Source organism: Dunckerocampus dactyliophorus, chromosome 12 (assembly GCF_027744805.1).
Source record: "Dunckerocampus dactyliophorus isolate RoL2022-P2 chromosome 12, RoL_Ddac_1.1, whole genome shotgun sequence".
Lineage (NCBI taxonomy): Eukaryota > Metazoa > Chordata > Actinopteri > Syngnathiformes > Syngnathidae > Dunckerocampus > Dunckerocampus dactyliophorus.
The window spans coordinates 25,200,106-25,704,504 of NC_072830.1; the positions used below are offsets into that span (position 1 = coordinate 25,200,106).

At 41.0% G+C, this 504,399-nt stretch overlaps 20 protein-coding genes, 2 long non-coding RNA genes and 1 other non-coding gene across 38 annotated transcripts; 10 read left to right on the plus strand and 13 right to left on the minus strand.

The window, feature by feature from the left end:
• Positions 1 to 6,850: 6,850 nt before the first annotated feature.
• Positions 6,851 to 94,912, minus strand: LOC129191139 (cytoplasmic dynein 2 heavy chain 1). 3 transcript variants are annotated; one of them, XM_054794200.1, is made up of 96 exons: positions 94,692 to 94,912; positions 93,013 to 93,198; positions 92,622 to 92,937; positions 91,550 to 91,668; positions 91,207 to 91,351; positions 90,649 to 90,794; positions 90,483 to 90,569; positions 90,262 to 90,396; positions 89,920 to 90,033; positions 89,726 to 89,837; positions 89,526 to 89,650; positions 88,581 to 88,756; positions 88,301 to 88,496; positions 88,120 to 88,215; positions 87,320 to 87,481; positions 87,092 to 87,190; positions 86,693 to 86,832; positions 86,374 to 86,602; positions 85,654 to 85,781; positions 85,162 to 85,277; positions 84,917 to 85,044; positions 84,378 to 84,527; positions 84,063 to 84,268; positions 83,774 to 83,929; positions 83,580 to 83,694; positions 83,250 to 83,420; positions 82,256 to 82,414; positions 80,216 to 80,289; positions 79,958 to 80,107; positions 79,352 to 79,484; positions 79,148 to 79,265; positions 78,956 to 79,068; positions 78,765 to 78,878; positions 78,509 to 78,659; positions 75,876 to 76,081; positions 72,874 to 73,056; positions 71,609 to 71,791; positions 71,080 to 71,303; positions 70,805 to 70,920; positions 69,955 to 70,154; positions 69,648 to 69,779; positions 69,375 to 69,507; positions 67,744 to 67,951; positions 67,168 to 67,297; positions 66,145 to 66,300; positions 65,806 to 66,065; positions 64,922 to 65,168; positions 64,078 to 64,229; positions 63,803 to 63,947; positions 62,765 to 62,867; positions 62,494 to 62,658; positions 60,742 to 60,866; positions 59,427 to 59,675; positions 59,204 to 59,312; positions 59,002 to 59,115; positions 58,513 to 58,655; positions 58,227 to 58,296; positions 57,692 to 57,852; positions 57,390 to 57,527; positions 56,406 to 56,519; positions 56,126 to 56,286; positions 55,705 to 55,828; positions 55,466 to 55,587; positions 55,158 to 55,244; positions 53,405 to 53,531; positions 52,593 to 52,734; positions 51,468 to 51,577; positions 51,150 to 51,170; positions 50,703 to 50,801; positions 50,077 to 50,200; positions 49,226 to 49,389; positions 49,030 to 49,149; positions 47,257 to 47,391; positions 45,677 to 45,820; positions 39,769 to 39,858; positions 38,866 to 38,931; positions 38,729 to 38,779; positions 38,597 to 38,650; positions 37,708 to 37,839; positions 36,289 to 36,361; positions 31,712 to 31,872; positions 31,183 to 31,308; positions 27,140 to 27,250; positions 24,324 to 24,393; positions 24,054 to 24,139; positions 21,642 to 21,717; positions 21,317 to 21,537; positions 20,534 to 20,638; positions 17,071 to 17,187; positions 16,729 to 16,836; positions 15,512 to 15,613; positions 13,057 to 13,146; positions 9,980 to 10,089; positions 9,832 to 9,913; positions 8,222 to 8,338; positions 6,851 to 7,297 (listed from the first exon to the last, which is right to left on the minus strand). In XM_054794200.1, the coding sequence occupies exons 2-96, from the start codon at positions 93,193 to 93,195 to the stop codon at positions 7,136 to 7,138; spliced, it is 12,918 nt and encodes a 4,305-aa protein (XP_054650175.1). In that variant the 5' UTR covers positions 93,196 to 93,198; positions 94,692 to 94,912; the 3' UTR covers positions 6,851 to 7,135. The 3 variants fall into 3 exon arrangements, 2 of the variants coding, with proteins under 2 accessions (XP_054650175.1, XP_054650176.1); XR_008573149.1 differs by lacking the exon at positions 6,851 to 7,297 and adding an exon at positions 8,435 to 8,557 and having other exon boundaries at positions 8,230 to 8,338; XM_054794201.1 differs by lacking the exon at positions 51,150 to 51,170.
• On the plus strand, positions 93,319 to 102,970 carry LOC129191140 (CD276 antigen). Of its 2 annotated transcripts, XM_054794203.1 has the most exons (10): positions 93,319 to 93,471; positions 93,744 to 93,940; positions 95,288 to 95,307; positions 96,662 to 96,690; positions 97,005 to 97,063; positions 99,460 to 99,762; positions 99,833 to 100,111; positions 101,409 to 101,528; positions 101,638 to 101,653; positions 101,958 to 102,969. In XM_054794203.1, exons 3-10 carry the CDS (start codon positions 95,302 to 95,304, stop codon positions 101,977 to 101,979), a joined length of 834 nt encoding a protein of 277 aa, XP_054650178.1. In that variant the 5' UTR covers positions 93,319 to 93,471; positions 93,744 to 93,940; positions 95,288 to 95,301; the 3' UTR covers positions 101,980 to 102,969. The 2 variants fall into 2 exon arrangements, with proteins under 2 accessions (XP_054650178.1, XP_054650177.1); XM_054794202.1 differs by lacking the exons at positions 93,319 to 93,471; positions 93,744 to 93,940 and adding an exon at positions 93,969 to 95,052 and having other exon boundaries at positions 101,958 to 102,970.
• An 11,481-nt stretch (positions 102,971 to 114,451) lies between these two features.
• On the minus strand, positions 114,452 to 121,363 carry LOC129191273 (uncharacterized). The gene is made up of 4 exons (XR_008573171.1): positions 121,311 to 121,363; positions 121,114 to 121,235; positions 116,307 to 116,486; positions 114,452 to 115,192 (listed from the first exon to the last, which is right to left on the minus strand). It is a non-coding gene; the product is annotated as an uncharacterized LOC129191273 (long non-coding RNA).
• A 43,668-nt stretch (positions 121,364 to 165,031) lies between these two features.
• On the minus strand, positions 165,032 to 211,468 carry LOC129191272 (uncharacterized). 2 transcript variants are annotated; one of them, XR_008573170.1, is made up of 5 exons: positions 211,340 to 211,468; positions 211,170 to 211,269; positions 197,559 to 197,770; positions 196,690 to 196,798; positions 165,032 to 165,613 (listed from the first exon to the last, which is right to left on the minus strand). It is a non-coding gene; the product is annotated as an uncharacterized LOC129191272 (long non-coding RNA). The 2 variants fall into 2 exon arrangements; XR_008573169.1 differs by lacking the exon at positions 197,559 to 197,770.
• fzd4 (frizzled class receptor 4) lies at positions 177,323 to 185,112 on the plus strand. Its single transcript, XM_054794478.1, has 6 exons — positions 177,323 to 177,862; positions 179,941 to 180,078; positions 180,241 to 180,627; positions 183,244 to 183,389; positions 183,828 to 184,075; positions 184,159 to 185,112. The coding sequence occupies exons 1-6, from the start codon at positions 177,599 to 177,601 to the stop codon at positions 184,575 to 184,577; spliced, it is 1,602 nt and encodes a 533-aa protein (XP_054650453.1). The 5' UTR covers positions 177,323 to 177,598; the 3' UTR covers positions 184,578 to 185,112.
• A 598-nt stretch (positions 211,469 to 212,066) lies between the features above and the next one.
• Positions 212,067 to 221,879, minus strand: rab38a (RAB38a, member RAS oncogene family). The gene is made up of 3 exons (XM_054794480.1): positions 221,059 to 221,879; positions 217,329 to 217,609; positions 212,067 to 213,262 (listed from the first exon to the last, which is right to left on the minus strand). Exons 1-3 carry the CDS (start codon positions 221,258 to 221,260, stop codon positions 213,107 to 213,109), a joined length of 639 nt encoding a protein of 212 aa, XP_054650455.1. The 5' UTR covers positions 221,261 to 221,879; the 3' UTR covers positions 212,067 to 213,106.
• Positions 221,880 to 222,588: 709 nt separating this feature from the next.
• ctsc (cathepsin C) lies at positions 222,589 to 235,733 on the minus strand. The gene is made up of 8 exons (XM_054794479.1): positions 235,352 to 235,733; positions 234,598 to 234,743; positions 232,060 to 232,214; positions 230,163 to 230,318; positions 229,547 to 229,665; positions 226,686 to 226,817; positions 224,227 to 224,459; positions 222,589 to 223,330 (listed from the first exon to the last, which is right to left on the minus strand). Exons 1-8 carry the CDS (start codon positions 235,572 to 235,574, stop codon positions 223,064 to 223,066), a joined length of 1,431 nt encoding a protein of 476 aa, XP_054650454.1. The 5' UTR covers positions 235,575 to 235,733; the 3' UTR covers positions 222,589 to 223,063.
• Positions 235,734 to 241,603: 5,870 nt separating this feature from the next.
• grm5b (glutamate receptor, metabotropic 5b) lies at positions 241,604 to 316,831 on the minus strand. Of its 6 annotated transcripts, XM_054794471.1 has the most exons (20): positions 316,671 to 316,831; positions 316,238 to 316,473; positions 311,562 to 311,679; positions 298,670 to 299,138; positions 298,052 to 298,486; positions 297,863 to 297,977; positions 290,574 to 290,648; positions 290,228 to 290,402; positions 268,565 to 268,800; positions 266,065 to 266,186; positions 265,477 to 265,601; positions 263,193 to 263,361; positions 261,126 to 261,252; positions 257,599 to 257,716; positions 257,266 to 257,452; positions 256,877 to 257,035; positions 255,731 to 255,856; positions 255,050 to 255,232; positions 252,919 to 253,085; positions 241,739 to 248,633 (listed from the first exon to the last, which is right to left on the minus strand). In XM_054794471.1, exons 4-20 carry the CDS (start codon positions 298,820 to 298,822, stop codon positions 247,568 to 247,570), a joined length of 3,738 nt encoding a protein of 1,245 aa, XP_054650446.1. In that variant the 5' UTR covers positions 298,823 to 299,138; positions 311,562 to 311,679; positions 316,238 to 316,473; positions 316,671 to 316,831; the 3' UTR covers positions 241,739 to 247,567. The 6 variants fall into 6 exon arrangements, 5 of the variants coding, with proteins under 5 accessions (XP_054650446.1, XP_054650448.1, XP_054650445.1 ...); XR_008573168.1 differs by lacking the exons at positions 311,562 to 311,679; positions 316,238 to 316,473; positions 316,671 to 316,831 and adding exons at positions 241,604 to 241,650; positions 304,991 to 305,195 and having other exon boundaries at positions 241,740 to 248,633; XM_054794473.1 differs by lacking the exons at positions 316,238 to 316,473; positions 316,671 to 316,831 and having other exon boundaries at positions 311,562 to 311,686.
• tyr (tyrosinase) lies at positions 314,066 to 322,010 on the plus strand. Of its 2 annotated transcripts, XM_054794476.1 has the most exons (6): positions 314,066 to 314,171; positions 314,319 to 315,192; positions 316,264 to 316,480; positions 319,587 to 319,734; positions 319,813 to 319,994; positions 320,068 to 322,007. In XM_054794476.1, the coding sequence occupies exons 2-6, from the start codon at positions 314,365 to 314,367 to the stop codon at positions 320,313 to 320,315; spliced, it is 1,623 nt and encodes a 540-aa protein (XP_054650451.1). In that variant the 5' UTR covers positions 314,066 to 314,171; positions 314,319 to 314,364; the 3' UTR covers positions 320,316 to 322,007. The 2 variants fall into 2 exon arrangements, with proteins under 2 accessions (XP_054650451.1, XP_054650452.1); XM_054794477.1 differs by lacking the exon at positions 314,066 to 314,171 and having other exon boundaries at positions 314,353 to 315,192; positions 320,068 to 322,010.
• On the minus strand, positions 320,627 to 347,405 carry LOC129191266 (NADPH oxidase 4). The gene is made up of 18 exons (XM_054794475.1): positions 347,279 to 347,405; positions 346,996 to 347,091; positions 342,656 to 342,766; positions 340,416 to 340,500; positions 337,883 to 337,980; positions 337,162 to 337,189; positions 337,019 to 337,091; positions 334,586 to 334,666; positions 333,114 to 333,273; positions 330,982 to 331,146; positions 330,816 to 330,878; positions 329,192 to 329,252; positions 328,318 to 328,399; positions 326,815 to 326,934; positions 326,604 to 326,712; positions 325,011 to 325,079; positions 322,883 to 322,983; positions 320,627 to 322,807 (listed from the first exon to the last, which is right to left on the minus strand). Exons 1-18 carry the CDS (start codon positions 347,336 to 347,338, stop codon positions 322,687 to 322,689), a joined length of 1,683 nt encoding a protein of 560 aa, XP_054650450.1. The 5' UTR covers positions 347,339 to 347,405; the 3' UTR covers positions 320,627 to 322,686.
• On the minus strand, positions 324,724 to 324,795 carry trnad-guc (transfer RNA aspartic acid (anticodon GUC)). Its single transcript has one exon. It is a non-coding gene; the product is annotated as a tRNA-Asp (tRNA).
• Positions 347,406 to 352,067: 4,662 nt separating the features above from the next.
• naalad2 (N-acetylated alpha-linked acidic dipeptidase 2) lies at positions 352,068 to 364,654 on the plus strand. The gene is made up of 20 exons (XM_054794463.1): positions 352,068 to 352,269; positions 352,733 to 352,841; positions 353,001 to 353,187; positions 353,829 to 353,930; positions 354,017 to 354,142; positions 355,118 to 355,198; positions 355,328 to 355,433; positions 355,505 to 355,598; positions 355,702 to 355,797; positions 356,258 to 356,343; positions 357,883 to 358,002; positions 358,076 to 358,158; positions 359,149 to 359,212; positions 359,315 to 359,382; positions 359,893 to 359,984; positions 360,723 to 360,813; positions 362,687 to 362,951; positions 363,031 to 363,112; positions 363,233 to 363,325; positions 364,249 to 364,654. The coding sequence occupies exons 1-20, from the start codon at positions 352,185 to 352,187 to the stop codon at positions 364,436 to 364,438; spliced, it is 2,220 nt and encodes a 739-aa protein (XP_054650438.1). The 5' UTR covers positions 352,068 to 352,184; the 3' UTR covers positions 364,439 to 364,654.
• Positions 364,655 to 366,803: 2,149 nt separating this feature from the next.
• numa1 (nuclear mitotic apparatus protein 1) lies at positions 366,804 to 386,382 on the minus strand. Of its 3 annotated transcripts, none has more exons than XM_054794460.1 (27): positions 383,620 to 386,382; positions 381,686 to 381,757; positions 381,517 to 381,602; positions 381,328 to 381,398; positions 380,953 to 381,041; positions 380,761 to 380,835; positions 380,570 to 380,663; positions 380,308 to 380,467; positions 378,693 to 378,832; positions 378,389 to 378,500; positions 378,134 to 378,251; positions 377,557 to 377,697; positions 377,280 to 377,393; positions 376,176 to 377,153; positions 375,672 to 375,812; positions 375,395 to 375,508; positions 374,291 to 375,268; positions 373,831 to 374,040; positions 372,033 to 372,208; positions 371,810 to 371,947; positions 371,563 to 371,668; positions 371,265 to 371,463; positions 371,038 to 371,174; positions 369,233 to 369,526; positions 369,005 to 369,106; positions 368,310 to 368,621; positions 366,805 to 367,375 (listed from the first exon to the last, which is right to left on the minus strand). In XM_054794460.1, the coding sequence occupies exons 1-27, from the start codon at positions 383,707 to 383,709 to the stop codon at positions 367,346 to 367,348; spliced, it is 5,277 nt and encodes a 1,758-aa protein (XP_054650435.1). In that variant the 5' UTR covers positions 383,710 to 386,382; the 3' UTR covers positions 366,805 to 367,345. The 3 variants fall into 3 exon arrangements, with proteins under 3 accessions (XP_054650437.1, XP_054650435.1, XP_054650436.1); XM_054794461.1 differs by having other exon boundaries at positions 366,807 to 367,375; positions 381,898 to 386,382; XM_054794462.1 differs by lacking the exon at positions 369,233 to 369,526 and having other exon boundaries at positions 366,804 to 367,375.
• Positions 382,298 to 386,823, plus strand: lrrc51 (leucine rich repeat containing 51). Its single transcript, XM_054794465.1, has 5 exons — positions 382,298 to 382,510; positions 382,586 to 382,653; positions 382,978 to 383,183; positions 384,776 to 384,924; positions 385,499 to 386,823. The coding sequence occupies exons 2-5, from the start codon at positions 382,596 to 382,598 to the stop codon at positions 385,626 to 385,628; spliced, it is 543 nt and encodes a 180-aa protein (XP_054650440.1). The 5' UTR covers positions 382,298 to 382,510; positions 382,586 to 382,595; the 3' UTR covers positions 385,629 to 386,823.
• Positions 386,521 to 391,494, minus strand: lamtor1 (late endosomal/lysosomal adaptor, MAPK and MTOR activator 1). Its single transcript, XM_054794466.1, has 5 exons — positions 391,267 to 391,494; positions 390,539 to 390,681; positions 390,373 to 390,450; positions 387,870 to 387,993; positions 386,521 to 387,720 (listed from the first exon to the last, which is right to left on the minus strand). The coding sequence occupies exons 1-5, from the start codon at positions 391,306 to 391,308 to the stop codon at positions 387,628 to 387,630; spliced, it is 480 nt and encodes a 159-aa protein (XP_054650441.1). The 5' UTR covers positions 391,309 to 391,494; the 3' UTR covers positions 386,521 to 387,627.
• Positions 391,495 to 391,706: 212 nt separating this feature from the next.
• LOC129191456 (osteocalcin 2-like) lies at positions 391,707 to 393,017 on the plus strand. 2 transcript variants are annotated; one of them, XM_054794826.1, is made up of 2 exons: positions 391,707 to 392,023; positions 392,308 to 393,017. In XM_054794826.1, the coding sequence occupies exons 1-2, from the start codon at positions 391,973 to 391,975 to the stop codon at positions 392,800 to 392,802; spliced, it is 546 nt and encodes a 181-aa protein (XP_054650801.1). In that variant the 5' UTR covers positions 391,707 to 391,972; the 3' UTR covers positions 392,803 to 393,017. The 2 variants fall into 2 exon arrangements, with proteins under 2 accessions (XP_054650801.1, XP_054650802.1); XM_054794827.1 differs by having other exon boundaries at positions 391,707 to 391,927.
• A 5,139-nt stretch (positions 393,018 to 398,156) lies between these two features.
• On the plus strand, positions 398,157 to 403,154 carry sfrp2l (secreted frizzled-related protein 2 like). Its single transcript, XM_054794443.1, has 3 exons — positions 398,157 to 398,824; positions 400,572 to 400,652; positions 400,762 to 403,154. Exons 1-3 carry the CDS (start codon positions 398,305 to 398,307, stop codon positions 401,154 to 401,156), a joined length of 996 nt encoding a protein of 331 aa, XP_054650418.1. The 5' UTR covers positions 398,157 to 398,304; the 3' UTR covers positions 401,157 to 403,154.
• Positions 403,155 to 404,964: 1,810 nt separating this feature from the next.
• On the plus strand, positions 404,965 to 407,508 carry tomt (transmembrane O-methyltransferase). The gene is made up of 4 exons (XM_054794444.1): positions 404,965 to 405,226; positions 405,355 to 405,551; positions 405,649 to 405,771; positions 407,311 to 407,508. Exons 1-4 carry the CDS (start codon positions 404,965 to 404,967, stop codon positions 407,506 to 407,508), a joined length of 780 nt encoding a protein of 259 aa, XP_054650419.1.
• A 1,478-nt stretch (positions 407,509 to 408,986) lies between these two features.
• anapc15 (anaphase promoting complex subunit 15) lies at positions 408,987 to 411,798 on the minus strand. Of its 2 annotated transcripts, XM_054794617.1 has the most exons (4): positions 411,402 to 411,795; positions 411,141 to 411,200; positions 409,202 to 409,345; positions 408,987 to 409,054 (listed from the first exon to the last, which is right to left on the minus strand). In XM_054794617.1, the coding sequence occupies exons 1-4, from the start codon at positions 411,519 to 411,521 to the stop codon at positions 409,007 to 409,009; spliced, it is 372 nt and encodes a 123-aa protein (XP_054650592.1). In that variant the 5' UTR covers positions 411,522 to 411,795; the 3' UTR covers positions 408,987 to 409,006. The 2 variants fall into 2 exon arrangements, with proteins under 2 accessions (XP_054650592.1, XP_054650593.1); XM_054794618.1 differs by lacking the exon at positions 411,141 to 411,200 and having other exon boundaries at positions 411,402 to 411,798.
• Positions 411,799 to 412,631: 833 nt separating this feature from the next.
• Positions 412,632 to 418,506, plus strand: folr (folate receptor). The gene is made up of 5 exons (XM_054794616.1): positions 412,632 to 412,816; positions 413,554 to 413,689; positions 413,816 to 414,004; positions 416,139 to 416,274; positions 418,211 to 418,506. The coding sequence occupies exons 2-5, from the start codon at positions 413,558 to 413,560 to the stop codon at positions 418,480 to 418,482; spliced, it is 729 nt and encodes a 242-aa protein (XP_054650591.1). The 5' UTR covers positions 412,632 to 412,816; positions 413,554 to 413,557; the 3' UTR covers positions 418,483 to 418,506.
• A 1,323-nt stretch (positions 418,507 to 419,829) lies between these two features.
• inppl1a (inositol polyphosphate phosphatase-like 1a) lies at positions 419,830 to 447,548 on the plus strand. Of its 2 annotated transcripts, none has more exons than XM_054794614.1 (28): positions 419,830 to 419,974; positions 420,102 to 420,349; positions 429,160 to 429,223; positions 430,082 to 430,229; positions 430,306 to 430,387; positions 432,901 to 433,047; positions 433,240 to 433,330; positions 433,877 to 433,966; positions 434,653 to 434,751; positions 435,949 to 436,099; positions 436,240 to 436,346; positions 436,531 to 436,633; positions 436,779 to 436,975; positions 437,104 to 437,221; positions 437,538 to 437,634; positions 437,768 to 437,906; positions 437,993 to 438,092; positions 438,608 to 438,696; positions 438,800 to 438,881; positions 439,006 to 439,095; positions 439,242 to 439,355; positions 439,710 to 439,886; positions 439,964 to 440,119; positions 440,197 to 440,281; positions 441,844 to 441,930; positions 442,044 to 442,791; positions 443,407 to 443,540; positions 445,990 to 447,548. In XM_054794614.1, exons 2-28 carry the CDS (start codon positions 420,168 to 420,170, stop codon positions 446,084 to 446,086), a joined length of 3,774 nt encoding a protein of 1,257 aa, XP_054650589.1. In that variant the 5' UTR covers positions 419,830 to 419,974; positions 420,102 to 420,167; the 3' UTR covers positions 446,087 to 447,548. The 2 variants fall into 2 exon arrangements, with proteins under 2 accessions (XP_054650589.1, XP_054650590.1); XM_054794615.1 differs by having other exon boundaries at positions 419,845 to 419,997.
• A 562-nt stretch (positions 447,549 to 448,110) lies between these two features.
• phox2a (paired like homeobox 2A) lies at positions 448,111 to 451,061 on the minus strand. Its single transcript, XM_054794402.1, has 3 exons — positions 450,674 to 451,061; positions 449,595 to 449,782; positions 448,111 to 449,492 (listed from the first exon to the last, which is right to left on the minus strand). The coding sequence occupies exons 1-3, from the start codon at positions 450,894 to 450,896 to the stop codon at positions 449,004 to 449,006; spliced, it is 900 nt and encodes a 299-aa protein (XP_054650377.1). The 5' UTR covers positions 450,897 to 451,061; the 3' UTR covers positions 448,111 to 449,003.
• An 11,502-nt stretch (positions 451,062 to 462,563) lies between these two features.
• Positions 462,564 to 500,016, minus strand: clpb (ClpB family mitochondrial disaggregase). Its single transcript, XM_054794401.1, has 16 exons — positions 499,368 to 500,016; positions 497,875 to 497,926; positions 494,982 to 495,068; positions 486,646 to 486,749; positions 483,783 to 483,911; positions 479,842 to 479,939; positions 478,503 to 478,617; positions 472,018 to 472,095; positions 469,013 to 469,068; positions 467,996 to 468,040; positions 466,781 to 466,942; positions 466,552 to 466,708; positions 466,212 to 466,285; positions 466,014 to 466,133; positions 464,127 to 464,231; positions 462,564 to 463,407 (listed from the first exon to the last, which is right to left on the minus strand). The coding sequence occupies exons 1-16, from the start codon at positions 499,822 to 499,824 to the stop codon at positions 463,210 to 463,212; spliced, it is 2,037 nt and encodes a 678-aa protein (XP_054650376.1). The 5' UTR covers positions 499,825 to 500,016; the 3' UTR covers positions 462,564 to 463,209.
• Between the last annotated feature and the right edge of the window lie 4,383 nt (positions 500,017 to 504,399).

Here is a 504,399-nt window from a genome sequence, read left to right on the forward strand (position 1 = left end):
TTAACTGTATTTACATCAGACAGAATTCCCCAACGCCATTGCTGAGAATCTGCTTCAAAAAGTGATGGAGAACAGAAACGGAAGAAGGAGAAGCGAGAGAGATCACAAGAAGGGAAACGTGCACAGAACAGAAGGGCACTGATGAGAGAGGAGCTCTTCCTGTTAGCAAGCGCCACAGAAGCCCAAAGAAGTGCGACGGATACACAAGAGTACGTGAAACCCCCCTCAAGTATCATGGGCCTCTAGAGAGGATCTCACTACAAAGTGGTGAGTGACCTTGTGATCATCTGTCAGCCACTCTGAATCTACTGGAGGGATCATGTTCCTTCAGAGCAGACACACACACACACACACACACACACACACACACACACACAGAATTGTACATTGACTGGTCACAGCATTAGGTACACCTGCAAATGGGGGGTGTTGGGCAGGGGAAATCTACCTTAAGGAGAATAATAATCAGCTTTGACTTGGGGTCTTAGATTACAGTGGTGTTGACCTGTGAACTGCACAGTGTTCTCTCGCTCCATCGCGGTTCACGTTTCGCGGACTCGCTGTTTCACCAGAGTTTTTTGTGCAATTTTTGTGTTTTTTATTTGTTTTACAGTGTATGAACACGCATTGTGTTCTGTCTCCTGATTGGCTAAGTGAGAGCCCGCGCACTGTGTTCTGCGTCCTTACTGGCTGAGGGAGAACCCGCCCATTGTCTTCTGCGTCCTGATTGTTTCCTGTTGTCTGATCTCTCGCATACACCTTGCAGAGACTCTGAACTCCGTGTGTTTGCACATTTTCCCCCCGACAAAACCCACAATATCGACGAAACATTCTGCACCCAACAGACAGAGGAAGATGCTAACCATTGCACAAAAAGTTGGACTTCTGGTCATGCTGGAGGAAGGTAGACGTTAGCGTTTTAACTGGAGTTTTAACTGGAGTGGGGAAGAAGGACAAAGTAAGAAGGCAAAAACGTACCATTTCCACGCAGAATGGGAAAACTTTTATTCACTCTATCGTGTTGGACGTGCCATGGCTGACTACACGCAGTGTTAAGGTAATGTAATCTAATGTCTCATCGATGTAACCTTACTGATGCCGAGTGACAGGGATACAAATCGAGGCAATATTTGAGAGGACAAACACTAAACCAAACAACTTTTTTTCCAAAAGAAGACCACACTTGGTATTCTCTTTAAAAATGGTAGAGCTTTTTGCTGTGAAATGTAAATTAATGAGAAGACTAATGAAACAGTGCTGTGCAGGAACAAATTGTTTGTGTGAATTTATTCTGCTAGATTTACTCGATGGGCGGAGGTCAGTGCTCGATCCCTTCAATGAATCCAGCAGGACAGCAGGTCGATGGGAAGTTAGCAGTTAGCCCCTGCTGCCACTCGTGAAGCCCATTATGTTGTCCTGTTGTTTTATGCTCTTTATGCTTTTATGCTCTCAGGGCAATGTCCGGAACTTTCCAAGCAATCCTTTCAACATTCCCACACCGTTTTGAGGGTATCAAACCCAAAATGTTCAGAAACATGTCCCGGGTACATTGTACTCTCAGGACAATGGCCTGGAAGAATGAGAATATTCACAGACTTGTATTTTACGCTCTTCTCTTCCTCCTCATTGTGGACAGTGGAAGCTTATCCTCTCATCACCCTCCCCTCGTAACCTAACATGACCTCTTTAGGACTCCTGGGTGGTAATTGGGGGAATGGCGCAGTGAAAGGTCACAATCACACATTATCACCAGCAGGCAAAGAGGGCAGGGCTGTCATGACAGGGCACCAATGAGAGGACACCACCCACTTCTGGATCTAACTTGAGGCAGAACATATTCTGTGATGCTGGTTGACTTGTAATTGTAAAACAATCGCGCCATAGGAAACAAAGCCTCATGGTGTCATGATGCTTTGTGGTTTGTGATTGACTTTTGTATGAGGTCAAGCAGAGTTGTCTGCTGGAACTCCATAATATTGGCTTGCATCACATCTTCATATCCAGACTAAATGGTTAACATTTGGGTGATGTTGGACGGGACAAATTAACAGTCAAATCTGGCCTGGTGAAGACCACTGCAATAGACCAAGGTCATTATTTCATGTCCACTTTGCCAGAACTTCAATCACAAAATGAAGCCAGATGAAAGGTTTTGGATAGAAGAAAACACGTTCTAAAAATAAATGGTGGTCGCGACTAAAGGAGAACAAAACTGTGTAACTTTATGTTCAAATATGGGTTGAGGAGGATATATATTTTCACTTTGTCTGACATTACTTGATATGATTATAATATAAAGACAAAGTGGTGACCGCAGCATTTCTGAATCATTTTACATGCAGAAACCTAAATTCTCTCCGTCACCGTAGCAAAGCAGACTGGATGCCTCGTAACAAGCAAGATGTGGTGTCTAACAAGCTACAATCACCGTACCTTTTCCTTTTACCATTCCTGTTCATCTGGATTTATTTCAACTTAATGTGTTATTTATCTCATATACTATTTTATGCAACCGTTGTATTGTTAGATATCATACAGTCTAAAATCTCCATGTCATGCTGTGTCCGCATGGTAACGTTTCTGGGAATTGTTTATTTTTGGGGGCAGGTTGAAAAGAATTTGCTTCCACGCTGTACCAGATTAGTAAATAGTTGCATCCAGACGGGAACGGATCACTGGATTTTCCCACACTGCAAGCCACTTTCAGGAATACAGTTTCAGGGCACCCAGAACGCCGTTTCCGTGTGGATGAGAGGCTGAAACGATAAAATACTTTACCGTTTTGACCTGAAAACGTTTCCGTCTGGATAGCCCCTCGGTCTAATAACTTCTCATAGGGGCCTTCAGGACACATCCACACTCACATAGCAGAATCACAGTTGTGCAACATTTAGTGAAACAAAAAATAGATGCACTGTTCTCACTCACGCCAGCTAAACTTTCACACAAACTTAACTTTCACTTTCCATGCATACAAGCATAACTTTCACTTTCTAGTGGGGTGCGGCAACAGGGCTCTTCCCCGAGCTTCCTCTTTGATGACAGAGTCTCGCACTGTAACCAAATATATTGATCTTCATTCAAAATTGTGTGACCATTGACTACTTCTCTGATGGTCCTAAGAACCTGGAAAAGAAGGCTAAAGAGAAGAACTTGCCATTACAGTATTAAATAATAACAGCAATGATCAAACAAAGTCATGGAAAACGGGAGGCATGGTAAAAAGGTGGGTGGTGGGACAGAAATATATGTACATATCCTAAGAAAATAGAGAAATGTAAAAAATCCTACGAAAGTAGAGTAAAACGAGGAAGTGGTGTCATTTATTACCTGTGTAGTTAAAGCCTGATAGAACAGACTCCCTATAAACACTGTTAAATATAATCAGCAGGCTGCACGGGGTGACTGCTGTTTCGCAATCACACACACACACACACACGCACACACACACACAGATGGTGCCATTACTGCCTACAAGTGTTGCAAATCTGTGGCTGAAGACTCAACTACTAATGCACTGTTCCTCTTTGAGGAAATGATGCGTAAAAATCACTGTACACTAGAAAGTATAATTAGAGGTGGAAAGTATGTACGGATATTTTGGATTTTTTTCTTTAATAGACAGATAGATCACCTGCTTCATTACATTAGTTGCCCTAACCTTCTCCATTCATCTGATCTTGCCTCCCATCTCCAGTCGTCTGTGTCATCCCTATTTTTCCACTTCTCTACAATTTCCTCGCACAGGTTTGACATCGTCTTCCTCCCTGTCTCTCTGCCTCCATCACACTTGCTCCGTGACCCAAAGGGTCATGCACCACCACACAAAATCCAATTCTATCCCCCCCTTTTTTTTCCAAACCAGTCATTCCGTAACATTCCCATTCATTCCACGCTGCAGTGCACACACAATACCCACTCCTTCTCCACTGAACAAGCCTGCACACATCTCGTCACAATCATCTGCACAACTGTAAACAATCAGATGAGTCCAACGAAAAAAGATATAGTTCGGCCATTTATCAAAATATGATTCTTACGTTATCGGTCCATACATGTGTACACACGAACACACAAGAACACACACCCTGCAGTGTAGCTCTGTGGTCATCCATCACATCAATGACTCCACTCAACCTCAGCTCAGAGCTAAACACACAAAGGTTATAGGGACGAACTTAGCGCTACTAGATGTGTGTATGTGTGTGTCAGTGAGTGAACATCAGACTTTACTTTAAAAAACAGTGAAGCGTTTCATGCCGCGATAGTCTGTTTCAGCACCAGCGAAAGCAGCAGAGCGAGCCCTGAGGTGTATTGTTTACAGCTCAACAGTGCGCTCTGATAGGCCAGTGTCACCGCAGTGCAGAAACACACCAACACGCAAACAAGTGCATCTGCGTGCTTTTACTTTCAGGTTCTACAACGTAAAGCCATTTCAATCCAATCAAAACGATGGCAAGGAGAGTGCTGAGAGATAGACAAGGGTATTTGCACGACGGCCAGAATAAAAACAGCAAATGTTATTCTTTGCATTGACAATATGAGCTCCATTTATACCCAAAAACCCTGAAAACAATACCATATGCATGCCATGCCAGGAGTTGGCGACGGCATTTTGGGGGATTAGAAATGGATGTACTGTGTGTCGTTTTTTCAAAAAGGTGAGTACACCCATCACTTCAGTATGTGGTTATTACAGTATGTCTTCTCAAGGGACAATACAATAGAAAATAAACTTGGATATACTTTAGAATAGTCAATGTACAGCTTGCATAGCAGTATTGATTTACTGTCCACTAGGCCTGTCTTAGAATAGTTGACTATTCCATTCAAAGGAGGAGTGTGACTGACCATACCTGTAAATCTCGCAGTCGAATCCTCTGAAAATTTCATGTGCTCAAGTTCGTACCATTTTGGCTACATGGGGGTGCCCACGGTTGCTGCTGAGCATACATTTTTACATAGAATGTCTTTGTTTTTGTTATAAATAGCCTATTTTGATACAAATGTAGCCTCATAGGTGTTAAACAAGATTTGAAAATGACGTGAATGTTTAACAGAAGACCTACAGTATACTTACGTGAGATGGCGGCGCGTACACACAGCAAAGCCCAGTGTATCTTCCAGATTTGCAGTTTTGTAGGTATTATTTTGCTCATTTCGGGTCTGGTTTAACATCTTAAACTTGATAAGAGCTTGTGGATATTGAATTTCGCAGTACCGGAGTCTACACACACCACGCAGCTGGGCGAAAGTGTTCACAACAATGTAAAAAAAAGGCGAGGGAGCCCCGGAGGAAAACGAGCAAAGATCAAGCTAACACAGCAGACCTTACCAAGCATTTTCCTCGCTAATGTGCGGTCTTTAGTGAATAAAATGGATGAGTTATGACTCCACATCACCCACAGCAAGAGGCTTTTAGACTGCAATGTCATCATTTTCACCGAAACGCGACTAAACAGCAGAGCATCGCACAATGCTACTGAGCTAGGCGACTGCCAGAACAGCGACTGAAACTGGCAAGACCAGAGGCGGTAGACTGTGCATCTACAGTATGTGAACTGCTTTCTGTGTCACCAAATAAATAAAGGTACTGTTGTCACACACCATGTATAATTGTTTATCTGAGTGTTTTAGCCATTTTCTTTGAGGTGGAAAAAGTCGCATATGAGGGATCGCCGTTAGCGGTGCTCTTTAAAAAAGAAAAAAACTGACTACTATTATGTGGGACTGTTTCAATGCAGTATTGTCATTGTGATCACTATCATAGTTCATCATTTCATGACTACTATTATGTGTGATTGTCATTGACAGCATTGTCATTGTGGTTGTTGATATTGTTTTGTCCTTTGTCCTTATGTCCTTGTTTGTCTTTATAGTTGTCACAGACATTTATTTGCTGATGTCGTTCTGTATGTTACTGTTGTTCTGTTCTTGTTGTCACAATTGTTGTTGTTGCTGCTGTTGTCCTTGTCTCTTTTTTTTGTCCCCCTCTTATCCCCCCCCGCTGTTTTCTTTTCTCTTCTTCTCTGTCCCCTCCTGCTCCGGTCCGGTCGCTCCAAATTTGCTTAATAACAAGCATCAAAGTCAAATAAATTCTGCATAACAGGGGAATTGTATATCACACTTCTCCCTGGCAGAGTAAATCTGTTGAGCACTTGACAGCATTTAGATGTACAATTCTATCTGCTTTAAAGGCTGGACAGGACAGGGGTAGAAAAAAAAAATAATAAAAAAAAATAAAGAAAAAAAAGAAAAAAAATCACTATTAGTCGACTATAGAAAAAATCTATCAAATCAGATTTGACTATAAAAATTCTTAGTCATAGACAGCCCATCTATCTACTTCAAATAACTCAACACACAGCCACTATTGTCTAAATAACTGACAACCAAATTGAGTATCACGAGTAGTGTCAAGGTATGGTGCCGCATGAGCGCGTCAGTTCACTGGGGGAAACATGAATTCCAACATGCACTGGGTTAGCGGACATTCTGAAATACTGTTGTGCGTGGGAAGCCGGGCCACACGGCAGTTTTCCAACATGACAACGAGCCCAAACACACCTCCGAGATGACAAGTGAGGAAGCTGAAAGCTTGACTGCTTTTCAAGCTGTACACTGACTATTCTAAGTTATATCCGAGTGTCATTTGTGTGATGTCCCTTGAGAAGTCATTACAAATGGCTGCTGAAATGTGAGGGTTGTACTCACGTTTGTGAGATTCTGTAAGTAATGCGACTCCAGTGTAGAAAATGTTCACTTTGCTGGACAAGTCACGTAAGCACAAACAGAGCTGTAGACCACTTTTGTCATTTTAACATAATCACACATGACCGAACTGAAAAATGACCGTCGAAGTACAAGTTCTCTGTTTTCAGCAATTACACTGTCATTTCCCAAATATGTTTTTCATATATTAAAATATACACAAACACTCACACACACACATAACTCATTTTACAATGTGTTTCAAAAAACAACAACTTTCAGTTGAAAGCATCTTTTTCCAGTAAAATACACAATAAGACACACGTTTACAGTACAAACAGTAGAATATCATCTTTATTTGTGAAAAGAATAAATACAATGAGAAAATAAACTCTCCAACGTACATGTAGTTCAAGGAGCCGTGTCATTGTTGTTTAAGAAAGAGGGCGGCGCCAGTCTGTATCCACTGGCTGGGGTTGCTTCTGCAGGGCACACTGATGTGCGTGACTACTTTCACCCTCTCAGAGCTGCGATACAGAGGAAGCCAGATGTTCTCCTCAGAAGCAGCCTGGTCAGCAGTAGAATTCTAAGAGTGAGCATGAAACACAGATGATGACTGACATCTTTCTAGGTTGGAACACAAACACGGAGAGAGTGCAGATCTGTGCCAGGGTTGAAACATCTGTCATCTGCCAAGTCAATGAGTCAGCTTCTAACATCCTGGACCTTTGTAGCAAAAAGCAGCCAATCCAGAATTTATTTTGGAACCCAAGAAGCAAAGTTTAAGAAGGTCCAAAATAAGCACAACACATTTTTGATAAGACATAAACCTGCTAAATTAAAACAGTGACTTCACTAATCTTACACTGTTAGACACAATGTGTCTTTAGTCAAACATAGAACAATTAAGTTAATGCTGGATCAACTGCTGAAACAAAATCTGATTGTGTAAAATAGGCTGACATTGTCTATTTTGTATATTTTATTCTTCATTTACTCTTCATTTTATTTCATCTTTAATGAACTTGCACATTATCTCTGCCTTGCCTTGACTTTGGCTGCATCGTCTTTTGCATAATCCCTTTCATTTCTTGTATACAATATCTGCAACGTTTGGTAGCAAATGCTAACGACCCTAATGTTGACATTATCACCGACAGTAAACTTGAATATTTAAAAAATAATTGCTGCCACTGCAACGCAGCAGCAGCGGTCCGCCTCCCATGCAGCCCACCACCACAGCTTAAAAAAAATCCTCGTGGAAACACTGCATTCTATGTTATGTTGCGTTCCTGCATGTGCGTTTGCATGGAATCTTGCTGTGTCCTGGCCCACCTCTTCCAATCGTGCCAAAGGAGGGGGAAGTGTGCCTTGCTTGAGCGCGGATCAGTGCGCTCACGCTAGCCCAGCGCGCCGTGCTTTAGGTGTGAAGTGGGCCCAAGCGCGATACGATTAGACTAATCTAGAGTATTCAATGTGTTGCTGATGTACAGCGCTTTGGCACACATACCTGTGGAACCCAGGCCATGTAGCAGAGTGGCACAGCTGACACACTGGGAGAGTCATGCTGGTTTTCACAAAGATGGACACCGTCAAAACTACAACCTTCCAGCTGTAGACCTCCCACCTAAATAAATGAGAGATCCATGGAGAAAAACGTGGAAATAAATACACATCTGTCACGACAGGGCACCTTTGTTGTGTTTGGTAGTTATCAGGCTACCTGACAACTAACACTGCAGACTGGTTCTAGCTGGAAGTGATAGTGCAGAAGGGACTGTACCATCTTTATTCTGGAACATCTCATGATCAAAAGAACACCTTGCTTTCACACTTTCGCACTTGGCTGGGGTAAAAGAAAAGTAAAAAAAACAGGAAGAGAAGGAAGGAAGTTGTATGGAACATTGGGAAAAGGGGGAATTTGAAGAAAGATAGAAAAAGAATACAAAGAAGGAAGCAGATAAAAGTCTCAAACTGAGGTGAAAAGATCCACACGCACATGAACACACGTGTTATTTTCACAGTTCATGTTTGTGTGAATGCATTCAGTCCACTGACTCAGAGATTTTCCACAGCAGCCCAGACAATAGAAGGAACTCTGGCGTCAAGCCAGACGTACAAAGACAACTACTAAATCACCATAATCTGGCTGAGAGAAATAAGGGGAAGAGAGACAAATCTAGACAAAGCTACATTGTATGCGCATGTGTGTGTGTCTCAGCAAAAGAGCACATCGCTTTGCAACAATTATCTCCTCACTGTCTTCCTCTGTCAGCTTTAGGAATGCTCCCCTTGCCTCTATGCCGCCGCAGCTTCGTTTTAGGCACCCACATTCCTCCTATCTCAGCCTGTACACTTAAATCGAGTGGCGTCATTAAAAAAAAATGCCTAAAAACATGGAGATAATCAGTGCTGTCAACGTGATCAAACCCAGTGGAACGCTCAATGTTATTTGAGGCAACAGCCATTTAGTCACTTGGTAAAGAACTTACTTTGCACTAAGTCACCTTAGCATGATCAGAACTACATATGAACTTATCAAATGACATATCAATCAAGCTGAAATAGGTGGCTTATATAACGGGCAATAGAATCCATATGCAATAAATATGGCCTACGATTTCAATTCAACACATTCGACGAATACCAGGATGAGCAATTTACCATCAACATAACATAATACAAACTAGATAAATGCAAGAAAATATGTTTACTACTGTGCCACAATCATGTATCTACATAAAGTAAGAACTCTCAGAATGATGCAAAGTAGTTGTACACTACTGAAAACTGCATACATCAAAAATGAGCATTATCTTTGCAAAGGAAGAACTGTTGGTACAGCTCTGGTCAGGTTGTGAAGATACCACCAATGAAGAGTCTGTTTAACTACAGACAACAATTCCCCTAATACTTGCTACCTTCTGACATCAAAATGCGCCTTGTGTTGGAATATATTTTATTTAACTGGTCGATAGGGTTTTTCAGGATTTAATTAATTCATGAAACATAAATCATGAGAGTGATATTTTACAATACAATAAATAATTGTAATAATTGTCTTGTAATGCCATTCATTTATGTCAATTGTGTGTGTGTGTGGGTCTGCTGTCACTGTACCTTGACTTGAAGCTTAGCTCCAACAATGGGACTCCTCCACGATGATGCAAACACCAAACTATCCATAGAACAACCCAAAGATCTAAAAGCACAAGCAGAGGTTATCAACTATCTTCTTCTTTGTAGAACAAGGTCACACAAATCCCACCTGGCTGTCTCCTGTCTTAGAGCATTGAGGAAGGTATCTGGGTGGAAGAGCTCTGACAGATCCAGGGTGTCCGAGAGAAGAGCTTGTTTGCCTGCACGTTCCACCCAACCCTGTGTAGACACACGGAAACGGAAAAGGCGAAGAAATTACAAATAAAGTTCATAAATGAGCTACGGACACTAAAAATGAAGTACACAATACAGGTGCAAAACATGTTTTATGTTTTATGTTGAGGAAACCAGTATGCCAGTTTCCACTTGAAGGTTTGGCTATTAATTTAACCCCATCATTTGTGCATCCTTGAATCAAAATGCACTTTTTGAGCAGCACTTTATCAAAGATTCTGCCTGTAATTTAGATATCATTCGAATGGGCAGCTGTTCCTAATGTTGTAGCCACTGAGTGTACAATCATGCAAAACAAGACTGAGGCTTGACTGTCTTATACCTTACCAACAGTGTTTATCTACTGCTGCTTCCCCAATCTCTTTCCCTGTATCACTACCAAAAATGCATGTAAAAAGGCAACTATTTACATGCCTTACAATATAATCACGCATATACATTTTCTACTTACAACCTCCATAAGATCCAACAGTTGGTAAGGTGTAAGTGAGTCAAGCCTCAGTCTTGTTTTGCATGAATGTACAATATTCAACTTTTGATCAGGAGTGTATGTACAGTATACACCGCTCGTTTCTTTTCCAAGTGATGTTGCTGAATTGGCGCAGTCCATTTTTAGACCCATAGCCAAACTTATGATGATTGATATAAACAGCTTTTACCCACAGGCCATCAGGCTTCTCCACGAAGCACTCACACACGCCGCACGCAACACACGCACACACTCATAGCACTTTATTTTTTATTTATTTATTTGTATTATTTATTTGTATTAATGTCTCTTCTGTTGTTGTTGCTTAACTTATTGGTATATATGTTTATGTTTCTTATGTTCTTATTCTTTCTTGTGTTTTCTTTCTTTTCTTGGGAGAATGAACAGAATAAGATTTTCATTGCATGGTATAACTGCTGTTTTACCATGCACATGACAATAAAACTCTCTTGAATCTTGAATGATAAAGGTCTATAACTTTTAAGCTTTTATCCTTGGGCGATGACCTTACGATTGCAGTTCTGATCGGTTCTAGCCCATCTTATTCTTCTACTCTAACCATTAGATGGTATATTTAGAGGTCAGTAGAGCAAAAAACTGAAAAAGTATCACAGAACAAGCTAACATTTGATATGAATGTTTTTTTAAAATTGATTATAGATGTAAATTCAATTCAATACAGGAATAAAGATAAATGGAGATGAGCAATTTGACAAAAATGCATCAAATGTATATACACTCACATAAATGCACACTCATACGTATGCTAACACACCAGTAGTTGCAAATGTAAGCACACAGCACACACACACACTGACAAATGTGATAAAAAAACAAATCATGTTAGATGTTCATGATACATCTGCAGTAGCCAGTGTGTGCCTTGAGACACTTTATGTGCTCATAAGATGATCTTGTGCATAGAGGGTGGACCCAAACAGCAGCAAGTTATGGCTTCCTTCACCTTTTGTAACACTGATGAGCTAACATGGCATGCTGCTATCATTTAGTTGAGAGGAGCATACTGTAAATAGATATTTAGGGCCGGCGCTACTTCAATACAGACACACAAGGCCAGCTGGAGTGCAAGGAGGTTAGCAGACAGCAGAGAAGAAACAATGATGCCAAGCTCTCTCTCTCATACTCAAAATTGAACATGCAGGCAGACGAGAGAGCGGACAGATAGACACAGACAGAAGGCTCAGCCTCACACGGATAATGAAATGCATGGCATTCGCATGGACATAAATATTTCTGAACACACGCAAGAGTGTGTGTGTGTCTACTCTAGGCTGCCCGAACATATTGAGGTAGGCGTATATTCTGACACGATCGTGAGGAGACAGAGCCAGACCCCTTATTTCCTGGCATCAGCCTAGGGCGGGCACGTCTTTTATATGAAACCCTGCTTGCAGCTTTTGAAAAACGCAATTGTAAAATGCCCACAACTGGTTTAGTCAACATATCATCTCAATTTGTTAACTCGAGCCTGACTATCACTTTAACAAAATATACTGCAGGGCCTTTATGCTGGCACAAGTCACATTCAACAAGAATATCTAAATGATTTTGAAATATTTACATCCATATTTGGACTAACATTCTCATCAACATCGGGTTAGTGAATTTTGTGCACAAATATACTTACACTACAACAATATAAACAATAGTTTGGATTCATTTGTGATTATTTAATATTATTGCTCAATCAAGATTTTTCTTGTGTATTTATTTAATCATATGTATTTATTTCTCTTATTCAATATCTAATTTATTTGTATTTATTTACTTTTTTATGTATTTCTTTTTTTAAAATAAGGATTTATTAATTACATATTATTTTATTTTCTTCATTTTCCCTTTCTTCATCACTGCGTTAGGTACCGATCTATAGTGACACAGTCTATATTCTTTTCAATCACTTGCACGCACCTGGGCCTCACTTTTTGTCTGTCGACAGCGTCCATAAAAATTACATGCACATGCGTCATGGGTATCAATGACACCATCCAGCCCCCCATCCCAGCACCATAGATCATGTAGATTGTAGTCTTGCGGGAAACACTGCATCATGTGATGTTCCTTACTGTAACTTGATAAGCATGTTTGAAACAAATGAACCAGGGGTCACCAACATGGTGCCCGTGGGCACCAAGTAGCCCCCCCACGACCACGGGGCACCCGCAAGCCTGCTTTTCATTCAGGTTTTCAGTTAATAATGTGAGAACACTGGAAATAAATGCATTCTAAAATACAAAATGTGACTTGTGGATACCAGCATTTTGTTAATGTTCTGGTAAAACCAGCATATCCGGTTTGTTTGGGTTGAAATAAGCTATGAAAATAAATGTTACAAAAATGAGTAGCTCTTGGCCATTTTTTGTAAAAGTTGCTCTCACAAGAAAAATCATTGGCGACCGCTGAGTGAGTATAAACAATAGGCCAACTGTACTGCATGTTACCTGTAAGGCAAGCGCACGCATGACTACAGCTCCCAAGTACTGCATTGGCTCTTCCGGTCCCTCCCACATATTTTGCCATGTCAAAGGACACTGTAAGAAAGGGGAAAACAAGTAAGTTATTTAAACATGTTTCCAACTGCCACAGCAATAAATATAAAAGAAGGCTACATGCTTCAGCTGTTGTGTGGCCAAATGATACACATCTTTTGCTCACTTTTGCTGTCAGTGCAGAAAACTACATAGCGCAGCACGAAATCTAATTCACTCGGCTGCATTAAAGCCATCCCTCAGGGTAAAGTAGCTCATGTCTACCCAAAAAGTTGGTTGGATTAGTCCCTTGGCTGTGTTTTACATAAAAAGTGAAGCAGATTTGAAAAGTCAGTACATTGTGGTGTGTGCAATTTCCGGCATGTATAGTGTGATGGACTAGCAGAAAAGATAATGGAGGATGGGAGGGCTGGCTGTGCATACAAAAGTACAGACTGAGCACCTGACCTTTATTGGGCTTCAGAAAATGCCTTTCACATCTTACCTCCAAATTTACAGTCATGGTTGTGATCTATGTATAATCCTAACAAACTAAAACTGAAACTAAAGCTTATGTGGCGCTATGGCACAGCAGGTAGACTAACCAGCTTCAGGCGACAATGGGTGGGTGGACGCTCATGTTCTTAATTGTCATCACTTGTTCATGAGGGAACAATTATGAAGCAGCAGATCACACATCTTAAAGAGTATCGCACCCAAATCCACAGTCAATAATGACTAAATAAGTCATAACATAAAACAGAGAAATAAATCATATTAAGGTCTGTTTTTCCTGTACTTAAGTAAAATACATCAGTGGCCTGACAGAAGCAGCAACTCATCGCTTGAGAATCATAAGTGGAGGATCATGTTTATGCTGAATATTCATATGCTATCGGGATACCTGGCCATTACACCGACAGCAGGGGTGTCCAAACAGGGTTGCATACAGAAAAATATGCAGTGAGCCACTTTGATACATTTTCTAATAAATAACTTTGTAATGCAGTATGATACAGTATATAACACTATAATTTATCTTATTAATACGACACACTCAGCTCACGAGACGAGACTTTACCCAATACTGGGTACAAGATTTTTAACATATTATAACTTTGCATGTGTGACCTAAGCATGATGCTTTTTACTGTTGAACTTCCTTCCACAAACTGAAACAAAAACTACACATGATTAAAGTTAAAATAAAGCCAGCAGTTGTAGCTGCTACTACTAATCATTTAAGTTTATTTTTCAGTTTGCGCTAAAAGAACTACAGTTCCCAGGATGCTTAGAGTGCGGAGCCAGGAAGTAGTGAATTTCCAAAATAGATGCCAGTATCACATGTTTTGATAGAAGTCATATGCAGCGACGGTGTTTTGATCTGACAAATCTTAAGTAAGTTTGATCAAATGTAGAATTACTACAGCTTCTGCTTGGACATAAGCATCGCGGCAGCTTCAATGGAAAAAAAGCAGACACACGTGGCAAGCAAACAAGTGACATTGGGAACACTGACGTAGGTAGGATTGCAAGGTTTAAGGTTTAAGTGCAAAGCACTTAATGTGCGGTTCCAATCCTGCTTTGCACACTGCCACTTCCATATTGCGTGTATTATCATTCACAGTAGCAATGCCATAGCTCACAGTCTGATGGACTTATTGCTGCCTTGTACCCGCGAGACAGCTTTGCTCTTAAACAAGACATTAACCATTTTAATCTCACGAGATCACGTGGCACGGGCCTGTTAGGGAATACATGAAGTTGTGATGGATTCTTTACAGCCTTTCCAAAAAAGCAGTGGGGACCCCCAGTAGATATACGTATAGCAGGTGTCCTCATTTTCTTTTATCCAATTTTCTTTGCAGACATTGTGAGGGCCAGTAGTGTTAAAAAAAAATAATGATAAAAATAGTACATGCTACCATACACCCTGATTGGAATTTGAAGTCTGGTCCGCTTAGCTCCCACTGAGCTATCCAGCGACTTACAGAGCCGCTTGAAAGTGCTGCATGTATCTCTGTGAGACGGAATGGTTTCATTATTTGGCTGATGTTTGGCAGCCTATTGAGGACTCCTGAGGTATAGGGTGTTGTTTTACCATTAATAATGCTTTGTCGGTGCTTTTTGTCTGAGCATGAGAAGGCATTAATGGGTTGATGTGTGTAATTTCAAACTTCCATTTACCCAACCATTTTCTCTAAACCCTATCCTGTTCAGGGTCACAGGGAACCTGGAAACCCAGCTGACTTTATTTAAGAGGCGGTGTACACACTGAACTGATCACCAGTCAACAACTGGGCTAATTTTATTCTTTACACAGCTTGTCAGAATCTGTGTCAAATTAAATGATGCTTTAAATGATAACATTTTAAAATCATTTCACTCATACATTTTAAGCCCATACGTCTTTTTGAGCTCTACTTACCTCTTGATTGAGCAAGGCGGTTGCCAGTTTTTGGACCTTAGGAGTGAGAAGTTCAGTGCCTCGAATCACCTTGCTGAGGGCAGCTAGAGACTGGTGGATGCTCTGTGACAACAATGGCAGTTTAATGTACATACTGGACCACCTATTCAAATGTAATTAAAGCAAATTATGACAAGTCTTGTGATTCTAAAATGCACAGGTATGGTGGTAGTCAGTAATGTATGTCATAACTAGTGATCGACCGAAAATGGGCCGGGACAATTATCTGTGCCGATATTCAGCATTTTGACACATGTCGGCATCTGCCTTTTCTTTTAATCCGACGGACGACCAAAAGCGGAACTAACGCGGTGCAATGTTCTACAAGCCTACACGGATAAATTAAAGCGCTGCACCCAAACAATGCAGCCAGCATTTCTACTGTTCCAAGACTCGAAGGTGCTTACCTTTGTGAAATAAGGGTGGCATAGCGTCCTTTTTTGCCTCAGTGATACCAACAAAATATCCATCTAACTCATTAACAACGACTGGGAAATAAACTCGTATGTACTGCAAAGAGTGAAGACTTGCCACTTTGGAGCCAGCTGTGCTAGCAGGTAGCGCTAAATCTGACAAGCTCCCACCATGTACGCCGGTAGAGTAAATCTACAGTTGATTGCAAAAAAAAACACAACAGACAAGATGTCGTCTGTCAAGTCATCTTTGTTTCTTTGAATTCAAAAGTAATTCAATTAAACAGGATCAACTCATTAAATCGTCACATTGGGACACCAATAACGTCCTACTTCTGTACCTGAAGGATCATGGGAAATACGTTTTAATACAATGATATAGTACAATGTTTTAATTTATGCTTTTACTCAGTATATTTCACACAATATGTTTGCACACGTTGCATAACTGCACGAACCCTAACGGCACACTACAGCCAAATAAATGTCTGGTCATACTACTACACATACACTACTACACACGACTATACATAGTACTCTGATGAATTGTACTGCTTGGAATAAGCAAATTCATTTGAGTTAAAGCAAGTTAAAAGTTCAAGATTGTATTTTTCAGAATGTTTTTTTCACTTTTACACCAAATAAATATCGGCTCTAAATATTGGTGGTTGTCGGTCTCCTTAACTACAAAAAATCAGTGCTGGTGTTGGTATTGGTATCGGTCAATCTCTAGTCACAACCCACCTTTTTGCATTTAGTACATACCTGAACCAATCGAATGGCATTGAACTGCTCGAGGACAATAAAGGACTGTACTGGTGACCCATGATGATCTGTAGGTGGTGTGACCTTCTGTTGGATCAGTGCAGAACCCTGAAAAACAGAGGGTGGGCAAACAGAAACAGTTATATTGGGCATGGGGTAATGCATTGCACACCAGTAAAAGGCAGCATCTGTAAAACCCATTAATAGAAAATAAAAAGAATAATTTACAAGAGTTAGTTATTCTAAGAAGTAAATTTCCAATTTGTATTTGTAAAAACATTTGCTAAGACTTTAAGACTATGACTGTGCTGTACTGTTCTCTAAAATGAACAAAGGATGAACCTTGTTGAGTTTTTTCCACAAGTTGAGGATGGGTGATAGTCCATTCGACCAGAGCTCCCTGTCAAACTTGGACCCTGTTGCTACTGAGCGGCTTATGACACGAAGTTGGGAAATCACCTGTCAACCAATCACAAACAATACATACAGTATGTTAGTTATTAGTCCCAAATATTACTCTTTTTTAAGTAAATAATGGAGACATTCTGATGCAAATGTGTTTCATGACACAAGCGGTACAGAATGCTTCTAAAATGATATTGCATTAATATTAATGCGTTGTTCCTTATATAAGGAGAGGTTAAGAAGTGTAACAGAAAAAGAAACCTTCTTATGGCCAAATTCATTCACTGAGCATGTTTGATTAAGACAGATGACTGGAAAATACCAGAACAATACAAATGATACAGAGCATAGCTTCAAGTTTGCGGGCAGAAAATAGCCAAACCATGTATATAACTTGGAGGACATCCTTCCACAACTCATCAAACATGCTTACATGCTTGAGAGGACCGTAAAGAGAGGGCCGTACAGTACCTTCACAAAAAATCAAGATGTGTGTTAATGTGAATGTGTATGTGAGGAAGACAAGAGTGTGTGATGAATGGCTTGCATTAATTAGGTTGAGGCAAACTCCTTAAAAACACCTGCTTTATCTTCACTGCTTGTGTGTGTCCCTATATCGCTGCGTGCATGTGTGTGCACATGTGCCTGTTTGCACTAAGTCCTTCATTTGTCCCTCAAATTTCTCTCTGAATAGACAATACTACGGATGCTCCGATTAGTGTTTTATGCTGCTGATTCCAATACCAATCATCCAGGAGTGAAATGGGCCGATACAGATCACATAGATTAAGCGTACATTTTTACAATTACTATTGGCTATAGGATATGAAAAAGGGAACCATAAAATCACCTTCCTTTAGACAAAAACATATTTGACTTACTTTTACAAGAGAACATATTATCACTGGTGAAACTTACAGACGATGAGATGCCTCCTTTAAGGAGACTTTGGATGTGAGAGTACATCGTTTGATGGCGTGCTAGCAGGACGTGCTAGCGGAGCATCCCTAGAAAGTACCTAACATGACTTGATCTTAGGAATTTGTCTAATCAATTAATCAAAAATAAGTTTACTTTCATTATTACCATCAAATGAGTCATCTGGCACATTTTTATGATATGGGATGTAACCTGTCCATCTTCCTACATAGTTCAATAATAATAAACATCTTTCATTGTAATTCATTCATTTTTGTTGTAAAGAGCCAAAGAACATTTGCGTGCATGAACGTAAATGTTTCTGTGATGTTCTCTATGCCTATTCAACTTTTACCTTTTGATCCACAATGCTGCTGAACATTGCATTACTTACGAAAAAGTCATTATCTTTATTGTGGCGACTGTTTAACAGCAAGATGACACAGTGACAACATCAAAGCTTGACTGATTCAGACACAACAGACGTGAATGATTGAATGATTGAATGATGGAATTACTCTGCAAACTGCAAACGTTCTGTCTCTCTGCAAGGGGACTTTGATCTAATAGCAAGGTAGAAAAAAAAACAGACGGCTGCTTGTTTTGAGCCTGCTGGTGGTTTGTTGTTGCTGTGCTGCATTGCTGCACTGCATCATTCCAAGAGGGCTTCCTAATGCTGTTGATGAAGCGCTTTAATTTGACCTTTTAAACTGTCCAGGTGTGCCTAATGTCGTGGCCAGAGTGTGTATATTGGAAGCCTTTCTGTTAAAACAAAACGATTCTGGAAGAAATGGCACTGATCTCAGAAATGAGTAATTAGTGCAGAGACAAACAGGAGGATAATCAAACGAGTGCCGTCAGCAGCAGAATATCTTGCAAAAGTACTGCTCCCTGTCACATGAGACAGTTTACTTTCTTCTGTCGTCTGATAGGTTACCATATGATTATAAATGTAGAAAGCACCGATCAAACATTTTAATTTGAGGTATGAGCTGGTGTGGTTTGTTGCACGTTGATTTTAATGCAAAAAATATTCAAAAAGATCCAAAAATATCAAGGCATAGTGATAAAATACAGAAGAGCTTCAAAGCACACATCATTGCAATTGATGCGGTTATTAGTGAACCTTTACTTCGGTGGTCCCGCTGTGGGTCACATTCAACTGGCACCATGACCAAAAACTATTACCCAATACTGTATTTACCCAATAACATACAACATCTTTTAACATAAAAATACTGCTGGGAATAGGTTCCCAAAATGGCAACTGGAACTGACAGTCAGCTATGTAGCCTATCTATGATGTCATCAGCGGTTGACAAAAAATGTCCACATCAAGAATCACGTCTTCACTGGAGGTAAAAATATCCTTAAATATTCATTTATCCCTGTCGCTCATCATTTATACGCACTTAACTTGATCATACAAGCTCTGCTTTTGGCCACGCTGAATTAAGTAAGTGTAAAACTCTGATATGTTTGGATTGTATTCATCATTTATATTGTGCTTGTAAATATTTGAATGTGTTGCAAATAAACATTAGCACATCAAAAATAAAAAATATTCGGCTGAACGGCCCGTTACCATATATACTGTAATTTCCCGGTGTACAAGCCACACCCACCAAATTTAGAGAGAAAATCTGATTTACATGATTAGTGGTAGTTCTCAAATATAGGAGATGTCACAAGCTTGGAAAAAAAATCATACATAAGCCGCACCGCTGTATAAGCCGCAGGATTTAAGGTTTAGAAAAAAAGTAGCGGCTTATACACCAGAAATTACGGTACTTTGAGTTTGGAGACAATGGAAAAATTGGGAGAAATTAAGTTTGGACAAGTGTAAGTGTTATATTACATATTTGACCTTGCTGTCACCATGACCTTTGACCACAACCTCACACTTCCAGCTGTAAAACACCACAATGGCAAAAAACGTACACAATGTTTTGTGCAGATTTGTGAGTGTGGCAGATGGAAACCAACTACTGAAGGCAAGGCAACAAAATATGTTTGAATAGAATGACACGTAGCTAAGAAAGGTCAACTGGAAACATCCAAAGTGCAGTCTTAAAGAATAAATACTGCATGATTGAACTAACCTGAATGGCAGTTTTGCTGACTCTAGCTTATTTATTCAATTTTATTTATTCAGCAGCTGCTGGAATTTATGCAAATAGAATAAAAATTGTATCCCGAATGTATCACGATGGACTATGAGACCATCACACATAGAGTGCCGCTTGGAAGTTGTGGTTGTTCCATTACTACCTCAATCGCAAACACCTTGATGACTTTCATGTATTATTACTGGGAGGAAATGTGATGAAAAGGAATGTGATAACAACAAAAAAATTAAATTCCTGAGTGGGCCCAAGTGAATTTCAGTGCATAAGTGAGCATGCTGTTTATTTGAGGGGTTGCTTTAGCAATCCGGCAATAATGTGTGCGGGCCTTGTGTCTCTGTGTGTTTGTTTTGCACCTGGGAGCTGATGATTCTCTGTGAGGTTCTTTCTATGTTAGCGGGCAGTCCAAAGAATACAGGCCTGTCATCCTCTGGGAGATCCTCTATGACACCACGGTAATCCTGGGAGTGGACAAACATAAAAGTATCCCCACAAGAAACAAAGAAAGAGAAGATGTCATGGTTGTGATGTGATATTGTTAACATTTTTAAGCAAGACGTGAAACTGATTTGTTATGTGGGAGAACAGACTGCTTGACTGAAATGATCCTTGATTGCTATTTCATAACTTGACACAGGTCCATCAACAATATGTACTTAGCAATAAAAAAATGCCTCACGGAGTGTAAGATGAACTCCCACTTAAAAGTAGTTGTTACTTTCCTTGCATATTGAAAATTCACAGAACAGATTTCCACATTGGCTTTCTATTTTTTAGCCAAATGGGGAGCCAATTTTAAGTGGTGAACACAACACACATTTGCAAAACCACCAAGAAGTTTGACTCATTGATACGTAAGCCTGGGTGGCCACTGGCATTTCATTTCATTGAAATGCTTTTTGCTTCGCCCATGCAGCAGAGTTCATTTAAGATACACAGACACTAAATTGCAGATTTTGCTTCCAGAAGCGAAGATTGAAGTGCTCCTTTTTAAATATTTCTCTGTAGCAAAAGTTATTTTTGGAATACCTAAAGGAGATGTTACATAACATTACAGCTTTACATAGAGCACACACCCATGCTGGAAACTGTAAATTAAAATGTGCGTGTGTGTGTGTTGTGTAATCCTCTCAACCTACCAAAATGCAGCAAGAATTTGGAAGGCTGATCTGAGATGGAAGAAAGCGTGTCCCTTTGCTCTTTCCCTGCCCGGCTGAGAGGGAGGAAAAGAGTCGTGCGGAGAAGAACTGCTCCAGGTAGGAGCGTAAGATGCGGAGGTCAGATGGGTTGTCGATGCGGCCGCCATAGATGGCACTTTCCAACAGACCATGGACAAATTCCCACTGAAAAGGTTTACCATCTGCAAGATACCAGAAGAAACAAGAGCAAAGCTATGATTTTGCTAAACTATCATACATACTGTAAGTGAACTCTGTTGTGAGTTAGTCAGCATCTGCCTCTTACCTTCAAATAGCCTATCAATGATGTCAAAACCAGCACGCAGGTCCGATAAGGAAAACTCATAGAACTTAGTCCAACCCTAAAAGCAGAGGTGGGTAAATAAATTAGGGGTGTCAAATTAAAGCATTAATTGTGATTAATTAACTAGTGTTAATCAAATTTCAATATCTAACTTTACTGTTTCTGTATGCAAGTTATCTTTTCATAAAATCCATTTTTCCACACACACTCTTCTTGTGCTTGAGTTGTTGAGAGTGGAAAACAATGGACAGTCACACCCTGAAGTAGACATTGATTGGCTGTCACTGTGTTTGGGCCCATTGTAGTTGGGAGGGCAAGGTGAGGAGCTGTGAGTAGCGGACAGGAGACATGAGGAGCATGTGAGTTGCCGGTTCAATGAATGGGAAATTTATATTGCAAAAATGCCCCAATGACACCATTGATAAAGGTAGAGTGACATGCCTTCTTTGGAAGAAGGAGTTTGCTTACCAGAGAAGCAGCTTAAGTGTAGCCTACTAAATCAACGCAAAGCAGCCAGTTGCAAGTGCAGCCACAGCTAACGCTAGCAGCGAAGACGTGAGCAATTCAGCGAGCCACAGCAAAGCTCTAGAGGAGAACACCCCCACGTAAGAGTAAGTCTGCGACCGACAAGCTGATGAATGTTCTTGCCCAGTGGATAGCGATGAACTGCCAGTCGATAAACATTGTCAAAGATGTAAAAGAAGATTAAACTGGATTGCTGCTATAAGACAAGATCACTGGACCTCAGCTGGCAACCACAACTCTTAGGGGGTGACTGGACACTTTATTGATGATGATGAACAATGTTATTTTCGATGTGCTAACCTACAACACTGACTGATAGGTCTGTTTTATTTATTTTATATTGTCTGAAGCAGACCCCACGACCTTAGTAAGGACAAGCAGCAGAGAAAATGAATGAATGAATGACTGAAGCAGTGGAAAAGCAACAAGTTCAGTATTCAATATTTGTATTGCTCAGAAAAGTTTTTTTTTTTTTACTGTTTTTTGTGTTAACATCAGCACTTTATATGGACCTGCTGTTTTATTTTATTTGTAGTTTAGCTGGAGATTGACAAACAAACGCAGCAATAGCCCCCGCAGTGGTTGAAACAAAAGATTGCAGGGAGCACGTGGGACTAGTCTGAATACAGCAGAATGTAAATGGCTCGGACTGCATCTGTTCAAGTCGACTAAAACCAATACATTACTTTAGAAAGACGCTCTTTTTGTTCTACAGTCCCCCCTCGCCACTTGCGGTTCGAATTTCACAGCTTCACTCTAAACACGGTTTTTCAAAATAAATTAATAAATTATTGCTGTTTCATGGTTGACTACAGCCTATTATTAGTGAAAAAGTATGCAGATTTAATCAAATTTTACACATTCTTGGCTTAGTTAAGCATTTTCAAGCATAATAATGGCTAAGTGACCTAAAATACAAATATAAGGCATTCAAAAGACGTGATATGTAGTATATCTGTGACTCGTTGTGTTGATATGCATTTACTTAAAATTGTGTTTAGTTATTTACAAAAGTATTTTTTTTGTGTGTGTGTATTTTTTTTATCATTGCGCCTGAAAGGTTTCCTCGGCCCAGTTCGGCCCCGCCCAAGGGCCAGTACTTGGCCCCGGCCCGGTGGTTGGGGACCCCTGTTATAGACCACCAAAGTCTGGGGTTGCCATGTCAATGTCAGTCATTATTCTCTTTGAGGCCAACTTTCAACACAAAGTTTCTGAGAAAAGAGTCTTCTTCAACTCATTAAGTCACTTATCAGCACTTAGTCGCCAAATTAACCTCTGTTCAATTTTGTCACACATTCTCGACCAAGGACACTAGAAATGAATAGGACCGTCAACTCGTCAACGCGGGTTTGGGCGGCATGATGGTGAGCAGAATCCAGAAACAGTGCATTGTAAACATGTCCTCGGAAGACGGCTCAGCGATTCATTGCTCTAATAGACGGTCCATTTTTCCAAGTTCCCCAAAAGCAAAGACAGGTATGTGTCATAAAAATGATGATTTATAACACTGGTTGTTGCAAATAAACACGACAGTGGCCAAGAAGTGTCCCACACAATATAGCTTTAAGCTCTTTTTTTTCTTTGGGTGATTCGTTGAATTAATGACAAGTCAGTGATGATGATGGCTTAGGTTATAGTCTGTCAAATGTATTAACAATGAAATTACCGAATTAATGTTGTTTAAATACTTCCCATCAATTGTGAATAACCACCTGTATGGATACTGTATGGATATGACAAACATAATCGTGTGTTTATGTTTGCAGGTCATTTTGAAAAGTGTGCCTACTAGAAGTGTATTTGACTGACAAAATTGGAGGGACTATGACCATTTAAGTAGTTAATGGGATGTGTGTGTGAGTTTATTACCTGTGGTATGTAGTTGCGTCTCTCTTGACAGACAGCATGAAACCAGGCCAGACAGAAGAGAGACTGGGCACGGGCCAGTTGTCCTCCTAAACAAAAGCAATCGGCTCCCCAGTTAACATCCTCAATAGTGTTATCACAGTCTCCTGAGATCTTTTTTTTTAAATGTGAAATGCAAAACACATCGAACATAAATGCAATGAACTCCCATAAATCTGTAATCAAGCTCAAAAAGTGTGACTTAAAACTAAAATACTAAATGAGAAGCGAGACCTTTACTGATATGCTCTGGAGACCAGGATTCGTAAGTCCTCAACAGGTTCCTCTTCAGCCCGGGAGGATCCTAGAAAATATACACATGTATAAAAATAAAGAAAATTCAGGAACATTTGTTTGTGCTTCATAAAATATGCATAATGCATTATTAATAGCATGGTGTCACATATGCATAGATAACGTCCAATTGACAATAACAACAGAATTAAAGCTGCTGTATGTCACGGATAGGTGACTGCCTCGGACGTACTACAAGCATTATATCCTGCCTTCTTCCTGCTTTGAGCACATAAACTATTCCCCACAACACACAAGTTGCTTTTTTGACAGCTAACGATACCGATTTGACAAAGTTTAGCTACTACTGTTAGCTATCATCGAATGTATAGCCTATTGTAACAACAGCATGACTAAAATCTGTTTGTCGCTTCTGCTTTTTTGTGTGTATGCACTCCGGACATGTTGAATACCAGACAGCCGCGAGTCATCTTATTTGGGCCAAATGACAATGTACGCCAATTTATATGCAGTTTAATTCATAATTGGGAAAAATGGAGAAATTGTTTGTACAATCTGTTCTTTTAAACCACCATTGGGAGCATATGCTAGTTAGTGGACTTACTTTTTTTTTTTTGTTGAAAAAAAAATGTAATATTGACCCAGTGACATGCGGCAGCTTTAAATAAAATAGAAAAATTCGAATCACATGGCCGTAGATGACCACAATGTACCCAAATAGCCACTGTCTAGTTTTCAGATTCCTTTAAAAATGCAAAAGGGACAAAAGGGAACGCTAGAGTGCAGTTGAGCCACCTAGTGGGAAAACTTACGAATTACAGTTTCATCAAAACTTTAAAACAATAAAATAAAATACAAAATAAAATGTATTAAACACCTTCAGATTGGCCCATATTTAGATCTCTATTAGTGCTGTTAGAAACACCAAATGTGGCCTGTGTGGTACAATTTCCTAAACACAGTCAACTGGGCATCTTTAAGCTCATTATTAACAATTAAGTGTCTTGCTGAAATGTATTCAATCCAGAAAAAAAGGGATGAGATAAAAATAGATTTCCTTATGTACTGTATGTGTGTCAGGTTAGAAAAAAAGAAAGATTGACTGAGTCACAGAGGAGTTTAAACTGCATGCATGGTTGCTGAAGGAGCTAACCCCTTGAGCAGGCTCCCATCAGAAGCACATCAAGCAGTCAAGCATGCCTCACTAACACACAATGCATGCCTTCACACCCAGCGGTCCCTCGCCACTTCGCTGTTTGAACATCGCGCCCTCACTCTCGTGCGGTTCTTCACAAATTAATTAATAAATAAATGACTACCTTTTCATGGTTGACTACGACCTATTGTTAGTCAAAAAATGTGTATATTAAGCAAATTTAACGTATTCTTGGCCTAAATTAAGCACTTTCCAGGATGAAAATAATAAAATTAACTAAAATACGAATACAGTCTAAGGGATTGAAGGATGTTGATGAACTGTAGTCCACACTGGCCACAGGTGTCACTAGTAACACACACACCAGACTTGAGCGCTGTCAACAACAATTATTGCAGGTTTGAATTATTTCACAACAGGCGCAATAATAATAACGATAATAATCATCAAAAAAGTGGTGTGTCATCTCCGGATGATGAGATCCTACCCCAAGTGGAGGAGTTTAAGTACCTCGGGGTCTGAGGAAAGGATGGAACGTGAGATCAACAGGCAAATTGGTGCGGCGTCTGCAGTGATGCGGACTCTACATTGGTCTGTTGTGGTGAAGACAGAGCTGAGCCCAAAGGCAAAGCTCTCAGTTTACCGGTCGATCTACGTTCTTACCCTCACCTTTGGTCATGAGCTTTGGGTAGTGACCAAAAGGACAAGATCGCGGGTACAAGCGGCCAAAATGAGTTTTCTCCGTAGGGTGGCTGGGCTCTCCTTTAGAGATAAGGTGAGAAGCACTGTCATGCGGGAGCAACTCGGAGTAGAACCGCTACTCCTCCGCATTGAGAGGAGCCAGATGAGGTTGTTTGGGCGTCTGGTCAGGATGCCTCCCGGACGCCTCCTTGGAGAGGTGTTCAGGGCAAGTCCGACCGGTAGGAGGCCTCTGGGAAGACCCGGGACACGTTGGAGAGACTATGTTTCCCAACTGCCCTGGCAACCCCTCTGGATCCGCCGGGAGGAGCTGGACGAAGCGGCCGGGGAGAGGAAAGTCTGGGCCTCCCTGCTTAGGCTGCTGTCCCCGCAACTCGATCTCAGATAAGCGGTAGAAGATGGATGGATGGATAATCATCATAATGATAATAATAACACAGGGTTATGTTGTGACCGTACTCCAGCTAAAACTCAACTCTGGATCCCCGACATCACTTCCTGTCCACACTTCCGGAAGACATTTATTGAAACACACAAGAGCGTAAGTCTTATTTATGTCTCTCTGATTTTATCTACTATATTGTGTAAAGTGAGTGTAAAGGTGACTATAGGGTTGTTATTCTGTCTAAAGGGCTCTAATAATATTAAAAAAACGTTTTTAGAAGCTTTCTATGCTGTACATACCAACATATTCTATTGATAAATAAGGAATTCTTATTTATTAATAAGTTCATTTATCGCAGTTGGGTCTGGAACCAATGAACTGTGATAAACGAGGGACGACTGTACGGCCAATTATTCTGCATGCAGCTACAAATTTGCTTGTTTTTCCTATAACACATCTCATTTACTCATTTATGAGAATTAAGCAATGACAAAAATGGCTAGACTGAAATAAGAGCATCATATAGAGTTTGAAGAAGTACATTCCTAAGTATACCTCATAAGTGATCTTCAGGCTGGACTGCAGCAATATGGGAGGGAATCTCGGGTGAACCTCTGATGTCATCCAGAAACGAAAGCCTTCTTTAGGACGAAGCGCGTTTAGCTCCTGTGAAAGGGGTTGGCACACATTCAGTCACATATGGTGTGCATGGTCCAGAACAACAGATCTACAAAAATGCTCATTTATTTTATAGTGCAAAAAATGTGTATTAGCATGTTGTGGCCACACAGTCAGGAGATCTGGAAGATCTGGGTTCAAGTCTTCGTTGGGCATCTCTGTGAGGAGTTTGCATGTTCTCCCCGTGCGTGCGTGGGTTTTCTCCGGGTACTCCAGTTTCCTCCCACATGTCCAAAAACATGCATGTTAGGTTAACTGGCGATCCTAAATTGTCCATAGGTATGAATGTGAGTGTGAATGATTGTTTGTCTATATGTGCCCTGCGATTGGCTGGCGACCAGTTCAGGGTCTACCCAGCCTCTACCCCAAAGTCAGCTGGGATAGGCTCCAGCATATCCCAGCAACCCTAGTGAGGATTAAGCAGCATAGAAAATGAATGAATGAAAATGTATATTGAAGTGTATAGCATAGTAGCTTCTTCCTTATTTCATTTGATCTGATCATAACATTGTCTTATATTGTTGTTACTCTTTTTTTTTGTATTTTGTTTCAGTTTAAAGGTATCACTTCACCTCAATCTACAGCTTTCTCTTTTCGTGCGCTCATTCCCTCATCTCGCTCTTGTTCTCAAACACTCAGGGTTAAAAAAAAGCATAGTGGCACATCACATCAGGGTACTTCATGTACACGCACACACACACGTACACACACACACACACACATGATCAACATGTTTCTGCCTTATCTGAAACGCCCAATTCATTGTCATTGATGCACATGACGAGAGAAATACAAAAACAGGAACTGTCACCATCCATCGTCTTTGTACAGTGCACCAGTACCACTAGCAGCAAAACAGCCTCATAGCATGATGATGACAGTTGGTGCAGTGCTCTTAAGTTTGAAAGCCTCACTGTAACTCTTCAAGACATACTTCATGTTATTATGGCCAAATAGAGCAAAAAGAACTTGCCCATCTCAAACATATGCAGCTGTTTTCCCATCTGGAAAAAAAACTAAACACTGAGATGCAGAGCCTTCATTCTGATAGTCAGCACTCACTGAGACGCTTGATCAGCAAAGTAAATACAAACGTAACGGCGCAAAATGGTGTACGTTCACAGAAAGTGCGGTTTGCTACATCATAAAACAAATGCTGCTCGTCAATACAGTTGAAAAACCAGCATTTCAACAAATGCTCCAAACGTTTGATAGACAGTACTAATTAATTTGTGCACAGCATTAACATTTGTGAACAAGGACGAGGTGAAAGGAAGAATGGAAAATACACGTCTATCTGTACAGCGTCGGAGAAAGTCCTACACATACAGTCAAGGGACCACCCTTGTTTCTTCAGTTTCTTGTTCATTTGAATGCCTGATACAACTACAGGTGCCTTTGTTTGGACAAATACAACAATGACAAAAAAATAGCTCATAAGAGTTACATTTATTTGGCAGTACAATGCTATAGCTATTCATGCAAGAACTTGTGATTTTGGTTATTTTCAAGAAAACCATGGAAGCGGCTAGACATCAGCTCTTAAACAAAGCTCTTGTGAGCTACATTTGTTGTCATCATTATATCTATTATTTAGTTGTACCAGGCATTAAAATGGATCAATAAACTGAAAAAACAAGGGTGATCTAATCATTTTTTCTATGACTGTAGTATAAGTCTCAATCTGCGTCACACGGCAGGTTCAAGGACCACCAAATTAAGTGGCCGCAAAGCCCAAAGAAGACACATTATTCGTGAAAGCATAAGTTTACTGCAAAATTTGAGGGCTTCTAACATCGTCAGGGCATCCCGTCAACAAACAAATGGCAGGCTCACCCAGATGAGAGTACACACTGATTAGTCACAGCACCATGTAAGAAGACCAGCTCTCATTTAGCACACAATATAAATGAGCTTGAAAAATCTTCAAGACTCAACGCTTTCGATGCACAACGTCATTATCAAACGTATTTATTTGTTCACCTAACGCACACAGAACAATGAACAACTTCATGCTGTGGCTGTTCACATAAGCGCATTACGTAAATCTCAATGTTCGGTGCTAATGTGGTGTGATGGTATCTGGGATGTAAATTGAAAAACTTGAGAGAAATAGTAAATGAACGTAATGAGAAAAATTAGAGTCAAGGCTTTATATCATACTGCAAGAACAGTATAAGCACTGGCTTGAAGGGATATTGCTAACGCTGTGGTGCACAATTGTGCGCGCATGCACAGGCCCGCGCACGCACACACACTTGAACATGTACTCTGGTCAATCACAGCCAACACCTGTGCCTCCCGGAGAGTTTTGACCTGCCATTGTGGCATTACCAAACAGAACCCAGGGAAAGCAGAAGGAACAAATAAAACAAAAGGAGGACGAAACCCTCATGTAAAAAAAAAAAAACATGTACACCGCAGTAAACAAACAGGTGACACAGAGGTTAACACAGACAGCGCTTCATGCAGAGCCAGCATTAAATACTTATGCACAGTGGAAAACAACAAAATAACACCAGGGCACAGGCACACAATCAACAACACAGTGAAGTATTCTCCTGCAAGGAAAAGGTTAAAATATGTATATGCACACCAGAAGGGTAGAAACTAATTTTAGATATGGAAATTTGGGCAACAACAAGAATATACACTGTGCGTGAAGCAGTGTGTGCAGTAATGTAAAAATGAAAATGAAGCAGAAATTGCAAACATCATTGAAAGGACCCTGAACCAAAGCCCACTTCTCCTCATTCTCCCCATACTCCTCATGCAACTGGAAATGAGCAGGAGGTGATGTGCAGGGGGAACAAGAGTACAGTCGTCTATCGCCACATCGCACTTTGCAGTTTCACTTTATTGTATTGTTTTTCAAAATAAATAAATTAATAAATAATTGCTGCTTTGTGGTTGAATACTGCCTATTATTAGTCAAAGAATATGCATATTTAAGCATAAAAATGGCTAAACCAACTAAAATACAAATATGAGGCATTCAGAAGACATTCAAAGCGGTGATATGTGGTATTCTACAATGGTCATTAGACATCAGTAATAAAGTAATTCATGTAAATGAAGGATATGTGACAATTCCATCCATCCATCTTCTATGCCGCTGATCCCCACAAGGGTCGCGGGTATGCTGGAGCCTATCCCAGCTGACTTCGGGCGAGAGGCGGGGTACACCCTGGAGTGGTCGCCAGCCAATCGCAGTGCACATACAGACAACCATTCACACTCACATTCATACAGTTCTCCAATTAACCTAACATGCATGTTTTTGGAATGTGAGAGGAAACCGGAGTACCCGGACAAAACCCACGTACGCACGCGGAGAACATGCAAACTCCACACAGAGAAGCCCAACGAAGATTCGAACACAGATCTTCCTGATGGCCTGACTGTGTGGCCAACATGTAAACCACTAGACCACTGTACAGCCCATTGGTATCATTATTTATTTGTTTTAATTTTATTATAATTCTAATTATTATATACTAAAAATATGGAAATTCCTTATTTGTCACACTGTCACAATGCAACAAATTAGCATCGCTTTTAGGTTAGTTAGATTTAAGTAGTTTCACATATTTAAAATACTAAAACTGATCAAACAATTACTTATAAATAATGAGATCTTTTTACATTATTGCTGTTGACAGAAAGCCGTAACATTTTTTTGAATGGCTACATAAAATACTTTGGGTTTTATTTCTACAGTAGATTCATACAAGCTTTTTTATGGGTGTTGAAAACATTTTTCCAGAAGTTGTCCAAAAATGGCTGGTATTCTTTCAGAGTTTAAATTAAAAAAAAAAAAAACAACCTAGCACTAACACTTTACGTAACCACAACGGCAAATACTGTATGAATAAAATCTCACTCATACACAAACACAGCAGACAACATAGAATACCTACTTTTTCGAGGAGTGGGAGCCACGCTGTGACAAGATGAAGGTTCTTTAAGCAAAGCCACTCTCCATTTCGGGAACATTCTCTGAGTGTAGCCAAGGCCACGTCGGCCTGTCCCTGACCCATCGAGATCTGAGCAGACAGAGAGGCACACTCAGGCAGTGTACCAAATTAAGGCAATGAAAGAGAAAATTGGATTCTATTATGTATTTTAATCTTATCTGTGGTTAATTGACAGATAATGTGATTTTTTTTTTCCATGTTCAGTCTCCTCTGTAAGTAAAAGCATGAAATACTTGAAGAACCAAATTCTAATGCAAGGAAAATTCACTGCTAATTTGAGTTGACATACCACAAATTGACTTGCTGGAATATTCAACACTTGTAATTACAATTCTGTGCAGACGCATAGTACGACAACAGCCAAATTTGGAAGTCTAGCCAGTTACAAGCAGAAGTTGATAAGATCCACCAATATGATCGGTCTACAGTCTGCTATTAGTTCACAAGTCCTGTTTTAATGACTGCTGTCTACCTCGTGATACTGGTCCCGACCCACAGTGTCTGTGGCAAGTTCTGTGAGCTCCTGGGAAGGGTCGGCTCCTGGTGAGGTGATGATCAGCACGGGTTCCCACTCAAGTGTCTCAGAGTATAGACGCCGCAAGTTCAGAGGAGGCGGGGAGAGCTCCTTCATACCTGAAGGCAAAATGAAAGAAAAGAAAGTCAAGTCAGGAAAATTCATTTACATAGTTCCAATTCACAAGAAAAAGTTATTTCAAGGCACTTTACACACTGAACAGGTGTAGCATCATACTCATACTGTATATTAAACAAAACCAACGGAACTCCCATGTACAAACAATTTGGCAGCAGAGGCAAGGAATAACTCTGAGGAAGAACCCTGGAACAGAACAGAGCCTGTGACAGAAAATGTGTCGTTTTATTTCATGTAAATTTAAGACATAATGAATGTTTATCCGTGTAGGCTCAGGTGCATTGAGAGGGGACAAATGAATGTTGAAAATGCAAAAAACGTGCTTGAGGCAAATGTAAATAAGAAGCCGCAAGAGAAAGATGGGGAAAAGTGATTCAGCAGTGATAAATGTGGCAGTGGATCATCAACTCAAAGGCGAGGGAGGGTGGTCTACATTTGACAGTGTGAGAGAGGAGAGCAGAGGTGATACGATAATGGAGAAAGGGAAAAGTGTCTGATAAGAGATAGTGAGATAAGTTAGAGGCCTGATTCATTATGCAAACTGAGCAATGCCGCAAGCAGATGAGTCAACCTTGTGGCACAAGAATACCTTGTCAGCCCCCTGGTGTTGAGGCTCTTTGTCACAAACCATGTGTGTGTCTGTGTTTGTGTGTGTTGTTTCCCACTGAGCATGGGGCTCTAATTCTGCTGTAATTTACTGAATCGCAAATCAGATATGAGTGAATAGAGGCACACAAGCTGTGATACAGGAATCTATTAGAAATTCAGCTGTGAGTTCATTGACGCAAGTATCAGCCAAATACTCCAGTGGATGCATATACACTGTGTGCACAATTATTAGGCAAGTAAGTATTTGGACCATATTCAAATTTTTATGCATATTTTCCAACCCAAAGCTTAATAAACTTGACTGCCTATTGGGTTTAAGCATACCAGGTGATGCGCATGTGCGTACTGAGGGAGGGTGTGGCCTCAGGAGATAAACACCCTTTATTATGTGTGCACAATTATTAGGCAGCTTCTTTTCCTCTGGCAAGATGGGCCAGAAAAGACATTTAACAGACTTTGAAAAGTCAAGAACTGTAAACATCTTTCATCGGGATGCAGCACTCTTGAAGTTGCCGAAATTGCCAAGATATTAGGACGTGACCACTAAACCACCATTAAATGTTTTGTGACCTCCATTAAATGTTTTGTTGCAAATGCACAAAAGGGTCGCAAGAAACGTGTCGAGAGAAAAACATGCAAATATTTGAGTAAAATCAAACGTGATGCTCCCAGGAACCCATTATCCTCCAGTGCTGTCATATTCCAGACTGCAATCTACCTGTAGTGTCCAGAACGTAGGCCTACATGGTGCTCGGTGCTCAGAGACATGGCCAAGGCAAGAAAGGCTGAAACCCAACCACCACTGAACAAGACACACACGTTGAAAGGCTATGACTTGGCCAAGAAATATCTGAAGACACATTTTTCAAAAGTTTTATGGACTGATGAGATGAGAGTGACTCTTGATGGAACAGAGGGACGGGCTCGTGGCTGCCATGATTTTTATGCAGGACAATGTTCCATCTCATGCATCCAAGTACTCCACTCACGGCTAGCTAATAAAGGTCTTAAAAAATAATGATATGACCTCCTTGCTCACCTGACCTAAACCTACTTGTGGGCCCTTAAACATAAGATTTTCAGTGCAGAAAAAAGGTACACCTCTAAACCTCCAGTGTCCGGGAGGCTTTGGTTGCTGCTGCACAAAAAGTTGATGGTCAAATGATCAAGAAACTGACAGACTCCATAGATGGAAGGCTTTTCCATGTTATTGAAGAGAAGGGTGGCTATATTGGTGACTGATTTATTATTGGAAATGTCAGAAATATTTATTTGTAAAGTTTGTGTTGTTTGTTTATCATTCTGACTTAAAAAAAATGAAAAAGTAGTGAGATGGGAATGTTTTTGTTTTTCTTTGAGTTGCCTAGTAATTCTGCACACTATCAATCCATCCATCCATTTTCTATACCGATTCTCCTCTTTAGGGTCACGGGGGTATGCTGGAGCCTATCCCAGCTGACTTCAGGGTACAGCCTGGACTGGTCGCCAGCCAATCGTAGGGCACATATAGACAAACAACCATTCACACTCACATTCATACCTATGGACAATTTAGAGTCGCCAATTAACCTAACATGCATGTTTTTGGAATGTGGGAGGAAACCGGAGTACCCGGAGAAAACCCACGTACACACGGGGAGAACATGCAAACTCCACACAGAAATTCCCAAGGGAGAATCGAACCCAGGTCTTTCTGATCTCCAGGCTGTTACTGTGTTGGCCAACATGCTAACCACTAGACCACCGTGCGGCCCTTCTGCACACTAATAGTTGCCTAATAATTGTGCACACAGAGATATTCTCAACAAAAGCCAAAACTTCACTTTCACTTCCTTAAATATTTAAGTTTTAGGTTTATTAACATTTTGGATTGAGCAAGAGCACTGTTATTGTTAAATAATAAAACTAATAATAAATAATGCAAATTGCCTAATAATTGTGCACATAGTGTACACACACACACACGCGCAATCAAATGTTCACTTCCTGTAAACAAGAAGACTCGACAAATCTAACAACAAACATTCACCCAAAGTATGGCATGTATGTTATTTGTCACACCAAACACTGGCGCTGATGTCGTCATGCAATAAATGATCTGATGCTGGATGCAATGTGGCTGCGAGAACCCTCACAGTTGCAGCAATATTCCCCTTCACTGGGTTCTGTGTAAAAGGCAAAAGTGGATAAATAAGAGATCTTTTGCTGAATCACCATGGCGACACAAAGAAAAACAGTCATCTGACCACGTGACTTGTGGTATGAGACTGCAACGACTGGGGTCTTTTACACAGCATGCGCTTGCACAGAGATGCACGTCACTACCTTTGACACTGTCAGCTAATCAGTATTCTTGCTGCAAACTGGCATCCATGCGGTGAATTGCAACATTCACCTTGATTTTTGGAACATGCAGTCACGGCAAAAAAAGGCTCCATGGTTTAAAAGCTTAGTGGAGGAAATTGCTCAAGCATACAAGCATGTACAGTACCTGACTTTCTCAGCATAAGACATCATGAAAAAAACCTACGCTATAAGAATAGAAAGATTTGCATTTGATCTATGTCCAACTGGATGGACGTTCGAGCTAAAAAATAAGACATCTCAAAGAGATAATTTTGTGTGTGTGTATGTGTTATGCGAGGCATGACTGTGTGTGAGCAGTGGCCAGCCCTAGACTGAGGGGATTCGGGGAGATTAGTTGTAAGAGGATTACAGACCATGCCTCATTAGCATACCGATTTACTGCCAAAGACACAAATACACACACTGCTATGTTCTATGTTCCTGTTTTTTTATCAGCCTATCTGTCACTCCATTATATATAGACACTATCCAAATACTGACTGCAACTTCAGCGGTGTAATGACTTGTTCAAGTAGTTTGGGGACTTTGCTCACAGTGCCACAACATTTGGTACTGCACAATCCAGTAAGATCCAATGTATGATCTGTATTTTGTGCTCATTTTGGGCTACACTGTTAAAGATGTAAGACAATGTCCATGAAAGACAATGTCATCAAGGGAATGTACTGAGATACTGCGAGTAAAATGAAGCATTCCATTGTCAAACAATGAAGACAATCTGAGGCAAACCCACAACTCAACAGCAGCTCTGAACCTCAGAGAGACACTAAGCAGCCAAACAAACACTCTGAAAAACACAAGGATAAAATGGCATCTCTTGCCCATGTTTTCACATATTTGATATATGGTTCTGAAAGCTGGTGCAGTTGGAAGTGTGTCAGACAGATTATCTTAATTCTAAATTTCACACAGGGCATGTGTTTCAAGAAGAGAGGAGTAAATTAGAGCACAGTGAATGTGCTAAAAATCCATATGATTTAATGAGGTGGCATCGCCTGCAGAGAGATGGGCTCATAAGCAGAGAACAAATAGAATATCAACATACAGGCTCGAGAGTTTTGCCTGTTGTCAGTTTGAAGTTTCTGTTTTAAAGCTGCAATACCTGAATTTCATGGGCAATAGTTGTGAGTGGACAGAAAGGTAGTCTGCTTTAGCCTGCTTTGGACTGTAATGCTATTCCTGAGTTAACTGACAAAATTATTGTTGCAATTTCTACCGACCTATTTATGTCATAGTGCCCCCGGTATAAGAAAGCTCAACTAAAGATTCATCAAAATATATTCATTCATTCATCTTCTACCCTTTATCGTACTCAGGGTCACGGGTAAGCTGGGTCAGCCTATCCCAGCTGACTTTGGGTAAAACCCGAGGTACCCCCTGGACAGGGGAAATAAAAAATATGATGATATTAAAGCACTTACCCAAGGCCTGCGAGGCAAAGGCTGTCATAGCACTCTGAAGTCGATCTGGTCTGACTGCCTGAACCAATAACAGCTGGAGGGAAGATGATAAAATGATAAACAGAGGATCAGAAACAACAATACAGTCGATCCTTGCACGTTCTTGGTTCAGCATTCACGGCGCCAAAAATTATTATTGTAAAATAAAAAAAAATCCCTTTTTTATTTTTATTTTTTTTCCTCTGTAAATAAGTTTGTTCTGCAGAAATGTATAAACGTGTGAGTCATATTTAGGGCTTAAACCGGGATTGTGTTGTGAGTGAACAATGGCATTTGAAGAGAGCTGAATTTAATCTATTAATTACAACAGTCACCTTTATTGCAAATGTTGATCCAAAATCATATGAGCTCATCAACGTCAGGCTACCAGGAGGGTTCGGAGGGGGTCAGCGAGCCATGTGTAAAAAAAGAACGTAAGAACGTAACCAGTACAAAAAGCAAGGCTCTACTTAAATCATATAGTAGTCAATAGGCAGCATTTAAAAAATGTACAAATTATGCATTGTTTTTTACCATTAATGACACTGAATGCCATTTTATTAGACTCAAATCAATACAGATTGGGATTTGGTACTGTTCGCCATGTTATTCACATTATATGTTGCACTGTCCAAATTCCAGACTTTGTACTGTAATGTAATAGAATCGATCTGCCTCATCCCGCCTGCTGCTACATTATGCAACTTTTTTAAATTATATTTTATTATAAGCGTGTATGCCAACAAAACGTAACTCTTTGATGTACTGCATTACACTTACTGACATATTGCATTTTGTTTAAACCCTAGTTACTTAGGTGGTGCAAGACCCTTGCTCCCTCGTGTACGAAGCAGGTGCACCTCTCTACCTGACTACTCCGTTTAAAGGGTTAAATCTCCACCGCTGAGGGATGAGACCTCTAAGTCACGGGCGAGGGGAGCTCACCCAGGAATTCACTGCTTTAGTTGTGCAGAGGTGGCTCCGCTGCATCCGGACCACGCACAGCCAGAGTAGCCGCTTTTGGCTAGACGTGACACCGGACCCTCTGCTTTATGACTGCTGCCCCTCTAAGTGGTTTGTTGCTATTGGAAAGGACCTGGCATATTGTCACTTGACAATATGCACAATGCATGTATTCAAGTTTATTCTAAATAGTTAATTTTGACATCACAGTAGGATTGTTCAGGAAATAACCCTCAGGTAACACACCTTAGGAGTTGGCAATGGCTCATACTATAATACATACGTAGTCATCCATGCACCAAATGTTAAGTCATCTGGCACACAGGAGAAGGCAATTTAACTTTTTTTGTTTGAGTAGGCGTCTAATTTATGCAGCTAATGCATGTAGGTTGTGCCACTGTATTTTGAAATGAACATTGGATTTGATGGATAGCTGACCTGCTGAAAAGGAGTCATTTTCTTGGCAATGGTGGCTGGAATTTCCTGTTCACAATGTGAGCTCCGTGCGAAGGACATCCAAAGGTCTGAGTCATTCAAACACAGGGACTGATAGAGGGCTGCAAATGTAGCCTGAGGAAGATGGATGGCAGATGTTAACAAGTGCAAAAGAAAAGTTATAATGTGAGCTGTGAGCTCAAAAAAATGTGATTGTATATAATATTTCAATTTGTCACACAAAAGTAGATATGTATCATCTTCAAATATGTCACACAAAGTCATTTTTAATTTGTGTTGAGTAAGGGTGTCACAAGAGCTCATGTCACAAGATCTCGTGAGATTAAGGCCTGGAATGATAGTAAATGAATTAATTAATTACACAATAAATGAAAATGAACTCCATAATTGTGCTGGCCTCAATATATTGCCATTTGCATTTGCTCATCTCTCGCTTCCAAACAGGTAGGAAGAGCGTTCACTCTGTGCATTGGCTTCAGCACTTTGGCGTATTTTATTCTTCTGGCTCAGCTCTCTCTTCACCACGACGGTCCGGCACAGTGATCGCAATACTGCAGACGCCACGCCGCTCCGCCTATCCACCTCACGCTCCAACCTTCCCTCACTTGTGAACAAGACCCCGAGATACTTGAACTCTTCCACCTGGGGAATGACCTTATTCCCAACCCGGAGGGAGCAGTCCACCCTTTCCCGACTGAGTACGACGGCCTCGGATTTGGGGGTCTCATCCCAGAAGCTAGATTGCAATATATTGTCATACATTTTTTCATATATTATGTTAAATTTCCGTCTTGTCTCTAGACCCAATCTCGTGTATCGTCTCGTATTGTGACCTGAGTGTCTCGTGACACCCCTAGTGTTTAGTGTTTACTTTGTAAACTGCTACTGATCGGTGTCTCTCCTGATCAATCCAGGATGGGAAATCCTGAGAGTGCCAAAAGGGAAAGAAAAGGTTATTGGAACAGTCTATTGTTTTCTACTAATTGCAGAAAAAAACTCTTACCTCTTGTTTAAACATTTCCCCAACAATGGAGCCAATGAAGACATCCCATTCCTAAAGCAAATGTATTAGTGTTGTGACATTTGACAAATAAGTTACTAAAGTAAAGTAAGTTTTGTATTGATAATGTGCATACTCACATTCTCCTTAAAGAGCTCAGGATACATGCCCTTGGCAAAGTGCATTGCAAACATTAACTGGTCAGCCTGGCAGATACACAGAATAGATTATGCATGTTGAATTTTACCATGAAAAATGACCATTCTACCAGGAAAAGCTCTACTACTTGAGTCAAACTTGCATTTATTGGGAAATGCATGCCATGTCCCATGGATGTACCTTTTGAATTTTTACCAGATTTTATTCCAATCATTGAGGAACAGACTGGAGCATTGAGGGAACCAGTGATATTGTAAAGAGCTGTATCGCTATGTAATCTACGTAAGGCACTTGATAGTTACACAATCAAATAAGATGCAATACAAGAGTTGTCTCAAAAATGCTGTCTTTACAAAGATAATGCTCATTTTTGATTGACACTGACGTATCAACACTGACATAGTCGACTATACTGCATGATACTGATGGGTATTTCTTATATTTTAAATTGAGAGTTAAATAATTCTGTTATATAATCCTTTGGGGGGATATAATTAAGATTGTACAGCTGGACAAAATATTGTGGCCAGTAGGTGAATTTTCTTGCATATTTGTTTGTCCATGTCAGCCAATAGCAAATGAGTTAATAAATGTGATAAGCGACAGTCTCTCTTCCTGATATCCAGTCATCGTGAGGCATACAGCCATGCAGCTAAAAATACCAGCACATGAAAAGAAACTAATTCAGCCATTCACAGCGTGAGCACAGTGATGTGAACAGTGCTAGTCAATAATGCTTGTGTGTCTTTTAGATGTACATTACTTTACCACTTGTTCAATGATAATAATGGGTAAGTTGTGTTCGTACATAAATTCCATTTCCATTCAGATGAACAGCCATATCTGGAATCCACCGCTGAAGTGCAACTGTACAGATGTATTACCTTAAAAAGTGAGCGGCAGACGTACTCATATACCATATTCTTCAAGCTGGCTTCCAAAGCAGCTATCCTGGCTTCAGTATTCTCTACTTCCTGCAACAAACAATAGGCACGTTGGAAAATAGGAATCACTTTAAAAGAATAAAGTGTGGACATTTTGAAATTTTAGATGTAAATTTGTCTGTAAATGAAAGGTTTTTCTATACACACTGGAAAAATCATACTATTCATTATTAAGTATTACTGCAACTTAATATGCACAATGATTCATGTTAAATACAGTTCACTAGTAGGGTTGTGAACAATAAACCGATGCAACCGGATATCCGGTTTGACAAACGAACGATCCTGCTGCGCCGGTAGCAGCATCCTGTATTGAGGAGACATGTTTTCTCCGGGTACTCTGGTTTCCTCCCATGTTCCAAAAACATGCATGTTAGGTTAATTGACGACTCTAAATTGTCCATAGGTATGAATGTGAGTGTGAATGTTTGCTTGTCTATACATATATGCCCTGCGATTGGCTGGCGACCAGTCCAGGGTGTATCCAGCCTCTCGCCCGAAGTCAGCTGGGATAGGCTCCAGCATACCTGCGACCCTAGTGAGGATAAGCAGCATAGAAGATGGATGGATGGATGGATGGATGGATGGATTGTGGAGACATGCACCGGGTATCACGAGAGAAGCAATCAGCTGACAGTGTGTCTTTTAAACAACGCAAGAGCCCGGGCTGCCGGCGGAAGGACTGCCACGCTTGCTCCATAGCTTGCCATGACTGAAGACAAGAATGGACAGAAATAGTAGCGGGCACGCTAGTCACAGCAAAAAAAAAAAAGCTTGGAACGAAAAATATTGGCGCAAAACTTCACAAGCCAGACTAAGTATGGTAACTTTATTTGTTTGTAACTTCTTTACTTTGAAATGTTGCACCTTTGTTACCTACATGGAGTGTTGAAAACACTATCTTCAGTCTGAAATGTTGCACGCTTACTATTGTTATGATATTCTGAGTATGGGACTGTTTACTTTCCATGCTGACACAGCATTTTCATTGCACCCATGTGACAAATAGTTCTATTTACTTATCTGTGCTTGGACACATTTTTGCCACATTTGAAGAGATGTGTCATTATTTTCAGAGGCTTTGCACTATTTATTTATTTTGTATTATTGATTGGACTGTTTTTTCATTGTTATATTTTATATAGATACACAGTATACAATGAAACTTAGTTTGGTGGCTCCACTTCAGTTTCTAGAAACATTAAGACATGTTGAAACTTAAATGTTTCAAATATACGATGTATAAGAATATAGATGTAAAATATAGAATGTAAAATATTGATCCCATCAAACAAACAGATGTTCATTCAGCAAGTCTTTTGGGATGTGTCTAAGCAATAAATACATTTGGCATGTTGACTTTATTTTTGCCAGTCTCTTACAGCATGGGATATGATGTGCTTTTACACATTTGAAAATACTGTCAGAATAACACTTTCATGTAATTGGCATCTTTATTTTATCATGTAAGATTCATGTCTACATCACCAAACATTAAGCGTAGAATCAAATGGAATTGTATCGTTTGTACACTGCAGCAGATCGGATCGAATCGTTATGTTTTTAAAATATATCATTTTTGTAAATCATATTGTAACCTGTGTATTTAGATTTGAATTGAATCGTCTATGACAAAGAGATTTATTTCCCTATTCGCTAGCATGATGGAAACAATCAACTGTTTTTCTATCAGAGGTTTAAATTCTCTTTCATGTCCCATAAACCATCTGTTGCGCATGGAAAATAAAAATGTCAACACAGAAAACAGCCGATAGTACAAAAGAGAGAATTTGTCTACAAACCAAAGAAGTATTTTAGTATTCTGACCACAACAGCTGAAACACACACACACAAACACAGACACCCACGTGCGTGTAGTGACCAGTTGTTGCCTGCTGATGTTCTTGGATGAGAGCACTGTGTCAAGCAACACACAGTGGACTTGGACAAATTTGTGCGATATGTTTAACCCAATGATGATGGTGTTTTGTGGTTATCACAGTAGGTTTAGAGTTCAGATGGAGGTTAGTCATTATCTATAATGATTCCTAACGGGCCATACTGCAATCTAAACTCACTAGTAGAGAAGAAAGAACATCTAAATTAAGTCTGACTGAGATATCTATAACATCTGACTATAACCTTCATTGCTGTAAAAAATCATCACAATGCATAAAGATCAGCCTAATAATGTGTTGTCATACACCTATAGTGTTGTGAAATGACACATATGATTGCATCATATATCCCTGTAACAGTGATGTAATTTCATATACTGTACAGTAAATGAATATAATATTACAGGTGGTCCTTGGGTTACGGCGTTTCGTGGTGATGAACACACTTCTAGAAATTAATTAAAATCTTAATTTTGGTCTGTAAATACTTGACTTGCTGTATGTATAAACTACTTGCAGCATGTGTAGGAAATGAAAATGTGCTGCATGTTGCAAGCATGCAATATGCCTCTTCCCGCGCGCCGCAGATAAACACAGTGTACCTCATTCGCAGCTACACGGAGTGGTTAACCGCTTATTAATTGACTTTTTTCACTTCATTATGTTTATCAAGTGTAAAGCAGGCTCTTCTGGTGGAACTGCGCCAAAGAAAAGGAAAAGCCTTCACTGTGGAAGTGAAAATGAACATCATAAAAAGCTCCCGAGAGAGGAGAGACACCCACCAATATTGGCTGCACATTTGGCCTTAACCATTCGACTGTTGCAACCATGATACAAGATACTGCAGGCCTGTCATGATAACAAATTTTGCTGGACGATAATTGTCCTACAAATTTGCGGACAAGTGTTTGTGATGATATTCTGCCACGAACGAGCGGTCCGCCCGGGGAAATACTTCCCCACAAAAATGTTCCTTCTCGTCACATTGACCTGTTTGATAGAGAACGAGAAGAGGAAATCAAACACACATGCACATGTCAATATATTGAGGTTGGCAAAATGATCGATCATTTATCATGCAGTTAATTGAGTTATTGATTATCGTGACAGGTCTAATTGAAGATAAGGATTATATCTTAAGCATGTTGAACTGCTCCTATGTAAGCAACAGTAACAACTAAGCAGCACAGTGGTCTTATTAGCTGGAAAACCAGAATCTCCCAGTGAGCCTTATTATGATTCAGGAGAAAGCTAAAATATTGTTCTCTGTGTTCTCCTGCCTCTTCTATTTCCTCCTCCCAGTAAGCCACAGAAATAAAAAGGAATTGTTCTCTCTTTCTGTTAATGTTTCATTTAATTCTTGTATTAAATATTTTTATCATTATATTGTATATGTCCTTTGTCTTCGGCTTTATCTACAAAATTCTGAAATACAGTACTTTATAACGTGTAGTAAAATATTCTGTAATAATGTACAATGTAGAACCATATAAGGACTTTTGTAACATTTGTGGTCAACCTACTGAAGACAGTTGCATGACAATGAGTTGTGATGATTGCATGTGTGCCTGAAATTTCCTTATCATGTTTATAATTGTAATTAGAAAACAAGTATCATAATTACAATGGTTGGCGCTGAGTTATAGGGGGCAGTTTCATAAAAATATGTTAAGAATACATCTGAATAAAGATTTCAGTGTTTGTGTTCATATTAATATATATATGTATATATATATATATATATATATATATATATATATATATATATATATATATATATATATATATTAACAAACATCTTTTGATTGGCACAGACATACAGTACACTTCACAAAAATATATACAGTAGAGCTACTGGTCTTTGGGGTAAAATTTCAGGATGAACCTAAAATGCACCATAACCTTTACAGGTGAATGCACATGTCTTTTCAGTGTTTCAGTACTTTTTGCACAACTTGCAGTTCTCTACAAAGGAGCTGAAGGGCTAAATTGACCACACGTGTGATCCATGAATGGATAAATATCCAGGTTCAATTAGAATTGATATTGAAACTGTTCTGCTCATCATGCTGTTCACATTTTGACATGATGAGGGCAAGACGACCCCTAGCAGTTAATTGACAGTACCTCGCCATTCTTCAAACAGGATGTTCTCAGAGGGATGTGACCTCTGTGCTTGAGAGTGTCACAGTGTCATCAGCAGGTTGCAATAGAGATAAAGAGAGACTGGAAGAGTCACAGAAAGGCATAGAAGCGGCCACATCCAACGATGATGACCACTTCATTGTGAACAGTGCCCTGTGGAACCGGATAATGGATGCCACTCAAATCCAGGCACATTTAAAGGAAGTGAGAACCACCCAAGTGTCACATCAAACCGTTTACATCAGCGTGGTCTAAGCGCGAGATGACCTGCAGGGGTACCTGACCACCCCACTAGGCAGGGACATCATCATGGGCCTGGGCGCATGTACGGTAGAAGAGGGACCTCAGTGCTGTTTTCTGATGAAAGCCGATTCACACTGAGCAGAAACGATGGCCGCCAACGATGTTGGAGACGCCAAAGTGAGCGCTATGCATCTGCCAATGTTGTCACCAGACAATCCTTTGGTGGTTGTGGTGGTGGTGGCGGTGGCGGTGTTACAGTGTGGGAAAGTGTGTCTATTCAATACAGAACTGCCCTTCATTTTGTGAATGGTACAGTGACAAGCCCATACTACTGGACTACAGTCGCTCCCTCATTCTACCAAGGTTTTTCAAAAATCTATTATTTAATTAATGATCACTGTTTTGCGGTTCAATACGGCCTACAATTAGTTAAAACATATGCATATGTCAAAAAATTGGGCGTACTCTTGGCCCAAATTCAGCATTTTCAATCCTAAAAATGGATAAATGAACAAAAATACAAATATAAAACATTTAAAAGATGTTATATGTAGTGCATTATCTGTGACGTTGTGTGCGCCTTTGCTCGACCTGGGAAGCGACGTGTGTGACATCAGCTAGATACTGTAAAGTTGCTGAGTGTTGCTGAGCACGGTTAGCAGTATGGAGAGTGCCAGTGACTGGCGTGAGTTGTGGCTGACAGCAACTCCTGTGTGAATGTTCACTGCGCCATTGCAGTAGTATTCTACTACACTGGCCACCAGGTGTCAGGAACGTTGCATTCATGAGACAATAGCCACCAAGAATCCTGTCAATGCTAACATGTGAGTTGAGTCTACGTAATGTCTTATGTTTAAGACGTCTTACTTTTCTATTATTATGTCAACTATATTGGGTAATACAAGTGCAAAAGTGACTATAGGAGTGTTATTTCATAGAGGGCTCTAATAATGCAAAAAAAAAAAACATATTTAGAAGGTCTTAAACAGGTTTTCTATGCTCTAACTATGAAAATATTTCATTTATAAATAAGAAATCCTGCTTCACGGAAATTCCTTTATTGCAGTCGGGTCTGGAACCAATTGACCACTATACACGAGGGACGACTGTAACATCATTGATCCAGTCATTGTGCCCCTGCATGAAGAACACAGGCCTAATTTCATCCTCACGGATGACAATGCACCAGCTCAGCGAGATTGCATTGTTGGGATTTGGGTAACTCAAATGCAGTGGCCTGTACTTTCTCCAGACATGAATCCCATAGAAAAGCTATGGGATCAGCTGAGTCACCATGTCGAGGCTTGTAACTCTTCGGAGATGAGGAAATCACCATTGCGTGCTTTTACTGAAATGCCCTACTTTCATGATATCATCACTTTAAACGTTTTACATTTTCCATAAATTCCCCTTGAAAGCCAAATATACCTTACTTTTTGCGACTTGTGTATACTGTAAACTACTACCGCTGTATAAACGTATGTTTATTCCCACAAAGTACTTACATTTCCAAGTTAGTAAGTTATTTTGAAGGCTTTGAGTGAAGTGAAAAACTGAGTCACCTTCTTAGCCTGAAGAGCCCTTTGGAAGAGGCGCAGAAATGAAGCAAGGCTGAAGCGGTACATGTTGTTGATCTTCGACAGGTCTGTGATGACAAAGTACATCTTGCTGGCACTCTCTGCAAGAGGGAGGTAGGCATCACGCTCCTGAAATCCAAAACACAAGGAGGCGGGAATGAAAAGATGGACGTGCATAAATTGGGAAGTAGAACAGGAAGTGGTTGTTTTGATCAAGACAAAGGGAGAGAGAAAAGTGCAATTAGAAATGGACAGAAGCGGGTGAAGACAGAAATTGTGAGACCAAAAAATTAGCTGGAAAAAGAAAACTGAGGGGGGAAATATAAAATAGTACAGTACTGGTAAAACACTGCTCCCTAGAGGATGACAATGAAATTAAACTGGGCAGTGAGACGTTTGAAAACGCAAGTCATAGCAGAGCGGTAATTTTACAATTAAAAAAATTAATGATTATTGATTAATTAAAAATGTTGAATTAAATAATAATAATAAATAATAAATACATATATTTTGAGTCATCTTCCATTCAAAGTATGGTTATGAATTTCACTATATGTAAAACACTCATCACAGCAGGGGTCTACTGGGACAAAATTCGGGCCTGGACCCATTACAAGCCTCCATTGTTTATAAAATAAAATAAAATATTAAAAAGTCCAGGATTGGGATCGCACCTGCACCTTCTGCCTTAAAAAGAGTTAGCATGTACCATTATACCAACAGAAACTGACAGAAGAGTGGATGAATGTTCGATTATATTCTGTAATTGGTCACAGAGCCTCGGACTAATGGCCGTCAATCGGCCCATTATTGCTCGCCCCACCAGGAAAACTCCCGCTACTCCCAATGGCCACTCCGCCCCTGCATCACAGCCTAATCTGTCTCCATTGTCCTCTTCCTTAAGTATTGTAAAAACACGGTCATTGCTCATAGTTATTGTCATCATGGTTCATTTGTATCCCTATTTGCCAGATTTCATGACTATCTTAAAATGAATGTAAGTATGGTGTTGTGTGTCTACCTATTATTACTACATGAAAATACCCACAGTTTTGCTTTAGTGTGTAATGTATTTCATATGCAACTATGCTGCTGTCGTCGTTTCTCCTATCGTGGGTCACAAGAGTTGTTTGCACCAACGTACTACACAGGAATCAAACTTGTACTGGCCACAGAAAGTCCAGTATTAATTTGATCGTCAACCAAATGAGTTTGACTGAAAAACAAGCTTAAAGGAAAAAAGTGCCACATAATTGCAAGAAAGAGATGCCCCATAAGATTGTTTGTGCATTCCTAATGTACCCAAAGGCCAGACATAAAAGAGGAAAGACGAATAGTGCCTAATAATCTGTGAGAAATTCTACATGTGGGAAGGAATCCAGGGAGTAAACAATTGGCCCCATTTCTCAGAGATGTTTGACTACATTTGCAACAACCACTGTTCTGCCGAGGTCTACTGTTGACCAAGGTGACAGCGAGGATATGTCAAGTTAACTACCGGACCTTGCTGGTGGTGCTGATGAGGAGATTGACCATTAATTTTATTTTTACAGCGTGTGAAGTACCTGGTCCAGGGATGCTTGCAGCCGGTGTGATTCAAGTAGTGACTCCTGGATGAGGGCACTGCTTGCTTTGGCCTGGTTCAGACTGTCTATCAGGTCCCTGTTCTCTAAAATATTCCCCTGTGATGTGGCCAGGGTCTGACAAGGGGGAAAAGACACAGCGACAAGATCTATTATAGCAAGTGCTGCCGTCTTGTAACAGTCTGATGTGAGACATTAACAGATTTATCAAACCACCCCTGGAACATATTTTCTGAAACTGGCTGAAAATAAAATGCACTTGCAAACACATTCAGATAAAACAGATGAAAAAGCAGTGAAGCATGGAAATGTTAAGTTGACCATAATAAATCTCAAGAATGTTTTCTCGTACCGCTGAGGGTCTGTCTGTGTGTGTATTTCCTGTTTGTGTATTTCCTGCGCAAACACAATTACTAGGTGTCCTCACAAAAAATACAGAAAATCTATGTGTATTCGATCATGAAAGTATTGATGTGAGCCACATCTGTTTGTCATTTCATCATTATACTGTCATTACCACGTTTGCAGGGAGGCAATTAACTGCTTGTTTCTGCATGAGTGACTATGGACTGACAGAAGGCATTTAAAAAACTGTACTATAAAAAGAAAATACAATCTGGGTGGATACAAGTACTATGTAATATGAGAGTTTCATTTTTTGAATTAAACTACTGAAATAAATTAGCTTTCAAAAAGATTGTAATTCTTTGAGATGCGCCTGTTTCAGCCAAATGTGAGAAAATAAAGGACTACATTACAGAATACAGGACTTCATTCATTCTACATGCCATCCGTCTGTACACTACCTCACCTGTCGGTAACATATAATCCTGTATTATTCATGTTACTGCCCATCTACCTCATTATTGCACTGCATTGTCTTCTCTCTCTTTCTATTTGTATACAGAGTAAATTGACTTTGTATTTGCTTCTATTTTTATTCAAATCCTTGTCCATTTGTAAATATGCTAATCTTCTCATATCTGATATTATTTCTATTCTGTTGTATTGCTATTTATATGTAAATATGTACCTCTTTTTAATTTTAATAAATACTTTTTTTTTTCCCTATTCCAGTGTTTTTTTCCTTATGCCGTTGAGCTACTACAACCAAGCAACTTCCCTCGTGGATCAATAAAGTCTAACAAAGTAATTTAAGCACACTGAATCTTGTTGAACTATATGAGCATGTCACCATGTATAAGAAGCTTAGCTTAAAACATATTTAATCCACTTTACACCAGTCTAGGTAAGTCTATAGGGTAACAGTTAAAACTAAAGTTTTTAGTTCAAAGTTTCTGTTAATTTGTGGCCAAAGGTTTTGGGAGTGACTTAAATTATGCGTTTCAATAAGTCTGCTGCCTGTGTGTTTGCTACATACTGAAAAAACAAAGCAGGTACCAACTACGTATCACAGTCTTCATTATATAAGCATATTCAATTCCACATAATTGACAAAATTCAGATGATGAAGTGATGATAAATTATTTTACTGGGATGTCTGGCCAAGAACTGAAAATAGAGAAACTGATGAACTGGTTCTGGTAATTCACCCATCTGGTCCTCTTCCAGGAAGAGGTCTAGGTCATCTCAAATATTTTTGATGAACGTTATTTGTAGACATGAAGGAATTAAGATTCAAGAAGAACTAGGATGTCTAGTTCAATTTCTGTCTCTTTAATTAATCAAAAAAGATGTGATGTCTTTACACTACTGTACGGGCAACAAGCTCTGTGTTTCAAAGGGAAAGTGTACCTCCAACAATGACTCCTCCAGTAGTGCAAGCTGTATTTTCTTGTCTTCTTCTTGTTGTAGTAGTCTTGTTTTCTCGGTCTCTAATTCTGGTTTCTCATGTTGGATGGTCAATGCCAGAAGCTATAAACACACAAATGTGCAACACCATTTGAGCAACAAAAAGTGCATAGGTTGAAGACAGTAGCAATTTTATCACCTGTCCTCGCAGGCCTGCCCTTGTGGTAGTAAAGTTGATCTCTGTAACCACAGAGACCGCATCAGGGGGGATGAAGGGAGCAGGATTGCGTGTTGCCAAGAAGAGCCGGAAGTCCTCATTGTAATCAATAACCTTGTCTCCAATCTGTACAACGTATCTGGGGCCTGCGTGCATATGCATGCATTTGTGTGATTAAAAAACAGAAAAGGAAAGAAAAAGCAGCAGAGTCTCAGACAGGCTTAAAAGTGACTTTAAATCCCAACTCAGACCTTTTCTTTACTTTGCCTGCTGTACTTTGCCTTTATAATGGCTGCAATGCAGCAATCATTGGTAATGGTAAGGGTAATGGTAATGGTGGTAATGGTTTAGCTTAGTCATGACTTTCTTCTGGCATACTCAACACCACCAGACACCACACTCTGCATTACAAGTACTTACACAGCCCCTCATAGTGAATGGCATTCAAAGGATACACTTCCCTACAGCAGCATATATGCACGTACAGTATGTACATTTGGAGTGAATGTGTGTCCAAAGGTGTGACACACTTTTAGCAGAGTGCCCCGAGCACTATGTATTATTTAAAAAGAACACTTTCAATTAAGTCCAAACAGGTAGGGATTTTACACAAAACATCATTAAAAGCAGGACATACATTCGGGCCACTTAAAGAGAGCATGGAGTACAAGTAAATTGACCATTACACTCATTAGCCTTAATGGTTTATAATCAGTAAGCAACACTTATTAATATAGGAATTGATATGATGTGGGTTACTTCAAAGATAATTCAAACATATATAAATAATCATCCTGCTTTTTCCATCTGACAGTGTTTTTGTGCATGTGTACCTTGTGCGATGAGGTCTCTCCTCAAAAGTGGGTAGAGCACAGGTTCCACTCCATCCATCTCTTGAATGATGAGAGTTTTTCCAAATCTGACTGCTAGCTCCAGGGCTGTCATGAAGTTACTGTCCTATATAGACACACAATTGTCTTGTATTGTGAAAATGTGTATTGAAGGATGGCATAAAACTGCACAACACAAGCATAACCACTAAACCTACAGCAAGTCAATATAAAGCAGACTAAAAGTCAAAAAATATTTCAAGTGGTGATCCTGCTCTATTCCAATTCCGTAGGTGGTTGTAATGCATTTATTCATTCAGTCATTATCTTTCCACCACTCATCCCTTTAGGGTCACAAGTGAGCTGGAAACTATAAAGTCATGCATTCATTTTTACAGTTGCAATAAAAAAATGATCAACCCCCTTTTACTGTCAAAAAGTACAAACTTTCAGTTGGTGGCCAACGTAAAAAAATTGTTTATAACGTTAGATTTGTTTAAATGTTTGTTGCAAACTAAAAGAAAATGAATTTATACCTGAATAACTTTTTTTATTTGTTTTGCAGTTTACTGTCAATTCTGTTGGCATTTGTCGTTGATGTTGTCACTAGTACTCTAAGATGCATTTACCTGTTGGTTGATGACCTCAAGTCGGTTTTGTTTGAGGTGTGTGCAGAGCCACTCAGTGGCTCGAGAGGAAGGGTCAATAAGGAAAGGACATGCAACACTCTGAGCAGAAAAAAACACACATGTTCATTGTTAAGTCATTTTGAAGGTGTCTTGTAGTCTATTTGCATCTGGATTGCTGTCGTAGGGAGAGAAGAAACAATGCAAGTGAAAATGAGTAAAGGTGTCCTACGTCTTACAGTTGGGCAGCATTGATCATATGCACGGCAGGGGAACAAATCTCATGAAAGTGCTTTAATGCTAGGCGGTTTCCATTTTATGGTATTTCTCTCGTAATACTGTGAGTAATAATGTGCACAGGCTACAAATAATTCTAGACGTTACATGTGCACAGCTTAAGCACAAACTAGTAACAAACACAAACACACTAAGGTAGGAGTAACTCCTTACCCGCAACTTAAGTTCATTGATCTAAAAGGTAGAGATGGAGAAACAAAAAACAAACACAGATGTAATATGCACTTTATGAATGACAACAAATTCAACAATATCATGTACGTACGTAGGTCATATACAGTGTTTATATTGTTCAATACTTTGTATAAAGACATTCCAAAACGGAAGGGAGGAAAGAGGTGAAAATGGGTGATGGACTGAAGAATAGAAGACAAGAAGAATGAAACATCTACAGTAATATTTGTGAGCCAAGTGCTTAATCGTGAACGCGGTCGTCAAGTCAAAAATACAAAACAAAAATGAATTCCGAACCTGTAGTATGACAATAGCATTCTCCATGGAGAGGTCATCAGACGGCAGCCCTTGACTCTTCCAGATCAACTGCTCACTCTCCAAGGACAGGAATGACCTGAAGTCAAACTCTAATACAAGTAAACACACATAAATTACAATAGTGATTAATTTCAGGCCACATAATATTGCTGAACATCGCCTACTCCCTTATTACTTGTATATACAGTATATGGACTAAAGCATAGAGACATAGATCTACTGTATTCACTGATTTTATATTGTTTTCAGTGCATGTATTGCAGTAAAGTCACCATGTACCCAGTGTTGCCAACTTTGTCGCTAAATGTGGCAACATTCCAAACCCTCTTGGCATTTTCTCAAAAGCGACTATAGCGACAAATCTAGAGACTTTTTCTGGCATTGTTGGAGAGTTTTCTGGTATTTGGGGACTTAGAAGTGAAAGCACCTATTGTTCTACAGTTTCTGTTCTCACTGGGTAGCAGTGGGTGCTGCTGAGATGTCAGCCCTGCCCCAAAGCAGTCACTTGCGGTCAGTGCACTGTCAGCTCCCGCGGCACACTGACAGCATAGTGGAGCTCGACGCATCCTTGAATCACCTGTGCGCAAGGGGTGATGCCACCGGGGTGGATCTCGCCCTGTTTTACAGGGCAGATCTAAAACGTAAATGTTTCTTAATCGTCTTTAAATTACTACTCAGTACACTCAAGCCTCGTTCAAACTTGGTCACTTACCTGGCAGTGTGTCAGAACGTGTGGTGGAAGAATGATGTGTGATGATATATATTCGGCGCTGGCCGAGATAAAATATTAAAAATATTTTATTTTGATGCAGTGATGGCCAATTTTAAATTAACAAAGAATCAAGTTTACCTGCAGTTCTCAACATAATTAAGGTGTTATTACTCACCTCTTTGTCTCTCCTACGAGATTATACTTTTTTCCTACAGTATCTGTTACAACATCATATGCAAATAATGTGCAAATTAGCTGATGGCGTCACCTAGCAACTTCTAGGACAGTCGATTGCTACTTGTCTTACTGAGGAGCTGGCAACAGTGCATCCACCCAGATACCTTTGTCCATTAGGTGTTTAAAAGATTGTTTAGTGCAAAAAGGATATTTACTCTGCAGTCCTGACTGAGACATCCAAGTTTCCAGACAATGCCTTCGACGATCTTCAGAAGCTGCAGACAAATAGGTGATGAAAGCTGCAGCAAGCATTGCTCTCATGGGGAGTGTATCCAACTCATTCTTTATCTCAGACATCTAATAGAGAAATAAAGATAAACAATGGCTGTGAGAACCAAAGCCTAGGTGATTCTAAACCATCTATCATCCATCAATCTAACCTCTTTTATGATATCCCATATAAGGCCGAGGTAGCTAAGGTCAAAGGTAAAATTGTTATGTTTCTTCTCAGAACTCTACACCTACTTTAATGGTAATCTAACGCTCACATCAATACAGTCAAAGAGCATACAAATATTTTATCTAAGAATACTTACAATATGTCTGAATTTCTCATAACCTTCACTGCTGCATGCGCATTTCCAATTTTCTCTCAAGTACAGTAAGGCAATTATAAAGCCTTAACATAATATAAAGCTAACCAAAACTGCCACGCAGTGTGAAAACAGTCGAGACATTACGTGAGTGTGAACTTACTTGTATGTCAGTGTCAGGGTAAGATAAATCTGAGAAGACGGTGAACTCATTCACTGGGAGCGTGAGGCAGCGAGAGTGTTTGTGTGTCAAAATGGGATTGAGTGTTTTAATTAAGGCACAGACAGATGCTGTAGAAAACAGTGTTAAACAGCCAAAGATGTGTCCTAAGACATCCAGAGCCATTGTCTTGTCAGCACAAAGTCTTTTACATTTCAATTTTACTCTGAAGTGGCCATAATACCAATAAAAGCATCAATGCTTTTTACACAACCTGTGCATTCCACCGCTTATGTTCACCGTCCAGTTGGGAAATCAGTTGTTCGGCAGCATTGATTGTGTCCTGAGCTTTTGTCACCTCAGCCTCCAGCTTAGCTGCCTCTGCAGTGTAACACTGAAACCTAACAGAAAAGTAGGAAAGACATCAACTATAAGAGCTACGTCAAATAATATAATCTTGTTTGTCTACACCAGGTGATGTTAGCTGAGTGGTCTTGTGGCCTCTATCCTTTCCAACATCACAGTGAAAATAAAGGTGGGGTAATATGACACAATGACAGATGTCTCTTATTGAAAAGGTCATGTTAAGGATCATACAGAAAAGTAAAAGGAGAGAGTTAGGTCTTATTGTCATCCACAGTATGTTATTGACCTTTAATCTGATGAATGGAGGAATTTGTAATCATCACGGTCCAGTACATTTTAAGAGGGTAAGTGGTCTGCCCTTCAAGCTTTGTGCACTGGGGCACAGTCATGTTGGAACAGAAAAGGGTCTTCTCCAAATTGTTTTTTTGTTCCCACAACGTTGGATGTATAAGATTGTCCAAAATGTGTTAGGTACTATATAAACAAAGACTTTTACACATCATCCTGCAGAAACCTTTGGCCGTGTTATATGGTTTATCACACCTGAGTTCAATTTCTCTAGTCACACCCAGGCCTGATTACTGCCATACCTGTTCTCAATCAAGAAATCACTTAAATAGGACCTGCCTGACAAAGTCAAGTAGACCAAAAGATCTTCAAAAGCTAGACATCATCCGAGATGTAAAGAAATTCAGAAACAAATGATGATGTGATAAATGGAACCATGAATTCGGCCATCTGTCCGTGACCTCAAGCAGAAACCAACTTGGGTTCTGCAGCAGAACAATGATCCAAAACACACCAGCAAGTTCACCTCTGAATGACTGAAGAAAAACTAAATGAAGGCTTTGGAGTGGCCTAGTCAAAGTCCTGACCTGAATCCTACTGAGATGCTGCAGCATGACCTTAAAAAGGCGCTTTATGCTGGAAAACCCTCCAATGTGGCTGAATTACAACAATTCTGCAAAGATGAGTGGGCCAAAATTCCTCCACAGCGCTGTAAGAGACTAATTGCAAGTTATCACAAAGGCTTGATTGCAGTTGTTGCTGTTAAGGGTGGCCCAACCAGTTATTAGGTTTCGGGGCAATCACTTTTTCACACAGGGCCATGTAGATTTGGATGTTTTTTCTCCCTTAATAATAAAAGGTTTCATTTAAAAACTTCATTTTGTGTTCAGTTGTGTTGTCATTGACGAATATTTAAATTTGTTAGATGATCTGAAACATTTAAGTGTGACACACATGCAAAAAAAAAAAAAAAGAAATCAGGATGGGGGCAAACACTTTTTCATACCACTGTATATCAAAATGGTATTTTAAACAATAAAAAAAAAAAAAAAATAAATAAAATAAAATCATTAAAATAAATGATCCCAGCATGCCCCCCCAACCCTAATGAGGAGAAGCGGCATATAAAATGGATGGATGGATGGATTAATTATTAAGAACTACTTAAGGAATGAAAACTTCACAATTCACACATTGCTCCGTTTATGATCGGTCAACGTTTCAACGGTCAACTAGTTTCAGACAAACATCACCTCAAAGGACTGAAGTATCAACAGTATGAATATTTTGATTTGAGAATTGATTTAGAACATGAAGAACTGGTATCGGAATTATCAATATTTCAGTATCAATCTGGGTTTCAGGGTTCATACTTCTCTTTGAGCTCATTAACTTTGGCTCCAACTGAGTTGAGTTGGTTCTCAAGCTTATTCTTCCTGCTCTCCGTTTTCCTCAGGTTGCTGGATACACAAAAAATAATACCATCAACAACAACAACAAGGGCTCACCGCCGGGAATGCAAGTCATTTGACATGACATAATAGTAAAAACAATCTAACCACATTAAGTTAATAACAACAAAGAACAATCCAACGCTATTAGTTTAGCACTAGGTTTAATTACGTCAGTATAAAATGGCCGTGGTCTCAATGTCTATCAAGTAGTGTGTGCATGATCTTACTCCATTAGTCCGGCCTGCTCTCGCTCCAGAGGCTCTATCCTCTGTAGTACATGGGAGTACTGGACATTGGCTTTAACCCAGGCAGCAAGGGGGGCAGCTGCTGCACTTGCACGTTTTGCATTCTGGCCATGACAGAAGAATGACAAGTCAGAAAAAGCTTTATCAGAACACTATCAATTGAATAGCATCATACATATGATATGTAGGTATTCCAAAGTGTGTTAATATGGCTAAATGACCTTAGGGTCAAAAGATGCTCTGTTCCTGTTAAGCAGCTCTTCCACACTGTGTCGAATCTCAGGGGTAATGTTTCTGGCCTCGAATGTGGCTATTTCCTCCCTCACACCACGCTTAGCCAGGAAGCTAAGGAGGCAGAAGGGAAAATAAACCAATGAGAAATGAGGATTGAATGTGCATGGAAGGTTATGAACAGCTAAATCCATGCAGCTCATGCTAATATTTGGCAAAGCCATATAGCCATACGCTATAAACCATGCAGGACAGTGGCACAGTGGTTAGCACTGTGAAAGAAAAAAAAAAAACTCCACCTGAGACATTTCTTTTATAAACCAACAAGTGTAACACCTTTATTACTTTTTAATTAGTCCCAGGAGTGTGTGTTTCCTTAAGGAGATTCCTCACACTTCTACATCAGCGTACCTCTTCATGCTGACCCAGGAGGTGTCAAAGGTGCCCATCAGTCTCAGGACCCCCTCCAAGATGTCTCTAATGACATCAGGTGGCATGCGGAGTGAACGGATCTCGGACAGAGCTTCAGGCCTGATGTTTCCAACAGCATGCTTCGCCTCATCCACCAAAGGCTGAAGAGGAGGAAGAAAAGAAAATCAAAAGCATGTACGGTACGTGTGACTAAGCCACTGTGGGAGGCACCTGTTGGTATGAATATTTCTGCAGACACAAATCAAGCAAAGAATCTTACCTTTACTTCCTTCAGTTCATCATCAATTTTGGCCTTTCTTTCTTCAATCTTGGATACTTCTTGAGCCATCCTCGATTGGATCTTTTCCATCTCTGCCTTCTGGTCACTGGCATTCTGGAGAGGCAAAAAAAAGCATCCGTAATTCATTTTGATGGATTAAAAAAGACATACTACAGTAGTTGGGTACAAATCAAAGCTTCATAAACCACCACATAAAATCTGAAATTGTCAAAATGAGATGTCATTTAGTTCTACTGACAATAACTAAGACAAACAACAGTAATTGTACCTCAACTATGTCTTCCCATCTGCTATCCTCTTGTTTTTTTCCTTGTATTCGCTCCTGAAACCTCATTTTTTCTTTACACTCACTGCTCCATGTATGCTACCCTTTTGGCCAAACATATAAAAAAAATTACTATTGATCCCAAAACTGCTACGTTTGCCCCCACCCTTTCAATCCATTTATGGTTTACTTTTTAGAGGGACATTTTCCTTGTCGCTGTCGCCAAAGTTCATGCTCATGTAGTTTCAGTTGTTTTACTTTAATGTATTAGGGCCATGATTCTATATACAGTACCTGCCTTGAAATAACTTCTGTTGAAATGGTGTTATATAGATAAAACTGACTTGACTTGCTGGCTAACAGGTCAAAGGGATCAATCTACTGTTTCTTTTTTCCCTTCCTTTTTCCCAGACAAATGATCATTCACAGTGAAATAATACATACAAATCTCGATATGTGCAGAGAGAATATGAGTGATGGGATGAAACAAAACAAACAAAAGTTAATTTGTGTTCCATAAATGTGTGTCCATAGCTGGAAACAGGGAACACTGCTGGGAAATGCAGAATATTTGCAGAAGAGACAAAAGGAGGAGAAGCACTAAGTTGCAGAGGACAATGAAGGACATGACCACCATTGTGCCTGCCACGAAGTGTAATATTTGCACACGGTGATGCAAATCCAATCAAATCACATACCTGCATGGAGTTGGTGATTTCCTGCAGGGCAGAATCAGCCTCTTGTTGTTTAGTCTTCAGCAGCATGCTCTGCTCTGCAGCCCGCCTCTTCAGCTCATCAACCAAAGCCTTGGCTTCGTTAAGCTTCGACACACCAGCCTGTAAACACAAGTCATGGTTACTTCTGATTTGTATATTTAAAACAGACATTATATCTTGTGATAGTATACTAATTGTATCCAGAGAAAGCAATAATAATCCAGTCATTTTTACATTATCTATAAATATACTCACACTGTAGGTGCACAAATACTGTATCATACCTGCAGATGTTGTTGTCTCGTTGTGAGCTGCATCTGCTTCCGGCCATATATGGCATTGTAAAGGTGTAGAAAGGCCATGTACTGGCTGGGTGTGGCACCATGTTCTCTACATGACTCATGAACCATCAGGAACAGACGGCTTACGTCTTCCTGTCCAGAACCTGCAAAGGCACAAAACGACAACGGAAGAAAGAATCTTTATTAAATCTGCCAATTTTAATAATGAAGTGTAAATAGTGTTTTACCAGTGAAAGCTTTTTTTGTTCCATAAAAAAGTTATTTCAATCATACAATGTACTTGATGAATGCAACATTTTCGACAGAGGTGTCAGGTCTATGTTTCCTGAACAATCAGAACATTACAATTGCCATTAATATCCCTAAAGTCACAAGAAAGTATCAACAATCAATTAAGATTTGGAAAATTGTCAGTTATTAGGGGTTTAATTCACAAGTTATACTCAATAATTATAGATAACATGTGAAGTGGAACCAGAAAGAAAATGTATACAGCAAGCAAATTAAGTTCTGGTACTTGTCTTCTTTTTGGCTTCATTCTTCTCCCCTTCACCGAGACTCGTCTTTGCAAACAGCAGTTCGGGAATCTGGAAATAACACAATTTTACACAAACCTGATTCATTAAAATTATAGGTGAAATGGGTTTCACAGAGAAACTTTCAGTTACCTCTCTGTTTATTAAGAGTGAATTTATATACATACACACACGCACAAACACATATAAGTAGGTAGATGTCAATGTTAATTTTCATCATAAAAATCTATATTATCTATATTAAAATCTATATTATTATCCTCTGACCTTCTTCATGCTACTTTCAGACCATCCTTCCATCCACTGGACAGAACACTTGCGGTAAAAAGCTGGATTGCTCTCACAACTGATAGTGAAGTTGGGGTTAGAGCAGTCCATTATTAGAACAATGTGGAGGTTCTGCTGGATCCCTGGGAGAGATTCAACACAGAAAGATGAGCAGGAATGTACACACAAAATATACTCTTGTTTCTTCATGCTACAATGTCCCGTTTAGCTTTTAGCTCCCTGGCAGACCTGAGTAGCAAGGGTTAGCTGGATGCTCTTGAGTGGTTTGACTTTAACAATAATAGAGACATTGATTAAATTCCCTGGCAGCAGCCTCAAGCTCAGTGACACAGCAGTACCTCTTTGGCACACCTGTTTCCAGGAGAAGAGGAGCAATGGAGACAGATACAGAACAATGACACAGCAGAACAGCGAGATCGCCCAAACAAGAAGGCAGAGCTTTATAGAGAAATGCTATATGCAGCATACTGAAGGAGAAGTAGTTGTAGAGTGGTCCAATGAATCCATCCTGGGAAGCAGAATCCTTGAGGGAAGAGAGAAGAGGCTCCAGCTCCTCTGGGGTGTACAGCCCAGGAACCTCACCTAATAACACATTCAACACATCATTTGAAATGCAAACTTTTGCAAACTCCTCCAAGTCAGATCATACTTTATAAAAATGAATTAGTACCAGATGAGAGCAGGCTGTTGATCATCTCCAGGAAAGCTGTGTGGACAAACTGATAATCCTCCAACAGGAAAACAACCTGCTGCCCTTCTATTCCTGCCAACTGCATCACCTACCCATACACAGTACACACATACTGTAGATGTGAAGCACAGACTACACACAAAATGTGAACCAACTCATGTCAACATCAAATGTCAAAATTGAGTGAATGAAATACACTTACCGTCTTGAGATCATTCTTGAAATTTTTAAGGGAATAACCCCTGGAGATCTTTGGGGTAAATAAGGGATATGCGTGCATGTGCGACACCAGGAATGTGGCTGTGTGCCGCCCAACTCCACTCCGACCTGCCAAAAGCAGAGAGCCACCTGGTCGGCTCAGCACGCGATCCAGCCTCGACACAAAGTCGCACACTTCCCAAAAGAGAAGGAGGTCCAGCTCTCTGTTATCGCGACTGTACAGCACTAGTCCCTGGGGAGGGGGAGATGTAAACAAGTGTAGTAGGGCCCAAACTCTGTCATTGTCTAACACACACACACACAAACTAAGAAACAAAAAAAAAAGGGAAAACCAAAAAAACTAAACATTCATTCATTATTCATTGGTTTGTCGTTTATTCTGGTCAGAGTGACATGTGTGCTGGAGCCTATCACAGCGGATTTTTGGCAAGACGCAGGGTACACCTTGGACTGGTCACCAGTCAATCACAGGGTACAAACAACCATTAACACTCGCGTTCATACCTGCGGATGATTTAGAGTTTCCAGTAAGCTACTATAAATGTTTTTAGACTGTGAGAAGAAACTGGAATAACTTAAGAAACCCAATAATTCTGAATTATGAATTGTAATTCATGATTAATAGAGAATTGGCTATGTAGCTACTAGGGTGTCAGAAGACACTCAGTTCACAAGTCAAGACTATACACAAGATTGGTTAAACAAGAAAGAGACAAGAAGAAATTTTAACACTTTTACTTTTACGAGTACAATTAAAAGCTATATGACAATATATTGCAATCTAGTAATGTAATTCTTACTCCGTTACACTATTCTGCACTCTGTGCGTATGCTAGCAGCCCCACCTCCACCCACCGAGACAAAGTGGCTGAATGACTGACAAAAAGGCTCACTCTGTTCATGCCGTTGTTCTATGGAACAAACGCGCCAAGCTGCCTGTTTGGAGGCGAGAGACAAGGAAAACCGACACGCGTGCACATGGCAATGTATTAAGGCCGGCAAAATTGTCAACTTCATTTTCATTTTTGTGTGATTCAGGAATTTATTATCGTCGAGACCCCAAGAGTTTTTTTCTGAGCGAGAAATCTTGTCATGTTTTAATCTCGCGAGATCTTGTGACACTCCTAGTAGCCATCCTTAAATTAAAATGTAATCTATTGTGGATTTATGAGGAATGGAAAAAGATGGTAAATTCCCTTTACACACAGAGGCAATGGTGTTGTAAAAGTGGAGGGCTGTGATATGAAATTATGCAAAGCAACAACAACAAAAAACAAACCCATCATATTGTTGTGTACCTTCTGAATGACTTGCTTGAGGTCAGCAGAATGCAGACGTCCCAGTTGTTTACCGTGAGGAGGTAGAGACTGGCCTGGAGTCATTACAACTCCATCAGACACACCCCACGTCACATAGAAACCATCTGCACATGGGGGCGGGCGAGGTTTCCAAATGCGTGGACAGTCAATGAAAAGCAAGACAAAATATACTCAACAACAAAACCGATAAAGAAGTAATCACTTGGAACTGTCAAGATAACAAATTTGCTGGACAATTGTCCTACTAATTATTGTCGACATTATTTTGAGACCATTTTTGAATTAATGTAATGATAATATATGCGTAGTAAGTACATCGTATCAAAAGCAAAAAAAAAAACATTTCTCAAGAGTATTTAATATTGCAATTGGAATGTCAAGAGCTTTTAAATAAAATAAATTAAACGGAAAAATTATGTAAAACAATAGTTCCCCAAAGTGTATTGATTAGAAAAAAATAAATTGGTACAAAATCGAAATGTAATGTCTATAATGGACACTAACCATCGTTCTTATTTCGAATCAGTGTCACTTTTGTTGTTGTCCGAATATTGTCAAAAAAATAGAAAAATAACCCGGATATACTCTGAAGTTCAAATTGTGTGACAATGCAGATGTCAGCTCATTTGCATAGGGTCAAAGGACATTCGATCGTGTAGCACACGACACACACAGCTAGCGAGTGCACACACTCACTAGCGCCCTGCCTCTCCTCACTGGGACAAAAAGACTGAATGACTGACAGGAGGGTTCACTCACTCCCTTCAATCCGATATAAAACCAACGTGCCCAGGTGTTGAGACAGGTGCACAGAGTGAACCATCTTCTCAACCAGCCTATTCGATAGAGAGGGAGGAAGAAAACAACTATGCATGTACATGTCAATATATCCAGCCGGGAAAATTATCGAATTAGTTTTTATTTATGCGGTTAATTGATTTATTGATTTTTGCTGCAGGCCTAGCATTACTAATTATTATTACTCAAAATTAAGGAGAAATTATATTAAGTCGATGTGCAAGCTTGATTCTGTACTCTTTGAAATCACTTATTGGTGTCACCATCCACTTTCATCCGCTTATCCAAGGTCAGGTCCCAAGGGCAGCAGTCTAAGCAGCAGTGATGTTGATAGGTTTTCAATGTAGTGAGTCCCCGGGACCCACAGGTGGTGAATTGAGTGGATCCCCATTGAAAAAAAATGTATTTCTTTCTATTTTTTTATATTCTTTTTTTTCTGTAAAGCGTTAACCTCCTTTGATGGCGGTATGGTATGATATGGTTATAATTAACAGATATTTAATTATGTTCAAAATGTATCTGAAATTAAACAAATAAAATTCCAAATCTGAAAAGTTAACAGATACAATGCAATACGCAGCCACTGTTGAGGTACTATCGCTCGGCTGATCAGTAGTACTGGAAGCAGAAACTACAAATGCAATAGTCTGTTGATCAACAATAGGTTTTATCTTTTTCTTCTGTGGCATTTTTGCATTCTCCTTTCCCTGCTTACCCGAGAAAACGGGATCTCATTGGAAGCGGCATGTATGCGCAGACGCCTTCTGAGCATGACAAAATGGTGACTGCCATTCAAAGTATTTTCCATCACCACTGTCAATACTTGATCCATACTGGAAATTACTTGTCATCTCCAACTATTTGAGCCTAAAAATATGTGTTTATGTGTAGGTATAAAATGATGTAAGCACATGAGAGAAAGCGATAACCTACCAGTCATGCTGTCAAGAGCGTCAGAGCTCCAGTCCCCACGGATGATGGAGGAGAGCATGTTATCAAAAGCATGAAGATCTTTGGAGGAAACTAGACGGTCTCTGAAGAGCCTCCGGGCCTCGTGTGCTACCACCTCGAGCACACTATCAGTCACATCTGATTGAGCTGAAAAAAATAACATAAATGACAACATGAGTCTAATAAATGAAAACATGAGTCTAGCCAAATGAGTGGCTAACAGTTAAAAAGAGTTGACGGTGTGTATGTTTACCTGCAGTGAGGTCATATCGCAACAAGCTGAGGACCCATTCCGTCAGGATACACGGTGTAAAAAGATAGTGACTGTAGTCATCCACTGTAAACTTGGCTTTCACCTGCATGATAATACAGTGTATCATGACACAAACTTGTAATTGGCAATTTAAGCAACCAAAAAGCCTAAAAATATACTACATTTGTTTAAAAAGGGGTAGGGAACCTGTGGCTCTCAGACATTTTCTAACACGACAAAACGTATGTATTTTATTGTATTTTTTCGCTGGCATTTTAAAGTAAAACATTACAGAAATCACAGTGTTAAAAACTTTCTAGTGCATTTTAATCCATCCAACAATTTTCTATTGCAATGTGGGTGGCAAGAGCCAATGCCAGCTGTCCTTCCAGTATTTTCAGAGTCAGACACCAAAACGTGATTATTACTGGACAATGCAGCAGCCTACCCGGGTCATTGAGAGGTCAAGAAGTAAACTTTTCTCCTTTAATCAAATAGTCAGCTAGCTAATTCTGCAGAGCCAACCCTTTTGACAAAGAAGATGAATAAAAGAAAGAAAGATATGGAGTAAGGTGCAAAACCATGACGCACCAGAAGTTGCATTAATGGTAATAAGTATTTTATTTACTATTGGTTAGAATTAGTATAACAGTGGGTATGCTGAAGCCTATCCTAGCTGACTTTGGGCGAGAGGCGGGGTACACCCTGGTCTCGTCGCCAGTCAATCATAAACTACAGATGCCAAATGCTACAAATGCATGTGTTAAACTAAAACAAACCTTATATAGCACATTAACACAAGAATATTAATAAGGCACATGCTAACACAGCATGAGATGTATATAAGTAGGTAGGAGCTGTGGTTGCCATGACAATGGTCGGGATGTTGTTCCGCTTATTGCAAGGCAGCGCACCATAATGTTCCAGTTCTTGAAAAGGTCAGTGTGTGTTTTCCTATTCTGAATGTTGACTCATTAGAGAGGCAAGGTTGTTGCTGCAAATATAGATGTTAACATAAATGCCTGTCCAATTCGGTACCTGTTCATAAAGCTGCACCAGCGAACCAGCCAGCTGGTGTGTTTTCCCTGTGCTGGCCCAGGATGCTTGGCTGCCCAAACTGTGTTGGAGAATTGGCTGCAGATAGGCTGAGTAGATAGTCTGCAGCTGTTCCCGGTCTGGATAGCTAAGGGCAGAGGCACCAAAAACAGTTGGCGAGCAAGAGTAAAGGGGGGAAAAAAGCATGAATGGCAGAGGTGAAGAAAAAAATAAAATACAAAGGTGAAATGACTGGTGCATTGTAGTATAATGCTTACTCTATGGTGCAGATGCGGACTATTGATGAAAAGCGCGATGTGAGAGAATGGCTGCCAACAGCACCACCTGTTGACATTGAGGCTACCACCTGAATGTTCTCCAGGCTCACCCACTCCAGATTTTCATCATAGAACCCTTTATATGTTAAGACCTGGAGAGGGGTCAGAGGGATAAACATAAACCATAAAACATAAACCATTACAATACAATAGTGTAGGCATTTAATTAATTTATGAGCTGCTGATTTTAATGGAATAAGCGTTCATATTTCTAACTTGTGAGTTGAGATTGACTGTCATTTTGAATTTCAGAGTAAATATTGCTTTGTCGCTTTGTGAATAAGATAACAGCGATAGGTATAACAGTCGATTCAAACATCTGTTGAATTAATTGATTCTTAATCCAATTAAAGCAATTGAGAAAAAAATGTAATGCACTAATTGGCTCCAACCAGCAGAGGCGCTGTTGATTTAGCCTCAACTAGGTTTGTGGTCAAAAGAAGAACATAATATTAGCGAAATGACTTTACATCCATAGATACCTCAATTATGGCAACTCCTCTGGGCATCATTATTCCACTAAATACAAAACTGGCATTAAAATAGGAGTTCAAAACAAAACTTAAAAATCTATATTTTAAAAATAGCAGTTATCAGTGGATTTTACCATAGTTGACCAAGTAAATTTTGTCAATCCCTATAAATTTACTCTATCCCTTGAAGTCCCATTTAAACAGCTTATCACACCTAGTACAACCATAGTAAACAGCCTAAAGGTGAATGAATTCTTGTGCTGTGTGTTTGCTTGCTATTTTGCGTGACTTATTCTTTATACACAGTGTACCTGTTGCAGAAAGGCTGTGAGGTTGCTGGTCCCCCATTTGTCAGGTTTTGGTAGGTTGATGTCTTTTAGGTAGAGAACCAAGTTTTCACAGTCCTTGGGTCTGAAGACTCGACCAGTGTTGGAGCTGAGTAACAGGCAGGTCTGACTGAGCTTCTGGAGGACGTGGCGGGATGACGTCTGGGCGCTACAGTGGACCACAGCCACTTGGGTGGAGCGCAGCCGCGAGAAGGCAAAGCGCAAGAGCATTCTAGACGGTAAAGAAAGCATATCAACTTTTAAATGTTTCTTAGATGATTGCTGACACGTATGCTACTACTTTTGAATTTGGCAGGGCAGCAAGAGAGAGAAGGACATCCGAGATGCAGTTTAAATGAAAAGAGGGTCTATTTTGATATAGATCTTTCAAAACAAAAAGGAAGCATTTTTGTGAAAAATGCCACTGAATATCAATGTACATTTATCTGGTCTTCGTTCAATAGAAAAATAAACTGACAAACAAAGTGCCTCACAAGATTTAAAGACCTTCACACCAAGCTCAGGCAAAACGTTAGGGTCTGTACGCTGAACTTTTCTAAAACTGACATTTTTGCTAGATCATCTTCACATAAACAGGTCCTAAAATCAAGAACTTCTTTAGACAACATTTTTGATTGACAATGTCAAATAAAGCTTGTTTAGTGTGTTTATGGTTTCAATTAAAGCCACATTTTATAAAAATAGTGAAACAATTACACCCAAGGCAATAAATGTGCCGTACTGTCCTGCATTATTTTCTTTGTAAAGTCAGGAGTTGGATTCAGCTCTTGTATTGGATCTCCTTGCATTACAAGGGTGAACCTAATGAGGTGTCCATTCAGTGTTTTTTTTTCCATGTGTGCAATTACCCTTTCCCACAGCCTTCTGGTCCCACCACCATGAATGGTTGTCTGTGCTGAGCTGTGAGCCAAGGGGAGAAGCAATGCAGTGCCCTCTGCATGTCTGGAGTTTCAATAACAGGCAATGAATGTGAATGAGAGAGATGCTCCAGTGTGAGTCTATCAGGGCGCTGGAATGTATAAGTTGCAAGATGGCCACTGTCAGGGTCAAAGTAGGTATCCAGTGGCTTTCTGGTGTTTGGCGGGCTTTCTCTAGCCCAGCTCAGCAACTAGATAAATACACACACAGCAAATTAAACACATTTTCATCTCCAATATCCATAGATATAGAAAAACACACGTGCTCACCTCTTTGGCAAAATCTTGTCTTGTTTTAAGATTGAGATTTCCTCCTAACCCTCTAAGGAGGCCGACAATGAACTGACCTCGCTCTGTCACAGCATTGAGGTGAGACAGGCCATTGAATACTGTGCCCACCAGACTGGTTTCCACCACAAAGTCATTCTCATGGAAGAAAAGAACAACAGAAGAATTTTACACAATTTCCAAGGTCGGATTAAATGGCTGTCAAAACCAATTTTCAAGAACATTACAAACACATCACCTCCAACACATTGCAAAACCATGCAATTATAGTGCATAACTACATAAAAAAATGTACTTCATCGCAATAAATCAAAGCAAGAAGAAAATTATTAATATTACTAAAGGGATATGTATGACATATATGAACATGTTTTTGTTTGTATTATAGCATCTAACATTCAAACTGCTCATTCTAATTATTTTGAAAGAAAGTGTCTTATTTTAAGCTCTTCATCCAAAACCTATAAGAACTTCACAAACAAAACATTCAAGTTGTCCGTGAAGCGGAGAACAAGACACAATATTGTATATGAGTGGTAATTAATTAAAATGGCCATGTATTCAGTGAGACAGCTAATTTGCCAACTGTTTTTCACGCTCTTAAATGTCACCAAAAATAACACGCAATAAACATACTTGGACACAAACTGTCAATGTCTCAGAAAATCTGCATATATTTTTCTGTATTTAACATTTGCCTTTATTAACATAATTCAAGTTTTGATCAATACAGTCAGACAAGAATGAATGTAACAATATGTTTATTATTGTGGTTGTAATTTGCACTGGTATAGAACTGGACTGCATCATACTAAGAGGTGATGACCCTTGAGGAGGATTTTTCAGTGGAATGGGGAGGGGGTCAGTGGAGTGTGTGTCGTGTATTTTTGTTAAAAAAAATTGTAAAACTAGAATAAAAAAGATCTTTGAAAGAAAGAAGACTGTACAGGTGTCGGCACTGAAGTGTCAGGTGAGTATGTGCTGCAGAAGCAAGACAAAGGTTACCTGTTTGACGACCCAGTCCAGGGCTCGTTGGAAATAATCCCCCAGCCAGTTTTCTAAATTAGAGCGAGACTGCTCTGGTTGATTACACAGCCATGATTTCACCAAGGCAGCCACATCTATGTCCTCATCGCTACAGAACCAAAGGGAATATCAGGAAGGTTATTCCATTTTTTAATGGAAGAAAGTGCAAAAGAAAAAGGAAAAAAGGTGTATTACGGCCACAAAAGGCTAATAGAATCAATAAAAAAAAAAATTGAATTACAAGAATCAAGTCATAATTACAATAACAAAGTTGCAATATTACAATAGAAAAGTTATAATTTTCAAAGAAAGAAGTATATATTATGATAATCGTTTTAAGATTATGAGCATAAAGTTGTAATAGTGTGAGCATAATAGCCGTTTGTTGTATTTGGGTTTGTGTTGCAATATGGACAGTCAGTAGTTATAATTATGATTTCATTATTGCATCACTGCGGTTTTCTCACAATATGACTTCAATCTCAGAGTTCAACTACCTTATTTTCAGCATGGCCCAAAAAAACCCGCACAAAATATTGTTCACCACGCACTGACCTGAGAAAGATCATGCCCATGCGAGATATTGTAGCTGGAGAAGCACAGCTCAGGTCGTGAGTCTCAAACAGGAAGTTGACATTAGGTCCAAACTGAATGCGTTCTCCACTAGGCATGGTTAACAGGCGATTATCATCCAGTACAGAGTTCAGACTCTCAATCCACTCTGGATCAATGTCACCATCACACACAATCCAGGAGCTCACATCTAGCAAAGGAAATTGCATTGCAATGAGAAATGTATAGTATCTCACAAAAGTGAGAAAACCCCTCATATTTCAACAACTTTTATGACTTTAGAGATTCTCAAGGGACAGTACCATACAAATTAAACTGGATATATTAGTAGTCAGTGTACAGCTTGTATAGCACTATAAATTTACTAACCACTGAAAATGACCCAATGACCCACGCAGCCATTTTTATCTAAATAACTAAAAACACAAGTGACTACCAAGTGTGTTGCCTACAGTCAATCATGGTGGCAGTAGCCTCATAGTCTGGGGTTGCATGAGTACTGCTGGACCTGGAGGGCTGCAGTTCATTTATGGAAACATGAATTCTAACACGTACGGTGACATTCTGAAGGAGAGCATAATCCTCGTCCTTTGCAAATGTATGCAGTTCTCCAACATGATAATGACACAAATCAAACCTCCAAGATGAAATGCGCCTTGCTGATGAAGCTGAAGGTGATGCAGTGGCTAAGTACGAGGTGTGTCAGAAAAGTTCCAGGACTGCTGATGTTGAGGGGCATCGTCCACATCACGTTTTTGCCAGATGAACAACCAGCACGTCTACAAAGAAATCCTTCTGTGTTTGCATCGTTCGTTGAGCAAGAAGAGGGCAGAGTTGTGACAGGACAACTCGTGGCTGCTTTACCATGACAAAGTGTAGCCGACATGCCGACAGCTCTGAGCAGCCGACAGTTTCTGGCTGTGAGGAACATCACCGTGCTGGAGCAACCTCACTACTGACCTGACCTTGCTCTGTGTGATTGCTTCCGCTTTCCCAAGCTCAAGGGGGTCATCGAGTGGATGCATTTTGAAAACGTGGATGACATCAAGATTGCCGTGGTGACGAAGCTGCGGAGGATTGCGGAAGAACCCTTCCAGGAGAATAAAGAAATGTATTTTTTGTGACTTACTGACATAAGATAACTTTTCCGACACAACTTGTATACCTCCAGACCTGAACCGAAATGAGCACCTGTGAGGCATCCTCAAGAGGAAGGTGGAGACGTGTAAGTTGTCTAAGATCCAGCAGCTCTGTGATGTCATCATGGAGGAGTGGAAGAGGATTCTAGTAACAAACTGTGTCGATCTGGTGAATTTCATGCCCAAGAGGACAAAGGCAGTGCTAGCTAACAATGGTGGTCAGACTTTGGACACAATTTGGACATGTTCACTGTGAGCTGTACTCACATATGTTGCCAGCTATTTAGACTAGTAGCTGTGTGTTGACTTATTTTCTAAAAAGCTTTCCAAGCTGTAGACTAGTCTAAGTTACATGCGAATTTCAAGTTATATTTCTATAGTATTGGCCCTTGAGAAGATATAATAAAATGGTTGCTGAAATGTTAAGGGTATACTCCAACATATCAAATGCAAGCATTCAGAACACTTTTTTACCCTGGGATTCTTTAACCACATTTCTAGCGCTGTGTGTCAGGACACCATCAGCCCACTCTCTGGTGTCCATGTCAATGTGTCCCAGGAGTTGTTGTTTGGGCATTGCTTTGGGATTCATTGTGTACAGCTTTACCTACCAAAAGAAAAAAACAACAAAAATAAACTAACTGAAATGTGTCAAGACAGTTTGGCATATTGACTAAGATGAATGACTACCTCCAAATGAGAACCTGTGGGTTTCAAAGTGGGGAAAGAAGAGTATTAATCACTCACCACTCTGCCTGTCTTATTGAGAGCAGCCCGGAGCATCCTCCACAGAGTAGACTTCCCTGCTCCACTTGGCCCCACGACCACTACACCCATACGCTGTCTGAGTTGCTCATTCAGCTCCAGTGCCTTCTTCAGCTACACACACGTACACACACTTATTTATCACTTCATTTTAGCGCCACTAATCCATCAAGGTATCCCGCTGACCAGAATTATATAAGTTCAGAACTTTACTACTTTCTACATTCGGGAGTATGTTTGAATCAGTTCTAAAAGGGGCATGAGCACGGGTCTACAAACCCACACAAACCTGAGTAGGTATAGGCTCCAGTCGATTCTCTTTGTAGACTTGTTCCAGGGCCTGCGTGAGGGTCATGTCCTCAACATCAGTGAAATTTACCCCAGAGAAGACATCTCTCAGCAAGGCATCAAAGCGTGAGCTATCAGCAAACGTCAGCTTGGACATGGTGTTAAGTCGCAATGCCTGAACCACAAGATTGCTCTCTTGAACTGCATACACATAAGAAACATTTTCATCCAATGTCAAGTTTCTGGATGAACACGTACAAACACAACAATTGAAGAAGTAGTCCGTTTGAATACTTGGCCAGACTACACACTGAGCCAAGCACATGAGAGGCTTGGGGACCCATCGCCACACAGGCGGGGCTAGCAGTGTTTGTTTGTGTGGACAAGTGTGTGTGAGGCAGATAAAGAGTGGGTGGTAGACCACAAGGAATTAGGATTTCAGCAAGAGAGAAAGGATGCAAGCGGCAGAGAGAAAAAGATAGAAAGAGTATAGCAAAGCGGTGACAAATTATAGCCTGAGGTTACTCCGAAAAAGTTTTAAGAGTTTGGGTCAATTGATGTTTGGAGGGCAAAGACAATACAGACAGAGAAGCAGTGCTCAATAGAACCATTTGCACACTCATGCATAACCCCTGCTGTCCTCCAAGAGACTGTTTGCTTCTCAGGCAGTAAATTAGACCACTCTGCTTCCATTGTGCCCTCTCACATTAGTCAGATATATTCTCCACTGCTGATAATTTTGTAATTAGCAGTTTTTGTAGCGACAAATGTGGCTCCAGGTCACCTTTGTATTAAAATCACAGATGTAATGCAATGTTTCAGATATTAAAACTATTCATCGGGAGTCTCACTCTTGTCCTTGTCATGGCTTCTCCTCTGTTGCTGCAGCAAACCACCACAGGCCTTTAGCACTGTCTTCAAAGCACGCAAACCCCAGTCGTAGTGCTGCTGTGGGGTCAACAGCTCCCTAGACATAAAAAGCAAAATGCTTACCCATTCTGAAGTGACTGCAGCGCTGGGTTCAGTGGAAACATAAGTTTCTCACAGAATCAATAGACTACAATGCTATTACAGGTCATTTAAAAATACAACAAACACTAACAGCACAACTGAGAACAGGTTGTACCTGGCCAGGTTAAAGACTGCGACCAGTTTTCCGCCCAGTATTTCTCCATTTTTAAAGCCCTCAGAGTACAAAATGACTTCAGCAATAAGTTCATTGTCAGGTCTGCTCATGGCCACAGGCCTGAAAAGCTGCTTTAGGTTGTCTGGAAGCTTCTGTCGGCCTCCGTATCCTTTTCCAGCTGGATTCAGTGTGATGAACACTCCAGAGTTTGGGTCTAATTCCACCTGGGATAGGGAGAAAACAATTATAATGTTTCTTGGCAATATAATATATTTTGTAGTATCTTAAAGGATGGTTCATTGCTTAAAATCCCAAGAAATTATTGAACGTAAGACGAATTACAAGCCATGTAAGGGAAAAAGTAGCCTAACAACAGACCTGCACAGTATTTGTTAAAGTACAAGGCCATAAAAAGCCATTGAATAAGAGAAAGCGAATCATTTAGCAACAAGGGCAATACGATGCATAATGGACTAAGCATTTGTATTTGCAACACTAAATGGGATTGCATTTGTTCTTATTCACTGACCTCTCTCCCCATAAGCTCGCATGTGGGCTTGTGATGTTTAAGAGAGTCTTGAATGGCTTGAATCTGCATGGAAACTGCAGACAACACTGCCTCCTCCAAACGATTGAACTCATCGAAGCAGCCCCATGCGCCGCACTTCACGAGGCCCACAAAAATCCGTCCCATTGATTTCACATCAATGCCCTGGGGAAGAAAGGCAACAAAAGAAAATAGCCAATTATTTGCTCTTCCTTTTGAAGTCATACATCCACTTTAAATGGGTTTATAGGCAAAAACTCTAGGATACTTTGTCAAATATACATATACGGGCACATTTGATCTATGCTTTATACCCATCCCTGCAGAGCATATTTGATGTGCAGTGGCCCCCAGCACATTTGCAATTCAGCATTCACAAACCTGCAAATTTGCAGATTGATAAAAAAGGATGTGAAGATGTGTTTCCCAACTTTTTTAGGTCAAAACCCAAATTACAAAGTTTTAGAACACCTCAATTTCTCTGATGGAAAAATCAACATTTTTAATTATTAAGATTGTCTCTCTCTCTCTCTTTCATTGTTAATTGCCTTTTTCCTTGCCATTTTTATAGCAACACATTACTTTCTGCCGTATAATACTGTTCACGAGGGTATAGTACCACAGTGTTTTCCAAATAGTGCTTTTTCTGCAGACAGAGGAGGTAGTAGTTGCTCAAGAAAAGATGGAACGCCTGCAGGAATTAATAGCACCAACTGTAAAGGCTTGCTCAACCTCCATTTCTGCAGAACAGCTTTAAAATGCTGACTCATTTTGTGGTCGCTGGAAAAGGCCTTTTTGTATAATTCTGAAATATACATTTTTTCAGGTTTTTTTAACCTCTCGCTGTTCACCACCTCTTCACTGGACTTCAACTACTTGAATAGCAATAAATAACTGGAAAAATTAGGGTGTTCTAAAGCCTTTGACCGGTGGTGTATTTCCTCTTCGGAATGCAAATCTTTGTAAAGTCCATTGTGTATTGTCATAATATCAACCTATGCTGTATATTTAACTACTGTAGTTGTAAAACACAGGAATAAACTACTGTACAAGAAATATGAAATCAAAAAGCCCTTTGCAAAGAAATTGTGTGCCTGATTGATGATGCAAACAATAGCGTTTAGGTGTGATAATCGGCCACGCATGACGAATTTGGATGATTCAGTTTGGGAAACCCTGGTTTAAGATGCAGGATTTTTAGGTATGGACGTTTACGACTCCCCACACGGTCTAAGAGCATGTTTTACCTCATCACAGTTGAATACCAACACTTGCCGTCCAAACAGGCCCCCCAGCGCTTTGACAGACTCAGTCTTGCCTGTTCCAGCTGGCCCATAGGGGTTTCCCCCAAGCCCCATCTTCATAGCCTGAGTCAAAGTCAGGTAGCATTTATCAGTGAGTGGAGTATGCACCAGCTTTGCTGCATTACCCTGAGAAACAGGAGAGTGGAAAGAAAAACGTGAGAGATGAATAGACAAAGAGCGACAGGAGGATTATACGATGTGAATAGCGTGAACGCGTGGAGGAATACAAAACACAGAATAAAAGAAAATATTAATTATATGACCGGAGGGTGGGTTTTAACATATTTCCACGTGCATTCATTTTACACATTCTTAAATAAACAGCTCCACCAAATGCTTTTACATTGTTTGCACATGCAGTATTAGAAATCTGTATTCATCATCAGTGTTTTCCATACATTCATCTATCTGTAGCGACCCGCGACAAATAAATTAGAACCTCCACAAATGCATTTGGCGCCACCTGCTCGCCCTCACCTATAAACACATTATAATAGGAACAAGACTGTAGGTGGCAGTACGCATCGTAACGCGGCTCCTTAACACAACTCATACGCACCCCGTCTAACAGGAGTGATCAGTGTTGTCAACTTAGTGACTCTGTCGATATATTTAGCAAGTACTCAGTCCCCTCTGAAAGTGAATAGCAACACATCAAGCAACTTTTTCCTCATCTTATTAAAGACGTTTGGAGACAGACATTAGAGCACATACGCTCTTCTCAACGAGCAGTGGGGTGGTGCTCCCCCATCTCAAAGCACTCACAGGCGGTTCAGTCTCGTTTGTGACATAAAAAACAACAAAAGAACAGAACAGAAGGAAAGTTCATTTGTATTTCTAATAGGGCTGTCAAAAATAGCGCGTTAACAGCGGTGACTCATTTATTTCATTAATTCCGTTTACATTTTTAGAGTAATTGATTGCACATAATGTCAAGCCACGCCTCTGTTATTACGGCAGACGGAAGCACAGTGTAGTGTCCCCACACAGTCACACAGAGTGTGGCGCTCTTTTATAACTTTATTCTGACCCCAACACATCAATAGCAGTGTAATTCCAACAAAATATATTTTGTCTCCTACTCACAAACACGAGTCCTTCTCAGAACAACACTTCCTGGTTGTCATTAAACAACCGCGAGATGCATTCACAGAGACTCTGAAAATCACAATAATATCTAGATTGTGCGTGTATGTGTGGTCTAAATAAGCAGAAAGACAAAGAAAAACAATAAGTGGATTATCACTCACTAACGTAACTCTGACTGCAGAAGTACAATTTGATGCATTTAAGTATGCTCGGAAATCCCAGAAAACACATCTACACTCCAAACGTGTGTATCAAATGTTGTGCTGCTATTAAAGAAACTAGTGACTAATGACTTTTCAGACTAGCTGGAGTTAAATTTTAAGTTCATTTGGAGCCGTTAACACATACAAATATAACTGTGTCCTGTCATTTATCTTTTTGTTCATTCAATAAAGTAAAGTAAAAACAGGCATATTTCACACATAGTTGCAAATGGTGGTTAATCATAATTAATTAATTAACTGGGATTAATTTGATTAACATATTTGGTTTGGTTTTCGTTTGGTTTAGTTTAGCTTTTTAATCATTTGACAGCCCTAATTTCTAAACACAACTTTTTTTTTTGCTTTTCATGTTTTATTACTCATGTTGTGTCTCGCACAACCGTATTCCAAACGTATTCCTTCTACAGAGTCTATTACAAATTATACCGCTGTAATCATGGATGAACCTTCTGTTGATGCCACTGCACAATGAAAAGCATTTTCAAAAATAACTTTTCATCATGCACCGCCAAAAATGTAAGGAAATACGGTACATTGTGTTTACTACGCGATACCATGAGTATGATTATGCAGCTGTTCTTTCCAAACTAAATGGTGCTCAGCGTGATGTAAAACTTCCCAGCAAATGTTTGGATGGATGGAATGAATAAAGAAATGAATGAAAGTGAGCATGGCAGCAATCAATAGAGTATCAATGAATGCATTTATTCGCATTTCTTTATTTGCCTAATGGTAATAAATTGGGCCATCTGAAAATGAAACGTAGGTTTGGGACATGGTTTAATTAAAGGGAACCTATTACAATTTGGTACAAATCCATCATCTTTTTCATTGATACGTCAAAGGACTTAAATTTCAGGCATACTTGTACAGTGGAAAAGTCTTAGGCCACCATTAGATGCATTAATACTGTAATGACCACATGAAACCAGAATGTGACTTAGTAGAGGCAGACCTCTACTGAGGCTGAAATAAAACTGAAAAAACGCATTGTGGAGAGTAATTTTGTTTGTTCATCCATCTGTTATTTAATTAGCAGCGTACTTCCTGGTTCACGGAGGATAAGAAACAGACAGGGGGTCTCATTCTGAGGGGTGGACCATCCATTTGATGCCATAGTGACTCAAACTAATAATAATTAACTGTAATTAATTAGCCCATTTATCCAAAATGTAATGAATCATCTTTAATCTACAAGGTTTGGAGGTTGGTTTTATATTTTTAGTGTAATCCTGCTAATTGTGTCTGTCCATTTACTGCGGCAAAATGATTGCTGTGAAAAAGTTCATTAAAACAACACAATGATCGGTGGCCTAAAACTTTTGTACAGTACTTCACAGAAGCTGGGTATCTATGAAGGTGCGCATTTCGATCCTGATCCAAATTAGGAGAGCCTTGGCGGAAGACTGCTCTCCATTGAAAGGTAGAAATCTATAAAATGATTCAAATGAGTCAGATTAGATGACTTTACACCACTTTAGCACAATGATTACGTTTTGGAATTGAGTGTGATCCTCACAGATCTACTGCTCAAGGAGAAGCTTCCCTCTGAATGTGTCCAGGAGGTGAATTGTTTCAAGAAAGACATTAGCACATGAGTAAGAGAAAGAATAACAAGTTATAGTTACCCACCTGGTACTCGTACGTATAGCTGAACTGTGCATCTACCATATGAATGTGGCAGCACTTGTCTGGGCCCATGTAAAAACGGAGCTGCTTCTGCCAGGCCCAAGCATCAAGGCTGCTGACTCCTGCCTGTTTCAGCTGCTTCACTACACTGATGTTGTGAATAATGTCCAGAATCAAGGCCTTCAATTTCAGCTGCAGAATGCCAGTGTCTACACAAAACCAAATGAAGAAAATAATGTGATAAATTATGAATGAAATGTAACGCATAAGCAAAGTAAACAATATGGAAACGATAATATCAACTGAACAAAAAACTGTCAAAAAGCTTTGCAGTTACCAGTAGACTTAATTCAATTCAACAGACTGAATAGTGTTTTAACAAGAATATTGTTTATTGAAAAAATTGCTGTATAAATTAGTGAGAAAAACAATCAGGATCAATGTCAATGTTAACTTCTTCAGGCATGCAAGTTATTTACACCAGGGGTCCCCAACCACCAGGCGGGAAATTTTCAGGCAATAAATTTGTGAATAACTACATTGAATTTTAGGTAAATGCACACCGCGGACTGGCCTGTAGGCCGTGCTGTACCTTGTGCCAGAAAAAGCAGAGATACAGTAAGGTCTCATTTTGCCATGTCTAAAATCATTCCTGATTATATGGTTCCAAAAACATAGGCATACAAGTGTGGTGTAACCAAGTTACATTGTGCTGGCGTGCCTTTATTTTGAAGACCAGACTTTACCAAATACAGTAAGTGTTGCAGAGTTGGCCCGAGGATTGCCAAACGGACCAGGAGGTTGCGGTTGTTGCAATCAGTCGTGAATAAAGAAAGCTGGCATGTGGAATAATACGCCTTGCCGTCTGCTTGAACCCACATACTGTATAAGAAATACGACAACAGGCGCAGTTGTAACCATTCACGCTCTTGCATTGAAAATGCGTTGGCCGAATGTTGAGAAAAACATCTGTCTTTTTCCTTTCTGTTGATTTTATTTTTTGTTATATGAAATATAACAATAGTTTTTAGATGCAGTTACTACCTTTAGACACCAAAAAAGAACATTTCATTTTTATTTTCTGTATTTTAAAATTAAAGTCAAATGAACCAATGATTTTTGGTTTTCAATTCCCATTCATGAAGACAATTCAATGACCAAAAGTTACACAGACCCAACAGTCACTTTTACTTAAATTAGCAAATGGGTTTGGCGGAGGAGGAGGAGCGAGCCATATGTCAAAAATATATATATATTTTTTTATGTTTATGGGTTGCAATTTTTTTTGCAAATCATTGATGGCCCTAGACATAACCCCACGAAAAGTGGGGACCCACTGTACAGCATCTTGTGCCATCTTAAATTATATAGAGAAAAATATTGAAAAACACATGTGAATATTGTTAGCATAAAAAAAAAGAGAGCTGGGCTGAAAGGCAAAGATCTCAATTTACCAGTTGATCTAAGTTCCTACACTCTCACCTTTGGTCAAGAGCTTTGGTTAGTGACCAAAAGGACAAGATCGCAGGTACAAGCAGCTGAAATGAGTATTCTCTGTAGGGTGTCTCTCCCTTAGAGATAAGGTGAGAAGCACTGTCATCCAGGAAAACCGCTGCTCCTCCGAACTGAGAGGAGCCAGATAAGGAGGCTCGGGCATCTGGTCAGGATGCCTCCCAGGCACATCCTACTGGTAGGAGGCCTTGGGGAAGACTAAGGACACGTTGAAGAGACTATGTCTCTCAACTGGCCTGGCAATGCCTCTCGATCCGCCGGCAGGAGCTGGATAAAGTAGCCGGGAGAGGAAAGTCTGGGCTTCCCTGCTTAGGCTGCTGCCCCTGCGGCCCGACCTCGGGTAAGCGGAAGAAGATGGATCGATCGATCGAAATATGCTACTCTGATAAAGCAAAACAACGCCCTTAACTGGACCCTAAGATGTATAAAAGTATATGTCAATACTGTAGTTGCGTAGGTTGAATTAAACCAGGTAGCAGGAGATAACTTGATCAGGTCAGATAAAAATCCTATTTGTGGCTTTATCTAATAAAAACAGTAAACAGTTTTACAATGAGATTATGTTCTCAGCTAATGATCCTGTCAATTTTAAGCCTTCAATACACATGCTCCTCAATTTGCAAATCATAATCTCTCCCTGCAAACAACCACGGTTACTAAAAGTAAGATGTTAAGTAGGTTCATGTTAATGTGTTGTTTGTAGCAAGTAAATATGGACTGCACAAACACACGAGCGGCAAATGGAGCAGGGACTGTGAAATGCAAATCAGATGGTATATAATGTGAGAAATGTGGTTGGTTCAAATTCATATTTAACTGAAGGTACAGGGGGATGTTGAACAAGTTTGTGTCAGAAAATAACTCAAAAAGCAAGAAGTTCTATGATATCGATAGACCGACCGGAAAATAAGACTTTATGTTACTTAGAAAACAGTCTGAAATACATGGGTCATCTTATATTTGGGGTCTACAGATTTATACATGCAAACCAACAGGTGGCACCAAGCGACTATAAGAGTCATCAAACAACTGTGGAGCAGCTATAAAATATGATTAAAAGAGGTCGTTTTATATGCAGGTCAACATGGTAATCATCCACCGCAAAGCATATAGAACTACCATACCTGTATTTGTGTGGTCGTCAGAGGCGGTGTCAACTGTAGTGTAATGTTCCAGTTTGGCATTGAGTTCTAACTCCAGCTGCTGCAGATTCTGTTCCTTAAGAGCTCTTTCCACATCTTCCGTAAACTGGATTTGCTCGGCGAGGCACAAAATCTAAAATAAAATGCATACTTTTTACGACAAAGTGTACAGAATAGAGTTAAAAATGAAACAAAAATAGAAACATCTGAATAAAAAAAAAAGTGTGTGTATGCGTACTTGTGATGGATAACGGGAGGGGTCCACTTCCCCTTGTTTCCCTGCTGTCACACATTCATACAGCATTTGCTTCAAAGTCCCCTTCATCTCATTAGACAGGTCATTCAACCACACCTAGAAAGGCCATTTATTCAGAACCACTGCGTAGCACACTTATTTGATATAAATAGCAGCCATCGTAGCTGGCTTACCTCCACAAGGCTGGAGATAAGAACAGTATTTCTGAGCGGTACCATCTCTCCCTCCAAGGAACAGATGGCCACAATGTGCTGGCACTGCTCATCAAACACAACACTATGGATGCCTGTTCAGATAATATACATTGATTAGCAAGGACTGAATGGTACCCACTACTAACATTTTTGAGAATAACGTTATGTGACCAGCAAAGAGTTTCTTGAGGTGTGACTGGATGACAGTAGGGTTTGTGGCCTGACCAAGAATCTCCAACAGATCATCATCGCCTATGAAATAAAATCTTGGGAAAGCAGAGCGCTTCTCCTATAACAGTCACACATAAACATGGGAAATAAAAGGTTATCTGTGTGTAAGGATGTGGTATGTTTGTGTTCTTGGTGTGTCTGTACCTCTAGGAACTCATTGAGTGACTTTTGGCAGCGTTGTAACTGGTCCATTATGGTGACCAAGGAGTTTCTGATGCCAGCTCTTGAGCACAGAGAAATGATTCGGTTGTCCCTCTGAATGTCTGACATGATAGCCCTGTAGTATACAGAATGTTTTTCTCATGAATTGTTATAGCACATATCTCACCATTGAAACAATTGACACTACAGGGACCAGGGTGTTTGGACACCTGGTAAATACACCTACAGGAAGTGAAAATGGAAAAATTATAGTCAGCTTCCACTTTTTTTTGTGTGAGGTCAACAGTCACTGATCTTGGACCTGACGGAGGGCCTGCTAGCTCCCAACAGTCTAATCCAGTTCATTCCAGCTATTTTACTTGAAAGCATGCATTTCTGGACCTTGTTTTGTGCAGGGGGTACAGTCATGTTGGAACAGAATAGGGCCTTCACAAAACGCAGCATAGAATTGTCCAAAAAGATGAACAACCAAGTCTAACAGTGATCTAACAGGGTACAGCCCAAACACATATTGATAAATTAATAATTAAATGTAATTAATAATTAAATCTGCCATCCTCTCACAAAGCCTCAGACGCTCCACGTCACCTAAAGTCTTCATCAACCCGTTTGAAGCGGGCCTCCTCTCGGGGCAATGCTCCCCGTCCAAAGATAGGCTCCAAATAAACCCATCGCCTCTGGATGGCATTCAGACTCAGCAGGTATTCATCTAAGTCTGACAGACGAACTTCCCACAGGCTGACCTGTACATAAAGACGTACAAATAATGATCATATACTGTATACACATTATTACTATTGCTTGTTGATGTTTATCCAAACAAAAAACAACAATCCACACTTTCACCTGACCTTGTCGTGGAAGTTGCGGTAATAGGGAGAGTCCTTCAGAGACTGCAGCAGACAGCGGTTATCTCCTACCTGAATGGACACAGAGTGGTGATAAAGCTGACATAGACTGCACTCTAAAGATTTCATCTACAGTAATGGTGTCTGTTGATAGCTACGTGTGTAGCAATTACGTTTAATCTAGATTAAAAGTCATGTAAATGATGTGCCTGGACTAAAGTATTACAGTATAGTACAAACAAACTGCTGTGCATACAGACTGCAGTTTTCTAACCAGCAAAAACAGTATCATCATGCTTTCAGGCAGTAAGTCACTGCTCAATAAATATACTACACTCCTACAACCAGTGGCCTTTAAATGATATCTGGGTGTATAAATCTCCCTGCCATCTCACAAAGGGATTTTTCAAAAGGGGGTAAAGCAGATTTAAATAAAGTGGAACAATAGCTCAGTCTGCTCACAGGTATTCATAAGGACATCCGGTAATAAGGATTTTTTTGGTCAAAATCATTTCAAGGGTGCTTAAGCTTTGCATTTTAAATGTCACATAGAAACAAAACAACAAGAAATGCAGGATTGTAGATGACCTCTATGTATTCCGGCTCACATCTCCTGTATGTCTTGTATGTTTCAAAGAATAATGTATGCAAGACAGTGCATGAACACACAATAATAGCTCTACCTAGTGGGGCGTTGATAAATATAGTCTCATAAATCATTCAATGCTTTAACAAAAACATGTTTTCAATTAAAAGAGAGAAGGCCATGTTGGAATACTGAGCACCGTTATAAATAGAGTACACAAAATGTAAACATGCACACACTGCATGAATTCCGGTTTATAAGCAGCACCCACTAAATTTAGAGGAAAAAACAGATTTATACAAATATGAACCGCACCGGACTATAAGCCGCACATGTCCACGTCATAAAATGGCATATATATGTAGCACGCAAGAGTCAGTGAGGACGAGGCAACTCTTTATTTGACAGGAGCCAATCATAAGCTATGAAAAAACTCACAACGTGCTTGTGAACCCATTAGAAATTGCACGAGATCTTTACTCAATATTACAGTCTGACTCACGGTGTCATTTTACAAAGAAAGCTAAGCTCATCACATAGTAACTTAACACACAAAATGTTTACCTAAGAAATATACAAACAAGTAGCAATGCAAGTTTAAAATGAAAAAAACTCCTATTTTAACATTTTCCCATAATGCACTTTGTCTGGACAAGCGTACAAAGAATTGAATGGTGCTGCAATGCTGCCTTTGTCCATCAGAGGGAGCCAGAGGGAAGCTGACATCATTTCAGCACTCCGGCAGACACCAATGAATGCTTTGCTCGGACGCAATGCATTATGGGAAAATGTTAAAATAGTTATTTCTTTCATTTTAATCTTGTATTGGTACTTGTTTGTATATTTCATAGGTATACCTTTGGAGTGTTGGGTTGCTGTGTGATGAGTTTACCGTTCCTCGTAAAATGACACCGTGAGTCAGATTGTTACATTGAATAATGACCTCTTGCGATTTCCAGGGGGCGACAAGCTTGTCGTGCGTGCATGATTACCTTGTGATTTGCACCTACCAAAGCAAGAGCTATCATTTCCTCACTGACCTCGGAGCGGCACAGTATTTAAACAATTAGTAGTAGTTCTGAAGTAAAGGAGATGTCATGAGATTAGAATTTATAAATTAGACACAGGGGTCAAAGTTTAAGAAAAAAAATGGTGGTTTATACACCGTAAATATAAAGAATATATATAATCCCATCCCAGAAGATATCAATTTCAATATGACATACTGTATTTGGTGTACCAACCGGTACCTTGCTGAGCCCCTCAGTATAAATTTTTTATTCTCTCCCTGTTCCATTGTCCTTTCAAAACGCCCTCCATAACCAACAAAAACACACACAAAAGGCTGGGTAGTCACATTTAATGTGAATGTGGAATGAATTAAAGTCTTCCTTGCGGCCAAACACTATCTTGTCCTGATAGCATTTTTTGCATATTTGGTTGTGCCTCTACCTGGCTGACGATATCCTTCCAGTCCTTAATGATGGTCAGAGTGCTGCCACTGATACCACTGTACTCTGTGAGGTTGAAGGTAGCTGCAGCTCCCCACAAATCCAACTCCCTCAGGGCTTCTCTGATTGTCACCTCTGCCTGGGCGCGGCTGTTCAGATCCTACATACACAAAATACACACTTTTATCCAAGCATGAGGATGGGTTCTCTTACTTGACTCCACTTTATGACAGCTTGAACTTATTACCATAATGTAAACATGAACACCTCCTCATTTGATTTGATTAGAGTATTTTTTTTTCTTTCGTATTTCAAAGACCTCCCTGAAATTTTGTTTACTATCGTCAATACAAAGGGGTACATCAGGGAGAGGGGAGAAGGACTATTAACGAGAGAAAATTATTCAAAACATTTGCTCTTGCAGTGAATCAGTGTGATTTTTTTTTTTCCACTTACCTGTTTGACTTTTGAAAGGAGATGCAAAAATGCATGGAATTAATTGATTTACCACTATTCATTTTGATGCAGTGCAGTCCAAGAGCAAGCTACTATACACCTACAATTAAAAAAAAAACTCTCTGACAGAATCAAAACTAAGAATTATCATTTTTGTTAGGCAATTTTTTTTGACACAGCTCTTGCGATTAAATTACATTGTGTGGGTGTACCTAATGGCCAATAGCTGTTGTTTACAAACATCTTATACAGTATGATGTAGGAAATGAGGATGGAAGGATGGGGGTCAAACTTCTTCAGTGCTGGATGGGTGTAAATCTTTTCATTTTCCTGTTGCATCTGCCCTCTAGTGTCGCTTAACCCTTACTGCAATAATAATGGTCATTTTAAAAAAGTGTGTGTGTGTGTGTGTGTGTGTGTGTGTGTTTTGTCTTTCTATCTGGACATTTTGGTCAATCCACACAAGGAAAATGCTAGGATGAGCTCCTGTCCCCCTAATTACACAATGTAGATATGTCTGTATGTGTGCACGTGTGTACCTTAAGCTCTAAGGCCTTTGCTATAATGTTATCCGCCACTCCGAGGAGGTCATTAAAGGTGAGCCTTTCTAAAGTCATCCCTCTTGGAAGACCAAGCAAACGGAACATATCCAACCAATGGTCCTGGGACAGGTGTTCCCCACGCACATACTTCAGCACCGGAACGATATTCTGAACACATAGATGGAAAGTTGTTAAAGTGTTGTTTTTATTTAAACACATCACAAAGAAAGCAGCCCTGATAGCTAAATATGTTGAAACTAAAACTCTAGTTGAACTGAAGACATTCCCATCAGCAATCTACACTCTACAACAATCTACATTGTGTACCTTGTATTTATCCACTTCTTCTTGCAATTTAACAGAAATGGCTGTAGGTTGATCCAGCTTCCGAAGTTTGTCCTGCCATGTAAAAAGAAATTCCTCAAACAAATATGTCTTGCTCCTGTAAAACAGAAAAAAAACATTCAAAGAAAGGGTCAAAAGTTGGAATCGATTGTTCATGTTGGAGCTGCTGCCTGTACCTAAATGAGATCCAGTCCTCCTGAGCCTTCTCTGTGAAACCTTGGTGCCACTCCTCGTACAGACCCCACATCTGGCTGTATTCCTCCATGTCTTGTTTCGTCTCTTCTGCAAGGGGGAAAGTAGACACCTCTAGGTCGAAGTAGGCACAATCGTCCCTGAGGAGAGATGAAGAAAGGTGAGAAGTGGAGGACTTACATGCATAGAATTGCAAGATCTGAATCCATGCATCCTCTTGCACAAAAGCATTTTAATTATGCTAACTATATAAACTCCAAAATAACTCCTTACATTAGTTTATTGCGCACTAACTCCAGCTCCTGGAACTCTTGCTGTTTATCCCGGATAGTCTGAAGACTGGCAAGGAGGGCAGCATGATCATCAGTTTCAAGCATTTCATCTTTGGGCTTCAGTTGGTCCCAGCGGGCCTTAAAACGCTCCAAATCTGCCCTGTAGGCATTGATGCGATCAGTGGTATGACTCCGCATCACCTCCACCTTAGGATACGGTACATTGGAAATATTAAAGACAGATAACTACCGGTAGATATACTGCAGGTAGTTGCACTAAATGTGTGCCGTGAAGTTTTGTGCACATATGTCATACCTGATCTTTGATCATGAGCTGATGGCTCTCCATGACAAGCTCTAGCTTATCCCATTTGGCCCTCAGGGGGGACAAGGAGTCCAGGCCCGCACCAGATACTACACGCAGCAAACGATTCTTCTCCTCCATCGACTTGAACTGAGGTAGGATCTAATCATATATACCCATACAGTTGTCACTTTCCATGCGATGCAGAATATTTCAGTGTATTCAAATAGAAAATAAATGGTGCTGTTCGGATCCATGAGTGCACTGGAGCCAGCTGCAGTAGCACTACAGCTGCACACGAAATAGTCCAACCCTCATTGTAAATGTATTTATTTTGAAAATGTACACACTTCCAAATAGATTTTAAAAAATCAGACTGTTTGTAATAATAAATGTGTTGACCAATTTACATGGTTTTTGTTTAGTTAGTTTATTGCAACTATTGCAGTTTCTGAAGTTTGCATATAAACGTAATAATTGACAATGAGGGTTGAATAGTTTTGAGTGCAACTGTATATTTTGTTGTAAGTTCTTGAGTATGTGGCTAATACCTCAGGTTTGCGGGCAACTATCTGGTTATATTTGCCACTGGATGCACTAATTTCTTCAATATTTTCCGGTCGTGTGGACAACGTCTCCATGGACTCAGACACAAAACTGTCTATGGCCTGCGTGTGGCCTTAAAGGAGGCAGAGCAAAAGGGATGTCATCAAACAACATGAATGATGCATACTGTTCAGTTACCCAGGGACCAAGTTCTTAATTAAGAAGTAACAATTGTTGTTATTGTGGTTACCTTGTATGGACTTTCTGAGCGACATGAGCAGCAGGTCAAAGAGCCTCTGGATCAGGCCATCAATGGCAGTTTTTAGTGGCTCACAGTTCACTGTGATACAGTCCACCTTCTCCTGGCTGACAAAAACAGAAAGATACATTCTTTGCGTTAGTTTTGAAGCAGAAATAATTTCTTATTCTTGTTCGATAACTGCAGAGTTTTATTCAGGATTGTTACTGTAGTAATATGTTCATGAGTATGGTGTTAACTGTTGACAGGAATTGCTACCCAGTAGTGGTGTTGCAATGCTTTAAACGTTATGATAAATGTTTTTTAAATATACTTGAAACTGCACAATAATGAAATATTGTTATAGAGATGTTACACTAAATTATATTGTTATAAACATGTTCATTTTTGTGTTTATAGGTGTTGCCTTTTCTGCTTAGAGCCATATTACTGAATTTAATTCAAGATTGTACTTTTAATACCGTTTGTACGTGTCATATGTACCTTGGCAGGCGTTCTAATTCTTTTCCTCTGGCTTTCAAAGCCTTGAAATTTCTCTCCCAATCCTGCACAGAGGTCAGGTGTTTCTCCACAAACTTCTCTAAATCCACCTGGCCCAGCACCACCCACTCCTACAACACACAACACAAACAATGGCACAAAGAAACTGTGATGTGCATACTTCCTCATTTTAAATGTAACTGGATCAGAAGTCAAATCACTGACATTTCAACAAGGACAAAGATAACTCACAAAAAAGAACCCCAAGAGAGTGGGATTTCCCTTTCAAAGATATTCCTGTGTTTCTCACTTGGGAAAGCGAAACATGCTAATAACATCAGAAAAAACAGAAGTATGACATTTGAAAGAAAACAGCACTCCGTCTCTATGCCAATGAAGTGCTTTAAAGAACAAAATAATGTAATCATGAGTTTAAGAAAAAGTACAGTTCTCAAAGCAAACTTCTGCCAAGGCAGCTCAAACTCTACATATCAGATACTGTAATGTGAAAAACATTGCATTGATAAGATTCATCCTTGCAATATATGTACAGTATGTATGTAAAATCCTCGCAAAACTTTTGTATGCCATGAAACGCTCAAGGGCATTTTTAATCCCATTGACATCATGTTTACTAGAGGTTATTATCGTGTAATGGGTCATTTCAATGTGCTTACTTTTCTGCATATATAGGCCTGTTATGGTAATCAATAAACCTGGTACCTTGTACTTGTGTAGGATAGTCTGCAGGCGGCTGAAAAGATCTTCTCCCTTGCTGAAGATGGTGAGGAATCCAGAAGCATTCCTGTCAATCATAGCACTGAAGATAACCTGATCCCCTGGTGCGCTGACACCTTTGAACTGGTTCGGGATCGAGATGAACCTCTTCATCTCCCTGTAATAGCGTGCTCGCACCTCTTCGAATGAAGGTTGGAACTGCAATCGGCCTTGTCTACTTAGTGGAAGGACACAGGGTACATCTCTTTTGTGAAATTCACACAATCAGACAACAAAGTAACACAAATGAAGGATTTGCACTAACTTGAAAGTGAGATCAATGTGTATTTCAGGTAGGTTCTTGTTCAGAGCTTCCAGTCCAGTCTGGTACTGGTGTTCAAGAGCCTTGTAGAGCTGGTGATTCCAGTGCTGACGCCATGCCCGCATGTCATCAGAACTAAAGCCCTGATTTCAAAGAAGTTTGTGTATCATGAGTGAGTCTTCAGAATGTTAATTAATCCATTATTAGTATACATCCAATAGAGAGATACATTGATGTGATGGTAAAGGACATCAATATATTGGTTGCTACTTAATTTGTTTAATTTTCTGTTAGATGAATGAAGGTTGTTCATATCCAAGTATATGCTAGTACTGCGTCTCATAGCACCAGCGCACACACTTATGAGGATTTTTCTGTTTTCTCCCCAGTGGCGATCAATACCTGAGCCTCCAGAGTGGAGAAGCCAGTACGGAGCTCCTGGAGGCCTTCTTTCCACCGCTGCTGATGTCTCAACAAGTCAACATTCATCAGTGTCACAACCTGTGGAAACACACTCAAAAAATGAGAAATGAAGCAAGTCTGGAATCATTTACAGTATTCTACATACAGTATATGTACAATAACAGTTATAATCTTTTCCTTCCAGTACCAATGTGATAGATCTACAACCTTGTCAATAAAATCTGTGTGCCATTTGCGTAGCTTCCTGTTCTCCGTGGATAGTTTTTCAGTGGCAGACTGCAGCTTGGAGATGTACACCTCCAACTCTTTAGGATTGTCCCAGGTGATGTGAAGTTTACCGCCTGAGTCCTTTGACTGAGAGCGTGGGTTCTGAAGCAAAGAAGAGATTTTATCAAATAAAAGAAGAATACATGCATGATGCAAGAAACACTTAAAAGCGCACCCTTACTTGCTACATATAGTGACCATGTCGCTGTATTGTCAACACACATCTCTTCTATGTATGAGGTGTGATATGAAACGGAACCGGTGCTTGAAAGCTGGCACTGACATTGTCAAATGCAATGAGCGTCAGTAGAACCGCTCAGTAATTAAAGGTGCAGACAAGTCCGAACATCTATGTGCGTTGATCTGACAAATCTTTAAGTAAAGTAGATCAAATGTACAATGACTACAGCTTCTGCTTGGACATCAACAAGTAGCTAGCAGCTGTTTAACTTCCAATAATGCCTCGCACCCTACCACTTCTATACTGTCTTATCCTTCATAGTAGAAATGCCATAGTTCAGTCTGATTGGCTTCTGGATGCTCCGGTTCTCACAAGCTTTTCTTGTATGAGAAATCTTGTCATGTTTTAATCGTGTGTGACCTCGTCACCCCTAAATTCCATAGTTGCTTGAAAGAAAATTTACAAATGAAAAGGAGCAAAATGTGCACATTAGGTCCTTAATGCTTTTTCAACATGCCAGAAATCGTCATTCAGACTGGCTTTCAACCATGCACAGTACCTTGATGACTTGCTCAAAGGCCAATGCAAGAGTGAGCATCATTGGTCTTTGAGAAGGAATCATCTGCTGGTCAATGGTGTTGTAGAAATTTGCCACCTACGACATTGCACAACTATGTTACATTGTGAACATGAGACAGATTCAGTGATGCAGAAGGCAAAATACCCAGAATAAATGTCACCTGTTTGAGAACAATGGCCTGCCTGTGGAATTTATCTGCAGTACTGGCAGCCAGCTGGATCTTGGCAGGAATAGCAAAGCCTAGAGCAGAGAGCTGCCTGACCTCCCTTAGCAGACTGACCAATCTGTCGGAATAATGGATCTTCAGCCTGCCATCCACATGGTCCAATTCCATCACTCGATTACTTGCCTGGAGACTAAAGCAAGAAATAATATAACTATTTTATATCACAGAAGTATAGAAGATATACTTGCAGTGTTAATAAGTAAAGTGTGCACACCTGAGTCCTGACTTTGGATCAGCCAAACCAGATAAGACATCTCTGGACCAGTCATCAAACTGATCCTGTTCATAAGCCCTCAGAATCTCCAGTAGGTCATCACAGAAATGCACGAACCCTTTGAAACCTGACAGATCCGACAGCAAAGCCTCAGAAATGCGGACACAGTCTTCTACCTGAAAACAAATGAAACATTTTTAAAAAGTCAATCTCAAGCAATATGAAATTTTAAAAACACAGTAGAAAAAGTCAATAAATACCGTAGCTTTCTTGAGTTAGTGACCTTTTGCGCAAGAGTGATTCTGATACACTAAAAGAGTAAATAATTAGTAGGACACACACAGAGGATTCCATTCCACTTGGAATCTTTTTTCTGCATTTTTTAAAATAGTTATCTTAATTGTGTGTCTTTTTAAAAATAAAAAAATCACTTGCGGTCCAAATACTTGTGGACGTAACTGGATATCAAATATATATGAGCAATGTAGCAAACAACAGCTTTCTTAGATAATCTCCTACAGTCGCCAGCTGCATGGTCTACAAAAACAAATAACTATTAATTAACTATTAATTACTTAACTAATAATTGCCTTCACAAAATGGCAGTAGCTACATTTGAAGTATCATGTGTGGTCAGTGTCCAGCAGCTTTATCTACTGTAATTCTTAATTCTGTAATTCTCAATTAATGCTGTTGCCGCTGTGTTGTACAATACACTTCACAAATGACCATGTTGAGAGCCTACCGAAGGGAGATCAATTTTACGTTCCACTTTGTCATGCACTTAAGTTGTTGTGTAGTAAAAACTCATAAAACTCCAGAAATAACAGCCTTTCTCCAGTCATCTCCTTCTTCCAGTTAATGCCCTGACCTCTGTGAGATTTATATAAATAATGCCACGAGTATGACTGAGACTATTGAGAGTGTGTGCTCAAAAAAAGCTACCTTATGGATAATGTGCTGCACCCAGACAATTTTGTTGACCACGTCAGAGAGGTTTCTGCCAATGAGTGGCCCAGACTTCTCTCCTGGACTTCCATGGCAGCGACTTTCAAAATCTGTCTTCAAGCCTAGAATTAGAAGTATCAAATTTCAGGTAACACAAAGAAATTATGAGATTTGGAAGATGCTGTACTTTTGTATACCTTTGTTGTAATCCAGGACTCTGGCCAGTAGAGTGTCTCTCTCTGACTGCAGCTCATTCCTAACAGCGGGGCGCCTGATTAACTCTTTGTGCTTTTGAAACACCTGCAACAGCTAGGAAAAACAAACATGCAAATGTCGTGAGCGCACGTCAACAACAAACCACCACAACTGTAACCACAGCTTTTAAAAATACCTGTTGAGGGTTGTCTTGTACATCAGCAATGTAGCTCTTTAGTCTTCCTGCCACCTCCCGCTCTGATGGAGCCATCATGCGCTCAAACTGAGCCACTGCCGCCCTCCAAAGAGGCTACAAGGATGGGTGCAATAATCAACAGAAAAAGGTCAACTGAATAAAGTAGGAACCGCATTAACAAAACACTTCAACATGCAACAAAAATCCACCTTTACAAAGAGCATTACGCAGTTGAGTGGTGATGTAGTGGATCATCAAATTGATTGCAGTTAAATATGACAATTAAGGAACTAACTTTCAGGTTACACAAGCTGACATGTACATGCACAGTCCTCAACTAACCTCAGTGTAAGGGTTGTAGTGGAGAGGGTTGAGGCCAGAGAATGGTTCAAAAACACAATCAGAAGTCAGAGCCTGCTGCTTTCCTGCTGGTAACAAACGCAGTAGCTTCTCATGGAAAATCCGCAGCGACAACACCTGAAGAATATAGTAAAACAGTAGGGCAGTCCATGGATGGATGGATGGATGATAGATGAATAGATAGAGAGAGATGAATACCTTACCTCGTCCAATCGTTTTCCTAGGCAGTGCAAGGTTTGTGGGCAGTGTTTATTTCCCTTCCAGGCATGAGGTGCGTGTCTCTTCCACACCTGACAATTTCATTGAAGTATGCTACTGAAGTAATATTTTGTACATAGATTTCCTTTTAAATGTTTTGGTCTATCATACCTGTCCAGTCAGATTCTCACAAGCTGCAACCCACTGCTCACAGATAGTAACACCTGTCTTCAAGCTCTCCCTCACAGACACAAATGGCTGCTCAAAGATTTTGAGATCACTCAGCTTCTTTTGGACGTAACGGCCAAGGGATCCACCTTGTAAAAGGAAAAATAAACCTAAGAGAAATATCCCATTCCGCGTTCTCAGTTCTTTACTATCACACGGTTTTATTATGTTTAATTAATCTTCTGCCATTCCAGGCATTCGCAACCAAGCATTCTAATATCATTCACTGTCTGAGAGTCCTTCCATCCATTTTCTATGCTGCTGTTCTCGTTAGGGTCATGGGTGAGATGGACTATGTCCTAGCTGACTTTGGGTGAGGGACAGGGTACACCTCAGAACGGTCATCAGTCAATTGCAGGGCACACGTAAACAAACAGACATTCACAATCACATTCACACCAATGGACAACTAAAGAGTCTCCAATTAACCCAACATGAATGTTTTTGGAACTGAGGCAGTGCAACATTGTTTAGGTATATGTTCACGTCAGTAAAACTCACCAATAACATCCATCAGTCGGACCATGCGTGTCTCTGGATAAGGTTGATAATCGAGCTGCCGCCAGACACCATCTAAAGTGTCTCTGCTTTGCTCCACCAGATCCAGAACATCAGACATAGACAGGCCATCAAGACCACAATACTCCTAGTGAGAACACAAAGACATGGTTATCATCACTCTTAGAGATAACACAAGTTTACAGAAGCTACAGTAGGTGGATTTCTAACGACCAATTCATATTGTTTACATCTCCTATAAGGAAAACCCTGTGCACGTACAGCAAATGCTGCACTAAACATAGCAGTTCACTTCAAACCAATACAAATTATTTTTGATTCATACCTTCTCTATAAGATTAAATTGCTCAGTAAAATATGTAGCTCTTTCTTTCACATCGGTCTTCTTGGCAGATTCACAGATGTCTGCCCAGTATAGGAACTCATCGCTAGGGGTAAGAATACCTGTGTGAAGAGGTGAGATATATTGCGTCAAAAAATACTGTATGAGTTTGTTTGATAATTGCATCGGGGATCTGACAATTATAGGTTCTATAGATTCTAACAATGTGGGCACTGTAGTATTAGATTTGAAAGTCATTCAAACATGGCATAGCTTTATCTTAGACAATGTCATCAGCCTGGATTATAATGTACCAAAGACAAATGGTGATATAAAAATGCCTGAAAAGAAGGTTAAAGATAATCTAGCTTCTGCGCACTTGCCATTTGTAGTTAATTCATTCATTGTCTTCCACTTACACTGTGCAGAGTCACAGGTGAGCTGGAGCCTATCCCAGCTGGCAGGCTCAAAGAATGAATGTATTAACAACACAGTTATATGTGATTTCAGTGATCCTTGTTCAATTTAGTGTTTACTATAAGCTATGGGGTATTAAAGAGATAGTTCGGATTTTTTGGCATGAAGTTGTATGACATCCCCATCAGCAGTGTAGCATAACAACAGTGACTTTCCCCCCACTTTGTTCCGTGAGCAGAGTTCTGGTCAGATTTCGGTGAGGAGGAACGTATTTCCGGTTAGTTGCTGGGGTCACTTGAGAAAAGCGTTTGGCTTCTCAGAACAATATGCTTTCAAAAGTGTCAAAAAAAGTTTTTAAAAAGTCAGACTTCTCAGTCGCTCTGCGTTGTTTCTTCTCCGTTTGTATCACTACGTGATCTCGCCTGTCCATTGTTGTGTGTGTTCCACAGCAGAGGAAGACTGCTGCGACACTCACACAACAATGAACAGGCCAGAGCACGTAGTGATACAAACAACCAGAACTCCGCTCACGGAACAAAGTGGGGGTAAGTCACTTTTCATACGCTACACTGCTGATGGGGATGTCCTACAACATCATGTCAAAAAATCCAAACTATCCCTTTAATGTGATTTATTGTGTGTGGGTGTGTGCACAAACCCAAAACATCATCTTCCGAGTTGCCTTTCTTCAAGGCAGAAAGCTGTGCTCCAGACTGGCGAATCACTGAACCCAGACCTAGCTCCAGCTCATTCAAAAGACCTGCGAGCTTCGGATCAAAAGCCGACTGCCAGCGTTCATCCTTGAGCAGCACAGGCGCAAAGACCTGTCTCACAGCCTGGTATAGAGTGTTGATCGGGGACTCCAGCATGGACGACACAAGGATGCTCTGATGGATGTTCTCTTCTGTGATCACTGTAGGGTACAGCTTGAAGAACACCAACACTTTGTTTCTGCTGCCTTCCAATGCTTCAATCTGGTGAGGGAAGAGGAGTTAAGCATAGTTTTTGAAGTGTTGTTGGTATGTCTGCTCCTGAGGAATGCCGAATACCTTATTTGACAGCTGCAGATTGTTTTCATGTCTGCTGATGGACAAGATAAATTCATTTCCATCGTCCAGGAAGTTGTTGAGCTCTGGGCTGTCATTCAAGACGGACGGCGCATTGAGCTCATAGAAGTTTCCCGTTGTGGTAAGAATAAACTTCTTACGAGCATCATTTCCTTGCTGGGACATTTGCTGTAAAGAACAAACTCACATTGTGTTAGAAAGCCCATAATTTACCATGTTTTGTGTTGTTTATGCTTCACTGGTAATGTTTAGATTTGGGCGTTGTTTCTTTCCCACTGTGTTCGGCCGTCAGTGAACGCACCGCAGTAGTGTGATGTTGCATCAGGTAAAACGTCTTTTTTATGACTTCTCCGACGCTGTACAGGCAGATGTACCTTTCCTCTCCTTCCTTGCGCCTCATCCTTGTTTTCCCAAGTTAATGCTGTGCGTGAATGCATAAAGGTGAGGTTTAATTCAGTTGTTAGATCTGTGTGAGCTCTATTGTACACTTTTGTTCTGTGTAACTCTTGTGTTCATTAATGCTAACATTAGCATTCAAGCTAACTGTATAGCGATTTATTACATTAATAAGCATCATATTGACTTAATTTCCTTATTGAGTTCTGTATTTGATGTGCCTTTGGCTAATCAGTATGTTTATGTGTAATATTAGTTACATTCATTTACTGTTTATTTATTCAGTGACATTTTGTATTCTTTGTATATTGTTACAGTACCACAGCATAAAGCCTTATAAAGACCACAGTTTACCAGTGCTTGCTGCCGCTTATTGACCAAATCCACCAAACAGAGGACAACTTGCCGTGTTCTTTGACTTGAACACACATCTATACCTTTGACCGCTCCAAACCAGTGCATCCTTGGAGACATCTCAACACCCTGAGAACCCTCTCCGTTTCACATTGCAGAAGTATGTCAAACTACAATAAAATATGTGACACTGTCACACAATCGATAACATACAATAATGCCTTTTTAAGGGTAATGTGTCAAAGGGATTAATGTGATTGATGCTTGCATTGGTTTTGTACAGAAATATACTGTAGGGACAATTATTAGGCACGTATTTTCTTCCTATTGTTCAATTTTACAACTCGTGGTGCAGCTATATGAGAGGATATTCAAATATTTTGCCCAAATATTATGCATAGCTCTCAGTAGAGTGTAGTAGATAACAGTAAAAGTAGTAGTGGTATACATGGTTACATAATGTGGCTTGTCGGCTTGACAACACAACTCGCAACATCATGTTAAAATGTTTCGATGTATTTGTTAACATTTAGCCAAAGATTTGTTATGTCTTTACGTGTGAGTTACAATGTTTGCAAGCGTGCACTACGCTAATTGCATAGCTTGTTAAGCTGTTCCCTTAACCTCGTTTGTTTTGCGACACTTGATCACGTCTGATCGCTGAAACCAATGTTAATCAATAAAAGCCTGTCATTAAAACTAACCAAGAGGTCGTTTACTACATACTTTCTGATGGAAAAACACATAATACGGGAAAACTCAAGACAAAAACATGATGTGCAAACAAATATAATGTATGGATATATGTGGTAACTCTGAAAATACACTAGATGCGCAAAATGCAGCATGTTAGCAATGTTTTACTGCAGCTTAACAGTGACTTCAGAAGCTAGCTAGCATTAGCACGCTACCTCTGAGAACGGATGTTCCTCACGTAGATTAGTTTGCTTGGAGGACGTAGATTAGCTTGCTTGGAGGACGTTGTTTTGTGAAGAACACAGCACTTTGCCGACGCTCAGGTGGACAGTCCTCTTAGTCCTCTTCCACAATATTTAAGTCATACAGTCAACGGGTGGATGCATTGCAAACTGTTGCCGTTCGTTTCCAAGATTACGCCTGCGTGGTTGCCACGTAACAACGTCAAGGGTGTCACGTGACTACAGTGGCAGGAAAAACCTACGCATTCAACGTAGCAGTTTTTTTTTCTGTACTTTGCTGTTGAATCACTACTCTTTCTTAACATGCTTTTACATCTTCATAAATATAACCCAGGTAACAATGTGGATTAATTCGTATTTTTAAGGATGTGTTGCTTTCCTTTCCACGTGGCGCTAATATAGTAGAATGTAGCTTGCATTATTTTATTTATGTTGCGCCTATAACCAGGACACAAAAACTTGTATTCTGCAATTCATTTCATGTCATCTGATTAGCTTTTTTGTAATTACTGTACGGCGTACTGTTCGCCCCAAAGAGGAAGTTATTTTCATTGCACTCTCTCTTACAGAGCCAGCGAGCAGCATGATGGTAAGTGTCCTTTTAGTCCTTTGTTTTCCACTGTCTCATTTCTATTATGTTTCAATTATCTTGTAACAAATACGTGTCAATTACGTTTTACGTGTTCACTTGGAGGACATTCTGACATTTTCTTCCAATTCGTCTACGGCTCGTATACAGCACACATTGACACACGTAAGTTTTCTATTGGAAGGAGTTGATGGATATGTACATGATTTTTGTATGACTTCAACGACAAAGAAGTTGCACTCGCTGCGTCTCTGCTGCGTGGTCCTCGCCGCTTCCAGGCGTCCCGTTGTCCCCTCCTGGTTCGCCCCGCAGCGGCTCCGCGGCTCGTGCGGTTGCGAGGCGAGGAGAAGCTGGAGCAGCATCAGCAGGGGTGGTGGTGCGGTCCATTTTTAAACTGAACTGTGTTCACTTGTCTTGAAGAGAATTATAAAATCTAACAATTATTAACATATACTGGACATGCAAGTCATTTGATCATCTGCCTCAACCTACTCGCTTGCAAGTGTAGTTAATAGTCGGCATGTGTAATATGTACAGTAAACATGATGTAGCTTCATAATTCATTATTATTGTGTAAGGTATTTGTTTTTTTCACTGTCAATGCCTTGACTGGGTTTTCTTAATCTTTGTCGACACATCCCATATTGCACCGGCTTCAGCATGTGGCCACACCGCACTGTTAGTTTCTGAAACGGAACTAAAATGTTGTTCCCATGTTTACAGCACGTGAACACAATGTTCAACATCTCTTCCAAGAAAGAGTCCGGTGCGAGTCAGGAAGATAGTGACGTTCAACATTCCTGTGGTTTTGTTTGCCCTGCAACTTTGCACAGGCTCTCGGGAATTCCCTCACATTTGTCAAATGGCTGCTGTAATTTAGTACAGTACAATGCAAAACTTTAATTATCTTGATTACGCCGGACTCAAAAAAACTAAACCGATTTCCACCAAACTTTGTAGAGGGTTGGCACATGGAAGGAAGATGGTTAAATGTTAGTGAGGCTCTGGATAAAGGTGCTAACACAGGAATGTATTATTTCAGTTTGAGTCAATGGAATGGTACACCCCCATAATCATAATGGCATCCCCAGGTGTTTGTCATCCTTCATGAACCAGGCAATAGCCGGCTAACTGACAAATATGAACAGTTCAGCCTTGGTGGAGGTCTGTGCGCTACTCCGTGATGACGTCACGATGATCCAATGACGTCATTAGTGATTGAAACATAGGTTAAATAACAAGTATATGTAGTCATCTTATTTTACAGTACAGAACAGTATTTTTAGTCCACTCAGCAAAACCCTCATTCAGGTGTGAAAAAGTGCTTTATTGATTCATTTTGTTCATTCAACAGGTATTGAGTTGGGGAGCACCATATTTTACGTAAGTACTTCAAGTACCCTGCTTCAAATGATAAGTAGTACATTTGGGTGTACAGTATTTGCAATGTGGAAAGGTGCTGATCCAAGTAGGACTCCAGCAGTTGATGACATCCAATACAAGCCACAATGTAGCAATGTAGTGTCCTGTGCTGCTGGTTTACGGGTGGCACTCAGTGGTTAGCATTCATTCTAATGGTCAAACGTGACAGAATACTGCACTGAGAAACCCAAACTAAAAATACTTGCTTGTAGCTATTTCTTCATATCGCTGTCTCGTGTGCTCATATTTAGCAGATTATCATTCTCTCTCGTTAGAAACCCAAGTCTTCTCCAGCAACTATTGACTGTCATTCTGACTGTGACTCTGCCTTCAGGTGAGTGGCTCCTTCCTTTTACATCAGTATGATGTCCTGATTGAGTGTTTATATTATATTTCATGTAATATTGTCCCTTTTGTTCACATGCAACTCCACATTCAGCACACATTAATATTACTTCAAATTCGGGATGTACCGATCCGATCGTCAGGATTGGGATTAGCTGCCGATCCCCGGTATTTTAAAGATGATATCGGCTTAAGGATGATATCGGCTTCCGCCACGAGATCGGGCCGATCCGGTTTCAGTATAACGTTTGTAACTCTGGGCCACAGTCCAACATGGTAGTTGCAGTAATGCGCCTCAAAGCTGGTTGCCAATCGACTCCCGCCACCCGCAAGAAGAAGAAAACAGAAAACACAACACCACCATGCAGACATGTCCACGGTGTACCCTGGTGAAGTCAGTTTCATGTTGGACTGCTGTGTCATGGTACGGGGAGCTCGCATGGGAAGTACCACTGTAACCGCTGGTTGTTTATACTAGGGGCCATCAATAAATTACTACTGCGCTGGACTGCTGTGTCATGGTACGGGGAGCTCGCATGGGAAGTACCGCTGTAACCGCTGGTTGTTTATACTAGGGGCCATCAATAAATTACTACTGCGCTGGACTGCTGTGTCATGCTACGGGGAGCTCGCATGGGAAGTACCGCTGTAACCGCTGGTTGTTTATACTAGGGGCAATCAATAAATTACTACTGCGTTGAAGAGTTTGTTAAAAAAAACGTGTCATATATTCTAAATCACACCACGAATGAAGTCAGAAGACTTCATTGACCCTTCCAATATTGTTGAAGGTATCAAAAATACTTGGAAAGTTGTGTGGGGGAATTTTTTCCCGGTCATGTGGGTTCGTTCATTGGCACGCAAGGTGTGGCCATGAAATCCACTGATAGTGTGACTCATCCTTGTAGTTAAAATGTCTGTTACTCTAACCCAGGGGTGGGCAAACTTTTTGACTCATGAGCCACACTGAGTTAAGAAAACCGACTGGGGGGCCAGACTACAGTATATATTTGATACATGAACACTAGTTCTAGTTGAAGCTTACAATTCCAACAGTTCACCTGGAATTATTTGTCTTATTTTATCTGTAAAAGTGTCATACAATCTGCTATATGAGTTTGAGTCCCTTGTGTTCAGGAGCACTTTAAACATCAGACCACATCAAATAAGGAAATGTCATTTTACAGTGTTTTTTTACTGAGTAAGACACCCGGAGTGTACATGAATAAAGGATGTGTTATATGCAATACGAACTACGAACGATAAAACCTGGACTATTAAAAAGTATGTGAACGTCCCTCCTTTTTTACGTCCCAGAAAGTGCAGTGCGTAGTTAAAGTTGTGCGTCACTTGTGTTAGTTTGGCACCATGGGTGAGGTAGTTGTCTGGATGGCTGCATGTGGAAAGCTACTTTGACTTTTGTATGTTAAAACTTTAAATTAAATACTTTGGAAGCAACCGGCGGGCCCGATGTGGCCCCCGGGCCGTAGTGTGCCCACCCCTGCTCTAACCACTACATTGGAGGTGACCTCGACTTAGGAACACTAATTGGAAACATTTGGACATTTTAAACATGTATAATGTCAAAAGCAAACAATAGTTTACCAGGATGAGGATGTAGTGGTGTGGAAATGAAAAGGATGATGCAATGTCAGCAAAGAAGAGGCTTTCTAACCATTGTACATGTTCAAAAGCTACATGAACTAAGACAAAGGAGGACAATGACTGCACGCTAGAGGAACTCAGAGCAGACATAAAGCGGAAAAAGTACCAACAGCCGTGAGAGGAGAGTGTATGAATCATGAAGGGCTGCTAAAAAACTATGAACAGAAAAAAAGCGGATCTTAACACCCCCTCACTGCTGAAAAGAGAAGTACAGTACTCAGTGGTCTCTCCTCTCTTGATTTGAAACAAATTGTCAGATGTATAAACACATTTAATTTTTGTTCTTTCTAATGTTGCCATAGTTTTTTGCAATAACTGAAGTAAAAATATTTTTTTTTAATCTCATTTTGATGGCACGTTGGCTTGTAATTAGAAGAATAACATGCAGTTGCATTAAAAATGGCATTTCTTTTCAAAAAGTACAAGTAAAAGACTGTAATAGATGTGCAGAGCAGTGGCTGAATTGTTCCTTTTGTTGTTTTATTGCAAGCAACTGCTAGTTTCATAAATTAAATAAATCATTTTGAGTGCAACTGTATGTGTTATTGTGACTCATCAATATCCGGAATGGATATTATGGCTGGACAAGCCTGGACACCTAATTATAACGCCATGTTCAGTGTCTGTATACATTATTGATTATGGCATAAAGATGACAACATGTTTTAGTGCTGATCACGAATCCAGAATGCTAATGGACTGAACTCCTTGTGCTTCCAGAAAGTGCTGCTCAGACTGAGCTCAGGGGGGAGATTGGTCAGAATGTGACTATTTCTTGCCCTGTGGAAAGACAAAACACAATCAAATTCTTCTACCTTCAGAAGGATGAAGTTTTTGTAAATGGCTTCTATACTTCAAGAACGATACCAAAGGAGAAATGGCCAAACACCAGAGTGGTACACGGCAAAGCAACAGTGCAAATGTTACATTTAAAGGCGTCACACGACGGAGACTACGAGTGCCACATCCAGTACAACGGCAGTGAAAATGTTTCTTCCATCGTCATACACCTCAGTGTCACAGGTACAAATACGATATTCATTTCCCAGCTTTATCTCTCTCACCACGCACTGCTCTTTTTATCACCTTGCAGCCAAGTATAGCAAACCAAACGTCACCATGTCCTGCGATGACAACATCTGCCTGGTGACGTGTGCCTCGCATGGAGGTTACCCGCGCGCCGAACTGATGTGGAATGGCGTTGGTGACGGCAGCAGCCCAGCGTGGAAGGTTCTGAATGTCAGTGAAGAGAGCGATCCGGACACCATGCTGTACAACACTTCCAGCACTTCATCCTTCAACTGCTCCTATGGGGCGAAAAGGCTGATCAATTGTTCTGTGGGTGGTGTCGCATCTGATATGTTACCTGTCTGTGAGTACGACATTCCATCCATCCGTCATCTATACCAGCGGTTCTCAACTGGACCCACCATCACCCCTCAATGACATGCAGCAGCCCAAATTGCCGAAACTGTTCACCTCAAACATCTTAAACATTTTATATTTGATAGGACTATTTGAGAATCGGAGCAACTGGACTTACAACATCTTGAAGAAAGAGCCCAGTTGCTCTCATTCAACTCGGACACCGTAACGATTCGTTTGTTTTGTATCATGATTCGTGGTCGCCGATACGATTCAAGGATGATATCGGTTCATTTAGAACGATTTATATAACTATATAACTGTTGAATTCAGCCTTTATGCCGTTATATAATGACAAATGAGCACAAAATAGCATAAAGACGATGGCCACACTGTTTGAGTGGCGATCTTCTTGGTAAATAAAGTATTTTATACAAAGCAGTGCAATTTAAATGTTGCCAGTCATAAGTAAAACACAAATAGTTGACAGCTGTAATGGTGATGGAAGCTGGGGACCCCTGCAGCCTGGACACTGTTTTTTCTGTTTTAAGTTGAACAGGACAGATTTCTACGTGATGGAGATATGTGTATTATTTTATTCTGTTAATTTTGTTATCTTGAGCTAAAAAAAATAATTACAGTTTATGTCCCATGTATTCATATTACAGTGTTCCCTCGTTTATTGCGGGGGGATAAGGTTCCCAAAACGGGGCACAATAAGTGAAATCCACAAAGTAGCCAACTTAATTTTTTTTTGCATGATTATATATGTTTTAAGGCTGTAAAACCCCTCATCATACACTCAGACAGGCATTAACCTTTTCTCACATTTCTCTCTTGTTTAACCACTCGAAGTTCAAAGCTTTGTTTGAATTTTAACGCTCATTCATTGCTTTGTTTGTCGCGATATTATGACTGGAAGAAAATCACATCTTTCTTGAACATTTCAATTTCATCAGACTAAAATGACATTATTTGTCCTAATGATATTACAACCCTATTCTCGTAAAATCACATTTTCTCATTAGATTACAACTTCTTTCTCTTAATATTTTGGCTTTATTTTTGTAAAATTACTGCTTATAATTCTTCCATTCCCCCCCCCCCCCCCCCCCCTCCCAGTTAAATTATATTTGTAGAATTTCTGCAGGCCAATGAAAAAAAAAAAACAGCCACAGGCCGCAAATGCCCCCCCCCCTCCAGTTCTGTGATGCTGAACATGATAAGCAGGTCGTACATGCATGAACGTCATTTCCCCAAATACTGTACTTGTCTCTCTCATATACAATGTGATCTATCCCAAGGTGTTCCAAAGGATCCTCCTGACATTTACATTCTCATCGTGATTGGAATCTGCTCACTGCTGGGCCTTATTGCGTTGATTCCATTGTTGCTGAGATGGAAACACAAAAAAGAACAGACAAGTAAGGAGGCATTAAACATACGTTAGTGACAATGATAAGCCATTTCTGAACCCGACTACGAGCATGGCTGACGCCAGTATGGTAATTCATTTTCTTTTTCAATTTACAGGAGCTGGGGACCCAAAGTAAGTTAATATTTCTGTCAACATTTATGAAACACTCATTCCATTATGGTGGGTGGTGGACTCAATTACCAACTTCTCTTGGAGGAATACTCAGTCATTTTGTTTAAATGGCTACTGCATTCCACCATTCACATTCTGTGAAAGTAAATGATCAAATTACTATAACCAGCTTTGGAAATTGCAAACTAATACAGTTCCATAGAGCACAATGACCATAAATCTGTAACGAAAACGGAACGTTATATTCAATTTCAAATCTTATATTCAAACACAGTCATCACTGACCACTTCCTTCCCCATTCAGAGAAGCCATTCCCCTCAATTAAAGCCAATGGACGAAGATGGTACATCTGCGAGCGGCGGCAACGTAAGCCACGTCCATCAAGACTCCAAAGTGATTCATGTTGGTGTTCTATAATCCTATCGTCAAAGTCAGTAGTTCTTTCAACTGTATTGTATTGCATATTGCAGTATTTGTCTTATTTTGCACAAACTGTGTTTATTTGTGAAATGAATGCATAATGTCTTCATGTCTTCAAAAGCAGATGTCAATATCTGAATCAGTTGATATCAGTATTGGTAATGAAGTGCTGGACAATATCGGATATCGGAAAGGAAGCCAATATGGAACATCTCTCGTTTAGACTTCCTTGATAGTTGTGTTCTAAGAGTTCATTTCAATCTAAAAAGTGAAGTACTGACAAAGCAAGTTTGCTTTTCTCATGAGTTATGTAAGGAATGATAAAGAAACACAAGTGGCATTATTATGATCACATGCAACGCCGCAAGCTACACCTGCACTCATACACATAACACCCTTCAAATGTGGGCATTAATATCTTTCAAATAAGCTCAGCTTTTATATTGCATCTCACGGGTATCTGTGTACCTAATGAAGAGTCCTGTGATGCGCTGTGTGCAAATATTACACGTTTCACTACTGGAAAGGGTGCTGCCTTTAAACATAAAGCTGTACAAAACACTGTTCTCAGATGATGTTGCTATCTTTATGCTGGTGCTGTCCTGTATGTTTGAGTAACGCTGTTCATTAAAGATGGTATGATACGCTGCATTTGTCTTTTGACAAGACTTTAATTATTCGTATGAGTGAACGGAAACAAGAAACTACTGGGGTGAATTGTCAAATGTCAAAAACATTGAGACAAAGTAAACTATACGCAGAGCCTGCCCGACCCAAAGTGGTGCACTCGCAGAGATTTGACTGTACTTTATACGGTATTTACTGTACATACGCTTGCAATAGAAATTGAATGGCTGTGTTTTTACCGTTATCTTTCTTTTGTAAAGTAATGTGTTACCCAATTCACAAATAAATACAAAACAAATCTGAAATAAATACCCTTACCACATCATTTATGCAAAGATACGTACAAAAATGTTTGTTATCATTTGTAGTAATATTGTTGGGCATTGGTTGACATTTGAATCAGACTGAACCTTTTCGTCTTAATAAATTGGGCTCTCGAGTTATTCCACAGCAAACTCATCCAAGCATGCCCTTTGGAATTGTCCTAATGATCTTGGTAAAATGTATTGATAGTTTAAGTGTGAAATAAGAGGTCAATCTGTGATTTGGTGATTCATTTTAAGAAGTGTGTTCTAATACGTTTGAAGTGGGAAGACTAGTACCTGGAGAAAACCCACGCATGCAAACATGCAAACGCCACACAGAGATGTCCAACAGAGATTTGAAACCAGATTTTCCAGATCTTCTGTATGTGGGACCAACATGCTAACGACTAGCCTACCATGCTGCCTATTTTGGCATTCACTTGCTGTTTTTTTTTTATTTCAAAATGTAAATATACTCTGAGTTCCACCTCATAAATGTGAATATTTTTAAATTTCCTTAGTTGTCCATGAAAGTAGACCGATTATCTTTGGAAAACAGTGATTGACATGTTTGCCTCTTTTCTGATATGTTGCGAACCAAACCGCTAACTGGTTGTGTTTGGTTCATATTGATTTGGTCTGTCAAAGGGCACAGGTGTCAAACTCAAGGCCCGCAGCCCATACTCAGCCTGCAGTATCATTTTATGTGGCTTGTGAAAGCCTATAAATAATGCACATAAAAAAGACACTTACATCATAAGTAATTAATAACTATCTTATATGTAATTTATTGCATTAATTACGTTAAATTTTGTTTATGTAATTAACGCATGAGACCCCGATCAAGCAGGCCTCTGGTATGAAGGCAGACACAATCACAGTGGAGCGTCCCCACACAGTCACACAGTCTGGCGCGCTTTTTGAACTTCATTCTAACCTGAACACAAGAGCAGTACAATATAAAAAAAAAAACAATATACTGTAAGAATCTCCACCTCACACACTAGTCCTAGTCACTAGTCCTGCCAACGACACTTCCTCATTCTCATTACATGAACGCGAGATGCATTCAGGGACACTCGGAACATCTTAAAACAACTGTGTGTGTGTGTTTAAATAAACAGGAAGGAAAAGATAACTTGAAGTGGCTATTCTTATCACTTCGTAACTCTCCATTCGGATGTACAATTTGCTACGTTTAAGTATGCTGGCAAATACTGGACACTGAAAACAAGTAAATTTACCTCAACTTACGTGCTGTCTTTGAACGCAACCCATCATTGCTCATAATAACACGATTTAAAGTGAGTCAAACGTTTTGCTATTAAAGTGACTAGTGTTAGATTTTTAGACTTGTGGTACCTTTTCGCTTGATTGACATATTGTCATTTATCTTTGTGTTAATTAAACATGGTAAAAATGGGCATATTTCAGACATAGTGGCTAATGGTGATTTATCATGATTAATTAGTGTAGAAACTCTGATTAATCTGATTAAAAATGTCAATCATATATGATTGTTTTTTATCATATACTAAAATTTTAATATAAGTATGATTAAAAATTTTAATCAAATTAATCACGGTTTCTAAATTAATTAATCGCCATTAGCCACTATGCCAATATGTCTGAAATATGCCCTATATGTATAGTATATATATACAGGGTGTCCCAAAAAAATGTATACACACTAGGTGTTTATTATAATTCGTAAAAATTTCAAAATGTAATAGAATTTACAAACCTCATTTTCTTGTCACCGTCTGGTCCAGACACTGCGTTCACAACGTGAAGCAATGGAATCTCGCACATTAAGGCACAATTCCCTTGGTATTTGTGTGTATTCACGTTCAATGGCAGCTCTCATAGCGTAGACTTTGTCTTTTAGGTGTCCCCATAACAAAAAAAAAAGTCCAGTGGTGTGAGGTCTGGTGAACGCGGAGGGTATTCAATGAAAGCCCTCCGTCCAATCCACCTGTTTTGCAAGATCTCATCAAGGAAGGCTCTAACATCGCGATGGTAGTGTGGGGGTGCCCCATCTTGCTGAAAATAAAACTCCTCATCTTCAAAGTCTCCAAAGTCTCGAACCCTAACCCTATGGTTTCACAGTTACAGGTGGCCCTCTGAGGATAACCATATTAATCAAAAGAACAAGCTTTAGATTAATTGACTAAGAAAATAATCTTTAGTTGCAGCCCTTCTCCAGAAAAGCAGTTCTCTCCGTGGGTATGGGAGTCCCCAACCAGGTTAGATTCCCTCACTGTGGCTCACAGTGTATACAGTATACAGGGCTGGTATCACCTGCATTATCTTCTATGACCACTAGATGTAGCAATGGCACCGATAAATGATCCGATGATCATTCCGTTTCAAAGAACACAGCCATTCTTGCAGCAAAAGCAATCCTGCAAAGCAACATTTCATCAGACAATGGAAGTTTTTATTTGTACATTGAACACATGATGATAGATGCCAAATATCAGTTTGTGGTACGTGTCAGAGCAGGTGCGGTGCCCTGTTATACTGAGCAAGATGGAGAGTGTTGACGGTGTATTTCAATGATGGACTTAATTGAGGTAACATAGGTAACATAGGTAACATAGCTTAACTTCGTTCCTCCTCCCTCTCTACAGGACATTTGTCGTCCTTTCCATGCTGTGTTTACATTGGGCAGAGGAGCTGCACCAGGTTGGCTGCACTTCAGGAATGTAACCCTGAGGTCCCAACCACCACCTTCCCTCTTTTCTCCCCACATCTGTCCCTGTCCATGTCTTCTCCCCCACCTTATATGGTCTAATTTCCCTTTTCCTAATTTCCCCCTCTGTTTCTTCTTATGTCATTTCCTTTGGGATCCTCTCCTCCGTCTAATTATCCGGTCCTCCGCTCCAACAGCTCCCCCAAACACCCACAAAAAGTCTCCCTCTCCTCCTCTTCACATTTTTTTGAGGCTGCAGTCCCTATCTACCTCACCTTTCTGGGTTCCTTCCTTAAAATTCAACCAAACTCCCTTACGCCCCCCACTTCCCTGTCATCATTCCTCTGTCGTCTAACCCAAACAAACCAGTTGGACTTTCCTCTGCGGTGGCTGTAAAAGAGAAACACACAGCATGTCGGGCTGGGTTGAAACATAAACATGAGTCTGTTAAAGAGGATATGAGACATAAGCGATCGAGCAATTTGGACTTTGGAACGTGTAAAAGTACCACTCACCATATACAAAGTTTTGAATAAAACTTACATTGATTTCAGGGAGAAAAACTAATTTTCTTAACGGCTCAGTGTTATAAAATGTAAAAATAGTTTCATTACAGTGACAATGAAGAATATACTGTATAGGTACGGTTCTGTAAATTATGAGAAAACGTTCCACTGGCACAGCACAGCCCGTGTAATATCCTGTTGAAGCATTTCTCAGCAAGCAGTGTGTGACCTCTGTCACACTATTCTGATGGGATCCATACCAGAGGATTTATAAACAGATTATAATCGTTTTTGCGCAGGGAGCCAGAGCACAAGGCATCCATTCAAAGCAATTACAGTGGACTTGATCACCATGCTGGAAATTCTAGTTTGTGTTCTGAAAATAATGCTAGGCAACAGGATATTGTGGTGAACTCTCAAAAATCACATTTTCATCTAATGTCCTGAAACTTGACCAATTTCATCGATATCATTCTTAACTTTAAGTTAGTTGTTTGTAAGAACACTGTACCGATTGTCAAGCGAGGTGGTGGTGGCATCATGCTCTGCTTCTGTCTGTTTTCTGGCCACTGGGCATGCACTGCAAAAACAGCCATACTTGAAAGAAGCCCAAATTATATAAAAAAAAGACAACTTTTCTTATTTCAAGCAAACAATTCTGCCAATGGGGTAGGCACAATTTCCTTGGCTAGAATTCTTATAACTAGAATATTTTTCTTGTGACTTTTAAAAGGAGTGTTGAAAATGCCTGCTCAAAAAAATAAGCCTTCACAAATCGCTCGGCATTATATTTGTCTCCCACCGTATCCCTGCGCACTGTAACCTGTGCATTCATGTGTACAGTATGTGTTCAAGTTCTAAAAATGCAATGTAAAAAGAAAAACAAAAAAAATGGAAAAATTAGCAGTAAGTTTACAAGAATATAGACAAAATAGTAAGAGAAAATGTTGTAATCTAACGAGAAAAGGGTCAGAATTGTACGAGAATAATGTTGTAATCTTATGAGGAAAAATAATGTAATTGTAGTAGCAGAAAGTTGAAATATTAACCAAAAAAAAGATTTTTTTTTAAATCGTAATATGAAAACAAACAAAACAAAATGTCTTTTTTTGAAAATTAGGTTGGTGAAAAAGTTACATTACATCATCCATCCATTTTCTATACCGCTTCATCCTCATTAGGGTCACGGGGGCATGCTGGAGCCTATCCCAGCTGACTTCGGGCGACAGGCGGGGTACACCCTGGACTGGTCGCATATAGACAAACAACCATTCACACTCACATTCATACCTATGGGCAATTTAGAGTCGCCAATTAACCTCACCTGCATGTTTTTGGGAATGTGGGAGGAAGCCGGAGTACCCGGAGTACCAGGGGAGAATCGAACCCAGGTTTTCCCGATCTCCAGGCTGTTCCTGTATTGGCCAACGTGCTAACCACTAGACCACTGTGCGGCCCTACATTACATCAATAAAGTCAAAATATTATGGGAATAACGTCGCATTACGAGAAAAAAATGTCACAATTTTACAAGAATAAATAGTATGAGGAAAAATAATGTTTTAGTAGCCTAGAGTTGAAATATTAAACAGTTTTTTTCTAATTTGTAAAGCTGTGCTTGGAGAAACAAACAAAACATAATAAAGCTGTAATAAAAACAAAAAATTAGATTGGCGAAAAGTTATAATATTATGTGAATTAAGTCATATTATGAGAAGAAAATTTCCGAAGATTATTTAAGAAGAAAGTTTAAATATTTAGAAAAAATAGGAATCAGAAGAGCCAAGATCAAAGTTCATACTAATAATACGCTTTTTCAACAAAGCAGAGATGATTTTTTTTCTTGACATATTCCTACATAACTTCTTAGCATATCAACAAAATATCAAAGTGGCCCCCGCGTCCTTTCATTCTTCATTATGTGGCCTCGGTGGAAAAGGTTTGGACACACCTGCTCTACACACACATGCTTGGCAGTGCCCTAAAGGGACATTAGGTACCTAATTTTGTGGTGATTCTTGAAAGTCAGTTGGACTTCTGGGGGCAACTTCTGGGACTGCTTGTTAGAAAAAAATAATAGCACAGGCAACACAGTAGGAATGCATATTTTGCCAACTCGTAGAAGAAGTAGTAGAAGCGTTACATCATGGGGTGTCCTCATTATTTTTTTTTTTTGATGACTATACGGTCATGGATGTGCTGCTGGGCCCATTGACCGCAAGGTTTTTCTTTACGACTGGAGTGTTCCTGACTAAATTAGCCTTTGTTTAATTGCTCAGTGGGGGGATTTTTAACAATTTTGGAGCGCGATTTGACAGATTTCTGGATAAAGACGGTTTATGAAGCTGCTGTGTGTACAAGTAACACTATTTCTCCGGGGACTACTTAACATAGCCATTTTAGGTCAGGAATGTTGTTGTTGCACCTCACAGCTCCATGTAAACTGTACACGGACCATTATCTGGCTAAAGAGGAAGTATCAGTGTGTCAACACTAGTGGACTAGTGGACCAATAGTGGACTAACTTTGAAGGCAATGTTGCACTAAACTGTTGGTGTACACGCTATGGGTGGTCCCGTGTTGATCATCATCAGCGAACTTGAGGGAGACAAATGTATGTTGGCTTCATGCCCAATGGAGCCATTAGCGCCTTTACGTAATGCTGATGCACCAAATGAGTTGTTGGCCAAGGCCTTTTTTAACTTAACTGTGACCCAATATCTTAAGTGTGTGTGTGAGAGAGAAATCTGAGCAGGCATCGACAATATTAATAGAACTGCTTAAGATTTGACCTTTACTTCTCAACATACAAAACACCCTCACACATGCACGCATCCTTCCATGCATTCATTTGTGCGCCCACTGCCAGGAAAACATTAAGACAGGTGATCAGACTGAAACAGACTGTGTCCCCTGGGAGGATCGTGTGAGGGAAGCCCGTGGGAGGAAGGAGCATGAGGGGGCGGGCAACGAGACGTCCACTTGGCTGCAGTTTGTTGGCAGCTTCATGTTTCCGCAGAGGATCAACATCAAAGGCCATCACAATTTGAATGCTATGTCGTGATAGAGCGCAAGTGACCCATATCTGCAATCCGCAACAACGTTGTATAGGCTGTGTAAGCTCGTCTATACTGTCCCCATGTACAGTGGGCTGTTTGTATGATTAGACAACAAAAACCTTGCAAAAGTGCTTTTTTTTTTCATATTTCTTGCAAAAGTGCTTTTTTTTTCATATTTCGTGTAACAATGACAACATTGTCAGTGTAATCCCTGTTCAGATTCTGAAATGCAGCAGTATACTGTACATGCCACGCCAGTAGTTGGCAATGTCACTTTGGAAGGAAACACTACCCTCATGCACACTAATGGCTTTCCTTCACAGGTTTGATCCAAAACCATATTTTGAATAACCCATATACAGACATGCTGATATGTTTAACTCTCACCTTTTTTAGTGCATACATGTACCTCTGCTGAATGAGGAAGTTTTCAAAAACTTCCACTTTCTGACATGTCCTTTTCTAACCACAGACACGGACAGTGACTAATGTAGACTTCTGGAATAAAAGTCTGACACAGCAAAGCAGCTTTATACGGAGCCCCTGCATAAAGGGGACATGGACATGGAGAAAAAAAAAATTGATGGGTACAAAAAAAAAAAAAAAAAGGACAAATGTTTGCGAGAGCTTGCAAAACTTTTGCGAGATAACATAAAACATTTGCGAGAGGAACGCAAAAGTTTTGCGAGAGAACGTAAAACTATTTACATTAACACTCAGTCCATCAGAATTCTGCAACTACTAGAAAGACCGTAGCAGTCATTTTGACTGTGGGCTCGGTTGAAACCCTTTTTATGCTTTCCGCATCCCTGAGGTCCGTGCGGCTCCGTGTGGACAAATGACGGAATTTTCGCACCCACGCCCCCTCGAGGGGCCCTTTTCATGAGGGAAATCCCCGCCCTGCACACCTACAAATTTTTCTACCTACGTGGACGGAGACATGCGGAAAAATGGCAGACGAGCAGGAGATCCTCGCAGCTGAAGCACAGAAATACTGGCAGTTATATGAGGCAGCCTACCCTGATGCACGGTAGTTTAAGCATAAAGAAACATTGAAACAACTTGTGTTTTAAGTCAAGTTGTTTGGTTTTTGTCTTTGTAAGCACATTCTCCTGCCGGGGTACAAGTCCCTGTGGTGGGAGGAATGACGAGCTGCGATTGCAGCACTCCTATTCAAAGTCCGAGTGGACCACCTTCTCTTCCTTTTCTGTCGCAGCAGCAAATAAATACAACACAATTCCTCTTCAAGAAGCAGACACGCGAGCGTCGCCATGTTGGAAGCCAATTAAACAATGGCAAACTTCCTCCGCTCCAGTTTAGTACCATGGTAGACGCGTGTTTTCGATACACTGCCCCCTGCAGTTTGGGAGCAGACGCTGCAAGCAGTATAAAGTCACACACGGTCTCTCGAGCTGATTTCCGAGAGGCTCATTCGAGCGGAAAGTATAACCCTGCCTTTAGGTTTGCTTATACGGGATGCCATCGATGATGATGCAACGATGATTCCACACCATCAAGGATGATGCAATGCTTATTCCACGTCAAAGTCATCAAAGGTGTATACAACAGGTGCTGCCATAAAGGAATGAATGGTAGAGAAGGGGAGAAGGGAAAGGAGGGATCCAGGGTGGATCCTGACAGGTAGGTAATAAGGAGTCCTCCTATAGGCCACATACCTTGAAAATTAGCAGATGGGATGTCAGCAAGTGTGGGATTCTATGTTTCCAGTCGCCTTTGTTTTGCTAGGGGGCATGTCTGAAATGATTTCTGAATCACTGCCTGAGCGAGATGAAGCTTCATCCAAACAGACATCATCACTCTCTGAACCTGCTCCTTCCTCATCAAGGCTCCTCGCTTTGGAGTGGCCTAGTCAAAGTCCTGACCTGAATCCTATTGAGATGCTGTGGCATGCCTTTAAAAAGGCGCTTCATGCTGGAAAACCCTCTAATGTGGCTGAATTACAACAATTCTGCAAAGATGAGTGGCCAAAATTCCTCCACAGCGCTGTAAGAGACTCATTGCAAGTTATCACAAACGCTTGAGTGCAGTTGTTGCTGCGAAGGGGGGCCCAACCAGTTATTAGGTTTTTCACACAGGGACATGTAGGTTTTTTCTCCCTTAATAATAAAAAGTTTCGTTTAAAAACTGCATTTTGTGTTCAGTTGTGTTGTGTGTGATGATCTGAAACATTTAAGTGTGGCAAAAAATAAGAAATCTGGAAGGGGGGGGGAAACACTTTTTCACATCACTGTAGCATCTGCTTTGATTCCGTGTTTGAGTTTTTGTGACACTTTGCTGTTGGAGTAATTAAGTATAAATTGTTTGTCTTTGAATAGTAATAAAGACATTGTATTTTTGTGGTGTAGTAAGCCAGAGCTGAAGGAAGAGAACACAAGTGTACAGGATGTATGTTCCTGTCAGTGCCTGGGCCCACAAGCTCGAAGTGGACGCAATTAGAAAAGTGAAACTGAGAAAAGATCGAGGAAGAATGGCTGACGTGCTTCCCAAGCTGGGAATAACCGATGCTACGAGTGTACTGCATGTCTCTACCATCAGTTGAGGCTGATACATGCAGATAGGTCTGTGCATGTTTTCCACATTTACTTATCAAAACTGTTGTCTGAATTCGTAAATGTAGATACAGTAAGTATGTGCGTGTGTAATGGGAGACACCTTAGAGATGGTTAGAAGGTCATTCATGCACTGCTCACGTAGCTTTGATCATTTTCTTCTCACCTCTGAAATAGACCAGAGAGGACAACACAAACCTTCGCACCGTGTGCAAGACGTGTGTGTGTGTGTGTGTGTGTGTGTGTGTGTGTGTATTTAAGCAGGGGAGGGGAGAGGGCTGAAGGAGTGTTTGCCTTACATGCTGATAGGGAATCCACACTTGTTTGTAGTGCACAAGCATGTGTTTGCATGACTACACTAATGTGTTTGCACCCGTACTTTTGCTTGCCAGAGCTCTCATTGGACAATTGGACGTGTCTATTCGCATACGATGTGCATGACACGCGTGTGTGCAGTTGTGAGTGTCCAGAGCTGGAATAATGATTTAAATTCTTATGTCATCTAAATTTAAGTTGTCTTAGTGTAGTGGTGTCCGTTGTGCAGCCCTGAGGTCATTCGTGGCCCGCAGCTTGTTTTTTATTGGCCCACAGCACAAATAAAATTAAACCAAAAAAACCCAGCAAAAAAGAAAGGCAAAATGTAATGAAAAAAAAGCTCAAATGTTGATACTAAAAACTAATCATAAAACAAAGCTTTGTCTTTAAATAAATACAATACAAATATAAAAAAAAAATAAGAATACGTAAAATTTGCTTAAATATGCATTTTTTTGGACAAAGCCCGTAGTCAAACATGAAACAGCTCATCATTTATACATTTTTGAAAAACAGTGAGCGAGATGCAGCAATGTTTGAACCGCAATGGCACAACTGTATGGAATTAAAAAAAAAATTACAATTAATGGGTAGTTAATTTTTTTGGATTAATCATTCATGAAAATGTAGCCAAATGCAAAGTCTTAGCACAAACATTAAATAGACAACCTTAGATGTGCACAGCACGGGTGCTTTTTTAATACTTATTTTTACTTTGTTTTGGACCAAATTACTTCACAGGCAGTCATCCCAAAAATGTCATATTAAAGAGATTTGTGCCGATGTCGCTCTTTAGTCAGTTTTCAGTTAATAGCGCTTCCTGTCAGTAAGCCATAGCTTCTTTTCTGCAGATAAAGAAAGTGGATTTTATTTCAAAAAAAATGTTTTTTCGAGCTAGTACTTGATTCAAAGAAGAATTGAAAGCTTTTCTTTTTTTTATGTTATGGGGGAACAATTATACTACCAAAGTGAAATATAGCTCAGTCTACAGTACATTACTTTCACATGTGCACTCCATCAGTGTCTACTTGATGGACTATGTTATATTCCCATTCAAAACATCAGTTGTGGTGTCCAACACAGACTGTATACAGGTGGTGAGTAAGTCAGTCCCACACACTTCGGATCAAACACTCACAGTTAAAAAGATATGATTTCATACTCTTTTTCAGTTAGAAATTTGATACCTTCCAAGAAACTGAAGCTACTAAAGTACATGATGTATTGTCATAACCTGCATATACTGTAACAAAAATAAATGATAACACAGCTGGCATTCATTATTCATCAAGACAACTGCCAAAAAAGGAGATGCTTAATCCTAATTAAATGACATTGTCTGATTGATGATTCCCACCGGGGGGGTGTGTATCCCGCGTGAGTGGAAAGATGCATTTATGTATATCCAAATTCCAAAAGCAGCAACTAAAACCGTTCAATAGGGCTTGCAGTGGAAATCCCGCAAAATGTTTTATTGCGTTCATTTTGAAGGAAAGTAACATTTGATTTCTTCTGTGGTAACTGAAATAGCAGGAGGATCGTTTACAATCATTTATTTTAACTTGAATATGAAAGGCCAACAATGCAGGAGCATTTCCAAATAAATGCACGATACAGGTGGTCCTCTGTTTGCGACTACAGTCTTACGATGTTTTGTGACTGTGATCCCATAAATGGATTGAAAAGTGAATTCCCTCGATAACTTCCCTCTAGAACTAGTTTCAGCGTACGTGGCAGAATACAATTTGTGCCGGCTACACTCGATGAAGGACAACATCGCTTATTAGTTCGCTTTTTGCATTTCATTATGTTTCCCTAGCGGCAGTGCGCCAAAGAAAAGGAAAGCAATCACCATGGAAGTGAAAATTAACCGAAAAAGCTACCAGTGGATAAATACCGCTCTTTTGGTGTCAACCGATCGACTGTCACGACCAGCATTAAGAAGAAAAAAGATTATTGAATGCCAAAGAATGTGAGAGGCGTCATGGATTCTGTGTGCTGTTACATGGAGATCTGGGAGATGGCTAGCCTGGGACAGAAAGGTCTGCAAGTGATCATCATCTGCAGATTATAAACCAATAAACTTATTGATTGTATTTATTATTTTTATTACTGTATTTTACATGTTCTTCACAGGTTGTCTGTACAGTGTGAGTGATTTAGGATTTAATTTAGGTATAACTTAGGTATAAATTCCTACTTACACTAAAACTTGACTTACTGTATATCACAGTGTAGGAATAGAACTCATTCGTAACCCAAAGAACACCTGTAAGTAAGATTTAAATTACTATTTTTGGAAAGTGAGGGTGCACTCACGGTTTGGAAAAAAGACTTGGTAGATACGTAAGGCAAAAAAGGTTGGCGAATACTGTAGGGATTCATCTTGTAAATATAATGAAAACAATATACTGTATCTAAAAAATCAAATCAGTAGATTAGGCAAAAAAAACCTCCTTCTGCACATCCAGTAAAAAGGTCAGAAAAAGTTCCATTCCACACCCATCCTGATACGAGAGACTCATTTTTCTTTTGGCCGTCCTCTACACAGATCCAGTAACAATGGACGTTCCAATAACTGTGGCTACATATAGCAGGAAACCAAAATGAAATGATCCAGGCTGTCGATCAAATTGTGATGTGTATGCAATGAAACATCACTATATGGTTTAGGAAAACCATTCATAAAACACGTAAGAGAAGAACAAGTTTTCATCACACCGGTACTCTTATGAGCACACTTTTGCTCATTGTTTGAACCAAACATGCTCTTTGTGTGTGTGTTAACCTTGACTTGATTGGTCCTTTTGGAGCTATTAAAAGAGAAAAAAATGGTGCTTACTTGAATTAATGCCCAGAAAAAAGGAGTGCTTTTGTTTCAGAGCTTTCCACAGAGACCTTGTTTGGTTGCATTTCAAATGGCTTAGAGGCCCACAGGCACCATCACTTCATTATGGAGGTATTGCAGCATCCTAGGCAGGGGGGAAGGGATGCAACACATGCTTGCTTGGGTGTCCCAGAGGTCTTAGTGGGAGAAAACACTGGAAGCAGAATAGACGTGAAATATGAGACAAAATAGTGGAGAAAGAAGTACATTCAGAGAAGAACGGCACCTGTGCGCTCAAGCTGTCTGAGACCGCCGGAGAGAGGAGAACGTTCACACTCGTGAGACAGGGTGTAGATCGAAATCATACATATAGCAGTGGTTCTCAATTATTTACTGTTGCCGACATTGAAGAAAATTTTGAGTTGCCCCACCCCTCCACTTTATTTTTATAGTTTTTATTTTGTAAAGACACTTTTGTGCTCATTTTTTTAAAGCCCTATTGTAAATTATATTGTAGTAATCCCTCGTTTATAGCAGTTCATTGGTTCCAGTCCGTGATAAGTGAATTTTAGGATGGAATATTTTCATAGTTAGAGCATAGAAAACCTGTTTATGACCTTCCGACCTACCTACGGTTTTTAACATTGTTAGAGCCCTCTAGACCTGAAATAACACCCCTATAGTCACCTTTACTGTATTATCAAATATAGTATAATAGTATAGTAATATAGTATAGTAGTATAATATAGTATAACATAATAACAGTAAATAAGCCATTTAAGACATATATTAGACTCATGGTCATATGCGTTGCTGCAAATGTCTTTTTGCGGGGGATGGACGGTAAGTGACATCGGGGTTCAGAGTTAAGCTTCAGCTAGGCCTGGTTGCAAAAGTAGCCCGTGTTTTTATTGGGGATTTTTATTAGGAATTATTGTGCCTGGCGGCTGTGTCTAGCCAAACATTACAATAAGATTACTGACACCTAGTGATCAGTGTAGAATACTACATATCAAAGTCTATGAAAGCCTTACATTTGTATTTTAGTTCATTTAGCCACTTTTATGCTTGAAAATGCTTAATTTGGCCAAAAAATGCGTATAATTTGCTTAAATATTTGCTTAAACATTGGTGAGTAGCTTCATCCAAATCTTGCTTGGTAAACCGCATCTTTCAATGACATATAGGATGGACATATGCGTCCTGACCCTTCAGAATGCAGTAGATAGGATACACATCACATTTATATCTACATACAAACGAGTCGCATTTGAAAAAAAATCAGATACAGGTCAGATATGAATGAGAATAAAAAAATCTGAATTGACCTGCAGTGTGAGTTCTCCTGGTGAAGCAGTCTCAAGTTGTCCTGCCACAACTCGCACCGAAAGACGCAAACCTCACAAGATCTCCTCGTAGATGCGTTGGTTGATCGTCTGGCCCTCAAAGACGGTAGATGTCAACTTATAAATGATGTGACGCCTTGGAGGATGCTGGATCACATTCGTCTGAAAGGGTGACATTTTGTTTTCCCTTTCTTGCAGTTCCATGTTTTCCATTTATCTGTGTGTCACTGAATGGTCCATCCATTCCCAAACATTCTGTATTGCTTGGTTGAGGGGAACTTAGGGAAACTACAATATGATCAGCATACCTTTCCACTAAATCTTATTTTTTACGTGATGATGCGGCCAAACTCTCCACTGGGCTGGAATGGTCTCAAGTGGGCCATTATCGTTTTCTCTTTTACCTCACTTGTCTGCAGTTGGATGTCTGTTGTTAATGGCAATTAAGTGCAAAAGCATGAAATGGACTCATCGCACTTTCATCTCGTATCTCATCTCTATTCTGCACACACCCGAGCTATTGATTCTGTAATGTCAGCAGGGGAAAAAAGATGCATGTACATTGGGATCCATCAAAAACACATCAAACAAACTAGTAGCAAGACTGGCTGGGGAAGAACACAAGGAGAAGGAACAAAGACGAGCCTTCTCTTTATAAAGACCAACAAACAGCCTTCAGCAAAGCAGCTGTTGTACTTGAAACATCGTATTGCAACTTCATTCACAGATAATGATATGGTAGGTTGTTTTGTTTAAAAAATGTCCAGTAATAAATCCCTAATAGTGCATCGGCATCACACATCGTTAGAACAGCTAAAACATTAAGAGATGATCTGGGCGAAAAAACACATTTGAGTAGTTGAGTCAGAGAAGGCATATTTAGACACAGACTCTCATTTCCTCCTGATGAGCAACAATGGGTTTGTGTGGCTCGACTCGGTTTCACACTCAAAGCAGCCTGAAGCACTGCAAAGCCTCAAATGACCAGCACACAAGTGGGCCAGGAAAAATTCACCTCAAAAACACTTCAACTGCCAAGATACATTGTAACTTGTTCAACGATATTACAGGCAGCTGCCAAAAAATATTCATAAGCGTAAAGTGGCTGTGTTGAATTTGGTAGAAATCAAAGCCTTGCAAAAAAAAAAAAAAGGGGGGTGGGGGGGGGGGTCCCCCAAGAAATGAGTACCGGAAAGTAGGGGTGTCACGAGACGAGACGATGCGATGACTTTGGGTCAATGAGAACAAGATGTGACAAGATTTTAATACACCGTGCCCCGTCTGCCGCCCGAAGTCAGCTGGGATAGGCTCCAGCATACCCCCGTGACCCTAATAAGGAGAAGCGGTATAGAAAATGGATGGATGTTATGTGGCCTGCACTACTCCATTCTTGAGAATGTTTCCAACTTTGGCCTGTTCCCGGCTGCCTTTCCAAGGGACGCCTAACGTAATTATTCCGTGCACTCACTACATTGTCTGTGTTTTAAAGGGGGCTGTGTGGAGAATGCATTGGTTCTGCAGATCCCAATCAATTGGTTTTGATAAACCTGTCAAACAACATTCCTTTTTTTTTGCTTTCCAATATATAATGGTAATGGTCGACTAGGGGTCTAGTTCTCTAGTACACAGTACTAGTACTCTAAACACACAGATCATTTACGTTGACCACGACAAAGATGGCACCTCCCAGTATTTTCTAAGCACCCATTTCCTTAATTTGGGGGGGATCCTTACATATGAAACCAATCTCATCCAATCTTATCTACCTCTGCAAAGGTCTGAAAGTCAGCCACTGTCCCCTTGTGCTCTGCCAGACTGACAGCAAGCAATCAAGCTCAGTCTAACACTATTTTTCTTTTAACACCAAAGCAGGTGTGCAGTGTAACCTGTTGTGTTTTTTTTTTGTTTTTAAAATGTGAAAAATAAAAGACTAAAGGACCTGATGTAATTTAGTAGTTTGGACAGCAATTTTCCAAACTTTATTTATATTTGAGAGAACTACCTCATGTGCACTTTAAACAGGTCTCTATTGTTTCACGCGTATTGTTCACCGGTGACGGTGATGCTGGAAGCAGACCATTTCCGCCCTTGCTGTCATCATGGAAATATTACTGTGGTTGAGATGGCTGTTGTTATGTCCATTGTTCTCTCATCCCTCCCCCAGTTGCCTAACCCCTCTGTCCTATTTTCTCTATCTACCCTCTGTCCCTCTATGCTGTGTCGCACAACGCAACTGCTCGAGACAGACGGCCACCCCACAGAGCCTGTGTTCTTCTCTGGATGGAGTTTTTCAAGTGCTTGCTCATGTGGGTTGTTTCTCCGTCAGTTGGTTCCTCTTAAATGTATGAGGAGCATTGTTCGAGACCCGCCCCATGTGTAAGGTGCCTTGAAATAACTTTTTAAAATAAAATTGACTTGACTGATGTTAAATTTACCCCCCAAAAATGCTTTTTTTTTCTAAACAAATCATAAATTTGTTGTTAATATTGATATACATAAAAATACAGAATGACAACTGAAAAGGAAATGCCACAGAAGTCTAGCATTCTGTGAGACGTAATAAAATGCAGCTTGCCCCTTTAAAGACTAAATATCTGATGTTGTATTACAGCAGTGGTTCTTAATCATTTTCTGTCATGCCACCCCCAGAAATGTTTTCACCATTACTATTGAGAAACTGATAATATCTATTTATTTATCTGTACTGTACAGACTGAACACAAAACTGAAAGCAGAAAAACACACAATGGAGAGCTTCACCGTGAAGCATACAAGCGTATTCCTGAGTCACATTGCGTGTTGAGTATGATAAATTTGCACTGAAAGTACTCCCAGCCTCTCACGCCCCCCCCGCTATTTGAGAAGCACTGTTTCACAGGAATAATATCTTGTTTGGGCAATCTCTTTGCAGGTTCCGACAGCAATCATATTTTATAATCACATCATACCATTTGCATTGTATCTTCCCTAGCTGCTACCTTCTTTCATGGATTGCAGTGAACTGAATAATGAGGTCTACAATGAAAAGGACAACTGCACTAGATCTGAAGCTTTCAGCTCAAGATGATGTACGACTTTGTGGTGACAGTTTGAGAGTTTAATTCATAAAAAACCCAACTTACTGTACTGTAGCTGCATTTTAGTTGTGCCTCGGGCAAATTGCAGAGACAGCCAAAACTCCTAGTGTTATATATAGCACATGGATTATTCATGCCAGAATGACATTACAAAAAGCTAAACCCACAATAACAAAGTCAGACCTCCAAATTCTGTGATGCCGATGGACCTCCAACTTGTTCCAATTTCAAAACAGATAAATTGATGAAGATGGCACAAGCAGCAAGTGAATAAATATCCAAATTGAATTGGTTCCAACCGCAAGTAGGATGTTTTGCCAGATTCTTCTAAGATGTTTTGATAATAACATTATTCCTAAAAGTTGAGGGTTTTTTAAACCAAATAGGGAATACAGTATTCCCTCCTTTATGGCGGTTAGTTGGTTGCAGACCCTGCCTTGATAAGTGAATTTCCGCAAAGTAGGATTCCTTATGTATAAATATTGTCTTAGTTACGGCGTAGAAAACCTGTTTACAATCTTTTAAATACATTTTTTAACATTATCAGAGCCCTCTGGACGTGAAATAACACTCATCTAGTCACCTTTATATTCATATTACCAAATTTTAGCCTGTGTTATGATTATTATCATCATTATTATTATTATACTATTAGAAGTATGCCTGTTGTGAAATAATTTAAACATTAACAGCAATTAAAGGCTGTTGTTCTGGAGCTCACGTCTGGTATGTGTCTCACCGAGCAATCACTGACACCTTGTGACCAATTTAGAATACTATAGTCAGAAGTTGAATGGCGGTGTACTTCAGTTCATTATGTATACTTTTTGACTAATAATAGCCCATGGGAAACCACGAAACGGTGATCGTTTTTTAATTAATCCATTTTTGAAAACCGCGATAGAGAGGGAGGGATGTTCAAACCGCTATGTACTGTAGAGCCGAAATTCAAAATAGTTAACAGGCTGATCTCAGCATTGGAATAACAATCGGTCTCTCGTGTTGTGTTGTCGCCACTCCTTAATAGCGAATAAATTGCTTTGGAAGCATAGCAGACCCCTCAGTGTGTTCAACCCCCCCGTCTGTCCAAAGTGGCCTTCCCCCTTGGCCTTCTACGATTACCCCCTCCTCCCTGACTCCCCTGCCTGGGCAACTTCTTTGCCCTCTTGTATCCGGCCTTTTAGCGTGACAATCCATTATTTTGACGGCTCTCAGTGAAAGAAAGAGTGAAAGAGGCAGAAAGACGGGGGCTACTTTGACTTTCAGACTACGACCCTTTTTTTTTTTTTTTTTAAAGCAGTCCCCCAATATCCCCATCATTTCTATACGTAGTTCATTTTCTAGCTTTTGAATGTTTTCTTTATAAAAACCCCTCCCACAAAAACAATGTGGTAAAAATGTGTGTCTTTGTGCTAAAGTTCAATGTGCAGATATAAAGATCACCAAGAGTTGCAAAAATGCATGAACTAGGGATGCTCCGATCGGGGTGTTATGCTACCGATTCCGATACCGATCGCCCATGAGTGAGATCGGCCAATGACATGGATTAACTGTATATTTTTAAATTTACAGTATTTATGTGGTATTGGCCAGGGACAATTCCAAGGACATGGACCAATTATACATTTTTCAATTCATTTATAATGAGTGCTATGGGCCAAAGCGGAAAAGTCAGGACAATTCCAATTTAGATAAAAATATATTTTACTTACTTTTTGAAGACAACTGCTGATGGGAGGATGAGACGCCTTCTTTAAGGCAACGATGGCAAACTTCCACTGCTGAGAACGGTTGCTCTCATCCGATGAATTCAATTATTTTTTGGGCCGTCTGACTGTCACACACATACGGGTGAGTGGCTGCGTTAGCTGTCGTTTGACGTGTGCTGCCGTGAGCCTCCAAAACTCACCATCCTCTGTCAAGTGTTGTTCTTTGACTGCCGTATTAAAGGTTTTTACCCCTGCAAGACAGTTAGATAGACAGCCATATGTTAGCAGTCAGGTTCCACACGGCAGACATGATTGCTTTTGTTTTGAGGGAAAGTGTGAGGACGACACTGCCCAAGATGTTAATTAGGGTAAACTAACTAAGCAGTGACAAAGGCAGTGACAAAACTATAAATTCATGTTTGTAAATTCTATTACATCCTGAAAACTGAACAAATTATAATAAACAACAAGCTAACAATTATTTAAAGTGTATTTTTGGGATAGACAGCTAGATAGCTAGCTAGCTAGCTAGCTAGATAGATAGATAGATAGATAGATAGATAGATAGATAGGATCGCCTATGTCCCCAATGATGGTCCAGGTCCCAAATACAACGGCCGCCATTGCTAATAATACTGGGCAGGGGCAGAAAAACCTGCGCACATTTCATTTGTTGTACAAAAAAATTAAGAAAACTACGAAAGAGTATACATTAAGGACTTCCTTTATGTTGATCCATTCGTTGTTCGGAAGTCCTAACCAGATGCTCGCTTCCCCTCAGACTGTGTCAAACATGAACTCACCAAGCAGTATAGTTCGAGACAGATGGCACAGTTGAATGTTGCTATACAATCAATGCTAAGGCAAACTGTCACTTGAAGAGAGGGAGAAACGAGGGGAATGCGTGCACCCCCCACCCTTCTCACCATGCCTTTCTCCCTGGTGGTGTGTCATGTTTCGTTGGGATAATAGGTGTCACGGTGAGACCCCTTTGGTCTATGCGCTCTGGGGGACTCCAGTGTCACATACACACTAATGCAACGGCATGCACACACACCTTCAACCATGTGAGCACAAGCAGCTCATTCTGTGGATCATGGGAACCACAGATGATCCTCCACTGCTCTCATCTTTCTGTTCCGATCCTCGCATCTATCCTTCGCTGTTCCATGGCGCTTCTCTTTCTCTATTTGGTCAAGTGCCAGATGGAAGGAACCCTTCCCTTGCTTGATCAAACAAGTCATCGTCCATTGAGGTCTGTATGGTGCAAGTTTGTTTGTTGCTGTTTCAAACCAAGTCCAGATGTCAAATTTAATACAGGCCTCATTGGGTTACCACAAAGCAACAGCAGCAATAAATCTACATAGAGCCACATAGTCTTCTGAATGACATTATGATACACGTGTGTCTTTGGACGATCACCAAGGAGCTGTCACAGAGTCGACAAAGTTATTCACTTCCCGTCTAAATTTGTAACCAGACATTAGATGGTAATATTGAACCTACTTTTCTGAACAGTCTAAGCCCTATCCATTTACTTGTCCTCTTTCTCCTCCTTTCTGACATGACAGGAAAAAGCCATCATAGCCACGAGGCATAACGAGCAGGAGGCAGCAAGATGGAGGGATGAAGCGGGGGCAGATATCCCTGCAGGTAAATACACCCTAGCAGGTCTTACAATCCTCCAAGGGGATGAACATACTGTAGCAAGTGTGTGGGTAACAGAGAGATTCATCAAGTGCTTCTGTTTCCCTTTAGGTAGTTGATATGTTGTGCTGTACGTGCAGGGGTGGCTTTTTCTTGTAATTTTATGACTACACCTTTATTCTTTTTGGTTTTTTCTCATAGTCCAACTTTTGAACAAAATATAATTTTTTCCTTCATATTTCAGTCTTGCTCCCTCCGGGTTGGGAATGAGGTCCTGCCCCAGGTGGAGGAGTTCAAGTATTGTGAAGTATTGTCAAGTATTGTATGCGTGAGGTCTATAGGCGGATCCGCGCAGCGTCTGCAGTAATGCGGTCGCTGTACCGGACCGTCGTGGTGAGGATAGAGCTGAGCCGGAAGACAAAGCTCTCAATTTACCGGTTGATCTATGTTCCCACCCGCATCTGTGGTCATGAGCTTTGGGTTGTGACCAAATGAACGAGTTTCCTCCGTACGGTAGCGAGAATCACCCTAAGAGGTAGGGTAGGAGCTCGGTCATCTAGGAGGAGCTCAGAGTAGAGCCGCTGTTTCTTCACATCGAGAGGAGCCAGTTGAGGTGGCTCGGGCATCCAGTCCGGATGCCTCCCGGACGCCTCCCTGGTGAGGTGTTCCGGGCATGCCCAGCCGGGAGAAGGCGCATGGTGGTGTTGCGTTCTCTTCTTCTTGTGGGTGGCGGGAGTCAAGTGGCAACCAACTTTGAGGCGCATTACCGCACCTACCATGTTGTTACGAACATTATACGAGTTATACAAACGTTATACTGCAACCAGATCGGCCCGATCTCGTCGCAGAAGCCGATATTATCCGATCTTCAAAATACAGCGGATTGGCAGGTGATCCCGGTCCTGAGGATCGGATCGGAACATCCCTGCCGCAAACGTTGTTTACGTTTTCAGTGAAATAAGGTGAGATGCATGATTTTGTAGAAATGTTTGCATTGGCTGACATCCCATGAGTAACGTTAGCAAAGCTGCATCCACTTCTGAATTACTGGTCCAAATTGTCCAACAATGTCTTGCATCAACAAAGTGTATATGCAAGTGAGCTGACGTCTGCATTGACACACAAAGTGAACTTCTGAGTATTTCTGGGTTATTTTCCCACACGGACACACACACACACAAGCACACACACACACAAACAGTCATGAGTCATGTCACATTCACAGACAGTTGGAAAGCACATACCTTTAACACTTTTGTGGTAAGTTTCATGGTTATCACTATTTTTTTTTTTTTGCATAATCTTGCCAATAAATTCATAGCGATGAAAACATCTATCTCACTATCTCACTAGAAGATAAATACATTTTACAGCACTTTGGCTCCCACTACACTAACAAACACCGTCTGCGTTACAACAGCTTATCTTGTAAAATGTATTTATGGCAGAAGACATCCAGTAGGATTTTGTCATTGTCATCACCCTGAGTAATAAATATGTTTGTACCATCTGGAGACACGCACAAGCACTGTACGGTATGAGTGTGCCGCATCCATTAGTACAAGTGATGGTAAACTCTACTCCTTTTACTGACTCGAGTTTTTGTGAGTCACTCACTAAAGTCAATCAAGTACCCGATTCACTCGAGTCGGGTGTCACGGCACACAGCAAAAAATAAATGAATACTCACACAGAGACTGCCAGAGACATGGACCTGCACCAAGCAAACATCTCATCGAGATGGTTGGCCCATTACAGCGACACGTTTGGATGTGGCAGATCTGCTTGTTAAACAAAAGCAAGAAAATGGATCAAACTTAATAAAGCACCTTTCTGCAAAACAGGCTGGTTTCACCGCGGGAATCCACAGTATTATTCCACAATATCAACAAATTCTGATTGTGCAATGATGTTTTAATGGCCAAATACAATCAAAAGTATTTTTCTGCCTTACCTGTGAAAGGTGATCCCATGAGATCTTGTTCGGACTGTAAACCGGTTGGTACAATTCCATGCAGAACATGAATTATAGTTACACAATTAATGACATGTTGCCTGGCTTCCTTTTTAAGTTTGCTAGCGGCAGCAGGGTAAGTAAACAAGTTAACAGAGACGAACGCCCGTGAGTCCTGGTTCTCAGTAAAAGAACTCGAGTTTTGAATGACTAGGTCAATGACTCAGCCATCTCAGCCGCAAGTCATTTAATCCAACGAGTGACATGGCATTTCACACCAAGCCACAAAGCCATCATTTTGACTCTTGCGCAGATTTAAAATGCAACTTTGATGTTAATTTTGAAGCGAACAGCAAGTTATCATTACACTGTGGAGAAAAGAATGGGACAGTCATATATATCAAAACACCTGGACGAACCGCATCTACAGTCACTGCATTGTTGAACACTCAGCGGACACCATTTGAGGTGGAAACCATATAATTTACTGCTCTTTGTGGGTTGTTTGAGCACAGTGGAGTTACACAGAGTCCCTCGCCATCTGTGATTGCATTTTTGTAACTCATCTTCATAGACGGCACAAGGCATTGTTTTGTTTTTTAAACCTCTTAACAATTTAACATCTGCATGCAACCTCGACACCACCGTGTTATTAGGCTACAGTCAGCATATGTAAGGGCCTTTTTTGTTGTCAGTGTTATATTTGTCCGAACAAAGGTACCTTTAGTTGTATCAGGCATTAAAATGAATGAGAAACTGAAGAAATAAAGGTGGTCTAATCATTTTTTCCATGACTGAATATATGTGCAAATCTTTTATTCTGTTTAAATTTAGTGGGTGCGGCTAATATACCAGTGTGCCCTAAAGTCCGGAAATTAGTTTTTGGACAAAATGTGTATTCTTTTCATTTTTTTAAGTACCGGTTCGGACACCGTTTAAGCACTGGCACCGTTTCAAAACCGATTTGGCAGCAGTATTGGATAATATGTAAACAGTACCCAACCCTATTTTTAAGGCTTTTGGCCTTTAACTTTTGATCGGCATGCAGTTTTCAAACAATTACAGACTCTCTATTTTTGATCTCTTGCTTCTGTTTCTTGTTTTTGCATTTTGATGCTCTACTTATGATCTAGTTACAATCCACTGTCTCAAAATCCAAAGACCAATTTTTATCCAGTCTTTTGATTTTGTAAACATCACACCAGGCGGCTGACTCGGACATCACAGAAGTCTGTCTCGCTTTGCCGCAGCTACGTCTCTGATGTGTCAATCTGTGTAAAACGTTACTCCTGACTGTGTTTGTTGTAGAGCTGACAATTCTAGATGTGAAAATATGTATGACAACACAGATGAATTATCACAAGCTAGGGACAGTTAAAATTATATCAGTGCTGAGATACTTTTAGATTAAACAACAACATATTGTGTATTTTCACTTGCTCCGCCTCCCTCCCCTTCACTTTTTAAGCCAATTTATCCCCTCAAATAGGTATTATGTAAAATAACATGTAGCACAGTGAGGAGGCTGACTGCGGGGCTCTTATTTCCACCATTCCAACCCTTCTGCTGTCATGCTCTCTCAGAGTATTGGCCCAGATGAGACCAGTGGAGGTCACCTGCTGACCCCTGAACCCTCTGTTGACCACAACGTCATAGTATGTCGCCATGGTGAGGACAAGGGATTAGTCTCTACAGAAAGAGTAGCTATTCTTGTCTTTTTTTTTGTTTCTCATGGGTCTTCAAAGGAGTATTTGAGTTAGGAGACAAAACTGTGAGTTATTAGGGACAGGAATGTTTGTGCATTTGCATCTGTGGAGGGTGGGTAGCTTAGAAAGGATAACCTCTGACCCTAGGTTTCATAAATACAGCTCACTGACACACGCACACACAGCTAGCTCTGTAATGTTATCTTTTTATTAGGACGTATACTCCCACGTTCATTCACTGAATTCTTGTCATGGCCTACACACTGCATTCATTTCCACTTACTTCAAATTGTACTTCAACATTACCACTACAGCATATTTTCACACCTAAAAGTTGCTGATTTGTATCACAACGGCTTGCTTTTTGACCCCTAAAGGGAGGCAAATGTCCAAAATAAGCCTGATTTATGTGTGACAGATTTATGCCCCCTGAGGCACGTACAGTTAAACGAGATGGAGAACATTCACTTGGGAGATGTCATCATTTGTTTCAGGGAGGACGGACAGAGTCTTCATACTTTCCAGTATTTATCATGAACGCTGATCTGGTCTGGTTTAAATCTACTTTTTACAAATAGATTATAAATTAAAAACTACTAAGATGACAAGTAAAGAATGTAGTCTATAGCAAAGCTGCTGTGTGTCAGCGTATGTCTGCTGGTGGTGTCACTTAACCCAAGCTGGCAGAACAATCCGTCACCGGGGTCAGAGTTCAGCTCCAAGGTGTCTAAAATATGGGCCATAAATCACCTTCACCCCAGTTCCATTCACAAACACTCCCCATGGGTCCATGCATTCACTTAACAAGACAGAACTGCAAGCGGAGGCTGACTGTGTTTTGCAGTGTCAGATTTTTTTCCACAACACACACACGCACGCCCCCCCCACCCCACACACACACACACACGCACATTAAAGTGGCTTTCAGTAAATATGATAAAAATAAGAGATTGATTTTCTTTTAGTTTTTGGGCTACAGCAATACCTCATTTGTCGCAGTTAATTGGTTAAGTGAATTTCAGTGACGCAGTATTGCTTATTTATAAATGGAATATTTTCATAGTTACAGCACAGACCTTCTAAATACGGTTTTAACATTATTAGAGCCCTCTAGACGTGTAGTCACCTTCACGCCCGTATTTCCCAATATAGTAGACATAAGAGTAAATAACCCATTTAAGACATAGTAAATAAGACTTGTGCTCATGTGTTGCTATAAATGTGAGAGTGAGTGGTGGACAGAAAGTGACGTTGGGGGTAAAAAAAAAAATTATTTGTGACTGTTGTGAGCTCATTCAAAACTGCAATAAAAGCCTGTTCCGGCGATCAAGTCTGGTGCTTGTGTCTCACCAAACATTACCGTAACATTACCGACACCTAGTGACCAGTAAGGAACATCTTTGAATGTGTCTATGAATGCCTTACGTTTGTATTTTATTTCCTTTAGCCCTTTTTATGCTTACGTACATAATACGTATTCAACCAGCATGATATATTCATTAATATATTTTTGAAAAACCGTGATAGAGTAAAGCCGCAAAATTCGATCTGCAAAGTGGAGAGTGAAGACAAGCGTATCACCCTGCATCTAAAATCACAGATATGCCAATCGTGCTGATATTGGATCGATATCAGTATTGACCGACACTCAAGGCTGCAATGTCCGTACCATATTGGATGTGAAAAAGTTGTATCGGGACACCCCTAGTTAAAAATGTAGGTTGAAACACTTAAAGGTTTTATGATGGCAAAAGTCTGGCTTTTGAAATATTTAAGTTTGAGAGTGGGACCAGGTCACAGATGAAGTTGTTAGTCAAAGGTTTCATTGTACTTGTTTAGTGTTGCAATGACAGCGATCTGTGCAAAGCACAGGAGAAAGGATGAAATGTTGAGTAAAGCACATTTAGGGAAAAATAAGCATGTGGTGTGTAGCCCTAAAGAAACCCAACACATGCTGTGTACTCTTACCTCCTGGGAAACCTAGATGGCAAAACAAGAGGAAAGAGGAAGACGAAAAGGAGAAAGAAAAAAAAATACACACAAAGCCGGAGGTCAGAAGGTTATAGTTGGCCACTGGCATGAGTCAAAGGTTAAAACCCGCCTGCATCCTGTCAACAAATAGCAGCAGCAGCCATGTTATCTGTCTATCAACAAGTGGTGCATGCTGTGAAGGCTATTTGTGTTGCTCAGAATTCTCTCAGAGTGATTTTATCGCCTTTTCTTCTTGCAGTGGTCTGGATGTTTTAAAAGCACATGTGAATAAAACAACAGCAACCGTTGTTCTTTCTATTACGTAAAACAGCGAGGAACAGATACTGTAGACTGACTTTGTTCAACATATCCACAGAACACGCAGACCTATGGGGGCCAAAATACATCATTTAGTGTTTATGACTATTTAAGGCACTTGACGACGAATAAACGAATGATTTGGTCAGTAGTTTGGAATGAAAGCGTCTATTTAGGTTGAACGTGCTAATTATGTGGGTCAGTTTTATTTTAAGAGAATAATAGTCTTTAGTTGCAAAACATTATTTTGTATCCTCAGGCATTCTTTTTAGCAAATCAAAATCAACAAGCAACATGGAGAGTTTGAAAAGCGAAATAAACTTCACTTATAAAACAAACTGAAAATGTTGCGAAAAAGAAAGGACAAACTGGAGGTAGATGAATTCATACATTTTCGACAAACTGGAAATTAAATGCTGAAACTGTTTAACAAAAGCATGCCGGTTTGTATTTTCTATTAGTTTTTATTAGTGTAAAAAAGGAAAAAGGGACCCGCTTTGCAAGTTCGCCTGAAGGAGGACCAAGTTCACTTTCTGGTCCACTTCAGGTGTGATGGGGTTTCAGTACTCAGTGTTCTGTTCACACTTCACACTAACAAATAAAGACGATTGCCTGAAATTGTGCCTACACTACACTGTCGTGGTTATCGTACAATATATCGTACAATATTGCGCATAACAGACTGTTGTATCTGTGGTACGTTGCCTCTTGTTGGATAAAGATGTGGACAGACTACACCCAGCATCACACGCCAGCATCAAATCACGCAATATTTAGTTTACACACTCCTACAGTGTCCCGTCAGTAAAGTTAAACGTGAGGGTAAACGTTCATTTATCCATTTCTTTCATCATTTAGAATGGTTTAGTATTGTTTTCTGCATGTAAAACTGATTATTCTGTGTAAAATGTATTTTTGTTCAGAGTTTTGGTCTGTAACAAATAACAGCATTTACACTATTCCTTATGGGAAAATTAGTTTTGGTTTTCGTACGTTTTGGTTTTTGGCTGACCTTTTGGAACAAATGAACAACAAAAACCAAGGTACCACTTTGTTTCGATGAATAAAATGCAAATTAGTGGTGATGGTTACAGTAACATGATGGTTAAGTTGTGGCAGTGGTATTGCTTTATTGAATCACAATAAACTTGTGCTAATGTTTCTGTGTTTAATTTATTCAAGGATGTAATGGGCCACCGTACTTAGCATCACGTTCAAGGTAACACAAGCAAAAATGCTTATTATTTATTCTGTAAATTCATAAATCTCGGTCCATTAAGCACACATAATGTCAACCTTGGTCTGTTTTACTTTGGATGGCTGCGTGAAAACACCCTAAGAACACATCAAATAACGTATTGCAAATTTAGAGAATACACTGCAATGTCGACGTGCAGGAAACAAGCTGTACAAGGATAGTCAAGCCCAGGCGCATCCTACTTACAAATGCAGGAGCTTTTCACATCAGCATGCGTAATAGCATTGAGCTGACAAAAAAGGGCTCGGCAGGAAGGCTGTAGGTGTCCCCTGTTGACAGGCGCACTCGATAGTCTGGAAATTACAGTAATTGAGATGCCCATAAAAATGTTACGTTCTGTGTTGTCACTCTGCTGCCGCCTGTCTGCCTTGTCCTTGCAGTGCACTGCAGTCCTGCAGAGGGCGGAGATACCTGCACACACCTGCACCCAATTCATCGTCTACCTTCATAAGCATGGCAGCCAGAGAGACTCTTTTCTAGATTGTAACCTTCCTACTTCACACGCCCACCGCTCTGCCTGGCTCCGTGTTAGCTATTACCTTGCTTCCCACTTTCTGGCTTTTAGTATATCTTGTTGTGAGTACACATCCTGCTAGCTTTTTCTGCAGTGTCTTCCATCTGCTAAGGTTAGTGTTTGCCAGCCTGGTTTGTCTTGCGGCTGTGTTTTTTGTTGTATGATCTGTGCCACGTTTTAGCCTGTTTTCAGTCGTGATTTTTGTTGCATTTTTGGGTATTTTCTTCCTTGGCTGTACTTTTCCCTGTGTTGAGGACACATTTTTTTAGAATAAAGATTTTTTTAGTTGTACCATCTCCCTGCATCATGGGTTCCTACAAAAGCCCCCCCCCCCACACACACACACACATATGCAATAAAAGTGATTCTAATTATTAAATATGATTCAGATTCCTACATTTTTTGGATGTTGGAAACGTGTCCTGTTTCTTTTTTTCCAAGTGCTCTGACCATTTGTTTTGTGGAGTTCTATGCACAAATGCCAAAAATGGTCCTATCTTGCAATGTTAAAGAATCCTTACAAAAATTACAAAAATCCTTACAAATTTTGTCAGTTTTCAATATCTCATTTCTGACAATTCCTGAAAATTGCATCCAAATCCATTCAGAGCTTTTCAAATTATTTGGAACACAAACAGACAAACGCCAGCAAAAACATAACCTCTGCGCTGCGCTTGGCGGAAGTAATAAATAGAATATTTTTGTAGTTATAGCATGGAAAACCTGTTTATGACTTTGTAAATATGGGTTTTAACATTATTAGAGCCCTGTGGACTATTATTCTTTGTTTACATCACATTGCGCAGGCAATGGGATCACTGCAAGGACATAACAGACGGCTGCCGCTAGCATAGCAAGCTACCGAGCTAACTAGTTAGCCTCTCCAATTTACTTATTCTAAACTTAAGTCTTTCAAACGGAGTAGGAAAGACCAATTCCACACGAAATGAGAGGAGAACCCTTTTTTCAGTTGGTCTCAGCCATGGCATGTCCGTTGCAGCCATGGCATGTCGGCTCAGCTCTGCCGGATCAGTAGCCAATCACCAGGCAATGTGAAATCTAATGTAATCCAACGTCATGTCTCATAACATTACCAGAATACTACATATAACTTGTCTTTCAATATTGCTAGACTAATAATAATAAGCCATAGTCAATCACTGAACAGCAATCGTTTATTAATTATTTATTGAAAACCGCGATGTAGTGAGGGGCCGATATTCGAACAGCGATAAAGCGAGGGACAACAGTATGCGTGTATGTACATATTGACTTGATTGAATGACATGTGTTTTCTACTGATACAATTGATTATTTGGGACAAAGAAATTCTTATAAAAATAACTTCAAAAATTTTTTTTTTTGCCCAAAAATCTGCCAATTTGTGAGGACGTGAATGCTGAATGATGAATATGCAGGCATTGCAAAAGTGACATTCTAAGTTTAATATCAAAATGAAATCCAAAACCCCATTAGAGTTGTAAGTAACACCAGTGGTGCAGGAACATATATTCTCCAATACACATTAAGTGCATTCATCAAGAAGCAAGTCAAGCTGGAGTTCATATGAGACACAGCTTAAGCGCGAGCCAGAGATGACAGAAATTAAGGCGGCGGTCTGCTTTTATTGGAATGTTATCTGGAAACCACAAATGTTCTCCCGACTTTACAGAGGAAAATTTATCCCACACATATTTTACAGTAGAGTGTAGCACAGCTCATAAACAGGAAGAACAGTGAAGCAGATGACAGATCACAAAAAAAAGTAGCCTCGACTTTGACTTTTGACCTCGACATGAGTCAGCGTGTGCAGAGCCAAACAAGTAGGAATTCCCCTCCCTGTAAACGGCGCTCAGGTCACAGAAGAAGAGTGAAGAGCCATTGTCAAAGCAGTCCTGTCTTATATGGGATGGCATAGAAGCAACATCACAACAACATATTTAAGCCACTGTATACCTCACACTTGTGTTACTGTATGATAATGGACCAGAGGTTACTTTTTAAGGCCAGCGTGCTGCAACACAGTGGAAGGGTGGTTACCACAGCTACTTGACAGCAAGACAGTTCTGCTTTCACAGCTTGTGTGCTCTCCCTGTGCTTGTGTGGATTCTCAGCAGTACAAAACAAAACATGTTAGGTTCACTGAAGACTTTAAATTATTCATGGAGCTGACTATTCCCACCCCAGATAGACAGAATTTTACCAAATATACATTCTAAATAGCCATAAATTTGTTAAAGTTATGAATATACTACTCGGCAGTGTGACTAGAGGGTTGCAGGTTCAAGCTATGCTTTGGACCATAACATGCCGCACAGTCGGGGGCTTTCAAACTAGCACCATTTGGTAAGTTTTAATCGTTTTCTCGTTTGGTGCAGTTGGTCTGGTCTACCCAACACAGTAACCGAACTCGGGTGTAGACCAAATCAACAGGTCCCAGACGACCCAAGTTCCAAACAAACTTGGCGTGGTTCATCGTGGTGTGAGAGCAGTTTGCCCTCAATTCGCTCCAACTGATTAATGAACCCCTTTCTACCCAGATTATTTCCTCATCGTTTCAGAGTTGCTGTTCAAGATTCAAGAGTTTTATGGTCATACGCACAGTGAAACAGGTAGTTGCTGTGTGGGTTCCGACAATGACATTTTTTAAATTTTGTACAGTGACAATATTGGAGGTAAGGTTGGGCGACATTGACCTTAGCATGTATCACGATATTTTTGGGACATATCGCAATATGACGATATAATAACATTTAGCTGAGTTTTGTATGAAAAGCTACAAGCCTTAACCCATATCATTAAATACACTTGTCTCAAATTGTAAAGCACATTTATTGATTTATTGGTAACAAACTGTGCAATACGGCAAGTGAATTTTGTGTCTACCAAACTATATCAGTGCAAAGTATTCAGAATTCAGGTATACAGTTCAGTAGAAACTGCAAATTGCAAAACAGTAATACAAGTAAATATTGTCCTTTTCCATCCATCCATCCATCCATCCATTTTCCTCCACTTATCCGGGTCGCGGGGGCAGCAGTCTCAGTAGGGTCCTTTTCCACTGAGTATAAAAGAATCATTTCTTTGGCTGAATAATAAATATGACACTGCATCAGTCAGTTCATGCCACCGTTTACTTTTCTTGTCGTAAGGAAGGCCATGAGCCAAAGTGTTCTGTATTTTTGACTAGTTAAGTGTTCGCTAGCTGACTCTGTCTCATGCTTCATGACACCTCCATGTGTTTGCACTTGACATGGTAGGACAAATTTGCCGTGTTCCTACCTTTGCCGTCACCGCTGTTTTGCAAGTTTTGCATATTATGGTCTCTTGCGTGGTCTCACGAAACAAAACCACTTCCATATTGCAGCAGTACCTCCCCGTCTTCGCTTCTCCTCCGCCTTCAGCCTTGCTTTCAGCCATGCTCAAATACAGTGCTCCGTGGCGTGCAGTCGCAGGAAATACACATCAACTATCATTTATTCCAGTAAAAGTCATTTTCTTATTATTGGAAGAATTTATACCGGTATACCGGTGTATATAAAAAAATTATTGCCCATCATCATAGCAAACACAGCACCTTCTGTTACATCTCGATTATGGACTATACCATCCCTTTCCACTGAAAGGCTAAGGGTCAAGTTTGTTTTCATACCACCTTCTGTTCCTTCTTTTTAGCTCACCCCTAATTCCTTATTTGGTCAGTCCCTGGGGGACAGGTGTGCCATTCCTGTATTCATCCACCGAGGGACAGGTGTGGCATGCACTACCCTTGCAGTGAACTCCTTACCTGTGAAATAGTTTTTGTGACCCACCTTCCTATGGCTCCAAACCCACCTGGGAGGGAGCTTGCTAAATGTGACGTAAATGTGGGAAGGAGGTGGAAAATGAATGAGGAAAATATCAAGAATGAGAAAAGACAGTTGGGGGCTTTTGGGCAGACCCAACACAAGAGAGTCACACATCTCCCGGGGTGAATGTACTGAGTGGGAGAGTGAATAACATGGCTAAGAGTCAGAGCAAGTTAGACAGACATTTGATATGCCACAGGCCACCAGTTTGCTTTGTTCCTCCCCTCCAGCAGCTGACAGACAGGACAATAGCACCGGGGCCGCTGCTCCCTTCCCTCTCGGTCGCTACTCCCCTCCTTTTCTCTGCATTCTCCCCCATCTCTCAATCTCCACCTCCATTCATCTCCACATCACACCCCGGCATACACTGGAAGTTTTATATAAAGCCAACAAAAGCTCATTAACATATGTTTTGGCAATGTCGTGCTTGGATGACTCGTACCCAAGAGTTCCCACTCCAATCACAGAACCTGCAGGGGACACAGTCCCCAATTGTGAACCATGTGGGGGGGGGAAGCAGTATACGGACTGTATAGTCAAAATATTGTCTGGCGAATGAAAACATGAGAAGTGCATGTATTTCATCACACTATTGTATGTCTCAGTGCTTTTCCAGCTGGTCTGTATTTTTCAGTTGACACTTAACTACTTTGGCATAACTACTTAACAAGTAGTTATGCCAAAGTAGTGGGAGTGTCATACTGTATAGGCATGTATTTGTATAATTCTTGCTATCGTGCAAGAGAGCCAAAGTCATGCTGACAGTTTTACACTCAAGTTGGCTTTGCCACTGAAAGGTAAAAGATGAATAGCTAAGCAGTACAGTTTGTGTTCAGTTTGTAATGGTATGCAATTTTTTGTGTCTCCATTGTCAAAAGGGTGGAGCATGAAACTGCAGTGCATTTATAGGTCAACAGAGAATTAGCACTTATGCTCAACAGGAGGAATGAAGTGGAAAGAGCACAACATACTTCTTTACTGAAGTAAAGCGTGTCTTCTTGTCATAGCCAAACAAATATCATTTCCAAGCTGGTTGGTCTCTTGTTGTTGGTTGTTATTCATTGGTGGTTACACTGTGTTGTGCTGCTATGCTTGAGGTAGCTGACACTGCTATCCCCATCCTATTTGCAAGTCCTTCAGTGGAAACTGATCAACACCAATTGGTGAAAACGTGGCTATTAAATACTTTTAAAGCTTATTTGTTGACTGAGAAACAAAAGGGACTCCCTAAAGCCCTGATCACATGACACATCATCTGTAAAAGTTATCAGTCCACATGGAGTCATATCAGGAAATATGCCTGTCAACACAAAAACCCTCAAAACAACTGATTACTATGTAGTACATATGTTAAGTCTGTGTGTCACGCTGTAATCCCACTACAGAAATAATCACAAAGGGGAGAAGAAGACATGGAGCATGTGCTGTGTGCAAACTCCAAACTGCATGAAGGTCATTTTTCATATTGTACCATGGAAGAAAGTGGCCAGTGAGAAACTCCACATACTTTGCTGAGGTCATTTTCACACCTCCAATGACCATAAAGGGCCCACCAGCTCTCTCCCAATGATTCTGATCCAAAACATGACCCAGCCATTTGTCTGGCAGAAACTTTTCTTATTAAGCCTTTATCAGCACAATCCCGGCTGTCATCTGAATCAGCCACAAATTTCTTCACCGTACAAAAGTTTTTTGTGAATTATCGAATGTTTCCATGCCTTGTCCAAGGCATTGCAATATTTGACCCTTTTTTGTCAGCAGAGAGATCCTTTTTCTTTTCCATATTGCTTGAAATCTGTGGCGTGCTTAATAACGTGGAACATCAATTTTAAGTAGTTTTCCTTTGATCGGGCTCACCTGGCAAACTAACTATGACAGTTGCCCGAGATTGATATCAGTAACCCCAAGAGCCCCAAGACACAATGCCATCCACAGGTTTCATTGAAAAACAAAACATTTTATGTTTATGATACTAAAATCGTATTTGCATAATAATTTGGAACACAGTGTGTGTATATATGTAATGTGTTTTAAAATTTTGGAAATAATCCTCAAGCTCCAAATCCGGTTTGGGTAATTACATTCCCTGGCTATGAGTACAGCACGGCCCTTAAAAGCAACTGCTTTTTGTAGGTAGTTCTGTCTGTAATGATTGCAAGAGTACTCCAGCACAGTTTAAACATCAGGGATGCAGCTGCTGTTGCATCATTGCTGCAAAATAAACGATACATGGGCAGGTCCCACTCAAGGTGAAGCATGAAAAGTAGTGCAATTGATCATCTACTCTGAAAGCAGTTGCCTGTTTTTGGGGCAGTCTTTCAAATACATTATTGGGACAAATGTTATTAAAAAAGTTATAAAATTGTGCATGCTGTAATGGAATACCTCAAACTATTGAACAGGGAATAATAGTGTGTAGGCAGTGGAAGGCAAAGTATCGATGGGCCCCCTTCCTCCAAAACACTCATGAGAGCTATCCATTGTCCAGCCAACATCCTCTTTGTGTGTGTGTGCGCGTGTGTGTGTGTTTGTGCGCAACAGGATGTCCCTAACATCACTGAAAAGCAACTTTACCTTTCTCCACACCCATTCCTGTGTATTGTTTCCACCAGAGAGGCGGGGAGGAGAGAAAATGAGTGTGCGAGAATAAGCAAGAAAAATGATGTGACATCGTAAACGATGCAGCCACAAAGGAGACAAAGATGGAGAGCACATGGGAGTTACTGTTTTTGCTGCAGAATGAGGGATAATTTATCGGAAAAGAGTCAGGCGCGGAAGGAGAGACAACGAACGAGAGCGAAAGGGGGGAAAACCTCTAATGGATGATGATGGGTGAAACAGAGCCAGTAAAAAGAGAACATCTGACCTGACTGCCCTTCACACAGCATAGAAAGAGTGGACAATAACAGACACAAAGGCTAACTGGGAGTTGGGAAAAACTAGAAGGCTTGAACACTTTACCTTCCTTCTTTCCATGTACAACACAGCTCAGGATGTTATTGTTAGTTGGGTGGAAGCCAGCTGCATGTCAGCAACATATATTTATTAAGTTTTACTGAATAGGCAGAGTGTAATGCTTAGGAGCCAGGGCTACATGCCAACATGCATATTGATTGTACACGGTGGCCAACTAGCACTAAAACCACTTTGACATTAAGTGTAGTCTCACATATATGAAAAGAAAGGATTAAGCACATATCATACTATTGCCTCGTGCAGGCTAATTGGTACCATAATTTCCGGTGTATAAGCCGCTACTTTTTTCTTAAATTTTGAACTCTGCGGCTTATACAGCGTTGTGGCTAATTTATGGCTAAATTCTAATCTCGTGACATCCCCTTTACTTCAGAACTACTACTAATTGTTTAAGTACTGTGCCGCTCACGAGTTAGTGAGGAAGTGGTAGCTCTTAACACTCAAAAGGTATAGGTACCTGAGAAATGTACAAACATGTATATGTACAAAAAAAAAACAACTCTTTTACAGTTTTCTCATAACGCATTGCGTCTGACCAACGCATTCATTGGTGCCTGCCAAGGCCCTGCAATGACGTCAGCCTCACTTTGGGCTCTGGGCTCCTCTCGCTCCCTCTGGTGGAGAAGAGGCAGCATTGCAGCGCCATCCATCCATTCATCTATCCATCCTTTTTCTATACTGCTTGTCCTCCAATTAAATGCTTTGTTCAGACAAAATGCATTATGGGAAAACTTTTTTTTTTTAATTAACTCATATTGGTGTATGTTTGTATATTTATTAGGTATATATTTTGAGCGCTAAGTTGCTGTGTGATGAGTTCAGTGTTCTTTCTTAGATGACACCGTGAGTCAGACTGTGTATATTGAGCAATGATCGCCTGCAATTTCCATTGGGTTGACAAACAAAAAAATAGCTCATGATTGGCTCCTGCCTCATGGACTTGTACGCACCACAATATGCCATTTTATGACATGAACATGTGCAGTTTATACATGTATAAATCTGTTTTTTCTTCTAAATTTAGTGGGTGAGGCGAGCTGTATAGCGTATACACTAATTAACAGTAAGTGCAGACATGATTAAACAAATGCTTTGTTGCGGCTGATCCAGGGGCAAACAGTGACGTGATCTCCCTCTGCTTGCTTTGCACTTGCTAGTGGATTGCTAATTTCCTGGCCCGTTCCCTCTGTTTAACTGGTTGCATGTCATTTTAATTGTACTGGACTGCAAATAATTAACTTTGAACGTTTGATTGGGCTGGTGAATAAGGTGCATTTGAGTGTCTTTTTAAACAAATTATGTACATTGAGAAAATGCTTCTTCTGCTTCGAATGGACAGTTTGGCTGGGGTATTACATTGTAATTTGACCATGTTTCATCAGTTGCGCATGTGTGTGTGTGTGTGCTTAATCCATATATAATGAAGGGCATGTAGGATATTTCTTGGACTTGAGCCTTGATGACAGAGGTGCATTTCCATTACATTAAAGAGTCGGGTCTCTTGTTCTCTTCCCTTCTCCTGCTTTTCCTTTACTCCCTCTTCACTACATTTTTGTACTCTTTAAGACTTTTTTTAAGCAAGCCTCTCCTCAAACCTCCAATTGTTGTCTCGTTAGCCCCTCCCGTGCTGACAGCAGCAATGAAGTGGTCTAACAGCAGACATCTGAAAAATGCACTTGTACAATTATTAGAACAGCATGTAGACACAGATAAGTTCTGTATCAGAGGAAATAACACAGTAACATGTGCTTAGAGTTTCAACACTTGGCACTTAAGCGCACCTAGTGAGAGATGTAACAGCTAGGATTTTGTCTGTGTGTGCCGAAGGGAGAGAGAGCAACACCTGAGTACATCAAAACAAAATGAGATAACGCATACACTTGGCTTGAAATGATGATGAATTCTTTTGCTCTGATGTCAAAACAGACAAACAATACATCAAGGGCCCATCATGTCATTATACTACTATCCAAAATGTCTGTACGTTTTGCAACAATATGCAGCACAGTACTACATCAAGTAAGTGCCAGTTTAAAATGTGTTTCAAATAATGACGCAAACATGCAACCGTTAACGCTTGCTAAGACAGTACAGTCGTCCCTCGCCACTTCTCGGTTCCACTCTTGCGGTTTCACTCTATTGCGTTTCTTCAAAAATATATTACTAAATCATGCTGTTTCATGGTTGAATATGGCCTATTATTAGTGAAAACATGCATATTTAATCAGATAGTTAAGAATTGTCATGCATAACAATGTCATCATTCTGTTGCGGTTATTCAAAAATTCATTAATAAATGACCTCTGTTTTGGGACTACAGCGTATTAGTCAAAAAATGTGCATATTAAGCAACTTTTACGTATTCTTGGCCTACTGTAAATGAACCATTTTCAAGCATACAAATGATGAAATTAACTAAAATACAACTGGGGATTAAAGGTGGTTTTGCTGGTCGATAATTGTCCTACAAATTATTGTCGATGAATCAATGTTATTGACAACATTTTTTTTCATGAATTATATGGCATAATAATGAGAGTACATCGTATCAAAAGCAATAAACTTGCATTTATCAACAGTATTTAGAGAATGTCAATTATTTCAATCAAGTATATTAGAATGTCAATATGACAACATAATAAAAATAAAAATAAAATGGACTGTCTCTGTTAGGAAAAGAAACACTCCAATAAAAAACAGGCACAATAATCAAAATCCCTAAAAAAAACACGGGCTGCTGTTGCGGCCGTAATCCACTCTAAACTAAAACTCAACTCTGAACCCCCAAACCACTTCCTGTCCCTCCCTTCAGGAACACATTTATATCAACATACATGAGCACAAGTCTATGTGTCCGCTATATTGGGTAATATGAGTGTAAAGGTGATATGGGGTGTTAGTTAATGTCTAGATGGCTCTAATAATGTAAAAAAAAAAGAAGAAAAAACGTATTTAGATGCTCTAGCTACAAAAATATTCTCCATATAAATAAGGAAACCTACTTCACGGTCAGGTCTGGAACCAATTACATGCAATAAACAAGGCATTACTGTACTGCAAAACATAAGTGAAAAGTAGGCATCTTAAAAAGGACAGGTGCATGCACAAGTAGAAAATTTGAATGAAACTGAGCCTGAGGATATCATGCACAGCCTTTCAGGAAGAGCCATTGTCCGTCATGGAAGTTAATATCATCAAACATGCCACAACAACAGAATCAGGGACATCCCAGAGGAAGTCCATGAGTGGGTATGTGTTGACACTTCATCACAAGTAATAAGCTCAGCTCACTTGAATCGGATGCTGATTCAGGAAAAAAAATCTTGGATCACTGAGGTTTCACTGAAGATAACAATGGTCTGCTTTTTGTAGACTTCCAGGATAAAAAAAGAATAGAATATTGGACATTGTTAAAAAGAGGATTCTTTTTTCCTTTGAGTTTTCTCGTAATTACGGTAACATGCATGCCAGGCTCGCAGTGGAGATGTACCATTATAGAGAAACACAACGGGCTTATGCACCAACTGGTCTTGCAGTGCAACCGTCCAAACGACAATTTATCTCTGCTTGTTTTGTTCAAGCGTTGTTTAAACGCCCCCTAACTAAGGGCCTTTTTGACTGTTATGTTAATGCAAATGCATGAAATGTGACATCTGCATGTAACCCAGCACAGTAGTGAACACAGCATGAAACATGGGAGACAGTGGGCAGCTTTCCAGCACCAGAGGAGCAGTTGGGAACCTAGAGCCCTTCACAGACCACATTCCTAGCCACTCCTCCACAGCTGCTCAGGGGAAAATGGTTAAATGAGCATATACATATATATTTTTAGTTGGTAATGCATTATAAACCATTATAAACCAACTGTTTACTCCTAATGCTTACCTTATGTCTCACATTTCTTTCAACTCATTCATTCAGCCGGTGTGCATCATATACGTCATCTTCCATTGTCCATAAAATCACGATAAGCCTGTTTGCCAGCAGGCAACTACTTGTTAGGGTGGCACCTATGTAATTATCACTCTTCCGATTGTACCCCGCTGTTGTTCCAGTAAATTGTTCAACTACAGCGAGGGGTCTTGCTGATTTGTTGACAAGGATAAGTACAAAGAGGATTCAATGAGTCAAACAAGACTTCACACAATTGAACATACAATGGGATTCAATCCCACACATGCAGAGAACAATGGATCACCCGTCTTAACCCTCATCTTTTTTGGGTAATTCCTCCACAAAAGAGGCACAAAAACATTTCAATTTATGTATACACCTCACTGAAATGTGATCTGAACATCACATTATTATTATTTTTGGTGGTAAAGGTGTTAACATAGTTCAGTTTTAAAGGTAAATGAGATGCACATATGTATCATTTTAGCTATAACTATAAGAAAAGAGACCACAAAATGTATTCTCATAGCCTTGAGGTAAAACACTTGCTTTCAAGTGTAATGAAAGTGAGCTAAGGAGCCACACTAAGTATCATAAAAAGCTTTGAGGTATGCAAAATGCTTCCATCAATGACAATTGAAACAGAGCAGAAGCAAGTCTTTTTTAATTGCCTGAAGCATTCTGTCCCCGCTCAAAGGCTTCAGAGGGCCATAGACAGCATTTCAATCAACACTCTTATTCACTCTTTTCAACCTTCCTCTCCTGCAATCAGTACGGCTGCCTTTCTCTGGCTCGCCCTCTTCGTTCCATGCCACTCTCTTAACTAGCTCTCTAATTCTTTGGCTTTTGGGCCTTTATTCCGTTCAGCCACTCCTGTGAAACCAGCTAACTAATTCCTATCCAGACAAATTGCCAATCAGCTGTGGACAAAGAGAAGAGGAGAAAAGAGGCTGGTCCTCAAAAGAGCCAGTCGCTGTTTTGCTAAACGCTCGCTCAGAGGAGGGGGAGCAGCACTAGCGGAGAAGAAGAGTGTGTGTTTAAATGTGTGCGATTGTCTGTGTGTGCATGGGTTGTGTATAATACTGTGGGGGTATTTGTAAGTGTAAGCAGGGGTGTGTATGTGTGTTCATTAAGACGATGTGTGTCCTCATCGCTCCCTCCTGCCAGGGTTCACCTCTTTCTCTAAGCAGAGGTCAACAACCTTGCCATCCAATCACATTCTCCTGTCAGGGCGCTGTCGCCAACAGCAACAGGTGGTCCAGCCAATTGGTATCCCGCAGAGCGGAAAAGTAGTGCGAGACAGAGATGGTGGGATGGAGTCACTGGAGCAGATCGGGTGATATGTGCATAGCAAACAAAGCTTAATTGTTTGACATTATCAAATCATTTGATAATGAAATCATTTCATAGCCACTGGTCCTGTCCTTCAAGTGTTTAAACTCATTGACCCACATTATTAATTTACACAAATGACAACAGTATGCAACAATAGAGAAAAACCTGGTATGTATTACAAAGTATAACACAGTATTAACTTTACAGCAATGAAGTGTTTCTCTGAAGTGCTTGAGAACACCGGAACCAATAATACATGAATCTACAGAACTAACTCTTTCAGAGATGCATTAATTCATTGATGAATCGATTACCCAATTAATAGACAACTGTTTTGGTGTTCAAGTGATCCATCCATCCATCACCACTGGTGTCCACCAAAGGGTTCTGGGATTACCGCCATGGCTGGCACCAACCACCTTACGGCCACAGCTCCGAGGCACGGAACATCGCCCACTCAAACTCAATGTCTGCCACCTCCCTCAGAACATGGCCGAAGCTCTCCCGGACATGGGAGTTGAAACTCCTTCTGACACCAGACACTTTCTGACCGGCTCCTTCTGACCGGCATCCTCCCCCACCATCAGCCCCAACTCACCACCAGGTGGTGATCGGTTGACAGCCCCGGCCCTCTCTTCACCCGGGTGCCAAAACATGTGGCCGCAAGTCCGACAACACAACCACACAGTCGATCATCGAACTGCGGCCCAGGGTGTCCTGGTTCCAGGTGCACATATGAACACCCTTTGGCTTATGAGCACAGAAGTCCAATAACAAAACACCACTCTGGTTCAGATAAGGGGGGCTGTTCCTCCCAATCACACCACTCCAGGTCTCACTGTCGCTGCCAACGTGAGCGTTGAAGTCCCCCAGCAGAACAAGAGAATCCCCAGAGGGACCACTCTCCCGTACTCCCTATAAGGACTCCAAAAAGGGCGGGTATTCTGAACTGCTGTTTGGCGCATAAGCACAAACAACAGTCAGGACCCGTCCCCCCACCCAAAGGCAAAGGGAAACTACCCTCTCGTTCACCGGGTTAGAAGCCAATGTACAGGCCCTGAGCCCGGGGGGCAACAAGAATTGCAACCCATGTCCACTCTCACTGCTGGCAACGCCAGAGTGGAATAAAGACCAACCCCTCTCAAGAGGACTGGTTCCAGAGCCCTTGGTGTGCGTTGAGGTGAGTCCGACTATATATATCCGCAACTTCTCCACCTGACCCACCAGCTCAGGCTCCTCCCCCACCAAAGAGGTGACATTCCACGTGCCAAGAGCTAGCTTCTACAACCGAGGATCGGACCGCCAAGGCCGATCCTTGGCGGCCCTTTGGCCGACACCCAGCTCACTCTGCACCCTACCTCTTTGGCCCCTCCCACGAGTGGTGAGCTCATGGGAGGGGGGGACCCATATTACCTCTTCGGGCTGCACCCAGCCGGACCCCCATGCGTGCAGGCATGGCCACCATATGCTCGCCATCGTGCCCCACCTCCAGCCCTGGCTCAAGGGGGGGGCCCCGGTGACCTGCGTCCGGGTGAGGGAAATCTTGGTCCAAAGTTTTGTCTCTTCATTGGGGTCTGTTGAGCCGCTTTTTGTCTGGTCCCTCCCCCAGGACCTGTCTGTTATGGGTGACCCTACTAGGGGCGTAAAAGCCCCCGATAACTTAGCTCCTAGGATCATTGGGACACGCAAATTCCTTGACCACGATAAGGTGGTGGCTCAGGAAGGAGATTCAAGTAATAATTTTTTTTAATTCAGAAATGTAAAGATCCTCTGATTTCAGCCTCTCAATCGAGACACCACTCTTCAGATGAATCGACTAAAAAAAGAGTCATTAGTTGCAGCCCTAAACTATTTAACTATATGGCTAGGTCGTACCCCATGACATCTAAAGAGACAAATTAGAATAAAACTTTTACTATTGAATTGACTGCATGCGCCAACGGAATAGCCTGCAGGCAGAGGAGAGATTCTAAAATTCTAAAAATAGCCCACTAAGGTACTACTTCTGTTAGAAATTCCAAAAAGGTTCCAGTAAGAAAAAACTATTATAAGACTCATGACTTGACTTGTGCTAGGTCTGTGATGGATGGGATGCCAGAACTGGCATGGAGATGCCATTATTCACAGATTTCACTCAAAATGCCAGAACTACTCTTCAAACTTTGATATTCTTAGTGCAAGATTAGACTCGTATCACAGCCCACAGATACCAGCTGACTCCGGAAAGGTTTTGTGAGCTAAAAGTGAGTTTGTTTCTTCTGTTGCGAGAACATTCCATCACACAGCCATAATTGCTCTGACTCAGCTGGCTACCTGGAGATCAACTCGCGTCCAATTATAATCATGTTGAGCTCATATGACTGTGAAATAAGTGAAATAAATGACATCGTGTTGAAACGGCGGCAAAGAAAATTGAGTTTTAATAATATCATGGAATCACCTCCGAGGAGTGGCACTTAGAAAGTGTCTGATGTCATACTCTATCCTATTCACAGCCCCAAGGGGGCATATTTGAATGGTGTCTGGGAATTGCAATGACATCCTGTGACGTATTAACCAGTTACACAACCCAACTAGGAGATAAACAAAATACTGTCTCGAAAAAGCTGGAGGGTTGGGCACAATTGTGGGAACAGTTTTTGAACCTACTAATGGGTTAGAAGCCACGGCAGACAAGGGCAAGGATAGAAACGTTGATGAGGCTAGTGGAAGAAGGCAGTGACAAGTTTAATAGCCCTTGCCTGTCTGTTATTGATCAGAGCGGACTCTTTTTCTCTCCGTCTTAGCTTCTCCCTCAGTCAAGCTGTCCCTTGCTCTGGCCACTAATTAAACAGTGAACAGGCCCATAAAAAGCAGGAGGGTTTACAAAAGAGGAAGGATAAAAGCTGCATTAGTCTAGGCTGAGTGCTCCTGCCTCGTTAGACAGAGAGGGAGAGGAGCAGCTTGGACATCTGTCTGATCATTAACTCACTTAGCTTGACACGATTGTAAAATTTGTCACCCCTCCTCTCGTTTTTTCGTATCTACTTGTGTGCTCATTCACAATTACAGAGCTCTCTTATCTACTCATCCGTCCTTTCTGTTTATTTTACTTACGAGCGCTGTCTGTCTTCTTCACGTAACAGTTCTTATCAGCTTAGTTTCGGCTCACATACACAAAAGGACCAAGACACAAAGGGACATGTATCTCTCCCGGCTTATTCTGTACAGACACAAAAAGGCTGCAGGGAGAAGCCAGATAAGCTACTACCATGATAGAATATCTAACCGAACAGCATCCACAGAGGTGGGAAGTATCAACAAGCATCAAGCATCAACCATCTTCTACCTGTGTATGTGTTTTTGGCATTTTGACCAAGGAGCATGAGGAGAATAAAAATTTGAAATTTTTCACCAGAAACAGAAAAATATCCCAAATGAACTTTTTTTTTTCCAGACTACTTCAAACCAGTGATTTGCAGAATGGTGACATGTGACTACTAGCTCATGGATCAGTGACATTCTCTTGGATGAAATGTTGTGCCCCGTTACCAACAGTCCCCCACCGATGGTTACATTGCTCGCCCCAAAGGGACTTGTATTCCCTAAAATGGGACCAATAAAATGAAAGTAAAGGAATGAGATTAGTGTGAAGTACGTCATGCGGTGAAGGCCCAGGACAGATGATGAAATGATAAAGCTGCAAGCCAACAAGGCTAAAGGCAAGCCAAGTTTTCACACTGACATCAACAGTGAGGCAGGTGCAAATATTTCCTCTTTATCTACTCACGCTAGTATGAGTAGGAGTGGGCATTTGATTACATTGCCTTGATAGACAATTGGGGAAAATGAAATCAGGTTGATAATTTCTGGCAGAAAATGAAGTGTATCGTTCTACATGGGGCGGCAGTCGCTCAGGGGGTAGAGCAGGTCATCCAGGAACCAGAAGGTTGGTGGTTCGATCCTCACTCCCTCTGCCCAGTCTCTGTTGTTGTGTCCCTGGACAAGAGACTTCACCCACCCTGCCTCCTCCTGCTGCCCACACTGGTGTATGAATGTTTGGTGGTGGTCGGAGAGGCCGTATGTGCGAATTGGCAGCCACGTTTCCGTCATTCTGATTGACCTTATTGATCACGTCTGCAAAATAACCTACGATGAAGCCAAAGAAAGTTGCAAGTCCCAGCATTTTGATAAAAAAAGGGGAGAAATGCTATTAAATTCAAGAAATACCTCATAGCAAAACACAAAGGTGTCATCCGTGTGGATCTCTCCTCATCCCCTCACATTTGCCTCATAGCTGTCTTTGTCAACATTCAGGTCTTCAGTCAAGGCATTTATTCCTTTAATTTGTTGTTATATATATTTACATACATTTTGAATTGTTTTCTGCATGTAAAACTATAATAGTTCCATATTAATCCACTGACTGCCTGCCATGTTCAGAGCAGAGAGCCCCATACTGCCAGAGTTTTGGGCATTTTTGCTGAACTTTTGTTCAAGACCCACTGAATATTTGAGTTTTAGGACTAAATAAACACTGAAACTATCTAAAGAAACTTTAGACTCTCTTCTTTCATCAGAAAAAAAAGTTTGTTTCTAGCCTTCTTGGGTCTTTAGATATTGGGGGTAGAACATAGGGAAGTTTCAGCAAAAACACCTGATTTTGACCACAAAACAGAGAAAAAAAGCTTTTTCTGCAGAGAAGCAAATTCAAGCAGAGTGACGGTGGGGTCTGCTGGATGTGGGGATGAATCCCTGATGCTGACCAGACGGCAGCCACTCATCAGAAGAATCAGGGTCGGGTTCTGAGTCACCCGACTCTGAACTGCTTCCGGTGTCAGGCTCGGGTGTCTCAGCAACGCTAACCACCAGCTTGTTGCTTCGGCTGCCATTGTCAACTGCATTTGTGTCTACGTCACCTACATCAGCCATGTCACCTCTATCTTTTGCGATCACGTCACTACTAAAGGCAGATCCACCGCCAGACAAGCTCTGTGACAGTGTTAGCTGCCTGTATTTTTTGTCTCCGCTCGATTTCTGCATGCGTTTCGTCATTTTCCTCTCTCAACCCACAATCCGTCTTCTTCATAGACAATCTGTCGCTGCTGGTTGGAGGAAAAGAGAACTGTTGCCCCCTACTGGGACAGAAATACATTGCCTACAAGTCTGAAATTCACACTCAAGATGAATAAGACTTTGATCCGTAGCTCCCGTGAAAAAAAGGCAAAAGACGTCAATAGACGTCGTTGGCAGTCAACGTTACTTTATGAAAAGACGTCAATCGACGTCTTTGGCATTGAAAGAGTTACATGTGTTTTGTGTTAACACGTTTGGGTGCCTGCGAATGGATTTGCATGACTTCTTATGGGAAAATTGTTTTGGTTGGTGTACATTTTGGGTTTCGTCGGACCTTCTGGAACAGACTGTGTTTGCAGCGGAGCAATTTGAAGTCTTTCTAAACTGTATCGTACAAGGCCTTACATTGTTCAGCATTCAACGTATAACAGCTCACTCAGATAACACATGGACTCGGAAAAACACCCTGCCAGACACATATTCACATAAAGGCTGTACAAACATTGCTCACTCTCAGCAGGTCTGAACCAAGATCAACAGTGAATGTGACATGAGAATGTGTGTGGCTATTTGAGGTGGTATCCAATTTAATGGTGTGCAGGGACAAACCTATACGGTTAGTGCACGACTTCCTCAACAAATCTGTCAAAATATGTACCACTTTATGTGAAAGCCATAAAATAAGACCATTTCCCCAATAAGTTAAATAGTGTGACACTCAGATTGCAACCTAATAAAAGTTTGTGTCACTGATGTAGTCATCTCTCGCTTTGCTGCCTCCTCTCCACACACACACACACACACACACACACACACACACACACACACACACACACACACACACACACACACACACACACACACACACACAAAGAGTTTCTCTCTGTAAAAACCATGTGAAGTTGATTACCAGGTTTATGAAGGACAAATGTGACAAGACTGAATGAGCCTGGATCGGGGGGTTGTGGTTGCTGCAACTTTGCCCAGGACAAAGGAAGCCAAACCCTTCTGTTCCAATGCATACACACCAACACATAGACACAATGACACACATGCTGTGTAACTGTAACATACTGCACGCGTGCTCACTCACACACACACACACAGGGGGAAAATAAGCAGGGTGACAGCGATGGGATTTTTCTCATTTTTCTCACAGCAAAGCCTCTGTGCTTGGTTCTACATGACCCCCAAGCATACTAAACATATGCATGCGATATACCATGAAACACATTTGAATGCCTTCAGCTTTACATTGATTCGTCTGAAATTAAGTTAAATGCGTACTGGGCTTTCATAAGTGGTTGCTTTACCATGTGTGTATGCAAGTTTGCAAATGGTTCAGTGTGCGTGTGTGTGACTGTGTGTGTGTGTGTGTGTGACTGTGTGTGTGTGTGTGTGTGTGTGTGTGTTAGGGGAAATGAGCTAATTTGTCTGTGTATCCAAACCATGTCTATATACTCTGCTGCTGCTGCCATAATGAGGACCACATTTTGTATTATATTGCTTCCACATGTGATACAGCGAGGAGGGCAGCTGGTAGAATACAAACTGTGCTTATTCACTGTACCGTCAAAGGACTTTTTCCACTTTCATTAATTGCACTGTATATTCATGACTCTTGTGAATAATATGGAGAGAATTTGAAAAACTTAAAAGGCTGGACAGATGGTACTGGGAGGAGTGTACAGTATAGTGCCTCCCTAATGCAAGCAGATTTAAAAGAAGTAAGAAGAATAAAGACTTTAAAAAATATAAACACAGTGGGTGGCACTTACATTGCTGGGAATTATGGTACTCTGTCTTATTTTTCTTTGTTTTTATCAGGTTAGTCATGATAAAAGGCATGCAATTCATTTTTCCTATTTACTAAAGCCAATTATGTGTTTAATGGGGCCTGAAAGGAGCCTCAGACAGGTATTTCTTTTGGCATCCTCAATTACAGCCAATTCTCACATCAACTATAAATAATGGTGCTATTTGACTTGTGGGTCTTAAAAATCAAACCCGCAGAGCACAATCTGGAAGAAAGCACTGCCTGTGGAGTTCATGTGGAGCCAAATAATACCACAAGTACCATCCTACCACACAAATTCATGTCATGGGACAAGAATGTTGACACCTTCCAAGCCCCGAGCAAAGCCAATTGTTAAATAATGTAAGGAAAGTTAATCTCACTCCTCAGGTACTTACTGAAAGACTAAAGTCTCGAGTATGTGGTTCCTTGCACTTGCAATAAACACACGGCTCAGACAAATTGGTCTCCACCTAAGAGCGGGTACGGGACAAATAACAGTGGAAAATTATTATTGTTGCCATTTAAAGATGGAAAAGAGGAGGAGGAAAATGTGCAAGCTATTTGGAGATACGAGAGGTCTCACGGGCTCCACTGGGAAGGCTGTGACACATGAATTGGTTGCAACTCGACACTGGCGTCTGTCCGAAGTCTTATCGGTCATGTAATCAAATGACAAAGAGAGGATTTGAATGGAAAATTGTGTTCTTAGCGAAGCATGTTGTGTCAAGAGCTGTGTTTTTATAAATCCCCTTGGGTGTATAGTGCATGAATTTGAGGTTGAGAGACAATCATGTTGTTGGGAGACCTGAATAGAATATTATATCTACTGTTTAGTACATTCAGAAAATATTATGAGAACATCCTTGGGAGAACAGGGTTGTGTGTGTGAGCTTGTTAGTTTCCTTCATGGTGAGCAAAAAATGGTAATTAAAGGAAGAAAGGCAAAGTTATTGCAGCTGGAACTAATCGATGCATTACAGCAGTCATTTATATTGCAAATGTTGATCAGAAATCAGAGGAGCAGGCATTGCGGAGATGGGCTGTCCACCCTCTGAACGAGTCGTTTACAGACAGGAAATAATGTACTAAAAGCTGACAATCACGGCCTTGATGGTCTGTCCGCAGATCAAGGATTTTTTGGTGGTGCACGGAACGCTACGAGACTGAACAAGGAAACGGAAACTGGCGAAATGCAACAAAACACATACCTGGAGAGCAGTGAAGCATACAAGCATATTCAAGGGTCAAAATGGCTGTGTACGGAAAATGCCTTGCATCAGGTAAACAACTCAGGTAAAAAACAGTGCAGCCCAAGCCTTTACCTAACAGGAGTCATAGCTAGCAATAGTGCCAATGAGACGCCCAAGCCTGGAGGCTCACTTCTGTTGTTTCCGTCTCAATCTCCTATCTCTTCTGTCTCCTGTTTCCTCCACTTTGCCTTCCCGGTGAAATACGTAAACGGAAAAAGACAAATGGATAAAATGAAAGATTGGACCTCTGACAACACAGCTTTAATGACCACGGCGCAATCACCAATATTCAGCGACTGGGTACCAGAAGATGAAAAAATATAATTTTAAAGGGTTTACCCTATGATGAGTTGAAGAGGAGTTAATGACATACAGGAGGGGGCACAGCGGAAAGGAGAGAAGAAAAATGGGGTGTGGGTCATTAAAGCACTCTAATGACGTGCTGATTGATGAGAAGCCCCAACCCTGACCCCACATTATTGCACAGCCTGAGAACCAGCACGAAGTTCTCCAAGTGTGTGTTGAGTCTGAACTGATTACAGAACTTGGGCATTTAGAGTGCATTCTTCCATTCCGATAAAACAACTCCTGAGCAACACAGCTGGCTGTCATGTTACAGACGAGACGGAGCAGTAATTCTGCTGTTTTTGTGCTTACCAACTTAGCTTGTGGCTGAGGGCTGAAAAGTGTACAAAAAAAGACAACAACAAGGGCTGAAAGATGCAATAAGTGGGCATGTGAGAGGCATGCTTATAACGGCTCAAAATTGACTGACGACCGATTGGTCGGCGGGTTGGTGATGACATTATGACAAAAAGACAAGACAACACAACCAGAGTCTTTCAAATAGTATGAGTATGATGACACCATGTCCAAAAGCAGATATATTCTACATCAGGCTAGAATCTGAAGACTCATTGTCAGACTATCGTAATCTTTTTTTGTTCATCTTTGCTACCAATCACACGCACACAGGCACACACATACACAGACACAGACGCACAGACTAAAATACAGAAGCAGCCAAACATTTTAAGTCAAATAAGGACCAGATGAAGCAGCCCTGAGATACAGCTGAAACACATGTTGACACACAGAAGCACAAGCTCAAGCCTTTGATTCAGCTGCAGCTGCGACCACAACTCAATTCTCTCCTCGTTTTTATAATCCTCATCTCTCATTCATGCAACCACAGCAGGGACAGCAACACCACTCCTTCGTTATGGGGCTGTAAACTACAGAAATATGTTTGCGCCTTGGTAACACACATTTAAACACTCTGTTTTTCCACACACCCTTGTTTTTTTCACCTCCAGCCTCTTTTTAATTTTTCTTCTCAGTGTTTCCCACAGGACTGCAATGCATCTGTGGTGTTGGGGTGGAGCCAGATTATGTCATCATCTAATTTGCATAATAGGCCATGACGCAAACATTTAACATAATCTCATGTTTTTAAGCCTTATTTAAGAACAGAACATGAAGTTACAGTCGTCCCTTGCCACTTCGTGGTTCGATTTTCACGGCTTTGCTCTATCACAGTTTTTCAAAAATATATTTATGAATAAATCATGCTGTTTGATGGTTGAATATGGCCTGTTCGTCAAACAAAAGTATAATGAAGACATTTTTAAAGCATAAAATACAAATATAAGGCATTCAGAAGACAAATTCAATGATATGTAGCATTCTACACTGGTCTCCAGGTGTCAGTAATGTTCAGTGAGACACAAACGCCAAACATGACCACTGGAACAACAGCCTTTTATTGCAGGTTTGAATTATCTCACAACAGGCACCATAATCCCTAATAAAAATCCCAAATAAAAACACAGGCTACTGTACGAGTGTTATTTCATGTCTAGACGTCTCTAATAATGTTAAAAAACCTATTTCAAAGGTCGTTAACAGGTTTTTTGTACTCTAACAGTGAAAATACTCCATTAATAAATAAGGAATCCTACTTCAGGGGAAATTCACTTTAAACAGTCTGGTCTGGAACCAATAAACTGTGATAAACGAGGGATTACTGTATTGCCTCATGGGTGTTTGTTTCCTTTAGTGTGTGTACACCTTATAACATAACAATGATTAAAAAAATCAGCCATGATGTTTCATGGGCTCCATGTAAGTGTGTGCTGATTTAAAGATAACATGGACATCACTGTACACCTAATATCGCACTATATTGGTGAACCCTCATGGGTGTTTGTTTCCTTTAGTGTGTGTACACCTTATAACATAACAATGATAAAAAAAAATCAGCCATGATGTTTCATGGGCTCCATGTAAGTGTGTGCTGATTTAAAGATAACATGGACATCACTGTACACCTAATATCGCACTATATTGATGAACTGATGCGTTATACTGCGAGGCCAAGTCCGTTATGGTATGTGCTAACAAGTTACAATGCTATCTACTGTACGGAGATGTAACGACAAGCTACACAGACAGCTCCATTATAATGCGTTTGTGAGTGAGGGTGAACAGCTAGTGGCAATAAAAAAAGCAGTGCCAAATCCATCTGTGGCAGGCTGCCACAAATACTGTAGATGAATGTATGAGAAACACTGCTTCTTTTCAACATACAAACAACGTCGGCGTTGTTGACAGAAGCATTGATTGACGCTGCAAAGACATGTGAGAAATGTTCAAATAAAGACGACCTGACCCATTTGACTAATTTTTATTACAGTCAATATCCAACCTCAAACCATGCCAGGTCATTAAACACATAAATATCAAGGCCAACTGTGTGTGGCAGCATTAGTAGCAGTATAAATATCACACTAAAGTAAAAGCTATTTAGTTTTTAGCTGAATCACGTAGGTAGTCTGCGTTTTCTCCACTCTTCATGGCCTTTCTCATCCGCGTTGTGCACATTTCTCTGACAGACTTGTTAAAGTCCAGCCAGGTCCTTTTTAACAGGCTCAACCTCTCGGTCTATCAATATCATATGTCTCTACTTTATGAGGGCCTTCCCTTGACGTGCTCTATTTCATGTTTAAGACATCATTTGTCCTGCTGCTTTTTGGAAGCGTATCCACTCAGCTGCAACACCTCAATTAGGAGGCATCTGCATTTGGACATCGGACCGTTGCTCATCTTCAACCTTTTTTTTTTTGGAGTAGCTGCATCTTCCATATTTAGGAATCAGCCAGTCATTGCATTACCTTGAGATGAAATCTACTCATTTTAGACATTACTACTATTCTTCCACTGGCCTGAGACTTGAGTTTCTTTGGTTTTTCTTTGGTTTTTCATCATGTCAGACCTTTCAGAATGGTCGTGCTATACCATCATTGCCTGTCTTTTCAGTTAAGTGCCGAGAAAATAATTGTTTCATTAGTGTTTTTAGGGACAAATGAATATCAAAGACTGGGTGCTTGAAAGTCATCTTTTGGAAACATGAAAAATTGGAAATTGGCCATGGAAAAGTACAGGTATATCTGAGTACTGAACATGTTTATCTGTGGCTGCAAAAATGAATATTTACTGTTTGATTTTATGAGTAAGTACAACACTTCAAAGGCAAATAGGCCTATTTAGATTTTTATTTGTAATCTTTGCGTTTCGCATCATTGGTGTCACTGCATCCAAGTTATTAGTTAAGGTCATTCTACTTCCTTGTTTGGTTTGGTGAAAGCAACTCAAAAGTAGCACAGATGCAGTGTAAATAATTACAATTCACAGATAAAATGACTGTAATAAATGTATTTATATTCCAATGACTAACTATTTTAAGGTGGACAAAGTAAGTTAACAGACACAGACGTGTGCACACAACTCTGCCATTGCATCCAATCTCTTGCATCTGCTTAAGAAAAGTCTTTTCCAAAGCTCAGAGAAACCACAGACTAATTTGAGAGTACAACGTTGTGGCTGTTTCCACATTAACACAAACATGCGCACATGCACAAGAGGAAAAAAAAAATGTGCTCAGTGTCTCTGTCACACAGACAACACAGGCAAGAATGACATTGCCTGACACAATCAAGGAGGACTTTTTTTTTATCATATTGAGAGAATGTACCTGTCTAGCTTCTCTAACCTCTAAACAGCCAAACACCGCCAGAGCCATGTGTGTGGATATTGCCAGCAAAATGACATCAGATGGTTGAAACTGAAATGTAAGAGCATGGATGATAATCATAGGGTTTTCATCAAATGCGACTACTCAAGCCAAACATCTTTCCACACAGGGCTGCACATGCTCTGGCAAGGAAGGGGCTAGTTTGTCCACTGAGCGCTGAGCATGTGTGTAGTGTATCACCGCATGGGTGGTTACAGTATACTCTACTGACAAAGGATCTGCGTACAAAATGGAACGGTAAGAAGGCTAAGCAAAATAATTGAACTCATCGGACAAGATGATCAGCCTTTCTCAGCAGTGGAAGACACCAGGAAGACACCAGTGCTCTCTCATTTACCCGGAAGTCCCGCTAGAGCTCCACCAATGTACACTCACATCCAAAGAAGTTGTCTCATCGTCTGTAAGTTTCACAAATGATATGTTCACTTGAAAAAGTAAGTAAAATATGTTTTTGTCTAAATTAATGTGATTTTATGTTTTTTTCATATCATTTAGCCAGTAGCAGAGGTGCAGCCAGGAATTCTGGGTTCCAATGGAAAAAAAAAATCACATTTCCCCCCTCCCTCTTATTCATTAATCACTAATTTGATTAGTAAAAACCTATTTTTTGGCCCCCGTGGCAGTCAAGGGACCTCGGAATCGATCTGACTTTTCCCTTTTATACGGCACCCCTGGCCAATAGCACTCATCAGAAATAAAATGAAAAATCTATAACCAACCTATGTAATCGGTATCGGCTGATTTCAGTCCTGGATGATTGTTATCGGAATCAGCAGCATAAAACCCTGATCGGAGCATCCCTACATGCAACCTATGACTTTGACTGCTGAGGGTGCACAGAAGCCAGGCTAGCTGAATAAGTAACTGAGTACTGCTAGTATGAGCTTTAACTCCAGTACATCCATACACTTATCATCAAATCCATGTTGTGTTAACATGTACCAAACAAGGTCACATGAATTACATTCATGAAACATTGAAAATCATTTTTTATGTACTATCTTGATATGTTTTGGGTGAAGAAAAGTGTGATTTGGAGCCAAGGAGGGCTCACACCTTTAAATCTATGAAGAAAGAATGTCATAAGTACCTCACAATAGTAGAAAGAAATGCCAACTATACTGTTTAACACATACTGTACATTTGAAAATGCAAGTGACATGTTACCTGCACACACACACAAAAAATCTTTTCAAATGCAGCTAACTGGCCAATAATAGACTTCATGAACAAATACAGTCATATAAATACCTCTCTTACAGCCTTTTGTACCTTAACTGACATCCAGACACAATACTGCAAGGCAGTATTGTAACAGTCCAACTAAGTAACTTGGTCAATCACCTACCTATCTGACATGAGCAGCATGTGCTAAGGAAGAACACATTATTTTGGCACAGCTCCATATAACAACCAAACTGCATTCTTTTGCCTTTGCACAGACTGTGGCCTGCCAGAGGGATTATTTGAAAAAACACCTTTTAGCTTTATGGGCACGTGGCTCAAGGACATTAAAATTTCTATGGAGATTTGTTAGTAAAAGAAAACCTTATTATACACATTTACAGTGCATTACATTCAGTCCCTGGCTATGGAGCCTACATTTTATGTTTCAAATATGAAATGGTCATGTGATTGTGAGTCCAGTCGAAGATACGAGTGCAGAGGGATTAGTGAGCTCTGACAAATGGCTTTATACCCTTTAACATATACCAGTGGAAAACACATTTGTTCATATTAATCTGAAGAATACTCAACCACTTTACCTGTAATATGATCAGTGTTAAGGGAGAGGTCTAAAAAAAACCTCCAAAAAACAAATACAGAAAGTAATAAGGAAAGTCAAAGGACAAAGAAGGTTCTTTCTATTTTTTGTCCATACCATACCAGCTGGTAGTACAGTCAATTTTTTTTTCTCTGTGGGTGTAGAAAAAGTAGGGGGTTCCTCTCTCGCCACTAATCACACTTAATGATTCAAATCGGCCTAAGACATACCTTTGAAATCAAATCTACTTACAAACAAAAAAGACACACACATACTGTAATGCCTTCGCTTTGGCACAAACGGACACACATTCAAACTTGAGTTGACAATAGCATAGAGTGTTGAGGAGAGTGCAACTAGTGTGACCGCCCCGTGGATGTTTCCAATCCATCAACAGGCCTCTAACGAGCCCTGCAGTGCCACAGCTAATTGCCTCTAATGACCTCAGAGGCTCGCTCGCACACTCACTCACACACACCCGCACACACCAATGTGATTCACACATGCTTGCTGACACATGGAAAAGTAAAAATCAGTTGAGCCAACTTGTGACTGGGGTTCTAAGTGTGCGTGTGTGTGTTTCTGTTTGCAATCTATGGCAACATCAGGCTCCTATAGTGGCATTTCCTCAAACCTTTTTGCAGAAATAGATATCCCCTTTGTCTCTCACACACACACACACACACACACACACACACTCACTCACACACACAGAAACAATAGCCTCTCCAGGGTCCAGTTAAAAATATCGCTTAATTGTTAATTTTTCATAAAATTTCGGTGTAAGCGGATGTACAGTCGCCACTTGTTTATCGCAGTTAATTGGTTCCACACTCAACCGCGCTAAGTGATTCAACATTACTGAATGGAATATTTTCGCCGTTAGAGCATAGAAAACCTGTTTATGACTTTCTAAATAGGTTTTTTTTTCCCCATTATTAGAGCCCTTTAGACATGAAATAACACCCCTATAGTCACCTTTACACTCATTATTCTTTGTTTACACTACATTGAGAAACACTTATGCCTGGGGTGTCCAAAGTTTTTCCAGCGAGGGCCACATTCTGAAAAATGAAAGGATGCAAGGGCCACTTGCCACTAAAAAATTGCATCTCCACTTTGTGATATAGGTGAAAAAGCCTGTAATTAGTATCAACTTTGGTCTTTGCTTTTTTTCCCCCCATTTTTGACACGTATTTTGACACACGAGATGGCTGCCGCTTTAAGCATTAGCATTCTACCGGCTACCTACAGTAGTTAGCCTGCAATTTATTTATTCTAAACTTAAGAAATTGTTTCAAACAGAGTGGAGAAGAAGGACAAAGAAGCTAAAAACTTACCACTTCCACACGGAATGGGAGGAGAACTTGTCATTCCGTTATGTCGGACATGCCATGGCTGACTACATGCAGGGTTAAGGTAAAGTAATCTAAGATAACGTCCCTTCAGTGTAACATTACTAACACCTAGTGACGAGAACACTACATATGACTTCTCTTTCAATATTTTTTTACGAATAAAAGGCCATAGTCAATCATGAAACAGCAATCATTTAATAAAAATGTTTGAAAACCCGCGATAGAGAGCGGGAGAGATGTTACAACCGCAAAGGGACGACGACTGTCGACTGGTTTCCAAAAGTAACATTAACACACATTTTATCTTATCTTAATTTCCATGTACAGTATAAGCCATCACAGAAGTGAACACAACAAGAATACAACATTAGCGACATTATGGAGCTGTGGGCAGCTTTTGAGAACTTAAGGAACAGTTGAGCGTAGTTAGGTGCCTTCTGCAGATTCACCACCCACCCCCCCATATGCCAGTTGGGGGAATCAAGCATCAATCAATCAGCCGTCACAGGCCACGTTCTTAGCTACTCGACTATAGCTGCTCTCATGTTTCAGTTACCTCTACAGTAGAATGAAACTGACAAAACAAATAGAGCTTGCCCCTATAAAAGACAAAATGTTTTAATCCTCACAACACACGCTTTCCTTAGAAAAACAAAAAAATAACTGACAAAAAGTAAGAGGTGCACGCTTGTCAGTGTGTCCAGAAACAAAGATTTTCTTTATTCTAAGCTATCTTTACTACCTACTCATTGGTTTATACTGTCTCTCCTGGGTGCCTGTACAACACAGAGGGCCCACGCAGAGAGCTGCACAACTTTGGCATCTACATCTAATCGCTTCATTATGGATAGTCATGCTTGTGAACACCAGAACACAATGCTGTGCTTCTTAAAACCAGTCCCGAGATTAAATATAAGCCCTCTGATAGTCATATGGGATGTATTTTCATTTGTATGCTTGAAACCGCATGGTTAATCCTCCTAATAAAAGGAGGATGGGAGTGGATTTCACCTACAGTAGTCACCACAAAAACAGAAAACCAGACCCTTGGCTTTTTGTAGACTTACGAGAGCTTCAAGTGTTGACGGTTTCCCACTACACCACATGGAAGAAATGTTCAGAGTTGAGAGGAGCATTTTCCACGTTAGACCTCCAGAGTGTGTATTACCAGATGCAGTTACACGAAGGCTGCCGTAGTATAGCTACATTCTTTACACACGATGGCTTTTAACGCTCCAAGAGACTTCATCTGTGCCAAGCTGTTTCCAACGGATGATGTCAACTGTCATCAAAGGTCACATAGGGGGTACCTTGATGACATTATCACCTCACGTGCAGCAACTGAGGAACATAACAAAAGACTGACAGCTGTGCTCCGGCGTATACAGGATGCTGGGCTCCAGCTGGATCACTCCAAATGCAACTTCAGACAGACAGAACTGTCTTTCCTGTGGCACACAGTTTCAGAAAATACACAGCCTGACGCCTCACGTATGACAGCTGTGTCTCAAGCACCTCCACCTACAGACCTGCCCAAACTGAGGTCATTCCTAGAGATGACGTCTTGGTGCTACAAATTCATACCAGACTATTCTGCTGTTTTGGAGCACCTGAAAACACTCCTGCTCGGAAGGGATACATTCACATTCACAACGAGCATCAAGACTGTTAAGCCCTGCGCAATCCAGAACTGCCCACTGTTGCATCTGACTACGGACTAGGAGCTGTCCTAACACTGGGACATGGCTCCAAAAAAAACTTACTTTTGCATCACGCACACTCACGCAGGCAGAGAGAAAATACTAGTCAAAAAGGAGGCGCTGCGGTGTGTGTGGGCAACAGACAAGCGGCCAACATACTTGTGGGGGAGACATGTCACACTAAGGACGGGTCACAGCCCTCTCACCACACTTCTTGCTTCAAAAGGCAAAGGATGAGCAGATAGCGAGACATCAAGACTGTTGTCATTAAGCTACAACATTCAGTACAAACCAGGTAGAGAGAATGTAAAAGGAACGTTGTAAACCGGGGGTATCCAATGTGTGGCTCAGGGGTCATTTTCGGCCCACAGCTTGTTATTTACTGGCCTTCGGCTCATCCTAAAAATAAAAAATAAAATTTGTTAATGACATATATATTAGATATTACACTAATTTGCTTTTCCAGCTATAATACAAGGCTTACAATACAGTATGTTGACCTAGGCTGGATTGGTTTTACAATCTTTAATGTACAAAATGTATTAAAGTGGCCCCCCACATCCGTCAGATTTTCTGTATGCTATATCTGTTTTATTTTTGGAGAATTGTATTAATTGGAGAATTACCTACCAGCAGTTTTTCATGCTTAAATTTGAAAAACTGCAAAAAAAAAAAAAAAAGAAAAAGTTAAGCAGTTTTATGTTTTGCATTTTGTTCCCTTACTACTCCAAAAATGAACCTAAGAGTGACCTTAAACCCTAGGTACGTACCGAACCGTGATTATTAGTTATTAATATCATCATTTCAGCCTTTTCTCAAATTATGCATTTTACTCTATTTTTCCACATTTTTGCTGCCTTTTTTGGTTTGTTATTTCTACAATGTGCTGTGGGCCAAAAACAAACGCTGCTCTTTGGACACCCCTGTTTTCAGAGCTCTTTATCAGGGTTGAGAGTAGGACTGCAACTAACTATTATTTTAATAACCGATTAATCGTTTGATTATTTTTTCAATTAATCGATAAATAGAATTTTAAAAAACACACATTTTTAATTTCCGCCTCTTTATTCAGAAATAGAAGATTTGAACTGACAGAACAAAAAAGTGCACAAATGGTTGCGGCTTGAGTATTCTGTTAAAATAATGTTAAATACTAAAAAATCTACTAAAAAAGTGTTTGACAAATAGCTTCAGTAAAACAATAAATGCACACAAAAATACAATCATGATTTTTTTTTTTAGTCGATTACTCTGAAGCTTGTTGTTTCAATGCACCAAATTAATATGAAGCAAACACATACAGTTAGTCAGAAAAGAGGCAAAAATACCTATCACTGTTTTCAACAACAACTCCTGTCAACTATTTAGCTTGTTAGCTTCCTTTGTAGCAAGCAAACAATGGTAACTAAATAGAGAAGGGGAGTGTTATTGCAGCTGGGACTAATGCAAATGTAGATGACAAATCGGCGGAGAAGGTGTTTGCGGAGGTGGGCTGCCCACCCTCTGAACAAATCGTATTCAGACAGGAAATAATATTCTACAAGCCAACCACTCACAGCCTTAACGCTCCGCATCGCCGCAGTGTGAAGGATTTTTTTGGAGGTGCACGTCACGCTATGGCCAGTGACTGGATTCGAAAATGAAAGCGTTGAAATGCAACAACGTGTACCTGGAGAGCAGCTAAGAGTGCGAGCGTATTGAAGGGCCAAAATGCATGCCGTGTACAAAAAACACGGTCAACAAGACAAGTTGCTCTCAGAGTGAGAGGAAAGCAGACCAAGAGCAAAGCTTCCGCAGACCAAAATCAAGGGGCTACAACTGCGTTCTTCAAATGTGGATCATATGTTCGGGTGAAGAATCTTACCTCACATGTGTCTCTCATTCTTACATTCTGAAAAGAGCTAAATGCTCTTGATAATGTTCTGACATCAGTGGGAAAAGATAATTGTTCTTTTTGTTTGGGGAGTATGTGGTGTCTCAGTCTGGACAGTAGGGGCACTATGCACAAGTACTACGGAGACCAAAGAGAAATAAGACACAGATAACAAAGTAGAGTCTGGTGGATATGAGAGCGCTATGGACGCCATGTTACTTCTGTGTGTGCCAGCTACAAAATAAAGTGAGTGAGAAGAAATACAAGACTGCTTCTTGAGAATACCACAAATATACACGTCTGGTGCACCAGGGAGAACACGTCATATATTGCCCTTCCCCTACAGACAAATGAGAAATGAAAGGAAAAACCAACATAATATGCCTGGAGCTGCCAGAACAAGTTCAGTCTACTTTGGAGTAGAATCTGCAAGTCTGAAATATTACTAGATGGATGGACTCCCTCCTTGCAAAAAATATTGCCTTTTTTGGTGTCGGTGGTGAAGGAAAGCAGTCTCAAACAAACTCTTTGTGATCTTCTGGGTTGAGATTTGGTGGTCTGCTCTGCTAAGTTTTACACCGAACATCAAGTGTTCAGTGGATCCAGAGTTGTGATGTACAGTCATGGAAAAAATGATTAGACCACCGTTGTTTCTTCAGTTTCTTTTCATTTGAATGCCTGATACAACTAAAGGTACCTTTTGTTTGGACAAATATGACAAAGACAACAAAAATAGCTCAGAAGAGTTAATATTTTTGGCAGTACAATGCTATAGCTATTCAGGTAAGAACTTAAATGATTTTGGTTATTATGAAGAAAACCATGGAAGTTGCTAGATATCAGCTCTTAAATTACACTCTTATGAGCTATATTAGTTATCATCATTATATTTATCCAAACAAATCTACCTTTAGTTGTACCAGCCATTAAAACAGATCAATAAGCTGAAGAAACAAGGGTGCTCTAATCATTTTTTCCATCACTGTAGGTGGATGGAAAGACTGCTTTCCTGGAAGAAACCACCTTTAACTTACTGCTGGACAATTCTGCAAATGTCAACTTTCTTGCTTCGTACTGACCTCACGAACCTCTACACAAAGGATACAGTGTGTACTTTTCTCACACACCGTGGATGAATATGTTGTGTGTGTCATTTGAAACTACACAAAGCGGATAACATCACTTATTAATTAACATCGCTTATTAATTAACTCTTTGCTGTTCATTATGTCTCCCAAGAGTAAGGCAGGCTATTCTGCTGGATATGCACCGAGGAAGTGAAAATGAACATCGTAGATCTGAAAGAGGAGAAACACCCACCAATATTGGCAGTACTTTGGGTATTAAACATCCGTCTATAACGATCATCATTAAGGATAAAGATTGTATGTAAAAGCATGTAAAAGGATCTTCTCCTATGAAAGCGACCGTAATAACTAAGCAGCACGGCTGTCTTATTCTTGTTATGTTCTTCTGCCGCGTCTCGGAGTACAACAAAGAGTCAAGGCAAGGAGGAGTTCTCGTTTTTTATTATTACGGTTTAGTCTTTTTATTATTAGGCTTGCCAAATCAAGTAGTTACGGTGACAAGAAATTTTACTAAATTTAAAAACAAACTGGACTACTATTGTTTCTACTATTCTTCACATTATTAAATTATCTAATACATTTTCAATGTAGTCAACTAGAAGAGAGTGTATTTGGAATACAGAAAGTGAACAAATGTATCGCAATTGACGTAAAACAGATGGGGGTAGGATGCTTTGCTTCTTCTTACTCCTTTTGGACATGTGGAAATGTGAATTGTAATATGTGATGTAGTCCAATGTAATGTGTATTTGTGTGCATGTTACCATTACCATCATTTCGGTACAAGATCCGACACCAAAACTCGACTTACGTCACAGTGTAGGAACGGAACTCACCTGTACTTAGCCCACACAGCATCGACTGCAAATAAATGCCTTAACCCAGGTAAATAAAACTCAAGTAAAATTCTTCACTACAACCAAGTCTTAACCCTGGAACTGCTATTTACAAATGTATGAAAAGGCAACTAAAGTCACATTTTTTCAAACTGGGGTATTTAAATTACAATGGGCTCTCACAAAAGACCGACACACATCACCTTATGCTGTGTGTCGACAACTGTAGACTACCTGCCACATGACAGACAGACAAAATTGCCTTGCTAACTACACTGTGGTCTGTGGTAGCAGTAGTACTCAGTAAGACAAACAAATACACCACACCACATCCTCCACCACACACAGAGTGCACTGTGTGTACAACATAATACATAACCATAAATCTTGCATGTTGGTAACGCTGTGTAAACTAAAGTCAAATGGTGTACAAGTTTCAGCTTAGGTTTGCAGACTTGTGTTCAGTCAGAACATTTACAGCCAGTAATACACTCTCTGCAGTGAGGGGGAAAGAAGGGAAAATAAGAGCTGTTCATTGTTTAAAAAAACAAACCGTTCCAATAAATTCATCCCCAATCTCCATATGCCGCTCCTTTCTTCTTGCGCCGAACAGTTTTTATGTGCTGAAACTACTCTGCAGGCCCCTGACAGGGCAATAAAACACATTGCCAGGTACATACACTTCCACTGTGCCTTGGAGAGGAAAAGTGGGCCACTGGGAGAAAAAAGGGACCAAGAGAAAATATGAAAAAACAAAATACAGTCAGAAGGAATGTAAAAACAGGGGCAGATGAGTAAGAAAGAAGGAATGAGACAAATGCAGATACAGAGTTGAGAGGTAGGGATGGAGAGGGCAACACAGAAATGGTTGCGTGGCCACTAGACCTTTGCTACACAGTTAGTGAGGACATACTGAAAATGACTAGACTATGCAGTAACCTTCGTAACTAAGTGCTAACCTTAACACGTCATCATCAAGTTAAGAATAACACACTTCGCATTGCAGCATGTCCAATTGTGCTGTCCAGTCCAAACACCGCCTACAAAAAATGTCCTCTTCCCCAAGGTCCACATCTTCAGCCTCACCAAGACAAATACACAAGAATGCACACAGGCTTAGTTCCATTCTTGGCCATCTCTCAAGGATTTAACATTTTTTAAGAATCCAGCTGCTCTGTAAATCATATGTCTGGTGTTCTCCTTTGAGAAAACAAAAGCTGGAGACCAACATGAAGAGACCCAGTGTTCCGTAAAATACTCCTCTGCTCGTGTGTCTTACAGTAGATGCTTTGGACAGTGTTAGTAGAAATAGGTTGTAGCAGTATTAAACCTAACAAAATCAATAATGTGACTTTACACATTCTTTAGTCTGCAAACACTCAATGAACTCGATATAGTCATCCCTCGTCATATTGCGGTTTTGAATTTCACGACTTTTCAAAACTATATGAATTAAGAAATCATGCTGTTTTGTCTGACTATGCCCTATTTGTCAAAAATATGCATATTTAAGCAAATGTTACGTATTAAGCATTTTCAAGCATAAAAATGGCTAAATATAAAGCATTAAAAAGACACATTCAAATTGTAATATGTAAGATTCTACACTGGTCACTAGGTATCAGTAATGTTACTCTAATGTTCGGTGAAAAATACAAGTGGGCAACAGGCTTTTATTGAATGTTTGAATTATACATTCATCATCATCATAACAAAGGTTAAAGGTTGCGGCCATAACCCATGCCAAGCTAAAACTCAACTCTGAACCCCCAACGCTACTTGCTGTCCTCAACACATTTACTTTGACACAAAAGTTTTATTGATGTCTTCTTCTTTTCTCTGATTGTATCTACTATACTGGGTAATACAAGTGCAAAGGTGACAAAAAGGGTGTTATGTCATGATTAAGGGACTCAAATAATGTTTAAAAAAACATATTTAGAAGGTCATAAACAGGTTTTCTATACTCTATGAAATTATTCCATTTATGAATAAGGAATCCTACTTTGCGGAAATTCACTTATTATGGCTGGGTCTGAAACCAATTAATTGCGATAAACAAAGGATTATTGTAAATGTATCAGGTCTCCAAATAGCAATTTTCAAAACCAAAGAATTACAAAGTGTTAACCACCAGTTATAGCCGTTTTTTTGCATTCCATTGCAGGTATGCATGGAAATATTTAGAGCACCTTAAGATTTGTGGTTGGAAGGCTTGGCAAAGGTGCAGTGTATGCCTGCTGTGAAGTACCAGTCGCAGGTTCGTCTGAAAAGATAAAAAAAGAATGATTGCAAGATATTCTAGTAGGAGTCAAGTGCACGTTGACTATAAAAGATCCATCATTGCACATTCCACAGAACCTCCTTAGTGTGTCATACATACTGTTGTATAAATGAAAAAACAGAAGAATGATTTATTTTCACTCCATAGCAAGAACAAGAACTTTACGCTCGTGAAAACTTTCAGTTTTGTATCACATGCACTGGAATAGCTTAAAAATATCATATGCCCTCCATAACCTTAATGCGCCAGCATGCAAATACTGTGCAATCCTCACAGTTAACATTACCTTTATGCACCTCCATACAAAAAGAGGAGGAGCGGTTATCTGCCATTATGTTGAAATGTTGTTATTCTTGTGCCTTTGCCATTTTGAGAGGAAGATGATAATCATTAGGGCCCTATGAAATCACTTTTATTTTTCCCAAAATTCTGTTTTTTCCTGTTAAATTTTTTTTCAATTTCGTTTTCTACCTTTTGCACTTATTTTACCACCATTGAGTGTGTGCTTTTGGGGTTAGTGAATAAAACCTCCATTAACAAAATGCAGAAATCCTTACGTTTATTGATGTAATACATCACTGGCCAATTTTGTCCAGTAATTCAGAAAGGGATGTAGCCTGCCTACCTTTCTAATGGGATGTCAGCACCTGGACATATTTCTACAAAATCTTCAACAAACTGTAGTGCCCGTGATTGTGATTATGGAAGAATTGCGTTATTAATGTACGATATTTTTTATGATACTCTTATTTTGTTTACACAATGAGACGAGATGTGGCAAACAGCGCTCTTATTTTGAAGGCCGGAGTGTGTGTTGACAATGTCCTTTGACGGTTAAGAATAAACGTGCCTCTCGTCTTTCACTCAGACCTTGCATGACGTCAGCAGGCATTATAAAACGCTCGCTTACATTAAAGCGGTAAAACACAACACGGTAAAAACACACTCTTCCAGCCTCAGTCGCACACACACACACACAGCCGTACTAGCATGTTTGTAATGAGATTTCGCCACAATTGAGCGGTCCGCCGGGGAAATACTTCCCCCCCGCAAACATTCCTTATGTTTACAATGACAGCATTTCATTCACATGGTGTCAATTACCACGAGAATCCGCGTTTAACAATAAATTCCATTTTTATTGGCCAATTCCGCGATTCCGTCTGTGGAAACGTGGAAATCATAAGGCCCTAAATCATGCATGAAGCCAAACCCTAATTATATTAAGTGCAAAGCACATACAGTGCTTTCAATGAGGAGGGAGCAGTCACAGGTTGATCTGACATGATAAGAAATGATTGCAGGAAATTCTAGTCAGCGTTAATTTTAACTGCACCATGACTGTAAAAAAAATCCTCATTACGCATAACACACATTATTTATAACACATTCCAAAGCAACTAATTAATTTCAAGACTGAAAAAGTTATTTCCCTCCAGATGCATAAAATGCCTTAAATTTGAGTTGTGTCGTTAATTCAATTAGCTATGGGTCACACAACCATTCTGCATCTTGAACCCCAAAGAAAACCCAGGGCTCTACCTTAAGCTGCAGTCAGACAGACAAGGACAAGTCTAATTGTGGCTTGCGGTTTGGCTGAGCATTCGAACGGAAAAGCAGCTTGTTCACGTCTCAGTCTGGGTGTCAGCAAGGTCCGTTTGTCTGCCAGTCTGTTCACGTAGGTGAATCAAGCGAGACAATGACTCAACACACACAAATTGTGTCTGTCAGCCACTGCTTGTGGTACGTCGAGGAGGCACAACACAAAAATGACAGATATGGCACGAAGGGCAAAGCGCAATCAGATTGAGGGGACGTGGTATGGTGACAATGTTACGGCGGAGTAAGATGTTTGTACACAGCCATCTCAGTCACAAACGACACATCATGCTTGCTATGCTTGATGACATCTGACTGTGAACCCACATGGACACAGAGTAGCAAATCTATCAGCAAAACCACATTCATTAAACTTAAACGGGACATATTTTGTAAAACTGATTTAATTGCTAGTACAGTATATACAAATTTGGGCCCATAGAGTGCCTTGCCCAACCAAGAACCAACTGAAAGATCTTTTATTGGATGGACTTTAGGGACCTGACTCGGAGGTTTGATACAAAAGCCAAACAATATTATTGGTCATGCTGTGTAATAAAAACGTACATTCAGCAATACTTTGATTGCATTATTTTGAATGCTTTGAAGGTATTTTGATGCTATTTTCCTTCAACCATATTCAATTCCACAAATTCACGTTTGCAACTAAAGCTCATAATTATTAAAAAAGAAAAAAGAAAAAGATAGGTACCGAATGAGATTGGCTCGGAAGCCAAAAAACGTAGATCGGGACATCCCTAATACACAATGTACGTGTAAACTTGCGACACACGCAAGGGTCATGCACTCCTCCTCTGCTTTGCCCTTGCGACTGGGCTGCGTGCAAGGTTTTCCTGCGTACACGCAGAAAATAATTCATATTCCAGTTTTCGTCCTACAAGCTTTGCGTGCTGTCTGTTGGTTTGAAAATGCATGCGGGCGACTTGCGTGTGTCTTGCAGTTTTCCCCATTTTTGCACGTAGCCAGCACGTAGAAGCACTTACATCGAGGATGCAAGGCCCGCTTAAGTAAACTTTTTCAAATTTGTCATCATTTAGAAATGAGATCCCATGTTATAGTGAATCAAGATGGCAATTTTTTTATCCACACATTCTGTAGTGCTATGATATAAAGCAGTGTTTGTTGATCCACGTCCATTCTCTTGGAGGTTTATTCTTGGCTTGATGTATTCAATGAGCGGTAAGAAAACAGGAATCTGACTGTTGAAAGAAAAATGTGTGTTTGTGTGCATATGAGAGCAGCAGCAAGATAAAGTGCGGGGACAGTGTCAGCATGTGGTTGACTTATCATGCCTTTAAAAAGGCAAACACTGGCTGTCTACACTATGTATGTAAAATAACCAGAAAATACTGAAGAATAGCAAATAAAAATGGAATAAAATGCGATATGTGTTTGTCCTGTGTGCATGCATTCAACAGTTGGATGTCTGTGGTTGCTGGACTCCATGCCAGCCGACTCTATGCCATCAGAAACTGAAATATGAGCATATTGCTCTGAAGATATGCTTGTGTGTGTGTGTGTGTGTGTGTGTGTGTGTGTGTGCGTGTGTGTGTGTGTGTAGGTTCGTAATCCCACGGCAGGGACAGTGTTTACTTTTTCTCTGGAGACATGAGTTCTATTTAAGGGAGTGGAGCAACAAGACGAGGAAGAGACAGGTGCCAAGGAAGTTAGCACAAACGTCTATGAATAACAAACTGAAGGAGAAAGGGATGATGGTGTGTTCAATGGAAAGCAGCTCAATAGCAGAGCATCATTAAACAAGACAAGATGACAAATTCATTCAAAGTATATTGCTATGATTTTTTTGTCATTCAAATATACTGTAGCACCAAAATATGCTCATCTCGACTCATTACATGTCGGATTTTTGTCACTTTCCATGAGATCACATACAACATAAATAGGCGTCATGTAAACTCTATGTAACTCATGAGCGCACACAAGAAAGTTTGGCCCGTGCATTATTATGTTTCTGACGAATGCACCACACGATGGTGGATGTTGTTTGACCCCATAAGTCAGAATGACTTGAAATTTCACCACAAAATTTGGTACACACCGTTAAGGGATTGACAAGCGCATTTAAAAATAGGGTTGGGTTTCGCTCACATACAGTATTTATTATGCAATATCAGTGCCAAATCGGAACATCTGAAACTGGTCCCTGTACTGGATGAACTATCCAAATATATCTGCTGCGTTCCTAACACAATTTAAGTAACTAAAGCCAGATCACTTTCTTATACCAGTCAGGACTTAAAATGAGTTTATAGTATGTGCATATGTTCACACCAGCAAGCTCAGCTTTCCCATCTGATGGCATTGTTCCAAACCGCACACAAGACCACGCATACACACACACACACACACGCACACACGCAAGTTAATGCTGTTCCCAGAAGCTGTCGATCAAGCGGCATTCCCGTGGGTCAATTACGCATTCATTTTAAATCATTCCAGGAAATGATTTAACGTTTAATACCTTGGCTTTATAACATCAACATCATTAATATGGAGCAATATGGAAACTACCAGAAAATGGAAAGTCATTCTGACATGAAATAGTTGCCTCTTCAACGTTTACATGATACTGTATATCCTTTCAGATGAAGTCTGAGTAATGACAGCAAAAGACAAGGAAAAGCCAAGGAAAAGCCAATCAGTAGCTGTCAACAGAAATCCAATTGCCTTACCCCTTTTGTTGACCTTTGTGCTCATGTATCCTGCACATTTGTTTTTAGCATCCATGAAGTTGTGCCGTTGTGACATTTCAAGAATCACAGGAAATAGCCATCAGCTGGTGGCGCAGATGTGCAAAGGAAGTCATATAAATTCATGTTCTTTTTCTTTTGCAGGCCAAATTCTCACCCACACAACCAATCAGCATGGGAATCCTCCCTCCCCCCCCGTTTTTGGAGTGAGCATATCCGTCCACTTCCCAAATGGGCTGCTACCACCTGCTCATCAGATTTCTGAGAAAATCTCATCCGCCCTAGGCTGTAGGAGCGGAGTCTGGAGTTACAGACGAGCAGGGTTATGAGGGTTAACTCTCCAACAAGAGGCCCATTTAGAGCCATGGACAGGAATCATCTATCAGCACTCTGCTGTCTGACACCACACAGAGTTGCCTTGGGCCAAAGCTACTGCTCCAAAAAGTACCCAGAATTAGAATGAATAGACTGCATGTATCCTTTTGTATGGTACAATATCTATGATTTTCCTTGTGGTGATTTAGTACTTAAATCACATACCCATAATGTTGTCCATGGTTCCGAGAGATAAATGTATGATAATTTGTAATTGATTGTGTTGGTATCATCTAAATTGACAGAGACAAATTGTGGAATGCTTCTGTCTGATTTACAGAGTTCGTACTGAGAGAGAACCAAGCTTCTGCTAATACAGCTTACATCTTACATTATGATTATACTGTCTTGCTTGTTGCACAAACTATTTAATTCCGAGATAATGTCACCTAAGTTTGGGAAATTATCTTCCCCTATATTATATTTTGTATAGCAGTATCGGTTTACTGTCCTTTCAAAATAACTTAACACATAATCAACATTATCTACAGAGTACACCTCACAGTGAACATATTCAAATAGTGTCCGAGATGTCAGCATTTTGCGTGAAGACCAGTGTGTCCTCCGTGCTGACATCACAGATCTGGTGGATATTAAGACACCTTCTGCTTGTGGATGCCCCCACAGGTGTTCAATTGGGTCATGTCTGAAGACATACTTAGCCACTCCATCACTTTCAGCTTCTTCACCGAGGCACTTGTCATCTTGGAGGTGTGTTTGGGCCGGCTACAATGTTGGTAAAGTGCCATGCAGGCCAGTTTCCCAAAGGAGGGAGATCATGTTACTGCAGAATGTCACAGTACATGTTGGAATTCATGTTTCCTTCAATGAACCACAGCTCCTCGGTTGCAGCAGCAATCCTGCCGCAATACTACCACCACCATGCTTGACTGTCGGCTTGTCCCGGCGCTGTTAGGCTGTAGCGTTTTTGTATCCTTGTTAAAACATATTCCTCCTCATCATCCTCCGTGAACCAAAGATTCATTTACAGTATTCCAGGCGCCCAACAGCCGCATAACTTCTGCCTTCATTCAGCATGTATGATCGCTAGCTGCTAGCAATCATACAACATGAAACAGGCAGTCCTGCACGAAAGAGATTGACAATGATCTACACCCAATCATAACGCACAACACACAGGCGGGTTCTCTCTTAGCCAATTAGGCCTTGTGGCTCTATACTTACTGAGACAAACTGGACATGTCTTCAACTCTGACATGAGTGTACAGCACCCTCTACTGGTAGCAGTAGTAAATACAATAACAGACACATGCAACAGAGCACCGATAAATAGCTCTAATACACCACAAGGACGCAGAACACAATGCGTGTTCATATGCTGTTAAAAAAATGTGCAAAATTGCACTTTTAAAAATCCGCAAAAGAACGAATCCGCGATAGGTGAACCGCAATATAGCGAGGCAACACTGTATATGCTTTCGTCCCCTATCAAAACACGAGGACCGACAAAAACTTCAACACTGCAAATTAATGAAAGTAACAGTGCATGAAACACACACTCAGCAGAACTCTTGCAGTTACACACACTCACACCATTCCAAGAAGTTGGCAGCCCTATTAATACCACACTTGAAGGACTGGGCCTTCAGCCATTCGATGCTATCTGGTGTCTGATACACACTTGTGTCTCTTTCTTTCCTTGGGGAGTTGCCAAACTGAAAAACTAGAGTGGTAACATCCCTACATCGAGAACAAATTGGCCTTAAAAGGGGCTATGGTAACCCTCAAATGTTTACATGTTGCTCCCAAAAACGTAGGGTGGCTAAAACCAGGGATTTACAGTGACATATCATGGTCATATCATGACATATGCTGAGACATCATGATATGACGATGGTTTGAACTCCAAAGTTTTAATGTAACTTTAAAGTCATATATAGCCAGAAAATTTTGATTGAGGTCCAAATTGTACAAAAAAATAAATCACATGACATTATACGAAAGTGTGGCCTAGATCATTTGGAAACATAAACTATTTTTGCTTGGCCAACGGCAGTGGAAAGCAGCTTTCCAGGACTCCAAAACAAATGAAGCACACAGACCTCAAACTGCATGATGTCCATAGTGCTGACATGTTGTCCACTCGGGTGCTCTAAATGTTTACCCATTCCCTTCATTAATAACAGGACCTGATGTTAGAACAGATGATTAGTAGAGAATTGCATGCCGTACATGTGAACCTACCATCAGTGGATTCACTCTAATTGCTTCCATCAGTGGCCAAAAGTGCCCATCGGAAAATCCAAAACCTTTCTTCTTCCCACATGAAGTGTTTGACACACTTTGACAGTATATTTACAGAGTGCAGGGTGCATATTCATTGGCCATTGCATGCAGTCACTATCAATTACCAAGTCAACATAATGATAATATTTATGATGTATTGCAACTAGCCAAGTGTCGTCAGCCTGATGTCCTCCATCATATGATTGCTGGTTTGGTTTGTTTGTGCTCAGAAGCAGCATGGTCATAAAATACACTCCCTGCGGGTACCAAAACAAACACAGAATATTTTATAAAAAGGCAAAGCAAACATAGCCTTTACAAAAAATTTTAAAAATCACTCTCCAGCAAAGTTAGTGCCTCCTCCTGACTAGGGTTGGCTGGTTGGTGAACAATTACGGTTCATATTCCTCATTTTGATTCAGGTTCCTAACGATTCTCAATTCTGATTCTTGTAAGAGTTAAGGTCATAAAAGTTTGCAAGGTTTAAATGAGGGCACAAACCAGTCGTTTTAGATGAAATGTCTGAACTTCACCATGATTATTTTAATTATATGAACTTTTTTTTAAAATTAACTTTAGTATGAATTTGTCACAGGGCTATTATCAAGTAGATATAAATAGCTATACTAAAAGTAAATGTCAAATCGAACAGCTATAAATATCAAACGATTGAACTTGAATATAAATGTTTATGAAGTTTCTTTCCACGGGAGTACACTTTCAGAACAGATCGTAATTTTTGAAAATCTCATTAAAAAAAAATTACACATATTCTGGTCGTGTAAGAGACTGATGCTGCAGGGACTTAAACATGCTCATGAGCTCCCTCTAACCTGGGTGCAGAATATCAAACTTCTAAAACGTGCAATGAAAAAGTGTATAGGCTAAAGTCGCCTGGATATTTGAGTTGACCAACTGTATTAGCGCCAGTACAATTTGTTTGCTGCCTCAGCGTTATCTTATATATTATAATATTGTTTTTAGGGATGCGCCGATCGATCGGCCACCGATCAATATTGACCATAAAAAACTTGTGATTGGCGTATGCTGATAAACGCCTCACAAAGCCTATCACAACATTCGGTGTGCAGCGGCAAATCCTGCATGTCTGCTTTGTCACGTAGGGTTGCCAACAAAATGGCACGTCTCGTATTGAGCTTGACACAGGCTACACCAGGGGTCACCAACGTGGTGCCCGCGGGCACCAGGTAGCCCCCCACGACCACATGAGGTGCCCGCAAGCCTGCTTTTCATTCAGGTTTTCAGTTAATAATGAAAGAACAGTAGAAAGAAATGCATTCTGAAATACAAAATGTGAGTTGTGGACTCCAGCATTTAGTTAATATTCTGGTAAAACAAGCATTCGCTTTGTTTGGGTTTAAAATAAGCTCTGAAAATAAATGTTACAAAAATGAGTAGCTCTTGGCCATTTTCATTTTTCCAAAGTAGCTCTCACAAGGAAAAACGTTGGTGACCCCTGGGCTACACCAATCGATGCCAGCATGTTTGATCACTCCCTTACCAAATCTATTGCTGATCGACTATTCTCATATCTTTGTTTACACGCTTTGCCTGTCTGTCACTGGCTATACTTTAAATTGGTGGCAGTTAGCTGGCGAGCTAGAGTTATCCGCGTAGCTTCTGGGGCCCGTTGCACAAATCTAAGATAAGGGATCAACCCGGGATATCTTGGTTATCCAACAGCACTGTTAGCATGTTGGACACACAGTCAGGAGAGCTGGAAGTTCTTTCTCTGTTCCCTTCCTAATTTCTTTTTTTCCCCATGTTTGTCACACTTAAATGTTTCAGATCATCAAAGAAATTTAAATGTGTATGTATTTAATTTAAATGTGTCAAATAGTACAAAAATTGTTTCATGCAAATAAAGGCAAAAAAGACAAGCTGCCCAAACGTTCATTTTCTGAATAATTACCTATTTGCTAGGGGCCCTTGGAATTGTCCCTGGCCAATACCACCCACCATAAATAACTTGAAAAATGTTCAGTTAATCCATGCGATCAGTGTCGGTATCTGTATCGGCCGATCTCACACTCGATCGGAATTGGCAGCATAAAACCCTGATCGGAGCATCCCTAATTGTTTTACTTACCTGATTCTGACGGGTTAGAGGAAGGCCCGCGCGACGCGTCAAAGACAGGGCACTCCTTTATTTCTACACCATGAATCTGGAGGTGTTTAATCATGTTGGTCGTGTACCCTCCGTTTACATGATATAATTATGTTGCAATTGTTGCACTGAAAAATTACAAAAAACATATACAATTTTAACAATCCCAGGACAATCATCATGTTAGTCCCAGTTCCTATTGATGCTCTAGACTCGATGACCCGCCCAACTCCTGACCGACCACACAGCCCATTAATATGTCTTTGCACGTTTTAATGAGAAAGCCTGATGATCATTAGCTCATTGCTTTTATTGCTGTTAGCGCTGTTGTGATCATTAAGTACTCTGTGTAATAGTTATTAGCCTGTCATTCCAACACGTTGTCTGCTACTCTCTGCTATTCACACTCAACTGTAAAAGTAAACACTGAGGGCGACTGACTGATAATGTGCTGTTATTCTTTACCTAACACGAAAAACGTCCCTGGAATTGTTTTTTTGGTGGGTTGAAAAAAACTTTACGTCCACACTTTGTCGGATTAGTAAATAGCTGCATCCAGACAGAAACGTAAATCACTGGGTGAAAACAATGTAATACATAAGATACATCTTCTTGTGGTAAAACTATTGAAGAAGAAAGAACGCATGCGCATAAAGTCCATTGTCTTCCGCGTTCCAAGTAATTCCACTCTGTTGTCTAGACTGACAATAAAGTGGAATGACTTCTGCGAGGCATTTTGGAGTATAAGACAAAAAAATATCAGAAGAATGTCGACTGGGGTGAGTCGTGCCAGTCGAACTATTTGGGTTTTTTTTGTCGGCTTGTTACTTCTAGCTACGTGACGGCGACGAGGCGGCGACGGCCTCATTTTCAGAAAGCAACGGTTTGCTTGTCTACACGGCAACCACGAGCCGGCGAATTCAGATTTTCTCACTCTGCAAGCTGTTTTGAAAAAATACTGTTTCAGGGCACGCAGCATGCCGTTTCCATGTGGATGAAAGGCTGAAATGATAAAATACTTTTGAAAATGTTTCCGTGTGGACAGCCCCTTATATTTTTTCTGCTGCCCTCCTTGTTTTTGGTGTTGTTCCACTGCATTAACATTTGTTTTACTCATTTGTAGCTAAGGTCCACAGTGTCCTGCTTTTAAAAAAGTTCCTCTCATTCACATTGCCATAAATCCGCAATTATTTTTCTTTTATGTGCATGTGCATATACGTGCATGCTCTCTCCCTCTCACATTTTTTTCTCTCTCTCTCTCTCTCTCTCTCTCACACACGCACACACACATACAAACCACGCCCATGATAACCATCAGCTCCAGGGGCACCACAATCTATTGTTTCAGCTCAGTGCTAATTACTTAGTTGACCCTGGTTCAGTTGAGGGTAGGATGGTGTGTGGTGTGAGTGTGTGTGTGTGAGTGTGTGTGTGTGTGTGTGTGCATGCATGCTGGGGGAAGGGGTGACCTGGTAGAGAGGTCATTGCTGCTGTCAATCAATTGTCACAGTGGATTCCTCAAAACATAACACCATTAATCCAGTGGCACAATGAACCAAGGCTGCTGCTGGGGGTTTTCCAACTTTGAACAAAATGTGGCTATAAGAAAGATACATTTCTATAAATAGCAAACAGTATGAACACATCCATCCATTTTCTATGCCGCTAGTCCTCATTAGGGCTGCAGGGGTATGCTAGAGCCTATCCCAGCTGACTTCGGGCGAGAGGCGGGGTACACCCTGGACTGGTTGACTGGACAGGGATGAACACATCTCACTTTGCAATTTGAAAACCAGATTTCCGTGTCAATGTCTTTATGAAGTCCTGTATATTCAATATTCAAGGCGAACTGTTACTTCTTATTAAAAGGTCCACCCTTATATTTCCACAGGCAAAGTTCATACAGTTTTACCTTTGGATGCAATAGTATTAGCAGGGTTTTCAGCTCTCATTTCACTCTGTTGCGTATGTTTCCACCTGGAAGATACATCAACTGACTCAGAACAGTACAAATCCCTCAGACAAAAACACAAAAGAAAGGTTATTTGCTTTGCATTCATGCAGTTTCTCCTCGGAGTTCCCTCACAGGACAGTGAAGCCTACACAGCCCTCTTCACTGCTAATTTAATGCTGTAAAGGTGAAGACCTCTCCCAGGGTGCCACGAGCAAACAATACCTGTCCACTATGGGGATTCACTGAAATGCAAAACAGATTTGCAGGACTTCAGCATCACTTAAGAGCCTACTTTCAATTACAATGTCATGGCCATTTCGAGGTGACTGGCCTATAGAGAAAGGGAGCTCAACCTATATGGTGAAGTCCTAAAGTCCCCACTGTTATGCACAATTCCGTTAAATTCCAGCTTTCTGTTCACATTTTCTGTCAAAAAATAGTTAGGGTTGGTAAAATGAGGAGGTACAGTATCAGGTGTCAAATGTTAGAATAAGTAGAGGAAAAGAGAAAGCCGGGGAAAGAAGGTGTCTGCCTCTATTTTTTGGACTCGACCCCGCCCCCTCCCAGCCCGGGGTTGGTCAGAATATGCAAAGTAGTGTGCCTGGATTGGTTGGTTCTGCAGTAGATGGACTTAATAGTCTGTCCCCACACAGACTCAATAAAGTTCGAAGCCCGCCGCTTGCAGCTTGGAGGTGCGAAAGCCGACTGCTGGATCTGCGTCTTCACTAACGGAGTCTAACGGGAACTACGGAGAAGAAATGTGGGATTTGTTTTGGCTTGCTGAGGCATGTGCAGCACCGCTTTTCCTGGATATATGAATCTATTAATTGCCCCAAATAGGATAAAGTGAGTGGTCACTTTAGGATAGTTTGGACAATTTCCGAGGGAGATACGTTACTGCAAGATACAAAAAAGGCAGTTGTGGAGTGGCCATGCAGGGGTTGATGGTGTCGCTTATTGGGACAGCCCTGCTACTTCTGTCCGGGATTCTCGCGCCGCGGAATGTGGTGCACGGCTTCGGCGATGAGGTGGAGGAGATGACCTGCGATCCGATACGGATCAGCATGTGCCAGGGTCTGGGCTACAACGTAACCAAGATGCCCAACTTGGTCGGCAACGTGCTCCAGTCGGACGCCGAGCTGCAGCTGACCACTTTCACGCCGCTCATACAGTACGGCTGCTCCAGCCAGCTCAAGGTACTGCACACATGGGACCCGGTTCGAGTGTGTATTTATAAACCCACCGCAGCAGAACAGTTTGTGAGAACACCGTGGCTGTTACGCACGCACGCACACATTCAGGGATAGCGACTCAAATAGCCATCGCTGGGTCCAGACAGTCTGCTGTGTGTGTGTCTATGTGTGTGTGTGTGTGTGTGCGTGTGTGTAGAGGAAAAAAAGGAGCACATGACAGCAAAGAGCTACCAGCAATAGTTTGACTATTTAGGCTGATGGCAGCATGAGGAGGAACTACTGTTTATGACAGTGTGATGGGCAATGTTGTCATGCCAATCTAAATCAAAACGCCCCCTCTGTCTTCATGCCCCACATTGCAACAGCTGACTCTCTACTGCTGCTATTTTATACTGTGTGCGTGGATATTAATTAGAACAGGGGTGTTGAAACTTTTTCCACCAAGGGCAGCATACAGAGAAATTGAAGGAACCCTGAGCCATTTGATACACTTTGTGCATTAAGGATACTACAACTAATCCAATGCACAGGGTTCCCAAAGTCTGCACACATAGGTAATCATGCATGTAGTACACAATTATTTAAAGCAGTTAATTTTTATTTAAAAATACAGTGTCTACAAAGTCTCTTTACAATCTAAGACATTTATTACAAAAGTAAATGTCCAATCAGTAGAAATTTTGGCAAAATAAGTAGATAGTTTTTTCACCGCATCTAAGACACCTCAATATGGACACCATTGTACAAAATATATCAAGGCAGTACTCAATTTATTGCCATCTTAGGTTTAGCATTGCCCCATCAATGATGGCAATGGCCATTCTTGCCGATTAGTATCTAGATTTAGTAGCCCTGCATCCAACCATCCATCCATCGATCCATCCTTGGTCAATACATGATATCTTTAAGATAACCCCAGAGAAAGAAGATCAGGGAGTGATATCTGGTGAACGAGGTGGCCAAGAGGTTGGGCCATCTATTTTATTGAACAGAACCAATGTCGTCAACAGAGTACCTAAAAAAACACAAAACATTTTGATAGCCACTGATGCCAGACAAATGCAGTTTGTTTACCACTTGCATGCAATCTTGGCCATTGTCCTGTCTCCAGCAGTGGGAGGTTTTTACAAATGTGCTCTACTGGCTTGGTATGGACAGGTGTTTGGATGTAAGGCAAAAATGGTTTGAACACACTACAGTAAAAGTTCTTCAGAAGACATTTGTGCTCTGTGTGCAGGGCAGACAGAACAGGAACCAAAAACTACACTGTCCTGTGCTGCTCCAGCTCAAAATTGCCCTGTAAGATTAGCCAACACCCGCTCCTAGACACACACACACACACACACACACACAAGCAGAAGAGGGAGGAAAGGTGAAAGGGAAACCATATCGCCTAACATTTGCTCTAATGGGAGGCTTCCTGGCAAGTAACCAGAGCAGCTTCAGGCGCCGAAAGTGGCAGTGCTCAGTTTACCAATGGTCAGGGAAAACACCCCAGACGTTTGTCTTATGCCGTCACTGTATCCAAACTATGAAATATGTGGAATCACAAAGGCATACATGGTTAATTTGACATGGCAACATGCTGATTTCACAAAAAATGATTCAAACTGCAGCAAATAGCAAGATGATGACACCAAACATCTTCTCCCACATCATGACCGCCTGAAATGATCAAATGTAACTTAATTCTTGAAAATGACTTGTGTCTGTGACCCAGACATGCCAATAGACATAAAATTGAGCCTTGAATTAAAGGGATTATGGAGCATTACATGGCACATGCCCCTTGTGTTTACTCCGCAGGTTGTTTTTTGGAGACAGAGTTGTTGGCTGCAGTCTTGATTCAAGTTGGGGGTTTTTTTCAGTTTGAAGTGAAAATAGAGATGCAACAAGCAGAGGTGATGCAACTGACTAAAATGATGTAATGGAGTACAGAGTAGATATAAAAACATACCTCAGTTTATGGCACTTGGCATTTTGCCTTCTACATCACAGTGAGAGCTGTTATAGATTAGTTGTATGAGAATGTTTGAAAGTAATCCCATCTAATCCTATAATAAACCTATCTTTTTCTTTAGTTCTTCCTGTGCTCGGTATATGTGCCAATGTGCACAGATAAGGTGCCCATTCCCATCGGCCCATGCGGTAGCATGTGTTTGTCTGTCAAGAGAAAATGCCTCCCGGTTCTTCACGAGTTTGGCTTCATCTGGCCAGAGGTGAGTCAACAGCCATCACATGTACAGTAACCTAGACGTGAATGATTGAAGGATGTGGACAAAGAAATATCTGTTTGCATATTTGATGGCAGATTTGTCAGAATATTGCTCATTTTTCTCTTTCTTCTTAACAGTTGATGATTTTCCATGTTCCCTTTGCAGGTGCTCAACTGCAGCCTCTTCCCGCCACAGAATGACCACAACCACATGTGCATGGAGGGCCCAGTGGACGAAGATCCACCCTATTATCCCATCCGTCATCCTCCCCACCAGGAGGAGTGTCAGGCTCTGGGATCTGCACCCAACCAGTACACTTGGCTGAAGCAGACCGATAGCTGTGCTCTCCAATGCGGCTACGACAGTGGACTGTACAGACGAGGGGCCAAAGTGTTCACAGATGCCTGGATGGCGGTGTGGGCAGTGCTGTGCTTCCTTTCAACCACTTTGACGGTCCTGACCTTTCTGTTGGATTCACAACGATTCTCCTACCCTGAGAGGCCCATCATATTCCTGTCCATGTGCTGCAATTTGTACAGTGTTGCCTACCTGGTAAGTACACCCTGATTGATTTCTGTTAGACGTTTTTACTGTGTATGTTTATGTGGCCTGCATATATGAATGAACGTACATGTGGACGCAATATGAGGATGTCGCTGTGTCATGGGTAGTGGACGAGCCTTGACGGTTACATTTGCCTTATTAAGGCTGAACGGGTCAGGGCTCCAGACTTTTTTTATTTTTTTTTTACTAGGAGCGCAGTGGCCCCTAACTTAAAATTTCAAGAGCGCAAGCAGAAAACTTAGGGGCGCACACTGAAATTGACTTGCAAAGTAAATGTAAATATTCACATTCCCTCTCATTTTCACTGTATTACTGATAAATACTTGAACAATAAATGGCAACTGTCTTCTCTACCCAACCTATTTCTGTCCCTAGCTTGTGGAAGACCTCACTGGTGGTATCTTATACATTATGACTCCAATACCACCCTCTTTTCACAAACATCAGCCCGCCGCCTTCTTCTTTGAGAGTTAATATCGGTTGGCAAACTAGCTTGTTTGTGCGTTACTAACAACTACTGGGCTGAAGTGAGGAGCACAAGTTTGTCAGCAACAAAAATATTCAATAATAATAAAATTAAATTGCCAAATTAACTGGTAGGGTTGCCAATTTCTGCAAAAATAAATAAGACACAGGGACACCTTGTTGGCAGGGCCAACCAACTTTGATTTTTTTTGCCTTTAACTGTGTGAAACAAATGTTGTGCTATTTGACACAAATCTGATTTTAATTTGATACCTGTATTAGGGTAATACTAATACATGGGAAATTAATTGTTGTTATTGTTGTCCTGCTTAAACAGGACAGTATAAAACAGTATAACCCAAGTGTCCAGGTTTATGATAGTGCAGGTGTATCCAACTTCCAGCACTATTAAAGTTACTTTGACAAAAAGGAAGGAGAGGTGAACCAAATGTGTATTATGTGACTGGCAACATTTAAATTGTACTTTTATTTACAAAGCAGATCTCCACTCAAATAGTGTGGTCATTGTCTTTGTGGTATTTTGTGGTCATTTCTCATTAAATATCAGCATCATGTCTGAATTGAATATTAAGTTGAAGCAAATATTCTTTGGTAAGCTTCTCAAAATCAGCTGGCCAGTTACTGGTAACAAGCTACTTGTTGGGAGACCACGTGATAGCATCAATATCTTAAAGCTGGACACATGACATTTTTATTAAACAACAGACACACAACTAGTGATTTGAAGACAAGACATAATTATTATAACGGTAACAAGAGAGCAAGGTTATCAAGTGACACTGTAAAAAAGTAAGTTAGCACGTACCTCATGAATTGCATAGTATAACTGCTGTTTTACCATGCACATGACAATAAAACTCTCTTGAATCTTGAATCTCATGAATCTTGAATGTGACAGCAATTGTAGCTTGCCCGTGGGACAAAAGCAAGCTCCGCACATACCACGTAGCTTGTTTGTTTTAAAGACAAAATGCCACTGTGGTAAAATAAAGAGTCACATTTGGAGTCTGCATAGCAGAGGCTAGGCTGATAAAACCGCCAGAGAGACAGTGGAGCCGGGCAAAATGTGTAAAAAAAAAAAAAAAAAAAAAAAAAAAAAGATGGCAGAAAAGTAACTGCAATGAGATTCAAAGGTGAGCGATCACACACGCTGGCATCGATAGGATTAGACCAGGGGTGCTCACACTTTTTTAGCCTGCGAGGTACTTTTAAAATGGCCAAGTCCCAAAGAGCTACCTCCTACTATAAATATAGAAAATATATTTATAAATGTGTATAAATATATTTACTATATTTACAAATGTAAGTATTTATGTATGTTGTACATGTATAAACACATATATACAAAATCTAACCAGTAAACTTTGAAACTATTACACTAAATATTAACAATTAGTATTTCACATTCACAGTTTCAAAGTTTACAGGTAATCAAAGTAATTTATCATTCAAGAATTCACAAGTCAATTCATTTTGGCAATAAAGATAATTACACATAATTCCTCAATAATTCCACAGGCGCAAGTGTAGAAAACACGCATTTCTATAGTGGAGTTAAGCCATCAAACAATTTCACTTTTTTTCTACATAACTAGCTACTACAAATGGACGGATAACTTTAGTTATAAAGTTGGTTTATCCGTAAACAGAAAAATCAAAATTAAAGTTGCCTCTCTGTGTGTAGCTTGAGACGTTTGTTCACCACTTTTCATCACTTTGCCGTGGGGGAGCAGCAGTGAATTAGGAGAGCAGCTTATTGTCAGCTGACCGATGTTATATGACATCTACAAAGTGACGTTTATGCGATCGATCCACGCTACCTTCGCCGTCAACCGGTAACTCGCCATCGACGTAATGGGCACCCCTGGTTTAGACTGTGATAAGCTGTCGTCAATTGACTCCATATTTTAAAGACTATTTTTCATTAATAATAAGGGACAAGGTCAACTCAATACGGGATGCGTACTTTTATCTTCCACTAGTAGATGAAAATTTTACTCACAATGTCTCATATTTTAGTCGCAAAATGAGACCATGTGGTCTGGAGCCCTGAGGGTACCATAGATTGTTTTTAATAGTTTGAATTAAAATGTTTTTTTTTTTTTACTTGTTTTACAGGTCCGTTTGACTCTGGGAAGGGAACGTGTGTCGTGTGACCTGGATGCCACAGAAGTGCCTATTCTAGTGCAGGAAGGACTAAAGAGCACCGGCTGTGCCATCGTCTTCCTTCTGCTCTACTTCTTTGGAATGGCCTCCTCTCTCTGGTTAGTGTGTGCACATGAACACAAAGACACATATACCATATCTTGTGGAACAACTGGAACATGAGACTCGCATCCTGTTGTGTTTAAAATCTTGCCATCCTGTCCCATGGCCCCCCTGTACTAGACGGATTAATTCACACGTATAAAGGCAACCTTTGGAATAAGGACACTTTCTAAAACTTGTGCTGCTGTTGAAAAACACAGCTGGAAGTCTTCCTTTTCATTTTGCCCTTGATTTCCCCTTTCCAGGAAAAGCAAGCCCAAAGGACTTCATTCTGGCCTTAAATATGACACCGCCATCTGTTGTGTAACTCTTGACTATCCACCACCATGAAGAGCAAAATATAATGGCCAAAGCTGTATTTGCAGTGGAAAAATCATAAAAAACAAAGCATTGTTTGTCTCTTCCTTGACTCATTTTGTCCATCTTCCCTGCAGGTGGGTGATCCTGACCCTGACATGGTTCTTGGCTGCAGGACTGAAGTGGGGCCATGAGGCTATTGAAATGCACAGCTCCTACTTCCACATAGCAGCTTGGGCTATCCCGGCGGTTAAAACCATTGTCATTCTCATCATGAGATTGGTAGATGCTGATGATCTTACTGGCCTTTGTTATGTTGGAAACCTGCAGCAAGAGGCGCTCACGGGCTTTGTGGTGGCACCACTAGCCACTTACCTTCTTATAGGTAATTAAAAACACATATCCAATGTTAAGTTTCATGACATATGCACGTAATGATGATTACATTTGTTCTATTTTGAACTGTAGGCACCCTCTTTATCTGTGCTGGCCTAGTAGCGCTTTTCAAGATCCGCTCCAATTTGCAAAAGGATGGGGCCAAAACAGACAAGCTGGAGCGTTTAATGGTGAAAATCGGAGTGTTTTCCGTTCTGTACACCGTACCAGCCTCCACTGTGATTGGCTGTTACCTTTACCAGCTTTCCAACTGGGGGGAATTCAAGGCCACCACGCAAGACTCATACGTTGCATCAGAGATGCTTCGAATCTTCATGTCACTACTTGTGGGCCTCACCTCGGGCATGTGGATCTGGTCAGCAAAGACCCTCCACACGTGGCAACGCTGCTCTGCCCGCCTACTTAAGGACAGCAGGACAGGTCGAGGCGGCCAGAGAGGACCGGGCAAAGGTTGGATTAAACCAGGGAGAGGCAACGAGACAGTGGTGTGAGGAGAAAGAATGGACAAGACTGTACTTGGTTCTTTATCTCACAGACGTTCACCCCGACAAAAGGAGGATGTAACACACAAACCACTGGATGTGAAAGGCACTGTAAAATGTTTATGAGTCCACAAGCATGTCTAGCGCTATGTCTCCAACAGTGGCATTTGCTTGGAGTTAAGTGTTGGAGTTAAGGAGAAAAGGGTGGACCGGTTCAAACACTAGTAGCCACAGTAGCCCCTTGACCTCTGTTAAGACTTTTATAGCACAGAGACAGGGAGAAAGAGGAAAATTGAAGGTGGAAGAGAGACAGCAGGCAGCATTGAAGCATTAACGTGAAGTTTAGATGAAAAAATAAGCTGTGTTGTGCCACGTCTACCTCTGGCTGACTCTTCTCCTCAGCAGCAGAGACTCAACCTGCTGTGTACAATAAGCCCTCTACCGTAAAGGCCTGTGAAGGCTATTAAGTCCATGTACAGATGTTATTCAGATACAGCCTGAGGTTCCCCAAAGATCCCTGTGGCTTTTTTTTTTTTTTATAAAACAGAATGGGAATTTTACAAGTCAATGACATACCTGACCAAAAGTAACCAACCTGTGTCAAAATGGCCTTATTTTTTCAGACTTGTTTACATTTTAGCAACATTTTTTATGCAGTTAAAAAAAAAATACACCCACCTTTTGTTGAATATTAAGAGCAGATTTTAATGCTCTCAAATTTGAGGGGAAATCAGCTTCCGGTTGTAATAAAGCACTATAATTAGACAACGTGTGAAGTGGTAGGCTTGCCACATCACTTAAAACAGCAGACAGATTCATGAAACGACTGAACAGCACAGAAATTCACTTTCCAATAAGATGCTGCAATAATATCTGGTAGTAATGAGTCTATCAGAGACTATGTGTGAAGGCAGTATAAGTTGATAAGCGATGAGTTGAGTTGTGCATGGATTTAGAGGCTTAGATGTCATTTGTAAAAGCGGGCTTAACCTTTTTTTCCCAATCAAAAGAAAAATGTGCCTGTGCGGTGGATATTAGTCATGGAATCTGCACTGGACTGTTCTTTATGTAGCAATGTCATTATGAAGAGCAATCATTCGTTAGTCATTAGGTAGATCTACCCAGCAGATACAACAACAGTAGCTGCCAAAAAGGAAAACAACCATATTTTGGTGTTTTAATAGAATACAAATAATTGTTTGCTAAAACAAAACAGAAGGAAAGTAGCTGAGAGTATATCTGTACCTTATTGATTATTTGGAAGCAGGTAGGACTCTGGGTGATGATGGTCATTTATCTTTTTGAAGCCAAGCTTATTGTCAGTGATGTGTGCTGCCTCCTTGGAAACCATGGACAGTATATGGTCATGAGTTACTATGCAGTCCAGGAAATTAAAGCTGGCTTTTCTAAACGTTAGATAGAATCCAATGTTATTAGACAATCACTTGCCAAGAGACACAACTGGCGACACGACGTAACAGATGCACACACATGCCTTCATGCAACTATCCATTTCAACATAAAGAAGAGGAATGAGATAAACTTCCCACAGATCATCAGTGATCTCTGTATGGGGGAATCAAATCCAGTTCGACTGTTCAGTGCCATGCCAAAAATCAAAGTTTCATAAAGGTAGCACATGAACACAGTGTGTTTAGCTGTGTGTCAGTACGGCATCATGGCCATCATCGACAGATTAAGCCATTCCCTGAAGGAAACACTTTGATTTACACATCAAACAGTTCACAATTATCTCACTCACCATGTCTTATTGCTCTATTTAACAAATGTGTACATGCTTAGTGTGTTTGCCTGACAATCTAGCAAAGTGCTTGCGTTTCAGTGAGTCTTTGAATGTATAATAACTGTAAGACCTTGTACACGCGAGAGTGAAACCTGTGGGGTCTTCCACTGCACAAGCATTTGGCCCCTCGATGTGTCATGTGAAACCAGATAGTGCCTCCCATGTCTGTCAAATGTATTTTTAGGTAAATGTGTAGAAGTGTAATTTTACATGCTCGGGTTGCGTCTCCGCCTAACATGGGAAATGAGACCTTGTTGTAGATATTTCTAAATATTCTGGTGAACTTGAGAGGCCTGGAGCAGCCAGTGGTTCTCAAAGAAGCATACCTTGGCACCCTGATTACATTTCCAAAGTCAAACAAACATTACACTGAGCTAAAGTGAATTAAGTTAAGCTTTGACCACCATCTGTCTGAGCTAATGCAGTTTCCCTTTTCTCATAACGTTTGGCGCCCACCTCCTGTATGACCGCACTTTGCCCCCCATGACATTTTAAACAATATCAGAGTTACTTAGACACGGGCCACCGAAATGGGCTGGTAATAAGATATGTAAATGTTGAGATGCCCAGATATGAATCAATGTTGGGATTAGTTCACCAGTGCTGAAATTTGCCTCGAATATTAAAATGTCTTGCGTGTACTATAGGAAAAATGCTAATTTATCCTTGTAAAAAGTGACAGATTTTTTAAAACGTGTTATTTAAAATACACTTTTGTATCAGAAGACAAATTAAAAAAAAAGCTTTGGTTACCAATTGGTCATTGAAATGTGTGTGTGTGTTTGCAAACTGGCATGCAGTTAATAATCATGACTTAATAATCTTGTTTGATTATGTCATGTTTTAGCCACGAGAGTCATTAGACTGAATGGGCATGAAAAAAGGAGCACCGGCTTGGATGAAGCGCTCCTATTCATGCTACATTTTAAACAATGCTGCCACCTTTTGACTGATGAGGAGATAACAGATTCAAACCCTACTTTCTCCATGCATCGATGCAAAAGTCATTTTTTGCCACTTTAATTTAGCGCAGTTTAGTTTAGCAGTATCAATAATCAACTGATACTGACATGATGGCACTGTAGGCAATGACCAGCTATAGTCACCTAGCTACCTTACTAGCTCCGAGTGTGTGTGCGTGTGTGCGTGTGTGTTGGCAAGGGATTTCAACTATCTGGGTCTGCAGCTCGAATTGCCTTCCTGTAATTTACTGTGAGTGAATGAGTGTTTGTTTAAGAACTCCCTCAAATGCCTGAGGTAAGAGGAAAGTGACAGCATCTACTGCTCTATTGTTTCCAGATGTGGTTCCACTCTTACACTCCACCAACCCAGGGGCGCCGCCAGGAATTCTGGGCCCCATGAAAACAACAACAAAAAAAAAACACCTTAACCCCCCCCTCCAACTCTGAAGGTGTGCAAATGTCCTGCCTTTTATTGTTCAATACTACCAGTATAATATTTAATGCTAGTGAGTTGTCCATGCATATAGTATGCAATTCACTATTTGATGCAAGAGAACATAACGAATGTGCTAAAGACCATCTCTTACAATGTCACTGTAATTTAAATGGTAAAATTCCTAAATGTTTTTAACAACTATGAAAGACTTAACGAAATAATATACAGTACATTAACTTTTAAATCTGCCAACAAGAAAATAAAGTGGAATAATTATGTGGGAAAATAATTTTGCGTTCAAAAGTTCTGTTATCACAAAGATATTTTTTTTCTTTTTTTGTAATTCCCACAGACTCCCTGCAGTGATAATAATAAGTGACATGTCATCGAACACAGTGTTGCTCACCTTCTTCACTCGGACAGGACAGTTATGGGGAGACTGCTGACTCATTTGTTGTTAAATCTAGAAAATGGGGGAGGGACAACTGATTCAATAATACATGCTAAACAGTTACCTGCGCTGATTAAATGTTGGTTAAAAGGAATGAGATGTAAGCGAACACAATATGCTAACACTCTACTAGCTTATTTCTAACAGGATAATCTCCACAACACACAGACTGGCTAGGCTACAAAATAAAACAGGTCACATATTGACACCCTTTTCGTTTGCCTTTCTTCTCTCACATTTTTCTCTTTACTTTTTTCACTCCCAGACATTATTTTAGCAGGCACTGGTAGCATTGTTTCACTCTGCTCTGCCGCACCTGCCTACTGACAGGCAACACGCTGTAGCTACTAAGCAACAAGGCAGTAGCGGACCAAACCATTTAATGTGGGGGTGCTCAGTCACTATGGACGTTTGCTTTTGATCAATGTGGATGTTTAACTGTTACTACCAAATACACGAGATTGTTTTGTGCTGTGACTATATTTCAAAAAATCACAACCAGATAGCAAAATTACCAATTTAATGGACCCCTATCAGTCATGGGACCTTGGAATTATCCTAAGTTTTCTTGGCTTTAAAGTACCCTTGCAAGCAAATGTTTCAAGCAAGCATGTTCACACAACCATACACTATCTTAACATGAGTTACTGCTATTAATATTAATACTAAATTCTTTCTCTCAACCAACAGCTAGCTACAACAACAACACAATTAGGTGACATTTGGACAAGGCAAAACACAACACAAGTACAACCAAGCACAGAATGATCACATTACATTTCGATATAAAGATTTTCTGTACATATAAATTAAGGAAGACTTACCCTTAATGATAATAAGTTCCACAGAGAAGCCCCAAATAGGCAACAGGGAAATTGAAAACAAGATGTAGAGCCCGCTAATGGAGGTCGATCACATAAATAATAGTGAACTAATGACGTAAAAAAAAAGGAAACAGTTTATCAAAAATGATGACTTAAAAAATAAGGAAACAGTGCCAGTGTATCAAAAGAAAAAAAAAACGAATAGCTTAAAAAGTGTAAACACACAAATTAGCTGAGGCGCAGGTGCTTTGACCGGAAGTAGAACACAAGAGACGTTGGGGCAAGCATTTCAAAGTAAAATCAATACAGCTACAACAAAAATTTGCTGTGAAACAAGAAAGTAAAGAAATAAAGGAGGCTCAAACTCAAAATACGCACGCGCGCTCACAATAATAGCGTTGTGCAATCGAATCACCGTGAAGGTGGAGACGTCACCGTGCAAGTCCCCAGACACACCACGAGATGTCACCCTTTACCCAGGACAATGTGTCTTCTCGCAATTCACAGTTATATCAGAGTCACATGGTGTTAAATAAAATTACCACCAATTCTGATCTCCCCGAATTGATTAACAATGTTATATTATGTTGTATTATTATATTATGTTAATGTAATAAAAAAAAACTAACCACAAACAAACAAACCACATTATTGTACCATGGCTTTTTAACCATCCCTCCATTTTCTGCACTGCTTGTCTTCATTAGAGTCACAAGTGAGCGGGAGCCTATCACAGCTGACTTCAGGCGAGCGGTGGGATACACACTGGACAGGTCGCCAGCCAATCAGTACACATACAAAGAACCATTCACACTCCCATTCTTACCTATTCTAGTTTCCAATTAACCTAAAATGCATGTGTTAGGGATGTGGAGGAAACCAGAGTACCCAGAGAAAACCCCCACAAGCACAGTGGGAACATGCACACTGTACACCAGGGGTATCAAAACTTTTTTCTCCGAGGGCCACATACTGAAAAATGAAAGGATGCAATGGCCACTTAGACGTTTTGTAAACCAACACATGTAGATAAAGTATGCTAAGAAGTTATATATATATTATAAGAAAAAACTGCATCTCTGCTTTGTCATATTGGTGAAAAAGCATATTAGTATGAACTGTTCTCATTGCTCTTTGTTCTTATTTTTACTTTAATATTTCAACTCTATGCTACTAAAATAATATTTTTCCTTGTAATATTACGAGTTGAATCTCCTAAAATTGGGACTTTTTTTATCTTAATATTTTGACTTTATTCTGGTAAAATTACAGCTGTTTATTCCATTTCTTCTGTTGTTTTTTTTTATTATTTTAACTTTCTCCTTTTAAATTGTCTTGTCATAATTATGAATATTCCCATAATATTCTGACTTCATTCTTGTAACATTATTTTCGCAACCCAGTTTTCCAAAACTTACAACTTTGTTGTTTTGTTTGTTTTTCATAACATTATGACATTTTTCTATGAGACAAACATGCAAACCGCTTCTCCACCGTGCTGTCCATTGCTTTCTATTGTTGTCCATACATACATTATATAATATACTGATAAACAATTGATATTGATTAAATTTATTCATATTCATTTATTCAACAGACCAGTCATTCTTCTAAAAAAGTCATAACCTCTTTGTGATCATTCCAACTCATAGTTTGAGTATGTTGAATTCTGCTGCGGTGTTTTGGATGACAGATGTCACAGTTGGTGTCACTAAATGAGAATTTGAAAGTACTCCTGCCTTTGTCACAGGTGGTACAACAACAAACCAGCCACCCGGCAACAATAAAATAACAATGACGGGTTTTTGCTACACACTGTGACGTCACCCTGACCATTTAGTCATTAACAAGCATGTCCTTTGGGTGATTGTTTATGTTTGGAACGATGACCACCAGCAAATTAAATCTTAGCCTGTGACCTAGTAAAGTTAGAGTGACCTTGACATTTGAGCACAAAATATGTTTATCCTTGAGTCCACGGGAATGCAATGAAATTGAAATGCCCGCTCTGTTGCAGAAGAAATGAGCAAGCGGGAGGTCATGCAGCCCTTCACTATTCACGCGTTAAATTTCATTCTTATTCGATAAATGATGTATCTTCTTGGAGCACAGACGACAGATGTACAATAAAATAATCCCACAAGCAAATCCCAATTTTCTCATCTCACTCTCTGTAAATGTCAAACTACTCCTTGTAAAATGTCTACACGCCAAGCATGCCCTTATGAAGGCAGTTGATGTGTGCTGTATATTGCACAAAAGTATAAGCAGTCTCCGTCTATCTGTCTGTGTTTGCATCCGAATTGCCACCTTATTTTCACCTGTATCTATGAAAGTGAGGTGCATGTTTTAGTTTACTTATGCTTCAGCGACTTCATCCAGTTTGAAGTTTTATTGGACACTAGAATACAAATGAGAACCTTATCTAAGCCTATAATCCAGGACAGTCTGCAGGTTGCTTGTTAGCACTGTCACCCCAAAGGCATGTGTCATGCACACACTATGCATTCAAATATTAAACCATAAAAAAAAAACAAGAGTTGAGGGAAGGTTCATTCAAGCATGTTTAGAGGAGTTTGGTGGGGAGTAACTTATACAGAATACTGACCTCAACTCCATAAAGACAAATACAACTAGCTGTCAGTAAACAACAACAGTAGCAAGCAGTGTTGAACGGGCACTCGCGTCTCCACGTGAATCAAGGTTTATGCAAGTCGATCCCCATATGGGCTGCAGGACTCACTATAAGTAATTAAAAAAGGGCAATATGGATCTCTTCAGGGTGTCATCTTTATCACACACACCAGATTTCTGTTTTTACAGAAGTCTGACCTTCTTGATTGAGTTATTCGGTTTTGTGGCGCTAACTCATCAAAGGCTCCACCTACATTATAAGGAACAACCTACAATCTTTCATAATTTATCATCGCCCATCTGTCTAGAATCTGTGATTTTGATTTGGGCTTCCTAAGAGGAGTTCAAAGTACAACCCCTGGTTTTCACCTAATATGGTCCAAATTAAAACAGCAAACTTCCTGTTTGTTTTTACACATGGCTTAGTCAGACTTAGTTTTGGGCATCCTGTCATAGTAGATGTCGCCACCAAATTTAGTCATGGGCCGTGAAACTGGTGGAAGGGACTTATTTTTTCTAAATTCATCGGGAGTCGCTTTTCGGGTTGCTTAAATCTCTCATTTCTCACTGGGCCTGGTGCACTCGCAAAATCTGGTGAGTTCTAAGGCCCTCGAAAGTCTGAGGAAACTTGAAGAACCTAAATATGAGCTTGTCTACAGTACGCAAAAAATCCTGTGACAGTAATTGTGAATCGAACTACTGCATGTACAAATTGACATTGTCAAAGGCAACACACAAGTGGCAAGTGAAATATAGGTTTTGGACTGGGGACACTGGTTAGACCTATTTTTAACCTATGACACACATCCAACAGGTCATTTTTAGAAAGTATGTCACAAAAACTGCCTGAGGACAAACAGAAGAATTAATGGCAACCTTAAGCTCTCCTCGACAGCTTTAAAGACTGTTCATTTTTATGAACAAGTAGACTTGAGCAGGTTTCGCACGGAAGCGGAAGCAATGAACAGGTTTTGCTTCACGTAAGTCTTTCAATAATGAAGCATGCCAGTATGTATATTTTTATGTTCGGACATATGAATAAAAGAAATGCTAAGTCATAGTATAGTACAGTAATAGTAAGAGGGAATTAAACGCAGTATAAAAACATTTAAAGCCCTTGTAAATAGTTGAATTAATTAAAAATTAAATAATACAAAAAATGCATTATACATGCACCAATTAATAATTATTCTACTTTTAAATTTGCTTAAAATAAAGCTTACATTGAAAGAAATGTATCTTACTGTTACACTTGCAGATACTGGTGGCATGAATGCTTATTAATATGCAAACGATGCTGCAGGGGAAAGGATATTTTGGTGACAAATCACCTGAAGAAACCATAAAGAAAAGCCCCTTTCAACTCAATGAGCAAAACACATATGATGGAGCAAATATTAACACGGTGTCATGTCTGACGATGAAAGGTAAAGCTTATTCACTGACATCTGTTTAAATACACATTTCCAGTTATCAAATATGAATAGAAGAAATGCCATCAAATGTATTTATCACCCATCTTCTATGCCGCTTGTCATTTATTGATCATCATTTTGACATTTTAAAACTGTGATAATTACAGAAAGATTGTATGTCATTTGAAGTAATCATTTCCAGCCTCATGTGAGAACACAGACACAAACTCATGCATGCAAGGCAAGATGACAGACTGGGGATGAGAGTGGTGGGGGCCGAACGTTGTAAAGCAGGTGATTGATGAGGCAGCTCATTTTTCATTTGTGAGGTCATGATCACATCTATTATCTCTAATGACACAAATATTGGCACACACAAAACCCCACGATGGTACACTAGCTTGTGTGTGTTGGTGAGCGGCACACGATGGCTTGCCTTCACCCCAATACGGGGATCCAAGTGACCTTGCACAGCATCATCAGCATAGATGGGTGGTTGTGATTGAGTGGCTGTGACAGAGGTGTGTGTATGGGTGTTTGTGTGTGTCCAATACAAACCTTTTCAGGTTTGCCCTGTGCTGGCGTAACAGTTCAAAATAATCACCTATAAAGCCATAGTAATGACAATGCAAGCTCTTAATTGGCTTTTATGAGTCACCCATCCTATTTTTGTTTTCATCTGTACGCCGTTTAAATGTAATGTCTAGTTTCAAATGGGGTGTTGTTGTGATATAATAATATATGTTTATTATTGTGATTGCACTTTGCAATAGTGTAGCACACAATGTGTTATTTTGTATTGACTGTCATGAGCGCCATCATTGAGTGCATTATTTATTTCGACCAGAAGAGGGCCATATTTAAAAAAATGTTCTGGCCCATTATGCTCACTTGACATTAGTTACCACGTTTTGAATACTGGACTTCTATTTGGTATGACTTTCAATCATAGCATTCCACAAACATAGAATGCAGTGTTTTAAACCACGCTGTTTTAGTATAGCAGCAAAATGGCATTTAACATAAATAGGGTGCATCACAGCAGCATTTCAAGTAAATTAAAAGTGCAAACAAAAATAAGATGCATCACAGCAGAATGGTTTACATTATTTGGGTGACACAGATGTGTAGTCACAGGAGGTAGCTGAGGCAGAGCCTACAAAAAACGCCAAATTCTGATAAGATAAAATTAACATGAATAGTTGTATTCCATTGAACTGTATTATAAATGTATTTTCTGTATGATTCCAATCATTTAAAAAAATACTGTTAAGTAAAAACCGCCAAATTTATTTCCTGATCAAATACAGGAAAGAAACCTAAGATGAGGCTGCTGAAGTCAGCTGAAGTACTCGCTTAATCCTAAAGGGATGGGGGCGTACGTGAGCTGGACGGTGCTTGTCACTGCCGTTTTTCCATAGAGAGGAAAAAACAGTGCTTTTTGACAGCAGTTGCACTAACAGAAGAGCAGCAAGTCAAATGCAAGATATTTTTATGCTCTGCTGAATAAATGAATGAATTTGACTGCCAAGACTTGCATATCCAAGCTCACCGGAGGGTGATCAGACTTTTACAACAAAGTATCTGAACATTTCCTGGAGAAGGATAGGGTGCATGTACTTCATATACAAATAAAAAGGTTAGAACACAAATGTTTTTCAGTTAATAAAAAATGTATTCAATGCAGCAGTTTTCAAAGTGTGAGACAGCTTGAGAAAAATAAAGAGCAACATACATTTCAAACTTGCAAGATGTGTTTCAGAGAAAAATTATTAGATTTTTAGTTTCCAAATTGAGTGAGTAAACAGAGTCTGGATTTCACAGAAAACGCCTGAAAATACACGCCAGAAAATCTGTTTTTTGGGCATTTATTATGTTCTGCCATGCTTTGAAAACCTGTGATTTAATGTAACGGCAAGAAAGCAACTCATTGATGAGTGTCTTGAAGAAGGTAAGTTAAAACACTTACAGCTAGATGTTTTTGCCTCTCCATAAAGTCGTGTCCTGTGATTGTAATGCTCTATACGCTAACTTAATATTATTACTTTCCGACACATTCTCGCAGTGTGTGAAACAGAGGCCGAGCATCACCACAGTGTGGTGCAGTGACTCTAGGGGAGAATGAGAATAAAGGTGCTGTCACATTTCAGTGATGTAGCTGTCAGAGGGGAGATGGCATTGAGCTCCAAGGCAATAACACATTATGAAAAAGTCCTGGTATGATGACTCACTGTGGGCCACTTACTGGTTTGTTCTGTTGGCTCTGATGGGGTCCGCAGACCATTGTCCAGATGTCAGTCTGTCATCACACACCCATAAAGCAAGCATTTATTACTCACTGGTGTTGCATACAATTCTACCTTAAGCATTTCAATTATTGTCCATTGTGGTCACTCAAGCACCATTTAGCATCCCACTTTTTGTTGGGGGGGGATTTGAAATAATGATAATCAGGTCACACTTTACTAGTGAGGACAAGCGGCATAGAAGATGGATGGATGGATGGATGGATGGAGGTCACGCTTTACAATGAGGTACACAAAAATACAGTAGTTACTGAGGGACTAATGAAGAACTAATGAAGAACTAATGAGGAACTAATGAGGAACTAATGACTAAGGCACATGAATTGAGACTAGTTACTGAAGAACTAATGATGAACTAATGAGTAGCGGTTAGGTTGAGGGTTACGTAGGTTCATTCCTCATTAACTACTGTAATTTTGTGTACCTTGTTGTAAAGTGTTACCAACCATCATGCTGTCGATGCTGAGAAAAGCAGTTTGTAACAAAATGTGGAGCTGTGTGCATATTCCTATTCAACTAGAAATGACATGTGATCGCTGACAGACGTCTCCGAAGACTATCACACAGGTAAGTACTGTATATCAGAATATATTACAGCAATCCCCGGATACCATGCAAATATGCCTCCGACAGGCTTAAGAGCAATCTGATTGGGTGCTTTGTAAGTTTCTGGTGGTTTGCTGTCTCATTTATTTTCTGTGCATTACATCGCCTTTGATGTTCTTGGAGGAAAAAATCTGATATTTCACAACCCAATAAATGTTTAGGATGATAAAACGTCACACATGTCATAAACGAGACACACATGAGACTCAATCTACTAAGCCATGGTGCTGCTTATAACACAAACATATTTCCCCAACACACAGTAGTATTAATGCGTATGCTCGGTCAGAAATCATACAACCATCTGAAGCTGTGCACGGAGGATGGGGTACTCTTGAAGACGACAAAGTTTTACCGTGGTAATAGCACCCTCATTCACTTACTGTAGGTGGGTTGTCTTTTTTTACAGCAGATGTCACATTCAGTGGACTACAGTGTTTATTCTCGTTTATCGCAGGGCATAGGTTCCCAAAATAGCCCCCAAATAAGTGAAAACCGCAAAGTAGCCAACTTTATTTGTTTACAGTTATTATATCTATGTTTTAAGGATGTAAAACCCCTCACGATACACTTTTCTCAGACAGGCATTAACATTTTCTCACATTTAAACACTCAAGTTTCAAATTTCGTCAGAATTTTAATGATCAGTGTACTAGGTTGGAGACAATAAATTAGTGACTCACTCGTATTCACTTCGTCCTGGCGTCGTTTGGCTGTAGCGTTTTTGTATCCTTGTTGTTCGTGTCGTCGTCCTCCAAAAATCCACGAAACAGCAAGTCTGCGAAAGGTGAACTGCAATGTAAACAAGGGGACACAGTATTTATATAAAGCTACAAAATTATTTGGCAAAAATCTTTCACTGTGCTATTTTGATCTACGCAAGTGAATTGAATTATTAATAAAATAGAAGAATTCATATAATAAAAACAAATATGCTGCATGCTTTAGAATGCAGTGTCCCACAGCACATTCTAAAAATATAGTTTAAACAAGGAAAAATGGAAAAGTCAGCAGTAATTTACAAGAGTAAAGTCAAAATATTGAGAAAAAACAATTTGTAATCTAACGAGAAAAATGTTTAATTTTACAAGAATAAAAAAATAACGTAATTTTGGTAGCATAAATTAAGGTTCATAAATCTTAATATTATATACGAGAAGAAAATTTAAAAGAAGAAATAGTTGGAACATTTTAAAAAACAAAAGAGCAGAAATTTTTTTTTTAAATGTCAAAGTGGCCCTTGCATCCTTTTATTGTCCAGTATGTGGCCCTCAGTAGAAAACCTCTGCTTTAGAAGTTGCTCCAATTTTTTTTGTTGCGTTTTAAACATAGAATTGTCCAAAAAAAAAATCTTGGCAAGAGGAATATATGATTCCGAGGGCGCTAAGGAGTCTGAGTGATTTATTGCTTAAGTCTCAATAATTTGCTCATTTACTGCAAGTTTACTCGTAATGAAGAACAAAGTGACGTTTGTAGGGGAGAGACAGACGTAATGATTTCCTGTGGCTGACAAAAGCTCCATAACACACATTGAGAAGACACTCATGATCACCTGAGGGTCTTCTCCTTTCTCATTATTCTCCTGTCTTACTTCCATTCCTTCTCTCCGCACCTGCAGCAACACCCCCACATCCACTTCTTCCGCATTTGCAACCCACACATGTAACTCATGTCCTCTCGAGCCACCTCTTCTTCATCCTTGTCCAGCCTTGCCTTTTTGTTGTGCAGCGCTTAAGGACAAAATCCGTCTTCCAGTACTCAGACCTACGTATATGGAATACAGCTGTTAACATCATTAAAGCCCTCTTTACATGAACTAACACCCCCACAGTCACCTTTACACTCGTATTACTCAATACAGTAGACATAATCAGAAAAAATAAGCCATTTAACACATAAATAAAACTCGTTCTCATGAGTGTTGCAATAAATATGTTCCAGACGTGTGGACAGGAAGTGCCATCGGGGGTTCAGAGTTTTAGCTGGATTGCAGCCGCAATAGTAGCCTTTGTTGTTATTATTATTATTATTATTATTATTATTATTATTATTGTGTTTATTACGTTATTGTTGTGCCTGTTGTGAGATAATTCAAACCTGCAATAAAATCCTGATCAAGTCTTGTGCTTGTATGTTTCACCTACTGACACCTAGTGACCAGTGTAGAATACTGCATATATAATATATAACACTGCACAACAATTTGAATGCATCTTCTTGAATGCCTTATATTTGTATTTAAGGTCATTTTGCCATTTTTGTGCTTGATAATGTTTAATTGAGGCAAAAATACATAAAATTTGTATAAACCGACATACTTTTTTTTAATTCATAGGCCATATTCAACCACGAAACAGCCTGATTTATGAACTAATATATTTTTAAAGAGTGAAGAGGGAAGCCACGAAATTCAAACTGCAGTGTGGTGAGGGACGACTGCACTAGCGTCACACATTGATTTTGCAGCTGGAAACATTTCATATACAGTATAAACCAGAAGTTTATATACACAATGTAGACGGACACTTAAAACATTTTATTCTGAAATTAAATCTGACTAAACTTTTCCTGTTTTAGGTCAGTTAGGATTACCAAAATTATTTCTATTTGCTAAATACTGCAATTATGAGACACACTATTTTAGATTGTTTTTTTTTAAATTACTTTCTTTAAGGTCAAAGGTTTGCATTCATTTCGTTAGTATTTGGTAGCGTTGCCTTTAGACTGTATGACTTGGGTCAAGCATTTTGAGTATCCTTTCTTAAGCTTTTATAAATCAGGAATCTTACTTTGTAGAAATTCACTTATCACGATTGGGTCTGAAACCTACTAATGGCGATAAAGGAGGGATTACTGTACTGGTAAATACTGTGTTTCATTTGCCAACTATAACCCAAAGCTAAGATGTACGCTGTACCTTCTTTGGACATACTAAACAACTTAGCATATCTTGACCTACAGCGGAATGGTGTTAGCATGTATAATAAACCTAAAGGAAAAATATCCATCATTTTTTTCCTCTATGCGGTCTACGCGGTATGGACACCCCATGCGACATTCCATGTCGGCAGTGCTGTAGCGTGGGTTGCCAGGGCCCAGGAAAAGTCAAGTATTTGCACCCTCTCCTCCTGGGTCCACCAGTCCAGTGTCAAACTGTTTTGTCCCTTCAGGACACCATAGTTCTTGCTTGTGTTATGTATGTGGAAGCAAGCCATGCATAAAGTGTATGTGCTGAAGACGCCTCATCGTATTTTGTACATGTCTATTACTTAGGTGCCAACTGCTACTATGTCAACCATACAGACAAGACAAGAAACTGCAAGAAATGAGAGTCAATTGCATCTGCGTTCATAGGATTGATACGCGGGAAAAACTGGAAACAACGCCCAACCCAGTTTGGATCTCAACTTCAATGATAGAAAATGTTTAATATGGTCGCCACTCTCACTGCATCTGTTCAAAGCTAAATGAGTGATGAATTGTCTAAGAACTCTAATCAATGTGGCTCAGTTGGTCAAAGCGTGGTTCTAATAATGTCAATTTCACGGGTTCCACATCAGTGCAGGCAGTTACAGTAAATACCACTGAGTCCAATACTGTACATGTACAGTAAATCTCATTGGTGTGCACAACTACAAAAAACAACATTAAATGCCATTCAAATCATAGGGCCTTGATGGAAAAATCCTCCTTTTTGACAAAAACAGTGTTTCAGCGTTTAAAGCAGTGTGACAGCGACAGGTGATAATAAAAGGACCAATCTAGCAAAGGAAAACAAATGATGCCTTATTTTGTTTTGGCAACAATATAGTGCATCTTCCCCTTTCAAATAATGGCATTGTTGGGATACATAATGAGATGCTGCCCTTCTTCAGAGGCCTACGCTGAGCATCAGCATAATGTGAATGTCTAGTGCACTCATATATAATTTATGAACATGGCCATGATCTTATGAAGGGCCATATAGTGACAGCTCTTCAGCAATTTCTGGCTGTTCAAGGGCAGATTTCGCTTTGATATTTCATGACAATGAATATGTGTTGTGTGACTGTATGGTGTTTGCAAGGGACAGTTGCAGAAGGAGGCAGCGCACACATGAAGCTGTGCAGAACGAGAGCATCTGCCAGCCTCTGGCACTCCATCAAAAGCAACAAGACGAGGACAGAGACAGAGAAAGACATGAAAGTGAGATGGGATGGGGAGGGGGGTTATGTTACAAGGCATATGGCCAGTGTGAGCAGGCAGATGTTCTCTGTGGAGAGGAGAGGTGAGTGTGCACACGTCCTGTTGCGTCAGCTATGCATTACCCGCCAAGACCCCCCAAGGGAACCAATAGACAAATGTGTAATGTGGGTGTACAGGCATGATGGGGCATTTGAAGGCTCATCATCTATTCCTTTCCTTTGATACTCTCCATACTAATGCACCCTAATCACCAGCTCCTCAGTTGACAGGGAACTGGTTATACTCTTGACATTTTGGAGTGTTGTGGCCACACATTTCTATCCTCTGACCGCCAATGTGTCTTTTTATCGAAATGAGCCATCATTTCCTAGTGAATTTTGCACAAAACAACTTTTTTCTTGATAATGTAAGAGAATTCCATTCATGCACTGCAATTACTATGAATACAGTAGAACCGAAAGTCTAGCAAATTTGTACACTTTCAAATTTTAGCCATTCAGTGTGAACACTGTGCAACTTCATTCATGGACAGCTATTACGCCCATACTGACATCCAAAAGGAACTAGGGATGTCTGATATTGGCATAAAAGTGAGACATCTGTTCATACCGGTATCAGATATCCTACCGATAATGATTGTGAGTGATGATGTCGTGCTCCACACAGCAAAAGCTTGCTCGCTCAGTTTGTCCGCGGTTATGAGTTATTTTCAAATTTCGCCTCCGAATTCTAAATATATAATTTCCAATGAGTGTAAAGCGCCGCGAGGAGGGAGTAAGGCATCTTCTTTTATTACTTCTAGTCGAATATCACACCTCAGGAAGAATCACTCTGAGCCACACGCAGCTGGCATACCTGCAGTAAAATAGTGTGTGATTAAATGAGCACAGTTTATAATAATCACTAATTGTATTAGTTTCATACTTTATACTTTACTTTGTTCTTTTAGCTTTCCAAAGCCAGCCATTTGTGAATGTATTAAGATGAACCTGTCTGAGTTGTTGATAGTAGGAGAACATGTTAGTTGACTACTGGTCATGATTTTTTTAATGATTATTTTGCTGAGACAAAATGTTGAAAACAAATACGGTACTTTTTCCTACAACTTACTTGCGTTGCATATTGCAGTATTTGTCTTATTTTGCACAAATGGTGTTTATTTGTGAAATGCATCCAGTGGCATCACAGTAAAAGCAGCGCAATGTGTTCATTACACAAGATGTGACCTGACATTTGTTTGAGGGAAGAGCTTCTGTTAATATCGGTACTGGTTGATATCAGCAAGTGCCGGACATTATCGGTTTATGGTATATCAGTAAAAAGCTAATACAATAGATACAATTCCGATTTCAATTTCTTTTACAGTAGTCCTTCATTTATCGCGGTTAACTGGTCGGCGTACAGGAAGTGACGTTTTATCAGGGATTTTTATTGGGGATTATTGTGCCTGTTGTGAGATAATTCAAAGCTGCAATAAAAGCTTGTTGTCCCAGCCATCAAATCACTAAACATTACAGTAACATTACAACATTATGACGAGTCTACATATCAGTACTACATATCAATAATACATTCACGGTGTCTTTGAATGCGTCTTCTGAATGCCTTATGTATGTATTTGAGTTCATTTAGCCATTTTTATGCTTGAAAATGCTTAAGTTATGCATCCTTTCGATATGCATCCTTTTTTTACTTATAATACGCCATATTCAACCACAAAACAGATTGATCGATATATTTTTTGAAAAACTATCAAAGAGTGAAGCCGCAAAGTTCAAACCGTGAAGTAGCGAGGGACGACGGTACGCGTCTATGATTGTGCAGAATGACTAACTTAAGACAACATTTTTTATTGTTGTGACATCTCAACATTAGCATTGAATAACTTCTTTTTACACTTGTAGGACCTAATGTTAAAACATTACTTGAAACATTGCCAGTATTGTTAATAAAGGTTTTATGATGGAGACAGTTGGAACAGATGAACAATGATGTTTTTATGATGTTTCTTCTAAAAACAAGCAAGTTGCCCCTAAAAGTTGAGTCGGGGTTCAGGCAAAGGAATGACGCAGCCCTTTCATTATAGTATAGCGTGTGTGTGCGTGTGTGTGTGTTTTTATCTACTTTCTTGTGGTAAATGTGGATAAATGAGTAGAGTGTGAGATATCAGGTGCACATATATGTTAGAAATCTCCTCCAGCGTTCGCTCTCTTAGGGATACAGATCATTGCTACCAATGCTATAAATCATGCTGCTGCTGCTGTATGTGTGTATGTGTGTGTGTGTGTGTGTGTGTGTGTGTGTTAGAGAGAGAGTGAGATCAGATGAAGGTGCAGAACAAAGCAGAGGTGGAAGCAGAGATGGTAAAGGTGAGACAAGCAAAGCTTCCGTTCTGTGTTTCTAAAGTGTTCGTTACTGGAATATTAACACATTCCCGTTTTTATACTTATTATTCAGGACTATGGGCACATTACATTGCACAATAGATGCAATTTTGTAGTAGCAAATGAAAAGCTTCCAATTAACAAAGAATGATCTTAATTGAAGAAATAATCTTTATTTAGGCATGTGAATAAGAGGATTTCTTTTGGATTTTTACCCTACTTATGCAAGCGTATTTCCACCTCAGGCTGTCTGCACTTCTAATGCAGGCCATGCTGTGTGCAAGATGGGTTTCATGAATTATTGGGCTCATTTGGTCAATTTCACAACATCAGCTGATCACTAAGCTAAGTATATTTGCAGTGCAGTGCACGTATTTACTCTAGAAAGCGCTGCCTTTTCTCTCAAGCCTGTTCTTTGTAGTGTGTGTCAGATGACTGGTTAGAAATGTAAACCTGGCGTCAGACTGTTATTACAGAACGGACCTTGGAACGAGATTTAGATGTTTTGACTCCTGCGGGTCACATTCTTTGACCTTTGCATGTGACGTGTTGCATTGATCATATGGCCGTAATCTGCTCTGTATGCTTCTGGTGATTAATCTCAGCCCTTTTGCACAAGATGGCTGCCGACAGCATTAGACGCAGACTTTGGAATTAAACCGGTGTTCCACGGGAAATGTACTGCCACTGTGATTGTGTTGCTTATTCTATTGTGTATGAATCTGAGTTTAAAAAAACATATTTGCCCAAGCCTAATTGAGTTAAGCATTCTCAGGGTTTTCATTCTTGCTGTAAAGATGAGATGAGTCCTGCGTGTGCAGACGACTTAAATCTGCGGGTACACAGATTGTTTTTAACGTTAACATAGTTTGTCTGTGCATGAACCTACAAGTGACAATAAAAAAAATGTCATTTATACACTTTTGTCAGACTCAAACTGACCTGTGAGAGGCAGCAATGAGCTGTAGGACTCCCAGAAAACAAAAAGAAGAAGAAGCCTTGTGATTTCTATTCTATAATCAAAATTCAATTAAATAAACATCTTAACAAGTTGGTACTCTCCTCCTTTTCTGAAGTCATTTCAGTTGGAGCTTGCTGCCGTTGCCTGCCTTTGTTTCTGCTTCCATATTCTCCAGTAAGATCATTTGGCTATTATGGCGTTCTAACTGAAAATCACTGAGTGGCTCGGACATCTTCAAGATTTCTACTTACTTCAGGAAATAGTGAACCTGTACTGAACATTTCCAATCCTGAGAAGATCGGGAAGGGTAAAATCATTCTTAGCACACCTCGCACCAGAGGATAATCTGTCAAGGTAATCTTTTGGAGCCATCAGGCTTTGCTGACTTTGGTCGTAGGGGGGATTCGGGTTTAAAATCATCCAGATTATCTTTATGTGTGAACCCCGCGAGAGCAAGGTGGACTATTTGGTGCATGGAACAGACTATTTGGATTTACATTATTTCCTATGGAAAAGAATTGCTTCAGCTTTCATCTGACCTTCTGGATCACATTCATGACGAAAACCGCAGTTCCGCTGTACTTCAGTAATAAATATTATACATAATAATTCTTTAAAAAATTCAGCAATATTAAATAAAATCCACAACAAAATGTCATCATTACCACAGCAAAACCAGCAGTACAGAACAACACAATGTGCAAAAAAAAAAAAAAAATGACGTGCCTGTGTTGTAATGCTGATGTTCACAATTCCTCTTTTTGTGAATGCACCTTGCTCGACGTGACCGTGATTGGTGGGTAATGACAACGTTTTGTGTTGTTGTGGAACGCCCCGGTGAAACGTGTACGTAATGTTGGCAATTAAGTTTAAAAAGCGCGTCCTGTCTGTCAGGATGCTACGTTACAGAGGTGGGAGAAAGTCAGTGTTTTGCTGGTCTCATGTAAGCCTCAAGTCTTTAATCCCGAGTCTCGAGTCAAATCTCAAGTAAAAACATGCAAGTCCAAGTCAAGTCCAGATAGGCTTGAAATTTGTGAGTCCTGACAAGTCACAAGCACTGTTTAGTGTTTACCAAGTAAAAAAACATTTTAGCAATGTAACAGTTTCTTAAATTTGACAAATACAATGAATGCATTTAGAATTTTTAGATTTTTTTTAACAAGACACAGAAAAATAGTGCTGACACAGCATTGATTCATTCATTCGTTGCTGTTTGGCTGGAAGGAATGCCATGATTGTACTGCTTAATAGTGATGCCTGTGGAGTACATTTCAACTTACTATAATCCTAAATTGACGAACATGGCTTACACCTTATAAATGAATATAAGTTGAGGGGGGCATGGGTTGATTTAGAGGTGATTGTTTTGTTTTTGAACAATAGACACAGACTTGCAAGGAAGCAGAGAGACAACACAGAGAGAGAGAGAAAGAGATATAGGATTCTGGGACAGCCGAGATCTTACAGAACAGACGACATCCTCTGTTGCCATGACAACTGCCTCCATGCAAGCAATCGCTGGGTCCCATGCTTTGCTCACTACTCACCCACACAGACAAACACACACAGAATTGAGAGACATGTGCACAAACTCCCACACTGCCTGGCAACTCACCTCTCATCCACCCACTCCCCTCCTCTATCGCTACATCTTCCCATGCATGCATGCATGTATGTATGGTACATTTATGCAACTCTGCTAATGTTTTATTGTTTGTACGTGTACAATTTGACTGTTTATGTTTTGTCTCTGGACATCTACAATTGGGCAGATGTCTGCTGAAGAAGGCCCACTGCGAAAGACTGAACCACAAATCCATGATAATCACAAATTCTTGCATGCTTCAGTTTGCTTGTGCAATCACAGATGCACACTGGAAATTAATTGACTTTAAGGACTATAACAAACAGCACAAGGTCACATGAATATGCAAATTCTCTTCACACAATGTTGTGTACACACTCACAGTTTTCACACAGGGGAATTATTCCATGTCGCCTTTGGCCTGCCAAGCCAGAGAGTCAGCAAACTTTGTGTGTGCACACACACATGCAGACACGCACAGCCATGACCCACAGGACCCACAGCTCAGGGACGATACAAGCAGCGTCCAAATAGAAATAGTCTTATCAGGAAAAAGACAAACTAATATAAAACTGAGAGGTATAAATCACGCGAATATTTTCCTTTCCAACATAATTTGGGAGATAATTTCATTTCAATGTGACACAAGATGGCCAACAGAGGACATCGCAGAGCCATAAAAACAAAATGAAAAACAGCATTAGGTGGCAGCAGCATAAATATTGGTGTGTCATGGTGTCCTTAAAAAGCGCAATGTTGGAACTAATCACTGATGTGTGGTGAGGTTCACTGACTGCTTTGGAGGTTTTTTAAATGTTAATATAGGTTGCTCATGAAGAGGACAACAAGAAAAAGAAGATAATAACACAGTTTTGTTAAAAAATTTGGTTTGGAAACACTTCATGTTTCCATTAATTTTTTTAGAAACTGAAAAACATTTGTGGTTTTACCTTCTATTTACATATGAAGTACATGCACCCTATCCTTCTCCAGAACAAGTACAAGTCTGATTACATTCTGTTGAGCTTGGATATATAATCGTCCATTTTGCCAGTCAGATTTATTCAGCTTGAGATGTTGCTGGGTTTTCCTCTCTATAGAAGGACGGCAGCGACAAGCACCTTTATGGTGAGGACGAGTACCGTGCGCCTCAGCGTATGATATTTGTATTATATTGTCCGCTTAGCAATAAATAATGATGTCACAATTACAATAAACACATTACACACGCTGTAGAAAGTCATGGTGTATAATAAATGTTTCTGCAAACATTACTGACAAACAGACATCGCCTTCAGCGCCGCACTCAGATGACAGGCTCAGCTCGCCCTCGAAGCCTAGAGGAGAGACTTGTCGCATCCTCATCTTAGGTTTCTGTCCTGTATTTGATCAAGAAATGTGCAAATTCAGTGATTTTTCCTTAATAAAATACTATTTATTTTCTGTTATCATCATTCGTTTTTTCCATTTTTCATGATGCAGAGCCTCATCTGCCTCCCCTGACTGCACGGGACTGGAGCACATGTGCAAAAGTCACATCACAAACACACCGCAAGTATTGCAGCAAAACACTGAAAGACAATTTTGATTCACAAGTATCTTCCAGTACATTTTCTGATTTACTTTAAGCCAGAAGGGGTTTTCAATTCTGTAATAAATGTCCTCTCGCAGACACATGACATGATTATACTATACACACAATATAATGAAATTGGAATAGCCTGCAGTGCTAAAACATTTTATTTTCATCACCACGCTTTTCTTGATAGCAGTGTAAGAAGTAGACAGATGCCTCTACGTGTACTCTAGAGGCACCAACATCTCTCAACTTCCTTAGTGTGTGTTGACGTTGCTGATCATTGAGCCGCACGTCGTCTGTTCAAATGGAAGGAGATGTCACAAAAGATTCAAGCCGTGTCACAGTTTAGAGTGCCAACTTATGATTCAGAGAATTTTGCCAAGTTTTTGTAAAATATGGCGAGATCTACTTGCAAAATAAGCAGGGCACATATAAACAAACAACCATTCACACTCACATTCATACCTATGGACAATTTAGAGTGCCAATTAACCTAACATGCATGTTTTTGGACATGTGGGACGAAACCGGAGTACCCGGAGAAAACCCACACATGCAAACTCCACACAGAGACGCCCAAGCGGAGATTCCAACACAGATCTTCCCGATCTCCTGACTGTGTGGCCAACATGCTAACCACTCGGCCACCGTGAGGTGGCAAATACAACAAAATGCTTTTTTTCTGGACTTGCAAAACACAAAATTCTGGACTTTCTTACGAAACAATCTGAGAGAGAACATCAACGACACGAGGAGAGCAAGGCCAAAACAGGGAGGTTTTTAAACCTTGAACTGATGCTTGATGAGGTTTATACATTTGTTGATGATGTTTGTTATATTGTTATTTCTATTTCATATGTATATTTGCTACATTTTGTATGTTTATAACTGTTGTTACAGTGCAGGTTGTAAGCTAGGCTATAAAACACTGAAATAATGTAGACATGTATGCACTTTACCCTATGGAAGGAAACATTTATTGTAAACCATTTGATTATCTCATCTGCCCACATAATAAGAATGAAGTGTTGTCCCATTTCTTAGTGGCTTCTTGCCCTTGGCCGTGGGTTTTAAGGGGTAGGGAAAGGGGAAAGACAAGGGGTAAGATGAAGGGGAAGGGCTAAGGGGTAGAATTGGGATTCAGCCTAAAATGTTCTGCCTCACTGTCATGTGTATAAGATGTGGACATATGGGGGAACAGAGCTGCCCTTCAGGAGGCTTGGGGGCCCAGAATTTGGTGCTACACTCCTGGCCTTAGCTATTTTCATTCATGCAGACGCTCCCTGGACTCCAGCTATTGATTCTCTTTTAGTGTGTGTTTAATTCCCAGCCAGAGTACGCCTGCCACTGCCGCCACTTCCCACTGACTTTATCGACCATATCATACTACATCTAAGCTCAGTGTCTGTATTTTCTCATTGCCTCTTACGTACTGCATGCCTCACCGCATTTTATAGCTAACAGCTACAGTGTCGCTACAGTCTTTATTGCTCAACTCTTGTTTTCCATTGGAGTGGCTTTAACCGTCAGTCTGGCAGGCTTGGACTTCCAAGACGATGCATTCCCTTGTCTTGTTTTGAAAACCAATAATAAAAGACCCGTGGCCTTCAGCGAGTCCTCTTTTCTAAACAAACGACAGCCACACGTAACAGTGCTTTGCGTGAAGTGCTGTAGATGTGGGTTTCATAGCTGTATACGACTATGCGTGTGTGTGTGTGTGTGTGTGTGTGTGTGTAAGGCTTTAAGTTATCATGAAATCACATGCAGCTTAGCACTGAGAGGTCTTGTGATTGAAATCCCGTGTTCTGGCTCCTGTACTTTGTCCCTCACTCTCCCTTTTTTGTAATGTCGTTTCTTGCATGCAAGACAGAACTACAAGTGTCTTCTTGCAGAGGAGACCAGAGAGATGAATCTGTCAAATCCTCTGGTCATGTCTGTGCCTTTCTGCATGTGTACGTTTGTGTGTACAAAGAAGAGGCTTTGGCTTTTGACGTGCAGCTGAAGAAAATTCCAACTTAATTGAAATCTGTTCTGTCCCACCTCCCGGTCTTGGTCTTGTTGCTTCTTTATTAGTTAGTTCAGTGGTGTTCAAAGTGTGAAGCGCAGCAGCGTGAAAAAAAACAATGATTTGAGCTCTTTTTCTAAACCTGCCAAGCTAACCTTACGCTCTGGTAACAAGGAAAGCAGCACTGTGCGCCTGCACCGCGTGCTCAGAAATTTGATTCATTTTTGGGAGTTTTTCCACGGGGCTGTTTTGGTTAAAGGTGATTATAAGAAGCCTACATTAAAAGTGTGAGAAAATGTTGGCTGTTTTTTTTTTAAACCTATGAGACTAAAGAGTAACCTTTTGAACAAAATGTAATTAGTGAGTTAAGCGGCGTTTATACTTGCACGCTTTTTGCCTCCGCATTGTCTGGCAATTTTCAGCGGCAATGTGTGTTATTTATTACTGACCCCTAGTGACCAACGTAGAATACTACATCTCACATCTTTGTATTTTCTGAACAGAATATTCTGTATAAAATATTTTAAAATATTTTAGGATGTCTGGAACAAATTAATTGGATTTACATGATTTCTCATGGAAAAAATGACCTCGGTTTTTGTACGTTCCAGTTTTCGGCGCACCTTTTGGAGTAAATTAATAACGAAAACTGAGGCACCACTGCACATGTAATGGTTAATCAGTAATTGGATAGGGAATTGTTGCAAAACCAGTGGGAAGTGTGCCTCCCCTGGGGGCAAGTGGAACAGTGCCCTACTATACCCAGTAGATGGCACTGCAGCGCAAACAGCTTGCTGTGTATTGCGGTTGGCAGCGGCTTTGTAAAGCACACTGTAGCCAACTACAGGACTGGAGTGCAACCATAAGTAAGCAGACATGTTCAAGATTGTTGGGCCCCAGCAGAGGTCACGCTCCACACTAAAAATGCTACTTCGGTTTAATGTCATTTCACAGCTGATAGCCAGATCCACGGTTGACCTGACATGACCTCTGGCCTTACTTGCACTCCATAGCAAATGTTGCGGTGATATTTCGAAGTTGTGTAGTGTGAACTGGTGGCTGAGTGGAGGACGCGTCAGCTCCAAAAGACGTTGGCAAAATAAGATCACACAAGATTTTCAGTGAGCTACGAGGGTCTGCAGCTGTGTGTTCTCTGACAGACACGGAGTCCTCTGGTGAGGAGTCACACGGCGAGTCAGAGGCAGGTCATTGGGAGGGAGGACAATCAACAACTCTTATGTTGCCATCAAAACTCTCTCTGAGTGTAACTGGATTTGCTGACCCTGTAAATAAGGGGTTTTAACTTTATTAGAGCCCTCTATACCCAAACTAACATCCCTACAGTCATCTTTACACTCATATTAACCAATACAGTAGACATAATAAGAGTAAAAAAAGCCATTTAGGACATAAATAAGACTTGTGCTTCTATGTGTTACTATGAATATGTTTCCTAGGGGAGCGGAGTGAATGGCGGACAGGAAGTGACACCAGGGGTTTCAGAGTTGAGTTTCATTTTACCATGGGGTACAGCTGCAACAGTAGCCAGTATTTTTATTTTTATTCTGGATTACTGTGCCTGTCATGAGATAAGTCAAACCTGCAATAAAAGCCTGTTGTTCCGGAGATCATGTCTGGTGTGTGTGTGTGTGTGTGTGTGTGTGTGTGTGTGTCTCACTGAACATTATAGTAACATTACTGACACCTAGTGACTAGTGTAGAATACCCATGAACACAAATTTATTGATGGATAGCCCTTTGGGATGAACCATCTTGTTTTCAAGGGGGTCCAACAGGAAGCATAAAATATACAATACAACACAAAATCACAATCACAAGCAGCATTCACAGGCTCTTAGAATACTACATATTATTCACAGCGTCTTTGAATGCATCTTCTGAATGCCTTACAGTATGCTTTAATGCCATACAGTACAGGCCAAAAGTTTGGAGACACACAATACAACCCCATGGTCTCAAGCCCATTAATAAGGCAAGAAATTCCACTAAGTAACCCTGACAAGGCACACCTGAGAAGTGCAAACCATTTCAGGTGACTACCTCATGAAGCAGACTTAGAGAACACCAAAGGTTTGCAGCTCTATCAAATAAAAAAAATATCAAAAGACATAAAATATATCTAAAATGTATGATATAGTTAGCTTTTTCACACTTTTTTTGCTAAGTACATAATTCCACGTGCTCACCCAGTTTTGAGAATCTACAATGTAAATAGTCATGAAAATAACAAAAACACACTGAATGAGAAGGTGCATCAAAACGTTTACCCTGTACTGTATTTGAATTAATTTAGTTATTTTTTTATGCTCGAAAATTATTAATAGATGCAAAAACCACGTAACATTTGCTTCAGTATGCACATTTTGGACTAATAATAGGCCGTCTTCGACCACAAGTTGTATGACATCCCTATCAGCAGTATAGTCCATTAACAGAGACTCACCCCCCACTTGGTCTCCTAAATCCAGTTCTGGCCGGATTTCGGTGACGAAGAACGTAGTTCCAGGTAGTCGCTGGGCTTTCACGAATAAAGACTTTAGCTTCTGAAAACAATTTGCGTTCAAAAGAGTAATACATTTGCATCACAAAAATGTCTGCTCGAAAAAAACAGACCTGACAAATCGCTCCGCGTTATATTTGTCTCCCGGCGTATCCCTGCGCACTGTAGCCTGTCCTTTCTTGCGTATGTGACGAAGACGCTCTCATCTACTTCCGCGACGGAGTGCCGCGGCCATCTTGTTTTTTTCCACAGCGGAAGCGGAAGTCACATCCACATAAAAAAAAAATCCGAACTATCCCTTTAAATGTCAGGTAATAGAAATGGACAAGAGAAGAAAGAAAGAAGAAAGAAAAGGAATTGACTCATGAAATAATGTTATTATATATGCTAAACACTGATGGAAGTAAACTGTTGTGTTGTAATTAAATGACGTTTTAGTGTACACAAACATTTGTGCACTACCATCTAAATTATTTCCAAACTGTTATTTTAAGGTCTAACTCAGGGGTGTCCAAAGTGTAGACTTGGGAACATTTGCAGCCGTGGTTTATTTTTTATTGGCCCGCGGCATATTGTAGAAATAAAATTAAACAAAAACAGCAGAAACTGGGAAAATAGAACAAGCATACACAATATGAAGAGTTTTCTTAAAAACATCTTTACAAAAAATTAATAATAAAAAAAAGAAGGTGGCTTCCAGTATGCTTTGATTTTTCAGTATGTGGCGCTTGGTGGAAAAGGTGTGGGCACCCCTGGTCTAACTATTACATATTGTTGCTTTAATTCTGGGTTTACATGACCCACAGAAAACAATCAGTCAGAAAGGAAAGTTGTGGTTTATTCATGTTGATAACAGGACACATTAGAACATAATATGTACATATTTGTATGGATAGATAGATTAATTCAGCACATAATTACAAATATTACAAGGTACGAACATTCCAAATATAGTATAAAACCAGTGGATAAAGATTAAAATACTTTCTCACTCTTGATAAATGCAAATGTATTTTTCATCAATTTTGTGTTAAAGTTAAGTTAAAGTTTATCCTGAGTATAAAACCGTTATAAATGTTGCCCTGTAATGATAACATATCTCTAATTGCATTTATAAATAAAATATTTGATCTTGAAATATTAAAAAGGGCACTGTAATAATAAAGCCAGCAGTAATATGCAAAGTTATATCAGCCATGTAACTGTAGAGTTATTGGCTAATTACAAAGGACTGAAGGAACACTGTCTGCTTTGCATTGAAGGTGGACAGAAAAGAGGCGGGATAATAAAATGGAGTGGGCGAGAGACTGAGTATGACGAGTGACAGCCAACATGGTTTGAAGATTTGGACCTTTAGCAGAGATATTCTCTGATATGCTCCATGTGTTCATTAAGTAACTGCGTCTCCATGGTTACACACGTGGGAGTGCTAAAGATGTGAGTGACCTTGTCTTTGACAGGTACATCGATCCTTCTTTCTCTAGCTTTCCTTCCATCCCTCCATTTCCTCTGCTCTCGCCCTCCTTCAAACAATCCCAGCTGTCAGAGAGGAGGGAAAACATCCATCCATCCATTTTCTATACCTCTGGTCCTCATTAGGGTCACGTGAACGGTGGAGCCTATCCCTGCTGACTTCGGGGGAGAGGCGGGGTACAACCTGGACACATTTAGGCAAACAACCACACACACTCACATTCACACTTATGAACAATTTGGAGTCTACAATTAGCCTATCATGCATGTTTTTGGGAAGTGGGAGGAAGCTGGAGTACCCGGAGAAAACCAGGAAGGAAAACATTCTCCCTCCAAACAACATTTGTGCAGCACACAGAGCAACTTTGCATGTAATCGCCTGCTAATGGACGGCCACATACACGCCATTACTGCGACCTGAAGCAAGAGGAGCACGTCCCGCCTTTGTCCGTCTCTAAATGGGGGGTGATGGTGTCTGGGACCTCTGATTGCAGCATGTCATTCTCACTGGAAATGATGTGTTTCACCAGGCAGTTAGCAGCTTCATCGATGTTGATGTTCTCCTAAGCATGGAGACAAGAGCAAACGGAGGGAAAGGACAGTAAGTAAGCAATAAAATAGGAATGCATTTGCTGTAATGTCAACACAATCATCCAAAAATGGAACCTCTCAAGTGGAACACCCCTGAGGTCATAAAATGTGGAACTGGACCAACATTTTTCACAAAAGTCGGCGTTTGAACCGCAGTCAATGCAATCGTGCAAGACGTCAGTTCAGTCAAACTGTTGTTTGGTGTGTGTGTGTGTGTGTCTCACTGAACATTATAGTACCATTCCTGACACCTCGTGACTAGTGTAGAATACCTATGAACACAAATATATTGATGGATAGCCCCTTGGGATGAACCATCTCGCTTTCAAGGGGGTCCAACATGAAATATAAAATATACAATACAATACAACACAACAACACAATCACAAACAGCATACACAGGCTAAGTTAATCACAAGATTTAAAAAAAGACCTTGGGATCGGAATAGTATCGGTATCGGCAAATTCAGGTATCAGGATCGGATTGGAAATTTAAAAATGTGGATCGGTGCATAACTAACCTGTCCGGCATTGTAAGGTGCATTTAGCAGATGTTCTAAACCAAGCTTAAGTGAGTGCCGGTACCTTAAAAAAGAAATAAAGTACTCAATAACACACATGTAAGGTTAACTCAGTGGTTCTCAATTATTTCCTGCCATTATTGGAGAGAAATGTTTTCACGCCCCCCCCCCCCCCCCCCCCCTTTTGACATATTATTGAGCAACTGATAATATTTATTTATTCATATGTACCGTGCAGACTGAAACCAGGAAAATGCAACAAAATGGAGAGCTGTGAAGCATATTCAAGAGTCAAATTGCATGTTGAGTACTAGGCCTGTCCCGATTACAAATTTTGCTGGTCGATAATTGTGCTATAAATTATCGACGATAATCGATAATTTCATCCTTTTTTAAGACCATATTAAGTTTATCATTCAATGATCACCGTGTCGTGTCACATTTGAGCCACTAGATGGTATACCCTGGTGCCGCCCCGTGCGATACATTCATTTCACTGATCACGCACCAGCAAGCGCCAACCGCCGGGACGAATGCCCACAGCACATCCACACTGGAATTGTGGCACTCGGCATCTCTTTTGTGCTTTCATTCATATTAGCGTTTGCTTGCTAACTGGTAGCTAGCACTCAGTGTATTCAATCACTATGTAGCTAGCCCCCGCGGACAAAGACGCGGAATATACGTAACATACGTACATGTCGCACATGTCATTTAGGTGGAATGAGGGTGATTCCACCCAAAGCACCACAAGAACAAAAAAAAACTCCAATTGCATGCAGTACAGATATTTGGTCAAAAGTGGCAAATTTTGACAAAACAAATTTTGGACAGGCATTATTTCCAGGGTTTCGCGGGCCACGACAATCCATGTGGCCGGCTTAGTCCGGCCCCCAGGCCTTGAGTTTAACACCTGTGCTCTAAATTGTCCATAGGTGTGAATGTGGGTGTGAATGTTTTTTTGGCTACATGTGTCCTGTGATTACTGGTGATCAGTCATAAGTGTACTCTCCCCGTCACCCAAACTAAGCTGGGCTCCAGCTCACCGGTGACCCCTTCACGGGATAAGCACAGAAAAAGAATCAATAAAAAAAAAAGAAGTTAAATTGTATGTCATTTTTCCAGCCCTGGCCCTGCTCTTCCTCCCATCAAGTTGCATTTAATGAGGTCTACTAAAGGTTCCTTTGTGACTTTATTGGACGACAGATAGATGAGAACCAAGAGACAGAGTGGTGACATGCAACATTGGTCTCCAGCCCAAATCAAAGCTGGCAGATATAATCCTCACGAACAGACTATTATCTTGCTTGACTTGCACCACTTTTCTTTTCAGAGTCAAACAAAAGAAAACATGTCTGCAAACACTCCGAAGAGCACAAACAAAGGATATGGAGTGAACTGAGAGAAATATAACAACGTAATAAAGGGGACCACTCCCTTGTATAACCATCATGTGCTGTTAAAGGTGTGTCACAACGTGTTGACGATTGCTTTAGCAAGTGATACAACACAACACACTCACTGCATGACTGCACTTGGCTGGTTTGACTTGTATTTTTTTAGCTTTCTACTTTGGAACCATTACAGCGCTTACTGCAATATAACATTGATTCTCTGCGGGTGCTAGCGTAAACTGTGTGTGATTCTGTGTCATGTACACAGACACCTTCTCAACCCACACGACACACTTCTGGCCTTCAAAATAAGAGCGCTTTGCACTGCATCTTGTTTACAGGTGCCCCAGATATGTGTATCTTTTTTTCTCTTTAAATTTAGTGGGTGCGGCTTCTATTCAGGTGTGCTTAATAGTTGAAAAAATGACTGAGGTAATCGCAGATGCATGTTTTTTTTCTGTAACCCAAAGATGTGGAACTACACTGCATCCTGCTGAGAGTTGTCTCTAATATTCTAGTTACCTTTGTAGCTACATTAAAGGTGACAAAAAGCAAGAAAATACGGCCCATACATGATGAAAAGGATATAATGTTACGGCTCTCGTGCTGGACTATGCAGGTGCATCTCATTTAATTCTATTTTAGTGGCTAGTGGGTGTTAAAGTGTGTGCAAGTCAACGTGCACGTCTTGTTCTATTTTCCTACCTTACCACCGGGCTGTGACATTCCTGCAGCACATCACTCGCTGCACTCTGGGCCTCACTAGCTGCTGTGTCATTGTGTTACGATGTAAGCTGAAGTCCCACGCCACACTAGACTACATTTTTGTCGATGTTGCATTATGAATAGTAGGTTTTTGAAGTAGTTATGCTTGGAGTGAAATGATATCATCCTTCCAAGGGCAGATATACAGTATGTGGGCTGAATCATTGAGCAATATCTCTTTATGTTCACTTTTATGTGCAGTGAATGTATGTTGCTTTAAGCTAATCATGGATTTTTTATAGGTTTAAATGGCAAGTAAAAACAAAAAAGTAATTAATATTATATAAATAGAGTCAAACATCAGTTTTCGTACACCCCAGTTTTCGTGTGATCGGGTATTCGTCAAAAACGTTTCGCCCAAATTTTGCCTCGGTTTTCGTACAATATTGTACATAGCAAACGAGTTTGTTTGCCCGTACTGTAGCGTTCCGTGAAATCGAAGGCCCAAACAATGCAACCTCCACGTTGCTAATTCACTGTCTGTGCATTTTTTATTGTGTGTGACTGCTAAATAACTGGCCATGGGGCCAAAGAAAGTTGCGAGTGCTTGAACTTTGATAAAGAAGGTACATTCTGCCAGGATGTGTGGGAGGTACACATCAACAATAAGTTCCATTCATTTGCCATTTATAATTATTTCACATTGCTTTCTGCATGTAAAACTAGAATGATCCTCTATGAAATGTATTTTTTGCTAATATTTTTGGCTGTCTGGAATGGATTAATTGGATTTGCATTATTGCCGTGGGGAAAGGTGTCTCAGTTTTTGTCAAACCTTTAGAAAAAAATTAACAAAAACCGAGGTACAACTTTACCTGTATGTATAATATATAAGAATACTTTTGAGTTCCCAGTTTAGTGATTACATTGCATTTTTATTCCTGTAAATTCTCAAAAATTCCTGTAATTACATTTTTTACTTTGAGAATCCCCAGCATTTTGCTACTGTATTTGTGTACCATAAGTGTTTTTACTAATGGAAGGAACCGCTATGGCTATACCGTATTTGCATTGTTGTTCCATGCCACCCACCGTCCCGCTATCGCTCGTTCAACACCCCACTGCTCGAGACAGATGGAGGCCCCATTCTGCTGTTCTATTTGAGGTTTGTTCTTGTTAAAGTTTGTCCTTGGGCTATGTTGTTCCTGTGTGCTTCTGTTGGATGTTCGTATGTAAGGAGCATTGTCCTGTCCTCCATATAAACGTCTGTGATGATGTAAGAGTGATGTCATCATGACAGCGCTCCTAATGAGGGAACTCATTAATGGAAAAAGCGGCTCGCATCGTGTTTTGAATGCTGACTTCCACCGAGCTGGCTACTGAATATGGTGCCACATTTGTGTGCATGTTTGTGTTACCTTCGCTGATGTCTCGAACCATCCCACAAAGCCGTTCTCCTGGCAGAACTGCTCCATCTTTATTCCATTATTGGTCAGTACGTCCCGGCCCTGGTCACATTTATTAGCCAGGAGCACAGTGGCCACATGCTTGCCATTGCCCAGCGACACTTTGGAATCCAAGTCCTCCTTCCATTTGGTGACGGCCTCAAAGGAGGCGGGCCTTGTCACGTCGAACACGATGAAGGCGCCCATTGCCTCGCGGTAGTACACACGGGTCATGTTGCCAAACCTCTCCTGACCTAGGACACACATGCACACACGTACATTTGGATTAGTGTTCATTTTTTGGAACATGTTTTAAGAATACCAGCGGGTGATGCATCACTCCAATCATTTTATCACGTGCACAGTCAACAAAAGTATTGGTACACCTACAAATAGGCGAGAATGGAAGAATTTATGGTCAGGAGTTTAGAGGTACAAGTGTGGGATATTTTTCTCCATTCATCCAGATGAACATTTGTGAGATGCTGAGCCTGCCAGCTCACCATCTCTGTTCTAGTTCACCCCAAAGGTGTTTGATGGATGATCGATTGCATCGATGCCAGGAAATAAAGCACTGGATTTAAGCACGGCAGGCTTTATGTGGAAGTGTGTGTGTGTGTGTGTGTGTGTGTGTGTGTGTGTGTGTGTGTGTGTTTGGGGGGGGGGGGGGGGGGGGGTAGCACTTAAAACGTTACTCGATTTAGTCTGCCTGTCTGTGAGTTCATGGCCACAGCAGACAACAAAACGTAGCATGGTGATCAAGTGCATGGAAACACTTTGGCTTTTGCAAAAAGGGAGATGCTCTAAATAAGTTGCTCGCTTAGACCTTTCTCGTTCCCGCTACAGCAGCAGCGCAAGGTAACGTCAGCTCTTATTGCACTTATTGAAAATGTATTGAATTTTGAAAATGAGAGCAGAAAAGGTTAACCTCCTGTTCATTCAACCTGAAGTGTTGGTTGCACTTGATTAAAAACAATGTGAATGCATTTGGCATTAATTGTTGTTTACTTGTTTGTTTATAATCGCAATTAATGTATACCTGATTCCCTTACAAAAAACAACGGGAGAATAGAAAATGTTTCTATTGTGCAATCATAAAAATCAGGAGTGTTTAGAAGATGATCAATCTAGGCAGTGCTGATCTGAGGTAAACCTCCAGTGATTTATAAGAAGTCTTAAGTCATTGCTAACCTGACAAAATAACGCATATCAGTTTTTGTTTGTCCATCTGTCAGTTACAAGGCTACTTCCTAGTTCATTTACTTATTTTGGATGACTGACTTTATTTTGCTCAAACTATGGTCTGTCATAAAAATGAGTAACTGTTGATGTTGTTATGATGCAAATACGTTTTTGTCTAAAAGCATTCAATACAGTTGATCCCCGCTGTTTTCCCGCAGTAACTCCCAGTTGGGGTCGTATGCTCATGGGCCTCCTAGCATGCGGGGTTGTCCAAAGTGTGGCCCGGGGGCCATTTGTGGCCCGTGGCTGCGTTTTTATTGGCCCGCGGCACATTGTAAAAATATAACTTAACAAGAAAACTAAAAAAAACCCTGCAAAAATGACAAATTCAGCTGTCATTTTACAAGAATAAACTGAAAATATTAAGAGAAAAAAGTTGTAATCTAAGAAGAAAAGGTTGTAATTTTATGAGACTAACGTAATATTGTGAGGAAAAATAACATAATTTTACCATCGTAAAGTTGAAGTATGCAAAACAAAACAAGAACGAATAAAGTTGTCATTTTTTTAGGTTGTGGAAAAAGTTACAATGTCACGAAAATAAAGCCAAAATATTATGGGAATAAAATCATAATTACGAGAAGAAAGTTGAAATAGCAGAAATGGTAAAAACAGCTGCAATTTTACTACAATAAAGTCAAATTAGTAAAAAAAAAACAAAAAAAGTTGCATTCTAATGAGAATTTTTTAAATGATTTTACAATTATGAGGAAAAAAATGGCATTTTAGTAGCGTAGAGTTGAAATATTAAAGACAAAATACATTTTTTTGTAAAAAAAAAAAAAGATCGGAAACAAACAAAACAAAATAAGGATGCAATTTATGGAAAATTAAATTTGGGAAAAGTTAGAATATTATGGGAAGGAAGTCATAATATTATGAGAAGAAAATTTACAAATATTATTTAAGAAGAAAGTAAGAAATATTTGGGAAAAAATGAGCAAAGTTCATACCAATAATACACTTTTTCACTTTATTTTTTACTTATTTATTACTTATTTATTACTTTACTACAAAATATCAAAATGGCCCTTGCATCCTTTCATTTTTGTAGTTTTTGGCCCTCGCTGGAAACCGTTTGGACACCCGTGCCTTACGGGTCGCATGCATGTTAGTGTGTGAGTGTTTGCTTTGACCCCTGCATAGTCCGTGTGGTACAGTTACATCGTGTGTACCACATGTCTTACTTGTGTTTGCACCGTGAGTGAGGTTGCCATTTGGGTTGACAAGGCTCTCGTGGTTTGTGACGTGTAAGTAAGGCTCTAAATATCAAGCTAATTCACGGCATATTATTATGTTTGGCTCTGACTCTAAGTAAATTTAGATACGAGCTGAGCTGGGGAAAACTTTAGAAAACCCCTTCCGGAGTGGAGGCAGTGACCAACGCGACGCGAGCCCTTTTCAACTCTGTTTTGTCAAATGCACCGCGTACTCCTCTCTGTGGGGAGTCTGTCTAGGGAGAGGCGGTCGCTGTGTGTGACTGGCCAATCACAGAGCGTGAAGAGTGAACACGCAAGTAGTTACCCAATGAGGGTTTTCCTTCATCGTGATTACGGGTAATAACGAGCTGTTCTTCGTTTCATGCTCGTACTCGGCAAAAATGCATTACCCGTAAAGGATACTCGTTTATAACAAGTATCCGGCTCATCCCTAGTGTTTAGCCAGGTCTGCTGACACGCTGATGAAACCAAAGGACGCTCTCTATGACGATGAGATTCTTCACACACTCCTCAGGATGAAAAATCAGTGTCAAAGCGGGCCGCTCACATAAACGCTCTCTGTAAGACTTGGCCCCAAAATCTGGCTCACATGAGAAGGAGACACATGACCGCTCGCGCTCAGTGGAGAAAGTGCAGCAGAGGGCCGTGAGCGAGCAGGTCAACCTCAGCCGACACTCACGTGAGATGAGCCTGCCGGAGCCTTCAGGTCTTTTCTCTCAGCCACAAGCCATCATTGATCAGAAGCCAACAACGTGGCTTAATAACGACCAGAAATGTCACGGCTGAGCTGTTCTAATAGGGGTGTTGTGTTTAGACTTAAGGATATGGAAATGCAGAAATCCAACAATATGAATGAAGATTATCCTCAAAGGAGTTAACTCTGTAAACACGCATGGTCACATGGTTCATTATCATCCCTGCCCTTGCAGTACCAAGCATCATTTCTTTTTTGCTGATAACACACAAATACAATGGCAGCAGAAGGAAAGTCTTTTAGTTAATAACAGCTAAACAATAACTTCATGCCTGATCCACAAAGAGTAGAGTAAGCGGCGAAAAGATGACAAAGTGACTACTTTGGAGGGGGGCACACAAATAAGAAAATTGTAGCTTGTTTTACTTTAGCTGGCCCAGGTCCTTTTTTGGATCTAAATCTTAAAATTGAAGCATTTAATCACGTTTTCTTTTAGTTAGCACCGCAAGATACTACAACGAATGTTTGCATGTGCGCGCAAAAGTACCTGCTATGTCCCACAACTGGAGGCGCACAGTCTCCTGGTCCAAGTTGAGCACCTTGAGGGCGAAGTCCACCCCGATGGTGGCTCTGTAGTTGGGGCTGAAGTTGTGATGCACGTATCGCTTGATGATGCTGGTCTTGCCCACCCCGAGGTCTCCTATGACCAGGATCTTGTACAGGTGCTCCTTGGCGTGGTGGTTCTGCATGGCGAGGGCCGAGCATGAATCCACTCGAGTGGAAGTGGCTGCGGGGACGAAAGGGCAGCGTGGAGCACGATCACTAAGTGGAGGGGAGAAGAAGTGAGGAGGAGGAGGAGGAGAGTGAGATTAGCTGGCAGAGGAAGGGGAGGTGAACTTGGACGCATCCAAGGTAGGAAGTCCGCTGGAAGGGTTTGGACCATGTGACGAGAGCAGAGGGGCGATCTGGGTGTGTCGTGGGATAGTTCGTGGTCTCTGCTGCAAGTAGATCAAACATCAACAAAAAAATACAAAATACACACCAGAGGCGCGAGGATCTATCCAAATGTCGATATTATCAGGTTTGGGTCGATACTAGCAGGAAAGGCGCGATATTTTTCAGTTCTCTACCATATTTATTTTCAAATTTGCGTGCTTTTTTATTGTTATTCATAATATTTCTGGCTCACAAACCCCGGGAATAAATTCTTGGACTCACTTTGTGCTTTTGTTTACTTTTATTGCATTAATGACTTTAATTAGCTTAAATAATTGTATGTAATAAAAGGGAATGCGGGAATAATGTATTATTTTGTTGATGTTGCATTTTTTGTCTTATTGTTAATTTGTTCAAAAATAAGTTTGTTGATAAAAATGTTTTTTTCTGTTTGTTTGCTGAAAATACGTCCGCTGTGTTTTTGAATGGCTTTCAAGAATTAGGCAAGGATCGGTCTCACTATCGGTGATACTGACCCTGCATTTACTTGGTATCGTTTCGATACCGAGCACTATTGCCCACCCCCAATACACACGCCACATTAGGTATACAGTCTAGTAAGATCCGAATACAGTCTGCGTTTAATTTAACATTACTCTATGTTTATTACTGAGATATTTGTTTACATTATATACGATAGACCTCTTAAATACAGCCACAAAAACGAACACATTGTTAAATGAATACCTCTCTGGCTGCGTTAATTAAAATGTTTCTCTGAAAAAGGTAGACTTTGCAGGTTTACCGAACGCTGTGGTCACTGAGTGTCGCATGCAAGCAAAATCCACCAAAACCAATCAGGAGAATACATAAATCCAATCACTCTCGCAGTTTGTCTTTTATGGATTTGTTGTTTCCAGATAATGTTACTTTTCTTTAGAGTAATTTGGTTGGAGGAGAAGAGTGAAATATTGGAATCACAAGTTTGTACCTTGGCTAGCGGCCTGGTCAGATGTTCAGCTTGAAGGTCAGAAGCAGCCACAAGGAGCAGATTGCCATAGAAGTGGCAAGGGAGTGCAAAACTGTGCTGTTCAAAGTTTCCTTGTTATTTCCAAACTACAGCAATCAAGAGTTTTTTTTTTACTGAGATCCCTTTATTGCAACCATTAAAAACGTGGAGCTGTATATGGCTCCTCAAAGACATACATAAATGGTTTGAAAGTGATTCAAGGAGACTGGCTGTGCGTCCCTGATTCCCTGAGACAAACATAAAGATCCTGACAAGCAGATATTAAAAAGTAGCCTCACTTGGCTATTCCCTTTACACAATTACAGCATACAGTCTGTCTGTACTAACCACCCTAAAGTCAATGAGGAAAAATCATTTGGGGCGTTGCCATCCTGCTAAAATATTGAGGTTGATTCTATCCCTTTTTAAAATTATTACTAATTCACACTTTACCTGCAGACTTGTGACTGCATTCTCATTAATGTCATCAAAATGCTAAACCCCTGTTAATAATACTGCATCGGGAAGTGGTGGGAGTGCAGTTTGAACCAGAACGTTTATGAGTGCACGTGATGCTGTGCCTGTGAAAGCCATGCGTGTGCACGCCCTACAGTTTGGGGATGGGCTTGGCTGCCACCGCGATGCTCTCGATGGAACACTCGTCGTTTCCCCGGCGGATTCGGAAGTAGCCGTCCTCGCCCCAGCCGGTGCCCCAGCTGTTCTTGACGCGCCAGTACTTCTGACCGGTCATGTGACAGCGGCCGTAACCCACCAGCAGCACAGCATGGTTGGTCAGCTCGAAGGGGTTGAAGGAGTCGGAGACGCCCGTGTGGTGGTAGATGCCCTCCTTGTAATGCATGAAGTCCGGATACACCTGGAAAGAACTTTTTCCATCAATCTTTGGTTGGATTTACACCACCTGGTTCATTGTTGCTAGTGCTGCTCTCGGGTGCGTGGATGATTGTTTCACAGCGATATCAAACATGTGTCATGTGAAAGCACAGTTGGACGCTGGCCGACAGGGGGAAACGCGTAGCAACATCCAAAAGCTCCAAACATAGAAATGACCCAAAACCAACACCATAAAACACATGCAATAGGAAAATGCTGCAAGGCTACCAAGGACGTGACGGGTATCCCTCTTCAAAGGAGGTAATTTTTTAGGGACGTAATATTTTACACTATTATACAGCAACTGTTGACAGTGGAGCCCCTGGCTAACTTTCATTGTGTTCCATGAAGTTGCAGCATTTCTCTTCAAGCGTGTGTTTTGGATTTTTGTATGTGTTTTGGGCATTTGCAATATTTTGCTTTTGCATTTGTTTTTGGTCCTTTGCGGCTTTTTCCTGTTGCATGTGTTCTATGGTCAGCCACCGTACAGTTGCGCTAAAAATGATTCAACCAACAAAACTAAATTCAACATTTTACTATTTATTGAAATTGGCCACCTGTTGTACGTTGGTAATAATAATAATAGGGGTTGAATCATTTTCACTGCAACAAAAGTGGATACATGGGAACTGAGCACTTAGACGTGCAATGTGAATGCAGCCTTTGTGATTTATTGAAGCAAAAACGTACTAATGCACCTCTGAAAAACATTATGAGGACAAAGCAAACATAGTTGCTGAAAAGTCTAACAGGTCTGTACTGCATGATGATATTTTGTTCATTTTGACTTGGGGAGGAAAAGCGCAACAAGACAATGCCATAGCTCGGCCTTCCACAGTCATAATCTGTACTTCTAAGAATAGCAGAACTAGTTTGTACCTCAAAGGCCACCGCCATGGGCCCATTCTGGACCAGTTCCAGCATCATGGCCGCCTCACTGCAGCCGCCGTAAAATCCGCCCACGTAGCTGTACTCGGCCACGTAAGTGCGGCCGCAGTTTTGAGGGACGCCGCATGGAGTGTTCTTCCCGACGTATGGAAAACAGGACTCATCCGCAATACCGAAGTCCTGGATGTACTTCCCAATCAGGTACGGGAAGCCGCCATCACAACCTTTGGAGAAGAAGAGAAGCTTGTCTTGTGACCATTAATGACATTTCAAATATGAAAGAAGAAGACGTGGAAGAATACTTTCTTGGTTTTCATAAAGGTTACAGTTGAGACGTGTAACAGCTCCTCTGAGTAATAGAAGAGAAGTAGAAATTGCATGCTGATAAATCCCATAGTAGCAGTGGTTACTCTAGCATCCCCACACACCAAATGTGTAAATATGGGCTTAGGAGCAGCATGAGGACATCATCATCACTGTGTGTCTTTTTTACATTCTATTGTAGTTCATGGATGAATGTCAACACCTCCTTTGTGCATCATCAAACGCCTGTGTGTGTCTGTGTGTGTGTGTGTGTGTGTGTGTGTCAGAGATAGAGCGAGAGAGAGAGAGAGAGAGATACTATACTATCTATATCACATGTGTCAAACTCGTGCCCTGGAGGGCCGAGACGCTGCAGGTTTTCTCTCCAACCAGTTTCTTCAGCAGGTGATTTAATTGATGAGCTCCTTCCCTCAAACTGAAGGTGTTGATCATTAAAATCACCTGCTTTAGTGACTGGCTGGAAAGAAAACCTGCAGTGTCTCGGCCCTCCATGGCACGAGTTTGACACCCCTGATCTATATCATAGTCATTTTATTGCATTTTAACCAGTTAGTTGAGTACACAACCCTGTTTACTGAGAATGAACAATGCAAGTTGTATTCTATAACTGTTGCTCAACTGTATAACACCTATTGCATATTATGCACAGGCTTCTCATTTATTATATAACTTCTACAGTTGCATTTCTACTTATTGATTTTCTTATTACACTTTAAACTACCTCGTACTTTAAAGGGATAGTTTGGACTTTTGACATGAAGTTGTATGGCATCCCAATCAGCGGTGTAGTCCATCAACAGCGACTCACCCCCCACTTGGTCCCCTAAGTCCAGTTCTGGTCCAGGTAGTCGCTGAGGTTTCACGAGTAAGGAGTTTTGGCTTCTGAAAACAATGTGCATTCAAAAGAGTAATAAATTAGCATCACAAAAATGCCTCCTTAAAAAAAAAAAAAAAAAAATCAGACCTCACAAATCACTCTGGGTTATATTTGTCTCCCGCCGTATCCCTGCGCTCTGTCGTCTGTCCACTCGTGTACGTGACAAAGATGCAGGCATCTGTGGAACACACATGTAAACAAGATGGCCGCGGCGCTCTGTCGCGGAAGAAGATGCTTGCCTCTTGGTCACGTACGCAAGAATGGACAGGTAACAGGAAGAAGATGCCTGCGTCTTCGTCACGTACGCAAGAATGGACAGGTGACAGGAAGAAGATGCCTGCGTCTTCGTCACGTACGCAAGACTGGACAGGTGATAGGAAGAAGATGCCTGCGTCTTTTTCGTCACGTACGCAGGAATGGACTGGTGACAGAGCGCAGGAATACGGCGGGAAGGGCAAATATAACGACGAGCGATTTGTGAGGTCGTTTTTTTTCGAGGAGGCATTTTTGTGGTGAGTGCATTTTGTTTTGAGAAGCCAAACTCCTTACTTGTGTAACCCCAGAGACTACCTGTAACTACGTTCATCACCACAATCCGACCAAAACTGGACTTAGGGGACCAAGTGAGGGGTAAGACGCTGCTGATGGACTACACTGCTGATGGGGATGCCATACAATCTAACCTAATGTCAAAAAATCCACACTGTCCCTTTAACTGTCCCCCTTGATCGGTGATTGTACATAATACTTGCTGTGTTATATGTGATGTGATGTTTCTTCATTCTTATTGTTGCTACTGGACACAAGAGTATAGTTCCGGATCAAGCCTAAGGTAACTTGTTTTGCATAATCCTTAACGTTCTGCATGTCAAGCAGAAAAAAAGGATAAAATTGATAAGATAATGCATTGCAGCATATCATAGGAATCCATAGATGCCTTGCAAACATGCCCTTGAGGGTCTCACAATTGCGGATCTAAAAAAAAAAAAAAAAGTCCATATCTTGCATCCAACATGTCTTCCAACGAGCCCAGATGGTATCCTCATGAAATGCCCAAACCTCATCAAGACACTCAATGTGTAAAGCCTTCCAGCTCTAATTCAAGCTCCTCACCAAGACCAATAAAACCAACCACAAATGTCGGAAACTCATTTCAGTTGCTCGTATGCCACAATTGAAGAAAAGAATACAATAGTATCGTTTTGTGATGCTGTTTTCTAAGAAACATGTCAAAGAGGTAACATCGCACCTTGGGAATATTCAGAGCAGGACACCACTTGTTGGGGGCTGAGGATGGGAGTCTCGCTGTTGTTGGTTTGGATTCGGATGCGAGCCTCCAGCATCCCCATGGAGGCGAAGGAGTAACAGCTACCGCATGCGGCTGAAAAAGAAAAAAATCGTTTTAGAATGAAATAGTGTAGATATGCAAATGCAGTCTTCATAGAGTCTAAGGAATAACAACAGCCTTTAAACTGCACTAAAAGTTTGGATGAATTCTCCACCCATTATAATTGCAAGAACTAGCCGAGTACATTAAAATATACCAAATGATATATCCCAGGTATACACTGAACCCAGACTGTAGCAATCTCTGCACTGACACACACTGACAGGGAACAGGATGTAAAGAAACTCCATTTCGTTGTGAATTGGCGTGAACAGTCAATGAGCGGTGCACATCCACCTAACTTTAGAGGCTTGACGGCAACCGCTGCCGTAAGACACAGTGGCTTAAAGGGCTTCGAGACAAACACTTCAGCCCTCTCCAGATCCTAAAGCACAGCCCTGCAGAGTCGCTCTCAGACACTCAAACTACTCAGCACGCTTAATCCCTCCACTCACACACCAGGCTGTGCAGGAACGCATGAGAGCGCACAGACGAGTCAGGCCTGCCAGGAGGGGAGGCAAACAAGCTGCTGCTCAGTGCCTGCCGCTACCCATGCTGTGCACGTCCACGTGCAAGGATTCAGCCTCAACTGACACACCAGATCGTCTCATATCCATTCTTTCCATTTTTGTGTTAGGGAACATTGTAATCTTGTTTCAAATATCAACACAATGGGTCAAATTAATTTATTTAAAAAAAATAATACAAAGAAGCTCTGATGATGACCCAAATTTGACTAAGTTGCCATGACAACAAACAAAAATCGAAAATATGAAAAAAGACGAGTTGTCTTATATTCGATTTATACATGCCCACCATAAGGTGGCACCAAATGACTTCTCCCCAAGCAAGTCAGAGCTTTTCTTCCTGTCACTCTAACAGGAGTGTCAAACTCGTGCCGTGGAGGGCCGACACACTGCAGGTTTTCTCTCCAACCAGTTTCTCCAGCAGGTGACTTAATTTATGAGCTCCTGACCTGAAATTGAAGGAGGTGTTGATCGTTAAAATCACCTGCTTTAGTGACTGGCTGGAAAGAAAACCTGCAGTGTCTCGGCCCTCCATGGCACGAGTTTGACACCCCTGCTCTAGGCCCCTCTAAACAAGTGACTTTAAGATTTGATGTACTGTATTATAGCGATAACACTTTGACAACATATACATATTAGGGTTGTCAAAGTTAACACGTCAGCGGAAGTTTCCTTTAACGGCAATATTTTTTGGACGTGCGATTAACGTGCACACGTCCTGTTTGAACCTTGGCTGATGCCGTAGTTTGAGGAAGCAGCGGTGACCGTGAAGCTGCAAGCGGGAGCAAATATTGAGCAGAAATGAAGAAGGAAAGGGGTATTTGGATTGGTAAATTTAGCTTTAAAGCCCTGGCAGATGGCTCTCGCAACAAGACCAAAGTTGTTTGTGTCTGCTGTCGCTGTGATTGGAATTGTCACGGACTACGTCGTTGTCGACTTGCCAGAGAGAAGTGAAAAGGGTACTGAAGCACTGCCTGTATTTTTTATTGTCATTTATACAGTGGTACCTTGCATACGAGCGTCCCAACTAACCAGTGTTTTGGGTTTTTTTTTTTAGATGCCAAAATCTCGACTGATTTTTTGCTTGGAACTGTGAGCTAAAATTTGGGTACAAGCTGCTAGTTAAAGGCAGGCATAGCCGAGGACAGCTATGTGGGGGCTTCTGTCAATGATGTGACCATGACTGAAGCATGTCATCAACGCATCAAAAAAAAACATACATACATTACAGTGATCCGGTTTATCTTATTTATTATGTATTGTGTAAAACTATGACAGGAACAACATCAAATTAAAAGAACGAAATGAATGCGGACCCACCATCCACCAGTACGAGCCTGGACTTGTTTTTCAGAGAGGTTGTGTACCACAACATTAGCACCAAATAAGGCCATCAAATCTTACCTTTATGCATTCCCACATAGTATCAGCATTTGGGAGCAAATATGAGGTGAAAGAAAAAGGGTAAAAATACAGCAGAGTCTTCCATCTGTGTGAATTTCTCTTGGAGATGAATAAAGTATCTGTGCAGCGTGTAAGAACGGGAGAAGGTGCGATCAAGGGCCATCAAACACAGTGGGGACGTAAAAAAATATGTATATAATATATACACTATATAAAATATAGTTGTCACTAGATTGTGCAGTTTGTTTTTCCCATTTTTACTGTTTTTTTTTTTGTTTATTTGATTTCAACTGTGTGCTGTGGGCCAATAAAAAAGAGGCCTCAAATGGCCCCTGGGCCGCACTTTAGACACCCAATCCATATAGCTCTTTGTCAGGGTTGAGCCCGTGACAGCTCCGTGAGCAACCACAACTCTCGACTATTTAGCTTGTTAGCTTCCCGTCGCGAACAAATGATGATAATTAAAGAGACAATGGGGGTACTATTGCAGCTGGAATTAATCAATGCGTGTCAGCAGATACGTCCGCCTTCTGACCGTGTCGTAAAGAGACTGGAAATAATGCACAAGCCAACCAATCACAGCCTTAAAGGAAAACTGCACTTTTTGACTCTGACATCTATTTTCAAATACCTGCACTTTATAACCCATTGATGTGATGATGAGAAAATAGCCAAACCGCCAGTCGTAATCAGTTTTCAGTTAAAAATGATGTCAAGTAAACAGGTCCTAATACTTAAATACGTATGCAAAAGCAGCAGGAATCATTAGTGTTAATGTCAAGTGTACATCACCTTGGTTTCGTACAGGGCTGACAAAGTTCACGCCATCCATGTTCGTCCAGTCCCAGTGCTCCGGTAGAGCTGCAGCTAACTTGGCGACTTGAGCTGTCACAGGCGTAGGACGAGCACGGCTGAAGCATTGCAAAAACAAAACAACAACAAAAAGTAAATTTGTAGGACATGCACATTTTAGATAAGGACACATTTTAGATGAACATATACATAAAAAAATAAGATGAAGATGTAATTTAATATAGCTGTGAATGGCTCTCCATTTTTGAAGGGATGATCTTAGATTATTTTTCCAGCTGCACTGAGGAACTGAAAAAACACGTTTCAGTCTTTAATAGTAACCCAGTTTGAAGGATATGGACTTGTGGCAGACATCGTTTTGACTGAAAAATAAGAATGGCGATTTACTAATTGGATCTTTTGACCTCAGTTGCTTATTTTACACTCGCACTTCATTCTTTCTTTGAAATCTGCCTCATTTTGGATCTGGCAGAGAAACAAAAGCCCGATTGGTTGAAAAGTTTGACTCGGTGAGCACTAAATGCATACAATACAGTTAAACACAGTCATCTGTGTTTTTCGTTGGATTGCATGCGATAGGCGAATAGAAACTCACACAGGAATGCGGGAGGCAGGTCCTCCTGCTCGATAGTAAAGCTCCTGCAGCGAGTATGTCTTATATTCTGGATAAGATACAGCCTTCCAGGAGTTCTGGACCGAGTTAATAGCATCAATGACGTCCAAGTTGGGTGTGAAAGTCCTGTGAAGGAGCCTGAGGAGAAGAGACAAATGTCAGGCCTGTACCGCTTCAAGCACTCTTCTCTCATGTGGAACAAAAACATCAAAGCACAAGCGAGACAGTTATCCTGGTGAACAAAAAAAGTACACACCCAGGTTTGAATGTGTTATTTGATCGAATGGTAAAACTCATATCATTGATGCAGAAGATCTTGAACACCAAAGAGTTTCATTCCATTGACTACACACGCATGACAGAGAACATTTAGGACATTCCTGAAGCTTTTTATTACTTTTGCTCACTCGCTGGAGGAAATACCAATTTATTCTATGAATAATGTAGGGGGATACATCATCAGGCAAGATGAAGACAATGAGCGCAATAAAAACAGTCAGCTCCTGTTTCCCTAAAATAAATATCATACCGGTAAATTAAATAGCAGCAGCCACTTCAATATGGTAGCATAACCGTGATCTAGGACAATGCGGTCTAAGGACATCAAATCATTCTTCAAACCAGGTTGGGTCAAAGCTGACATACGAGGAAATGTCTTAAATAAAACTTCTAAAGAGTAACTAACTACAGTATCTATTAGACTACAATAGAATAAGAAACGTAGATCATTTCAATGCAATTAGTCTCTTACAGCGCCGTGAAGGAGTTTTGGCCCACTCATCTTTGCAGAATTGTTGTAATTCAGCCACATTAGAGTGTTTTCCAGCATGAACCGCATTTTTAAGGTCATGCCACAGCATCTGAATAGGATTCAGGTCAGGACTTTGACAAGGACACTCCATAGTCTTCATTTTGTTTTTCTTCAGCCATTCGTCGTGCTGCAGAACCCAAGTTGGTTTCAGCTTGAAGTTACGAACAGATGGCCGAATTCATGGTTCCATTTATCACAGCAAGTCTTCCATGTCCTGAAGCAGCAAAACAGCCCCAGATCATCACACTACCACCACCATATTGTTGGTATTGTTGGCTTTTTCTGAAATGCAGCGTTACTTTTACGCCACATGTAATGGGACACACACTCCAAAAAGTTCAACTTTTGTCTCATCAGACAACTGAGTACTTTCCCAAAGGTCTTGGGGATCACAAAGATGTTTTCTGGCAAAATTGAGATGAGCCTCATTAATGTTCTTTTTGTTCAGTAGTGGTTTTCGTCTTGGAACTCTGCCATGCAGGCCGTTTTTGCCCAGTGTCTTTCTTATGATGGAGTCATGAACACTGACCTTAACTGAGGTAAGTGAGGCCTGCAGTTCTTTGGATGCTGTTGTGGGGTGTTTTGTGACCTCTTGGATGAGTCGTCGCTGCGCTCTTGGGGTCATTTTTGGTTGGCCGGCCACTCCTGGGAAGGTTCACCACTGTTCCATGTTTTCGCTATTTGTGGATAATGGCAGTCATTGTGGATCACTGGAGTCCAAAAGCTTTAGAAATGGCTTTATCACCTTTTCCAGACTGATAGATCTCGATTAATCTCAGTTAAGTTACAGTATGCTTTCACAGACGGGGCAATCACTTTTTCACACAGGGCCATGTAGGTATGGATTTTTTTTTCCTCCCTTAATAATAAAAAGTTCAGGTGTGTCATAACTGACGAATATTTAAATTTGCTTGATGATTTGAAATAAGAAACCAGGAAGGGGGCAAACACTTTTTCACATACGTATGTATGTACATATGTACATACATACATAAACACACACTGTATACTGTATATATCAATTGTCATTACCTTGAATCTAGATGTAAATATGGATCTGGGGTTTACCTTGTGCTCATGACCGGCTTATAGTAAGGTTGTGGAGGTACTGGTTTCACTTTCTTCCCAACAAAACAAGACCAGTTGTTTCCCAAGACATCATGCACCCATCCTGGTAGGGTATGGTCACAATAGCTGGTCACCTTTCGGCCATCTTCAGTGTACTGAAATAAGGCAAAAACACTGTAGGTCTTCAAACTTAACACGTAGTGTACACTCGCATAAAAAAAATTTACTCTGAATAATTCTATAAATACTTTCTGAATGCACAAGTAAATAACCATGAAATAAAGAATAGCAGACAAAGAGGATGTCTGACGGATCACATGGGTTTTGGAGCCATAAGAGACAAAATATTTCCTTTACTCAAGCGTCATGTGAGAGAAAGAGGAAGAAAGCCACAGTAACTCTGTTGTAAAATTCCTAGAAATAAAGACTATGATAAGGATAAGGACGTTTTATTAATAACTCCACATCACATGAATGGAATGGCAAGTTGGGCGACTTCAATGTATTACGGTTTTTCAAACATATATTAATTAATAAGTCATGTGGTTTCATGTTTAAATACGCCCAATTAGTAAAAAAAAATCTTATTAAAGCATTTTTTTTTTTGCCTAAACTGAGCATTGTGAAGCATAAATATTGCTAAATGAAATAACATACAAACACAAGGAATTAAGAAGATGCGAATGTAGTATTCTGCATTGGTCACTAGGTGTCAGTAATTGTTTGGTGAGAGAAGCACCAGACTTGATCGTCGGAACAACAGGCTTTTCTTGCACGTTTAAATGATCTCTCAACACGCACAATAATAATAACATAATAAAAATAATAATCATAGTAATAACACATGCTACTATCCTCCATGAAGTGGTGGGTTGTATTACACTGGACTGGGGCTGGATCAGAGGCCTGTTTTCCATCATGACATAATAAAAACCCAAAACTTCAAAACAGACTGTTTGAGGGCCTCAGCAGGTTGGAAGACAATGTACACTTCTGATCAAAATTTTAAGAGCAGTTGAAAAATTGCAAGAATTTACATTTTGCACTGTTAGATTTAAGGAGGTTCTTAGTAGAGCTTCAAAATGCACAAAGAAAAAATGAGAGTAAGACAAAAAAAACAAATCGAGTAAGCAAATTATTGCAAACAACCGCTGAAGTGAAATCAGTTGTTCATCAGTTGATCAAACGTTTAAGACCGTTTAAGACCTTTAAAAGCCAAAATCTTCTCAAAAATGTGGTTTCAATGTAATTTTCTGTCAGGTATTCACACTGTCATGATCTCTTGATGGCAAAGGCAAAAAAGCTTTCTCTCTTTGAACGCGATCAGATTGTTGGGCTGTATTATAAGCAAGGCCTCTCGCAGCACACCATTGCTGCAGGACTTGGACGCAGTAAGACAGTCATCTTAAACTTCTCAAAAGATCCTGAGAGTTATGGAAAAAAAAAGTCAAGAGGTGGTAGACACAAAAAATTGTCAACGGCTCTGAGCTAGAGAATCCGTCAAGACATGGGAAGAGCCTCGGGCCAAATGAAGGTTGTTACTGGTGACTAGTGCAGTTCAATAACAATCAGACGGCACCTGTGAGAGAAGGGTTTTAAGAACAAAAAAATTTCTTCAAAGGCCTTGTCACCTTCAACAGCGTAAAATTGCCCGTTTGGAATTAGCAAGAGAGCCCCAAACATGGGACGCTGAAAGGTGGAAGTAAGTTTTAGTCTCTGATGAGAAAAAAATGTAACCTTGATGGTCCTGATGGCTTCCAATGTTATGGGCATGACAAGAAGATCCCACCTGAGATGTTTTCCACACAGCACAGTGGAGGGGACGCCATCATAATATGGGGTGCTTTTTCCTTTATTGGAAGAATGGAGCTTTAGGTTGTGCAGGGGCGTCAAACGGTAGATGGCTATGTGGAGATGTTGCAGGTGGCATCCCTCATGACTGAAGGCCCTCGTCTGTGTGTTAATGAATGGGTTCTTCTTCCAGAGGAAAAACCACACTCTTTTGGACCGTCCTGCATGTTCCCCTGATTTAAATCCAATTGAGAACATTTGGGGATGGATGGCAAGGGAAGTTTACAAAAATAGACATCGGTTCCAGACAATGGATGCCGTCCGTGAAGCGATCTTCACCACCTGGAGGAGCATTCCTACTAATGACACTGCTATTCATTAGTGTGCTTTATTGAAAATGTTATTTCTATTTTACAAGGGTTTCTGGGCTTTTTTGAGCTATGGTCTTAAACTTTTGATCAGGTGATGAAGAGCCTATTTAAGTTTAATGGTTGTTTAATATAAATTACTTACTCAATTTTTTTGTCTCACTCCCATTTGAAGCTCAACTTAGAACATCCTTAACATCCAACAGTTCAACATGTAAATTATCGCAATTTTTCTACTAGTCTTAAAATTTGGATCAGGAATGTATTTCTCACATTAGTTGGTCAGGCATATATTACTTTTGTAACATCATAAAAAGTCAATTTTGCATAAGAGGGGACCTTTAAATAATACAATTGTTTCCTTGGCCTTTTTGTTTACCTTGAAGAATGCAAACCATTTGTAGCCGTTGATGACTACTTCAAAACCCTGGTTATAGATGAGAGTGAAGAAGCCGCTGTTTCCCAGCTCATCTTTGGCCACGGACAGCTTCTCAAGGGTCACCATCACCGTGCTCTCAACCGTGGCTGAAAAATACAATGTAATAGATTACTGCCAAGTCCTGCAATTGGCTGGCGACCAGTCCGGGGTGTACGCCGCCTGTTGCCCGAAGTCAGCTGGGATAAGCTCCAGCATACCCCCACAACCCTAATGAGGAGAAGTGGCATAGAAAATGGATGGATGGATGGATGGATGGAAGATGATAGAACCCTTAAAAATTCCATCACTCTGGAACAGTGTCAATCGGAACTAACTGGACTACATGGCTGTTATGTATTGTTCCAAAGTCCAATCTTTAAGCTCGTCTGTTGATGTTTTTTTTTTTTTTTTTTTTGCCCAGTAGCATCAACCGCGAGTTCAATCATTCTAAAAATTATATTTTATTTCTTTGACCACGATCATTTCTGTTTCATATTTCTGTCAGGGTTCAACTATGTATTCGGCAGTTCTACGTTATACAATGGAAGGTTCTTGTCTTGTCAGTAAAACACGCGTATACCAGGAAGTGTTTCAAAATGCTAAACTAAATCCCAAGTAAAAATAGCATCACTTCATTAAGCAACACAGGGGCATGAGTGCTTTTTACATGCTTTATCTCTGCAGTCGGTGCCCATGTTTGAACAGTGTGATTTACCTTCAGCGGAGCAGTTGATATTTTTATCGTGTCCCCCATTGGACACTTGGAACACCCATGTCCCCAGCAGGTCCTCGTACGTGCAGTTGGCCGGTGTGTCCCCCCAACACATATCAGTACAAATCAGCAGTACACACACAAAGACGCCACTCAGCTTCATCTTCACCAATACGGAGAGTTGTGAAACCTGTTGACTTCTTCTTTCTGTCACACTTGTCCTCATAAACGCAGCCAAATCTTAGCAAAGTACTTTTTTTTTCAAAGTACTTTTTTAAACAAAGAACATAACCGCAGTGCCCAAGATAAATACCGTTCATGTACGCGGAAGTAGCGAGCAACAACGCTTGGTCGGACCCCACATTAGTAACAAGTCAAAGATTTTTAAGTTTTTGCCTTTGAATCACGCATATAAACATCGTAATTGTATACTGGCATAACAGTTTATCAAGTTCTTCCTTAGTCACCAACTTTTATCGCCGTTACTCTGGCTGTAGCGAGCACGGCATCAGAAACGATCTAGCTCTTACATAGTCTTTGCTAATGTCGCCGTTTGCTTTCGTTATTCACGGGCACGTGACCACAACTTCGGCGCTTGCGCAGTTAAGATAGGTAAACAAGATAATCAAAAAATAAGACAATAGTATTCAGATTTGTTTGTTTGACGCTGTCACAATATGTTTTGGGTTTTTCTCCAGTTTTTTCTCTGTCACAATGTGTACATTATGTTTGCAGTGGTGCATCGTACACATACTGTAGATGTCACCAATATATTTTAATCACATCTTGTTGTTGTCTTACTACAATGCAAATAACTTAATACAGTTCTACAAAAATATATATATGTACCAAATAAACAAATAAAGCATTCAAGATACTAATGTCATTCATTGTCTATTTCCGCTTTTGAAAATATTGTACAGCCATCACTGTGATATTTGACATATAGTAAATATCTAAATTGTCCCTATCAATAAACTCTACGTTTTATTATGTTGTGTGTGCGTGTGTGTGTGGGATAGTGGTGAAAGAAGAATAGGATTGTTAAATTATATACAGTATAAAAAAAAAAATCGTACAAGTAAAAAGTACAAGTACAATTTTTCGATCCCAGTCCACCCCTGGGCGTACCAAATGCTGTGGCCCGTGAATGTACATGCATGGGCAATGAAAAAAACATCCTCACTTGTATTCGGTATTTGCAAGCAATACAATACGTCCTGGACTTTCTATAACAGAGTGGACATTTCACCACCCTAACAAGGTCAAAGATGTGTTGCAAAAAATGCACGTCTTAACTGGACAGCAGCAAATCATATCATTGACTGTAGAAGCTGATTTACTCCCAGAGGAAGGTCTGAGACAGGTAACCCTCACGAGTGCAATATTTAAGAGGCTACAGAACCCGTCATTTTAGGGAAGTGCTGGAGGCTTGGATCACCATGGTAACCACATACTGTAATCGAGTGACTCACCTTCTTTACACAATAAGCACTCATGTGAAGAAGGGTCTGAAGTGGCATGAGTCACGAAGTCTTGATGACTGTTATTACACCGTGTGCATATGGAGGTGTCTGTGCATTAGTGTTTGGAAAGTAATGTAGCGTCGGAAGGAGTTGACAGCATTTTTTTCCCCAGTGCTTTTGTAAATATTTAGTTGTTATGTTATATGTTTATCGTTAGTTGTTTAATTTCACCCAGCCCTGTACTAGCAGTAGTAGTAGTTATGTATGTGTTTTACCTACCTGAGTTTTACCTACAGTACCTAAGTGTGCCGTCATTTTGTTCATACCGTGAGTGATGTTACCTACTGCCCATCTCCACTGTGTCAAGCTCCTTGAGTTTGTTGTTGGCTTTTACTCGCTTCAAAGTAAAAGCGCAAACCCATTGGATGAAGACTCTACATTGCTATAACTTCCAAGTCCTCCATCGTTAGGGGGTGCCAACATGCCATTGCATATGCCCTGTCCCAACGGCCCTGAGAGGAATGTCGACACTGCCATCGGAGAAGTGGGAAGTGGTGGTGTCGATGGCGGCGGTGCTCCAGAGTGCTCCCGTCTAAGGTGCAGACAGCTCCAGTGCAGTCCAGCTTCAGCATGACCAGAGTGATGGCTTGTGTCCAGAGAAGGGTGGAGGCAAATGGACACAAGTCTTCATGTTGGACCCAGAGACAAAGGCCCTGAACTCCCAATGGCCCGACCTCCTCAGACACAGCCATCTCCACCACCACTCCCGGAAGAACCTGGTAGGCAATCACGACGTCCAGCTCCTCGTCCCCCACAAAGTGAGGCTGAATGTGCTCCGGCTGGTCCGCTGCCCACTTCAACATCACCAAGAATCTCCCACGTTTCTGCTCCAGGTTCGACTGGCCAGGGTGTTACCAGAAAGTAGAGCTCAACACGCACCACACAAAAGGGACCGACCCAATGCTCACATTCCCTTCTGCAGCACTACAAGGTGGGCCCCCTTGGCGCATGTGGCTGTCAACATCTTGGGTCCATCTTGGAATGGCAATCGCCATTGCGACCAAGTGCAGAACATTCAAGGCCCGAATCTTTGGTGAGGTCTCTCAGCAACTGGAGATTAAGAGGACCCACATGACACTGCTGCACCCCCCTAGCGATGGACTGGTGTAGCGCTTTCACTGCACCCTGGCCACCCAACTTGTCATCCTAACAAGCCGTCAGCAACAAGACTGGGACCTGCACCTGCCGCTGGTTCTGTGGGCATATTGAACAGAGGTCCGAGAAAATGCACCCCGGCAGCCCTTATGTGTGGGCGAGAGCTTTGCACGCCCGTAGACCTGGTGTTTGGACTTCCTCAGGAGACAGGAGTGGCGTGCGAGCCAGGTATGGACATCATACAGGAGGTGTATGATGTGACCCAACAGATCAACGACAAAGCCAGCTGCGTCAAAAGAGAGCGTATTACAACCGCTGCAGGGGACACAGCCTTTCCACCAGCGCTCAGGTGTGGGTCTACAGCCTGGAGAAAAGGAAGGGCCTGTCCCCCATACTGATAAGCGTGTACTGAGTGCGGCTTCAAAAAGGTACTGGGTTGTGGTACTCCAGGGAGATGTATTACCCACCCGTAGCAGTAGCAGTTGTTACGGATATGTTATACCCATCCGTTACGTGTTGCGCTGTCATTGTGTTTATACCGTAAGTGAGGATAGTGTTCTGCTAGTTTTCCATTGTGTGTCAAGCTCCTTGAGCTTGTTGCTGGATTTTGCTGCATAATATCTCAATCTAAATAATAGAGCAAACTTCCTTGAGCAAGTTGTGGTGCCTCTGGCCAGTTTCTATGTGACTCAAGATTGTCACTGTGGGCAGTTAGGCTAGCAGGGTTATGTGTGTACATGTGACAAACAAGATGATGAAGGAACGGTGTGTTTCAATTTTCATATGTTTTCTCACAGGAAATGAAAACTCAAATGACTTTTACTTAGGTTGTGTTGGCACCCACATAACCGGTTCCTGCTTGTCTGCTTCCTTTTCCTTTCCCTCACACTTCTCTCACGCAGCTTACATAGCTCTCTCTGCACACTGTTCCTGTTCCTGTTGCACCTGTGTTCCTTTCACGCATGCAGACGTGTGTGTGTTAGCACGAGCATCCCTCTGTCTGTGTCGTCCCTACGAATGTTTCATTGCCTAGCAAATTTACAACTATTGCACCCTCTCAAACTGTCACTCACAAGCTAACATAATCTTCTATGCTGAAGGTTTACCATTTATCCTAACTGAATGCATGTGTTCATTTCCAGTGTTTAAAAGCCAGCCCGATTTAAAGCCACATTTTGCCCAGATCCTTAAATGGGCACTGACCCCCAGATGTGGGCGGCTACAGTACGGGAAACATAAGCATCCTCTCCGCTGTTAACGTCGCCCTGTCATGTGGAACTAAAGCACATCAATGATAAATTATTATTATTATTATTATGATAAATTATTGAATTATTTCGAACATGGTTTCAGTAATTAGTTCATTTTTCCTGCCATGTCTCCCCGATTTGAAAAAGTATTGAAAACCTGATAAAATGTGTTTATTTATCTGTTGGAACCGCTGTATGAGTTGCTGGCACGAGCATCGCTCAAGCATGAATAAAGACATTAAAGGCTGAACTATGATCCTGCGCCACGGCACATGCGGAAGCGACACCGGCCGGCTCTTCCCCCTCCAAACCCTCAGGCGTAGCATGACGTGCACCTCCAAAAAATTCTAATCTCATTTATGTGGCCACATTGTTATGAGCACTATTGGATGTGTGGCTGTGTGGGAGGAGCCCCTCCTTTGCTGGCTGCGAAAGCCCTCTATTCAAATGAGAAGCCTGTAACACAAGGCTGAAGTGGCAGTTACCTCTGGCCACATGCATACTGTACACCTACGCACATCTCAACCACACTCTATCGGTAACCCATCGTTTATCACGGTTAATTAGTTTCAGACCTGACTGTGATAAGTGAATTACTGCAAAGTAGGATTCCTTATTCATAAATGAAGTATTTTCATAGTTAGAGCATAGAAAACCTGTTTACGAATCAAATACAGTGGAACCTCGGTTATCATCCGCTCCTGGTTAACATAGAAAATTTACACCACAATTTTGCCACGGTTTGCATACATTCTCCGATTAGCATATAATATGGCGCAGGTGTTATTATGTTATTAATACACTGTGTGAGGCCATCATTATTTTTAATATCTACATATACACACACACATATATATATATATATATATATATATATATGTTTAACAGAAATCATCCTTGCTCTTTAGCATCCTATTAGCTAGTGAACAAAATGGCAACCAAAAGTTACGCCGCCGGTCTGTGATGTCATCAGCGGTTGACGCTCCAAAATGTTAACACAACACATGGCTAAAATGGCTAAAAATGCTACTATGCAAATGTTAGCATGCTAGAAATACTAACGTGCTAACATTAACATGCTAACCTTTAGCATGATAGTGCTAAGTCTTCCTATAAGTGTCTGCCTATGAAAATGGCTAAAAATGCTACTATGCAAATGTTAGCATGCTAGAAATGCTAATGTGCTAACATTAACATGCTAACATTTAGCATGAATGAATGGAATGAGGTGAATCGGTTGAGAAATGTGGTAGGTAGTGGTAGGTAATAGCAGTTTTACGGAAATGTGTGAATTTCGGGAACATTTTTGATTTTTTTCCAGTACAAATATAGGTAGCCTGAATGTCCTGAACACGTTGAACGGTTTGATGTTGGAATGGCTTGAATCGGAGAAATGCGGCAGTAGTAGCAGGTAATAATAATAATTTCCTCAGAAAAAGGGTGAATTTTGGGAAGATTTTGAATTTTGGATCTCTCACAAAATGTCAGTTCTTCCATATCCCATTACTGACAATTCCTGCAAATTTCATCCAAATCCATTCAAAACTTTTGACGTTATATTGAACGCAGACAAACACAGAACACAGACAGATAAACGCCGCTTTGCGCTGCACTTGGCGGAGGTAATAAGCATGACTGCTGCTGGGGGTTCAAAAAGAATTAAAACTCAAATCCTTCAATTAAAATTAGGCTGCTCTTTCTTCAAATACAGCATTTTGGGGCAAAACGGCAACAAAAGAGCACTTTACAAAACCTGCTTATGCAACAAGTGTAGAACTAGACAAATGCGTATACGTACGTCATGCATATAAAGCCAGACCACCAATGGAATCAGACATTAGACTCGCTTGATTAAAGCCTGAAACGCTCCGTGTTTTAGCAGCAAATCAATGTACTCAGCCTCTAGACACACACACACACACACGCCTAATGAATGAGATATTGACTGAACCTTACTTAAACCCATCAGTGAGTGAGTGTGGCTGATGCGCGTATTTATTTGCGTGTTTGCAGATGATGTATTTCTGTTGGTGTATTCGCAATAAACCCAACCACCTCTTGTATTCTTTCCCCTTTGGCCTTTTCTTCTGTTGTTCTTTCCATTTAGTCAGACCGCAGACCAAATGCAACAATTTGGAGATTCATTAGGGTGAGAGCAACGTCTGTATTGATAGACGTGTCGGCTGCGGTTGGCGAGGGGAGAGAGGTGGGTGTCAGGGAACATGAAATTGGGTGAAATGAGAGCGAGTGAGGATGAAAGTGTCATTTTATTGCCTTTGTGTGTTTTCTCCTGAATTAACCGTCATGTTTTTGAATCTCATTAGGTTCAACGCAAGACAAAAGGACAGCAGAAAGTACTGTACGACTTCTCTTTTAATACTCACCTGTTCTCAGGTCCCTTGAATGCATCACCACTCCTCAGTCATCGCCACTGAAACCATATGAACAGAATTGCTGTAAAATTGCACAGCTCTTGGATACATTGCACATGTGCAATACGTAGATGTAATGTTTCATTACCTGCCGGGTCTGTTGTGATGTGTGCAGAAGGCATCGGTGCAGGAGGAACACAATTTGGACAACGCAACACAATCTGAGGACAATTTATTCTCTGAGTAAATGGACTTTATCTCAGTTTGGAGTATTTAAGAACATTCTAAAGCAAGTTTACCTCTAAAAATGTAAAATAGAACCAAAACAAACACCGCTCCCCGCACAACCCTGTGATCAATGCCCTCTACAAAGCCACTTAGAAATATACTGCATTTTCCATACTACAACCATATAATCTTCACACTTTTACAAATCTGAGGGGATATAGGAAATAGATAACCAAATATTTCAATATAAATCCATCTTTTCATTATCACAGATATTTTAGTTTGAAGTTACATTCTACATTTGCAACATAAAAAAAAGAAAAAAGAAACTGAAATCAAAATGACACCGCTTAAAAAAGTTCATAAAAAGGAATCCACACAATATCAAATGGCGGAAACGATATAAGATTTCCTCAAATAAACAATGGATGTAAATAGTCTTTAGTACATGTACAACAAGTGAATCGTTTATGAAAATTTACATCAGTTGTCACAGCGGATGGTTCGTAGATCTTGCTCCATACACTTCAAAATTCCAGATAAGAAATACAGAAGCACTTCAAATGAGGCGGTGGTGGGAAGGGGCGGGGGGCTGAAAATTGGCACACACTCTCAAGGAAACCAAAAGAAAAACACGCTGTTGTCAAAATGAAAATAAACAAAGAGGATGCAGTCGTTATTACCGTTCATTTCAGTAACAGTCGTTTTGGTCCGGCGCTGAACGTGATAACCTTCTGCACACTTAGCATTTAAACTCCGGTGCGTTTCTTCAAGTAACATTTGCTAACCAACCATTATTCCACTTCACCAAAATCAAGTCCCTGCTAACTGCTCGGTGTGATCAGCGTGGGCTGCAAGGAGAGTGAAACACAACACAGCCACTTCATTTAAATGGAGATGAGCTGCGTGCTTCTCTCCGTCCAGACCTTCAGCGTCAGTGTTGCAAAAAAGAAACATTTGCTGACAAGCCTGTAAAAATGTAAAAATGTCGCTAGAAATGAATGCCTTGATTACCTGTGATGGATTTGATTAGCTCTCGTGAGCAGCGTGAATGTAAACATCTCTTCTGAAGGCAACGTTCATATTTGTATTATTTAGTCGCTCCACTGTCACACAAATTCAAATTGAAATCGTGTGTGTGTGTGTGTGTGTGTGTGTTACGCCTTATGGTGTCATTTCACAGCTCCTTTTGGTTGAAAACCTTGGTTTACAACAGAGGCATTACTTAACTAAATTACTTCATACACCATGAACACACAGTAGTGGAGGCTGTATGTCAAAGAATAACTTGCACTCTCCTCAAGCCGCTTGTCTAATGCCTGTCATAAATCCAAAGCATAATGTAATGTATTATAACACACGATAATAATGAAGAATGAACCACAACAAAGAAATCTTCTTTATCTAGTTAGAAGCCACATTCCGTTCAGCAGCACCAGACAACCAATACTATTATTATTTAAGACATCTAGGTGTCGCCACCTCAGCCCTGGATTGCGCTCAACGTGCCTCGAGCAAACTCAAACATGTAGCCAGTCTTTACTTACTTAATAATGAGGACAATGCTATGCCAGTATCTATTGAGTCTTTCTATGTACATGTCTTTTTCCTGTGCTTCGAATCCAATACAGTCCTGCTTACATCTGCACACGGCAATTCTTAAAGTCAGCCTTGGTTGAAACACTGCTTAAACCTTTTGAAGGGGCAGGAAGAGCGCTGGGGGGATGGGGGGGCTGAGAAAAGATTCATGACTTTTGAGATAAAAAGATTCAATCCAGAGAGTGAGGAAGTTGGAAATGCCTAACATGTAACTAAAAGTGCATTGGAACGTTGCAGTTCACTCCCGGGTCTTGCTAGAGAGGGCAAACATTCAATATGACAAAATACACACCCAGTATTTTTGTATAATGTTTGTCAGATTAAAGAGAAGAACAGTGCATGCCGTTGAAATAATTTTGTTCCAATTCTGTGAGTGTGCATGGTGTGTTGCGTAAAGACGTGGAATAGTTGAAAACAAGCCAATCAAACAGCCGTGAACGCTTATCTTCCGAGTCAGATATAACGAAGGTAGAAGACCAACACAGCGCTTCTAACATGTCTGTGTTCTTACACCAAACCAGCCTGCATAAATACATTCTTGTACGTGCCCATCATCGTTTTGCTGCAGTGTTTGTCCATGTGCGAGTAGCACATATGAACATTAACTAGCTTTGAGCAGAACAATTGCTACCCTGTTAAGTTCCTTCCCTGTTGCCTGAAGTTGACATGTTTCGGGTTCAATTATAGCTGGTGCAGGCTTTTTTACTTACTTTCTCTTATTTTCATGCAACAAAGCAGGCTTTGTAATGTTGGCGATATATTTATGGTGTTTATTGAATAATTGGGCACGTATACAGTTTTTAGATGAAGCGGTAAGAAAAAATGATGAATCTATAGTTTTCTTTTGTGAGGCAATTCTGCCTGCATTTCCCATTTTCAGGAGCATTTTGGAATTCCAACGATATTTTAATACATTTCAATTAACATTTATTTTAGCGTAGATTTTGCTTGTCGTTGGTCACTGCAAACTGGTGCGTGTTCATACTGGGTCGGCTCCAGTCAACGAGACAGACACGTTCAACAGTGTTTTTGTTTCTTGAACCTTTTCCCTTTATGATGGATTGGCTTAGTCATAACCTTTTCCGAAATCCCTAGTCGAACAATTTCCACATGTGAGTACTAGCAGCATTTTCGCTCTGACTTCACTTGACATCTAGCTACAAATACGCTTGTTTGAGCCCCAAGCGTTTGAGCGGGCGATGACTGCAACCCAGCAATACCGAATTCACGGTGATGCAATAATTTGACATCTCTTCAAACGTAAGAAAAGACTATATGAGCTGTATTTTTTATATTAGATACTTTTAACGAAACCAGCTCTGAGTTAAAATTGGTATGAAGATACATCACCATATCATCTCTTATAAGTTGCTTCGTAAACTGATCAAGTCTACCAGATAAAACTGTTGAGTAATACAAATAGGAGTTTGTCTCACTGATTCAAGGATGTACCCCAGATGGGATATTTCCAACATCCCAGCAGTCTTCAAAGCACCTACATGTCCCATCATACACCAACTGGTAAGAAAAAAATAGCCTGGTCTGGGGTTTACACGTAAACATTCAGCAGTTGTGTTTAAGCGTATCTAATGGGCTTCCTCCACCACAAAGCAAAGACCTCCTGGGATTCCCTAGACCGGTGGTCACCAACCTTTTTGAGACCAAGATCCCGCTCTCTGGGACACGACAATGTGGCATCTCCCTCAAGAAGATTCCAGCAAAGTAGCTGACATGAATGACCTTCAGATGACCAACAACCATTTCTCGTTTATCACTGAGGAAATGACAAGAAACACTGGTCCTCATGACACACCCTCCTGACCACACAGGAGCATGTTCATCGTCAATGCATTGAGCTAAAAGCAAAGACGGGATCAAAAGTTAAAAATGACGTCGCCCTCTGATCAGCAGATGGATTAAAGTATTTTGCAGCGCAGGGATTATCAGTCCAATTCTTTGGAGTGCCGTTACAAAAACAAGTCATGCAACAGCATCGCCTCGGGATCGTATGTCTGGCAAGCAAGTCTTTCACTTGTATTTTGGTGAAAACATGTATTTCCCTCATTTCTTTCAAAATTTTGCCTCAGTTTTCGTACACTGTCTCGGTCCCATTCGGTGGTTCTATTTGAGGTTTCTTGTTGTTGGGAAAAAATTGCCCCGGTTTTCATACATTTGAGTTTTTGGAATGAATTAATAATGAATACCGAGGCACCACTGCATATCCATCCATCCATATATAACTAAACAGTAAATGTTTGCAATCTTACTGTAGCTTGACTAGTAATGATTTACACTAAACTGTCTTCGCCACATCCTCTAGGCTAATGACACACCACTAAGTCCTTGTAGAAAATAAACTGATCCTGTCTTTGTCTGCTGAGGCAGCACATATAACGTGGGGTTCCACCCGAGGGGCTGATAACGTGCAGGCGAAGTGCTGAAGCGAGCACTCCGTTCTCTCCATCGTCATAAACACAGTTAGTAGAAGCAGGCTGTAAACTAGCTCCTCCCAAATAACACCGCAACTGCACTGGTTAAATGTTAAATCAATCTGCTTTTGTGCAAAGTAACAGAATAGTCGTAATGATGCACAGGCTTATTATATTACGTGAACAATTCTATTTTTTCCTTGCTTCTAGCTTAATTTCCAAATCCTCATCTTAAACCCAGTTAGCTCATATAGTAAATACTCTAAGTAGCAATTACCGGAATACAATTGCACATGTGGAACTAATGTACATCTTGAAAGAATCCCATCCAAGTGCAGCCAACAAATGGCACAGCACCTCTATCTACTGTATCTCACACATTAGCTATGGGTGAGATCAGGGATTAGAATAAGTAACAGAGGCCTTGAGCACTTTTGAGCACATTTGCAATGCACACTCCCTGCAAATTGTGCACTAGAGAATACAGAAGTGTGATTTGAGAACCCATTCAGATGTATGGAAACTATTGCTTTTACAATAAAAGGATCATAATGATCAAATTGAACATATGAAAATACAATACAAAGTCTTTAACATTTACATTTTTTTTTGTTGTTTTTTTTTTTTATCAAACCACAAATTTACTAACAAGCGTATAAGGTAGCCCCACCTGAACCCCTTTGGCACAATAATCACATTAAATCAATTATAATACAGTCATAGCCAAACATTTTGCGACCGACTTTGTGCTTAAATAACTCTGCCGCTTCATGTTCTTCATTTTCATTTTGTGAAAAATTGCTTGATTTTTCAGAATTAAACAGACATGTAAAATGTTTTCTTCAAAAATACCCAGGCTGAGAGTGATTGAAGCACAAAATTTAATTCACTCCTAAAATGTTTGCGGCCATGAGTGTACAGTTGAAAAACCGGACATCTAAATCGGAATGTTTGCGCACACATTGCACAACACAGTGAGTGCTAACACAGTTTCTGTAGTCATACATACTGTGACTGTTTTTCTATTTACCTTTGATGAAAAAGTATTAGTATGTTTGTCATTTAGTAACAAGTGAAATATTGAATGTGGTCAACCAAAGCTTGTTCACCTTTTTTGGTCCCTATCTTTCAAAGTGAAAAAGTTTGATGGACAAACAGAATAAACAGTTTTTTATGGCTGATCCAAAAATGCTTACGTTTTGAAAATCGGCAAGGCAGCCCCCTGCTTTATTCGTTAACCAAAACGAACTCCCGCAACCCAATACTTGATCAATATTTACACTTTCATTTCTTGTGTGCGTCCGTAAGCGCAAGCTGTGCGTGTTTGACTGGTGCACAGCCGATCCACCAACTCGTCAACCGTATGTGCCCTTGGGAGCTTCGGAGCTTGTCTGCAAGCACTTCCCTGGCGCGTCTGACCTGTCCTTTCAATCCATAAAACATATCCATGAAGGCATACCTATGTATACTCACACAAGTGCACAATCGCTATGTCTAATTAGCTGACAGCCATGTTAGCTCAAGGCCACAATCTAAACCTAACACCACACATTTATGTTGTGGCCATTTTCCCTTCTTGTGATTAACGCCACTATGAAAATCTCTCACTGCACGCATGTAAACACAAAGCTTTCACACCCCGTGCGGATGAATGGATTCGAGTCCATCCATCCACTCTCCTTTTGTTGACGTGATCCTCTTCCTTCACAGCATGTCTGCCTCACAGTGAGGAGGAACTCTGGCTGTAGTTTCTTAGAGTTAGTCTACTGTACCTGGGTGACGGGGGCGACGGAGGAGGATGGGAGGGGACTGGAGGGAGACACAGATCTATGTCAGACACAGCTGAGCTACTGCTGGATGCCAGAGAGTCCCGGAAGGGCGACGGAGGAGTTAAAGCAATAAGCTCCTCATCCAACTCCACCCTCCTCAGCGGAGAGTCCATGAGGCAGGTAACGAGGCCTCCTCGCATGGGGGAGAGAGAAGGGGAGGACTGAGGGTGAGGAGGTGGAAGAGGGTAAGGGTGAATGGGACAACCGCTCCGGCGACCCAAACTTGACTCACCGAGGGGGTGGGCCTGGACTTCGGCATATGTTGTGAGAGTAGGAGGCGTGTGGAGATCATGCGGGAGCAGATAGGGATCGGCGGGGTGAGGCGGCGGTGGCGAGTGTTTGTGTATGTGGGGGTGCGTCGGAGAGGATAGCAGCATCATGGTGTTGAGCTCGCTTATGTTGGCGGTGAAGCGGTTCACCACACAGCTGATCTGCTCCATCAGGTTGCTTTGGCACGCCACTGGTCGACCTTCCAAGATGACCAGGCGACCATCACTCCCGGCCACACCTGAGCCGCTGCTGACAGGACCACAACTGCTGCCGCTGCTCTGGCTGCAAATGCTGCTGGGATATTTGGCTACACCTGTGACCTGAGGTTCCTCCTCCAAATCTGGGCCCAGTCTCTGGCTTACCGTGCTGATTGGGGAAGGGGTTTGTGGAGGATAAGTGAGGGAGCACCTCTCCTCGGCTTCAGAGAGCTCATAGAGGTTCTTGTCGCCACCGGTGTCACTATGAGAAGGCAGGGAGGAAATGGAGGGCAGGGAGGGAAGAGGCATGTGTGGAGGCAGGTTGGCCCCTCCACAGTAACGCTCCCCAGAGGTCTTAGAGAAGGGCTTGATGACAGCAGTCTGGTTGTTCTCCTTCTTCTTGATGTGGAAGGACAGACGCTGCCACAAGTGGTTCCCGTGTGAACTGTTTCGCTCAGTCTGCGCCCAGGACACCGACTTGCCGTTAGAGCTGAAAAACAAAATCTGTTTAAATTTCCATAAAAATGCAGCCTTTAAAATGGAAATGTAATATTTAGGATATCAATTTCATTTCAGTTAACAAGCCTCATGTCCACGAAAAACACAACACATCATTAGCATTTAAAACATCCGTCACACGAAAACACATTCAAAACAAAGCCAAAGCAAAAGCAGGCAGTATAAAAGGGCACAATAATAACACACAGTATACAGTAGAGATGCTCGATATTGGTTTTCCGCTAGTGTCCAGCACTTCATTACCAATACCGATATGGGCAGCAGCTCTTCCCTTGTGTAATGACCACATTATGCTTCTTTTACTCTTATTTATTTCACAAATAACTGCTCTTTGTGCAAAATAAGACAAATACCGCAGTAAGCTATAGAAAAAGTACCAAAAGGCTGTGTGTGTTTCCAAGGGATTCTTCCTGAGGTGTGATTTTAAATTAGAAGTACTGAAGGAAAAGGCCTTACTACTAGGGGTGGGAATCTCTGGCGATTTATGATTCAGAGGCCTGCGATGCGATGATAAAACGATTATCGATGCATCTTTTTTTATGATCAGTAGTTTAATTTTTTTATGTGGAATTTTTTCTCTATATAATTTCTTTTACTCACTGTGTACTGCAAAAGCAAAGCGTATTTGTAATGATCCACAATTAAACTAAACATGAAACAGATGAATTTACTTCCATTATCTTAATCATTAGAAGGTTACATCTCCCAACGTATTTGCCACTGCACAGAACCAGCAGGAAAACTAAAAGTGCACCAGTAGCAGCATGTATAAAATTAACAAACTTCAGCATATTCTGAATAACCAACATAAAAAAATCTTCCATTATTCATAAATAAATAATAAAGACTTCTGAATTCAAACTAAAATGCTGAGCATGGAATATCTGACAAAATAATATTTTCGCTGTGTAGCAAAGTCCAAAACAGCTTTCATGCAAAATATAGATTTATGTATCAGCGGCTCTCGTACAAGAATAATGCTTGCAGACTTCAGTGTATTATGAATAACCAAAAAAACTAGGCTGCCCTTAGTCACAAATAATACAAAAAATACAAATGAATAGGCCACAAGAAATCAACACGCCTCTGCAACATTATTGAACAGCTCAGCCATATTCGCACCCGTAAGGCGCTCATTCATTCCTCTCCTTTGTAGCACATGAGCCGCTAACTTCCAGTCATCAGTAATGAAGTGCGCTGTTACGGTGACATAACCACACTTTTTCAGAGTTGGGTGGAAAATTAGTTATCACCTGCTCGATGGTTCTCTGGTCGGCCGCGACTTCAGCTGGCTGTTTTTCCTCCTTGTTCGAGTCGAAACGTGCTATGTGGTTTTTCATTTGACACGATCCCAAAATATTTTTAGCTTGTATGGCAAAGCTTGCATATTGTGTGGTTCTTGTCCAGCTCATCTTTACCTTCAACTACGTGAAAGCCAAAGTGCTTCCAGACGCTCGCTTAAATCCAGCAGGTGCGGGTCGGAGTTTACACTCAGCCATTCTGGTAGCGTCTTAGATACACCACCATAAAGGCTGCACTTCCGCTTTCCGTCCATCGATTATTGGCATTCATGAATCGATTAAAAATAGTCAATGTCCGCATCTCGATGCATCTAAGAATCAATTATTTCCCCCACCCCTACTTACCACCCCCTTGCATAACCAGCACTTTATGTCATGTTCCGCATGACAGGTTGGACTTTAGTTGTGGCTTTCTTTAAGTTTTCAAGTTTTTCCTGTTTTGTGCTTTTATTTTGGATTTCTATTTCCTATTTGGCGCAATGTGCAGCAGCTTTGCATTCACTGAAAAGGGCGTGAAGAGGTACCTGTTTCTCATTAGTAGTCAGCGCTGCGATCTACGTGGAGGTGCATTACACGCAGTGAGCAAAATGTAACACTTTACAGTCATTGCAAATTACATACTTACAATTCAAAGGAAAAATTTGGTAATTATTCCACACCATAGACATACTGAGCATGTGGCTAACTGACTTGTGCATCAATATTGGCCGACCGATATTATCAAGCATCCCCAGTACAGTGTGCAGTTATTTGGTATAATGTGTATAAAGAATAATCAACCCTGGCCAAAAATTTAATAGCATTCTGTTAGTTCTGTCAACATTCAAATGCTTGCTTATCATAGTTGATTTTTTTTTTGATACATTGGACATTGCTTACCTAGAACCATGTAAGCAATGGAGCAAAGCCTTTAACGTTAAGGCCATTTTATCAAAAGTCTAAAGAAACCATGTTCCAGAACACACATAATAGCAACAACAAATTGACAGAATGAGGATCATCGGACAACAAATGTACTTCTCAATGTAATACTGCAGAGAAGTTGAAATCTGACAAATCAATAGACTCAAATGCCACCTCTTGCCAGGAGAGAATGGCTCACACTATGAGGTCATACAAAGTCTAATAGTCTTGTGCATTTAGGTAATGACACAAAAAGATTTGTTGGTTTTTTTTTCCAAGTCACATCATTTCACATACTGTAGAGTTGAATCTTATTTTGATTCAATAGATATTTTCACATGAATTCAATGAATTTCCAGTATTTTCAGTATATTTCATACTCTGTTCTATTTTTAAATGACCTTATGTTCTTCATTTGTCACTGTCAGGTAATCGCTGACTTTCTTTTTTCCACCATTGTCCCCTCTTTAATTGTCACAATTTGTCCCCTGCCCCTTCCTTTTTTCCCTCATCCTTTTTTGTCACATTAATTCATGTGATTAATGCATAGTGGAACGTCTGATTAAACCTCACGCCACATTTGAAGGTACAATAAAGACTTCGCCTTTCCCTGAAAATGCACACACGTTTCTTTACATTCCAATAGATTGACAGAAGTAGACAACACATCGTATGCTGTCAAGAAAGTGTACGACCCAGGTTCTGCTAACAATAACACATATTTGTGGCTTTGGCGTACCAACAAATGAGTCTAATGTCTCCACCAGATACTGTAAGGGAGCAGAAACGAAACGGAAAATTTGTATGACCAATGAAAACTCGCTTAATGTTGCAAATGGTGAAATATAACTGCAGTATTGATTGTAATGACTTCATTAATATATGCTTATAATACAATATATAATAGGGGTGTCACAAAACATTCAGTTCATGAGACGTGACCATACACGAGATTGGGTCTACGAGAACGAAGCGAGATGTCAACTTTACTTTTAAGAAAAGTACAATGCCAGAATATAAAAAAGATACGACAATATGCAATCTACTAATGTAACGTCGAATACGTTAAACTCTTCTCCACAAACTGACTTTATGCCTGACACACGGGCTCACTCCGTTCATGCCATTGTTCAGTGGAACAAATGCTGAACCAATGCACAGAGTGAACTCTCTTCATGCCTGTTTGGCGGCGGGAGTCGAGGGAAACAACCACGCATGCACATGGCAATACTGTATATCGACGCCACCAAAATGATCGAGTTCAATTTCATTTATTTTATGAGTAATTCATTAATTTATTATCGTCCCTAACCTAGTGCACACGAGACATTTTTTTATCTCAAGAAATCGTGGCACATTTTGTGACACAAGATCTTGACACCCCAAATATATAATATTATATTATGTAATAATATGAATCATAGTATAATATACAGTATGCTTATGTGAAAAACGCACTTCACTACCTCGAGTATATTTGCCTAAAAGTTGTCCGTGTCAACATGACAGCATCTAAAGGCAACATCTCAGCACTGAGGTAGGCAACGCTGCCAATTTGGACAAGACCCAAGTAGTGCAGAGGGGAATAAAAGCAACAAAGATGGAAGGACCCCTGATATTTCTCATAAAAAGTACGATTGAAATCTTGCTTGCCAAGCAGGGTGAGCTCAAGTAACATGCTGACATTTGTTTTTTCTCCTCAACCCTTTTCAGTATGGGAACGTGACTGTCCATCACTGCCTTTGTGTCTTTTGATCCTTTGCTTGCTGCCATAGATGACAAGAGGATTGCCTTAAGATTGGTGCAAAGCCATTAAGTTTCTCAGTCACCCATCATGACAATATGTTTTTTTTTTTATTATTTTCAATCAAACATGTTCTCCTCCTTTATTTGTTCCCCTTTTCTTCCCTTCCACTCAGTTCATTCCCATCTCCGCATTGCCATGTCCCTATTAGCCAATTGTCTGCAGTTCATGTTAGGGTCAGAAGAACAGTCAGGCGGAGAGCTTCAGTAAATGAATCATTCAGAGAGCTCAAACAAAGACACACATACCTGAGAGTCTCGGCAGTGGAGCCTCTGCGTTTCCACAGGTTAACCAGACTAGAGGAGCGGCTAGCGGCTGAGGAGGACTTTCCATCTCCCACGTGCATGCGTACCACAGTACTGGTGGTAAAGGCACTGCGCACATTACGCTCTGGTTTGGCCAGTATGATGTATACCTTGGATGACAGAACGTAAAATATACACCAATATTGAGCTTACACCTCTTGGTAGGATGACAATTCAAATGAGCACTGTAATGCAAAAACAGTAGTCTAGTCTAGTCTAGCTATTATTAAAGAATTGTAGAGATGCTTGATATTGGCTTTCCTACAGATATCCAGATATTGTCCAGCACTTCATTACCGATGCCGATATCAGCAGCAGCTCTTCCCTCGAATTGTAATGTTGTGCAATGTGCACATAATGCTTTGTTTACTGTGATGCCACTGCATGCATTTCACAAATAAACACTGCTTGTGCAAAATAAAACAAATACTGCGCTATGCAATACAAATGACAATACATACAATACAACTAGCGCTTTACATTATGTTTCACAGGACAGGTTGTACTTTAGTTTTGCTTTTCTTTAGTTTTCACCTTGTTTCCTGTTTTTTAACGGTACACGGTAATACCGTGTGGCATTCGGTCTGCCCTGCATGAGACAATCCACCTTACGGACCGGCAGGTTTTCAGTACATTTTGCAATGTGTGTGCGCGCGCGTGCCTTTCCAGGCTGGTGAAAAGCCCTCCCCACGATGTGACGCCCCCTTTCCCACACTGTACATATTTCAAGACAGAGACAGTCTGCCTAAAAGCAGACAAAAAGGCGACAGTATAGGACTATATTGGAGGGAGTAGGCGACAACAGCCGTGCCACGCCCGACAGTGTCGGCAATGCGCGAGGTGTCTCGGACCCAGCAGATCTCCTCAGCGTCATGCCCCTGCCTCCCGGCTGACGTTGTTTTTGAACACTTCACCTCCATAAAGGGATTAAGATGAAAGCAGTGTGCCGCCATTGTTCAGTAGATGTGAGAACAGTCTGCACGCTGCAGCTACTAGAGCTGAAATTCAGGTAAGGAACTTTAATAAAAATAAAATAAACATCACGCTGTTCAAATTCTTACCAACAACCACTGTAAACCAGGGGGTGTTCAAAGTGTGGCCCAGAGGCCATTTTCGGCCCGTAGCTTGTTCTTTCTAATCACATATATTATTAGATATTACACACATTTGCATCGTCACCTGTCACACAAAGATTTTATAGTTTTTCGCACAATATACCGCCCTACATTGGATTGGTTTTTATCATCTTTCATGTACACATCAAAGTCGCCCCCACATTTTTCAATTTTTCTGTATGGTATTTTTATTTTTTATTTGAGAATTTTATTTATTGGAGTCAGTAGATTGGAATTTCATATTCATTTAAAAGATCATTTAATATTAAAGGGCAAATTGATGGAGAAAAAATGTGTTTTCTTTACACACAAAGAAAGTATAGAAACCAAACCGAAACTGCAGCCCAAATACCTAGGTACAGGTTGTACCCTCAGTTATACCCCTAGTCATCACGCACTGATATCATTAGCGGCGCAAAAACCCACACTGATATGATCAGAAATCTCTCATTTTTATGACAATATCTGTCGAGAATATCACCCCGCCGATATTATCGGACATCCCTAATGAAGTGCATAACTTTCTTAAAATAGCATCCACTAGCATCAACCATAATGTATTGTAGGTGTTATTGAGTGGGTAAACCTTTAACAAACACAAGCAATATCTTAATTATTGTAGGAGTGCATCACATGTGTTACCATGCATCATTGTCAAGAACAGAAACATTTATATTCTGAAACAAAAAACAGTGCTGTATTGCAGAAGGCTGCATTAAAAAAAAATTATTAGGTGAATACAGTTGTCACTCTCAATTGTTGGAGTAGATACTAAAGATACTTTAGTCTATAGATACTGATTTTTTTTAATTGGGGAAAGATGACAAAGAGATTGTGGCGGATTTAAAAAAAAAGGTCACAACTTTTTGGAGAAAAGTATACTGGAGTTGCAAACATGAATACGGTACACACTAGAAAGAACAAGCAGCCAAGGTGGGAAGAGGAGGCCTTAAACTTACCTTCGGTACGAACATGCAGCAAAGGGCCACTGTGGCGCTGAGGCTGACACTGAAGCACATGGTGATAATTTTGTAATTGGAGCCAAAGTAGATGGGAACAAAGGCCAGCCAAATAATGCAGGTGGTGTACATGGTAAATGCAATGTACTTTGCCTCATTGAAATTAGCAGGAACGTTGCGGGTCTAGAAGAAGAAGACAGGCGGAAGCAAATTATTTTATTGTTCACCTGATTTTGCATTAATTGGGCCACATTTAATAACTGAAGACAATTAAGTCCGGGAACTTCATTATACCTCAGTTATATGAGGTATAAGAAACGCCTGTGGCGCCGAGTTGTTTGGAGTTTATGTCATCCCTGGTCTCTTTCTACTAAACAGTTTTCACATTGTGGAGAAAATTGATGGCTACAGGCCACAAATAATCAAATATGGACTTTAATTTACATTTGGGGAAATCAAATTTCATTCACCAGTCTCGGTTAATCAGCCAGCAGCAATTCAATTATTTTATCAGTCTGTGTGACTTCTGTCACATGAAAAGACAGGTCATAACTAATCCTCTGAGATGATGTCCCATTTCTGAAGATTTTTATTGATCTACTGAAACACATTTAATCATTCAAGTCTGCAAAAACGGATTTAATTGCACACATGATCGGAATAAGAAGGTCCAGCCATTACCTTGAAGGCATAGAAGGTACAGCTGAGGATGAGCAGGCCATTGTATCCCAGAGGGGCGACCACACCCAAGTTAGTGGTGTTGCATATGAGGTTGACTTGGCGTATGCTGGGATAGTCATGGATCACCTGCGTGGAGGAATGAAACCAGGAAGCTGTTATTTTATACACCGAGCAATTCTTTCACAAGCTTCAATGAAAATAATTGACTTTACTCCAAATGTTGCAGGTATGCAATGAGACACTCGGCACCATCAGGCCTCATTTGCTCATCGTTCTTATGACTTTTCTTCAGAAAGGTTCATAACCAGCATAATTAAAGATTAAAAAAAGGAACATATCGGTCAAGTCATTACAATGATAATTATTTATAATGGTATTAAGTAATTCCTATAATATTACAAAACTGTAGGAGCACAGAAAATACGAAAAAAATACTATTATTCCTATGAGTATTTTTGCTCAATCACAAGAAAATTAAGTGTGTTAGAATTATGCAGTGTTTAATAAAACACATTGATGGATATTATTATTTAATTATTACTTATCTATTCATTTAATTCATTTAACTTTTTTTATTCAAATAATAAAATATCACCAACTGTAAAGGATCAATTTTAAATTTGCATTACATATACAGTCACACCTTGGTTTTCAAACGTCCCAGTTTGGGTATGATTTGGTTTTCAAGAAAAAACTGTAGGAAAAATGTTTCCCACATTTTCTTTTACAGTATTGTGCGTAACAAGCTAGTCTGGTTGCCCTGTACTGTATCATTCCGAGTGCCCAAACAAAGCACCCTGCGCGTTGGTGACTCACTGTCTGTGCATTGTTTCATTGAGTGCGACTGCTGAATAAAAGAGGCCATAGAAAGTTGTGAGTGCTGTCAATTTGACAAAAGCGGTGAAAAAACTCATTGCATTCAAGAAAGATGTATTAAGACGGCGTCCCCTTCCCTCATGCCTCTCCACTCCTTGCCATCTTTGCCCACAAGCGTCTTCAGCCAAGGTAAAAATGATGTTAAATATTCATTTGTCCACTTCATTTGTCATATATAATTGCTTTTGCATTGTTTTGTGCGTGTGTGCTCATGTCAAGGTGCAACCCTTCAATTCTATTTGCACGTTCGAAAAAGAGGAACACAGTCACCTGTGGGGGCTCCATGAGGAAGAGAGCTACAATGATGCCGAGCTGTAGCAGTATGAGCAGGAAGGCAATGATGAGCTGGGCACAGGCAGACATGAAACGAGGCTTCTTGGTACAAATTTTCTTCTTGCTGCCGGCCAGGATCCGTGCAATGCGGTTAGTCTAGGAGCAGAATGCAAATATTAGCAGGGTCTTATGAGCATAATATCCATTCAGTTTTTTCCCTATCTTGGTTTACTTTTCCATAGCTGCCATACGTTGCATGTTTACTGTTTTCTCCTGCTCTTTAAGTCTTTCTGTGCATATTCCCTACAGACCAAGGCAAGATAGCAATGTTTTATATTAGAGGTATCTTACACTTTATAGAACTTCTACTCTTCCATAGTTCTCACCTTAGTGACCAGCGCAGAGTAGCTCATGGCAGGTGACAGACCGATTCCCAAACGTTGGAGGTAGCAATGGATGACATGTGGTTTGGCGATGAGGCTGAAGGTACACAGGTACCCCAAGCAGATGCCTGCCAGTATTATGTAGCATAGCTCTCTGCTGGAGGATTTCACGACAGGGGTGTCCCTGAACCTGAAGAGAAGGATATATAACACAGGAAATTACACGATGAAATATCACATGCTTCATAGACACAGTACTTTGTGCTTAGGGACTGTTTCTTTGTTTTTCCAACAGAAATGTACACAGTCTGCTGGAAAGACAGCAATATCTGATACCTGATGAAGACAGCAGTGACAAAGAATGTGGCCATGAGTCCAAGGCAGGCAAACACCACAGCAGCAATGGGCTCGGGGTCCCCCCATCTCAGGTACTCCACTGGGATCGGATCACATCCTGGGTGTGGAATCACATTATTTAACCATTAATTCATAGGGCATGCTGAGTGGACCATGTTTGGTACAGTCTGATGATGTTCGAAGAAAATAAAACACAGTCTTTCACAGAATCTTTGATGTTCTCTATTTGATCCGATGTTTTCTAAACCAGTTGTTGTACAAGACAGTGTCACAGTATCCAAAATGATCCATTATCCATGTTAGTGTTTATTCCTTGCATCTTGTTTCTTCTGGTCTAGATCTACAGAAGTGTAGCAGCAGTGCATAACAGTTAAATGCTTTGATTTTTTCGCTCCTGTTTTCAATCTCTCGCTCCAGCTGTGAATTGTTGTCATGGCCCCCACAGTTGCAGCATCTTTAATTATTGCCACGCTTTCACTGCACATACATCGGTCTCGCCACGATTCTCAAACAGGTGGACTGCTCCATCTGGATTAGAAATAAAATATATTTAGGGCCCAACCACGGAAGTGGAAGGACCCTCTTGGGTCTTCTGTAGTATTAGATCACCTTTCTGAGTACATTTTGTCAGCATGCGCAGCCTGGCGGAAACTGACCTATTTAAGGGATTTATAAAATATTAGCACCCGTCACCAGTGTCTCCAACTGCCTCAAAAACCAGCACATATGGTCATTATAACGGGATGCATTACAATCAAACAAACTCTGCCGCTAGACAAGTGTCATCCTTCTTAAAAGAAACGGACTGATTTTAATTACATGTACAGACACGGACTTTACTGAAAATGTGCATGTAAAGATATCCATGACCTGCCTGAGACGCCTTTGCGGCACTGCCTCTTTAAAGCCAGACTTACATGTACGCCCCCTTCAGGTGCGTCAGAGTACTGTCTGCCTCACCTTATGACTTTTCTCTGCAGTTTATTGTCCAATCAGCAAGAATAATGATGTCACGCTCGCATTAAATACATTACACCGGCTGTAGAAAGTCTTGGTGTTCAATAAATCTTGCTGCAAGCACATTAGTGACCTGCTGAGAAACAGAAACGGGCAGGCGCCAGTTTCGCCAACTGCGACCCAGTTTGTGAGGGGCTACACATTCAGAGGGTCTGTTTGCCACTGCCTCACCTCTGGTTTTTGCTGTGTATATGATATGATATGAAAATTCAACGATTTTTACCTTTGAAAATGTACAAAAAATACATTCAGAACACAAATGAGTAGACATATATTAATATTTATTTTCTGTTATCATTATTAGTTTTATTATTATCACTATTATTAGGCTCTGCATCACTGAAAGACATGCATGTAAAACAATACTAAAATAGGTTTAAAGAATTGGGACAGGGATCCCGTGATTAATGGCGATTAATCATGATTGAGCACAGGATGGAAATGGGATTAACTTCATTAAATTGTGTAACAGCACATGAAGACTAAAAGTTATTTAAAGTTAGGGACAGTTTGGAGAGCTAAGTCAATACAAAGACGTGGCACTTCAAATACATTCAAACTTCAACTGTGAAACTTCACTGACCAGAGAAGAAGCTGCAAGCCCAAAACTAATCCTCTCTTTTTCTGCTCGTTTCACTCTCATTGGCTGCTGCTTCTGCCAGACTCTCAATTTATTTCTCTTCCATTTTTCGAAGCAACTTTTCTCAACTCTATTTCCCTGTTTTTGTCCTCTATTTTTTCTGACAATTGCCTATTTGTTTTCATGGCTTTCACACCAACTTCACGGCCCAACCTTTCTGTGTCCTTTTCCATTTTGGCGTAGTCTTTGGCTGTCCTATTACTCCTCCACTCTTACTATTTCTATTAGAATAAGAGAGAAGAATAAATCTACCTTAAATTCCAGCGTGTAAGCCGCAGCCACTAAATTTAGAGGAAAAAACAGATTTGTACATATATAATCCGCACTGGTGTATAAGCCGCACGTCATAAAATGGCTTATTGTGGAGCTCACGAGTCCATGAGGACCATGCAACTCTTTATTTGACAGGAGCCAATCATGAGCTATAAAAAAACTCACAACAAGCTTGTCAACCCATTGGAAATTGCAGGAGGTCATTACTCATTACAACAGTCTGGCTCATGGTGTCATCTTACAAACACTAAACTCACTACACAGCAACTTAACACTCAAAAGGTATACCTGAATAATATACAAACATGTACCAATATGAGAAAAAAACATTTTAAAGTTTTCCAATAATGCATTTAGTTTGAGCGAAGCTTTTCATTGGAGGACAAGCAGCCTAGAAAATGGATGGATGGCGCTGCAATGCTGCCTCTGTCCAGAGGGAGCCAAATGAGCCTGGAACCCAGAGCCCAGAGGGAGGATGACATCATTGCAGCACCCCAATTAATGGGTTGCTCAGACGCAATGCATTATGGGAAAACTTTAAAAGAGTTGCTTTTTTTCACTCCATACTTTTATTGGTACATGTTTGTATGTTTGTCAGTTATACCTTTTGAGTATTAAGTTGCTGTGTGATGAGGGAGTCACACTGTTGTATTGTTATACTGTTATATATAATGACCTGCAATTTCCAGTGGGTTGACAAGCGCATTGTGAGTGCTCGTGATTGGCTCCTGCCAAAGAAAGACCTACCGTTTCCTTACCGACTTCCGAGCAGCACATAATTTGAACAATTAGTATTAGTTCTGAAGTAAAGGAGATTACAATTTAGCCACCAATTAGCCACACCGCTGTACAAGTCGCAGGGTTCGAAGTTTAAGAAAAAAGTAGCGGCTTATCGACCGGAATTTACGGTAATCTAAATATTGATACTTGCCACCCACAACACTAGGCTCACCTGCCCTTTGACCCTGTCATGTAGGAAAGCAACGTAACCCACATATCCTGCTTTGTAATACACACAGTTCGGAAACTTCTGCAAATTACAACCACATCTGGCCAGCGAGCGTACACTGTATCGCCTGGGGAGCACACAACACTAGTATTTGAGCAAAAATCCCCTCGTGAGACTTGCCTTTGTGCTTCTCTTTAAATCTGCAAAATATGTCTGCTCCATTAAGTGAGGTGCCTTGTGTCTCTGTCATTGAGGCTCAATTTGAATGTTCAGCAGGATTCTTTTCATGTTTTAATCATTGCATGGCAAGCAGCTAGCAAGCAGCATAATGAGCTTCTGAAAGAACAACAAGGCAATAGTCGTCCTCTTGGAATGCAGTGAAGGAGAAATACATTTTCACCGCAGAGGAAAAATGTTTGCACTGAAAGCTGCTCTGGATTGAGAGTAATTAAAACACCAGTGATCATGTTGCCAGCAAATTAAAAAGAATTACAGTGGGGAAAATGTAGTGGAGGGTGGAGAACCTACAATAATATTATGCTAATTGTATCTGTGATGACATGGTAATTTCATTATTGCACATTTGCTACATTGCCAACACTTAAAAAAAAAAATACAAAGACTGACCTGTGAGGTCATCAGTAGGCCAGGAGCCCAGGTCACAAGCTCGGCAGGTGTACTCGTCAAACACAAACTCGTTTTCTTTACAGGGAGTGCACGTCCAGCAGCAGCTCACCTCACCTTTACGGATCACCTATAAAAGAATAAAATTTGACTTGACACATCTGTTCAGGTTCAATCAGCTGTTGAATATTTGTACTGAGGAGGACCACATGATCTCATCAGCAACCAGGGCTGTCAAACGATAATGACAAATAATAATACTCTAATTAATCACAGTTTAATTAATCGTGATTAATCGCTACTACTAATCGTAACTACAGTATGTGTGAAATATGCCCAATTTTACTGTATTTTATTAAGAGAAAGGTAAATGACAGGAAACCATTGTACAGTATATACTGTATTTGTATGTATCAACAGCTCTAAATGAACATTTAAAAAGATACCACATGTCTGAAAATCTATTTGCCTAATGCTAGTCAGTCTCTTTTGCGTTCAAAGACAGCACGTAATCTACGTTGAAGTCACATGTTTTGAGTCTATTTTCTGGGATTTGCGAGCATATTTCAATGCAGCAAATTGTACTTCTGCATTAAGAGTTTGGCAGTGAGCTTGAATGCATCAACATGTGAACAGTGCCTGACAGCACAAAGAGAACAGTGCATTATCATTATTTGAACCAGTAAGTGACTTTAATTATGTTTTACATCAAGAGTGAGTTACTTTGAGTGTATTGCTTCTCTGTTTATCTAGACCACACATATACGCATAATGAAGATGACGTGATATTCAGAGTTCGGAGTGTCTGTGAATGTACCTTGCATGAGTGCAGAAAGGGTTGTTCCGAGGATGACTAGAGAGATGTGTTTGTGAGTTGGAGATAAATATACTCCCAATCAAAATTTGAAGACCAGTTGAAAAATGTCAAGAATTTCCATTTTGCACTGTTGGAACATAAGGAGGTTCTAAGCAGAGCTTCAAAATGCAAAAAGAAGAAACGTGAGTAAGGCTTCAAATATCAGAGTAAGCAATTTATGGCAAAAAAAAAACATTAAACTAAAACAGGCTGTTCATCAGCTGATCAAAAGTATAAGACCAGAGCTCAAAATACCCCAAAACCCTCCTAATATAAAAATGAAATGTTAAAAAAACGACTCAGTAATGGGTAGTCGAGCCACTCTTTTTAAACATCTCAAAAATTGGTTTGGGCATGCTTGATGCCAGTGTTTCCAGGAGGCTAGTGGGAATTTTGCTCCAGGTGGTGAAGATGGCTTCGCGGAGGGCATCCACTGTTCATTTTTGTAAACTTCCGTGTCATCCATCCCCGAATGCTCTCAGTTGGATTTAGATCAGGAGAACATGCAGAATGGTCCAAAAGAGTGAGGTTATTCCTCTTGAAGAAGTTTGTGAAACTAGCATTTTGAACTGCAGCGTTGTCCTGCTGAGAAACCCAATCATTACCACACAGACGAGGGTCTTCAGTCATGAGGGATGCCCCCTGCAACATCTCCACATAGCCAGCTGCCATCTGACGCCCCTGCACAACCTGAAGCTCCATGGTTCCATTGAAGTAAAAGCAACCCAGATCATGATGGCCATCCTACACAGTGCCGTGTGGAAAGGTGGGATCTCCTTTTCATGCCAGTAATCTTTAAAGCCATCAGGACCGTCAAGGTTACATTTTTTCCTCATCAAAGAATAAAACTTTCTTCCACCTTTCAATGTCCCATGTTTGGTGCTCTCGTGCAACTTAAAAATGCTTCAAATGTAAATTCAAGTGGTCTTCAAATTTTGATTCGGAGTGTTGGAATTGCAGATCAGAATAAAGTTATAAAAGAGCATCAAACTCTGTGTGACTGTCGAGACGCTACACTGTGCCTCCATCTGCCATCCTAACAGAGAAATGTGGCCTGCCATGATGCGCATGCATTTATTATGTTAAAATTTTTAATGTAATTAATTAAATATGTAATTTAGTCACCACCGTTAACATGTTATTTTTCACTACTCTGTTTTTTTTAATGAGTATGTACACAAACAGGCTTATCTTCAATAATTCATTCCCCTTACCTTAATCTGACCCTTATCGCAGGGTTCGCTGCAAACTGACTTGATGACTGTGTCCTTGCTCGACCAGATTTCGTCATCATCTATCTTCAATCCACTATTGTCCCAGCTTCCCACATTAATGTAATCATAGTAGTCTTTCCCCATCTTCTTAAAGTTCATTATTTCATACCTGGAGACAGAGAGCACACAGAGAGTGCATTATCATCACACAGCTTTTTTTTTTTATTTAGAGAGAAAGGTATACATTCCTGGAAATAAAATAAGTGCTGACAGCTGCTAGCAAGTCCAGCTAACTGGCTGAATGCTGAAGTTCAAAGTGATTCGCCTAGCAACAATACCAAACACAAAGCGAAATGGTACCAGCCCTGTACATCAGAATCTGCTGATTCAGAAACAGTGCCAGTCTGGCTGTCGGATGAGGAGGGTGAGGAGGATGGCGCCTCGACTGTAAAACCAGTTCCAGAATTCGACGATATTCTCTAGAGCAAAATTTTGATGTAATTACATGCCTTGAGGCAAGAGATGAGAGAGATACTAGAGCAAAACAAGGCTAGAATTTCCGTGTCAGGTGTCACAGATTGAATATGTACATGCGCACGGAATACTTATAACGATACCTGATGAAGTCATAAAATTTAAGGAGGAAAATAGCACTGAGCAAGGATACCAAGGCACTATGAGAATATATCAAGGTATTACAAGATGATCTTAAGGAGGTTAAAAACCCTATGGAAGAAAATGGAGCATTATGCAATGATATCAAGGTTCTACGGTATGATATCAAGGCACTATTGGAAGTTAACGCTGCCTTGCGCACCACTCCTGAGGAGGAGAAAGAAGCAAAGGAAAATATCACTGTGCAAATGAAAACTATAATTGTGGAGATGGATCAGAATGCACCAATGAACGATTCCCTGCTTAAACAAATATTTAATGACAAATGAGCCGTGGGCCGCGGATGGCCCCTCAGCCGCACTTTGGCCATCCCTACTTTTGTAGATCTTTGTCGGGGTCGAGCTTGTGGCGTCGGCTCTCAACTACAACTCGGCTTGTTGGCTCAGTGTCGTGGGCGAGGAGAGAGAGACTGGCCAATGCGCTCCAATACTCAGCCTTAACGAGCCGCAGCTTCAAGGTTTTTTGGAGGTGAACGTCTATGGAGTTATATTTGTGCCTTCATTTTGAGTTAGCAAAGGCGGCTTTTCAGCCATATTAACGTACAATAATTGTGTGCTCAGACCCATCGGTGTGCTGTGTCGCTCTCTCTCTCTTTATGTCTCTCTTTTGCTTTCCCCTGAAAGCTTTTTGTGAGGCGTGCGCTGTTATCTCCAGTCGGATTTTGGGGACTGGGCTCCTGGCTGGAGCTTGCGGCTTGCGTGCCTGGAGGGCGGCAAGGAGTACGGGCATGTTCAGTGATCAAAATGCGTGCCTGTTGGTCGCTCTCCGGGTGGGGAGGGCACTGATGTAATAACACATTTTTTTCCTAAAATTTTCGCAATCGACCGGCAACGTCTCAAAGATCGACCAGTAGCTCACGATCGATGGGTTGGTGACCCCTGGTATACATGAATGAGCATCTGACAAAATAACGCTGACATCGCCAAGAAAGCACAAGACTTGAGGAAGCAGGGAAAGATACAAAGCACTTGGAGCACCAACGGCAAAATCTACATCAAGATAAATGGAGGACCAGCAAGAGTGCTTGTTGTCAAAGATATCAATGACCTGGATATACTGTATATTAAAGATTATGTTAACATGACAACAAGGAAAATGGAGGCTACAACCCAATTAGAAGTTAGAAGAATTACATTCAATAACATTTGACATTTCAACAGTAGTTCTGGAATTAGGAACCCATGTATCTACATTCACTGACCCTCACAGTACAACACGAAAGACGGCAGGACAGGAAGACCTGGAAGTGGATCCGGACAACAGCAGGGAAAAAAGGAACAACTTATTTGTTTTTGTTTTTTTTTGTTTAAAAAAAAAATACTATAATTACTGATCTGACTGTATGGGAGAATAATGTAAATAGTGAATTAGTGCATGTTGAATACAGCAAGTGAACATATGTATTAGCAATTGATGTGATACGGACAGGGAGGTAGGATTAAATAAGCTCTGCCTCTTCCGACTGCTTTTCGGACATGTGGAATTGTGAATTGTAACATGAAGCATTCAATGTAAACCGTATGCATGTTCGAAAAAAATTCAACCATGACCATTACCATTTGTAAATCAACTGGAAACAAAGTTGATGACATCTGACTCAAAAGTTTACCTGCCAGGTGAGTCTCCATTTGCATCAAAGAGGATTCCTTCCCCAGACACTCCAGTAAAGTTAGTTTTCATAAGGAAGTCCAGCAGTGTGGCGCCATCAATAGGCCTCATGGTATCACACAGGCCCTTCAAATGCACCAACAGTCAATCCTCATTAACTTGACAGAAACAGAAGCCTCATTTTTACAAATGCTCTACAAAAAAGGGGCTCATGCAAGCAAAATGTGTTGCACAATGAATGCAAAACATGCTGGAAATGTGTTGAAAAATCATGAAATCCATTAGATTGCCACTTTATTCCAAGCATGCACTATACATAAGGGAATACAAAATCAAAATAGAAGCAGGGTTTTATTGTAACTCTCAGTTTTTCATTAAATATGTCTAACTGTGACTGAAATCTCGTGGTTTCACAAGTATAGTCGTTGCGACGACTTTCAGGTGGAAGCTTTTGTAGTTAGGCATGTCCTTCAGTGACTATTTAAAGAAAGGCATTAATGCAGCCATCCCTCCGCTTACAGTATGCATTATTGTCTCAACACCTGTCTTATGGTTGGATCACTCCATTCTCCCTCAGAAGGGCACCTACCTGATATCCTGGACACAGTGCCCGTTGCATATTATGCAGGCCATATGCCATAGAATAAATGGCATTGATGACAAACCCCATCTTGGTGTCCTGGGCATACTGCTGCCGGAGAGACTCACGCTCTGCAGAAGTGGAGGGAGGGGGAGTTTGGTTTGGTGGAAAACAATTGAATGAGAAGGTAGGTGTATGTCAATAACTCTTGATTTAATGTTATTCCCTGTATTGAAAGAATGAATTGCAGCAGGGCCTTTTTTTCTAAACATCAAAGACCACAGGACCGCCTCTCATTGCTTCCCAGCAGCCACACTCCCCAGCGTATCTCATTTCTTTCCGACTGCTGTTCATTTGGATTTCACATCCCATTTCATTAGAATACAGGAGACGTGATCCCTTTGAAGCAGTGCTCACAGTATTTTACTTATGAATGGAGCCAGTGAAACAGAGAAGAACGGGAGGAGATGAGCACCACAAAATAAAAGGGGGGCTTTCAAAACCACAAAGGTTTGAACCAGAGAGCTGTGCGTCGCTAAGGTATAATAGGCGTGCATGAGGAGCCAGCCTGTTTGTGTGTTTTGTGACCAGCTATTGTAGAAAGACTGTCAATAAAACGACTAATATGGCAAAGAAGAACAAAACAAACCCTCCCTCTTCCTCTCATGCAACACTCAGATATACACACACAAATATAATAAAACAAATATACAAGCACTCACACACATACACTCTATATAAACAAATCAGCCAATTTCATAAACTACTGAAATTCAATACAAGAACTGCAGCAAAGGTTCTGTATTAAATATCATGCTCACTTTCATCAACCCTGTCATAGAGGTATTAATTTAACAATAACGCATGTTTATTATTGTGGGTGTAGTTTGCAATGTTGCACTGCACAATACTCAGAGGCAGAGCCGGCTGGCCCATTAGGCAATATAGGCGGTGCCAGAGGTCGCCAAAAAAATCAGCAAAAAAATTAATCTTTAATATTGTATTAATGTATTTAATATTGACTCCGCCAGCTGCACACTCTGGTTCTCCCAAACTCCATGGACGCATGGCGGCTGCTCACATAGCGTATCCGACATTAATGGACCTTACATGGCCACGGCGGGCGGCTCTTCCCGCTGTACACTCTGGTTCTCCCGGTCACGATAGCCGTGAGTGCTGTAGGACGCCAGTACGGCCATCTTGCAATTGAAATGAGTGGGCTTCACGAGCCTCGTACGACGCCCACACACGTACGTCCCCAGTGAGTGAAACGCACGACAGTCTTACATGAAGCGCACCTAGCACGTACAAGTTGCACACCGCACTCACGATCTAAAAGCTACCAACGTGGGCATCACAAATCACTTGCTCCATAAGTACGAAACACTTGCAACGCCTCTGATACCCTGCTTCCTCTACGTGCTGGACACGGCCAACAAATTTCCCAAAAATTGCGGAGCCTGTGCGTGTGGTAACACGCTTTAAGCAATGCCCAGTTTAGTATGTATTACTATAAATAACAAATAGGTCTCAGTATTTTTGTACATAGTTTTGTGTATACAGAAGTTGTTTATAGGTATTTTATGTTGATTTGGTATAGTTATTGTATTTGTGTGTGTAGTTTGTATCTAGTCATTGCATAGTGTAAATGTAGCTTATGTAGAGAGCTATTCTGCTCAAACTGTGTGGTTATTTAAAATAATTGTTTGATGTCTGTTGTATTTATAATGTATTACTATAAATGTAATTCTTTAAATTATTTGTAATTTTTTAACCATGTAAATTGAGTTCTTCTTACAAATTAAAGACAACAGTAAAAACAATGCCATTTAATTTATTTTGTACGCATACAGTATGTAAATAGCCAATGGATGTGGGTGCCATTGAAAATCTCGCCGAGGGCATCACTTTGGGGCCTTTTGGGGCCTGTTTCCATTGTTATGCTTATTTAGCCAGCACAGTTTATTTGCCTAAAATTCAAATGTTGTCTTTTTTGATAACAGTCAACAGTCACCTTTGTCATCCATAAACTTAGGAACGATTCTGGGGTAAATTTTACAATGCTGTATGTATGTAAAGTGTAGTGTAGTGTCAGGGGAGGTCACACAACTTACAACTGAATGGCTGATGAATGGCCATCATCACAATGCATACTGTATATATCAGGGGTCACCAACGTTTTCCTTGTGAGAGCTACTTTTACAAAATGAAAATGGCCAAAAGCTACTAATTTTTGTAACATTTCTTTTCAGAGCTTATTTTACACCCAAACAAAGCGAATATGCTTGTTTTACCAGAACATGAACAAAATGCTGGTGTCCACAGCTCACATTTTGCATTTCACAATGCATTTCTTTCTAGTGTTCTTTCATTATTAACTGAAAACCTGAATGAAAAGCAGGCTTGTGAGCACCTCATGTGGTCGAGGGGGGCTACCTGGTGCCCACGGGCACCATGTTGGTGACCCCTGGTATATACTGCATGTAATGTGGTAGCAGTCTCAACTTACTGCTACAGGTGCGGTTGTACTTGTTGTTCTCCTGTGGATGGCCCTTCAGTCGACAGTGGAAGCGATGCTGCCAAAATTCAGTAAACCAGGGGTTCCTGTGGTTGTTCTCAGGGCGAAGTTTAAGGTAGTAGTCGTCAAACCACTTGACGTCAGCAGACTGAAGTTTGATCGTTATTCCACCAGCAGCTTCCTTCACGTAACCGTCTGTCACATCATACCTGTCTGCCCATCCATCACTGCCAAGACACAAAGGGATAATATATCAGTAAGGCAGGGATGGATAATCTGGCCGATGTTGAGCCCAATTCCCCTTTTTCGACCAGTCAGCAAAGGCCCAGTTACTGATGGCTCTTAAAAATTATCCTGACAAATTATCCTGTGGTGAGGTGTGACTAAATAAGATGGAAGTTGAACAAACAAATGGCAAACCGCAACGGCTCAAAATGAGGTTCTTCTGAAATGGATGACCAACTCCTGAGTTGCGGCAAACACAACATTTATACAATGTGTCACAAGGAGAACAGTTGGGGTTACCAGGTATGGTAACAGCTATCCTTGCTTTAATATTCAGCAGTCTGGATGCCTTGTAGCACATTACTGCCTCTCACAGGTGCGTCATGTTTGATTGCCAAAGACCTCTGTGTAATAGCATACAGTACATAATGTTCTGGCTTTGCAGGTACTATCACAGCTGTAACACATGCAAGATGTCATCTGATTGTAATGCCGGGACTGGAATTTTAAGTATAGCACTTGACACTCATTCTTTTCCCATTCATTTTTTTTTTAAAACAATTGTCTGAAAAGCATTTTATACAACACACCAGACACTGGTGCTCCCAGTGTCACACATACAATATACAGTACAATGACCTGTGCACGCTTATGTCAATGCTGTGCTGGGTTCTGTGTGAAATGAACAGAACAAATTTGGGATCGACTGTTGAGGCTCTGTTGTATCAACTTTGCTGGATTTCAGAGTGAAAGAGGCTTCTGTTTGTCGGTGTACAGCACATACATGTAAGTGTGTGCTGTGGGTGGTCTCAAAGTACACCACACAATGTGACAATGACAACACATGAAGATTTCTTATTGTGATGGATAGTCTAGATCTTATCCTGAGTTAGACATTACAGCATCAGAGCCTGCACATTTTTTCAACGTCCAAACCTCTTCCCAAATACAAAGAGGGCCACTATTACAAATATACACATGCACACACACTCCAACCAGGGTGATCTAGGTAAAATGAAGTAATTTGACATAATCTCAGCACCCACGCATTACCAAACTCTAGCAAGATGAGTATAATGGGCTACAAACACACACAGACAAATTGTGACCGATCACTGCAATTTGCTCACTGAAGTACAGATGGTACAACAGGGTTTGCCAATAAAGAGTAAAATGGAGTGCCATCATTCCGGGTCGGAGACGAGATCCTGCCCCAAGTGGAGGAGTTTAAGTACCTCGGGGTCTTGTTCACGAGTGAGGGAAGGATGGTGAATTGGTGCGGCGTTTGCAGTGATGCAGACTCTGCATCGGTCCATTGTGGTGACGAGGGAGCTGAGCCAAAAGGCAAAGCACTCAATTTACCGGTCGATCTACGTTCCTACCTTCACCTATGGTCAGCTTTGGGTAGTGATTGCGGGTACAAGCGGCCAAAATGAGTTTCCTCCTTAGGTTGGCTGGGCTGTCTGTTAAGAGATAAGGTGAGAAGCACTGTCATCTGGGAGAAATTCGGAGTAGAACCGCTGCTCCTCCACATTGAGAGGAGCCAGACAAGGTGGCTTGGGCATCTGGTCAGGATGCCTCCCTGGGAAGGTGTTCAGGGCACGTCCCACCGGTATGAGGCCTCGAGGGAGACCCAGGACACGTTAGAGAAACTATGTCTCTCAGCTGGCCTGGGAACACCTCGGGATCCGCCGGGAGGAGCTGGACAAAGTGGCCGGGGAGAGGGAAGTCTCGGCTTCCCTGCTTAGGCTGCTGCCCTTGCGACCGGATGGATCATAAAGATGGATGGATAAAGAATAAAATTACCCAATCATGGAGGTCTTTTACACAGTCAACATTCATTATTTTAAATGGTCTTTCACTTGTATTGCACTTTTCCACCTCCAAGGCACTCAAAGCGCTTTGACACTTTAGCGCAGCAACTGGGGGTTCGGTATCTTGCCCAAGGACACTTCGACACGATCACGGGAGGACAGAGGATCAAACCCGCAACCTTCAGGTTGGGAGACGGCCACTCTACCACCTGAGCCATATTTGGGCACCTCATCAATGAGCCACTAATTCCAATTTTTGATAAAGTATACAGAGTTTAGCTGGACGTTGTGAGACTTGTTTGATATGGCTCTTCAACACTGTTGGGAATTTGGGAACAGTGCCTTTAGATTGGCAGACTGGGGTGGTGGTCCTTTTTTGCAAGACGGGTGACTGTAGGTGTGTGCTCCAACTACAGCGGGAATCACACTCCTCAGCCTCCCTACGAAAATCTGGACAGAAGGGTATGACCATCAGTAGAATTTCACCTACAGGAGGTCCACTGTGTTTTTTGTCCTGGTCATGGAACACTGGACCAGCTCCACATCCTTGCAAGGGTACTAGAGGGTGCATGGGAGTTTGCCCAACTTGTCCACATGTGCATTGCGGACTTGGAAAAGGCATTCGGCATTCACCTCGAGGGACACGGCCTCACACTCTCCTGTGATGAGTGCTCCGGGACGTTTTTGGCACACCAGTAAGTGCCATTCGGTCCTTGTGCAATCGGAGCAGGAGCCTGGTTCGCATTGCCAGTAGTAAGTCAAGCCTGTTCCTAGTGAACGTTTGCCTCTACCAAGGCCGCCCTTTGTCACTGGCTCTGTTCCTAATCTTTATGGACAGAATTTCTAGGCACAGCCAAGGCGTTGACGGTGTCCACTCTGGGGACCTTAGGATTTCATCTCTTCTATTTACAGATGATGTGATCCTGATGGCCTCAGCAGGATGTGACCTTCACTGTTTACTGGGTCGGTCTGCAGCTGAGTGTGAAGGTGGGATGAGACTCAGCACCTCCAAATCTGAGGCCATGGTTCATTCGCAAAAAGGTTGTGAGTGAGGTCTTGCCCCAGGTGGAGGAGTTCAAGCATCTCGTGAGGGAAGGCTGGTGCATGACATCGACAGGACGAACAGGCGTGGCAGTAATGCGGTTGCCATACAGGACCGTTGGTGTGACCAGCATTATTTCATTTTATTCTTACTTGTGAATTTCTTAAGATTAACCTGTCTTACTTGTTAATAGTAGGAGAACATGTTCATTTATTTGACTATTTGTCACAATTTTTTAATTGATTATTTTGCTGAGACAAAATGTTTACAATTAGTATGGCACTTTTTCTACAACTTTTATTGCATATTGCAGTATTTGTCTTATTTTGCACAAAAACAGCGTTCATTTGCAAAATGCATTCCGTGGCATCACAGTAAAAGAAGCATAATGTGTTTATTCATTGATTATGTGAGATGTGACCTGGTAGTTTGCGGGAAGAGTTGCTGCCCATATCGCCACAGGTAATGAAGTACTGGACAATATCCGGAAATTTGATATCGGTAGGAAAGCCAATACGGAGCCTCTCTAGTCATAAGTGTAAAATGAAGTCATCAACGACTTGCATAGCGCTTTTCTACCTTCAGCATATTCAAAGTGCTCTAACACTGTAAGGTAATGTAAAATGTTAAAACGTAACACGCACACAAATCAAACACCCTGATCGCAAGTGATAGGAATACTGCAGCCAGCTCTTGCCAATCATCCCTCATATAATCATTCATATTCATATAAATAAAACATTATTACAAATAAGGCACGCAATGGTGGATACACTAATTGCTAATCACATCCTCAAGGTGTAGTGCTGAAAAAAATATATAATCAAAAGTGTTGTAAGACTGGAAGTGAAACGTGATCAGACAGATGAAAATAAAAAGTATTTAGCCAAGAACAGTACAACAGGACCCTGGCTACAAAATGTTTTGGTCAAAAGTGACAATGTCACTCTCGTATAAACAGTATAAAATGAATAACACCTGCAACCACCAACTATTGCTGTCCATTTTCAAAAGAACATGGTATCACACAATCATAAAAATGTATTATTGATTTAAACATGCTGTGTTCAAAGAGTTTAGTGTGTAGGAATGGATTTCATGACAAATGCTGGTGTTTATAGATCTGCAGTCACACTAAAGAATTGTGTGGGCGATGTTTCAATAAGAAATATACTGGACGTGTACACATGTGGGATACATGCTGGAAGCATCTGTGTGCATCTGTGCCTATAAGCAGAAATAGTCAACAGAGATTAGGCTGATCAAATACTAACTCGATTTTGATGAAAATGACTGACGTTAATGCCGTTCCGGTTCCCCTCTCTCCACCTCCCCCAGTCTAGGAGCCAAAGGCTGTTGCCATGGTTCCCAGCCCACGTTCAACTGGCTGTCTGTACTTCATGTATCATTAGAGCACACTGGTTTTGGTGTGCACACACAAACATATTCTTCCTCCTTTATACAAAATCCAGTTATTTTAAAAAATCAACATGGGTTGCCATTATTCAAGTGTTATGTGCAGAATAGTACATTATTGTAATCTTCAGCAAATGAAGCAAAGCCTTCACAATATACAAAGCTATGCAGTAAGCCATTCCATCCCGAATGAATCAAGTCAATAGAAACGTCACCCCATTTGCAAAATGTTGCACTGCATTCGATTATTTCTTTATTATAAAATCCATCTCAGTCCTGAAGACTAATAAGAGAAAAGCATCATTGCAGCATAAATCAAGGCCACCCCTTCTGCATACTTCATGTGAGCTCATACAATTCAAACAGTAAGTGCACCTTAGCAAAAGCGTTTTGGGATTACAGTCAATAAAACATTCATTTGATTAATTGCTTCGCTTTCGCCTTAAATTGTGTTTGGCTGGACAAAACAAATCCTTTGGCATAACAATTACTGTTTTGATCCAAGAGTTCAAATAAAATTGTTCTGGATTAACTAAGATATATTTAGCTGAAAACACAAAGGTCAAATTATTTGTTTTGGCACCAATTTTAAATCTGTTGCTGCCAATAAATCACTTCAGTAATTAACAGCGTTGTTGACTCTTTAGCTGCAAATGGTAAACTGGCAAGAATTTTACAAAAGAGCATCTGTCTCACACACACATAAATCTAGTGGTTCTTTATTATTATTATTCTTATCATGATTAAAATAGGCAAACCTACACATGTTCAGTGAAACTAAATAAATGTCTCTGCAACAGATGGAAGTAGCATTAGCCCACCTGTATGATTCCCATTTTCCTTGATTTGCTATTGTTGTGCCTTTTCAGCAAATTGCTTTCTTAAGGTATGGCCTGCCAGTTATCGGTGATATCACAGCATGTTTCTCTAGAATGCCCTTGATGTCTGATAAAGTTGATACGGTGGAAACAGCGGGGAAAATGCGGAGCTGGTGAATGACGTCAGGGGAAAGAAGGCCGCATCACCTGTTTTAGCTTGACAGATATTGTAATATGACCGACTGAGGTAATGCAATATCTGTATTGCCTCAGAGTGATCGCTCTTTCCCAGACGCTCCTTAATCTTTATCACCGTGGTGGCCTTTGGTTGCCCAGGTCACCTATCCTCTCGTCGCTGCATTGCCAACACTCTTTCCAACGAGTCACTTCCCAGAGAGCGAATGTAAAACCAGATGGTTTCAATTCCCGGGAATACTATATTATTAATATACAATCAATGATTAAATATTTATTCATTTCAAAAGGTCAGACGCACGGTGGCCAAGTGGTTAGCACATGTTGGACACAGAGTCAGGAGATCTGGAAGATCTGGGTTTGAATCTCCGTGTGGCGTTTACATGTTCTCCCTGTGTGTGGGTTTTCTCCGGGTAGTGCGGTTTCCTCCCACATGTCCAAAAACATGCATGACTGCAGACTCTAAATTGTCCATAGATATGAATGTGAGTGTGAATGGTTATCTAAATGTGCCCTGTGATGGACTGGCGACCAGTCCAGGGTGTGCCCCGCCAAAAAGAACAATAGTTCCCATGATGCTTAGAGTGCAGCTTCAGTAAGTAGTGAAGTAGACGCTAATATCACGTTTTGAAGTCTTAGGCAGCGATCGTGTTTTGATCTGACAAATCTTAAATACGTTGGATCAAGTATAAAATCACTAAATCGTCTGTTTGGACTGCTCGGACCGCCAACCATCCACCATTACCAGTGGGTTTTGAAAGTGGACTACTGAGTGATGAGGAGGACAGCTCAAGCTAAAGGACCTCGAGACAACAACGAAAGCGAGAGAGAGAGAGACTGACTGAAGAAGAGGACGACTTTAGTGGTTTTAGTTCAAAGGAGGAGGATGAGGACGGCGATGAATGACTTTTCTGGTAGGCTACTGTTTAACTTACAAGCACTGTTTGGAGATGCTTGCAAAAATGCATTTATTTTATCAAAAGTTAAGCAAAGCTTTCTTTGTAACTTCTTTCTATGTACTAAATGTTCCACACCTGTGGCTTATATACAGGTGTGGCCTATATATGTACAAATCTTTTTATCTCTTTAAATTTCGTGGGTGCAGGTAATATAGCCGTGCGCTCTATAGTGTGGAAATTACGGTACACTTTTACATACAGAAAACACATTTGTATCACGTTTGTATCACATTTGTATCATATTCTCATGTGAGTTTGCCAAATGAATGAGACTTATAGGATACTGTAATATTGTGTAAACTAAGTATCGCGAGATTTGGTATTGCGTGTGTGATCAAAGACGGCCTAATAATCAAGCGATGTAGTTCGTCCACATCTTCATTAATAGCACGTGATTTAACGTACCAAAGGACAAAATACAACAGTTTGTTATGCTGAGTATTGTACGATAGAAATGTTATCATGCAGTCATTCATTCATACAAAAGCTGGGGTGTTGGAAAACCGAGGTTTGGCTATTGGGAAAATACAGCATGAATGATTTCATGATCAAATGGTAATAGTCCGTAAAGTCCTACTGCAAGTAAACCAGAGTTTATCCCAGCAAAAACAACATCTTAGCAAGGATTTACAGCCCACAATGACGGTAATTTAAAATAAAAAGAGAAAAACTGGTAACACGGATACGCATTAGACAGCCTTCTTCATGACCATAATCTCTTAAGCCAAATATTGCATTGTGTGCAAATACAAACACCTCAAACCTTTATCTGAACGCATGCATGCATGAGCCCTTAATGGACAATCTTGTGTAACCTAATGATAGACCAGTGGTTTAGATGCAGCAGTTGGGAGTCATTGCTTTACACGACGGCAATAATTACGCCGGTTGAAGCTGCACACACACATTCGCACACTAAAAGCTTGTCTGTTTGACAGCAGGGATTAGCAAACAGCGGTGCAGCTAATGCTCAGTAACGAGACATCCAGCTTATCGCCCACAGAATCGTGTGTGTGTGTGTGTGTGTGTGTGTGTCAGAGAGAGTACCAGACAGATCTAAAGTAAATTAGTGTGATTCTCTGGACTTTAATTGCTTTCCCACATCTCAATGGAAGCACATGCCTCAGACGGAGGCTGTACCTTTTTTCTTCGCTCTTCTCTGAACAAACCCACATGCTCCTCTCTTAGCGGCAAGTTTGGGCTGAACACTGGGCTGTGCACAGTCAAGAATCGCATTTATTTTTTTATATCAAGCTACAAATGGTATCGGTCCTAAGGTGCAGGAAGTTTAGTTCTTGGAGAGGTCTTAATAGCAATCGTGCACAAGTAAACATCCTTATCTGCACTTTTTCTTGCGTTCAGTCTCTGTGGTTGCTATAGTAACAAGCTGTGCGGGGGCTGTGATGCAGCACACATCTCACCAATCTCACTGAGCTCACAAGGAGAGAGAGAGAAGGCCAAAGAAGGTGAGATTAGTGGGTGACAAGGTCAGCTGCTCACTTCACTTCGTCACCGAACAGCCAGATGTGTGACAGTTACATTTGAACTTTTACCAACTGTTGACGGGTCTGATGATGACATGAGGGATGCTGAACCAGAGCGTTTCGTTGAGATGAGCTTGATTGTGTCCAGGTTAACAGTCGATTCAAGCGGCAGGCGTCCTTCTGTCTCGAGAGACAATGGTAGCGCCCCAGGGTGCCATGGATGGAGACCATGTGCTGCCCATTCAACATAGTCTCCCCCCTCTCGGCCTCGCCAGCTTGGTGAAATGGTACGCGCAGTGTAACAATCCGGAGCTCCGGAGCATGGTGGGTGAAGTGTCTTGCCGCAGGGACACAACGACAGTGACTGAGTGGAGGGAGCGAGGATCGAATCGCCAAACTTTCGGTTTCTGGACGACATGCTCTACCTCCTGTGTCACGGCCGCTACAATTCAAGCATAAAGCCTAAGAAAGGGTGCGACTATTGGCTCTGTGATGGAAGTGAAGCATATGTATTTAACTGGGTTATGTGATTGTTGTAGCAACTGTTGCTAAGTGGTTGTTGCTTTTGTTGCTGTGGACAGTAAAGAGTTTACATCACTTATCCTCGGCTTCTGTCTCGTTCTGAACCACAACTCCACATTTGGTGGTCCTCGACGTGAGTAATATGTCAACCGACAACGATAACAGGGGGGCAGTATGACGACAGCTGCGCCTTCATTAAGTTCTGCCACCGAGGAAGGAAACCTGTTGTATTTGCATCCCTGTTGAAGGAATCTTTCACATGGGTGCGTTTTCACTTAGCAATGCTATTTTAGTGTATTTTGTCATTCACTATACGTTTCAAGCTGCAACGTGTGGTGTCAATACGTGTTTGTTTACACTACAGGCAATTAAGTAGGGGTGCAACAATACCTGTATCCATATCGAACGGTTCAACACACATGCGTACCCAACCGTGACCCCTGTATCGAACGATACGCATTTTATTTTATCCACTTCTGACGCCGCTCTGTGCTGAAAGCTCAGTGTATCTGCGATCAACTACTCTGGCTTAGGTTGCATTGTCAAGCACAGAGCCACTGAGATCCGCCTCCCACATTCATACCGTGCTGAAAATGTTGAAAAATTAGAAAAATGTTGGCAATTTCAATTAAATTCAAATTAAAAAGGGCAAGGTCATTTATTTTTTGTATCAAAAAAATATTGAACCGTAACACAAATGTATCGAACCGAACCGAACTGTGAATTTTGCGTATCGTTGCACCCTTACAATTAAGCGATGACATTTGTGACTCATTAGGTTATGACATTCACGTTAACATGTTGGAAATGTATTTAAATAGTGCTATGTGCTTACGCATTAGTTCGACAGCTGCATAGCCATGTGAAACGCACACTAAATACATGCTAACGAGGCAGCTAATGTCACTGCTAGCTATGCCGTGACGGTGAAGTTGCCGACTTTTGGCCACACAAAGCCCACTTCCAACTGCGAGGAATAACACAGGACATGGCTGCGCTGGACCTACGCTTTCTCTCATACCGTAGCACGGTATGACGGATTATTTTTTTGAAACTGTTTTGAAACTGACTGTCAGACCGACATGCTAACAACTATGTAGCAATGTTACAAAACCCGCGTTGTAGCGATGCAAAAACCTGACGCTGTGCATACGCCACGATGTGGAGTGTCCGTGGAGACGTCCTTAAAAATGCATTTTTTTCACAGGATATCGGGTGTATTTTCATCCTTATACATGTTCGTTAGGTAGATTACTTCTTCTTCAATTTTGTACCGGATTTAATCTTTATCACCTATATTTTATGCATTGGACCACATCGACTCATACGACGGCTTTGAAAGTTAAGTCCCACTTTCAGCCTTTCAAACTCATGGATCAGAGTTTCAGGGCAAGATTAAAGGTATATAGGATATAAATTCACTTTAATATCTATCTGCAGACAAAATTTTATTAAAATCTGATGGTGCAAAATGTTGGGGTTTTCTTTAAAACCCAGAATTACTACTGTACATTTCACATTTGCATCCTATTTTCGGCATGGATGCCTTGATTGTAAATATAAAAGCACATAGTTTTGCTATGATTATAACAAAATCATAATAAGCTGAAATGTTGATACGAATAACTCCTAATAAAACAAAGGGTTGTCTTTAAATATATAACCTTTTTACAAAATTACTAAGTGCAAAATAATATCACAGTGGACACCCCACCCTGGTATAGCCTATAGGGTATATAACTGAAGAGCGCTGACTGAGGCATTGTGTACATTAAAAATATGAATTCTGCTCTCCCATTTGCTTGGTTATTTGGTTTCACAAAGACCAGCAGTTGACCCCATTTTCTGCACCGTTAGCACAGGAGAACAACAATCATTTTTAAAAATTCTGCTGCTTCTCGGGGGCATCGCAGTTCATATTGCTCTTAATTACCTTTTTCCTAGTGTCTGAGCTAAATTAAGGGTCGATTCATTTCCTATCCAGGAACTGCAGAACAAGCAGGACAATTTGTTGAATAGCATTTCACGTGATGAACGAGGCGAGCACGTCGAGGAAAAAAGACACGACGTGAGATGTCAAACATAAAATATGGAGACAGGGAGCAATTAAATATAGTACGTATTATGTAACTCTCATATTCATGGGAGTCAATGTTTTGTTAATAACCAGGGGAACATGAATAGTTCTGATGTTGACAGTATGATAAGTTGTCACAGCCATGATAGAAAAAAGGGGGAAACTCTTATGTGGATGACAAACTATAAAAAAAAGGATTATCTGTGGATGCGTGTGTGCCTATATTTTAGCAAGCTCAACCACTCCATTTAATCGCACGGCATAATTCTGCGCAGCAAAAGGTCGAAATGAGGTCCCAGTAGAACAGACGAAAGACACAAAGGATGTCAGTGGCAACAACAAGACCAATTTACACTACTTCATATATTTCCAGAGACTTTCCTTTTAGCTCCTTTCTGACCTTTATTCTTTTACCCCTCTGTCTGAATCTCCCTCCTGTACCGTGTAATTCCCGACCATTTTTGTGTTGGAACGCTGTAAGAGGATGAGGTCTTTAACCGAGAACAGCAAGTAAGAGGATGACAGTGTGTTTAGGTGAATTTGTGTATGTTAAAAGCCACAATGTCGATCCAGACGTATCGTATTATTGGTCAAAAAATATTGAAAGTTATATGTAGTAGTTATATGTAGTATTCTGGTCACCAGGCATCAGTCCATTACCTTTCACACAGCATCGGGGGCCAAGCCAACATACAATGGCTGAGATTGAGTGAAAAAAAGGTCCTCCTCCCATTCCGTGTGGAAGTGGTAAGTTTTTGGCGTCTTTGTTCTTGCTTCCCCATGTTTGAAACACTTTAAGTTTAGAATATGTAAATTGGAGAGGCTAACAAGTTAGCTCGCTAGCTTGCTATGCTAGCGTGGGCCATCTTTTATGTCCCTGCCGTGACCCCGTATCCTGCACAATGTGATGAAAACAAAGAATAACAGGAGTGTAAAAGTGACTACTGGGGTGTTATTTCATGTCTGCAGGGCACTAACAATTTTAAATCCCCGCCTGTCGCCCAAAGTCAACTTGGATAGGCTCCAGCATGCCCCCGCCACCCTAATGAGGATGAAGCGGTATAGAAAATGGATGGATGGACTTTGCGGAAATTCACCTACCGCGCTCGGGTCTGGAACTAATTAACCGCAATAAACGAGAGACGACTGTAGTGCGTTTCTAACAGACTTTATGAGTCTCTTATGGGATTCTGTGTGCAAAATCTGTGTCCTTATGCAGCTATTCTGGGACGTGCTAAGTTTGAACGAAGCAGAAGGATTTCCAGTAACTAATCAGTTTCTAGATCATTCTGAAAACACTCGCACATGCTGATCTTATCTAAAAGATGACTTGAAAGAAGGACATTGTAATGACACGTTGGGAGTCGGCAGGGTTTTAACTGCAGTGCCGTACTATTGTGCTGCTGCTTGCTCTGTGAAATGTGCTTGATAAATAAACTGTACTTCAATGAAATTAACTGAAATTCAATGCTGCTGCTAAAAATATCAACACCTGGTTCGCCACCCAGCACGAATATAGGGTCATTACTGCATAGAAGTCACCACGGGATTTTGCAATGCCTTTTCAGGTTCCCTCCTATTTAAAGGCCAATTGAGAGATAAAATAAAGCTGCAGGCAAGGGGTGGAAAAATACTGAACAATATTAAAGCAATACAAAACAGTGCTGTGGTTGAAAATGAACTTGACTGTGGCACGTGTGCGTCATGGTAATGCATTGAGGACCACTGTGCGAAATCTCCTCTTGCACAATCCATTTTCTACACCGCTTCCTGTGCAAGGTCACTAAGGGAGCTGACTGCAGCTATCGCTTCTGACTTACGTTGGAAAAACCAAGTGTTACTGTATTGATTATCCAAATTGTAAAGCCTCAATCCGTTTTGTAACCGGACGGCGACAGAGATATACTGTGGTCCGTAGGAGAAGCAGTTCTTCTCCGCTGTGTTAAATATCTCCCCTCAGGTCAAATGGGAGAAGGAACGGTGAAAGGAACTTGTCGAGAGCTAGGGGAAGGTAAAATGTCAAAAATAGAGTAGTGGGGGGTTGGGAGAGCAGGGCACATGGACACATGAGAAAGACCTGTGAGGTGAATATACTTTTTTTTTGTCATTTTTTTTGGTTCAGTTGCTTTTGATGCACGACTTCACCCAAACTGACAGCCTAAACTCAAAGTCAAGGTCGACTGATACTGAAGACCAAGAGCTGCTGACAGTATTCTCTGATATGTGCTTGACTCTTGGCACCATACAAGCTCGAAGAAGTTTTATTGCATGAATTTATTCCTCTGTCAAATCCACAGAAGAAAAATCGTACAAGGCAACTGCTGAACAGAATGTGCTTCGTAATGACTCCTCCAAAAATGATGACAGGATGTTACTGGGGAAAGATAGACAACAGTGGACAAGCGTAAGTGTACGTGGTTCACAGTGCTCTCTCGCATCGCAGAGGTCGTCATCAGTGCATGCAAACATTGTGAACCACATACACAACATCGGACAAGTGGCAGCACGCAGTAATACGAAGGGAGAGAAAATAACGCAGAGCGATTGTGAGGTCCGAGTTTTCACGGTGTTGTGATGCAAAGTGTTACGGTTTTGAACGCCCATTGTTTTTGAAACGCTTTACTTTTCTGACTCCACCAACTAACCGCAGCTACTTTCTTCAACACCAAAAATTGACCAGTACTCGGCTCATGGGATGACGTGGGGGAAAGGTCACTGACGATGCCCCACACTGCTGATTGGGATGTTACACAACTTCAGGCCAAAAAATGCAAACTATCCTGTTAATGATGTGTCGTGACAGACTAGTGTTGTCTAGTGAGTCTAGTGAGAGCAGTGTTGGCTGTAATTTCCGGTGTGTAAGCCGCTACTTCTTTCTTCAACACGGTTCACCTGTGTTTGACAACTACCACTGCTCATGTAGATTCTATGTTGCTCACAAATCAGTGAGCAAACAATAGCTTTTTTTTTTTTAAGTCAATCACAAGTTACACTGCAACTCACGATAAGCTTGTAAACCTATTAAAATAACAAACAAAAGCTATTTTAACTAGCAAGCGGAGAGACGTTCATGTGCCGAAGGCTGCCCGCTGTCGGGCGCCGGACCACCAGAGGGAGCTCACGAGCTCAATCAATCAACAGTTGATTGACCAAGTGGTTCAAAAGAGCTTTTGTTTGTTATTGTAATTGAATAATTGATTGTTATTTTAATGTTATTATGTTATATTTATGTTTTATTATCTTATTTTGAGTGTTCGTCGCTGTGTGATTATTTTAGCTTCCTTTGTAAGTTGACACCGTGAGTCAGACTGTTAACTGGTATGTTGAGTAATTACCTCCTGTGATTTCCAGTGGGTTGACAAGCTCGTTGTGAGTTTTCACAAAGCTCATAATTGACTCCTGCCAGCTAAAAAGCTACTGAACTTGGTCCTCGTGGGCTCGTGCAGACTGCGATGTGTCAGTTTATGACGTGGACATGTGCGGCTTATAGTCTGCTGTGGCTTACATAAGAACAAATCTGATTTTCTCTCTAAAATCGGTGCGTGCGATGCATCTCATATACCGGAAATTCCAGTAGTTCTTAAGCAAGTCTTGTGTTTACAGACCAAAATGATGTTTTTTTTATTGATTTATGGGAGCGCGTACATAACCAGGGAAAGCCAAAACTTAGAACGCTGTAAATAGAGGACCACCTATGCTATGTAAGGTTTCAATTTTGGTATCATTCCCAACAAAATTCTCATGAGAACAAGATTGCCGTGGCAAAGTCTTCAGAAAGATGCAAGAACACCTTTCGGTGCATTCATTTTGCTAATGCATGCAGAGAAACTTGATGATTTTAGCGTCTGAAATGAAGCAAAATGAAAGGAAGCAGACAAATTCATGCATTCATTCATCCATTCACTATACCCCTTATTCCCTTTATGGTTACACAGAGATAGAGCCTATCCTTGCTGACTTAGGTGGGAAGGTTGGACTGATTAGCAGTCACTGGCAGGGCTGATACATGGCGATAACTATTCACACTCACATTAACATCCGTGAGCAATTTAGAGTTTTCTGTGAATGCGTGTGAAATGTAAATGTACGCATGCATTTGGTGGCTCTCTCGTCAGAGACGGTCCACAAACACAGCATTGATTGAGCCACAGGGAGCTCCCTCACAACATGGACATGCTGTCTGACACAGCACACGCATGCACATATCCGTATGATGAACGAATGAACACACACGGAAAACAAAAGCCCTTCAGCAGCCAGCCCTTGTTCCGACATATTCCCCTGAGTGTAATTATAGGCCTCCTTTTATTACAAAGCTATGAAAATAAATGCGTTCTAAACTCCATTTCAATTAATTTATATTACTTGTAGTTACTCGCAACATAACTTGTTTTGCTCAAAAAGTAAATTCGAATGAGACAAGCAAAACTAACTCACAGGGTGATCACCCCAGGTTTCATTGAGTATGTACAGTTTCCGTGTATTAATATCTGTGTGATGATGTGTATAAGCGTGCATGCTAGCAAGCACAGTGTCCTCTACAGCAGTGATGTGTTAACTGCACAGCATGCACTTCTTATTCCATCATCTATGACACACACGTCACATGTTAAATCTCTCTACTCAGCTATTGATCTTTTTCTCTGCTCGCTTGTGTCGCCCACTGCCCTTTATTTCCAACATGTCTCTTCCCCCTCAATGCTTGGTTTCCGTGCTCGACCCTTCATTATCTTTGATCTCCTCTCACTTAGGTGTGATATCCGCAAAAATCCATTTTAAAGACACAGTTTTGAATCGCTCTGATGTTTTGCCACAAGGCACCGTCAAATGTACGTGTGAAGTAAACACCACGGGGGTCTGGCTTGAGTTGAGGTCTGTCTTCCCGCATAAAAACAAACTTGCACTTCAACAAAGCGCAAGCAGCTGGATTCTGAGAAGAACATACAGAAAGAACAAGAGATAAGGCGGAGAAAATGTGTAAAAGGGTCAGCCCGATAAGGAAAGAGCAAGAATAAAGACTTAGTGGGGAAGATCGAGATGTGAGATTAGAATGACAATATTTCTGGGTCCTCCATCCATCCGTTTTCTGTACCGCTTGTCCTCATTCTGGTCACCAGCTGTCTTAGGGCGAGAGGTGGGTTCCACCCTGGACTGGTCGCCAGCCAATCACAGGGCACATATAGACAAACAATTTGCACTCAAATTCACACCTATGGACAATTTAGAGTCTCCAGTTAACCTAGCAGGCACATTTTTGGAATGTGGGAGGAATCCGGAGTACCCAAATAGAACCCACGTGCACATGGGGAGAACATGCTAACTCCACACATGCGGAGATTCAAACCCAGGTCTTCCATAACTCTCGACTGTGTAGCTAACATGCTAACCGCTCGGCCACCGTGCGGCGTGCACGTGAAAAAACAGCATACAGCGCACGTGTACTGACAGTCACACGGGTGTATTGTGATGCGCCCACGCTTGCAAACATTCATAAAGACGTGCCACATATCACCCCAGTCCGGGATGCTTTCACATATGGAAGGCAGCATTTCCATGGAAACAGCAGACAAAAGGGAAGCAGACATGTGCTATGTTCACGGGAGACAATCTGATACTCCACTTTTAGACAAACTCGGCTCTTCCAGTCGGTCCTGTTTCCTAAAAACTGATGTGAATGATTTTGCCATCTAAAATTATGCGACTAGAGTTTATGAGGGCCTTTAATTTTAAAGGGCCAAAATGGCTGGTAGGTTAACACATTCATGTTTTTCTAGTTGTGATCAATAATGTTTCTATTGGTGTGTCATGTCGGTAAGTGTAATATGTGGACCTTCAACATCTTCTGGCACTCACGTTGTGAGACACAGTGAGACATGTTACTGATTAGACATTAACAAATGCAAAAACGAAAATTGCTCTGAATGATATCACAACAGTCACCGCTACTGAATATCTCTGCTTTTAGCTGGGGTTAAATTCCAGAACCCCTACTGAGGACAAGCGGATGGATGGATGGATGGATGGATGGATGGATGGATGGATGGATGGATGGATGGATTCCGGGACCACCGCGAGTAACTGATACACCCATAAAAAAAATATTTTTCCACACAGAGCTCACTCCTCCCCCTCCAAATCCTGCTGCATGTTCTCCTCTGATTTAGGATCTACATTTGCAATAAAACTGACAGTTAGAATTATTAGATTAGTTTCAGCTCCAGAACCTTCTGCCATTGTTTACTCAGATGCTAACAAGCTAAATGCTACATCCACAATCCAGATTTAAGCTCTAAATATGCCTCACACACTTATTAAACCCATTTTATGTTATAAAATGTACAGTATAGGAACTCACCACTAATGAATGATAATGATGATCGATAAAGCAGATGGAATCGGACTGACTATCTCACCTTTAGCCTGGTCGTCAAGCAAGCGCTACAAACGCACATAAATCTGCTGTGGGGCCACCTCCACCTCACTCTGGAGCAGCTAGCGATAGTAGGTGGCTTTGCTGTTCTGCAAGCCACTGGGTGTCCCGGCTGGCTGACGGAGATGGCGTTTCTCCAAGCTGCGTCTACATAATCCACACTGCTTGCCTGTGACTTCTGCGATCATATATTAACTTGCGCTGCAAATTTTGAGGCGTTTCCCTCTTTTCTGACCTATAAATGTTGTTACAGTGTTGTATTCTCGTGTTAAACGATGCCAACGCGTCAGATAATGAGGTCTGCGCATTTGGAAGTGAGCCCTGAAAGCAGTTTTGGATGGCTCTGCACTCTGCATTTAACACCGACTTCTATTGACGTCAGTGCAACCCGGACTTCCTTATATGCCAAGCACCCCCGCTCTGCTTCGCTCTGTTTACGGTGTTAACGCGTCGAGCAGTGGCTCCCAGGAAATGCTTGTTCGGGTGCGCCTAAAGAGGCAAGCATCAGACAGAAGCGGCTGGAGTTGCTGACTCCCGGCCAGCAAAAGAAAAATATGCTCATCTGTCACCAGCACTTCACACGGGACAGTTTGGTGAACATGGGCCAATACGAAGCTCAAGCTTACTTTGTGTAAGTAATCGAACAAAAGGGGTTCGGCAGCTGTCCGGAAGTCCTCAGGACCACTTGGGAGTGTGACCAATCACAGTGGGAGTACCTGGAGGATGGACCGGGGGTGGAGTAAATTACACAGAAACACTGCAGGAAGAGGTGCAAAGTCTGGGTGATCTAGAAAATTTTCTGTGCGGGTTATCGTGTGGAGCTGCTCTATAGGAGTCCAGAACTCAATACAAAGGCCCCAAAATTAGTATAATAGGTCCCCTTTAAGAAAGTTAACTCTAGAAGCTAATCCTGCTGAAGCCACACATCATGTATACTGTATGTACATGATGTGTATGTATGCTATATTCAGGGTATACATTTTATGTATTTTATGTACATTTGATGCTTTTACTGTCATGTATGAAGAAATTATTATTGATTTATGGTGAATGAGATGCATTTTCTGAAAGAAACATGCCCTCGCCAATTCTCATACAAAAAAGAAACAATAAAAAAAACGATTTTTTTGTCCAAAAATCCCAGAATTTACGGGTTTGTGAATGCTAAATCGCAACTGTACTGGGATCCACTGTACATTATTTGACGGCCGTCGCTGCAGTTTATTGCCTGACATTTATATAATTAATGCTGACACATGCCGGCTGATGTGACCTCTGAATGTGACATACATGAAATTTAAAAAAAAATACAAAAAATAAATCTGAATGGATGTTTCTTATATTGCCTTCCACAGCCTTGTTCAATTGATTTTCATGTACATGAGTGAACAAAACGCACTTGTACTGACGTATGGGTGTAGATGTGTGGGTGGTATTTGTGTGTACTATGTAGCTATAGATATCTGTCCTAGTTCCGCTGTTCGCTTTTAGGTCTGTAGCCTTGGGACCAAAGGACTCCGAAAGGAGTGTTAAAACACTATCAATTGATTTGATCACGATTGGAAACCGCACATGCTTGCTTTAAAAAAGCAAAAACCAAATAGAAGTTAATGACTACTAATTTGCGTGTCAGACATTTATCGTTATATTTATCCTAATGGTCATTTAGGTGGCCTTGATTAGTCCAGTGATGCAGAGAGGTGTTAAACGTAATCAGACTGTTACTGTAATCAGATCAGTGGTAAGTGAATAATCATCTTTATCATCATCTGTGTGCTCTTGTGGTAATGCAATTATCCCGGTGTTTAAGAGTGTGTGCCCAACAGGACAGGGATAATCACAATTTCTTCCTACAGACCTCCGGTGAGCACCGCATCCACCCATGACCACTTCCAATCTACAGACAGTTTTGAGGTTTAATTAACTGAACTAATCAAAACAGACTGGCTGGCAATACAGTAGGCGGGAGGGCAAGTGCTGCACCCTGAACATATGTAAATAGGAATTTCCAGTTCCCGGTGGTTGGGTACGGGGAATTTATTCCAGCCTACTCATGCAAAATCAGCAGTCCAGCAGATGGTTATTGAATGAACACCACTGGGACAAAACACAAATTAGACAATTACAGTTGCATCGCGTGTTCCAGATTAACAGCAGTTAAAGCATTTCAGGGTTTTCAAAGTCAGCAGCCCTCTAACTACTCAGTCAATAATGAATTGTAACTTCTTTGAACTCTAAAAACCTCTCGTACTCTTCTACTCTGTGAAGACCATTCAGGTGTCAGAGTGGACAGCAAGACTTTACCTCACTCCCAGCAGGGTGACGCTGATGATGATGATGGTGGTGGTGGTGAAGATGGTGATTAGGATGCACGTGATGATGATAATGAGCATCACGGAGGCGAGGACAACAGAATGATGCTGCTACGATGTTTTTAGTTTAACAGCGAAGATGACTGCGGAAAGAGTAGGACAGAATTACACTGGAGACGTTCAAATGCAACGCACGTGACAGTTCATCTATTCTGTTCATTTTTGTTGTCTGTGTATATTTTCTGGCTTCGGTGCAAAAACTAGTATTCATCTTTTGGTAATTGCATAGCTGGCAGAGCAACAAAATTCGAAGACGCTTAGAACAGGGGCGTCCAGACTTTATCCACCAAGGGCCACATACTGGAAAATGAAAGGATGCAAGGGTCACTTTGACATTTTCTAAAGCAAAACATGTGCATATGCTAAGAAGCTGTGCATATTTCAAGAAAAAAGTGCATGTCAGCTTTGTGATGTAGGTGAAGATGTAGGCAGGTGAGATGCAAGTGAAAACACGTATTATTCGTATGAACTTCGGTCTGCTCTTTTTCACCATATTTGCTGTTGTTTTTTTTTTTTTTAATTTTTCTTTTTTTTTCTTAAAAAATCCATGTAAATTTCCTTTTCGTAATATTTAGACTTTATTCCCATAATATTTAGACTTTATTCCCACAATGTTATAACTTTTTCCCCAACCTTTTTTCTCATAAATTACAATTTATTTTGATTTATTTGTTTCCCATCTGAATGTATTTTTTCTTAAATATTTCAACTCAGTGCTACTAAAATGACATTATTTGTTCTAATATTACCATTTTAATATTAACTTTTTTTCTTGTTACAAGGTGACTTTTTTCTCTTAATATTTTGACTTTATTCTTGTAAAATTTGCTGTTTTTTTTTTCATTTCGGGTGTTTTTTTTCGCCAACTATTTCAGCTTTCTTCTTTTAAAATTTCTTCTCATAATTATGACTTTATTCCCATAATATTTTTACTTTATTCTAATATAATAATTTTTGTCGTACCTAATGTTCCAAAAATTACAACTTTATTTGGTTTGTTTGTTCCTTGTAATAGTATAACTTTTTTTCTCTAAAATTTCAACTTTATGCTCCTAAAATGTCATATTACAACATTATCCCTGTAAATTTTTTTTTTTTTTTGCTTGTTAGATTACAACTTTTTCCTCTTAATATTTTGACTTTACTCAAATTAAATTTGTGTTGATTTTTCCATTTTTTGCTGTTTGTTTTCTTGTTCAATTATATTTTCAGAATGTGCCGCACTTTGGACACATGCATACACACAAACATAAACAGTTAAAAGTCTTTTTTTACTTATTGTAGCACTAGGGTAGGGTAGGGTGGTGAGAACAAATGTAAAACCACAACAAAAAATGTTTAATAGCTTTTGCCTTTACAACATCGTTGTCAAATGATATCAAATCGTTTGGTATGTGTCTTGATGTGACAGCAGATGCAAATTGGATGCAAAATATGTAGTGCATAGACACACTTAGGCTGGCTCGTTACTGATATTATCGCCTGGCTTCTACTGCATACACTCATGGAAAACATGATTATACTGTTTTCTTGTTCATTTTAATGCCTGGTACAGCTAAGGGTGCCTTTTTGTTTGGACAAATATAACAATGACAACAAAAATAGCTGATAAGAGTTCATTATTTTGTCAATACAATGCTATAGCTATTCATGTGGGAACTTATGTGATTTTGGTTATTATGAAGAAAACCATGGAAGTTGCCAGATATCAGCTTTTAAATTAAACTCTTATAAGCTATATTTGTTATCAGCATTATATTTGTCCAAGCAAATCTACCTTTAGTTGTACCAGCCATTAAAATGGGTCAATAAACTGAAAACAAGGGTTGTCTAATCATTTTCTCCATGACTGTACTTATCATTGAGTGGAAATGACTTTAAGGTCACCACACACTGCGCTCACACATGACGACGACTGTGACTAAATTCTGTTCTGTGAAGAGCTTTAGAAACATAAATGCGATTGCTTTAGAATTTGGCCATCCAGCTTTGTGTACATTTCCTAAAAATAACTAGGTTATTTGTGGAGTTTTAATGAATACTGACTATTCAATGTGATTGTCATTATTTATAAGCCTCTAAAACAAGACTGCTGACAAGGGAATGCAGACATTGCCCCTCCATCTGTCGTGGTCACCCTCCTTCTCTCACTCTTGAATGAGTCATGGTGAAGATGTGCACCAACATAACTGGTTATAATCATAGTTGACTGTGTTATCATTGGATAAGTTAGTGTTCGTTTTTTGTACTTAGGAAACGAAGTACTGACATGAATAACTGAACTTAGTAGCTTTACTGACCTGCCGACAAGAAGAAACTCTCCCACCAGTGCCTGGCGCCTCATAGCCATGAGGATATTGCGGACGGTCATGCCCTCACAGAAACATGCTACCACCCTGGCCTTGGGCAGGTGGGCCCGCAGCCTCTCCACCAGTCGGTCGAAGCTTTGCTCTCCAGCATTGCTCCATATTTTGCCTGAAGCAGACATGTCCAACAGAAACAAGCACGGTGTGTGATGCATTCCAACTTATTTGATTCATGCATTTCCTAAGTGAACCATCATAGCCGATAATGTAATATTAGACATCATGGGAATATTTGAATCATTACGTTTCTACGTCAGTTGGTTTTGCATTCATCTCCTACCAGAGTGAGCGATGCAAATGCCCTCTTTGGCTGCCATGTCTTTGAATGCTTCCATCCCACTCTCGCCATAGTTGCCTAGAAAGACAGAGAAGATGAGAACAAGGTAGAGAGGAAACAACTCAGAGAAAGGCATGGGACAGACATACCGACCCAGTTCCCCGACTCGCCTGCCCAAGCACAATTCATTAATCTCAAATTTATGTCAGAGAAATTGTCTCCCCACTGTGGCACCCATTTCTTTGCCAGAGAAAGTGGGTGACCTGGAATTTATGCAAATGACAGGTTGTACACACTGGCAAAGAGGAAGATAGGATTTCCCTGCCTAAAATGGCCCCATTTTCCTTTTATCTCCACATTTTGTGGGCTCATTGAAGTGAAGATCACAAATCCATCTATCTACCGGGGGTGTCTGAACGTCGCTCAAACAGATTAGCACTCATAATATGTCCCTCTCTTGCTGTGTGTAATCAATAATAAAGTAGGCACCCCTGATCTCTCTGCACTATAATTGCTATTAAGGAACAAGGACAAAAAGTGGGAGGTTCAGACTAAGTAAAAAGAGACTGCAGATTAAGGCAGAAAGGCCAAAACATAATGTGAATGCGGGGGGGGGTGCATGCCAATGACGATTGTGGCTGAGCTAAGTATAAAGTCCTGCAATTAGTCTCTCAGCGAGAGGAGCAGGAGACAGATGGTGCAGACCTTCCAACCCAACACGGACGCAGACACACGCTCACAAAGGGTGAGCGTCATCAGAATCGATAAACCTTGTAACCTACTTCACTCTGGTCTCAACGGGGATTTACGTGAGCGATTTCTGTGATACGCCGTCTTCTACACATGTGCAGTCCCATACTGGTCTTTTAATTTACAGGAGGGTTGTATTTTCAGATGATTCCTCACACACAAATACTCACCCCCTCATTTCACGACAGGATGTGAATACAGGTCACCCTACATCACGTTACCAGATATTATTATTATTATTATTATTATTATTTACAAAGAAAGAGAAGAAACTGTACACATTGCAACATATGATAAAGTGTAAATGTGCAGGCTTTTAACCCATGTAACACACGGATGAGTTCCACTTCGCAAGCGCCTTCCTCCAGCTTGACTGTCTTATTTTTTACAAGAGAGAGTAAAAGTGTTTTGGATCTCGTTTCCGCCGACTTCCTTCCCCTGCCCTCCCTCTCTTCCCCTTCCGGTATGCCTCTCAATTACCATTCTCATCCTCTTGTCACATATTGCCGGCCACTCCCCCATCTTTACAAGCTGCTCTCTCTCACCCCTCTTCTGCCCTCATCTGCACTCTCCTCTCCTGCCAATGCTTCACCAGAGGGGGAAAAAACAGGACGCAAAAACATCTGAAAGTGGAATGCGTCTACATTTGCTTGTCCTCTGCCAGTTTCTATTGATTCCTTGATAGCTCGCATCACATTTAGAGTTACAAGCACATAGTGTAGCTTTCAGACCAACTAATACTGTACTCAAGAGACATACAGGCTCAGTGACATTTGCATCATGTCACTCAGAGCTGAAACAAAAACACATACATGAACACAAAATGGTCACACAACGCATTACTAAGCGATTCCTCGCCATGTTGACAGGACGGCAAACATATAACACCTTATAGTCCCTTATAGTCTAGTCGGGAGTGAAACTACTTGAGCTGAAAAACTCTATTTGGGAAAAGAAAAGACCAAGAATAAAACTACCGGCCTTGCAACTGCCCAGGGTCAGAGGTGGGATGGCACTGCCGTGTTTAGAAGAATACTATAAAGCTGCACAGATGCGTTCTTTCATTTGCTGGTGCGATCCTAATATTGAAGCAAAATGGCGAGAAATAGAGCAAACCCGTTTGGAAAAAACCTCTTGCGTCTACCAAAGGGGACAAGATTCTCCAGAAACTAAGTCTAAATAAACCCTCCAAATGGAGTACAGTCCCCCGAAATATTTGGAATAAAACATTTAGAGATCCAAAATTTGAAAAATCAGCATAAATCCTACGCTGGGTGGCTTATGATTCTGACGTTCTTCCAGCCAAAATGGTTTGGAGATTCAAGCAGTTGGATAAGTGGAGGAATCTCGTCCTACTGTACTGTCTCTGCTGGGGGGGTGGGACTGAAAACCTTTCGGCAGCTCATGAAAATTTGGAGAAACAGCACATTTTTAGATACCGACAGCTAAGATCCTATTTTGAAAAACTAACTATTAAAACTGCAAAGGGAGTAAATGCGGGTCTCATACAGATTTTTGTTGATATCGTTGATGGAAAAACAAATAAAAACACGTATTCTTCCCTACAAGAAGCGAAAGGCCTCTCTACAATATCAAAAATAGGTGGGAAAAAGACGCAAACATAAAAGTAACTGAGGAGGATTGGACAAACATACTGTATGTAAAACACAGTATACTACAACTACGTAGTTCCCCACTGTGGAGACAATTATGTGGAAGAACAACCTGAGGTTCTTTATTACCCCCAGAATAAAGCAACGACAAACTTATGCGGTGTTGGAGACTATGTGGGGAAAACTCAGCAGGTCACCGTCATATTTTACGGAGCTGTCCAATAATTGTTACGTATTGGACAGATGTTATTTCTGCAATTAAACACATCATCAGAAAAGAGATAAAAACTTCTTTTGAGGTCATATGCCTGGGAAACATACCAGAGGACGTTAGAAGAGGGGGTACATATTTATTGCAGATATTATTGGCTGGTAGTAAGAAAGCAATAACTAAAAAATGATTGTCAAAAGAACCTCCAATCTGCTGCAGGGCTTGCTTTGTTTATGCAGTTTTTGGAACAGTTCCCTCCAGAAGTATTGGAACAGTGAGGTCAATTTCTTTGCTTTTGCTGTAGACCCCAGAGGAACATTTCAGATTTTATTCCAAGATACTTACATCTGGATCGGATGCACAGCTCAGAAGATAGGATGGGTTTTTTTAACCCACCCTGTTTGTCATGCGATCAAAAGTATAGGAACATTTGTTGCCCAGGTGTGTCCGATTGCATTGCTTATTCAATCAGTAAATAGCTCTGAATGTCGATGCTCAGTTTCAGATTGGGTGGTATTGATTTTACCACCCTCAGGCCAGACTTGGTGCTATGGACCCCTTCACCAAAGGTGGTCTACATCATAGAGCTCACTGTCCCATGGGAGGATTCCACCAAAGAGGCCTGCGAACGAAAGAAACTGCGCTACACAGATGTGGCAGCAGATGCACAACAACGAGGATGGAGGATAGAGGATGGAGGCCAAGGTCTAGCCAGCTGACGTTGGATGCAGATGTTTTGTGGCTTCCTCTACCATCAGGCTTATGAAAGACCTTGGCATTCATGGACAGGCTGTGCGACAGACAATAAGATCAGTCTCTGAAGCGGCCAAAAAAAAGCAGCCAGTGGCTACGGATCAAGCGCAAGGACCCTTGCTGGGCTCAAAGCAGACGGGGGCACACACCTGGGACGCCAGGTGTTGGCAATGAGCTCTCTGGAGGTGCCATGGGCTTATCAGGGAGCCTATCATCGAAACACAAGTGAAGGAGGGTACCCACCTGACCACCCTAAAGAATTGTTAAATCCACCCCCTTCCTTCCTGCTGAGGGTGGAGGCTGAGCGATGACCTGGTGGTCTGGGCAGTTTTTTGGTCCCAAGTGGGGAACTTACTGCTTAGCTCATTGCTCTTTTTTAAATTAATTAATAAATCATGCTGTTTTGTGGTTGAATATGGCCAATTATTAGCAGCAAACGATGAGACGCATAGTGTTCTACACTGGTTACTGGGTGTCAGTAGTGTTACTGTAATGTTTGGTGAGACACACAAACGCCAGACTCGATCGCTGGAACAACAGGCTTTTATTGCAGGTTTGAATTGTCTCACAACAGGCTCAGTCAGCCCTAATAATTCTGAACCCCTGACGTCACTCAGCTCCCCATAGCAAGACACACACGAGTCTTATTTATGTCTTAAATGGCTTGTTTACTCTTATTATGTCTCCTATAATGGGTAATATAAGTGTAATGGTGACTACAGGAGTGTTATTTAATGTCTAGTGGGCTCTAATAATGTTAAAAACCATACTGTATTTAGAAGGTCATTAAAAGGTGTTCTATGCTCTAACTATGAAAATATTCCATTTATAAATAAGGAATCCTTCTTCACGGAAATTCACTTATCACAGTCAGGTCAGGAACCAATTAACCGCAATAAACAAGGGATTACTGTCTATGGGAAATACTGATCTGCATCCTAAGGAAACAATGCCAAAACAAGCAGATTTTGTCACCCTTGCGTCTCTTATTCATCAGTACAATGTTGTATGCAGCACATTCCACTTCTTCCTACAGTTCCTACTTCCTGTGAAGTTATTCGTAGTTCAACTTGCCACGTTTATACAGTATGGCGTAAAACAAAGAGGAAAGTCTCACCGTGTCTGAACCAAAGCTAATAAGCGCAAGAGACAGAAGGTGGCGAGAAGGCTGAAGGCGTCATTTATTGGGAAATTGATCAGTTACTGTTGGACGACTCGGGTGACACTTTGTCAAATTTCACATCAATAAAGCCCAATGAGGTGAAGTGAGCCAAGGACAGAGAGGAATACATGAGACCGAATTCAATAGTGGACATCGATAATAATACCCTTCTATAGAAATAAGCAGTGGAATCAAAATGCAACCAGTTGAACAGACCCAGAGCTCTGCAGCACATGAAAGAGCACTAAAAATAGTGAATATTTTGATGAGCACAGTTTCTATGGCAACATGTGCATCATTTTAAAAGTGGGGCTGTAAGATTTGGAATAAAAAAATCGTGTCAAGCTGAATTTTGAGCTTGTGTCTTGTTTGACTTTGATTTAGTCTCTAATAGGTGAGATCTCATACTGTAGAGTGGAATAGACATACAGTCTGTGTTGTGTCTCATTTTTGGCGTACCTGTATGAGAAATTGTCGCTTGCCGCAAAAGTAGTTATGTCAGACAGATTGCATTAACAAGACATCATTTGTTACTCCTAAATTTTGTCAATTTTCATGATCAAGACAGCCGATAGCCCACACTTTGCTATGATTTGCCTTTTTGCTCATCCCCGCGGAATCAAATTACCAATTAATTTCTACTAAATGAATTAATTACCTACTTTACAACCAAACATTAACTGTTATTGTGAGATATAAAATAGTGTAATATGAATCATGGTCCGATCCTGTATGAAATAAATATTACCAGCATATTAACACCACCACCATTAAATGATCGATGTAACCTTCAGTGTATTAGTCACTTTCTTGCATATGAGCGTCTATCATCTTCCATCCAGATGCTACATTAATACTGGAAATTAATGGGCGCGTGAATCACCACCCCCACCTCATCTTTCTTCCTCCCCAGTTTCCAGTTCCTGTACAGCCTCTTATCTATCCCAAGCACTCCATTCATGGAAGCCACAAATACACACGCACGCACACACCATTAGTATCATTGCTTTTTCCCATTTTCCCTTTCTGCCTCCTCTTCCTTTTTACTTCCACACGCCCATCCAATTCTCCCTCCACGTCCCCCTTTCCCCACACTAGCCCCCCCACCAACCCTCCCCCCCGCCCTTACTGCTTCTCTCCCTCATTTTCCTTTCCCCGTTCTAATTCTTGCCATCTTCTCTCTCCTACCCTCCCTGTCAGGCTCTGGGTGTCTTACAGTGATTGCGTTTGAGAAAGCGGCGCCCGACCTTGAAGATCTGTTGCAAGGTCAAACATGCTAGTCTGAGGAAATGAAAAGATCAGTGCGTTGGCTTCATACGCCTAACAAGTCCCCTCAGACAAAAAGAACCTTTTAAGCAAATGCCTTGCTACGATACAAGCTAGGTACAGTGAAAGGTCTTCACATGTATAAGTTCATACATCAGCAACAGAGAGCATTTGAGGACACCAAATAAGCCCATCAATAACAGCATGAGAAGCAGGACGCCATCCCATTACTCTAGGCACTACATGATCACACGATATGTTCATATATCAAAAGAGTTATTCATTAATGTAGAGAGACATACTGAAAGTGCCGGTGTTCTGTCCAGCCATGCACCTCGTTGCGCGACATGTGCGAGTGATAAATCATAATAGTGCGGAATTCACCTGCCGATGCAGCTATTTAACTAATGGCTAAGTAGGTGACGCTATATATGTAGATTTTCGACATCTTTACATGAATCTCATAGCCTAATAAATCAAAAATGTCATCGTATAATAGCTTGGAGTATAAAACATGGATAGTAAATGACAAAATACACAAATATAGCCTTATTTATCCAAGAGATCGTCCACACAGGAAATATTCCTTCAAAAGGGATGCACATCTAGAACATTTATGAGCATGTACAGTAGCGCTAGGTAGCACAACTCGATGAGGGGTGCATGGCTTGACAGAACACGGGCTAAGTGAGAAGCGTGTAATTTAACAGCGCTATTCAATTACGGTAAACGCAGAGGTGGGTATTAACGCACTGCATTTACTCCGTTACATTTACTTAAGTAACTTTTTGTATAGATTGTGCTTGTAAATAATTTTATTTTATACTTGAGTATTTTTGCAAAGAAGAAACGCTACTGTTACTCCGCCGCATGGAGTTGCATTCTGTTCGCTATCTTTATCTATCTATTATTGCTTGCAAAAGTTACCTGTTTTGGTTTGTCAGAGAGACCTCCGCCTTGGGCGTTGTCACGTGACTCTGTTTCACATTTTTACTTCAGTACAAGTTCCTGGTTACTCTACCCACCTCCGATTACATGTCGACTCTCCTATAGTCGCCAGGTGCGCGTTGTACAAAAGCAAACGACCAAGGGGTTCTCTCATTATCGCAAAGTCAAAAAACATTGGCATTGACAGCTGTGGCTGTAGGCAACCTCCTGATGGAATTATTAACTTCACAAGATGGCAGTAGCTGCATTTGAAGTATTGTGTTCAGCATCCAGTAGCTTTATCTACAACGGTGGTTGTGTTCCTGCTGTGTTGTGCAATGTACTCGTTAATGGAGGACCATGTCGTCAAGGACAGCTACTTTACTTTCTGCTTTTACTTCCGTTTGCAAGTATTATGTAAATTCAAATCTTACTTTATTATATACACAGTAGTGTGAAATTTCAGAAACAGAAACCCTCCCCAATTATCTTCCCATCCCGGTTCAGGTAAATGAACGCCCGCGTGATAATTACAGCATTTCCAGTATTCGTCTGTGTCTTTGTTGGGTACAAACTGAAAGGGGTGTACAGACAGTGTTGGATGTCGTACCTTCAGTGTTTATGGCAGAAACATAGCTCCAGTTGTATCTCTTGACTATGTCCACCATCGCCCTCGCCTGCTGGGCATCTGACGGCACCACCCGCATGAAGTACTTGTACAGGCTCTGAAACATGTAGAAAAACAATAGAGCATCGAGTGCATTTCAATTCATATTTTCTTCCATGACAACAGTCCCACCTTATCGCTAAGATCCATGCTAGTGGCAGAGTAGGCAATTTGTGGTATGTTGAACAGCTGCAGAAGATTCTGGACTTGGATGGCCACTGAGCTCGATCCTGGCCCAATTAAACCCACAATGGGTTTTTTCCCTCGCATGGGAGTGGCAGAGGGGTCTGCACACTTCATTGATCCGCCCCCTCCTCCTCCCCCCCAGGGGCTTCCTCCACCCCACTCCTCTGCCTCATCCGAGGATACCAGCGAATCCCGAATGAACTCGATACTCTGCTCCAGAGCCACAGCGGAGTGCCAACAGGAGTCGCGGATCTCACAGCCAAGGGTGATGTTGGGAAGGATGTGAGGGTCTGCGTTGATGCGGTCCAGTGTGTGCATCATCGCCTCCACCCTCTGGATGCCATACTGCTCTCGAACCGCACCGCACTTACGCTCATGGACCTGGACAGACAAGGATGAGGATTAGATGGGGCAGGTACGCACAGTCAATTATACTTTATGGCCTCCGTTATTCGGGAATACGTAATTGTACAGGTATACATTCAAATATGAAACATTTTTATGAAAGGCTTCAACTTGAGCAAAGAAAACAAGAAAAATATTGATTAATAAAATTGAACTAACCTTGTCTGCAGGAGGCTGATGATGCACAGAGAAAAGCGCTCCGATGATGATGTCCCCAGGAATGTGGGCTACAACTCGCCGTTCATTGGACTGGGCGGAGTCGCTTTGCTCAGGTGCCACCCAAATGGAAAGGAGCAGGAGCCACAGCATCATCTTGGCCCGTTTAGTGAGACGACGTGAAGTAAAAAGGTGTGATCACAGGATCACAGAAACAATATTGCTGGCCATGGCAAAAGGTTGTTTCAGCTTGTTTTAACTCATTCCTTTCTTCTGACTTTTCTCCTTGAGTCTTCAGATTTCAATGTGGGACCATCGGTGCGACAGTGACAGGTGCAGCAGTGCAACCTGGGAAACTTAACAGAAAATCTTGACTGAGTCTCGGTAGCTGATACAAGTCCAGGTTGCACTCGTTGAAAGGCAGAGTTGGTGTCCAAAGTAGGTGGTGACAGACAGACATGTTCACATAAACCTGCAAGGAGGGGGGGGAAAGCGTCAGATCTCAAACACTACAGCTGAAGCAGGGCACAGAAGCACCACCCCCACAGACACTACATGGAATTGATTCATAACAAATCTTTCATGTTGCAAAACAAAAATCTGAACGTTTGCAGCTCCGTGCAGGCAAATAAATAGTCCTTGATATGACCAACTATAGTGTCCCTGCAAATCTACCGTAATTTCCGGTGTATAAGCTGCTAACTTTTTCTTAAACTTTGAAGCCTGCGACTTATACAGCGGTGCGACTCATTTATGGCTTTGTTCTAATCTCGTGACTTCTCCTTTAAGCGGGCCTTACAACCCGACATGCGTGCTCCTATGTGCTGGCTACGTGCAAAAATAAGGAAAAGAGATACGCAAGAGACACGCAAGTGGCCCGCACGGATTTTCATACCCGCAACAGCACGCAAAGCCCGTAGGAAGAAAATTGGAATGCAAATTATTTTCTGCGTGCATGCAGGAAAACCTTGCATGCATGCCAGGTCGCAAGGGCAAGGCAGAGGAGGGGTGTGTGACCCTTGCGTGTGTCACAAGTTTAAAAGTATATCGTGTGCATTGCGCATTCACGGCAGCGGCTCCTCCTCCAGCTGTACACTCTGGCAGTCCGGACCTCTGTGGACGCACGGCGGCTGCTCACATAGCGTATCCGACATTAATGCACCTTAGTCGGCGAGCCGACGAGCATCTCTTCCCGCTGTACACTCTGGTTCTCCCGCTCACGATAGCCGTAAGTGCCGTAGGAAGCCAGTACGCCCATCTTGCAATCAAAGTGAGAGGGCTGCACGAGCCTAGTACGATGCCGACACATGTACGTCCCCAGTGAGTGAAACGTACGACAGCCTGACATGAAGCACACCTAGCACGCACGAGTCGCACACTGCACTCACAATCTAAAAGCTACCAACGGAGGGCGAGCGTCAAGCATGTGGGCGTCATGAATCACTTGTTCCATAACCAGTCTGATATCCTACTTCCTGTACCTGCTTGCCACGGCCAACAAATTCCCCAAAATTGTGGAGCCCATGCGTGTGGTAACACGTACGTCGGGATGTAAGGGCCGCTTTACTTCAGAACTCCTACTAATAGTTTAAATACTGTGCCGCTCGCGAGTCAGTGAGGAAACAGTGGCTCTTTCTTTGGCAGGAGCCAATCACAGGCTATAAGTGATCTCACAACGAGCTTGTCAACCCATTGGAAATCGCGAACGCTAAACTCATCACACAGCAACTTAACACTCAAACGGTACCTAAGAAATACCGAAAGTACCAAGACGGGTTTAAAAGAAAAAAATACATATTTGAACTATTTCCCATAATGTATTTAGCCCCAGCAAAGCATTTAATTGGTTATTCCTGCCGGGGCGCTGCAATGCTGCCTCTGTCCACCAGGGAAGCAAGAGGACTCCAGAGCCCAGAGGGAGGCTGACATCATTGCAGCACCCCGGTAAGAATAACCAATAAAAAAATGTCTCCGAATACTCGGGTTTCCTCCCAAATTCCAAAAACATGCATGTTAGGTTGATTGGTGACTCTAAATTGTCCATAGGTATGAATGTGAGTGTGAATGCTAATTTGTCCCTGCAACTGACTGGCAACCATTCCAGGGTGTACCCCACCTCTCGTCCAAAGTCAGCTGGGATAGGCTCCAGCATACCCCTGCGACCCTAATGAGGGTGAGCAGCATGGAAGATGGATGGACGCGTCCGTCATGTAACAATTGCAGCCATGACATTTCCATTTCATCTACGACTCACAATTTTAAAGTATACATAAAATAAAAGATCCTTGTCAAGATCTCTGCAGGTTCGGAGAATGTGTCATACTGTTTTAAATAGTCACACAAGACAGAAATGTGCGTATCAGCACCAAAGCTTTACTATACAGAGAGAAGGGGGGAGAGAAAAAAAAACAAGATTAAATAAAAAGAGAATCTGAAGGGCAAAAATGATGCATTAAGTCGGAGACAAAGTATGACAGTAAAAGACACAATTAGGTCAAGAAAGGAGAGATGGGAATCCATATTTACCAAGAGTGAGAGCTACAGATAAGGCAAAAAAACAAAAGGAAAAAAAAATTCCAAAAGGTGACAGGGGAGAATGAGTCTCACTCAATGTAATTAAAATGTCGGTGTCAGGATGGCAGCTTGGCTAACGGCGGCTCCAATAATGAACAAGTCACACAGCAGCGTTCTCTCTCCGCCGTCTCCCTTTCTGAGACACAGCCACACAAACCCACTCACTGAAGACAAACTACCAGTGTTTCATTTTCACGCTAAGCACACACACACACACACAAGCACACACACGCACACACACAGCGCTATACACACTGGGTCTCTATCACCTTCTGTCTTGTTGCGTAGGCCTCGCTGGCGCTGAATGGAGGAGAAAATCAAATCCTCTATCCCCAAACAAACATCCCGTTCACACCATTAGGCATTTCTAAATCTATTCAGACTACACACAACGGCATTACAAAAGCCTCTAGAATGAAATTTAGAAAGAAAATAATCCACATCGCACGTCCATATGTACATGGTTAATACAGGAAGTGCTTTGTTTGGTCCAAAGGCCGGAGCTTTGCATTAAAGTGGGACAATTCTCGGGGCATTTTATACCAAAATACATGCAAAGCTTACTGTATGTCTCATCATGCTATGGGATGTCTGTAAACTCCAATGTATTTTTATTTACGCCAGTATGAGACAAAACAACTGAACAGCCGCTTATTTGCGATTCAGCAATCATGGCCCCGCAAATTCTCAGATTTTTGGCCCAATTTTTTTTTTCCTCGAAAAAAAGGCATTTTTTTTGTTCGCAGAAAACATCTTATTCACCATAAGTCGGTAATTTATACATACAGTACGTGATAATACAGGTAAAACGCACAGCATACATGTACCACTGTTTAAAAACTATTTTTACACGTTTATGTCTTTATGCTTCGTTGTTATTTTTTTCCATCAAGCCAGATTTCACATTTTGTTCAGCGGTCTTTGAAGGCACCATAGTTGCTGTGAGTGCCTACACATTTTGTAATTTAAATATGTTTAATAAGCGTGAGAGGCATACGGAGGGCTCAAACCTGGATTGTGTGATGGGTGAACAATGGCAATTTAAGAGAAACAGGGAGGGACTCAAATCTAATCTAATGCAACAGTCACTTTTATTGCAAATGTTGATCGGAAATCGGAGGAGAATGTCAACGTCAAGTTAGCAGGAGGGTTTTTTGAGCGTCTCAATTTGATTTCCACCATCTGCTGGTGGTCCCGGATCGTAACCTCTAAGGAACGCTGCGATCTACTGTATATTAAAACACAAAGCTGTCACTCCATACAAGGACCAAGAAAGTATTACTAAAACACTCCGTCAGCCAAATGAAAGTGTTTACTTTCATATTTCAAGTGTGTGATACTTTTAAAGACAATAAAGGTGGAAAACTATTACCGTGCCCCACACAGAGCTGAATTTCTCCATTGCGGGACTAATAAGGACGTATTCTTTTCTACTGTATACAGATGAGCACACACAAACTCACACAAGGGATAAGGATGGTTTTCTCTTGTAAGGAAAGAGGGCTTTAGGGTAAGCATGATAGGGCTCCATATTTTTTGCACGTAAGCACCAACAAGTACATCCCAGAATGGTGCAATAGTTTTCTATGTCTCACTCGCTCTTTCGCATCAATCATTGCTTGCCCTTTCCTTGAATTCTGCAACAAGCCGCGGCTTCATCAGGTTCATTGATCTGGATTGATATATCAATTACCGTTGAACATTTAAATTCAAACCACCCTGAGGGGAGGTCAGCCGAAATAATGAGAAAAAACAGTTTGAACCACAGTCACGCGTGAAGTCGCATGGGAGCGTCCAAACAATTCCCTCCACGGGTGTGTTTAGTTCTTTCTGTGGCCTTTGTGTGATGTCACCAGAGAAGCACATCGGTGATGGCAAACAGAAAGTGTGATGATAACCACAGAGCTAGAAAGAAATAGGACACGGTGGCAGCATAACGGCAAAAGCGGTACGCGTGCTTCTTTCCTGGATGCTCAATGCAATATGGCTACATTGAGGAGTCAACATTGTATGACAGCCGAAAATGTTAAAATAGGGATGTCTGATGATATTGGCCAATTATTGGCATAAGAATGTGAGTGTGTGTGACGGTATTGGGTTTTTGGACGGACGGACAGACAGACAGACAGACAGACAGACAGACAGACAGACAGACAGATAGACAGATAGACAGATAGACAGATAGACAGATAGACAGATAGACAGATAGACAGATAGATAGATAGATAGACAGATAGATAGATAGATAGACAGATAGACAGATAGACAGATAGACAGATAGACAGATAGATAGACAGATAGATAGATAGATAGATAGATAGATAGATAGATAGATAGATAGATAGATAGATAGATAGATAGATAGATAGATAGATAGATATACGGAACAGATCACGTCAAATTTGTAGTGCAATAATACATAATAAATAATAATAACACATAATAAGGTAAGAAGTCCAGTCCAGTCCTTCCACGATGGGAGATATGTGATGGTACACATATCGGTGTCGGAATCGGAAATTGAGAGTTGGACAATATCGGCATGTGGGTTATCGGTAAAAAAGCCAATATCAGACATTGCTGGTTAAAATGTTACATAAAAAGTTGCCCTGATCATTTCCACTTCCAATACTACGGAAACAATTTTGTTCAGGATTTAAATAAATGGGAGATTAACCAGCGTGTGTCTCTAATTGTTCATCAATCATAATGTTAAATGATCTACTAGCATGTGACTTTCTAATTTGGTGAATGAGATATGTATTTCACGTGCATCTCAGGTGCCTGGACTCATTCCTCTTATTGTACCCTCACGGAAAAATCAAACCACATGATTATGATGAAACGTGCTTAAATGTCAAATTGCCCTTTCCAGTTACAGCTAATTACCTTTTAAACAAGATGTATCTATCCAAAATGGAATTATCAAAAAGCTGATAATGAAAGGATTGATCACACGTTAAAGGGCACCATCTGTTTCTCTGGACACCACACAGCGGCAAAGTCAATACCTTAACCTTAACACTGAACCAAGAATTATGTCACTGTAAAAACACACAGACACACACACACACACACACGCACACACACAGCTGGGTACTGCAAGCACACTAGGGACTGCGCCCATGGGAATGAAAGAAAGACTCAGGCCACATGTGGAGTCGTTGTTTCCAATAAGTCCTACGGCAGCGTGGACTTTACCTGCTATTACTGCAGCTGCACGATCAACCAAGGTGTGCCAGACCTGCACAGGAGCTCATCCTAAATCACTTTATGCACAATTTGCCAGGTAGCGTACGAGTTGTGAGCATTTCATTCACACGTTCAAAGGTGATTAACAACTCATCAAAAGGCGTCTTCTCTGCGAGTCAATAATAAAGACGCATGGTGCAGCGATGCGCCCACCAAGCCGCATTGGGAGTGAGCATCTCCTTCCACACTTACGTGATTTTTTAACGCACAACGTGACAGGGACAGTGTGAAATGCACATGAATGCAAACATTGCTGATGTCCTGTTCAAATAGCACGACGATATCTGAATAAAATACACCACATGCTACCGACTGCTTCTCTCAGTCTCAATCAATTCTTCTCAGTCGGGGAGGTCGCGTACGCTCTGGTTCATTTCTATATTCGTTACGATTTCCGAAGGGGGTGATAAAGTATTGCAAATTTGGAGACGACTCCACGTGAATTTAAAATTCAATCACAGTCCATGCTGATATTGGTGCCGAGGCTGCAAGTCTTACCTTCCTCGTCTGGCTCCGCTTGATAATTAGGTCGCAATTTAGCAATCTGTGAAGGGAGCAGATCGCAGCGATGGCGCACAGTTCAATGTCAAACACGCCACAGCTGCATCTGCCGCCGCTTCCTCCGTTTTCCAGTCACGCACACCTGAGCCTTTCTCCAAACACCTCTCCTTCAACCGCTGCTCTCTTACACACACGCACGCACGCACTCACGCACAGGGCCGTAGCTCCAAATTCTGAGCCCCCCATACATAAAAGCTCCCCCACGCCACCTTAACCCCCCCGTCGCCCGCCATACAAACACACTGCCTACCCTAAAGTTGTTTTACTATGGTTCGTGAATTCTAAACAAGTAACACAAAACAATGTGAAGTGTATTTATGCTGTTGAAGGTAACCACTGTAAAACAATCCTTAAATAGTTTAATACCTTCATAAAAAGTGTTACAGATCTGATTGACTGCTCCCTCTATTGATTCACTCTCTACCTAGCTCCTTCCTGTAGGTACAAGCAGCTCTGTCCCCCCCATATGTCTGGACCTTATACACACGAGGCGAAACAAAATAAAGTCAAACCTCAGGCTCTGATTTTCATAGAACATTTTTGCCAAAACGTTGCCGTACAATATTGCAAGTGGAAAAAAAAAAACTAGCCTGTTTGCCTATAGCATATCGTTCGACTTTCGGAATCGAGTTTCCAAATGAAGCAGCCTACATGCTGCTGACTCACTGTCAGTACTTTTTTTTATTGTAAATAACCCACCATGGGGCCAAAGAAAGTTGCAAGTGCCAGCAACTTGATACAGAAGGTGAGAAACACGATTGAATTCCACCTCAGCAGGATGTACGGGAAGTGTGCGTCAACAATAAGTTCCATTCGTCATTTATAATAATTTTGCATTGTTTTCTGCGTGTGAAACTACATTTATTCTCTATAAAATGTGTCTGGAACAGATTAATTGGCTTTTCATTATTTCCTATGGGAAAAATTACCTCAGATTTAGTATGCCTCCGTTTTTGTCTGACCTTTTGGAACAAATTAATAACAAATTTCCATGAAACGTGGGAGGTTTGATTAAAACCACCGTATTTCATAATGTGCTTGAACATTTGGGCTGAACTAAAAAAACATGAGTAAAGCGTTTGGCTGCCTACTTTTAGCTTGCTTTCCCTCTCCTGCTTCTCTTCTGGGAGCCTGATTTTTTTCCTTGCTGGGGACACCACGATGCGTCGCTCAGAGCATTGAGTACAAAGGAGTCGCTTAGCAAAAGGCTGCAAGAGCAACCCTAAAAGCAACTTTGACTCTTCGTGTGTTCTATCACGCCAAATGAACCATTTTGCATTTTAGCAAGTTGGATGAAAGTAGTCTCAGGCAGTCTTAATTGTTATAACTGACATATTTAAATACACCTTCAAAACTTCACAAAAGCTCAGGGGCTGCTCGTACACCCACATTTTAAAGCAACACCTCATTTGACACTTCAGAGCGTTACAGCAGTTATTTCACCAAAAAGGTGTCCTCTCCTACCTGCTGTGCTGGGAGGTTCTCGCTCCAGGCGCAGCTGCCAGCTATGTCAAGTGAACAGGTGCACCGAGGTAGGTTTGGCTAGACGAGGCTACCTTGGCGAGGTTTCCACTATTTGCTGGACGCCAAGCCTTCTTTTGGCTTTCGTATTATTATAAGTTGTAATTTTCATACTTTAAATCAAATCTATTTAAGACTGTCACATCAGAACACGCAACACTTAAGACAAGCTAAGCTACGGAAAACGGATGGATGGAACTTACAGGTCGGACACAAGAATTGTTTAAGTCACTCATGCATGTTTCACTCATGTGACCGTGCCTCTCCGTCCTTGTAAAAACGTATTGCTGCAGTAATCCTCCTGTTGCAGTCCACCACCTTCGAACCGAAGATTAACTTACAAGCTGGCAAGCAAGCAAGCTAGCCATGACGCAGGAGACACGGCAGGGCGGCACAAAGGAGATTGATTGACTATAGTTTACAGCCAATCAGGATGTAGAAAACAATGGGCGGTGCATGTCACAACGCAAAACGCACCCGGAATGCAATCGGCGCCACGCATGTGCGAGGACTACGTCACTTCCTCCTTCAGCCAATTTTTACCACAGCGCTTCTGCGACATCACATGCTGTGGTAGTTATTACTTTATTGTGCGAACATAAATGGTCAATAGCCATTCTTCATATATGTCATATATTGGGAGGTTATTTTATAAGTGACTCTTGTTAAAATACTTCGTTAGCATGCGGATGTTTCTATCGTCATATGACATCCACCAAAACTGATCTGCGTAAAAACTTACGTAATGCACGCAGCGCAGACGTACACAACATATCCGGTTTTTATCCGGTGTTTATTTATTCAGTGGCGAAAAAAACTTTAAAAAGGGTTTATAAATCGTCCACTCACACCGTGGATGTGACATAAGAAAAAAAAGATTGATTATGTTGTCATTTGTCAAATTTCTGTCTATTCTATCTATCTTGTTGCCGTAAAATAGCTCGACGGATGGCGTAGATTACACACGCCTAACATGTGACTGCCGCAAAAGAGGCCGACCGGATGTAGACACGTTCTGCACATGCGTAGAACCCAGTTGAACCGATTGCGTTCCGGGTACGCATTGCGTAGTGACAGTGCAGAGATGCGGTGTAATTCTCCTTAAAGGGCCGGGCTGGGCCTGTAACAGCGTTCATTCACCGTAATAACAAAAAAGAAGCACACAAAAAAATCTGTGAAACAGCGAATCTGAGAAAGGTGAACCGCGACAGAGCAAGTGGAGACTGTACAACATAAAGTGGCAAGCAAAAGTTATAATGTGACGAGAATAAAGCCATAATGACTAGAAGAAAAGTTAACAGTAAAAAAATAAAAATAAAAAGTATAAATGGTAAAAACAGCTGTAGTTTTATGAAAATAAAGTCAAAATGTTAAGAGAAAAAAAGTTATATTCTAACAAGAAAAAATGTCTCAATTTTACAAGAATAAACTCGTAATGTTATGAGGAAAAATAATGTCACTTTAGTAGCTTAGAGTTTAAATATTTTTTTTTAATATGTAAAGTATATGTTATTTGTTATGTTATATTTAAAAAATGTTTTGTTTTTTTTTAAGTCGTAATATCAGGGGCTGCAGTGGCTCAAGAGGTCCAGAAATCGGAAGGCTGGCGGTTCAACCCTTGCTCCCTCCACCAAGTCACCGTTGTTGTGTCCCTGGGCAAGACACTTCACCCACCTTGCCTCCAGTGCTGCCCACACTGGTGTATGAATGTGAATGAATGTTCGGTGGTGTACTGGCAGCCACGTTTCCATCAGACTACCCCAGGGCAGCTGTGTATACAGATGTACATTACCACCACCAGTGTGTGACTGAGGAGTGAATGAATAATGGGTTCACTTCATTGTGAAGCACTTCGGGTGCCTTGAAAAGCGCTAAATCAAATCTAGTCCATTATTATTATTATTATTATGAGAAGCAACAAAACGAAATAATGTTATAATTTATGTAAAATGACATTGGGGCAAAAGTTATAATATGGGAATAAAGTCAAAACATTATGGTAATAGTCATAATATTACAAAAAGAACATTTATGAACATTATTTAAGAAAAAAACAACAGCAGCAACAACAAAAAAAAAGCAAAGACCGAAGTTCAGAATACTCTTTACATCACAAAGCTGAGATGCAGTTTTTTCTTGAAATATATGTAACTTCTGAGCATATCTACATCATCTACATGTGGCCATTGCATGCTTTCATTTCTCAATATATGGCCCTGGAAGAGTTTGGATAGCCCTTCTTCAAATAAAAATAACAATCAATTAGCAATTTGCTGACTTACATTATCATGCAACTTAAACCTGTGCCTGGAAGGAGCATCCTTTATAAATATTTGTATTACTTCCAACCAACGCATTCATCAGAAAAAGATCAATATATCAACATATTACACTACACTACATGTTTTGTTGGGTTTTTTTGCATGTGACTTTGCATGCTGCCCCCCTCTTCACTGATGATGCCAGGCGACGCTGTACGGTGGATAACCACGCAGTGGAGGGAATAGATCAATAGTGTTTTAAGTGTCGTAGTGGTCACAGGAATAAAGAGCCGTTAACCTGCACCACCTTTCAATCATAACCATGAAGCATTAAAAACACATTTAAAAGAAACACACAGAAACATAAAACATAGAATCTAATCCAAACATGATTTCCACATGTGCTTTTGCGGGTATAACTCGGATTTATGTTTGTTTTGCTTAGTTGCAACCATGCCTGAGTAGATTCCATGCAGTTTTAGGATGCAGGCAAACACAAAAATGCATGTAAAGACAACATCTGTAACCGCACTGTGTCACAATGTATGAGCAAAACAATTCCTCTGTGAGATACTTTGCCTGGTAGAAGATGCATTCCAACACATGAGCCTCCAGTGCATACGTGTCCAGTGAGTGGAAAGCATACCTTTGCTTACAGGACAGGTGTGTGGACTTGGAGAAGAACAACATCCTTCATGCGTCCATCATGGCATCACTGTTTGCTGTGGTTAATCTACTTTTTCACTATGGCAACAAATGAACCCATCCTCCTCTCACTCTCTCTCTCTCTCTCTCTCTCAGCACACTGCTCCAATGAGGAGACTCCATTGGCGTCACAGGCCACCCAACCTCTCTCCGTCTCTTCCACTCTCACTGCCTCCAGCTCTCACACCTACCTCCATGATACCATCTGGAGATGGATACTGATAAAGAGTGAGAGGGAACCAGGGAGGGGGTAATATGGGATAGAGGGGATTTTAGAGCTTGGCTATGACAAGGCTTGGATTAATTTGCCAGCCAAATGCATTTGAGATTAGTCGACCATTAAAAGCGCATAGACATGCACATGGACACACAAACCCACACGCAGGCTGGACGCTGTGAGGAAGTGATAGTCGTACAAATTGTGACCTCTATCTCTCTCTCTTGTTCCCTTCCCTTTTAGTGTTTTATCTTGTTTGGACATGAACAAATAGGCTGTCAGGAAAAACATATGAGAGTGCAGACCACAAACAAACACATTTACACATACATTTAGTTTGTATATATTCTAAGTCTGCGGCTGTGCAGTAGTCTTCTCAACTCCTTATAACAATAAGACCCTATTGTACGTGAAATAATGCTAATTCTGAGTGTCCAAACCTTATTTCACCACATTTTCCGACGAATAGTGGAAAGTCACAGGACGCGGGGGCCACGTTGATATTTTTATGTTTTCTTTAATTGTGTAAATGTTAATTTTGCCTTTAGGTTAATATATCCTAAGCAATCTGGCCATACTGTGAAAAGTAACGCAGTGGAAGTTACGCCCCGGGTAGCCTGCAAGCATTACATCCCGCCCTCTTCCTGTTTTATGCTTGTAAGCTCCGCCCCTTGTAACACACGCATTAGTTATGTTTGTTGTCTGCTAATGATAATAAAATGGCTTCGGTTTTCACATGTTTCAATGTACCAGTGTTTATTTAACTCACAACTTGGTTTGAACCTGTTTGATGTACATATAAGAGATAAAGAATATCAAAGTGACCCCCCGGTCTTCAATTTGCTGTACTGTATTCGGGCCTAGATAGAACAGGTTTGGAACCCCCTAAGATCATAAGTAATGAATCAGCTCTCATACACTGTATGCACACCAATGTTAGTTCCTTAACGAGATGCTTGCATTTTTTAGGCCAATAAATGGATAAATACTTAAACGGTAATAAACTAGACCATGTGTCAATCCCCGGAAAACTGGATTAAGAAGTATACCGTAGGAGTTTCCAATCTACTCCAATATTTGTGTATAATATACACATAAAGAATGAGTGAACTATAGTGGAGCCAAAACATAACCTGCAACAAAGACACCGTTTGTATGTGTGTAATCACTGCAAATATATTACTGTGGAGTACAGGCATATAAATATCTTTTGGGTATAATGGTCTTTTCAACACACTCCTTCCTCCGCAAATCACGACCACAAGAGAGTCAGTGTCACAGGCAGCAAATCAATTACACGAAGGCGTTTCAAAATAAGAGTGGTTGCCATGGACACACAGCTGATTTACAAGGTTGTCACTCAGCCATCATATTCACAATCGAAGTGGGACAAAATCAAGAAAAAAAAACAAAAAAAGGCACCAGACAAGAATGTCAGGGAATAAATGTGTCTTTTGATGACAAGATAACCAACCAAGTATGAATGACTATAGTACCAGTTTCTGTTTTATACATATTTTAGGCCTTCGACCAGTAAAAAGTTTGGTTTTTTTTGCTGATGCAGGTGCGACAAAAGTCTTATTTTGACATGACATGATTTGAACGTCTTCAATACGGTTAGGCAAAAACAAAAACACATCGAAAGATGGATGGTCAGACAGACAGATAGATAGATGAACCAGTTATTTAACCCATTATATTAGATACTTTCTTTGGAAGGCTTTGGATGCATATTTAAATGAAATGTTGCTGCTGGCCAGATAGAATATTAGACAGAATACATGAATAACTATGATACATTCACCTGTGGTTGTATTTTGTCTGTGATTTTCTTGATGGGGGGGGCGCTCGGGTGACGTTTTGGACCTTCTGACTCCCTTGAGGCATGTTCAGGATCCTGGGACCACACTGCCCTCTTGTGTCTGTTTGGAGGAAAAGTGAGTGTTATATGATTACACGTTTGAACTTCAATCATGTGATCAAATTTATAGAAGAATTCTTAGAAAAGAAGCGCGAGCTCACTCTCTCTCTCACACACACACACACACACACACACACGCAGACCCTGCCTCCCAGAGGAGCCCTGCGGTCAGGTCTGTCCTGTGATGTTCATTCCTGTGCGCTCCAGCGCGTTCCTGCCGCAGATAAGCCGCATCCCGTGCCTGGGTTGCGGCAGCATGTGACTACTTTGTGATCCCGAGTTCTACACAAACCTTCAGCCTGATTGTGTGCTGCAGGTCCACACAGCCCGGGGAGGACAAGTGCATGGGCGGGGGCGGCGGGGCATGTCTATTCCTGCATTGTGCAAGTGATAGTCACGCTGAACAACGTGGCCGTAACTATCATAATGAGACATTGTCAAACACTTTTGCATGGTCCATTCATTTGTTGTTCCAATTAATCATTAAATATTATTAAATGTGCATGTAATAACTTTGCTGTATATAGTTTAGATTATTTGTGTTTTAATTTATGTTTTAATTTCCCAAAACGTCCTTCATGAAAAATTGTCCTTGTCGATATATGGTAATGACGGACTGCAACATGAAATATTATTTTTGCCCTATAAAACAATTTCAACATTCCTTGCATTTACAGTGGTGTGAAAAAGTGTTTGCCCCCTTCCTGATTTCTTTTTTTTTTCATGTTTGTCACACTTAAATGCTTCAGATCATCAAACAAACTTAAATATTAGTCAATGGCAACATAACTGAACACAAAATGCAGTTTTTAAATGAAACTCTTTCTTATTAAGGGAGGAAAAAAATCAAAACCTACATGGCCCTGTGTGGAAAAGTGATTGCTCCGGTTCATGCTGGAAAACCCTCCAGTGTGGCTGAATTACAACAATTCTGCAAAGACGAGTGGGCCAAAATTCCTCCACAGCGCTGTGAGAGACTCATTGCAAGTTATCATAAATGCTTGATTGCAGTTGTTGCTGCTAAGCGTGGCCCAACCAGTTATTAGGTTTTGGGGGGCAATCGCTTTTTCACACAGAGCCATGTAGGGTTTTTTTTTTCTCCCTTATTAATAAAAAGTGTCATTTAACAACCACATTTTGTGTTCAGTTGTGTTGTCGTTGACTAATATTTAAATTTTCTTAATGATCTGAAACATTTAAATGTGACAAACATGTACACAAAAAAAAGAAATCAGGAAGCGGGCAAACACTTTTTCACACCACTATATATTAGTTTGTTATTTTTTATTTTTAAATATTCAATCATTCATTAATCATTGTAAAATAGTGCATCAACAGCATTGTTACCTTACCCCACCCTTTTGATTTATTTTTTGTTTTCCGCCATTACTGTTGTTTTTTACAATAAAAACAATGGAAGTTGATTGAGTACTTGTACATTTTCTAAATCATTAATAATGGTACGTTTTACTTGGCAGTATATTGTAAAGAACGCAACATAATATTATTTTTTCCTACAGAACAATTGCAACACCAAATAGATTTATTTTATTAATGCTTATTTCTCCGTTGGGTGGCTGGGCTCTCAATTAGAGATGAGACTCGGAATAGAACCGCTGCTCCTCTGCATTGAGAGGAGCCAGATGAGGCAGGATGCCTCCCGGACGCCTCCCTGGGGAGGTGCTCAGGCCACGTCCGACCAGTAGAAGGACTCGGCGAAGACCCAGGACACGTTGGAGAGACTATGTCTCCCAACTGGCCTGGGAACGCTTCGGGATCTGTCGGGAGGAGCTGGACGAAGTGGCTGGGGAGAGGGAAGTCTGGGCTTGCCTGCTTAGGCTGCTGCCTCTGCGACCCGACTTCGAATAAACAGTAAAAGATGGGATGGATGGATGCTTATTTAAATATGCTGAGTGCTTATTTATGCTTAATAAAAGATCCATATAATACTCGCTTTTTTAATTTAAAATCAGCTGGGAAGAGGTCAGGATTATGCTCTTTATTGACTTCTCTGCCATTGCTACATAGCACACATGTATTTCTAATATGTGTGTGTGTGTGTGTGTGTGTGTGTGTGTGTGTGTGTGTGTGTGTGTGTGTGTGTGTGTGTGTGCGTGTGTGTGTGTGTGAGAACATGAAGCCGGCCGGATGAGACGACGCAAAGGGGTTCTACGCAAGCATAGTCACACATTTATGCCTGAGGTGTATTGGAGCAGAGGTCAGCTGGTCTCAAGACAGAATGAAAGAAAGAATCTGGAATATTATCCAAAGCATGTGATGTTGTACCAGAGCACACACATATTTCTGAGTGTGTGCGTGTGTGTGCGCCAGTCTCATAACGAGTTCACACATTTTGTCATAGGACGGCCCCTAAAACAGCTCAATGAGTTTGGAGCAAACAGGAGACTGCTGGCTGGGTGAAGAGAGAGAGGAGTGGAAGGAGGTTGGAAGGCACACTGGCAGAACAAATTCTCATCAGGTTTTCAAAACAAGGTAATAATAGTTTGTTGCACACGAGTAAAAAAAAAAAATGTTGCCATGAATTCTATTGTACTTCTGGATGCATCATAAAGTTTATGATGGCATGCGCCTGACAACCTGTGAGGACATCAGCTTCTCTTCTCTCCATCTGTTCAACAGGTGTTACCGTGACCACAGCTGAGCCTAATTTTACAAACACGTCATCATGAGGAGCCTGCTTCTGGCCGTGCTTCTTTTGCAGCTTCTCGGGACCTGCTTCTGTCAATTCCCTCGCCCTTGTGCCAACTCAGAGGGCTTACGGACCAAAGAGTGTTGCCCGGTATGGGATGGAGACGGCTCAGCCTGCGGTGCTCTGTCAGGCCGTGGTTTCTGCACAGAGGTGGAAGTGTCAGACGAACCCCACGGCCCACAGTACCCTCACAGTGGGATTGATGACAGGGAGCGCTGGCCTTTAGCTTTCTACAACCGCACGTGTCGCTGCGCTGGAAACTATGGTGGTTTTAACTGCGGAGAGTGCAGGTTTGGCTACTGGGGAGCAAACTGCGCTGAGTATAGGGAATCAGTGCGCCGAAACATCATGACCCTGTCAGCCGCAGAGCAACAGAAGTTCATTTCCTACCTGAACCTGGCCAAGAACACCATCAGCCGTGACTATGTCATCGCCACGGCAACCAGATCAGAGATGGGTGAAAATGGTGAGAACCCCATGTTCTCTGACATCAACACCTATGATCTGTTCGTCTGGATGCACTACTATGTGTCGCGGGACGCCTTCCTGGGAGGGCCGGGGAACGTTTGGACAGACATCGACTTTGCCCATGAATCAGCAGCCTTTCTGCCGTGGCATCGCGTCTACCTGCTTCACTGGGAGAATGAGATAAGGAAGCTTACAGGAGATTTTAACTTCACCATCCCATATTGGGACTGGAGGGACGCCCAATCCTGCGAGGTGTGCACTGACAGTTTGATGGGGGGGCGCAGCTCCTTCAACCCCAACCTCATCAGCCCTGCCTCAGTCTTCTCGTCATGGAAGGCAAGAATATTTCATTAACTTTCCCATATTAAGTGTGCAGAATGAAAATCTCTACCACTGGCTGAAAACAAAGTCGTGCTTTGTTTTGTGGATGTATTTAGTTCCAACCAAAACAAATTTAAATGTTTTCCACTTATTCAACTAATTAAAAAGAGAGGAGCAATTGAACTATTAAACCGTTTCAACTCTAATTAGATTTGCTTCCTCCCAAGGGAATAAACCTATGGATATACAAAAAAAAATCCTTATATTGAGCTGAATATGATAAAAGTCTGAAAAAGACAAGCAGGATCTCGGCATCCATTCATATCGGGAGACGATGCTTAAAAACAGCGTATCACAGGAGGAGTCATGATGCCAATCTTAAGATAAATAAGATACCCTCTTATATTGCAATCTACGACCAGCTGCTATTTCACTGATGAAAAAAACATTCATTTTCTATGTTTTAAAAAAAATATTTTTCCAAAAACAGTTCTTGAAAAAGAGAGGTCGTCTTATATTCAAAGTCGTCATATACTGTATGCAGGATGTACAATGCAGCAAACATGAATCAAATTGCCGTGTGCCAAGAAATTTACATGAGCAGTAAAACAGCTGACAGTATTTTACGAACTAACGCAATAAAAATGCACCATCAGTTTGGCGAAGACTGCTTTCGAGGGAAGTGAGTGCATGAATGAAATATAGAGTACAACATACCTATTTATATATATTTACACACATTTTTGTGATTCAGCATTCGCAACCCTCCAAATTCGCAGATTTTTGGTAAAAAAATTATTTGTTTAATTCTTAAATTTTGATTTTTTTTTCTCTCTGAAATGAATTTCATTCACCCTATGTCGGTAATTTATATACACGTGATAATGCAGACAAAATGCACAACATACGTGTATAGGACATACGTGTGCCACGTTAAGGATGTGATGCCAGTGCAAGATGGCAGAGCACTTTTTAGTGGTGGACTCTGAACATAAACCCCGCGAATGGCGGGGATTTACTGTGCATTGACAAATATCTACCTTAAAAAAGGCTTCATTACCTTTGTGTATGTCTGTTGGAGTGTAGGTCATCTGCACTCAGCCTGAAGAATACAACAGTCGGGAGGCATTGTGCAATGCTACAGGGGAAGGGCCGCTGTTGCGTAACCCTGGCAACCACGATACGAATCGTGTGCAACGACTCCCAACATCAGCTGATGTTGACTTGACTGTGGGCCTCCCCCAATACGAGACCGGATCCATGGACAGATTCACCAACATGAGCTTCAGGAACGTCCTTGAGGGTAAGAATGGTGGACACACACACACACACACACACACATACACAAACACGTTATTACAGTTGTATTACTGTACTTGCATACCGAACAAATGAATGTGAACGTAATCCCTGGGCTAATCTCTCAAATCTAGAGAAGGATTTTTGGCCCATTTGCAAGCCCACATGCATTATAGTGGGCATGGGCCACTTACCGGTTTCAAGGTATACCACGGAATGAAAAAGTCAGTGGTTTCAAAACCACTAAAATTGTCCGTCATATCGTTCCTGCGGTATGGGAGAAAGTGGAGGTCCAGCGCGGCCACAATGTGGAAATACTTTGTCACGTCCTGCGTTACTCCTCACAGCCCTCGAACTGGGCTTCGATGTGCTGAAAACGGCTGTGTTTCCAAAGGTCAGGCAACTTAACTGTAGCGGCATCGATGTTACCAAGGTTGGCTGCCTCATTAGCATCACGTGACGCCGGTGAAACGACACGTGTGCCCTCGTAGAGTTATGCATCCCGTAGTGTGTGGATTTGGTGTGCACTTCACCTGGCTTTGCAGCTATCAAACTAATGTGTAAGCACATGACACTATTTAAGTACATTTTCGACATATTAACATGGCTATCATAACCTAATAAGTCGTAAATGTCATTGCTCAATCGCTTGCAGTGTAAACACATATTGACGCCACACGTTGCAGCGTAAAACCTACAGCAAATGACAGTGAAAACATTGTACTCACATGAACGATTCCTACAAAAGGGATGCACAATTAGAAGACTTACTCCATTCACAACAGGTTTCCTTGTTGTATACATGCGCAGTAAGCGCTAGGTGGCAGGACTCTATGAAGGCACACGTGTCGTCATTCCCTAGTACCGGTGCGCTACTGACATCACCGTCGATCGACACATTAGAACAAGAAACAACCACTTAGAAACAGTTACTAACAAGTAAATTAATCAAAACTCTGCAAACACACAATCCAACAACTCCAAAAATACTTGTGGACAAGTTGTGATCTGCACATTCACCACACTATGAAATCATAATTTATTACGAGGTGACTTTCTTGAGCCGCTCATGGCATTTTTCTGTTTTTCTTTTTTAAAAAGAAAATATTTATGGTTTTTTGACAAGAGTTACAGGACTAGCCGCAGTAGACAGCAGTAACAACAGCATTTTATTTATTTAGAAAAAATTGAGTTTTTTTTTTTTGGTTATTTATTTGAAATATATATTTTCCACTCCCGCACGTTCTATTTATAATGTTTAAAAATGACTGTTCAACAGAATGTTTTTCTCTTCCTTTCAGTAGAGATATTTCAAAATAACACATTTTAGAGCTGTAATTATCATACCGTGAAACCGTGTTATTTTTGCCCAAGGTTATCATACTGTCAGAATCTCATTCAGATCCATGCCTAGCGTAGATATTCTCATTATGGTGACAATATCCATCCTTCTACCCATCCAATCCATTTTCTGCACCACATATCCTGTGCATCAGAGTCACTGAGGCTCATGATAAGCAGGGTACACCTTGGACTAATTACTGTACTTGTCAATCACATGACTGATATTCACATTACACCATCCATCTATATAAATATATATCCCGTGCCACAGCTGCCATGGGACACTGACAAAGAATAAGTAATAACTGTATACATTACAGGATACTTCATATCTCTCGGTACCAGTCTTTTGTTAAAAATAGTTTCTCTTCATTGCAGTACAAACGCACCACAATGTAATTGTTCCTGCTGCCAGTAGAGGCCACTGTTGCTCAGCAAAAGTTATATTACCACCATTGCAAGCAGAAGCAGTAACATTTTACTGTATAACAGATTTCTATTTGCTGTCACCAGTGTCTAGAATTAAGGTATCACAGTTGAGTCGCCTAAAAGTATGTTTTGTAGCAAGTCCAGCTTGACATAGTAGACGTATTTGATGAATGGTGAAAAACCATGAATAATGCATGCGCCCATCAAAAGCCTGAAAAATGTCTATTTTTGACACTCTAAACCCAAAATAAATTCATTATTATGTGTTATTAACATTTAATTATTCATTTAAACACATTTTAAATTCTGTTTTACACAATTACAGGCATACAGTACATAGAATTGTACTTTAAAAAAATAACAACAACATGCGGTTACACAAAGCTGTCAGTTGTCAAAGCATCTTCTTGCTGAAAAAATGTTGAGTGAATTGACATGTGAGCCAGCTCCGTCTGTGGGATTCATAGCTGAAGCACTCTTTTTTTTCCCATGCAGTTCATCAAAACAACTTTCAAGTTCCGTGGCCATAAAAAAAAACAAATTATTTACAATTTAAAGCAGAAGGGAAAAAAATCATTGAATATGTGGGGGCGCAGATTCCAAACTGCAAATATTTTCTAGTGACAAAAGTGAGAAATACCAGTCTCAGTCAGGGGTTTCACTAGGCCCCTTAGGCTTTCTTAAGTCTTAAAAGGGACTGTATGCACAAGATTCCCCACTGCCCCAGATGGCGCCAACATTTTAATGTTCTGCAAGCATTTTATTCCTCCCTCTTCCTGCTTTGAGAAGGTCCTCTTTTTGGCTTTAATTACACCAGCGTAAAACACGCACACGCATTAGTCATGTTTGCTGTCAGCTAACGATAGCAATTTGGCTAAGTTTAGCTACTTACATTATCTATCATTGGACGTATAGCCTATCGTAACATCCAAATGAATGTATTGTTGGTTGCCGCTCTGAGATTGTGTGTGTGTGTGTGTGTGTGTGTGTGTGTGTGTATGCAATACGACTTGTACGTGAATACCACACTGCTGTGAGTGAAAGCCATGAATGGCTGTCATTTTATTGGGGCCGAACAAACTTTAAGATAATTTTTATGCAGTTTAACTCCTAATTGTGAAAAACATACATTGTTTTGTACCACCTGTTTTTTTAAACCACTCTTGGTAACATACGCCAGCCGGCGGTGGTGTTTTTTGGAGGCCTTGAGCGTACAGTCCCTTTAATTCATCTCAACAAGAAATTTACCATAATGACACAGCAGCGCCTCAGCATCAGTCCGCCCAAGTGTGGAAGAAGCTCTTAAGTCTAATCAGTGCTCACACGCTTTCCCTCAGGTTTTGCCAGTCCTGAGACCGGTATGGCCGTTCAAGGCCAAAGCACGATGCACAATGCCTTGCATGTCTTCATGAATGGCTCCATGTCCTCTGTACAAGGTTCAGCCAATGACCCCATATTTCTCCTGCACCACGCTTTTATAGACAGGTAACACTCATGCATATCATCACTCATCCACTACTGTTTTTTTTCACTCACTACTGCTCTCTACCTTCACTTGTACAGCATTTTTGAGCGCTGGCTCAGGACCCACCAGCCTACACGGACCTTCTATCCACTCAGCAACGCCCCCATTGGGCACAACGATGGTTACTACATGGTGCCATTCATGCCTCTTTATAGGAATGGAGACTATTTTCTCTCCAATAAGGCAATGGGATATGAATACGCCTATCTGTTAGACCCAGGTCAGTACGAGGCATCCAGTGCTTTCTTTTGCAATGCTGTAAAAGGTGTCATCCTGTCTTTGCTCCATTACAGGCCAGAGATTTGTGGAGGAGGTTCTGAACCCTTACCTCCAGCAGGCCCAGCAGATCTGGCAGTGGCTACTAGGAGCAGGCATCCTGGGGGCGCTCGTCGCGGTGGCCATCGCAGCAGTGGCCATTGCCGCAAGAAGAAAGTGGAGACGCAGCCAGAGGAGGAAGAGGGCGTCCATTTTTGGAGAGCGGCAGCCACTTCTTCAGAGCAGCTCAGAGGAAGGTTCAGCTTCCTATCAGACTACTCTGTAACACACACACACACGAGGCTATACAAATGCATGAATGTGGGGAACAGTGGGACATTTTTCCTGGATCAAATCAAATCTCACATCAGTTCACTTTTCCCATTATAAAAAAGTTGGACTTCAGCACCACATGTTTGTAATCCACCACAGTGCAAGTGAAATACTCCTTGATTGTAGCATATGCACTGCAGTTAAAACCTCAAATTTGACCAAAACTATTAACTGTAAAAAGTCAATGTTTGGATCGCAAACATTTACCCTTGTAAAATGTTTCGGAACAAATCAGCTGTAAAAAAAAAAAAAAAAAAAAAAAAAAAAAAGTATACAGAAGATATCTTTCACACAAGATAGTGTGTATTTGACAATTTGGATGCACTAACCTTCATGACTTGACAGCGTGGGAAATTCAGGAATATGTCCCCCATATATTAAGCGTTCAGCAGAAAACACAACTGATGTACTGTATGCCACATACACACCCACACTGCCAAACGTCTTTCATAAAGCTCCAGAGACGTTTTAATAAAGTGAGACAGCCCACCTTGGATGATGCATACGGAGTATTAACACTCATCAGTGGGTTTTAATGATCAGAAAATGTATAATTAATGATATAATTTATTATACTGACCGAAGCTCCAACACTTGGTGGTAGCACTGGTGCTAAAGGATCATAGTAATGCATGTGATCTTTCACTAACTCATGTGCCTGAGTTGCTGCATTAAAATCTGATCCGATCCAACTTCAGTTGCCTGTGGTCCTTCTGTTTGGAAAGAAGTACAAACTACACACATTGCGAATGCTCACACCCTTCAAAACAACCATCATGCAACAAAAATATAAACGCAACACTTTTTTTTGCCCATCCACGACCATCACCTCATGTTGCAGAACGACAATGCACACGTAAACAATCCCTGGAAGCTCTCCCAGTTCTTGCATGGCCAGCACACGCGTGTTTGGGATGCTCATTGAAGAGGAGTGGACGAGCATTCCACACGTCTCGATCGACAGCCTGACCAACTACGGCAGGGCTGTCAAACTTGTTTTAAATTGAGGGCCACATCACAGTGATGGCTGCCCTGAGAGGGCCACTTGTATCTGTCAATATATACGAGTATACTGTAAATATGAATATAACCTCATAATATTATTACACAGTTGGCCATGCATTTTGATGATTATATCTTTACTAACAAGTTGATGAATAACGTGCTTTGAAATGAGAAGCAAAAACTGCTCGGAATATCTTAAAAACCGCACGCCGTACAATTTTTCTGTCAAAATGAAGGCATAAATACATTTAGAAGGAAAAAGGTGGAGTGCATAATTGACACACATTATTTCCAGGCTTTCACGGGCCACATCTGGCCCCCGGGCCTTGAGTTTGACACCTGTGAACTTCGGGAATTAGATGTGTTGAACTACGTGAGATACAGTAAATGGTGGCCACACCAGATGCTGACTGATTTTCTGACCAACCTGGACGCCCCCAAAAGAGTAAAACTGCACATTTTGTGACCTTTTATTGTGGCCAGCCTAAGGCACATAACCTGTGAGGTATATGAAGTACAGTAAATATTAAAAAAAAGTGCTCACTAACACAGATTTAGGCAGTATTGTAACAATATTTGAGATATTTTGGGTTAATAGAAAAGGTTTTAGACGTCAGATCTTTGAGCTCAGCTCATGAAAGTTGGGGGCAAAAACAACTGTCACGTTTATATTTTTGTCAAGTGTATGTAGAAATTTTTGCTTGAAGAAATGCGGCAATTGTCATCAATATGAAATTCAGTGCCCTCTTTTCGTAAGACTGTAAATCAACTGATGCAAAATACAGTTAAAATAAATAATGCATACAAGAACTAATGTGTAAAGGTTTTGGTACAGTTCAGTCAGTTTCCTTCTGTATTGTCCAACGTACAGTATGACACATACAGTGTGGAGATGCATGTAAAAAGTAAAAGCAGAATTTCCCCTTGTGTTAGGATAAAGGATTATTCTTCTTCATGTCAGAAAAAGTCAACACTGTTCCACTGAGCGATTAACTCCCATATTTTGACACTGGTGTTGAGGTACGCATGTCAATAGTCAAAAGTGAAGAGCAAAATCCAATGGCAGCTTCCAAAAAGAAGAGCATCTTCCATGAGGTGGCGTCCAGTGGGATCCACTCCTCATTTACTGGTGAACTTTCACAGCCCACTGCTGTTCTGATCATCTCAACAGGAATAACAAGTAGTACAATCAGTCTGTAAATAGTTTAGAGTCGCAAACACTGGCTATATTTCATCTAGCCATGTAATTCCAATGACATTAGTCCATTGTCCAACATGTGAATACATCCAATCCAGCCGCCATGCTTTCCTTGCTGCAATCAGCTGAAAGATTCCTTGTTAAATTCAAAAGTGGTTCCAGGGAAGTGAGCAGAGTTACATAGTCTGTGTAGAGTCCTGGAGATGCCTTTAGGTCCACAGCAAAACACACCCACTCGCTTACTGAAAAGCCACACACACACAGTGTGTCAGTCACCTATGAATTGTTTGAACAGAATGATAATGCATCATACTCACTGCCTGTTTGTCCTTCCAATGTCATCTAAAAGTAACTTCCACCTGGGTCGACCAACGAGCAGCCTTGAAGCAAGTGGTCGATACTTCTCCTCAGATATACACTTGGAAGAGATATCACAGTGGGGAAAAGCATGACAAAACAGTTTGACATGATCATCTTGATCATCATCAAACTTGCCCTTGACTTCAAGGGAGACGTATCAGCTTGAGAAAAGTGAAGAAAAACGTCCTTTTCAAACGTGCTCAGTGAGCTTCAGGGTCAGAATGATTGATTTTCATTACTAGGGTGAGCTGAAAACGCCACACAATATTTTTTTCCACAAGTCGGGGGAGGCCCCATCCGTATTATGTTCTGAGTGAAGCTCACTGTACCACACTTTGAAAACCTTGCCCCAGATCAATATTTGATTAAAAAAAAGTACTAGTCATGTTAAAAATCTCAAAATGGAATAAGCCTATGTCAGCTGTCATTTCCTGCTTCTAAAAGTCACTAAATCCACTAAAATTGTTTTCATTTTTTCTGATTTTAATGGCGATTTTAGATTTGCCACAAACAGCACTCTTAACAGGCACACACTAATGTCAGACTTTTTCTATGCTGTGATTGGTTGATCATAGCAAAACAAATCAAAGTTCGACAAGCAGAAGGTGGCAGTAATGCACACCAAAAGTCGCTTGCCGGTCACCAACTATCAACAGAAGAACAAGCGTCTGTCTCCCTTTGTACACAATCGCCCACAATCGCTGACGGAGGAGAAGAAGAAAATGATTTGGTTTCAGACGTTGTTGAATTAGATAAAGGGTTATCTGGGTTTCTTGCATTAGTAATACAGTTACAGAATGTTAATACTGTATGTCAGTGGTTCCCAAACCTTTAAGTCATGCACCCCTTCAGCCATTTGACCTCAAGCCAATGTACCCCCTACTCCTGCACACTTAAAAAACATAAAACCTTTTTATTTTCATTAACTTGAAATATTGAAAAGAATTATTTGCTTCATTAACTTTATAGTAATTCTGTGTATTCTTCATGGTCACATTTATCAAGTTTCACGTGAACACTGACAAATAGATAAGTAATTATCCTGCATATTTTTTATTCCAGTCTGATGTTGGAACCCTTCCGTTAGAATGGGTTGAATTTGAGCTTCACTTTTGTTGTCCACTCACAATGGCAATGATTTAAATCTGCATATTCATTTAACACCAAATTGAAGGGAAAAATTTAACAATCATAATAAAGCAGTAATCAAAATACAAAAATACATACAACCAACGATAAAGCCTCATTTTCACAGGAATCCCCACTAACAGTGACAGGTTTTCACCACTGCGCCATGCGGGGATTGGAACACAAATATAAATGAAATCATCAAGATTAAACACTCTTGTTGCACAAAATAATCATCAAACTTACTTCTTTGTTCATATAATGCACACACCAATGAACAATGATGAATGAACAACTCTGTCTCCTTTCTGCTCCGTTCTCCTCGCGCCATGAGGCGTTCAGGTGCACTCGTAATTTTGAGTACCGCATTTTCACAACCATAAGGCCAACTAATAAGTCTTAAATTTTCTCCATAATGGACGAGGCGCCTTATAATGCAGCGTGCTTTATGTGTGCACCGAGTTCCAAAATCTGTAAATGTTGTGTGACTTTAATGAGCGCTCCGCTTGACTGACTGGGAGCATTTCCTGCCGACACGCTGCTTATATAGAGGAAAGGCGGACATGACTGAGGACAGCATGCGAACGTTAAAGGGGGAAGGCTATGCTGCAGATCAAGAAATCAACTGACACTAATAAGTTACATGTTGTGCAAAATTTTTAAAAACATTCTCCCCGTCGGGGAATCGAACCCCGGTCTCCCGCGTGACAGGCGGGGATACTCACCACTATACTAACGAGGAGAGATACAAACTGTTTTTACAACAAGAAAAATATACACGTCACAACAAACATGTAGCGTGCTGCACTGCATAACATATTGCTACAGTTGGAGCAAAAGAAGAGAGAGTGCTCGAGTTGGAGCGAAAGGAGAGCGCGAGAGAGCAAACCAGGAGGAAGGAAGGAAAGAAAGAACGAGGGGGGAGGGGTGTGTGCGAGCTGCGTGTGCGTCACTGACCTGCAGGTTGTCTGCCTGACTGACATAAAGCTTCAAGTTGAAGTAGTCCGGTCTGTTCTCATGCCATAGCTAAATGAGAGAAAAGAATCTTGTTCAATTCAACTGCTGTCACATTTCAGAACTAACAGCCAAATCATTATATTTAGTATGAAGAGGCTTCATTTATTTTTGCACGGCACCCACCAACCACAAGGTGGTGCTAGTACACTGTCTAATCGTCTTTCTCCTGCAATACCAACAGTGCAAGTCCTCAATTTTTTTTCAAATATATGCCAAATAAGGGCTCTACTTTCATATCATTCTACATTTTCTGCACATATATTTTACTATAATGACTTACAAACAACAGGTCCCTCTTTTGTCACTTGACCTCACCTCTAACCTTTATATTTCTCAATTTAAAACCTGAAAAAAAATAAACACAGAAGCCAAAGGCAAGTGGATCTCTGACTGAAATACTTTTATGTGTTAACTGTTCTATGATTTTGGATTACAGTTGAAAGCAACTCTTGGCAAGCTTTGCAAAAATAGGGCCCTATGATTTCCACATTTATGTTGCATTGCAAGAATGCAGGGTTTCCGCTACTTGTAATTGATCGTGGTGGTGCGCCACTACAAAATAAAAGCCGCCACACCTTAAATATGAGGGGGGTTTTTTTAACTTGAAAACAATTTTCAGTAATATATTGTACAGTATAAATGGATATATATGCTATGTAGATACATATATACTGTAGATTATTATTTACGCACATATTGACCACAGTTACTTTGAAAGCGATTTAAAATGTTTCAGTGCGCTTTATTTTGATAAGCATGCACAGGAATCGCCTGTCTGCCCTGCTGGCACGCACATACTAAGCCTATCTATGCCAGCGTGTGATCGCTCACATTTCAATCTCATTCGACTTTCTGGCATTTTTGTTTACACATTACTGCTTTCATTATTGCATAACAGCTGGCCACTGATGCCTGGCTAGCATCGAGCTAGCTCGGAGCTATATGTGGCTATAATACCTTCGCGGGATACATCAATCATCGACCATCATCACAACTTACTTTTTTTAAAATGCCACTTAACAATCTCGCTCTCTTGTTATCATTGCAATACTTGTGGCTTGTCTTCAAAACACTAGTTTTGCGTCCAAGTTGTTCAACATAAACAGTGTGTTCAGATCTAAGATAATGACGCTATCACAGGTGTCCCCAACAGGTAGCTTGTAAGCTAGCAGTAGCTCGCCAACTGATGTTGAGTAGTTCACCAAAGAATATTTGCTTCACCTCTTAGTATTCTTATAAGTGTTCTACTCAAACATGACACCTGTATTTAATGACAAATGAGCATGCTTTGAAAATTAAGTGCAATTTAAATGTTGGCAGTCACATAAAACTAATAGCTCACCTCTCCTTTGTTTTTGACAAAGTAATTTTAATAGTGCTGCAAGTTGGATACACCTGTGCTATCATAACCCTGGACTTTTTTCACTATTGATGTTTGTTCAGTAATGTGTCAAACGGCTATTATAGTGCTGATAATTCAGCAAACAAAATAAGTGGACCTAACATTCAACATGTCATCAAGTGTCATCCAACCTTATGATGTACGGCACACAGCAGCTCAGCAAACCAGTAGAAGGACTGGAGCTCCCTGCAGACCCACACGAAATACAGCCTCTTCAACCTGAACCCCTTCCAGCCGTCACTGAGTCCACCCAATGTGACAGGAGAGACAGGCGGGACCATTCAAATGACTGCTGAAATCAGTCTCCAACATTTCATGTGATATGCAGTTGAAAGCACTCACAGCAGAGCATGCAGCACACAGGCAAACGGCGTGACTCCTATTCCACCGGCAACACAAAGGCTGACATCGTAGTTGAACACTTCCTCTGAGGGACTTCCGAATGGACCGTCCACATACAGCCTGAACATGCAAGAGTAGAAAGTACAAATATAAACACGGAAATTATTTTACTTCCTGTTCTGGGTTAAGTACACATGCTCAGATAAACATCTTACATTTAAAATCCTGCTAACTCTGTGTGTGTGTGTGTGTGTGTGTGTGTGTGTGTGTGTGTGTATTGACAAACAATCTCCCAAACCTGCAGTACACACGACGTTTCCATCACTATACAAAACACATTCATACATATATCAAGTCTATACGCACATGTATAAAACAACCTGCAAAGAACAGTTAATAGTTTCTTGGTTAAAACATTTTTTTGTTCTTAATATCTCATCATCATAGTATCTCAAGTGTACAGTGTAATGTTTTTGCCCCTCAGTCACAGAACATGAATTCTATGCCAAAAATCAACATAACAGCCCAATACTTTTAACAGCCAATGCGCAAATGCCGCACAATTGGCAACATAGCATAGCAATAGCTGGTTTAACACACTTGTTCACAGACTAGCCAGTTAAATAAATGCTCGACTGAAATATACAATACATTCAATATCCCTCCAAATGTTTAGATTTCTATCGTTACAGATGTCTTGCGATACAAAGTGTAGCGAGGAAATCGACCGTGATGGCGTCGACTAGCACGCTAAGCTAGGAGGCTAACACAATTTCACTCACCGCAGCTTTCACTCACGAAGCACAGGACCAAAAACACAGCGACCTTCAATAATACACAATAATACTTCTTGCGGAAGTATCCTTTCAGACTAAATACTCGAACCCAAGTGTTATTGAATCAACATTCTGTACACTAATTGGCATCAGAAAACCTCCTGCATGCTCCTCCCTTAACGTCTGCTTCAAACTGTGCATGGATTGGAAAGTCCAATGGAAGCTACGCGGCGCCATCACTGTGCGTGGCGGATGCATGCGCACCCTGCTGGCGAACAAGAGAATTACATAAGTGTGTATACTGTACTGTAACTCCAAATACTGTCTGTCTAATCCTAATGTCTTGTCTATATGGTCGCAAGATGGATTTTTCCAGCCTTTGGAGGAACTTTTTTATCCAGGTAATCTTGGTGGAAACGCAGTGAGGTTTTTCAAGAACCCAAGGAATTTGAAAAATTCCCCAAAATGTTCCTGCGATGAAAAAGGGGCTATTCTCCATGAAACAAGAAGTTGCCAACTGGCACAGGAAAAAACACAGGAAGACTGCTTTACTTTACTGTCACAGAACTCTCACTCCCTGCGGGCCTTTCTATCTTTGTCTCTCACACACTCGGAGCAGGAAGAGCATAGGGTCAAAGGTGAAGAGGCCAAAACCTCTCACCCCTATGTGATTCTAAGCTTTCATGAGAAATCATGTCAGCCGCATCCCCCATTCCCCACCACATACTTGGGGTATCTCCTCTGATGCACCACAGGGAGGATGTCCAAGTCTCTCCTCAAGTCAGGAAGTAACAGCTGCGTGAAACGCTCTGAGGAGGATGACGGTGAAACAGTTATTTTAGCAAACAAAATAAACCCTCAATCATTTTTATTGAAATGTGCCACATCCAAAATATACTGCAATGTTTGCCTGAGGAGGTATATAAGCACATGTACAAGTGTCCGCACATTCTAGTTCTATGTTTTTGTCTTATGCTTTAACATGTCATCACATCTGATTCAAGGGCCAACGCAAACAAGCTGACTTCCCCTCTTGTGTTCCCAAAGCAAGTGTGCACATGCAGTGTACACTCGCACGTGGAAACCACAACACAAGTTTGCATTTGTCACAGTCTCCCAAAGGAAACAGCCTCCTCCTGCGGGGCCCTTCTGTATGTGAAAATCCATTGTATGATTGAACATTAAGTCCTGTAGGATGCATCAAGCACAGAAAAAAACGTAATATAGGGCAAACTCTAAAGTCGAAGCCCCTGAGGTAGTATCTTTCAAGTCATTCATTTTTTTGAGCTGGAGGCTATCCCAGCTGACTTTGTGTGAGAAGCCGGGGACTGATCGTCAATCAAACATATTGCATTGTAGAAAAGTTGTACACGTCCTGGCTGCTCAGTACTACATGACTACGGTAACAACATGTTCACAATTATTATGAAAAAAGATCAATTTTTTTTGGGGGGGTTGTAACAATAATACACTGAGACCCGCTAGCTTCAAGGCAGATTAGCCAAACATCTAACACACCAACAGGAAGAAGGTGTATATCTTTTTATCTATACTACATGTGTGTGTGTGGGTGGGTGTGGGTGTGTGTGTGTGTCACTCACCAGTCCAGTCTCCCACAACCCGAAGATGGATGCCAAAAGTTTCCTTGTTCTCTGTGGGACACTACAGAGTTAATAAGCAGAGAGTGAGTCACAAAGAGTTAGGGGATACTTTGAAACACACACATATCCCCAAATAAATAACATGTGCAAAGATATAACATACTAGCGCCATGTTTTTCTCTTAACCTGATGAATTACACACACATTCAGACATGGAGACATACAGTACATCAAGCGGTTTATTTAGAATAGATCATGTTAAAATATTTGCAAGCACAATGAAATCTTGAACACAAATGGCCATATCACAACTTGCACTGGAATGGTTCAGCATGTCCAAAAGTAATCGGAAGAAGCAGAGCATGGATACACAGTTACAGTTATCCTGTTGGCAGACGCCATTACTGGCCTCAGGGGTCTGTCTGCTGTCTGTCTGAGTGATTCTTCACCCTCCTCCTATAAGCTTCGTAACACACCGCACATGCAGCGTGTGTGTTCAGATCTCAGATCAACAATGTGAGGTGTAATATCCAGCTGTCAATCAAGTGACTTAGCGGCAGAGGGGGCAAAATGATGAAAGAGACAAAGTGCGTGCGCTTCTTGAAAAAAAAAAAACACTATAAAGACATACCTGAGTGAGAACATAGGATACTATATGGCAGGGGTGTCCAGAATGCTGCCTGGGGGGCCATTTGCGGCACGCAGCTGTGATTTTATCGGCTCGCAGCACAGTCTAAAAATGGAATTTAACAAGGAAACTAAAAAAAAAAAAAAAAAAAAAAAAAAACAGCAGCAGCAAAAATGGGAAAATCAATCAGAAGTCGAAATATTAAGAGAAGAGTTGTAATCTAGCAAGGGAAAAAAGCCATAATTTCACAAGAATAAAGTAATAGTATGAGGAAAAATGTCATTTTACTCGCATGAAGTTGAAATATTAAAGAAAAAAGTTCAATTTTTTTTTTAAGCCAAAAACAATGACTAAAGTTGTAATTTTTGGACATTTGTAACATGAGAATAAAGTCAAAATATTAGAAAGAAAGTTAAAATATTTTGAAAATTATTGAAAAAGTTGCAATTTTATGAGAATAAACTTGTAAAATGAGGAAAAAATATCATTTTGGTAACAATGTTGAAATAAAGAAAAAATACATTATTGTTTTAAAAGACATAAAGTTATTACTACGGGAAGAAAATTTACAAGAGGAAAGCTGAAATTAAATAGTTGGAAAATTAAAAAAAGAAACAGCAGAAATGGAAAAAAAAAAACAGCTGTAATTTTATGACAATATAGTCAAAATATTAAGAAATCGAATGAAGAACAAAATCGGTAATTTTGAAAGTATAAACTCGTATTATTATGGAAAACACGTCATTTTTAGTAGCATTTCACCTGTATTACAAAGGTGAAATGCATTTTTTTCTTGAGCTACAAACTGTATATAGCTTCTTAGCATATCTCTATGTGTTGTTTTAGTAAATATCAAAGCGGCCCTTGCATCCTTTCATTTTTCAGGAGGTGGCCCTCGCAGGAAAAAGTTTGGACACCCCTGCTATATGGATACTATATGTACGTTGCATGTCAGGAATGTGTTGTAAGGATCTGTAATGTTTTGTGCTCACTTACCGCCGTTAGTGTGAAAGGATGGTTCTCAAAAGAAGACACACTGGGACAGTTGAGAACAACATACTGGAGATACGATGAAGAGACAAAAAAAAAAAACAAACATCGTCAGATGTTAATGATTTGGGACTGGAGCACATATGAGACGCAACCAAACACACACACTTACTTGCCCAGGACGAGCTTTAAAGTTCTTCTTCAACATCCCCAACTCAATGACATCACACGGGTGCCTGATGACAGTCGTTATGGTAACGGGTTTGCTGCTTCTGATGTAGCGGTAGAGACGCTCCGCACAGTAGAAACACAGAGGACCGGACACCCAGATCCATGTCTATGCAAGTGCACACAGAAATCGACAATCATTTTATTATTGAATGTCTGTGGGACACAGCGCTTAACCACAAAGCCCCTCTATGGACTGACTACCATTGCTCCTTGCAGTGGAAATGATTCTGCCCTACAAATTCTGCCTATGAACAAGTGGCCATGCAAAAGGTTGAGATGACCAGGACTAGAAGTCAACGCTGTGTTGTTTATACTTTATTTTTGCTTGGTGGTGTGTATATTCAGTGGTTTTCTACAATGGTTTAGTATACAGAAGTGTGAAGAATTCAGGGGAGGTGCAGCAGCTTCACAAAAACGAAGAAAAACATATTTTTTTTAAAAACCTGCTAAGCTACCTTCAGTTAGAAGGCAGAACGAATTGATTTAGAAATCCTACAGTGACAGTGAATAGAGTCTGGGTGAGTTAGCGAGCTGTCTTGAGTGGAAGGTCGGACTTGCCTGTTCCGCAAAGGTAGCTCTCTTTTAAAGTAGCTGTATCAGCATGGTAACTTAGGCTAAAACTCATAACCTGGTCCGGGCCAGGTTATGTCCGGGCTATCAGCTTAAAATGGGCTATGAAAGTGCCACTGTTTCACTGTTTAACACATTTGGAGATGGCGTCACCGTTGATTGAAAACCGAAAGATGCCCTGAGGGAAAAAAGAGAAAAAAAGAACTGAAAAAAAGATTGCGTCGCTAGCATTCCCTGATGATATTATCCATCTATAAGCAAGACAGATTTTCAGACAAGAGAACATGTAGATGTGCTCATTTTGAGCCAAGCACCAAGAATAAATTGCAATATGAAATAATTAGGCCACTGTTAGCAGACGTATATGTCACGGCAGTCCTCGCATGAGTACTCAGCCTGTTAGTCTTCTTATATTAAAATATTTGCTGGAGGAATGAACACTCTGAGGCATCAATCGACTGGAAGAAAACAATTGCTTATTCTAACAAGGAAAAACCTGTCACAAATTAAAAAGGTCGCCACATAACACATCAACCCTGCCGTGTACTGGTCACAACGAGATACAGCATTTGAAAACAATACCGACATATTTCAAAGATGAAAAACGTTGAGCGTTGATAAATGAAAAGACTAGTAGGGTATAGTTAGTATAATAATCAGTGTTAACTTGCGAATTTACACGCTCCCTCACTCTGTTGGTGGTGACAGTGTTGCTTTTGGCAGTAATAATTTATTTAACTCCTCATAACGCTACATAATAATTACTGGCTCATCTTGTGGAAACTGGGATCGCTTCATTTTTGCGCGGAAGTAGAATAATATGACGTCAAACGCCCCCCTTTTATGTGTACGCGTCCTGAGCACAAAGCCGAGAAACGGACTTGGCAAAGTTAATTGAGAACCAATACCATGCAATACCAATATTATAATATTATAGATTCCCCAATACTTTCATTGGGGAATCTAGGTTTTGTTGAGTTGCATCTTGAGTACAAAGCCTGGGTCGGTTGAGCCACTTTCGCAGAATACCCCCACCATCAGGAGAGTATAAATATCAACAATTAAATGTTGGATTAGCTGATGACGGCTATGTTGCAGCAAACCAGCTGCTGTCTATATTTAATTACAATGACAAACGTGACCTCTGAATGAAACACCCAAGCCCACGAGGTGTCGATGACCTATGCTGAAACAATGTGTGTCTGTTACCTATTCTCTTTTTTTGGCAGGTACCTGTTGCAGACTAATTGCCCACAGCTCCTCTCAAGCCTGCGGAGCACTAATGGCTTTAAGAGGGATTTTATGGAACCACCTTGTAGTTTAACGACCATGTGCAAACACATAATCACACACAGAGGGAAGTACATGCACAGAACAGACCTTGATGTTAAAAAAAAAAAAAGAGGATGACTGCCCCTCCCAAACAGCCGCACTCCTCTAATAAACAGGACCCAACAAAATACACAGCAACACACATGCAAAGACGATGTTTTACACACACACCTGGGGATAGTGGGGCTGGAAGTGAGCCTCCTCCCTGCATTGCCTCTCCTCTTCTTCACGTTGCTCCAGCTCCTCCCCTTGTTGCTCCGCGCTACTCTGATTGGCTCGTAAGCAGCCAGGGGGGTGGGCCTCTATGTTGGTCTGATATTTTAATGCTCCTCTTTTTGGAACATTGAGATAGATGATGATCAGTTACAGAAAGACAATTACGTTGAAAGAAGCTGTGCCGTTTTGGCAGCAAAATTAGTGTAGTGGAACCTTGGTTTTTGAACACCCCAGTTTTCGACGACATTTTTTGACAAAATTTGGCCTTGGTTCTCGTACACTGTCATGGTTTTTGTGCAAAATTGCACAACAAACTGTTGTATTTTACCCTCTGGTACTTTGGATCTTGTGGTATTACTAAAGATGCGGACAGACTTCCCAGCATTGCTTGTTTATTCAGCCATCTTGGAGCACACACCCAACACCACAGCTCACGATACTTAGTTTATACAATACTACGGTAGCCATTTGGCAAACTCAAACAACAATATTATACAAACTAGTCCATTTACCCATGTATCATTCCGCGGGCTAGAGCGTCCAACGTGCCGGTGACGCGTCTTGTCACGTTCTTAATTCACTGCGTGAGTCCATTACAAAACGTGCTCTCAACTCCCACCCGGAAGTCATTGTCCTCCAGCTCCGTTGACCCCTGAATCTGTAGTTGTTTGCAAACAACCTTTTTTTTATTGAGTATGGCTGCAAAATAAGCCACCGTGGGGCCCGAAGAAACTTGCAAGCGCGAGCACAATTCAAGGAATAACCCGTAGCAAAGTACCAAGGATACCATCCGTATAGCTCTCTCCTCCCCTGCTCTCTGGTCTTCACCAAAAAAAGTCTTCAATCAAAGTAAAAGTGATGTTAAGTGTTCATTTATTCCTTTTCATTCATCATTTATATGTATTTTGCATTGTTTTCTGCATGTAAAATTAGAACTTCTCCGAATTAAACGTCTTTGTTTCAATTCTTGTACTGTATGATTTAGTTTTGCATGGACAATTGGGAACCAATTAATAACAACATAAATACAAGTTATTTACAAAATATGGCTCAAAATATGTGGACCCGGGACAAAATGGATATACAGTCCAAACTAGAAATTCATGCACGTATGTATGATTGTACAGACAAATCACTGACTTGCAAACAAACTCAAACATTACATACATTTATAGGTTGTAAATACAGGACTAGATACAAATACAAGCTCATCTTGGTACTACTGCTGATTGTAAGTTGGATTTAAGAGAAACAGGCGACGTGTGTGTATAAAAAAAAACAAGCACTTTCACTTGGGTGATGTTGCCATGCAATTTAATGTTTTCCAGTGACAGAAACTCATATCTATGTGTCGTATGTACAGAAAACAATGACTGCTGATAAAACGCACCACCCACCGGTGGTCAGAGAACAGAGCAGACACTTACCCCGCCATGTGCACCATCAGGATGATGTAGAAGACGATGAAAAGGTTGTGTGTATACCAGAAAATCTCATAGTTGTATATTCTGAAATAATCAAAATAAGAACATATTAGATGAGCTCCCTAGACAGACAAGTGCTAGATTTCAAGAGAGCTGTAAACAAGATTTAGCGGCATGGAAAAAAAAAAGATGAATGAGAGACAGTGAAGTGGGGGGAAGAGCAACAAAGGAAGAAAGCGAGTTCAGTTTGTTCATGAACAGACGCACAGACTCCCAGCTCAGAGCTCTGAGTAAGCAGGACATCAGAGGTCAATATTAGAGGGGTCATTACACACAACGACCCCCTGGCCCATAAACGCAGCGCACAATGAACATTGCCAAACTCTTGAGCCGCCTCTTTCAATTCAACTTCTTTAGAAGCTTTGACCTTTGTTCTTTCATCTTTGCTTTTTAGCGCAATTGGTGCAATGCATTTACACGCAGACTCAGCATGGGTGTTCTACTCAATATTAATGTACAGTTAGGTTAACTTTCATCATAAGTAAGAAGCAGAAGATTTTATTCTATACAAGTTATACAGTCATTAGGGTTACAGGAACTATACAGGCCGCTGCCGTAGATACCGCACTCTGGGTCAGTCAGCATTTCAACATATTTGTATTTGTAATTCTCATTTATTTACAAGCCTGAACACATTTTTACATTATCTATAGCAGGAGTGTCCATTACATAGATCGCAAGCTACCGGTGGATCGCGAAGGTAATTTGGGCCGATCGTCATATGACATCAGTCAGCTGACATTAAGCTCCCCTCCTGATTCGCTCTTGCTCCCCCGCGGCAATGGTGGACAGATATCCCAAAGTACACACAGAGATGCAACTTTCATCTTCCGATTATGGACTGACTGAGCGGTATGATGCATATATCCATAGTAAAAGTTATGTGTTCACTTGTAGCGGCTAGTTAAGTAGAAAAAAAGTATATTGTTTGAGGGCTTTGCTTCATGAACTCCACTGTAGAAATTCATGTTTTTCAGCTCTTCCTTTTCTTAAACTATTATTTCATGATGAATTGGAAAACGGGCCCACGGCTGAAAGCCTTTTAATATGTTGCCTTGACTTCGGCTGCATTGCCTTTTGCATAATCATTTTCATTTCTTGTATACGTGTAATGTTTGATATTGATAGCAAATGCTAACTGGACGTAACACTCGAAGTGTGTGTCTAATGAATGCTACAGTGCGTAGCTACTCTGACTGACATATTACATACTTATGTACACAACTATTGAGGAATTATGTGTAATTATCTTTACTGCCATATAAACTACTTTGATTGCCTGTAAACTTTGAAACCGTTAATGGGGAATATTAATCATTAGTATTTAGCATCGTAGTTTAAAAGTTTACCGGTTAGATTTTATATACTGTATATGTTTTATAGTAAGAGGTAGATCATGTCGACTTATAACTTGCATGCTGAAAAAGTACATGCACCCTGATATACATACTCATATTTATAAAGACAGTCAATGTATATTTTCTATATTTACAGTAGGAGGTAGATCTTTGGGACTTGGTCATTTTAAAAGTAGCTCGCAGGCTGAAAAAGTGAGAGCACCCCTAACCTAGAGGGTATATTAACTTTGAGTTTTTAAGCTCTCAAAACTGAAATGGTTCCACAAAAATGATGGAAAAACACTGTAATATGCATGCCGCACCAGTCGGTGGCGTTCTCAGTTTATGATGAGTTATGCCACGATGTGGCAAGGGACAAGCAAACTCATTGCACGGTTATAATTGAAATGTCTGATTTTGTGGTATTCTTTACTGCAATTTTGATATTTAGTTTTCATTGAAGACGTATTTGTATGCATGCAGTTATCATGTTATCATGTTCCTCCTCATTTGCTTACCTTCTTTCTGAAATTGCTGGCTTTGGCTTTGTCTTCATGTGATCATGTGGATAATTCCACATACTTGCATCCCACAACTCAAAGCTCGTCAGTCAAGCCCTTATCTCTAGCCTTAAGTGGTCTGGAAATTCCTCTTAACCTCTCTTCATTTGCTGAGGAGAACATACTTACACGCCACACACACGGGGAGTGACCCACTATGACCTGAGTCATGACAGCACCATGAGTGGAACACTCAGCAGAGATATGCTCTGTTAGCATGTTCTCCTTATCGTCTTCATCTTCCGTTTCTCTTTTTGCGCTCGCACACAGCATGACTCATCACCAGCAATACAACAAAGACACGAAGTGGTGACAGACCCACACAGAGCACAGAGACAAAGATAAGACATGCATGCATTAAGATCAACCATTTACTCGACCGCCACATGGTGCTCAATTATTCCAATGTGGCTTTTTGTGTCTAGTTCAGATGAAGACTTTTACGCAAAAAAGAGGGTCTATCTGTGATGAGCACCTACCGTACACAGTAGGAGGAGGATGTGAACATCAGGAAAAGGATGAGAACCAACAGAACACCGGTGACTCCTGGAACTGAAAATAAATCGGAAAACCAGTCAGACGTCTGTAAAATGTATCTGAGTTTTATAGTCTTCTGTCTTACCTGTGGTTAGAATGATTAGCTTTGGGTCCTGTGGAGACATAAAACACGAATAATGTACTTATTATAACATTCACCAACAAGAAATGTGTTCTTAACGCCTAAGAGAGTGTTGTCTTTTCCTGTATGGGATTTGTTCTAAACGAAGAACACGTCCTACCAGCTCATAACAACATGCAGTACTTATAAACATTTGAATGCCAAAATGGCCGAGCAACATAGTTGCTCATTGCTTTTTCATTCATTGTAGCTGTATAAGTTGGTACTGAATTTAGGTTTACTGAATGTCATTCTAGATGCGATGTATTCCAACAAACAGTGGTGAACTTATCCTTATACTTGTATGACAATTACCGGGAAGCATTTTCTAAATTCAAATAAAATGGTGGTTGACAGGCATCCTGGTACAGAAGGTGTCACAGAGGTTCCAATGTAATCCATTGCAAGAGGTGTTGATTCAATGATGTAGTCAGATATGTTGAATAAAAAGCATCTTCGTTAAAGATAATGATTTGGGATTATGGACCATGACAGTTATATGTGCTTTAGACAAAAAACCTATTCCAGGTGACTTCGGGCGACAGGCAGGGTACACCGTGGACTAGTCGCCAGCCAATCGCAGGGCACATATAGACACATATAGACATATATTCACACTCACATTCCTTCCTATGGACAAATTAGACAATTAACCTAGCTTGCATGTTTTTGGAAGGTTTCTCACCTCTCCTTTGTAGCGAGCAAAGTTAAGAGCAGGAAAGTCTTCTGAGTAGCTGCCACTGAAGTTGACAACATTCACCAGGTGGGCAGAAACGTGAATAACTGCAAGATCAAGAGGACATAACATTATGCAACAGCACACAAGCATCTGCAGGCACCTAAAGACTTCACAAATATACACATCTGAAGATAGCACACACTCAAACACACTCTCCTTTGTCCGTTTACTGGAAAGTCAGCAAAACTTCTTCCTGACTCACTTGTACACAATCACAAACACACGCATACTCCCTGACATCATCGGCCAACCATGTAGTGTTCAACAGCTGATGGTATTAGAGGGTGTAATCATAAGACACAAGGGTCCTTTTTCTCACACACACACATCCTCTCCCACTCCCACGACCCCCCTTTTCCTAACCCACACTCTTTCTTCTCTCAGTCCATGTCTCCTCGCTCACATTTCCCCCTTCCTCATTGTCTTTTGTCTCACAACTTTGGAATTCTTCTAGCAGAATGCAAGAACTTTGCCTTGAAGAAAGCGTGTATGTGCGTGTGTGTGCGTGTGTGTGTGCGTGTGTGTGCGTGTGTGTGTGCAATTGATGAAGTGTAGGGAATGGCGACAGAAGATTTATAGATGATGTCATGGTGAACAGCAGATGTTTGTTCTTTGGTGTCTATTGTTTTCAAATATCAAGCATGCAAATGCCCAATAAGGCGCTAAAATAAAAATAAAAAATACCAGATCCACAACTTTAACCAGATCTGCACCAAAATGAAAACATTTACTTCCTGGAAGTCCGTTAAGTGGTTTGCATATCCCTTTCCAATCAACTCACTGAAAAAAAAATGGCTGAGAAAAACTACTTAAAAATCCATTTTACTGAAAACAATGCACGAGGCATGTAAAAAAAAAGGCATGGATAATAAAACAAACATTTGTGAGCAGGATTCCTTAATTTTGTTATGGACTAAATGGCTTTAGCGGGTAGAAATGATAATAGAAGCACTTCTACGCAGCTGTCGTAATTTTGGCAGAATAAAGTCGTAACATTACGAGAAACAAACACTAGGACGACTAAAGTTGCAATTTGTGGAAAAGTAGGTTGTGGAAAATGTTATAATGTTACGAGAATAAAGTCAAAGTATTATAGGAATAAAGTCAAAATTACCAGAAGAAAATTTGAAATAGAAAAGTTTAAATAGTTTGAAATTTTCAAAAACACACAAAACAACAACAGCAGAACTGTAATTTAAATGTAATTTTACAAGAATAAAGTTAAACTCTTCTGTACTCTGTGTGTACGCTACCGGCCCCGCCTCTACCCACCAAAACAAAGAGACTGTATGACTGACAAAAGGACTCACTCCGTTCATGTCGTTGTTCTATGGAACAAAGGAGCTAAAGTGGTATGGTAATGGTAATACATGGTAATACATGAAGGTCGGCAAAATTATCAAGATCATTTTCATTCTTTGTATGATTAACTCATTGATTTATTATTGCCCCAGGCCTAGTGCCCGCAAGACAGTTTTTTCTGATCAAGGAATCTTGTCACGTTTTAATCTCGCAAGCGCTTGTGACATGAGATCTTGTGACACCCCCACAAAATATCAACGTGGCCCTTGCAACGTTTCATTTTTCAGCCTGTGGCCTTCGGTGGAAAAGGTTTGGACACCCCTTGGCGCAGATTACTGGAATTCTAAAACTGGCTTCTGCCTTATTTAAAAGGTCCAATAGCAATTTCAGTCAGACGAGGTCTAGTTTGACTGGGCAAACCCGGTTGTTTGATTTTCTCTAATGCAATATAACTGTTCTGCCTCAGGATGTGATGTTTAAACAGTGGAAAGTTAAGCAGCACAAATGGCACATGGAAAAGGTGACAGAAGAAAGAAATTCTGTTAAATGGTAAATGGACTTTCACTTGTAGAGCACCTTTCTGCCTCCAAGGTACTCAAAGCGCTTCGACACGGTCACCACATTTACCTACACACGACACAGCAGGAGGGTCGAACCAGCAACCTTCAGGTTGAGGCAATACCACTCTACCACCTGAGACCTGAGCCATCCCGCCCCCTTTAAAAACGTGATGCATTTCACAACGAGACTGTTGAGAGCATGGTACCCTGATGGCCTTAGCGTTCAGCCCTGCTTGACAGACTTTATGTAGGAGAAAAGGGTATGATTAGTTCACAAAGGAGGAGAAACACACAACAGTGGGTTGCTTGTCATCTTTTTTTAAACAAAATGTACTGTGATACTATAAAAACACAGGTGGATCAGGGTACCTCATGACTCAAAAATCTAGTCAACCAACAAAGCTGCGAGACGCTCCAGTGATGTCATGGGATGAGCCTAGACATACGAACACACACACCCACACTCACACACGCATGCTGAAAACTGAGAACACATGCCGCTGGTACTGCAGGAATGCTGAGCCAGCATGGATCCAGTTATCCACACACAAATGCACATGCACACACAATAATAGCTATCATTTATTGTTTGCGTGTTTGGGGTTTTTTGCATTTACCGGAGAAGATACAGATGGCAACCCCACAGGCCACATGGAATGTCTTGCTTTTGTCCAGCAGCCGCCGTGTCCTTCTGCTTGACACCTTCAAGAGTGGGGGTTGAATGACACACAGGCAGTGTCAGCAACAATACATGAAATGTGTACTCTAAACACACGTATTGTGACACCTCTCTAAATCAAACAGTTCATTAATCAGGGGGTGGGCTACCGAACACAGACATTTTTGTTCCAACTCGGTGGGAACAGTTTGTGGGGTAAGGCCCTTTTCTGTTCCAGCATGACTGCCCGCGTGCACAAAGCAGAGTCCATAAAGGCATGCTTGGATTAGTTTGGTCTGGACCTCCTCCTCATCAAACAGATTTGGAATGAACAAAATTGCAGATTAAGAGCCAGGTGTCCTAGCGAGAATGAGAGTCAGTAAAAGTGCAGACCTTTGCCTCAGCCACATGTGTCCATTTTTTTCCCAGCAAGGGTCACATACAGAAAAAGGGAAAGATGCAGGGAGCCACTTTGATACGTTTTGTGCACTTATGATGTTAAAACCAATCTAATGTAGGACACTGGTCTCCAACTTTCATCACATTAGAGCTGCAGTACTTTTGACAAAAAGAAAGAAGAGGTGACCGGCAACATTTAAAATGTACTTTATTTACAAAGCAGATCTTCACTTAAACAGTGTGGCCAAACGTCTTTATGCTATTTGTGGTAATTTGTCATTAAATGGAGGCATAATTTCTGAACTGAACAGTAAAACCATCAAATAAAAATACTAACAGTTGAAGCAAATATTCTTTGACCCTTTGGTGAGCCACGCAAAATCAACTCGCGAGCTATTGGTTGGACACCTCTGTGCTAAGCTTTCTGAAGAAACATCAACATTAACCATTGTGTCAAAGCAAATTAGTGGGGGTGTCTAGAGACACCCAACTCACGAGACAATGCACAAGAACGAGACGAGACAAGATTTTAACATTAATTGGAAGTAAAGTACAATGAAAAAATAGGACTAGACAAACCAAGCCATTATTTAACCGAGTCACAAAACAATGCAGGTGCTTATTGAAATGTTTATTGTCCCACAAATTGACACTAAGAGATATTATTGTCAACAATTATTGAAGCCAAATAAAACACTGATACGATAATAATAATAATAATAATAATAATAATAATAATAATAATAATAATAATAATAATAATAATAATAATAATGCAATATTTCCTTTAATATGTCATCTTTCACTCTAAAGAAGTTGTGGAATTAGCGTTTGAGTCGTATTTTTTCACAGGAAATTCATACTGTCTGTGAAATGCTGGCTTTTCAGTAGTTTAATAATTAATAGTTCAAGCTTGAGTTGAACAATGCCAGCTCATTATTTTTGTCTTATCTATTTGTCTTTGTCTATGTCAGGGCTGTCCAGCTGTCCTTTGATATTTATAATTTTTAAAAATCAATGTATAATAGAAAAACAATGTTATAAATATGTTTAAAGACAAATCTTTGTGTTTGTATTAGTTATTAGTGTCAACATTTTAGCTTTTTGTAGTTAACAATATACCTTTTTGCTCTATTTTTCCACTTTTGCTGGATTTTTGTTTATTTTATTTCTGCAATGAGCCACGTTCCACAGATGGCCCCTGGGCCAAACTTTGGACACCCATGCATGTTTAGCCTACTCGCTAAATATAGCGACTATGTCGCTAAATTGTCAAGACAGACCTCTTCAACATATGAGGTATGTGATGAAGCGGACTTGGCCACAATACCATTATTAATGAAGCAAGACATCCATTTAACTGTCTGTCTTCCAATACACTGTCACCGATACTCCTGACTTTCATTTCTACTACTAACTTGGAGCATTAGTAACTATCTTCCACCAGCGATTGCTGGTACTTGTAAAGTGCTCGGCCAAATGTAACGAGCGTAAATAGAACCGCTTTATGATTAAGGATGCAGACAAGTCCAAACATCTATGTGTTTTGATCTGACAAATCTTATGTAAATTTGATCAAATGTAGAATTACTACTGCTTCTGCAGTGGCAGCTGTTCAACTCTGAAGGAAAAAACAGCCACCCGTCACTGGCTGATTCTGGGAACACCGAGGTAGCTTGGATTGCAAGGTCTGTAGTGTATGTTAAGCACTTAATGTTCAGTTCCAATCATGCCTTTCACACTGCCAGTCCATATGACAGTAATATATATACAGTATATTCAAATGTAAAGGCGTCCTACCGTGTGTGTTCCTCTGACAAACGTGAGAAGGGAGCGACACATTGGCAACAGCACCAAACTGCAGTTCAGATTGAGCACAGAGGCAGAGGCTCTGCTGATGCACAGTCCAAGCTGGAAGAAAACACACACAGTTATGCTGGTTCCTAAAACGGGGCTCATTCAGATAGTGCAGTGAAATGGTATACAGACAGGTGACACCACTGGATCTGACTTTTTACTGTGACTGAGCGCTTAAGGTGTGACATCACGTCTAAGGCATCATTTTGTTCATGTTTCAAATTAAATGTTGACTTTTTAAAAACCACGCTTTTTATATGTCAGTTTTGCTCGGACGATGACAGCTTCATGCTACAAGTACATGATTAAATTTGCTCAACTAAACTATACCATACTGTGCAAAAGTCTGCATGTTGTTTAAGCAATGTGATGACTTTAATGACCATACTGTATATAACTAGAATGCCACTCAGTAGAACACACCAAATGTTAACAAAAAACACTCGTGAACAGGGTTGCCCCTCTCTTCGCGCAGAACAGGCGTTGTGCATAGAGCCTCACGAGCCATCCATTTTGCGCAAGGGGCCGCATTCTCTGCAAATGTGCAAAGCATGCACATCGTTTCGTATCAGAAATCGTATCAGACATCACACTGGTTGCCACAATGACTGACAATGATTTGTGGTGTAATGGTACAGCTGCTGCTTTGTAAGGCAGATAGCATGAATTCCATCCCAGTCGTGGACATTTTTTTCCTTTTTTTTTATTCTACATTTATTATTTATTTTATAGGGGGATAGTGTGATTTTTGTCATGGGGCCCAGACCTGCTTGTGAAATGTGTGTTTGTCCATCTGTTGGTCAGTTGACAGGCTACTGCCTGGTTCATGGAGAATGACACAGACGGGTGATGCAACTAAGATAGCGGGATGTGGGTTGTTCCATTAAAGCCATCCTGACAGAATTTGTGACAATAGATCTGTACATTTGTCCACTTTTCCTTGACCCATGAACCACCTCGACCAAATGCTCATTACTTTTTGATTAATCCTGCACACTGTATCTGTCCTACTATTTGAACAAACTGCTACAACACTTCTGCTTTATTACTGTTTTACTTCTACTGCTTTGTTGATGATCATGATCTTACATCAGTTTCAGTTTTTTGTACATCACCCGACCAGAGCGGTTGCACTGCAGTTCACCTCAAGTGGCACGCGAGGGATGTCAGTTGTGTAATCTGGCTCTCCACAACCAACCTCCGATCAGTAATTAGGGCTGTTTCATGCCCAACGTTGAATGTACTTTGGCATGGCTTCCAATCATCCTGCACGTTTAAAGCCATTCTTTGCAACTTCTGAGCGCACTGCTGGCGCTGTCTCTTCTGATTAGAGCCCCTCAGATAACAAAACATTTGGCGTGGCTCATGCAGGTGCACAGATTAGAGACGGAGCAGATGAGGGTGGTGATTTGGTGCAAAGTAAAGAAATGTGGCCTGCTTGGACTAAAAGTGAAGATGAACCCTTGGTTACGTCTGTATTCTGAGAACTCTTTTTCTCGCAAAGACTAAAGCTAAACCTCAAACTGAGATAACTGAATACCTAATTTGGACACAAACACACACAGACTTAAGCCCTGTGTCAAGGCATTCAGTCAAAGCCAGCGGCATGCCCACGCTTGCCCCTCTCTCCCCCATGCTTCTCACCGGTCAGGCTGCACATGAATAGCTCACACATGCTGCTTGCTGCCACATCTTATTTTTCCACCCTTGTTTATAATCCAACAAGGATTTCAGTTTGAAGTTACTGTTTTTCTGTCAGAAAACAGGTAGGGCTTGCTCTTTGAATAATAAAAATGCTTTTTTTTTTTTTTTTTTTTTTACATCACATGTGATATTTTCTTTACTAAAACGATCCCAAAGGGAGACGTGGCTGTACTGAAATAACATAAAAGTTCTATCATCAAGCACATGCATGGTGAAAAAATGTCTTTGAAGAAAGGAGGAGGAAATGCTAGCGTTGCCTCGTGTGGAATGTGCATTAAATTTCAGTTAAACAAACGCATTGAGCAGAATCACTGGTGCGCTGACAATGTCAGTGGCGATTTTGACACCAAGAAAACACACATTGTCATGAACTTGTGACAACAATTACAGCAACACTCACATGGGCCAGAAAGCATCAAATTCCCACTTCTCTGTGTGTGTTTATGTGTGTGAGATATGGACACACACACACAAACAGGGTACACAAAGATACTGTACACATGGATTCAATCGACCTGCAAGCGTGACACACAACCATCCATCGCAAATCATGCTTCAGTGAAGAGCTGAATGTGTGAATTAAACTAAAAAAGTGTGTCATGTGACGGTAAGAGTGCTGACGGGGGAAAAAACATGTACCACGTGACCGCTTATACGTATCTCAAGCATCTTTGATACCACTCTGAATCAGAATGTGTGGAAAAAATAAGATTTTAAAGTTCAAAAGTAAAGCCGGTGGATCGAGTGGTTAGCACATCTGCCTCACAGCCAGGTGGTTCTGGGTTCGAATCTCGACTCAGCTCCGGCTTTCACCCTGAGTCAGCTCGGATAGGCTCAAGCTCACCTGCGACTCTCAACATGGTAAGTGTTAGAAAATGAATGAACCGCTATAGGACTGTAAAGATCGACCTAATGTAACACCCTTTTCCATTGAAAACTGATAAACGGTGTTATTTAGGGACCAGTTTACGTAATGACAGCTTTATGAAGACTGAAAATTGAAACTTTTGCAGATGGGAATTCCATGCAATTGACGAAAAAGGAAGACGTGCACGTGCATGGTTAGTTCAATGTTCAGTGTAAACATTTTTTTCACGGTTTTTCAAAATATACTAATGAATAAACCATCAATGTTTCGTTTGTTTCGGTTGAGTACGGCCTATTATTAGACGAAAACATGCATACAGTATTTAAGCAAATGTTACATGTTTATTGCTTAAATCAAGCATTTTCAAGTTGGCTAAAGAAACTAAAATACAAATACAAGGCATTCAGAAGACGCATTCCAAGACATGATATGTGTACTCTACACTGGTCACTAGGTGTCAGTCATGTTACTATAATGTAAACATACTTGATCGGCAGAACAACAGGCGTTTATGGTAGGTTCGAATTATCTCACAACATGCACAATAATACCTAATAAATACCTAATACTGTTACCAAATACCGAATACTCAACTCTGAACACCCGACGTCATTTCCTGTCTGTCCCACACTCAGCTCCTCTAGCACTGGAACAGTCTTATTTATGTCTTAAATGGCTTATTTACTCTTATTACGTGTACTATACTGGGTAATACGGGTGCATTGGACGGCAGTGGCTCAGGAGGTAGAGCAGGTTGTCCAGAAACCGAAAGATTCGATCCTTACTCCTTCCACCCAGTCACTGTTGTTGTGTCCATGGGCAAGACACCTTCACCCAGCTTGACTCCAATGCTGCCCACACTGGTTTATGCATGTGAATCAATGTTTGGTGGTGGTCAGAGAGGCGTGAATTGGCAGCCACCTTTCCGTCAGCCTACTCTGGGGCAGCTGTGGGTACAGATGTAGATTACCACTACAAGTGTGTGACTGAGGAGTGTATGAATAAGGGTTCACTTCACTGTGAAGCACTGTGGGTACCTTGAAAAGCAAAATATAAAATCTAATCCATTATTATTATTAAAGGTGATTATGCGGGTGTTACTTCATGTCTACAGGGCTCTAATAATGTAAAAAAAAACATATTTAGAACATCGTAAACAGGTTTCCTATGCTCTAATTTAATAAATATTCAATTTATAAATAAGGAATCCTACTTCCTAATTCACTTAGCACGGTCGGGTCTGGAACCAATTAATCGAGATAAATGAGGGATTACTGGAATGAACAGGACCCGAGGTCCTTCCTACCAACAGCCATCAGACAGTTTCATATACACACACACAAACAAAAAGGCAGATTTATGGTGTAGTACATGTTGGCAAATATATTTATACACACTATTCATACAAAGTTACGTATATTCGGGTGAAATGAACTTTAAAAAATGTGAAGAAAAACAGCTTGTGTGTCAGCTTTGCGTCAACATTTCAACTTCTTCTCTCTACATGACACCTTTTGCTTTTTTCCTCATGTTTGCTGTTGCTTTCGTAGTAACTGTATTTACTCAAATGTGCCTCAGACCAATAAAAATGAGCTGCAGGCCACGAACAGCCCCCAGGCGGCACTTTGGACACCCCTTGTTTTAGAGGCTGCGTCTGACCTACGATGATGCAGTTTGCTGAGATCAAGTGTCAGATAGTGTGTGTGTGTACCCCAAGCATCTTGTAGAGGTAGTGATACTGCTGTCCACTGGAGTACAGCAGAAAGGTTTTGACAAACAGCCAGGTGTTAGCGCCCAACCACAGCATCTACACACACATACACGAAACGGTTATCACACTCTATCTATGAGAGACTACACATTGTTTAGCACTCAACATAACATAACATCCGCTTATAGTCCCTCTTCAGAGCGTCCATGTTCCTTCTCGCGGATTAAATATTCAAATTCTTAAATGGTATGAAATGAAAAAGTAGACAGAAATTGCCACTTACCAGGACCAAGTGTTTTCCTCCCTCATTGGCGAGCCAGCTGCGCGCTGACAAGACCATCATGCCCGAGGTTGTCGCCAAAGTGCCGGCTATGGCTGAGGCGCAGGCACACGTCCAGACTCCAACTCTACCCGGAACTTTTAACTTATGTACATTAGAAAGAGAGAGGGGGCTGAGGAAGAGAGAGAGAGAGAGCGAGAGAGAGAGTGAGAGACTGCCTCCATCCTGTGTACACACACCTCAGCGTAAACATTTACAATCACGTCTTCTTTCAAAGCGTCGAGTAAGAATGCCTTTTGGCAAAAAGACGAACATGAAATTCAATCAACAATGTAACACAAGATAAATATATCTAATATATATAATATGGCCACTAGAGGGTACCGTCGACCCACTCAGATTGGTCTGCATTCCTCACCAGTCAACGTTGATATTATCAATACTGGAGTTGAATTAACTGGTTCTCTAACATGTGTACCTGATATTTAAACTATATTAAAATAAGTACTCGAACATGAACGGCCCATATTTGTTGTGGTAGGTTTACTGAAACAAGGAGACACAGAAAACTGAATGTTATGTATTACTTGATTTCTATTTGCATTTAAGAACACATATTTGCTACGATCCACAAAGAGAGCACATTAAGTTCATAATTATTTTATCTGCACAGTTTTTTTGTAATTAAGTTAATTATTTCATAATCATCCATATTTTATATCTATCTATCCATCCATCCATTTTCTATACCGCTTCTTGCTCATTGGGGTCGCGGGGGCATGCTGGAGCCTATCCCAGCTGACTTCGGGCGACAGACGGGGTACACCCTAGACTGGTCGCCAGCCAATCGCAGTCCATATTTTATATAACTAGTTTATATTGTAGAACACGTATGTATATCTATTTTAAATCAAATAGTGGTGCTATTGTGTCTTTACTAAAACATTTTTTTCTCTAGTTAGATGGTACTACGGCAGCCATTTTTACAAAATTAAGCGTGGTGTCAAAATAGTCTCCTACATCCTTAACTATATATTCTTGTTCAGGTATTTTCAAATCCAGTCAGAAGAAAAAAATAATAAAAAAATATATATCATTCTTTGTGGTCATTGCCATCTAGCGTTTATAAAAGGAACTGTTGCTGGTGACAAACCCACACAATACGAGCACTTTGTTGTGGTGGGTTCGTGCAACAATAAGTATAGCAAGAAAAAAGCAGACGATACAAATGTAAATATAAAAAAAGTATAAAAAATGACAGTGTAGAAGTGCAAAACAGCAGCAAAAGAACTACTGAAGAAGAACAAGAACTAGAGAATTATAGCATTATTTACAGGAATATTGGGTGTGGATATATTGTGATACTTACAGTTACACAGGTTTAGAGCTAAGTGCAATTTAAGGGTGAAAATGAGCAGTGACAGTGACGATGTGCATTAATGAACATGTTAATGTAACATATGTATAGTCGATGAAGGGGTGGGGGGGTCAGTGGGTGTCCTGGGCCTTGTTCATGAGTCTGATGGCAGACGGAAACAAACTGTTCTTGCGGCGTGTGGTTCTGGTCCTGATAGACCGAAGCCTCCTGACAGAGGCGAGTGATTGAAAAAGTTTGTGACCAGGCTGGGAGGGGTCGGCAACAATCTTACCTGCACGCTTCAGAGTCCTAGAGGCATGCAGGTCCTGGAGGTCCTGGAAGGGAGATTGCAACCTGTCACTTCTCTGCAGAGCGGATGATACGCTGTACTCAGGCCTTGTCTTTGGCAGTAGCTGCAGTGAACCATATGGTGATGGAGGAGGTGAGGACGGACTCAACAATGAAGGTGTAAAATTGCACCATCATCTTCATCGGCAGGCTGAACCTCTTCAGCTGCTTCTGGAAGTAAATCCTCTGCTGCACTTCTTAGATGAGGCAGCTGATGTCCAACTCCCACTTGAGGTCCTGGGTGATGATGGTCCCCAGGAACAGTGGCCACTGGAGAGTCTGTTAGGGTGATCGGAACGAGTGAGGCTATGAGGCAATCAACCCCACAGTCTCTAGAGTGTTGAGCTCCAGGGTGTTCAACCTGCACCAGAACACCAGACAGTCTGTCTCCCACCTGTAGGCGGACTCGTCTCCCTCAGTGAGCTACCCAATGAGGGTTGTGTCAACCGCGAACTTCAGAAGCTTGACAGACTGTTGAGTGGAGATGCAGCTGTTGGTGCACAGGGAAAAGAGGAGGTAATGTGGGTAATGTTTTCTTGTAATGGAACCTCGGTTAGTGTCCATCCTGGTTAGAATGTTTTTTGGTTAACGTCGAAAATTTACGCCACAATGGTGCCTCCGTTTGCGTGCATTCTCCTGTTAGCGTACTATAGGGCGTGCGTCTTGTTGTGTCATTAATACACTGTGAGTCCATCTATATTCTTAATATGTTTTTTAATCAGAAAAAATGTCCTTCCTTTTAGCATCCTATTGGCTAGCAAATAAAATGGCATCCGCAACCAGAGGTTACATCACCCGTCTATGTTGTCATCAGCGTTCGACGCCCAAAAATATTAATACAAACTTTTTTTTTTAGTTTTAGAAGAATAGATGGACATGCATAAAATAATTCCAAATGCATATAAATTCCGAATGCAAGGGCTAAATGAACATTTAAGGTTACTTTTACCTTCACTGAAGACTACTATTCCCAAAGACACGATGTGGCAGCGAAACACCACCTGACTGGTTTGTCATGAATTATTTCTTGAACTAACTAGTGTTTCTCCCCTTCTTTATCAAAATGCTGGAACTTGCGACTTTCGTTGGCTCCACTTTGACTTACAGTATTGAGGCGAGAAACACCATTGAATTCAAGAAACAACTCATGTCAAAACAGCAAGGCGGTGGTGGTTGATGTCGCCGCCACATTGTGCCTTTGGGGACAGTTGTCAGGAATTACGCCTTCAGTGAAAGTAAAGGTAACCTTAAATGTTCATTCGTCCCTTTCGTTGATCATTTATATGCATTTAGAATTGTGTTCTGCATAAAAACGTGTTTTGGGTTAACATTTTTGACTTTCTGGAATGGATTAATTGGATTTACATTATTTCTTATGGGAAAAAGAGTCAGACCTTCTGGAAAGAATTAATTATGCTCATAAAGGTTCCACTGTAGATGGTTAATTTTCCTCAAAACATGATCATTTGAAGCTTCTGGTATGATTTGTCATTTCCCCTCTGCAACACTGTGTATTGTTGAACATCAAAATCAAGGTCAAATGGGGTCCTTATTTATTTATTTATTTATTTACATAGCAAACAACTTTTTCCTTGTGTTCTTTTCAGGGCGGCCCTTTGTAATGTTGATAAGCTGCAGAACGCAAATGGTCCCCGGGCCGGACTTTGGACACCACTGCTGTAACGCAAGCATCTATAAACAGCAAAACTCAAAAATGAACCTGCATTTAAATCAGTTGAAGTGTTTCTTGCATCAAATGCAAAGCAATTCAATCCATTAGGCGCATCGTTACACTGAGCCAACCAAACAACAGCAATAAGTTTATCATTGATAAATAACAGCCTGGCTGAATCATGGTTCCCTCACAAGCTATAGATAAACAACGTAATGTCACCTCCCTACATTCCTGTGAGTACAGAGCCTCCTCCTGCTCCTCACTTCATGCTCCAGTCCACAGCATAAAAGACATCCTCCACTGCTGGTGACAGACATGGAGTGGATCAAGCATGTTATCACAGTGAGGGAGAACTATAGCTCAATAAACAGCTGTCCATTTAACTGGACGACAGGCCAAATGAGAAGGTTTCTTCAATGAGATTAAAACTTGACAGAATTATGTTTGGAATTGTAGTTATGTACTGTATATTTAAAGTGTTTAAAGCAGTGGTGTGCAAAGTGCGGGCCGGCTCATTTGAAATGATTAATCATACATTCACTCACGTGACAGAGGCTCGCTAGACATTCTTAATCAATAGGTTTGTTACAGACACTTATATAAACACGATGAGTGAATTCTTGGTCTGGGGAAGGCATAACATTGAACAGTATATGCGAGTCAGCGAGGGTTAAGACTACGGGTTGGCGGATCAATTCAAATATTGATAGTATCGATACCAAGGTATGTTAGCGGCACGGGAAGCCATTGATATTTTCAGTTCTTGTTTATGTTTATTTTTGACAAGGCTTAGTTTTGTTCTTCACATTGTTGATATTCAGATATTGTTTAAAAACTCTGGGAATAAGTCTAGGACACACGATGAATTTGGGACCAAGGATTTGAATGAGAGCCAAGAACAGTTTTTGCTTTTGTTTTGTTATTTTTCACAACTGACTTTATTTTGTTCACTGTCATGCATACAGAATAAATATAAAACAATATTATTTTGTTGACATTTTTACACAATCTTGTATTACAGTATTTATAGATTGTTAAACTATTCAAAAGTTTGTTCATACCATTATTTGTTGTTTGCCTGAAAACTATGTCCTATGTTTTATTCAGATTGTAATCAGTTGGAAAGTGAATTTCTCTTGGAGATTAATATCTATCTAGTGAATTTCTGTTGGAGATGAATACCTATCTATCTAATTATGATCAACAATACAAGGCAAAATCACAAAGTAATTCAATGAGCTTAAAAAAATGTAAAGTATCGGTATCAGCAATCTTGTCCCGGCATTTATTTGGTATCGGATCAATCCCCACATTTGCATTTGCAGTAGTCTATCGACCACCAGTTACCCGACAAGCTTCTTCTTCTTGCTAATTCACTGTCTCCTGTCTGTGCTGCCACCTACTGGCTGTTAAAAGCCATACGTTCTCTCTCTCTCTCTCGCTCTCCAGAGTTCTGCTGTGACGCTTGTGTGTTACTTCTATTTAAATCAACAGTTGTACAGAGAGGAACAATCACCCCTTCAACAGTCATGTCGAAACGGAGTGGCAGATTAGTTCGATGGATGTTGTGGGTCGTGGCTGTGATAGCTTTGTTTTTTCTGGGATTTATCGCAGGTGAGTTTGGCTAAAGCAACCACACCGACACAAACATATACACGCCAATTAGATGCAGGCTAGGGAGGGACACGCACTTACTAGAAAGTGTACGTGGACACAATGAGACATTTTGTCGCGGAGTAGCTAATAAAGGGTGTTTGACGTTTACACCGTTTTGCTGTAAGAATGCCGTTAAAAATCTAATTTTCCCGTAGGTTGAATCGAACCGCCGTCTCCCGCTTGACAATTACACACCAGCCAAATTGCTTGAAAACTACCGTAGTTGGCACAGCAATAGATTATGCACGTGTACCTAATGTGCGTGTACTGTATATTGTCACATATAGTGATAGATTTTTCTTTGTCTTTTCATGACGTCGTCACTCCTAACTTACAGTTACTTGCTTTTGCATACATTTTAAAGTGCAAACATTGACATATCGTATGTGTTACACTTTACCGACCCCCACACACATTGTAGGTTGGCTTGCAAAGCGTGCACAGCCTAACAAGGTAAACAGTGCCTCCAGTCAGTATTTGTGGGAGTTCCTTGAAGAAATGCAGCCTAGCCAGATAAAAGAGCATCTCAGGTAAGTAGCCAACGATCCTATCTACTATCTATTTCTTAGGGAATTCTAAGTTGTTTCAGTCTCCGCCCACCTGCCCCAAGCGTCAACCCCACCCACCCCTAACCCCCCATATGGCTTCTGCTGTCCCACCACTGAACTGCCAAATGTACTCCCTCAAAGGAAATTTACACGCCTCCCCCATCTGGCGGGTACAGAGCAGAATTTGAAGTATGCAGAGCAGATTCAGAAGGAGTGGCAGGAGTTTGGGCTGGACTCTGTAGAGATGGTGCCGTATGATGTCCTGCTGTCCTACCCCAACGCATCGCAGCCCAATTACATTGCAGTAGTTGACGGAAGCGGTCATGAGGTACTGTGCACGCATACTGTATATAAGCAACCATAAATCCTGCACAAAACACTCACAGAAGTATCCTCAACTCTTTGTCTACTCAACCTTACCTTCAGGTCAATAAATTTCTGACCATTTTTGTATAGTCTGCTGACATTTATGGTGTTCATATCACGAGGAGATTAACTACACTATATGAGGAAAAGTTGTAAGAGAAAAGGCCAATGTTTTGAGGTTAACCATCAGTAAAAAGCACATGTTGCATGAGTAGAGATACTGTCACAGTCACAACAAAATAAAAGTTTACTTCTCAGCTTCACACATAAATTGCTGTTTCTGGGTTCCTTAGGCAACATGCAACAGTATATGTTACGCAGTCATTTCTCTAAAGGCATGCTTGAATGCGTTTGGTGTGGAAGATTTAGTCATCAAGTCCATCAAACACCTCAGAGGTGAATTAGAAGAGAGGTGGTGAGCCCATAAGGCTTCTCGGGCTCGGTCCCACAGACATGAATAGTCACTAAAGAGAATTTTGCGCTGACAGTATCAGTGCAATAGTCAGGCGTCCCAGCGTTTTAGTCCACGTAAAGCCCCTCTACTGAGAGTGTTGCTCAATAACTGCCTCAAACATTAGGTCTAATTTCACCTTTATTCCTCAGATTTTTACCACATCCTTGGCTGAGCCCGTCCCCGAGGGTTATGAAGACATTGCCAACATTGTCCCTCCATACAGCGCCTTCTCTGCTAAAGGACAACCTGAGGTGCATAAACGGAAGAGAAAGCAACAATAGCTCGGTCATGATGATACACCACATGCTTATTCCCCCCACTCTCTCTCTCTGTGCAGGGCGATCTGGTGTATGTCAACTACGGCCGCACTGAAGACTTCTTCCAGTTGGAGAGGCAGATGGGAATCAATGTGACTGGCAAGATTGTCATTGTCAGATATGGGAAAATATTTCGAGGCAATAAGGTAGGAAATTTGTAGGAATTTATTCATATTCCCCCCACGCCCCTCTCTGGCCCTGTGAGGCGAATCTGAAATCTGAAAAAAAAAAAAAAAACAGCCCCATTGATAATACAGTGGAACCTTGGTTAGCATCATTAATTTGTTCCAGAAGGTCTGACTCTAAACAAAACGGACAAATGTTACAGCGAAATAAGCTTTTATAGTTTTACATGCAGAAAACAATTCGGAATGCACGTATGTGATGAATGAAAGGGATAAGTGAACATTTAAGTGTCCTTTTACGTGACTACTCCGAAATAACTCATGACAAAACAGGAAGACGGAGTTAGCATTTAACGTGTGTTAACATTTTTGAGAGTCAACAGCTGATGACATCATAGACGGGCGACGTAGCTGACTTTCCGTTCCGGTCGCCATTTTGTTAGCAAACTAAGGATGCAAACAAGGACGTTTCGTGATAAAAATATATCAATAACACAGTTGGACTGATGCAGTGTATTAATAACACAACAAGACGTGCTTCAGATTGTATGCTAACCGGAAAGCAGGGCAAAATGTTGGCGTACATTTTCAATGTCAACCAAAAAACGCGCTAACCGGTGCGATAACATTGATTACATTGACATGGCAACACATAGAAGCTGAAATCAGATTGGACAAAAAAATCTTAACATACATACTGTACACGCACACGCACACAATTAATACAGTTACTTAGAACAAATACTAGAATTGAAGTTGTAAACAGGTCAGTGTTTAGGCTAGCAGAGACGGGCTTGGTGACCGTGACTTTGTCTCCACCACGATTGTGAAATATGCACTCATCACACACAAGCCAAAAAATTACACGTGGACTAATGAATGAGATCAAATACAAGAGCTGGATGGAAAAAAATCGTCTTTTTCAGTTTGCAAAGCACAACCACAGTAAAATGTGAATGTGATATCACTCTCTACTGTCACTCTCACCTCCATCAGGTGAAGAATGCCATGTTAGCCGGCGCAAAAGGGATTATTTTGTTCTCTGATCCAGCAGATTACTGTGCTGAAGGAGTCAAGGTATGTCATGTCGCTTGTATAACGGTCTAATCTTGCGTTTCTGTACCATGTACTCCACTCTATTTTGAACATTTCTAGGAACGTTCATGAACTTAAGACTCTTTCTGTTTTTGCTTTTGGCCTGTGCAGCCATACCCCGAAGGATGGAACCTGCCGGGTGGTGGAGCTCAGAGAGGAAACGTTATGAATTTGAATGGAGCAGGAGATGCGCTCACCCCCGGATACCCAGCTAAAGGTACGAGTACAGTATGTGTACTTTTTGTATGTGATTGACTTACATGGGAGTTACTGTCTGTACTCTTACAGAATACACCTACAGATCCCGTCCTGAAGACGGAGTGGGAATTCCCAGCATTCCTGTGCATCCGATTGGCTACCATGATGCATTCCACCTCCTTAAGTACTTTTTTTCTTTTTGCCTTCGATGATGCTGGCAGACTTTTTACTCAAACTCAATTAAGTGACATGTAAACTACTATTAGTGATCATGAACCACTCAACAGGAACATGGGAGGACCAAATTCACCAAACACCTGGAAAGGTGCCTTGAACGTCTCCTACAGGATTGGTCCAGGTTTCACGGATGACTTAAAGAACCAGTGAGTGCTTCAATTAGGATAATTTGTGTCCACTTTCAGCAAAGGACATGTTGATTCTCCTGTAGTCACCCCTCCACCACGCTACCATCCATGTGTTTGCATTGTCTTGTTGTTTTGTTGTTGCGCTTTTTGTCTGGCTTTTGGCTAATGAGCTAGTGGCAAGCAGCCAATTGAAGCACAATGGAGGCTTTGTACTGCCTATTTGGGAGAAACATACATTCCCACACAATTGTTTGACGTAACATTTGAATTGAATTTTCAGGTGAAAGTGCTTGATCTACAACTTGAATGTTGCCCCTTCTTCTCTTTGCACACAACATGCTAAGTGTGGAGGTCCGCGTGGGGTGGCGTAAAACATCACACATCTTCTCACATTGCAAACAAATCATCTTTTTCCATTAAACATCACAGCCTTTCCCTTGTATCTGTCCATGGATGTGTGTGAATCTTTTTGCTCTAGGTCAGTGCGCATGAACATTTATACCAACATGCAAGTGACCAGGATCTACAACGTCATTGGAAGGATTAGAGGCGCTCTAGAGCCAGGTACAACCACCTGAGCCCGAAGTCTAACTCATTTGTGTAGCACTTTGACTTTGTCAATTACATCACAAAATATGTGCAGTATTTAAAAAAAATATAAGACGTTCCTCCTGGTTTACTTTTGTGGAGTCTTTTGAAAAATACACTAGTCAATGCACTACAATAAAATATACTTAGGTTTTTGTTAGCCTTTAATAGGGCAAGAAACCATATTTGGTGGCTTAAGTTCAAATTGACCCCATCCCCCTCATTCTAATAATGCAGTATACACTTATGTGACTTCTACCATGAGTAGAATGTAACGTTAAAAAGTATAGTGCATGGGTACTTTATAAAAGAATAAAAGTAAAAGAGAAGAAGAAAATAAATCTGATAGAATTGTATGTGCATATTTTGTTATTATTTTTAATATGATACATTTTCAGCAATTAATTTTAGGCAAGGCAAGGCAAGTTTATTTCTAGAGCACAATTTATACATAAGGGAATTCAAAGTGATTTACAAAGAAGAATGAAAATAAGATAATTCCATAAAACATAGAAATAATAATTAAAAGCAAAATGCTTATAAGATATTTTCAGTTGTCATTTGTACAGGTAAGTGTTTTCAACCTGGATTTGAACATTGTCAAAGTTGAGGAGGCCTGTCTCACATCTTTTTGAAGACTTTTTCAGACCCAACTCTGGGCTCACGCCGGAGACCACTCCCTGAGGTTGTCAGAGCCCGAGATGGTTTATGTGGCTCGAACATGGCAGAGATGTACTTTGGGGCTAGCCCATGAACAGATTTGTACACAAGTAGGGCTGTTTTGAAGTCTATTCTCTTGAGTGAAAGGAATCCTGAGCACTGGGCTAATATGGTCGTATTTCCTGGTTCTAGTAAGGGCTCGAGCAGCAGCATTCTGGATGTACTGCAGCTATTGCAATAGTCTAGCCTACTGGAAACAAAGGAATGGATTAGTCTCTCTAAATATGGCTTAGACACTATTTTCTTCATTTGGGCGATGTTTTTAGATGTTGCAAAGCTGCTGATGTTATTGATTGAATGTGGCTGTTAAAGTTCAAGCCTGAGTCCGTTTCAAGGTGACTGGCAGCGGTTTCTTTTTGTTTCTGTGGGCCACAGACAATGATTTCAGTTTTGTCTGAGTTTAGCAGGAGGAAATTGTTTTGCAGCCGCACACTGACCTGTTTGACGCAGTGACAAAGTGAATCTACAGGACCATGTTCACCTGCCGTCAGCGACACGTAGATCTGGGTGTCACTTTGTCACCTTGATCAAGTTTTGGTTATAAAAAAGTACTGTATGACATAATTGTATCTAGTTAAGAATCTCTACGACTACAGCGTGTTTTATGGAATTATCTGATTTGCTTTATTTTTTGTACAGCACTTTGAATTCCCTTGTGTGTAAATTGTGCTCTATAAATAAGTTTGCCATGCCTAAAGGAGTGAAATTATCAATAATTTCTTGCTCGTCTGTACATTAAAAAAAGAGGGCAAAGATATGAAATGACAGTACCATTTGTGGCACATTTTGGACTAGACAGGTATGTGATTCTTGGCGGACACCGGGATGCATGGGTTTTTGGCGGAATTGATCCCATGTCGGGAGCTGCTGTGGTCCACGAAATTGTTCGCAGCGCTGGCAGGTTTCTCAGTAAAGGTAAGGCTACAACTACCAGAAGAGAATACTGTATTTGCTCTTGCAGCAAATCTGTGAATGTGTCTGTGTGCAGGCTGGAGGCCGAGAAGAACAATAATATTTGCCAGCTGGGATGCAGAGGAATTTGGACTGCTGGGCTCCACAGAATGGGCAGAGGTAAAACTCAGCAGTGTTTTCGCTTCTTCTTAGTGGTAGACTTCACTTTAGCTCACCGGGGTACAGTTTGGGAATGTGAAGCTTGGCTTGCCTTTTAGCGTGGTGTAAGTGGGTGTGATGGTGATAGTGGAGTCAAGTATGTAGTCTGCTGCTTAAACATCATGCCCAATCAGTGGTGTCCATATAATAATTGACGTGTTACATGTTACGTTTCACGTTTGCTCCTCCTTGCCGTCTCCGCGTCTTGGTATTGTCTCCGTTTTCAGAGATCCTCGCTCCTGCTGAAGGCGGGACAACTGGGCTCCCCTGCTGCTGATTGGCTGTCTGCCAAAACCAATTATTTGCAGGTGGGGGATGCCGGTTCTTTCTTCCATGCTTGAAGGATGCGCTTGCTTGGACTTCTTCTACTTTGTGGACATTTAACAGTTGTTGCATCTTCTAGTAGTATGCCCAGTTGTTTCCCTGCCATCTAGCCTGGCCCTCTGCTTTTCTTTGTTTTGTAACGAAGTTTTCCATGGTGCCTTTTGCCAGCTCAAGACGAATCTCATCCGGTGCCTGCTGCTCCCTCATTTGTTGGCTGGGTTGTACTTAATGTGACTCTCGCAGAGACTAACTGTTTTTTTCAGCCCCACGTCTCTGCATCTGGGGTCCAAACCTACACCTCAGATGACATATATTTCGTCAGTGAATGCCGCGGCAGTTATTAATCTAGCCAATGCAAAGCGTGACTTAAAACAGAAACCCAAACTCACCTAGAGTTGAGTAATCTTACCAACTGTGTTAATGCAGTTAGCGGACGTTTTTTTTATCATTTGCAGCAAGTGGACATGTCTGGAGAAAAGGTCACCACAATGTTAAAATGCACTAACTGGCTTCATTAAGATTGTAATGTTTACGCTGAAATTGTATTAGAAATGTTATAACGTGAGGAGTGGAGCGCTCACGCATGCGCACAACTATGACAACTATTCAGTCCACATTCCTCCACAGGACAATGCCAAGCTGCTTCAGGAGAGAGCTGTGGCCTACATCAATGCAGACTCTGGCATAGAGGGTGAGGACAAATATTCTTTGTCAAGATGATCTACTGTGTATATTACTTCTGAAGGCATGTGCTGCTTTCAATATAGTTTGTGTGTGTTTATATAATTTCAAGGTATGTTTACACTGAGGGTTGACTGCACTCCATCTTTACACACACTCGTGTACGACCTCACCAAGCAGGTAAATGGAAACCCACGTGGTGACATGGAATGGGGGAATACACAAAAATATAAACAACACTTTTTTGTTTGCTCCCATGTTGATCAAAGACGTTCTGTGTACACAAAAGACCTATTTCTGTCAAATGTTGTTCACAAATCTATATTAGTGAGGACTTCTCCTTTTTGATGAGATCATTCATCCACCTCATAGGTGTGTCATATCAAGATGCGGATTAGACAGCAAGATTATTGCACAAATGTGCTTAGGATGGCCACAATAAAAGGCCAATCCGAAATCTCACAGCACAATGGCAGATATGCCACAAGTGTTGAGGGAGCTGACTGCAGGAATGTCCACCAGAGCTGTTGCCTCTGAATTGAATGTTCATTTTTCTACCATAAGCCGTATCCAAAGACGTTTCAGAGAATTTGGCAATACATCCATGAAAGATGTGAGCAAAAACAAGTGTTGCATTTATATTGTAGTTGAGCGTAGTGAAGACTTTGTGCTTCCTGTGTGTCTGTGCAGCTAGCCAGTCCAGAGATAGAAGAGGAAGGAGTTTCTCTGTATGAAAGTTGGCATAAGAAAGACAACTGGACGAACGACCGTGACGCACCCAGGCAAGTTATGGAAGTCTCAAGATGCATCAACAGCTTCGGCCGAGGCCGCAAGCACACAGCACCAGATAAGCATTGACTTTTGAAACACTTTCAAAAACAAGAGCTTTCAAACAACACAAACTACATGAAAACTCTCTCTAGAAGTGGGCGATCAAGGCTTTATCGGGCAAGGAATCTCCTCTGGAAAGTCCCCTTTACACAGCTGTCTACAATCTTTGGAATGCAACTATTATTCATGTTTGTTCTTCAAGTGAAGCTTGATGCCATCAATGAAATCACCACAACACCCATTATCAAGTTAAGGTCTGCCGTTGTCTGAAGTTCAGATGGTCCATCAACACTCCCATACCGCAACGCTTCCGCCTAATGCAGAACATAGCTGGCTTAGTTAAAGGCGGCCGGAACGTGTCTTTATCACAAGAAATCACTGGAGAAATGCCATTTTTAAATTACACTGTCAGTGCCACCTGACAGCATCCGGCCCCCTTTTGTCCCTGTGGTCCTCCTTTAGTTTAGTTTTTTATCCCCATCAAATTCACAATAATAAACATCAGCTGGTTTGAATTATGCGATTCTGTTTGGGCAAGCGTAGCTGTCAGATGAAACCTTTCGAGCGCTGGAACTTACTCAAAGTGAACTGAAATAGCACATTGTGTCTTTGCAATCATCAGTCAAACAATCAAGGATGTCATCTAAGAAATGTCTGAGTCGGTATTTCTTGTACTTGGTGTTCTGTAGGATCAGCAAACTGGGCTCAGGAAGTGATTTTGAAGCCTATTTTGTCCGTCTCGGAATTGCAGCAGGCAGAGCAAGATACACCAAGAACTGGGTAACGTTTTTAGCACTTCGCTATCGTGTGTCTGCACGTGTGGTACTATTTTGGATGCAAAACTATGCATTTGATTGGAAAAAAATATTAACATCTTTATAGTCTAATGCAGGCGCATCGAGGGCCACAGGCTGAAAAATGAAAGGATGGGCCACTTTGATATTCTGTAGACCAACACATGTAGATATGCAAAGTCATTTTATACATTCATACATACATACATACATACATACATACATACATACATACATACGTTGTATCAAGAAAAAACTGCATCTCTGCAGCTTTGTGATATTGGTGTAAAAACATTGGTCTTAACCACTGTTTTTTCCCCATTTTAGTTTTTTTCCTCAAACATTTCAACTTTATTCTTTAGTCTTTGTAAATTTTCTTTTTGTCATAATACTGTATTCCTTCATAACTTTTGTATCTTTTCCCCCCCAACTTAATTTTCCAAAAAATACAACTTTTTATCTTGTTTTGTTTCTCAATTACGACTTTCAAAAAAAAAAATAGCGTACAGTGGTGTGAAAAAGTGTTTGCCCCTTTCCAGATTTCTTAATTTATTGCATGTTTGTCACACTTAGATGTTTCAGATCATCAAACAAATTGAAATATTAGTCAATGACAACACAACTGAACACAAGATGGAAGTTTTAAATGTTTTGGGGGTTTTTTAATTAAAGGAGAAAAAATCCAAACCTTCATGGCCCCAAGTGAAAAAGTGATTGCCCCCTAAATCTAACTGCCTTATGAGTGGTTGGGCCACACTTGGCAACAACTGCAAGTGTTTGATAACTTGCAGTGTAGGATAACTTGCAATGAGTCTCTTGCAGCGCTGTGGAGGAATTTTGTCCCACTCATCTTTGCAGAATTGTTGTAATTCAGCCACATTGGAGGTTTTTCCAGCATGAAGCACCTTTTTAAAGGTCATGCCACAGCATCTCAATAGGATTCAGGTCAGGACTTTGACTAGGCCACTCCAAAGTCTTCATTTTGTTTTTCTTCAGCCATTCAAAGGTGGACTTGTTGGTGTGTTTTGGATCATTGTCCTGCTGGTTGGTTTCAGCTTGAGGTCACCAACAGATAGGCAGACATTCTCCTTCAGGATGTTTTGGTAGACATCAGAATTCATGGTTCCATTTATCACAGCAAGTCTTCCAGGTGCTGAAGCAGCAAAACAGCCCCAGACACGTCCCAAAGCTTTAGAAATGGCTTTATCACCTTTTCCACTTGTACTGAGGTGTGATGAACCACAGTCAAGTTATGCTTTGACAGGGGAGCAATCACTTTGTCACACAGGCCAATGCATCCTTCCATCCTCTATGCCTCTTATCCTCATTAGGGTCACGGGTATGCTGGAACCTATCCCAGCTGACTTAGGGCGAGAGGTGGGGTACACCCTGGACTGGTCGCCAGCCAATCGCAGGGCACATATAGACAAACAGCCATTCACACTCACATTCATACCTATGGACAATTTAGTGTTGCCAATTAACCCAACATGCATGTTTTTGGAATGTGGGAGGAAACGCACGCACGGGGAGAACATGCAAACTCCACACAGAGATGGCCAACGGAGATTCGAACCTTCCCCATTTTCTGACTGTGTGGCCAACATGCTAACCACTAGGCCACCGCGCGGCCCCAGGCCCATGTAGGTTTGGATTTTTTTTCTCCCTTTTTAATAATAAAAGGTTTCATTTAAAAACTGAATTTTATGTTCATTTGTGTTGCCATTAACTAATATTTGAATTTATTTGGTGATCTGAAACATTTAAGTGTGACAAAAAAAAAAATTCAGGATGGGGGAAAACGGTTTTTCACACGTGTGTGTGTGTGTGTGTGTGTGTGTGTGTGTGTGTGTGTGTAGAAAACAGAGCGATACAGCAGTTATCCCGTCTATCACACCGTGTATGAAACCTTCGAGGTCGTGGAGAAGTTTTACGACCCTACCTTCAGGAGACTTCGCACTGTGGCCCAAGTGAGAGGGGGCCTCATTTTCCTCCTGGCGGATTCACAGATCATCCCCCTTGATGCCAACCAATACGCCCTCTCTCTCCAAAAGTATGCACGCAGCATCGCAGCCTTAGGACAGGGGCACCTGGAGGAGATGCAGAAGTACAAGGTGTCGTTTGGTAAGTCCCAGTATAACGCATGAATATTAGTCATACATTACAAATTGATGTTCACGATTTATGCACATTTGTTTTCCAGACTCCTTGTTTTCAGCTGTGGAAAACTTCACAGTTGCTGCGAGGGAGTTTCATGAGCGCCTGCAAAACATAAACACAGCAGAGTAAGAAGAAGTACAGTTGTGTACTAAAATGTCAGCGTGTACGCTTTAGTTAAACCACAAAAAGTTGGTCGATTACATATGTGAAGGAGAGCTAACACAGTGTGTGATTGTGTGCATCAGTCCCCTGCAGGTACGTGCAATGAATGATCAGCTCATGTATCTTGAGAGGGCCTTTATAGACCCCCTGGGATTACCTGGCCGACCCTTCTACAGGTATAACTGTCTACCGTGTGCATTTATGTCATTTCAAATTTTGTAGACCGTGAAATTGATACTACTGCAATTGTTAATACTATTAACAATTGCAAAAAAGGATTTTCATCATTTTGTCCGCTGTAGAGAGATAAGACATACATTTTTATAAAAAATGTGTATATATGCATATATATATATTATACATATGTAAAAAAAAAAATAAGGCATGAATGGTGGAAACTCATTTTTTTCATGAATTACGTTGAAGGTTTTAGCGTACCTAACGCGTTGGCGTCATGGAAAGCCACACCTCCTTGTGATGACGGCAGAGGGGGGGACAGTGTAGCGTCCACAGTCTTTATTGCTGACCTGCACACACCAACAGCAGTACAATTCCAACACCACATATGCAACTCCAACTTGCAAACACGCCTCTAGTTCGTCCTCGAAACACTTCGTCATTGTCACGATGACCGCGAGGTGCATTCACAGGCATTCGGACCGGCACAACAACCTCTTTATTATGCGTGTGTGTGGTCAAAATAAACAGCAGGACAAGGAAAAACAGTAAGCGGATATTCGTATCACCCACTTCGTTACTCTTCATGTCGAAGTACAATCTTCTACATTCAAGTGTGCTCGGAAATCCCAGAAAAGACACTGAATGTTAATTAAACTTAGTCGACGTGGTGTCTTTGAAGGCACACGTTCATTGCTGACAATGACAAGGTTAAAAGTGTGATGTGAGACTGGTGCAAATTACATTTTCTGATGTAAATTGTCCATTTGGAGATCTTAATACATACAAATATCAGTAATTCTGTCAGCATCCTAATCATAATGCACAGCTCATTCTTTGGCAGTTGGACTCCACAGCACCTGTGCTGTAATCTGTTAGACACACCGTATTGACTTTATCTTCCTGATCATCTTGTTTTCAGGCATGTCATATTTGCTCCAAGCAGCCATAATAAATACGCAGGGGAGTCATTCCCTGGGATTTACGACGCACTGTTCGACATAGAGCGCTCGGCCGACCAGGAGCAGGCCTGGAACGAAGTCAAGCGACAAATCAGCATAGCGGCATTCACTGTCCACGCTGCTGCCATGACGCTTGCGCCGCCTGCATGACGCACCTATCAGCACATCTTCTGGAATCATGGGATTAAATGAGAGGTTATTTCAAGACGGAATCAACACCCGATGTATGGAGAAGACGAACGCTCTACTATATGACAAGTTTGGGTGGAAAATTCCTGCAATTTGGGTCACCACTTGTCATTGAGGGGTAATGGTGGGGGCCGCAGCCGAACCAGTTGAGAAGCACTCATATAGACAATCACTCATTCACACTCACCGATGGACTATTTATTGAATTTGTAGGCAGTTCAATCAACCAGATCATTGCACCCACCCACCATTTCTTGACAGCTGCATTTAATAAAGTTAATGTGTGGAGCACTCCATAGCATTTTTTAATAGTTAAAATTGCCATTAAACATAAATTGATTTTTTTTGTGCCCAAATTCAATATAAAGTCAATTAATTAGAACATTAAAATGTCTAAATTAAAGTTAACATTTACTAAATTGTCCATTAAACACTTAAAATGTAAAAATTTAAACGACAATTTCCTAACTTTTCCCCCCCCCCCCCATTTACTTAAATTACAGTCATGAGTCTTTTTTTCCAAATTTAAGGTCCAGGGTCAGTTTTTTATGGGTCGCCAGTTGTCAGAAATTGAGAGTGAAACCCTGGAAAGCAGCACATTTTTATTTTGGGTCTTGAGCACCAAAAACTGTTGCTAAGCATCAGACTGATAAGATTTGTTCATTGTGGATGAGAAGGCTACATTTTGTAGTGATACACTTCAGTGTTTAAAACGCAGAAGAGTACACAGCATAAAGAAGTGACGTCTTACCTTCGTGGTACACTGCTCTGCCACATCCAGTCCAATATTTTGGAAGATGATGTCGTGTTGGCTTTTCACTAAACTAGAACAACATTACGTTTCAACAGGAGGCAAGCATTTAGGAGCACAGATGTTTCAGTGGCGCAATGAACTGTCACTCATGCCTTCGGGTGAATGTTTTGTGTGTAAAAGAGAACTTTTCAAGGTGAAGGTTTAATTATAAAGCACATTTAAAACGAACAGTTCATGCTGCCCCACAGTGCCGTACAGATCAAGAAAAAAATGCTCAAAATTAAATAAAATAGACAAAATAAGAAGCATGTAACTTTTTTTTTTTTTTTTAATAAAATCAAGTATAAGAACAAAACATTTGATACAAAAAAAGTCTAAATCTGCTTCTCTTCTCTTCTCTTTCTCATGAGCGGAAGACGACGGGATTACCGCAATGGGTCCGTAGTGTCACATGGTTCCGTTCACAGCGCCACACGAAGGTGTACCTTGTGCATTGCATTGTTTTCACTCGGTGACGCTTTCCCATCTGGATGCAACTACGGTAATCCAGCGTTGTGGCATAAAAAACATAATTCCAAGAACGTCCTGCGTTGACAGAGTCTTAATTTAAATCTTAATAACAGGGGGAGAGTTCCATAATGTTGGGTCTGCGACTGCAAAAGCTGTCTCCTCTTGTTTAGCGAGAATCCTGAGCTGAATGAAACTTTCTTTGCTCAATGAACTGATTTGATTGAGTGGTCAATAAAACCATAAAGGTTTTTAACACAATAAGATGAAAGGGGGGCTACGGCGCTGTGGACACCAGCCACTGTGTCCCCCAAATTCACAACCTCAATTTTCTTTTCATTTAAATACAGAAAATGGATTGACAGCCAGGGGTTTATACATCGTGGAGACAGTTTTTAAGGCCATAAAAGAATCTCTTTTGGATTTTAGGGGTAGATATATTTAGACATCTGCAAAACAATTAAATGAAATGGGTTTTTTTTTTATGATCCCAGTGGCAGCAAGTACAATAAAAAAAAAAAAAGACGACCTAAAATAGAACCTTGGGGCACCCCCTAGTTTAAGTAATCTTTAAGTGGTCAACTGTGCCAAAAGCCGCCGTCAAATCTAAAGGGCCGGCATGGCTGAGCCACCAGAGTCTGCTATTAAAAGCAAATCATTAAAAAAAAAAAAAAAGATTTAAGAGTGCAGTTTCTGTACTATGACAGGATTTTAAAACCAGATTGAAATTTTGGAGCAATGTTTGCCTTGAGATAAGATTTCAGTTGGGCATAGAACACGTTTCCCACAACCTTTGACAAGAATGGGGGGTTTAAAAAAATCTGCAATTCAACAGGACAGGGGGGTCTAGGTTGTGCTTTTTTTTTTTTTTTTAATAAATAAAAAGGAGCAGCTGTACAACAGCATGTTTGAATGCACTTAGACCACAACCAGAAGTGAGGGAAGCATTTATCAACTTCAAGATAAAAGGCGCCAACGGGATGATCAGCATCTTTGAGCAGTTTCGCAGGAAGACTTGAAGTCTTTTGAGTACAGCTGGGCACACAAAAACATCCCAGATCTGGCGCTGTGCAATAAATGGCTACAGATCGACAGGTGGAAATTTTGCCAATAAAAAAAGACCAATACTTTTAACATAATGACACAGCGGGAACCGCTCCAGTGGTTTCACAATCCGCTTTAAAACATTAAAAAGAACATGAGGCCTATGACTGTTATTGGAAATATGGTATATTGCTCTTTGCAGACAGCTATCTGATCATTTCATAAGGGTCCTCTAAAATACCCCCCGCCCCAGACACTTTCAACATGTCCTTTTTCCACTTTCTTTCAGCTCGGCAGCACTCGTGTCCGAGCGTGACCTCAGATGTTGTAAATGAGTCTCTTATGAAAAAGAAACATTTGGACTGGACGACTGTATACCGGAGGAAAACCATCACATTAAAGCACTAGTAGTTGTTTTTCAAACATTTTAATGTTGAAGACAAAACTGTAAAAATAATTACATAGGGCGGAAAAAAGAAAGAAAATAAAAGTGTGTAAAAAAGCATTAAAAAAGTGAACGTTTGCTTGGATGAGGTACTAAGGCCTTTCCCCGCCTCCCCCCCTCACATCTTCTTCCTCATCATCATCATCATCTGTGGAATAAATTAATCACATTAGATTTATTTTATTTTTTAAACACACAGCACAGTCAGAATGACTTATAAATTGCATGCAGCCACGCCAGAAGAAACCATCAGCAAATCCACACGGAAGACATGTTTGTTTTGGTTTACGCTCGCACGCCTGCGCAGCGTGAGAGGGGAGGGCGTCGCTAAACCCAAAACGTTACAGCAAGACACTACACTGCACACGGAGATCGCTACAGGCGGCAATGGTACGAGCCACTGGTAATCGGCTTTGAAAAAGGTATTTAGTCGGCATATGCCCGTCACATGCCGTTTCACGGAAATCGTCCATACTGATCTGTGGCCCATAGAGCTACAATGAATAGATTAATTGATGGTTAGTTGATTACCCAGTTAATCTACAACTATTTTGGTAATCGATTAATCGTTTTTTAAAATTTAAATAGAATCAAGAAATATGCAAATATCCTCTGATTTCAGCCTCTCAAATATAAATATTTTAGAAATTTCCTTCGTCATCCATGAAAGCAGACCAAATATCTTTGAGTTTTAGCCAGAACAAGATATTCACACATATCAGCTTTGACTTTGGTAAACGGTGGTTGGTGTTTTTGTGTCTTTTGTAATACGTTGCAGACCCAACCACTAACTGTAGGCGTTTGCTTCATATTAATTTGGTCCATCTATGGCCAGAGCGATTACTCCATTAATTGAAACAAGCTTCAGATTAATAAGATGATCATAATTGTATTTTTGTGTACATTAATTGTTTTATTCAAAGCTATTTGACAAACATTTAGATTTTTTTTTTTTTTTTAAAGCAATTAGTCCCTGTCTTGATGCTGCAAGGAGCAAACTAAGTGAAACCTCGACAGGTTACCTAAAACATCCTAAATTTAAGAATGCCCTGATTAAAGCTTGAGGGAGGATGCACACTTACCTTGCGAGAGCTTGCTGTCAGCCGTGGAGACTTTGCAGACCTGCTGACGGTTTGCGGGGATTTCCTGGTCTCCTTAGAGACCACTTGGGGCGAATTGAAGCTGCCACACCTGCCCGCTCGTCCCGCTGCAGCACGAGAAGTGGCGGCCGGCATGTTTTCTTTGGACAGCGCGTCGGCGGGAGACCTCTTTGAGGCTTTGCCTGGCGATTTGCGGGTGGAGCTCCGTAGCTTACTAAGGCCATTTTTCAGATAGCTGCCGTTTTTCTTTGGGGTGTTGTTGATTGTGAACACGGTGGACTGCCGGCGTTCAGCCTGAAAAGATCATTTGGAGGATGACAATATTGTTTAATTCTCTTGAAGCAACTGGGGCAAAAATAAGTACAGTACTTTGCTGTAAGCAGCAGAGGTGCTATTCGTTCAGCCTCAACTAATGCAACATGAATAAGAACATGAGGTCTGCTATGGGAGATGAGACATCTATGCAGACCTCCAACATCGACAGATTGGCCCATCCAATTAAAAATAATATTTGGGAAAAAATACAATTAATTAAAAAGTTGATTTTTATTTATCCCATAGTTTATTAGAGGGATTTTAGTCAAAGGCTCATCCCTTATTCGAACCACATTTATCTTTTTAGTTTTCCCAGCCAAACACATTCCTAATGTAATATAAACATTGTGTGTCAAACGTACTGGACTGAGGGCAGGGTGGAGTCGAGCGCTGGAGGGTCCACTGTTGATGTTCTTGTTTTTGGGAGTGAGGGGACGGGGGAAGCAGCTGGCCTTCAACTTTTTCTATTGAAAAAAAAAAAAACAAACAAGAAGGTGATACCAAACAGTCCTCAACCACTGCACTGGAGAACCACATGACAGAATAGGTTTTGGACAAGCACAGAAAATGCAAACTAAACACAGACCAACCTCAGGTGACGACTGATGGACAGATAAGGTTGACGCCGACCGCTTTGTGAATTTCGGGCTTCTCGGCTGAGAGGATCTGATCGACTTGGATGACGGCTGGCCAGCTATCAAGGACAAACGGTGAGAACGAGTGCCGGCTGCCGTAGTGGACTGTCCCGGCATGAGGGAGTGGCGATGAGAAGCCAGAGAGTCCTGCAGCTGGCCTGGCATAACAGAGGCCCGACGAATGGTTTCTAATGGGTCGCCATTACGCACCTCTTCGTCGGAGAAAATAAACGCGCTCTTTTGGCAGGGCTGGAGCGAGAAACGGGGGGACATGAGACATGAATGTGAGAACATTTTAGAGAAGAGGGGAAGCATCATTAATATACTGTAATAAAGTAATAGGTTTATTGTAAATGTTGCATAGTACAGTATAGCTAAAACACAGGCCTTCTCTATGATGCTCACAAGGTCATATTTCTCAAAATGTTACATTGGCACACTGGTGCATTTCAATGGGAGAACGTTAGGCAGAGAAACCTTTTCTCAAACTTTGTCACTTTTTTTCTCTTTCCAAAAAGACAGCTTACTTGATTTTTTTTTTTTTGGGGGGGGGGGGAGATAACTGATAAAAATACAGATTTTACCAAATAATAAATGATGTAAAAAATACACGTTATCAAGATTGTGCCATTCTGACCAGATGGGGGGGTGCCCAGGGATGCAGCTGAGCATACATTTTTGCAAAGAATGTCTGTGTTGCTGTTATAAACACCCTACTTTGATACAGAAACAGCCAATTTTGTATTAATAAGGAATTGAAAATGACATGTGGGTTTAACAGAAGACCTATACTGACCACACATGAATAAAATCACCCGCTTCGATGGCACAATCCAAAAGGAGCTGAGGTGAGCACTAGCTAGCTTTGATCGCGAAGACCACTGACATCAAAAAGGACTTAATGCCCATAATGGCTACCAAACAAACATCACCCAAAAGTGTGGAAGTATTTTGAAAAGGTTCCAGAGGACTCCAGAAATTGACGTGAACTTGTGTCAGCAGCTTCTTACATTTCACGTGACAACTAGCAACGGCATATCATTTCAAAACAGGTTACGCCAACATTTTGTTCCTATTTTACGCGCACGTTTCTTATGTGAGCCGACAGCGCCGTGTGTGTTTTTATTCTGTGTGACTAAATAAATGAAGGTACTGTTGTTGCACTCCCACCATGTTTGCTTGTCTGAGTGTTTTACTCTTTTCTTTGAGGTAGAAAAAGTCACAAATGACATCTGTTTGGCGGGATGGCCATTAATGCTGCTCTTTAAAAAAAAAAATCCAATAGTCAACTATGGACAAGCTCCTTAGTCTGAGACAGCCCTTGTAGAGTATATTTGTGACAGACAGGAGGTCTCATGATTCTGGGGGGGGGGGGGGGGGGGGGGGGGGGGGGGGGGGGGGGGGGGGGGTTGGACTGCTCCTTACATACCACTGTGACTGAAACTATGAGAATAAATTCCCCTACATGCAGATCCTCACGCAAATGGATTCTTCATCAGATCATGTGTCACTCCTTTTGTATTTTTATTGTAACCTGATAATTGTGTCTGTCCTATTTACTGTTTACATGGCTGTGAAAAAGTTCATTAAAAGACTAAAATTAAGATGATTTCTTCCCCACAGTATGGCATGTCAGGAAACCAAGTTGACATGGACGTACAGTAGTTCACATGTTGGAAACGGGACAAAGTCTCAGCTAATAAGAGATATTTATATGCCTGTGTGGGACGTCCGAGTTCAGTACGCAGTCATCCACCAACCTCAAACTCCACAGGGTAGCTGCTCTTGAGGTGAGGAAGGCAGGCTTTGTTCCTGGCCTGGAGCTCTGCGATCCTCATCCAGTCATTGGGTGCACCATCTGGCTCGTTCTCTGCCCCGACACAGAACGTGCTCGTGGCTGAACACATACAGGTACAGGTTGTGATGACAAGACTATCTTCAGTTGAGATGTGTACCTGTGGTACACCCACTGCAGGTTCATACTTACTCTGTGAGTGGAGCGTGCTTCGCCGATACCCAGGAAGACCAATGAGTTGATCGCTGGCAGCCTCGCTCAATTTAGCGGGCGTGTCAAAAAGCTCCATGGAAACAGGACGTGCGGCATGGGCGCTGGAGAGGTTGGGCTGCGAGCGAGCTAAAGTTGGGCTGTAGAAAGACTCCTCACCTTCAACGTCACCTGAAGTTTTCTGTCAAGGTGACAACAACAAGTGAAGAGTTCATGTTGATGTACCGTGTATGACAGCCAAATGTTACGTACCTAGGAGGCATGTAAATGTGTTCATTACCTTAGTCATGGTGATGTTTATAACCTGTGTGGTCCTGCGTCTTTTGACAGAAGATGATGGATTTTTGAAGACTGAATCCCGTCCTGTTTTCTGCTCTGTGCTGGTCCTATTAGTGGGAGGTAACGGATACGCCTTATTTTGCAAATATAGTTCATAAAAGAGTCCCATTTCTCAATGTAGCCTATTGATTAGCAGCAAACAACACTGAACTGGCATGATTGTGTAACAGAACACCAACAACACTTACCTATTGACATGTCTTGTATTTATGGGGGTAAAGTAAAGACTTTCCAGTGATTCAGCTTGCAGACCACAACGTTTGGCAGCCAGTCTTTCAGAACTACGAACGAGCGGTGTGCTCGATTCACCAGGTGCTGAAAGTGTCCTGCAAAAATGAAGGTCATTTACATGAGGCTTCAGTAGTTGCCTTCCTTCACTTTCAATGCTTCAATCGTGACAAAAAGTGCTACCTTGTGTTGTTCAGCGAGTCTTCTAGGGAGCTTTGGTCCAGACTGTCAGAGCTCGTAGTTCCCTTGGTCTGCACATTCGTGTGCGCCGTCGGAACCTCCAAGTAACAAGATTCTGATGTGCCTCCTTGGCCAGATATCCGATTCTGCGCCCGCAGGTTTTGGTCAGCAAAGGCCAACTTAAAATAAGCAGCCAGTAGGTAAGTGACAAGAGAATATCTTGGATCATGTGAAACAATTATGACGCCTCATGATGGAAGTCTTCTACTCCTGGCTGGGGTGAGCATTTGTCAAAACATGCACCACACGTGTTGCCTGTGCTATTGTTTTTCTGACAAACACGCCACACGGTGGTGCTGTTGTTTACTGCTAATGTTTGACACCATAAAACGGATTGACTTCAATTTCAAGAATCGCCACAAAATTTGGTAAACACCTTTAGTGGACTGACAAGCGCTTATTTGTGGAATTTGAGCAAGACCGGTTGAAAAACATGACCATCTTTGCAGGGGGCACGGACAGGATGTATTGAAACCATTTGCCCATTGACCATTTCATTATTATACAGCTTTGGGCATATCTGTCAAATCATTTGAGCACACTGTTTATTCCACATCACAGTAACTGTAGCAAATATATTGATATTTAACATAAAAAATTGATGTGTCCATTTCCATTGTCAAAAATTGCATGTGAACGTTGAGACATGCCGCCTTAGCAAAGCCAGCTTGCCCATTAGGCAATACAGGCGGATGATAAGGTCGCTGTGGCCTCCAGGGGGCGCAAAAAAGACAAACAAAAAAATCACCTTCAATATAATTACTTAAACAGTAGTTATTACTACAAATGAGAACAAAAGACCTGCACCCATCAGATGTGCTTAGAGTTGTGCATATAGGTATTTGACAAGGTTAAAAACGATGCCATTCGTTTTCTTTAGCAAGTGTATGTAAATCGACACTTTTGGATGTTGCAGAGTTCAAGCGCCAAAGAAAATTTGAGGGCCATAGCACTTAATAAACCACATCTTATCATCGTACAGTCGTCCTCACCACTTAACGGTTCCGTGTCTTCACTTTCACGGTTTTTCAAAAATATATTAATAAATCATTCCGTTTCATGGTTGAATACGGCCTATTAGTCAAAAGAATATGCATACTAAAGCAATTTTTTACATAGTTTTTGCCTAAATTAAGCATTTCCAAGCATAAATTAACTAAAATACAACTATCAGACATTCAAAAGATGCATTCAAAGACACTGTGAATGATATGTAGTATTCTACACTGGACACATAAACACCAGACTTGATCGCCCGAACACCAGGCTTTTACTGCAGCTTTGAATTAGCTCACAATAGGCACAATAATCCCTCATAAGAATCCCTAATAAAAACATGGCTATTGTTGATATGTAAAACTCATCTATGAATGCTTGACATCACTTCCTGTCCGCCCACCACTCAACTCCCCCAGGGAACACATTTACAGAAACACATGAGCACGGGTCTTGTGTCTTAAATGGCTTGTTTATGCTTATTTGTCTACTATATCGGGTAATATGAGTGTAAAGATGACTATAGGGGTGTTAGTTAAATGTCTAGAGGGCTCTAATGTTAAAAAACAGGTATTTATGCTCCAACTACAACAATATTCCGCTTATAAATGAGGAATCTACTTCGTGGAAATTCACTTGTAACACATCTGGAGCCAATTAACAGCAATAAATGAGGGATGAGTGTACTGGTACACATTAGGAGCACACAGTGACCCCACAATGAGATTGATAAAACACAACCAACCTGTGCCTCCAAATCAGCCAGCTTGTTTAACATGTTTTTTTCCTGGCTTTTAGCCTTTTCCAAATCCAGTTGAAGCAGCTTGTTTTCCATAGCCGTGGCCGTCAACTCACGCTCTCTCACTTCCAGCGAATGCTTGAGCTCGGACGTTTCCTCTTGGCTAGCAATGAGAAGCTGCTTCTTGTCATTATAGTGACTCGCTGCCTTTTCCATCTACAACACCATAACAGTATGTTAGTATTTCTAGTATAAACTACATACTGACAACTTAGATTCACTGGCTAATCTAAAGTTACAGGTAAATTAATCCATTCATCCGTTTTCCATACCGCTTGTCCTCACTGGGGTCGCGGGTATGCTGGAGCCCATCCCAGCTGACTTTGGGCCAGAGTTGGGGTACACTCTGGACTGGTTGCCAGGCAACATGCAGGACACATATAGACAAACAACCATTCACACTAACCTGAGCCTTGTAGTGTTCGACAGCTTCTGATTTAGCTGCAAGCTGCTCCTGAAGATCTTTCTTTAGCGCCTCGTTTTTTTCCAGCTCATTCACAAGCTTCAATTTCTCCACTTTTAGTAGTTCAAGATCTTGCTTTAGAATCTGTTCCAGCTTACGTGAGGCCATGTTCTCTCGGTCTGTGGCCTGCTTGGTTTGAACAAGTCTCTCCTTCTCCAGAACTAGCACTTCCACTTGTTTCTCCAGGGCTCTCTGGTCATTGCGTGCCTGGAGTACCTTGGCCAAGAGGTCTTCTTTTTCCTGAGCAAGTGCCTCCTTTTCTCTGGTAAGAACAACTTGAAGCTCCAGGTCTCCTTCTCTCTGTTTGAGGGTTTCATCTTGTGCTTCTTTGTGTCGCTTCAAATCTGCACTGACTGAAACAAGCTGAAGCTGAAGTTGTTCAATGAGCTGAGCAGACTCCTGTTGACGTTCAAATAACTGATGTTCTCTTTCCTTAAGTTTGAGAGAAATGACTTCCAGCTCTCCTTTGCGTTGCTGTATCTCCTGCTGAAGTTCATGTGTTTGTTTGGAGGACTCTTCCTGGATCGTAGCTAGCATGTTAGCAGTGCTTTGAGCCTCCTCGTTTGCCTTTTGAAGCAAATGAGCTTGGGCAGAAACCTCAGCACGGAGTGTGTCCAGGCTGTGGTCTTTTTCAGCCGCTTGAGTTTTGACAGCAGCCAACTCAGTCTGAAGCAAGTCGAGCTTCTCTTCAGCCCCGAGGAGGAGATTCTCTTTCTCGTCGTGACGTTCTTTGAGTTTTACAACTGCTTCAATTTGGGACTTCTGTTGTTCCAGGAGTTCCTTCTGTTGAGCAATTTTTTGTTCATATTCGGCCAGCTGCTGCGTTTTTGCCTCCACATTGGCCTCAGCTGTCTTCAAGCAGCCAAACACGCTGTCCAGCTCGTTCTTCAAACGACAAATGTCACTCTCCAGTTGGTCTCTCTGACGGTTGGAGAAGAGAGATTTTAAAACAAGCTTACAACTTTACTTAATTGTTACATAAAAGAGCCATGGTTGCTTGTACATATGAAACCCTGATGATGGTGATGATACACTAGTTTACTGTACCTCCATTATAGGCCCCAAGTTTTCTCCTATGACTTCATTTGCGGCTTTCCTAATTTCATCCTCTAAACATGAAATCTTTCCCTGCAGAATCAGAATCTGTTCATTCAGGAGCTCCTGCGGTGAAATAAGCAGTGAACATTAATTGTAGTAAAGGCTTTTGTATTGATTTAACCTTTTATGCGGAACAGAGAACCGTGACAAAAGAAGTATTTGTAATTTCCTCTGAGTTTAGCAACATAAAACATTGTTAGGGAAAGATATGTTGAGTGAACACTACCTTTTCAGCAGTGGCTTGTTTGAGTTCAGACTGGAGGTAGTCTGTTCTGGTTCTCCACTCCTCTTGCGCAGATGCTTCGGATTGCGTCAACCTGCCAACCTCAGCTTCAAAGATGGTCACCTGTGAAGATGCTGCACGCACCTGCGGAAATGCAATTGCGACTTAAAGGGCAAGTTTGTAGCCTATATTATACAGTGGTGTGCAAAAGTCTTAGGCCACCATTAGATATGTTGTGTTAGAGATACTTTAATAAGCACATAGAATCAAAATGTTACTCAGCAGAGGGCAGCACTTCCCAGACATTCATGTATTCATGGCGGCCGCCACAACCACGTTTTCAATGGACTATTGGGGCGTTATGTCATGTCTACAGGGCTGTAATAATATTAAAACCTGTATATAGAAAGTCATAAACAGATTTTCAGGCCAGAGGTGGGGTACACTCTGGACTGGTTGCCAGGCAACATGCAGGACACATATAGACAAACAACCATTCACACCAACCTGAGCCTTGTAGTGTTCGACAGCTTCTGATTTAGCTGCAAGCTGCTCCTGAAGATCTTTCTTTAGCGCCTCGTTTTTTTCCAGCTCATTCACAAGCTTCAATTTCTCCACTTTTAGTAGTTCAAGATCTTGCTTTAGAATCTGTTCCAGCTTACGTGAGGCCATGTTCTCTCGGTCTGTGGCCTGCTTGGTTTGAACAAGTCTCTCCTTCTCCAGAACCAGCACTTCCACTTGTTTCTCCAGGGCTCTCTGGTCATTGCGTGCCTGGAGTACCTTGGCCAAGAGGTCTTCTTTTTCCTGAGCAAGTGCCTCCTTTTCTCTGGTAAGAACAACTTGAAGCTCCAGGTCTCCTTCTCTCTGTTTGAGGGTTTCATCTTGTGCTTCTTTGTGTCGCTTCAAATCTGCACCGACTGAAACAAGCTGAAGCTGAAGTTGTTCAATGAGCTGAGCAGACTCCTGTTGACGTTCAAATAACTGATGCTCTCTTTCCTTAAGTTTGAGAGAAATGACTTCCAGCTCTCCTTTGCGTTGCTGTATCTCCTGCTGAAGTTCATGTGTTTGTTTGGAGGACTCTTCCTGGATCGTAGCTAGCACGTTAGCAGTGCTTTGAGCCTCCTCGTTTGCCTTTTGAAGCAAATGAGCTTGGGCAGAAACCTCAGCACGGAGTGTGTCCAGGCTGTGGTCTTTTTCAGCCGCTTGAGTTTTGACAGCAGCCAACTCAGTCTGAAGCAAGTCGAGCTTCTCTTCAGCCCCGAGGAGGAGATTCTCTTTCTCAGCGTGACGTTCTTTGAGTTTTACAACTGCTTCAATTTGGGACTTCTGTTGTTCCAGGAGTTCCTTCTGTTGAGCAATTTTTTGTTCATATTCGGCCAGCTGCTGCGTTTTTGCCTCCACATTGGCCTCAGCTGTCTTCAAGCAGCCAAACGCGCTGTCCAGCTCGTTCTTCAAACGACAAATGTCACTCTCCAGTTGGTCTCTCTGACGGTTGGAGAAGAGAGATTTTAAAACAAGCTTACAACTTTACTTAATTGTTACATAAAAGAGCCATGGTTGCTTGTACATATGAAACCCTGATGATGGTGATGATACACTAGTTTACTGTACCTCCATTATAGGCCCCAAGTTTTCTCCTATGACTTCATTTGCAGCTTTCCTAATTTCATCCTCTAAACATGAAATCTTTCCCTGCAGAATCAGAATCTGTTCATTCAGGAGCTCCTGCGGTGAAATAAGCAGTGAACATTAATTGTAGTAAAGGCTTTTGTATTGATTTAACCTTTTATGCGGAACAGAGAACCGTGACAAAAGAAGTATTTGTAATTTCCTCTGAGTTTAGCAACATAAAACATTGTTAGGGAAAGATATGTTGAGTGAACACTACCTTTTCAGCAGTGGCTTGTTTGAGTTCAGACTGGAGGTAGTCTGTTCTGGTTCTCCATTCCTCTTGCGCAGATGCTTCGGATTGCGTCAACCTGCCAACCTCAGCTTCAAAGATGGTCAGCTGTGAAGATGCTGCACGCACCTGCGGAAATGCCATTGTGACTTAAAGGGCAAGTTTGTAGCCTATATTATACAGTGGTGTGCAAAAGTCTTAGGCCACCATTAAATATGTTGTGTTAGAGATACTTTAATAAGCACATAGAATCAAAATGTTACTCAGCAGAGGGCAGCACTTCCCAGACATTCATGTATTCATGGCGGCCCGCCACAACCACGTTTTCAATGGACTATCGGGGCGTTATGTCATGTCTCTAATAATATTAAAACCTGTATATAAAAAACAGATTTTCTATGCTCCAGCTACAAAAATATTCTATTTATTAATATTGAATTCTACTTTGTGGAAATCCACTTATCGAGGCCGAGTCTGGAACCAATTAACCACGTTAAACGAGGGATGACTGCATATTCTCAGTACTTTGGCATGACACAGGGCACCTGTGTACAGGTGCTCATACCTTGGAAGAGAGGATGCCGTTCTCCTCTGCGAGTTCAGTCACTTTTCGCTCCATCAGCAAGGAGTTGCTTTTCCAGTCTTTATTTTGTTTTATAATCTCACTGAGTCGCATTCGTAACCTAAAAGCAAGAAACATGGGAATACTGAGTAGTGACTGTGGCGGTGGAGAAGGCAAATATTGTTAATGAAGCTGTCAGTGTACTATATATTTTATTATATTACTATTACAAAAAGTGAAAAAAAGCGGGATTCTTACGAGCTATTCTTGGTCTCAAGTTCACCGATTTGCTCCCTGGCAACCTGCTCTTGATCACTCTGCTCATTTTTCAGCTTGTCCAGACAATACTGCAACTGGTTAATATGAGATTCTGTGGAAAAACAAGTGCAGAGAATAACATAAAAAGGTGTCAAATGTGGAAAAAACACAAACAGTATAGCCCAATGAAAGCACTCAGTTAAATGTTTAGTGCACATTTGTTGGATAAAACAAAGACCATGACTGTCCCGTTATCAAAACTTTCAAAATCAGTCTAACACAAACACACAAACAGGTGTGGCACCTCTCTGTGCAATGAGTGCAATCTTGCTGGCGAGCTCCCTCTCCAGTCCATCTATATAATCTCTCTCCTTGAACATCTGTCTTTTTAGCTTCCTCAGCTGGAATTTGGGAGTGTTCATTATATCCTGAAGAGGAGATTTGCTGTGGAAATAACCAAAAGGAAATCAGACAATTAACACAACTGACTCATTGTCATTGGCTTTTTTTTAATGTACCTTTTATGTTGTAACAGTAAAAAAGGTCCCAAAAGCAGTACTTCCCAACTACTGTGTGCGAGCAAGCGGGTGTGCCATGGAAAATCATCCAATCTCACATTGGCGTGAAAATATTTATTGACTACGAATAATGTATCTTTGCTCATCTATGTATGTCAGCGACACATACAGTAGTGGCAGGTAGAATCAGGGTTTGCCCCAAGATTTTTGAAGCTGTGATGGTGGGCTGCATGAGAGGGCGGTCTGCCGCCGCTTTGTTGTGCCATTGCTGCATCTGCATTTTTTTTCCTTCATTACGACAAACCGAGAACATTGCAGAACTGTTACTTTAATGGCAAAGTTGCAAGATTGTTAAGTGACACTTGGAGGAAAAAAAAAAAAAAAAACTAAGTTAGCATGTACTCCATGAACTTGATAGCCACTTGTCACTCGCCGAGCCAGCTAGCTGCCGCCAGAGAGGCAGTGAGAGCCAGGCAAAATGTGTAAACAAAATTTCCAGAAAGTTGAACAACGCTGCATAGATTGGTATGGGGGGTTTTCTGCAAAGCGGGTTTAGTGGGTTAGCAAGGTGTGTTGAGTGTAAAGCCTGGTTTGCCTGTTCAGCGAAGGTAGCTCTCTTTTAAAAGCAACTGTATCACCATGGTAGCTTAGGCTAAACTCATAACCTGATCCCCTACCAGGTTATGCCCACACTTTGAGTTTAAAATTGGCTATGAAAGCGCCGCTGTTTCACTGCGTAACTCATTCGAAGATGGCGTCACCATTTACTGAGAACCCGCTGGACGTGGGAGCAAGAATAATTCCAGCATTACTAAGACGGGAGCGGCTACTTTGATATCACACTGATCTGCTAGCATTCCTTGATTAAATTCCCTTTAACAGATATAGACTTTCAGCCGAGATTTCAGAAACACTCTGATGGCACCGCTGAAAAAGGCAGACTGCGTTCTTTGTAAGAAGAAGTTTTCTTGCCACCAAAGTAGCTGAAGTTCAGCTGACCACATCAATGCAAAGCACCCGGTCGTGAGTTCAGTCACAGGTAACGTTAGCAGCAAAGACGTTTTAGAGAGCCATAGCAAAGCTCTTCGCCAAACTAAACTCCAACAAAACACACCGCGTATGAGCAAGTCTGCGACCAACAGGGTGACAAATGTTCTTGCCAAGTGGATTGCGATGAACTGCAGTGCTGATAAACATAGGGGAAGACGGGGGGGTTAATAAAGGTTTTGCAAATTAAAAACTGTTACATCAATATTTTTATCTGCTACAGCAATGTAATGAATTTAAATGAAAATACCTTAAAGTAAGAGCTTTTCTCTGCAATTTTAGGTGAAATTAACTGCACATAATTATTTTTTGTCACAACAGCACTATTTAAAATTGTTCAATATTCGACAATACCTGGCTGAAGACGACGCCACCGTGTGCACATCCACAAACGTGATTTTCTGCGAGCGGTGGAACACGGGAGAGTCAGTGTCTGAGATGGAGGAGATGGTCGACGTGCTGGAGATGGAGGCACTTCCTGCTTGCTCGAATATTTCACGAGACACAGGTAAAACTGAAATGTGTGAAAACGCAGATTAAGAAGAAGGAAAGCGCCCTGAAATGATCCATTGTGTACATAAGAGAAGCACAAATAAACAGAGCGTTTATGACTCACGTCGCTTTGCCAGGTAGCCATCAAGTCCACTGTTGAGATAAACACAGCCGTCACTCTCCATCACAAAAGAACCTGTCAGGTTTGCAAGCTCCCTCTGAAAAGCAGGAGTCAGCAGGAAAAGAATGAATGACAGAATAACAGATTCAAGGCTTTTTTTGGATGTTCTAGCAATAACAATGCTCTCTGCTTACCTCCACATCACACTCCAAGGTATCGAGTGTGCACCGATCATTCATCATGTCCTGGTAAACCAACAGCAGAAGCACCTAGACACATTATGAAGAACATAGCAGCCAGTTCACAACACTAAAAGCAGTTCATAGAGAAATACTTCAGGCACGGAAAAAGTACACATGACATCAACAATTGTACATCACACGTACCTTTGCAATTTCTACAGTGAGGTTGGAGCCATTTCGTATGTTGTCCCAGGACAATGATGTGCCTTTGGTTGGACTAAATCTGCAATCCTCTAATGAACAAATGAGGGAGCTTCATTGTCAAATAAACACAAATGGTGCAATTGTTTACAATTTCAGTGGAAATTACTGCAAATTATTGCATTCAAATCATTTTCAGCGCAAACAATGCGATGGCAGGTCTGGAAGAACACTAACTGTAAACATTGGGTTGGGCAACACCCAAGGTTAAAAAAAAAAAAAAGTATGCGACACACCCGCCTGTTTCCACTTCGTGCCGACAGTATGACAAGGATATTAAATAAATAAATAAATAAAACATACCAAACAGACACTTACTTTCAACAAATTCTGCAATTACTTTAAAGCGCTCTTCAATTGTGGAAAATAAAGGGTTTGGCTCCTTTTTCCTGAAATCAAACAGAGAGAGTGAAAAAAACAATAGCATGCACAGACCCCACTGTGTTTTAATGCTCTTTACACGTATTACTTTGGAATACAACTAGTAATAGCATTACTACTACTCACAGCTTGAAAACAACATGAAGTAAAATCTCCCCATCTTGAAGCTCTTCAATACTAGCATCTCGGTGGGAAGCGTTTATACTGTTGACCTGTAAAAACCGCACAGAAGTTGGGTCAGTACCCTTACTGACAGGGACTAATGTACGTACATTCAGCATTTACATCAACCTACCCATCTGAGAAGAGCCTTAATCCCGAGATTAAGACTCATCTTGGCGGACCATTTATCGCGAAGGGTTCGAACCTGCTCGCAGAAGACATGTATTAGTTGCACAGAAAAACGCGGAGTTACTCGTCATTTGTCATATGACGCTAGCTAGCTATCTTTACATAATCGCTGGCCTGACCTAGCAACTGTTAACGACTTAAAACCGGTCAACTCACCTTGGAAGTTAAGTAATATATATAGCCTTCTATATTCCTCCTCGTTATCCGAAAAGTACAAGCGCACAAACTCTCTGTTTACTCACAAGGCCAACTGCCGCGAGTTAAACTGTCACACATCGCACAAATTCAAAACGGGCGTATGAAGGTAAGTTAGCCAATCACAGCTAGTCTCCTTCTTCTTCCTCGGTTTTATGGCGGTTGGCAATCGTCACTTTGGTGCATTACCGCCCCCTTTCAGTGGTGTTTTGGCCGCAATCACCATAGGCAATCACAGCCTCACTAGCGCTACACGGAAACATATACCCAATCAGAGCTCATCTCGCGAGGCTTTTGAAAAATGGGGGACGGAGATTGGGTAAAAAGCCGGAAGTTATCTGAACATGGTGGTTGTTTATTCAAGCCGGACGTCCGGCCGTACCACTCGAGGCGAATGCTGCTGAAATATTTTTTAAACATAAACAATCACCGTCATCCATTATATCAAAATTATGAAAACGATTTTTTGATGATCGGCGTGTATTTTTATCAACATAGATGCTGTACAAAGAAACCTAAACTACGTGACCTACCTACACGTTACCCTGGAAACCATTTGTTGACTTCGCTACAGGTAAACGTCTGTTGTTGTATTGTAAAGCAAAAGAAAAAAATGGTTTGGTTGCCTCACCATTCTTTTTAATCACAGGTGAGTCCTTATGAATATGTATGGCGCTCCAGTGGATTTATCCTTTAAAGCCATCAGCAATTTGGCAGGTACTGTTTTAAGGTTTAAATTGCCATCTGAATCACTTGTTTCTCATTCATATAGATTCACTCCATTTTTTCTCATTCTTATATAGTCACTCCATCATTTTAGCAACACTGTTGCTTCACATTCCAATGTATTTAGCTTTTTCAATTCTGTTACCCAGTATTATAAGTTAAGATAAACTAACGTGTGTAGTCCTCATTTATTTGAATAGGCTTCAAACATACTGTACTTTTGATAACAGTTCAATATTGCACATTAACGTTTGTTTCAAACCAGTACAGTACATGACTGCCTTAAGGTCATTGTGCATGTGCATACATTTACAGATGCACAGTCAGAAGAACCCAGCAGTGGTCTGCGGCCTTTAAAGAGAAATTCAGAAGGGAAGTTCCAAAGTGGCTCCCTGCGCCTGAATAACAACAACATTACAAATCTTTATGACCTCCAGAAGACCATCAGCCACTTTCTGGCTAAACCATCTCAAGTCGCCTGGCTGGACCTTTCTTTTAACCAGATCACAAACATAGACAAAGTGAGTTCTCTCTATTGTACATTCACCTGATTGTTCTTTCTATTTGAAAAAAATGACACTGTATGACTGTAGTCATTGGTTGAGCAGATTTCTCATTTTAACATTTCAGGATAAACAGTTTGAAATGACAGCAATAAAGACACACACACCAACGTTAGCATCACCTGTTGCAACAGTCTCACAGTACAGTGTTCCTTTGTTTATCGCGGGGGATAGGTTCCAAGACAGCCCACAACAAGTGAAATCCGAAGTAGCCAACTATTTGTTTACAATTATGTTTTAAGGCTGAAAAACCCCTCACAATACACTTAATACACTTTTCTCCAACAGGCAATAACATTTTCTCCCATTTTAAACACTACGAAAGTTCAAATTTCATTTGAATTTTAATTATCAATCTACTACATTGGACACCATATGTTATTAAGTGACTCACCATATCCTCTGCTCTGACCGTGCTTCGTCCTGGCACCGTTTGCTGTAGCGTTTTTGTATCCTTGTGTCTGAAAGTCTGTTTGTGTAACATTGATGTCTGTTGTAAGTAACAACATTTGTAGCCTTTTTCTGTGATGTCCAAGTGTCTATGAACGCAGCAGCAAATTGTGCCTGGGAGGTACGTGATGCACTTGAATGCAACCTTCTTAGAATGGCGCTAGCTGAGCACTGGTAGCAGTTTTGCTAGTTACGGTAGATCTTGCTTCCCGTGTGGAGTAGGAAGTGTCCATCCTGTGTGTGCATTGTGTGACTCAACAATACCACACATACAATCCTTTGGACACACACATCTACTTGGACAAATCCACTCATTTGGACAAACCCAATTTCATCTGGACTAACACCCTTTCCTAAAGAGCCCATCCACCTACATAATAAAAATGATAAAATGATTCTCTGACTGGAATCTTTCCATGGTGTCCCAACTCTAAAAGAAGCAATTCCCCCCTTTTCAACACCTTGTTAAAACATATTGCTCCTGCCGTCGTCATCCTCCTCGTCCTACTTCTTTAACCGAAAATTCATTTAGTCTGTTTAGCTTCTGCTTCTTCTTCTTCTGTTGTTTATTGGCGATTAGCAAGCAACTCATGGAGTTTGCAGTTTGCCAGCGACGGTACGGAGATTGATTGACAATGGGTTACAGCCAATCAGGACACAGAACACAATGGGCGTGTTCGCTCTTAACCAATAAGGACTGTTGTGGCGCTATATTTGGCCCGCTATTTTCTGCTGCGGGTTCCTCATTGCTTGTACCGCACGTAAACACACAGATCAGATGGACCTGCACACGTCTTCAACATGAGCATACTACACCCTCTACTGGTAGCAGTAGTAAATAAGATAACATACATGTACAACAAAGCACCGAACTCAATGCGTTCATATACTGTTAAAATAAAATAATTCAAAATTGCACTTCGAAACCTTCTGACTGATGTGTTCATTCTGCAAATTCCTGTGGTGCTGTTTAAGTGGGAAGCAGACTGCCCCAAACATTAGCGAGTAGAGCTGAAGTGGTACTGTGCAGTGGAAAAGCAGCATACTCTTACACACATCTGTTATTTAATATTGGGTGTTTAATGTGTTTGTGTTTCCAGGTTTTGTGTGAGCTGCCTCAACTGCGGGTGTTGTATCTTCACGGCAACCGCATTTTCACATTATCGGAGGTGGACAAGCTGGGAGTTCTTTCACATCTGCACACTATTACTCTACATGGAAATGTCATAGAATCCAACAAGGCCTACAGGTGAAGACTTATTTTGGTTGTCTACAGTTCTGCAGACCAAACAGATCGCATGTACTGAAGACTATGTTCTGTAAAAGTTAAGGATGCCCCGATCAGGGTTTTATGTTGCCGATTCCGATACGTTTATCCCTGAGTGAAATTAGCTGATACCGATCACATAGATTAAGTGATTAAACAACAGAAAGTGGACGGGAGGCGCGCGTTACTGGCTGCATGCTGCAATAGTTTGAGCCAGTGGTGATCGGCATATGCTAATCATGTGCTTTTTCACAAAAATCATCTGATTTTGATTGGGGGATGATCGATCCGAGTATCCCTACTAAAAATATAGTACATTTTATTCATTTACATGAGCGATTTTGTTTATGGGAGCCATACTAGAAGATAGTGTGCCTATGTGTGGCACAACTGCTGGCAAGAATGTGTTAATACTTTGAATGTGAATAGCCATGTTACAAGTGTCTTAACTGCATACCAAGCTCTTATTACATATTTTCTGTAGCGTTCCATTAACACAATGCCAAGGCTTTTAAATGATCATGAATTCTTATGAGTTTTTTTCCACCCCATTTAGGAATCACGTCATATTTGCTCTGCCTGGATTGAAGTCAATGGATTTCAGTGTTGTGACCCCGCAGGAGCGACTCTTGGCACAGATTTCGCACCGCAGTAGCAACCCAGGCAGACGAAATGTGACTGACTGACTGTAGGCTCCTTTATGATGCGTTCAAGTCACACCAGTTTCATATGACAGCACATAAGATTAATTTTACAGTAATCCCTCTTTTATCGTGATAAGTGTATTTCCGCTAAGTAGGATTCCTTATTTGTAAATAAATGTTCGTAGTTAGAACAAAGTAAACCAGCTTGCGACCTTCCAAATATGTTTAACATTAATAGAGCCCTCTAGACATAAAATAACACCCCTATCGTCACCTTTACACTCATTTTATCCCATATAGCACACACAATGAGAGTAAAGTAGCCATTTAAGACAGATAAGAGTCGCGCTCATGTGTGTTGCTATAAATGTGTTCCCGAGGAGAGCCGAATGGCGTGCTGAGAGCAAGGGACATTGGGGATTCAGAGTTGAGTCTTAGCTTGGCGTGAGTTACTGCAGCAACAGTAGCCCGGGTTTTTATTGGGGATTATTATGCCCGTTAGATCATTCAAACCTGCAATAAAAGGCGATCAAGTCTGGTGTTTGTGACTCACCGAACATTACAGTAACATTACTGACACCTAGTAACCAGTGTACAATACTATTCACAGCAACTTTGAATGCCTTATATGTATTTTTTATGTTGGAAGATGCTTAATTTAGGCAACAAATGTGAAAAATGTGCTTCAATGTGTATATTTTTTGAATAATGAGCCATATTTAACCATGAAAATGCATGATTTATTAATATATTTTTGGAAAACCGTGAGCCTGAAACCGCAAAATTTGAACCCCAAGTGGCGAGGGACGACTGTATTACCATTTTGTTTACTTTTAGAACATTTACGAATAAATTTCAAATGCAATTGAAGTTTGAAAAGATGAGAAGAAAATAGACATTGGGTTTTAATAATAAATTGTAACCAAACATAACAGCTGTTGGAAGTTTTTAATGAATTAACAGAAAAAAAAAATCTTTTGGGTACTAGCCTAAGATATTACAAATATATTTCAGGTAGTATTACACATCTCAAAAACAAAGCAAAACAAAACAAAACAGGAACAAATGCTAAGAACCCAAAGCAGAAAGCTCAAATGTGTGGCTAGAATAAATCACAGCCCTGCACAAGATCCCTTTAGAGGTTTAAGAGCATCAGTGCTGTGCTCCCTGCTCATGCATACAGTCTTCATGCGCTCTCTGAAGAGCGACACTATCTTTAAAAACACAAAATAAATAATCTTGGATCAGTTGATCTGTTGTACACGGATTGTTAACGCTCTCCCACACTGCTACAATGGTTAGTTTTTCGATTAATACCAACAAATCAATCATACTACAAATTGGCAATGAAAAGCTTTGAAAGCCAACAAACACAGCCCTCAAGAGTTCTTGGTATTCAAGAAAAAGTTTGTCACCACCACGTTATCACAGCCAATCGTGACCGATGAAAAACACCTTCTACAATCATCTTCCGTTTTAGAATTAGTCAGAAAACTGTACAAAGAAGGCAAAAAATACACATCTGTCCCTGCAGCTCCATCGACCTACCCTCTACTGAATCATACGACTCAATTTCACAGATTTTGTGACGTTATGGGATCAGAAACTGAGTCAGACTACACTGCAAGGCAGCCCGTTTACATCCTCAAAATGGCCAGTCAGCTACTATCATTGATGATATGGTTCATAAAAGCTATCCTGTCAGGAGTCAAGTCTTATTTCTCGTGGAAAAATAGTCCTCAATTTATGAGCTGTGTATCCAAAAATAAAACACGGCTTCCATTAGTGATGAGAAAGAACAGCTAGCAGGGTGAGTGATACCACAAAATATCACAGGGACCAATTTTGTGCACTGGTTTTATATGGTTGAACAACTCAATGACCTGTGATTGTGTTCCAACCTTGCAATGTTGCAGCTGGAGCCAAAGCTAAGTAGTACAAGATGATTCCACTGATGGATGGGCACAAGGGTGAGGATGCAGGAGTGACGGTGACAGACAAACCAGAAGGGAGGAGCAATATGCAGGCCAGTGTTGAAGAATCAAGGAATAGCAAACTGAACCACCAGTTCTTCCTTCGCATCCACTTTGATTTGAGAGATTGCACTGTAAGCATATGCTGCTACCTTGGATACCTGGAAAGTAAAACGTGAAATTAGATTGCACAGATCTTTTTTGGAGGCTGTGCATTCAATCACACCTAGTGTTTCTATTTAATAAATAATTAAAATAAAGTATCACTATCATGCCAAATGTAACAGATACATGTGCTGTGCAAGCTTACCTGCTGAACATCCGAGTATGGCACCAGGTCACTGGCAAGTACTTGGTGGGGCTGGCTAGTGAGGGAAGGGAGAGCGAGGGCTTTCTTCTGGGGAATACTGCTGCTCAATACAGCAAGTTTTGTACTGAAAGGAAAAAAAAACAAAAAAAAAACATGACTTAAGTCTCTTGAACCTGACTGTGTCCTACAACCTTATAATGCAGGGGTGTCCAAAGTGAGGCCCGGTGGCCATTTCCAGCCCACAGCACATTCTAAAAATATTATTTAACAAGAAAACTAAAAATATATATATTTTTAAACCTGCAAAAATAAAAAAAAAAAATCACCAAAAAAAAAAATCACCAATGAATTTACAAGAATAAAGTAAAAATATTACACAGAAAAAACTTGTAATTTAACGACAAAGATTCGTAATTTTTCAAGAATGTTGCAATACGATGATGAACAACAATGTCATTTTAGATGAAATATTAAAGAAAAAAAATTATGCAAGAATAAAGTGAAGATTTTAAAAGAGAAAAGTTGTACTCTAACGAGAAAAAAGGTCGCAATTTTTCAAGAATAAACTTGCAATGTTATTACGAAAAATGTCATTTTAGTAGCATGGAGGTGGCAATATTAAAGTTTTTTTTTTAAGTCATAAAATTATGAGAAACAAAACTACAAAAGGTTGTAATTTTTGGAAAATCAGGTTGCTAAAAAGTGAAAATGTCACGAGAATAATATAGAAATAAAGTAATAATTACAAGAATAAAGTTAAAATATAGAAATAAAGTAATAATTATGAGAAGAAACATACAAGAAATTGAAATAGTTGGAAATTGTTGCAGCTCTAGTACATATTTGTAAAATTCCAACTATTGACAGTGAAACAACACAACAGCAACAAAGCATGACACAAAGTGCCTCAGCATGTTTCCTACTGCTCATTTTCCTCATTTTTCCATGTAGTCTAATTATTTAGCAATGTTCTTTCCTCAGCGGCATAGAAAATGGATGGATGGATGTTCTTTTCTCTCCCCGCCTCCTGTTCATGTGCTCATGGCTGTGCAGTGTGTGCAGAGCCCCAATCATGTGTAGCTTTAAGGTCTGGGTTCAAATCTCTGTTGGGCATCTCTGTCATGAGTTTGCATGTTCCCCCCCTGCGTGCGTGGGTGGGTTTTCTCCAGGTACTCCGGTTTCCTCCCACAACTTTTCTAAACTCAAAAATAAAAACATAGCAGCAGTGGTGGAAGCTGGTAGTGGTCTGAGGCAGCGAGAGTGCGGCTCTAACGCGCTGCGGGCAACTGTGTGGTGAAGCTGGTCGTTTGCCAATGTGGTGCGGCAAGGTGCCAAAACGCCAGTAACGTAGTCCAATCGGCATAACAATGTTAATAATAACAACAACGTCGACGTAGCTTGGTTAATATGCACGTCACATTATCTGTAGCTTTTTTCAGAAGGCTTTATAGGCGGAATAAGTGTTTCCCATTAAGTGCAGAAATGATCCGTCTCTGTCTGTTTTTCTATCTTTAGAACGCACAGAAAATGTGGATGTTGGGCAACATAAAAAAAAAAAAATGTTGTTTCCTTGAAGCCAGTGTATTATTATTGTACAGTGTGCATAGCTGTCATGTTGCGTGAGCTCATCACCACAAGAGGATTTAAACTTTCAAAAAGGTCAAGGTAGTTGCAATTGGTAGATTTCAATTTCCTATTTTTGGTAAGTGGAGGAGTGGGACAACAAATGGGGACGGGCATTATAGTTTATTGTGTGGAACAGATTGTTGATTAATCGCATCTTGAGGGGACTAAGATGAAATGAGTGTACTATTTGCAGTAGATGTTGAATCTGTCTGAAAGGTATAGTTCAGATTTTTTGACATGAAGTTGTATGACATCCTCATCAGCAGTGTAGTGCATCAACAGTGACTTTTCCCCCCCACTAACAGCAACTTTTCCCCCTATACGAACGGGGAGAAAATAACGCAGAGCCATTGAGAGGTCTGACTTTTTTGTGGGCAATGGTTTTGTGATACAAATGTATTCCTCTTTTGTACGCATATTGTTTTGACAAGCGGACAGCTTTACTTTAGTGACCCCAACTACTAGCCTACAAAAATAAAAACGACCAGAACACGGATCACGGAACCATGTGGGGGAAAAGTCACGGTTGATGCACTACACTGCTGCTGAGGACATGATACTTCATGTCAAAAAATTCTAACTATCCCTTTAACTAGTAAGCCTAAATGCACCATCTCATATAAAGTGATGGCATGTTTAAATGTGCTGAAGTCCAAATAAGTGCAGATTATAGAGAGTGCATGCCGAAGCCTGGTACAGTAGAATTGGTTGAGTGTGATGCGTTCTATGAAATAGAAACTTGTGTTCCTGTGCTTCCATAGTTCATTCCTGCTGTAAACAAGATGCCTTGCTGCATGGTTCACTCAACATCTCAACCATAACATAAGCAAAAAATAAATAAAATTCACCCACAGACTACCATAACGAAAACATATACCTGTATTGCCGAGCTTTGTCCATGTATTCATGCTGCTCCATCATGACGGAGTCAGCAGCTGACACATCGATGATGTTCCTGCACAACAAACAAAACTACATTTTACTTTGTTTTTAACTAAGATTATATCTGCAGAGTTCTACTGCTGTATGGGCAAAAAGCTTACTGCGCCGTTTTGGTGAGGATGGATGTGAGCAGGGCCTGTTCATCCGTTCGGGCCGAAGGGGGAGTGGGAGTGATCCAGTCTGTGCCATTTGGGGGTTTGCTGACAGGGTTTGGGTGGGTGATCAGCGGCTTGCGTTCAGGATCCTTGACAACAACGATAATGAATAAATGTGATGATATTATAAAAAAAAAAGTGTTACCACACTCAAACATGTGGTGAACACTAGGGGCAAAGACGTAATCATCATAATTATATAGCATACAAAATGTAAGGTATTTTATACCTGTTTGGGACTTTTAATGATTTATTCAATAGGTATTATATGATTATCGTAAGTCATGCGACTCAGGAAAAACAGGAACATGATATCCTGTGACACTTTGTAAGACAATTTAAGTTCCCCTCTGCTTCACTCACACGATGTTACTTCAAGAAGGCGCTCAAGATTGTTAATTAACATAACCAAGTAACTCGTGACAGCTCCTAGTTTTAATTTAAGCAGTGCTCAATTTGTCCGTGTTCAAGCCAGGCCGTAACTGCCGGCTTCAACGGACAAGCTAAACGTGCAAAAAAAGCATTAAACCACCACTTAGCAAACGCGAATCCAGCGAAACCACGAATCGCGTACTCTTAACATCTTTTGGGACACTTCAAAGTCATACACATGTGATCGCAGCCAAAGTAGCGACATCTGTGGAGCTAAGTTAAGCTAGCTATCGGCTAACTACCTGATCTGCTGTCTCGTTGTCGCTGCTGTAACAACACCCCATGGCAGCGTCCGGTGCACTCCAGCTTCCCTGTTTTCACGCAGAAAGCAGCCGCCTTTGTCCCGCACCAACAAACATAAAACTTATCTTGGTTCTATTTCGACTTCATCTAAGGGCAAACTAGCCACTGTCTGCAGCAACTCCACGGACCAGCTATCACATGACAGCAGCACTGAGAGCAACAACACGGGCGCCACTTCCGGTATTTGATACGCAAATGTTACGCTACGGCGCCGTTTTCAAACGTGAGCGTCATTTAACATGTGAATAAATTGTTTAAATACCCTGTTTTATGATACAAAAAACATTAATTTAGATTATTATTAAATTATTTATATTTGCTTATATGTTTTTGTTTTAACCATTCTGGTTTGTATCTGTATTTATACGCATTGATTTTTAACGAAGCGTCTGAATAGCACGATGTAAACCGCTGGTAAATTCCTCCTAATTACAATGACGACCTAGCTTGATTATATTCATTTTGATGGCTTCATAAGTTAACGTGTGTTGTCCATATAGATGCAGCATCTTTTTTGGACAAAGAAAACGTTGCCAAGATAGGACGTTGCTCCTTGTGACATCAATTGTTTGGGTTCCCGTTTTCGCAATGACTCGTGACGTAGGTGCCTGCACATTGATTTTCAAAAAATGTTTAAGCACTTGAATGCCTCCCAAAATGGCGCAATCTGGCAGCACTGCAGCAGACGCTGCTCCGGTAAAACGACATTGATGTTATTTCTGATTTATGATGTTAGTTATCTACTGTGTACAATTTGACATCCTGCTTATTAGTACAAGTCAACATAGTCTGTTTGATGTGGTGATGTGCTTTTCAACTCTACAATGTATTTATCTGATAGCTTATCTGTTCATGATGGGTCTGTCAGCTCTGCAATAAATGTGCACTATGCAATAATTTTCAATTTGATTGATTCATTTCCAATTGGATGGTGTGTGTAAGCAGGAATGTTTTTGAAGGTTGGTGGTTTCTGTCCTCAGGATGTCAGAAAGGAGTCTTCATCGACCTTGCAGGTGCCAGACCCGGAGTATCCCAGCACATCCAAATTCCTCATCCGGGGGATCCCGAAATCTTCCTCCTCCAGCAACTGCATCCCCTCCAGCTCCACATCCAGCTCCTCATCCAGCTCCACATCCAGCTCTCCAGCAGAAACACACTTGGGTCCCCCACCAAACTCTCCCACCTCCTCGTCCTCCTCTTCGTCCTCCTCTTCATCCCCTTCCAGCTCCTCCACGTCCTCCTCATCCTCCCCCTCTTCCTCCTCCTCTGACAACTGGATCTGTGTTAGCGATGATCAAGATAAGGTCGTCTTGAAGAGGCTCCCAACTGGGGCTCACAACAAGCTCCACGCAACAGGAAAGAATCTCGTTCGGAGGCCGCAACTGAGGTGGGTGAGGAAGATCATGAAGGACAGGAATAAGCAGCGTAGACGAAAGAAAGCCGCTACAAATTCAGAGTATGCGCCGCCACAATAAAGCTAAAGTAAAAGTTCTAATTCATTATGTGAACCTCCCCTACACATCCATCCATCCATCCATTTTCTATGCCGATTCTCCTCATTAGGGTCGCGGGGGCATGCTGGCGCCAATCCCAGCTTCCCTACACATACACTGCCAAAATCTGTCTTTTTCCATTTCAGATAAGCACCACATCATATTTTTCTACATTTTGTGTACATTTTATTTCGCATTTTTGGTGTCCATCAATAAACTATGTTCATTAGTTTATATTTTTTCAGCTTTTGCTTATGTTAGAAGCTGTTGCTGGAATGCCCCTAGACTTTCCACTCATGCTGTATTCTTCAAATTCCTTTTTGCAAAGTCAAACCTCGGTGTTTGACTTTGCCTTGGTTATCATACATTATTGTGTGTAATTAAAATATTTTTATGTACAGTCCTCCCTCGCTACATCGCTCCCTCACTCTTGCAGTTTTTCAAACATTAATTAATAATAAATGATGCTGTTTCCTGGTTGACTAGGGCCAATTATACGTAATATTTAAGCAAATCCTCCATATTTTTTGGCCAAACTAAGCATTTTCAAGCATAAAGATGGCTGAATGAACTAAATGAAAATACAAATACAGTATAAGCCAGGGGTGGGCAACATCGGGTTAAAACATTTGGACGAGAGGCCGTCCATATATGGGTGATCATTAAAGAGAATGACATACTTAGGGTGCAACGAAACCAAAACACAACACATCCACAGCAAGTTAATGCATCACATAAATCAACTGCTACGACTACGTGGGTGATAAACAACAGCTAAGCGGTAAACATAACACGTAACATAAACTGTTATTTACAAGATCCGCAAGGTATGCTGAGCAGTCCAGCATCAACAACAATATGAGCTATGAACAATAAAACATTGGATATCCAGAGTATGGCCCTCCTTGTTTACGACATCCTCAACATATTTTGCAATCAAGCAAAAATGCGACAAACACGGCAAAATGTTGGGAGAGTACCACAAGCTACCCAGCATGCCTTGCGGCAGGACTATATGGGTGTAAATTTGGCATTGGGATTTTGTGTAGATATTTGTATGCACACACGATGCAGTAGGTAGGTTACGTTGTGGGTCACGTGTTGACGTGTTGTGTTGTTTGCCTCAAGCTACAGATTGCATATGACTATTTCCTGTACTCAAGTGTGCGACAATAGCGCTGCAAGCCTTGTTGCCGGATACAGCTTTGATGTTAAAGGTTTGAAAAAAGGGAATTTGGAAACGCCCGGCTGGGCCAGATTAAGACGCTTGGCGGGTCTGATGTGGTTTGCCCACCGCTGCTAAGCCATCAAGACCACTAATTTGTGAATGTAGTATTCTACATTGGTCACCAGGTGTCAGTAATTGTTCGGTGTGACCACCACCGAAGCACCAGACTTGGACAACCAGCTTTTATTGCAGGTTTAAATGATGTAATTATATAAAGATGCGCAATAATAATAACAATAATAATCATCATAATCATAACACGGTTTACTGTTGTGGCCAACAAGCTAAAACTCTACTCTGAACCTCCGACATCACTTCCGCTCTGCCATCAATTCTGCTCCTCTACAAGGTAAACTGTCTTAAATGGCTTATTTTCTGTGACTGTATCTAATACAGTGTGTTGGGTAATACCAGGGATGCTCCGATCAATCGGCCACCGATCAGTATCGGCCAATTCCCGTGAAAATCACGTGATGGACATATGCCTTTCAACGTCGTTCACACAAGCCGATCACCCGTGGCTAGTACTATTGCAGTCCGCAGCGATCAATGCGTGCAGTGTAGCGTCTTGCCCCAACTAACATCTCAGCCATCGTGCTCCTTCCACTTTCCTTCGCAGTGTGGGCCACGAAAACTACCTTGCGGGGGTAGCACGTCAAAAAACTTTCATTTTATACGCCATTTGAAGAAGAAACACTTGACGGAGTATGGCGAGTTTTCGATGTTCACGGTAGCTAACGCAGCATGACAGTCAGAAGGCTAAGATAATAACCCGAAAAATAATTGAATTCATCGGACGAGATGACCAGCCTTTCTCAGCAGTGGAAGACACCGGTTTCGCCAAGTGTTCTCTAACTTACCTGGAAGTCCTGCTAGCGCTCCACCAGTGTACTCTCACATCCAAAGTCTCCTTAAAGAAAGCGTCTCATCCCCTGTAAGTTTTACAAGGGATATACATTCTCTTCTAAAAGTAAGTCAAATATGTTTTTGTATAAATTAAGGTGATTTTTAGGTGATAATTACAAAAAGTAATGAACCATCTTCATGTCCCTTTACATGCCCAGGTTGTTAACGACAACAAAAACTCACTAATACTTTACTGTCTCTGATCTTCCTGTGACATCACAATGTTTAGTTATTAAAGCACAGATAAACACCACATACTGCAAAGAACACTGCTCATAAGGCACCCCACATCAGGCAAAAACCACCATCCCAGTTTTTCCGAATGTTGATTAAAACGAGTTCAAGTTAAAAAGCTTAATAATACTACGAGGAGACAAATAGAGGAAACAGCAGAAGGAAATAGCAAGATGAGACTTGCTGGTGCATGTGTTACAGCCTCCCTGGACTCACAATAAAGGTTCCCTTACTCCCTTAGGCTGAGTATGATGACAGAGTAGCACATAGGGTACATACACTGACGGTACTATGGTCTGTTAACAGTTTGTGTGCAAAGGGAGTACTGTGCTATCTTAGTGTAAACGTGGTGTTCCTCACTGTAACTTGTTAAACACGTCCAAATCAAATAAATCATGCCATACATACCCTACCACGCTATATGCATTTTTAGAATGACATTTTTGCTGTATATTTTCGTATCACATGCATTCACGTATCACATTTACCCACGTAGTCGTGGCTGTCGTGGATCACAGCTATCCCGCTCATTTCATGGGCTATCAGATTGATATTGGATCACAGCGGGGCATGTGTTGTTTCTTTTAATAAAACCCTCTATAAATATCAAGTTGTGTTTATCTAAAAAATAATACATTGCTTCAACAAAAAAAATATGTAACAATAGATGGATGGATACTTTATCTCCAAGAGAAATTTACATTTCCAGCAGCTCTGCAAAAGTGTCATAATAAACTTAATCACTTAAAAATAAAACAAACAAAGCAACATAGAGATTGAATAATACGTACATTTTTGTTTTTAATCACTCCCTCTCTGCTGTGTTGAATGGCATGGCGTGGGGGAGGAATGATCTGCTCATCCTATCAGTGGAGCAGGACAGTGATAGTAATCTGCCACTGAAACTGCTCCTCTGTCGAAAGACAATGCTGGTGTCCATGATGGAAAGGAGCCTCCTCGGTGTCCTTTGCTCTGCCACAGATGTCAGGCTGTCCAGCTCAGTGCCAAAGACAGAGCCTGCCTTCCACACCAGTTTGTCCAGGCGTGTGGCGTCCTCCTTCTTGAGGCTGCTCCCCCAGAAGATCTGTAGCAGCTTCTTGCATACATTGAAGGACGCCAGCCTTCTGGGGAAGTACTGACGGCTCTGCCCTGTCCTGCACAGAACATCCATGTTGCCAGTCCAGTTTATCATCCAGATGCACTCCCAAGTATTTGTAGGTGTGACCCACCTCCACACGGTCACCTTTAATGAGAACAGGTTCTGGGTGTGTCCTGTTTCCCCGAAAGTCCTAAGGTCCCCAAGCCAGACAACCAGGCAGCAGATGCTTTCAGTGGACTTCAACTGTATTGTTCTTTTAGGAAAAGAGAAAAAAGTTCTAACAAAAGTTGCCAAAGGAATGCAACAAGTCAGGCTCAGTGCCATAAACTTATCATAACCGTTTAACTTATACCTTATCCACAATCCTTATCTGAGACATAAGCACGTCTTTCTCTTTTCTGTGCATTCTAATGATATAAAAACAGATAAAAAGAGACTGCTCAAGCGTTTGCGATGACTTACACTGAGACTCTCAGAGCGCTGTGGAGGAATTTTGGCCCACTCATTTTTGCAGAATTGTTGTAATTCAGCCACATTGCAGGGTTTTCCAGCATAAAGCACCTTTTTAAGGTCATGCTGCAGCATCTCAATAGGATTCAGGTCAGGACTTTGACTAGGCCACTCCAAAGTCTTTTTTTTGTTTATCGTCAGCCATTCAGAGGTGGACTTGCTGGTGTGTTTTGGACCATTGTCCTGCTGCAGAACCCAAGTTGGTTTCAGCTTGAGGTCACAAACAGATAGGCGGACATTCTCCTTCAGGATTTTTGGTAGACAGCAGAATTCATGGTTCCATTTATCACAACAAGTCTTCCAGATCCTGAAGCAACAAAACAGACCCAGACCATCACACTACCACCACCATATTTTACTGTTGGTATGATGTTCTTTTTCTGAAATGCAGCATTACTTTTACGCCAGATGTAATGGGACACACACCTTCCAAAAAGTTAAAATCAGACCACAGAGTATTTTCCCAAAGGTCTTGGGGATCATCAAGATGTTTTCTGCCAAAATTGAGGTGAGCCTTAATGTTGTTTTTGTTCAGCAGAGGTTTTCATCTTGGAACTCCGCCATGCAGGCTGTTTTGCCCAGTGACTTTCTTATGATGGAGTCATGAACACTGAACTCAACTAAGGCAAGTGATGCCAGCAGTTTTTTGGATGTTGTTGTGGGGTCTTTTGTGACCTCTTATTGAGATGAGTCGTCACTGCGCTCTAGGGGTAATTTTGGTTGGCCAGCCACTCCTGGGAAGGTTCACCACTGTTCCTTGTTTTTTCTATTTTTGGATAATGGCTCATTGGAGTCCCAAAGCTTTAGAAATGACTTTCTAAACTTTTCCAGACTGATAGACGTCAATTAATGTCAGTTATGTTTTAACAGAGGGGGCAATCACTTTTTTACACAGGGACAAGTATGTTTGGATTTTTTTCTCCCTTAATAACAAAAAGTTTAATTTAAGAACTGCATTTACTGTTCAGTTGTGTTGTCATTGACTTATATTTAAATTTGTTTGATGATCTGAAACATTTAAGAGTGACAAACATGCAAAAAGAAAAGAAATCAGGAAGGGGGAAAACACTTTTTCACACAGCTGTACATCTGAAAGTTAGAAATGTAGAAACAACATCGTTATAACCAATATATTGTCAGTATAATTTTATATTACAATATCATCATTCACAATTTCACAATTTGTGAAAATGTTTCTGGTTTGAGAAGATAAACTCTTCGAATTGTTAAAACGAGCAGAGATCAGTCAATGAAACCTGTGTGACTTTTGTTCCTGACTTGTTGAATTGCACCTGAATGCATCACGGCTGTATTGCAGCTTGCAGACAGTGTGGCTGCAGAAGTCGTCTGATTTTGGGGCGGGGAAGATGATTAACAGGCGTCTGCCCTCTTATTTATCCCTGGCTTCTGCACACCTATGTATTCGTTTGCGCCCCACTGATAGAGGGGACAGAGCAGGCAGCTCCGTGGAGTCCACTTTGTTGGTGCTGCAACAAAAACAACAACCATGAGAGTGTTCTTCTTTATTTTGACGCTCGGGTCTTCTCTTGCGTCTGACACACTACCTCCTGCCCATGTCGGACCGTCGTCGCTCGGCTTCAGCTCCTCGGTCCGCTCGGTCTGCAAGCCCATACCGAGTACCTTGTCCCTGTGCCACGGCATCGGCTACCGGCACATGAGGCTCCCCAATCTGCTGGGCCACGACTCTTTGAGGGAGGCCCAGCAGCAGTCGGCCGCCTGGCTGCCGCTCATCTCCAAGTTGTGTCACCGGGACACCAAGAAGTTTCTGTGCTCCTTGTTCGCCCCGGTGTGCGTGCCGGACTACAGCGGGCCGGTCAGCCCCTGCAGGAACCTGTGTGAGGCCGTGCGTGACCACTGCGTTCCCGTCATGAGCGCCTTCGGCTTCCCCTGGCCTGAGATGTTCGATTGCAGCCGCTTCCCCCGCGAAACACAACTTTGCATCCCCCCCAGCGGTGATCAGGACTCACGGACAGCGGAGGAAGTCTCCCACGAGGAGGCGCTTAAAGGTCTGAGGTCAATGTGTGAGTCGTTTTAACCTGTTCAAAGATGCACTTTAAGAGCACACCTTGGCTGTGTTCCACACTTAAAAGTGTACTATGTACACTACACGCAGTACTTAATTTTGACTGTGTGGTACTGTCACAAATCGATTACTGTAGTTGTGCACTTCTCAGACGTGACAATCGGTGTTGGGGATGAAATTCTTCACAAGGAAAATGAATGAAGCCAATTTCACCTCCCCCTTGCGTACTCTTTAATCACCAGTTATGAGAAGGAAGAAAGACTGTCACACAATTTAGTTTTTTTCCAAATGTATTGAAGAACAAGTCAGACATAATAACTGAAAAATAAGCCAGACATAATAATTGAAAGATAAATCTGACATAATAACTGAAAAATAAGACAGGATAGTTTCCGCAGTGTACAGGTACCTGGACCCCGTTTCATTTCACCTGTACCCATCTCCAGGCTGAAAACGAAAGCGAGCTCCTGCCCGATTGTCCCATGGTCCTTTTTATACTTGTTTGCTCAAACCATTGGCGTCAGTCTCTCCAAACATATCTTTCTACTGGACGCCGGCAGATGATAGCCGGCTCCCTCGCTGTCCGGATCACACTTAGTGTCGTTGTTGACATAAACAAAACATTCTTTGCTCCGGCCAGTGTTTCTATTTTGACTTAATTCTGGGCCTTATCAGCCTGGTAACCTTGGTGTGTAGAAGCTGTGACCAACAGTATGTCTGTTTAACCTTTGGCACACTTAAACAAATTTATTTATATAAACTACTTGTACTCATTCACTAAGTTATTAGATTAATTGATTAAACAGTTATATCTATAGTGTACTTACTGTAAGACACTTAACAATAATTCAATCAATACACATCAATGCAAACAGTTATTTCTATAAATCTACTTGTAATAATTATCTACCCACTCAGTAAATACATTTTTTTCCTACATCGGCTTCCTCTTCTCTCCTTATTATTGGTTCGTACAATAGCTGAAGTTTGCAACAGGAAAATACATGACTTCCGACAAATACATGACAGAAATACTGCAATTTCAAGGGACAAAATGCGATTTTTGCGGACCTACCAGGGGAGCTAGTACATTTTTCCTTATGTCTTTGTTATATGCCTGGCTGTAATATTTTACAATATTATAACCAATAAGTTATAAGTTAATCGAGCAACCGATTTTTGTAGCTCATGTTAGCCTTAGAATGAGAAGTGTTTAACAAAGGCACAAAAGATACCTTTTCACAAAAGTCTGCCAACTTTCTACCGGGCATATTTCACTCATGTCTTTAAAGGCGCAAATCCCTCAGGTCTTGCTCCTTCTGTTCTGTGAACTTGCAGCATTTCTCTCATGCGGTGGTTTTGGGGATTTGCAGCATTTATTTGTATTTGTTTTTAACCTTGCAGCGTTTTCGGCCTGCGGCATGTTGTAAAAAAAAAAAAGCAACACAATCATCGGAACATTGCAAAGGAATATTGATAGCATACTGAATAGAAAAAAAATAAATGTAGGACAACACTGGTATAAACAGAGCACCCATTGAAACAATAAGATCTCTTTTAAAAACATCTTCTGCTGATTGTGGTCGTAGTTTTGCTTTTTAGCGTGTGATATTCTATTTACTTTCAAGCACCTCTTCTTATCAGTTCCTGATTGTCTCTTTGTTTCCAGAGTTTTATCTTGTTACGCCTTTGCAGACGCAGACATGTAAACTCTTCCTTCCAATACCTAGGAAGTGTCATTTGTGACGCCTGCAGTCTGGCAGCTGAGGGAGAGACTGACATCCAGGACGACTTCTGTCAAAGTCCATATGGTGAGGAGAGATGATAGGATGCTTTAACAATCAAATCAAATGTCTTCTTTTCTTTTCTTGTCCACTATGTGCCTGAAATAACACCTCACAAGTTTTGTCTCTGTGGCAGCATTCAAGATGCGTCTGGGCAGTGTGTCGACAGTGGGAGGGGACCTCCAGCTGGTGCCTTTGGCCCGAAGCCGCATTCTGAGATGGGCAGGGGGAGGTGCTGAGAGGGCGGAAGGAATTGGAGGTGCGATGGCCCACAATGCTTTGTGGCTGCACGAAGGAGGCACTTGTGCATGTCCCGGCTTGGACTCGGCTGAGAAAAAAGATAATCATGGTTTGGAGGAAGAGCCCGTGGATAAAAAGGTGAATGGGGCCCAAGCTGGATGGTACTTGGCCCTGGCTCGGGCGGAGGAGGGAAGGCTGGTGTTGACTCGGCTGGTGCGCTGGACCAGGGGCGACAAAGAACTGAAGAAGTTCATCAGAAGTCTCCTGAAACAAACATGTGCTGACATGTAGACCGTTATTAGCAGGTTTTAAATTTAGCAACCTATCCAGCTAACAGAGTCTCTAAATAACCTAATTAATCAGCCATGCGCAGACTTTTAAACACTTGTGTTAATGAAGAAGTGTTACAGTGAATCTGCACACTGGCCACTGGCGTAATTATTTGTCCCCCATTACCTTTAAAAAGGTGCTAACTGGCTTCAGGCCCAGAGCGGATCTTTTATTTAGTGCCTCTCACTAATTTGATAAAAGCGACAGAAATATGACCGATGTTGATGTTTTACAATATTTGTGTCGACCAGTGAAGCGTTTAGGACTTGTCATTTAAACATATACGGAGGTGAAATATTGAAAAAAACCTAATGATGGCCAATTATTGTATGCTGACATGGACAATTTAAAGCTGCTGTATGTCACCGGCTCAAGATCAAACAATAAAAGTCTATATTTTTCACAATTACGATGATGTTAAACTGCCTAAGAATTGGCATAAATTGTTGTTCAAATAAGACGACTGGCCACTCACGGCTGTCTGGCGTTCACGTAGTTTTCCGTGGCACGTCCACACACGCAAGCAATCTCAGAGAAGCGATGGACAATTTGCAGTCACGATGTTGTTATTCAAAGATAGCTAAACTTAGCCCAATCGCTATCATTAGCTGATAACAAACATAACTAGTTTACATTCTCAAAGCAGGAAGAGGGCAGGCAGTACAGTGCGTTCGAACGCGAGCACCCTCCAGGCAGCCGCGTTCCGTGACGTACAGCAGCTTTCAAAGAAATCTTTCAGATTCAACAGCATAGTTGTTAGTCTGTACACCAATTATGTGCAGATGTCAATCACATCTCACGTATCCGCAGCATATTTTCTTAAAGTTGTTAATATGTGTGTGTATAGAGATGATTTCATTTGGAATTAAACAGAGGAGTATCCTAACCCTTTCCCGATAATGACACAATTATTTGAGAGCAAATGTGCATTTTTTTTAATATTGTATGTAGTTTTGTTCCATTGTGAGAATCATTTCTTTAAAAAAAAAAAAAAAAAAAAAAACAAGACTCGAGGAAAACAAAGCAGTACACAAGAATTTAGCATAAACATTTTTTTCTAAATATCTTTATGGTACTTTTTGCATTTTATGCAGCCAAGCTATGCATACTGTAAATACTGTCATTGTAGCCAGTGTGTTTATTTGCCAAAGCTGCAAAGACGACGGGGCATTAATTGGAATCAGGTGATAATTCGTGTTATTTCTGAAATTTGAAAATATAGCCATATATATATATATAAATATATATAAAACATATATAGCAAATGTTTTAACTTAATAATAATAATAATAATGATTTGTCATGCATGCATGAGAGAATGGAAAAGAAAACAGCTCTCAGTGACCGCATGGATAGCTTATTAACAATTATATTGCACAACATAGCAGCAACAGAACCAATGTTGTAATAGTGGTAAGGAGGAAATTCAGCTCGCATTAATGAGTACAGCAAGTGTAATGCCTATAGGGTTCACACCGCATGCAGAGGGAGCTTTTTCAAATGCGAATACAGTAATCCCTCGTTTATCGCGGTTATTTGCTTCCAAATCTCACAAATATGTGAATTTCTGTGAAGTAGGATACCTTATTCATAAATCCAATAATTTTGTAGTTAGAGCACAGAAAACCTACGACCTTCTGAATACGGATTTTAACATTATTGGAGCTCTCTAGACATGAAATAATAGTTACCTTTACTACTGTTTTACCCAACATAGTAGATGTAATAAGAGTGAATAAGGCATTTATTACATAAATAAGACTCATGCTCGTGTGTGTTGCTATAAATGTGTTCCCCAGGGGAGTTGAGTTGAGTGGTGGGTGGACAGAAATTGACGTTAAAGGTTCATAGTTGAATTTTAGCTTGTCGTGGATTACGGTCGCAACAGTAGCCCGTGGTTTTACTAGGCATTATTGTGTATGTTGTGAGATAATTGAAACCTGCAATAAAAGCCTGGTGTTCTGGCGATCAAGTCCAGTGCTTGTGTGACTCACTGAACATTACAGTAACATTACTGACACCAAGTGACCAGTGTAGAATACTACATGTCGTTCTCAGCATCTTTGAATGTGTCTTCTGAATGCCTTTTATTTGTATTTTAGTTAATTCAGCCATATTTTATGCTTAAAATGCTTAATGTAGGGAGAAAATACATCCAATTGCCTCAATATGCATTGTTTTTTTACTAATAATAGGCAGTAGTCAACCTCAAAACAGCATAATTTATTAATGAATCATTTCTGAAAAATCATAATTGAGTGAAGCAACAAAATTGAAACTGCAAAGTGGCGAGGTACAACTGTACTGCCAACTTGCGGAGTTAATAACACACTACATCTGGAGGTTGCCTACAGCCAGCTGTTAATGCCAATGTTCCTTGACCTAGCGCTAATTAGAGAGCCCAGTGGTTATTTGCTCACCCATTCACTATAGGGGACTTGGTGGTTAATTGAATATTGGCTTTAATTGGTGCATTTATGGTACATGATCAGCAAAAAAGAATCCTATGTTTGTCAGGTTAAATGTGCTCATTTGAAAACATCTTATTTGTTTTTGCACCATCGTACAGCTTCCATCAAAGACGTTTTGTTGGCTGACAATGTTGGTGTTTTTCCTTGATCTTTCCATAGCGACAGACTAAAGTGGGAAACTTGACTCTGTTTAGGTAAAACACACGTGGACACACACCTGTTGCTGTCCACTTGATACTTCAGATGTCTGCTATGCTTTGTCTCGCGCAGCACGGTGACAGTGCTGCTCTCTGTTGGGTGTATGGTAAAAAATAGACAGAAAAAATTAGCTGTGTCTGATCCAAAGCAATGAAAACCATTGGCCTGCACTAAAATAGACTTGGTTATATTACCGTTTGTACCTGTACAGTGTAATCTATTACTGGTGGATATACACATGCATGGGATGCTTAAATAATTCAGCGCTTCTGGTCTCTTACCTTCACTTACACACCTGCATCTTCCTGCATTTAAGCTTCCCTCCTAGCTGCTCCTCTATGGTCCCATTTTCCAGAGACTGGGTGAGTGGTCTGTTTTACTCATGGTGCTTTCGCTTGTCAGGGTAAATTATGTGGCGCAGTCAAAACATAGAGCGAGGATTAATGAAACTATGATCCTTATAATGTACTGTATGCATAATGTAGTGCAGTGCTTTTTTTTAGATGGGAGATATCCCTGCAGGTTTCCAGTAATATCTTGATGGCTAAAGGTTTGTGGTTGTGTTGTTATTTTGAAAAAAAATCACGTTGGATAAAGTGACACATTCATTTTATTACTGTATATGTCAATACATTTTAGTAACAGTAAGACTCATCAATTTCAATTAGTATTGTTACAAATAAATAAAGAGAATACACATCTATTAGTTTTATTCTAGTACAAGTTCTAGAGCTTCTAGTACAAGCTTTAAACGTCCTGCACTTAGCCATGACAACAATACTTTATAGTTGTTTTCATTAATATTGGTGGACCAACCTCGACACTGCTGGCATTAGTGCCATTGTTCGTGTTGCTGCAATGTACAAACGTCTTATTTTAATTCTTATTTTAACGTGTGCCGTTATAATCCAGGTATTTTTGAACATTTAGTAATTGGCTTCATTTTGATTGGATAGCAAAAGCATGCTTACCGCTGTCGGCACGGGTGTAAAAGTGTGGAGGGAGCCCTCTGAGCACCCCTGTTTCTTACTTATACTTCAACGCTGCCTTTTTTGCTCACAAATGATAAATGTCTGTGATATAGGTGTGTGAGTACAAGGATGGTGTCCCCTGCCATTGCTTTGGCCTTCCTCCCCCTCCTGCTGACACTGCTCATCAGATACCGCTTCTACTTTGCGTTGTTCTACCGAGCCATCCTGGTCCGCCTTTGGAAGGACTGTGTTACTGGCCTGAGCCGTGAGGAGCGGGCCTACCAGTATGTTCTCACCCATGCTACCCCGGGGGACCCTGACAGCATCCTGGAAGCTTTTGATGAGTGGTGCAGCAAGGTGGAGTTCATCAGTAACATTGGACCTAAAAAGGGTGAATATGCGGTACATTGACAAGAGCTACACTTGCACAATGCTAATGTAGAGGCTGGGGAGTGTATGTTAATGATGCTTGTACCTGAAGGGCCATATTGCGCTTGCATGCATCGTTCACGTGTGCAGGAAAGATCCTGGACCGGCTGCTGGCAGAGCAAAGTCCTCTTACGATCCTGGAATTAGGTACCCACTGTGGGTACAGCACTGTGCGTATGGCCCGGTCTCTGCCACTGGGTGCCAGGATCTACAGCATTGAGATGGACCAAAGAAATGCTGCTATCGCTGAGAAAATAATCCGCCTGGCAGGCTTTGATGACGACAGTGTGAGTGCGCCAAACACATGAGAAGCCTGATGAGGATCAACATTAGTTTGTACTACATTCAGGTGTAAAATGTCTGCCTGTTCTTCTCAATACCTAGGTAGAGCTGATTGTGAATCCATCAGATGAAGTGATCCCACGCCTGCGGTCTGATTTTGGTTTGGAGAGACTGGATTTTGTCTTCATGGACCACTGGAAGAAATGCTACCTTACTGATCTGCAGGTACCTGTCATAATTGATAGTGTTGCGCCACACAACTTGGGGCAGCATGAGCTGTTTGTTTGAAATGTGCCTTACAAATACACCTTGACCTTGACACCACGGCAAGCTGATGGCTTGTATACATACTGTATGCAGTCTTGGCCGACATTGTTTATTTTCCGTATATTCATGCAGCTTTGTCAACAGTCTTTCTCCAAGGACCAAAATCAAATTGTACCAACAAGACTTTCTTTTTCATCTACGTCAGTTCCCTTAGTTACGCTTGCCAAGTTCCGGTTCTGTGAGCGCCTCAATGATGTTGGGACACATTGACCTGGGTCGCAATGTTCTGCCGCAATGCAGAGCTGCAATGTGAGAAACTCCACTTCAACAGTACACAGTGGAACCTCCAAAGTCAACGCAATTTGCTCTGCGATGCTCGTTGAATTCCAAGTTGTTGTTCTAACTTGAGACCGACTTCCACTCAGGCTCCAACTGCTGCCATTGAAATCTTTATTAACTGCACAGGTGATGTTTTAAGCAACTTTAGCACTCTTAACTGGCATACAATTGTAAAGAGAAGTTAAGCATTAAAAAGAAATTAAATAAAACTACAATACAGTAAAACTACTTACCCTTGGAAGATGTCTAACATATGTTGGAGATGAAATTATAGACTGTTAAATACGCGTTCGTTAATCTCCAATTATGAGAAGGAATAAGACACCCCAATAGACAAAGTTTACAGAATGCATTGGAAATATGTCAGACAGAATAGTTTCACATTCTTCAGATATCCGGGCTGACTGTCAGTCTTAATGTCCTCCTCCGGCTTCCAGACCAAAAGTCGAGAGAGTCCGCCTCGAGCGACGGGCTCCCAGCTTTCTTTAGGTGTTTTTCCGGACTGCTTGCGTGTGATCTGGCATCAAGATATCTTATCGTTCGCATTCTTCTGTGATATGTGTGTGTGATGACAGCAGCTGAGAATTGCGTTTTAGTCGACGTGGTAGAACTCTCATCAGCATCTTTTCCTGCACAAAATAGCACATGCACTCCCAGCATCTTTGGCCCACTTACCCCATTCTGTGACCATATCTGACTGCTGATTATGTGAATGCACCTTATCTTTAGGTGCTTCTTTAACCCACTGAAATAAAAGTTCATCCATTCAGTTACTAGAATCTACTTGTAATACATATGTACTCACTCAGATAACAAGTTAATAAAACAATATTATCCTACACATATAATGGAAAAATAAAATAATCTGTCTTGGTGGTTGTTTCTTAGTGTGTCTATGTAATTGTATGATCCACATGACATCTGCCCGGACCTTTGATTGAGGACTTTTTTTTAAACTGGACCTATTTGGATGCTTTAGATGCTCACTAAGCTGATAATGATGGTTTGAACTCAATTGCCTTTGGCTTTTAAAGCATATAACTCCAAAGTGTTCAACCTTAGGAGTGTTCATCTGTATTGGTTATGTGGTCATTTGTTAATTTGATATGATTTCTGCTGTTGCTAATTGTGTATTTGTTGGTATGTTGATTCTTTCAGATGTTGGAGGGCTCTGGTCTGCTCGGAAAAGGATCAATGATTGTGGCAGACAATGTGCTTTTTCCTGGGGCTCCCAAATTTCTCAGACACCTACGCAAGAGCGGCTTGTATGAGTGGAAGATCCACCGTGCCACCCTGGAGTACAGCAAGGGTATCAGGGATGGGATGGCAGAACTGGTGTACCAGGGGATCAAGTAGACCAATACTGACAAAAAAGATGCACGAATAAGAAGGGTTGATGAGGGTTTGATCATGATATCCATCTGAGTCAACAATATAATAGAATGGACGTAAAATTCTTGGAGTCTTGAAATTGTCCAGGTGTGAATGTGAGTGTGAATGATTGTCTATACGTGTCCTGTGATTGACTGGTGAACAGTTGAGGATGTACCCCACTTCTCTTGGATGGGCTCCTTCTCACCTGTGACCCTGAACAGGATAAACTGTATAAAATTGATCAATGAATATTGACCAGAGCTGCAAACTAGTTGAGACTGAATCAACAGTGCCTCCACTGTTTGCAGCCAAGTAGTGCACTCCATGTTACCTCAGTTTATTTCACTCAGTCATTTTTTCAAAGTAGTCAAAAAAAGCAAAGAAAAACTCTCGATAGAGCACCGTACTACCCCTGTTGCAGTCCTCCTCCGACAAACCGAAGATTAATTTACAAGTTAGCGACTAAGCTAGCGATGACATAGGAAACAGGGCTGCATGAAGGAGACTGACCGACAATGGTCCACAGCCAATCAGGACGCAGAAAACAATGGGCGGTGCAGACAGACGAGACTGGGAGGAGACACTCAACTTCCCACAATGCAGTTCTTCTTAAAGAGCCGGCACTCATATGTGGTAATTATAAAAAAAATCACTAAAAAAATGTCTGTGAAACAGCAAACCCGCGAAAGGTACCGCGACAGCGTATCCCTAACTTATTGTGAACAGTGGATTTTACAATACTAAAACCATTTACCAAAAACTGCCTGGTTTATGGCGTTTAGTATTTATATTTGTGTGAAAAAGTTGAAAATGACCAAGCATAATGCTTCTTCTGAGATTTTTTTTTTTTTAATAAAACATTTTCATGGTATGTAAAGTGAATGTACACAAAATGTGGCTGCAACATAGCGCATATGATGCACCGTCACCAGTAACAAATGATATAACTGGCAAACTACAATTTATGGTCTGTTAGTGGGAACTGTGACAAGGGTCAGCATTTAATATACCAGAAAAAGCAGATGTCACCTGCAGTATGAGGGACTTTGCACCAGGAACAACATTCCCAATCACCCTCAGCTATTTTAAAGCTGGATGACTCAGAACAAATTGGATGGGTATGGACAGGAACAAGCACTTGTTTGACACAAAGGTTGAAGGGAGGAGTTAAATAAAAGTTATGTTTATTTAAAAATGTAAACAAATCAAAAAAGAGCCTTAGGTCATTTCTTAAGCCAGATACATTTACTATTGGCATATGCTCACCAGCCCGTACACCTGCACAATGTATACAAAAAAAATTAAGAAATGCATACTTATGTACATAGTTAAATGAATACAGTACTTCTGAGAGTGGCAGCGTTTGTATTGGCTCACATAAGATTCTCCTGCTGTGCTTAATGATGTGAGGGGAAACTAATGTGAATGATGAACGTATGTCAATAACAGCTAGCAGGAGGTAGACGCTCCAAAGTCTTTATTAAATCATCCATTGGTCTTGGTCTTGGTCTTGTCCTTCCATGTCCACCTAACAAAAACAAAAGACACAATTGGAAATGTTTTTTTCTAAAAACCTCCTCAAATTGGAATAAAAAAAAATTGATTTTAAAATAGTGTGCAACTGAGTTTGCAATGAGAGAAGATATTCCACAAAAAAAAAGACATATGAAAGCACCTCATTGATCTCTCCATCATCGGGCGACTCATTGTAATCGTTCATCTCATCCATGTCCTGCATGTCCTCTTCGTCTTCAGAGTCGTCCTCACTGTCCTCCTCATCCTCATCGTCTTCTTCTTCCTCCTCTTCGTATCCTCCTCCCTGCAGCCCGTAAATGCAGACACAGAAAACATTAAAAATCTAAGGGATATATGTACATAGTTATTCATAATGGAAACACTGTCTTCAAGACACACAAACGCATACATACAAGTATCCTTCCACATCAATCGATTAGCAAGCCTTAATAACAATAACAAATAATGCTAATGTTTAGTATGAGTGGTGAAAAACAGTGAAGCATCATTCACATTGTAGACAGAGATATACCGAGTTGTGTGAAGTATTAATCCATGCCCAGTGACGGCTATACAAGAGATCCCCATGATTCACGGAGGCTATGTTCCGGGAAAAAAATGTGAATAATGTTCGCAACTAATGTTTTGACACGCTATATCCTTATAATACATCTTATTAAACACTTATTAAACACATTTTCACTTGTAAAATGAATACGTACTCACCACTAATGAATGATAACAAAACATGATAGAAGGAGAAAGGGAATCAGACCCCACGGTCTAGCCTTCAGCATGGTCATTAGGCTACCACGACAATCGTGCCTCCGTGTCCTGTGGCGCTGCCTCCATCTCCCTCTAAAGCAGCCAGCAGTGTTATGCGGCTCGGCAGGCCACTGGGTCCTCCCAGCTAGCAGTCTGAGATGGTGCAGGTGTTCCTCCAGTGGCGCGTCTACATAATGCACACTGCTTGCGTCTTGTCATTCCAGTAATTCCAACGATTTACGATAAGATATTAACCTTGTGTTCAAATCGCAGGTTTTGAGGTTGGATTGGAACAAAGTTGACTGTCGAAACGTCCACCATCTTACACCAACGTTACGTTGTGCAGGTGTGCTGTATTAATAGGCTTTATTATCACATTTTAATAAAATATTTAAAAATGACCTATTTTCAGAGAGGAAAAACCACGAATGATTAGGTTTTCTCACAAATAAAAAAAGTATTTTTTTTAATAAGAAATGTGCAAATATGCGGAGATCCACAGCATTCATGAGCAAGGTCAGACATGGCATTTCACAACATTTGTTGCCATCTACAGTATTGTTATGCATTGTTAGTTGCTGTGGTGTTTCCTGTTAATCCAGGGCGTTACAACAATGACAGGCAAACTGCGGCCCGCGGGCCACATCAGGCCCGCCAAGCGTCTTTATCCGGCCCACCGGGCATTTCCAAATTCCTGTTTTTAAACCGTTAACATCGGAACTGTAGCCGGCAACATGACTTGCAGCACAACACATCAACACACACGACACACAAAGCAACCTGCCTACTGCACCATGTGGGCACACAAGTAAATATCTATGTACAATACCCATGACAACCCCCCCCTCCTTATATATTCCCGTTGCAAGGTATGCTGGGTAGTTTGTGGTAGTCTTTCGCCCAACATTTTGCCGCATTTTTGCTGGATTGCAAAATATGTTGAGGAGGTCGTCAGAGAAGTAAACAAGGAGGAGTTAACATACTCTTGGTAGCCAATGTTTTTTATTCATAGTTCATATTGTTGCCACTGGACTACCCAGCATGCCTTGCGGGCATTTGTAAATACCAGGTTTAAGTTACGTGTTATGTTTAGCGCCACATCACCCACATAGCAGTATTAGTAGTTGATTTATGTGATGCGTTAACTTGCTGTGGATGTTTCCGTTTTCTTGCATCGGGAGCAAGTATGTCGTTCTGTGTGATGACCACCTATAAATAGACGGCCCCCTCTGCCAATGCTTTTAACCCAATGTGGCCCGTGATTCAAAAGGTTTGCCCACCCTTGGGTTAGAGGATAGAAGGTAGGACTCAAACTCAAACAAAGATATCATTACCTCAAAAATAGTTTTCCCAATGGGCAGCTGATTGTTGTCTTTTTCAGCAATGCTCTGCAACTATGTGAAACGAAAAGTTAAGTTAGACCCATACGTGTATAAAAAACCCACATTATTAAGAATATATACGCTTTACGTTACTCATCACACACTTTTCAGTAAAAATATGCATGTACAGCCTAAGAATATTAGGTTATGATAAGCTATAACAGAAGCTATAGCAGAAATAGCCAAATACAAACATGCGTGCGCTGTGTTTACCCAGGTTTGATGCTGTTGCTCCTGCTGCTGTAGCTCAGTCTCATCCACACATGGTCGGTCCAAGTTGAACCACAGAGACTCCGTTATTCGGGGAAACAAGGACGGGAATAACGTCGACATGTTGGCTTTGAGGAGAAACCAAAACAGAGCTGCAAACCTGTGCTTGTCGCCACTACGGCAAACGCGATTTAATCCCAACGTCTTCCTGTTTATCGAGAATAATAAGTGCCACGCCAAACCTCAAAAATAAAAACAATAACCTAATAAAGTTATCACCACGATATAAATATAAGAACCTGCGATACAGACATAACACTTTTCAAAACTTTCAACACAACTACGACGGACGTTGCAAGTGTTCACTGTATGACGTCCGGTCATTTCCGTTTGACAGTTATTTCACAAAGGTTCCGCTTTGCTCCTGGAACACGAGCGAGAACGTTCAATCAACGCCAGGTAACACACGTATTATTAATACATGTCAAAATACATGTATTATTTGACATCGACTGTTTTTAAGCGTTGATGATTATAAGTCTGTGCAAAGCAACAATGATAACTTCAGCAAAATAACTCTTTAACCTCCTTAACATACAGTACTGCACATCTGTGAAGCTGTAAGTTCATAAATCTATTTAGCCTTCATCAATATGCAAAATGTGCATTTCATATATGCCATCAGTGGTATTCAATAAATACCACCCTAATTTCACACAAAAAATAATTAAAATCAAACCAAACACTTACTGAATTATCAGTAAGACAGTAACACTTTCGGAATGCCAATGCCATGCACCTGGAACACATGAAAATGTCCACAAATCAACTTTTATCCTCATAAAATGCAATGTTTCTTCATTATAAAATCGTAATGATAATGGTAATGGTTTTATTAATTTTGAACATGCATACAAGTTACATCGGAGTGCATCACACAGTACAGTTCACAATTCTACATGTCCGAAAAGGAGTAGGAAGAAGCAAAGCTTATTTAGTCCTACCCCTTTACCTCTTTACCCCCCCCTTAACATCAGGAGCAAATGTGTTGTCAACTTCGATGACAAACAAACCTAAATGGAATTCTCAGGTCACCCTGCCATTTGTGTGGATACATAGTAGCAGGCCTTGAGATAAGACAGCTCTCCCTCACATCTAGCCATAATAAAGCTCATTATCACACAACCTTTCTTTTGCTCAGTGTCATACGCACACGCACACACACACACACACACACACACACACGGGCAGACTTTGGCTTTGGACTTTGGAAACATATCTATCGTGACAACTTTCAAAAGAAAGGCTTATCTTTGTTAACACTCACTTGCATACACTCCAACTCATACACACGTTGATACAAGTGTGTTTTCAGAAACTTTCTTGGACTTCAGAAGGAACTGCAGACTCTTAACACGGTAAAAATAATTTCTACACCATTGGAAAACACTTTAAACATCAAGGGTGCTTATAGCATGTTTTACTCTGGATTTTTTTAAAGTAAGTTATGTGTTCTAAGTGTAAATATTTCAACCCGGTCTTCATTTTGAGTGATATGGCTATTGATCAATAATTATTTTGTCAGGATAACAAATGGGGGTGTTGGTAGAATACCTTCCAGTCTATCTGAAAGTTGCAGATAGTAATAAGGCATATTATACTACCTATCAACTGATAGTGAGTAACATGTTTTAGCTGTGGTTTAGAGCAGCTTCTGAGTGGAAGTTAAACGTTTACCTCAAGCATCTAAAATATCAGATATCCGAAGCAAAAGTGCCAAAAATGCAATTTTTCTTGTTTCAAACAGCTGGCAAAAAAAAATGTATGGCATTATTTTTCTTATTTTAAGTAATGTAGCTCAGATTTTACTTACATTTTTGTATTATTGTCTTACCTGTCACATTTTACTTGTAGTGGTTGTAATTTACCAAAAGAACTCCAGGCTTTGGCTGAATTTCTTGTCTCAACATTCGTGCGTATTCAGCCATGTTTTACTTTTACATTTTCTTTCATAAAGGATTGATTGTGATGTTTTCCCGGGGGAACAAAGCATATATGATGTATATATGCCTATATGCATGAGCAAGGTTGTCAAGTTTGTTTAAAGCAACTTTTGGGTGATATTTTTGTGTTTCTTTTGCTATCTCTGCTGCAGAGCCATGTGGGTTGTTGTTCTCGTCATGCTGCTTGCCCTCTCCAGTGGCTCTCATTCTCTGGACAAACTCAACATGTGCATGGATGCTACACACCACAAAGTAAAGCCCGGCCCTGAGGGACAACTTTACCTTCAGGTGATGTACCTAAATGCCCATAACATGAAATTGGTGCACATTTATCCTTATGAAATTTTCTAATTTTATTTCTCTTGACAATTTCAAAAGCAAACGGAAACAAACTGGTCTTTTTGTTGTTTTCAGTGTGCTCCGTGGCGTGACAATGCGTGTTGTACAGCAAACACCAGCGCTGAAGCTCACAACGATAACTCCTATTTGTACAACTTCAACTGGAACCACTGTGGTGCCATGCGCCCAAAGTGCAAGCAACATTTCATCCAAGACACTTGCTTCTATGAGTGCTCACCACACCTGGGACCCTGGATACAACCGGTGGGTACTGAGTGCCAAGCTCAATTGATACTTACAACACTAGATGGCACTGTAGGAGGGATAGGAGGGTGTGAAAGACAGGATGAAGAATTAAAGGGACCGTATGCAATGGATTCCTGCTTTGAGCATGTCAAGTATGTTCGGCGTAACACACGCACGTGCATTAGTTATGTTTGTTGCCAGCTAGTAATGGTGATTTGGAGAAGTTTAGCGTTAATGTTAGGTAATATTGAATGTATCGCCTATTGTAACAACAAAACATGACTACGGGCGCCTCTGAGATTGCTTTTGTGCGTGTGCACGCGCCACGGACATGCATGTGAATACCAGCAGCAATGAATTTGAGTAAAAAAATAAATAAAAAAAATATATATGAAAATATATAATATATATGACAAAATATATGGAAAAAATATATATATAGTATATATTTGTACAATCTGTTCATTTAAGCATATGCTAGGTAGCATAATGGTAATTGGAATGGTTTCATTTATTTTGAACAGGCATACATGGTACTTTGGAATACATCACATATTACAGTTCACAATTCAACATGTCCAAAAAGGAGTAGGAAGAAGCTGAGCTTATTTAATCCTTCCCACTCTCTGTTTCACAGCAACTGCTAATACAGCAACTGTTCACTTCCTGTATTCACCCTTGCAGTCATTTTATCTATGACTTTTTTTTATTAGCTCTTGCATGCTTTCTCCACAACAAAATGCTGTAGTATCATCCGCAAATAGTACTAGATTCAGGTCTTTTGTGAGCTTGTAGATGTCACTTATATGTAGGGTGAACCGTTTTGGTCCCAGTATTGACCCCTGGGGTACGCCGCACGATATATTTCAACCTGCAGATGTATATATATTCTCTTAGCGTCACATATTGCTTCCTGTTTGCTAAGTAGCTTTTTACCCAGTTCAAAACTAACCCTCTGATTCCAAACTGTTCCAGTTTGTTAGTTAATATATTGTGATTAATCGTATCAAATGCTTTTGTTAGATCCATAAATTCTGCACTCTATAATGTTCGTAATTTCCTCAGTTATTTCAGTGAATGACATGGAAGTTGAAATGTTAGCGCTGTATCTGTACTGGCTGTCCATGAGTATTTCATTCTTATTTATGAATGTGTCTGTTGACACATTGAATAGTTTTTCAAAGGTTTTAGAAAATGGTGGCAATAAACAAACTGGTCGGTAATTTGTAAATTGATGTTTGTCTCCAGTTTGGAAAATGTGTACTACCATTTTCATTTTATTTGAAAATATACCAGTCTGAAATGATAAATTACTGATATACGTCAATGGTTGTGCCATCTCATTAATGAACTTTTTTGTCCTTTCCATTTCAATTCCATTACAATCAGTTGATGTTTTTGCTTTACATTTATTGACAATGTCAATTATTTTCTCTCTTTGTCTTATCTTTGAGGAACATGGAGTTGAGATCCCGTGCTATACTTTCATTCTCTTTCTCCATTGACAAGGAATTTGGGATCCTTTCTTCCATATTTGGTCCAATATTTGCAAAGTATTTATTGAATCTTTCAACTACCTCGTTCATATTATCATTTATAGCATTTCCATCTATAAAATATTGAGGGTAATCTGCTTTCTTTGAACCATTTCTGCTGATACTATTTAGGGTATCAAGTTGCTCTAATGTTGTTGTTATTCGTGTCTAATAATTGCTAGTTGGTGGTGCTTTTGTTTTATTTTTTGGTTTCAAAAAATGTCATTTAGACTGAGTTGCATACAGTTCCTTTAACTGTTTGATATTTTTTGTTATTTTGAGCAAATTGTGCATTATATGTTGTAAAATAGTATTGCTTTATATGAATTGAGATATCATGTATTTTAACTGAATTTATGACCCTGGCAACGTGGTGGAACATGCTTCTGGGTTCTCCTCCACTGTCCAAAAACATGCATGCTAGGTTAATAGGAGACTCCAAATTACCCATGGAATGTGAGTGTGGTTATTTGTCTATATGTGCCGTGTCACTGGCTGGTGACCAGTCTTGCCAAAGGTCAGCTACAACAGGCTTCAGCAAACCAATGAATCTAAACAGGATAATCTCTAAAAAAAAAATGAATGAATTTATGGCCCATCCAAACTATTGTGTGCAGGTGGATCAGACTTGGCGCAAGGAGAGAATCTTGAATGTGCCTCTCTGTATGGAAGACTGCCATGACTGGTGGGAAGACTGTAAGGATGAGATGACATGCAAGAGTAACTGGCACAAGGGATGGGACTGGAGCTCAGGTATGACATGCTCTCATCACATGTCTTAAACATGCTTGCCTGCATGTTGGACCACATAAATGATAATATACAGTGGCTCAGGAGGTAGAGCGGGTGTTTAAATGTGGGCCAGGAATGGCCGTGGCCACTCGGTCACTCTCTTGGCCATCCCCACAACTGGGGGACAATTTTGTCAAACGCGGCTCTGTGGTGCAGAACATTAGTTCAGCGTAACCGCAGTTTACGCATGGGCGCATTTCACTGCAGCACACAACTTTCCGTGTGGAGGAGCTGTCAATAAAACCGCGTCTTGCATGAACTGCAAGCGGTAGGTACGTTTTCCATGATTACTTTGGTCGGTTCTGGTCAAGTTTTCCCACTGTGTTGACTCTGACTTAAATTCTGAAGCATGGTTAAGGTCCCACCTTGGCCACCCGAATGAAACATGTCTGGCTCTGCCACCGGTGGTCGGAGTGGTCGCAGGCAGCCATTTTTCTGTCAATCAGTCTACACCAGCACATTGACACCACCAGTCATTGTGCAGTGAATGAATGAGTTTCACTATGAAGCGCTTTGGGTACCTTGTAAATAGGCAATATATAAATCCAATCCATTATTATTATTATATTAGTATTGTGTGGTATCATTATGTTTTGAAAATCAACTATCTTGGCTGCACATGTTAGTGATCATTGATAAGAAAATGGTTTTGTGTATGCAACGTGACTGAAAAGTGGTCACTTTGATGTTTTTAATTTTCTAAAAAGCCTAATTTAATGATACGGTAAGAAATTATGTGATAAAAAATATTAATGGTATTAATGATATAAAACAGCCTGCATCTCAGCTTTGCGTTATAGGTGACAAAAGCTGTTGTGATTAGTAGTGTTATTAGTATCAATATGCTACATTTTTTCAACGTTTTGCTTTTTTTTTCCATTTCTGTTGTTGTTGTTTGTACTTTTATTGTTGCTCCTGGCAGCACTTTGGACACCTTTGTCCTAGAATGACTTCTACACCAAAAATGTGGTCAGCACCAGGCTGGGCTCTGGGCTTTTGTGGCCCCCAAATGACACATACTGTTCCCACTAAACAAACACACACATATGCTGCACAACAACTATAAGAAATTAATTCATCACAAATCTCTTTTCTTTTCTCAGTTGAACAGATAAAGAAATAGTCTGAGTATATATACATAGGATTAAATAAATAAATAGGATTAAATAAGGAATAAACCACAATCCACAACAAAAGACAAAAGTAATATAAATATGGACTTAAAACGTAATTTGAGCATAAGGTTATTCAATGTATAGAAAAATGAATTTGAATGTAAAACACTGAAATATTTTCAATTGTGCAAACAACAAATGAACCTCAAAGAGAAATGTGCACATCTTGAAACTAAGTCAACATAATTCTACCACTATACCACCACTGACTGAGAAAAACAAAATGTTCTCCTTTTCCTGTACTTTCTTTTCCATCTCCAACTTTTGATTGTTTTTTATTTATTTTATACTTTTATACTATTACTAATGTTGAATTTGTAAGCTGCCAATGAAATTGAATGGAACCCTCCAAATACAACTGGTTACTGAAAATATAAACACTGCGCATCTAAATTGACTTAAACATGGTCAGAGCCTTTCTGATTGGTTTTGTTGTACTGTAGTTTTATTGTTGCATTGTATTTTTAAAGTACTCCGAGGACCAATCAAAAACAAGCTGCGGGCTACAAAAGGTCCCCAGGCCTCACTTTGGACACTCTAATTTAGCTTAATCATCCCGCTGGATGATTCTAACACATTGATAGGTTATAAGGAAATCTCTAATAGCTTGGTTGCCTTCAGGTAAATCACCTAACTCCTTAAACTGCTCATCTGTTTGCTGTGTTTAATGGTAATAAATTCTACTTTTAAAAAGTATCTTAAATTAACATTCTGTATTACAGGTATTAACAAGTGTCCTGATGGCAGCAAGTGTAGAAAATGGACGGATGTTTACCCAACACCCAAGTCTATGTGTGAGCAAATCTGGTCTAACTCCTACCTTTATACTACGCACTCCAAAACGTCAGGGCGTTGCATGCAGCTCTGGTTCACTGGCTCAAACCCCAACAAAAAGGTAGCTGAGTATTACCTCAACAATGCGCAACAACACCACAGTCTCACCGTGACATCACTGCTCTTCCTGGCAGTCTCATCTCTTTCTGTATTGAGCTGAACAAAAAACATTTTCCTTGTCAGTTCTGTGGAGGAAACAATAAAGTTTACTTCAAATCTAGTGTCTCCTGTTTTGTCTTATTGTGTCACACAAAACATCTGTTTTGTGATATTTCAGGGGTTATGAATCTATTTTTAAGAAAAATAAATGTCTCTTCCTAAGTTTATTTCCTGCTTCAGAAGTTTAGACTTTAAACTTTTCTTGTCAGCGTGAGCTATTTTGTGGGTTTTTACCGTTTTGACCCAAATATAAGACGACCCCTCCTTTTTGCTTTTTGGAAGAATAATTTCAGGACAAATTCAATCAATCTATCATCACAATCATTTTAAAAATAGCCTCATGGTTCCTCCTCTGCTAACTTCAGCACATCTCTTCATCTCTCCAAGTTACTAGTGTGTGTGTGTGTGTGTGTGTGAGTGAAAGAAAGAAAAGCTCTGATTTACTTGGGGAGAAGTTGTGTGGCGCCACCTGTTGGTTTGTATGTATAAATCCGTAGACCAGGGGTCGCCAACCTGTCAATTGTGAGATACTAGTCGATCTTTAGGACTTTGCCGGTTGATCGCAACAACATTTTGAATAAAATTTATTATCACATCAGGCACCAACAGGCACACATTTTATTCACTATTCAGGCAGCAACCCGAAAGCCCCAGCAAGGAGCCCAGTCCCCAAAATCTGTCCGGAGGTATGCTAGTACACCGGCCTGCCTCAGACACGGACTCGCTCCCCTGCGCTAGCAAAAAGGTCCACCGAGAGAGGGAAGGAGTGACAGAGTGCTGCAGCGTTGTGCCTGGGTACACAAAAGTAATTATTGGGCCACTAAAAAACAACCGCAAATGGACCCCAGGCCACACTTTGGTCCTGGCTACCTTTATAGAAACCTTTATTGTCATTGCACAACAGCTATGCAATGATATTGCATTTTAGAATTCAACATATAATTTCTTAGCAACACAGTTTATTCCATCTAGACATTTAGGTATAAACGTATTGCCACCCCTATGTGAGTAATGGTCTCACCTTGGCCACCCCAATGAAAAATTTCTGGCTCCGCCACTGATCCTAACGCCCCCAAACTGGACCCCCCTACACCTTGATGAATTTCAAATGGTGATGTTTGTGTTGATGCAGAAAAACTATAAATAATGAGTGTTTTCTTCTCTGTACATTGCACGTTTCACTATGATGTATGGACAGTGAAGTGCCACTATAACGCAACAATAGACAAAGCAATCCACGAGAGATACAAAGAGATACAAAGCGAACTGTCTTTATACAATAAAATTCAAAAACAAAGATTGGGCCATTTCTGCTTTTACTTGGAAAATCTCTACCGGAACTACCCGTGTTGTGTTTCCTGTTAGTGGGTACAGTGTGTGGACGCAGGCTGCAATTCCCAGCTTTCCAGTGTGGATTTATATGCACAGATTTCCGTGGAAGTGTGAAGCAAGAGAGGAGGGTGGCGAGCTTTTCAGGAACCGACAAAACAGACGTAAACAACTTGACTTAACATTTGTATGTCGTCGTTGTAGTTTTTCGCTTTTCAACACATCAGACTCAATAACGTTTTCGCAACTTTTCTTTGCCTCTACACTCCCCGTCTTACTTTTCTTCCGTAGTAAGGCAGGCTGAGAGTTTTCGGACTTGTAGGGAAGCAGTTGACGCCGGTTAGAAGGGCTGTGGCCATGGCCGGAGGAGGTGGTGGTGGCGGCGGGCTTTCTCCACTCGGGCCCGCACCACCGATGTGGTATCACCGGGACCTGAGTCGAGCTGCGGCCGAGGAGCTGCTGGCTCGCGCCGGGAGAGATGGCAGCTTCCTGGTGCGGGACAGCGAAAGTGTCAACGGGGCTTACGCTTTGTGTGTACTGTAAGTAACTTTATCGTAGAAGAAACTCTTTAATCCACACTTTTAGTTGACACGTAGGCTGATCTTTTCTGCCTTTGACACTGCATGCATTTTTAACTGGCGTGGTACCTTCAGGGACTTTTATTTTTCTGCCACTCGTCGTCCCTCTCAAACTCTTCTACAATAGCAGCAAACCTGGTGTTGTGTTTGTGGTCATATTGCAGCAGTGTTTCTGGCAATATGTTTTGCTTTAGGTTTCTGTTGCAAGGTACGGTGTGTGTCAAATTGCAGCATGGCACTCATTTAAGAGCTCTCTGACGGAATGTTAGATGTGGTCGCCTGGAGCGCCCTTTTTTTTTTTTTTTACAAGGAACTCAAGTCAGGCTGTGGGTGCTGAGCACTGGCATTAAACTGCACAGAAAAAAAGCATAGGGTTCTAATTTAAAGATGGCTAATACCCTTGAAGGCCTCATCATCGCCAATAAGAGAAAACACCTTTCATCCCTAAAAGACACCACTCCCTTTTTTCAGTCAATCCAAACACCATCAACGTCTCCTCTCTCTGCTGGGACTGGGTCACATTTTGCAAAACAAACATTGCTAATGGCGTGTGTGGTGTTTGACAATTGACTCAGACTCATCAAATGTAGTGAGGAGAGACATGTTGAAAGCTAAAAAACCCTCCTCCCTAGTCAAGGTTAAACAGATGCAAAAACACGGCAGGGAAAAAAGCTGTCACCGGACTTAGTGCTGTGACATTGACTCCACTTCCATCCCTTATTTGATAGTTTACCCCTTGCTGAGTTCATGCTGTGTGTATACATGTGCCTCAGCTTGGACATGCACTGTCTACTCCAGTGTTTTAAAACCATTCCATCTGAAAAACAAAGGCGCACCTTTTTTGGCCTTTTATTTGTTTTTCAGCTGGTTTACAGACACATTTAGACGTTGACAGACTGCGCGAGCCATTCCAAACTTTGGACTTGTTCAGAATTTCCGACGGCCAGCTTTGGATATCGACTGGTGGTTCTCATATGTGACTGCCATTTTTTGCCGTTTTCACCATTGCTCTGGCATAATCTTACCGGGATTTAGACTTTTATGGCTGTTGTGGGCAGGCGGACAGCTCGTCTAGCCACGCCTCCAGCCAAGAACACACTATATGCAACGTGACACCATTTTGACAACAACCAATTATAATTGAAAATGTAAACATTTATATACTCTTCATGTAGGCAGCCCACTCATAGTCAGGCTCCCTCTCCTGCAGGGCAGTAAGCTACGAGACTCTGCAAGTTCCGTGCATAGGAACTCGAGGTGTGGTCGTACAGTATTCCAAGATAATAGTGATCCAAATATAATTTCAAAAAGAGCGATGTGGACTGTCCAGGAGCGACGACTGTTGTGATGAGGTGATGGGCGGAGCTTAGCCTATTATGTGCCGCAAAGTAGATGTTGATAGAATTAGTATTTCAGATATTTTCAGCTGTTTTGTTTGTTACTCATACTTAAGCAAACTTTAATCAGGCGTTCTGTGTTCCGTAAGATGGATGGATGAAGACATTATTAGTCAGATTATTAGTTTTCTCCGATGTATTTAGATGGTACTCATACTGTTCTATCTTCCGTCCTTATGACAGGTGGTTTCACTGTCAACTGTCACTGTGCACCGATACACAAAATTCACGGTTCGGTTTGGTTTGATACGATTGTGCTACGGTTCCATATTTTTTCAACACAAAAAATAAGTTACCTTGCCTTTTTTAATTTGAATTTTATTGAAATTGGCACATTTTTGTCATGTTGACAATGCAACTTAAGCCAGAGCAGTTGATCGCAGATACACTGAGCTTTCAGCACAGAGCGGCGTCAGAAGTTGCTAAAATAAATATGAAACTGCGTATCGTTCGATACAGGGGTCACGGTTTGGTACGGATGTGTATTGAACGGTTCGATGCAGATACACGTATTGTTACACCCCTACTGTCAGTAGTAATACCCAAAGACAATAGCCACTTAGTGTCTGTTGCATTTGTCACATTATACTGAGCAGCCAAGAAAGAGATGCTTGTATCACTGCGCTGGCGCTACCTCACAATAACTTCCATTTCCATCAACATCACATGTAATGTAACATGCATATAATGTACCATAACATGTAACATGCGACTGTAATTTACTAAAGAAGTTCAGGACAAGGAAGACTATCCCATCTCTGTTTCCTGTTTCTGCCTCTCACTTCCTCTCCCCTTTCACCTTTCACATCGCTGACTCATGGACTTGGTTTTATCTCCGAGTTCTTGATACTGTAAGACAACATCATTCGGTTAATGTAGCCTTTTGTCCTCAAAGGTTTCCTTCATAGCAACCAGCCACTGACTGTCTTCTGCATGATTATTCTTATTTACTGCCATTAGGTACCTGACCAACCTGACCAATTAGTATCTAACCTATTTGGGGTTTTTATTAGCTGTAAGTAATAGCCATACAAATGATTAATAAAATAAGACGTGCTTTCAAATATTAATTACATACAAATATTTTACTCTGTGTGTTGTGATAATGTAGAAGTTAGACTTGAACTACAGAAATAACTTGACTTTTCAAAAATATTTACATTTATTGAGGTACACCTGTATACTGTGTATGGATGTAGATTCAAGTATGCTTGCCGTAGTGACCTTCACATACTGATGCGCTTCCTTCATGAGCCCTTTGCACCATATGTGAGTTTAGGAAGTATTTGTGCAACAGGCTGAAGAGAAGGGAGATAGTATTTTTGACTTTTTTCAAGAAGTGCAGTAATAGTTTAAATCATCACATGATGTAAAGTGTTTTTGTGCAACAAGACCATGCAGTCAGTCACCATCAATGTTCCTGAGCGAGACTGCTTCCATGAAATATCTGTTTAATTAATATTTTACAGTTACAGTATTTATGTGTGCATATGCGCAGTATATAACCGCCTATAACCTCACATCTGTGGTTATAAGAGAGGTTATGTTTGCATTTGCTTTTATTGACCCCCCTGATCTCTTATCTTGTTGTACATGCAGTCATGGAGAAAATGATTAGACCACCCTTGTTTCTTCAGTTTAATGATCCATTTTAATGCCTCTTCCAACTAAAGGTACATTTGTTTGGACAAATATAATGATGATAACAAATATAGCTCATAATAGTTTAATTAAAGAGCTGAAATGTAGCAACTTCCATGTTTTTCTTGATGATAACCAAAATCACCTTCAGTTCTTACATGAATAGCTATCGCATTGCACTGCCAAAAAATGTAACTCTTATAATTAATTACAACTGATAATTGTTTTACATATTGACTCTGACAGTGTTTCACTTGCTTACGTTTTGTCATTTACGTTTTGTTCACTTCCTGTGTGAAAAGAAAGGAAGGTGTTAAACAAATCTATCAGAGAGCAAATAGGAGTTAAAATAATGACAGCATGTGCAGTGTTAAGGAAAAGCAAAAAGTAAAAATTGAAAAATAAGGATAAAATAACACTTAATAGAAGTGATGAAATAAGAATAAATTGTTAATAATAACTGTGAATATGTTAAAATAAGTGGAGACATTAAATAAAACAAGTAAATCAAAAACATTGTAGATAGTAAAAGTTTGACGTCATTTCTGTCTATAAATTGAGCAATAGTTTATTGGTGATATTCAATAAATTAAATATTTGTTCATATTGTTGCATTTGGCATCATCTATGCCAGGGGTAGGGAACCTATGGCTCGGGAGCCAGATGTGGCTCTTTTGATGACTGCTCCTGGCTCTCAGACATGTCTTAACACGATAAAATTTATTTATTTCAATTATTTTTTCGCTGACATTTTAAAGTAAAACATTACAGAAATCACAGTGTAAAAATAAAGTTCAAAATATAAAACTTTCTTATGCATTTTAATCCATTCATCGTCTGCCACAAAGCGGGTGGCCAGAGCCAACGCCAGCTGTCCTTCCGATATTTTCCGGGACGGACACCAAAACTTGATTATTGTTGGATAATGTGGTAGCCTACCTGCGTCACTGGGATGTCAAGAAGTAAACTTCCCTCCTTTAATTTGCTAATTCTGCAAAGCAACCACTTTTGACGAAGAAGATGGCGAAAAGAAAGAACGATACGGAGTGCGGTGCCAAACCGTACAGCACCAGAAGTTGCATTAATTGTAACAAGTATTTTATTTATTATTGGATAGCTTTCAGTATAACAATGTTAGTAAAAAGAATCAATTCAGAGACTTATTATAATCTAAAATTGTTGGTCTTGCTTAAGCATGTACATATTTAGTCATATTCAGTGTTAAAAAAATATGATATGGCTCTCACGGGAATACATTTAAAAATATGTGCCTTTCATGGCTCTCCTAGGCAAAAAGGTTCCCGACCCCTGATCTATGCTATTGTGGAGCTGTTATTGTCAATTGCGGTTGACTTCCAGTTGTGGAAAGTCTTCTCTCCTGCTTCCTTAAAGGAAAACTGCACTTTAAAAAACATTTTTGCTCATAATCCACAATCCTTAGGTTTTATGCTGCCGATTCCGATGATCACCCATGAGTGAAATCATCTGATACCGATCACATACTGTAGACCAAGTGAATATCTTTGAATTTATTTATGATGAGTGCTATTGGCCCGTGGCGCCGTATAAGGGGGAAAAGTTAGGACAATTGCAAGGTCCCCTGACTGCCAAGGAGCCCAATAATACAGTAGGTAATTATTAAAAAATAAAAAGGGAGGGCACCCAATGTATTTTTTTTTCATGGGGCCCAGAATTCCTGGTTGCACTTTGTTATTATCTATATGATATGAAAAAGGGAACCATAAAACCACCTTCATTTAGACAAACACATATTTGACTTACTTTTTCACGAGAACATATACAGTATCACTCGTGAAACTTACAGAGGGTAAGATGCCATCTCTAAGGAGAGTTTGGATGTGGGAGTACATAGTCTGATGGCGTTCTAGCAGGACTTCCAGGTATCGTGATGGGGGGGCTCCAAGTGAGAGAGCAGTCAGCAAACTGTCTTCCACCGCTGAAAGAGGCTGGTCATCTAGTCTGATGAATTTGATTCTTTTTCAGGTTATTTCCTTTAGACTTCTGACTGTTAAGCACATACGGGCGCGTGCCCAGCGTCGGCTGCATTGGCTGCCGTTTGACTGATGATCGCATCGTGAGCCTTGAAAACTCACCATACACCATCAAATGTTCTTCAAATATTTTTATTGGCATGTTTGGCAGGGTGCAAAATTTACACACGGCAGACATGTTTGTACCAAAGTATCGGGTCCAATTGCTTAATTTGTGACAATTAAGCGAGTAAAGACATTTCTTCTTTCATATGTATGGTCTTACTTACACTAATATGAATTATGTATGGATTAATAATAACGTAATAATAAAAACAATAATGTTGGTCAGCTTTCATGTAAGTGTGCGCACTACAGGCATGCCTACAAGACAGCGGCGAGTGACAGTCATGAACGCCTGTCATCTTATTTGGGCCGAAAATGATTATTTTTATTCAATTCAATTTATAATAAAGAAATGTACACAATATTAAAATGTTCTGTTCTTTCAAACCACTAATGGTAGTGCTAGCCAGTGGTGGTGTTCTACTATTTCTTGGTTTAAAATTATTTAATTTTGAGCCAGTGACCTGCACTGGCTATAATACAGATTTAACATTTAACAGTGTTAAGCAGAAAACAGTTTTTTCTACAGGAGACAATGGAAACATATGAAGATTTCCTTGCAAAAACTGATATTGATGTTATTTTTTTTGCTCTAAACTCTATTGCTTTATTGTGCATCCACGGTGTTATTTATCTGATTGATTTGTTCTTCTTCACCCCTTGTTGAAAGCGGTCCTTCTTTGGAGTGAGTGTTGCAAAAAAGCCACAGTAGTAGCATTATGTAAACGGTGGTTCAAACTGTGAAGTTTTAAACGACCCGTGCAGCATAGTTTTCCACCAAATTTGGTTGAGTTACAGATTGTAAGACCTTCAGGGCCATCTGAATTTCCAGTGTATTCAAAATATCGTGTTAGTTGATCTCATCAGCAATGTTGAAATGTATTTCAAGGTGCTTGGATGATGTTCGGGCAATTGTTGGTAGGTTAATCCCCTACTAAGATTAGTGATCCACCTGTCCTTTTCTAGTGATACCTTTTTGTTTTTACTGGCACAGCCAAATACAATTTCAGAAAAACACGGGCTGTAAAAAATATATATCCAATGCCAATGTCCAATCACCTTGTGTCACATTGTTGGGTGAATAAGCCCTTTAGGGAAATTGCACCTGCTCACGAGTGTTCAAAGTCAAAACTGAATTGACAGTATAAATCCTTCTGCCGTTTAACCGTCCACGCTTTACAAAGTGACGAATTAGAATTGAACTCAAGTTGAATCTTGACATGCGACTCGAGGTGTTAATATTTAAGGAAAGAAGCTCATACTATCAGCTGCAGTGACATGTTAGCAGCAATGTGTTATTTCCTCTCCAGTATTAGACAACTGCAGCAAAATAAAAATGTTTTCCTTTACTTTTCCTGTCAGAGAGATCTTCCTCTCTGTCTGTGTAGCACGTCTAAACATGTTGAGTCTTAGACGTACATGTCTGTGTTTTGGTGTTTTGGTGGTGAAAACAGCCTGCACCATTAGTTGTGTTAAGTTGACATTTCTTGATAGGTTTGTAGGCGCATAACATGGTGTCTGTTTCAGTTCTTTTGCTGTTGCACACAATTACATAACCATAATTTGCTGTATTTTTAAACTGTTGTTGCCAACACACACAGTGTAGCCTTGGGTCTTGTCTGTCTGTAAACCTGTCAATCTATTTCTCCTTCCCCTCCCCCCTGAAACAATAGTATTTACTCCGGCAGAGAAATCTTGTCAGCTGCCGACAGGAAGACGCATACACAACCAGCACTGTAGTAACTGCCATCTCACGTTCGGTCTCTGCGTTGTTCATAGATTATTTGCAACATGGCTTTTGGTGAACTTGGTCACAGCTATGGAACCACGAGGTTCTCTGGAAATGTACTTCACAACGTGCTGAATTATCTGTCAAGCACGGTAGCAGTTTTGTGGGGGACTTCCTTCTTGTGTCACCTAGAACGTTATCATGATGTGTGGTGAGGTCAGCGGTGAAAAACAACCTTTTTTTTTTTTTTTGCATCACATTTTTTTATGTTGCTTAATGTGGGTTATATCAACAAGCAAAGTAACAAAGTGAGGGATTAGACAAGCCCACAAACCTCGTCCATACCTCGCTTCTTATGTGTCTACAGACTGTATTCCAACAAATGCGCAAATTCTATGAAAAATAACAATTTTTCTTGGAATCAAACAAAAATTACATTTACTGAACAGGTGAGTGGAGCCTTTTTCATATTGATCATAATTAATTAAAAATAATTTCATAATTGAACATTCCATACCTCGCCTGCTTTCCCGTAACAAAATGCTCCTGGCAGACCTTATGCTAAACTAATGCTATTTTCATTTGCCAATGCATAAAACAGAAAAGTACAACATCAAATTACGGTAAAACCACAAAATAATTAATGACTCATCACCAGTACAAGCTTGGATTTTGTTTTCCAGAGAAGATAGTAATCGTGTGGAGTGATGTATGTGGGTAACAGAAGCAGCGTGTTTTTAACCGCCCATTGTTTGTTGGTGGTAAGCACTGAAAATGTAGTCTTGGGCGGGAATAGCAACAAAGTCTTCAATGCTATCATGGAAAGTTCTGGATAGTTCCTGTTAAGTTTGATCCAAAATGACCAAACAATCAAGTTCTCCCACACACAGCAAACATACACAACAACAACATGGAAACGACCATACCATACTTGTTGTTGCTGTCATCAGTTGGACTCACGCAGTGTATTTAAGGGATAGTTCGGTTTTTTTTACATGAATTTGTGTGACACCCCCAACAGCAGTGTGCTACACCAACAGTGACTCCCCCCCCCCATTGGTCCCGTGAGTCCAGTTCTGGTTAATTTGATGTTCACTTGAGGTTTATGTGCTGTTTACTATTGGACACTGACCTGGAAAGACCTGGAAAAACAGCTGAGTGGTCATGGCAGGATGAATTCCCGACAGAGTCATCCTTCTATCCATGTCTACACACACACACACACACACACACACACCCTGTAAATAGGTACAGTGTGCAAACAGAAGCTCTACTTAGAATGACAGGCTATGCAAAGCATTTATCACTCACACACACACTTGTAAACAGATACACAACTATGACACATACACACACACACACACACACACAGAGTTGACATGGACCACAGGGTTTGCTTGTCAAATTGCCCACATTGTGTTCGGTCCACTGAGCAGACATGAAGTACAGACATGACAACCATTGACATCCAGTGTGTAGCTGCAGGCATACAGCCATGGCCGTGCAATCCCAATGTCACAACATTGATTAACACTGAGTTAAAAAAAATGGTTCAACCAGAAAGGCAATTCAAACGCTGAGGGTGCATGTGGCAGTAAAAGAATATTGTTTTTTAACCTTCAAAAACACTGATTAGTTTATGTTGGACCGTAACTTATAGGCTCACGTTGTTGGTCCACTGCATCATGCTTCTGTGAGGATGAAAACCGCTCACTGTTTAATAGACAGCAACAGGTTCAACTTGTCCAGATCTCCCCTCCCCCCATTCAAGAACACACAAACGTCCCAATCATCTGAGGTCAAGTACAAGTGAATAATATGTGTGTGTATGTCAGAAGGAGAGGATATATTTGCTTTCATTTTCCTTTTCTCATCTCTGATGTACAGGTTTCAGAAGCATGTCCACACATACAGGATACTCCCAGATGAAGATGGATTTTTGGCTGTGCAGGTACAGATAAGACACACACGCACATACATTCACACTCATAGTGCATGTGTACTTGAGCAAAAAGTTCTCCAGGAGCAGCTGGTATGCAGATATGCTTTGCTTGGCTCTGAGCTCTCGTATCAACACATGCACACACACACACTGTACTAACAGCAGTGTCTTTGTGTGTTGTGTTCAACAGCTGTGCAGTCCACACCGTCGCCACATGCCACACACATGCCCCTCACACACACACACACACGCGCGCGCCACCATGGCGCTCTCCCACATTGCTGCTTTAGCCATAGCGTCTAGTGTTCACTTTGTTTTCTGTCAGCTTGGAGACTTATGGGCTGAAGCGTGGGGGGGACACAATAGGACGGGACTCATTTGCAAAAAAGTGAGTTAAAAACATGAAAAGCAAAACAAATACGTTTAGAAGGAAACGTAGCTGCATGTGAGTGCTTTTAGATTTGGGGAATGGGGCCCACAGGTCGCTATTCCTTGAGTAGAGAGATTATGTGCTTACATCTCAGACTCCAAATGTCTCGTCCATCTTCCTGTCGCTAATCGCTTTTTTGAAAAAGAATATCTCGCTAAGTTGACAACACTGACCAATCCTCCCCTGTATTCTTATATTCTGGCCGACCAGGTGTGTTAATAATGTGTTTATGAGCAGGGGGAACAGTTAGCGCCAAATCTATTTGTGGCGAGCCGCCACAAATAAATGAATATATGGGAAATACCGAATTGCTGACTTATTTGTCCCTGTCAGACAATGACCGGTCTATTTGTAGCAAAGGATGTTCCGTTTGTGCTGTCTTAAAATAAATGTTCCTCTTTTATTATTTCTGTTGGCATATCCCGTCTTCCTCCCAGACGTCACAGGGTGTGCAGCCTAAGCGGTTTAAAACATTACCAGAGTTGGTGTCATTGTACCTCCAACCCAGCCAGGGTCTGGTGACCACCTTGCTTTTCCCTGTTGACCGAGAGGAAACCACTATCCTCGATGACCGCGACTATTCAGGTACCTTTTCAAACACAAGCACAGCAGCAGTCTGTGTGCTGCCATATGGTTAAAACATCTCTTCCGTGACTGGTAGATGGCGAGGATGAGAAGCCACCTCTTCCCCCACGCTCAGCCTCCACTTCTACTCCTCCTGGATCTGACATGCCCACTGACAGGTACGACGTTCATAAAGGATTTTCATTGGGTTATAAATCTTTGCATGTAAATCACAGACACTGAGCCTCTTGGCATTTTTCATCCTCGCACTCACCCAAATATCGCCACCATTCTACAAATGAACAGGCAGTCACCTAATTGCCTCCCCCACATAGACTTATTAAATTCTCTCTGTGTTCCTGGTAGAAAAAGGACACCCATATCCACCCAACTACTAGCTAACCATTGAAATAAGCCTTGATGAATAGCTGATGAATAGTAGCTGTCTTGATGTGAAGAGACTGAAGAAAATACTAGCAAATGTTTTTACCGAAAGACAAATCAAATAAGCAACATTCTTTTAGGCTAGCTGTTACATCGGTGATCGTTTTTTGGAAATCACTTGTTCATAAATACCTTATGTCAGGGGTCACCAACGTTTTTTCTTGCGAGAGCTACTTTTAGAAATTGAAAATGGCCACGAGCTACTCATTTTTGTAGAAAGGATTTTCATACCTTATTTCAACCCAAACAGATCAAATATGCTTGTATATGCTCACAAAATGCTGGTATCCACAACTCACATTTTATGTTTCAGAATACTTTTCTTTCTACTGTTCTTTCATTATTAACTGAAAACCTGAATGAAAAGCAGGCTTGCGGGCGCCTCATGTGGTCGTGGGGGGCTACCTGGTGCCCGCGGGCACCACGTTGGTGACCCCCGCCTTACGTCATGGCCAAATGTCACCTGTAACATAGTTATATTTAGCCATTGCTCGCAGCCACAATGACAAATTAATTAATTTGAATAAAGATCCACTAGACACCAACAGGGACCAACAGGGTAGGTCAAAGTGCGTCTGCTTCTCTGTTCTGATAAAAAAAAAAGTAAACTTTCTAAGACAAACCTTTAGTAACTACCACTTGCCTGGCTATATTATAAGGCAGTAGACCGTGTCATGCAAAAATGGAACAGAAAAGATGTCAATTTATTTACAAATGTGCATGAACATGACTGTCTGCAGCCATAAGGTAAAGGTAGCTATCTCACACAGCATCAAAATGTGAGTCAGACAGTTCCTTTACTTACATGTTATTTTTTTTAAAAAACAGCCTTTGACCTTTCCAGCACAGGAAACAAGAGTGATAACTTCTATCTACACGATCCAAAAAAGTCTGCTCGCTAGCCCTTTCTTTTCTGCACAGTGCAATAAATTGAGAGTGCACATGCAGCATAGCCTGTGCTTCATGTGTTGTTACGGCAACTAAGATGTGAATGAGAGGGTTGAGGTCATAAATGTACCAATTGGATGTAATTTAAACGTCTCCCCTTCAGTGGTAAAAAATTGACAAAAAGCTATTTGAACTAAAATAGGTGACTTGCAAGACTCATGAAATTCCAGAGCAAAACGCTCTTGTTTGCATAAAAGGTCCTCAAATGACTCAATCCTCCTCACAGTCGTTGCATCAAGTTACACACTCTTCACACGATTTCTGAATAAAAATGTCAGTGGTGCCTCCTTTCACAATTCTCCATGATCTTTTTTGTGTTTCTCTAAAAGCTAGGTCCAACACCTTGGTTGTTTATTCTTTATTTGGTCCACTGGCTTGGCAATAAGCAGCTGTTGGGCTTTCAGTTGGGTGCTTTTGGCTGCATAGCCCTTGCTAAACTTGCTGTCGCAGGTGGCGGAGTGATACCTACTTTTTTTTTTTTTGAAGTGGCATAGGTCTGTAGGTCTGCTCACTGGTTGAGAGGAAGTGTATATAAAGGTCTTGACACCACTGCTGCAGCGCTCAATTATTTTGCAACTCTTACAGTGATGCGTAAAAATGGTTTCAAAAGCAGAGCAGCGCAGAATTAGCAGAAAGGCATGTGCTCATCTAAAGAAATAACAGCGATAAAATCATCATAGACAATAATAAATTAAAATGTCCCACCCCCTGTGAGAGAATGATACTGTATTCAAGCTTGACTGGCAAATTAAAGTCTTGGGACACATCTTCAACTTGATCATTTGATTGATCGTTTTGGAAAAGGATGGATTGTTTTTCTATGTTTCTGTGAGTACAGTTTGGGGATGGCCCTATTTTCCAGTATGCCTGCTGTGCCTCATTGCACAAAGCAAGGTCCAAGACATGGATGAATTTTATGTGGAAGATCTAGACCTCTCATACGTGAATACACATCAAAATCTACAAAATGCAGGGAAAAGTCTTTTTTAGGGTTTTTTTCAATGTTTTAGTGTCAAGAAGAGACCCACTCCCTCTCCCTTTTGGCAAGCTGTTGCAATGCTTTTTAGCATATTGTGTGTTTGTACATGTTGTAAGTTTGAGATAGGGCATGCATGTGTGTATGAACGGTGATTGACTGGCCACCAGTCCAAGGTGTACCCCACCTTTCGTCCGAAGTCAGCTGGGATAGGCTCCAGCTCACCCTCGACCCCAATGCGGACAAGCAGTATAGAAATTAGATGGATGGATGCATGGATAGATGTTTGAAATTATGTATTTGTATGATTTGTATGTGTTTTAGTCCTCCAACAGCGAATGGCCTGAGCACCATCTCCCATGAGTATCTGAAGGGCAGCTATGCTTTGGACCTTGAAGCTGTCAAACAAGGAGCCTGCTCGCTGCCTCACCTTAACAAGACACTGGTGTCCTCATGCAAGCGACTCAATGGGTGAGATAGATACTCATTCACACGTTCTCAAAGCAAATGCACACCTTTGGTGGATTTAATTTCACTTTTAATCTGTAGTGGGTGGATAATTGGAAATGCTGTTGTACTTTTTATGTCATTGCTATTGCAAATACTTGTACTACATGAGCTTCAGCACAACTGAGCTCTAACCTCTCTTCGTCTCATGAAAAGGGAAGTGGATAAGGTCCTGTCTGGTCTCGAGATCCTGTCAAAAGTGTTTGATCAGCAGAGTGCCTTCATGGTGTCAAAGATGATCCAACAGGTACGTTCCCTCATCATAGAGCTCACTTGTGTTATACGCTGCAGTGAAGTGTGTGGCGTGAGGCCTTTTTCCCCCCAGGAAGATAGGATATACAGTAGAGTACTTAGTCACACAAAAGTCATACTGTTATTTAAAGAATGTACTCCAAAGAAACACACACTGTGTTGGTCTTTCAATCCCCTCCGGTAGCTCTATCTTACCCATGCACCCCCCCAGTATTTAAGCCGTTAAGATTCAAGATTCAAGAGAGTTTTATTGTCATGTGCATGGTAAAACAGCAGTTATACTATGCAATGAAAATCTTATTCTGTTCATTCTCCCAAGGAAAGAAAGAAAAACACAAGAAAGAATAAGAACATAAGAAACATAAACATATATACCAATAAATTAAGCAACAACAATTTATTGGTATTAAAGATTTTATGGCCGCATTCTTATCTTTTATTTTCTTTAAGGTGCTAGATTGATTCATCGTTCTTCATAAATGGACGTCTGACTTCTCCCCACAGCAGCTAATGCACATTCACATGTTTGTTTTTGTTTCAGTCAGTAAATCAGGGTGGAGACCAGGAGTTGGAGAACCTGGTGACCAAGCTTGCCATTCTCAAAGACCTGCTGTCTTCCATAGAGAAGAAGGTATGAATTCTTCCACACAAACAATACATAAAAACAATCTCCCCAATCTCACTTCCCATATGTTTCTATTATAATAGTCAGCAGGAATGATTCTTTGTCAAAGATGAGGGAATGTAATGGCATATTAGTCAGGTTCTAGTTGTGTGAAACCATTTTTAACCACATGCACTATTTCAGTGACTGACTGAGAGTTAAGAATTTGTCTCACAATTAGGAGAAAGAAACAAGATCTAGTTCTTTTGAACTCTCATTCACTCTCACTTAAAACTGTTGTTGCTGGTATTAACCACACTAAAAGGGCTCAGTGGAAGAGAAGTTGCCTGTTAAAGTATTTGGTGATGTGTAATAACTACCAAACCACGAAAGGAAACTATCGTTTAAATTTTTTTTCTTCATGGAGTAGCATTTACATTCTTTGCCTGAATTGTAGCCAAATGTTTATGATGACCTTTATATGGAACGGGCTTTCTGGCAGACTGGCAAACCATCACAGACCCAAGTGATGCTCCACCTTCTCTGCTGCTGTTAGGTCACATCCAGGAAATGGCTAACTGTTTCCTTGTTGACTCCAACATTGTACCTCAGAACAATGCAAAGCATGTGTGTGTGTTCTCTTGTGGCTCTTTCATCTTTTTTCTTTCACATATGTATTTGTCGCTAACTTTTGTTGCGCACTCTTTCTTCAGGCTCTGAAAGCTCTTCAGGACATGAGTTTGTCCTCCCCGTGCTCCCCTCCTCCTCTCTCCATGCGTCATAGCAAAGCCATCCCTGTGCAGGCCTTTGAGGTATGTATTTGTTGCATTTGCTCTTTTTCCTTTTTTTTTTTAGCATGGAGGTTCAACTGATGTTAAATCTCTGTTGCAAACCCTAAATGCATCCAGGCGTTTTGCAAACTTTACTTGAACTCTGAACAGACTGAGAGATCACCGATTGCTCATCACACATCAGGAAAGTGTTTCCCAGATGAGTCATGTGAGACTGAAGAGATTGTAATGTTGTCCCTGTAGCAGTGTCTTTGGATTTGTCACACTTAATGGTATTTATCACTTCTGGTACCAGTGGAGCTGAATTTCTGTGTAACCAACAGCATAACTCAGCTGCAAACGTTTGTTACAGTGAACAATGAAGATGAATGTCCGTAAGGTCAGGTGAAAAAGGTGGCAAGACATAGGACGTAGAAGAGATACCACATTTGGCCTCATTTACCTCAGCCAAGTTTGCATTCTCTGTGGTGATCCCTTTTCAGTGGCTTCCTGTTTGCACAGGAATGGATGTATTTTTATCACAGAGGGTTCAACATGTGGCATCTGAGTCATCGTCTGGGACAGCAGCAAGATTTGGTTGGAGGTTTTTGCATTGTCGCATCAAAAGTAAACATATGTTACGTTAAGAATTGTTTTATTATGCGAGGAAAAAGTGCACTTGTTGAGTGACTCCTTAAATCAACAGAACAGAACCTTGTGAGCTACAATTCTAAACTACAGTGATGATATCAGATATTTTGTGTGTTTTTGTGATTTGTTTGTAAACGTATATTCCTTCGTGGAGAGAGCTAAAGTATACTATTACTTTGAGCCCCTGTTTGTAAAAATTTAAAATTAGTGACCATTACTTCTTGACTTGAGAGGACTGTCTTTCTGTGTGTGTGTGTGCACGCGCGCGTGCGTGTGTGTGTAAATCTTTTTTTTTTTCTTTAAATAGTCTTGATTTGGATCTCACTCTTTAGCTACTTATTTGTGCTTTAGTTAAAAAATATTGTCTGCACATTCACATGGCACCACTGTAAACATATACCACTAGCCTGTACGTCATCAGTCCCATTTGAATAAATTAAGCTGATCTTTGAGGTGTGGTGGAAACGAAACAACATAGATAAACACAGATTCTTTTATCTGGGTAAATGAATTCCTGGTAATCAAAAGCTCCTGGAAAAGGGCTTTTGTGAGCAAGGGCGTGTTTAGTACTTTTGCTCTCGTTGGCAGGTCAAACTGGACGTCTACCTGGCAGAGCTGACTAAGATAGGGAAGAGTCAGAAGTACACACTGTCCGTAGACGTGGAGGGAGGGAGACTTGTAGTGATGAAGAAGGTGAAGGACAGCCAGGAAGACTGGACAACATTCACACATGACAAAAGTAAGCAGCAGCGCGTGCGCACACGTGGCTATGAATGCAAACAATGTGTAACAATTAGTTGTTTCTGTCTCTTTCTGACTATCCTCTCTCTGTTTCCTCCCCCTCCCTTCCTTGTGTCTGCTCATTTCTTGAACCCTCAGTCCGTCAGCTGATCAAGTCTCAGCGGGTGCAAAATAAGCTCGGCATTGTTTTTGAGAAAGAAAAGGACAAGAACCAGAGGAAAGACTTCGTATTTGCTAGTGCCAAGGTATACACAAACACACTGCCAAGACAATACACCTGCCTATTTGGTTTATTTGGATGTTTAGAATGGTGATTATGACACTGACACAGTTTGTGGATTTATTCTCCTGTGTGCCACTTGTAATATATTCATTCAAATGACCTTTTAATCAGTGACTGAAACTAGGACTTGCTTGTTTGTGTTTCAGAAGCGGGAGGCCTTTTGCCAATTGCTACAGTTGATGAAAAACAAACATTCCAACCAGGATGAGCCTGACATGATCTCTGTCTTCATTGGCACCTGGAACATGGGTGTGACATTGTTTTGTGTGATTAATTCCATTCTCCTTCTTCAATACTGACTATACAGCATAAGTGTATAGCAGTTATCAATTCAATAGCTATTTCAGCTATATAGCATCAAGCACTTTATTACAAATGCACCCTTTGTTGTTAGGCTCAGTGCCTGCACCCAAGTCTGTGGCTTCCTGGGTATTATGTCGAGGACTTGGAAAGACTCTGGACGAGATGACCGTCACTATCCCAAATGACCTGTATGCGTTTGGAACGCAAGAGAACTCTGTGAATGATCGCGAGTGGGTGGAGTCGATACGGGCCATGTTGAAAGAGCAAACGGAATTGGATTATAAACCGGTGAGAAGAACTTGTCATTGTTTGAGGGTTTGGTTTTTTTTTTAGTTCATCCTGTGCTTAAAGTACACCTACATACAATAGGCTGTGTGAAGAGGATCAGAATTACCATTTGTTGCACTTGTTTGTAGATAGCAGTGCAGACGCTATGGAACATAAAGATTGCTGTGCTTGTGAAGCCGGAACACGAGAACCGCATCAGCCATGTCGGAATGTCCAGTGTTAAGACCGGCATCGCCAACACACTTGGTAACTTTAGTCCTCGTAATTTGCTGTTCATTTTCACTTTATACTTAATGTCCAAATAATAATACATGAATGTATGAATGCTGCATCAGTGACACAGGTGGTGTTGAGCACAACAGAAGGGCTTGCCTTCTGTTTATTTAAAGGTAGAATATAAAATATTTAGTTTATTCATTCTGAGTAAAAGAGCTTCAGTGCTTTATGTAAAACAATGTAAAATGTCTTGTTATGTAGTTGAAATTGGGTAGTATTGGTTGGTTAAATTGATCATTGCCGCAGTGAAAGCTTTTGTGTTAATATTTTTTTGATGGTTCCCCAGGTAACAAAGGTGCTGTTGGTGTTTCTTTCATGTTCAATGGAACATCTTTTGGTTTTGTCAACTGTCACTTGACTTCAGGGAATGAAAAGATTGCAAGGTACCATCCCCACACAAAATTATTTTCCATATTCTAACAGTTAAGCTGGTTACAGTCATGCATCTTTGGATTCTGGAGCCCATGTTTTCCCCCATAATGGAGACACATAGAATGTTTCTGATGACCCTTGTAGGAGGAATCAAAATTATCTCGACATTCTACGCCTGCTTTCGCTTGGAGACAAACAACTAAGCTCATTTGACATTTCACTGCGCTTCACACATCTGTTCTGGCTGGGAGACCTCAACTACAGGCTGGACATGGACATACAGGTCAAGGAGGGCGCACACACACACACACGCACACACACACGTTTGATCTGTTAGGCTGTAACCTTGTTTGGTAATTGTATTCGCAGGAGATACTTAACTACATAAACAGGAAGGAGTTTGATCCACTCCTGAAGGTGGACCAGCTAAATCTGGAGAGGGAGAAGAACAAAGTGTTTCTACGTTTTGGTGGGTCTACCTGACTTTCCGCAAAATGTCTTGGTCGCCCCTTTCACTTTGGGCTGGAAGAATCACACAGAAGATCATAAATGTGTCACTATTTGTCATACAAATACAGTGTTCCCTTGCTACATGTGTATTAATGAAGCAGTGAATGCTGCAGCATTTACAAAAGTACAAAAGTACGCCTCCCTGCGTATTAAGGGCATATCTGACCGGTAGGAGGCCTCAGGGAAGACCGGGCACGTTGGAGAGAGACTATGTCTCTCAATTGGCCTGTGAGTACCTCAGGATCTGCCGGGAGGAGCTGGACGAAACAGCCAGGGAGATGGAAATCTGGGTTTCTCTGCTTAGGCTGTAACCCTACCTCAGATAAGCGGAAGGTGGATGGATGGAAAATGGCCCTGTCGTGAACTTTGCAAATGAATATAGCTACTTGCACACATTTGATGTCTCTTATGTCTGAGATACTATGTATATTTTAAAAGTCCCAAATTTAAAAAATTGTGTTCTCTTCCCGGCAGCGGAGGAAGAGATCTCCTTCCCACCAACCTACCGATATGAACGTGGTTCAAGGGACACCTATGTTTGGCAGAAGCAGAAAGCAACTGGGGTGTGTGCTGATGAAACTCCACTTACATGTTACGGACAAATATTTATTTCATTTATTTTAACTTTAGATGATGCAATTTCTCCTCCTTTGTTGTCTGTCCCAGATGAGGACTAATGTTCCATCCTGGTGTGACAGGATCTTGTGGAAGTCTTACCCAGAAACGCATGTTGTTTGCAACTCCTATGGTAAGATCGTTGGATCAGACCTTACATTATCTTGTAGTTCTTGTACTTGATGCAGAGATCATCTTCAACTGTTTTTCGAAATCCACCTGACAATGCAATTTGAAATGAGCCACTATTTTTTTAGGGTGCACAGATGACATTGTGACCAGTGACCACTCCCCTGTGTTTGCAACATTTGAGGTGGGCGTGACCTCACAGTTTGTCTCCAAGAAAGGTAGTGAAGAAAAAAGATCATACACCAGCGAAAACAAAGCCGTACAAAATGTTGTATATTCGTGGTTGACTTACATTTAACGTTTTCTTTTGGTGAAGCAAATATCTTCACCATCATATTTGATGACACTTCACCCTCCTCTCCAGGACTTGCAAAATCTTCAGAGCAAGCTTACATCGAGTTTGAGAGCATTGAGGCCATAGTGAAGACTGCAAGCAGAACCAAGTTCTTCATCGAATTCTACTCAACTTGTTTGGAAGGTGAGACAAATATTTTACCCTCGATTCACACATACTGTTAAAAAAGTCCACCATCCACGACCGTCACATCCCGTAGCACAGAGTGTTTGTAATAGAATTGGACCTGCTTTTTCTTTCTTATGTTTCTATATCTCCCTCCCTAATTCCAGGCAGTCAGTATCCCTTTAAGATCACATCCATTTTGGCCCCATGTTGCTCCCCCCTTCGTCTGTCCACGTTTGTCGCACTTTTGAATAGAATTCCATCGAAACGTCACCCGACTTTTTTCCCCGCTCTCTTTTCCTCTCCCTTCCCGTTGTCTTCTCTCCCAACCCCTTTCACCCTTTGTTTCTTTCGCTCCCTCTCCTCTCATAGAGTTCAAGAAGAGTTACGAGAACGACAGTCAGAGCAGTGACAATGTCAACTTCCTCCGTGTGGGCTGGTCCAACAAACAGCTGACGACGCTCAAACCTCTTCTGTCGGAGATCGAGTACCTGCAGGACCAACACCTGCTGCTCACTGTGAAATCCCTGGATGGATATGAATCCTACGGTATGTACACAATGTCTCTCTTTGTGTGGGTGTTTTGACTTGGACCATCAGTGTAATAAACGCCATGTCACCACCAGGAGAGTGCGTGTTAGCGTTGAAGTCGATGATTGGCAGCACAGCGCAGCAGTTCCACACCTACCTGTCTCACCGCGGGGAGGAAACGGGAAATATCAGGGGATCAATGAGGGTTCGAGTCCCTTCTGAAAGGATGGGAACCAGGGAAAGACTTTATGGTACTGTATTTATATAGCGTATGTTCAAATGGACCAGTGTTCTAGGTGTCTATGATATCTGATGCACTGTATTTCAGAATGGATCAGTGTGGACAAAGATGAAACAGGTATTCCCAAAGGGAAATCCACCCAGGCATCCAGAGTGGGACATGAATATGTGAAGTTAGTAGACTCTTCTTCTCTCCTTGTATTATCTTTATTACTAGTACCTCTTTAAGGACTTCACATTCTTCATTGTGTGAGTTTACAACCTTTCATGTGACCTTTAGGCAGTATGTTTAGATGTTGCTGTGGACCTGTGCTGGATTTATTATAATGCCTCTAATACTAATGTCACAATGTGGTGTGGGTTAATAGCATGATAGTATTGCATTGTCATTTTTGGCAGGTATTCCCTATGCAGTCGTCCCTCGCTCCATCGCGATTCAAACATCACTCTATCGCGTTGTTACTAGGGCTGTCAAAAATAATGCGTTAACGGCGGTAACTAATGTATTTAATTAATTACGTTACATTTTTTTTGTGTAAGTAATGCATGCGCGCCAGAACAAGCATGGCCATCTATTATGACGGCCGACAGAATCACAGTGGGGCGTCCCCACACAGTCACACAGAGTCTGACACTCTTTTATAACTTCATTCTGACCTGAACACATCAACAGCAGTACACAGTACAATTCCAACACCATATACTGTATGTATCTCCAACCCAAACACGTCTCTAATCCCTTCATCCTGGGAATGACACATCCTCATCCTCATTACAGGAACGCGAGATGCATTCAGGGACACTACAAATGTCACAAAAACTGCTTTATAGTGCGTGCGTGTGTAAATAAACAGGAAGATAAAGAAAAACATAAAGTGGATATTCTTATGACTCACTTCATAACGCTTATTTCGGATGTACAATTTGCTACATTTAAGGATGCTGGAAAATACACTGCAAACAAGTAAATTTACATTAAAAGACATGATGTCTCTGAACGCAACCCCTCATTGGTCATAATGACACGGTTTAAAGTGTGATTCAAATGTTGTGCTACTATAAAAAGATACTTAGACAATGATGAACTGTAGTCTACACTGGCCACTAGGTGTCACTAGTAACATGCACCAGATGTGATTGCCAACGACAGGCTTTCATTATTTTCTAATTAATTATAAAAACACGGGCTACTGTTGTGGCCGTACTCCAGCGAAAACTCAACTCTGAATCCCCGACCTCACTTTCTGTTCGAAATAATTTATCTCGGTCAGGTCAACCACGATAAACGAGAGATTACTGTATTGGACAAGTAAGAGGTAGGGATGGGCGTTATGGCCTAAAATTCATATCATTATGTGCATTATACAAACTCTTGTGATAACAATATATATCACAATGCATACTTTGGCATATAAATTGTAATAGAACCATTTCAAAACAGGTTACATAGGCCCTCAGAAAATCAAAACGTAACTTTTTAAACAGAAGGAAACGTATGTCATTTTGAGAGCCACAAGTGGAGTGGGCAGTACTCGTAAAATATCTTCTAGGTTTTCAGGTTTTCAAGTTTGAAATCTCTGGCCAAATTATAGTTTCTATTGCATATGGTTTATATAGCCCATTCCTCATAAAATGCTTTCTTTATTTTGGGGAGCAGTTGGAATGTAAGGCAGTCATGTTGTGGTAAAACAATTACATCATAATTTGTCTCACGTTGTTTTGTCTTGTTTTGAAGGCCACCTTTGGTTCGTAAGCAGCTAGGAGAGCTGGGAAAGGTCAGTGAAGAGCTAGAGAAGACCAGCAAGGAGGAAACGGCTGCGAGGTGTGTGTATGTGTGCGCGTGCCGAATGCAACAAATGTATAACAGGCACGTAAATATAAAAAGTCATAGATTGAAAAGTGAACCACCGTTGCCTTCCTGTGTGTATCGTTCAGGCCTAAACAGGATTCTGACGGTGATCCATCTGTTGGCAAGAACAGCTACAATAACCCTGCCTACTACATCTTGGAGGGTGTTCCCAATCAGTCAGCCGCTGCTATGCCATCCGAGCTTCTCCCATCACCCACCACCCCCACCCCCCAGGCTACGAAAGCTCTCCCTCCTGTGGCTGTAGCTCGGACCAAACCACCCTGCACCCCCGCCGCACAGTGCCACCCACGCAGACCCATGACAGGTCATTCGGTGCGTGCCATCAGTGAGGAGGGGTCTTCAGAGGACGATGGAGGAGTGTGTGTAGGAGGGGCACACGGGGGAACCACGGTGGGGAGCACACTCAATCGCCCTCCTCCGGATTTCCCACCCCCTCCTCTTCCAAAGGGAGCGATGGAGATGACCATAGAGGCACCTTTCTTGAAGCCTCGCCCACTTCACCCAGATCTAGCTGAGGTCAAGATCCCTGCGACTGGTCCTGGTGCTCCGCTGGCCATTGGAGAAAGTTTCAGGCGAGGAGGAGGAGGCAGCGCCGCCGTTGGAGGAGGGGCAGCACTGGACGACCAATCTTGTTCTGTGCTTCAGATGGCAAAGACTCTGAGCGAGAGCGAGTTTCCCGGACAACCTCCACGAGCTCCCTCTGCACCACCTCCTCTCAGGGGGCAGGCTATGGGTTTAGGTCTGGAGGCCTGCCGCACCTTCCCGCCCAGAAATGCCATCACAGAAAGTATCGCTGAGGACCTTCCTGAGGAGGTGGGATGTTAAGATGGTCATATTTTTCATTGGGGATAGTTTCAGATGCTAAATGTCACTTTAAAAGGCAGTGAAGTAAAGTATACTTTCCACAGTACAGTAAGACAGGGGTGCCCATTACGTCCATCACGAGCTACCGGTTGATCGCGAAGGTAGTTTGGGTCGATTTCTTGTATATTTGTAATCTTTGATAGCAAATGCTAATACATGAACTGTGTTGTCTAATGAACACTACGTAGCTCTTTTGACTGACATCCTGTATTACCGGTACTCAGGTTATGTACACAACTATTGAGGAATTTATGTGGAATTATCTTTATAGCCATATTGAATTGAATTGTGAATTACTGAATGAAATCAACTACTTTGATTGCCTGTCAACTTTGAAACTGTGAATGTGAAAGGGTCGTTTCAAAGTTTACCAGTTAGATTTTATATATTCTGTAATGTATGCTGTATGTTTAAAGTAAGAGATGGATCATATCCACTTGGAACTTGCATGCTGAAAAAGTGCATGCACCCCAAATATTTATCGTAGGAGGTAGATCTTTGGGACTTTGATTTACAATGTTGCGTAATTTAATTCATCTTTAGTTTCTTTTTTTCCTCTTTTAGGCTTTTTGGGGTAGCAGTAGTTCGTCGTTGTCTGTGGGGGAGTCTTCAGTGGGGGAATGGCTGCAGAGACTGGGACTTGAGCGGTATGAGCAGGGACTGCTGCACAACGGCTGGGACGACCTGGAGTTTCTCAGGTGCATGCTCGTATAGGATCAGACTACAAGTGTTAACATCAGTATTGCAGGGTATCCACAAGTATTCAAATGGACTCGATTAAAATTGCTAGTATGAAAAGATAGTAAGTGTTGTTAGTAGATGGTAATTTAATGTTAAAAACCAAATGAGAAATGCTGCTGCCTGCAAGCTGTAATCACTGCAGCACATCTTTTAAATATTGCCATAATCACATTCGGGAACAAATCAAGAAAAAAATGGTGCCTGAGGTCTTAGACCTGATTATATTTACAGTCATGTGAAAAAATTAGGAAACCTGATAATGAAACTCTTCTGCTTCTGAACCGCTGCACACAAAAAGGGTAAGAATGTGGCATAACAGGCACTCCTACTGTGCTTCCTGTGTTATTATTTCATAAGCCACACGGTGGCACTGTCATTAAACCCCAAAATTAAACTCCAGAAGTTGAATTCAAGTTTCACGAAACACCACAAAAATTGGGCACACACCTTTAGGGGACTGACGAACGTGTGTGTGTAAGATTTAAGCAAGATTAACATGGCCGCAGTGAAGCAAAACGTTTGTGCTGGGGCACATATGTGGCTTAGCAACTAATTGCCATTTGTAAAATCATTATACAACTTTGAGGATATCTTTATTACATGTAAGCTAGCGCGTCTTCCAAACAATCACAGGAAGGTGCCACTAATGGTATTTACAGAAATACCCCATTTTTTTCACATGACTGTGTATTTAATCCCCTGAATAATAAGATTTTTCAGTTTAGTTTTTTAATTATATAATGCACTTATCAAGAAATGTACCTCCCGTGAGCATGTCAGTTTCTATAAAGTAATTTAATCATAAATAGGTATTGTGCACATAAGAAACACTTTTATTCATCAAAAAGGTAACAATAATAATGCATCATGCATTGGTTGCATTAATAATAACAATTAGGGTTTTATTCTATCTCAGTAACCAGTGCTGACTTTGACATATTTTCAATCAGTGACTACAGTGTACGTAAAAACAAAGGTGTCTGCATGCCATTAAATACTAAGCTCCCCAGTGTTATCATTATTGTAATATATAAATATAATGATTTTATTTTTTTAATATTGATATAATTTGAGTGTATTTCCAAACAGGAAAGATTGTTAAAAACAGTCAAACCTTAACTCATTCAATACCAAAGACGAGGGATGAGCCATAAATAAAATAATAATAAATATAGCAACTTCTGATCAGTCCATATATGTCCAATAATGTCCCAATTTAACTCCACCCATCTCCGGTTGAACTATGTCCACTTCCGGTTTATGCCCCACCCATTCCGAGTACAGATACTGATACAGGTCATTTAGATGGGTGAACAGATACAGATACAAATGGTGGTGTACTCGCTCATCCCTACCAAAGACGTAGTTGTATGTTTTTATAAACCTGAATGCCCGATCCCATTTACGTATTTATACGTCTTTGATTTATACGTTCTTTGGGGGATAGGCAAAAAGAGATGATGACGCAACTCTCCACTAATGCGTTTCACTTCAGAGCAGTTTTAAGCCATAAAAACACCAAAAGTGCATTTGAAAAGAGCTCGGCAGGGATCATGTGAATGGAAGAATCTCACGTGACAGGAAGGAGGAAGTGAGAGAGCGTGGAGGAGTGTAGCGTGCAGAAGGTTACGCATTGTGAGTAAATTTTAACACGCGCGTGCACACACAAGTTCAGTTCCAAATGTAAAAATTGTAAATAGTTGATGGTGTTATATTTGTAAATAAATAGTTATTTTGGTGTAAAATAACTCCTTTTTGTGTTGTTTTGGTTGGTATAGTTCTTTAGATATTTCAGCTGTCACAAAAGCAAAAAATATTTGCGTCAAAGCGGAAGTTATGCTTGAAATGTATCATTTCACAGAAAGCTGGTTTTCTCCGTTTTTTAGTCGGGAACTGATATTTTCCTGAAACTTACTATGTTACTGAAGAACGGAAAAAGGTAGAAATAAACTTTTTCCCTGATGACAGACGCGAGTTTAATCTTTGCTTTGGTAGGTTCCATATTTCTATATACACGCAGTGTTCTGTGTGCCTTGAAAGATCAGTCCAAATCATCTAAAATGGCCGGTACTGAAGGCGTTGTCGTTTTGAAAAACAGCTGGGATTGAATGAGTCAATGTTGTGTTGGTTTTAAACAAATATTGTCAGGGCGTTAAAAAAAGTTATTAAATGTATAAACAGTATTACCAACCTGAATAAATATTCAAGTTTTCTAAATACCTGTGCTGTCGGGTTGCACAGGAGTGGGACATGTTGAATTGAAAGTTGGACGCTTGTTTTGTTGACAACCAATGTTATTTGTATTCCAACAACACGAGCATTATTGTAATAGAAAAATACATGAATGCAACTTGTTAAGAGTAACTAATAAAAATGCTCTTCTCATCCTGTTCTTTCATTTGGCAGTGACATCACAGAGGAGGACCTCGAGGAGGCAGGAGTGCTTGACCCCTCCCACAAGCGTATCCTGCTGGAGAGTCTCAGACAACAACAGAAACTGTAGCAAACAACGGCTTAATGGCCGCTCTAAAGCAGCCCTGAGTGGGCATTGTGCCATGTGATGTCCGACAGTGCCTCCTGAGAGAACGTGTACTTGATTTTTACCATTTAAAATGTCTTGCTGGACCTTTTCAGAGGCGCTGTCAACAGTTATTGTTGCGGACGCGGCCTTATTTGGAGTCGATCGGACGCGGCGTCACAGCATCGCCTTCCGCTCGAAACCTAGTGAGACGAACTAGGACATCACAGGACTCTTCAAGTGTGTCATGGTGTCTGCTCTGACCGAGAGCAACATTTAAGACACCAGAGCCTTGTATGCTCCCCCACCGCCCCCCCTACCCAACTTGAAGACAATGTGAGGCATGTCTCAGGTATTTCCACAGCGATGGTCGCAAGCTGGAAAGGATGTGACGCCAGTTAAATGTCAAACCACAAAGTGATTTGAACTCATTCTTGTCAGTTTCAGTGCTGGCATCAGGCCAGCATGTATTGTTTCAGTGTCCATGTGTATTTATAGTTTTTTAATCTTTTCTTCACGTAAGGATAAAGGGAAAAATGGTGCAAACCAATACTGAGCTGAAAGTGCGCACAAGGTCCGCTGTGGTTTGCCAAATGCATTTCATGTTCTGGCATGCTTGTCACATGAGGCGACAGCAGGTTGAAGGTTTCATTTCTCGTGTCCACACTATTGCACTGTGACAGCACAACCCACGTTCGGTGGACTTTAGGTCACATTTATTCCTACCTAACGGTCTAACACAGTCAAGTAAGTTGACTAACTTGTTTCAAGGATTTAATAAACCACACTGTTGTCTTGAAGAAGCCTTTGGTGACCAAACACTGCTCTCTCGACCATTACGTCACAGGACAAACAGAAAAGTCATTTATCTGCTTTTTTTTCCCCCCACGTGTTGTTGATGTTCCCTTATTTGACCACCAGACGGTGCTGTTACACCATTAGCCTCAACTTTAGCTGCTGACCGGGAAACCTGATGATGTTCAGTTTCAACTAGTAATCAATAATGTACATTTTCTTCAAAAACGATTAATAATGAGTGTTGTTACATGCTCAAGTTATTTTTTTTATTTTTTTAAAAGCCATTGCAGTGTTTTAAGGGATTTATAATGACAAATTAACCCTTGCTAGAAGAATAACATTGTGTGATTTCCATCTTCTCACATAATACACGCCCTTGTTTAAAAAGTCCAGTTTGTCTTGTTGAACTTAAACTGCTGTGTGTGAGTGTTGTGTATGCACGTGTGTTTGTATTTGTATGTTTGCATATTCAGGGTGTCCAAAGTGCAGTCCATTTGCAACCTGTGGCCCTTTTTTTTTTTAATTGGCCCACAGTAGATTCGAATAATACAATGAAAAAAATAAAAGCAAAAACAAGCAGCTGTATTTTTATGAGAATAAAGTCATCATTTTAAATTGTAATCTTTTACGAGAAGAAAAAAAGTCATAACTTTACAAGAATAAAGTTGGAATATTACAAAATGACAAATTACGTTGCATTTTTTGGAGAAAAGTAGTTTGGGAAAACGTTTTTAAAATGTAAAATTAAAAATTATAACATTACGAGAGTACATATAAAATATCACGGGAATGAGTTATTTCGAGGAAAAAGAACATTTTCTGAAAAAACAGTTTTGAAGAATTGAGAGAGGAAAAAAAACAGCAGAAATGGAAGAAAGAAAAGAAAAAAGTGTAAAGCAAAGAGTCCAAAAGTCATACTAATAACACACTTTGTTACCTGCATCTCATAGCCGAGATGCAAAAATCGGTTGCTTTTCAAAAATGTAAAATAACCAAAACTTTGATTTTTCAGTATGGAGCAGTTGAAGACGTTTGGACATCTCTGGTCTAATATGGGGGTTGTGTTATATTCAATTCAAATGCAACATGTTTCTGGTTCTGGCTGAAAGGGTGAAGCCTTGTGGTACATGCTTTCATGTAGTGTATATTTAACATTCACACACACACAATAAGAGGTCATTAAACACATCATGTAGTGCTTCCATAATGTAGATTTATTAGAATAATCAGAGTAGTGCTATAATGTGTCGTTCACTGCAGTTTCTGTGAGACGGAAATCAATCTGGAAAACAAAAATGTGGTGTCTTCCTCTCATATTTTATATTACAGGATTTAGTCACAAAATGTCATGAGCCGTTTTTTTTTTTTTTAAAGAAAATTCTATTGTGACACATTTAAAAAATAATAAATACTAATATTGTCCCTTTTTCAGTAGATACGGCAGTCAGAGGATTGCAAGAGATGAAGCGCGAGTCTCTTGAGAAGAAGAGGAACATCTCAATATCTGTAACACAGGAGAAACCTCATCTGTCACTACAGGATGACTGCCATCCTTATTTCTGTCTCTTTCAGGGGAAAAAAAGAGCTGACTCATCATCTATGGGGCGCCTTCTCCGAAGTGGGAGAACGTGTGAACGGGAAATACTCTTGCAGTCATGTAAGTTTAAAAAAACATGTCTGTAATAACTATTTTTTTACATGTAAAAACACTTAAGAAGGAGCCTGAAGTTGCGGCATGTGAACAAAGTAGCTACTGTTGGGCGTGATGGGCCTGAAAGCACCAGGGGGTCACATTGAGGGAGGTCACGGGGCTTGTTACAGTAAAGAGGCAGGAAGGGATGAAGTGAGGGTCTCCTCTAATTGGATTTAGGGGCTCCTCTTCCTTCTGCTGTGCTCTGAGGAAGTCGCCAGGAAATGTTTGGACTTCTGCTTAGAACTGGTACCTGACCAGCATGCTCATGAGCTCTGTTGTAGTGCATGTGTGTGTTCTGTGGTGAGCGCATGACGACATGTGTGACAGATGAGGTTTGAGTCCGATTAGCCCCAAAACATCCCGACTGTCCCAGTTGTAGAACATCTCTCTTGACTTTGCTCCTTCTGTGCTTCAGAACAGATTTGTCTTGATGGTGCCGTTGGGTTTTCTGTGGAAGGAGGAGAGGACTCCGGCAAAAGGCCCCGTCATACTGTCCGCCGGCTGCCAGGCCTTCAGAATCTCCTGCGTCTGGGCGGCGGGCTGAGCCACAGCTGGGTTGGACGGCCCCAGGCTGGACCAGCTGGGCGCTTTGAGGCCCTGTAGAACCGGAGAGCTGGAGGCGTAGCCGCTGTTGGTCGGAGCCGGGCTGGGGCTCAGGCTGGAGGGGCTGCCCAGGTTGCCGTTGGCGGAGCTGGGCAGGGAGGCGGTGCTGTCGGGCGTGGGGCTGCAGGTGGATTCTTTGGACTCATCATCATCTGATGAAGATCTGGCCTCTCCGCCCTTCTTTCCTGCAGAGCCGTTGGTGGTCGTGTTGCCCCCCGCGCCACCAGAGCTGTTGGCTTTGGCGTTGGCGGCGCGCTCTTGCTTGCGGAACTTAGCGCGCCTGTTCTGAAACCACACCTGGTACACACACACACACACACACACACACAACCCATGTTGGGATTTGGATCCAGCTTTATGACATAGGAAACCTCTAGAAAGCACCTGATCTCCTCTCACCTGTACTCGGGCTTCTGTCAGGTCTATCTTCAGAGCCAGCTCTTCTCGGGTATAAATGTCTGGGTAGTGGGTCTCTGCAAAGACCCGCTCCAGCTCCTTTAGCTGCGAGCTGGTAAATGTGGTTCGGATGCGCCTCTGCTTTCGTTTCTCATTCAGGCCCGAAGGGTCTGAGAAGAACTTGTAAGGAACTGTGAGAGGAGGAAAAATGTGGAAAATCACCATTACCACATTTTGTCACATTTGACACATGGTTGGTGTATTTTTGTCTTTTAAAAATGCTTTTTAAAGGAAACCAAATGGGGATCATAATACAAACCCTATCGAACATTTGAGGTAATCCACTTTATTATTGTGACATATAATATTATGATATATTTGTTAAAGGGGTCAGACCATTAATTAATTGAGTTTTGTACACATTTAATCAATGCAGTCGATTATTGGGTCTTTATTAGTTGATGATATCTCATATCTCATTTTAAAAAACAGTCAAATACATGTAATTAATTAATAAATAACAGTTGTGACCAAAATATTTACACTCTTGCAAAAATTCTCTAATCTAATGCATTAATTGCATAATTTATTACATTCGTTTTAGAATTTCAAAAATATGTAGGAATAAAAACTCCAACAATGTCAACTCACATAAAAAAGTATAATAGAAAACAATTATTTTAGTAATATATATTTTAACTTTATGAACGAAAAAAATATCCAAATGGATTTAGACAAATTTGACATAAAAATTATCCCAAAGCTCATCAAATATTTTACTATGACAGTAAATGGATGTAGTACAAATTGTATTTCCACAGAAACGTATTGTTGTTGTTGTTGTTATCATTATTATTATTATTGGTGCTCGTGAGAACCAGGCCTAACAAAAAAAAAAACGTTTCAATTTTATGTGGAATCAAATCCAAACGTAATGAACTTCTGCGAGCATCAGATTATTTGGCACTATTTCAACTTTTTACTTTGCAATGTTGCAAATAAAGTCGCAATTCGCAATTCAAAGTCGCAATTCTATCATTCCCTTTTTTTTGGTTATGGTTTTCAAGGTAATTCTGCTCTACCTGATGAGTAAGGAGCTGGCTGGTGGTCCCTCAGGGCCCCCAGGGTACAGCTGGCCGTGCTGAGCGGGGTGCACCCTGGGTTGGAGAAGGGTCCGCTCCGGATGGGGTTGTACTGGAAGGAGCTGGCCTGGCTGCACGAGCTGAAGTCCGCGTAGGCCGACGCTTCCATGGCTGCCATGCAGGAGTCATAGGAGTTCAGGTAGGAGTAATCCATCTTATACATGGAGATCAGCCAGTGGAGTGTGCACGGATGAAGCACTTGCTGCTGGAGTCTGCGCGCTATTCCTCCACGCGTGTTGCCTCCCCGAAAGTTGGCGCTAAATAGCGGCGGTGTCTTCCTATCTAATCAAATACAATCCAGCGTCTTTCCTGATACGTCTTGCGTGTGTCTCGCTGTGCGTTTGACAGCACAGCGCTGCTCTCCTCCTGCTTATAATAAAGTTGGCAGAGCTAGGGACAATAGCGAGGCGGTGGGCTAGTTTCCATGACAATGGTGGCCACGCCTACCGGTGCCTGACCACGCCCACCCACTCCCCAGAACGTCACACCTCTATTGAAAGTCATTGTTTTTGCCGTACATCCATTATCGGACAGCATCACTCCATATGAAGATGCTGTTAATCTGTTATTGTGAGTACATTTGATACCGTGTTTGGTTTTATATTTATTACATCGAATAACCTCCAAACTAATCAGCGTTTATTTGCTGTTTCTCAATTATTAAAAACGATAAGCGGCAGGTACACATTTGAGTATTTTATTTTATTATTATGATTATTATTTGCTATATAAAATGAGTTATTCTACGCAGGGGGTCTTTATGTGGCTGGAAACATCCAGATGTGACGGTGATTGCTGAGATTAAAAGCTTTGATTTGATTCCGATCACTTTTACGGACGCGTCACAAGATTGCGCGTCAGTTTGATGGATGGACGACACACGCGCACACACACTCACACACACACACACACATAGAAAGAGAAAGAGAAAGAGAAAGGAGTGGCCGTGGAGACTAGCGAACAGTCACCGTAAACACATTGACGCCCCATAAATTGGTTTAAGTTTATTGTTGGATGTCATAAGATGTGATAAGTCATCTTGCACGCTGCACAAATCACACGCGCACACACACGCACACACACACACACACACACACACCTGTGAGCACGGTCCGGTCATAAAATCAACACACTTTGCATTTTGTATGAATTTACTAGAAGTGTGTAATTAATTGTCGGGACTGAAACAATAATTAATATTTATGTGCATAAATAAATAGGGCTTCATTAAAGGAATGCCACTGACGCACTCTTCTTGCTCACTGTTCGTTTTTTCGGTTTAAATGCATGCAAGAACTGCTATTTAAACCAACTAAAAAATCAGGTTAGATTAGGTTTCGGGTGCCTCTCACCCCTAAAACCGCCTGCATGTTATTATGATAATATTCAAATAATGTAGATCACTGCTGTTCCTAAAATTACAGAAATGAAATAAGAATTTATGAGCGTAGAGAAGCAAACAAGAAACAGGAGAATGCCGCTAATATAATGAATGTCTCGATAATGGAATATTTGAACAATTAAACCATAAACATGTGATTTCTTGATAGTAAATGTTAATTATTATTATTATTTCAATGTGTTTATGGTTATTATTGGTATTATTATTACGTTTTTGTAGATATAATCGTTGCATGGTGCGAGCAGCAGCATCTTTTTTTGGGCCCATGCAACCAGGAGGCCGTCTGGTGGGTTCAGAGGTGCCTTTGCAGAGGACCTTAAACAGTTTCCAAAGTTAAACTAGTCAAACAAACACAAAAAAGAGCAACCAGGAGCAAACCTCCCGCTTTTTCCCGCTTTTTTTTTTGAGCCATTTGAACATTTAATCCCTTCAAAGCATGCAGGACGCTCTCTTCCCGGTCACTAATCCGCCCTTTGGTGCTCCACTTAGCGCAGGGGGAGACCTCTCCTCCACGGAGGTTTTAACTTTGGACTTTTACATTCATGACGGAAACAGTAACGTGGATCTTTTTCATTCATGACGTCTGAGTCAACACGGGGGGGGGCACAATGGTCCCCTAGAGGCCCCTGAGAGAGAGACTATATAGGGATTATAAACCCTTCTGGGGATCTATACCTCACATATGTAGTCTATCTCCATTATGAACGACTGTATGCTGTAATATCAGCATATTATATATACTATTATATAGTGTATAGGAACATACAATATGTTAAGTGTGTGTGTGTGTGTGTGTGTGTGTGTGTGTGTGTGTGTGTGTGTGGTGCAAAAGTGAAGCTGTCGCTCATCCTGCCTGCTCCATCCATCATGCAAGCTGAAAGAACATGCATCATCATCCCACGTGCTGCAAAGCTGCTTCCTGCACTGATGGATGTCTCACAAACAAAGCAGGCGCAAAAATAATCATTATTATTAGAATGGATCACATTAAGCATTATGACCATAATTGGACACCATTACCTTTGATTGCATCATCACATCCTTTTTTGGGTTTAGGTGAAGTCTACATTGGCAAGACACTTTATTGGGTACACCTGCACAGCCTCTACAAAGATAGTAATGTTCTTACCAATACGTTTCTTGCGGTGGTTATTGGGGTGGAGACCTGCAAAGCACCATTAAAAGAGCTGTTTGTGATCTTGTGCTCGCGTTAAAGTTCAACCACGTGAGTTGATGAAAATATTAAGAGACATACAGAACTCAGTCAAAATGGATCATTAATATAATGGCGGGACTTTTCACACAGCTACGGTGCATCTTATTGTGCAGGTGTACCTAATAAAGTGTTTTATTTGATGTTTTGTAATTTTGAAAAGACAATATTGTTTTAAAAATAATTTTGGAAATGAAATTTAAATCAAAGCACGTTGGAATGTAAAGTTGAATCCTGTCCAGTCAGCTGCAGTGGCGGACACTAGTTGACAAGTGACTGTTGCTGTCTTCCATGCGATGTTGCTATAAAATGACCATACACGTGACAAAAGAAGTCTCCGCAGACACCGCGAGACCACCTGCTTACAAGCTGCGCGTGTCATCGCCCCTCATTGATTCAATGGCGTGTAAAATAACATCAGCAGTCACCCATCAGTGTGTTCGAGACTGCAGCACAGCCCTCGACTGTGCACCATTTGATGGATGACAGCCGTTGGTTTCCACGCAAGAAGACGGGAAGGGAGGCGAGGGTGCCCCCACCCGCCCTCCACATCATGCTGGCTCGGGTCCTTGTCTCCCCCAACATCTCTTGCTCCCAATTACTGCAATGCACCGTGACGCTGTCTGCGTGGACACCACCACGCACGTCTAAGCGCGTTAGAGACGACAAGCAACCACAGCGGTGTTGCGTTCAAGTGCTGATGTGTGCATCTTCAACGACATCATCGTGTAATGTGCAGCGCAATATCAACACTCTGAAAATGATCACATTAGATGACAATGCGTCTGATGTATTTGTGGTTTATGCGTGCAAAATAGTGCAATAGAAAAAGCAACAACTGAGGATTAAACGCATGGCACAAAGGTACAGATGCTTCAAAGACATGGTGATGCATTCAGAAGTATCATTGGAAAATTTAATAAAAAAAGGTTACCTATAATAATAATAATGATTATAATTAGAATAGTGATGATTAAGGTAGTAATTTTGTAGGTAAACATTTGTCATTTTTACCAGAATAAAACAGTAATATGAATAGAAAAAAAGTAATAATAATCAGAAATCAGAAAATGCAGCACATTTGCAAGATAAGGGCCTAATTTTACCACAACAAAATATTAGTAGATTTTTTGGCAATTTTAGAGGAATAAAGTAGAAAATTTTGTTTAAAAAAAAAATGTCAAAATGTAGTAATTTAATTAATTAATTTATTTATTTAAAAGGTAAATTTTCAAGAAAAACGTGGTGCTTTTACCAGAATAAAATAGTAATATTTATTTTTAAAAAGTAAGCTAAATGGTAAAATAATAATTCTTACAATATTTGTAAGAAGAAAATTGTATATAAGTTTACAGGAATACAGTGGTAATTCTATCGCAATAAAATAGTACAATCCCTGGAGAAAAGATGTGGTCATTTTAGTGAAATAAAGTCAGGAAGTTGTAGTAAATAGTTGTAGAATTAAGCTGTAATTTTACAAGACAAAAATGGCAAATTTGCAAGAAAAAATGTCATCATTTTAGCAGAATAAAACGGTAATATTCATACAACAAACTAATAATTAGTTGTAGATTTAAATTGAAATGTGATAAGAAAAAATTGTAAGAAAATTGTTATGACTTTGAAAGAATAAGGTGGTAATTTTACCACGACAAAATAGAAGAATATGAACAGACAAGGTGGCCATTTTAAATGAACAAAGTTGATAATGTTGTCAAGAAATTGTAATAACTGGGTTTTATATGAAGTTAAAACAAATTTTACAAGGAAAAAACACATTTGCAAGAAAGAAGTCGTCATTTTGCAAGAATAAGGTAGCATTTTTACAAAAATAAAATAAAATAGTAACATTCTTGTCTACAGGCAGATATGATAACGATGGAACCAACCAGTACTTGGCTGCACACGCGCGCGCGCACACAGTATTAGGCACACTACACCAGCCACAGTATTGTATCATTTTGCATGAAAACATTTTAGGATCGAATAATGTGTAATGCAACATAGCATAATAATCGATATTAGTGACAAACAACAACAAAAATAACACTTCTTTTAATTAAAATGTGCTGATATTTATTTCAGGGCTGGTGACAGAAACCTAAACCACCCCAAACCATGAGTGCATCAAAGTAATTCAAATAATATCCTGTGTTTTTCATGCAGCATAGTGCATAAGCTGTTGAAAAACACCACGTGCCACAGTGAGGTGTGCAGGAAAGCTAAAAGCCAAACGAAGAAAGAGTTTGGTGCACCCTATTCAAAGAATCAAATGTCATTCATACAAGCATCCGTGAGGCCAAAGATGATGCATGCATACATAAGGGGGGGGCTGTTGTCCTGCAGCATGACGCTAATGGAGATAGGCATGTTACTTAAAAAAGAAGCTTTTTAGGATAAAAAAAATAATAATAAACAGGTCCCCGGAGAGCGGAGCAGACGTGCACGCATCTGGAGCGTCCGCGCGCGTGCACGTGCTGGTAGATGTTCTCCAAACAAGCTAATTAGATCTGCAGCTCTCAAAGCAGCCCAGCGGCGGGCCTCGCCGAGCTGTGGAAACTTAATTGAATTACATTTCCCGCTAAACTAATTAGGCTGCAATCTGCCACGCGAGCTGTCCCTGAGCAAGGTTCGAATTAGGCGGAATGGATTTGTTCCTTTTCTTTAAAAGAATGACGGACAGACTGCTTGTGTTCGTCTTTCTGCTGCTGCTGGTTGTTCTTTATTTGCCTTTTATGCTAATTCTCTAGAGGGGCCGTGTCACGTGACTAACCCATGCGTGTGCACCACCACAACAAAGACAATCCAAAAGTCATTTTGGTAGCCATCAGGGGTGTCCAAGGTGCGGCCCTAGGCCATTTGCGACCTGCGTCTCTATTTTTGTTGGCCCATGGAAGAACACTGCAGCAAAAATGGAAAAAATAGCAAAAGTTGACTCATAATAATAATAATAATAATAATAATAATAATAATAAGCTTTGTCACTGTTAAACACATAATTGGTGCAACTCAATAAAAGTTCACCCATCCATTTTCTACTGAAGTCATCTGCTGTAGTCATAGAGCATGAAATGATGAAGCCTGCCTGGATGAGAGGAGAAACGTCTTCTAAGGCCCTGCCCAGATGGAACGTTGAAAAAAAGTCGCGTCCACACGTAGGATATAGTTGCACCCAGACGGGAAAGCGTGAGTGAAAATGATGTAATACACAAGACACACCTACGTGTGGCGCTGTGAACAGGCACGCAGATGGAACCGTGTGATTCTTGGTCTTTGGCTTACGAGAAGTGGAATAACTTCTGCAAGTCATTATGGCGTATAAGGCAACAAAATATCAGGAGAATGTCGGCTGAGGTGCGTCATGTCTGTCGAAATATTCGGATATTATGTTGGGTTGTCGTCAAAGCTCACTTCGGCGGCGGTATGTCGTGATGTCATCGTTCCCGCAATGCCTGTCTACACGACAACGACAAGCCGGCCTTTTCAGATTTTCCCACTCTGGAAGCCGTTTTCAAAAAATACAGTTTCAGGTCAGCCAGAACAGCGTTCCCGTGTGGGTGAGAGGCTGAAACGATAGAATACTTTGCCGTTTCGACCTGAAAACGTTTCCGTGTGGATAGCCCCCAAGACAACCTGAGCAGTCCAGTTGCACACTCACGCCAGGCAAAGCTGTGGCCATCTGAGTGCAGCCATAACTGGGATGTGGCCCTTGTTAAAAACGAGTGCTTTAGCATGTCCTAGGTCTACCCCAGGGCATCCTCCCAGCTAGGCATGTTCTTAAAAACCTCACCAGGGAGGCGTCCAGGAGGCACACGGACGGGATGCCCAAGCCACCTCAACTATCCTGGGCAGCTGAGCAGCAACTCAACTGCGAGATTCTCCTGGATAATCAAGCTCCTCACCTTGTCTTTTAGAGTTTAGCCAACCGGAGGAAACTCATTTTGGCCGCTTGTATCCACGATTTTGCTCTTTTGTAAGAGATTGTTGAGAGCTTTGTCTTCTGGCTCAGTTCTCTCTTTATCACGACTGTCTGGTACAGCGACTGCATTACGACAGATGCTGCTCCGATTCCCTGATCGAGCTCGCGTTCCAGCCTTCCCTTAATCGTGAAGAAGACCCCAAGATACTTGAACTCCTCCATCTGGGGAAAGACCTCACTCCCAACCTGGAGGGTGCAATCCATCCTCAGATTTGGAGGTGCTGAGTTTCATCCAAAAAGCTTCGCACTCAGCTGTGAACTGCCCCAGTAAAAGTTAGTGGTTACAGCCTGACGAGGCCATCAGGACCACATCATTTGCGAAAAGCAGATATGAGATCCTAAGGACCCCAAACTGGACCCCCTCAATGGAGTGGCTGTACCTAGAAATCCTGTCCGTAAAACTAATTAACAAAACTGGTGACAAAGGGCAGCCTTGACAGAGGCCAACGTTCACCGGGAACAGGCCCGGTTTACTGCTGGCAAAGCGAACCAGGTTCCTGCTGCGGTTGCACAAAAACCGAATGGCATCTACAAGCGTGCCAAGAACCTCGTTCTCCCGGATCACTCCCCACAGAACTAGGTAAATGGTCTTTCACCTTTTATAGCGCTTTTCCACCTACAAGGCACTCAAAGCGCGGATACTTTGACATGATCGCGGGAGGACGGAGGATTTCTACCGCCTGAGCCATACCGCCCTTAGGTCAGTTAGGTCAAATTCCTTTTCCAAGTCCACAAAACACTTGTAGACCAGTTGGGCAAACTCCCATGCGCCCTTGAGTACAGTACCCTTGCAAGGGTGTAGAGCTGGTCCAGTGTTCCACGACCTAGACAAAGAACACATTGCACCCCTGTAGCCAAGGTTCGACTAACGGTCGTATCGTACCCTTCTCTCCAGCACTTAGGAACAGACTTTCCCAGGGAGGCTGAGGAGTGTGATTCCCCTGTGGGTGGAACACACCCTCTGGTCAACCTTCTTGAAAATGCATCCACCACCCCGGTCTGCTAATCCAGAGCTTCTGTTCCCGAATTCCATGCAATGTTGAAGACACGTCAATCAAGACCGTCCCACAACATTCAGAGCCTTAAGGAATTTAGGGCGAAACTCAGTTGTTTGACTACCTCCAGAATTCTGAGCCGTGGTGATGGACATGTCTGTGGCCACGTTTGTGTTCCATTGTGTGTCCAGTTGAGTAAACAGTGCCAAGATGGCACTGCTTCCCTTTTCCGAGATGTTGATTTGTCAGAACCTCTTCGAAGCCGACCGAAAATCATGCTCCATGGCTTCAACAAACTCCTCCCACACCCGAGTTTTTGCTCGGATCACCGCCAAAGCCACTGCAAGACCAAGCCGTGTCTCTTCTAATGTTCCTTTCCATATATCAGTCTTTGTCGGCCCGTCTGACTTGGGAGACTCTAACCCTACCAGGGGCTTATACTCCCAAAATTGCCCCTGGGATCACTCGAGCACTCAAAGCCCTCCACCATGACAAGGTAGTTATTCGTGGAGAGGTTAAAAGAAAACGTTTTCAGTTTTATTTAAAAAAAAAATCTTCTAGTCTAGTCTCTTATAGTCTGCATGGTAGCCGAGTGGTTAGCATATTGGCCACACAGTCAGGAGATCGGAAGATGTGGGTTCGAATCGCCCCTGGGCATCTCTGTGTGGAGTTTGGATGTTTCCCCCGTGTGTGTGTTTTTCTCCAGGTGCTCCGGTTTCCTCCCACATTCCAAAAACATTCATACCTATGGACTCTAAAATGTCCATAGGTATGAATGTGAGCGTGAATGGTTGTTTGTCTATATGTGCCCTGCGATTGGCTGGCGACCAGTCCAGGGTGTACCCCACCTCTCGCCCGATAGGCTCCAGCATACCCTTGACCCTAGTGAGGATAAGCGTAGAAGATGGATGGGTGGATCTTATAGCCAATACATTTATTACACACTGAGTGAAAGATTTGCTCTAATCAGCAAATGAACTTTCTTTGTCGGAATTGAGCTCCTGAAATCAAACAGCTTTTGCACCACATTAAAATTAGTTGACATGCATCTGCATTTTAAACAACGTTTAAATAACGTTTGATTGGTTTGAGCCTGTTTACAATATTACAAGCATGATACAGTATTTGGACTTTTCAGTATGTGACCCTCAGTGGGGAAGGTTTGGACATCCCAACATAAAACATAAAGTCAGGCGTTTTCATAAAGTGAGAGATGGGTGGACGGAGCTTATCGATCGCTTTTCCCGGCCTCAATGGGGGGAGGAGAAGGGGAGCGACATGACTGAAAATCCAGCGTTAAGAGCAGGAGCAGATATGATAATGATGAGATCATCCAGTAGTCCCATCATTCACCACCTCCACCTGGCGGCACTACCCCTACACACTCAGTGGACACAACATTAGGCACACCTGCACCCTCCAGTCCCCCTTTACAAAGATAATAATGCCCGCTTTTTTATTTGCACTGTCCTAAAGGTATTCATGCAACAATATGTTGATTACCGCACTACTGCGCTGCATCATATCCAACAAGAAAGGGTAACATAACTGTTTGGCACCTTTCATGTAAAGCAGTGGTCCCCAACCCCCGGGCCGTGGGTAATTTGGTAAAATAACTTCCATTATTTATTTTTTGATGTTTTATTTTGAAAAGTGGCCGGATTCTTTGTTACATCCGTCTCACTTGACGCATGTCCATTGTGCGTGTGCTACTTTCTCTTGCAGCACAGATAGACTAATACTGTATTTTTAGCATTTTTATTTCACCTCATATTTGGTCTCAAATGCTGATACTATGTGGGAATGTGTAAAGGTAAGTTTTGATGACTTATTGAGTGCTAATGTGTACGTTTGTCTGAAGTTAATTCATGCTAGCGCACTGCCTTTACCACACACGTCAAACAGCGATGTAATAATCTCTCTGGAAAAACTTGGTGGAACTTGAACTGGTGCATGGTGGGTCGGCATTCATTTCACAAGCCGGCCCGTGGGTCAAAAAAGGTTGGGGAACACTGATGTAAAGTACCAAGTGGAATGAGTTGCGGTACTGAAAGGGCGGCGCTAAGGCACATTTTTTTCAAGAAACAATGGCCAATACACTCAGCAACCACACAATGCTGCACGTACACACACTGGATGCTGTCCTCGTTCCTCACCGTAGTGATGTCACCTGATTAATGTAACAGAACCACTGCAGTATTACGGCAAAATCTTGCTGTTTTTAACTTGTAACTCTGATGCATTGTCTGACATTCGACCCTTATGCATCTCCTCCAGCATCTTGAACTCGCCTCCGTTTGTCCTGGCAGCAGAAGGTGGACACACACACGCCTCACACGCACACACAAGCGAGCGAGCGAGCGCTGCAGCAGGAAGGCTACGGACATGATGGAGAGCCAGGTTTGTGTTTCTCCATAATCTAATCAGAGAAATGGCAGCAGTCAGAAATAGCCTGACGAACACACTAAGAGCCCCTTCTCCTCCCCCGTTTAAGACTTGTCTTCATCCTCAGGGAGGGGAAATGAACACACACTTGTGCACACGCTGAAAAAGCTAAAGTGCACAACCTGATACTACTTTAGACATGAAAGATGTCTATTGCATACACTTTTGCAACCACATGTATGAAGTATCATTGTCAGTCATATGTACTTGTATAACACATATACAGTATGCGTGTGTATATACGGTAATAAGTGTTTGCCCCCTTCCTGATTGGTTATTTTTTTGCATGTTTGTCACACTTAAATGTTTCAGATCATCAAACATGTGTAAATAGAAGTCCGTCACAACACAACCGAACACAAAATGCAGTTTTTAAATGAAACCTTTTTATTATTGGGGGAGAAAATAACCCTACATAGCCCTGTGTGGAAAATGATTGATTGATCTGGGGCGGTTTTGCTGCTTCGGGACCTGGAAGACTTGCTGTGATGAATGGAACCATGTATTCTGCTGCCAGAATAAAATAGTAATATTAACAGAAACAAGTAGTCTTTTTATGAGAATAAAGCTTTAATGTGACAAGCAAACAGTTGCTATTTTACCAGAACAAAATATTGAGGGAAAAAAGCAATCATTTCTAGCAGGATTAATTTGTAATTTTACCAAAAATAAGCAGTAATATTAGTAGACTCAAATAGTAATATAATTATGAAAAAGTAATGAATAGAATTACATTTCATTTTACAAGACCAAAAGCCATAATTTTTCCCAGACGGAAATATGAATATTATGAGGGGGAAAAGTAGTAATTAATACCAGAATTACATTGTATTTTGCGAGAAAAAAAGTTGTAATTTTACCAGAATAAAATGGCAGTTATGAGAAAAAGGAGTCATTGGTAGTAGCATGAAGTTGTAATTTTGCAAGAAAAACATAGTACTGTAGTTTTACCAGAATAAATTACAAGAAAAACAGTAGTACATTTTACAAGAAAAAAAAGTCATTTTGCGAGTATATTATTTCATTATGTGGAAAAATTAAGATGTAATATTTAAAAAATCCTAATTTTAGAATAAAGACATAACAGTACAAGCATAATGTAATGTTATATGGAAAGGTAACAATGACAATAACAATCATTTAAAAAAATTGATACTGTATAATCATTATTTTACATATTTATTAGGTGTCCAAAATCCATCCTGGAGCCATTTGAAGCCCATTAAAATAAAAATAATTTAATTAGAAAATTACAAAAGGTGTCTAAAACCTCACTGAAAAAACAACAGGAAAAATGTTCTGATAAAAATTTGAAATGTTGAACGTTAAATCACATTATGGACTGTTTGCTTTGTCGCCTAAAGTTGCAATATTGCTTTTCTTTAAACCATTTTACGTATTTTGCCCTGCACTGGATGGTGTTAGCACATTTAAGAATGTATGGTATCAATTCAAATGCTACATTTGCGGCGGTGCCAAATCAGTCGTAAGTGAACAGGAGGCCTCCAGTGCAACAAGGAGTAAACAGATTGTTGTGTTGCGTTGTGCTGTTGGGAGGTCCAGGGAGTGAATGAATCTTTTCTCCCTGCATACTAATTCTTCCCCATGGAGAAACCATTCCAGCAGGGTGTATGTGATGTTCCCTGCATTCCCTGGAAGGCAACAACAGAATTCCAAAGAAATTCTCCTGTCATGTCGTCTCCCGAGGTGGACAAGCGTTATTGTGGTACGACTCCCACCCAGGGACACACACGGGACATCCATCAGCGGTGTCAGTCAGTGTGACACAAACAGAACAAAAACAAGAATTAGCTTTTTTGTTGCGATGACTTTATTTACACCATGGAGGTTGGCACACAAGAGTGACAAATGTGGCTCCATCACATCTGAAACATTTATGATCCATGCATCCATTCATGGGAATCTTCTATTCTTTACAGCTCTAAATTTCTCGTCATGTCAACACAGCACAAGCATTTCACAATTAGCATGCATAATCAGAAGCACTTCACATAACACCATGATTCAGCTGGACTGATGTGCGTGATCTCTGCTAAATTGTACTGTAATATTTATCAACGCGGCGGTGCTGGTGAGGGATTCTTGGTATACGTACAATGTGCATTCAAATTGAAGTGAAAATCATCCTTCAGTGCAGCACCAAAACATTTTGTACATCTTCTGTGGTCTTCACCCTGCTAAGGAACACACACATCTATGATAAAGAGAATATCTGATAAACATTTTTAACATCACTGTCTATCTGATGCTTCACACAGCATGTTTGTGATCATGAAGACGCACATACGAGTGTGCAAGACATGCGTCCTGGTGGTGTTAAAGTTGGCATATTTCTAGTGCACGTGTGTAGTGAAAGAAGTGAGGCAGTGATGTGTCGCGGTAGCAGAGGTACTTTTTATTGCTAAAATACGTTCCAAACCCTTAGTGTTCGGGGCTGAGCGGAGGGCGGATGTCCAGCGTCCTGGATGAGCTGTCCTCCCCGACCACCTCCAAGCGTAGACTGGGCGCGCCGCGTTCTTCCCGGTTCTCGGCCTGGACAGAGAGGCGCAGGGTGCAGCCTTTGGGCAGCAGCTCCTGCTCGTAGGCTGCAGCCAGCTGGTTCACCACCCGCCGCTCCACCTAAAGAAAGAAACTGTCAGAGGCTGGCTGCTTTGTTGTGTGACCTTTCACCCGAGAAACATCTGCAAGGTTCATTTTGGGCAACATTCGGCATATTAAGTTAGTTTGGAACCACAAAGAACGAAGGCTGGTATAACGACAGGTCCGGAAACTTATCATTTTAGCGATGTTATTCTTGTAAAATTAGGACTTTACACGTAGGATTGCAACTCTTTTCTTGCAACATTTTGACTTCCTCTTAATTTCAACCTTAAAAAACATCCCTAGCATGCTCATAGAACCACTAGGGGGGCTCGTTGGCAGGGTATCTGGAGATCGTTATGCTATGCTGTGATGTAAGAGGCCTTACGTTCTTTTAAAATGCCATTTAGAACTCATGAAGACACTTCTTCTCTTTGGCAACAGTGATGCTGTTGCTGAGCTGAAAGGACAAATGAATTGAGAATTACACTCGTTAGGACATCACAGCATATCATAGCAATCCACAGATACAAGACAAATATGCCTGATAAGGGGCTGTGAGCAGGACAGAGATGACATTTGACATTTTGTCTCAAAATCTCAAGAACAGAGAACGTCAGTGGATGTCTGGACTGAGAAAAATAAAAGCTCACTCGTCCGAAGCACTTTAGGTTGAGAAATGGTGGCGCTATCTCATGCTTCTGCGACGTTTAGCAGTCGTGGCATTTGTGGTGTTTGTGATATCTCGGTCTATGCACCTCATGTTTGATGGAACGTGCTCCATAATGCAAGTTATATCCGCCCGCCAGGAGGTCCAGGACTGGCCGATCCCACTGAAGAGTGATGTCATGGCGCTGCTTAGCCTAGTGATGGTGCGCACACAGAGGGGGAAAAGACAGGTCGGTCACGGCTGAAAAACGTACAATGAACGCAGTATGACGAGGGAGACCAATGCAGAGGCGGAGAGAAGATGTCCTGCAGCATTTTTACTGGCTCTAATCGACACTTCCCTAATGCGTTTTTATCAAATGCCAATCAATAGTAATGATCAGTGCTGCTCATTTAGCTGCACGTTAACACTCCACTCAATGAAGGAGAGGCTATGGATTCCTGGAGATGGAAACGCTCATTTGGAATACAAATATCATGTCAGGTTAGAACCAGGAGCCACCTGCAAACATCAAACTCATGTCTCGCTAATACACACACTTGCCTCACTGCTAGATACAGGAGCGCACTTACGCACACGTCCATCACACACACACACACACAGTCAGTGAGCGTCACAAGTCAGGCTGCGATCAGTCGCCTGCAGGGCTGTGTTGGCTGTTGGGACCCCAGCGGTAATATTAATAATTAAATATTGATGAAGACTCCACATGTTAAACACTGTAATCACATTACAGCGAGTGGCACTGGCACATTATATTGATCTGTGTGCGTACGTGTGTGTGTGTGTGTGTTTGTGTGTGTGTGAGAGCCAAAGATTGTGCAGGACCCAGTGGGCGAGGCCTTGTAATCTCACTGGAGGACATCCAGGCTTATCACGGAGGGTGCAAGGAGGACCCAACTCACACACACACGCAACTCTCCACTTTCTCATTCATTCTGATTGCAGATGAGGGAGTGAGAAATACCTTGCAGACAAACACCAAAAGAAGACCCTGCCTCAACAAGAACATGAAAACAATACTTATGTGACATTCAATTCAGAAAGAATCTCCCGTCACCTGACATGTCCTCACTTAAGGAGTCAGACTTCCCTCTCCCCGGCTACTTGGACCAGTTCCTCCCGGCAGATCCCAAGGTGTTCCCAGGCCAGTCGAGAGACATGGTCTCTCCAATGTGTCCTGGGTCTTCCCCGAGGCTTCCTGCCGCTCGGACCTCCCCAGGGAGGCGTCCGGGAGGCATCCTGACCAGATGCCCGAGCCACCTCATCTGGCTCCTCTCAATGCGGAGGAGCAGTGGTTCTACTCTGAGTTTTACCTGGATGACAGCGCTTCTCACCTCAACGTCCACGCGATGTTCCGTAATGTAACTTGTTAATAAGCAGGTCCGAAACAAATAAACCATGACAGCTTGACCCTGGAACAGATTATTTCTAGTTCCGTTATTTCCGAAGGGACTGTTTTTGGGATTGGAAGCCGACCATTGTCCCAGAGGGGGTTGTGTTCAGCCTTCGAGGTTCTGCTGTGATTGTGTGAATGCTGAGAAGCATTGACGCAATTTTTAGTCTATTTATTCCTCTACTTTTTATTCCGCCTCATTTATTGTCCGCTAACTCCTCCCACATTTCTCAACCAATTCAAACCAATCCAATATCAAAATGTTCATTTCATTCAGGACTCATTCTATCTATCAGGACCTTTCCAAAAAATTCCCACATTCACTGGAATTTCAGTGAATGTGGGACAGACAGTTTTCCCATTGAAAATGAATTTGGCGCCCCCAAATCATTTACATTGTCCATCACCGGTGAATAGATTTCTGCATATTCCTCGGCTATTTCAACATTCTACGTTCCACATTTCAGTTCAGCACACGCAAATTCTACTGAACTTGCTTCATCTAGTCCTAAAGAGAAATAAGGTGTGCAAAACAAACAAAACACCACAAAAGGTGGTGTAACGTGTGGCATTCCATACCTTCTTAGCCCAGAAGCTAAGCTCTTTGCTGACCAGCTGCAGCAGCTCCGAGTGACAGAAGGGCAGGAAGTAGACGATTTCATTGATCCGACCGAGAAACTCGTCCCTCCGGAAATGTGCCTGAGACAAGAATTAAAGTTGAGGAATGACACTGGGCTTGTTCAGATCACGTGCAGCTCAGCGCACAGGAAAAGTTACCTTCAGGATTGGCCGAATAACGGAGTCTTTAAACTGCCTTGAGATTGTGATGTCATCACCTTTCTGTGCATCCTCTGAAGAAAACCACAATTAATTGTCATTTTTTATTGGAGAACTACGACTTATTATCTACGACTTATTATCCTGGTGAGCTGGAACCATGGAAAAAACCCTGGAATGGCCACCAGCCAATCACAGGACACATACAGACGAACAACCATTCACACCTATGGACAATTCAGAACCGCCAATGAACGTAACATGCATGCAGTGTATTAGGAAACCACAGTAATGTCCTCCTCACACGGACCAAAGGTCGTGTGTCGTGTGTCTCCCTCACCAAGATTATCTGCCAGCTTCCTGCGGCTGACCTCCTCCGCTTCCTGCCGCAGCTGAAGACCATGCTGGGCGATTTCTTCACTTGCAACGTTTGACGTCATGATGAAGATGGCGTCTTTGCATTCGATGGTCTTTCCCTTGCCGTCCGTGAGACGACCCTACGGGCGGAGCCAGGCACAAAAACCGTCATTGAAGAGAGTGAACGCTCCATTGGCGCTCCACGTGCACACCTCGTCAAAGAGCTGCAGCATGATGGTGAGGACATCAGGGTGAGCCTTATCCACCTCATCAAACAGGACAACAGCGTTAGGACACGCCCGCAACAGTTTGGTCAGCTGACCTCCTTCCTCGTGTCCGACATATCCTGGTGGAGAGCCAATGAACTTTGCTACCTGACAAGGAAACAAAACGTTGCAAATGAATGCAAAAACTCCAACCAGGTACTAAAGTGAAACCTATGAGAGGTTATTGTTCAGCTTTTAAAACAACAAAAAATCACTAAAAACACTCAAGTCTCATTTAATGACCAACAATTTGTATGCCCGATCTTAGACAATTAAAAAAAAAAACAAAATTTGCATCATCCTAAAGGATCTTAGCATCGTGGAACCTCGCTTTTCGTCATGAATCTGTACCAAAAGGTCAGACGAGAAATGAAACGTGAAAACGGAATACATTTTTCCCATAACAAATAATGTAAATCCAATTTATCTGTTCCAGACACCCAAAACTATGAACGCAAAACATTTGAATTACTTTTACACACAGAAAACAAAGCCAAATACATATAAATGATGAATGAAATGAATCAATGAGCATTCATTCAAGACTAGCAAACAGAGATGAGGGGACGGAAGAGCCACGCAGACGCGGTTTCATTGTAGTCCGTTACAAACTTAACAAGAGTGATTAGCGATTAGCGCTGTCGACTTGCTAGGGATGTGAACGACAACCGATGCGACCGGGTATCCGATGTTTTGTTTGGACACTTGCATTTGTGTGGCGCACCGTTTGGCCACACAAAAAGCCAGACAGATTCCATCTATTTTCGACGCCGCTTGTCCTCAAGAGGGGCCGAGACATATAATGAAGTTAAAGAGGTCGACAACAACATAATGCATAACATGCAGTATGCTTCTGTTCCATTTTCTTGTCACTAATTGACTGCCAATTAAAATATTAAAAAGAGATATTCGTCACATGATCCGAGTTGATCGTCACACTGAACTCGGAGGACCGACAAAACATGAAAACGGTGACTACAGAACGCAACATCTTACAGTCTTTGCCGCTGTCCTTTCTAGCTAAAACATACCCAGTAAACAAATCAATGACATTCCAAAATTTGTACACAGATCTATGTCAATTGGTCTGTTTCGGTGTGCACATGCTAAAGAGAAATGAAAACTATATGTTGAATACAGATAAGTTCAAAAGCATTTTACCTCATGTTTCTCCTGGAACTCGGACATATCCATCCGGATGAATCCCTAGAATTGCACAACGGTTAAGAGAATCAACAGAACATAGAATCTGTTTTTCCACCTTTCGGCTTCTGATGACATACGCTCATTAAACATGATACGGTAGTCACTCATTTATCGACCCGACCGTGACAAGTAAATTTCCACAAAGTAGGATTCCTGATTTATAAGTGGAATATTTTTTTGTAGTTAGAGCATAAAAAACCTGTTGACAACCTTCTAAATGTGGCTTTTAACATTATTAGAGCCCTCTAGAAATGAACTACCCCATAGTCATCTCTACACTCGTATTACCCAATGTAGTAGACATAATAAGAGTAAATAAGCCATTTGAGACATAAATAAGACTCGTGCTTATGTGTGTTGCTGTAAATGTGTTCGCTAGGGTACTTGAAGGTGGGCAAACAGGAAGTGACATCGTTGTTTTTTTTTTATTATTTTGGCCCGAGTTACGGCCACAAGTTGTTTTTATTAGGGATAATTGTGCCTGTCGCAAGATAATTCAAACCTGCAATAAATTCCTGTTGTTCTGGCGGACAATTCTGGCGTTTGCGTGCCTTGCTGAACATTAACAGAAATATTACCAACACCTAGTGACCAGCGTACAATACTATATCACTCACAGCATCTTTTAACGAGTCTTCTGAAAGCCTTACGTTTGCATTTTACTTCATTTGGCCAATTTTATGCTTGACAATGCTTAATTTAGGCTAAAATGTGTAAAATTTGCTTCAATATGCATATTTTTTGACTAATAGTTGGCTGTATTCAACCAGGAAACAGCGTGATTCATAATATACTTTTGAAATATAGTAGCGAACTTCGTCCCCGTGTTACGTACACGCTACTGATGGCCAGTACGAGAGATTTACAGTTTATACTGCATATAAAAAAGCCTAGTATCTAATAATTTGGTTCTATTTTTCTGCTACATATGTACACTGTGTCTGCGCGTGGCATGTCTTTGTAGGCGTTCACCTTTTTGATGTCCTTGTGCATGTAGCGCGCCACCTGTTTGGCCAACTCCGTCTTTCCTGCAACATAGAGGCATCAGACAGAACAAGAGAGATGATTCCATTATTCACCAGCACACATATAATGACTTTATTTTCTATTCTTAAAAACAATCCATGATTTTGGTAGCACATTTCGGGAATTGTTGTCATTCCACGCAGAAGGCTGATGTGTTTTTAAGTGCTGGCCTTAATCTCAGTGGCGACCTCTACAAAACAAAAACAGACTTCAATCATCTCTAGAAGCCCACTTCATGATTGTCTGGAAAATATTCAGCATATAAATGCTCATATTAGATATTGATGTCTTGTGTTTGGTATGCAGATGGGTATAACCCTGTGCGTGTGTGTGTGTGCGTGCGCGTGTGTGTGTCTTGTTGCTGTGTTTAATATTGATGTGTCTCGGCCACTGTTTGTCGCTGAGGGCAACAGAGAATATGAACAGTCTCTGCCTTCATCTATCTCTTCGGCCTGTCATTTCACCATCGTGGCCTTTCTTAGCAGTCGCTCCATCCCGTAATGTCACACGTTGTCTTTTCTTCCCTCCACACCACACAAACACTCTCTCCATGACGAGCTTTTCCAACCTGATTGGAGGCCGATGCTTTGGTAATTCAGGGTAAAGAGCAAACAGTAAAAATAGTGTTTCCTTTGTGTTTTTCAGGATACACAAACCTTATCAAAACAATACAACACGTATGGCCCTGAACAACAGAAGGCACTGTACTATGCATGTGGTTAGGGATGTGAACAATAAACCATAAAAGCAACCAGGTATCCGGTTTGGGGAGCGAACGATTCCAATTCGCCGGTACAAGAATTGTGTATCCATAATAATAGCGGGTATCGCAAGAGAAGCAATTGGTTAAGTGTATTCTAAGCAAGCGAGAGCCTGGGCTGCCGACGAAACGCGTCGTGCTGCGGCGCTAGCTAGCCAGCTAGCTAGCTGAAGGTAGTGGTGCTAGCCCGCCGGCAGCCCAGGCTCTCACATTGTTTATAAGGCACTGTCAACTGATAGCTACCCGGCGTTTTAACGCAGAAGTTTGGAACGTCTTTGTATTCATTTCAAGAGGGGTGCAAGCAGAATTCGCCAAGCGTTGGACTGTTCACCCATTAATAGGGAACGTAGGACTAGCCAGAGCAACAGAGTCAGGTATGCTACTTATACTTTTTTGCTTTGTAACTTGATTACTTTGAAATGTTGTTGGGATGTGCTCATTATGCTAGGTCTGAAATGTTGTACCATCACCATTCTTATGACATTTTGAGTATGGGATTGTTTACTTTTCCAAGCTAAAAACAGCATTTTCATTGCACTCATGTGACAAATACTTCTACTTACGTACTGTATCTGTGCTTGGAGGAGATGTGTCGTTATTTATGTAGCAGCTGGCGAGGGCTCCTCATTAAGAAACTAAGGCTGTCAAATGGTAAAAGTTCTAATCCGATTAATTGGGTTTCAAATTAATTAATCGTGATTAATCACCATTTGCAACTATCTGAAATATGCCAATTTTTACTGTATTTTATGAACAGAAAGATAACTGAGAAGACAGGATTAAAAATATTTGTTTGTATTAACAGCTCCAAATGACCTGAAATCAAGTTAAAAAGATACCACACATCTGAAAATATGTGCCCAACACTAGTCTCTTTAATGGTGGTTTTCATTTAAGTTGAATTCACATGCTTTGAGTGTATGTTCTGGGATTTACGAGCATACTTAAATGCAGCAACGTCTGCAAAAAAGAGTAAAATATCAACTTATTGTTTTTCCACACGACGCATAATAAAGATGTTGTTGGGATATTCAGAGTTCGGAGTGTCCATGAATGCACCTTGCGTGAGTGTGGTAAGAATGAGGGAAGAGTTGGAGTTTAAGAAATGATCGCCGTTTTGTCGTTGACTGCAGCCTATTATTGGTAAATAAAACATACATATTTAAGCAAACTGTACTTATTCTTGGCCTAAATTAAGCATTTTCAAGCAAAAAGTGGCTAAATGAACTAAAATAAAAGTATAAGGCATTTGTTGATGAAATGTAGCATTCTCCACTTGTTACTAGGTGCCACTAGTGACCAATAACCACAATAAACGAGGGATTACTGTATTTGACAACACGTACACGTTGGTGTACAAGCATCACACTGCATCGAAAGCATCCAAATTGACGTATTTGTACAAGATTGCAACAGAGCTTGCGTTAGCTGGCGAATGATGAATTTTGACAGTCTGATTATTTGCACCGCCGGCCACGGTGGCTGTCAAACAATGCAGTGGTGAACGATGCGGAGTATTATTAGAAGTGATTTTAATTGGCACATTCATTAATATTCGATCCGTTTGACGTCTGACTTGGGTGCACGCTGACAGTGCGGCGTTCCACCGCACACACACTTCAACTCGTAACTCCACATGGATCAAACTTACGACACCTTGTGAAACATTACTTTGGTTCGTCCTTTCGTCCATACTATGTTTGCAGTGTTTGTTTGTTTGTCGAAAATGACAAACTTTACAGAGCAGTGTGCTGTTCAAGTTTCTTTCATGGCTATTTGGTATATATGGTGTGATAAAAGTGGGAATCAGTCGGACACATTGATGTTCAAAATATAAGACCTGGTGTACCCTCATAAACGTGCATGGCCTCTGTTGTTAGCGACTACGGTTCTGTGTCATTTAAAAAAAAAAACGTCCATCTCAGCTGTTGTGAAAACGCATGGCCAAAATGACACAATTTGTTTCCATTTCCTGTTAGTAACAATGATGTAAGCGTTAGGGATATCTGATAACATCCGCCGATATCAGCAGGGATCATATCGGGATCTTTTTTTGCCAATAGTGATATCTCTGTCAAGTCTGTTTTCTTCGTCAGACTTGTAAATTATGGCTGTGTGTGTTTTTTGCTGCCACCTCATGAGAACAAACCAAAAGACAAAGTGCTGGTGTGTGAAGGACTGCGTGATTTACCAATTCCTGACGAGCCAAGGAAGAGGAACACGAGCGGATGCTCTTCATCGTACCAGCCGTTCTCCTTCCTTCTGATGGCTGGACGGCGAGAGAGACACAAAGACAGAAAAGAGGCTATTATTGGAAACATTTGCATTTGTTGACTTTGCTTTTATGCTAAGTTTCACCCATTAGACCCGAGTTGACCTGATGGTGGCCGGTATCCCAGTAACTTTGATTAAGGGCTGTGAGGGCAAGGATGAGAGACAGGTCAGAGGCATTTGGGTGCAAAATCAGGGAGGGAGAGAGAGAGAGAGAGAAAGGATGGAATGCAGAGTGAGGGAGCAACACGAGGAGATCTCCAGAAAGCTACCCACAATGCATCTCCTTCCCCCCACAGTCAGTGGGACCATTAGCCAGCAGTAATTGTGTTAGCCTCCCTGGCGCGGCTAGGGCAAAATCAGTTTAGCATGGATCGCAGCCTCACACACACACACACACACACACACACACACACACACACACACACACACACACACACACACACACACACACATACATACACGTTTGCTTAAAGAGGAGTGCCTGCCCAACCCTGCCATCACCCCAGCAACCACACTCTCACGTACACAAAGGCAGGATGATGTGCTGCATGGCAGACAAATCAAGAGTGTGTTTCTTGTGGTTTCAGAATCTTCACTTAAAGCCCTTTCACACGCCAGCATTTTCCAGTGCAAATGGCTCAAACACAGCACGGCTGGACGGAGCTGAACGGAGAAGGCAGTGTTAGAGCTGTTACAGATGAAAAGGATGGCCGGAAAAGATGTTAAGTTTTACAATTTCAAAGCATTTAATACGTTTACGCATCTGATTGCGGGGCGGTACTGTGTTTTGGCAATATCCTGCTTTGCTGGGTTCTGTGTAAAAGGCACAGGGGAACAAACAGCGGCAGCTACTGGCTGTGATGCGCCAGTTTGGTGGCATCTGTGTGAAAGAGGATTTGGAAGCAGAAATGAACAGAAATTCATCTACCATTCGGGGCTAGATTGCGGCATAGTTTGGTATTTGTCATGCGGTGATTCTCTATGAACACACACTGGCCAATGTACGATACATACACCTGCTTTGGCCAATGTACGATACATACACCTGCTTTGGCCAATGTACGATACATACACCTGCTTTGGCCAATGTACGATACATATACCTGCTTTGGCCAATATACGATACAGCTTTGGCCAATGTACGATACATACACCTGCTTTGGCCAATGTATGATACATACACCTGCTTTGGCCAATATACGATACATACACCTGCTTTGGCCAGTGTACGATACATACACCTGCTTTGGCCAATATACGATACATACACCTGCTTTGGCCAATGTACGATACATACACCTGCTTTGGCCAATGTATGATACATACACCTGCTTTGGCCAATATACGATACATACACCTGCTTTGGCCAATATACGATACATACACCTGCTTTGGCCAGTGTACGATACATACACCTGCTTTGGCCAATATACGATACATACACCTGCTTTGGCCAATGTACGATACATACACCTGCTTTGGCCAATGTATGATACATACACCTGCTTTGGCCAATATACGATACATACACCTGCTTTGGCCAATATACGATACATACACCTGCTTTGGCCAATATACGATACATACACCTGCTTTGGCCAATATACGATACATACACCTGCTTTGGCCAGTGTACGATACATACACCTGCTTTGGCCAATATACGATACATACACCTGCTTTGGCCAATGTACGATACATACACCTGCTTTGGCCAATGTATGATACATACACCTGCTTTGGCCAATATACGATACATACACCTGCTTTGGCCAATATACGATACATACACCTGCTTTGGCCAATGTACGATACATACACCTGCTTTGGCCAATATACGATACATACACCTGCTTTGGCCAATGTACGATACATACACCTGCTTTGGCCAATGTATGATACATACACCTGCTTTGGCCAATATACGATACATACACCTGCTTTGGCCAATATACGATACATACACCTGCTTTGGCCAATGTACGATACATACACCTGCTTTTTCACAAATTCTTAACATGAAATACTGAGCAAGCGCAAAAGCGAGATGTAATGTTTTGGTTTTGTTGGTTATTTTAGGCATGTTGGCACATGCATCAAGGAAGGAGCCATGATACTTTTTTTCTTTTAGGTAACAATGTATAGCCCCGGTTAGCATATTTTTTGGTTTCTGCCTAAACTTGAACCTCGTTTTGCTTACATTTCCCGGTTTGCGAACAATATGGTGCGTGTCTCATGGTATTAATACACTGTGTTAGGCACACATTTTCCAAAATCACAAAAGTCCTTGTTAGCATCGTGTTAGCATGGAAAGTGGAACCAGAAGTCACTGTCTCCCAGCTCCGTCACCCTATTATGTCATCAGCGGTTGACTCTGTAGTTCCTTGCTCACTAACACAGTTACGCCACAAGTCTCTGCTTTTCTTATTGGTCACGGCTGCAAAAAAAACGGAACAGATTAATTTGATTATTTCATACTAAATTGATTGGTTTGAGTCGGCCGTTCTGGAACAGATTAATGATGCTAACCAAGGTTCCAGTGCAACTCCACCCTGCTCCAGAACAGTAACAAAAACACATAATTTCCTCGTTCTGCTGTTTGAATTATGGTAAAACAGCTACAACAAACCAGCATAATAAAAATGGTACAGTCTCATCATCTTGCGTTAACATCCAATAACTACGATGTGGCCTGGTGACTTGCACACTATTATACACTGTATTTGTTAAGGTCAACTTTTTTAACACTTATTCAATCGAGCAGGTGTATTTAATGCTTTGGCCTGTGAGTGTAGAGCTGCATTCTAGGAAATCTGACATTTCAGAAGTACAATAAAAGTCAAAGATGCTTTTCACAAAGTCAGGGCAACTTCACGTACAAAATAATGTACGCCGACTTAACTGAGAAGCCCTAACCCTAACCCTAAAAAAAAACAAAAACTGAGAAGCCCTACAAGACTAAATAGCAGTAATATAATAATGGTAGTAATAATAATTATAAGCATTTTCTGCACTGGTTGCCTGTCAGTCATAGATTTGTGTGTTAGTCCAATTGTGTCATCTGTGTCAAAGTCGGCTTTGTGAACCAATACATTACCTCTGAGAGATCCATATTTTAAAAAATGAGCACACATGCTCATATGTGTTTATATCACGGTATACATTCATTTAAGACTGATAAGGTGAATGCAGTCTGATTGGCTGAGCAAGCCGATATTGAAACAATCAGAGACATTCTAAGAAACTTTGTAATCTCTTTCAAGCTTTTCAAACCATGCATGTTTAAGAATAATTCAACCATTCCCATTACTTACACATCTATTCCACTCACTTGACTTCACCAATATAAAAAATATAAATATAAATCATATAAATCACTTCCTGTTCAGCTATTTTGAGCTGCTGCAAGCTTATTAAACCCAACAAGGCTGTCTTCCTGTACAAGTGTTAAAGCAGCTATGAATAGCTGATAATGGAAAAGAAGTGATACTTGGCAGGGGGAGAGAAGCAGAGGTAGGAAGAAGATGGAGGCAGAGATGAAGAGATGAGGGGAAGAACACAGATAATGGGAGGACGAGGGGGAGGGCGTAGCGAGATAAAGAGGCCTGATGGAGATAAGAAAACAGAGAATGAGGCAGAGAAAGCAAACGAGTGTGTCAAAGATGGCCGCTGATGAAACGTGACAAGCTCCGCCTGTGTTATCAATGGCCGCGTGAATGACAGCGTAACCTTCTGAGCGTGTTTTAGCTGATTGAGAGCGACTTTGACAGAAGGACGCATTGACATTTCTCAGAGGAGCCTGACAAGAACAAGGAAAGGAAGGAGGCACAAAACAAATGAGCTTTCTCCCAGACTCTCACACACACACACACACACACACGCACACACACGCGCACACAGAAGTGTGTATTGGCCAGGTCTGGTCGGCTCTAACATGATTATAGCGGGATGATTCTCTTCAATAACTCTTAGCCCTGAGAGCTAAACCTGTATCAATTTAACCTCCTTCCTGTGTGTTGCTGTGACGTTTGTGTTCTTCTACTGTGTGTGTGTGTGTGTGTGTGTGTGTGTGTGTTTATCTTGCTGCAGGCCTGATGTGTGACATTAAGACTGCAGGAAGGATCAGGCTATACACCAAAGTTTCCTCCATTGTCTGGTGTTATTGCTTATCTGGCAAGAGAAACAGTGTACAATAATATCAATTAATCAATCGATTAATTGGCACTGCTTTTCTCAGTTATATGGAAATATAACATCTAGGCATGACTTGTATTTCATAATAACAATAATTTAAACTGAGCATTCATGGCGCTGGTATATCTTTTATATCTATTGTATCTATATTGAAAGGTTCAGAGACACTACTGAGGATGTACCTCTCAAATAATGGGGCGCGTCCCCCTGAGGGGGTGGGCCGATGTGTTGGGCAACATGGCGATCACCTTCAAATATGGCAACTACGTACTTAGACATTTAAATGTACATTCAACCAAACCTGATAATGAATAACATACTTTCAGGCAGACATTTGCTGTGGCTCAACAAAATACAGGTGTGGCACACTGGCCGCCCCAATGGCAGTAGCTACTTCCTGACTACGGCAATACCCTGAGGACAAACTGAGCGTAATATAAATAATAATACAATTGTTACAAATTTTGCACCAAAAAAATAAAACTCATGTTAAAAATTCAAATACCTTTTAGAAAAGGAAGAAGCTGATGAAGCTGACACGTGACCATTTAAAGTTTTAAATGAGTAAATAAATTTGTGAAGCACGATTTTTCCGTAACTATTTAAAAAAGAAAATTGTTTTCTTTTCTTTTTTCTTTTTTTTTTTTAGTTTAAGATGCTATTTAGCGCAATGTGTGAGCTCAGTTTGGTCACCAACTAGGCTCGGCTTTAGTCAAATATTTTTATAATGTATACAAAATATACTAGAAATAATGTGTGGATCATCTGCTTGACGGCATTCCGCCTACGTTCTCCCTCATGTCCAGTGTGTGTGTGTGTGTCTGCGTGCGCGTTCGTAGTCACTTTAATACATCCCTGAGATCAATACGCTGTATTCCCTTATCAATGTGGCCATGTCTTGTATAGCTTTCAGGACAATTTGCCATGATAACAGCAACCATTTATCACCTTCCAAAAGACCCATGATTCTCTCGCTGCACAATCCTGGCGCTGACTGTGTCACTTCTTTTAAAACACTTCAAATACACTTTAATAAATCAAAAATGTATCAAAATAAAATGACAGTTAAAACACATGTAAAGTACACTTTTAGGATTGACTTGGCATAAGCAGATTTAATCATTTGACATAAGCCTCAGATATGAAGCTGATCTGCTGAAGTTGATTAATAAAGAAAAGGCAGCGTTTGCCCCTAAAAATACATTACTGCTTACAGTTTTCTGTTCCACCTTTGGAAGAGAGTTCATTAGCTTGCAAAATCTAAGCAGAAACTGTTGTAGCATCATAAAAATAACACATAAACCACCCTCTGCACCCACCCACACCCACACGGATCAATACCAGGCCTCTGTGGATGCCTGGTGTAATATCGGCTCTTTACTGTCTGAGTGTTATTGTGCTCTAACTCATCCTCCTTCCTCTTTGCACTATCACTGCCGGTCAATGCTCACGAGGTACAAAAAAGATATGGTTGGATGTGTGTGGTGTATAACAACTTAGGAACCCTGACCTCAACCCAATGAAACACCTTTGGGGTGAACAAACGTCTGCCCAGAAGAGTTTAAGCTGTATGTATAAGGGCTAGTTGTCCCGATACTTTCCTGAGAGAGTACTTTACTTCCCCACACTGCTTACCACCTCTAGCCCTGACTCTAATGATGCAGCGTCTAAGAACCATGATGGAAAGATGCTGGAGGTACTGTGTAGGCTATAAAGTAAAGTAGAAAAAAGGAGGGTGGGGTAGGGGGGTGGGGGTGCATGAGTGGGTGTGATGGAGATGGAGGCTTGAGGAGAGAAAGCCAAATGGGGGGCATGGGGGAGTCTGTAGTATGTCTCCTCTCAGTAATCGCGTTAACTGGCGGCTCCAAGCCTGGCCTTCTCAGCTGTCTCTCTCTTTCTCTCTCTCACACACACACACACACACACACACACACACACACACACCTGTGTACTACATCTGACAGACAGCACATTCATCACAATTAACCAATTACAGCGTACACCGGCCTGTCTGAACCCTCCTCCTGCTTGAGGACAGCTAAGCAGGGACGAAAACAAAAAAATAAGGAACGGAGGGTCGGGGGTTGGGGAATAAATCAAAGAAAATGAACATGAGAGCAAAAAGGTGTTTGTGAGGCGTTAAGCTGGATGTAATGTGCTATATCAATAAGCGGATTTACATTTATAGTATACAACATGTTTCGTTACCTGAAGCGACGGTATTGATGGCCCCTTCCTGTCCGATGATGTGCTCCTTCAGCCTCCTCTCCAGGGGGAACCTCCTCCTCTCCTCCGCCTCTCGCTTAGCCTGCGCCTCCTGGAACTAGAAGGAAAAGATGGATGAATGAATGAATGCGGTTCAGTTGATCTGTCTTTAAAAAAAAAAAAAAAAAGCAACTGTCCTTTTATGTTTTTACGAGTGGCTTTAAATGAATCATCATCCTACTTGTCTGCAATTACTTTCATTCCTGGAGCAAATCTCACCTCTGCACCATCTTCACACCATTTATCTTTCCATTCAAATTCTACTCAAGAATCAGCCACCGATTCATCCATCTTCTTCGCAAGTGGAGGCAGACTAATGTCTCTGAAACGGCAGACCCCAATTGCCAAACAACTTGAATAACTATTAAGTTAGTGAAGAACCAACAAAACATTAAAAAAAACATCTTCTATCCCATGTGGAGCATTTAGATAAAGTGGTATGAGGAAATGATGAATCAATAAATTTCTGTTGTAAGGCAATACTTTCCGCATTTCCAATTTTCATGAGCATTTTTTGGGGTTGAAACAATATTTTAACTTTGTTTTTCTTGTTGCTGTCAGTCAAACTCAAGCGTGTTCACACTTAGCTCCCCTCGACGGGGGCGACGGGTTCAGCAGCCACCTTTCTTGGCGTTTTTGGTGGTTTCTTGAACTATTTTCCCCTTTATGATGGACTATCTGGGTAATAACTTTTTCCAGAAATCCTGATCTGAACGAGTTCCACATGCGAGAACAGCGCGCGTATGCTGCATTCTCTTCACTTGACTACAAATGCGATTGTTCGATCAAGTGACGACTGCAACTGGATGGGACGTCACCTGCAATCCAGCAATGAAATTAAAGCGGAACGACTACACTTCCGTCACCCCTTGATTGTTTTATCTTAAATCCATTTACAAATACTTTACAATCTTCAAACAATCACTTCTCAGTATTAAAATTCCACTTTATAATGTATTTATTCACAAGGAGTGATGTGTGGGGTTGAGTGTATCGCTTTGTCACATTTGAACTCTTGAAAAGGTTTTAACCCCAGTTAACCTCCACCAGCTTTCACGTTTCTGGTACACCCCGGCAGCTGTCACTCAGGCAAAGACCTCCTGAGGAGTGTTTGTGTCCGTGTGTGTGTGTGCTTGAGGTAGTAACACATATGTGCTGACCAGGAAACAGACATTTGAACATATTCACACCAACGTTGTTCTAATTGCCTGCAGATTATGAACAGCCAGACAAAGTCAGACTTTGAATGAATGCAAGGACTGATGTGATAAGCATGTCCTACCTTGCCTTCCCACTCCTGCAGAAGTGTGCCCACTTCCCCTTCTTTGGCATAGGCCCGTGCTGTGTGTCCCAATCCATTGGTCTGTAGGGGGTTGGCACCTGTATGCGAGCACACACAGATACACTACATCAAAACGACACAATTGTAGGGTCACAGAAAAAGACAACAAATAAGCAAACGCTGCCTTAAAAGACATTTAAACAAAACACACCTCATCAGCATGTTTTAAAACGCAGCTGGAAAGAGTCATCTTATGGGTCAGAGGTCACTGAGGCTAACTGTGGTGAAGCAGGCGGGCCATGCTACAACCCAGCAGGGAGTTCATATCTGTAACGTGTGCCGATGACAGACTGTGTCCCCTACGTCTGCTCACAATCGTTACACACTGCAGGTTGCTGGAGGTTAGGGGTCCTTCATAGCACAAAGCGCACACAAACGCAGGGGTCACGTGTAGCAAGAGTCGGGTTAAAACATCTTGAAGGAAGTGGGGAGGGATGGCGGAATGAATGGCAGACAAACATGATGACACAGCGTGCGTGGAGTGTGCCCAGTGTCAGAGAAGATGGTTAACGGTGCCTTCTGCCATGACCCGGGCACCACCTTCCACCCCAAGCCACCACTCCCTCAACAAGATGAAGAAACATTGGACACTTGCACCTGAGAGACCGTGTACATAAGACTGATTTAGTAAGCACTTATGATAATACTCAAATTCTTGATTTTATTTTAAAGCAATTTATTGCAAACAATCATTGAAGTGAAATAGACTGATCATCATCTGATCAAAACTTTGAGACCACAACCTTTAATAGCCAAAATCTCTGTAAAAATGTGGGTTTCGATGTAATTTTCTGTCAGGTATTCACACTGTCTTGATGGCAAAGGAAAAAAAAGCATTCTCTCTCTGAACGTGGTGGGATGGTTGAGCTGCATAAGCAAGGTCCCTCGCAGCGCGCCATTGCTTCTGAGGCTGGACGCAGTACGATGGTCTGTAAACTTCTTAAAAGATCCTGAGTGTTATGGAAAAAAGGAGACCCCAAAAATATGTCACCGGCCCTAGGCTGGAGGTTCTGATTGGCAAGACACAGGACGATCCTTGACCGATGAAGGCCCTCATCTGTGGTGATGACTGGGTTTTCCAAACAGGACGATGCTGCAATTCACAAAAGATATCTGACAAAGGACATCTTCCAGAGGAATAACCTCACTCTTTTGGACCATACTGCATGTTTCCTCTGAATCCAATGGCAATTTGGGGATGGATGGCAAGGGAGGTTTACAAAAATGGACATCAGTGGATGCTCTCCGTGAAGCCATCTTCATCACCTGAAGCAACACTCCCACTAAGCTCCTGGAAACACTGGCATCAAGCATTCCCCAACCAACATTTGAGCTGATTCAAAAGAATGGTTCAGCTACTCATTACACAGGGAGACATTTTGTGTCTTTTTAAAAGTTACTTGATCTGTAATTTTGTACAAGTGGGGGATCGTCCTCTTGCGATATCTTTCGGGTTTGCATTACATGAAACCACAAAGACAAATGTAAAATGCCAAAGTTTCTAATTACTTCAAGAGAAAAGCACACAAATGGACATGAGACATCAGTAGGAATCAGATGAGTAAGCTACACTCAAAAACGCTCCGCGTGTGCGATCAATATAGATGGGAGCCTGTTCCTGTTTCGCTGAGCGGCGACCACAGAGACTAATAATCACATCGATAAACCCCTAAAAACTGTGACCTGCTCATGAGGCTATCGATTTGAACAACAATACACTGACACACCCCACCAAAAACATGAGGGAGGAAAGCAATAAGGTGGGAGTGTGCACGCACACACACACACACACACACACACACACACACGCACGCACGCACGCACGCACGCGCATGCATCCACACACACACGCACACAACATAATAAATAGCATCATTTAGGGCTTTAATATCAGGCCAACCCTCTGGGCCATACCACTTTATAACTGGATCAACACTAACGACACACACACACACACACACACACACACACACACACACACACACACTCGCATACACAGGATCCCTTCATTAGGAGTGCTTTAGTTATGCCTATTAGGTGGGGGCCCACCCTTTTCCTATTTCCTCCGCCTTCTCTTTCACAGCAGCTGGCAGGAGAGAGCCCCTGCTGGTCTTTGTGCATATGTGTGTGTGTGTGTGTGTGTGTGTGTGTGTGTGTTCTTGTATCTGCATTGTGTGCATCTGAGCATGTGTGCCTCTTCTGGCCTGCCACCACCTATGGTGGCATCCATTACGAAGCGCCTCTGGCCACAGGACCTGATGTGGAGCCTAGGGAGAAGCTAGAGAGCCTCTGCAGGTAGGGTGGGAAACTTGTGGGGTGCAGAGAGGCCCGAGGGTGGGCTGGGAGACTGTGATGGATGGAGATGCGAGTGTGAGGCCGGCTAAGGCCAAAAGAGCAAACCCAAGGCTACTAGGGTAGGATGGACACACACTAACACAGGGGAAATAACAAGGTACGGGATACACACAATGTGCATGCACACAACGCGCCTAAATATATCCTGAAGCTGTGGCTTCATAAGTTTTCTTTTGGTGATGACGCCTCAAAATGGTGAGCAAGGGGGAAACTGCTGAAAGAAAATGAATAATGAAACCCACTTACAAATTCAAAATGGGCAGTGTGGCCTTTGTAGCCACAAGAGCGATGTCAAGATGGCTATTGGCCATGATGGTGGCGCCAACCGAGCGATGGCCCTGTCCAACAGGAAGCTGCAATACTCAACCTTAATCTAATTGTCGTAAAAAACAAATGTCTCTGCTTTGTGAAAGTTCTTACCTTTTATATTCAAGAACGCATCTACGGGACATGTGATTGAGTTACACGAGGTGATTTGTTTAAACGTGCTCGCAGGGGCAGGGGGTGAGCTGGGAGAGACGGCCTTGAACGCACCATCCATCATGAATATAAACAAGACATTAATACTAGCTTGTGCAGTGCAGTGATGTCATTTTTAATGCATGAAAGTCAGCAAAAACTCTCCAATGAACTGGCAAATGGAAAGTATTTATTTAAAATGTGCACGTATTTAACTGCAGAAATGAGACATTTTGCTCTTGCGCACGCGCACACACACACACACACACACACACACATAAATACATATATATAAAAAGACACTTCCTGTGAGTGCGGTGTTACCCCAAGGGCATGTTCTGTGTGGAGGTCACAGTTCAACTCGGCCTGGCTTGTTTAAGAGCTGCTCGCCTGGAAACTGAGGGGGATATTCTGCCTCTAGGGCCTATGAATGCATGCGCGCGCGTGTGTGTGTGTGTGTGTCAACGACAGGTGCAAGTACCACGGGGCTGAACAAGAACGTAGTACGAACAAGTGATCAATTTCAAATGAGCTTTGTAATGCTGTTTTGAATCATTTTCATGAAAGTGGTGGCATATCAATCACTTCTTGTGGCTTGAAGACGCAATGTCACACTTTACTATTTAATCTTGGAGGGCAAAGAAGGAGATAATGGACTAGGATGAAAAACTTGTTAGACCACCCTTGTTTCTTCAGTTTATTGATCCATTTTAATGCCTGGCACAACTAAAGATGCATTTGTTTGGACAAATATAATGATGATAACAAGTATAGCTCATTAGAGTTTAATTTTAATTAACTCTTATGAGCTATTTTTGTTGTCATTGTTATATTTGTCCAAACAAAGGTGCCTTTCATTATATCAGGCATTCAAATGAACAAGAGACTGAAGAAACACAGGCGGTCTAATCATTTTTTCCATGACTGCAGGGTGATAGTGGAACACAAAGTGTTAGGTCATATGCAGACTTAACTCCATCACAAGCAATTATTTTACCATTTTAAAAATGTGAACATATTGAGGACGATAGATGCACTCCTTGGTCGCAGTTGCGGGTGTGACATACCAAACTCCAGCAGCATACGGACGGTGCCTGGGTCATCAGCCAGCGTGGCATAGTGAAGCGCTGAGCAGCCACGAAAACCAGCTCTGCTGCTGAGTCTGCTGCTGAATTCATCCTCTCTGGACACCAGGACTGCAAGGGATGAAAAGAAACCTGAATGTTACCAAGAAGAAAAACTTGCAAGAAAGTCCAAGTGTGTTTGGTTGGTTAAAGCTGAGGTTAGATGACAAATATTAGACTTTGGCCCTGTTTAGACTGTTTTGTTTTCATTTTTTGTTGCTATATTACAGTAGTATTTTTAATCAAGAAGGAAATGAATAAAGAACAGGTAGCTAGCCTATTCAGTAGCCTCATGAAAAAAATAAGAAGGAAGAAATACTGACAGAAACATTGTATATTGAATAAATAAATACAAAAATAAAGTATATAATAACAAATGAATTCTGGATAAATGATATGACACGAAGGGTCTCACCATTGTTTTGTCATTCATATAACTTGCTTGCACTCTTAAACTGGTGCATATTATTACAGTGGAACCTCGGTAAGTTAGCATATTTTTCGCTTTACGCAAAGATTTTTCCTCGGCTTGTGTCCATTTCCCGGTTAGCATACAATATGGCGTGCGTCTTGTCACGTTATTAATACACAAATGTCCCTGTTAGCTGCATGGTTAGCATGCTCTCAACTGGAAACAGGAACCGGAAGTCACCGTCCCCCATCTATGACATCATCAATGGTTGACTCTGCAGTTCTTTGCTAACTAACACAGCTACGCCACAAGTCTTTGCTTTTTTTTTATAATCCACAATGGAGCCAAAGAAAGCTTCAAGTGCCAACATTTGGATAAAGAAAGTGAGAAACAACGCGGAATTCAAGAAAGAACTTGGAGCAAATACAGAGGTGGTGTCCGTGTCCATCTCCTCCCTCGATGCTCGTCACCGATCGTCTGTCAACCATCAAGTCTTCAATCAAGGTAAAAGTGACATTCAACGGTCAGTTTTTTCCTTTCATTTGTCATTCATTTCGACTTGAGTGAGACTCAACGGATTAATGATGCTAACCGAGGTTCCACTTCACATTGCTTTGAGTCCATTAGTTCCTGGTTAAAATTTTAGTGCTGGGCAGGCATCAAGAGCAAACAACAACGCAAAGATTGATGAATTTCACTATTTTTTATTTTAGGAATAGAGGGTTTGTGTGTTCTCTATTACTGTAATTGTCATCTTAACTGCCCTCTTTTCTATGACGGTTAGCGAATGACGTGTGCTTTTACAATTATTCCCCCATACCTCCACAGTTTTAAAAACAGTTCCACATGCACATGCCAATGTTATGAAAACAATTCCTGTGCACACAAGAAACACCACAAACAATATAGGAGACATGCCAAACAACTAGTGGGCAGTTTTTTGATGAACTCGTATGTCCTTGCCATGGGTACTACACAACATAAACATCAACACCATCACCCTTGGACCGCCCTTGAACACGCATGGGTCAGTTCATTGGATGCAGGTCATGCTCACACTGTTTCTGTTTTGTTCCGTTTTCAGGCACTGACATGCCATTCTCGCGTAGAGAGCCAAAATGCAACTAAACTTTTCCATTTTCACCTGAAAATGTTGTAGCGTAAACACGGCTTAAGACTGTTGGAGACTTCCAATGTATGAGAACTGGTTCCAAATGGAAAAGTAATCTATTTATTCCCAATAAAAGAGTGCAGTAATAACAGCAGCATACCTGATTGCAATACTGTCTTTCATGCTTTTCAAGCTTTGGAGACGTTGTTCATTTTCACCAGCTCACTTGTTCAAAATGAACATGTCAATAGTGTTGTGGGGTCTCCTTTGCTGTGCTCCTTCGTAATAACATACATACTGTTTTCTTACTTCTCCTTTCCATAAGCGCACTTATCTTGTGCCACTCCATCATCTTCTTTTATTTTTTCCGCCTCCTTCCTCTCTTCCTTGGCATTCATCAATTCCCTTCATCACTTGCACACACATCTTTCCCCCAACCCACACCCTCTATCCCAATAACTTTGTCTCATCCATTTCCTGGCTTCCTCTCCCTCATCATCCCACCAATCTCCATCAATCCCACCCTCGATCACTGCATCTTCTCCTCCTCCATTTTTGACTTTGCTATATCCATCCCTGTTCTTCCCTCTCCCCACCGTTTCTTTCACTGCATCATGATTCTTTTCATCCACCTGTCCTTCATCAGTCTTCCTCTTCCTGCATCATAGTCTCTCAACAACAGTTTCTCTCTACAGTCTGTGTGTGTGTGTGTGTGTGTGTTGTGTGTGTAAGAAACAGAGAGAGAGAGAGAGAGAGAAGCAGGGCGGGATAATCATAGCTAACCCAATAAAGCGTCGCACAGGCCCCCCTAGCCCATCCATCAGTGTGCATCTGGGAAACGCTTCCCCACGCTATGCTGGCCCCACGTGGACTCAAACCTGACAGCCATATAAATGTCTGCAATATACATATCCCATATAAATATGTCTGCAGAAACCCAACACAGGCTTGGGAAGGGACCAAGTCTGTGTCTGTGCCACCCTGGCTGCGTGTGTGTGTGTGTGTGTGTGTGTGTGTGTGTGTGTGTGTGTGCATGACTGTGTGAGGAGCTCAGGAGAAAAAACAAATAACACATGCACTACTTGCCAGAGAACATATACAATGAATAATACACAAGAAATAAAATGTGCATATATGCTAATATTTATGCAAATCCTAATGTTGCATGGTTTCCATTTGTACACTTGCGAGTCATATGCGTAATATCACAGCCAAATAACAACAAATGCTACACTTCTGTACACTTTGCAATGTTTTTTGTTTTTTGGTTGGTTTTTTTTTACCTTCCAGTGAGTGGATGCCTTTCTCCCTCGAGGTGTCATAAACATTGTTGAAGTGATCTCCAGCATTTGGGTCAGCACCAGCTTCAAGCAGAACCTTCACCACACTGGGGTGGGGGGGCCAAAAACACAATATTGATAGTTCACACCAAGAATTGAAAACAAAAACACGATCGTGAACTCACAATGAGATCCATTCATAACAAATGTAAACTCTGTCCCTGAAAAGCCATCAAATATCTACATAGCAGTCTCATTAAGATTAGTCCTGTGCATAGCAAACAATGTTATTGATGACATTTCTTCTTGTAACATGTAGTGGAACCTCTACAATCAAATGCCCCTCAGGTTGTGCTATTTGGATTTTTTGTGGCTTTTTTCGCAATACTCATTCCAAAACCACAGTATTGAGGGCCATGACTCTTTGATTTTTTTCCACACTAATCATTTTGACACAGTAAAACAGCAAAAAGAAGTTTGCAGAAGCGTGGCACATGGGCTAAGGAAGAATGCATTACATTTTGGAGAGGATCCAGATAAAAGGCACTAAAACTCAAACTTTATCATTCTGGTTTGAGTCACAATGGCATGAAAGGAAATGTAATGCTGCAGGCTAGGAAGTAGTCTGCTTACTGAAACAGATGGAAAAACAAATACAATTCAGCCTTGGTGGAGGTCTCTGATCGACTACTGTACATTTCAGTTATATGTGGACACTAAAGTATTGCTAAAACAACCAATATGCTGGTGAGAAGAGATTGCGTTGTACCGCGTAACCATTGCATCTTTTCTTGGCACCGACCAGCTACCAGAATTTGGAGGGAATTTTGGGGTATCAAAGTAGTTCAGAGGAGAAAAGGCGGCCAGTGTTCGTCGAGTACTCTTGCTAGTACCACATCTTTCTAGTATCAGAGATAAACTTACATACTGTAAATGTCCGTGTACACTAATGTAAACTTGCCTCATATGTTAACTCTGGTGCCAACGAGTTCCCATGCCGCTGCTTTTTTGTTTCTGTCGCTATATTCTTTTTTTCTTTTTTTTTTTTTTTTAAAGAATTGTCAAATACCTACGGGAAATCTGCCACGGCAAGTATTCTTTTTTCCTCCATGCTTACCTGCGAGCGACTACTGAATAGAATCCTCAGTGAAACTACCGCTGACCGGTCCTCGTCCAGGTGACAGCGATGAAAAGTTAACATTTTTCAACTTCCTGGGATCGCGTCGCAAGCCAGTGTGTGCACGATGACATGCAGTAGCACAACCTTTAACACGCACAAATTTCTCGTGTCGCTTGACTGGACGGGGACTTGTGATAATCGCCCTGTCACGCAGGTTCCACTGAAAACGAATAGACGAGACGCTGCCTCCCATGTGTGGAGCTCATTATATTTAGTCCCTTCACAACTACAGTTTGGACTAGAAATGTCCATTCAAATTTTGGACCAATAAAAACGTGAGCAAGAGGGAAAACACAAAAACTGAAATTAGGGATGGACGCAACCACAGTGCATTATAACTTCATTAAATTGGATTTTACTGAACCACGACTCTGGTTAAGAATGACGACTGACTTTGTGTCTTCCGTGTTTCATGTGCATTTTCTAACGTCCTGCTCTACACAGAAGAGATAGACAGACAGACACAACCAACTTAATGCTAGAACCACTTCTCACAAAATGCGGACTGGATTCTTGGAATATAAAGACAAATATACCAAAATAATGGTCAACCTCTCCTTAACGTGGTCATACCATGTGGCAAAGCCACCCATGCTGAGCAAATGGTGCGTACGGTGCGAGTAAACCAAGCGCATGCATATGGAAAAAGGCCAACGACGACTCATTCAGGTCACACACAAAGACGTAAAAAATAAGACAAGAACATTGACCTTGACTCTTTCCTAGTTCCCCGCTTGTCTGCCCCGTTATGGTGGACACAGTCCAGTGAGCGCTACACACTAGTCTGCCTTGTCGTATGTGAATAAGAGTATATTGTCGGGGCAAAGGGTCGGCCCCGTTTCCGGCAGCGTACTGGGGTGTGTGTATGTGTGTACACCTTCATTGGAGCGTACCCCCTGACAGAACACACACACACACACACACTTCCTTGGCAACACCACAGACTGTGACCTAACAGACATTCCAGGTACTCTCATTGGCTACAGACGAATACGCACATGCAAACCTATGTCATGTGTTTGCAAATGCACAAACACACAAAAGACGGTCCTGCCACTCTGTTTCGACTGGAGGGGGCGAACAAGGGCAATGGCCGTAACGTGAACCTTACCAGAACCCTGCTGGCCATCATTAAACCTGCATGTTCCTAATGTAGCCTGAGAGGCCGTAATGGATCATTTTCAGTGAAATGGTTACAGCAAAGGGCCGGAAATGACCATTCCAAGATGATATGGGCTGACAGTCAGTTGTGCTACTGAACAACAGTGTGAGATGACGCGAGCAACTTCATGGTTATACTTGCGATTTCAGTATCTAGTATGCGGCAATTTGTGAATCAAATCCTGGAGTCAAATAATTCTGCATTTGTGGCATCACCTCAATGTGAATCCACACGCTGCGGAGGAAAGTTGCGGTTATAAACACGGCGATATAAATCATGCTTCCACTGGTTGTTTGGATGCATACTTTTAACAGGACACACAGGGAAACACAAGAGAATCTTAACAAGTCAAAATCACAAAAAAGGGGGATACAAGGTTTTATAAGTGCTATGCTTCCATCTATCCGGTCAAAAGGTGAGCAGGTCAATTTATTTTATTTAGGGTTTATTATGCAACATTTAATTTCTTTGTTGCTAAAAATATGCCTGTGTATAAAAAAGTTTTATGATTGTGACAGTTTGATCTGGAACAGACTCAGTTTTTTAAAATATGAACAAATCAGAGGTGGAACAGCATCCCGCATGGATGGAGCATGGATGGAGCATGGATGGAGTTCGACCTTGGGGGTTCCACTGTATATCAGTTTCACCATGCTTCAAATGTGAAAGTAGTTTGATGTGTGTTCCTGTGGGAGAGCAAAAGGCTGAGAAAAAGCCTGGCCAGGTCTTTGTGTCTGACCTTGCTGAGGGGGTCTAAAGGACTATCAGGGGGTCCCCTTTTGTTACTGTATCCCTGTGACCGGGACCAGCAAGGGGGGCTGTGACCCACGTAAGGCTCCCCTCTCACCCCTGCAAGCACTTCTACAAACACACAGACGCATCCTCAGAGACACCAAACTAACTATGGCTGGTCACACGAGGCTGGGCAGGGCTGTGCAAAGAAATGAGGTGGTGTGAAAGGGGTTAATGGCATCAGGAAGGTAAACAGGCAAGGATAAAGAGTGGAAAACTGTGGAGGAGGAAGAGGCGGGGGAATGAATGAAAGGATGGATGCGTTGTTAAAAAAGATGAAAGAAGGCTATTTAATTACCAGAAGGACGGTGCCAAACCTAATGAGCTTTTAAAAAGAGTTTGTGTAGTTTTACTAATCAACTGATGATCAAGTGGCTAACTTTATTTGGGAGGAGTTGCAGCACTAATTTGAGGCCAAACCAAAAGAGATGCAGAGGTTAATTTGGTTAAACGCCCCATTTACAAGGAAAAGTTTCAAATTACAATGTCGCCGACAAGATAATAAAACTCACGGGAGAGGGCTTTGTGGCTGCAAAACACAAAACACAAAAACACAATTACTTGTCAGTTACAAAACCAATTTCCTTTCCTTTAATTTTCCTGCATGCAAGCATTTTTATTCTGGTTTGATTGCAATATTTGAGACACACACACACACACACACACACACACACACACACACACACACAATGTATTTCTGGAAGGAGTCACATTGTGCATCACATAAAGATTTGAGATATAGCATTATGCTCCTTGACATGGTGTGAAAAAATGCTTGAGATCAGGCCACTGGACTTACAAAAATATGAAATTTGATTTTGAAAAATAATAATCCTAACACAACATGGCGGTGCTGAGGTTGCCGTATTCCAACAGGCATCTTGGCACCCAACGGGTGACTGGTGTTTGTTTCCCCATCCTGCCCTGAAGGGGAGACAGGAAACAGACACTTCCGTCCCTCTTGCACAATAATAGACACCTGAGTCGAACTGACCATCCATGTCTCTGACCACCTGGCCCAGACGCTGGACCTCACTTGACCCCGCCTCACCCTGGTGCACGCCAGGGGTCAACTAGGTGCCAAGAAGTAGAGGTTCTCGTTCGCTCCTGTTGGTCAATAATCACTACACCAAACTAAATGTGTTATTGTGCCTAAACCCGAACCAGGTACCAATCACTACACAGCCTCATCATGAAAGAGGTCCAGTATCGGTATCGTGTTCCAATACCAGCGTAATCTGCGTATCATAAAACATGCACTGCAGCCGTCCTCCTCATAAGCGCTCGGCCTACTGCGTTCACGGCCACACAACAAGTCATACATCTACACAACACAAAGCTTCTGAGTTGCTACAATATCATACTTGCTTTTTGTTAATAATAAAGCCAACAGAACTCTGATATTGGAATTGTATCAGTATCAACCGATATCCAAATTCAGATATTGGGATCAGATGTGAAAAAATGTGGATGGGTGCATCCCTAGTCACGTTCTAGTGCCTGATCTGCTTCTTCTTGGCTGTCAGTATTTGTTTGGACTTATGGGCCATAAAGAAGCTGATTCAAGACCCATTATGAAGCAAAAACCAGGAGGACCTGCTTTGTAAAATATGCAAATTGGGACTAAAAACCTGAGACCACTTTACCCTTTTGCTTCTAAGAGCCTTTTAGTCAGACACAACTCTAAAACAGTTAGTGTGTTGCTATATTTGCAGCCCCCTCATGCTGACATCACTCTCCCTTTAGTGCCACCTAAGATTTGTGTGTATTTCCTGTCTATTTTGATACTTGGTAAACAGTATAGAAAATTACTAACTATGGTGGTGTAAAGGTACACACTTCTGCCTTGCATGATAGAGGGTACGAGTTCGATTCTCAGTCAGGGTTGTATATGTATATATACACAATTGGAAATGTTTTTTGCATGTAAAGCTATAATTGTAAAACTATAAAAACATGTTCTGTGTTAACATAATTGGCTGTCTGGAATGGATGCTTACAAGAAAAAATGTTCCGGTTAGAGTCGGACCTTCTGAAACTATTATATGACACTAATCAAGGTTTCACTGCATATAAAAAAATGACATTAAATGTGAGAGCCGTGTCAGCCATTAGTATGTAGCGCTCGCAACGATGCAGAGCGGTTCCCAACTACAGACACACAACAACACATCAGGAAATGTCACAATTAGTATCAATTATTGTGTTAATTAGCCTTCCTCATCTACATATGGCAATGATTTTGTACTATTAAACATTTCTATTAAATGTAAAGAAGGTAATTTACTTCCAGGTTGACATGTGGGGCATATGCCCCCCCCCCAAAAAATTCATAATGAAGAGGAAAGAAAGTGGTTCATACGAGAGGGTTGACGTATAAGCACAAGTTCTTCACTGTTGTGGTTTAGGTAAAGGGGCAATGACAACTGTACATAAATGAGCTGTGTGTGTATGTCACTCTTGACATCTCTCCGTCTGTGTGTGTGTGTGTGTGTGTGTGTGCGGTCTGGGTGTTGGTTTGGTGTGCAACAACAAAAATTGTTGTACATTTAATTTCTCTCCACGTATCATATTTTGTGATTTCTTCACAATTTTTTTACAAAAGCATTGCAAAATACAATTTAACAGTGTGGTCAAAAACAGCAACAAAAATTGGAGCTATGTCATGACGACAAATTTGATATTTCAATAGGATTTCCTTGGTGATTTTTTTCCCCACAACTGGTCCCTGTACCAAACCTAAATCCCACCCGGCATTCCTCTCTCCTGTCTCCACCCACTCGTTCCACGCCTCCCTCTTCACCCCACTGTGTCACTCGGTAGACAGGTCAGGCGTTACACTCGGCTAAGCGCTCATTGTGCACGTGAATACGGCGAGGGAGGGATGCACGGAGAGAAAGAGAGATGGAGAAGGACATTGTGTGTTAAAGAGTGCAAACAGAGGGCCTGGCCCTGTGCGTCCCCGATTTAGCCTCACATCAAAGCTAAGCAAACACACGCCCACCCACCAAATGTCTGACCCTTCATGCTTACACGTATGCAACACACACACACACACACACACACACACCCTTCTACACGTTGCTTTCCCATCTCAAGGTCTAAACACGCTGCCTGGTTGATGGTACGACTCTAATTGGACAGTGAACATACTCTGCTTGCAAAGAAATGACACTCCAGTCCATACATGCTCACTTTAGCACTGTGAAGGAGGGGAGGGATCATTTTGTCGCCCGTCTAAGTTGACACTGGCTTCAGGCTAGACCATGTTCATGAGTAATGCACACTGGCTTTTCACTTAACTGCGGCAAATAAAGTTGTGTGTGGCTGAGTAATAGGCAGTTGCCCCGAGAAAACTGAGTGCATACGCATCACATACGCACTCCGACTGTGACTTGTGTATGTGCGCACTATGAGCACAAGAGATGCATGAGGGATGCGTGTGAAGCGGAGCTCCGTCTTCCCTGCAGCAGTGACGGCTCACTGGGGGGTTGGAGGACAGGATTAAAAACAGACGAGTGTCACCTCTTGGCTGAGTTATAGCGCTCATAACGCACACAGTGACACACGAGTACGGACATAAACATCCTGTGTGAAACGAAAAAGGACAAAACACTCGACACGCACCACATCAGTAAACATGTCGCAGAAGTCACACACTCTAGTCATCACTCAGGTCGTATGCTGCGTACATGCTGAGGCATTAAAGTAATACGACCCACATGTAATTGTCAGTATGAAAATCGTATGTATGCAAGAGTAGCTCCTGATGAATATTTAAACACAGCAATAATAGCAATGGAGTAAAACAGTAATCCAACACCAAGATAAATATACAGTACAAAGTGGGGACCTTGCAGTAACATTTGTTACACCAGCGTGTTCACATTTAAATGACACATTGCTTCTCACAAGCAGGTGGAGGCCCTTGAATAAAAAACAAAAAAAATGACCACGGACTCCTGATGGAGGGGGAAAAAATCTGCTGAAATTGGATTTGGCCCGGTCTTAACCTCAGCCCCTCTCTGTGTTGTGTGTGTTCTGGGGGCCAGGAGGCTAATTTAATTTGTTGGACCGAGAGACGGGGGACCTGGTAAAGACCGTCTGTTACTCTAAAAGTTGCACTTCTGCAGACCTGCTGTAACAACGCATGCAGAGACAGAGCGCACAATAACTCACGTAGACAGCTGCATGATGCCGAGATGGGACGCCGAGTCATGAAAGTCGTCATTTAACCCCAGCAGCTCTATCGTGGCTAGTAGTGTTTTTGTGTTGCATGCCATAAATTATGATTAAATAAAATAACTGATATCATATACAGAATGTAGAAAAAACACAAAATCCAAATTTCAGGTGTTTAAGTTCAACTTCACGATACAGTGTTCTACTGTATATATCATTCGTTTGATTAGAAAATTGCATAAGCACGAATCAAACCATTTACATTTTCATTCATGTACTTTTAACAATTGTTTTTTCTTGTCACCAAATTCAAAGTCCTTTTTTTGCTTTCGTCTTTTATTTAGCACAATTTAGTGTTTGAACATTTGGTTGTGCCACTGGTTCTGCTGGTGTGCTTTAATCACAGTGGAACGCCCTGAAGCTGTCCAATTCAGAATTTGGCAGCAATTTTCTGGAAAACTGTTCTCTTGCAAAATGTCGCTACAGTCAGTCGCCCCTCACCACTTCGTCGTTCGAATTTCACGGCTTCACTCTGTCAAGGTTTTTACAAAATATATGAATAAATAACAGCTGAACGCGGCCTATTATTAGTCAAAACTAGCTACACCACACACACTCACTCAGAGCGCCACATTTCCTTTAAGACTGTTCTAACATCTTAACATTAACACTGGTTAAATTATTTTTACACTTCAATGATAGGTAGGAAATATTTCAAATTGTGTTCAATTTTTAATAAAGTTTTTATGATGTTGACAGTTTTCACCTGGGCCGTCACCATTTAATTTCTCTCATTTCTTACAGGAAATATGTTTTTGAAATGTGAATTGGAGGTCGACCAGCAACCTGACTGGACTGTGTTCAATCGCAAAGGCTCCGCTGCAATTGCCGATTATATCCACGATCATGTGGGGTTCCAAGTGTCTACCTCTTTGTTGTCAGGTGAATCACATCAGCTCTCTCGATTGACACGTTATCTGGCTCAAAATTATTAAGTCACTGACCAAACACATGCACACACACCTGTGCTGTCGGTTCATGGCAGCCACCATGAGAGCGGTCCAGCCAAGACGGTGACGGTGGTTTGGATCAACCCCTTCCTGCAACAGTCTAGTGGGGGTGGGGAACCAGAAAGAAGAGATCTTATTTGAAACAGCCACAAAGAGACAGAAGGCAGCAAGAGATATAGCTTGTTGAAGACGACTGTAAGATACCCATCATATTACCTGCAGCCCCATGACCAGCTAAATGTATAAAGCAGGTGTGTGTTAAGTTCTGTGCTTGAGGGTATGCCATTATGTACTTTGTGGCACCGTGCTAAGTGTGTGCGAGAGTGTGTATCCATCTGTCGTCTCTCTTGTCGTGCAGGCAGATAGAGTGCTTGTTTACAGTCAACACAGTGGTGTCTGATCTGCACTCTACTGGCTGTGTCTGATTCCCCTCCCTGGCAGCATTTGGGCAGGAAGAAATTACTATGTACTCTGCCCGTACCCTAAGATTATATGAACTTTTATCACGTTTTAAAAGTTTACAAATGGACAGTTTATGGACTAAAGTGAAACACTTTGTAATCTTAATTGTTTATCTCACTCATGGGTAACTGTGTTGGAACTATTTGGGGAAGACCCTTTTCTGTTCCAGCCCGGCTGTGCCCCAGTACACAAAGCAGGGTCTATAGAAGCGTGATGGGAAGGGTTTGGTGTGGAAGAACCAGACAGCCTTGACCTTCACCCCATCAAACACTTTTGGAATGAACTAGACGACAGAGATTGTTAGCTAGGCCCTCTTGCTCAACACCAGTGACCTTTTACCTCATAAATTACAGGTGAACGTTGTTATGGCTATGAACGCACCGACATAATTAAAAACTTAATTTTCGTCTTTAACATGAGACTCGCTTGAGAACTTTCCACGACTACGCTGTGGAAGGATAATATCGCTTATTAGTTAACTTTTTGCAGTTCATTTAGTCTCCAAGCATAAAGCAGGCTCTTCTGGTGGCAGTGTGCCAAAAAACGGTAAAGCCATCACCATGGAAGTGAAAATGAGCATCATAAAAAGCTCACAGAGGAGAAACGCCCACAGATATTAAAAATTGTATAAAAGATCTCGAAATAAAAAGATAAAGACCGTATCGTAACGTCTACCCAGCTGTTGTAGAGACAATGAGTAGGAGGTGGTCGATCAACAACCTCTTGTCAATAAAAATATCAGCAAACTCAACTTCCCTGCATGCAGCCGTCTTCCTCGGCACCCCACGTACACACAATCAGTACTCAGCCGGTCACATTCATGGCCTCACAGACACTCGGAAATCCCAAAACTCTTTAAGACTACGCATAACTGCCAGGTTGCAACAGTATCCTTGAGCATGTTAAAGGATCCTCTCCTGTGAAAGCGGCAATAACTAAGCAGTGTAGTGGTCTTATTATTGAGATGGTAAAGTTGCTAATGCTTTGGCTGGAAGACCAGAATCAGCGCGTTTCCTGCCTCTTCTACTCCCTCCTTCCCCATTAAGCCACAGGGATAAAAGGTAAGGAATCGTTCTCTCTGCTTTTATTACCATTTCATTGAATTCGATGCTCAAATCCACCTTTTCATCCTTTTTCCACTCGTGTGGGTCTCATGACCACATGTTCGAATAGTTTTGTTCGTATAGTGTTCGTCTGAGACACGCCCCGATACTCCTCACAGCACTTAACACATCTGTGACTTACTAACTGGCTCCCTGCACTCTCACCTAAACCATCTGTCACCTGTGCACAGGTAACTCAAGCTTACAAACAGACACGCATGGATTAACACATGCACACTGTCATTTTAGGTGATGCCTTTTACAATTCTACCAATATTACTTAATATCCTTTCCTATTTTGCGGTCATGTGTAGATTTCAAATCAAATTCAGTGTTCATGACTCGGTGAGCAATTGCTGTAAAAGACTGTATGGTAGTTACGTTTATTATGCAATATTATCACCCAGACAGATGGTTGCAAGAATGCTATCGCCTCCTTGTTTCTCCTTTTTTTGGCTGACTAACTCTGAGTGCAAAAACAACAGCAGGAAAAGTTACAGATCAAATGCAGGGCATATGTGTGGTTACAGTTGGTAAAAATAATGCTATTGTATGCTTTTGAAGCAGCAACAATGCTTCAGCTTGATAGCTTGTATTTATCATAACAGCTGATATATGTTGCCACCAATGTCTTCCAGTATTTCCTTTCATGAAATAGACCAGCTCATATGCAAAATAACATCCAATATCACCTGGAGTAGGCTACGCCTTTTATAAAGGTTTTGTGTATCACAATTATTTTATTTTAATGTTGAGTATTTAACTTTTTGTATTTATTTATTTTTAATTTTCATCCAGAAAACGAATGTAAAGTATTTTGTTTTCCAGAAAATTTGTATTATAAATAAATAAGGTAAAGAAATATAAAGAAATAAGCTCTGATTATTGCAAAATAAGAATTGCAAGCCTAGTGGAACACATACACCAGTAAATAAAAAATGCCACTGAGCCAAAGTTCAAGTCGGATCTTGAAGCTTTCTTCTGCCCCCTGTTGGTTGCACGTGGTAGTGCAACAACATGCGACAACTTTTGTTTTTAAATACCAATTCATTTGCGAACCTTTTGCAAATTATGTGTGACTGATTTCTACCTTGGAGACGAGAAAAAATCGTGATAGCATCAGATGTTTTACACAGCACTGTGTCCCTCAGCAGAAGTACTTTTACAGTTCTGCACTTCATTCCTGCATGTCCATGCAGCTAAACCCCAGTCAAAATAAGCAGAAATGCACGGTGGTAGAACAGCATAGGCATACTTCATATATCACTGTACGTACAAAACATGCAATTTACGCAACATAACGACTTGTCAAAGCATCTTATTAGTCAACAAGTTTATTACCTGGTCACATCTTGGGGGTTGTTGGTCCTTGCTGCCTCCAAAAGGGCATCGCCTTTTGGGATAAAACCAGAAAAAATATATATTTTAAAAAGTATAGAGATTATTCAGGCATAAATCTAGATTAGACTATTTCTTAGCTACATTTTACAGTAGTGTTCCCGCGTTTATCGTGGGGGATAGGTTCCCTAAATAGCCCGCAATAAGTGAAATCTGTGAAGTAGCCAACCATATTTCTGTACAATTATTATATATGTTTTTTTATTTATATGTTAAGGCTGTAAAACTCCTCACCATACACTTTATACACTTTTTTCAGACAGGCATTAACATTTTGTCACAGTTCTTTCTTGTTTAAACACTCTCAAAGTTCAATTTCCATTTAAATTGTAATTATTGACTTACGAGACTAGACACAAGAAATTTAGTGACTCACGCATATTTCACGTCTCTGATCGTGGCTTGTCCTGGCGCTGTTAGGCTGTAGTGCTTTTGTATCCTTGTTAATGCTTTTGTATCCTTGTTAAAACATAGTCCTCCTCCTCGTCCATGAACCAAAGATTAATTTACAGCATTCCAGGCGCCCTACAGCTGCGTAACTTCTGCCTTCATTCAGCATGTATGATCGCTAGCAGCAAGCTAGACACGCATGGACTGCTAGCAGCTAGTAACCATACAACAGGAAACAGGCAGTCCGGAGATTGATTGGCTGTAAACCATTGTCAATCAGAACGCAGAACAAACTGTATGGGTTCTCCCTTAGCCAATCAGGTCTGTTGTGGCTCTATTATTTACAGAGAGAACTGGACACTCTTCAACTCTCCCATGAGTATACAACACCCTCTACTGGTAGTAGTAGTACGTACAATAACAGACACATGCAGCAGAGCACCAACAGACATATACAACAGATACACCACAAGGAGGCAGAACACAATGCCCGTTCATACACTGTAAAAAAATTGTGTGCAAAATTTGCACTTAAAAAAATCCGCGAAAGAGCGAATCGGCCAAAGGTGAACCGCGATGTAGCGAGGGAACACTGTATTAGCAATAAAATACCTCTCAAACTGCACTGAGCCTGTATACTATAGGTATAGATACTACTTGTAGGAGCCAATTATATGTTTGAATATCCTATTTGTGTATTTCAGAGTGCTGCCAGGCTCACAGACAGGAAGTTGTTAGGTGTTGATCCAGAAGGTATACGAGTTCTGACAGCTGAGAGCGGAATTGTGTGTGTATGAATGCTGTTACCGTGCTACTTTTGGAATTCGTGAAGCTGTGGCACATTTTGCACATTTGCTGGTGGCATCTACACCAGACACCTGGGGCAACACTTTGGCATAATTTTCATCTAAAACTGAATCATACAAAAACTAGGGCATTCAATAAATTAATGTATAAATGGATTAATGGATACAAAAATAAATGTATAAAACTTAAAATGTAAATAATTAAACATTTATTTGAACAAAGTATAAAGTGCGAGGTACCTTTGTTATCAGAGTCTTTCTTCAGGCAGAAAGCCACGGCTGCAGCAGACAGCACGCCGGCACAGGCCACTTGTTCCCCGCTGGCTCCTCCTCCTGTGCCTCGCCCTTCACCTCCATCTTTCTGACCACCGTCCTCCCAGTACAGCTTGTTGTGGCGCCCTCTGCTGGCCAGCGCGGCCCAGGAGCTGCGACGGTTCTCCAGGTTTGACAGCCATCTAGGGGCGAGATGGTGGTACTGCATCGACTGATTCCCACTGTTAGCCGCAGTGTCATCAGCCAAAATCCCCCGTCTTGAAACGCGGGACGTGGATACGATGGGGTTGCGGTTGTTTTCCGCCGGTGGCTGTCGGATGGTCTGACATGCAGGAGCACCTGCACTAGTCTGGAGGACGCGGCTGCACGGTGACAGGCTCCGTGACCTTCGTGCAAATAGCCTGGTGGGAAGAGACGATAACATGGCGAAAAACTCACCCGGAAAAGAAGTTAGGAATGAAACCCCTTGGTTATCAGAAACGAATGAATAAACATCATAAAGGAACCAGCATGTTATGTCTAATGATGCAGCTCGAGTGTCTCTGCGTGGAGCTATTTACAACAGCCACACGCATTCAAACGCTTTGCCTCATCCTAGCATGGATGGTGCTCGAAGGCGCGGTGCACACTGGGAAATGTTGTTTTTAACTTTGTGTTTTGCTTGTATCATGTGTATGGTGACAATACGCATTAAATCACTAAGTGTAGGCTGCTTAAGTGCAGGTATGTTCTAGAAAAGAGAGAAAATACGCGTGTTTCCCACAATTGTCACAAATGCAAAGACATTTTGGTGAGACATTTTCTAGCAAACTATATTAAACCCGCTTTGTAACTAAGTAAGTGCTCCATATTTTGGGTTTTTTATGCTTATGAGAGGCCTTTTTTTGTAAAAGGCCTAAATACAATATTGTAATGCTGCTCTTGTTTTGACAAATTTTGCTTGCTATTACATATTACGACCGCTAGATGTCGTCAAGTAACAGTAAAGCTGACATGGCATGGAGTGACATGTAGTGTACGGTATTGTGAAAATGGTGCAGAACATTTATTCATTCATTCATTTCTCACACAAACTGCAAAAACAACATCTAATTGGGGTATTGTGTGTGAGAAATGTAAAGAGACAATCAACTTTCCAGTTTATGAATGGAGAACATGTTATGTGCCATACTGTAATGATCAACTGCTGCAGCCTAAGTGTGTGACCCAAAAGGTTTTGGGATGTATTCAATCTGCTCTAAAATGGTGGTGGCTTCCACGGCTGCATGGAGCTCTAATTTATTAAGTGGATATTTTTATGTCATGGCAGGCGACTTACTGTGCCACACCAGGCATGAATCACTGAGGACATCATGCTCCGTCATCATAAATCCACTTGCACCTTCCCACCCATTTCATTAGAATGCCAGAGGGATGTGAGCCTGTGTGTGTGTCATTGTAGGCACCTGAACAAATAAGAGTTCTTCTCACCAGCTAATCTATTTGTACACCACACACAATGTACGGAGAGGAATTTTGTTTGCTGGTAAGAATAACGAACCTAACAGAACTCCAACGATTAAAACTGCATTCTAGCTTCTCATTTTCGTTGTGCATATGCAAATTCAAGTGAAGTTCACTCCAAAGCACCCTCCAGTTATATTGAAATTCGCAACGTGGTAATTTTCCTCACACGGCACGTTCATTTTGATTCCTTTTATTCAACATCCAACCCTATGATTTTTTTTTTTTTTTTTTTACAAAGAGGTTATTATTTATCAGGCTGCACAAAAATACACGGGTGGGTTGAGTTATTAATCCTAAAGGCAATTAATATCAAGTCACTTGAGTTTGACAAGGATTAAAAAATGTCAGAGAAGCAATTGTGTTAGTGTATATGTTGATCTAACAAACTCAATAAGTCCTAACATTTCAGCAAACCCATCACCTCCTGATACAGGGTGCTGATAAAGGGTAGCTTTTCTTCTCAGTGGTACTTAACAAATGTCAACGTTGTGCCAGCTCTGTGTTTTGACTGGGACCATCGGGTGTGTTTATATCATTATTTTATATTTTATATAATATATATTATTTTATATATTATTTTTATATATTTATATATTTTATATTTATATATTTTATATTTTATATATTTCCTCTTGTCAACATTTTTAAGAGTTCAGGCCTGCCACAGTGAAATAGAATGAACTATTTTCTATATGTATATCAAAGCTATTCGTGTGGATACATTTAAGGCAGCAGCGGTGAATATTCAGTATTACACATGCACGGCAAGGTTCAAAATGAAAAAGCTTTCTGATGGGAACACACCAGATCCAGTAAACATGCTCAACTTCTATCATGTTTAATCAATTCCCACATGTGTTTTTTTTAAGAAATTCAGATCCACCGTGTCTTGTAATTTATTATTGTGTAGCCATGAAAATGTCGGTAACAATTTAAATGTGATGACAGAGCACGTGTCATTTGCGTATGAAAAGCTTATTATTAGTATTTGACTGGCTGGAACTGACATGAAATTTACAACATTTACTGGAAGCTGCATCTGCTATGTAAACAGTGAGACATTATCCTATAATGACACACAGTGTAAGTCACCAGTGAATTTGACAAAGGAGAGGTACAGTATGTGACACAGTCAACAAAGGATAACAATGGAAGATATCCAGAATTTTTGTCTTCTTTCTTACCATGTGGATATTTATTTAGCATCGTCACTATTATTTTCATTTAGTATCATTAGACCATTAATAATATTATGAAAAGAAAGGAAAACCAACGTGCGCACGGGGAAAACATGTACACTCCATACAGAGATGTCCAGCGGAGAGGAGGCCTATTTCTCAAAAGGCCTATTTCTCTAAAATATTGTTCATAAATCTGTGTTAAGCCCCGGCCCCACCCCGCCGTACTTGCAAGTGTGTGCTGTCTACTTGCAAAAACGTGGGCAAAATTTGGGGATCCATACGTGGTGAGGACTGCCTCAGTACGGATTTGGGAGCATCTAGACACACCGTAGCACTTTTCGTGCAGGAGGAGCTTTCACTGTGTTCGGGGTGCGTCGGGCTACAGGTTCACCCCCAGTACGGATCACACGTGTGCCCTCTACAGCCAATGAGCGCATTGACTGCGTGAGCATGCGCATGATAAGTGCGCCGTCGGTGCTTACTCAGCACTTCTCCAATTCTCCAGTTCAACTGTCCAATGAGCACGCAGAACACACGTGGACCGTACCGAGTAAGCACGTGCTCGGCACTTACAATGCACGTTGTGCATACTGATTTCTGCAGTAAAGCCAAGCTGACGTACGAGTGCCAACATTTTGTCTCCAAGATGCTGAAGACACAGAAGAAGGGGTCTGCTGCATCTGCAGCTCAAAAGGCAGCAGAAACGGCCAGAGAAGCCCAACAGAAACGGGCTGTGGAAGATGAGAGGGCCGGAGAGAAGGAGTGAAGAAGAGTCAGATGGTGACGCCATAGAGTCTGATCATGACGAGGGTGCTGCTGAAGGTGTGCCGCCACTTGAAGCTGCACTTGCATCAGACCCCGGAGTCTATGCGGTGGAATGGGCGGCATCTTGACGCAGCAGCAGCAGGGACTCCTGGAGAACCTCGGAAGGTCGTCCTATATACACCCCCCCGACATCGGGCGGAAAAATTCATGTTCATCGCACTTGCACGCACTTACAAAATGCCAGTGAGTAAGGACACCATACGTGAGCAGCACGTGCAAGTACGGCCTCCGTACGATAACGTGGCAATCGCATACATACGATGGCAAGCTGCAGTCAGATGAAGACCCTGATGATGCTGACTGCAGATGAGCTTCCTTCAGACAGCTTCTGACAGTTTGTGCAGAAATTCTTTGGTTATGAAAACCAATTGTGGCTGGTCTCAGACGATCCCATCCTGGGCATGTGAACGTTAAAATGTCCATCTGCAGTAGGGACATGGAACTCCTGGCTGTCAGCCTACGTCCCTACTACATGCTCAGGGAGTTCAGCCGTTGTTATCATTGTTTACATACCTATGCGCGCTGATGCGGAGGCTGCGTGTGACGTCATCCACTGCGAGATGGCCAAACTATGTTTAAACTAAGTCACACCAAGTCAGGCTGATTCCAGAAAACGGCTGATGCAGTGTTTTCATGTGCCTCGTAGCATCTTGCTGGTACAGGGCAGATTGCCAGCTGTATCCTCTTTCCACATGCTCCTACATATGCCCCTTTTCATGCAGCGCAGGAGGATGAGTACAGACAACTGATCCAGGACTTCGTCAACTTCGTCACATGAACCTCAAAACCACCAAGACCAGGGAAATGCTGGTGGACTTCAGGAGAAACAGGATACGAACAGAACCTGTTCTCATTAAAGGTGACCGTGTGGAGGTGTTTCACACCTACAAATACCTGGAAGTGCATCTGGATGATAAACTGGAGTGGACTGCCAACATGGATGCTCTGTGCAGGAACGGGAAGAGCCTTCTGTACTTCCTGTACTGGCGTCCTTCAACGGATGCAAAAAGCTGCCACAGATCTCCTACCAGACTGTGGTAGCAAATGCCCTCCTGTATGCAGTAGTGAACAGACTAGTGAGGAAGGCAGGCTCAGTCATTGGCACTGAGCCATCCATACATACATTAATCCAACCATCCATCCATCCATTAATCCAACCATTCATCCATCCATACATCCATCTACGTCTGTCTTCGGACATTTTCTCAGGTCCGCAGCTGTTGCAAAATCTAATTTTTTCAAGTTGCTGAACCGACACTTTTCTGGTCTGGGAGGTGGGCCAAACCCATCACACGTTCATCGGGGGTCCCGGCAGGACCCAAAGATGGCAAAAAACGCCACTTTTGCGGCTTGTCGATTTTCTGTCGTTAGTAGTTAGTTAGTGGGTAGTTTGGCCCACCTCCCGGAGCAGAAAAATGTCGTTTCAGCAACTTGATTCAGCGACTATATTTTTCCGTCCTGACAAAATGGCCGTCAAAAAAGTCCTG

Coding starts and splice junctions, on each gene's coding strand:
- folr (XM_054794616.1), top strand. CDS start 413,558: ATGTGGGTTGTTGTTCTCGTCATGCTGCTTGCCCTCTCCAGTGGCTCT. Junction 413,690..413,815: donor AGGGACAACTTTACCTTCAG/GTGATGTACCTA, acceptor TGTTGTTTTCAG/TGTGCTCCGTGGCGTGACAA. Junction 416,275..418,210: donor GGGATGGGACTGGAGCTCAG/GTATGACATGCT, acceptor TCTGTATTACAG/GTATTAACAAGTGTCCTGAT.
- ctsc (XM_054794479.1), bottom strand. CDS start 235,574: ATGAGGACAAGTGTGACAGAAAGAAGAAGTCAACAGGTTTCACAACTC. Junction 230,319..232,059: donor AAGCCGGTCATGAGCACAAG/GTAAACCCCAGA, acceptor TCTTCTCCTCAG/GCTCCTTCACAGGACTTTCA. Junction 229,666..230,162: donor CCTGCCTCCCGCATTCCTGT/GTGAGTTTCTAT, acceptor GCAATGCTTCAG/CCGTGCTCGTCCTACGCCTG.
- lrrc51 (XM_054794465.1), top strand. CDS start 382,596: ATGAATATGTATGGCGCTCCAGTGGATTTATCCTTTAAAGCCATCAGC. Junction 383,184..384,775: donor AGATCACAAACATAGACAAA/GTGAGTTCTCTC, acceptor TTGTGTTTCCAG/GTTTTGTGTGAGCTGCCTCA. Junction 384,925..385,498: donor GAATCCAACAAGGCCTACAG/GTGAAGACTTAT, acceptor CACCCCATTTAG/GAATCACGTCATATTTGCTC.
- phox2a (XM_054794402.1), bottom strand. CDS start 450,896: ATGTATAAGATGGATTACTCCTACCTGAACTCCTATGACTCCTGCATG. Junction 449,783..450,673: donor GCCAGCTCCTTACTCATCAG/GTAGAGCAGAAT, acceptor CTCCTCTCACAG/TTCCTTACAAGTTCTTCTCA. Junction 449,493..449,594: donor TGACAGAAGCCCGAGTACAG/GTGAGAGGAGAT, acceptor TGTGTGTACCAG/GTGTGGTTTCAGAACAGGCG.
- numa1 (XM_054794460.1), bottom strand. CDS start 383,709: ATGTTACACAAACAGACTTTCAGACACAAGGATACAAAAACGCTACAG. Junction 381,399..381,516: donor CTTCATGTTGTTTTCAAGCT/GTGAGTAGTAGT, acceptor GTTTGATTTCAG/GAAAAAGGAGCCAAACCCTT. Junction 378,501..378,692: donor TGCACTCATTGCACAGAGAG/GTGCCACACCTG, acceptor GTTTTTCCACAG/AATCTCATATTAACCAGTTG.
- sfrp2l (XM_054794443.1), top strand. CDS start 398,305: ATGAGAGTGTTCTTCTTTATTTTGACGCTCGGGTCTTCTCTTGCGTCT. Junction 398,825..400,571: donor CCACGAGGAGGCGCTTAAAG/GTCTGAGGTCAA, acceptor TCCAATACCTAG/GAAGTGTCATTTGTGACGCC. Junction 400,653..400,761: donor CTTCTGTCAAAGTCCATATG/GTGAGGAGAGAT, acceptor TCTCTGTGGCAG/CATTCAAGATGCGTCTGGGC.
- lamtor1 (XM_054794466.1), bottom strand. CDS start 391,308: ATGGGGTGTTGTTACAGCAGCGACAACGAGACAGCAGATCAG. Junction 387,994..390,372: donor GACAAAGCTCGGCAATACAG/GTATATGTTTTC, acceptor TTTTCCTTTCAG/TACAAAACTTGCTGTATTGA. Junction 387,721..387,869: donor CATACTCGGATGTTCAGCAG/GTAAGCTTGCAC, acceptor TTTACTTTCCAG/GTATCCAAGGTAGCAGCATA.
- LOC129191139 (XM_054794200.1), bottom strand. CDS start 93,195: ATGTCCCAGCAAGGAAATGATGCTCGTAAGAAGTTTATTCTTACCACA. Junction 65,169..65,805: donor CCAGAAGGCTGTGGGAAAGG/GTAATTGCACAC, acceptor TTTACCGTCTAG/AATGCTCTTGCGCTTTGCCT. Junction 57,528..57,691: donor CGAGACAACAACATCTGCAG/GTATGATACAGT, acceptor TTGTGTTTACAG/GCTGGTGTGTCGAAGCTTAA.
- anapc15 (XM_054794617.1), bottom strand. CDS start 411,521: ATGTCGACGTTATTCCCGTCCTTGTTTCCCCGAATAACGGAGTCTCTG. Junction 411,201..411,401: donor AGCAACAGCATCAAACCTGG/GTAAACACAGCG, acceptor CGTTTCACATAG/TTGCAGAGCATTGCTGAAAA. Junction 409,346..411,140: donor TTGGGAAAACTATTTTTGAG/GTAATGATATCT, acceptor TACGGGCTGCAG/GGAGGAGGATACGAAGAGGA.
- rab38a (XM_054794480.1), bottom strand. CDS start 221,260: ATGCAGAACCACCACGCCAAGGAGCACCTGTACAAGATCCTGGTCATA. Junction 217,610..221,058: donor CCAGTTGTGGGACATAGCAG/GTACTTTTGCGC, acceptor TGTGTGTCCTAG/GTCAGGAGAGGTTTGGCAAC. Junction 213,263..217,328: donor GGTTCGAGACATCAGCGAAG/GTAACACAAACA, acceptor CTCCATGCTTAG/GAGAACATCAACATCGATGA.
- LOC129191266 (XM_054794475.1), bottom strand. CDS start 347,338: ATGATGGTCTTGTCAGCGCGCAGCTGGCTCGCCAATGAGGGAGGAAAA. Junction 337,981..340,415: donor TGCCATCTGTATCTTCTCCG/GTAAATGCAAAA, acceptor TTGATCTTGCAG/TTATTCACGTTTCTGCCCAC. Junction 331,147..333,113: donor TCCAGCCCCACTATCCCCAG/GTGTGTGTGTAA, acceptor GCACTTGCATAG/ACATGGATCTGGGTGTCCGG.
- tyr (XM_054794476.1), top strand. CDS start 314,365: ATGAGGAGCCTGCTTCTGGCCGTGCTTCTTTTGCAGCTTCTCGGGACC. Junction 315,193..316,263: donor CAGTCTTCTCGTCATGGAAG/GCAAGAATATTT, acceptor GTTGGAGTGTAG/GTCATCTGCACTCAGCCTGA. Junction 316,481..319,586: donor CTTCAGGAACGTCCTTGAGG/GTAAGAATGGTG, acceptor GCTTTCCCTCAG/GTTTTGCCAGTCCTGAGACC.
- naalad2 (XM_054794463.1), top strand. CDS start 352,185: ATGTCGAAACGGAGTGGCAGATTAGTTCGATGGATGTTGTGGGTCGTG. Junction 352,842..353,000: donor CAGATAAAAGAGCATCTCAG/GTAAGTAGCCAA, acceptor ACTCCCTCAAAG/GAAATTTACACGCCTCCCCC. Junction 363,113..363,232: donor CAAAACATAAACACAGCAGA/GTAAGAAGAAGT, acceptor TGTGTGCATCAG/TCCCCTGCAGGTACGTGCAA.
- tomt (XM_054794444.1), top strand. CDS start 404,965: ATGGTGTCCCCTGCCATTGCTTTGGCCTTCCTCCCCCTCCTGCTGACA. Junction 405,227..405,354: donor TAACATTGGACCTAAAAAGG/GTGAATATGCGG, acceptor TCACGTGTGCAG/GAAAGATCCTGGACCGGCTG. Junction 405,552..405,648: donor CAGGCTTTGATGACGACAGT/GTGAGTGCGCCA, acceptor CTCAATACCTAG/GTAGAGCTGATTGTGAATCC.
- grm5b (XM_054794471.1), bottom strand. CDS start 298,822: ATGATGCTGTGGCTCCTGCTCCTTTCCATTTGGGTGGCACCTGAGCAA. Junction 265,602..266,064: donor CACTGTGTCCAGGATATCAG/GTAGGTGCCCTT, acceptor GTGCATTTGAAG/GGCCTGTGTGATACCATGAG. Junction 255,857..256,876: donor TCCTCATGGAGCCCCCACAG/GTGACTGTGTTC, acceptor TCCTCCACGCAG/GTGATCCATGACTATCCCAG.
- clpb (XM_054794401.1), bottom strand. CDS start 499,824: ATGTTATCGTCTCTTCCCACCAGGCTATTTGCACGAAGGTCACGGAGC. Junction 495,069..497,874: donor AACCCCCAAGATGTGACCAG/GTAATAAACTTG, acceptor CACCCCCACTAG/ACTGTTGCAGGAAGGGGTTG. Junction 466,709..466,780: donor TGCTGCAGCTCTTTGACGAG/GTGTGCACGTGG, acceptor CTCCGCCCGTAG/GGTCGTCTCACGGACGGCAA.
- LOC129191140 (XM_054794202.1), top strand. CDS start 95,022: ATGCTTTTACATCTTCATAAATATAACCCAG. Junction 95,308..96,661: donor AGCCAGCGAGCAGCATGATG/GTAAGTGTCCTT, acceptor TTCATTCAACAG/GTATTGAGTTGGGGAGCACC. Junction 96,691..97,004: donor TGGGGAGCACCATATTTTAC/GTAAGTACTTCA, acceptor CTCTCTCGTTAG/AAACCCAAGTCTTCTCCAGC.
- LOC129191456 (XM_054794826.1), top strand. CDS start 391,973: ATGCCTCCCAAAATGGCGCAATCTGGCAGCACTGCAGCAGACGCTGCT. Junction 392,024..392,307: donor CTGCAGCAGACGCTGCTCCG/GTAAAACGACAT, acceptor TTCTGTCCTCAG/GATGTCAGAAAGGAGTCTTC.
- inppl1a (XM_054794614.1), top strand. CDS start 420,168: ATGGCCGGAGGAGGTGGTGGTGGCGGCGGGCTTTCTCCACTCGGGCCC. Junction 437,222..437,537: donor CGGCATCGCCAACACACTTG/GTAACTTTAGTC, acceptor ATGGTTCCCCAG/GTAACAAAGGTGCTGTTGGT. Junction 438,093..438,607: donor CAAAGTGTTTCTACGTTTTG/GTGGGTCTACCT, acceptor TCTTCCCGGCAG/CGGAGGAAGAGATCTCCTTC.
- fzd4 (XM_054794478.1), top strand. CDS start 177,599: ATGCAGGGGTTGATGGTGTCGCTTATTGGGACAGCCCTGCTACTTCTG. Junction 177,863..179,940: donor GCTGCTCCAGCCAGCTCAAG/GTACTGCACACA, acceptor CTTTTTCTTTAG/TTCTTCCTGTGCTCGGTATA. Junction 180,628..183,243: donor TGTACAGTGTTGCCTACCTG/GTAAGTACACCC, acceptor CTTGTTTTACAG/GTCCGTTTGACTCTGGGAAG.